We start from the raw sequence: 549,860 nt of genomic DNA on the forward strand, positions 1-549,860 counted from the left end.
GCGATCGGTACTGCATATCTTGTTTTTCGCCCTTCAGGGTAAATAGAAGCAAGCAACTGCGAGATAGGCAAGACGTGAAAAAAAATTCATTCCAGAAGTATCATTTCTTCTCCTCCTATTTTCTCGTAAAGACACCTTCAAGTATGACCAGAGACAAGAGACAAGATACAAGGCTACCACAAACAAATGCACGAATCAATTGGCACTCAAAGCCCACGAAGACAAAAAAGGAGATACAAGCTGCTATGGAGAGAAACCTTTGGCGTCTATGTCTCCCAACATCCTTAGACTGCTAGACCGCTGCCAGCTGCACTCGGCGATCCTACTATCGTCTTATCACCGCTATCGCAAGCATGCCATCACCACGCCTCACTCTCGCCCGTGTTTATCATCAGGTTCCTAGCAAACGGTCGGTCGGTGTATTTATTTGCCTTCTTTGTTTTTATTTTCGCCTCTTCAATATGCGAATCCTGCTCTTGGTCGGGGGCGACAGCCACGGACGTACTCATGATACACTTGGCTACAGACAAAGGATGCAGACCACTTCGGCCATGGTACATGCAGTACAAAGGCGGATTATGTACACGTCCATCTCCAGATGCAACTCTAATGTGGGAGAGATCCTCATTTCTTTCCAGTCTCCTCTCCCCTGCCCTTCCCTGCTCTTAATGGGCCGCGGTTTGGCCGACTTTGATTTGGCCCGTTTTGTTTCAGTCATTGAGATCAAAGACAAGGTAAGCTAAGACTAAACCTCAACGGCTTTCCAAAGCCAACTTGCTAGCAAAGAGCAGAGCCCAGGTTTGGCTACTGTGCTATTGTCTCCACCCTTCAGGAGTCCCATGCCCTGCTTGCACTAGACAAGAAAAAAAAAAACTAACACACGCCTATTCTATAATAGTATAATCTCCCCGCTAACGCGCTTGCTCTCTCATTTTTCTGGGGCCCCGGATTCTTGTTACAGCAACGGCCTAACATGGGAGGGGGGTGTCAGACTGTATAACGCCGACGAAGAACCTTAGGGCCCAAGGTCTACCCTACCTATTGCTACCCTGGTGATATTTCTGCTGCCAGCTTCCTTCGTCATAATCCTCGCCCAAGACTAGCAGCCTTCGCGGCCGTCGTGAGACATGATTGTGGGGTGGTCCTCTTCTTTCTCTCTTGTGTTTCTGTCTGGGGAACAAGGGCAAGCAAGGGGAGGAAATACAGCAACTTACCTTGATTGATTATTGAGGCCAGGGGAGGGATCATCAAGAAAGCAAAAAATAAAGGGAGGGAGGGGGCGTGCAAGAACAGACAAAAGACCGGCCCTTCTTTTTTCTGGGTAGAGAACGCAACCAAAGCGAAACCAATCAAGTTCGGCCTCTCCCCGCCTAAAATGCGGTGTGACTTGCGATTATCTGGGGAACAAGACAAGAAGGAGAGATAAACTTGGTGATTCTGGGGATGGAGAGCGGATACTAGAAGATGTCCGGGGAAAGGAAAAGGCGGGGGAATGGCGGGGAAGGGCGACACGCCGAGATCAGGATGGAGACGTGGTCGAGTGTTATTTGGTCGTCACAATAAGAGAGTGTTCCACTCTGTAGTCTGAGCAATATTCTAACAATGGGATAGTAGCCGGCCAGCGTTTTTCACATTGGAGTACGACACTAACAGCAAACATAACATAGTTCAAGTGGATGGGGGGAAACGACACATCACCCTTCAGTCCCCCAGAGCCTCAAATAATGACAGAAAACCCCAAAGGCAGGCGGCTAGAGCCTACGTCTGGCCTAAGATTCAATCGCTAGCTCCAGTGTTCCATTTCAGTCTAAGCCAGGCCAAGATGTAGTAGTGCCCAAGAGCTCCCCATTGCCTCCCCAGTCGCTCTTTTTGTTGGTTCGTAGGGAGGGATGTTGGTTTCTTTCTTCTTCCGCCTCCAAAAAGTGATCTTCTTCTTGCCCCCCCCCCCCCCCCCTTTTTTTTTCCTCCTTCAGCTCTTATCTCTGTTCTCTCTCGCTCGGCGTTACTTTAAATCGGTTTTGCCACTAGAACGCTCTCGGACAAGATGCCATGGCCACCCCTTCAAATCCTGGTCTGTTTCTTTTATATTTGGTTCTTAAGCATGTGCCAAGGCAGAGCCGCAATATCTATGTGGGATGGAATCTGGGCATAGACAAGTGAACTCCCTTTTACTTCTTGTCCTCTGTCCCCTACCGAGTCTTACTACCGAGTCTTACTACTTGCATAAACCACCGAGACATGAATCCAGCATGTGGGAAACTATGACGGGGGAGGAAGGGAAAGGGAGTAAGAGCAACACAAGCACACACCTACTATTTCTTGCCAAAAGTCAAGTGACCATTTAGTAAAGCCCCCCTCCCTCTCACCCTAGTAAACAGATGTGAAGACAAGGCCAGTAGCCTACAGAAGAGGTAGTCGTGAGGTCATGTGCTTGAGCCTTTTCCTCCCCTCCCCTGGCCACTAATCCCTCCACAGTGAGGTATATTATCTCTAGACTGATTTGTGTTCACGACACTTGGACTTAATTCCAACTGTGTGTCATGTTGTTTCGCTACAGTCTCTAAGTAGAAGGGATGGCGAATGTAAACGGCCTAGTTGACATCATAATTACCACTCTTTTTTTCGTCAAGATTCCATGTCATAGCTTGTCAAGCACCCTAAAGGAACGGCGTTTGGGACCTGTGAGCAGACCAATATAGGGGGGGGGGGGCACCAATAATGGAGACGTGTAAGAGGGAGTACAGTACCACCAGCCCATCCATGTCTGTTGGCCAGAGAGACAACCAGCTATGCAGCCAGCCATATTATACATGCATATTGGCTGGCTCGTCCCCCTCTCTCCTAAAATAAAAAAATGGAGCAACACCATAGCCGCAATTGTGCATCTGCGTCGCTGCATGTATGTGCTTGTGTGCTTGTGTGCTTGTGTGCTTGTGTGCTTGTGTGCTTGTGTGCTTCTGTGCTTCTGTGCTTCTGTGCTTCTGTGCTTGTGTGCTTATATGCTTGTATACTTGTGTGCTCGTCTGCGTGCAGGGCTCATCTTGAGTCCTGTTCCTTGCTAATTTCAAGGCGAATAGATGGCCAGAAATATACAAGCAGAAGAGAAATAGCAAAGGCCTCGATTAACCACCAATTTTAACCCCGGGGACGAAAAGGAAATTGGACTAGCATTGATTGAAACTTGGAAGGTGCATCACCAGTGCCGGTCATATTGCTCTCGCCTTGATTGGTCCAAACTTCAACTGGACTTCTCCAGGCATTAGGGTTATGTCACACCAAACCCTGTCCGGCCTCTTGTGAAACTTTTAGCCCTTTGTACCCCATCAGGACTCAAAATGACGTCCTCGATATGCAACAAGGGGGCGCATGTTATTTGTGAATCTCGGTGAAGCAAGCATGACGGCAAAAAAAGCCGCATGGAATTGAGTCTATTGGGTTGTAAACCGTCTAGAATAAAGCCATCTCTAGCTAAAAATGCCTAGGGGGTTGTTTGGCTATAAACGCTAAGGGAAAACGTGCCTTCAAGCCCAAGCCGCCGTTTTGGTTGGCGGCATACGGTGAGAGTAACAGTTCTTGTACTGTACCTCACACTGTACCGCCGTATCTAGACCAACCAGCCTTACTATAGCGGGGCTACTGCGGGTTGTGCAGGCAGCCAGCCAAACAGCCACAACTAGCAAAGACCGAATCTTTGCCCTTGTCGTCTCCCTCTTGTCACGAAACGCGGCGTTTTGGTTCTTTTCTTCCGCTCTGAGCCTTCCCGGTCTACATACTCGGATATCGGCTTTTCTTTGCCACGCATCTCGATCATAGAAGCAGAAACAAGAGCTAGCTACACAACAAAAACCATGACGTGCCCTCATGTTGATTCACTAGGTATGATACCCACCATTAAACAGCCAGCATTTGTAGCTAACCCAAGCTTGGACGCTCCCTCCCCCGCTAAAATAGCCCTTGAACCGCCGCGTTTATCACAATCAGTGTATCGCGAAGACTGCACCCAATGTTTCGATTCCATTGTATGCCAAGTTCTCCAATACCTAGCTGCCTAGGATCCCCCCCCCCGTCTCTCCATCCTCCCTGTAGAGGTAAAGGCTAATCATAAATTTGCTACCAACTAGGACAATGAAACCGGACTCGACGTCTGTCTCCAATGCTTCAACGGAGGCTGCACCAAAGACCGCAGCCATGCAGCCCTCCATGCCTCGCTGAGAAACCACCCGCTGGTTGCCAATATCCGCCGCGTACGCAAGGTAGTCGAGCGCGAAGAGCCCCCCCTTAAGATGTCTAAACTTGCTATCGCTGCCGAGACTGAAGCCGACCGCTACGACACTATCGTTGTCGCCCGCTGCCTCGAATGCAGCCTTGATATTGACAAGACTAGTGAGAAGCTCGAGCCTGTGATATCTGGTCTGATGAAAGCAAACACTTTCTCTCGTCAGGAAGAGGTCAAGGCCTGGGAGCTAGAGCTAACTGAGTGCGAGCATGTCATCTGTCTGGAACAAGACATGCCCAAGGAAATCAAGTCTGGCGACCTTGGCCACTGCACATCATGCGATCTCCACGAAAACCTTTGGCTGTGCTTGCAATGCGGAAACCTTGGATGCGGTCGCAAGCAACTTGGAGGCGTTGACGGCAATTCGCACGGTCTAGCTCACGCAACTGAATCTGGCCATGGGGTCGCGGTGAAACTAGGCTCTATCACACCTGAGGGTAATGCTGATGTATATTGTTACAAGTGTGATGAAGAGCGCATCGACAGAAACCTGGCTGCACATTTGGCTAATTGGGGAATTAAGCTAGCTGATCGCCAGAAGACAGAAAAGAGCTTAACTGAGTTGCAGATTGAGCAGAACCTGCGCTGGGACTTTAACATGACAACGAGTGATGGCCAGCAACTACTGCCCATCTTCGGTGCGGGGTTGACTGGCCTTAAGAACCTAGGGAACAGCTGCTATCTTGCTAGCATTCTTCAGTGTCTCTTTGCGTTGCCTGCGTTCAAGGAGCGATACTACAAGCCCGATGATGTACCTCCAAATGTGTTTGAACCTGCAGCAGACTTGGAAACACAATTGCAGAAAATCGCTGATGGCTTGCTTTCTGGACGTTATTCGAAGCCCGACGAAAGCACCATGTCCCTGTCTCCATCTCCACTCAACAATCCCGAACAGCAGGCAGAGCCTGTGCACCAGCGAGGCATTGCTCCTTCTATGCTCAAGCACTTGGTTGGCCGCGGACATGGTGAATTTTCAACTATGCGCCAACAAGACGCCTTTGAACTGCTTCAGCATCTCTTTACTTTGATTACGCGTGCCAGTAAGGCCGATGGAACACCTGACCCAACACTCAAGTTCCGCTTTGCCCTTGAGCAACGGCTACAGTGCATCAGCTGCAAGAAAGTGCGGTACAGCACAACTGAGCAAGACAGCATCTTTGTTGATGTTCCTAAAGACAAAATTGAGGCGTCTGAGGACAATGAAGATAAAAAGGATGTATATCGTCCAGTGACTCTAAAGGAGTGCCTTGACCGCTTCACAGGCGAGGAAAGGGTCGATTTGACGTGTGCAGCATGTAGCAGCAAGGACGGTTACATCAAACGGCAGCTCTTCAAGACATTTCCTGAAGTACTTGTCATCAATGCTAGCAAGATGACGGTGGTTAATTGGGTGCCTGTCAAGGTTGATGTTCCTGTGATTATGCCACTTGAACCCTTTCTAATGGACGAATACATGTCCAAGGGCCTCCAGGCCGACGAAGAGGAGCTTCCGGAAGAAAAAGAGCCCGAGGCATCCGTGTTTGTGCCAGACGCAACGGCTATGGCGATGCTAGAAGGCATGGGTTTCCCCCCCAACCGATGCCATCGCGGCCTACACGCTACAGGGAACAACGATGCCAATGCTGCAATGGAGTGGATTTTTGCGCACATGGATGACGCCGATATTGACAGCCCACTCGTGCTAAGCTCGGGCTCTGGTGCCGGCCCCGGCGCCGCGGCATCTACGGCAGACCCTGAGAAGATACAGATGCTGACAGATATGGGCTTTGCCGTGCCTCAGGCCAAGAAGGCCTTGCGTGAGACGGGTGGAGACATGGAAGGTGCAGTGACCTGGCTGTTTTCGCATCCTGACGATCCGGGCGACGATGGGTCCGAGGCCGTGCAGCAGCAAAGCAGCGCGAATGAGGCCAAAGACCCTTGTATTGCAGGTAGCGCCGGGGTGCCAGCCAAGTTTCAGTTGCAGTCGCTGGTCTGCCACAAGGGCACGAGCATTCATACGGGGTAAGCTTTTTCTCACCACTTCTCACTTCTCATTTCATATTTCATATTTCATGTGTTTGTTTTTTTCGTTTTACTTTTGCGCAAAAGGGCTTATTACTAACGCTATAAATTGCTTTGCAGCCATTATGTCGCGTTCATACGCAAGCAGATTGAAGGCCAGGACACGTGGGTGCTATTCAATGACGAGAAAGTGGTCAAGGCAGTGGACGCCGATGAGATGGCTAAATTCGCATACGTGTATTTCCTTTCTCGCGTATGAGGCGAAGAAGTTGATGGTAATGACGACAACAAGATCCAGGCCAGAACGAGATTAAGGAGCCAGGATATAAATTCAAACCAAAAGAATAGTGACATCATTACAAACTGCAAGCAAATAGCAAATGAAATTGGTCTTTGTGCAGAGGCCATCAATATTCACAGTCAAGTATGTACACACTTGAGTGAAATTTGAGATTCGCTTTATCCTGCCAAATAGCTTCTCATCCCAAGCCTAGGCAAGAAGCTTGGAGCCAATATTGCTGTGGCCTTGCTATCGCAGGATGCAGTATGCGGGGGGGAGATAAAAGCTATGCCCATGTGGAAACAACTTCTTTTCTACTTTTAGATTTCTTGAGGCGGAGGGAGGGGGCGTGTGGTAGGAAGCGGATGAAACCTGGGGAAAAGGGCCATGAGAGAAGCCACAGGAGAAAAAAAAAAGCACAGGGAAACGGAGGAAGCAAAACCGGGGGAGAGAAGAAGCGGAGAAGCAAAAAAAAGCACAGGGTGGTTCGGACGCTTGAGTAAGGCCGCGGTGAAGCCGAAGACAAGATTAGACGGTATTGAACGAGGGAACATGAAAAGAGAGAGTGGAATCCGTTTCAGGCGGTGGCGGTAGAGGATAGCAGACACATCGTATAGATTTAAAGGACGGGCATGTTTCGGCTCTGTTGGGAGTTGTCGTCAAATACTAAGGTAGTACAAGGCTGAGAAGTCACGAAGAAGTGGGCCCTAAGGTTTGGTTGTTGGCCAAGATAGAATGATAGGCGGCTTTAAAACATACGCGTACATTCTTTTTTCAGAACTAGCTGCTAATTGCACAAGTGTTCATATACAGACACATAGACGTAGACGCGCACATGCACATACAGAAAACTCTATCAAGTCCATCTCAGAATAGTCATATATCGCGTTCATTACCTTACTATCAAACAGACACATGGTGCGCAGGGAAGCCCTGCAGATTAAAACCCTTGGATCTCCTTCTCCTCTCCATCGCCCATACTAACCCGTGTAGCGATAGCTCACAATCGTATCGACGCGATGATTGCTCGTACTGAAGCCACGCAATTGTACTCTCTCGGCATTCTCAATCTCCTTGGCGTCCGAGTCGCCCCACTCAACCGGGACATCGCTGTCAGCATCAGCGTAGACAAGCACATTGAATGTGCAGTCGCCCTGAAGCTGTGGCAGAAAAGTAACTGAGGCTGTGATTTGTCGGAATAGCGCTGAAATCTCGTCCTGAATCTCCTTTTCTGTCTTCTCTGGCTCGAGAGCTGAAGGGGCCGATGCCGCTGCTGACGAGGCCGACGTGTTTTCATCGGCCCCCTTGGACTTGGACTTCGAGGGTTTAGCGTTGAAAATTTGAACCTGTGGGTGTTGGAGTGTCAGTTAAAACGTGTTGCTCAACGTGGCGGCACGGGTTGAGCGCAAATAAGGCTTAGCTGCGACAGCGGAGGGAAAAAGAAACTCACGTCAAACTGCCAGCGCTCCACGTGCTCGCCGGTATCTTTGTCAGTGATTACAATCACCAGCTTGGAGATTTTGCCGCCTAGCATCCACTTGTCCAATTGGCCCATGATCTTCTTGATGTACGCCTTGACCTGATCATCCGATGAGACTACACAATGTTAGCATCCGACACAAGAGTCTCTAGGCTACAGCGAGGCACTTACCGAGCATGTTCAGCCCATACTTTTTGACACTGCAGGCACGGTTAGAAGATATAAAGACACTAAAACGGGAGTCTCTAGCTTACGCTGTAAAGTCCTCTGCCGGGTACACGCCACGCTGGAAGCTACATATCGCAGTAGTGTTAGTTTAATCTAGCCTCACACAGGCCTCAACACCTCTAATAGCGACTTGGACGTAGCCACTACACGACTCGTGCGGGAACACCCTGCTAGTACACAGCAAAAATAGTGGTAGACATACAGGATCGAATGGATTGAGTATTGAAACTACACACAACTTGTTAGTTGAATAGAAATTTAGATAAACACGATGCTCGCAATAGGCGGACACGTAGACTCACAAACTCCGTCACCATACGCGCACTGCCCTTCAGCGCAAGTTTGTGCGTCTTCTTGCCATCGGCGTCCTTGTCCTTGTCCTTAGACGACGACTTCGACTTCTTAGTCTTGATAGGCTTCTCAGGTTTCTCTGTCTTCTCCATTATAGAAGAGGGGGAGGGCGGAGTCAATAGTATTAGTTTTATCAGAATCAAATATACATGCGCACAGCGGAAAACTGAGCACAGTCAATATAAAAATGCAATCGCGATTGCTTGTTTGATTTGTGCGGCAATGGTATGGCTAGATGCTCTGGTGATGATTGTTGCAAAAGACAGCTTTTTGACCCTGCTGCAAAGCTTCGCCTCATGGCATTTCCCTTTGTTTACTTTATGCCTAAAAAGGGAAATGGTGGGGCAACCGGGACAATAGCCAGGGTTCATGATAGATGTGGGGCCAATTCATAGACCCTAATTGAGTGTAGACAATGGTGATGTAGTTGAGGAGACGATGACATCTCGATGTACTAGTCTTGATTCAAAAATTCATCTGGAGCTACATGCAGTTGTTACTTGAGAATGGCAGTTTCCAATCCTCAGAGAGCTCAAACTCTTCTTCCCCATTAGCCGTCTTTCGTCCGGAAAATGCAGGCCATAGAGTTGCCTTTGACACTATCGGAATCCCAATGAAGGAACGGCTTCATTAGAGAGAGCATCCTGCTGTCACAACTATGACGAAATCAACTGCCCGTATCTATTACACTAGGGATTTTAGACGTAGTGTAACAAAATCGGCTTAAGCACGCACAGGCACACGTACACGCACACACTGATCCAGTTATTCCAAGCCAATGGCCCTGCGAAATATACCACATGCACTAAATATCTTTTTGGCCAAGATATCCTCATCCTCGTCAGGCCTCGCCTGAAGTTGCATCGCCTTCCAACTTATGGTCGTGCTGGAGCTCCTCGTTTTCCTGGACCAACCACCCACGGAAATCGAACCTTCCCCAAGGACAGCTTGCCACCCAATTCATAGAGTCCACCGCCTGTTCCCGTCGTTCCCTATCTACCATCGCCTCCCGAATGCTCATTCCCGTTGTAAAGCCCGGAATGTCCTCAGTATCAACACACAGCCAGCCGCGCCAGCCCGTCCACACCTGTCCTCCCGGTGCTCCGAGAATAATCGTGCCCCACCACTCGCGGCCTACGCTCTGGTGCGAGCCGTAGACCATCCACTGCTGCACCCTAGCCACAGCCTCACGAACCATTTCAGCAATGGAAGATGCAGTAGAGTCAGCCGTAGCTGGCGGCATTCGGAAGACATGGATGTGTGAAAGATCTGAAAGCGAGCTCGCCAGTCGCGTTGGATCAAACCCACACTCGAGATCGATCAGTGCCACGGTCTTGCTTTGCGGAGGTGATACAAGGTGATCGAGCAGTGCGTGAATGAATGGCAAAGACCGGCCGCTCACGGAGATTGGAGACGTCTGGGTTTCTCGGAAATTTTTCATTGCCAAAGAATCGAGCCCGGGAACCCCCGTCTTCTTGGGTAGATATGAGCTAGGCACGGTCGCCTCATCTTGAACAAGAACTCTTTCTCGAAGAGCTAGCAGGACCTATGATGTAGGTTGTTAGAATAGGGTTATATCTCTAGGGTTATATCCATTTCAGCTTCGACTAGGGCCATGCTCTCACCTCATCAAGAGATGTCTCGACCACCTCCAAGAGGACCTGCGACCCCGTGTCACCCAGTAAATCCAAGTCGATCATCAACGAACAACCTGAGGCTTTTTCTTTCCGCCTCTAGCTGTTTCCTCTGTCCTCTCCTAGCTCTGCCTGTTTCCAATAATGGCACCACCCGCAAAACAAGTCGCGTTGGATGAGCTGCAAGACGCCGTGCAGATCGATGCTAAAGGAAAACGCCGCAAGACGCCCGACGGCCGGGATATCAATCTAGCACAGTGCCCAATGAAGACGATGACGCAGTATAGCTGCGAAGTGGTGGACGACCGAGTGCGTTGCCAGATGATGTTTCGATTTTTCCGAGAGTAAGTTTGGTTTATCCCCTCTATGTTTTTTTTTTCCTTCACAGTGTAATGAGTAACGGGACTGAAGGCGCAGAGGTTGAGTTGAATATTTGTTCTTGCAATTTGTTCATAGATCTTTGATGACTGATCTATGCTGGTTCGTAGATGTCGGGACAAAAAAGGCCTGTTCACGGTTGAGACTACTGCTTGGGAGTCACCAGAGGTTACGCAGCCAATCATGGATAAGATGGAGTGGGAGGCTCAGGCGCAGTTTAAAGCACGCCAGGGCTAGAGAGAAACGGGAGCAGACACAAAATACAGACAACAATCACAAGTACGAATCATCATCAGGAACATGTTCACACAGTGTGTCACCTTAGGCATCTTTCTCTATGGAAAATCCCTTTTCACACAATCATTCTGGTTAAACCAACAACAAACAAGTAATCTACACTGTTATTCTATTCGGATTTGTAGTCCTGAAAACCCAAAAGCCCGGACATTGTTTTCTGTCCTACGGTTGTAATCCAATTGCCATTGATCTCCGGATCGGGTAAAAGTAATCGATTTTAAGCAGAGTTCTCGCGCTCAGCCTCCAGCTTGGCGTAGAAGGTATCACGGGCCTCGCGGCGGGGGATGTGGAAGCCGTACCTATGGGAGAGATTCCACCGTTAGATTAATCTTGATATATGATGCAATCAAGCCATGCAACGACGGGCTGCCGGAAAGAAAGCACCAGGATCCAATAGACTGATAAGACAACAAGACAAGAACACATGCTTACCACCAAGCATTAGCCAAAGCAAAACCACCACCTAATACGGTCAGTTAGCAACAGCACATGTAAACTTTATACTTTCTCAGAGAAAACATACCAAAGGCGATGCCGAGGTCAGTAAGGAGACGGCGGCGGAGCATCTACAGGCAAATCAAAAAGTCAGTAATTGACTACACCCACAACAATGCGCCCAGCTCTCCCATTTTCAAGTGCAGGAAAATCCAAACCCGGAACCCTTTCCTTTTGCCTCTGTTTAGCACATGTTTCTGCGGTGCGTCTAGTCTCGGATTTGCCTCCCCGTGGTTGCGCAAGCTGCCGATCCTCGGTTATCTCAACATCGTAGAATATCAGGCTATCGTGGGAGGTAAAGAATCGAGAAAATACAGAGCGTCGTGGTACAGCACCAAAGTCGGAGTCAAAGGAAACAAGCAACACCGCAAAAAGGCCGAAGGTAAAAGAAAAAGGTCGAGCCAAGTCATGAAAACAAAATATTAGGTGGGAGTCATACGCCAGTAATAGGAGCAACCATTGTGAAGGATTGGTGAGAGAAGTAGGTGAAATAGATAAGTACAAGACAGATAAAAGCGACTGTTGATATACGCAACAAAAGAAGTCAGTCGTTCGGCAAAAGATCGCAGAGTCAAATAGGTCGATGATCCGATGTCCAGGATGGAATTGGCCGTAACTCGATGTTTCGCGAATGGGCCCACCAGTCAGCCAATCATAGCGCTGCAAAAAATTACCTTGGATCACGTGACTATGTATTTTAGTGGGGTTGGTTGACGAGGTTTTGCTTGGGTTAGGGTTTATCAGCCTTGTACAGAGACAGCGGGAACTTGACGAAGCTTTCTGTGGGGAAATTTCTAGCAGTGGGCTACATAGTACGGCTTGCTTGGTGTTTTGTTTTGCCGGAACAGCCAATATTTGGACTTCTTCTGGCACTCTCTACCCTGAGTGCTTCTGTTTTGAGTCCGCCATTTCCTCCCGAAGAATATAAAGCACTGAAGCACCTCCAAACTTAGTCAGCAGCCCCTCCTCCTACATCACGATGAGCTTCGCGGCGCCCACAAGGCGGATTGCTCTATCAGGTATGCATATCTTAATTTACTGGCATTTTCCTACGCCCTCGCAACTAACATGTACTTCGTCTCAGCCTCGCCACTCTGCCGGGGCCCGGCGTCACTTGTCCAGGCACACATGCAAACCCGTGCAAAATCCAGCTGGTCGCTCAAGTCACTAAACCCGTTTGCCTCACGCAAAGTGACGGCGCCAACGGCGCAGAACCTCGACGACCCAACAACGCGGAAACAGTTGTATCAACAGAGCTTTGCGCCCAAAGTCGAAGGAAGCATCTTCGAAGAGGAGGTTAAGACAGCCCAGGCCTCTGAACGCGAAGATCGAGCCGAGCGCGTGCTCGACCCATCGGCTCTGGTGGCCGGTCGAGACCCCGACCCGCGAGGCCGCCTGCGTTGGCAACGCGCCGCAGTCACCAAGATGATCTTGCGCCGTGGTGCCGAGACCATTGACGACGTCATTGCCCGCACCGAGCGTACCATGACCTTCAAGTCGCCCCTGATGCCCACCAGCACAAAGAAAATGATGTATCTTGCACAGCAGATTGCTAGCAAACCATTGGATGATGCCATGCTGCAAATGCGTTATAGTAAAAAGAAGATGGGCCCAGAAGTCAAGCTGCAACTCGAGGAAGCACGTGATCGCGCGGTTGCTATCTATGGTATGGGCCTCGGTAAGGCCAATGGAGAGGCCCAGCAGGCAAAGCCGCGCAACATTCAGGACCGCAACGGCACATGGAGAAATATCCAAGACCCGTCAAGCCTCTACATTGACCAAGCGTGGGTGAACAAGGGTCCCAAACGCTCAAAGAGAGCCATCCATTTGGGCCGTGGCAGACGAGTGCCCATCCTGTCCCACCAAGCCAGTAAGTATCTTCCCTCTCCTCCTTTTTGTTTACTTTTTTGCCAATGTGCAGTTCTTGCTTAAAGACCATCATTGTTAACACACACGCACTAGGCATCTCTGTGGTTCTCAAGGAGGAACGGACACGCATTCGTTTGCACGACGAGAAGAAGGCCAAAAAGGAACGCAATGGCCCGTGGGTGCATTTACCGCATCGCCCTGTGTCAGCCCAGCATCAGCACTATCTGTGGTAGAAAAGATGATGTGTTGTATTTGTATTCCCTCATCTTCCAGATTGCTGTCTCATGCTTATATCCATCAACCGTCCTTCCCCCTTGGCTTGTCTCTAAGCCGTGTATTCTATCTACATTTATAACATGAACGAACGAAGCCCTGTTTCTGGTGGCGTTTCCCCTTGCAGAAATACCCATCCTAACATATGTACCTGTATACTAAGGAATGTCAGGCTATGAGATTGTGCTCAGTAATCTCGCTAGAGATGGGCAGAAGGTCCAGGACACATGTTACACAAGTCTCTGTGCAAAAGTGCTTTCATGAAACATGGACATTAATGTAAGAGGCGATGTTTCTTGAGGTGTAAAATATATTCGACAAGAAGCTAAACTATGTACAAAAGGAAAAGGACAAAGGGGATAAAAGTAGAAAAAGGAAACCTAAGGTTCTTCGAAAAAAAAAATAAAAGAACAAAAAGCTAAGGCTCAAAAAACAAACCTGCCAAGAGATACCCAGGTGCCAAAACAAAGCAAAAAAACGCCGTAGACAAAAGAAATGTAGGATGGGTTTCCAGCAAGAAGAGTGCACAAAAACAAAAGAGATGGGTGGGTGGGAAGGAACACTAAGGTTGTAGAGGTTATAGTAAGCGGCTGGAAAGGGATATATTTCCTTTGGTATCATGACATCGTGACAAGGCAAAGCAGCAAAGGCAAAGAGGGGGGAGGGGAGGCAAGATCAGATGAAAATCCGAAGACGAAAAAAATACCAGCTAGAAGCTAGAAATCAAGATTTCTCATTGCTCTCCCTAGTTTGTCATCTCTGGCCTAGATGCAGGGTTTTAAGGGGGAAGGGGTATTTTTCCCTTTAGACCTGATTTCTTGGCACTGCCCTTGGGACCATATCCTCATAGCGAGTAGCCTTTAGCTCGCCATCAGAGAGCCGCTGATGAGTGCTGCTGTACCCAAATTGGCTTCCAGAAGCGCCCATGGGACCGACGCTAAACTTGTCATTATATTCAGATGGGCGCTTAGACCGCTTGAAAAGGAAAGCACCAGCAATTGCGACAATGGCGAGTACAACAGCACCGACACCAATACCAATACCGGCCTTAGCGGCACTGGATAGGCCTGAAGACTTCTTGGAGTCACCGGTATTGCTGTCCTCAGTAGAGGAGGTAGCAGTGGGAGTCATTCCGCTTCCAAAGGTAGACGAGGTCTAGAAAAAATATTGTTAGGATCGGCATGAATAAGAGTTGTCGTCACAAGTAGATAGATATGCTTACCGAGGTAGTGCTAGTTGCTGAAGCAATCACAGAAGTGCTCATGGTAGAGTTAGTACCAAGACCAGCTATGCTGGAAGACTGAGCAACATCGGTAGAAACTCCGGCACCAGTGACAGAGGAAAGTGTTGCAGGTGTAGGCGCAGAGGTAGTAGAAGCACCTGCTGCAGCAGCTGGATCGGTTGTCGGTGCCAGCGCAGAGGTAGCAGATGCATCAGCACCAGGAGTGGAGGCAGAAGCACTGGTACCGGGAGTAGTAGAAGAAGTGCTGCTAGAACTCGAGCTAACTGCACCACACATGGTGGAGATATAAGTATCGACCAAAGGTAGTTCGCCGGCTTCACATGACTTAGCAGTGCAGTCCTTGGCACCACTAGAAAATGCAGGGGCAACGCAAATACAAGCCGTGTCAGCGGCAGAACTGCAGCCAAAGGTAGTTGCTTGGGCGAGCATGTTGGATACACATGTTTGCTGTGTGAAAATCAAATGTTAGTAAGGACTGAGGGAATGAGAAATCGAGCGGGTGTATAGCCACTTACACCACAAGCAGGCAGCGTGCTCAGATCGGCAGCAGAGACAGCCCCAATAGTCAATGCGGCCATAATGGCGCGGATAAAAATGGGGGAGTGCATCGTGGGAAATTATAAGAGTGCCAGATGGTTAGGATGAGGGGACGGAGAAGAAGAAAAACGTCAAGGCCACAATCTAGATATAAAAGGACCTTGGCGGCGCTGTCTCTCTTTCTTCTGTATTGTGTGTTCCACGCCACAGCAGGTTGTGTGCTCTCAAACAAAAGACCAATTGGAAGGGTGAGGCATGCAAGCCAGTGTAGCTATGTATGTGCCGTGAAATTTGACAGAGAGAATCTTAAGTCCTAGGCGAGTCAAGAAAGAAGACGTAGCGAAGCGAGGAGTTGCGTGACGTTTAACGACAGACTTTAGAATGACGGTAGCAAAAGGATCAAGCGTGCAGTTAGGAATGAAGGGACGCCAGTCGTGGAATGTGTAAAAGATAGAGTAGTGAGACACAGAAATTTGTCGTGAAGAAATAGAAATTTCTTCCAGATGGAGTCTCCTTTTTCGTAGATGGAGATCAAGCTTGTTTATTTCAAGCACAACACAGCAACCGGGTGAAAATTGAGTTGCAAGCTGATTTCCCAAAGTGGTGATGCTCGGTTGCTATGTCAAAAAAAAGACAGCGGGAAGGCGGAAAGTTTCTACGGCACGGCGAGAAAACGGGGAGAAAAAAGTCAAGGTTTCAAGGACGTCCGGTGAGTATAGAGGCCAGTGAATAGCTCGATTGTAGTTTTATTTTTCTGATGATGTCGAGTGACGAAATGAAGGCGGAAATAGCGAATTTTAGTGGCGGTTATCTTTTTATTTACAAAATAGAGGCGCCGCAATGAGGGTGATGATGATAGAAGGAAAGACTGAGTTAACAAATAAAGAGCGTGTGGATGGCGATCAAAAAAAGCAAAAAAAGAAAGGAAAAAAAAAAAAAGAAAAAGAAAGAAAAGAAGGAACAGCCCAAGAAGTGAAGCTTAGAAAAGCGTTCGTGATAAAAAGAAAAGGAAGAGAAAAAGAAAGGAAAAAGAGAGGAAAAATTGAAAGAGCGCAACGGAAGAAAATAAAATAATTAAATCATGCAAACGGGGAGAAAGGAGAAGTTACTCAATAAAGAGAAGAAGGGATCAGGAAGGAGGGAAGGGAACGAGGGGGTACGTACCGCTGCTTCTGTTAATAACTGTAACTACAGCTACAAATAACCCGACAATATGATACTGCCACGGCCTGTACACTACCTTGTACTACTACCTCAACCTGGCTATTTGCTTCTTGGTTTTTCTGAATGCTTGTCATGTTCCCAAGCGCCAGGTCAAGTTTAGCCCTATTGAAGGCGTTTAGGATAAATCCCACATATGCATATACACATACGCACACATCATGAATGTTTCGCCCGCAATATATGCAGGCTAGCGCCGAGGGATAAGCTTCCAGTTTTAGCTGTGACAAGGCAAGTGACAGACCCTGTTTGATAAGCAGTTGGCATGAACTAAATATGGATGGAACGTCTGTGACTCTAGCCTTCAATCTGGCCAACCCCTTTACTGTATTTACAGGGACCGACTCTATGTATTGGCTTCTAGTTTCAATGCCCTTGTGCTAGTGCCCACCATGGCGAGTTTCATGGCCTGACAAGATCAACTGATGAAAGAACTATGGCCAAAAAGGGAAACTTTGTTGTCGAAGGAAACATGGAGAACAAAGCCAGGATCCCAAAAGATGAATGAGCGTTCAAGTAACGGCATCATCCAAGACACAGCGAGCCAGATGCAAGTGCTTTGCGTACGTCGCCGGGTTTGTTTCTCTGCCTTCTTGTTCCACGCCGCTAGGGAATACCAATCAATGGCAGAGGAAACAAACAACTCTATGTCTCTACAAGCAGACACGGGGGGGACAAATCAACTTGCGTAGATAACAACCCTCAAGGCGTCGTCAGCACAGACAGATACCAAGCCAAGACTTTCTCGATTTTAATTACACATGCAGCTTGCTTCCACAGCAAAGGAAGGATGAATGGAACTTTCTCTGGCACAGGCGCCATTCTACAGCAGAAGCAAAAAGCGGGCTTGCACGGTGCTCAAGTGCAACAGCACATGCATGTGTAGACAAATTTACATGGAGAGCATGGTTGCTGTGTGGTCTCCCCTGGTCCCTGGTCTAACCACTTGCAGTACTAGCGCATTTCCTACGTGCTTTTGTTGTTCTTCCTGTGTCTCGTTCTTGTTTAATGCAAGGACGAGTAGGCTTGTATGTAGGCTTGTTAGCGCACTAGTCCAGGCATGCGTATGAAGCTTCGCTTCAGTCTGGCATTCGACACCCTGCACGTCACTATGCAATCGCGTCCAATGCTGCAGAAACAGAAGCGCTGCCTCTATCAAGCCAGACAGAATTTGTGTCCACGTCTGAGTCGCTCGGCTATACAGTGACATTAATCAGCAATCTGAACTTGACAACTCGAGGGAAGACTGGTAGCGGTAGGAGCGCTGTCACGGTGTCACAGATGGCGATTCGCAAGCTCGGGCCGCGTGTCCAATTTTGGCTGGGTCTTCCCGGCGCATAGAGGCTTGTCTGTGCAAAACAAAGCAAGGAAATAATGCAAAGAACATGTTACCACTGACAACAAAGGGCATCGGGTTAAGCGTGCAACCCTACTAAAAAGCAACTTGCTGCACAACTGTGTGGTGATGCCGGCGACTACAGAACGAGCCTGAACAGTGCGCAAATTACGCCCTAAACGCGGGCGACACCAGGCGGCCCCAAAGCTTGAAAATTTTCATTCTGCTGAAGATTTTTTTTTTCTCGTTTTCCCCATGAGATGGGCATAGACACCGGCGCATTGCTGCTCTTCCATCTTCTTTTGATCTTCTAGACCTAAGTGGTGCTGAGTTTTCTTAGGGTTATAACCCGAACGAAACAACCTGCTAGATAATTGAAAACGGCTTTTGTATTACAGGCGCGATGCAGTTACCTCCGGCGTTAACTTTGCTTCCATTAACAAGTAATTACAAGACCACAAAGGCCAAAAAGGGGGAGGCGTTATCAAAAATATTCCAGCACAAAGCCTAGTAGTGTTAATGCTGATGTTCATATGCAATTGCTTCAATGCAGTAGTCCTATGAACTGCAGATCAGGGAGCTGCTAGCTTGTTTCAGAACCAGATTTGGGAATAGGGTGCTATTGGTAGGATGTTGGGCTCTTTGGGCGTTGTTTAAGCTGGAGGCTGGAAAACACAATTGGAACAACGCTGACAGGGCTGAAAAAAGCGATGATGACCCGAAGCGTGAACATCTTTGAGCAGTTGATTCTGGCTGGGGCTGAGGCGGTATGAAGTGGGAGAAGTTCACGCAGACAAAAGTTTCTAACCTTAGGATGCAAAGGTAGGTGAGGTGGGAGCATGGCACCATGTACCAATGTACCGATATTATGGGGATGGGTCTCCGCCGGTCTAGAACACTAAGCTTTCTTTGATACCATTCTTTGGCTGGTCCCAACTAGAACTCGACTGCCTATCTGTTTTCTGTCTGTGTCACTTTATTTGCGGGTCTAAGCACAAGCAAAGTGGGCTGTTGTAGAGCCAAGCTGGCCTCCTGATTGGATAGCAGTGGTTATGCATGTCATTTTTAACTCGTGCCCACATCAACATCAACATCAATGGGTAGCAGTTGAAGAATAACTTATCTGCATGGTGCTGCACTGCACTGGAAAATCTGCAATGGATAGATAGCAGAGCTGGGATAGATAGCAGGGCAAAGACCGAGGGCAAGAGCGAGGATTTGATGAGGCGGCCGGTTGTAATCCAGGTAATAAGTCACAGCTTGGCATAGACCTTGGGTACCTACCTGTGGCACACCACACACCACACCACACCATGCCCAACATTACCTGTTGATACTTATCAAGAAAAGGAAAGCGTAGATTGGTTGGGGGCAGCTACGTCGGGTCTTTCCCAGGAAAATACCGTTTGGCCTTCTGTTTGCTTCTCCGTTTGCCTGGCTCACCGAATAAAACGAAAGGGCAACTGCAACTGCAGCCTTCTTGCCTTTTTGGCTCTCTGCACCTTCCTGTTCGATGATTTACTATCTTTTTTTTTTTTTAGGGATCTTGCATGCTGATTTATTTCGTCCCTTGAAGATCTGCACTTTTTCGTCTTCCTTTTCCTTTCACTCTGTTTTTCTTCCCTTTCAATCATTTTCTTCATTTATTTTTCCTCATTTTTCATTTTGGCTGCTACCAACGTATAAAATAATTCGGACTCAATTTCTTCTTGTATTTTGACTTCCAGGAAAAATCTCCTTCTTTCCTTCCTTCCTTTTTTTTTTTTTTTTTTTTTTTTTTTTCTTTATTTTTCTCGACAAATTCGAGGCTGGCGACCGGGCATCAAAAATTCTCTTTCGTCCCAGCAACCAAGGCCTCACTCTTGTCTTGGTCTTTTTGCTTTCGAAGCTAAAATTACGCTCCCGGTCGCTTTTTCATTGATCTCGGATCGATTTCGTTTTTTTTCCTCAAGGACCCCGCGACAAGCTTCAAATTTCTGATAAATAGCCAGCGCTTACGGCTCAACGCGATAAGTCGGGTTGGAATACGATTGGACTGTCGTCGTGGTTTTGCTGGATTTTTATTTGGGCATCTGGCCCATCGGCAACGCAACACGCAGACGCTTAGTACTACGTCATTGTCTATGCGACTGGACCTTAGTTGTCTGTCTGAAGCTTACCCCAGGCCTTTGCACTTCACACCTAAAAGCTTGCTTTGGCTTGCTCAAAGTTAAATCTGTATTTTTCTAACCTCGCTCCTGATTTCATCTCGAAACCGCCCTCTCTTGATATTTGGGCTTTTAATCTGCAGCATCCCGAGTCCATTTACATAGATCGCCTACGCAGTCCATCTCTGCCAGCCTTGTGCCCTTTGTTGGCTTCGGCTTTGGCCTTGTATCGATTTTTGCACTACCCTCATAACTATCGAATCCCGATTTCTTCGCTAGAATGACGACTCCTGTAGGGCAAGACAACTGGCTTGCCTATCTTGAGGAAGCATCGCGTAATGTTAAAGATATTGAATCATGCACTGTTGCCCTCGAACACTTTCGTAGAGCCACCAATGCGGAAACTGGAAGCTTAGAGATATGGCGCACATACTGCGAATTTTTCCATTCGCTATACGTCAGCTCTCTAGACCCGCGCAGGCCAGGCTCCAGGCTCGCGCGCTGGTCCAATGACGAGCTTATGATGGCACACGAAATGTTCACGCTGGATGCTACTTTGCAGCTTTGGCAAGAAGGCTACGAGGCCATTAGATATCGACTGAGCGACAGCCACATTTTATGGAATCGTTGGATCGGCCTCGAGATGGAACAACTGGTTCGCACTCAAACCCCCGAAGGAATACGCCGTATCACGCACCTATATCGCAATCGTTTGGTCACCCCTCACGTCCAGTGGGACCAGACAGCCTCCAGCTTCGCCTCTTTCCTATCCGAATTCAATCGGCCCGCCTGGGAATCCACTATGCAGCAAATAACCGAGAGTGCGCAAACCGCCAAAGCCGTTATGCGGGGTCCTCGCGAAGATTTTGAATATAAACTCGACAAAGCCCAGCGCGAAAACCGTCACGATATAGAGCGCGCAGTGCTCCTCGAATATCTCGACTGGGAAGTTAACCATGCCTCCTTCCATGTGCGTAAAAATAACCCCGACTGCCAACTCTTGCACGACGTCTGTACCGGCCTTTTCTCTCGCGCTCTTACCGGAATTTTTACGCGCGATGAAGGTGTTTGGGAGGACTACATTGTGCATTTGTGTAGCAACATGAATATGGACAAGCCTAATGAACTGTCCAGTTTGTTGCATGTTCTCCAACGGGCTACAGACCATTGTCCTTGGTCGGGCAATCTATGGTCCCGCTACATCCTTGCAGCTGAACAGGCCTGTACACCTTTTGAGGATGTTGAGCGTATAAAGCATGCTGCTACGGCGTCTTCCAAGCTATTGGAGGGTGGCTTGGAAAGCCTGGTATCAATGTACATTGCTTGGTGTGGCTTCCTCAAGCGGCGAGCTGTGGAACAAGGTGGCGAATCTCTCGACCATGCCGATATGGGCTTTGCTGCAGCTTTGGAGGATATTAAAATCCATGGGCGCGAGCTATATGGAAATGACGAATATAAGGGAGATCCAATGTTCAGAGTGGAGCGTATATTCATTGAGTACCTGACGGAAGCCAAGCGCAATATTGGAGACGCCCGCGACTACTGGAACACACTCGCCCGCAAGCCGATTTATGCCGATAATTATATTTTTTGGCAACAATACTTTTCGTGGGAGATGATTGTTTATGGGAATGAATTACTCTCAAGCGAAAGCCTAGCCAGATCCGTTCCTGCTGTACAAAGAAAACGCGTGCCCTTTCGCGCCACAGCTGTTCTTAAGAGGGCTATTGAGCGGAGGACTCTTGATTGGCCGGAGCAGCTGCTTGAATTCTACATGCAACACTGTAATGAGTATGAAACTGTTGATACCATCCGTTCTGCTCAGGATATTGTACGCAGGACAGGAAAGTTTGTGGCCAAGCGACGTGACAGGGAAAGAGAAGCTGCTTATGCAGATCATCAAACCGCACAGCAGGCACAAGCTCAGACACAGACACAGACACAGGCTCAGGCTCAGGCTCAAGGTCAGGCTGGATCGGGAGTGCTAGATCACCAGCACGTTGTTCCTGCACAAAATAATAATCAAAGCTCACCATCCACCGGGAAACGCAAGCGTGACAGCGCTGACGATAGTGCAGATGGATACAGCAAAGAAGCCGCCATTTCTGACACAAGCAAACGCCCGAAAAACGATTCCACAGTGGCGATGGACGGCGGCATATTAGTGGATGGCACTGACGTGAAGCCTAAGCGGGACCGCGAGAATACTACTGTCGTAGTGAGTGGTCTTCCTGGTAATGTCACTGTTGGTGGGATTAAGAAATATCTGCGCGAGTTTGGCCAAATCCACAATGTGTTGTTGGTGCCTGAGGCTGACAACTCTACAACAGCCATGGTGGAGTTTGATTCCTGCGACGATGCTAGGTCTGTTATCATGCTACGTAATGGCAAGTACTTTGGCGAAAGCCAGCTTACTGTTTCATCGGGCTTTAACCTCACTGTTTTTGTGACTAACTACCCCCCGGCTGCTGATGACGCCTTCATTCGCGATCTTTTCAAAGGCTCTGGTGATATTCTTAGCATCCGCTGGCCCAGTCTTAAGTACAACACACATCGTCGCTTTTGCTACGTGACTTTCCGTTCCCCAGAGGCCTCGGCAAAGGCTGTGGCTTTAGACGGGAAGAAGCTAGAGAATAAGTACCGCCTTGAGGTCAAGTACTCTGATCCTGCAAATAAGCGCAAACGTCAGGGTGCCACGTCGGAAGGCCGTGAAGTGCATGTTGGCAACGTTGATGGTGATGCGACGGAGGATGAGCTGCGCGCTGTGTTTTCCAAGTATGGGACTGTTGAAAGTGTGCGGCTGCTGCGCGCCATGAGCGGCCGAAACTTTGGCACTGCATTTGTGGTTTTTGGAACGGTCGAACAGGCAATCAAGGCAGCTGAAGAGTTGAATAATGTCAAATTCCGAACGCGTATTATACGTGTCGAGGTATCGCAACAACGCAACTTCAAGACTAGCGCTAAGACTACTGTTGGACTTAATTCTGCCGCAGACGATACGGGCACAGAAGGTGGCCTTGCTGCCCCCTCAGCCGTATCTGAAAAGGGACTCCCAGGCGTCTCCGCTGCCGAAATCGACGCACGCACAATTGCCCTCATGGGCCTACCGGATACGGTCAATGATGCGCGTGTGAAGGCTCTGGTGGCCCCAATAGGCGAGATTATCAAGCTTGTGCTTCTTCCTGCACAGGGAGGGGCCAAGATCGAGTTTGCGGACTCGGCAACCGCAGGCAAGGCACAATTGCAGCTTAGCGGAGTGGAGTTTGAGGGACGCACGCTCCGTACTGGAACGGTCAAGGATTTGCGCAACGAAAAGGCACCCGGGTCTGGGTCTAAGCCTGCCAATGGGGATAAAAAGCCACTGGCCTCTCAGCCTGGTCCTGCCACGGGAAGCAAGGCTGCACCAGCAACTAAGCTCTTCGCACCGCCGAAACGGACATTGGGCAAAGGTGGTCCCAAACGCAGCGGGCTCGCTATTTCAGGTGTGAAGAAGCCTATGGGCGTTGGGATGACGACAGCACCAGCAACAGCCGTGTCTGCTTCAGTACCCCCTGTGGCGCCATCTCCGGACACGAAGGCGGATGTTGTTGCTGGCGAGCCCACTAAGCCGAATGGGATGAAGAACAACGCCGATTTCAAAGCGCTGTTTCTGGCTAGTAAGAAGGAAAAGGACTCGGCTTAGGGCCTTGCCTTCTCTTCGCTATACTTTTTGTTCTTTGTCGAAAAAGCCCTTTCTTTCTTTTCATTGGAGTTTTTTTTTCTTTAGTCCTCTTTATTATTTTCCTAGATGGGAAGTTCTCGATTCACGCCTCATCTCATTCCTATTCTACTCTCTTTTACCTTTCTCCATACTTTACTAGGAGCAAATATTTGGACTTGGAACTTCTCAGGTTTCTTCTATTTACTCTATTTTTTTTTTCTCTTCATTTTCCTGCTTTATTTACTCTATTATTTTCATATTTCCCCCTCTATTTTCTTTTCTTCTGGCTCTCATGTAACACAGAGAACTAACATACATCATTTACTCTATTCCATTTTTTACTCTAGCTGTACATTATGCGGTACATCTGACCCTCATATCTTTTCCCTATTATTCCTCCTTGTACTCCTCATTCGTTGTCGCTTAATCTCATGATATCTAACAACTTAAAACATGATTCTGGACTCTTGAGTCAGCTTTATTTGCCTTCTGTCAATGCTTGTCGTTACTTGTAGTGCTGTGAATTTTCGTAGGTTATGTGTACGTACGTATATGCAACTAAGTAGATATCGATGGATACCCTTCCCCGTCTACTAAAATGTTCATTTTTTTCCCTAACTTTCTACCACCATGTTCATTTATCGGCGCCCACCTATGCCGCTACTGCTGTTTCCACCAGCCGTCGAACTCCCTGCACTTACGCCTGATGTCTTTGGTTCCTCAAAGTCTTGCTCAAAAATGCGCTGCCAGATATCCAGCCATTTTTGCTGTTGTGGCGTAGGAAGTGCGCCGGGGTTTTTGAATGAACGAGAGAGAATCTCACGTAGTCTTAAGCGTAGTGCCTTGATGGCTAATGTTGACTTCCAGTCCTGCAGTGAGAAGCGGGCACGATTTCCGTCGAGGGTGAATATACCGTTAAAGAGCTGATAGAGGGTTTTGTGTTAGTAGGAAAGGGGAGGAGAGGAGAGGAGAGGAGGAAAGTTACTTACATCGCAACGAACATCGCCGCAGAGAAGTGCAATGGCAAATGGATCAGCTGCCGTTGTTTCATGAGCATGGTAGACTCTGATATCCCAAAATAACATGTTAGCATATCGTAATCATTCATATGAGAAAACTCGACTCAATGTTGTCTGAGTGCTACTCACTTCTTGGACTCGAGAATATGGTAGTAGCTTAGCCACTTAGCATCCGTCAACGAACCCTTGTTGATGCTTGTTGGATGTAGACTGATGGTCTGATTATTGCCGACGTTGCGTAGATGGCGAGATCCTGGCTTTTCTCGCACGAGAAGTTTGGGGTAGAAACTCCACGCAATGACACTGGTGGTAATAGCGTCAATATCCGAGTTCCTGTTGACGCGTTGTGGCAGCTCGTAGAACGCTTGCACACCGCGCCGGCCACGGTTCGACATGAAGCGGACGCGATCTAGAGTGCGTCTCTCTTCGTCTGTTAACGCCAAAACGCCAGCATCAATAAGTGCTACCATTAGCTGGCCCTTAAGGTCTTCAATGTTGGACAGTGCCTGTTGGTTGAGGTAGTTTTTGCGGCAAAACTGAAAGTCCTTGGCAGTCGTCAGACATGTTTTGCGCCACGCACAGTACGCATTGTAGACAGTTAGCAGGTCTGAGTCGCCACGACGGAAAGCCATCCGGGCATTGTCGGCCTGGGCTCTCTGGCCAAAGGGAGCTTGGAAGGGAGACTTGGCCGATAGTACGGCAGCCACGGTTAGAGACATGTCCAAACATCTAAAAACTGTTCCTAGGAGCAACAGCTTGCCTAGAAACACATCGACAGGCAAGCGCGCAAGTTGGACGCCCAGTGGCGTCAGCTCCTCGCTTGATGTCAAAGCACGAACATCAACCAGAGAGTCAATGGCTTTCTTGATGTTTTTGGCTAAAGGAGGAGACATAGCTTCGTTTAGGGTTTCCTCAATGCCACCTAGCTTGCAGATCTTGATGCGCATGGCCAAATCTTGCAGCGATAAACGCAGCATCTCGGGCTGCTGGTCATCAGCTAGACGGTTCTCAAAACGGAACCGCGTGAACATATGGAAGCATATGCCCTGCTGAACACGACCGGCTCTGCCGCGTCTTTGCTTTGCATTGGCGCGTGAGATGTACGTATCTAGAAGTTGCGACATTTGCCGTTTTTCAATAAAGCGCATCTCCTTGTGTTTACCTGTGTCAATGACACAGGTGATGTCAGGAATTGTGATACCAGTTTCGGCGATATTTGTGGCTAGTACAATCTTGCGCTTGCCCTCAGGAGGCACAACAAAAGCCATCTCTTGGTCTTCGGTGGCGATGCTAGAGTGGAGAGGGTATATAAGCCAATCCTTGAACGTCGGGTCGCCGAGAAGCATATCATTAAGGGTGCGGATATCTGCCATGCCAGGAAGGAAGACTAGCACGGCTTTCGAGTAGGGGATATAGCTCTCGTGGGACCCAATCTTGGCAATAAGCTGCACAATTAGATCGAATTCAATGCGCTTCTCGTCAAGATTGGCAACAGTCGACTTTGTGGCCGAAGAATAGCCGGCGAGATACGCAGCAAGATCGGCTTTGGGTGCGGCGGTGCCATCAGCATCAGGCTCGGGCGCATCGTCGTCAATCTGGACCAGCTGCTCTTCTTCGCCTGCTGTCCAACCTGTCAATTCAATGGCATCCTCGATAAATTTTGTCTCAACCGGGAACGTGCGGCCAGGGACTTGAAGCACGGGGGCTCCATCAAGATACTTGGAAAAAACATCAGCTTGGATGGTAGCGGACATAAGTACGACCTTGAGATCTGGCCGTCTCTTCATCAGTCTCTTGAGCACAATCAGGAGGAAGTCGCTGTCGATGGTTCGTTCATGGACTTCATCAAGCACCAGATGTGTGATTTCTTGTAGGTCGTTGGAGTTCTCGAGCATCCGCATAACAATACCAGTGGTGGCGTAGACCAGCTTCGTCTCCTTAGTAGTGTTGGACTCGAGGCGTATAGAATAGCCAACCAGCGACCTGTAGGTGCCAATATCGCCTCTGTTTTCACCTAGCTCTTCGCTAACACGGCGAGCAAGCGCCACTGCTGAGATTCGCCGAGGCTCTGTACAGTAGACTTTACAGCGCTTGCCTTGGGACATTTCGTGCTCGAGGATGAAGGCAGGGACTTGGGTACTCTTGCCACATCCCGTTTCACCACAGATGATGACGATTGGGTGGTTATCAATGGCCTCAAGGACTTGCGATTTGAAGCGCCACATGGGCAATTGACTGCGGAATTTCTATCCGACAAGTTAGTTTTTGGGCATCAAAAATTAGAGCCTAGGTCTCAAGGCTGGCTCAGGCCGCTAATGCAAGTACTTACGGTCATTGCCCGGAACTTGGGCGTAGATGTCTTGTCCGCCCATATTTTGCAGATGGCGTCTGAGTCTGCGGCTGGGATTGCGCTCCGGTCCATGTTGGCACTTTCGCCGTCACCCTGCTTCCTAGCCGCTACTCGACCGCGGAATGCCTTCTGTAGGATGACTCCGTCCTCAAGGTCGCGTGTCTGCTTTTGCTTTACTAGATCGCGCAAATTGCGAAGACACTCACGGTCAATAGCATCTATCTTTTGCTTTCTTTGGAGTTCCCACTCATCCCAAACCTCCTTCCATTGTGGCGACAACTGAAGGTAGCGCGACTTTTGCTCCTTTGGCTGGTTGAGAGTGAGGTAATACATAGCTGCCACAGCAATAAATGCCTGGGATTGCGCCTTGTTAGGCGCGGCGATGGTTGTCATTGAGAATTCAGTAAGTTCAGAGCTGTGATACACAGAAACCTCGGGGATGGCTATCTCTGTAGTGAGTTCCTGGGGCTTACTCCACGTGATTGCGACTAGATGACGGACAGCAAAGGGCACTTCTGAGATGAGGACGGTCTTGACTTCTTGTGAGTTGCGTGATCTACACAGAGTGGTCAGAATTGAAAGGGGATTAGTCCCAGTAGGCTCTCCAAAGTCGTGAATGGTGACTGTCTTGCCGTTTGAGTCTTTGCTGACGAGGGCTGATTTGCCGTCCTCGCCCGTTTCCATCTGCGGCAAGCTGCCAAATAAGTCGCCTAGGTCCATGTTGTTTTCATCTTCAGCCTCAGCAAGAATTTCAGCAGCCATTCGCTCGGCTTCTCTGGCAAGTTCATCAGAGTCATTTTCGGGCTCAGTTGGCTTTTCTGTGCTCGCCTCAGCAACTCCTACTGATTTTTCTGCTTCTTTTTCCTTTCTCTCTTTCTGTGCTGCAGATCGCATGGCTTCCGCAGTCGCTTTAGCCTGGGCCTGTTTTGCTGCTGCGACCTCTTTCTCCATTATGACTTTCTTGGCATGCCATTGCCTGTCAGCCTCAATCTTAGCAAACTTGTCAAACAGAACGTCGTTCTGGATGCGTGCTAGCTTGGCCTTGAGCTTGTCCAGGGTAACAGTATCCACATCTGAGGCAGGAGTTTGGCTCTTTAAATCATTCTTCTGACCCGAAAGAGAGTGCTCCATTTGGAATATCTTAGTCTTGGTCTCGAGATATTGGGGAGCTAGATCTTCAGGCTCAATATCGCTGATGTCATACATAACTGCCGGCTTTTTCTTCGACGCCGCGGCCTTGGGCTTTTTCGGCTCAGGAGCCTTCTTTGTATGAGGGCTGCTCTGGCGGGGGGTAGCCTGGCCTGAAGGGGGCACTGATTCTAGAGGCAACAGTTAATGGACAGACGCATACAGAGCTGATGAGGAGCCTCTTACCATGGGATTTCTTTTCGCGTCCGCGGTCTTCATATGAAGGAAGCTCGTCAACTGAGCATTCTCGTGCAAACCACTCCAGAGCTTCCTCCAAGCCCCAGATACTGTCCTTGGCAATGGCATTGGGATCTGGACCAGCCTCCAAGACAACCTGAATTACTTGCTGAATTCTGTGATTTGAAAAGCCCAGCTCCATCAAGGTTCGCTCGAGGGTCCACAAGCGGATGGCTACATTATCTTCCTGCTGGTTTTTGGATTTGGCAGAGGACTGTGAGCTTGAAGCCGTTCCTTGGCCCGATCCAAAGCGTTTCTCAGCCTGGATTAGGCTCATAATGCGGTCGACAATCTCCTGGGGCATCCATTTCTGGCTGCTGATGGGATCGGCCTGACCACGCAGAACACGACGGTCGGTTTGTAGCCGCTGCTGCTGGCGCTTGACAGCCAGGCGTACCTTTTCGGCATTGGCCTCGACTAGAAGTTGCAACTCAGATTCTTCCAGCTGTGCCGCAAACTCCTCAGCAGTCAACTCCTTTTGTGGTACTGATCCGTTTTGGGGGGCGTCACAGGTGGCCGGGTTGGCTCCTCCTCCGGTTGAGCCTGGGGTAACACCTACACCGGGGACGCTCGAGGCGGGTGTTCTGTGCTTTCCCTTGGTGCTCAAGCTGCCCTTTGGGGCGTCGGTAGTGGCGGACGAACTGTCATTGGCTGGCTTGGTGGCATTTTCAGGGTTCGGAGTCGTGGCGTCAGGTGTGGCGTCGACTCGCGGTTTTGAGGCAACGGAAGTGGTTGCAAATCCACGACTTGGGTTGGTGACCTTTTTTCTTTTAGGGGCCATTATGGATATATCGAAACAATAATAGAGGAGAGATTTGTTGTTGTTGTGAGGTAATGGTGGTGAGGTTGCCGATGGGGCTTCTTTCTATAAGCCAGCAGTATAGAGCCAAGAGTAGAGGCAGAAACTGAAGAAGAAGCTAAAGAAAAAGGAATGATGGAGGGAAACAAGAGAGGGAAGAGGAAAGCTAAAGACAACCAAGCAGAAAAAGCCTGCGTTTGATGATGCTGACAATCAAATGAAGGCAAACAACAAAGAACAGCAAGCTTCAAACAGAAGCAAGGCAAAAGTCTCAATACACTTTGTGATGTGGACACCACAAGGCTGAGAGAAGCGATGACAAGGCTGGGGTTTAGTGACTCCAATGACTTCAGAGGTAGGAATGTGAAGTTGCAAAATTTATAGCCTCGAAAGTTTCAAGTAATTGCTTGCTTTGGTTTCTGATAGAAGGGGCCACTCGGAACAAGATTGAGAGCCTGAAAAAGCGGGGGCCGGTGGTTGGATCGTAGGTTCCTTCCTTGAAGTGTCAAAAACCTAAAGTTATGAAACAGAGTGCCACAAGCCCTTTTATACAGACAGCGACAGGCTTCACCAAGACATTGAAGCTCTCTCTCGAGAAAAAACGCACACAATTCCAAAAGTACAAAACAACAGAACAACGAGACGAACAGGTAAGCAAGCTTCCATCTAAAAGATCGGCTTTTGGGAACCCTAGGCTACCATTTAAACCCTAACTCGTCTTAGTCCCTCGGAGGCTACTTTATCCTAGCCAACTAGCAAATCCGGGCCATGGTTCATTTAGCCGCCCATGTAGTAAGCAAGCTTGAGTGCATTAGAAGGAATTGGAAGGCGGGGGCAGGGACAACACTAGACAATAATTAAACAATAACTGAACAATAGTAGAGCTTACTGAGCTGAAAAGGGAAGCCTAATGAGGTACTAGGAAGGGCTAGAGAAGTTCAAAGGAGAGATAACATGCCCATTCGCCACCCATGGTTTCCGTGAATGCATGCCGCGTTCGTACTTGTATGATTTATCCTAGAAATTGGTTTACGGGAGCCCGGGTTTGCTCTTAACACATTTCACCCTACATCCATTGATATCCTATACTTCATTAGACCTATTTTCTCTTCTCTCCTCCTCCTTTGCTTCACATTGTTGTCTGTCTCTATTACGTTACGCGCTTCATCATGACACACATTTCCATCCGCAATCTTACCTCCAAGCCTCTTAAGCTTGTCAGGTTTGAGCGGTTCGATGGTTCCAAAGAGTCTACAGGAACTACCTTGGGCAATGTAGTCGGTACGGTCTCTAGTTTCTTGAACGCCACCGACTTTTCGCGCACGAAACTCGTGGTTAAGAGTGATGCCAAGCATGAACAGGATATCTCCATTGACCTCCCAGCTTTTGAAACGCGGGAGACAGATATTGAGGTGCCAAACAAGCCTGATAACGAAGTCGTGCGGCTCCAGTTCGAGCATGAAGAAAAGAAGTACGAGACTGATGTGCCGAGCCCTAGCAAAAAGAGCAGTGAGCTCAAGAGTCTAGATGGAGGCGATCTCCAGATCACAGCTGTTTTCGTGCGGGGAACCGGCTTGATCACACTACTTTCGTCAGCTCGGTTGAACCAATGGATGGGAAAGCTGGCCGACGACATTTCATTGACTTGCTTGTCGATTCCAGGGACCCACAACAGCCCAACCTGCTACGTGGCTCTCCCTAGCGTGCGGTGTCAAGCTGTAGATGTGCGGGAACAGCTGGCTAATGGCGTGCGCTTCTTGGATGTTCGTGTTTCTGTTGATCCTGACAACGATGAAATGGCCCTGGTACACTCGGCATTTCCCATCAGCCTCACCGGCCATAAGTACTTTCACGATATGGTCGAGTCTGTTCACAGCTTTTTAGAGGAGAACCCTAGCGAGACTGTCATCATGAGCGTCAAGCGTGAGGGTACTGGAAAAGGTACCGACGCTGACCTGGGCAAGCACTTACACAACCGCCATATTTCCACGAAGTCGGAGAGCTGGTGGACCGGATCAGGCATTCCCACACTGGGTGAAGCTCGAGGGAAGATTATCCTGATGAGTCGCTTCCGGCCAGACCAGGAACATCAAGATCGTTGTGGCATTCAGGCGGCACCGTGGCCCGATAACTGCGAGGATGCACTAGCGGCCGGCGGCCTGGTGCGAGTGCAAGACTTTTACGAAGTCACGGAGAGCACCAACATTGAAAAGAAGCGGGAACTGAGTTGTGCACACCTCGAAAGAGCAGCCGAACATCAGGGAAATAGCAGCCATATCTTTGTGAACTTCCTGACGGCAAGTAACTTCTTCAACGCCACCTGCTGGCCAGAGCGCATTGCTGCTAAGTTGAACCCGTCAATCATTGAATACCTATGTGGTTGTCATGGTATCACTGGCAAAGGCCCCCAGAATCTGGACGTTGGTGATGGTGCGACAGGCATCGTGGTGACTGACTGGGTGGGTGCGAATGGCGATTGGGATCTAGTGCTGTGTATCGTGGGCATGAACGCGAAGTTGGTCCGTTAGAAGCGAAATGGCAGAGGGGCAGGTGTTAGGTGAGGAGAATTGTCGAGATAGGCTTTTGCTTTGTTTGCTATAGAGCTAGACTGTTATGTATGAGAGGGGATGAGTCAGCAAATTTACAGGTGTAGGATGTTCGCTGCAGCAACAACTACTGCACATCTATGTAAAGTGCAGTGCAATGGGTGTGGATTTTTGTTTGATGCGCTTGCTATGGATTCATAGCATGATATATTCCCAGTATATGCATGTCTCCGCTTTTGAACTTCTGGCTCGTCCCGTACATTCCTTTTCTGTCTTATCCTGTTCTTGTGCTTTTGTGTGTCAATCAGTGCCACCAACCAGCAACTTCCCTTTTTCATCATCAAAAAAGAGCCATTCTATCTGCCCTACTGTTTCTATTGCTTTCCAACAAATTCTATAGCATCTTGTGGGCACACGCCTTGTCTCCCCTTTTATGCGCTGGCCTTGGTCTTGATCTCGGCATTTTCCTCCTCGTTTCTCTTGACATCGGCTTTGTTGGTGATGAGACGCTATGGAAACAAAAGTGTTAGCCAGCTACTTGGTCGCAAGTAGAATTCTTGTGTCTGTGTCTGTGTATACAAACTTACCACAAGGTTACGCAGGAGCATGGCGATTGTGACCTTGCCAACCGACGGTACGTAGATCGAAGCTCGCTCCTTAATGGCTGGGCCATCAAAGTTGCGGAACGACGAAAAGTTGATGCATACGGCGCCCTCGCGGATTAGATCTGTGGGGATCTTGTATGACTCTACGGGTACACCACCGATGATAACATCACTAAGGGGCAGGGCATCCTTCAGCTCCCAGCCCTCCTTATCATGGACTTGGTGGCGCACTTGGCGGATTCCCTGACCACGGGTAAAGATCTGGACGCCGGTGATATCGACCGAGTAAACAGTAGCACCGTCGTTGGCAAGGAGGGCAGCTAGCGGCCGGCCATTGACCTCAGAGCGGTTAATGATGGTGATGGTCTTGCCGTACAGGCGGTTGCCATAGGCAAGCAGCGGGTTGTACAGCTGCAGATACTCCATGATCTTGACCACGGCGAGGGGCGTGCACGGCAGAATTGACTTCTTCAGGTTCGTGGGCGCATCGAGGAAGCGGACATTATGATACATGTTGTGGAGATGAGTGTGGCACAGGCCTTCAACATCCTTGTCAAGGGCAACGGTCTCCTGGATATACTTGTCGTGCATGAGGTTTCCAGGGAAGATGGGATAGTAGACGATAATGCCGTCGACCTTGTCGTCAACATTGGCCTCCAGAATCTTCTCTTCGAGCTCTTCCTTGTCAACTTGGCGCAGCTCGAAATCGAAGCCGCTTGAGAGAGACAAATAACGTCAGCAGAAAGGTCACACAAATTAAGTACAAGACAAGAGAGAGGGAGCGAGCATGTGGCGGTTATGCAAGGCATGTAATGCAATGCAGAAGAGCCAACGGGAAGGGGCCAGGCCAGGGCAGCCATACTTTTCCTCACATGTCTTCTTAGACCACTCTGCATACTGCATCGCATGCGGGTCACTGTTGGCCAGGAAAGCGACCAGAGAAGGCTTCTTGCCCAGAGTCTCTAGGGTCTGGTGCACCTCACCAAGAAGGCCCTTGGCGATGGTGTTGGCCAAGATGGTCTTGCAGGCAACAGGGGCAGTAGGTTCGGCCATTGTTACTGAATAGTGGTATCACAATGTAGAGACGGTTGATAGTGGCTTTGGTATCACAACAAGCAAGAGGAGAATGTCCGGTTGAACGAAGCCGGCAGGAAAAAAGAAGAGGACAGTGGCAACAAAGAAGAAAACGGGATTGGCGATGAGGGACAGCTACATTTTACAAGACTACTAGCAAGGCCAAAGACCAAGGAAAGAAGAAGAAAGGAGAAGGGGAAAAGAAGGAAAGCGAGGAGGGAGAAGAGAGAAGTTGATAAAGGCTACAGGACCTAGCTAGAAAAAAAATTAAGTCGCTCGCTCGCCGAAGCCCGGAGCCGGCTTAGAGGTCTTAGCGATTGCCTTAGGAGCTTTAGCGGTATTTAGGTGACTCTAGTAGTGACCTAGTTGTCTGTAGGCTCTAAAGCGATGAGATTTATTGTCGCTCTTAGGGCGGCACTGGAGCCACTAAGAGCGCTGCGGAAAAAATCTCAAGTAGAATTCCTTCCTGCCCCTCCAAACACCTAGATTGGTTCAAGCGCACAAAAACACACTGCCATTGGTCCGATAAGGTTTCCTCTCTCACCGCCTAAGCCGATAAGCGAATTCCTGCCCATAGCCCCTCCAATTTTTGGTTTTGCCAAAATAGAGTGGGGCGCTGCTTGATTGCGTTTGTTTGGCTATGGAAGACCCTGTCAACTTATCACCGTTGTCATATTAATATTACATAGCGAGAGTCAGGCCCAAGCAACGGCTCTAAGCAAAGACACTGAGGCTCCAGGCCATCAATACCTGTGATATCCATGCAAAATCGATATTGTTACGACACACACCTACCCGTCTCAAATCTTGCCTTGTGCCTTGTGCCTTGTCTCCGCGGTTGCTAGCTTGGATATCACCCACATCACAATTACCGTCCCCATCCCCATCTTCCTATACCTATGATGGCGGACTTTGATCAGTTAGCACTCAAATTCGTGCTTGAAGATGACCATCCTACTCGTGATGCCTTAGCTGCCGAGGCTGCTGAAGGTTAGCTACAAATCTCTCCCCTCTCTTGAACGCTTGGCCTGTGACCGATGACGCCTTTGCTAGAGCTTCTTCTAACTCTAAATCTTATGCACACAGTAATCAAATCTACTCCAAGAGCTTCTAATCCCATCCGCAAATGGGTCGAAAGTGTGCGGCCATGGATCCTTGGTGATGATGGAGAGGCTGGTTCTGGTGACCGCATTGCAAGAGCACGAGGTACGGTATAATGTATGGACTCGTCACTTGTAGATGACATGGCTAACATGCTGCAGCTCTTGACTTTCTTTCCACTACGCTTCATCTCCTTGATAAGGACTTTTTGCGCCTGGACCAAAGTAAGCCTCCCTAATAAACGACTCACAAAACGCCGGCTCACTTACTAATGCTTGCTGCAGTAAAGGTTCTCATCGCCTACTTTAGCTCCATGTTCACTATTGACCACCGCAGCGGCATTCTGCCTTCAGCCAAGGCTTTGTCTACCCTTACTTCCATGGAGTTCTTTCCCGTTGATGCTGCGCCTAGCATGCTCCATTCAGTATGTGCCATGGGCGATGAATTCCGCAATCAGATCCCCGTCACGCGATTGGCTGTCTATGAGCTGTTTACCACCTGCGTAACAAACCCTGCCATTGCTTCTGAACTGCGATCCAAGCAAAGTCCCGACTTGGTATTCATTAAGGAAATGATCGCCATGTGTGGTTCGGAGCGGGACCCCAAGAACATCCTCAAATGGTTTGGTCTCTTGGCGATCTTCCTCCGCGAATTTCACCCGTCCACGGAACTCAGCCTCGAGATCTTCAACACCTTCTCAGCCTATTTCCCAATCTCGCTGAGAGCATCACAACATCCATCTGGCATTACTGCAGATGACCTCAAGCTCGCTTTGAGGGATTGCTTTGTGGCAAACCCTCTGATGGCGCCGCACGCTTTTCCCTTCCTCCTCAGCAAAATTGAACAGGGCACAGGTGTGACTGCTAACGTCAAGGCAAGTGTATTCTCCCATGTCTTGAGTGTTTGGTTTAATGTTAACCTCTGTGGTTTTGTTTTTCTAGCTTGATATCATCCGCACACTTGAGGCTGGAATCAAAACTTACGACCCTTGCAAAACCACCGTTGTGCCATTTGCAGATCGAATTTGGAGCGCTCTCAAGTATGAAGTCCGCAATGGAGATGTTGACGATACTATTGATGCTACTCTAGACCTTTTCACTACACTTGCAAAAAGGCTAGAAGGCGATGATCTTCAGACATTCGCGCTGTCTGTTTTGAGGGAATGCACCGATGACTTAAGCAGCTCAACATATTCAGCCGGTGCTGGAAAGCTACTTGTGGCCTTAATGCGCGCCAAATTTCCGGCCTTTGCTCCGCTAGCAGCCCCAGTTGTGAATCACATTAGAGATGCCCTACGTCACAGCAAGTCTCCCGAGCATGCATCAGCACTCCTAACCTTACTTAACTCTGTGCTAGCTATCCGGCTACTATACCTTCAGAAACCCGAGGGCTTGTCTGACGAGGAACAGCTTGCCTTTAGGGCTGTTGACCCAACCTTTGTCACGCTTTATGAAAGCACTCTAAAGAAAATGTTTGCCGAGAGGTCGGCAATCAACAGAAATGCTGTGCAGTCTCTCGGTCTGCTTGCTTCACAACCATGCGCAGTGGAAAAAGGAACGCTTCTACTTGCCCATTCTACCTGCCAAGATATCACGGCAGAGCTGACAAATATGATTGTGCAGCCTTCAGATATTACGCCTAGTGTGTTGCAGGATGCAGTAGAAGCTCTCCAGAGAATAGTTTCAACATTGCCCGAGGCTTTTGACCAGATACTGAAGTCTAGCCTAACCGCAGGTAAAAGCTCAGATGATATAGACGCCTTTGTCATTCTGATGTCACAAGTTGCTTTTATCGGGTGCTCAGAACTGCCCAAAGCCGGATCTACGCATAGCAACTTCCTCCTCTTGACAACAAGCTTGCTGAATGCTCTAGATGGTGATATCGTTAAGGCACAGGAAAGTGCCGGCTTTTCCCACTTGACCTGGTCTGTTTATTTGACAGGATTGCAGGCAGCATTAATGAACTTTAGCGATATCTACTATGCTAAATGGCCCTTGGCACCTAGTCTCGGCTTCCCAGATGGCGCAACAAAGGACTCTTGGGTGTCATATATTCACAAGCGGTTTCCCAGCCTTCCTGCTTATGAAGGCACCTCAACCAAAAATGATGCCCCAGTCGATGCTACAGATGAACCCTCTGACATTGCTAATACCGATATTTTATTAATTGGTCTTTACGCTGTCCGCGGTATATTTCAGCGAGTACTGTCCGTGTCTGACTTTCAAGTCAATCTCGCTGCGCCCTTCAATGATGGCTCTGATTCTAGCCGCAGGTTCATCTTCTTCCTAGGCCAGCTCTCAACATACGTCATTAGCCAGTTGACCGAGAAGCAACAACAACTTCTGTCTCTGCAAGAGGAGGTCTTTGCCCTCTTTCACAGTGACGTTATCAAGAAGGTTATTGACACCGTGCATCCTGCAGAATACTTTGAAGAGAAAAGCCCAGATACCTTGCTTTCATCTCCAAGTATCGTCCCGTCTTGCCTCGATCTTTCCACAAGTTGCCTACAGGCTTTAAGGCCCAGTGTCGTCTCGGGCCTGTTTTCAAGCGGTTTTGGCCAAGAAGTCATTGCACAATGTCTCCTTTCACATGATGCTACGGAGCCTACAGTAGCCCGTGCCTATTGGCTCACGGTCCTAGCAAACAAACACGCTTTTGAAAAGAGCCCTAAGCTCCTTGCTCTATTAGAGTCACGCCTGGCCGTCTTAGTTACGTCTTCTGACGATGTTCTCGTTACCGCCAATGCTGTCTATGGCCTCCTTGCTGGCGCCTTACGCCGCTATACCGGCTCTAGCCTGTCCGCCTCCCTAGACCTTCTTCGCAAACTCACCTCCAACCCTACTTTAGGCCATATATTTGCCCAGTGGTACGACTATTTATTCTCACCAAAACCGCGTCTTGCCAAGGCGTTCCACGGCCTTACCAAGCCGACCTGGACCCAACGCGCTTACATTGAGCTTCTTGTGCCTCTTTTACAGGCTGCTCTCCCGTGTCCAACCAGCAATCCCACTGAGAAGCTAGCTGCAGCTAACGCCACAGTTGCAGTACTAGCGGCTGTGCGCCACCTTTCTTTTACTGTCTACCAGGATGATGCGCCCGTGTTGGTCCGGACCGTCCTAGCAGCTCTGAGCACCCTTCCAAGCTCTCTCGTTGCTGCGCCTGCGCTAGCTATATTGGAAGCTGTTATGGCTTCAAGCCCTACGCTACTCGAGTCACACGCACGTAGCGCCATCGACGTCTGCCTGCGCATATCTGTACTCGACACCAGCACTGCCAACATTGCGGCCTCAGCCGACAACAGCTGGATGCCCTCAGGATTTGGCGAGATATCCAATCCCGGCCCTGTGCTGGCCGCTGCTCGGAAGTCAGCGCTAGCTCTGTTAGGTCAGATGCCTGAGCGCTTCGAGCATCGACACTTGGTAGAACTAGCGCCGCGAGTCAAAAGAGCACTGGCGGTGGCATCAGGTGATAAAGTCCGCGCAGTGCGAGGGATAGCGACGAAGGCCCGAATGGCCTGGAATACAGTAGATGCGTAGATAATTCACGACTCAGTGGGTGGGTAGGGGGGTTCGAAATAGTACAGTTTAGAGGATCTAGTGCTGGTATGGACTTAGCTATAGTGATGTATAGTTTGCACACTTGGAGCATCAACTCAAAAGAAACTTTATAGATTAACACATGAATTGTGTCACGAAATAGTAAAGTGAGGCAGGGAATAGATATTATAGGTAGTACGAATATCTTTTATATCAGTTAACCTGAAAAATCAGTTGGTCATGTCACGAGAAATGGCGTGGTAACAAAAACACGAGGGTTGAACTAAAAGGACAACAGGAGAAGCAAGAGGGGAAGGAGCCATGTCCTAGCGAGGAGCTGGCGATAGTACAGGAGTTCGTCATCGGCATCACTCGACAGAGGATGAAGAGAAAGGTAAAGGGAGAAGATGGGGAGAGAAAGAAAAAGCTACTGATATAGCAGCCGAAGTAGAAGAGCAAACCCGCCAGTGAAAGAAGCAAGCTGATGGTGATTGAAAAAAGAAAAAACCTAAGATGGCATACAATCTGAGATCAAGAGAAAGGGAGACAAAAAAGGCAAGTTCATACACTAGAGAAGAACAAGAGGAACGGTAAAAGAAAGGATATCAAAGTACCAAAGTAGAAGCAAAAACAAGTAAATACACGCGATTCTAAGCAGAATGAAGTCGAGGGCAAGGAATGGAACGTCAATCGAACGAAGGAGAAAATCTCACGGGAAATATTGAGAGCATGAGAAGAGAGGGAGAAAAAGCAGTACGGGGTAGATCAAAGCGAGACGGGATGGAAGTGGGAAAGCCGAGAGAGGAAGAGCAGAATGCAAGCAAAATGAGAAGAAAAAGGCAAGTCGAAGAGTCAGACAAAAGCGATACCATCGGAGAAGAGAAAGTGACGAGAAGAAATGAGAAAAAGAAACAAGACAGTGCCAGATAGAAGTTTAAAGAAAAGAAACCAAATACAAAGGAAAATATAACGAGGGCCGGTTAATTCTCAATGGAAACCTAGCAAGGCTTTAGTTTAGGGCAGATCCTCCGACTTGGTATAGTTTGGCCATCCACCTGAGCGTTTGGTATGCGGCTTACCAGCCGGCACCGACGATAGCGGTGGCTTCTGGGGAAGAGAAGAGACAGAGGGAGGTGCGGAGTTGGTGGTTGTAGTTACAGCAGTGTCAGAGGAAGAGCTAGTAGCAGCTGGGGGAGACTCCGGCTTGGTTTCCCCTTGTGCAAGCGAGCCTTCTAGACCCTTTTTGACCTCGTCCTCTACATCTACACCTACGTCTGCAATGCTATCAGCGTCCTCGGCAGCGGCAATATTACCCTCGGCAGCGCCAATCGTAGTCGCGGTAGACTCGGATTCAGCAGTAACAGCAGCAATTTCCGGGCTTTCTCCATCCGCAACAGGGACGGGGGGTTTAGTAAGGATGATGCTGGCCCTAGCCATGATGCCCTTTTGACGCAGATAATCAATGGACTCGAGAATCGACAGATCCTCTTGCTCTTTGTCGTTCAGAATCAAGCGCTGGCGAATGGTCATCTGCCCATTGTTTGCCTGCTTCTCTTTGAGTGCTGCATCCCGCACAGCTGGGTCGTGGACGAAGCGGCACTTGCTCTTCTTTCCACAGTTACCACCAGTCGAAAAATACTTGCAGTGCTTTGTCACATCAGCCTTTCGCTCCTCAGCCGCAAGCTTCTGTTTAGCAGCCTCCTCATCGAGATCATCATCCGATTCGTCTTCCGACTGGCGCATTTCATCGCCCTCATCTTGTTGCTCACGCTTGCGCTTAATAGAAGACTCCACCTTTCGAAGCTGGCGGCGAAGCTTATCGGCTTGCTTTTCAAGGCGGAGGGCTTCTTCTCTGTCTTGCTGGGCCTTTTTCTGAGCTTCTTCATTGGCCTTCTTTTCCTCGATGCGTTGCTTGGTCGGATAGTTCTTGCGACGGTCCGAGATGTAAGCGGGAATATCGGTAATCCTATGGAGTAAGAGGAGGACGCATATATGGTTAGACTTATTCCTGTGTTGGATGATAGGAAGAACTTACTGCATCGTCTCCAGGCCCATGAGCTCCGTCAGATACTTCTCCTCGCCTTCGTCGTTGTCAGATGCACTTTCATCGCCAGGAGTCAGGCCCAGAGTGTTTGTCTTTCTCTTCTTTTTTTTGCCTGCCGCCACTAGGTCAGGCTTCTGCGAAGAGTTGGCATTGTTGGAATTACTATTGTTGTTGCTGTTGTTGTTTTTGTTGCTGTTGGAATTGGCATGAGCACTGTTAGACTTGTCTTCTCCTGTTTGTTTCTTTTGAGAATGCTGGTTGTGGTTCTTGGCATTGTTTTGGTGAGAGTTGTTGGAATGATGGCCAGAACCAGAAGAGTGATGGTTCCCGCGGCCACGCGATGAGTTTCCATCGCGGAAACTCCCTCCGCGCCCACGACCACGAGAGCCGCCTTGAGAGTTGTGGTGGTGGTTTGGCTTTACATTGTTATTGTGAGGAAGGGGAACAATCGGGGGAGGAGGGTAGGGATAGGCGGGTGTTCCAGATCCCCTTGGGTCAAAGGAGGGCTGGCCATATCGGCCTGCCATAGACTGCTGCTGATCAGAAGAGTTGCGATTGCTTGTATGGTTGTGGCCGTGGCCGTGGCTATGGCCGCCACGATCATTGTAGCCTCCTCGGCCACCACGTCCACTACCGCCGTTCGTAAACGGAACCGCGTGAGAAGAGCCTGGATGCCATTGGGGCGGCGGCTGGACGCCATAGTGGGCAGCGTAGGACTGTTGGTCAGGGTAGTTTTGCTCCCCATACACTGGCTGGGGGGGATACGAAGGCTGGCCATATGAATTGTAGTACGTAGAACCACTAGTAGCTGGAGGCAGAGCATGGTTCTGAGGGGGAGGGGGGGGCTGTTGAGGGTAAACAACAGCAGGCTGATGCTGCTGTTGCTGTTGCTCAGGCCAGTAGCCGGGGTATTGATTGTATGTAGTGGTACTAGGCTGACGTCCATATGAGGCAGCAGGATCAATGTATCCTTGAGGAGGGTGAGGTTGACGATTGTATGAGCCACCGCCTCGGCCGCCCCTACCAGCACCAGAGCCACCGCGACTTGGGGTATGAGATCCATAGCGAGTCGGGGGTACCCGATAGGGTGCCGGAGGCTGCTGGGTGGAAGGTGGAGGTGGAGGAGCGCCGAAATTGTAGGACATGGTTAGCTGTGAAGTTAAGCAACGGCAATAGAACAATGAGAAGCAAGAAAAGCGGAAAGCGAAAATGACAATGTAGTGATGAAAACGATGGATGAAGACCGGGACCAAAAGATAACGACGCTCCTTTGGAGAGATAAAGTGCGGGTACAAGGGCTGGATGACCGCCAGAAAAAGACACGTGAAAAAAAAGGCTGAGAGACTAAGGGGCTAAAAAGAAATACGGCTGTACTTTCAGCCCGAGAAATCAAACAACGCGATAACAAGAAGGGGATAAAACGGTCTCGAAATCAAAAAGTGACGATATCCTGCAGGGAGAATGAGAGCGGCCGTCTAGATCGCGAGGTAAAGAGGAAGAGCAATTAAAATAGAAATCAAAAAGTTATTGACGCCTAAAAAGGCTTTAGGCGCTCACCGAGGCTGACCGACCTAAACGCCCCACATGGATGCTTCTAATTGGTTGTATTCATTTGGCCCGCTTATAGCAAACAGCATGTCACGTGCTTAAAGAAACAACCTGCGATGGCCAAGGCCGTGATAGCTGAGGAGCCATGGTAAGGGACGTCATCTTAGGATAAGTCTACAGCATCATAATTAGGTTCCCCGGACTGTATTTAGAGATATCAAGTGCTATTGTGATCGGGCTATCTATCGATGTATGTTTGGTGGCTGTTACCAAGGTTTTATTACTGTCTCTAACATATCACAAAATCCTTTCCTTTTTTTTACTCTCTATTTTCTTTCTTATTTGTTTCTAATAATCAAGCCTCACCTCGCCTCTACTCAGAATCCTCTCTCTTTAAAGTCATGTTCATACTAGCAAGTCCTCTAACATCTATTCAACACAATTACAGTAGCTAACACCCTATCCTACAGACCAAAGTCGCTGATCTGGTGCAAATTGCGCCTGATGACTTCTCTAAGCGTAGTCGAGATGCGATAGAAGACAACATCAACGCAAAGTATGCGAACAGAGTACGATCCTTCCCCTCTCCCCATCTTCTTCTTCTTGCCAGGCCTGATCTTCCGTTGCCGCGGAGTCTCAGTCCCTCGCCATTACAAGCCTCACACTAACCATAACATCCTCCGCATAGGTCATCCAGAGCATTGGTCTCTGCATCTGTTTGTATGACCTGCTCTGGGCTTCGGAGGGCCTCATTGGCCATGGCGATGGTCTAGTCAACGTAAATGGTAAGCCGCACCGTGTCTCAATCACCGGCTGCTTAGGCTCTAGCTGACCCAGTTATGTAGTGGAATTCCGTATCATTGTCTTCAGGCCGTTCAGAGGCGAAGTTATGCTGGGCAGAATACGAAGCTCTACGCCTCAAGGCGTCTACTGTATGTCAGGCATCCTTCTCTCCTTCTCTTTGACCCTCTCAAAATGCTCACACTATCTACAGTAAGGACAGATTTCTTTGATGACATTTTTATTGACTGCGACAACCTTCCGGCTGGTGTTGAATAGTGAGTTATTTCCTGTTCCAAATCGCAGTCCAATCAAGCGTACTCACTAACCAAACCAAACACTCCAACAGCGACCACCAAAATCAAAATTGGGTTTGGTCATACGAAGACCCCGACTCTGGGTCGGTAGAGAATCTCATCATGGACAACAACGAAATGGTGCGCTTCCAGGTCATAGATGAGGAATGGCACGATCAGACACCTGACGGCCCGTCTCAAGCAGACGACCCCAACCTACGAAAAGCCCCCTACAAAATCAAGGGCAGCATGGCAAAGGAGGGCCTGGGTATCTGCTATTGGTGGGATTAGATTGTTCCATGCTAACCTTGGGACATGGCGTGCAAAAAAGAAAGGGAGAAAAATAATAGGTTGTGGTTGCGGGCATGTGTTTACTTGGTTCCGCTCTTTTTTTTTCAGGGCTGAATAGGCGAAGAGGTTTCAAGGTAGTTCTTCCGATTTTGACTTTGTTGCTTGCATTATCTGGATTTCTTTATTTATATATGACTGTAAAGTTGAAAAGCTCGACTCAGCACTAATCTGCTTTCAAGAAAAATCAAAGAGATTCTATACCAAAATGCTTGCTAGAAGTCTTTCCTCCACGCCATCTAGAACGGAGTAATGATCAACAACTGCAAGGTTCTCAGCCTCAGCCTTGAACTGCTTGTCGGGGTCCTGACCAGGGCCAAACATTGGCGGAGGCGCGCCCCCCATCTGTTGAGCCATCTGGTTGGCAGCTATGGTGGGTTAGCTTAGGAGCGATAGATAAGCCTTCACAGGACAACTTACCATTGTTGCTTCCTAAAATGAAGTTAAACACTGGCTGCAAGCCAAAAATACACAAAATGTACCACGAAATGCTAGACATCCAACGGGGGTCCATGTCTTTGGTGGCCACTCCGGCCTGGAGCATGCTCTTAAACTTGATTGTGATAGGGAAGGGGAGTTTCACTAGAAAGCTATAGTTAGTTACAGATTCCTTCAGCTATAGCAGACATGGTCCATATCACATACTTATAACATAGCCGCTGAAGAAGGCGTTAATCCAACTCATGATCAGAGTGTTAGGGATAATCATAGCCATATTGTTCTTCATCATCCCCATCATTCCATCCATGGCTGATGGATCGGTAAGTGGGTTTGCCGGCGGTTGGCCCTTCTTTTCGGGGTCCTTGAGGAAAGCACCAGCCTCAAAGGCAGAAATCAGGGCATCGCGGCGGGTATCAAACGACTTCTTCGAAAGCACGTAGAAATTTGAGCGCGTTGCAATGCCCTGCTGCAAGCCGCGCTGCTCGCGAATCGCAAGCGGCTCGAGTTTCTTGGGTGGGGTGGCGAGGAAGACAGTAGCGTAATGGCGCAGAATGCCAGTCAAGACCTGTAAAGAAGCAAGTTATTAGCGATAGTGATCCCCGGCTGGATACATGGGCACACAAGACAAGCAATTTATCAACTTACCATAACGATTGTGATAGGCACCAAAATCCAGTAGCTGTTAGTGATGGCGGTTAACAAAGGTGGTCTCTATCGCATAGCAGCGAATCAGCCAACATACAAAAGCTGGGGATCCCGATGGATCGTCTGTGGCACGGGATACGCCATAGTAGACACTTGGAAATGGCAAGATAGCAAAGGCTAATCAAAGTGCATAAAAAAAGGATCGCCCTTCTAATGGTGGTAACTGGTTTGTAGAGCAATAAATGGGTTGTTCGCCTGACGTTGAAGCTTAGTTTTCGACACTACGTAGTTTAAAATGAGTGGAGCTTTGATGACTAAGCGTAAAGGTCAACTAACAAGCCAGCTTTCCGCTCCTAGGTTTGCGGCTGAGAGCGTTCTTCTCCCCTCTGAACCTCTTCATGAAATTATTTTATTTTGGGGGAACAAGCAGGTTATTCCTTTACCCTACGAACTCCTACATTCTACTCCTTTCCTCCCCCTCTTCTTACCGGTCGTCTCTGTAAATAATACTGGCACATTAGTTTGCTAGCCATGGCGTCCGATCGAATCTCCATCTACAGTCTTCCAGGTATGTAGTCCTCGCTACAATGATGTGACAACTCCACGAACCCGGAAGAACCCCTCACACTAACTTTCCTTGCCCGCTACACCAGACCTCAAAAACACCTCGGACGATGCGATCCCCAACTACCTCAACTCCCTCAAGTTCAAGCAAAATCACAACCTGACCGATGTGCGCCTGGGCCTAGGCTACGCCGCCATAATAACTGCGGGCGTGTGCTTTGCCTGGGACCGCTACTTTGGCTTTGAGGCTACCAAGACCTACACCGCCATCGCTGTTGCTCTCTACGCTTCGCTCAACGGCCTAATGACTTTGTGGTCGTACTTCTTCGAGATCAACATAGTCTACGAGGGCACTGCGCCTGACGGCTCCCGCCTCTCGATATCTACAAGCACCAAAAAGGGATCGCCCAATTACAAGGTCAATGCCACTGTCATTAGCAAGGCCGGCAAGTCGCGAAACATGGAGTTTCAGGTCCCATTCTCCGCTTGGTTTGACGAGACTGGCCTTTTTGTAGCTTTGCCGTTCCAGCAGATGCTAGCGACCAATGTGGCGCTAATTGGCTCGATAGACCCCGAACGTGTCGTGGATATCCATAAGCAACTCAGCGGTATGTCCCCTGAAATGCTTGATGCTCTGCTTGCTGGTGCGTCCAACGATAGTGCTGCGACAACAACTGCGACGGAAGCCAACGCGACGATTGAGAAGCGTAGATAGTGTTCGTTTAGAGTTATATCCCAAGTTATTATAACGAGTCTGTTGAAAGGAACAAGCCTACAGTTCGTATAGTGTGATGCAAATTTCGCCAAATGGCAATGTCACATAGGATCCAAAGTAATTATGCTGTCAGAACGCAAGGCTTCAGTAAAAATAACGCTATAGAGAAAAGAAAAATATAAGTCCCACACGGCCGTTGGAAGAAAAAGAAAAGAAAAAAAGCAAACTCCGACGTAATAACGACAATAAGACTTGAATAGTTGCGAGACCAAAAAGAACAAATCAAGCAAACAAAAAGAAAAAGCAACCGCTAAACTCCTAATCTATGCTGTGTGCACCTCCGCGGGTATGTCGGGCTAGTGAAGAAAATAAAAGGGGTATCCACGAAGTCGTGGTATGTATAATGGAGACAGAATAGTGATGAGTCAAATCATCGTCTCCGAATCATCTCCCGCTTGCGTCGCTCTTTTTCGGCCTTGCGTGCACGTTCACGCTCCTCTTCCAACCGGTCATCCTGGCGAGCAATCCGCTCAGCAATAGCCTCTTCATGATCGATTTCGTTCAAGCCCACCTCCATGTCAGACGAGCCATCAGAGTCATAGTCATCATACACATAGCGACGGCCGTATCTGATATTGTCCTCGGGATCCTCCTCCTCCTCTTGATCATCGATGAAGCCGTCCATATCTTCGTCTTCTTCCTCATAGCGAGCTGCAGAGCTAGATCGACTGTACGAGGACGTTTCAAGGAGAGCACCACCAGGCGTATGTTTCTTGAGCTTAGAGGGTGCACTAGGTCTAGCGGTTCCGGTGTATCCAGTGCTTGGAGGCGGCTTTCTCGTCTTTTTCTCGGGCTCCGGAGCCTTCCGTGATTTAGAGGGAGCGGCTGAAGTGGCCTTACGGTTGTTCACATCTGTTACCGTTCCACCACGGACTTTTGATGTCCGTGAAGCTGCCATCTTTTTTGCTGACGTGGCTTTCTGCTCGGACTTAAGACGCTCCATCTGCTCCGTTCGCTCCTTCTTGGAAAGACCCTTTTCAACCTTCTTGTGCTGAATCTTCCCAACCTGACCCATGACCTCCTGTGCTCGTTGAGCACGCGCCATAATCTCGGCATAGGAGCCTTTTCTTGGAGGTGCCGAGGACGAAGTCAGTTGTACTGGTCGAGGTGTGGGTTTCAGGGCCGAGGAGCTAGTCTGTGCGAATCCGCTGGAAGGTTTCGTCACACCATTACGGGCCGTCGTCGCGGGACGCGTCACTTGTTCGGGCCTTGGAGGCGGCCGTGACGGAATAGGTCGTGCAGAGGGGGTAGGCCGCTGTTGAACAGGCCGAGATGACGATACCGGAGCTGATTTGAAGGAGTTGGCACCTATTGGGGGTCTAGAAGTAGGTCTCGAGGCGGTTGTCGACATTTTAGGTTCGACCCTTCGTTCTGGTTGTGAAGTACCATTGGTGCGAGAGGGAGGAGCCTGCGAAGATGAGCCTCCAGAAATTTGGGCCAAAAGATTACCAATCTTTTTATGTGTTGACAAGGTTAGAAAAGTGGCTGAGTTAGGCTGATTAGGCAGAATTGCTGATGTTGACACGAGAGGCCAGGAAAACACGACCAACATGAGATAAGAGTAATAAAGAGCGACAAAACTTACGGAAGACATCTTTACAAGGCAGAAGGGATCTAACAGCCCAAAGTCGAAGAGCAAAAGCAAAAATCAAATCTGGCGATAAAGCACAATACGAAGATAAGAAGATATGAAAATTCCCTGCTTTCCAACACTTCTTGAGACCTGACTTTGATATAAAAGGCCTGGACTGGTACTTTTATGGGTAGCAAAGGGAGAAAAGAAGAAAGACGCGGACTGCGGCCACCAATGAAATTTTATAGAGAAACTTTCTGCTCGTGTGATTCAAAAGACGCGATGGGAAAAGGCACACGAAAACACAGGTCCAGTGGTGAACGACGAAAGCGCGATAAAAACTAAGAATCCGGGCGGCTCCAGAAGCTTCTCACCCCAAATCTTATCAAGTTTCTTTTCAGCCTCACTTTGGGTGATTCTGCTTAGTCAGTATGTTATGTGGCGCGTATGTGTGGCGTATAATGCGGCGTCATAAATGTGGGGTAGGTTAGAAATGAGCGCCACAGCCCCCACAAAACCCGCCCTAATAGATAAGAGCGGCACACAAACGTGAGCCCCTCAAAAATTGACGAACTTTTTGTGGTTCAGTGACGGACTCATCTTCTTTGTAACAACCTTTATTAAACTTTCGACCCGAAGATTCAGTCTCCGCCTCAAATTTAGCGGTTAAATCGATTGACCTCTCGTGTCTTTAACGAACAGTGAGTAATCGCCTACAATCTTTTCGCCCCTATCTTTTCGCACAATCAATATCGCCAACATCTTCTGAACGCCGAACATTGCTGTTCCCGACGTCAAAATACCCCTGCGCCACTGGTTCCGATGCTCCGATCGCAGCTTTGGGAACATGATATAACGAAAACATAGGCATTGGCCGATTGTGCGCAATGTCGAAGCCCTCTCCTCTCGCGCATGCTAACCACGCGGTTTTCTCAACAGTAAATCAAAATGAAGTTCCTTGCCGCCTACCTGCTGCTTAACCTTGCTGGCGTTGACGCTCCCTCCAAGGAGCAGATCGTCAAGGTCCTGTCCTCTGTCGGCATTGAGTCTGATGACGAGCGCCTGGAGAAGCTCCTCTCTGAGCTTGAGGGCAAGAACATCTCTGAGGTACGAAGCGACCCGGACATTATCAACCTGTCGAAACAGAAGAACGTTTACGCTAACATCATTTTTCTACATAGCTGATTGCCGAGGGTTCTGCTAAGCTGGCTTCCGTCCCCTCGGGTGGCGCTGCCGCTGCTTCCAGCGGTGCTGCTGCTGGTGGTGCTGCTGAGGAGGCCAAGGAGGAGGCCAAGGAGGAGGAGAAGGAGGAGTCCGATGACGACATGGGCTTCGGTCTGTTCGACTAAGCGTCTCGTTGATCATGATTACGAAAAACAAAAAGTAAAATTCATCAATGAACAAAATTCTCTTCCAAAAGACCGTTGTGTGTAAACTAGGTTTCTGCCTTCAGCAAAGCCCGCTTCGTGAACTGAGAACTATGAACTTGTCACCCAGTAGAGAGTAACATGCTAATTAACCGTCAATCCAGCTACAGCAATGTCCTGTCTATGGAAGCCAACCAGGCTCGGCACTGCGAGGTTATCTATGACATGATCTGGATTGACTTGGTTATTCTTAGGGTTGGTATTTTCTGAGCTAAAATGAAAGCCGCATCGCCAGAATATCGCACACCCTGGCCAATAGCACCTTGTAATATTGGACTGAGTGGGGCTTGTTGGCAGGGCAACGCCACGCGCTGTGATTGGTCAGGTGCACCTTTTGATGCAATCCTCGCGAGTAGGGGAAAATCAAAGCAGAGGCTCAAAGCTATCCAAGCAACAAAGCCGTGACGATGTCAGCAACAATGCGCAGGGAAGGACTTTTCTCTCTTCTATATTCAGTTTCAGTCTTCCAGATACACGCTATCCAACAACATCAGGTTTACGGTTATTTGCCTTCCTGTTAGTGGCTTGATTCTACGACATCGTCCCTTTTCGCCTCCACGCTTTGGCAAGATATTGTTGGATTCGCCAATAATATAATTATATTTCTTCGTCTGTTTTCACATCCTTGGTAACTTTTTCTTTTCTTTTTGCTCTGGCGTGCTTCTATTCTTTTGCCTGTCGTCCCAGCGCTTTGTTTGTTTGTTTGTTTCAACACTATCACGAAGTTTCTTATTGCTGTCTTTCCAAACATGAGCGGTTGTGCCTTTTCGATCTGATTACTTCTTATTGTTTGCCCTCGTCCTTGTGAAACACTGCAGTTTTTCTTCGATATCACGACATCTCTATTCACATCTCCTTTGGTCTCTACGCCACACACAATTGTTATTGTGAATTCGCCGGCTTCTATTCCCTCTCTTATCTGCCAAGCACGCGTGGGCCTCATACCATACAAGCCTAACATACACTGTGCTTATCTTCGTGTAGGCCTTGCCATCTCCTCTTCTCGTGTCACGATTGCAATCACTTGCGTCTTGCCCTATCCCAGACTTTCCTTGCCGCTATGTCTTCAGAATCTCCCGCGCCGATAGCGGCTTCTCAGCAGTCCATATCTAGAAGAATGTCGCAAAGACAAGCCCTTCGGCGCCCCCCTTCGCGCTCAGCTATGGGCCGTAGCGAGTCAAACTCGCTTGCTGCTTCATCAGCTGCCGCCTCAGAAAAACAACCCTCCAACCACAGATACTCTATTCACAACGACAGCTCCGATGACGAGATTCCCGTTCCTATGAAGCTTAGTGCCCTGACCAAGGCCCTGCTGAACGATGATGTGCCCGAGTCTTCGTCAAAGCCCCCCTCACCGCCCTTGACCCGTCGCCGCAGTGTGTTTAATGGCCAGAGCCGGGAGCCTGGACGGTCCTCCACCGACGAACGTCGCCGTTTGCGTTCGAGCAGCAACTCTGCCGAAAACCGCCAGGGATCTCCCTCTACAGCAGCACCCATCAAATCTAGGCGCGAGGACCCAAGTCCCCCACGAAAGCGGGTAGTTCGTCTGAGCAATACACCTAATAGCTTGAACCAAATGAGCCACCACCGCCGTAGCAACTCGGTCTCACGGACTGCCACGTCAGCCGCAGCCTCCGCCACGACCACGTCTGCCACAGCCTCTGCTGTTAGTTCAAATTCCACGTCCAGTCGCTCGAGACCCACCAGCAGGCCTGCTAGTAGAGATGGCTCTGTTGATGTCAAGAGTGGCCGTGCTTCAGTTGGATCAAGCTTTAGTAGCAGTAACTATAACTCTAATAATGGCCACGAACTCAGCACACCACCTGCATCGCGGGTGGTGCGCATCGCTAATGGCGCCTCTGCCAGCAAGTCGCATCACTCCTCCCGCTCGTCCCTCGGCGCTAAAATAGACAGTTCCTCACCCGGGGAGGACCATAAGCAATACGAACAACACTATGAGGAACCACCCGCCACTGTAGGTCGTACTCAACAACCTATTGAGCAGTCTAGTATATCAAGATATCCCTCACGTCACAGGCTCGAAGACAACGCTGCATTGCAAAGCTCCATGCGCGTGAAACGCCTTGGCAAGATTCCAGGCAGCTTTTTGAGCGGTCCTGCGCGTCGTGGTCGAAGACGTCAAAGCGAGGAGGAAATGGAGCCTTCCATGGCCGACACTGATATGCCTCCTGGAGGTATCCCTGAGGACCTCGAGCACAACGCTCAACACGGACAAGACGAAAACATGCAAGACGTGGGGGCACCCTACTATGGAAACTCCCATGTTAACTACGCTTCTGGTAGCCCACCTGTTCGCTCCCGCGAAGGTCGAAGACCCGTAGTCGTGGCAGCAACGCCCTTGTCTGCTCCACCCCGGGCGGCTTCGCCTGAGCGATTACCTGAACCCCAAAATCATCCCAGACAACCCTCGCGACCAGAGAGAGAGCTGTTCGAAGCGCCAACGCCAGCTGGCGGCCAGGAAAACGACCGGCCATCATACTTGCGCTCAGCGCGAAAGCCCTCTCCATTAAGTTCCATGGTAGATAAAATGGCGGATCTCGCCGCTACTCCGGCTCACCGCGACCTCTCACCGGACCGCAAGCCACTAGCAACTGTCACTCATAATACACCGCACAGACCGGCGCCGCCCCCGCCACCGCAAATGTCGGCTCTGGCAGCTGCGACTTCTTCGGCTGCCACAGCGCCCCAAGCCAAGCAACGCCGTAACGTTATTAAAGTTAACGGCAAGATCTACACACGCCTGGATTGTCTGGGCCGTGGTGGTAGCGCTAAGGTGTACCGCGTGACAGCGGAAAATGGAAAGATGTGGGCCTTGAAGCGTGTAGCTTTGGAACATGCTGATGACATGACCATTAAGGGTTACCGGGGAGAAATCGATCTCCTTCGCAAGCTCGATGCGGTCGACCGTGTCATCACGCTGCTTGATTACGAAATGAACACCGAAAAACAGGTGTTGACTCTGGTATGGCTTCTTAAAACGTTCTTTGTTGTATATCACGTACTGACGCATCTAATCTGAAAGGTCATGGAAATGGGCGAGTTGGATATGAATGTCCTCCTCAAGTCCCGACAGGGCCATGAATCGGCGACCTTGGATCCTGTGTTTGTTCGCTTCTATTGGAAGGAGATGCTTGAGTGCGTACAAGCCGTGCACGAGTTTGACATAGTGCACTCGGACCTCAAACCCGCCAACTTTGTTCTTGTGCAGGGTCGTCTGAAGCTTATTGACTTTGGCATAGCGAACGCTATTCAGACCGACGAGACAGTGAACGTGCATCGCGAAGCACAGATTGGCACCCCGAACTACATGTCTCCCGAGTCACTCATGGACTTTAATGCTCCGCGTGGCTCTAGAGTGCCTGGCCGGCCAAAACTCATGAAGCTCGGGAAGCCTAGCGATGTCTGGTCACTCGGTTGCATCTTGTACCAGCTAGTCTACGGTTACCCGCCCTTTGGACATATCGCCAACCAAATGGCCCGCTGCCAGGCTATCATAAACTGGGACCACGTCATCGAGTTCCCCAGCCACGGAATGGGCGATGTTCTTGTCCCACCATCGCTGATCCGCACTATGCGTCGCTGTTTGCAGCGTGACGCACACATGCGGCCCACGTGTGCTGAGCTGCTGGACCCAACTGACCCTTTCATGTACCCAGTCGAGATGTCCGATAAGCTGCTACCATTGAGTGAGGAAATGCTTGGTCGCATTATACACAGTGTTGTAATGCGCTGCAAGGAGCGGCTTCCAACTGATGCTGAGATGATGTCCGTCTGGCCTGCTGCGTACTGGTCGAGTGTCAAGAAAGCCATGTCTAAAGCACAACAGCAGCAGCAAGAACGTGGATCGTCATGAGGCTATGACCTTGGTTAGTTCGTCTGTACTACTAGGCCTGTACCATGGCTTCTGGGTTTTGTCATTTTCTCAAGCCTTACCATTTGGCTCTAAAACACATTTGTCGAAGATTGTCAGTGTCTTTGTCCCCCGGTAAAACTCAACTAAAACTGCGTTTATTTTTTGCTTGTCTGCTATTTCATCAGTCTCTATTTTGTTCAGCGTTTTGCATTTTGTTCTCTCAAAGTCGTACCCGTTTCTTTCTTTTAATGTATACAAAGCTTGTTAGCTTGCTCTTTTCTGGTCAATTCTCTGGCTGCTTGCCCATATTAGCTTTGATAGTTGCTTCCCATCGTGAAATCACAGTTAAACAGTAGAGACGGTACACAGGGCTGTAAGATGGCGAAATCTTTGTAACCGTTAGTGTTGTACAATATATTCTTACATCAAAGACTCGGCACAATGTACCGCACTAATTTTAGGTCCATCCTGGGCCTAGCCTCATGTCTAATTGCTATGCGTCGATTGCCTTTCCCATCCCCTTCTCCCTCCTGATAAGATGCCGACCAACCTGCATGCTGAGGGATAAAAGCCTGGCTATTTGGCACTCTCTTCTAGCTAACCCCCTCCCTCCCTGGGTTCTTCCTCTACACTGGCACCTCGTTGATCTTGAGGTCTGATATCCGCAGAATCGTGTACCGGTGCTTACTCTTAGCCTTCTTGGTCTTTCTGTTTCTGCGCTTTGTCTTGACTTTTTCACGCATTGGCTCAGCCTCCTCGCCAACGACAATTGCCCGGCACTCAAACAGCCGCTCGTCAATGTAGGGTGAGCCCTTAAGTGTCAGGTCACGGCTACCCAGGACACTGGCGCAGTTCAGCTTCAACTCATCTCCTGGCTCGCTACCAGGCATGCGGAATGGCAGTCGCACTGAGTCACCCTTCGTCACCAGAAACGGCCAGCCGTGTATGTGGATCGTGACGTAGTGGGATGGCTGAGCGGCCAATACAGGCAGCAGTGATCTTACGGACTCAGAAATTGACTTTGAGTGTTGCGGCGTCGTGAGGCTGCTGGAGGTAGTAGTGGTCGTCGTTGTCGTAGACTCGATAATTGGTGTTGTGGAGTTAAAGCGACGAACAGCAGTAAATGGCTGAGCCAAAACAGTGCAAGGCAGACCCAATCGAGGTGTCACGGTTGCCCGGATCCCAGTAATGGAGCGTAGGAGAGTTCGGCTCATTGTAGTAGAAGTCGATAGACAAGGCTCGTTCGTGGTGACGATGCGGGGGTATTGACAAAGTTCGGTTGGATCGGAATCGCGCTCAGAGGATATTGCTTCAGGAGACACTCAGTTGCGTTGTCTCTGCAAAATCTAGGCTAGTGTTACCCAAAGTATAGCGCTGGCGAATTTCTCCTCAACACTATAAAACGCTGTGTTGTTGGTGATCGCCGAGTTGCTCCTAAATCAATGGGCGTACAAATTTGGTATGAGTCGGAAAAATGGTTTAGCCGAGAGACGCTCTGCACAGTACGTACCAATTGAACGACTTTCTTCTTTCTTGCAAGACCATTTGCCCCACTATCCGCGTTTCACCGCCTTTAATTTTTTCTGCCCATAGTTTACCCGTCTTGTTATCCAGCCTTTTTTTGCCTAGAGTATACCGTGGAAGTTTGCTTAAGCCCATCACAAGCCATTCGCTCATCACATAACTTGGCCACTTTCAACCAGCCAAGGGACCGGCTGTTTTCTTATATTAACAATCTTTTTGGCTTTGTATTTAGGATCTAATACTTCTTCATCATGGTACGTCGCCGCCCATGCCAACGAATCATTGCATGCACTGCTTGGCTGACTGGCTAGCCGACCTACGCTCACTTGCTAACCAGATTATCTTGCCCCCTTACAGCCTCAGAACGAGTATATGGAGAGATGGCGCAAGCTTCATGGCCGCCGTCTCGATCACGAGGAACGCGCTCGCAAACGTGAAGCTCGTGCCGGTCACAAGGCCTCCAAGGATGCGCAAAATCTACGTGGTCTGCGGGCCAAGCTACACGCACAGGCTCGTCACAAGGAGAAGATCCAGATGAACAAGAAGATTCGCCAGCACGAGGAGCGCAATGTCAAGACTGCCGACGAAAAGGACCCTTCAGCCCCCGTGCCTGCTTATCTGCTAGATCGCAACAACCCGGGCGCTGCCAAAGCCCTGTCCTCGTCCATCAAGAACCGCAGAGCCGAGAAGGCAGCCAAGTTTGCCGTGCCTCTGCCCAAGGTCCGCGGTATTTCTGAGGCCGAGATGTTCAAGGTTGTCAAAACCGGAGCCAAGACCAAGAAGAAGGCCTGGAAGCGTATGATTACGCAGCCCACGTTTGTTGGCTCTGAGTTCACTCGTCGCAACCCCAAGTTCGAGCGGTATGTCTACGTGAATTCTACCCAAGCCCAGACTCCCGCCATCCCATCTTCCTTGTTTGCTAATTATTTCTGTCCCTCTATAGCTTCATTCGTCCCATGGGTCTGCGTTACAAGAAGGCTCATGTCACCCATCCCGGGCTCAATGTCACTGTGCAAATGCCCATTGTCTCGGTCAAGAAGAACCCCAACTCGCCCACCTACACACAGTTGGGTATCCTCACCAAGGGTACTATCATTGAAATTGATGTGTCCGACCTTGGTATGACCACTGCTGGCGGCAAGGTTGTGTGGAGTCGTTACGCCCAGATCACCAACAACCCGTCAAACGACGGCTGCGTCAATGCTGTGCTACTAGTCTAACCCGCTATGCCCGGGTATCTCGGTCCTTGATGGTCGTGTAATTGGGGATTCCGCGTTTTTGTTTAAAAAGCCCTCTCTTTTATTTCTCTTCTTTCGACTACCTTAGTTTTGTTTCTTTCATTTTGAGTACGAGAGGCTTTGGACGGATTCAAGGCGTTTACGGCGTTACCTATCTTATACATTTCCTGTGTTTCTTCCTCATCATATTTTCCATTGTCCCTGTCTTTGACATGATCAAAAACTTGCACGCTCATCAAGCAATGTAGCTTTGTATGAATATATGCACAATAAAAATGCCAATTTGACTGTCTACGAAGAAGGCATTACTGTAACACGTTCGGTGCCGCTTTCATGGTAAACCAAGATTCCCCCAAACGAAGACATGCATCTATCGAATATATTCTCTTATCGCTAAGTTTGGCCGCGACCCACTTTAAAGTGATAACCAACCCCAGCCTTACACCAATGAAAGCTCCAAAATTTAGTCGCAAAACGAGCAGAACGCGTCCAAACTACTTTATCACCAAGGCCCGTTCTACATAGTCTTACTGGCCAGGTATTTTTCGGATTTTGCTCGCAGCAGTTCCAAGCCGCCCACTTGTATAAGAAAGCTTTCCATTGCATTTGTAATTATCACGAATAATTATGGGACGCCGATCTGGGCGCGCAGCTGCACGTCGTGCCAATGCCGCACTAGGTGAGTGAGAGACCGATTTACAGACCATCACATGCCTTATACATCCAAGCTAGCTACGGCGGCTCGTAGTCCACAGCAGACTAACCAATTCTTGCTGTGCCCCCAGGTACCACCCCCCACGGCTTCGAGTCTATCCCCGACGATGAGCCCGTACCAGATGCGCCTGCTTCGTCATCAGAAGCTGATGAAGACGAAAACGAAGAAAACGAGGACAATGAAGAAGAACAGCCCGACAACGGATCTGGCGATGAAGATGGCGAAGAGGAAGGCGAAGGCCAGGATGACGATGGCGAGGAGGGTGATGCCAACGAAGCTGGCGATCCTGATGAAAACGACAATGATGAGAATGACGATGAGGACGATGAAGATGATGAGCAGGGTGAAGACAAGAAGTCTTCGCCACAGCAGCCTGTCATCCGTAGGAAGCGCCTCGGCCGTCCACCCAAGATCAAGCCGCCGGACTGGGATCTCGGCGTGATTGTGCAGCCGGGCGAAGAAACCCGGCCGCGCAGAGGCCGTGGCGGGTGGAGAGGTCGAGGCGGGCGTAAAGGCGTGTCTACTCCTAGTAAGCCCGTGCAGACCATTGACAAGGAGGGCACAGTTGTGGACATTATCAACGACGAGTGCGACTTACCAGAGGACCCTGAAGGCGAAACCAAGGTCGATAAACTGGGTTATCTGAAAGGCGGCCGCGATTACCGCTGCAGGACATTTACGGTAGTTGGCCGCGGCGATCGTCTGTATATGCTGTCGACAGAACCAGCACGCTGTGTAGGCTTCCGTGATAGCTATCTCTTTTTTACCAAACATCTCCGGCTATACAAGATTATCGTGGGCGATGAAGAGAAGAAGGATATGATTGAACGCGAAATCATCCCACACTCGTATAAAGGTCGCGCGATCGGCATTGTGACAGCCCGCTCCGTGTTCCGCGAGTTTGGAGCGCGTATCATCGTCGGTGGCCGCCGTATCACGGACGACTACGAAGTTGCCCAGGCTCGTCAAGAAGGAGTCAAAGAAGGCGAGCTTGCTGATGGGTCAGATGCCCATGCCTCCGGGGATGCGTACAACAAAAACCAGTATGTTGCGTGGCACGGCGCTAGTTCTGTGTATCACCAGAACATGGCTGGCGGTGCGCCTCCGCCGCACGAAAAGGTCCCTCATCACACGAAAAACACTAAGAAACGCCGTGCCAACGTCAACGACGTGAATTGGATGTACGAGCATGCTCTGCAAGCAAGGTAAGCAAGCACATCACGATGCACCCCTATCCGGTCCATTACGAGTTTCTTTTCGTTTATATACTAACACGGGTTTGTGTCGTGTCTACAGCATGTACAACTCTAATCTCAATGCTATGCGTCAACATCAGCATAATGGCATCTACAATATCCACACAAATGCCATGCATTACCCAGTAACATTCCAGCCCACACGTGCCCGTGCTGAAGTCATTCCCATCGGCGATGATTTTGACTCAGCCAGCAGCATCTTCCCGCCTGTTTCACGCCGTATTGCACGCAACTTCTACGTTGCTGACCTTGTCTGCGAGACCCCTCCTGCCGGTGTGTCCCCCGCTGTGTCTCTGGATCCAGTGGCATCAACAGCTGCAGCGGAGGCAGCGCCTGGCACAGATATGCTTGCGCAATTCCGTGGTCTTGGTGCCGTATCACAGGAAATCCAAGACCTGCTTCCATCTGAGTGCCGTGAGGCGTTTGACAAGGCCAAGAAGACAGAGACAGAGTGGGTGCAGCGTTGGGCGACAGAGGAAGATACAATGAGTCGTCGGCAGCCGGTTATTGACAAGGCAATTGTGCCATACCCAATGATGGCCTAGGCTGTTGCTTTTTGTCTGTGTGTCTTCTATGAGCGTCTTATCGGGGCGTTTCGTCTTTACGTCTCTATCTCTGCATGTTGTTACTTTTCTTTTGGTCACTTTCAGCGGCGTTTGGGGACTGGTTCATGTCTTTGTATGGAGTATGGATGTTTAATGGACAACGATAATTGGCTCCGTGTTCCAGGCCAGAGTTTGATTTTCTTGCGTGCCGTGCTCTGCCGAGCTCTGCCGAGCTCTCCCGTGCTGTGTCTTACTGTCACTTGATTCTGTGATGTGCTGCTGAGATGGCCCGTGATGCGGTGTACGTGCTGCGTTTCGCCTTCTCTATGACGAAGACAAAGGGAAGGAGAACCTGATTTGCCTCTGGGTGAACGTGCGGACTGGTTTCCTATGAAGCAACGTGTCATTGTTTTCTATCCATTTTGTATTGTTGCATGTTGCATGCGCTCAGGGCAATGTCGATCTTCCTGTCAACCAAATCCAGGAGCCCTTGATTACATTGTACGGGAGGGACTAGAACTGAATTGCTGAGAATGTTCGCAAGTTGAAGCTCATGCATATCCATCGTCGTGGGGCTCTAGAGATGTTGTGTGTGTGTGTGTGTGTGTATGTATGTGTGCGTGCATTTGTGTGCCCTGAGATCAATACCTGTATTACATTACAGACAGATCAGTTACCAGCTTAGCCAATCACTACGTATCAAATATATACAAAGCGGATGTACTCAAGCTTTCTGACTCCACTACCCTGTTTCCCCCGTTCTTTCCCATTCACACCAAATCCGCAGGCTTCTTTCCTTTTTCCCAGTCATGAAGAGAATTTTTTCAGGGCAAGAGTAGATGCCCCTCCTCCTCTCGAGGGAAAGGAGGAATGAAAGAAAAGGCCTACATAGGATGATCACGACGATGAGCAACTTCCCTTTTCGGTCCTCGTCGGCTCCATCCATGACAAGCCATTCAGCCAATCGTATGGTGGTGCTGGTACAGGCCACCAAGGTAATATCAGGTAGGCGTTTATAGATCCCAGAGAGGGGCTTAGATGGCCGTTTGTTTTCCTGCGCTTTTGCTCATGTGCGGGTGTGTGTGTGTGTGTGTGCATGTGTCTACGTCTTGTTGTCTATGTGTAGGCTGTATGTGAAGCAGAGCGCTAGCAAATATTAACACTCGCCAAAGATTGCAAGAAACGCAAGAGGCAGATCTTGGCCTGTCCGTAGGGCCAGTGGAATTTTGAAAGAGAGCGGGTTTTGAATAATACTAATAACAGATAAAAAAACACAAGACTTTTTGTTCGGCGTTACGATAGGGGCTTCTCCTGGCGAGGGCATGTGGGAAGCCACCATTCGGAGTGGTAATGCTGAAAAGCTTTGGGCCTTAAGGCTATATGGGGGGGCTTTGGGCTCTGGCTGATTGGGGAAGGCTTCTTCCAGCTTGTCCCCCGTATCCTCTGTTTCCTTGTTTCTATTTTCTGTTTCTTTGACACGCCAGAACAGAAAATGCAAGAAAGACGTGCGTACGCACACTATGCTTTTTAATGCGATGCTATGGCACCTCTTCCTCATTCAAGCATGATGGCCTGTTTGTTGTGTTCTCTTTGTTCATATCGGGTAAGTCTGTATCTATGACCTCACGAGTCCTGCCTGCTTGTCTTCTCACCTCTTCAGGTGAAGGAAGGTAACATAAAAAGAAAGAGAGAGAGAAAGAGGAAAAGAACAACAGGGCCAAATTGCCCCGTGCCTTGTGCCTTCGGGCTAAGATCTGACGCTGGCCCAGGCCCGTGTTCTATTTGCCGTTGATATGAGATGGAAACCGGCCATCACTACAGCCAAACGGATTGCAAGATATTACAAAGTCGAAGCTGCTTTTGGTTGGTCGTACGTACATAGCATTAATCTCAGTGTCATCCAATCTTGAGGGCGATTTGCCACATTAAAGCCTTCAGCCACACGGCCTCGGATTTGCTGCTATTGTACCAAGGTACCTCACCCCGTCTTGCACTTTTGCAGGATTACAGCGTTATAGTTGTAGCGTTTCAGGGTATAGTATGTCCCAAGTCCATAATACCATACGAAAAAAGAACATCGCATCTTGCCTCTATGGAAGAGGTAATATGAGACACGGAACAAAGTCTCTAGGGGCAAAGGTAGGGTAGGGCTCCACAGAAGCACGACCTATTGAAGATCGTATTGTTCAGTGCTGTTCTCCCAGGTTCTTTGCTAGTCGCCCCCCCTCCCTCAAGTTTAGGGATTTTTCTCGCTTCTTCTCCTTATTGCCTCTCATCAAGAGTACGAAAATTGCTTTTTTTTTTCTCATTCTTTCAGCCTAAGGGCAAAACGAAGAGGCATAGAAAAAACACAGGCCTCCATAAAGGAAGGTCTTCTAGATGGCTGTCAGTTCTGTAGCTCCTGGTCATCATCTCGTCTGTTAGGACCAGGAAACGAGGATGAAAAGAAGAACTGTGTGTGTATGCGTGTTCCGGCAGCGCAAGAAACCCCCCTCCTGTGGCCGGAGCCAGCTAGCAAAGGGGCTAGCCTGGCCTGTTCTAGGCTGTGCAACCAGACAGCTTCAAACCCTGATATTTCGATGCTGATGAGGAACAGCATTTATTTGTCTTGTCTCTATTGCGCCTTGCCTTTCCCCTTGTCGCGATAACAGAAACAGGGCAGCATCAAGCTTCAAAACCTAAAACGCTTCTCCCTTGTTGAATGCTCCCTGGGCCTTAGGAACTTGTCTCCCACCATCCGTGCCAGCCCCGTCCATTCGTCCACTCTTTTTGTTGCCTGTCTGTCCGGCGTCATACCTCCTCTCGGCCGTTTGGTGGTTTGTTGCTGGTGGGGCCGTGCTAAAAATAGATGTCACCAGAGAATCAAATTCCAAAAGGGAGGACGAAGACGGAGAGGGTAAGCAGCAAAAAGAAAAAAAAAAGCAAAGAAAGTTCTACAATCTCGATTAAGGATTGTCTTGGCTGGTGTTGAGGCCGTCCAGTCCCGTTCTTGGTGTCGCGTGCTCTCTCATTCCATTTCCATCTAGCCACAGCTCAAACATGCACAAAATTTGCCTAACTGTTATTAGACTCCGTTATCCTGCAGCATTAGTGAAGGCAACTACTTTTTTTTTTTCTGTGTGCTTCGCCTTCTCCTTCCCTTCTCCTTCCTAAAGCCATTAGAAGCCCTAGCCCTGACCCTCTCTACCTGGCACTTTTTTCTCCCATTACTCACTTATCCACCGGATCCTTGTCAGGATATTGCCAATTTGTCGTAGCTTGTTTTTCTACGTTGGGCCATACCCATAACTAAAGTACCTTGGAAGGTCTACTAGTACAGAGTACCTTAGCTACATGTGAACGCATACAAAAATGAAGAAGGCAGGAACTACGGCACAGAGTACGCTGATACAATGCACATAAGCAAGCTGAATCCGGAAAGTGCCTTTTAGCGCCTTTCTTGCTCCATTTCTTGTGGCCTTCTACATGCTTCTCCTACTGCTCGATTTTATTCCATATCATTCTATATTCTTCTTGCTCTTCTTTCCAGAGGAGAATCAGGGTAGCTCCGAAGCTTGGTCAAGTGCATTTCAACCCACAAGAAGTATGTACATAGTATGTACCTTTTATCTAGCCTATTTGCTTCTCGCATCCCATATGTATGTGCCATGTAATATTAAAGGACATGCGAGACACAAATGACGACGTACAACAAACTGATTTACGTGGGTAAAGACCAGTAAGTAACGAAGCGTAGGAAAGGCTGTTCTTCTATAATTAAGGTCCACAAAATCAACCAGCATGTAGGCATCGTATGCTATGTATGTACACAAATCAAAGCTTCACCTCACCGCCTGTCTCCTTAGCTCTGGTTCTAACTCTCTAGTTTCTCGTGGGTCCCCTGAACAAGAAAAAGCAAACAGTGATAGCATCCAGCCGGCCGACAAGCTCCATCCACCGTCAGCGATATGGCATGTGCGGCAGCTGCTGTAACAGCAGTACCAGAAAGCCCCCTCCCCCACCAGAACAGCAAATCTCGTATATTGAAGCAAAAGCCTTCAAAGTAGTGAGACAAGCAAGAAACCTTTTTTTCTTCTCTTTTCAGAGAGCAAGTACCAGGATTTCACCCCTGTAATGCATACAAGCAAGCGCCTATTATATTAGACCTGTTCCCCTCCATTATGTCCTTTTATTCTTATTGATTTATCCACTCCGGTGAACGCGGAGTTTTTCTTGGTACATGAGGCGGGGAAAAAGAACACAGTCTACATAGACGTAATGTACCAATGTACAGACGCCATGTTGTTTCTTCCGTAGTGTTCAAGCCATGAGCGATTAGATGCACTGGCTATATGGAATCGTCGCAGGTGATATTGGATACTTGATACGGGAAGGAAGGTGATAATGTTACTCTCTGTGAGCCATGGCCCATTAGTCAACTAGCCGCTAGAACGTTATAGGACAAACCTTAATATGTCAAACCCAAACCCTTATATCAGGTGGACACCATGGACATTTTCCTCACCGCAAAGTCAAGCAACTATCGTCAAATAGACCGAGAACTCTTTCAGTCATGCATCGTTAAAGCAGATGCTTAGCGTCAATCCCACCATAATAAAGTGTCTTATAGCAGTGTCTCTCTTCTAGGCGCTTTACTCTCTGCATGGCTTCCTCCTCTCCTCGCACCCTGGCCCTTGAAAATATCAGGATGACGTTGGACACTAAGCTTTTCAAAGTTTTTTTCTCCTTGAACTAGAGATGCCAGCTCACAGAACAAGCTAGTACTCTTTCAGACCCGAATGTTGAATTTTCTTTCTCGTTTTCTTTCGCCTCCTCATTTCTTGCAGGCGTTAATCCAAATCCTTCTTTGTTACTTTGATGGGCCACAAGCTGACCAGTGTGCTCCTTTTTTTTTTTTCTCAATTAGCCAGGCAGAATCGATATAACATTTCATTTTCGCCAGAAGGACGTCAAGATAGAGGAACCGTGGTTCAATCGAGATGGTTTCCTTCTGCGGTTCTACAAGGACATGAACAGCAAGACATAACTTCTCAATGTGCTAGAAGATTCGAGAGTAGCCCAAGGAAATCATTCAATCCTATTATGCACTTCTGCTCAACAGCTGGCGCGTCTTTCTCCTGTAACTTGTGACAAGTTCCCTTGTATCACGCCTCTGACGTCATGGTTGACTTCGAGCCAGATTCTTCCATGATCTAACGACCGTATTTATCTGCAAAATACTCAGAGTGTCCCAGGTTCTGTTAGCACTTGGATGCAACATCAGGTCAACGACATCGGAGGGACAACATGAGACTAAGAGAGAAGGAATCGCCTTTGTATCCAAGAACAAAACCGTACCCAAAAGGATGCCGGCTACGACCGGACTTGAGGAAGAGGAAAAATCCCCAGCGCCACCACACATGCCAACATGGCCCAGCGAGCCTCCGAAAACAAAGACCAGATGCAGCTGCACTCACATCCTACATTCAGGAATGGAGATATGTGAATTGAGGGGAGCAAAGGAGGGGTAAAGTCAGTAGTAGTTGCGGGGGGGGGGGGGGGGGGGAGGACTGGCAAATAGAAAGCAAGCAAGAAGCAGCTCAGAAACACGTGGATCGCAAGAGACCATACGATAGTCCGCAAATCAGAGGGCGAGGCAAGATGGAGCCATAGAAGCGGATGCTAAGCTCCTCAACAGTCGGGGCTTGAGTGGGGGGCACAGAGGGCCTAGCCCCGAAGGAGGGAAGGAGGGGAAAGAAAACCCCGCCAACGAAATATGTAGCCCAGGCTATTACTCGCTTTTCACTCCTCATCTTTTTTTCCTCGACATCTACATGCACTGCGACATTATGTGCATACAAAATAAAATACGGTATGGGCTGCACGCATGCACACTTCTTTGCCAAGGCTCGGCCTTTTTATCGAATTGTTGAATTACATCCGCAAAGTGTGGGAGGAAGGCAGGCCAGCATGCATCTGAGAACCATGTCCAGGCTTGTTGAAAATATTGGGAAAAAGAAACGTATACAGCATGAGGACTTAGCCGGGTCCTCTTCCAGACTTTTTTTATATCCACCTCTCTAGCAGTCTTGCATCAACCTAGGGCCTAGGGCGTTTAAAGACATATAGTGGATATCTCTTTTCTCCCTAGAAACGTGGAAAACCAGCCTTCTAGACTACACATAGTCCCTATTACTGTAATGCAGGGCCTTGCTTTTCTTTCCTCTTGTTCCCTGCATACTGCATAATCAGTCAAATCAGCTTGATCTCCTGCCTTGGATATCCTAATCGCGCTCTAGCTGTCATTTCCTTCCTAAGAAAACAAGCAGCGCGTCCCTGAGGCTCCGTTAGACAGACGCTTCCATGCCGATAGTAGCCACCTCTGGCCCTTGTGTGTCGCTCTCGTTGACCTGAGTCCAATATCTAGAATCAGTGCCTCACTGAGCCTTCCTTCTACTTCCTGAGATCTACATTCACATTGAACGTGATTCAGCGTATAACATCCTAGGCGTTGATACTACGCATCTCCTGTGCCTCTTAAACTCCTACCTTCAAACTGCAGCTCAATCTTTGCTCCTCCCTGTCCCCTTTATCAAAAAGTGTCTCATTTCTGGTGAAAAGCTGCGGGGTTGGATTTCTCCTTGGCTCCTGATGTATCTGAGGTCCTTGTGTGCATATTGCACCCTTGATCTTTTCTTTGTTCTTCGATTAGCTTCGAGGTACCAGTTGTCTTGGATAACACCCCATCTTAGCTGGCTCGTCCCTTGAAAATAGGGGGGAAAAAATCAACAAAAAAAATCAACAATATCGAGTTCCCTTCTTGGCAAAGCCTGTTGAAAAAGCGAAAAAGAAAACAACAGCACATTAAGTCTGGTGAAACGAGACACAGGGTCATGAAGAGAAGTCGTGTCAGTGTGTCAATATTAGGGTTAGGTCGACCTTCGTAATACAGCAGGAGTCATTTAAGCCTATAGGTTGCTTTGCCTAGGCTCCAGGAAAGAAAGGAACCGGCTCGACCAAAAGTATATACACGCTGTCTCAGACTCAAGGATGCAAACCATGCCATGTAACTAGCCCATCGTGACTTGACATAAAACAGCGGACATATACAACTTCCCTGTGCGCCTTCCAGTGGCCAAAATTAGCCCAAGCATGTGACATCCCAGCCAACAGCATCACATCACTTGCTACCATTAGTACTCAACCTGCTCCGGTGTACCCTGGGCTTCAAATTACCAATAGCATAACCCCTACAAGGGTTATCAAGACCCAGGGGAAAAGAGGGAGGGGCGCGAGAGGAAGGGAAGGAGGAAGGAAACCTCGGCCGGTTGACTATTCCGTCCTGGGTTTGAGATCCGCTGCGAGCTATGAGTTTGGCTCCTGTTGTTGATATCCTTTCAGGCTTCAGGCATTCGCTTGACTCTTGAGTTGTCCTATTCCTCCTTCTCTTACTCCCCCCCACGCATCATAAAATGGACGAAGCAAGACGAATTAAATGCGCAAAAAGAAAAAATTCAAAGACATATGTGCGCTAAGTATACCCTCATGCCAAGTTCTAGAAGCGATCCAGACGCGTATTGCAATTGGCTAGAAAGGTAGGATCACGGTAGGAGAGGCTTTGGTCCATGTGCATACATATGGTGGTAAATAGAGGAAACAAAGCCTAGAAAGCGACCAGAGGAGAAAACTCTCTTTTTCTCCCCCTCTCATCAGAGGGAGAGCCGTTCAGCCAAAAATAAACGAAAAGAACAGGAGACAGACACTCAGATGTCTAAATGGCTCAAGTTAGGGTCTAGGACTCAAGGAAAAAGTTTCCGATGTTCCATATCACCAATGCTCGTCATGATGAAGCTTAGGACAACTTGCAGTCGTAATGGAGAGAGAGAGAGGGCGCGAAATAGAAACAAAGGCTTTACTGCATAGTATATAGGTGACTAACCGATGATCATGTAGCGTGTAGTTTCCTTTGAATTGGGTCATGGATAGCCACGGTCTCTTTGGGCGCACTTTGCCCTTCTTGTCTGACATGATATAGTTGTGGGTGAGAAAGTCGCAGAGGAAGAGCACGCTACGGGGCTTATCCCACCACTATCGCCTGCTTAATCCCGGTAAAAAGAGACTTGGAAAACACGAGCCAAAGATAATGAGGTGCACCTGCACCTTGGACTTGTACGCTCCCCCCTCTCCTGTTCTTTTTAGTATACTACATACGTAATTCTAGGTCTTCCGGGTCGTATTAGGTTCCTTGTATACCGCCAATCATTTTTGACACCTGTTTGAAATGAAAGGAACGTTATTCCGTTGAGAAAGTCTGGCTCCAGACAGAGCGAATTTCAGATTTGGGTATGAAATGGCCTCTTCCACTCCCACCTGACTTGGGTGGGGAAATATTGCACTATCACATCCCAGGCTGTTCCTGCCTATGCAATGTTAGTGTCCTAACAGCCAGGAATAACTTCTATTTTTGCATGTGCTAGCACAAGAACAGTTGATCCATGAAGCAGAATACTGGCCAACCATCTCATTTTATCCCAACCCTTGCACAAAACTCTGGTCGGACCTACTTTCGTCGAGATCAAGGGGGACGCGCTCACATTTTTGCTTCCCTTGGCCCAGAATTCCGAGGGTTCCCTTGTTTTTTTATCCTCTCTCTCATGTTTGTTGGGACTCTTGTAGCCTGGGCTAAAATAAGGCTAGACTCGCTGGAAAAGCCTTCTGAAGCTAGGCTAGTTCTAGGCCTTGTATAGCCCACTGAGATGAGCCGCCCACGGAGACGAGGGATTCAGGCGGTCCACTTGTACACAATAATGAAATTATGAATCAAACCATTGCCTTGTGAACAGAACGCCCCTCCTGTTAAGCTAGGGAGGAGCCAGGCTTCCCCGACTCTGCTCAGCACAGCCAGTAGCTATTTTAGGGTGTCTGCCACTCCGGTAAATGAGAAGCACTGGTGGGTGGCATAAAGTGACGTCGAATTGCTGTGCTAAACTCTTACCAAGCCAAGCAGCATAAAAAAGATCATGCACACCATATCACAAGCTAAATTTCTGGGCGCGCCGTTTATGAGCCTGTTGAGGTGTTTTAGCACTGTCGGATTTTTACTTTGTCGCCGTAGAGTTGCTCCAGGCCGATAGAGAGCGTTGGCAGCTGTGCTGGTGTTGGGTTAATTAATGGCTGCATTGGCTGTGATGTGAACAAAGCCACGCTGGAAACAGGGCCCCGGCTCTCTTAATTTTTCTTCTTTTCTTGGTACAGTGCTAGTATCAAGTGTAAAATTTGAATTTTCTGGGGCCTTGCAAGACAGCCAGCCAATCAGCGTAGCCCAAAACTGGGCTCCTTCTCGTGTAATTTAGCACGTTGATAATTTCAACTGGTGCATTGCGGTGTTGGGTATACGTATGCACTTGCCTTACATTATTCTGCATGCTCTAGATACTTCCCCTTGTCTCATCTGTTCACAGCCACACAGAATAAACGAAGGAAAGGCTGTTGCTGTCCTGCAACAGTAAAGCAGCATGTTTGCCAGGAGCACTGTTTTCAGCAGCCAGAACAGAGTACACAGTTGGCTATGAAACAGGAAATATGGGCCTTCCTCTCTCTTTTTTTTTTCTTCATTCCCTCTCACTGCTGTTATAACTTTCCCGGCGTTCGTTCTCTTGCTGCAAGCTAGACAAAAAAAGAAGGAGGCAGCATTTCAACCTTAGAAACAAGCAAGAACTTAGTGCGTCTGGTGACAAGACAGAATTTTCTTAACTCATTCCCTCTTTCGCACCAGCCAGCCAATGTGCCATTTTTATTTATCCTAGGTGCAGCAGCAGTGAAACACATAGGAAAATAGTCACTTGGAGCGAGGGAGTTGGGAAAATAACGCGGGCTTGGGGACTTTGACTTTCCTTCGTCCCTTCCAAAGCGGCAGCGGCAAATAGAGAGAGAATTCAGGTCAGGTCAGGCCAGTCGTACTTTTTCTCTTCTTTTCAGAAACTGCACTTGATGGGGGTCATCCACCGCCCCTTCCGCGGCCTCTCCCCAGTAGGCGTGTGCCCATGATAAAAACACACCTTCGCTCATTGGTAGAAGCTCAGACATGCCCTCACCCACCCCTTTGCCCTCATCTCAAAGATGCTCCACTCTTATTCAATACTGGGTGTATAGTAGATCTCACGCGCCTGTATAATGTTGGAGGAACCTGGCTCTGGTGCTTCTCAGGGAACAATTCCAGTTTTATTTTTTATACAATTTATTGATTCTCTTTTTCCCCTCTTCTATTGCGCGCTACAGGTAAATTTTTTCCTCTTGCTCCCCCCCCGACTTCTGGCAGCGACTGGCCGACTCCTCTTCGTCACTGCTGCCCTCACCCCTGATCAGGGCAGTCGCCTTCCTCCTATCCTACCCACTAGAAAAAAAAGCAGAGGAGAAAAAGGCAGACACGACACCAGCCAGCCAACCACAATCAAGGCAGCTTGACTAAATACAAAAGTAGAACATAAACTGGTGTACCCTGTGTACCTGTTGTACCTGTGTACTTGATACTTGTACACTCCACTCATTTAGTTTATTATTCTTCGCAGGCCCATAAGCCCTTCTCATGTGTTCTTGATCTCCTTGTTTTCTTTCTCTCCTCTCCTTTCTTCTTTCTTTTTGCTCTGTGCTAAAAACAACCCCCCCCTCCGCCAAAAACAACGAAGATCACAACCAACGTACCACCTCTCCTCGACAATTCCCATCAAAACCATCGACCCTTTCGTTATTGTGTTGACGGTTTTTCCACAGGTTTTGTGTGTGCATCTCTTAGCCGTACGGTTACCTTTTTCTTCCTTTTTCTTCTCTTTTTTGTCTTTGTTCTTTTTTATCACCCTTCGTTTGTTCTGTTCTACTGTCTTCGTCTTGTACTCGACCTTCTTTTGTGTTTTTGCTTCTTGCTGGCCAGCTTGATATCTAGATTTACGGCCTTGATCGTGAATCCGCTGCACCCAGTAACTCCCCCCCCCCTTCAGTCAAGTACTTTACCGACACTACATGACTCGTTGAAATCCCCCTCAAAAGTTATTTGCCAAGTTCCTGATTCCTCATCCATAATCGTGGCTACAACGTACAGCACCGCCTAGTGTTTCCCCTTCAGTACCTTCAGTCCTTGACCTGCCGCGACGACCTGACATCGACTTCCTGTATATTTTTTTTTCTTTGTTTCGAAAAAGGAGTTGTCTTGAGCATTTGCTTTGTTGTGTCCTTTTCCTTTTTCCTTTCCTTTGCTCTCTTCCTCAATTCAACATCACCCTTCAAAAATCAGCTTTAGGTAAGCTTTGCAGTCTCAAAACTATTACAAGCCATCTGGTAGACCACCACTAACTCGTCATAATTTAGAATTTTAGCATTCTATTCCCTAGCTTGTATCCATTCTATCCACTTGATTTCAACACAGAGATCATATCCTTTTTGGTCTCCCTCACCTATCGAACAACAGAGTCTTGATAACTGCCCTGATAGCCTGCGCTTCTCTGCGAGAAGATACATCTGAACCCATTTTTGAACTTGTCGGCAGCCGAAATTTCATGGCTAAATTCGAGTACTAACGTGGAAACCTCCCCGTTAATCTTCCTATTCTCCCTAATCGACTTCGAGTTGCTCTGTTGTGATCTCAGGATCTCCCCTCTGCCAGAAGAGTCTGATTATTCGACACCTCAAAATTGTCATCATCAAAGCCTCAGATACTTGATTCCTACGCGTCTTCTGTTGTCTGCTACTCAGTCACTGAATAGCTGCAAAATCTGTCTTACACAATCATTTTTCTTTTTTCAACATAAGAAACGTTGACAAGATGCCTGGTGGTGTCTGTGCTGTCCTCGACTACGAGGTTGAACACATGACTGATTACGTCGCTGAAATGGCTGTTCGTGTAGTCATGCCTGATTCTCCAGTATCAGATCGGTTCCGGAAATTCGTTACTCAGATACTTACTGCGACACGACTTCCTAGCACTACCATTCTCCTTGGTATGAACTACTTGGCAAAGCGGATCAACACCATCAAGGCTAATCCCCAGATTCACGGCCCTTACAAAGCCAGTGAAGGCGAGGTTTGGCGCTATCTCACTGTCGCTTTGCTGCTCGCTAGCAAGTTCCTCGACGATAACACCTTCCAGAACCGTTCGTGGTCCGAGGTCACTTCTATTCCTGTCTCGGAGCTCAACACGCTTGAGTTTGAGTGGCTCGCTGCCTGCCACTGGCAGCTATATGTTAATTTGGATAAGACTAAGGACTACCAGGCTTGGCTCTCAGACTGGCACTCGTGGTTGGCCAGCCGCAAGTCTGCTGAAGAGGAGGCTCGCGCTGCTGAGCGCGCCATGGCCATGGCCCGCAAGCTGTCTGACCTGCCTACCATTCAGACCGCCTTCCCCTCGCATGCCCGGGGTGTTACTTCACCTCTTTCTTCTTATTCAAGCGGTCGTGGCTCTCTCGACATTGGTCGCTACAGCACCAAGTCAGACGCTGCCCACTACGACTGGAGTAGTGCTTCCTACCACAATCACAATGCTCCGATTACGCCTCCTGACTCGGGGTATGCTACTCCTGAGCACGTTGTTTCTGCATGCACTGTCAACTCGCGCTACAATGATTGGTTTGGCCAACAGTTGCAATACAATGGAAGCTACCACCATTCTAGCCAAGGGCCCAACAGCAGTTATCCCAGTCGCACGAGCAATTACAGTGGCCGCTATCCGTACAGCCCATGGGAACCGTCGTCCGGTAACTGCACTTGCTGTACTGGTTGCCATGTTGCGGACAAGACCTACCTGGGTGGTGCTCATGCCTATAGCCAAGCTGTAGTGGGCTAAGCGAAAGGGATGCATTTCTGCTTGGCTTGGGTCTTTATTTTCCTTTGTCTATCCTCGACGCCGTAGCATTCGCCAGCACCCACCCTTTTCATTTCCCTTGTTCCCCCATTTCATTTTTCCTTCTGGGCTCGTGTCATTGATCTTTTCCTTTCAACCGAACTGGCATCTACGGCGTGAGCATCGCATCCTATGATACCCTTGGCATCTTGACATGAACCTCGTGTCGCTCTTTCCTTTTTACTATGGGGGGTTTCTCTTTATTTTTCTACACTGACTTTTCACTGCGTCCTGTTTCTCGTCTTTTCTTTTGTTCTTTTCTCCTTTCTGTTCCTGGTCCAAGTCTAGGGCCACTTCTCAAAACGCATAAAGCTACCTTGCTATGATTACCTGTTTTTCTCGACACTTTTTTTTCCATAACATTTTCTTTCTTGCTCAGCACTGTTTCGGCGTTACTCTCGGTTTTACTGGCTTCATGATTTATTGGACTCCGGCGTCCCGATAGACTGCGGATACCGTTTTTTTCTTCTTCTCTTTCTTGAACCTTTTTTTTTCTTTTTTTTCTTCTTTTTCCTTCATTTTCTTGTTGTCTTTGGCTGCACACATGCACCACCCTTTCATCTTTTCAAAAGAGATGCTATAGCTGATAGTTCAGTGACAAGTCAACCATGACGCAAGATTTATTTTTATTTTCTATCGTTATCTTTTTTCCTTCACGCGGTGGTATGAGGCTTTTATTTTCTTTATTGGGTTTCTTGGTGGAGCACATTTGATTCTTGGGAGTTTTATTTTTCTTTTTTTCGTTCATTCTTCTACTGGTGGACTTAGGGTCCAATCCAACCTTGACCTTTTATGAATCGACACATTCGTTATTTTCAGTCTCAGTCCTTTTTTATTATTTGATTTTTTCCCCCTTCCTACGCTTTTTTTTGTTAGTCATGACGAATTTCGGGATGTGCACTTTACATCGGCTAAGCTTAAATATTTCCCCGTTTCTCTTTTTTCTAGCTGTTTTTGCTTTGCTTTATATAAGCCAACGTCAGAAGCAAAGACCGTGCCGAATTTCTGTCTCTATCTCATTGTCTGTGGTTAACAAAAGGCATTTTTCGCATTTCAAAATTATTCCTTCGGAAAAAAGTTTTCTTTGATTATATCTTTCTTGTTTTTCTGCATTTTCTATTCGTTGTACATATCCGTTTCCTTATCCCCCTTGTCTGCTTTTATCTGTCTGGCATGCTTGGTCTTTGTTTGCCCGCTTGTGTCATTTAGTCCCCTGCTTCTTGTTAATTAGATATGACTTGCTTTGAAGCTTTTAAGCTTCACAGCTAACAGACAAATGACTCACGTCTTTGCTCTTCTCTTCTTTTTTTTTTTTTCTTTTTGCTCTCAGCAATCAATAATATAACTCCAAAACCCTAGTGCAAAAATCGCATCTATATACTTTCAAGCTCCCCATATCTCAAGTGTAGTTGAACGGGTTGTTTTTCCTATGACATCTTTATACCCTTAGAAGTGGGACAAGGCTGTAGGTACTGGATGGTCGTCAAAAGTGGAGTCCTTAGAACTGACCCACTATAGCCTTGTCCAATTTTTTTTGTGAGAGCCTTTATCCAAGTAGTGGCCCTGCAGTTGAAGCTGAAGAAACTTGGATGCTACTCAGGCCCGAGAAAATTGGACTCGTACAGCTAGTGCTTGCCTCTTTAGCTACGCTCGATATTTCCAAACTCTTGAGCAATGTCAGATAAACATTCTGCTGAGACTGCGAAGCCGGTATGTTGAAGAATATCCTTCGCTAACCAAACTACCCCTCTATCAAGTCTACGCATATCATATACTAAATCATATGCTGATAGATGGCCGCTGCAGAGCCTGTGGCTACCTACAAAAAGCCTACGGGGGGCAACCCAGCCCTTCGTATGCTAGGCATACCCAATCTACCCTCAAAACTGCCGTCTCGAAACTGGATGATCTTCCTCACATTATCGACTGCGCTCGCATCGGCCATCATATACGACAAGCGGGAGAAAAAGCGCGCTACCGCCAAATGGCATCAAGTCGTCTCCGAGCTGGGCCGTCAGCCGCTGGCCAATGGCAACGAGCTACCTCGTCGCTTGACAATTTTCCTAGCCGCACCGCCAGGTGATGGTTTACGTAGTGCCCAGGACTATTACCTCGAATTTATCAAGCCCGTGCTCAGCGATTCTGGCTTAGATTGGGAGTTTGTTCAAGGCCGTCAACAAGGCGACATCCGCGCCGCAGTAGCGGAGAAAATCCGCCGTCGCCGTCGCGAGAGTGAGGGCATTCCGCAGGAGGCACTGACAACTGCGCAACGTATTGATGCTTTCAGACGCGAGAAAGGGCTTCCTGAGTACGAGGGTATCCGAGGCGATATTGTCGTCGGCCGCCATGCATGGAAGGAGTATGTGCGTGGCACGCATGAGGGCTGGCTGGGTCCGTTGGAGTGCCCTTCACATCTGGTGGTTCCAGAAACACCAAAGCCGGAGGCAGAGAAGACGGAAGCCGATAGCGAGAAGAAGGAGAAGGAGCGCCCACCACAGCCGCCCTCGTACAATTCAACTTCTGAATATCCCGATGAAGACATACCGAGATACATCCCCGGTGTTTTTGACCCAGCACAGCCCGTTGTATACCCACATTTGCTTGGCTTTGCCGGCACCTTCACGCGTCTCTGGCGTTACTTTAATCGCCGCAAACTTGCAGATGAGGTTGGCGCACAGGTTGCTGCGGCCTGCTTTGCAGCCCACCGTGGCTGGGCGCTGGATCCAGCTCCCGAGAGTAGTGAGTTTGCAGGCCAGAACGAGGTGCAGAGCGCACTTGCGTGGGAGGAAAAAGACTGGGGCAAGTGGGTGTGGGAAGATGAGAAGCCGCCGGCCGAGGGTGAAGAGGTGCCCAAGATTAAGAAAGAGCGTGTGTGGAAGCACGATGTTGTCCTAGACCCACGCATTAGTGAGCGTATGCGCCGATTTGAGCTACTGCCCGAGGTGCAACAGAAGGCGGATTTGGTGGTTGTTCCGGAAGAAAAGGTCGAGGGCTGGACAAAGGGATCTTTAAGACAGCTGTGGCGTTGGGGCGTGAAGCAGGTGCAAGGCCAACAGAAGAAGCCTACGGTTGAAGTTGATGATGAGTGAAGAAGCCAGCTGGGAGAAATGTTTGGAGGGGAGAGATTAAACTGTATATGTATATCATCCCATGCCTTGTATGTAACATTACTGTACTGAAGCTCAAGAGAGAGCTGATGCACACATCACACCCATTGTACGAATAAACGGCGGCGAGGAATTCAAAATTTTCAGCAACACCACTTAATTGGTTTCTTGAACATGACTACATGTGGCTATTCAGAATCAGAGCCATAGTCCACAAGCCCTACTAATGTCGGCTTTGCGTGTGGTAACTTTGCCTCGATAGAGACTTGTGGATTAGTATCTGAGTTGGCTTTACCTATTGTGGGACTTGCTGCTCTCGTAGCAGAAGTGGTTGATGTAGTGGCGAGAGTAGCAGTAGCAGTAGTAGTCGTGGCGGTGGGAGCCTCCACTTTTCCCTCTGGAATTGCCATCTTTCCCTCCGTTGCAGAGTTATCTTCAGTTTTGCGCTTAACACTTCGGACCAATGTTGACTTGGCTTTTCTCTTCTTTCGGCTGATTGCCCAGTCAGTCTCACCGACATCACCGTTATCCAGAGGCTTTTGCGACTCGTTTGCTGTGCTTTGTTGCGCATGGCGGAACGCCTGTAATCCTGCCTGCGTCTCCTCTCTGACCCTGTTGTCCTCCGAGCGCTTGGACTCTCTCACGCGATCTAGGAACTCAACCTCATCATCATCTAAGGCCCGAAACTGGTTCGAGAGTCGATTCTGCTCTTCTATAGCGGCCTGCTTGGCGGCCTTGTTTGCTTGTAGGATCTCATATAGACTCTTTTCTTCGCCGTTGATAACTTTGGCGCGCTCAGCAGCGCGCTGCTGGCGCTCAGCAATGACCTCCTTTTGGACCTGATCCCACGCATCTTGGTTCTTGCCAAGGGTGTTTTTAGGGTGCGATATGAGCGGTGTGGGTGAAGCTACGGATGAGAGTGGCTGCGATGGGTCTTGCCCCTCGATCTTGCCACTACTGATAAAGCCTGATGACATCGCGGTGGTTCTATGGCCGCATTAGCAAATCATGTGCAGACAAGAAAGCGAAGAGGAATATTCACCTAGCGACTTGGATTGGTTGTGGTGGCTATCGTAGATGGCTGTTGGGATATCACTGTGGATGGAGCTATTACCTATGCATACAGAATTATTCTTATATACAGTACACTGACTAATCTGCCGAAAAGAAAAATATATTCTGTTTATCGAGGGAGGCGGGTTTTGGCAGGGGTTTGCACTACTACCCTTTAGTTGCATTGCATCAGTTTGTCGGCTCTCACAGCCATGAAGGGAAAAAAGGGGGCGCTTCGGATAGCTTTGTTCGCCCAATCACTGATGATATGAATGCTGGATACTGAAGCGAATATGACTGCGCTATTGTTTCTTAGCGACAAGGCGTAAGTGAGTAGGTAGAGAAACGATGCTCATTGGGCTTACAGTATATGCAAATACACGCCCTCGAGTCGCACCCAAACTTACACTTATTTTGTGGTCTTGCATTAAGTTCTCAAATGGGTTCACAAACAAAAATATGCTTGGACTTCTTGTCGAAAACAGTCTTGGGTATTTGCTGGTTGAATCGAGCTCTCAACTCAGATCAACCGCTATTGGACGAAGACAACATGAGGTGTACATATCTCATACTGTCTTGTTGGCTGTCTGTCCTACCGCCCCACCTGCGATAAAGGGGGCCACCTATAGGCAAGAAGTAAGAAGCATGCCAAAGACAACAAGTCAGTCTTGGTGAGAGCATGGGTCAGTTGGGGAGGGGGCTTCAGGCCAGACAAAACAAGACAGGTCAAGACAGGAGGTGCACAAGAGGGAGAACTTCAATAAAATGGAATGGAGGAGCTATGGACAGATGTACCACCAAGACCAAGCCCCAGACATTGCCAAACAGAGACTGCGGACTGCGATTTGACTGGAGTTGATTGCATGTACGTACCGCTACCATGTACCCAGCACCACCAACAAGAAACTAGAGGAAGGAACGGCGTGACTTCCTTCTAGAAACACTAAACAGTAGATCGATAGGTTGGTGGTTGGCTACAAGTTGGACAGCTACAAAAAAGTCACTCCTACCATCTGTGCTACTTTTCTTTTATAGCGAGCTCGTTCTTTTTAGCCACAATAATACGCAAGAAGTTCAGAAAGAGAACAACTAGCTAGTTAATTTGAAGCCGCCAGTATCTGTTTGGCCTAGTCTCATCTTGTCCACATCTACTAACTTGGAGAACATGGAATGTGGGTGAGAAAGAGGAAAGAGCAGAGCGACTATCATGCAACTGCCTTTTGCATCGTTATTCTTTCCCTCTCCTAATTTTCTCTATCTAACGCCTATTCTTTTTTTTTTCTTCCTTGCTTCTGTTTCTCCTCTTCTCTTCGTCTCATAATCAACTTCTTATTTCCATCCAATTCTTTCATTTACTCTTTATTTTTTTGTCTAATATCGAAGAGCCCACCCCCATTCCTCCTGCACCAATTCAGGAGAGTTGCTTAGCTTGTCTGTAGTTGCTACAGACTAGCACAGGGCCTGTTCTTAGGCCTCCATGTTCTCTTGTCCCCTGGATTTTCTTTTCTAGTTGGTGCGGGCTTCAGGAGCCTGGCCTTTTCTTTTTCCTCTCCTCTTCCTTTTTTTCTCTCTTCTCTGTCGTGCTTCGTAACTCTGGCTGGCCTAGACTATTGAGAGCTTGGAACTTTATCAGCTCCCAGCTGCTTGCGACTTTGCTTCATTTCTCTATCCTTCCTCTCTATTTGACTCTCGTCCAACCTTCGACCCCAGCTTCGACATCCGCCTCTTGAGATCTTCCCCTCAATTTCAATTCCAATCTCAACTTCAATCCCCTCCGTCTACATCCTCTCGACAAGCCTTGGTCCAATTTTCCTGGCCAGCTTTCTTCTTTTCTTCTTCTTTTCTTTTCGATCCCTGTTCCTCTCCCTGCCTCGCTCACCATCACCGAATCATCCTCCATCACCTGTCCTCTTTTTCTGCGACAATGGACGCCAACAACAATCGCCTCTTCCTCAATTTTGGAAGCAACAATGAACGCTTGGCTACGCCTGATCGTGCTTATCCCACCACGCCTTCTACCTTCCCACAGCCCGTTTTTCCTAATGGCCAAGCGGCTGCTGCCGCCGGCGGAGCTGCTCAACAACAGGGCGGACAGTACACTGGCTCGTCTCAGGGCTACTCTGCCCCTGGCAGTTATTTCCAGCAGGGCGGCCAGTATGCTTCAGCATCTTTTCAACAGCCTCCAGCTGCCGGCACTGCTGTAGTTGACTATCAGAATGGGGGATATCAGCAGCGTAGTAATACTCCTGGTAACGATCCCAATGTTGGCTTAGCCCAGCAGTTTTCGCAGCTGGGCGGTGGTGCCACTCCCAACTCTCGCCAAGCCCCTTACACGGGAAATGCCCGCAATCCTCCCACCGCCCAACGGCCCCGCACCGCAGGTGGTAACGGTCAGCAGCAGGGCTATTCCGGCTACGCAAATGCTCCACCCGTGCCATCGTCTCGTTCCGGAACCAGCAACAGTAACTTGGAGTTCCAGCCTGCCCCTTCACGCAACCCTGAGCAGTTCGGTCCCAATGCCAACAACAACCAAAGAAAGTGCACCCAACTAGCTGCTGATTTCTTCAAGGACAGCGTCAAACGCGCACGTGAGCGCAACCAGAGGTATGCATGCACGGTGAAAAGGAAAAAAAAAAGAAAGAAGGCTCATGCTTGAAATCTAAGGCTCCGCCTACTTCTAAACCTAAGCGTAGACCCCAAACTGAGTTGGAGATGCTAACTTCTTGCTTTAGACAGAGCGAATTGGAACAAAAGCTTTCGGACCCCAACCAAAGCAACACCCGACGTGAACAGTTATGGTCTACCCATGGTCGTAAAGAGGGACAGTATTTGCGTTTCCTGCGCACCAAGGATAAGCCAGAAAACTACAACACTATCAAGATTATTGGAAAGGGTGCGTTTGGTGAGGTTAAACTGGTACAAAAGAAAGCCGATGGAAAGGTTTATGCCATGAAGTCTCTCATTAAAACGGAAATGTTCCGCAAGGACCAGTTGGCCCATGTCCGTGCTGAAAGAGATATCCTGGCCGAGTCTGACAGCCCTTGGGTTGTCAAACTGTACACCACATTCCAGGATGCAGACTTCCTTTACATGCTTATGGAGTTCCTGCCAGGTGGTGACCTCATGACCATGCTCATTAAGTATGAGATCTTTTCCGAGGACATAACACGTTTCTACATTGCCGAGATTGTCCTAGCCATCGAGGCTGTCCACAGTCTGCATTTCATTCATAGGTAAGAGGATACAGGCAACCTTGAAGCAAAAGAAAAGCAGCTTCTAACATGCTGTTACACAGAGATATCAAACCCGACAACATTCTGCTGGATCGTGGTGGCCACGTCAAGCTTACTGACTTTGGTCTGTCTACTGGCTTCCAGCGTCTTCATGATAACAATTACTACCAGCAGCTTCTGCAAGGTCGCTCAACGCGCCCCCGTGGCGATCGTAACTCGGTAGCGCTAGATCAGATCAACTTAACAGTCAGTAACCGATCTCAGATCAACGACTGGAGACGATCTAGACGTCTGATGGCCTACTCGACTGTTGGTACTCCTGATTACATTGCTCCTGAGATCTTCACTGGCGGCGGCTACACCTTTGACTGCGATTGGTGGTCTTTGGGTACCATTATGTTTGAGTGCCTGGTCGGCTGGCCTCCGTTCTGTGCGGAGGATAGCCACGACACCTATCGCAAGATTGTCAACTGGAGACAAACCCTCTACTTCCCCGATGACATCACTCTAGGTGTTGAAGCTGAAAACCTTATTCGGAGGTGAGTTTCTTTTTTCCCATCTTCCATCTTCCTTTTTGTTTATATTCTAACACCAATTTCAGCCTCATTTGCAACACTGAAAATCGTCTGGGACGTGGTGGTGCTCATGAAATTAAGAGCCATCCATTTTTCCGCGGCGTTGAGTTTGAACAACTTCGCCGGATACGTGCACCATTCGAGCCCCGTTTGACCTCTAACATCGATACCACGTACTTCCCTATCGATGAGATCGACCAAACTGACAACGCCACCCTCCTCCGTGCCCAGGCCATGCAGTCTGGCCGTCCTCCTGCCACGCAGACCGAAGAATCGCCCGAGATGAGTCTACCTTTTATTGGCTACACCTTCAAGCGTTTTGACAACAACTTCCGTTAATTTGGGTAACTTGGAGCTTAATATCTACTCCGTGGTTTACAAGCTATGGCTGATTTTCAATGTTCAATATTAATGGGCCATCTGGAAGCTCTTATCCCTCAATTTTGAACGCTTCTTTTATTCAACTTGGAGGCGAGACAAGCAATGAATTTCTGTGCTTCGCGAAGTTTTGAATTTCATGGTCACAAACAAACCCACCTTCAATGTTGTAAATTTTGTTTTGAGTAACGAAGCACTAGCATATATCAACATATACACATACAAGTTCTTATAACGGACTCTAATGGTTGCCTCTTTAAATGATAAAAGGAGCTAGTTGCCCTGGTATTACATTCAATTTCCATACATAAAAACCCCAAGACACCTAAAACGCCGTAACAGAGGTTTCAACCCGTATCAATACAAACAGACCAAAATTCCGTGAATCATCTAGTTGCCACACCTGGAGCTGCTCCAAATCGCTCCTCCCTCTCTGTCGTGAATATAATCTGCACCCAGTACTCCTTCGAATCGGGGTCCCAAAAAGCGAACTGGCGCTCATCCCGACGGTCAAGCTCGCGCGCGGGTATTTTAAAGCCAACCGTCTCGTACGGTTCGGCTGCAACTAGCAAATACTGGAAATCCTTATCTGGCTCCTCAACGCGCTGTGTAAATGCGTTCATAACCTGCCACTTGGGCTGTGTCTCGGGCGGGGCATCAGGGTACTGTAGCTGGAAGAGCAGGCCATGTTGGCGGGTCGTCGTGTCGCGGATCTTGGTGACCTTGTAGCCGGGGCGGCCAATCTTGACAGTATTGCGCTTAGTGCCCTGCGAAAGAGCTATAGGTAGACCCGTAGCCGGATCAATCTCGGTGCCGCGTGAGCGGCCCTCCTTCTGTTCGCGCGCAGCACGACGCGCTAGGTTCGTCTGGTGCTTCTTGCCCTGTGTGTGGGCTAGGTATGAGCCATCATTTTGGTGCACCGTCAGGCACAGGCGGCACTCGAACGAGCCGATGTGATTGCGGAAAAAGTACGGGTCTTTGTCGAGGGAAATAGTCTCCAGGGCAAGTTTACGCAGCCGCTCCCGGCGGTCGGCATTTGTAGCGCTATAAGAAGCGACACCACCACCACCGAACTTGGAGCCAGCCCGGTTTTGATAGTCCATGGTAGCGATCTTATTGTAAAAACGGAATGAAAGAGATGAAGGAGAGATTTAGTGTCGTGGCTGTGGCTGACTCAAGATGTCAATCGTAAGCTGGAGATATATAATGGGTAGTTAAAAAAAAGTTGGCAAGGCTGAAGATGAGGACGTTGTATCTTACAGCCTTAGGTGATGAAGCACACCCTGTTCTGACAGCTGCTGACAGCTGCAAACATGGCCTATGATAGCTGGAACAGAGGTAGGGGTTAATAAGAAAGCAAGCGGTAAGCAGGTCCTTGCGGCTTATAAAAGTAGCATAAGTTGAGTGAAGAAATCAAGCACCTCTTCAATATCTTGTAACACAAAACAAAAACCTCAGCCCGCAAAAAGTAATGTCTTCCCAATGAACTCCTAGCAACGCCTCGTTTCGATCGAGGGACCTCCGGGTTATGAGCCCGGCGCGCTTCCACTGCGCCACGTTGCTTTATCCAAGCTTCGACGAGTACTCTTGGATTTATTTGGTATTATATAGGCTAAGCCTAAGTGGGGCAGACTGTCCACGATTTTACACAAGTCTCTGCGGGAATCAAGTTAAATTACCTGAAAATAAGCCTAAACTTCATCATTGGTGGATGTATGATATGTCAAAAAAATATATCTAAGCATCCAACGTCCCATCCTGTCATTGTGCCTCCAACGGCAACCCTAACACGGCAGATCATCGGTAAATTAAACTTCCTTCCTAAAGACCTATGCTTTGACAGGGGTCAGGTGTGCTGTATACATTCAAGGCTGCAGTGGGTTGAGGTAAGCTTCGTGAGCATCTGAAGGTTAGCTTTGGACTGTGTCTCTCTTAGTCTTTAGTACAGTAACTCAACAACCAATTCCGATTGACAGCCTTGCTAAACACTATCCGAAATACGCCATTGGCCGCGCCGAACATTAGTGATATCGCCATCTATTTGTACACAATACAAATATCCACAACGTCATAACAACCAACCAACCAACCGCTCAGTTGAAGTAGCTTTAAAAAAGCTATATTTTGGACACCAAACATCGATATACATCCCCCAACCTCCAAAATGTCCGACGACGCTGAACGGCAACGCGCTCTCGCTTCTTATCGCGTAAAGCTCATTGAATCACGCGAATGGGAAGCGAAGCTCAAGAACCTACGGCTAGAGATAAAGGACCTAGTCAAGGACTACGATCGCACCGAAGAAAACATTAAGGCACTACAAAGCGTGGGCCAGATCATTGGCGAAGTGCTGAAGCAGCTCGATGAAGAGAGATGTGTGTTGTTTTCTTACCCAACTGTAAATCAGGTGGAATGAACTTTGTCAGTTGACTAATTCCTTGTATTTTTCTAGTCATCGTCAAGGCCTCCTCAGGCCCTAGATACGTCGTCGGGTGCAGATCAAAGGTTGACAAGACCAAGCTGAAGCAAGGCACGCGTGTAGCTCTCGATATGACGACGCTTACGATCATGCGAATGCTTCCCCGTGAGGTCGATCCGCTGGTATACAACATGTCCCTGGAGGATCCCGGTCAGGTCAGTTTTGCTGGCATTGGTGGCTTGAATGACCAGATCCGCGAGCTGCGCGAGGTTATCGAGCTACCACTCAAGAACCCCGAGCTCTTCTTGCGTGTTGGTATCAAGCCGCCCAAGGGTGTGCTGCTATACGGTCCTCCCGGCACAGGCAAAACCTTGTTGGCCAGAGCAGTCGCCAGCAGCTTGGAAACCAATTTCTTGAAGGGTAGGTTATATGCTCTAGATCTACATTTACTTCTCTGTGCAGCCGAAAAGAAGGCTGTGTGTATATCTCTGTCAAGACTAAAGCTAACATGAGGCGTCTAGTGGTATCTTCCGCCATTGTCGACAAGTATATTGGTGAATCCGCTCGTCTCATCCGTGAAATGTTTGGTTATGCCAAGGAGCACGAACCCTGCATTATCTTCATGGACGAAATTGATGCGATTGGTGGCCGTCGTTTCTCAGAGGGCACCAGTGCTGATCGTGAAATTCAGCGCACGCTGATGGAGCTTTTGAACCAGCTCGATGGTTTTGACTACCTTGGCCAGACCAAGATCATTATGGCTACCAACAGACCTGACACCCTAGACCCCGCCCTGCTTCGTGCTGGTCGTCTGGATCGTAAGATTGAGATCGCTCTGCCCAATGAGGTTGGTCGTCTTGAGATTCTCAAGATTCACGCCTCCAGTGTAGTGCTTGAGGGTGAGATCGATTTTGAAAGTGTGGTGAAGATGAGCGACGGTCTGAATGGCGCCGATCTGCGGAACGTGGTGACAGAAGCGTGAGTTTATTTCCCCTTCTACCCCTTTCTCCTATAGCTTTGCTCAGGTGACTTTATGCAAGGCTGGGCGAGACGAGACGAGACATGTACACTAACCTTTTCCCTACAGCGGACTATTTGCACTCAAGGCGGACCGCGAATCCATCAACCAGGACGACTTTGCGCGCGCAGTCCGGAAGGTGGCAGAGGCCAAGAAGCTTGAAGGCAAGCTGGAGTACCAGAAGCTGTAAACCTAGTCATAGAGCATCATGATGGTGCAATATAACAATGGGGAATATGAAGTACCATGATATGCATACTATTAAAAACAAGTCCTCTCGTCATAGATGGCATAAGCCTGCATCTTTGGGTAGATCACGTGAATTGTATAGTGATTTCTTCCTATCTATTTATATGGCGTAACGGCCTAACCCATAACTATCGGTTGGCCGGTTAGCTGGGTTAAATGTGGGTATTTCCAAACATGTTGCGCTGCATACACCCGGTGTTGTGGCTTGCTGAGAGGTTTCAAATATGTATGAGGTGATTTTTACTTGCAGGTATAAAAGTTCTTGGTCCGTTTTCACCGTAGTAGAGACTTTGTATATCAAAGTCTGGCTCAAGACGAATAAACGCCACAATTCCACGCTTTTGCTGCGCCTACCAGCCATCCACCAGCCGGTTGAGACTTGAAAAGACACGATGAAGTGCCGGAGGATGTGCCGGAGGGCGGTCTGGTGGTGAATCATTCACTCTCACTGCCCTCATTTCTACACGTAGCCAATATGGACACAAAGCCACCTTACCCACCGGACATAGGGCACCCCATCGAGAAACATCTATAGGCAATTATCCCAACAGAACATAGTCCGAAGCTGATGCAATACTATGTCGCTTCTCGGACCTAGATTTCTTAGCTACGTCAGTATCTCCTAGTGAGGCATCGTATATCGAGAAGCAGGGACATTGACAAGGGCCAAATTCCTTGGCTATGCCTTAGCCAGGCGGGAGGCAGCTTAGAAGCTATATTGCTTTGCCCCTAAGACTACTACTGAAAGTAGGGAAGTTTCTGTACGTGGAATACACGAGGGGAACATGGCCCTAGAGATGGGAGGTGGCTGAGCCCATTCCAGGCCCTGTCACACATCCTACCGTTTATTTCCTTGACAACCTTAGTTTTAGTGAGGTCCCCTGCAAAAACGAAAGGCAGTGTATGTGTCAAGGCAGTGAAAAATGAGTGCAAGCTTCCGTAGACAGGTGCCCACAGCATGATGGGAATGATATCATATCCCTGGGCTTGTGCTTTTATGACACCTTCCCCCTCGTGTCTCCTTTGTCCTTGCAATGGGGCTATCTATTTATAGGACAACACTAAAGAAAGCAGCGGCTCAAAGTAGACGCCATGGCACAGCCACACAATGGTGTGGCTGAATTTTCATTCGGGCAACATCTCTTTTCTTGCCCCTTCAGGTTAGTAAACAATGTGTTTATTGCAAAAACAAGCAAATGGAGGCAGGTACGTACGGATAGAAATTGCCTGTTATCAAGAACCAGCTTGTTGCTCTGAAACTTATCGGAGACTGTCGATGATAAGCCTGCAAAAGGGAAAAAAAAAAGAAGGCTGAGATGTCTTGACGCCCTCCCGATGAGATAAAACTCATCTAGAAACAAGGTCGAAAGCCCTTCAATCCGTTGATCCAATCACAGACCGTACATGTCAAAATATTGACCTACTGGACCTCCTTGGGCGCGAAAATAGGGAAAAAGACGACGAGGCGAGAAAAAAAAAGAAAAAAACTAGCAACTAGCAGCCAGAGAGTTGGCCTAGGGGAAAGGGCGATTACTGGAGCTCAGCCGAAGGGAACACGGTGCTGGGCTTGCGAAACGAGGCTAACGCCTAGCTGGAGCTCGAATCTTGGGCTAAGGTAAATGGCGTTTCCTTAGCAGAAAAAAAGAATACTCAACAAGCAGCCAGGTATCAATATTCTCAAGACAACAACAACAACTCTTCGGGTGTGGCGTGGGTGACGCAGTATGAACACAGGAGATATACACTGTGATCAACACGGATGACCAACCAACACTATGTTGATCTCAACTCTCCTCTTTCCAACAAAGGCTCAAACACGCTCACCCGCTCTAGACCCTTCGAGTGCCTCTTCGTCTTTTCTCATTTTCCATATACCTGGAAGGGAAGGCTGGAAAGAAAAGGCTAGCAACTAAGACAGGCACAATGCATGTGTATGTTGTAGGGTTGTGGTGCAAGAGAGAACCAGTGAAAGCGGAGACGTGCAATGCGAGGAGTCAATGTGAAACATTCGAGGAGAGCAGTTGTGGGAAGCTGCATAGCTGCTGGACTCGATGCTGTGTCCGGTATTGCCCAAGGCTGGGCTTAACAATGGACCCACGGAAGTTTTGTTGTTTACACGTCTACACATCTGTAAGCCCATTTGCCCAGTGTCTCATAGAGCGTTGCACAAGTAATACTATGGCTTTTTGAAACATCAACAGATGGTCTTGATATGTGGCCTGTTGATCTTATATGTCTCTAGCAAAGACTTCCCAACAAGTCTGGATTTATACCCAGAAATCTCCAAGACCCCTCTATCCTCTGCTTTTTGATAAGGCTGGATGGAAGCCTCCATGCCTGGACACAGACTTAATATCCACCCATTGGCTGATTCATTAATCGCTATTGACAAAGCCAAGACAACAGCAGGGGTTTCGAAACGACCAGACATGTTTTTCCGCTTGGAGCCAACAGTCGGCTGGTGGAAATAACGGCATAGAAGTTGTGGGTGGAGAGAGACACGGCCGCGGCCAATGGCTCGTTGTATGTTAGAGTTTACTAGACAGCATAGTGGGTGTACGCCTTTGTTGTCAACAAGATACGAGGGCATATAGAAGCTTCTCTATGAGACATGGCGTTGTAGCCAGCCTTCCCTAGACCTTTCTAGGTGACAAGAATAACCTCCTAATGTTCTGCAGCCCGCTGAAGGCAGAGACCCCACTTTTGGCTGCGTACATAGCCCTTGAAGGAGGTCCAGCACAGTGTCTAAGACACTGTGCATAAACCGAGGACGCTGGAGGAGGGATGGAGGGGAGGAAAAGGGAGAGAGTTCCGGGCTGCTGGAGGACAGCCTCTTGCGTGTTTCTGTTGACTTGCTGATAGCACCCTTCCCATTTTTCTCCTTGTCCTCGTAAGTAGCGGCGGATGCAGGCCATCTAAGGTTTTAGCTGTCTGGGCTTGGGGGTCCCCTATCTTCACTATGACTTCTTCTTTAGCGGTTGGTAGTTTCCTCAGGAATGAGCACGTTAGTAGCAGCGGCTAAAGAAGCAACAACGAGGTCTAGGAAGTCACTTACGTCGCTGTTTAGGTGTCGGAGTCTCGGCTTTAGATGCACCCCAGGGGGTGAGGGAATATAGAAAGAACCCCTCTTTGTTTGGCCAACGCCCGTTGTTGCTCATGTTGTTTTGGCTTTTGTTTTGATGTGACAGGAAGTTTAGCTTTTCCTATGCTGTGCTGTGCTGCTGCGCTGTGCTGTGCTGTGCCATGTTGTCGTAAACGAAAAAAAAGTCCAAAAGGGAATTTACTCTGTCGATAAAATAACACCTGAATAAAGCGAATTGCTCCTTCCCTGGTGGCAGTGGCTCTCACTGGCCCTGGCTTCCTCCTCCCTCTTCCTTCGACAGACGATGCTATGGAGGTGCTAGCTAGGTGCTAGTAATGTATAGCAACTGCCTTCCTTCTATCAATGGAGTAGTTTCTTCTTTTGTCTTTGCCTGCCTTTGGTAGGGCGTATCAATAAGTTCCTACTTTATAGGCCCTCTCCGAAGCGACCTGCCTTCTTTTTTTGTAGCCTCTGCCCTTGTGTGATGGATCGTCTAGCTTTAGCTGGGCCCGTCCTCCTATGACCGCAGCAAGTTGTGCCTTCTCCCTTAGCCTGCTCTAGGTTCGTCATTCAACCTGGCCGTTCCTGTTTTCTTTAAAAATAGTTGAGATCCCCCCCTCTTGTTGGCCCAGTTCTTGAACACTCTCAATTCATAGTCTCCATTGCTCACCAAGTCATTTATTGCTTCTTTCATTGTTCCTTTCCTTTCTACCTTCGTCCCTATTAATTTTTCTGTTCTTTGTTCCTTGGGTAATTACCTACTTGCTATCGACCGCTCTGTATACTTCTTTCCTCGTCGTGATACCCCCTCCCCACCTTCCCCTAACCCTGGAAACTAGTACGTACTTGTTTGTACCCATCTGTACATACATTATACATACTCCACACTCCTCCAAGGCTGCTCACCTAGCAACATAACAACTTGAGCTTTGCCTTCCTTCCCCCACCAAAGCCTCCTTTCTACTTAATTAACGGCCATCTCTTCTTTGCCATTCACACACTTGTTTCTTTCTCTCTTCCTTTTCCTCTTTTTTTTTTCTCGTTATCGTCACGCTTGAGCATTTTTTGTCATTCGTTTTACGATTCTAGCTTTTTCAATTTGCCCGCAATGTGGTAAGTTCCTTTCCCCCCCGTTTCCCTCTCCTGATTTTTGCTATCTGGCATTGAACCTCTGTCCAGCTCGAAGATGGTTGCTGCTTGCTCTATACCTCGGACTCGGGCCATGCTCGCAGGACAAGGCTAGCTTTGGCTATCCTGCTATCGTCAGCCTGGCATCAATTGCTATGTGGCTTCACCTTGGGCTTGTCTTCCCTCCCTCTCATACTGACTTATTCTCCTGTTCAGTGGAATCTTTGGTTACGTCAACTACCTGGTCGAAAAGGACCGCAAGTACATTCTCGATACTCTAGTCAATGGTAAACTCCTGCCCTTTTCCTCCTTGTCTCTCTATCTTTGCTCTTGCTTAGAACTGCCTGACTCCATTTTACTCTATGCCGTGGACATCTCGTACTAATATCTTGGTTTTTCTAAAAATAAACAGGCCTGTCCCGTCTAGAATACCGTGGCTACGACTCAGCTGGTCTGGCTATCGATGGCGACAAGAAGAATGAGGTCATGGCCTTCAAGGAAGTCGGCAAGGTTGCCAAGCTCAAGCAGCTCATCGAGGAGGAAAAGCCTGACCTGACCAAGGTCTTTGACTCCCACGCCGGCATTGCCCACACCCGTTGGGCTACCCATGGTCCTCCTTCGCGTGTCAACTGCCACCCCCACCGGTAAGCATACATGCAAGTTCCTCCTAGCCTATATAACCAGCCATCACTAATAAATAATACTTTTCAGCTCTGACACCACCTGGGAGTTCTCCATCGTCCACAACGGTATCATCACCAACTACAAGGAGCTCAAGACCCTGCTGAGCAGCAAGGGCTTCAAGTTCGAGACTGACACTGATACTGAATGCATTGCCAAGCTGGCCAAGTACATCTATGACCAGCACCCTACTATCGGCTTCACTGATCTAGCCAAGGCCGTCATTCAGGAACTCGAGGGTGCCTACGGCCTGCTAATTAAGTCTGTCCACTACCCTCATGAGGTCATTGCTGCCCGCAAGGGTTCTCCCTTGGTCATTGGTGTTAAGACCTCTCGCCGCATGAAGGTTGACTTTGTCGATGTCGAGTATGCCGATGACAACACTCCCCTTCCTGCCGAGACTGCTTCTCAGAATGCTGCCATGAAGAAGAACGCTGGCTCCCTCTTGGGCCCCGGTACTTCTAGTCTCCTGGCTGCCCCTGATAAGTCACTCCTGCACCGCTCCCAGTCGCGTGCCTTCATGACTGATGATGGCATGCCCATGCCTACCGAGTTCTTCCTGTCGTCCGACCCCTCAGCTATCGTTGAGCACACCAAGAAGGTCATGTACCTGGAGGATGACGATATCGCCCACATCCACGAGGGCTCGCTTAACATTCACCGTCTCAAGAAGAACGATGGCTCCTCCAACGTCCGCTCCATTCAGACCCTGGAGCTTGAACTGCAGGAGATTATGAAGGGCAAGTTCGACCACTTCATGCAGAAGGAGATTTTCGAGCAGCCCGAGTCCGTCATCAACACGATGCGTGGCCGTCTCGACATCAAGAACAAGAATGTTACCCTGGGCGGTCTGCGTTCTTACATTGCTACTATCCGTCGCTGCCGTCGCATTATTTTCATCGCTTGCGGTACCAGTTACCACTCTTGCATGGCTGTTCGTGGTGTCTTTGAGGAGCTTGCCGAGATCCCCATCTCCGTTGAGCTGGCCTCTGACTTCCTCGATCGCCAAGCACCTGTCTTCCGTGATGACACCTGCGTCTTCGTTTCCCAATCTGGTGAGACCGCCGATTCCTTGATGGCCTTGCGCTACTGCCTGGAGCGTGGTGCTCTGACCGTCGGTATTGTCAACGTGGTTGGTTCTTCCATTTCTCTGCTCACTCACTGCGGTGTCCACGTCAACGCTGGCCCCGAAATTGGTGTTGCCTCCACCAAGGCCTACACATCTCAGTTCATTGCTATGGTCATGTTCGCTCTCTCTTTGAGTGAAGACCGCGCCTCCAAGATCCAGCGCCGCGAGGAGATTATGCAAGGCCTGGCCAACATCTCGGACCAGATCAAGTCTATTCTGCAGCAGGACTCTGCCATTAAGGATCTGTGCGCCAAGGTTTTCAAGAACCAGAAGTCCCTGCTGCTGTTGGGTCGTGGTAGCCAGTATTCTACTGCCCTGGAGGGTGCTCTGAAAATCAAGGAAATTTCCTACCTGCACTGTGAGGCTGTTATGTCGGGTGAGCTTAAGCACGGTGTGCTGGCCTTGGTTGATGAGAACTTGCCCATCATCATGATTCTGACTCGTGATGACTTGTTCAAGAAGTCTCTCAACGCTTACCAGCAGGTTGCTGCTCGTGGTGGTAAGCCCATTGTCATTTGCAACGAGGGTGATGAAAACTTTGGTGCTGGTGAGGCCATGAAGATTGAGATCCCCAAGACTGTTGACGTCTTGCAGGGTATTCTCAATGTCATTCCTCTGCAGCTGATTGCCTACTGGCTGGCTGTCTTGGAGGGCCTGAATGTCGACTTCCCCCGTAACCTGGCCAAGTCGGTTACTGTCGAGTAAATGGGCAGTTTTCTAAAAAAAAAACTAATGACACTTGGCTTGTTTTATGCTTTTTTTCCCATTCTTGTTTCTTGTTGATTTACGTATCTAACCTGCCATCATACCTTGCGCTTGTTTTTGGGATGTTTCCTTTGCTTTATATTAAATAATGAATAACCTTTACTGGTCACGTATTGTCTTGTTTTTGAACGATGTAATGGCTATGGTGGTTGATATGCTCGGATTTGTATGCGTAGAAATTAGGTTGTTGACCTCTTTTGTGTGATTCGGTGGAGTAAAGGGACATGTATATCTAGGGCGGCAGCGATGCCATGGTGACAAGAGAGCACTTTGACCAACACTAATACCCGCATGACTACTTGTTTCTTGCGGTTTGTTGTATTTATTGTAGAAACAAAAAAAAAGGAAATCACACGCTTGTATTGTAGATAATAATTCTTTCGGCCTTCATAATTCAGTCATGTCATGATGTTCATGGCCACTAAGCATTGTTTCTTTACATGAACGGTCTTTACACGGTTTGAGTGCCATATCCCTTCACACGCTCCGCAAAGGCCCAGCTCTGCTTCTCCAGCTGCACGTCCTCATTCAAATCCACCCCATCCTTAGTGATGATAGCAATAGAGTACTTGTCCAAGGACCGCGCATCGCGGTAGTACAGGACCTTCATGCACTGGCGGATGACATCAGTAGCTTCTTCCTGAGTAAGTTTCTGGGCAGCTTCCTCATCGGGAGCATAGCGGCGCATGATGGGCTGGGCTAGATGGGCGCCGAAGCCGGTAGCGAGGGAGGGCGAGCTGTAGGTCGTTCCAAGCAGATCAACGGCGGCAAGGAAGGGAGCATCGTCGTCGTCAAGACCGGCGACTAGCAAGTGGTTCCACAGAGGGTCGATGCGCGAGCGCCGTGCGTACATCAGCTTGGATAGGTAGCGGTGCAAGCTTGCTGCGGACATGGGCGTCGAGGTGGTGTAGGCCTCGTCGATGGAGAGCGAGGTTAGGTGGCGGTTGAGGAACTGCATGTCGGAAACGTCACCGCCGAAGCCGACAACGGCGGTGCTGGCAAAGGGACGCAGACGCTTGACATTAGTGAAGCGGGCGAGGGAGCCGTAAGAAGCTGTGTGGGGTGGGGGAGAGAGACGGGTGGTTAGATATGAAGAGAGCTGGGGCTAGCGGTGATTTATTACCTAGATTATCGGCGGCGATGACGACGCCCTTGTCAAACTTTATGGCTATAACAGAGGTACCAGTGACAATGGGCTGCTGGGTGGCCTGCTTGGGTCCAGACTGAATGTACGAATGGTCGTAAGCGCCATAGATGTCATCTCTGGGCTATTTATCAACAGCAGACTTGATTAGCAAGACGGGGGGTCTCATGGTATGGGCTAGAATTACGGGATATTGTGAAGCTTACTCTTCCCCAGGCCTGAGGACGGTGATCCATTGTGAAGAGGGTATACGGAGAGGAAGAGAAGAAGAGCAGAAAAGCAAGGCTCCAGGTTGTCAAGAAGCCAAAGAGTGGTGGATGGTGTTGTTGTGAGAAAGATTGTGTTTGATTTGGTGTAGATTTGTATTGTAAGTTAAACTACACAAGGCTACCAATCCAGGCACAGTAATCCGCAAGTTGTCCCTCCCCCAAAAAGCTTCCCTTTAGCTTCGCGTCCAGTGCTGCCTCGTTTTGAGGTCCTAGACAGGTAAAAGTGGGGAGCTTAAAGCGGCTGACCTGCGGGTAATCTCCAGGAGTCAGATGCAGCTGGCGGCCAGCTGCCATCGATAAGATGACATCACATGACTTTTTCCTTGGGAAGGGATGGGGGCACTAACTTGTTGACCTGCATATTCTGTACGCCAGCCCCCATCTTATTAGTCTATTTTAACTTGGGCTAGAGTGGGCCTGGCTAACCCGCTCAGGCGATGGCTTGGTTGTTTGTGTTAAGAAACAAAGTCTTGTTGATGTGCTACTAAATAGAGGACCCGGACTAGCTGGCTAGACCTTTAGATAGTTGACGACACCTTAAGGCTGCAGTAGTAGACAGTGGGCTATTATATATGCAGTGTGTCATATACCTTGTGATGCCTTTCTGGCCTGGTAGCTGCGATGGAATGGTAGTCGACGACCACTCTGCTGTTCCTGTCTGCAGCTAACTCTGTCCTAAACGGGAATGCCATGTTCAAACGAATAGATGCCATGGGGGATGGTCTGTATTTATTCGCAAATCTATTTAGCTTATAGATTGCGTTGCCCCTCCCGAGACAAATTGCCACCCATGAGTGAAGAAGAGATGCTGCTATAGTTGCCTACAGCTGTAAAGTGGATGGATGCTTTAGGCTAACTCTAGGAAGACCCCTAAGGGCCATGAACAAAAAGAAAAGGTACGGGTTTTAGTATGTAATAAATACAATGCGTCGAACAATGGATAGGGTGACTCAGCAGTAACTTTTACTCAATTCGATATAAGGAGAAACTGCCATCTAGAATTTGCCGAAACCAGCAAGCAGTGTTTGTAGATGCCGGAATAGCAACGTACCCTACTCAGCACAGAACAATGTCTCATGTACTCTCTCAAATGTTTTCCTGTGCCTGGCCCAGTTTTTCCCTGTACGTGACCGCCCACCAATCATTGGCTGGAATTTCGCCTTTGCCCCATTTTCGGTCTGGCTCTTCTCCATCTTGTTTTGTATTCTTGTTTTCCATTTTGTTCTTGTTACAATCGAAGCCGAATAAATTGTGCAACACATAGTTTCACTGAAAAAAAAGCCCCATCGCTGATTGACTTCCAACCCTTGTTGCTCTTTTTTCTCCGCTTGGGCAGTTTTCCTACCCCCCTCCCCTATCGCCAATCCCGACATAGATTCGATTATGCTCAACATCATCGCTCGCCGTGTGGCTGGCCGCCGTCTCGTGGCGCTGCCAATTCGCGCTGCCATCCGCCCCTCAGCCGCTATCGTCTCCCGTGTCTCTTTCAGCACTAGCAATGCTAGCTATGCCGTCGCTAAGAAAGCTGCTGCTCCCAAGAAAACGGCCGCTACTACCACCAAGAAGACCAAGACCACAGCCGCTAAGAAGCCGGCTGCTAAGAAGCCAGCTGCCAAGAAAAAGTCTGCCGCCAAAAAGAAGCCCGCCGCCAAAAAGAAGCCTGCTGCGAAGAAGAAGGCGCCTCTGACTCCCGAACAGAAGACGCGCAAGCGTGTTGCAGCTCTGCGGGCTGAAGCTCAGCTCAAGGCTGAGTGTGAGGGCTACCAGCCCCAACACGCCTATGGCCTCTATGTCGCTGAAGCCATTCGCGGCCAGGACCTCAAGAAACAAAACATCACTATCGTGGAAGCCCTGAAGTCTGCCATTGAGGGCTACAAGGCCCTGTCTTCCAGCGAGCTGGAGGTTAGTTTAGTCTAGTCTCTCCCCTGTCTCTTATTGTAGCCCCATTTCCGCCCCGGTTATATGCTAACGTAACTCAAAACCTTAGTCCTACAAGGCTCGTGCCAAGGCGAACAAGGCCGCTAACCAGGCCATCACCGAGAAGTGGATTAACTCCAAGACCCCCACCGAGATTATAGCTATCAACAAGGCCCGCCGTTCCCTCGCACGCCTAACTAAGAAGCGTATTCTTCAGCTTGGCGATAAGCGCATCCCCAAGCGCCCCAAAACAGCCTTTTTCATATTCGCCGAGGAGAAGCGATTGTCAGGTGCCATGAGCAACCTGAGTCTGACTGAGAGCGCTGTCCAGGCTGGCACTGCCTGGAAGGCTCTGAGCGGTGCGGAGAAGCAGACGTACACTGACCGCTACAACAAGGAGAAGACTGCCTACGATGCACAGATGACTAAGCTGGCCTAGGGGAGAGGTTGACCTTACCAAGACATGCCGTCTGATGCCTGAACAGTGGTATAGTGGATAGTAATATACACACTTTTTGCTACCATAGTTCTATCAAGAAGTAGGGATCATGGAATGAAGTAATGCATGGTTAGTACAGGCGAAAGAATTAGGTACAACGTGGGAGAGGTGCAAGGACAAGTGTAATGGTAGTTTTGTTTGCATTTATTTACTAGCATATTGGTTAGCGATAGCCAAGGCCTATCCTAGAGGTAGACATGACAAAGGGATTTTACTTCAAATTTCATGGTGGCTAGGGGTCCAGCCTTAAAGAACAGAGGGAGGGGATTCGGTCAAGGCTTGAGTAGGAAACAATCTGGGGTTGCTGGGAAGTATGTTGAATACATATGGATCAAGGGCATGCATAGCCCTATAAGTTGTACATTGATTAAGATTGTTGCTACGCACGGGGCACAGCTAGTGTGACAGTGATGAAGATGTTGTAGAATCGGAATATCCTCAGTTGGAGCTCGGGGTGACTGAGATGGTGTCTAGACAGCTGTTTGGTAGTAGTATAAGGTAATACATGGATCTATGGTCAGCGATCAGTACTCATTAATATAGCTTGCCAATGTTTGTTCAAGGTTGTAACTGTGGTAATGTTTGGTTCTATAGTTCTATAGCACACCATGGTTACCGAGTATGCCCATGACTTTTATGTCTGTAATCCCCGACCCTCAGCTTCTGGTAGGAGAAAAGGAGCACGAGTATCAAGAGGTAATTTTTACTAGTTACTTGTGTGATGGAGAATTTGGGTCCGGTTAACTTACACATGGGATGCCGCGGTGGTCAAGACTCTGCCGCATATCCGGAACATCCCCGGATGAATGAATACACAGCATATATGTGGATCTCTGGAGTGTAGATATTAAGACAAAAGGATACCTGTGTCACAACAGGGTTCTCGTCTTGAGATCACGTGCTCCACAGTATACACGAGATTGTGCTTTTGTGTCACCCGTCAATTTCTTCATTGGCCTAGCCGACAAAGCCGACAATCTAGAAGTCCAACGTGGCACTGTAAGTGTGGCATTCTTCTGTGGCCTCCATGTCCACCCATTTGTTTTTAGCAGTGGTCCTCATGGCGTAAAAGAATGCGACTTTTGCCATTTCTTATGCCCTGGCATACGTCGACGGCGGTCAAGAACTCGTCAGCGTCTAGGGTGAGGCTCTTAATATCACCGCTGCTTTGACTACGCTTCAATGAAGCACTATAATAGAGTGTCGCTAGACTGGCGCAGGGTTTCCCCCTGCGTCCAAGTTAGACTGACCTCAACAGGTTCGCGGTCACTCACTAACTTTCCATCAGCGGAGGCGAGAAAGCGAAACCCTTAGCAATGTATTCAAAATCATTGTCATCGAGAATAAGCAGCGGCAAGTCACGAGAGATAGCCTCATCACCAAACTCACACATCAGAGTGTCCGGAGGGCATTTGCGGGGAACGCCAGCAAAAGCATCGTCCTTGCGCACCAGTGTATACCGGGCATCTGACATGCCATTCTGACCGTTGGTAATACCGATATTATCCTCGGGACGGCTGAAGAGGGAGTTGGTGTTGCCAAAGACCACAACGACGTCGACGCCGGACCCGAAATCCTAATGAATCCGATTTAGAAGTTGCTATTCGGGCGGGGCGATAAGCGCTATGCTCTTTAGAAGCTCATCGACTATATCTTGAATACGCCGTGCTTGGGGCTATTAGAGAACCTGCCAACTTCTTGAGCATTAAAGCTCTTGGGACTGAGATCTACGTCAATGTTGGTAGCAACATTCATAGTGGAGGCTTTGGTAGTTCCCGAGGCAGCATGGACCGTGGCTACGAGCACCAATGGCACTGATAGTGTTGTGCTTCATAGTTGCGATGAAGTGTGGCCTGGGGTATGTACAAATTCTGGGTATGATATACGAAGATGAGTGGAAAAAGGGCAGGTACATTGGCCTACAAGTTGATTGCCAGTATCGGGTAGACACAGACGTGGTGGATAGCATGGCCGAATGAACAGTGGTGGTTGATTATCAAACAGAATTCAATGAAGGGGGAATGGGTGTACTGTATCAAAGAAGCAGAACGTAGATGAAGGGATAGGAATAAAGCTAGGAATCCGGCCGGCTAGGTGTGGAACTAGCTGCCTTTTCGAAGTTTGTGTATACTTACCCAGATTTGGCAAAGAGATACAGCCATAGAGGTCATCTCCATTACGACTCATAGCTTCTCTTAGGATGTCTCCCGTGTGCCAAATGGCATGTTCTTCCCCTTAACTACGGACGCTTCACTCGTGCTCGTGTCAACCTAACGCCTTTGTACTCGTCTGTGCTGGAACGATATGATGCTTCATGTCTATGTTTACAAAAAGCCACTAGGCTAAGATTCTAGTGTTACTCCCCTGATAACGCCTTGCCTCCATTTCTTCATTTTAGCTATCGAACTCAGGTCATCATCCCAGCAAGCCAACATGCAGCACGTCCCACAGAGATCACAAGATGTTGCCTACTACGTATAGTAAGAAGACCTGGGAGATAAATGGCGAAGTAGACTGATCTAATTCCTATTTAAAGGCGTCGAAGCGCCATCGAAGGTCGTAGTTGTCGATGGGAGCTTTGTCTCGGTAACGCCGCCATATCTAGAATCCTGCAATGCTAATGATCCTGAGGAGCTTTACTAAGAGGAAAACTCCCATAGCGACGCTACTATTACTATGTTCGCTTGAGTCTATAGGTGATAAAGTAGACCGACCATAGCTACGAATAGCAATGTGGGAGGTGATTGAAGTATCGAGAGATGAACTGATGAGGATACCAATGAAGTAAAGCTACCAACTCTCTTCTCATCTATCTACTGCAACCAAGAATAGAATTCAGTTTCAGACTTGGCAAAGCCGTAGGCCTCTGTGTTCTTCTTCAGCCTTTGGCTATTGACTTCACGAAGGAGTGACTGCAGCAAACGCGACACTTGCTGCTTCACTAGTGCAGCATCATCAGACTATTGATGAGCACTTTATCTTGAAGGCTAAGCTCCTCAGCCCTATTCTTGGTATGGCGATAGGCAGAGTTCTTCTTGCCTGGTGTGCTGGGATGATGGGCTTGATTTTTCACGAACGAGAGTACAGTCGAGATGGATGGCCTTTTCTGTCTACCCAAACCGGAATGACGATGTACACCCCACTGAAGCTAGTAGGAAGGCAGCAGGCTGTACAGCTCCTGCGCATATTGTAAACATTGACCATTGTTGGTGTGGTGACTCGCCTCTGGATTTCGATTTTATCTTGCGTTGCTACACTGGCTGGCCAGAACGCCATGGGTCGGTCACGTGATATGACAGACATCGTGTGTCTGGGGCTTCATATCACTGCAGTCCTTGGACAGCTGTGGTTCTGGGGTCTTTGTGCCCATGGTGGGTGTCTACAACCTGCGCCTTGGTAAAGACCATACACTTAGCTAGAGCACCATCAGAACATACATTCTACTTGAATTGCATAACCCCTTTTCAAAGGCGGGCATCTGCCTCTTTAGCTGGGCAACCCACCATGCATATTATGTATGCATCGGTTAAATCCTAGCAGCCATGCATATCTCAGCGTCACAACCGAAGCAACGTGATGCGATGCTATTGGTACGAAAAGCGCCCAGCCTCAGGCATCAGCAACTCGGTCCTCCCCGCATCTGGCCTCAATAAAGATTCTCTACCGTACAAATCAAACCATCACGATTCTAACCACCACAATTCTAACCACCACAATTCTAACCACCACAATTCTAACCACCACAATTCTAACCACCACAATTCTAACCATCTCATTACCCAAACCCAGCAATCGTTTACTATAGCCTAGAAAGTCAGAAAGATGGGAATCTCCAGTGTATTCAAATCTTGCTTTCAAAAGCCCAAGCCTTCTACCCGAAAGTCTGGCTCAGCTACGCCACTCACCCTCCCCACATCTACTTCAGCACAGCCAGAACCTGAGCCAGCCAGACCACTACTACAGGGAGCGTCTTCTCCACTGCCAGCCGAGCCCGAGTCAGTGTCATTGCCTAGCCTACAAGAGAAGATTTGGCAACAGGCGTACAGCAATTTGAGATCGGAAGAGCCAGGGCTAGTAAAGGCATTCGAGAAGATCATCCTCTCCGAGCTCCAGCCCGGCACGAATACCGCCACATCCACCAATCGAATCGAAGTCACATCGCTTCAAATGCAACAGCTCATCCAGATTGGAATCGATCGAACGAAAAAGGAGATTTCTATCAAACAAGGAATTGACGACGGCTTGCAGGCAGTGAATGCTATCAGGGGAATCATAGATGGAGCTTTTCGCGCCGCTCCAGAAGCCGCCGTTATATGGGCAACTGTCTCCCTTGGAATAGACGTATGTGATCACAATATGCCCATAGGAAGATGACACAAAGCGTGGTGTTCTTAGCTAACATCAGATAGGTTTTGACTAACCCCGTCACTGAAGCGCTCAAAAATCGCCAAGGCATCCAGTATGTCATAGGTAGAACGCAGTGGTATTGGAGCTTGGCCGACTTGTTGCTTGACGAGAATAAGAGCGATAGAGCCACAGCTGTTCTACGGGACAGGCTGGAGAAGAACATCATAGAGCTCTTTCAAAAGCTCCTCTTGTATCAGATCAGGAGCATATGTCTCTACCGCCGTAATCAGATTGTCACTGTTTTAAGAGATGCGCTTTTGATCGATGACTGGGCGGGCAAGCTCGCTGACATCAAGGAAGCCGAAAATTCTGTACAGTCTGATATGGACCAGTATAACACTCAAGAGAGCCAGATAAAAATGAATGAGCTCAACAACACAACAGCTGCTCTGCAAACAAGTCTAAAAAGCGTTTATGCAGAAATGCAGAGCCAAGCAGAACGACGAGAAGACGACAAGGACAAGCAATGTCTCGCAGACCTTTACGTGACCGATCCCCGCACAGACAAGAAGACTATCGAAGATAAGAAAGGCGGCTTGCTGAAAGACTCCTACAAATGGATTCTCCAACACAAGGACTTCCGGAACTTCAAGAACAACGAGGAAAGCCAAATCCTCTGGATCAAGGGGAACCCTGGCAAAGGCAAGACGATGCTTCTTTGTGGCATCATCGACGAGTTAGAGTCGGATCCGTCAATCTCACCCTACTATTTCTTTTGTCAAGCCACAGGCGGTGACCGGCTGAATACGGCCACATCTGTGCTACGCGGCCTAATTTATCATCTTGCACGCTGCAACCCACAACTCATCAAGCACGTGAGAACGAAGTACGATTACATTGGGGAAAAGATATTCCAAAATGAGAGCGCTTGGCATGAAGTCTGCGAGATAGCAACTACTATGCTGAAAGATCCAAGCCTGCAGAAACCCATTCTGATTGTCGATGCCTTGGATGAGTGTATGGTGGGCCGGGACCACCTACTTGACTTCATCACTAAACCTTCTCCTGCGAAATGGATTGTATCAAGCCGCAACTGGGTAGATATTGAAGGAAGTCTGAGTGATACGGATCAGAAGGTCAGGATACACCTCGAACTGAACCAAAATTCAGTCTCTAAAGCAGTGGAATCTTATATCGAGACCAAAGTCGATCAATTGTCAAAGAAAAAAGAATATGATCAGGCTACGAAAGAAGGCGTCTTGAAACATTTGAAGGAGAATTCTGGCGGCACTTTCCTTTGGGTAGCTTTGGTCTGTGAACAGCTATCCAAGCCAGATGTTCGACAACGTCATACCCTGGGAAAACTCGCGTCATTTCCGGCTGGGCTTGATTCTCTATATGAAAGAATGATGGAGGAAATCGACCAGTCAGAGGATCAACAACTGTGCAGAGAGATCATCGCTACAGCCTTAGTGGTATATCGTCCTATCACGTTGAAAGAGCTATGTGCCCTCGTCAAGGGTCTCGGGAAATTAGCTGACAAAGAGGTCAAAGAGGTCATCACATCATGCAGCTCTTTGTTGAGTCTTCACCACGACGTTGTTTCCTTTGTGCACCAGTCAGCCAAGGACTACTTGCTGCGTAAAGCTTCTGGCAAGATACTACCTCGTGGTGTTGCACACCAGCATCATATGATCTTTGTAAGATCACTAGACCTTCTTTGCGAAATACTTAAACGCGACATTTACCACTTGCAGGCCCCGGGGCATCTTATTGATGAAGACTCGACTTCTGACCCTGACCCATTGGCTGCAATTAGATACTCTTGTATCTTTTGGATTGACCATCTTCATGACTTGTCCGCAACTGCACTGAGCAGCGAAAACGATAGGATATTGGTCTTCTTTGAGAAAAAGTATCTTTATTGGCTAGAGGCTCTTAGTCTTCTACACAGCATCTACACCGGAGTAAAAGGAATGGGAAGATTGGAAACCTATCTGGTAAGTAGCTCTGAATGGGGAGAAACTGTATTTTGAAAAGACAAATTTTAACATTGTGCAGCAGGACAAGGCATCAAAGAACCTCCAAGATACGGTCAAAGATGCTCGCCGATTCCTCCTTTCGTATACAGGAGTTATTGAAATTGCCCCCTTGCAGGTTTACGCATCGGCTCTAATATTCAGCCCGACTAATAGCTTAATAAGAAGGCTGTTTAGTCACGAGGAACCAAGCTGGGTTGAGCCGAAGCCAAGAGTCGAGGCAAACTGGGATGCTTGTCTGCAAACTCTTGAGGGCCATAGCTCGGCAGTGGACTCAGTGGCATTTTCAAGTGATGGACGGCGGCTGGCATCAGGGTCTTGGGACAAGACTGTCAAGATCTGGGATGCGACTTCTGGTGCGTGTCTGCGGACTCTTGAGGGCCATAGCTACGGCGTGACATCAGTGGTCTTCTCAAATGATGGACAGCGGCTGGCATCAGGTTCATATGACAAGACAGTCAAGATCTGGGATGCGACTTCTGGTGCGTGTCTGCAGACTCTTGAGGGCCATAGCAGCTACGTGACATCAGTGGTCTTCTCAAATGATGGACAGCGGCTGGCATCAGGTTCATATGACAAGACAGTCAAGGTCTGGGATGCGACTTCTCGTACGTGTCTGCAGACTCTTGAGGGCCATAGCGACTACGTGACATCAGTGGTCTTCTCAAATGATGGACAGCGGCTGGCATCAGGGTCTTGGGACAAGACAGTCAAGGTCTGGGATGCGACTTCTGGTGCGTGTCTGCAGACTCTTGAGGGCCATAGCTACGGCGTGACATCAGTGGTCTTCTCAAATGATGGACAGCGGCTGGCATCAGGCTCATCTGACAAGACAGTCAAGATCTGGGATGCGACTTCTGGTGCGTGCCTGCAGACTCTTGAGGGCCATAGCGACTACGTGACATCAGTGGTCTTCTCAAATGATGGACAGCGGCTGGCATCAGGTTCGCGTGACGGCACAGTCAAGATCTGGGATGCGACTTCTGGTGCGTGTCTGCAGACTCTTGAGGGCCATAGCAGCTACGTGACATCAGTGGTCTTCTCAAATGATGGACAGCGGCTGGCATCAGGGTATTGGGACAAGACAGTCAAGGTCTGGGATGCGACTTCTGGTGCGTGCCTGCAGACTCTTGAGGGCCATAGCAACTACGTGACATCAGTGGTCTTCTCAAATGATGGACAGCGACTGGCATCAGGGTCTTGGGACAAGACAGTCAAGATCTGGGATGCGACTTCTGGTGCGTGCCTGCAGACTCTTGAGGGCCATAGCTACAGCGTGACATCAGTGGTCTTCTCAAATGATGGACAGCGGCTGGCATCAGGCTCATCTGACATGACAGTCAAGATCTGGGATGCGACTTCTGGTGCGTGCCTGCAGACTCTTGAGGGCCATAGCAACGGCGTGACATCAGTGGTCTTCTCAAATGATGGACAGCGGCTGGCATCAGGGTCAGAGGACAACACAATCAAGATCTGGGATGCGACTTCTGGTGCGTGTCTGCGGACTCTTGAGGGCCATAGCGACTACGTGAAATCAGTGGTCTTCTCAAATGATCGACAGCGACTGGCATCAGGGTCTTGGGACAAGACAGTCAAGATCTGGGATGCGACTTCTGGTGCGTGCCTGCAGACTCTTGAGGGCCATAGCTACGGCGTGACATCAGTGGTCTTCTCAAATAATGGACAGCGGCTGGCATCAGGCTCATCTGACAACACAGTCAAGATCTGGGATGCGGCTTCTGGTGCGTGCCTGCAGACTCTTGAGGGCCATAGTAACTACGTGACATCAGCGGTGTTCTCAAATGACGAGAAGCGACTGGCATCAAAGCCACCGGGCGACCAACCATCTTTGTACCCTAAACTCTACAACTACACCCTTAGCACTGATACGGCCTGGATTATGCAGCATGGCCAAAGGAAGCTTTGGCTGCCACCACCATGTCGTCCTACACAATTTGCAGCATCACAGACAGGAGTTGGATTTGCCCTTTCTTCCAATCGCATTATCGTCATAGGATTCAGATCTTCCGATTAGCTTAGGCAGTCTAGCACTAAAGTGAAAAGTTTCTAACAGATTAGAGTGTATATAACCATCTACGTATCTACATGTTTTCCCGCCAAGCTTGCACAACAAATCTTTCAACAAAATCATCTACAATTACAATACACAATCAGTTATCTATGCCCATATTTAACCTGTGAACTAACTCCTTATTTCTAGAATGGCACTTGATATGGACAGCCAGTTTTGGAATTCTCCGGGTGCTCAAGCGTTTGTATCATCTAACTCATGCTGATAAAGCTCTAGAACAGAATATCCCAACCAAGTATTCCGCTCGACGTCCAAAATACCAACAACAGGGTAGGAAGATGTGCGGGGGGCTACTTGATGGTTTAAACGAAGACGTGAGAATTAAATCTATTATAATCCCCTGTTCTAAGTGTGTCTCAAAGAATAGCATCTGGGAGTTTATAGGGAACTGAGGAAGTTTTCCCAGGCCTGCTGGATTTGGCAGCTCGATAGGCCCAGCTACTACCTGGAGGCTGGTGAGTTAGCCAACAAATTAACTGCTCTCTTATGTTAAAGCTACTTGATTGCATTGCCGGGGAAACAAGCAGCAGCCTGTTGATGTCCAGATATCGTAGTTGGAAGGTTGTAAGGTCGGTATAAGTAATATATGTAGCCCGAAGATAATGGTATAACCTCTGACTTACAGCCAAGGTCTGTGATGCTACTTCTTGCGCATTTTGTACACTCTTGAGCGCATGAGGATCACATATCAGTGGCATTCTCGACTAGTGGCCAACGACGAACATCAAAGCCAGGCGGCAGATAACACAGTCAACGTCTAGAATGCCTCTTCTGGTGCACGTCTACAAGCTTCTCTAGTAGGCCACACCATGTATTACCCGTCATTCAACCCGCTCAACATTCCCATCTTTTTCCATACGCTAGTATCTTGAGGCTGGACTTTCTCATGTCTATTACAGTTCCGTCGGTTCACCAAGCACGTTCGCTTCACTCTAGCGCTCATAGATATAGCCTCAACAGCTGTTATTTGTGGATTATGAAAGGTACATAACGTGCCTGAGCTGCCACCAGAGTGTCGCCTCGCAGCATTAGCAGCAGCAAATATCAAGTTTGCACTAGGCTGTAATGTCTAGCCACGTCCTAGTCATGAATCTCATCCAGTGGTTGGGATAGGAACTCTTTTCCTCACTTGAAGCGTTTCTCTGCCGCGAATCCAAGCACAAGCGACCCTCTAGATCAAGGCCCACGCATACCGCCCTCCATGTATACAGCACATGTGCCCTGAGCACATGCTGGTTTGATGGCTAGTATATATCTACTCTTTACCCCTGCCCAGCCCATCCTAAATCTTTCAGGAGCCTTCCAATGGGAAGCAAGGAAAGTAAAAGAGGCTGTTTCGTTACTTCGAAACGTGCGAAACGGAGAACACGGAGATTGCTGTTCTCTACATCAAAGCTAATGGGGACTGTTGTCTCGCTCTGGCTTGTGCTGGTTTGCTTTCGCTTGTGCAGTATTGCACTCTTCTTCCCTACCCACTCTCACTTGTCTGAGTTCACTAGCCCGTCTGCGATACATGGCATGTCTCTATCCATTCTCTTGACTGCGTGCTAGTGGTCGATAGCACGGACGACAAATAGAGTTCTTGCTTCGTTGCTTGACAGCACATTCGCAAATCCGGAAAGCTCAGTTGCCTAGGACAGCTGTGTACCTGAAGGAGCCTGACTAAGGAGGGTTGCGTAGCTAGCACAAAGGCTCCAGTCTAGTTTCACCAAGTCTTCCTGGCCTGACTGGCTTGGTATCTTCTGCCTTGCCTTTTTTAAACTTGATGGCCATCTGCACAATAGCCAGGTTTTGCTCCAAGAAACTCTCGAGGTCACATAGCTCCGCAATATCCAACTGTCCAATCATGTTCGGCAAATTAAATGCGTCATGCAAGTTGAAGCTGAACCTCGCTTCCTGGTCGTTGTTATCCCTTGATTGATGTGAATGCAAGTCCCCGTAGCTTGAACGACGAGACTGCCGTGAATATGGTCCTATGGAACTTGCCCGAGAAGAATGGCCAGAGCCAGGGTGCCACACTTCGCTTGGCGCATGACCAAGCACGGCCAGGCTATCATAGCTGTTGCGAAGACTGCGTCTAGGATCATTACTTTGACCCGAAGCCTGACTCCAGTTATCGCTTCGAGCCGAGTGTCTTTCGCTATACCGCGGCTTTCCCAGCTCATCATGCATGCCATTTGTACTGCTTCCTGAGACGTGGACCACTAGCGCTGTTGCACTGTCGCCTGAGAGAATGTGTGGTTTAGGTTGCGCACTTTCGTTGTCTCTGTGGACGCTTAAGCCTTCATCAGACTGGTCCTGTTGCCGGTGCAGGCCAGTACTAACAACGGTATCATGTGGTGTAGCCAGTGTCTCGCTCTGTATACCAAATCGACCGCGAGAAAGCCGGCCAAGTAAAAGGCGTTGACCATCCTGGGCTTGAGCCAAGTCTTCAGGATTGAAGCGTAGCCCGCTAGATATGGGGGTAAGGCCTCCTGGAGTTTTCGCGTCCCAGCTAGCTACTTCGACGGGAGAGATGCCAGTTTCGAGGGACAAAGATGGTCGCGGCACAACCAGACTTGCGGAATCTAGTTTGTGGAGACCCTCGCTGCCATACATGACCCTGCCACGCATATGTAAGACAGAAAGATCAGCAACGGGGGGCACAGCAGGCGTCGTATCCTTGATCAACCGCTTGCCGTCCCAATACCAAATACTAGGCTTGTCCTTTTCTGTATCCACGGACAGGAGCTCCTTGCCATCTCGAGCCAACATACCATAGATGCGGACTCGGGGTCCTTTTATACCAACAATCGTACTTGTTCCCGCGAACAACGCAGAGTCCATCTTGGCCGGCCGTCGGCGGTTAGCCAAGACAACAATGATCTCGGAGGATTCCAGTGAGCTCTGGAAGATAGGTAAGAGGCGAGACAGCCAATGGCAAAGGGTGTCCATGTCGGGATCTTCAGGCTTGGTGGTAAATGTTTCAATCAGCTGGTTGGATGTCGATGCCAGCGACAGTACCACCAGATTGGCACCAGCTTGTACCACATGAGTCGCAAAGTCATAGGTGTCAGGGCCATCGCTTGGATTTTGATGTTCAGTGAGCCTGGCATGGTGTTAGTGCTTGGAAATAGAGAACGCAGACAAATAAGAGTATGGAAGCCTCAGTATGGCCTTACCCAATATCCAAGGACAATCCAACGGCAATCTTCGTTGTGTCGCTGATCTTCAAACTAAAAATGTCGCTTTCGGCGGGCGTTTTGTTGAGACAGCCCCGCTGTCGTCTTCCGATTCTTTCGCCATCACGATTCACCAACAACATGGACTCGTGATAGAGAGTCTCAGCGCCATTGCAACTATCAAACTGGTACGACCAGGTGACCAGCACCATGCAGCCTTTGTTCCGCGCAATGGTGATAGCCCACTGCTGGAGGGTGATTGTGGCTTCATCGTTGCAGTTGAGAGCACGAGCCTGCAAGCTTTTCTCCTCTAGAAGCCAGGACGATGCGGTCAGTCAGCAACTCTGTTCTGCAGTTTTAAGACAGCCAAGCATACTAGAAAATGGAATGACAGGGAGCACAATGAGGTCCAGTAGACCATATCGATCAGGACCTATATTTGGCACATGGTTCCAGACGCTTGGGACCCTAGGCCCGAAATTCACAGCCGGTGTTTTTGTAGGAGGGCGTTGAATGTCAGGCGCCAAGCTGACGATTTTGTCAGCGCGTGTGAGGTTATCGTGGATTGTGTCGACCGAGGCCGCAAACTGAGCACAGGCGATTCTCATGATAAGGTCTCGGTGCCTGGGTGAGGGCCAGAATCCAGGATGGAAACAAAGCAACTAGACACGGAAAGCAGAGCATGGGATGCCAATTTCCCTTTTTCTTTTGCCCAACCAGTGACATGGGCCGCTTCTAGTCGCAATCACATTCGTCTATTATGCGCCCCCTCACTTTGATGATATATAGCCATCCCTGGAATACTGGACTATGAGTGGCTGGCCAGATGACTTTAAGCGCCCGTCACAGTGCCACTCAGACTGGCCACATACATACCATGTTAAAATATAGATATATGGCTATACCATCAGCCTAGATGATGAGCGAATGAATAGAGTGGATGCGAGGGGAAAATTGATCGATAGGTAGCCATGCAAGAGAGGGAATCCTGGCAATATTCTGGGTGTGTACTCGGGCTCGCGCCGATCACTACCCGCCTATTAGAAAGCAGAATGATGACGTCTTCCTGTCTATGCAAACTCCATAATCGCCTGTTATATATAGCCAAGCAAATTAGAAGCATTGTATTCCAAAATTCACTCTACAAGGAATCCACCACCAAGTTCCTCCTCAGCCTCCTCGTCATCGTCGTCCTCAATAGTGTATTCCTGATCAGACAAACCTTCGGCCCCATAGCACTCCATGCTCTCGAGCTCGATGGCACGCTGGGAAACTTCAGCCTTCTTCTTTGCCCGCTCCTCTTCCCTCTTGCGATCCTCAATACGGTTTTGGGCATCCCGTCTTTCCTTTTCCTCGTCGACGTCCTTCCAAATCTCCGCTCTAATGCGCAGTCCCTTCAAAAAGCGCGTCCACGCTTTAAGGACTAGCCGCCGCTTTCTGTCTTCCAGCGCACTGGTTTGCATATCATCAAATCCAGCCAAAACAGCGTACATGGCCTCGGCATGCTCAGCGGCAACTACAGCACCTTTCATCACAGCTGTTCCGTGTCTCCCGCGAAACTCAAAACCAGACACTACTGGTGCATAGTCAATGCCCAGGAGGTAGGCCGCTTTGACAGCCTTGTTGTGCGCGAGGTATGCGCCTCCATTTGGTATCATGCCCGGCACGTAAATCTCCAAGTTTCCAAACTTATTGCGCGGTACGCGTCCGTTGACGACAGGCGGGTGCTGGAAGACGTCTGTCTGCTCCTCCGTGTACGCTGGTGTGTATGTATCCACTTCTGGCATATCATCATTGCTGTCAAAATTCCGATTCTTTTGTGTCCGTCGAACAAGCATTTTTGCCGGACGCTCGCCGGGTCGCACCTGGCGACCCAGCCGAAACCACTTGTCATGGCTATGGACAACGCGCACATCGGCGCGAGGATAGACGCGTTCCACGGGGGCTTTGCTTGCAGGCGCCACAGTCCCACATACCTGTGAGCCCGGCTTCAAGACTTGATTCCGTTTGAGATGTCGAGGTAGCACGTAATCCGGGTGTCCCCTAAAGTCAGAAATATTTTTAGGCATTGGCTCGCGGGCGAGATAGTCCTGGAGTTCCACATTCTCAGCAAAATCAAGGGAATCTAGTCCATCGGGGTCTGTATAGTGTTTGATGACTTTTTGCCACCAAGCTTGGCCACCGGGCATGCCATGTTCAATACGCAACTTGCGGGTCTTCGATTTAAAAGCTTTGGCATACCGATATGTGACATCGCGGAAAGTCCCATCATCTTCAAAGGCGATGACATATGTGAGAAGGTTGTCTCTGTCTGAGAGAGGGGGCTCAAGAGGCTTTGTTCGAGCAAATGTTTTTGTGGCGATGGGGTCTGCAGGATACCATCTCTGGCTTGTCTTATCCAGAACCTCAACCCAGTACACTGGGTGTGGACTTTCCCGTAGCTCCTTTATATGTGATGTGTCTACGGTAGAGGAAGGCCCTGCTATGGAGTGTGAAAGGGAGGAAGGGCCTGATACTGTGGTTGAAGCTAGTGCCCTTCTTCTATGTCCCATAGGCGGGGCTGGGTCGGGCTGTCTGTAAAGCTCCATAGCACGCCTTTTCTTCTCCTGCATTTCCTGCCGTCTCAACTCCGCCTTGGAAACATTGGGTCTGGTGGTGATCATACTAGGTCCTCCAGACCCAAATGGGAGGACTTGCAAAGAACAAATGAGGCGTGTACGGATGCCAGCTGCCCTGAGAAAAGCACAATAGAGCTGGGCGCCAACATCACGGGATCCGGACATGGTTTTGGCAGCATCTTGAAAGTCATCTTTGCGCGGACATGTCTCGAGGTCTTCATATGGTTCGTACTACACATAAATAGTTAGATTGTGCATGAAAACGCCGAATATAGTGCTCCTATTTACCGTAGCCAGATCCTCAGAGCTTGTTGCCCACAGAGCCCGCTTCATCCCGCGTTCGGTGACACTATAGTTTATTTTCCACATCTCGCCGGCCATGCGCAGGCCCCGCTTGATGGACTCCGTTTGTGCGAAGGGGGGCATTTTCTTCTTAGGACATAGATAGTCGCGTGTTCGCTGGGTGAGAAGCTTCCTTAGTGTTGCCTGGACCTTGGGATCATTGCACCAGTGGTTTCTTAGCGAGCAGTGCCATATAAGACAGAGAATATGCATGCGGTGTGCCTCTAGCCGGTGCTGCTTCTGCTCCTTGGTCAGCGGCTTGCGTTTGTTTTTTTGTTCCGGTGGTGATGGTGAGGCAAGCGTAGCCTGCTGTTGAGCAGACAAATTGAGTTCGATAGTAGTAAGACCCGGGGGGTCTGCTGCTTGGACAAGATTCTCAACGTCGATATTATCAAAGTTGATAACAGCCTCCTCTTCATCAGATTCGGAGTCTGAAGATTCATCGTCCGAGTCTCGTATCATGGTTTGTACAACCGGTACCGGCAAGGAGACATCTTCAAAGTCTAGGCCATCATCGTCACACTCTTGAGGATCGGGTGCTGGGTCTTGGCTCATTGGATTCGGCGATTTCGGTATAGGCAGTGATTTTGATTTGGTAGTGCTACACTGTTCTTCTTGACTTTGTCGATAGTCATTAGTCAATACATGAACTGAGCTCCGGCCATCATTCACAGACTTTGAGATGCCTGGGCGCTGTTCTGGAAGAGCAGATAACTGCGGCTTTTCCAAGCTTCTCGGCTGGTTACTATTTTGGCCACCAGCTTGGTAACGTCTAGTCATAGGCCTTTTTTGAGGCCGTTCAGGGGCGCTACTTGTTGCCTCTGTCAGCATTTCTCTATAAATTTCAGGGAGACATTCAGTATCTCTCTTCGAGCTACAGGGCATGGAATCCGTCCTCGGTTCCGATTCCGATGTCGAGTGTCGAGAGCCGCTGCTCAGCCGACCACCTGGCCGCCGGGTGGACCTCCGCAATGGCCGGTCCATGGTCCCCAAGCCAGCAAGCAGTAAACAATATCGCGTTTAATTTATATGGCACCAGATATTAAGGGCTCCTTTCGACCGGATCAGGCGAAAGCAATGCCAACAAAGTGCTCGCAATCGGGGCTTTTTATGCTAGCAGGGTCGCGACTAGGCCTTGCCTAAGCTTCCTGGTCGGCGCGGCTGTATGAACTATGCAAAGCCCTGCACGCGCGATATCACGTGATATAGCGAAGAGCCGTGCTAGTTTTCTCTTGAGTATAGAAAAGGGATAACTATCTCAGTGGAGCTAGCTTGACTAAACGTAAAAGACTAATCACACCCTCAGAAAACAATACAAGGCCTTCATAGAGGTTCCGTACAGGTAGACAATTGGAACATGGCACGACAGGCGGACATCGGCGACAATCCAGTATGGCATAATCTGGCAGTTGGGCAAGGAGACCGTAGATGGCGGAAAAGCAAAATGCCGTGTTGTACAGTTCCAACAGGCAGCCCAGTGGTGAAAGCAACATCAAGTTTAGACAGGCAGGTTTTCCGTTTGCTGTGCCTTGAGGTAGAGCCGAGGCAAGCAGCCCTCTATAAATCATCAAGGTACCAACTAGCCAACTAGCCTGAACATAAGCCACTCAACGATAAGCAGTCATCTCTAGGGTTAGGGCTATGACAGTCTGGTTTAGGATGGGATGCTGAATAGAGAAAAAGAAAAGGCCAAAAGTATAGAGACAGGTGGCTAGTTGGACAGGTACTAGTAGGTACACGTACAAGCGACCAAAGAGGGATGATGTGATGGCTTTTCAAGACAAACTGGGTGTAATATTATTTCTTTATCTACTTTAGCATGTGTTGCCTTTCAGCCTCAACTGTATGGAAAAAGACTTCTCTGGTTCTTGCAGGGCAGAGTTGAAACGAGCGAAAAAAGGGCTGGAGGAGCAGCAGGACATATAGTACATGCTGTACACGTCTGCATACATGTATACATTGGCACCATATAAATGCCTAGATAGCACTATATATTTGCGCAGTCACCCTGTCTTGTGTCTCATGAGCTGCTGGTGCTTCCCTTCTAACCTGAAGCAAGCATTTCGGTCTAGGCCTGGATTGCGAATCGAACGCCATCAGGTTCGCCATTGTTGCTTTTTCAAGTATACCACAGGCTATCTGCCTTAGCCAACCCGTGGTCCGTTTGCAGAGATCACGAGTGAGTAACCGCCTTGCTTTGTCGTGCTGTGCTGTGCTGTGCTGTGCTGTGTTGCATACTGTGCAGCAACTCGCTGGGGATTCTCGTGGCTGGGCGTTCTTTATTGCTTGGAGAGAAGACAAGAAAACAAGAAAAGACTTGATGAAACTCGGGAGGTGGGTTAGAGGTGGGCAGAGAACGGAAGGAAGGAGCGTTTGCTTTCTTATCTTATCGCAAGACCAATCCAGGCCCGCTAATCTTAGCACCTGACCACCGCCCCCCCCCCCCCCCCGCGTCTACTTTGGAAGGAACTTGCCATAGCTTACTTAGTGACTAAGGCGGCACATATGCAGCTCATTCATTGCTATCACTAAACCTGCCTAGGCCATTGCCTGCCTGCCTGTTCTTGCCTACCAAAATCTAGGGCTGCCTGAATTTCACTGTGTGGACTGCATTGCTGCATTTTTCTTCTACTTTTGTCTTCCATCTGCCTTTTCTTGTGCCTTGCGATTCCAGTGGTTCTTCATCACTATTTTCTCCCTTTTTCCTCATTTTGCTGTTTGTTTATTGTTGTTCTTGTTTAAGAGAAAAAAAAAAAAGTCACCTCTGACCCTTGATTGGCTGGCAACCCACGCCTTACTGCAACAACGGCACTCTGACCTCTTTGAGCTTGACATAAGACCCCGTCAAATCACAGCCTCACTAACAGCCGCAAACTGTCGATAAAGCCATTTTAAACAAGTACTACAGCAAACATCAGGGAAACTAGCCTGGCAGAGACACAGCAAGCGAACAAGCATAGCAGAAGCTGCCTGTTTGCTGCCAGACAGGACATGTAAAAAAAAAAGCTTAGGCTCTATATTGGTATGTTCAAAGGCATCTATAACACTCGAGTTATGCTGCACTAGCACTGCCAGATCTGCCCGGTCTACATCTTGATTAGGGATGTGAAGGGCCTTATCCCATCCCCCATCCATTATCAAATAATCCCTTTCTTCCCGTTCAGATCAACACCCCCACTCCACCCTAGACAGCCCAGACAGAACAAGCAGACGCCTTGCCTTTCTTTGTCCAGGATCCCCCAGTGTCTGCTTCTGGCCTGGCTTGGCCTGGCCTGGCTTGTTTTCCTTCTTCTCTTTCTTTCTTGCTTGTTGCATCTGTTTCCTTGCCTTCTTTCCTTGAATCTCTCATCTTCTCCCCCCTTCAGCAAAAGACAGCAAAGAGTCATTTTCCTATCATCTTCTCTCTCACACAACGCCAACGCTAACTAAGCCTAACTCGACCCCTTCAACCCTTAGCTAGCCAAGGTTTTCCCTTTTGAGCCTATCTGTTGTTATCGAGTTACCGGGCGCCAGGTTTCCCACTCGCTTGTTGTCACATAGCGTCATTGCTCCATATGCCAGCACAGTCATTTCTTTTCTCGCCTTTTTCCCTCCTCCCACAACCAACCGCGCACGTCTTACGTCTTCTTTGCCTTAAGGTTAATAAGTTGTCGCCGCTTGCTTGGGGGGATTTCATTTCTTCTTTTCTCCCTCTACAACTCCCAATAACTTTCCGGCTCCCGACTGCGATTTCTCGACTGTACTTCTGCTTCTTTAGTCAATTACCTCTAAAGCGCTGTGCTTTGCATGGTCTTACATGCATATGCCCTTGATCTCGCTGTACTGCATGCCTATCTTCTCTTTAAACGGCCCTCAGTAGTATTCAAACAACACACGGTGCTTTGGCTCTCGCTGCTACTACCGCTTAAACTTTGCCTAGCCCTGTAACCTGGGCTGCCCTTTTTTGGCTTCTTCAAAAAAGAAATTCCTCGCGCTTAGTTGCCTTTCAACTCTTCACTCTTCGTGTCTTGCTTCTTACCCTTCTCGAATCTCTCCTCGAATATACAGCATGGAATCGTTCGTTCGGCAGCCCTGTCAAGCGCCGTAGTTATTGCATCCATCCAACCCTCTACACACTTATACCAGACACTATCTGTATCTCAGCGTACAACATACACTTTCTGTTTTACACCACCCACCTTCGCACACTGCTACTCGTTGCACCATGCACCAACAACCTCGAATACCACAGAAATCTGCCTCGCCTGCTTCTTCACCCCGCCCGGGCTTTACCAGCCCAGTTTCTCCTCCGAGTCGGCCCCGTTCAACAGTGCCGAACATAATGGAGTCTGAAAAACGACCTCGCAGCAACTCGGGCGCAGCCGAAACCGCTGCGACCGCAAGTGACGCAGTACAACGGTTAAATCTTATTCTTCAGGTTGGTCTGCGCGGCGCATATCCTTGGCTGTCATGTGCTAATCTTTACATCATTGCAATAGAACTTTTTCGTCAAATCTGCCGCTCTGATTATCCACTCTAGATTAAAGATTCAGAAGTTTACCCAGCAAGCGGACGGTCCTCGGTATAACCGCTGGGTATGTTTTTTTTACCCTCTCTCACATCCAACTAGCAAGGCGACCGACTGTTCCCGTTGTGTCGCTTCCGTGCTACATGATACTAACATACATGCCTCTCTTAGTTTCAACTACAAACTCGAGATTTCGACGATTTCCGCGAGGAGCTTCGGGAATGGAAGAATTGTACTATCGACAACCTTCCCCGCTCCTTGGTGATAGAGACGTATCTCGATACCAGCAGGCTGTCGAAAAACCAGACTCTAGTTGCCATCGACGAACATGGGAAGCGGTGGAGCGTTATTGACTCTCTGCGGAGTACTGCTGCCGAAACAAAAACGCCGATTTCCTCTCGACCCGAAGTTGTTCTTGAGCGATGGACCGTTAATCTCAACGCGGAAGGATGGAAGGAGTCTGGAAATGTTGATTTCTCTACCTTGAACTCCATTCTCCCCGCGGTCTACAAGCGGTGCATTGTCTTTTTCCGAGCCCTTTATACCCTCTCGAACCTTGGTCCAGTTTATGAGCACTGCCAAAGGTATCAAGAAAAGAATCACCTTCTTACGCCTAGGATACGAGTGGTACCGCTTAACAAGCCCGTAAATCCTCAAAAGGATACTTTGTATTGGTCTCTTTGTGGCCAGTCGAATGTGGTTACCAAACGGATCATCGGGGAAGTTGACCTTCCTATTGGTGCCGTTTCTATCCAATGGGTGCATCGTAACGAATGCGATTTTCGGATCGACGATAACGACGATGTTTTTGGCTCACACTTGATAGGTATGGATGATAGATTCTTCAAGCCTTCAGTTCCTAAGCCCATTGCAATTCGTCGTGGGATCGAGCAGCCTGTGCCAAGCTCCCTACCTGGAACACCGCCCACTGCCGATCGACCAGGCACTACGGCGCCGGTGCAAACATATGGTAGTTTGAATACTTTCCACGGTGAAAACGCCATATCAACTAGCCCAATGACTGCTCTCAATCAGGTCAAGGCGCCTGGCTCTGAAGAAAGCTCATACTCCCAATCTCGGTCTAACACTCCTGCGGTGGATTCTGAAATCCCACACTCGCTGCCAGCGTATGGTGGCAGGACAACAGTTCCATCACGTTTAAACCTTAGAGAAGCACACTCGCGTCGGCAGTCATCATCTTCGCCATTCTCACCGTTCAAAGCTGGCTCCCTCTCTGCATCACCGCGGCCCCCAGATGCAGATGTGCCATCATCACCACAAACCAGCAGAATTACGTCTTACCTGGCGCATGCCCGGAACAAGTCTCATTCAGCGACGACTGCCCCGTCCCAGCTTAGAAACGCAGCTCCATCGGTCCCATCTAGCGTTGAGTCTCATTTGACGAATTCTCCAAAGCCGTCCTCGGTCAACAAATATTCTAGCAGTTTTCCTCACAGGCGAAATACGCTTTCAACGAACGTGCCTCCCCGACTGGTCCAAGATGAACACGGAGGTAGTGGCAGACAGAGCTTGATATCAGATGTTGTGCCGCCCGGATCTGGTCTTTACCCTGAGTCAATATCCAACTCATTCCAAACAGACGAGGGCGACCTGTCTGACTTTTTGAAAATTCTTGACAGCAAAAAAAGCCTGCGGAGTTTTGAGTCGAATGCTAAAGGCGAATCAACCACTTCGCGCACCATTGCACAGATATCCAAGTTTATGAGTATGCGCGAGTCCAATAATGCTCTGAGCGAGTCTATTTCTGCATCCGTTACATTATCGAAGCCCCCAGTCAGACGAATATCTGGTACGTCACCAGCAGGCTGGTCGTCGTCATCTCCTGATAAACCACAATCTCCCCATGCGCCGGCTGTGCCTTCAAGACTTAGCGAAAACTTGTTGGCAGAGCCCGAAAAACCATCAACACAAATGCGCATTAGGAGGGATGAGGGAGCAGGTACACCTGCGTCAGCCCCGTTGTCCCATGGCTCAAGCGCTGATTGCAGCCAGGCAGGAGCCATTGACATTCCCCTTTCTCCCCGTGGGAATACCTTTATGCATCGGCCTAGCCTAGTGATAGGACCTTCTATTTCAGCGTCTGGTGAGGGGGAGGACGAAGAAGAGGAGGAAGACCTGCCGTTTGGTGATGACAGTTTGAGTCAAAACGGTGGGGTATCGCTGAGAACTAGTGAGGCCAACAATGCGCCTATAGGACCTCTTCGGCCCCCTGCCGAGATGCAAGGTATACGTCCAACTTCGACAGCACCAATAGTTACGGCAAGAGCACCAACGCCATCCTCACAACCCAATCGGAGGAGATACATGGGGATGGCAGGCCTGTCTGGAGGCAATGCAACTGCCAACGACAATGGCCGTGGCCAGACCCCTTCGTCTGGTAGAGGGAGTCTTCTTGGTAGTGGCTCGGGGCGTATTAGCCGTGGCGGAGAGAACGAGATGTTCCCATTTGAATTTGCAGAAAGCCCAAACAGCCGATTTGGTGGCCTCCAAGATGGCGAAATACACCGATCTGGGTCTGCGGGGGTTGAGAATGCATCGCGATCTGTACCGAAAAGTGCGGAGTCGACTCGAGTGCCTGAGCGGTTTCGGAGCGACTTTTCAAGGCGTGGGAGTACGCCACATGGCTGGTAACGAAAAGGAAGAAGCTACGTCACTTGCTATACTACGCTGCGAGCTACTTGGTATGCGTGTAAGCACAGATGGACACGGAGAATACGTATGAGCATCTCCAAGTCCCACTTTCGCCCTCTTCTTGCTTCTTGCTTCTTGCTCCTTGCTTCTATGTTTCTATGTTTCTACGTTTCTTTTTTTGTCTCTTCTTTCTCTTCTTTATTTGCTTCTTGCTTTCTATTTGACGGTGGCCATCGCTTCCTCGCCCCCTTTTTTTTCTTCGGCCTCTTTGGCAGAGGCTTTTTATTGTTTTGTTTCTGGTGTTGGCCTGGGCGAGTATCTTGCTAGGAGTATCTTTTCTTTTTTTCTTGAACATATTTTTGGGCGTATATTTGGAAGTTGATACGGCGTCGATTCAGGATTGAGGCTTTTTTTGGACGTTTCTTGGACTTTTTGTTGTATTTTCTTTGGTTTTTTGTTTGCTTCTTGGTTGCTACTTTTCTAAAGACTTTATTGTTGATTTTAGTTGAGCTTTTATCACCATATTATGTTTATCATTGTTTACGTCATCTTTGGCCTTCTGGCCTGCCAGCTGCCAAACAGCTGTAAAGCGATGGGTACCAACTGCCAGTACATAGCGGGGAGCTATAGTTGCTATAGTGACTTTTTCTTTTTCTTTGTTAAACAACAACACAGACAAACACGGAGAGGTGCTTGAAAGGCCACAAGCTGGGATTTCCCTTAACCTCCCTTCTTTTGTTCACATCACGTGAAATCTGCTTCGTTGTTTCTTCCAAACAACTTTGCCTCTCCCCTTCGATTTTGGCCCATAGAGTCCAGCCTTCCCCCTCCATTGTCGTCTCAAAGCTTGCTCTCAGCACATCACACAGACCCCGTCGAATCGATCAAGGGACAGACTCTGGTAGAGCTCTATCTAAGTACAAGGGAAACGATTATATACATACCCCTTGTTGTAGCATCCCTGTCTACTAAGAATACATTGGGAGGCAGTTGGCGACAATCACGAATCAGGTGGGTGAGCCCCTATGGACGGCTTTATTTTTGCCATTTGTGTCAGATGAATGGCTTCTCTAGTATCTCTAATCCTGTCTGCTTTGTCATTCATGCTCTAACATATTCCATTTGTTAGAATCTATCAAATACCCCCTTACCATGGTTCGGCAACACGGAGCCCCCTCAGTGCCGCCTCGCAAGAGCGTTGCTGCCCAAAATGATGCCGATGACGATCTAGACGACCTGATTAACAAGACCGCTGCCCTTGGGAATTCATGGTTCGACCGAGCTAACACGTCCACTTCGTCCGCTACGGGCCGAACTTCGACGTCATCCCAGAACAGTAGGGACGTTATTATCCTCTCTGATGGCTCTGAAGATGGAAAACCTTCTAGTAGCAGCCAGACACAGTCACGCACATCGTCAGGCTTTAGGAACAATGACCCATTCCAGTCCCGACACCAGTCTAATAATCCCCATGCCTCGGGCAGGAGTGGAAGCAATCTCATGTCATCTCGTAAGCAGATGGCCATGTTTAACCAGAGGAAGCACCGTCCTGAGCACCATATTGATAATAATGCTCACCGCATCACCGCCCCATCTAGCGGTAATACTGCGCCGCCTAGGAACCGCCGACCTGATCCAGTGCAGACTTTTGGTACCATGGATTATCGGCCAAGCGAGCCTGTCATGGCTCCTTCCATGAGTATGGCTGCTGAGCAAGAGTTCTATACAGACCCCGCTAAGGCATCGGCTGACCTCAAGGCCCTTCTTGAGGGTGGCATGGATGACGATGAAGAAGATGCTGCTATTAACAACTCCGTCGAAGCTACAGCCAAGGAAAAATCCGTGCTAGAGCAAAAGCCTCAGGATCCCACTGTGATCCAGGCGGATGGCTCTCTTCCCGGCCTTAGTGTCCGACTTCTTCCACACCAAGTCGAGGGAGTCACGTGGATGAAAGGCAGAGAGCTTGGTCCTGTCAAGCGAGGCAAGGTACCCAAGGGTGGGATTCTAGCGGATGATATGGGTCTAGGAAAGACCCTCCAGACTCTCTCTCTAATTATCAGCCATCAGAAACCTAGCGTCGAGTCCTCCGCCAACAAAAAACACTACTCATCGATCAAAAAGTCCACATTGGTTGTAGCGCCACTGGCTCTTATTCGCCAATGGGAGGCTGAGATCAAGGACAAAGTTGAGGCAGATAAGCAGCTACGGGTCTATGTGCACCACGGCCCACAGCGCACTAAACGCCCGGATGATCTAACCAAATTTGACGTCGTGGTCACAACCTACCAGATTCTAGTCTCAGAACACAACGCTTCTAGCCCTGACTCCCAGGCAGGCTGCTTCGGCGTTCATTGGTGGCGCGTGGTTCTTGATGAAGCCCATACCATCAAGAATCGCAATGCTAAAGCTACTAAGGCTTGTTGCGCTTTGCGTTCAGAGTTCCGCTGGTGCTTGACGGGTACGCCTATGCAGAACAATCTTGATGAATTGCAGTCACTAGTGTGCTTCCTTAAGATTCGGCCATACGATGATCTACGTGAGTGGAGAGAGCATATTGATCGGCCGATGAAAAATGGTAAGGGCCATATTGCTATTCATAGATTGCATAGCTTGCTACGTTGCTTCATGAAGAGGCGCACCAAAGAGGTTCTAAAGGAAGAAGGAGCACTGCAGCCCGGAGGCAAAGCTGCTCTAGAAGCCGCTAGGAAGAAAAACGAGGCTGAAGGGAAGCCCGCTGATGCACCGACGTCGAGCACAGGCTTCCGTGTCACAAAGCGGACCATAACGCCTATTAGTGCTAAGTTCACCCCAGCTGAGAAAAGATTCTACCAGCGTCTCGAGGAACGTGCCGACCAAAGCATGGAGCGCATGATGAAGGGTAAGCTCAACTACGCCAATGCCCTGGTTCTACTGTTGCGTTTGCGCCAGGCCTGTAACCACCCTAAGCTGCTTGAGGGGAGGCTCGAAAATGACAGCGAAGCTATCGGTGATGCTGTCAGCAAGGTCTCCTCCACATCTAGTGCAGATGTCGATGCGCTAGCGGATCTCTTTGCTGGCGTGGACATCAAAGTCAAAATGTGCTCAATTTGCGCACGTGAGTTGACGCCGGATGAGGCCAAGGACGGCAATGACACGTGCAAAGAATGCTTCCAGGACTTGGCATACTTCGACGAAGAGCAGCAGGATGAAAAAGAAAAAAAGAAGCCTAAAAAGTCTAAGAAGTTGAAAAAGCCCACTAAGCGTGTTCAGCAAAAGTCACGTCGGGTTGTTGACGATGACGATGACGATGACGATGACGATGATGACATTAGACCTCGTGCTAATACCGGGAAGAAACGCACTCAACGCCGCAACCTTGTTCTTGATAGTGATGAAGAGGAAGCAGAAGGGTCTTGGCTTGTACCTGAGGACGAACAGAATTCACTGCATCTTGGACGTGCTGGCGGCACAACTGACGAAGATGCTGAGGGGGGTGGTGACTCAATAGCAACAGAGGACTCAGACCACCCTTCAGAGCTCAAGGATCAATCTAGGATGTCGAGTTTTGTCGTGTCCGATGGCGAGTCTTCATCTCGATTGATGCCTAAGCCTAACAAGCGAAGACCAAGGATGATTGTCGACTCAGACTCGGATTCGGATGACTCTAGGAATGACAAAGAATCTGCCTCTAAAAATGCCTCCTCAGACAATGAATCTGATTCTGATACGGATAGCAGTGCTGCAAATACACCCATCAGTAGCCGCAACTTCGATGGCACTCCGATCCTCGCATCATCCAAGATCCGGGAACTGCTGCGTATCCTGCGCAACGAAGTGGCCGAGCACAAATTCATCGTTTTCTCACAGTTCACCACGATGCTCACCATGGTTGAGCCATTCCTTGCACGTGAAGGCATTCGATACATGCGCTATGATGGTAGCATGCGTAATGACGAGCGTGAAGCTAGTCTCAAGAGCTTGCGTGGCGATCCAGCTACACGTGTGCTTCTGTGCAGTCTTAAATGCGGTTCGCTTGGTCTCAACTTGACTGCTGCCACACGCGTTGTTATCCTTGAGCCCTTCTGGAACCCTTTTATCGAAGAACAGGCTATCGACCGTGTCCACCGCCTGACCCAAACTATCGATGTGGTCGTATACAAGCTCACTATCGAGGCGACCGTCGAAGAGCGTATATTGCAGCTACAGGAACGCAAGCGCTTGCTTGCCGAGCAGGCTATTGAGGGTGGCATGAAGAAGGGTGCATTCAAGCTAGGCATGAAGGAAATGCTGGAGCTCTTCCGCAAGGATACCTCGGCGTCAACAGGAAGGGGTGTGGAGCGCTTTGAGGAATCTAGGCGTGATATTGTGGAGAGCAGGCCACGAGGCGGAGTTTTGCGTGCAGAGAAGCCGAAGCCAGCGCGGACTCAAGAGAGTGAGCTATACGGGCGGAGATAGCTCGGTCCAGCTTTGTTTACGAAGCGATTCCCATGTTCGTTATAGAGTAATGTTACCTCACCCTGGTAGCTGCATTTTATAGATCATACTTCACTCATTTTGCAATCTATGATATGTTACAACCCAGTTGATGCTAGCTTCTTTTTCATATTTCAACCCCATTTGGGGGTTTTTTTTCCGCATTACATGTTATACATATGTCATATATATTCACCTGGAAGCAGCAAAACTATCAAAATATATGCACAAATCAACGTGTGACATGGAAAGGAGGGGAGGCTCCATGATTCATTACAGCCGCTCCCTGTATGGCTATCTCAAAGCTTCCTCATCTCCGTACTCATTGCTCCTCATACTTCTCCCCACTCCCTTACTTAATATCCCGTGCGGTAATAGTCGGTAGCATCATCGCCGCCTGCCGTAGCCGCAGTAGGCACATATGGCCGGAACTGCTGTGGTCCTGAGCCAGGGGCTGTAGCTGTAGAGCCAGCAGGAGGAGCAGGAGGGGCAGAAGAAGGAGCGCTGGGGGCGGCACTAGTCGGGATTGGGGGGGCTGAGCCGGTGGGCACCGGGGGCACGCTGATTGAAGAGTGATTTGCATGCTGATAGCTCTTGAACTGGGCCGTAGGCGGCTGCGGTTGAGCAAAGGGAACGGGAGCAGCTGGTTGTGCTACTGAGGCAGGGGGGGCAGAGGGGGGCGGTGAGGTAGTAGTTGCAGCTTGCTCAGTGGTAAGTTCAGTGCCGTAGGGGTTGCCGGGAGGCGCAGTGTTGATAGGCGAGTCATACACGGAAGTGGCAAGTTCCTGGGCACCGTACGTACTCTGTGGTCGGGTGTTATTTGTCGGCTGAGAATAGGGCTGGTACTGCTGTGATTGTGGATTAGCCGAAGTGGAAATTGGGGCAGGTTGTGAGCCGATGTTGGCCCCAGCAGGAGGGTTGCTACCAGCAGGGCGGATTGGGTAGGACTGCTGTGTAGGAGGAGGCTGGCTTGGCGCAGCAGAAACTTCTGTTCCAGAGACGTAGAAAGGTGCAGGCGTAGAGTTGGAATAGCGGCGGTACTGGTTTGAAGGAGAGGTGGAAACAGGAGGATACTGCTGAGAGGAGTGCTGCTGGTCTACTCACTTGTTAGCTGCTGGCCCATGACGGTCAAGAGGGGGCGGAAATATGGTTATCAATTTACCTGGAACATTGTAAAAGCGCTGATCTCCTGGAGGAGCTGTACCAGCTGGGGCCGGAGAAGGAGTGTATCCTGCTCCTGGTCTACCACCAGCTGGGCCGCCATAACCAGGCTGTTGTTGGCCCATGTTGTACTGGTGATACTGGTGTGGGGGAGGATGCGTCATGGAGGCTTCAAGAAGAGTCTCGTAGTCACGGCGGGCCTTGATGAACTTTTCGTTCAACTGGGTGAAGTCATCTGTTGTTAACGCGTTAGCGGGATCTGCCGTGAATTTTGCAGTTTTTTGAGATTAGATAAATGGACAAACCTTTCTTTTGGGAATACTTTTCGATCAACTTGATGAGCTTTGGCCGGATTGCTGTAGTGCGTTGATACAATTTCTTTAAGACCAGATGTTAGCTTTATATCTTGGTTGAAAAAGAAGTCTTTACAGAGCTTAAAACTCACCGAAATCTCCTCGTTGTCGTCCATGCCGGGTGTTGAGCTAGACGTGCTAAGCAATGTCAAGAGCTTTTCCACATTGCGAATCTCTGAGAAAACCTCTGCCTCCATCATGGCCTCACGCTGGAGTTCTTCAGGCGTGGGATCGGTAAGCTTCTCCACGTAGTTTAGAGGAAAGATGCCTATATGGCCGCGAAGCGAGCCTCGCCACCAATCCTTGAAAACCGACTCTAGCACAGCAATGATATCACCTTTCTTAAACTCCAGCTCGCCGTCCTCGGATGGTATAAAATCATAGAGTGCACGCACTCGCGAAACAGTGGCCGCAGTGGCTCGTTGGGAGCTTACAGGCACATGAGTCTCGGGGGCTTTGTTGTTTGCTGGAGTTGACGAAGGCGCAGCCCCATCTGTGCCAGAGCCAAGACCAGGGCCAGAGTTTGAAGGGCCAGCGGAACCAGAAGCGGGCCGCGGGGTCTTACGCTGGACTTCATCCTGAAGAGACAACTCAAGCGCCTTTTGCAGCTCTTCTTCCTCGCGCTGGCGATCAACATCAGTGAGGCGGTTTTTTTGCGGTGCCGATGGAGGCTCCAGGGTTGGGTTGGTCTGCTTGAGTTGATAAAAGGCTGTCTTCATGATGCCAAGGTCGGGATCGTTTTGGAACATTTCAGTCCAGCCCTTCATGCGCTCCATGATCTTGGGCTTCACTTGGGAGTGTGTGTTGCGGTCGTTGGCAAGTTTAAGTAGGGCGTCGGTGAATGCGCGGCTTGCCATTTCGCGATGCATGGGTTCACCACAGTTGAGGCTAAGGGCATTTGCTAGCTAGAAACAGGAAAGGGAATTTTTAGCAGGTCTGAAGAATAAAAGCTAGATAAAGGCCAAGGGATGGATTACTTCAAGTGTGTAAAGCTGCACGTTAGCATTGCGGTGGGTCAAGCGCTTGATAACGCTTTGGATAACATCCTTAGGGCCCTTTTCATCGTTCGTGACGCGATCGCAAAGGTCAATTATAGCGCCCCAGTCTTCGGAGGTGAGATTCTCATCAGTCGCCTTAGCTAGAGATGGGGAAGAGGAGAGGCAGTTAGTCAGGTGATACTCGGAGAGTTGTAGAGAGGATTGAGGCCCTAAAGGTCAAAATGGGCAATAAGGCCTCTCTCTAATAGAGACTACATACCGACAGACTCGTCGTAAGGGTTTGTAGCTGCGGTACGAAACATGGTGTTTCTATCGTGAAAGACAGCCCAAGAAAAAAGACCTGTTGTGATGAAGTTGTTGAAGGAGTGCTTTGTAGTTGTAGAATCAGATACGAGGCCAGATGACGTTGATGTTTATATTAAGCTGAGAGTTGCAGCCCGCTTGCGCCACAGCGGGGCCCGTCAATTAAAGAGCTGACGACCTGAGCTAAGCTGTGACCGCTAAGCTTTGTTCCTTTAGATGAAAAAATGAGGAGAAAAGCTGCGACGATAAAGAGTGTCAAAGTAAAATTAGCAGCCAGTAAAGCGCGAGAAAGCAGCTCAACAGATGAAAATAAAGACCAAAATTTATCAAGAGGACACGAAGGAAAAATCTTGAGAAATAAAGAAATTGAAGTGAAAAGGAAGTTGCTCAAAAAGAAAGTTGTGCCTTGTTCCTTAAATTTCTATGCCTTGATTTTCATTTTCTTCTCTAGGCAGCCAGGAAAGAAAGCTAGTGCTATTAATCCCCCCGTCCAAAAAAAAAACGGCACTTGCCATGGCTTCAGCCTCGTTATACTACGTAACGCAAGGGGAAAAATCCTCTCATTTCTTGCCTGGAAAGGCCTAGTTTTCTTTCTCTCTCTATGCTGTTCAAGTCGTAGCTCTGTATGTTGTGCCTAGCAGCGACAAGGCACCAGTCGGCTATACCACTATTTCCATGCACCCTATTTTTGTTCTCTTTTTCTACATCGTCTAAGCCACCCGTTGCTTGTCTCCCCCCATCTTAGCACTCTCTTAATCATCGTTTGTAGGTGTATCTGTGTACGGGTCAAATCCAACCTGTCGTCTGGCTTCTTCCCGCACTTTCTGCTGATCGAGCCCTGTCAGCCCAGTAGTTGATGATTGCTCCAGAAAAAAGGTCAATAAGTGGTCAGGAATGGAGAGGTGACACATTTGCTGGAACTCTTGTAGTCCGGCAAGCCTTATCAACATTTCCATCAACGATAGCGATGTTTTAATGGCATTGAACGGACCTCCGGAGACAAGGTCTTTTGGTTGGGGCGGTGGCTGTGGCGATGGTGATGGCTGCAGCCTTACAGCTTGCTGTTCCTGGGCAGGGACAGAGCTCACTTGCGACTGGGAATTGCGAGTCTCTGCACCTGGTAAATTGGCTGCAAGAGACATGTTTTTGAGTTTGCGTAAGAACGAGCGGCCACTTGGTATAACTTTTTCTAGAGACTTTTGACTCTGAGAAGAAGAGTCTGAAGCATCTGAGTCCTCTTCGTCATCCTCATCACCTGTATCTTCTCCTTCTGCCTCGTCTTCCTCGTCTTCCCCCCCCCTCGGCTCCGTCTTCAAATACCTCCAGAGCGATCCATTCAGGATCTAAATGTGGTGGGAAACAAAATTCAGCTCTTGACTTGTCGTGAGACAAACTTGCCTCGTTTCTAATTTGAAAGTCAAGCTGCAGATCATCTGCCATATCAATTGTGCCTTGCTCTCTATGCTGGACACTGAGATCCATGTTGCAGCTATCTCTTTTGGCCTGGACCTTTTCTCCAAACGACCACTTGCTGTGGTCGAGAACTCGAGATTCTGTTGATTGAGCCTTCATGTCACGTTTCAGAAGAAGGACAGGCTTGTTGCAGAGGCTGTCTTCAGGTCCTATATTCAAGAGGCGTCCTGTATCCGTGTAGAAGATCTTGGAAATCTGATGCAATGGTATAGACTCTCTTATACCCGCTCTTGTGATCTCTTGGTAGTTTCGAGCGCCATCCGGCGACTCGTGAAGCCGTCCGTCGTCTAAATCCTCAATCACCTCGAGATGATATACATATTCGTTCGGAATGTAGCCGGAGGAATTGCCGACGAAGTAGCCGCGAATGTGGTCAAATCGTGTTTCAAACGGCAGACGAATTATGCGAACACGAGCTTTGTGTATAACCTCTTGCCATACTGGCTTGCTGTCAGACGGACCTCCACCATCACTAGAATTCAGCACATTCGGCATACAATTAGCTTTGGTGTGCCCAAGAAATGACATGTATATCGAAAGCCGAAAGTCTGGCCCTATTGTAAACGGAGTGGCAGCCTCTACGTAGCGGGTATCTCCCATGATTAGCAATGTACTAGCCTGTAAAAGTCGTGATGGAGAAACATTATTAGGCAGGGATGCCGAGAGACTTTCGCCTGACGCTGTGATTGCAAGTTGGAGAAGAGGAATGTTGCAGTCTATATCGTCAAGAAGGCTGCGTAGATCAGACATCACTTGCTTGAGTTGGTGGGTCTGTTTCCCAGAAGTCAACATAGAAGGATTAACTTTTTGTGCCTGTGTCTCGGTAGTTCTGGCAGCACTTTCCAGCCGTCGCCCAAGTGAAGTAATGTCGTTTTGTAACTGACGTGCTAGAGGTAGTGCAGACTCAAGGAAGATGTTGCCCCTTTTTGATCTACGTCGATACATACTTGTTAGCGTCAAGATGCAGCTTTGAGACGAAGACCTAGCTTCACCTACCTGAGCTCAATTAGATCAATTGCAGGCCCAATAATCTGCTGGCGGTGATCCCCCATGAGTTGTAAGATGTAAGCGCGAAGCCATTGATGCGAAAAGTCATTTGCCTTACCTTGATTTTACTCTCCAACTTGGCCTCCAATGCCTTGAGCTCCTGGAAGACATCACCGTCCTCAATGGTTGCCAGTAGCCGAGAGTATTGTGAGAAGGCATAGGCAGATGTAAGGCCAAGACTAGATCTTATGGCCATGTTCATAGCCTGGGCCCCAATTTTAGCTAGTAATGACTCCATGGCATGAAGCTATGCACATGGACAGCAAGAATATTGTCATGATAGTTGGACATGGCGGGAAATAGGAGGACAGCTTTTTTTGACTGCGAAAACTTCACTTGCTATCTCGAGCATTAGGCTGCCACTTTCTAGTTTTCAGTTGCTGCATTTGATATCAATGTCTGTTTGTTCTTGCCTTGACTTACACCTTTTACCATACTACCTACCTTTACCTCTAAAGGTCACATGTCCAGGGTTTAACCCATGGTTGCTTTACGCACTGTACAACAAGTGATGAGATGGGGGCACAAATTGAGAGCTAGCCACATGCATAAGACCGTGCGAGCAGACAGTGCATTAAATATAACTCTACCCATTTACTAGCCCCTCCTTGGTTCTTGCTAAACCGCAGACGTTTGGCGGGGTTCGTTTCCACTCTAGTTAAATGGTGCGTGCAGTGAGGAATTTTACTGTTGGCGGCTGCCACTTTTCGAGAGCTGTTTTCTCTATAACTGGGTAAAAGGACTGTATTGATACATTTGGCCCGAGGCCAGTCCAGCGAGAAAAGTCTATTCAACGGCTCGTCAAGCGATCATTATCGCACACCCTCTTTACTTTATCAAAACCCACGATCTTGCGGTTTTTCCTGCCAGTTGAGCCACGTCTTGACTGCCATTGTTTTCCTAAGTTTTCTTAGGTCTCTTTGAGCTATTTTAGCCTTTTGTTTGTCTCTTTACCCTTTGGCTTTCTTACCCAACCAAACCAAACCCTCTGCCCGTCCGACATAAAAACAGTCATCGCTGCCAACATTTCGCTGTTGGACACCCCCGGTTGCTTTATCGCCTTGCCTCTGTTGCTACGATTTTTGCTTCGTGATCGCCTAACATGTCGAACCCTAATGACGAAAACCTCGCCCGCCAGGCCCAGCAAATGAACCTGAACCAGCCGCAGCAGCAGCAACAGCCCGCTGCCCAGGCTCCAACCTTCCGTCCTGGTGGCGCCTCTTTCCAACCAGGCGCCTCCAGCTTCACCCCTGGTGCTTCTAGCTTCACTCCTGGCCAGTACGGCAACATCTATGGCCAGTACGGCAACCAGCAGCAGGGCGGCTACTACCAGCAGCAGGGCGGCTACTATCCTCAGTATGGCCAAGGTGGTGGCTACCAGAACCAGGGCAACAACTACAATCAGTACAACCAGGGCGGCTACAGTATGTCTAATGTCTATCGCCTGATCTCTAACTTTGCTTTGTCCTCCATGTGTAAGTCAACAACTCTCTAACAAAGAATTCTCTACCAGACAATCAACAATATGCTCAATATGGCCAGCAGCAGTACCAACAACAGCATAGAAACAACAACAACAACAACAACAGCAACAACAACAACACTAAACAGAATGCACCGGCTCCTGCCCCGACCGCTTCAGCCTCCTCTGCTCCATCTGCGCCCAAGGTCCTCAGTATCGGTGGCGACTCTAAGCCCAAGGTCCTAAGCATCGGCGGTGATGCTAAGCCTAAGGTTGCTAAGGTACTAAGCCTTGGCACCCCCGCGGCTGCCAAAGAGGAACCCAAGGAGGAAACTAAGAAAGAAGAGCCGAAGGAGGAGCCAAAGAAAGAAGAAGTCAAAAAAGAAGAGCCTCAGAAGGAAGATGTCAAGAAGGAAGAGCCCAAAAAGGAGGCTCCCGCAAAGACCGCTGCCAAGAAGACTGCCAATTCCGCCTCAGGAAGCTCTACCCCTGTCGTCTCCCGCCAGATCGACGCTGTTGAGAAGGAGCAGACTGCTGATGTCGATCAGGAAACTTTGGAAGGTCTGTACGGCAAGGAGCACGTCAACATCATTTTCATTGGCCATGTCGATGCCGGAAAGTCGACTCTAGGTGGCTCTATTCTCTATGCTACCGGTATGGTTGACGAGAGAACGATGGACAAGTACAAGCGCGAGGCAAAGGAGCTTGGTCGCGAGACCTGGTACTTGTCATGGGCCCTGGATTTGACCAAGGAGGAGCGTAGTGCTGGTAAGACTGTCGAAGTTGGCCGTGCCTACTTCGAGACTGAGAAGCGTCGTTACTCTATCTTGGATGCCCCTGGTCACAAGACTTACGTGCCCAGCATGATTGGCGGTGCCTCGCAGGCAGATGTCGGTATTCTAGTCATCTCAGCTCGCAAGGGCGAGTACGAGACTGGATTCGAGCGTGGCGGTCAAACCAGAGAGCACGCCATGTTAGCCAAGACTCAGGGTGTCAACAAATTGATTGTTGTTATCAACAAGATGGATGACTCCACTGTCGAGTGGTCCGAGGATCGTTTTAAGGAGTGTACCACCAAGCTATCCCAGTTCCTTAAGGCCACTGGCTACAACCTGAAGACTGATGTCTTCATCATGCCTGTCGCTGCTCAGATTGGAGCTGGTATCAAGGAGCGCGTTGACCCCAAAAAGTGCCCATGGTACAGTGGTCCATCCCTACTTGAATACCTGGACAATATGAAGTCATTGGACCGCAAGCTCAACGCCCCCTTCATGATGTCCGTCAATGGCAAGTACCGCGATCTAGGCACCATGGTTGAAGGCAAGATCGAGGCTGGTGTCATCAAGAAGAACATGAGTCTAGTTATGATGCCCAACAAGCAGTCTGTGGAAGTTTCCGCTCTTTACACTGAGACTGAGGATGAAGTGCAAATCGCCCAGTGTGGTGAGCAAGTGCGTGTCCGCCTTCGCAACATTGAGGAAGAGGAGGTCCAGCCCGGTTTTGTGCTTTGCTCGCCTAAGCGTCTTGTACACAACGTGGCGTCCTTTGAGGCTCAGATCAAAATTCTTGAGCTCAAGTCCATTCTTACAAGTGGCTTTAACTGCGTGCTACACGTACATGCTGCTATTGAAGAAGTTACGTTTGATTCTTTGCTTCACTCTCTTCAGAAGGGCACCAACCGCCGGAGCAAGAAGCCTCCTACCCACGCCAAGAAGGGCGATAGCATCATCGCTCGCCTCAAGGTTATTGGCGGTGTTGGCTCTGTGTGTGTAGAAAAGTTCGAAGACTACGCCCAAATGGGTCGTTTCACTCTGCGTGACCAGGTAAGATTTTAGCCTTGATTTTGTGGCTCTTTATCACGATCATTGCACCATAATTCGGTTACTAACTGCTTGGATTTAGGGCCAAACTATTGCCATTGGTAAGATCATCAAGCTGTGCACCGATGAGTAAATGCAGCGTTAGCAACCGAATGACGTCTAGAGTGGGGTTCTGTGTTTAAAACTGTGGCCTGAATTCCAAGGCAGAAGCCGGGCTTCTCTGGAGGGAAAATGGATCTTAGTCGGTTGTTTTGTGATGGAAAAGTAGATACCAAGATCTGCACCGAATCGGAGGAGCGGGAGACAACGGCGCCTGGAAGAATGAAGCGAAAACATGGCGTCCGACGTATTCCGTTCTACAGTAAGCCATGATGGTGCTTCTTGCTCAGTCTTTGGTTGTTTGTCAAGTGGTGTAGGTGTAGAACGGGCAAGGCAATATCTTGAACTATCTGGTGGAAAGATATAAAGTCCTTACTCTCTTGCAATGGTAATTTTTTTTTCTTTTTGCTCAAAAACACGGTAGTATGGTGCAACTAATCTCTCATAGGCTAATCTAGTGCCTCTATGATATGTCCTGTTTGGCAAAATACGTAGTATATTTTGATGTAGCAGAAACAGCCAATCAACAACTGATTGCATGCATGAGGCCTGAAATAGGCAGGTCGATCTATGTGAGAGTTCGACTACATGCTCAGTCGAATCCCGAAATCTTCCGACAAGGCATCCAGGCGCACAAGGGAACTTAACAAGGAAACGGAACTTGACATCCTAATGAATGGGTTGTTGAAACTAGCTTAATGCTACGCTAAGGAGGGCGGCTTTCTCCAGGTCCGTGTATTTCGGCGGTGAGCGCTCGGGACAAAGAAGATGCGCCTCAAGCAGAGAATCACAGCCCGTGAGGTGAGGGAAATATGCAGGGAGAATGCTCTGTGGTCGCAGCTCACGTAGGTAGAGCAAACCCTCATTTCTAATTCTTGCAATAGCGATGTGCCTTGCAACATGCCAATATCTCTCGTCGTTTCATCAGCGGCCCGCGTACGCTGACCCCCCTTAAGGCTCGTTCAAAAATGACAAGCACCCTTCCCCAGATTCTCGGCTTGTATACTAGAGCCTCATCTGTCAAGAACATGAGCCACGATAATAAATCGGAATGCAAAATATACGTGCTGGCATTGGCCAGTTTCCTAGTAGCATGGTCTGACTTAGAAGATGAGGTGTGTGTGTAGATAGATTAAGCGGGCGAGTGACCATAAGATGTGTTTGCTACGTAAGAGCTCAATATCTTGACTGCTACCAAGTGCAGTTTTACCTGCTCTCGTAGGCAAGGTTTGTGCTGAAGAGTCCTAGCTTTAGAAAAAGGAAATCCACAGTCTCGTAACGTCCCCTTCGCCACTTGCATTAATAACTGAAGCTCCCAATAGATATTTTCATCTCCATAATAAGACAGTCTAGTCTTGAGTAGCACAACTTGTAATTCAAAGTCTATACAACAATATAGGGAGTGCTTTCTGTAAAATAAAAGTGGAGTCGTCCATGCAGCCAGCCTAGAGATAAAGGTAGCACGCACAGGATTCACCCTCGGCTCATAACGGAAAGATGGAAGTTTCTTGTTCCGTCGGCTGTTTCTTGCTACTTTTTTGCACATGCCGTTTGTTGCATTTGCCAGTCGTCCAGGGGCTTGTAAGCCGGGGCAAAGCATGGAAGGAAGAACGTATTTACAGATTGTTGTCTACATCCTATCCCCCCCCCCTGCTATTTGGGAAAGGGTAAGAAAAAGAAGGGAAATTTACGAGTTATTTTCGTTGTTGCCTAGCTTATTTGTCTTGAAGCGGTCTGGACATCATATAGTAATGTGAATATAACGGTGACCCCAAAAGAGGAAGCTACATGAGTTTCAACATGCGCCTACCTACTTTGCAATCTGAAAAGTCAGGTGCCCAGGTCACGAGAACAGAAACCTACCCTTTTTAGCTCAGAAGATCTTGCTAGGAAGGGGTATTAGCATTGCGGGGATAAGCTGGGGGCAACTACTTCTTGTTTTTTTTTCGCCCGGGTAAGCAAATATTCTGGAATAAAGCAGATCCAAGCGAAATAGTACAGAAGCAAGGGAGTTGGAAATTGACAACTACGACGAAGACAAGAGACAAAAGATAAAAGGAAAATAGACCGAAGAACCGTATCCTTGGAAAAAGGGTCTCAGTAGTATCCAAAAGAAACCTTCTTTGTTTACCACACACATACACACACATCAGTGACATATCCAATAAAAGCCCAGATTGCTATTCACACGAAAGGTTTGCCCTTGCTCGGTGGTGAACTTGAATGTCAACGTCCTGCCAACTTTTCACCCTGTCTAGGAACGAGCCAACCTAAAAAAAAGTCTGGGGTAAAGGTGAAGGGGAAGGCACGAAAGCTATTAGCAGGAAGTTGCCAAGGAACTGTAGCCACAAGGAAGGAAGCACTGAGGGAGGGGGCGTGTAACCCAGCTCTACAGCAAAATGCACACCGGCCAATTAGATGCGTCGAGTTTATTGACCCAACCGTAGAAGGCAAGGTTAGCAGCAATTTACTCCAGACTAGGCTCCGTCTAGCTTCGGCGGGAGGAAGTCACTTGACGATACTTAAGGTAATTCGTATACAAGGGCGACCATTTGAGAAATTCGAGTAGCTAATGCCAACCCTGGCGTGAGTCTGAGCTGCGTCTCGGATCAAAGGACCGAAGGCTGCAAGTAAGGGCCTCGGAAAGAGTCGGGGACGTGATTATAGAGAGACAAATGTAGCAAAAATGCAGTACCGAAATGTGAATACACACATTAGCACTTAGTGACAAGACCAGAAGGAGATCGCGTGAGGGCCATAAAAAATGGGTCTATGCTGACAACCCTATTACCAACCCTTAAGTTCTATTGCCACTTTACCAAGACAAGCTTCTCTTATTTTTGTTTTAAGAGACAGGGAGACAAGAATATGCTAACAACATGTTCAAGAAGAGAGTGTCGTTGAATGTGCTCTACGCACTAATTCGACGTCTTTATGTATAAATGGTAAGGCACCTTATCTAGTCTAAAAAATATATGTGAATTTCTGAAGGGGTGTAAGTAAACCTACCCAGGATGGCATTCATAGTACACGTAACACATGTAGTACTACAGTGTCTATATTGATATCGATGTCCGTGTAGGACTGCGTGATACCCTGGAGACCTCGTACTCTAGAGGGCAAGTCTATTGTCTCTTTCTTGTCATGTTGTGCTTCATCCCGGTTTCTCCCATATCATAGTTGAAGAGGCATTTACGTGGCTGCAAGTTACGTACTTACGTCCTCCTAATGTACATGTTTATGTCATTTCTTAGGCGTTGCTCTTCAGCTATATTTCGCAACGGGCGCTTTTATTAGCAACAAAAGCCTATCACATGACGCATGACCCATTCCAGATCGCTTGAAGGGCCTTTGGGGTTCATTTCAGAGCAGGAAAGGCTAGACAAACCCTTGTTTTATCCATCTCGTATAGTACATGCATGAGAACTAAACTCGCAGCAGAGGTCTCCAGTGCCCGGCTCGTCATATGACTTAACTCTTGTCTTTGGCTTGTCAAAAAAGAGTTGACCTACTAATGGAAGGATCTTAACTGCATGGGTTGTTTCAGTTTGCTCTCAATGCTATGAAGCAGCGGCCCAACCCCAAGACAGGCATCGGCGGCTTGGTTGTTAACCAGACTAAGAAAAAGGAGATTCCGGAATAATATCGTGCTCAATTGAGAGTGAAGTTGATTCCGTGATCTCCCTTACCTTGTCCCCAAATGATGGGTTGCCCAGCGTTCAGCCCCGTTCCCTTCGTGGAGGGCGGGCTGTGCACCGCGGATAGGAGAAGGCGAGTGAGCTAAAGCCAAAGGATCATAGCATATAGCTTGTTAGCCATACCAAGGATGCCTGTACATGTGGACTTGTGTCCCCATGAGACAAAACAGTAGAGGTGCTACAGGGAGCATTCGAAATTCCGACAGTGGGAGGCAAACCAAGAAGCTCGCATACGCTGTGCGTTGGAGGCTGGCGTGAACTGGGCCTGGTAGCTGAGTGTTTGAGCGCAATCGAATTACAGACGTTGTGTAAGAAAAGATGATGTCTAAGTTGGCAGACGGACGTAACGCCCGAAGCACACAAGTACACAAGTACACAAATACATAGGTACGCAAGTATATGGCTGGGTACATTGGTACAAGCGCGAAAGTACCTACCTACGTGCCCTAGGCTTCTAACTAGGGAAGGAGGCTTTGCCGCGACTTCTTCCGTGCCTTCTCCAGGTTGGAAGGTCCAAAACGGCTTCTCTTTGCCTTGCCGTTTGTTCATTTATTGTGGGGCACAAGCGCGCCCAAAAGTATGTCTCCACCGAGGTTGGCATGGGCATGTTACAAAACGTATGATTACTTTTGGCCCGCGACGGTCGACCGGGACTCAAACACAAGCAATTCAAGCCTATGAAGAACTTGTATGGCCATGGCTAGGGCCTGGACCCAAGCTTAACGCCATATACGGCCAATGATTAAGTGGCAGGCTTCCAAGACACACCCCCCCCCCTAGTTTCCGTTTCTCCTTAGTTTGCTGGTTCCGAGGCGATTATGGTATATTCCAGTTCCCGATTCTCACCGGGGACTCCCACGATACTGCTAATGGCACAACGCTGGGGCTGGTTCTGTAGGTAGTGTAGGTGTCGATGTACATTTGTATAAAGATGAAGACCTCCCCCTTTGCCAAAGAGGAAAAAAAGAAGCTTGAGTATCGACATCATCCCCATCTTCATCTCCCCTTCTTTATCCTGAGCTTTAGCTCTGCAACTATCTCTATCACTGCTCACCTCTGCTTTAAATTTCTTGCCTTCTTCCATCTTCCCATCTGACTCTGGTCTTAGCCTCTTCTCCAACTTTGCTATTTCTTAGGCCGTCTTATTCGCCTACTTTTGAAAACGTCATACTGAGAGCTGCTCATCTTGCCTCCACTATAAACTTATAAAATCCCTTACACATTCACCAGTGAGTATTTCGACTCTCCTTCACACCCAAAAACCCACTATTATTCACAATGTTTTATCGCAAATATCCCAATCCCAGATTTGCTAACCCACGGCTCCAAGTGATTGCCAGCAATGTCAACAAGACCGGCCTCCACCCTGCTGGTGTGGAACCTCACCCGGTACACACTGAGATTGGTAAGTCTCAAGTCTTTGTCTTTTTCTGCTCCCTACTATTGTCTCGTAACACACGTCTAACACATAATAGAGGAGGAGCTGCACGAAAAGGCCCACATCGACTACAACCGTGTCGCTATTGTCGCCAATGCTTCTGTAGCCTCACTCTACGAGGACGCTCTGGTCTACGAGACCGGCACTGCCATCATTTCCAGTGGAGCTCTAACCGCCTACTCGGGCGCGAAGACTGGCCGTTCGCCCCTCGACAAGAGAATCGTCAAGGAGCCTTCGTCAGAGAATGACATATGGTGGGGTCCCGTGAATAAGGCCATGTCTCCCGAGGTAAGCAGAAGAATTGAAAACCTGCAGATACCCCTGCAGACTTCCGGCGCAGCCCCACATCGGCTTCTCCACATTTGACGTACCTGCCGCTTTTAAAGCTAAACACTAGCAGACTCACGCGTCATGCTACCTTCTTATTTCTATGAAAAATTTTCGTCGCTTTATGCTAACGTGTTTGTCTTTTTCTTTCGCAGACTTGGAAAATCAACCGCGAGCGTGCCGTTGACTACCTCAACACACGCAGCCGCATTTACGTCGTCGATGGCTATGCCGGCTGGGACGAAAAGTACCGCATCCGCGTTCGGGTTGTGTGTGCACGTGCCTACCACGCCCTGTTCATGCGCAACATGCTGATCCGCCCTCCTCCTGAGGAGCTCGAGCACTTCCACCCCGACTACACCATCTACAACGCTGGCTCGTTCCCCGCCAACCGTTACACCGAGGGCATGACGTCAGGCACGTCAGTAGCCATCAACTTTGCCGATAAGGAAATGGTCATCCTGGGCACTGAGTACGCTGGCGAGATGAAGAAGGGTGTATTCACCGTGCTATTCTATGAAATGCCCATCAAGCACAACGTCCTGACTCTCCATTCCTCGGCTAACGAGGGTAAGAAGGGTGACGTGACCCTTTTCTTCGGTCTGTCAGGTACCGGCAAGACGACCCTTTCCGCTGATCCCAACCGTGCCCTCATTGGAGATGATGAGCACTGCTGGAGTGACAATGGTGTGTTCAACATTGAGGGTGGCTGCTACGCCAAGTGCATTGGCCTCTCTGCGGAGAAGGAGCCTGATATCTACGGTGCTATTCGCTACGGCTCTGTTCTTGAAAATGTTGTCTTTGACCCTGTGACACGTATTGTCGACTATGACGACTCTACGCTCACCGAAAACACCCGGTGTGCCTACCCCATCGAGTACATCAGCAACGCCAAGATCCCTTGCCTATCTGAAAGCCATCCTAGCAACATCATTCTCTTGACATGTGACGCACGCGGCGTCCTGCCGCCAATCAGCAAGCTAGACCGCTCGCAGACCATGTTCCACTTCATCTCGGGCTACACCAGTAAAATGGCTGGCACCGAGGATGGCGTTACCGAGCCGCAGGCTACTTTCTCCAGCTGCTTCGCCCAGCCCTTCCTGGCACTGCACCCCATGCGCTACGCCTCGATGCTGGCTGACAAGATCGAAACCCACAAGGCTAGCGCCTGGCTACTGAACACCGGCTGGTGCGGCGCCGGCTACACGCAGGGCGGCAAACGTTGCCCGCTGAAGTACACGCGTGCCATCCTAGACGCAATCCACTCGGGCGAGTTGGCGAATGTTGAGTATGAGACGTACGAAATCTTCAACCTCAAGGTTCCCAAGTCGTGCCCCGGCGTGCCAGCAGAAATTCTGAACCCCAAGACTGCATGGACTGCGGGCGCTGAAAGCTTCGAAACCGAGGTGGTCAAGCTGGCTACCCTATTCAACGAGAACTTTAAGAATTATGCCAGTGAAGCGACAGAGGATGTAATCAAGGCCGGCCCTACTGTTTGAGCACAAAAGCAGAGAATGGATGCGAAAGGGGATGTCGGGGGGGCAAAGCCCAGCAAGGTGGGGGGAAGTGAGAGGAGTATGGAGAGCAGGATAACAGACACGCTTTCCAGAAGTCGGTTGTTTCATGCCCTATTTAATCCCAGGGCCTTTGTTTTCTTGTTCTTAGTTTCTGATTTTGGTTCTATATATACTGGGACCTGCGCATGTCTTGAGGTCTAATCATTATGGTTCATTTCGTTTTTATTGTCTGGCAGTTTCTCTCTGTGTGACAGAAGAGCACATAGCCGCAGTTCGCTAGTTCGTATAACCTTGGAGTTAATTCAATACTTGACAATTAATCTGTTCTGTACTATGGGCGTGGCACTCTTTGTCTTTGCTTCACCAAAAGCCTCGCACTTGCTATTGTGTCTGTGCCGTCTGTTTCCGCCTATTTCTGCGGGGCGCACATTATGTAGTTCACGCTAGCAAAGGGCCATACGAATTGTTCTGTGCCATTCTCGATCACCCACTTGCCGTCCTCAGCATCTTTTGCTCCACACGTACGCAGCAGCAGCTCGACTTCCTCCGTTGTGCGTGTCCGGATTACTGACATAAAACCGTCAAAGACAATCACAAAGGGCAAAACTGGGATGACGTATGTGAAAAAGAGAACGGCTGGTGAACGCCATTTGATCGCATAGATAGGTGCTAGGAGCAGTGTGCCAAGACCGAGCATCAGAACAGTCACGAAGCCTGAGATTGAGCGTTTCTGAAGCTCAAAAATGCTGTGGAAAAAGAGGTCAAAGTCAGCGTACGGTGCAGGTCTTGTGGGGTAGGAGGTACCAGATGGAAAAGGCCGAATCAAGACTCACGCAAAGCCATCGCTTGTCTCGACGGTATTCTTCAGAATCCGCCGGGCCAGCTCATCATCGAAATGGTGAAAGGCAAGGTTAAACAAGCGGAACACCTTTCCGCCATCGGCAGTCCAACGTTGTAGCAGCTGCCTAGGCACATCTCCCGCGTCGACACTCTGCTTCTCGAAGCCTAGCATAGACTCGCCCGCAGCCCCATGAAGCTGGCGCTCGCGCGCATTTGCCTCATCAACAGCCAGCGTCCAGCCCCATACGTTTGGGTGCAGATCAGTCATGACAAAGGGCACACGTTGTTGATTGCGTGCGTCCAGCGCAGCGTTGACGTTGGCCTCGATCATGGGCGTCGGACCGCCAGCACCGGCACAAAAGTCGATGAATCGGTATTGGTTGATGGCCGGGCCTAAGTATCTGAGCAGGAGTTTAGCAGCTACTTGTGACGGCGCCTGGTTATGGTTAAAAGGCACAGCGGTGTTCCAGCTGACAGTCAGTGCGCTCTGCACATATGTGCGTAGAAAGGGCGGGAACCTAAGGGCAGAGCGTTAGCAAGGAAGTGTATTAGCCAAGAAACAAGTTGACAAGCTAGCTTATACCATTCCTGGTCGTCGATCTCAAACACCTGTAGACGGGGGAATAACGGCATTTTGGGCAACGGCTGATGATCGCGATACTGAAGGGTCTGCTCGACAAAAGTGACAGGAATTCAGATGGGAATGAAGCGGGGTTGCAGGTTTTTAAATAAGCTGAGGAGACCGTATAGCTTGCTAACACATAACGTCACGGTATCACAATGTTACAATGAACACAATGGTTTGGTAGTACCGCCGCGCCACAAGTTGTCCCGATTGGCTGTGTGCGATCCTGTATAAACAAAAACATGATGAACAAGGCTGAGAAATTATCTCGTGGTAGGGTAGATTAGGCAAAAAGTAAAAAAAAATGGGGCTGAGCTAGGTTTGGTCATGAACGTTTTGACATTGATAGAGTGCACATAAATAGCAAGACGGGAGGGACTTATGTAACTGGTTTCTGCAAGGCTACGTACAAAAATGGACAAACCTAGAAACCGGCAATTACCTGAAGTGCACGATCCCGATTTGATACGTCTCTCAAAAGGGAATTCCTTCCGAGAGACAGCGGGTCTATAAATAGAGCGAGCCTAAGAAGCCCGAAATGTTGATTTAAATATGCGACAAGAGAGTTGGGATGGGCCAGTAAACAGTATGTATAAATAATAGATAATGAGAATAAGAATAAGGAATAGAACCTCGGGAAATCAGAGGATAAGCAGACAGGTAGCCTATGTGTAAGAAATGCAACATATGGTACAACATTAGGAAGTGTGCAAGGGAAGAGATAACTAAAGCCAAGAAAGAATGACAAGAAAAAAAAAAGGAAAAGAAAAGGAAAAGAAAGCAAAGTACACCGTCTCGCCGGAGTAGTTCAACGCTAGCTGAGAAAGAACAAAAAAGGGAATTACCGAACGCAAAAGAAAGAAGAGTCCAGCGACTTGCCTTGCCTTGTCTTGCCTTGGCTTCGGCTCTAAGAAACAGCACCTTCCTCTCACTTCATCAACAAGCGCTTCCACCACGCTCTCTTCTCATGCTCGCCTGAGTTCTCTTCCTGTACATCGTGCTCGCCTACAATCGCCAGGAACACCTGGTCCAGCGTCGTGGTGCTAACAGAGTAGTGCTGGATACCCAACATGTCCTTGTTATCCTCAAGGAGGACAAGCAACCGGCCAATAGCGCTAGGTGCAGAACCAGCAGCACTGATGCTAGCTTGTCCATTGGTGGGTCCGCCAGTAGCAGCCAGAACGGATCTGGCAGGGACGGAGAAGCGGGTTTGGCCATGGTATGTTTTATCTGTAGCAGGACTTGTTAGAAACTCATTATCGAGAGTAAAAAGAAAAGGGGGGGGGGGGGGAGGAAAGAGAAAAGCTTACCCTGCATTACAACGTCCGGCAGGTTCGCCTGGATCCAGCGCTGAAGCTGTGCCATCTCCCTATCGCTCGTATGTGGGGCCGTCTTGCTAACCAGGTGGATATGCAGCGCATCACCGAATCTGGCTCTCAGCTCGTCAATAGTGCCTGATGCCAGCATACGCTTAGCCATGATACCAATACGTCCAGCCAGAGCGTCAGCCTCTTCCATGCTGTGGGTGGTCAGTAGGATGCTCCGGCCAGGAACCGTATTCTGCAGGGTCTTCCACATGATTCGCTTAGCCGCTGCATCCAATCCCGATGAGGGCTCGTCGAGCACTACAACGCCAGGGTTGCCCATAAGTGCGATACCAAGAGAAAGCTTGCGCTTGTTGCCACCAGACAGTGCATGTGCAGGGCGCGCAGCAAAGGCACCAAGGCCTACAGCAGAGATGATGGCAGAGACACTATTCTCCATGTCAGGAACACCACGCACACGGGCATAGAACTCAAGATGTTCTTTGACGGTCATGCGATCAATAGCGTCAAACTGAGGACACACGCCAAGGTTGGCACGCGCAGAAACCAAGTCTCTGGTGACAGAAAAGTTCTCCACCAAAACATCGCCGCCGTACTTGCCCGATGGACGCAAATCACCGCGAATCATAGAGATAGTTGTCGATTTTCCAGCTCCGTTAGGACCGAGTAGGGCATATACCTCGCCTTTGCGAATGTCAAACGAAACGTTATCAACCGCCGTGTTTTTGCCAAACGTCTTGGTCAGATTTTGCACCTGCAGGCCAACTGAGCTGCCGGGCTCTTTGAGCTCAAAATATTGCCCATCTTCAGTGTCGTTGCCTGGCCCAGGAGTCTTGCCGCGCGAAAAGACCTTGCGGAACCACGAAGCAGTACCACCGCCGTCAACAGACAGTAGAATTATGGTATACAAAATCGTTTGCAGAACTAGGTACAGAATAGGGCCGCCGTAGTACTTGATGGCGACGGGGTTGCTAGCAAGCTGCTGGTTATCGCAGGTAGTAGAAAAGACATTGAGGGCTACAAACAAGGCGCGGATAATGCTACCAATAGGAGCGAATGCCGACGCAACGTAGTGCACCAGCAAAAGCTGGTCATCAACCTTAGTTACCGAGGCAAAGCTGAGAGTCGACATATAGGCGATGAAATATACCGCAAACACTAGAAACTGGAAACCAGCGACGTAGGCGTACGTACCCAGTTGTGTTTTGACGAAAAGCGAGGCTACATAGCCCAAAAGTATCGAAGCCAGGCCGAAGAGCAGAATAATCAGAAAGAGATATCCAACATGGAACCATGCATCAGACATGGCAACCCAGATGACAATGACGACGACGCTAGAAGCAATGAAAATCAAAAAGTCTACAGCAGTGTAGGCAAGCCAAAGGGCACCAGGGCGGACACCGTTGGAGTACTCAAAGCTGCGAATCAGAGCGCGTCTCTCGATGTTGGGGTAAAGAGCAAAGAAAGCTGGCGAAACGACTAGAGCAATGCACATATACAAGACAAGCTGCAAGCTATCGCCCATCGACGGGTTCCAAGGTGTAGCGAACGATTCAATCTGCGTATTTATAGAGAGCCCTGACATCAATGAGTTGAATGTGTTCTGCGATATTAACGCATTAGTGATGTAGTCATTGGCCTTGTAAGCGAGAGTAGCAGTATCAGATGACGATGAGGGGATGAATAAACCACCAGGTGCAATGGAGCTGTAATTCTGTCCAATACCAGACGTAAACTGAGCCATAGTATCGACGAGAGTGTAGCTAGGCACAACTCCATATCGTGAAAAGCTAGTATTGCCAGAGTCTAGATAGGTCCGCAGCACATTGTCGGTGATAGCTGAGGACGAGCCAATGAGCAGGAGCGAGCCAAGGTCGCTGGCCTTGAAGTCAGCTTCGTTACCCTCATCATCGCTTGAGTCGCTCGGCGCACAACCAGTCGCGTTCTGGTCTTTGATCAGCAGAGACGTCAGCAGAGCACCAATAATTGGAATCACGAAAGCAATAAAGTGCGGGATCCAGCTGGTCTTAAGGACTGTCAACCTCTTTCTAAACAACACAGCAACCTGGCGGAAGTAGCCTGTGGGCTGGCCCTGAGTCAGCCTTAGACGTGAGTCAGGGTTAGATCCGTCAGCGCTTTGGTTTCCGTGTGTCGGCGGTCCCTCGTGGAAGCCCTTGACAGACTCCTGATGAATTTCCTCAGCCATGCGCAAAAACACGTCCTCGATTGTTGGACCAGAGAAGCGGTAGTCGTTCAGACCAATATTCTCTAGTTCCCGGATGACTTGTGCCGCAAGAGCAGAGGACGGCGCTATATACGTCACTATATCGAAAGCCACGACTCTCTCGACACCCCGAATTTCGGGCGTCATGTTTATGTGGCCGTGAGTCGTCACGTGCACACGGTAGCCACCACCCAACGTATCTTTGAGTTTGGCTGAGGCGCCCTTGGCTTTCAGCACGCCCTTGGAGAGAACAGCGATTTGGTCGGCTAGAAGGTCGGCTTCGTCAAGAAAATGTGTAGTCAAGATGATCGTTCTCTTTCCGCGCTCAGCCAGCAGAATGTCCCACAGCTTGCGTCTACTCAGCGGATCAATGCCACTACTGACCTCGTCTACACAGCAGACAGCACTTCCACCCGTCAACATCATGCCCAGCTGGAGTTTGCGCTTTTGGCCACCGGAGAGAGTGCTGGACAGGGCCGTCCGCTTTTTCCCAAGGTCGACGGCTTCGATCAGAGCACGGATTTCTTCTTTAGTTGCCTGATTATTAGGGGACTTGAGACGGTTGAAAATGGAAATGTGCTCTTCAACAGTGAGATCATCCCAGAGAACATTCTTCTGCGGAGCAATTCCCAAGCCGCCAGTGCCATCGATGGTGATAGAGCCAGACGTGGGCTGGTGCATGCCAGAAATAGCGTCCAACGTGGTACTTTTGCCGCTTCCGTTGGCGCCCAAGAGGACGATGATTTGGCCACGGCCAGCATTGAGGGACAGTTCATTGACAGCAGTCACAACACCTTTAGGCTTCTGAAAGCACGAAAGCATAGTGTTGAAGCGAGAGGGCGTGTACACTTTGGACATCCTGTCGATAACCAGCGCTGTGTCCTTCATATCTCGCTTCTCAATCTCGGCAGGGTCGACAATGATCTGTCGTGCCTGGCTGTTAGGGCCGTATAGGCGGTTCTCGAGCAGTGCGCCCAGAATAGGATATACAATAGTTTGGATAAGCAGGAAGACCCAGAAGGCAATGCCCACAAGCTCAAACTTTCCCTTGCCAGTCGGCGGCTTCTCAATCAAGCTGGCTCCAATCCTTTCATACTCAAAGCGAGACATCAGCACAACAAAAAAGATGTAGGCGCATGGCGGGAAAATCAGACTAAGAATCGCAACAGTGGCAGAGTTGGGATCACCCAGCATCTGGGCCATGATTGCAAAGCCACCAGCCACAATGATGGTAGTATTTCCACTGATCTGGGCACTCTTGAAAAAGGCCGAAGCGAATACAGAGAAGGAGGCCATAGATAGGCCAGCAAGAATCTGAAATAAGATTACTATCAACGGCGAGGTGTGTGTGAAGACACCCTGGCGCATGATGATGGCCCCAAGAATCCAGGCGGGAAGATTAATGATGGAGAACGACATGTGGGCCGCAAACATTCGCATGCAAATACTGTGCCAACGCTTCTTTACAGGCATCATAGAGTCGATCAGACGCGACATGCCAGTCTCCTTCTCCTGTGTCATGAAGCCGGTCAAATGGTAGGTGATGAGAAGCACCCCCGAAGCAAGCACTACGCCCATCCAATTGATGACGGCCTCCTGGTAGTTCTGCGTCACTTCGTCATCGCGCTCCTTACTCGTCATATCTGTGTATGGCAGCGAGTCCATGGCCTGAGGCAGGGTTGTGGCATCGGAGTCGACAGAGGAAATGGCCGTATCAACAGCCTTTTTGAGGGGCAGCACGTAGGTCTCGGCATCGTTGTCCGTCTTCTTAATATCAATGCGAGTAGCATCCAGCGCACCATCAAGGCGCAGCGTGTAGTTCCATGTTCCGCCAGAACCTTCTGATGGCGACGAGTGGAACTCAACAGCACCGTAGCAGCGGCTCACACCGCGTAGTGAAGAACGGCACAGGACAGCCAGATCATCGGCATCGGTGAGATTAACAGTCCTGACATTTGGGGAGGCGACAATAGTAGAGATCTGGCCAATTACACTGTCGATGTCGCCGCCTGTGAGACCGTTGTTCACGAACGCGATGGTCTTGCGATCGTCATCGGCGGCAAGGGCAAGGGCTTCAGGCAAAGATCTGATAGGTCGTACAGAGCCCTGTTATAAGGGTTAGGGTTGTTAGTAAACATAAAAATTCGCGTGGGCACGTGATAGGACAGTCAAGAAGAATCACAAGGAGCTGGGGCAGATGGCACCATCCTTCGCCAGGTCAGAAACTTACCACACCATACTCTGCTGGAGATGAGAACAAATTCTTTGCAAAGCTAAAGACTGCCGTGATGATGATCGGTGACACGAACGCAATGACGATAGTACCCAACAAATGTCGAACCAGCAGAATGCGGAAGTTCTTGGACATCAGCGCCCATATCTGGCGTAGGGCTGTGGCCATGCTTTTGCGCTGTAAAATGGCAAGAGCTGGCTTTGCTTTTCTTTAGGCTTTAGGCTTTATGCTTGTAGTGTTTGTGCTCAAAAAGACAGACGCGCTGTGCCAGCAATAGAAGCCAAAAAAACAAAGAGAAAATCCGGGTTTAACGTGAGAAATGGGGAAATAAATAGGTAACAAAAAAGATTAACAAGTGAAACGGAGAAACGGAGAAACGGGAAAGTTGGAATAAGTAAATTCTCGGGCGGCTTATTTCCCAAGCCAAGAATGGGAGTCCAAAAATCAGAGACCAAGAATGGTTCAACAATGCAAGGCTTTCTTCCTGGAGATCTTTGCGTCTATGCTGCTAGGGGCGCCCGATTCTTTATATAATTCCATCATCTTACACCAACAAGCGATGGGAAGTATGCGAAGACGGGCGCTGTTGTTGCAACTTGCAGGTGCCGGAGGGGCAGAACGCCGACCTCCTCCCTCGTCTCGTCTCGTGTGTGCCCCGGCGGCTTTGTCAATGATGTGTATGTCTTTCCTTAGGCCTGTCTTGGTCTGGAAATGGAATAAGCCTTGGCATGGATGTGAAGTGTCTAGGCAGCAGTAAAACGACAGGAAGCAAGCCCGGCCGGGCTTGTTATACAGAAATCCTTCTGTCCTTCTTGCTAGTTGGCGGTCCATCCCTATTTTCAGGTATCCGCAGAGAAGCGGCAATGCAATGCAGTATAGCCTAGCTGGTGATCAAATACGACGTCTTATTGTTTTTGGCTAAGGCCAAGGCAAACATGTGCATATGGTCAGTAGTGCATTTCTTTTCCCTCGAAGCGTCCACAATTAAGCCTCCGAACAAATACAACAGCCAGAAAGAATAAGACATGCAACTCACCAATGCCTTCGTCCAACCCTTTGACGCACTGTAGGTGCTGCGCCAGGGTCTACAGCACCTCCATCCATCCCACATTGCCGTATTGCATTCCCCATCCGATAGTGTCTTGCTTATGCCGTTGCAGCACCAAACGTCCCGGGAAGAGTCAGATCAAGATTAGATTTCAGACACGTATGGCTTTGCGTCTTTGCTGGCTCCTGTCTTGATGGCCCATGACCTTGATGCCCTGGTAATACAGCAGCCGCCAACAGGCCAGTATAGCTCGAAGCTCGAGGTTTCATGGGTTTTCAGAAAAGAGAACTAGGCATGGTGTATTCATGCGCTGCTCTTCTAGCTGCAAGGATCAGGCCAGCAGGGCAGCCGATAAAGAAACAATAAATATAGCAGCAATAAAGACGAACGCACTTGTCCTTTTCAACAGGGAACATATCGCTTCTGTTGGCGACTTGATATGGGTCTGTGTGTTACGTAAGCAACCCTAATCGTCTGATATAGACCCTAATGTGTGTTGTTCGTAGTCTAAATTGAAGCAGCCGCGTCTGCTTCAACTTGGACAACAATATAATCAAACAACACTGTGTCCTGCTTCCATCTACTAAAACCTTTAAGTGTTTTCAGCCTATAGTTGGACAGTTAGACTGCACGAAACTCCTATTGTCTCCATGGTCAGTTGTGTTCTCCTACCGCGCCTTATCAGATCGGCTTCTTTTGTCCGTCCGTTTTTGACGGCCTCCGTCAGTGTCTTGTCTCAAGAACAATATCAATGCAGGTCTTCTTCCTTGCGCTTGGGGTACCCTGACTTGGAAAACGGCACATCCCCCTTCAATCTATCTATTATGGCTGCCTAATTAAGTAGAGAGACATCGCAACTTATCGGTGTGGCTTGTGGTCCTTTCTTGACATCTAGCCCGACCACTAGATAGCTAGTCCTATATTCCACTGAAAATATGCTAGAATCAGCAGCGCTTAGACTTAAAGCCAAACTCTCTCGCGAATCGAGGGCTGTGCGAATACCAAAGCTCCTGGTGTCCGCAGATATTTACCCCCTTTTCCCTCTCATGCCAGCACAGCATGCGCAGCACAGCGTACTTGGTAATTCGGGCAAAGCTACATGAACCTGACAGTAAGCAAACTTCTGCCTTCACTGATGGAACCAAATACGAAATTGGATTCTGCTAATGGCCGAAAATGACGTTAGAGCCAATCCTGCACAAGTGCATCTGCGCAACTGCAAGGAACAAGCAGGCGAGCGTCTAACCAGAGGGGCAACCCTTGGCTGACACCAAGGCACCTTACCTATCCATCTTAAGCGTGTCCCCTCCCTTAGGTGATGTAATAGCTGTCCTGTGACTAGGCAGGCAGATTCTTCTAGTATAGCAGCAACTCCTCCTCCTCCCATCCTGCTCCTTGTCCTCAGGCTCTCCATCGCAAACTTTGTGGTCGGCTGTGTGGCGGGTTGGATCACTTCTCTAGAGTGTATACAAGAGAGTAAGTTGCAATCAGGTCACACCGCCTCTCCACAGTCTCGCCTCCCCCTTTGGATTTCGGCCCATCCCAGCTCATGTGTTTGCATCCATGGCCTCTACATGTAGGCACAAGAGACAGACAAACGCAAGGATGGGAGCAGATATGGACGCAGACTTGGAAAACGGAAGCAGTAAGCTTCACTTGCCCCCTCCCTTAGCTTCCCCCAATCCGCTTGTTCAACCAGCTAGCTAAACCCAACTTGCCTCCCCATAGCGTCAATGGCAACTTGACAAAATCTGTGTGCCATGCCATCACTGTGGGAGAAAGGTTGTTTGACCCCTTTGTGTTTTTGTGAAACCATCGGCGCTTGTTAATGGCCGTCTACCGTCATCTGGATAAAATGCCCCTGTCCTTCACTATGGCCCTTGTACAAATACATATGTCCGTCGATTATTTTTTCAAAGTCGACGAGTGGCTGAGCATGCAAGATAGGAGACATCCCTGACACATGCGGAAGCTTTCTGTCTCGCCTTCCCTCTCCCCTTTCATCATCACCCACCCACAATCCAGTGAGTCCTGTCAGTGTTTCTTCTTCTCTCTTTTTTCTCTTTTTTTGTTTGCCTCAACGAAGAAAACCCCAAAAACAAGATCATTAGCCCATAATGGTCTAGATCTTACACACAAATTTAGCAGGGGCTCAGACGTACTGTCGGGTACCACCTTTTTCCGACTTATCAATCATAATCTTGAAGGGGGAGAGTTATAGCATAGGATAGTCTATAGCACAGTGCTCACCATAGAACTAGGCGTGCTTAGTACCAGCGGTAGTAGTCCTACTACAGCCAGATACTTATACATTCAGGGTTAGTTTAAACCCTATCAACATCCGATCACGTGACCCGTAATCTTGCACAATCTTCTCTACGCTTTGTCAATGGTTTGGTCAATTCATGCGACAACATCTGGGGAGTGGACTCACGGAGCCTTCCAATTCTTCATAATGCTGCCGGGCCATTACATAAAATAAATGGCCCTTCTCCAGATTATCCCGCCATCAGCTATTTGGGCTGCTCTTATTACCGGAGCTTGCCTGACCCTTTACTCTATCTTTAACTCACCCAGCATCAAGCGCCATGGCCAGCCCCTTCGTCGAGCCCCAAACACCCTGCCATTGATCGGCAACGGCATTTTGTTTCTGCAGGATCGTTTTGCTCTGTTCCACTGGTTCACGCGTTGTGAACAGCAGTACAGCTACGAAACTCTACAAGTCTCGGTGCCAACCCTGCCGTCCGGTGTAGTTGTTAGTAGTCCCGCTAATGTTGAGTTCGTGCTCAAGCATGTCGGCTTGTTTAGCAAGGGGAGCTTCTTTAAAGAGCGCTCGTGGGACCTGTTTGGCCACGGCATCATCAATGTCGATGGTGAGCTCTGGCGTTTGCAACGTCGTGCAGGCCTTTCCTTTCTCAATGCTGCTAATCTCAAGGCTCTGACAGAAGTCGAGCTACCTCGTATCCTAGACGCAAGCTTGGCCGAGCTGCGGCAAAACGCTCACGACACATCGATCGTTGACCTGCAGGAGTTCTTCCACGAAATCACCACCCAGCTCATGGGGCATATGGCGTATGGCATGGAAATGCACACTGGTGATGACTTTACTCAAGCCTTTGAATATGCTAGTGGGGTGACTGCAGAGCGCGTGCAAAATCCTCTGTGGAAGTTGACTGAGCTGTTTACTGGCGGACGCATGCGCGCTAGCATTGCCGCGGTGCACCAATACGGCCGCGAAATTGTTGCTACTGCCGTTGCTGCCCGTCATAAAGCCAGCATGCGGGGGAGCGGTAGTATCAGCGGTGCTAGTCTAATTCACTCGCTGTTAGACAGCATCGGGAACGAGAAAATCGTTGCTGATGCTGCGCTTAACTATCTCTCTGCTGGCAGGGATACGACGGCCCAAGCCTTAACGTGGGTCTTCTTCCTGCTTGCGCAAAACCCCGATGTAGTTTCATGCATGCGCGCAGAAATCGGCGCGTTAACCGGCCCACCAATAATCCAGGACTTACCTTACACGCTTGCCGTGTTTTACGAGACCCTGCGTTTATATCCACCGGTGCCGTTCGAAATCAAGCAGGCTGAGGAAGCTACGACGCTACCCGACGGGACCTTCCTGCCGGCCAAGTCCATCGTGCTCTGGTGTCCATGGGCTATGAACCGCTCATTTACCACATGGGGCCCCGACGCTGAAAAGTTTCAGCCCAGTCGGTGGCTGACGCTTGACGAAAAGGGAATTCCAAGGATTCTTAATAGAAGCGCGGCCGAATTCCCTGTCTTCAACGGTGGGCCCCGTACGTGTCTGGGCAAGAAGATGGCTGAGGTAGTGGCCGTTAGAGTCATCGCTGAGGTGATACGGGGGTTTGATATCCATTTGTGCTGTGGTACAGATCGTCGTAGTGGTAGCAGCCTCACTCTTCCTATGGAGGGAGGGTTGCCGTGTCAGGTAAGTCTGTGTAACGATAAGGCGCCGCCAGGCTCAGCACAAGCATAGCAGGCGTTAGTATTTAAACCAATATAGTTGCGCTCGTTATTGTTTACCTGGTCTAGTCGCGCGCATACAGATAGTCACGAGATGAGACAAGGCCAAGGCCAGCAAAGTCAAGCCTATCGTTTCTGGCGTTGACCAAAATAAATAAGCGGAACAACAAAAAAGGCAAAACAGCGAAACAGTAGAACGGAAGAAAAAAGAGCTCTCAAGGCATTGTATAGGAAGAAAGTCATGTCCTTCTTCATCATCATCATATCATGTGTGCAATTGCTCCCATTTTCTTGGATATCATGGCCCATATTAATCTCATAGTCCAGCCAACTCCGTTCCCTCCTCATATCCTCTCTCCCCTCCATTTGCTTCCCCATCTCCTCTCCTTCTCCTTCTGCGACATCATAGGTATAAAAACTATCCGCGAACTTAGACCTCACGTTGTGCGTGTGCGTATGAATGTGCTCTGTGCTTTGTGCTTTGTGCTGGCATGGTAGTGTAGTCCTTCTCCTCTTTTCAGCCAGCCCTTTCGGCCTGCAAGTCTGACACCCGCTCTACAGCTCTGTCCCTATAGATCATTATCGGCCGTCTCCACGCGCATGGGGCTGCTGTTATTAGCTCTAGCACGGATAGTGCGTCTGGGCTGTGGGTTACCAGATTTCGGTTTATCCACTGTAGCAAGAGCCGTCTCATTCAGCTCATTCATATCGGTAGGCCGCTCACGCAGCCATCGCATGCGGGGGCCCGTCTTAGAGTACTCCGACACGCGGAATCCGTATATCCGGGGTTCGTAGATGTGATTGCTACCAAGACCGGGTGCAATGTTCTTGGCGTAGAAGCCATTGATAACATTTGGTGTCTCGCCGCTTGCCCGCACGCCCGCAATCACGCCAGCACCGCGCTTTGTCAGGTCATATTCAGGGAAGGTCAGCAGGAAAAGCGCGCCAAAGGTCCGCCCAAAAAACGCGCCGTCAACAGTCTGGAAGCGGCTGTTAGGCGGGACGTACACATCCAAGCACGAGGGACAGAAGAGCTTGACCGTGTCTTTGCCAGGAATGTCAGAAAGGCCAACGGGGAGGGTGCGGGCGTTTTCGCAGTTTGTACGGGGGCAGGTGCCAAAGTGACCAAGCTCGTATTTTTCGCTCATCTGTTGCATGCCGGGACGCGAGCAAATGTATCTTTGGTGGATAAGACCATAGAGCAGTTCGGCCGAAGACTCAATGATAGAGAGATCACTAGTGATCTCTTTCTGTAGTCTCCTTTCAGTCTTCTGGTTGGGTCGCATGTCTTGAGCCTCGAGCGAGGGCTCTTCATCGTCCTCTTCCTCCTCTTCTTCTTCCTCGTCGTCTTCGGGCTCTACGTCAAGAATCATCTGCACAGCAATAAATGGTTAGAATCCGGCGCAAAGAGAAGGCAGGGAAATAGAGAGACCCAGCACTATAGTCGTGCAAGTACTAGGAGGTTTCTTCGAATTGACTAACCTCAAGAGCCTCTTTGTACATGTCAACCTGTGACTGCAGGCCGGTCAGGTTAAAGTCATCTTCTATAAAGTCCTCTGAGACCTCAGCATAGTATTCGTGCCCAATAAGCGAGCAGAACGATGCGATCCAGGACTCGGGAGCACCCGAGGAAGAAGACATGGTATGCGAGTATAGTAGTTAGTAGTTCTTGATCACAAGGAAAAAGTGAGTTCTTGATGTTGAAAGAGGACACTGAAGCACCCTTTTGGAGGTTTAGCAGCCAGCAACGCTAATGTAAATGGAGAGGTTCAATGGCTAGACTATAGAGGCGAGTGTATACACAGATGTACATCCACACCGCAGAGGTTCTGATGTGACCTATGACAGGCCAGGCGACTACCCTGAAAAATCACGGATTGTCGGACTGGCGCAAGCCAGCAAATATAGCGATAGCAAGAGTCGGAAGAGCGAGACCTAAGATACGAGTGGAATTGGTACCGCTGAACTTTAGGAGGGCGGTCCGGATCCCAATGATCCAAGAATATCGGCTTATCTTGTTGTCTAGAAGGTTTATCGGAATGGGGGTCGATCCGTAAAGCCAAGGTGGTGAAAACGGGGCTCCGTGGTTGTCGCCAGGTTAGGAGAGAGGAACTTGTCGCTAGGGAATGCTCAGTCTGACCGGGACTGGTGGCAAAAGGAAATGCTGAGGGTAGGACCAGAATGCGAATAGGGAAAATAGAAACAATACTTCAGGGCTAACAATCTTGGGTGGAGTTTTGGAGGCCAGCCCGCCGCTATATGGTGGGGGACAATCTTCTTGAGACTTTTGCACTTTGCAAGGCTGGCCTATGATGCGAGTCAGGTGTCGGCAAATGGCGGCGGTCCGTCACGAGCACACTAGTATTTTGTCAACCCTAATATTGTATCTAAGGGTTCTTGCTCAACAAGTGAGATCCGCAAATTCGGTGGATAGGCTATAATTGTTTTGAACAATGGCCCATGGCTTTTACTCTGCAGACATCACTTGTTAGAACTATTACTGCGTAATTACATGGCTATGGTCAATCCATCTCTATCTATGTGCAAAGCAAGACCGCCATACAGTAAATATCTTACTATTCGGAAGTTGACTCACTGCTCATCTTGGAAATATAAACCCCCAGCGCCCCTTCTCCTTCACTGAACAGCATTCCTCAAGCCAGCAACCCATTATGCCTAGCCCATAGAGCCCATCTCTCTTTCTACCATGTCCCGAGTCAATCCCGCATCCCGCCTCACCACCAAAGCCCTTATTGCCTGGTCTACCCACATAAAATGGCCTCAACAGCGGCCCTTCCACAGTGGCCCGCAGCCTGTTCCCATGGCCGGCTCGCTAGACTCACTATCTGTCGCTGACTTCCAACACATAACCAAGAACCTCTCCCAGCCGGTTATCTTTGAGGGGCCTTTGACGAATGCCGCCAGCCTCCCCGCTATGAAGAACTGGTTCAACGGTAGGGGGCTAAACAAGCACTACTTCCAGGATGTTCATGATACAGAAGTTGTCTACGAACTAATGGGCCCAAGACCAGCACTCGACGGCTCCACAAAGCCATCGGCCTTCTATAGCAGTCCTGAGTTCCTCCGGGCTATGTCAAAAACCCCAGAGTGGACACATGGCCGGCAGGACTTGGCACCACAGTTCTTTAGTTTCTCGGGGCCTTTGTCGCTTTTCATAGCTGCTCTAGACTCCAATATTAGCCCATCCTGTGACGCCCCCGTCACTAAGCTATATATTGCTCAAAACACGCTCTCTTCGTTGCCAGCAGTGCTACAAAAAGATCTCCCTACGCCCTCGCTCATCACAAACTCCGGCAAGGGTGATGTGTATGGCACTAGTATTTGGCTTGGGCTTGAAGAAACCTACACCCCTCTTCACCGTGACCCCAATCCCAATATACTTTTCCAAATGCACGGCTCTAAGCTTCTCCGGCTAACTACCGCCGATATTGGGGAAAAGCTCTTCCACAGAGTCCAGGCTACTTTGGGGCAGCAGGGGAGCTCCAGATTCAGGACACAGGATATGATGCAGGGCCCAGAACGAGACATGCTTGACCACGAAGTCTGGCGCGAGGCTAGTGGCGACTTCATGGAAGCGCGCTTGTCTCCAGGAAGCGCCCTATTCATACCATATGGCTGGTGGCATTCGGTCCGCAGTAGCCATCAGGATGGCCGCTTAAACGCCTCTGTCAACTGGTGGTTCCGCTATAGACAATTTCGACAAAGGCTCTAGACAAGGAATAATGGGCTATCCCGTAGACAAGGAATCATGCAGGGAAACTGGATAACAATCTAGACCGTCAGCGTCTTGACATCTTGGCAGTTTGGCTCTGGAGGCCTGGCCTAGCTTGTGTACCTCAGGGCTTGTCGGGTCATTTGGCCTAACAAGGCAAAGCACGCCTTTTTTCTCTGTGTAGTGCTTACAGTTCAGCCTTTATGAGGGCCGAAAATTCAAACAGTGTGGCAAGTTACCCGTAGCTGAGAGCTGGTTCTTCTCTAAGCTATGCCCACATTGGCTATAAGTATCAACTTTCGCGCATCTTTGCTCTCTACCGCGAGCTATAAGAGGACTTGTGGCTAAATCCTTCCCTCGCAGTATCACGGCTCCTTGTCTGTCCTGTCAGACTTTGGGGGGGGGGGGGGGGGAGAGAAAAGAAGAAGATAGGGAGAGAAGCCGTGTCTTGGAGAGTCCAATCTTCAGACTAGAAGGACCAAGGGTCCGGCTGTCTTAGCACCCCACCGACAAGTCAGTTTCGCGGGAACAATTCCTGCCTTCCTGTCTTCCTGTTGGGCGTAGTGCTAGTACATTGTTAAACACCCCCATCTACAATGCCATTACTTATATCCATAGTTCCCAACTACAGAATAGCACATCTTGCATCTGTTGCCCAAGCGTCGCACTTGCTCTAGCCCCATCTTACTGCGAGCCATCGAAAAACATGGAACCGCGATATCTGGGAGACTATGGCAATACGACATATCCCATTAAGGACCCATCTACAATTCACAGCAACCGGGCTTGGATAACACACACTGTTGTAGCACTGTGCTTCATTCTTTCTACGCTGGTTGTGATATGTCGCATATGGAGCAGATATTTTATACTGCGCCGGATGGGCCTTGATGACCTGCTGGCGATAGTGTCCTTGGTATGTTTTCTATCTTCTATTCCCTATACTGACCCATCCTAATATTGCGCTATTCTACCCCCAACCTCTAACACTGCTCTCTAGCTCGCTGTGATTGGTGAGGGTGTGTCTATGCTGTACGAGGTTGAGTACGGCATGGGACGACACCTCGCAACTCTCGATTCCAATCAGATGTGGAAATTTGAAAGGGTATTGCTTTCCCCACCTCCCCCTTGTCCAAGCCCAATCGTTAGTTACACTACACACAGCTAATCAGCCAATTCTCTTTACACCACAGACCTTCTACGTGACAGTCGTAGTGTACACAGCAGCCCTGCTCTTCCTCAAGCTGACTTTCCTTATCCAATACTATCGCGTGCTGGCTGTGCAACACATGCGCATTTGGTATATCAGTTCTATCATCATTGTGACGCTGTGGGGAGTTTCCCAACTCATGGTGTCGATCCTGATCTGCATCCCCATTCGAGGTTACTGGGACTCGAGCGTCAGGGCGAGATGTATCCCGGCATATCCACAGGTGTATATTAATGCGACAGGCAATGTTATTACCGATGTCATGATTTTGCTTCTTCCCATGCCAGCCATTTGGCAACTCAACGTCCCTGCAGGACAAAAACGGGCTCTGCTCGGCATTTTTTCCCTTGGTTTTCTGTGAGTTCCAATTCTGTGCCTCTCATGTTTTTAATGTGCCAACTAACTAGAGGCTCTTCTCTCTCCTCTCTAGCACGGTTGCTATCTCTATCATCCGTTTCCAATATCTCAAGCGCTCTGATGATGTAACCTGGACCAACGTTGTTGGTTCTTCGTGGTCTCTTGCCGAAATCACCTGTGCGCTCGTCTGTGCTTGCCTCCCAACCCTCAAGCCTGTCCTTTCAAAGTGTTTGCCATTCCTGCGACCTCGGGTTACATCACGGTCTCCATTGCAGCCCGGATATAGTGCAAGAAGGCTTATCAAGTTCTCTCGCTCATCTCCTACGGACATCACTGGCACAACAGTCTATGACACCTCCATCGCCATGGATACCATGAACACTACAAATTCTATGACTACTACTTTGAATCAGAGCATGGAGGATCTGCACCATCAGCCACAGCAGACAGAAGTAGGGAACCTAGAACTTGACATTTCTGCCAACTATTCCGAGTATCCCTGGGCATATATACCTGATCAAGATCTTGGCAGTATTGGAGAAGCGCAGATGCTCAGGATACAGCACGATTTAGGCTTAGCGCCCACTACAAAGATCGAAGTCACGTCGCCCGAGAATCAAGGGGATATTCCACAAAGCGGGACCATCAGGGTAGATACAGAAATCACGGTGGTAGCCGAATGATAACCTCTCATTGATGCGAACTCTAACAGAATCACCACTACGACAAGACTACAGCTTCGACTTGTCATGCTTGCGCATTTCCTGCAGGCTTCGCAGAAGCGCATACAGGGTCTGCAGCCTTGGCAGCTCAACGCCCTTTTCGCGAGCAATACGAACAGGATTTCCCATAATAACCTCCAGCTCCATCGGCCGGCCTGCTTCCCAGTCGAGCAGCATGCTGGGCCGTGCGCCTGTATTTCTGTCCGTAGACTTTAGGATAGCCTCCGGTTTTGCCAGATGCTCAGGAAACTCGCGGCCGAGAATCGCCGGGACAGCAGCGCGGATCTCTTCCATAACACCCCTCAAGTGACGTCTCAGTTCGGGGTCCGAAGCCATGTCCGCATTTCCTCGGCCTCCACATAGCACTGCCGACGGGTTCATGGCCGAGTTGATGCACAGCTTGTGCCATCGCACCATTTGCAAGTCCACTTCGTCATGCACATCTACATCCTTGATGCCTCCGGAATCTCCCCACCACTGTGCCAAGGCTCGAACAGCCGCATTTCCTTTTCTCGCCAGGACATCGTCTGCGGTTCCCCAGCCGTCGGTGTACGGACCGATACTGATGCGAGTCCAGCGGTTTTGTTTGATCACGCCCGGCGATTTCTGCTCAGCACTAATAACAGTCACAGCGCTAACAATAGGGGTGCCGGGAAACCGGGCACGGTACGGCGCCTCTACACCAACGCCGTTCTGGATTAGTACAATGACGGTATCACGACTGATCAGCGGTGCAATAGTATCAGAGTCGTCGTTGATGTCTGGCAGGGCTTTGGTAGCTACAAAGACGTAGTCCCATGTGCCACTTGACTCAGCGGCAGCTGCTTGGACAGAAGGGTACACGGCAGTAGGCGAGAAGTGGTAATCGCCAAATGAGTGTGTCTGCATTGCGACGCCATTTTTGGAGAGAGCTAAGTAGTTGGAGCGGGCTACAAGTGACACCTGGACGCCATCTGATGGCTAGAAGTTCCAGATGACGAAGATAGACATTAGAACAAACCGCTTCTACTTCAAAAGACTTGGCGCTTCTGGTTCTCGAGCTAGAGTATGGGTCATTCTCACATTATGAAGCCGAGAGGCATAAAAACAGCCAACAGCACCGGCGCCTACGAACACGGCATTCACTAGCTCGCTCATTCTTGGCTAGTTTACAGGTAGGCGAACGGCGATGATGATGCTGACTAAGCGGTGTATCGAGGGAGATGTTGTGGCTTTTTGGTTTGATAGATCAAAACAGAGTAAACAAAGGCAAATCAAATAAGCATGCTGGTAGCCTGGTTAGATATGACGAGCTGAAAACTGCTCAATCGGCACGACTTGCTTCCGCCGCGAACCTTGAACACAACTTTAGCTTGGGCGGCTTTGCACAGCTTGTGCAAGCCTATGCTGTCCTCGCAAGTCTCCCAAGCCAGCCTAGTTCAGCCAATCACGTGAGGGCTTGTCTTCCGATTGGCCTATATTTTGCTGAATCCTAGCTGGGTTACTTGCGTACAACTCTAGGATGCTGTGATCACCCTCCCATTCGGCAATTTTCAACTTTGAACAGCACGGGGGAGGAGGAGGAGGGGTCTAGATTTGCCCTGCACTGGCGAATGACACTTTCTGGTATCTTGTGCCGATCCAGGGACAGGCGAATGAACAGGTTTGCTAGTTAGAACACACACACATACATACATACATACATACATACATACATACATACATACATACATACATACATACATACATACATACATACATACACGCTTTATACAGACCATGCTTTGCGAACGGCACAGTACTTGTCGTCAAATCTTATTTGGCCCAGCCTCCTCGTCTGTCCACGTCAGCCGACGACAGCCGATGAATTTCGAAACATCCCGCATCCAGACGAAAGACAGGAAGAGGCCATATCTGTGCAGTGCGCCACTGTCCTTATGACGCAGCGCTCGCTCATTCGCTCCGGACAAACACTAGCGTCTCCGGTTTAACAAGTTGTCCCGGGTTCCCTGTCTTTTTATCCATCGAGTTCTCTCTCTGTGTTGCCCCCACCACCCCATTCATCGACCCTTCTTCTCTCCTGGGCCAGCAAAGCTACGACGGATTTCCGGTTAAATTCGCCGTAACGCCGCGTTTACAAAGATGTTCTAGGGTAGAGGAGGAAAGTGCACCGCATAAAGAGGGTTACTTAGGGTATACATAAGCCACTTTTATTTAAATCCGGGCCGACTCAAAGTCCGGATGCAGCAGCCTCAATCTCATCTTACGACGAGGTGAGTAATAAAATGTAACCACAGCTGATTCCCGGCCTTTCGTTGACGATCATAACGACGTCTCAAAACCAGGTGCCCAGCGTCGGGTCGATACAAGTTTGTCTATGCCAGTGCGAAAACGTGGTTGCCATACAGCACAAACCGAAGTCTGCAGATGCGAGCGAACCACGTCGATAGCGAGATCCCACGAAGAGATCTTGCTTACTGGCAACACGGTTACATGGTCACGGTGAGATATGGATGGTTTTACAGTCGTTTTGCCACCACAAGGAGACAAAAGAAGCCAGTCAGTCAGCCAGCCAGTCTTGGTTTGGTTGGCTAGGGCTGCCTGCAAACAGCCCATACCTCGTGCGTCGATGGCGTGTCGAAATTTGACTGAGCGCGTCACACGAGTGGCTCGAAAGACACCTCGGCGAACGTGTATGGGCGAGTGAAAGTAGAGCAGGTAAATGGAAGCCTGTCAAACCAAGAGCTGATGGAAAAGCGGAAATATTCGATGGAAATTGGGAGGAGGAGAGAAATGGCAATGTTCACGATACTGACAAACACTAAAATTTATACTCTAGCTTTTTTTTGTGGGGTCCCCGTTTAATTATGAGGGCTAGGGAAATGAACAAAGGGCAAAGGAAAAAAGTCTCGCCGACTGGCTGGCAGTCGTCGTATATATTGATTGTGGGCCTCTCAGCTGTCCGCCAGGTGCCGGAACCAGCCCCGAGCTTTTGTGGGGTCTTGCTTGTCACGTGAAAGCCCTCAGACAAAACCGAACGAAACGAGACTAGCAACAAATCGTCAGTCAATTGGAAAAGCCAACAGCATGAAAGCCTGTGATATAGCCAATTATTAATGTATAGCGGTGCATTGCCTCTATCCCATAATGCAATGCGCTAAATACCTCCGAGACGGCCGTGCTATCGCTGCTTCCCAATGCATGACAAAGCGTGCAAACACTGCTCACCGCATCAAACAACTTAACCCTAATGCGCGTCCAACATCGCATGTCCATCGCCATCCCACACAAGCAGCCATCCCATTGCTACCTATCATCTGCTACAAGCTACACCGACTTCTTTCAGGGTTTGGGACGCAAACATGGGGTAGCATAGCATGATGTTATACGCAGAAAAGTAATAACTCCCAGGCTCGGTTTCCAGGGTCTCCGAACTTGTCAGCAAAAGCTATCGTAACACATGCAGAGACCTTTTTTCTTTTTTTCCTCTTTCCCGTACTAAGACACCAACAGGTTGTTGGCCAAAGCAAGGTATCCTGTTACTGGACATCGGATGCAGCCCCTGGAAATGACGCCAGCTTTGCTTCTTTCAAGTGGATGCCCAAATGTTACATTGAGCATGGCTTGCTTTGTACGTTTCGGCCGGAAGGCCGTCCCCTGCCCGATCCCTCTCTCCCTCTCTCCTTCTCCCCCTCCCCACTCCATACTCCAATCACGGGATCACAGAGACTATCTTTGCCAAAAACAAAGCGGATATGTGCGTCTTGTTGTGAACGTGATTTTTGTCTTCAACGCCCGGTGACGTAATATGTCGGCTAGGAGGCGACAGAGGATGAGAAACGGCCAAGGAGGAGCGGGAAGAGAGCCATTCGTGGGTCACAACATGAAGGGCCGCAGGGCCAGACCACAGAATCACAAGGGGCCGTATGGGGCTAGACGGAAGCAAGAGGGCGACAAGCAAGCCTTGCCATACATGGATTTGAGATTCGAGTCGCCTGGCCATCTCTCAATGGGCAGTTGGAAGTGGAAAGACGTCATTCTACCATCCTACCATCCTACCATCCTACCTGTTTACCCTTTGCGTTTGGATTGTCTATGTTCTGTTGGCTGGCTGAAGGAGCCTGGGCAAAGCAGATGTTTGCAGAGCGACAGACACGCATGCAAAGCTGCGAGGCTAACAGCTGGAGAGAAGAAACAACTAACCCATCCATCAATGCCAGTTGGTCGAGTCTGCTAAAAGCGCACAAAGCCAAGTGCTACTAAGCTTACTACAATTAGACTACTTGACTACTAGGCAACAAAGAATCTGCTGCGCTAGCAGGCTCTGAAATCAACTAAAATGGAGGGAAACAGTAGCCCGAAAAAAGAGGAAGAAAAAAGGAATATCCTACAGATCTCCGGGTCTGGGTCTGGGAGCCGAATTCGGGCGAACAACAAGGAAGGCAAATGCAAACATGTAAGTAGCAGAGCGATGTTCTTGGCCTTGCTTAGGAGCGTGTAGTAGATTTGTAGATTGAAAGCAGTTGAAGAGTCGCCTGACTGTCCTGTCCTGTCCCTCCCTTCAAGAAAGAGAGAAGGGAAACCCCGCCCAACCCCTCAGCCTCCCTTCTTCGTTTGTGAGCTGATATCAATCTATGTACGGTACATGTAGGGCAAGGTAAGGCGACATTGATTCAGAGCTGCTGCCCGTTGCCGACACGCTGTGTAAGTGTGCAAGGCAAAGACAAGTGGGATGAGAAGACTAGCAAAAAGAGAGACACGGGTGCACACCAAAGACCTTTTGGATCCTGGAGGCAGACGACAGTTCAGGCAACGACAGACAGACATACACAGACAGACAGACATACATACACAGCGTACCGGTTTTTACCAACATTGCTATTTGCTATGCATTGACTCGCCTTTTTCTGCCCTATTGGCCTTCCGGGTTGCCCTCTCTTGTTTGGAACGTCTGCCGAGGGCCACCGCGGTCCCAAGAGCAAGGCAAGGAGGGGAAGAGAGGAGGGTATGCCAAGCATCGAACAAGAGCTCGATCCCACTCCACTCCTTGTTCCTCTCTCCCAGCTCTGCAGGGCAGCTCTCGCCAATTGAGCGAGCCAATCATCACAGCACAGAAACCGCGAGCCGGGCGGCCGAGAGGAGGTCGGGTCAAGAGGATCAGGGATCAAATCAGGGTCTTTGTTAGCGCAGAACGGAGGCCTTGCCCTTTAACTTTGACCAAAAGCGAAGGGGTAAATGAGGGGCTCAATATGCATGCATGCATTGCATCATGGAGAAGAAAAAGAGGGGGGAAAGGACGAGAAGGAACGACCAGATGCGATGCCTGCATATACCTGCATACAGATGCGAATTAAAGCTACAATGTGTAATCCAGGTTGCTTGTGTTTGTAGCTTGCATATGCTAGCTGCAGTTGGTTGTTTGTCATTCATGCAGCTTGCTGTTAGCCGGGCAGGTTCGCTTTTCTTTTGCTGCTGGTTGCGGCCTCTGATCTGATAGGGCAAACTCTTTAACTTTTGAGCAAAAGCCGAGTCGAGCTGCCAGTTGAGCCTGAGCCCTGCAATGTTGGCTTGCTTCCGTCATAACATTGTTCCAAGGTGTTTGTTTATTTGCGTTTTAGCTGATGGGGGCGAGGGGAGGGAGGCTCCTACAAAGGAGACAGGGCATGGAGCCGCCTACGAGTGAGTTAGCTAACAAAGCTATACAGAGCTGGCCAAAGCCGACGGGAGGGGAGGGGAGGGGAAGCCTTTGGAGGGCCTGGCCTGTTGCGCTGTTCAATTCTAGGTCTAGCCCATTCAGCTCTCCAGATGCGCATCCTATTCGCCGTTTTAGCTTCGAATCTGACGGCGCTGGACCTGCCTGTGCAGCTAAATGCGCAGCTTTCTAATGCCTTCAAGCAAGCTCAACCGCCACAGCTCGACCATGGGCCGACGAGACAATGCAAGACAAAGACACATTGGCTCAGGAGGCTGGAAAAGCGCTTTTGTTTGCGGGCTCCTGCTCTGCATCGGTAGCTTTCCATGATGCTACTAGTTTACGAGGTTTTCTAATGTGGCAATGTAGGTAGGTATGCGCACAAGAAAGGAAAAAGACGGCCCTGTTATTAGTGTCTAGCATGCGTGGATATGACCTACGTGCATGCAATATGCATGCATGCATGCATAGTGCAGTGCAGTAGCATGGGGAGGGGAGACTTCAAAGCAGTCTTCACATGCAGAAACACAGAACACAGAACACAGAACACAGAACACAGAACACAGAACACAGAACACAGAACACAGAACACAGAACACAGAACACAGAACACAGAACACATAACACACACATTCACATGCACACGGAGGGTGCAGAGAGGTATGTAGGGTGCAGGCACATATTCGCACACATCTTGCCAACTAGCCCATACACACAACCTTCCAACCTGCCTTTTCCTCCTCACCCTTCACTAGCTTCGTCCAAACAAAGAGCTGGTATTCAAGGTATATTTCCGACTGCTAGCTGACTATCTAGCTGTCTGACCATCTAGCCGACAGGCTTCCCTTTTGGCAATGCTGCTTGTTGATTGGTGCTAGAGGACCCGGTGCTGTCGGCTTGACGCTAAACAGCCACGGGTCTCTGTCCAAAAGTACAAGCAACCAAGTTTAGTGCAAGGTTGCAGCAGCTCGAGTTTCGTTCCGTTGCAAGTTTGGCTTCGGCTCCAGTTCCAGTTCCAGTTCCAGTTTCAATCCACAAAAGATGCTGGCTGTTGATACTCTGTCACCCCCTCGTTTCCTCTTCTCTTCGTCTCCTTCTCGCATCCTCTAGCAAATCCTCCCAGGCTCGCACGCACCGCACTTGGACGACGAGACTGGACCTCCTTGTTCTAGCTAGCTTCCCTTGCCCCCCTCCCTTCCCTCTCTTCCTCGCTTGACAGGCTTTCCTCCCTACTCTGTTTCCGCCCTTCCAATCGAAGCCGATACTACGAGTACAGCACGCAAAACTTATGGCAGGGCCAAGTTTTGGACCGACCTATGGACTGGACTGGACTGGACTAGCGAGAAGCAAAGCAAATGTCTGGGTCGGTCTGAGCAGTGGCTTATACCCACAAACAACCAACTTTTTTTTCTTATTTTTTTTTCCATTTTTTATTGTTTTTATTTGTTTCTGATAACGTATGCAGGTTTAATCCAGGTAGGCTTATTCCTCGTGATGCGATTTGTCTGCATCTTCTCCATATTGGGGGAGGACCGTATGGTTTGGTATTTTGTGATCCTTTGCATGCAAGAACAAGAGAGAAAGACTTGACACGATATGATTTGCTTGATTTGATGCCCCCATTGGCCCCCTCTCCTCCTCCTCTTCCCCATCCACACCACTTTCTCGTCTCCGTTACCCTTACCGACCAGCCTCAAATCTACCTTGATGCAAAGAACCAACATGGACTCACACCACCGGCCTTATTAGCCGTTTTGGAAGAGGGGCAGAGGATGCTACGTCTACACGGTCACATCAGAACCTAGCTACAATGTCGTATTGGCTACGAAACAAGACCAGGCCAGCCAGCGCAGTCCAGAGAGGACCCAAGACCCGAAACCTTAGACCCGACCCCAGACCTAGGGTTTGGGGGTTTGGATGAAGTTGCATTTGGATTGGATTGGCTACTCAGGGCTGTTTGTGCGAGCAAACATAAGCAAGCATAGCATGTATGCTATTGTTCAATTTGTAGCTGGCCCTTTTGGTCGCTACCTCCAATCTCAAATGCCGATCAGGAATAGGGTTGGGAGATCAGTTTAGCCATGCAAAAACAAACAAGCAATCAGGAAAGGAACGAAGCGTATGTACGTGCTACACATGCAATATATCACTGATACTTGTCGCGGTCGTTGCTGCTGTTGCTGTGCATAGGCATCAGGCCAGGCAAATTAGACAACAACGCCGTGTTGCTCGTATAATTATGATTGCATATTTAAAGCAACGTACTGTTCCCGGTCTGTTGACTTTTTTATTTGGGGGGGGGGGGGGGGTAAACAGAACAAAGAGACCGAATTTGTTTATTAGATGGCCTGGCTCATTGCCACAACCCGGTTCCGGTCGGGTTCGAGTATCATGTTGCTGGCCCAGGCTCTGGTCCGTTGATCAATTGTTCGATATTGGTGCTGGATCTGGGTTTTCACATATTGGACTGTACCTTTGCTATTAAGACCAAGCTTAGACCAGTCATCATCAGAGGTGGGGACTTAACTCCGTGACATAGGTGAGGAAGAAGATGCAACAATAATAGCACGGAAAACACAGGCACACATAACGGAGGCAACGAACGACATAGTAGCTATCTCTCTATGCCTGCTGGATGACCGGATGCAGGGGGGATGCAGGGCAGCACGGAAAATGGTACCTTTTTTCTCTTTCTTTTTGTTATTATGCATTGTACTCTTATTTTCATTGACGTGCATAAGAGGAGAGGGGGGGAGGGTGAGGGGGAGGGAAGAGAGAGAGAGAGAGAGAGGGAGGGAGGGAGAGAGACAGAGACAGAGAGACAGAGAGACAGAGAGACAGAGAGACAGAGAGACAGAGAGACAGAGAGACAGAGAGACAGAGAGACAGAGAGACAGAGAGACAGAGAGACAGAGAGACAGAGAGACAGAGAGACAGAGAGACAGAGAGACAGAGAGACAGAGAGACAGAGAGACAGAGAGACAGAGAGCCATGGAGAGACAGAAAGGAGGAAGGAGGAGACACGGGGATATCTGCATATTCAACAGTCCCCTACAAGATCAACTGGCAATACCATCCGATAGCCCATTCCTGGTTTTGCTAGACAAGTTGAAACTGACGAACGGGAAGAAACCAAATGCCCACAACAGGCGCAGAGCCTGCAAGTTACAGACAGGGCTTTGCAAACCTGTTACATGAGGTTGTAGTAGGCCCAGAATAGACAGACAGCAAGGCACTGGCACCACATGAAATTTCAGGAACAAATCGGCGTTCTCGTCCTGTTCCTATTACGATAGACTTCGTGGACCACTAGAACAAGATAAGCCTCCTACCACGAGCAACAAGCACGGGCGGCAAAAAGAAGAAAAACGAATAAAACGAATAAAAGACGACTAAAAAAAAGAAAGAGAAGCAAAGACAAAGACAGGGCAGGGCATGGCAGGACAAATACTCCGTAATCACATATAACTTAAATCAGGCAAGTGAAGAGTCCGTTCTGATATTGGAAGGGGGGGATGCCCATATAGCCAGAGTCGGATAATTTGTCTCTTTAAATAGAAACACCAGAAGCATAGGCCCATAGGTCGACTTCATTAGCGATGGGTGCCACGGCCTGCTGCTGGCATATATGGACATGTGGATGTGCAGTAGATAATGGGTATTTGTCATTGCGGCTAGCAGACGGAAAGAGATACAGCACAGCACATCGTATATAGCACAGTGCCTGGGTCAGGAGCCAAATAGGAGCCAAGGGGCAGGGAGTCCGTCAGAGGGCTGGAGGGCTAGAGAAGAAAGAAGCTGGAGAGCCAAGACTAGCAAGCTGGAGGAGGGCTAGAGAAGAAAGAAGCTGGAGAGCCAAGACTAGCAAGCTGGAGGAGAGCTAGAGCTGGAGCTAGAAGCCAACCCAGAGAGCCAAGGCCAAAGCCTCAAGGTCAGTCTCCCAAACAAAACAAAACAGGATCTAATAGAGGGCAGCAAAAAGAGAAGAGGGCTGTGACTTCAAGGATTTCAAAGGAAGCAAGGAAGGAATCTTGACAAACAAAGGCCCGAGACCCCCCCATTCTTCCCTGGGACTCGCTTAGTGCTAGCCAGACATCTAACCCTATATCCAGCAGCATAACCCTATTCATAGTAGCTATTCTTGACTCGCTTCTCCAGGCTTGTCATCGACAACATACCGACTCAGAGCTGCTGTCTCAGTCTAACCTGGAACACCATCTCCTGTGCCCTCCGTCCTGTGCCCTCCACCCTCCACCCTCCGCCCTCCGCCCCATCGTCTGGAACGCACGGAAATGATAGTGCGTTCTAGTAGTATTCCTGTTCAGGCGGCCCTCCCTTCACTCTACCCGGAGACTGGAGTTGGGGCATACGGAGAGAGGACAAGGCTTAGTGAAGTAAGTGCCCATGGCTCGTTGCAAGACAGCGTTGGATGGAGATTGATTACGTTTTCGAATAACCAATGGAATCAAATCGATATATACGGTGCCAGGAACACAGCCGAGATGGCATGTTCACACACCCTCTCGGTCTGACATATACACACTCTCTGGCCTTGATCTTTAGTCCACTATTTGACAGAGTCCATCTCTCTCTCCCTCTCTCTTTCTTACTGCGTGCTCTCCGCTCTCCTCTTTTCCTTCCTTCTCATTGCTCCCCCACCTGTGTGCCGAGCCTCTCCCCCCCCCGCCCACACAATGCACATGCACATCGCAAGCAATCCACGCAAAACAGCAGATGTGGAATCATTGAGAATGAGGAGCATGACAGGGGTGGGGCTACAAGTGATGTACGCAAACGAAGGGACAGGGGGCGGCCGTTAGTGGCAAGGTGCATCCTTGACACTGAGCCAGAACAGGCCGAGATACGTGACAAAGCGGCGGCCAACTCCAAAGGCAAAGGCCAAAGGCCTTGGTCAAGGACAGCCAGACAAGGGCTTACATTGGCAAACAGGGGAGAGGGGAGGAAAAGAGAGGAGAGAGCAGGAGGAGGAGGAGGAGGAGGAGGAGGAGGAGGAAGAGGAGGATGAGGAGAAGGAGAGAAGAGAAGAAGAGAAGAGAAGAGAAGACGGAAGGGCAGTGGCGTGGCTTGCAAACAAACATTTCATACAGTGTTGAAGAAAAAACATGATTAGCCCGCTGCATGCTATATGTGATACTGCGGCGATGGCTTTAGGACGCACTCACAACTGCGTTCATGCATACCGGTATGTGCAGTGCGTGCTGCCCTTATTGACCAGGGCCTGGATGTATCTTTCGTGCTAGCAGATGAGTGCAATCACGCTCAAGTCCATGTTCCTGAGGTGTGATCGGACTGGCGATTTCGAATCTTTGTGTGCGCTGCACAAACTGCAAATATCTATCTACCTGGCCAAGGGTTCTTACAAGCTGTATGCACACACACACATAGACCCGATTCTCTCCCGCTCACACTCTTCCTCCTTTCTCTTCCCCGTCTCTTCCTTCTCTTCCTATCGCCTCTCCCTCCCCTCTCTGTCTATTACGCCCTTCCCCCATCTCGCTCTCATGCTCTCAGATCACACGTAGATAACCTGTCTTCCCATCCATCACCCCAACTACAGACCAGACGAAGCCAATGCCAATGCTAACGCCACACGCGGCATAACATAATCTTGGAGGTGCATGAAACAAACATGCTTGGGCTTGCTTGTCATAACGCCCGAGCTTTAGTGTTATACAAGTTCAATCCATCGTCAACTCAGTTCAAGATTCAGCCAGGGGCTTCTTTGGCTGTGTGAATCGCCCACGCAGACCATATCGTATGTGTTGAAGCAAACAGAGGCTTGCCTTGCCGCATGTTGTCTGTTGTCTGCTGTCTGTTGTCTGCTTGCTTCTGCTTCTGCTTCTCCTTCCCCTGCTTTGCCTGTTTTGTTCTTGTTTCCCTTTTGCTGCTAGCTCTGCTCCTAGCTTCAACAGGGCCCTGGCCAAAAGAAAGATTTGCCTGCTTCTGCTGCTTCTTGTGGCGCCTTTTGCCTTCTCCTCCATTCTCGCTTGTCGCATTCCAATGCTTACACTACCGGAAAGCCCTACCTCTTCCGTTTCTAGCGTCTTACTACAAGCACTCTCTGTTTCTCTTGCTCTCTAGCTTTCCTCCCTGGACCTGTCCCCCCCCCCCCCCCCCTTACTAGTATTTCCTTCCCTCTCTCATTTCACGTCTCCTCCGCCTGCCCCTTCAAGATCAAACATCCCATAGATCTTGCCTTGCCTTGACGCGCAACTCTTCCTTTGTCAACATGTTGAGAATAAATGCACGGAAAACAATATTGCAAGGGCTGGAGATTGTGGAATCGCCCAAGGTCCCCCCCCCCCTTCCGCCCGTCAGACAATATAGTTGACATTAGGAACATTGGGACATTGGACATTAATCCTTGGCGGCTGTATCAGCTTTGTCTCAGCCATAAAGGCCTGTATGGCCCTTCCAATTCAAATTCAGCCTTCTAGAATGTGCAAAAAGACTAGCCACGGGAGGGGAGAGGCACACTATGACTAGGGGAGAGTGCTGACGGGGGAGAGGGGGCCAGCCACGTACGGGCGAGTGAGTGGGTGGTCGGCAAGAGGAAGGGAGAAAGACATGCACCTCTCCTCTCTATGCAACAAGGGCCCTGGCATCCTCTCCAAGACGGTCCCAATATCAGCCTCGTCTTCAGCCTGTTGCTATTTTTTGACTAAAACGAGTTTGCTCGCCTAGCTCTAGGATCTCTGCAATGTTTCTCGTTGTTTCCGGATATTGCAGATTGAGAATAACATGCATAGAGGTGCAAGACAAGACGAGACAAGAATAAGACATGGGGGGAGGGGAGGAGGAGGAGGAGAAAAAGGAAGCAATCACAACTTGGCATGTATTGTATGCCATTGCCGTGTTGGCTCACTAACTGCTATCCCTCTGCCCCCCCCCCCCCCCCCACACTCCGCAGTTGTGCCTTTGCTCCTTCTATGGAACATGGTCAGGAAAGAGTTGCCTTGGGTGTTTGCTGTCGTCTAACCAAACAAAGTGCGGCAGAGGCGCATCTTGCACTTTGAGATTCTTGGCTGCAACAGAGGCATGCCGTTGAAACTTTCTTAGAATATATCAAACCGATGTGAGTCTCCGTAGATCTAATTGACGACTAAAGACCAGAGGGAAGGAAGAAAGAAGGAGGGTTGCAACTGGGCTAGGCTGGCCCGGGCTGTGATATGATGTGCTAGAGTGCATTGCATGAAGCTGAGATTTGAACGCCCACTTACATACACACTTTTATACGCAGCATAAGAAGCTGAGGGTAGACAGAACGATTTACGCACGGAGGAGAAAGAACTGCCAGCAGGGCTATTTTGGTGAAGTTGCAGCTATTGAGAAGGCGACTTTGGATGGGGGGAAAAGAAAAAAAAAAAAGAATAAATATTTAAAAAAATTAAAAATTAAAAAATTAAAAAAAAATTAGAGAAATTAAAAAATTTTTAAAAAAAAGAATAAAAATCAAAAAAGAGAAAAAATGCAACTGCCTTCCCAGCGGATGGCCTCTCCGTAAATCTCCCTCCTGGTGCCGTCTTCAATCTTCAGCCCTAGTTGCCCTCATCTTCTTCAACCATCGTCTCGGCCATGGCCGCCAAGCAACGCAACACGTACCGCACACACAAGAAGTGCACATCTTGTTCTGCATCGCGTTGGTACATCAAACAGGTTGACGTAAGTCTTCAAGTCCCCAGGCACAGAGCTTCACTAGTCATAGTCATGGCTCTCATTCTCCCCTCGTATGGCGATGGATGGCTTCTTCTTTCCAAAGTCTGCCGCATCACTTAGAGGCAGGCAGGCAGGCAGGCATAGCTCGCAAAACCTAGCCAAGAACCTAAACCTGACTGCGTCTGTGTGGCAGCCAGTGAGTGGTCTTGTGTGTGTGTGTGTGTGTGTGTGTGTGTGTGTGTGTGGCCGGCCTGGCCTGGCCTGGCTGTTGCTGGTCTGGCTGGCTTATCGAAACGTCCAGCATTCTCGAGATTGTGATACACGTTCTACTGTTTCTAGTCTTGTTCTCCTCCCCTTGACCTTGGGCCTGCCCTGCTTCACCTTGGGACCAGTCTCACCTCGCAAGGGGGGAGTGACCTAAGGAGAAAGAAGGAGAAGGGCGCTACTCCAGCCTTTTGTCCTGTTTGTCTGTGTCTGTGTCTGTGTTCTGCCAACCTGTGCACTAGAAACCCCATAGGCTCGCAGACTCAGACTCAGAGACTCATAGAACGAACTAACTCCTCCCCCTCCATTTGCTGCAGCCCTAGAGCCCTAGAGTTGACTAGCCTCGAACTCTAGGCATGCTACAGTTGAAGACTGGCCTGAACATGCCTGTAGCGTGCTTTGTGCCTGTGCCTGTGCCTGTGCCTGTGCTTGTGCTTGTGTTTGTGCTTGTGCCTGCTGCTCTTGTCTAATCGATCCTGTCTAGCCTGTCCATGTCCATATACAGCCTGCCCAGTCCTATTCTATCTTTTCGGTCTGACGAGGAGGGGGGGGGGGGGGGGGGGAGGACGAGGAGGAGAAGGAGGAGGAGGACGACGACGAGGAGGAGGACCATCCGGCCAAAGTGAAGTCAGTGGGAAGGCGCAGACAAGGCAAGGGGCATGACATGGCACAGCACAGCCAGCATAGCAACTCCACAACCTGCACAGCACTGCACTGCACATCTCACAGCACAGCACAGCGCCCACAGCACTGAAGCTAGGGCCGCAAAAAGATCCCCTCAGCAAAGAGTCCCTAGATCTCTTTCCCTTTCCCGGCCCCGGCTGTTGCAAGCCCATACCACACAAGCCCACAGCGATAATCCTTCATCTTCTTTTCTTGATGATGGGGATGGGTGTCTTGTCTTGTCTTGCCTGTGCCCTTTCTCTTGACGTGTGACTACTGGTTGCCGTTGATGATGGTGATGGGGTGGTGATGGTGATGCTAACTAGCCAGCCAGCCAGCCTGGACTGACTGGGCTGGGACTACTATGTTGCTGCGTCTGTGCCTGTGCCCTTCTTTCCCTTGTCTCTTAGCCAGCTAGACCTTTGCATCTTTGGCCGCCGAACAGTTGACTATGTATGCCCTGCCCTGTCCATAGCCTTCTGTTCTTGGTGTTCCTCGCTCGCTTCCCCTCCCTTCTTTCATCTCCCAGACAGGCCATCCTCGTTTTAGAAGGACAGCTTTACGAAAATGACACTAAAAAGCCTATATAACACCTGCAAATTCAGCGAAATATTCCCACGCCTGCGCCGTAAGCCCATTCGGCCTTGATAAAACAAGTCCTTTGGCCTAGCGCACTCCTCCAGAATCCCAGACCAAGCTCAGACAGGACCCAAGCCCAAGCCCAAGCCCCAGCACAACCTTCTTATGGAGGCTCCAAGCACCCCTCCCCCCGTCCCCCCGTCTGAATCTGTCCCTGGCGTTATAGTGAGTGGCCTAGCCTGGAAGGAAAAGCCAGCCCAGCTGGGTCCGTTAAAACTGAACCAGAACGTGCAGACGAAAAAGAACCGAAGCTCGTTATTAGTGTACCAGCCAGTTTGAATCGAAGACGAAAAAGGGTGCTTGGCTGCTATGCAGCTTTGCCTGCATTGGTACTTGGTGGTTTAGACTTCTACAAGCAGTGCGTGCAGGCCAGGCCAGACCAGACCAGGCCAGCGCCAGCCAGGCCAGCGCCAGGTGCATGCATACAATACTTAAACATTTAACGCCTTCACAACTTCTTTCTTTCTTTCTTCCCAAGCTTGACCCTACCTACCACATATATATCCTTCGTCCCCCTCGTCTTTCTCTTCTCTTTTCTGTTTCGCTCGAGCTGCTCTTCTTCTCTTTTCTTCTTCTCCCTCCTCTTCTTCTTATCTATTTCGTCACTCTCGATTTCCTCGTGTCGGCTCTTGGATTCTTGTTCCTTTTTATTTTTATTTTACTTTCGTCTTTGCCTTGACTTGTCTTGTTCTCGCAGTCAAGAGTGACAGAACAGCTAGCTAGCCGCCTCTCCAAGCAATAGACTGACTACACACCACACACTACGCAGCACACACACACACACAGCCATATAGTCACCTAGCTACTCACGCACACACACACATACATATATACATATATATATATATATATATACGTATATATACACACACACACACACACACATACTCATATACACAAACACCAGCCCTGATTGCACCTATAAACTCGGCTTCCACTCAGCTGCTTTGCCGGCTTGCAAGACTACACGCACTTATATATATATATATAAACCCTTCCTTTATTCTCTACCTCTCCCCCCCACCCCTGTCTTGCACCTGTATCTTCGTCACTTGTTCAAGAGGCATACGCTTTGGAGTCATACAACAAACCTCACAGAACTGCAACATACATCCACACCAACGGCACACACACATACACGCCCGTAATTTGGCCAACCACGCAACCAACTCTCTTTCAGCTTCCACATCCCTCACTATGTTGGTAGACGGCCAGAAGTTTGCATGCGATGCTTGCATCCGCGGCCACCGTGTGAGCAGCTGCCAACACCATGGTAAGTTTTGATAACAGATGACGCCCCCCCGTTTGCTGCTCTGGTTTCTCGTGTGTCTTTGCTCTGCTATATATTCCCGACTTTCTCTACTGCACGCCACACTGCACCGCTGTGTTTGCCTGCCTGCCTGACTGGCCACGGGCCGAGGCATGTGTTTGCTCACCAGCGTGCGCTTGTGCGTGCGCATGTCTTTGTTTCTCTCTCACTACATCAGGAGCCAGACCAGAAACTGCAGAATCTTGACCAACTGTATGAACGTTTGAAATATGAAACAAGAACAGAGAAAGGTGCCAAATAAGAACCAAGACAACACGGCACATGACAGGACAAGACAAGAAGAAAAAAAAAAAAAAAGAAAGACAGAAGAAAGCCGCCGGCCACGAGAAACACACCAGCAAGCAGCAAACACATGCGCACTGCGCCCGAGGCTGTTTATGGCCTGTCATTCCATCCACAGTCACTAACGCAGGCTCCCTCTCCTCTCCCCAGATCGTGATCTTCGCCCTATCAACCGAAAGGGTCGGCCGGTGACGCAATGTTCCGAATGCAGAAACAACCGCAAAGCTCGTGCTGCTCATGTCAAATGCGATTGTGGTGAAAAGACGGCGAAATGTGTGCATCTTGCGCCTCCCCCTAGCGGCCATACTGGTAAGAAAGAACCACCACCCCCCTAGCATGCATTAGTACTGCCGCCTTTTTTCTTTTAATTTGTTTTTCCTCTACTTCGTCTCGTCTTTTTTTTTTTTTTTTTTTTTTTTTTTTACACTAGAAATGAGACGTTAGCTAACACAAATTGCGCCCTAGAAACCTGCTGTTGTAACCATGGTGGCGACTGCTCCTGCTGCTATGCAAAGCGCGAACCCTCCCTCTCAACATCCTTCGACTCTCCTGCCTCGAGCTCCCGCCGGGAACGAAGCACCTCGTGCCAGTCCACAAAGCCCCAGCCCATGACGATGGCGTCATCATCGCAGCGCCGCCGGCGCAACACCGACAGTGTCGCACAGCCCGATCACCACCACCAGAAGAAGATTGCGCACCGCAACAAAATGGCCCAGCAGGCGCCCATATACGATGTTTCCGGCGACCAGTCTCGCATGATGCCCAATGGCGATCTCTCAGTCGACACCTCCCACCACTACTCACGAGACGCGTACCTTGGCAACGAGGTGCCAATCACCCCAGGCCTGCCAACTGGAAACTCGGTATACCACCACCACCATCACCACCACCACCAGGACTCGACCACGTTAGCTACGCCTACGGGGCCCGCGCCTCTAAACATGTCCACCAACATGAGATACCCGCACGTCAACACCCAGTTTCCGCAGCCCGTGTTTGACATGTTCAGCAACTATGACGGCGAGATGGAGGGTCCCATCTTCAGCGCCGGCCTTGAGCCTGGCGCGTCATGGCATCACCACAGCATTGACAGCCCCGCAGCTGGCCATGCAAATGGCTTTTTGGACCACGAGCCTGAGCTGAGCAGCTCTATTCCCTCGCTGGCCCCCAACACTACCGATAACTCCCCTGGCTATGGCTCTCCGGATGGGTCTTCTACAGGCCACATGGACATTCACGGCAATGCGATGGCGCACGGGGCGCTCTACCATGACTATGGACTCATGTTTGAGGGCAGCGTCAACCAGGCCGAGCCGTATGCCGTAGCAACGTCGGAGATGTACAATGAGTCTGAAACGAACCCAATGTCCGACGCCGATCTGTTTACGACGATGGCAGCAGAGTACATGGAGTCTCGGAACGGATGCATTGCTCAGACGGGAGCCGAGCCCAATGCCGGACTGGAGCCTATCTGGCCTACCATGTACTAAGATGAGGGACTGCTGTGCAAAGCGAAGCAAAGCAGGCCCCATCTTGCATCTGGTATGCAGGCTCCTGTCTGGCTGAGGGCTGTTTAGCGACGCTGGTGTCTTTCTGTCTGCAATGGTGTGTGTTTTGTGTGTGTTTTTTTCCTATTTCATTATTTTTTTTTCATTGTTCTTCTCATCCGGGTCCTCCTATCTGGCGTTCAACATGGTTCTGTTTTGCACTGCTCCCTTTTTTCTTTTTCTTGTTTTTTTTTTATATATATTTGGTTTATATCCGTTGGCTAGGAACAAGCGGATGGCTCAGAGGACTGCGCGCGACCCTTTGGACCCCTCGTCGTATGCTTGGGTTTTTCTTTTTTTCTTTTCTCTTTGTTATGGAGTTGGGCTTTGCTATATTTTGGCGTTATAAGAAATTTGGTTGAACGGGGGGAGAAGACGGGGAGGGGGACTCTGAAAGACGGGAGAATGTCTTTTGTTTCTTTCCCCTGGCTGCACTTGCTGAGGTTTCTCTTTGGTTTTTCCGGACTGCATGGAGAAGAATAAAAAGTGATCGGTCTCATCGAGACGGTTTCTCTCGGGCTCTTGGTGTTTGTCTTTTGTCTTTTATCTTTCCGTCCATTTACACATTGATCACGGTATGCACATGGCCAGCATTTACATTTTGGGTGATTTGCTTCTATTGGTTTTTCTTTGCTTTTTATCAATACCTCCAGCTCAGAAGCAATGAATTTGTTTGCGGAGTTTTTATATTTACATACACTGGATCATGAATATCATCCTCTTTATCATACATAGTCTGCCTGTCTGGCATGGTACAGTGTGTGCACAGCAGTGGGAGGCCTGGGAATACATCGTGAGTATAGCGTCCATGTGATTATGTATTACGTCATGCAATTAAGAGAAGCAGGCGACGTATTCGGCGTCTTGGCCCGGATTGGACTAGAAAGTTGGCCGTGATAAAAATAAGAGACAAAAACAAGCACGCATTGGCAAGGGCATGGATGGAGGGGGAGGGACATGGGGGAAGGAGGGAAGACGAGAAGGACAGGGACAAGGAGGAGGAGGAGGAGGGGAGGAAGAACCAAGGCAGAATAAATGGGCCGCGGGGAATGGCAAGTTATAACGATGACGTCTTGGATAGCTGGTTGTAGCGACGCAGGAGCTTTCCGGCCGGGTCGATTTGTCGCTGGCTGTCTTGGACAGCTCGTTGCTTTTTCTTGTTTGTCCTTGCACTGAGGGCCACACAAATAGAGGGAAAAGGGAGGGAAAAAAAAGAACACATAGAACAACAAAAGAAGAAAAGCATGCATGTAAGCATTGTCGCTATGTTGGTTGGTTGCTTGTCAGTGTTTTGGTTGGTTTCCCTACTTACTTGAGCCGCAAGTGCAATCCTCCAATTCGAATAAAATGGGGAAGGAGGCCAAGGTCAGGTTCTCCACATTTCGTTGGAGTAGATACATGATAGATATAAGAAGAAACAAGAAACCGAGAAGGGAACATTTGGAGAAATGACAAAGAAGGAAAGGGAAAACAAGTGGGTGGATGGGAAGGAAGGGGAAGGAAGCTACAGAGGAACAAAAGGAACGGAAGGAGAGAAAAAAAAAAAAAGAAAAGAAAAAAGCAAAAGGAATGTGTGAAGGAGCAAAGAGGAAAGAGAACACAGCAAACCCGCCGAGCTTCGTGGTAGTTGCCTTGCCCTCCTCTTGGCAGGTGGTATTTTATGTATGAAAATGTGTATGCGCATGCATCGGTATGCATGTGTGTATAGATGTATAGATGCGTACTTGTAAACTTGAGCTTGTGTTGGACCTCCGGAGGGTTGGGGAGACATTGCATGTCGTAGTCGTAGCCCTGTCATCCGTCAGCCTAGCCGCTCTTGTGCGGCACAGCGATTTGGACGTCTTGTAGCAGTTAAGTTTGCTCATATCTCCTAATGAAAGTAGGGCGCATGAGAAGGCGGTGAATAAAAAAAAACCTCCCGATGACCAAGAGCAGCGCAAATCTAGCACAAGAATAGACTAAAGCAGGCGGAGAGGGAAGGAGACAGGCTCGGGTCGAACAAGGCAAACTCGGCGCTTTAGGCCGAGTCCTTCCCCGCTGGAGATGGGGACTAGAAAGAAACGTAACGAAGAAACAAGAGAGGGGATACTAGAGTCAGAAAAAAGGTAAGAGCAACGGTAAAAAAAAGAGATAAAAAAAGGTAAAAAAGGTAAAAAAGAAAAAAAAAAAAAAAAAAAAAAAAAAAAACAAAAGGCCCGCTTGGCCTTGCTTCGTGGCGAAGACAGGCGTGTTGGTTGGCTGCCATGTTCTGTCGCCCTTATTGATCTGTTTTGGTACGCCAACGCCGTGGCCTTTTTTTTTTTTTTTTCAGTGGCACTGGGCCTGTCATATCAAGATGGCTGCTGCGCCTCTGGCTTGAGATTATCCATTATCAAAATCACACGACTCCCAACATTAATAAAAACCGGGCGTGTACTATTACCAAATTAATGACAAGCCTCTTCCCCTTCCTTCCTCCACTTTTCCATGTGGCCTGACTTCTTTGCTATCCTCGACCAGATAGCTTTTGGTAATAGCGACACCATTTTATATCCGTTCTCGATTATGTCAAGGAAACTCGGCCGTCGGCCAAAACGAAAGAACCGTTGGAGGAAAAGAATAAATGGGCCAATGGGCCAATGGGCCAATGGAGCATGGAGCATGGAGCATGGAGCAACAGGGCAATAGGGCAGTTAGAGCTTGGAATTTTAGAGTGGAGGTGGGGGGCGGAGGAGGAGGAGGAGGAGGAGGAGGAGGGCCGCTATTGCCATGGGTACTCATTGCTGTTATTTGCTCTTTCTTTTCTAGCAAAAGCTAAGTAGCCTGCTTGCAGCATAGGCCTGGGATCAAAGGCCAAGTTCTCGTAAGTCACATGTGGAGTGGCCACCTTGGACTCCTGTGGCAGTGTCTCTGCCAAAACAGTCCCATTTTTATCCGATGTGTCCGTTATATTGGCCATTATCTTAAGTGGTAGTGAGGCTGAGGCCAGCCCCGAGCCTGCTACGCTAGATGACACCGCCTCTCGAGACTCTTCCTTTCCCTGTTGCTCACGACAGTCTGGTGCCTCTGCTGCTGCTGTTGCTGCTGCTGCTGCTGCTGCTGCGTCTCCTGCATCCACAGTCACACGAACCATGTCCACAGCCCACCCCGCTGATGTTGTTAGATCCAAGACCAGCCGTTTCGCCTCCTCTGCTACTGGCGTTCTTCCGCTACGCTCTAGGAGGCGTAGCACCAAACTTGTCAGCACAATAGCGTGGCGAGTCAGTGCAGTAAGCAGCGCGTTGTGCTCCGCGTGCATGGGCGAGGTGATAATGGCCACAAGCTCACGGCACGGCCAGACGAGCGTGCCAGCCGTTACTCGGAGGTCGAGTAGATGTGCTAGCAGTCGCGCGTGCCAGTAGACAAGGAATAGAGTGGGATGCGTTGCGGGCGTGAACTCGGGTGGAAGGTCTTCGCGGAAACGCTCAGCCCATGGGATCAGCGTACTGCCGAGAGCAATTTCGGCAGGGTGCGGTTTGGCCCCGGATGCGGGCAGGTCAGTCATGCATGTTATTATGGTGCCGGCCAGGTTTAGAAGAGGATTGAGACCTGTATGACTGTTAGTTACTAGTGGCAAGATGGATATGGGAGGATGAAGGAAAGCTTACGGGCAAGGTGGTACAGGTTCGCTGGGAGAATGCCCTGTAGCACATTAGATGCCATGGTGTATTCCTCTCGGATCAGTGACTGCGTACCAAATCCAATGGCATGCCACCTGTCCATGATGACAAGACACCACCAGATGCGGATACGCATGGTCCTATTCGTATCATCTGGTTGCCCTTCGGCTGGGTGGTGGCACAGATAGATCTTGGCGGAAAGGGCCGTTGAGACGGCTCTCCCCAAGATCTCGGTCTTATCCACGCCATGCTCCCCAACCGGCCGGTTGTCCGCCTGTACTGCAAGGAGAAGCAATGTTTGGAGGTACACTAGTGTTGGGGTAGATAGCACAGTCTTGACCCCTGCTTGTGTGCTGGTGTCTGACAGCTGCCACATGACTAGCTTGAGATTAGCTTGGACTAAGTCTCCCGCTGGGATATGGTCAAAGGTCGGGAATGAATGTACCGCTGCAAACAGGGCGTTTGTAAAGGCCTCGCGTAGCATAATTGGACATTGAAGCAGATGGATTTCCAAGCCGGATAGGGTGTCAGGAAGAAAAGGCAGAAGGCCGTGGATAGTGGCGAGATATCTTAACTAGTGTTAGAAGTGTGGTCCAGATAGCTGCGTCTGTTGTGTACGTACCCGTCCATGACCTGCTGGCTGATGTTTAGGGCCGAAACGCCAAGAGCTGTGCCTGGATTATTACCTGCTAGCCCATCGATGGAAGAACAAGACCTCGATGTCTGTGTCTGAGGGCTTGCCGTCGCTGGCTGCACGGGTGTAGGCTGCCCTGCTAAGCTAGAAGGTACTGAAGCTAGCCCCTGGTTGGCACACAGAGGCGGCGGCCTTTGGTTGTTGGAGAGGGATATCGGGGAACGGCCCTCGGACCAACCATTTTCCTTGCCAGCGGTAAAGGGCGTGTCATCCTCGCTAGCGATATCCGTACATGGGCGCTTGAGGCTGCGTTCTATGGGTGTTGGTCACGTCGGTCAGCTGAGGTCTAGAAGGTCGGTTAGAGAGAAGGGGAAATGGGGGGCGAACTCACCCTTTACGAGCTTGTCTTCAATACCACTGATGCGATCAGCCAATTCTCGAATGTACCTACAGCCCAGTGTTAGGTCAGGGCATATTTCTTCACAATCCCACCGCAATTGTTGCCATTCCAAGCTACATACCCTTTGTTCGGCCCTCTTTTCTGCGGGACTCTACTAAACAGACAGAGAGCCTTACCACGTCGGCAATTAGTGCAGGGAATAGTCCCTGTATCGAGCTGCGCATCACACTTGATCTTCTTCCGTCGACACTCATCACATGCTCTCGATGCTTTAGGCCGTTTGCGACCCAGGTGTTCCATATTCTGGCCATACTGCAAGTCCTGCGTGACACTTGTCGGGAGCCCAGAAAGATGCTGGCCGCCTGTGGCAATCTGGCTCTCGTCAATGGTGTAGTGGCTCTCTGTAGATGTCTCATTCTGCGGTAGGATCGACCGTAAAGATGGGTCGCCAGATGTGTGAGCATGAGTGGAGAGTGCATGGCCGGCTGAGACTTGCTGCATAACAAATTCGGTTGTGAGGCCAGAGCCGAGCTGTGTGGCAAGCTGGAGATTTGCAATAGTATGCGGGTGGTGGTGGGCTGTAAATCCGGTTGGTGCCGGCGGCTGAGGAATCTGGGGCTGGAGCTGACCCGCAAGATGCGGAGAACGTGACGAGATGTCAGGCAAAATGCGGCCCGCATGGTGCATTGGGGCCTCTGGAGCAATGGATGGTGGTATCTGCGTTTGAGCCGAAGACCTGGGGTGGCTTTGTGGTGTAATTCCCACTTCTACGCCGGCCACGATGGCATTATCATGGTCGGGGTTAGGGTCGGCTTGTCCTAAGACAATTGGTGGAGGTGGTGGCGCCGCAGTTGACGACGCGGACGTCCCTTGGGGACGTGTTTCTCGGCTCTCCAGATCCATGTACGTATAATACACATATACGTATGTGATGGAGGTGGCAGACACACAAGCTTCAGCGGTAGTGCGTTTATGTAGGAGAGTTGCTAGTATTAACTAAATAGTCTAAGTAGAGAGTCATTAGCTCTGTGTTGAGTGTTAGAAGTCTCATCACGTTTATTGCTATTATTCATAGTTCTTAGTGGCTAGTTAAGATCTGGAACCCATTTTGTAGCCCAAAAGAGAGAAACTGGCCCGCTATAACAACCACGCACCTTCAGGGAACAATTGTCGACTTATCGTGTGTAAGTCGCACTGACGTCGAATGGCATTGAGTGAAATCGCGGAATGGAAAAACCAATTTTGCGAGAGGGAGAGAGATTGGGGATAATCCTCGGTGATTAGGGGTTACGGGTAACCCTAACGATCTGCATTATGTATCACTTGATACTATAATACTATACTACACCACGTTTGGCTCTCATTCAATTTTGCTCTTCTTGTCTCTTTTGCCAGAATCCCTTTCCATAGCTAACTAGAATCTCTTCTCCCTTACTTATGCCTGCTGCGCGCGAATGGCTCTTGCCTTCGTCTAACACGAATACGGCCATGCAGCGTTGCCGATGCCTTACGCTCCAGACTTCACGGAACTCTGCATTAGGTCGCTGTTTGACACCACGGTAGTCGTTAATGAAGCGGGCTTCGTTGCCTGTCGTAGCTGCATCGACTGCAATTTCGAGGTCATGGTCAAGCCAGAGATCGTAGTCTGAGGTTTCGTGGGCTGTGTCTGGCGGATGCACGATGCCCAAGTACAGCAGGATAGGCGCCCCAGGCTTCAGATTCTTCGTGGCAAAGAGCCCGGCCTGGCCATTGGCCGGGTGTTTTGCGTCTGAAATTGGCACAATCTTTGCCTGTGTGCTGGGCAACCGACAAATTTCGTCGGGGACTTTGATCAGGCTATCGGGGCAGACCGTCAAGGCCTTGGCTTGATCTTTGCTCAGCTGTGGTGAATACTTGGGTGCTGAGATATATGTAAGATGAAGGGGCCAGTTCTTGGGCTTCAATGCCATTGTGACCACAGGCGTGCTAAAAATGTACTGTGTTTGATGATGTTGATGGGCTCTCATGAATTGAGAAAATTATCATTGCGCATCAACAGCCTATTAATAGGGTTATCTTAGGGTATAGATAAGGTAATGCTCTTATCGGACCCCACTTAAAAAATATCGACAAACGATAGTCTGCAATTTTGCGACAGAGCGAACTTGGCTTGGGCCTTGATTCAATTGACAATCAAGCAACAACACACACACGCAACTAAGCAAACGATCACTAATTATGGGAGCGAAACTGAGAGGAAGAGCGCGGCAATTTGCTCACCTGGAGGAAAAGCCCAAGACCGGTATATTTCCTATGTGCTTGTGTTGACCCAGCAGAATGGACCTAAACGGGTTGTGTTAAACTGTTGCTAATGACTTTTCTTTCGAAACAGACTACGACCCAGAAGCCGAGAATGTGCCATCCGAAAATGAAAATGACGATGGCGAGAGCGAAGATGAAAATGCGGGCACTGAGCACTATGTGCAGGTCGGGTAGGTGAAGAGCGGCCCCTTTGCAACAGACACGGATGAATGAGCAACATGAATAGGAGAAAACAGTGCTGATAAGTGCTATAGAAAGAGTAAGCTCCGCAAGAGCGAGGGACTATCCCTTGGACACAATTACCGCGGCACTCGGGTATCACGCAAAGCGCTCGAAGAAGACGACAACGACCTGCCCCAAGACGATAGCGACGACAGCGACGATAGCGAAGAAGATGACGAAGAGGAGGAGTTTGACGACCCCGATATGGCGGACCTGGAGAAGGATCAGGCCCGGATAACCAACGACGAGCTGATTGACAGCGATGATGCCTTTGTCGAGTCCGACCAGGAGTTTACCGAGAAGTTCACTTTCCGTGGAAGCTCCAAGCCAAAATCTACCACCAACTCCCGCAAAAACAGACCCAAGGCTGTGGATTTCATGCCAGAATCGGATCAGGATGGCGGAGAAGAGGACTTCCAGGATGCCCAGGAAGAGCTAGATGACGAGGATGACGATGAGGCTGGGGGTTCCAAGATGATCGTTGACGATGAGCGGTCAGAGGAGTCTGATGATTTTGGCAGTGAGGAGGATGATGATAGTGAAGAAGATGAAGACGACGAGGAGGATGAGGAGGACGAGGATGAAGGCGAAGACGATGAAGACGAAGATGAAGACGAAGACGAAGACGAGGAAGACGAAACTACTAACCGAAACTTTAACGCCAACGACCATCTCTCGTCTCTCTCCGCGGCTGCTAAACAGGAGGCCCTCAAGGGCATGGCTGTCCGTGGCCAACGCAAGCTATTTGACGGCCTCTTGAACTTCCGCATCCGTCTACAAAAAGCACTTGTTTCAGCCAACACACTCCCCATAGCTGACCAAGACACTGAATCCACGGCATCCGACGAGGATGCCGCTGAACAAGCCGCCATCCAGCTGTGGAACACACTGGACAGCATCCGCACCGACTTTACAAATTCTGCTGTCAAAGGATCACAAAAACGCAAACGCCAAATTGATTCATCAACTGCTACTAAAAGTATCTGGGGCTTCATGCAAGAGGATGAAGCGGAATCTCTCAAATATCGCCGTGTAACACTGGATAAATGGTCGCGACGAGTTGGCCCATCAGCAGCAGCGAGCCGCGACCGGCTGAAGAGCACCAACAATTCGATCTGTGCGGTACTAGACGAACAGCTATCGGAGCCTTCACGGCTAATTAAGCGAACTCAAATTCCGCGCTCATGTGCGCCGGCTCACGCGGCGAAGAAGATTAGCGAGGACACGCAGATCTATGACGATGCCGACTTCTACCAGCTGCTGTTGAAGGAATTGGTTGAGCAACGCACTACTGAGACCGACCAGGCAGCTGGCACAGCCGTGGCAACTGTTCGCTGGGCTGCTATGAAGGAGGCCAAGACTCGCAAGATCGTCGACCGCAAGGCTAGCCGAGGCCGTAAGCTCAAGTTTACAGTGCATGAGAAGCTGCAGAGTTTCATGGCACCCGAAGACCGACGTCAGTGGGAGGAGGAAGCGGTTGATCGGCTGTTTAGCACATTACTCGGCCAGCAAGTAGCACTAGATGAAGAGGATGAGCAGAGCAATGCCGAGGATGAAGATCCAGAAATGGACGCCGAAGAGGAGGGCCTCAAACTTTTCCGAAGCTAGACAAGAGTGGGACGAGAAAAAAAGGGGAGAGGGAGAGGATAGAACGGGGGCGGCGGACGAAGCGGGGTGTGGAAGAGACGGATACTGTAGACATGTATATACAACCGCCACTAGTTATTGGAATTACCATCACCACCACAACGTTGCCATTAAAATAACAGGCATTAGAGTCTACTACTAGTCTGTCATGGCAGCGTAGGCAAAAAGCCCGACCATAAGCGTGTGCACACTGAGATGAACCACGGGTCCACCAAAGATGCCACCCAATGCATCGCCACGGCGGATACGACTGAGGGCACGATGGCATGGCCAAGTATGGCCAAAAGCAAAAGCGGCTGCCACCATTTTGGCAGTGGCATCAAGCCCTTCTGGGCGGATGACAAAGATAAGCGAGACAAGCACGGTAGAGAGTAGTGTGCCGCCATAGGATTGGACGAGGAGTTGGCCTGGTGCTGAGGCGTTGGGAAGTTGGACACGCGGCGCCAGGGTGAAGCTAAAGCCGGCAAGGGTTTCGATGATGATGTGGAGAATGAATGGGGTGGTGGGAGGGAGCAGCATGATGGGCAAGTGACAGTAGGCAGTAGGTAGTGAGTAGTGGGGAGGTGTGGTGTGCGATGTGTACGTGTGTGCACTGCGACGTCAAGTCTAGAGGGCGTCTATCCCTTTGCTCTTTGATCAGCTATCAAGCCTTTGGGGTCACGTCACTTAGTACACAACAGCCGCGGCTAAGGTAGTGTCATTAATGCAGAGTATCACAACAACCAAGAAAAGCCTAAAGCGGGCTAATGCAAAGCGCAAAGCAGGGAATGCCCCAAGACAAGTAGATAAGTAAAGGCCTGTCTGATCCTTTTGGAGGGTGGAGGAGGCCTTGCTTGTTTAGGACAAGGCGATATTAGAGACTTGGTATGTGGTATTAGACGATGCTTGTCTCACAAGCCTTGGGTTTAAGAATAGGCGCAGGGAGGGGGAAAAAAAAGGCTAGACTCGGCCAGTTACATACACATCGTTGGTGAAGTCGCTGCTGCACTACCAACGTTGTGACCAAGACAACAAAAAGATTTGCTGACCACGATGGGATTCGAACCCACAATCTTTTGATTCGTAGTCAAACGCCTTGCCATTGGGCCACGCGGCCGCGTGTTTACATCAAAGTCTCGTGATATTTGGCACCAAAAATTACAGTGATTTTCGGCCTCTTTTTTTTTTTTTTCTTTTTTTTTCCATGCGTTGTTAGATCTTGGTGATTCTCGTGGACGTCAAATGAATTCAAGTTCAAGTTCAAGCTCAAGCTCAAGCTTAAGCTCTTCTTCTTACTTGGATGAAGTGGGGAAGGATAACGAGCTTGCTTGAAAGCTCACCCGAACCCCCTTGCAGAGTGCCAGTTCTGCCCCCAATCCAGCATATCTTTATCTTTGTGATTCTCGGAGACGTCAAGCATATCCAAGATCAAGCAAGCTCCTTGCAGGTCTCTTTTGCCGTATAGCATGTTGTTGAGTTGAAAAACAAAGATGAAAAGGAAAAAAAAAACAACTCATAATGCCTATCTATTCACTTCATTTCTTTTTCCCAACTAGTTCCTCGCTAAGCGGTCACCAAACAAAGGTTGCAGGATCGAGAATAGACCGCCCCTAGGATTGATTCTGTTAAAAGCCTCCGCCAACATGCATAGAAATTCCTTTTGCTTCCCCTTGCTTACAGGGATTTTAAACTTTTCTTTTTTCTTTTCCTTCAATGGTAGGTCGTGATAGTCTTATCAGTTTGGGCAAGTTGCAGTTACACACATACTTTTGTTGCTCTTTGCCAAACCCCAACACCATGGGAAAATAAACGAAAATATAGCGTAAACAGGCCGCAACGCTCTCCTTTAGTTCATCTTCGACTACTACTCGTACTCGCTCATCTGCGTCTGCATATGGTCTTATACCACAGAGAGGAGTGTGTTTTTATCTGAGCACTGGGGCGACGGGGGGGGACGGGGGGGACGGGTGGGTTTATGCTATTCTAATAGTGTTTTCAACATATAGCCCGTGTTGTCTTATGTTGCCGGCACTGATGGCTCGTCTAATTTTAAAGCACTGCGTTTTATCACACATCTTCTCCTTCTCTCATCTCTTGAGCCACTACAAACTAACCACTTTTAGGTCCAGCTCCAATCCAGACTTGTCGGGGTTTTAGTTGATAACCCCGATTTACGCACCACCAGAAAGATAAAGCTCTTCAGGCGCGTAAAGCTTAGGTAATTACTACTATAAAATCAGGAGTGCACCTTGCGCTAGTCTCACCGACTGCCCGCATTACATAAACCTGGTTGGTTTTTCCTTTCTGCACATGCTAATTGGCTACTTAGTTCTCTAGGTCTGCTAACCCTAGAGCATATTTATATCCATCATCTCATTATTGTCGCTCAGTAGAGAGTCAAAGTCCGTCTACGAACGTTGTGACATCATTAGACAGGTCCCCAGACAGGTTTGCGATCATGATTTCAGAACCAGAACCTTTTGGCAATATGGACCTGTCCATTCTAGGCATCAAGGCCGCTTACCCGCCTTACAACCTAGGCCCTACTGCACTCGCTGAAATTGCGGAACGCTTCTATCCGGATTCTCCTGCGTAAGACAAAGCGATAGCGATCAGTAGCACTGCCCCTACTGACATTTGTCTCTCAATAGCATGAAGAAGCTACTAGCCATCAATAAATACACTGGTGTTGATACCCGCTCTTCCATCGGCACACCAGATCATCCACTAGTCAATATGGAAAAGCCACCTAGTATCAGCCAACTGCACGAGGCTTTCATGACTTATGGACTTCCATTGGCCGTTGAGGCCAGCAGGGGCGCTTTAGAGAGAGCCGGAGTCGACGTTAGTGAACTAACCCACATTGTAGCTACTACATGCACGGATAGCGCAAACCCTGGATTCGACCACTTCCTGGCTAAGCAGCTGGGGGTCAAGCACGCTGTTGAGCGTGTCCTCCTACACGGAGTTGGATGCAGCGGAGGTCTGGCTACGCTAAGAACCGGCGCAAATCTAGCACTAGGCCACACAGCGCGGGGAAAGCCGGCGAGAGTGCTGTGTGTGGCGCTGGAAGTCAGCACGACCCTAGTGAGAAGCGAACTAGACAGCCTACATGAGACACAGGAGGTTAGAATCGCTCCTGTTCTGTTCTCGGATTGTGGCGCTGCCCTGGTTTTGAGCAATGGCATTGGGCACACAGAAAAGACGGCCATGCCAATGTATGACTTGCTGGGTTGGAACTACCACGTGATTCCTGACACGGAGGAGTGTCTCGGCTTTGATGCCGATGCCATGGGTGAGTGCCGCGGTTTCTAGCAGCGGTGTTTCATAGTCGCTCAAAACTAACTATTGAATAATAGGCTGGAAGGTTATTCTCAAGCCAAACGTCCCAAAGGAAGCTGCCAAGGCCATGCCTGAGACCTTTAAGAACCTCATTGCAAGTTTGGAAAAGCTGCCCGAGGGCATGTCAAATCCACAGGACTTTGATTGGGCACTCCATCCCGGTGGCTCCTCCATTCTCACTGGCGTCGAAAAGGCCTTGGATATCCGGCCAGAGGCAATGCGGGCTAGCTACGATGTCTACGTTAATCATGGAAACTCAAGCTCAGCCACCATCTTCAGTGTTTTGGAAAAACTCCTGCAGAAGGACATAGACGCTTACGCACTAAATGGAAAGCCCAAGGAATATGTGGTCGGCTGTGCCTTTGGCCCTGGAATGGCCATTGAGTCATGTATGCTTAAGAGACGCGGTGTATCGGGCCATGTTGCGGGTGTAGACACACCACCAGAGGATGGTAGTGAGACGGCCCCGAGCCAAGTAGGCGGTTCGGGGTACCAGGACGAGGAATTTATCGCAATCGCATTGGAGGAGGTCGATCTAGACTAAGAAAAAACGATATCAACAATCTACTCTCTGTTTTGAATATAGCTACTAGGTCCTAATACAATCACATGTCCGCAATATATTTAGTACTGTGTGCGCACTGTATCGAATCAGCGTGGCTCCACCTGATGATCACAGTGTGGCGCAAAGCTTTATACTCTAGTGAAGCTTCGAGAAAAAAAAAAAAAAAAGATCAGTAAAATTTTACAGCCACTATCAGCACCAACACAACACCAGTACAGTGCAGCTCAACATAGCCTACACGCAAAACAGCCGATATTGCACAGGACTTTCATGATGGTTAAGCGGAAGAGGGAAACACTCACCATTGAAAAAGCCCTAGCTAAGGCTCGTCATGAGTTCTTCAAGGCCATCAAGACTGCCAAGGGTTTTGAAAGACAACGGTTAGCCAAGAGACTGCGCGAGCCAGGCGTGACACCAGAAAAAAAGAATCGCCTGGAAATGGAAGTGACTATTCTCAAGGTATGATGACTGTAGAATTTAAGATGCTGTGGAAGTCTACTCGCTACAGGCCTTGCCTAATGATACAGACGTTTACTGACCTACCATCTGCACCCTGCAGTCTCTCGATCTCGAGCAAACAGCTACCGCCCACCTCTACTCCGTCCTTAACCGCATCCCCACAATTGCACAGCATCCCGAACTACCAGAATTCGTACGCCGTGGTGTACCTAAGCCCGATATCAGCGAAGAGCAGAAATCCGCATTGCATACGGTCACAAGTAGTCTATTCAGCAGACCGAATGTGCGCCAGACTGTTGACGCCACCCTTGAAGAAGTCTGCATGGTGCTAGACGTGCAGCAGCCCGAAAAGAAACGCTCCCGCAGCAGAAAGGCTGACATTTCCCAGCAGGGCGACAAGGACAAGACGCCAGTAGAAGGCAAACAAGAGCTAGAACAGGAGAATGACAAGAAGCCGCTAGATCGAAAGAATATGAGCGCAAAAGAGCAGCGCGATGAGATCAGGCGAAAATTGCTAGAAGGCATAAATATGGAGGATATCAGTGGTGATGACGATGACGAAGAAGAGGAACATGCCGAGTTCGACGGGTTCAGCGATGACGATAACAGCAACAGTGACGACAGCCAAGATGAAGGAGACGAAGCTGAGCTAGATTCGGATGCTCAAGAGGCAGCTATCGCCAAGATGGACGCTCTCCTCGGTGGCTCTAGTAGTGAAGACGATAGCAGCGATGACGACCACGATACTATGGACACACGAAAAAGCCGCGTCTCTACCCTGCAGAAAGGCCCCTCTAAAACAATCCGTGTACGCGACATCTCTGTGTCGGTATCCCCAGAGGGCTCATCAGAATCCGAGTCCGAGTCGGAATCTGAAGACGACACACTTCAATCCAAAGCAAACGCCAAATCCAAAGCGGAATCTAGGGCTGCGGCAGCATCTAAGGCCATATCCAACTCAACCTTCTTGCCCTCTCTAATGGGAGGCTACGTCAGCGGTTCAGAGTCTGAGGCGTCGGACTTGGACATTGCGCCTGCACGAAAGAACCGCCTGGGCCAGCGCCAGCGCCAGGCCATTTGGGAAAAGCGCTATGGTGAAAAGGCCAAACACCGCCAGGCTGAAAACAAGAAGCCAGCATCAGCCAAGGACGCATCATGGGATGCGAAACGAGGTGCGGTATTTGACGGTGGCAAACCATGGAAGAAGGGCATCGATCCGTTTGCTGCAGCGGACGCAGCAGCCAAAGCTAATAAACCCAAGAAGATTGAGAACGGGAATGGTGGTGAAGGCGGGTTGCATCCTAGTTGGGAGGCACGCAAGAAGACTCAGCAGAAGATTAAGATTGGAGGTCCGCCAACAGCCAAGAAGATTACATTTGACGACTAGGTGAATAGATTAGCTGACAACGGCAGGCAAATTTATTGGTCTAATATATAATGTAAATGCACACACACACACACACATTCAAAGCACCCGGGGCTGTAAATAACAGAGGCCTTCTCCTTCTAATTGTCACATTGTTGCTTTCTATATGGCAGCTTTTAGACTAGGCTTTGCAGGTTTCCTTATTTCCATGCTTTTGTTTTGCTGTTTATTTTCTGGCTTTCCACTTGACTCAGCTTAACGAGCGCCCGGGCCGTAGTGAATGTCACGGAAAAAGTCCATGACTCCAGTAAATACAACTAGTAGAATACCACCACCAGGACCCAAACGCAGCACCTTGGGTAGGAAACCCTTGTAAAGTGCACCGAAGCCCTCTTCGCGGGCAATGGTGAACAAGCCAGGCCAAGCCCAGTTGTACTTGGGAGTCACTCCAGGCACCTTGACGGTGTTCTGAATACGCGACTTGACAACGTCCATGGGGGTGTTGAGAACAGTACCGACAGTACCACCAATTGCACCAGAAACCAGATCATTAGTGATCTGGGCGCCCTTGCTTTCAGCCTTGGGCAGCATCTGGCGAACCTGGAAAATGCAGCCAAAGTAACCAGCATTCCAGACAATGTGACGCCACAACGTACTCTCCAGACCATTGTACATGGCCAAGACACCCTCGTTGCGGATGGTCTTTTTAATCACGTCTAGCATACCGCTGTACTTGCCGGCAGATGCCTTGTCCTGCAGGCGAATCTTCACCAACTCGAACGGCACGACGACAAAGGACTCGGTGGCGCCAGCTGTAGCGCCCGTAAGTACCGACAGAGGCTGGTTCATGGTAGTCATGCCGAACATGTTGCGGTAGACCTTTCCCCATTCGTCGTTCGCGGCGAACTTGGTGGCACGCTTGGGGGCTTCCATGAGAATAGGAGCCGTGATGCCGCGGTAGAGGCGGGAGGCACTGTGGGAAAGGAAAAGAAGGTTTCTGTTAGGCAAGGCTTGAGAAGGGGTTCTAGACGTAGACACAGACGTACCCCTCATTTCTAACAATCTTCTTCAGGCAATCAAACATGCCATTGTAGGCTTCCTCGCCAGTGGCGGTAGCTGTCTGGAGCTGGCTAGGAACCAGGGTTTATGTTAGACTCAGGCCAGACAGGGCAGAGGGAGGGCGGGGGAGGGGCGGTGGCCTGAGATTATCGTCCATCGTAGGTTGGCTGAATTCGATCACAGGACAATTGAGTTGGCGGTACAGCACTCACATGCGCGTTTTAATGACATCAAGAGGGTACCTAGAAAGATCCATAGTCAGTTAAACGTGAATCTACAGCATAGGGTAGCAGAAGGGGGGGGGGGGGGGGGGGACTCACATCACCAGGATCTACTTGGTACATCGTGAGTGTATGCATGGTTAGTTTTATAAGCGGGGAAATGGTAGGCCGGTAGACACATCAACGAACCTCAGAGACGCCAGCAATAGCACCTAGAAAGAGCCAGAAATAGGAAGGGTCAGTGAAATTGTATTACTTGGGAGACATGAGCGGCTGACTAGTTGATTGCGCCCCGGGCCGACACTGAATGACGCATAAGCCGGACGTGACATAAGCACAGTATTACGCCTGTCACATGCTGCCGGCGTCAGAGCACGGCGAAACAAGGCAAAGAACGGAAGATAAAAGGGTAAGACGGTACTCACCAGCTCCGAACTGGTAGGCAAAGGGAAGAGGCTTGTCGGTACCGGACATGATGGGCGAAGGACGAAGGGCGAATAGCGAATGGGCAAATGGACGGACTTCAGAGCCAGGTGAACAGCAAAATAAGAAGGGAGTCAAGTATGGTAAACAAGCAGCGCAAAGCCAAAGTAAAAACAAGAAGCGCAATGGCGTGATAAAAGAGAACAAAAAAGCCACAGAAAAATTACAGGAAAAATGAGGAAAAATTGCTGCAGCATTAAAAAAAGAGGAACTGAAACTAACAGCCTGAAATTTGTGGTGATGGGCTTGTCCTGGTTGCTGTGAAGCTAATGACAATGACAACCTTGCAGCAAAGGTTTGTGATACAGAGGGGTCTTACAGTGGGGAGCACAGCAGCCCTTATGGAGTTGCCCACTAAATGGAGGGTCTGTCAGCCACTGAACCCCCTGTAAGCCCGTTATCCTTAGGCTATCCGAATCGGAGACGGCTATCTATAACTATAATGTATGGTGGGCATATTTAGTGGGGTGATTAGATGGCCAATGAGAAGACGCTAGATCACATCGAGACAAGGGATAATCCCGGCGATGTCGCGAGCGAAGCTCTGGCCCTCCGGGAGACCGGAAGAACGAAGAGCCAGCACCGTAAAGAAAAGAGCAAAGGCTTCGGACTAACGCGTGGGATGTGTGGGGGAAGCTGATTTGCAAATGTCACATGCATGTAGCACTCTGCTGTACACATACATACATACATACATACATGGCAAACTTTCTTGCACATTAGTTGTTGCGTATCTACGTCCCAAAACATTTCTCTAGTCCTAAATCTCCAACTACCATATTAATATTAGCTTGCATGTAGCCAATTCTTTGTGCCCAGTAGTTTCCCTGTTCTATTAGGCTATTTCCATGTTGGGGAGGAGGAGGTCAAGCCAGCCATCACTCTTTTCTACCACAGCCTCGCAGAGACCCTCCTCTTCTCTTTTTCTCTCTCTTAATCTTTGAATTCATCTGCCAAATCTTGCAATCGCAGCCTCGCCGGCGTGGTCCATCGCTAGTTTATCGACTCATGATAGTCGCTCACCAAATTTCCCTTCCTTCTCCTTCTTTTTGTCCTTTTCCTGTCTCTGGCCATCTTCTTGCTGGTAGCTTTGGCCCCTCCTACCGAATCTCACCAGCTTATCTTATCAATGACAGGGGCACACAGACTGACTGCACAAGTGCCCACCAGCGATATACTACGTACGCTCTTCTTACTATTTCCTGGCTTTATTCGTAAGCATAAATGTGCCCGACTTGTGTGCTTCTTTCAACTTCTGGGCTGCGTTCTGCCAGGCACTAACTCACGTCTCATCTCTAGAACTTGCGTCAAAGGCTATTCTACCGGGTCTTCTGATTAAAGACCCGCTAATCCTCTCTCATCCTCATCCGATTGTCACTAGACAAGGAGCAGGCTCGGCGCACTTGACTGTGTCCAAGCACCTTTTACATTCCCGCCAATGAATGTCCAACTTTGGAAGCTCTTCTGGGACAGTGATGTCGAAGGCTTCTGTCGCCTCTTGAACCTCTCCGCCGCCTGTGCCTCTGGGCCAAGCGGGGTTTTTGCTGCTGGCAAGGACCTGCATCCAAGCTCTGCTACATCGCCAAAGTCCGGCAAGTCCCGCAAGGGCCTAGGCAAGTCTGCCGCATTGCTACTTGGTAAGGCCGAACTCAATATTCGCGATCATGCCGGCCTTACTTTGCTTCTTAGAGCTGCCTCGTCCGCCGAGCCCCGAGCCATTCACTTTGTTCAGGCCCTGCTAGACCATCCTGCCATTGACATCTATGTCCAAGATCCTGAAAGTGGCTGGAATGCCCTTCATAGGGCTCTCTACGCCGGAAATATCTCTATTGCTCGTCTTCTCCTTGAAAAAGAGCAACATAATTTAAGAAACAGCCTTCTTGGAACCGGAGGCCGCGTCAGTCGACTGATCAAAACAAAGGATCATGAGGGAAACAGTCCATTTGACCTATACAACTCTACAATCTTCAAGCTAGATTTACCCATGTTCAGTTCTCAACGGGCCCTCCATCCCAGCTATGTTTTCCAGTGTGCCAAGCCGTATTTCGACCCCAACTTTGATGATCCAGGCACAGAGAACTTTGTTTCGTCAGGCAATTTGAATGGCAATGAGATATACATGTTTGGAAGCAACAAAAACCATTCGCTTGGTGTTGGCGACGGAGATGACCGGCAGTATCCCGAGCGAATTCAACTCACACGCCCCGAGAATCTTGTCGAGTATTTTTATACTAAATTCACGTCTTCAAGGGACGTGGTTACCAGCGGGATCGAGCCTCCAAAACAAGGTGTCCCACAGCTGATTCTTTCTCGACCAATTGTCATTCGCAATGTTGCTCTATCCAAGTTACATAGCGCCATAATTACAGATGATCCCTTCTCAAATCTCTACCTGTCTGGTGTTGGTCGCGGAGGCCGGCTGGGACTGGGAGACGAACACACCCAATTTCGGTTCGTACCTGTCTTGGGTGGTCTTGCTACCCGGAAGGTAATCCATGTAGCCCTGGGCCAAAATCACACTATTGCTATTACAGACAAGGGCGAGATTTGGACTTGGGGATCCAATACCTGCGGTCAACTTGGATACACGCTTCCTGCATCGCCAAAAGCCGACGAGGATCCTATGGGCTTGATACCCCGACAGATATTTGGAACACTCAAAAAGGAGACTATTATTGGTGCCGCAGCCTCGGCCATACATTCCGTAGCTTTCACATCAACATCGCTTTACTGCTGGGGCCGAAACGACGGCCAGATTGGATTGATGGATGCCGATTCGCGGTCTCTTGCTATCCAAACAGTGCCCCGGAAGGTTGCGGCATCTCTGTTTTCCAGTTCCATCAAAATGGTAACAGCAACAGAGAAAGCCACCACATGCTTACTGGAAAACCACATCGTCATCGTCTTCACCAACTACGGCTATAATATTGTGCGATTCCCTGCTCTTGACCTGCTGCCAAACCTTGATGGGCCTAATCTCAGAGCGTTAAGGGCAAGCCGCAGTCGTGCTCGTACAACAAAGCTTGATTATGTAGCCTCGGGCGGAGATACTATCTCAGCGTTGACTCTCAGCGGAGAGGTATACGTTATGAGCCTAAATGTTAACAGCTTAGACAATACACAAACTGTCTCTTCAACCACAAACCCCTCTAAAATCAAGTTCTCTGTCACTTCCCCCCAGTGCATTTGGCATGCCCGCAAGGACGCTGCTACATCCATTGCCGTTGGCGAAAACGGCTCCGTCATGCTAAGCACACGGTCAGGGGCTGTATGGCGACGAGTTCGCCGCGACAAGACTAAGCTAAAGAAGTCCGATGAGAAGAGAGACGCATTCAAGTTTGAGCGCGTTCCCACAATCACTAGTGCAATAGCTGTTAGGGGCTCTACTTATGGTGCCCTGGCTGTAGTGATATCAGATACTAAGGCCACCAGGAGTCTCGTCCTAGTGAAACCCCGGGCTCTATGTGATGATATTGGCGACTTGTTTCCACTCAAGGATTTCAAGGCTATCAATATCCCTGTCGATTTCGATTTAGCAGGTCTTCGTGGATATGAAGTGTTTAAAAATGGCTTGAAACCATTTGCTTCCGAGGTGCTCAAATCAATGAGAATCGAGGAAGACTTATCCAGATTTCTTGCAGCAACCTCGTTTAGCAGTATTGCCTATGATGTTGTTTTATCAACAGCCTCAGCACCTGATATTGAAATCCCCGCACATTCATGGCTATTAGCTGGGCGTAGCAGCGTTTTTCGGGAACTCTTCACAGCGTCTCATGAAGCTGATTCGTCCGAATTTCATGATACCTTTATATTCACCCGAACTAGCTCAGGCTTCAAGGTTTGTTTTAGGAGCCTTGATATTGTTAGTCTTCTAAACGTTATCTCTATGGCATACACTGATAGTACAGTTCCCTTATGGAACTACACGTATTTTGCGCCGCATCATACAACTCGATCTCGCCAAGTACGGGCTGAGATGAAGAAGCTTGCTTCAAGTCTCAATATGCCCGCTCTCGAAACTGCAGCTCAGACTAAATATGGAAGGGAAGCGTCCATGCACACGGACTTCCGCAAGGCCATATCACATCGCAACTTTTTTAGGTTGGGCGATGTAGCTCTCCAAATCAATGGGCAGGAAATTCTAGCACACCGCGAATTGCTTTGCCGGCGGTGTCCCTTTTTCCGCGGTCTCTTCCAAGGCTATTTCAAAGGTGGATGGCTTTCCGAACGGTATAGCAGGATGGATTCACGATCGCCTATTAGGATTGATCTAAGCCACTTTGAGCCCAAGGCTTTCGCATATGTCCTGGAACATCTTTACTCGGATGTTGGCGTCGAGATTTTTGATAACCTAGTCACTCAAGACCTCGACACCTTTGGTGATATTGTTCTGGCCGTCATGGATATTGCGAATGAGCTGATGATTGACCGACTCATTGAAATTTGCCAGAGCATTCTGGGCAGGTTTGTTAATATGCGCAACGTAGCTAACATTCTTAACGGAGTAAGCATCTCATATATTTCCACCCTCAAAGATGCCTCCCTAGAGTATATTAGCCTTCAACTTGAGGGTTTCCTTGAAAACCATCTCCTAGATGACATGAATGACATGTTGCTCTCCAACCTTGATCATGTTGTTCGCTATAACCAGTCTTTAAAACAGCCATTTTCTCGCCGGCTCAAGCCTGAATATTTCTTCGCTCTTTATCCGCTTCTTAGTCATGATGTTGCCGAGGAAAGGCGAGCTCGCGTGCAGGATATGGGCCGGAAACTTTCCGGCTTTCAAGACGACCGCCCTGGTGTGGCAGGAAAAGGCCGTCGTGTTAGTACTGATGTCACCAGTGGAACCCCATCTTCGAGCAAATCTATACACGGGAAGTGGAGGGATGAAAGTCGCCGCCAGGCCGGTCCACATGTGGCGCCGCCCCCCGAACCGCGTTCCGACGATGACAATAACCTGATTTTTGAAATGGACATTGACACGGCTACCATACCACCCCCCCAAGCCTATGACAAGCTTATAGATGTACCCTTGGTAAATGGCAGCAGTTCCAAGAAGAAAACGAAAAGGCTTATATCCAAGCATGAGTCTCTAGCTTTCCATGAATCAACGGAGAGCAGGTCCAAGACCCCTCCAGTAGCTCCATGGGCCCAAGTGCAAGAATCTCAACCGGTGTCCCTGATCACGGAAAACATGGCTGACGCAGCTCTAGAAAGCTCATCTGAGTGGCAGAGCGTTACGCCGTCTAAAGCTAGAAAAGTATCGGCACTTTCCGTGTCCCCTAGCCCAATTTTGTCCTCAGCACCACCCTCTCGCGATCAACTACAGCGCCCTTCTCCATCTATGGTAGGACATTCAGCCACACTAAAACGACCTGCGAGCTCAACTACAATTGGTCTACCTAAAAAGACTACTTCTACCCCATCAGTAACACCTGCGCAATCCCTCCCTTCCCGGCCACTTAACCTGGGTGACTTTTTGCCAGACGCTTCTGCGCCAAAGGCCGAACGCAAGATATCCATGACCATTCCACCACCACCCACACAGCCTGCGCAGCCCCTTACTGAAATCTTCGATGAACAAATCGAGCAACGTGCACGCGATCAGGAGAAAGTTCGAATTCGTCCACTGCAGGAAATTATCCAGGAAGAGCAGTTCCTACAATGGTGGGAAGACGAACAGAAGCGCATTGAGCAGCAGGAAGAAGACGAGCGCAAGTCTATGCGCCTCGTTCACCAGCTGATAGCGCAGGAAAGCCTAGGTCAGCCTGCGAGCAGCTCGGGAACCAAAAGTAAGGCAAAGGGAAAGAATAAAGGCAAGGAAAAGGAAAAGGAAAGTTGGGATGAAGTAGCTACAGGCAGTAGTGTTGGTAATTTGCGGCACGCCTCATTTACTGCTAGGCCGTCTACCTCTGCCCCTAGCTCCAGTGGTTGCCGAACAAGCCCTAATCCAAAGACTTCTTTGTCCTCACAGCAACCCAGGAATAATGAGGCTACAAATATGAAGCAGGGCAGCAAGAGTAAAGGGAGGAGTCGCCGAGACGTGGAACGCGGTGTTGAGGGTTCGTCTAGAGCAGATGGCGGTAGCGGAGGTAACAACGATGGTAGAAAAGACGGAAAAGCCGTACCATCGGGAAGCGGTATGCAGAGGCGGGGAAATAAGGGCAAGCGTGAGCTAGGAAAAGAGGATGGGGGAGAAGGGGGAGCAAGAGAAGAAGCAAAGGCACAAGGCAGCTCTAAACAGACTGCAAAGAGAGAAGATGGAAAATCCAAGCAAGTTCCTCGACAGCAGCAATAGGGACGAAAGCAGATACGAGGCGAGGTCGCCTTACCGTAGTATCTTGATGATTGATACAAGGCAAGGACACAACGAAACGAGACATGAACACACGAATACAAGTGATGGCAAAAGAAGTTATTATATATATAGATAAACTTGTTTTTCAAAAAAAGAACAAAAAAACAATAAAAAAACAGTAGATCTGGTTGTTTCATGACAGATTCTAGGCTAGTGGTGATTACAGTCATTATAATAAAGTGGTTACATTTGCTTGATTGGGTGTTTGCTGGTGCTATAAAGCAGATGGGGAGCATGGACGAGGCCTGTTTTTCCTTCAAGTCCAATACGCCGAACATCTGCAGCATCTTTTTAGGTGTCTTTTTTGGTGTGTTGGTAGCCGCAGGTGTGGAAGCTCTAGGTATTACATTTGTTGGTTTGGCGAGAAGAGAGAGAGGGGGGAGGGAGGGAGAAAGAGAAAGACAGGTAGGTAGGTAGGTAGGCGGTAGGTTGCTGGGCTGTATGCCATGCCATGCTTGTTGGTGACTATTTCACCTAATTTGGTGGACACCGTAATGCACAACATACACGTCCTCACCGAAACCTGGCAGGTCGGCCGTCGTCTTTGACTGGAAATCAACCTCAACACGCCAGCGGGTTAACGTGCGCTCGCCCACTATGTCCCAGAGCAGTTGGAAGGACTTTTGGTCGTGTAAAAACGCGCGCTTGTCGTCCGTTTCCGAAGGCAATGAAAAAGAAACAGACGAGGCAAGCGAGGAGGTGTCGGAGAAGGGGGCAACTTCTGAGTCAAATGAGGAGGTCGAGGAAATCGAAGAGATTGAAGAAATCGAAGGGGAACGTGGTGAAGGGTCATGGTGGTCGTGTTCATCAAAGGAGTTGTCATGTGAAAGCGAAAATTCATAAGGGTCGTTAAGGCGGTGATCATCGTTGTTACTGCTGTTCATGTGGCTGTTATCGCCACTGTGAAAATCCGGGACTGGGTCGGCCTCTTTCCGCCCAATATGGCGACCGTAAATCAAGGCATTTTGAGTGCCGGGCTTGAGCATGGTGACCAGGCGCACAGCGATTTCTATCTGCTGGTACCAGGTGAACATGTGCCAAAAGTTGGAAGCGTGGATGATTGAGAAATGGCCACTTAGTAGCTTGAGCCCTGAGTCGCAATCATCAAGGAGATCAGCGACAACAAAGCGGGAGCCTAGGCCGAGACGCCTCCTGCTGAAGACTCTGGCCAGCGGCGACAGGGCAGAGATGGGCTCATCAGCACGATCCAAAAACAAGTCAAAGCCAATGTCGATCATGCTGGGGTGAACATCGGTGCCCAAGAGACGGGAGATAGGGACGCCGTCGTCGGCCAGCTGGCGCAAGGCTTGGCCCATACCACAGCCCAAATCCAGGAGACAGTCGCGGGAAAAGGCAGACTTGAGGCGCTGCACCGCCAGCTTGTAGCGAGGGTCTGAGGCCGGCATGCCATACAAAAAACGCCACCGGCCTATGCAAGGCGTGCGAATAGAAGACCAGGCCTTGTCTCGCTAGATGTATTAGAGGGCTGGTCAGCTGGAGCTCGAAATTGTGAGATGACGTGGAGGGAAGTTATGCATGTGTTTATCTCCAGGACGGACTCCATGTCTGGTCTTGTCTCGTAACGTGCAAATGATATTTACGCAGGATTTTTCTTTTTTTGTTGCGTATTCTAGAAGAGAAGACACACAGACATCTTTGTGCTAGACTCAAAGGCGAGATTTGAGCTAGACACATGGTAATAGTGCACGGAAGGGTAGGTAAAACGAAGGACGAAGGAAGAGAGGACCAAGCGGGGGGGGGGGGGGGGGGGAAGGGAAGCAGAGAAATAACAAGACAGAAAGAAAGAAATAGGGCATAGAATAGTTTGTATTCTTCACTTTGTTGGTCTGTGTGCATGTACATGTGCATGTGTATACAGACAGACACAACCCAGAGGTGTACTTACTATTGAGTGCAGGTGAGACTCTATTTGGTCGCTAGGGAGATGGCTGTACCGTTGCAGAAGGCCTGTCATGGGCGCAATATCCTGTGGGAGGTCCTCCTGGTAGATGAGGCGGTACATATCAAAGATATCCATAATGGCGAAAGGGATGGTGAGAAGAATGTAATGATGCAACAGTCGTCAATAAGACATTGGGAGAGAGAAAGGCCGGAGACACAACCAAGATGACACGACACAATGGGTCGTAAATGCTAAGCTGCTGGTAGGAGGTCGGTTGTATGGCCGTGATAAGCGATGACTGGAGGAGAGAGAGCGTATCAAGAACAGACAACTCGCAACAAAACAGAGTAGCAACCAAATAAAAATAAAGGATAAATAAACAGGGCAAAACAAGTAGTTGGCGGAACACACCAGCTTATCTATCTGCCAATGAAGCGCAGCAAGCAGCAAAGAACGAAAAGATGAAAGAAGGCGTTCCGTGCCAACCAGTGATACAGCCTGGAAGTGGGCGATGTCGCCGTTTTGTAGATGCAGGAGACAAGCTTGTACATGTACATGCACTTGGTTCTTGCTAGTTTTATGTTTTTGGTTATTAACTCCCTTGTTGCCAAGCCCAAGTTGAAGTTCCTGCCCTACCCATGGATTAAAATGAAAAAAAAGAAAAAAAAAAAGAAAAAAAAAAGTTATAATAAAAAATTATAATAATAAAAAATGGAAAAGAGCAGCTTCCCAAATGAAATGCAACGGGGCAATTATTTCCCGGCAACGGTTAAGAAGGAAAGAGACGAAGAAAAACGAGAAGCGATACTACCCCACCGCCCCTGCCCGCCCTGCCTACTAGGCTGGGAAATACAACCAATGATAACTACTGCTAATTTATGTGATACCATTTTTTGTGCATGCCGTATTCTCTCTGCAATTGTGCGCCTGTATTACTCTGACACAATCTACGATGCAAGCTGAGGAATCATGTTGCAAGTTACGCCCACCTACACAGCAACAAGCAGAATAAAGCCTCCCCCTGTGCTGGAGCTGCTGCTGCTTGGGGCTTGGGGCTTGGGGGCTGGCCTTCCTGGGCTGGGAGCCCGGTGTCACGGCCAAGGCAAGACAAGGGCCTGTGTTGTTTTGTTCTGGTCTGTTTTCTCTCTCTTTTTCTCACCATCCCTTGCTTCAAGCACACATCCCTGTTTGAAGTCACTTTATCGCTATAGTGGACACACACACCCCCGATCCGATCCTCATTTTCCTGTTCGCCCATGAATCGTGACATTGGCTCGGCATACATACACTCCGCTGGGTAGCTGCAAGCCTGAAGACCCAAACTGGTGCAAGTATGCAGGTGCAAGTCAGTCCCCCCCACCTGTATGACCCTTACTTCCGTCCACGGGCAACACCCAACGACAGGACTCTTTTGGAAGAACTGGCAGGGCCAGCTGCTGTGCGAGCAACTTGCTAACGTCGTCTTGTTGACTCCATGTTTTGTCAGTCAGTTTGCAGTAGGGGCTTTGCCAAGCAATCATGTCGACAGCGCGAAGATATCATCCAGACGTGTATATCCCGGCTTTAATTTCAGCCCGAGCTGGCCCCCAACGCTAACTTGTCAACCTTCTTCCTCCTCCGTGAAAAAGCACGCTACCAGCAATACCGACTGCCGTTTTTTTTTGGGTGCCACTTGCACGCACGCTCCAGCTCCTTTTACAGGCGCTTTTCCTTCCTCCTTTCTCCTGTTACAACCGCAGCACACAACCGAAATGTTCTGGGCGTTTTGAGCCTGCATTTTCGTGAGATGGTGCCGCCAACCGGGCACGAGAGAAGAGAAAAAAAAAAGGGTTGCGGGTGCTTTGCCCCGTTTTGCCAAGTTCTTACTCTTAATGCGGTTGGTATCATCATCATCATCTCTCTCTCTCTCTCTCTCTCTCTCTCTCTCTCTCTCTCTCTCTCTCTCTCTCTCTCTCTCTCTCTCTCTCTCCCCCTCTCTCATAAGATGCTCCAGCCAGCCCAATATCGATATCTTGAGCTACCTCCAAAGAGGGGATAGCCCCCTGCCTATACCATTGACAAGACCTTGCGGGACAAGATACGAGAATCTGTAAATAATGCTAGCAAGAATAGCTAATGATACATTAGAAAACAGGGCCAGACTTATCCCTCATAAAAGCAATGCTACCTCTTGCCTTCCCTTCCGTTCCTAGCCTGTTCGCAGAGGCAGGAGGGATGGAGGCACAAAAAGACAATAAATAGCACTGTGGGTGGAGATCATAGTTTGGCTTATTAATTAGGGCAAAATTCATATCAGGAAAGAACAGCGAGCGGGTAGCAGAGACAATACTACTCCAGCACCTTGTCCTGGATCTCTCAAACCCAGAATTTACTTGGCGGCGATGTTTGTGCGGACCCTATTCATTATATTCTCTGGGCTGCCCCCTATATGTCAGCACGCCAAGGGGGAACAAGGGCAGGCGTATCCAGCTTTATATGGTCTCGACTCCGCTTTACGTCTCCTCCCCCCTGCGTTGTTTTTGCTCTTGAAAGCTTGGACAACTCCTATGAGTAGGGGATAGGATGGGTGACAAAAAGTGGGAAGAACGAGCGACATCAAACAAGAGACAAGAGACTACTCACCTATCTAGCCTCCTGTCCTTTTCTCAGTTGAATGCCTTTTCAATCCTGCTGTAACGCTATCATTAATGCCCAGCTATTCGCTTCCTTTCCAGCCTATTGCGGGTCGCGCCATTTCAGGTCGCTATGAGTCCCAAGCAGCACCTATTTCGCAGGAACAAAAGTCACACCAACCCCAGAAAACAAGATAATGTAAGTCGGAGACTTAAGGGCAAAAGGACATACAGACCTGGCGTGTTCCATTTTTGCACAAATCGTCAAGTTTCATGACCTCTTAAATCCGATAGACAGGTAGAGTCTCCACAAAAAGACCAGACTGTATGCTGTAACGTAGAATAGACCTCTGGCTGGGTAATTGCTGCATAAGTTGACAGCTTTTTGTTAGTGCACCTTGGAAGCTACCCTAACCCTCTGGAATGGGACAGTTATGTATGTGAGGGTGGGCTTACAACAGAGACAAGCCGGTCAGCGGCCCTGCCTGCCAACTCTTTTTATAATTTTAATTGTCAGAGTAGGGTGCTGCTGCTGTGCTTGTGTGCGTGAGTGCTTGCGTGCGTGAGTACATGCGTGCATGCGCAGTTTTCTTGACAATCCCACATTAACATATTAACATATTAACGTTCGATACTACTGCAACGTTGACATTTTCATTTGCAGCAACTTTTTGCACTTCTCTCCCTTTCCCTCGCCCTCGCCCTCTCCCTCTCCCTCCCCCTCCCTCTTGAAAGGAAGCGTCCCTTGCTTTGTATTCTTCAAGATCTTCATCTTCGCATAGTTTGTTCCACCTTCTACGAAGAGTTCGCAAAGTCTTGCTCTGCTTCTAGCAGCACTGGGAAGATCGATCTCCAGGCCATGAACCTGCATCCAACGCCACGATGCACATACCAGTAACGTGCCCGCCCTGTCTTGCTGGTGGTTGTCGAACACATTTGGAAGCTGGCAATTCCGCTCTTTTTTAACCGAAGCGAAAAGGAAAAGAACCTTTGTCCAGTAGTACGTCCCATAAAGGGACCTTTTCATCCTTCAAATTACCGATTTCCACCTGTTACTATTCTCATTAGTAGCTTGCAGTTGCTCTCAGCTTGCCCCGTCGTACTTCCCAATCTGGAGTAACTGCATTTTTGCACGCAGAAAAGCAAAATATACATTTTGTTCTAAAAAAAAAAAAAATGTTTATACATATAGCCCCATATAGCCCCAAGCAAAGGAGGCCGAGATCTTGTGATGGTGGAACCGCAGCTGTCCAAGTGTCTGCTATTCACGGTTGTATAAGTATAGCATAAAATATAAGCATGCAAAGGTCTTTTTCAAGCTCCCCCTGCCTCCGTCTTCGTCCTGCTCTTGTTCTGCCAGGCCCATCCCTCCTTTATCCCTTATGTCTTTCAGGGGACAATCAGCCTAACAATAAACTCAGTGCGATCTGATTTGGTAATCCATAATCGCGTACCCATGTCGTATTTCATCTCTTATTACTAGCGAGACTAGCCCACCCCCTGGCTACTTTGCAGCTTGGCAGTTCAGGCAGCTAGCTACCTCCATCTGGGACTTTTACCAGAGGATCTTGCTCTTTCCCCCGGTATTGCGGGTATTACAGAACGGGGACGTGACTAATCTGCTGGTGACCAGCTTGCTGCTGTCCAATAGTAAGGGCTGCCTGTCACGCTATTTTACCATCTGGCGCTTTGCAAATCGCGCACCCGACTGGGTTTCTACGACTGGCTCAAGGGGATACGAAGGCCAACTTGTTGCCTAGGTTTTTAAATGGCGAGGATAACAAGCACGTTATGTATGCATGCCCCGCGAAAGGGCAGACAAACAAAAGAGGGGCCGGATCATGGCCCAGCTACCGTCCGTGCCTGAGGCCAACGTGCTTGGGCAATATGGGGCCGAAACTTTGGCGGCATCGACAACCAACGAACCAAACAGCAGCAATGGCAATTGCTGCAACTGAAAATCATATAGGCTTTGTATCCATTTTTTTTTTCTTCTTCTTATTAACAAGCCGCAGGAGAAAACAACCCCGGTTTTTTCTGAGGCCCAGAAATAACCACCAAGTTTTGCCGGCTGTTGGCTGGCTTACTCCTTCCAAGCGTCAAAGCTGACGGCAAACGACGCAACCTTTGTCTTGTCATGCCTTGAACCATACTGGAGTATGCCAAGGCACTCTGTAGACGGGAAGCCCCAAGTTGGAGACAAGCTTGGGCCTAACAATCTCTAGAGCCTCTCTTCATTGCTCGGAATACGTCATACTGTCGACCAACCCGCTTTGCGTTTGTACATTCCTGGATTTCCCGGCCTCTTTTTGCCTTCTCCTGCTATGTATGGCTTGTGCTTACTCTTTTAACCTAGGACGCCCGAAAAAAGACCGGAGGAGTTGGGAAGGCTTTCGGCATAGACGGTCCCATGCTAGTGGGATTACATAAAAGTACAGGTACAGACAGAGAGTTATGGACCGATTCACTGCGGGGCCCCGGAATCGAGACTAGCTAGGGCCTAGGGCCTAGGGCTACCGCTCAACAGAGATACGGAGGAAAGGAAAGAAGGGAGAAAGGAGAGCGGCAGGATACAAAAGACAGTCAAGGAAGGTGCGTATTCCAAGCCGCAAGCGGGAGAGTGGTACGGGTACGAGTGGTACAAGTGGTAAAAATCAGGGCGGTAGAATTGGCAGGAAGTATGTGTGCCTGCTGTGGTGGGGGTTGGAGCAAGACTTAAACAGGAAGGCACGCGCAAGACAGCGTGAGCGTGGGCTGGTAAATGGAAAGACAAACGAAGAGACAAACGAAGAGACAAACGAAGAGACAAACGAAGAGACAAACGAAGAGACAAACGAAGAGGCAAGTTCTTGCCCCTTCAGGCCAAGGTACTTGTGTACATACAGCCGAGCCCCCAAGATTTTCGCCTTACAATTTCCCACTTCCGTCTCCTCTTGGTTTCCATCTCATTCGCTATCCCTCTTCGTCCAGACTTCCCATTATCGCCAGCTGTGTTCATTTTTTTTCGGCTGGATTCATCTATATTTGTCCCTGCACTATATAAGTCCCCCCCCCCCCTCTATTCATTCGTGCCAGGCCATCCTTCAACGTCAACCTGCCGCAATGGCATTGGCGATCTATCGCAAAGACTCTTATCTGACATTTTGATTTGCCATGATTCGCCGACAATTTTGCCGCTCAACAAGCCGCACACGTATATACACACATGCAGATACATAGATACGTACACACACACACATACACACACAACACACACACACAGATACCGCGCCCATGCACACTCAACGTGCCGCTATAGCTCTCTAGAGCTTTGGCGCTCCGGCCTGTCCCATGCTCACGCCCAAATCTCCGCGCTAAAGAATCTTAGCAGCTCTCCTCTCTTTACCTGTGTAAGATTGTCTTGCGGCACTTGACCACTTCCATCATGCGCCTTTGCTACCAACCCCCAGATTGGCACCACACCAACTTGCCCCAGCCGGTTGTCCGAGTGCTCATACGCTGCTGGGCTGTCGGAAGAGTAAGCCTACGCCCATCCACACATACTTATAGCGGGCAGGTCTGCTCTTTGAGCCCGCATGGGGACTTGAGTGAATCGACTTTTCCTCATTCATTAGTTTATATATCACCAACCCATACCACATTGTACACTCTCTGACTCCAACTTGCCACCTTATACAAGAAAAACACCCAAAAGACATAGAAATGTATGCATTCTGATCCCATTTTCTTACACTTTGCTTTTTGTCCTATCGTCCCGCCGTTACACAGCCCTAGACTTGATATCGCCTCTTACTGTCTCGCTAGCTTTTGTTAGTCGCTATTTCCAAATCTCTAACCTATAGCTAGATTGCTGCCCCCCTAATTCTATTCGCCGGTCAACATGCCCGCCATCATCCAAGCCACTGAAACTTCCAAGTCGCCAGCTCCTGCACCAGCTGTCGACTTCCTGCACACCCCTGTTGTGCGGGCCGCTCTACCTTTTGTTAATGGTGGACTGTCCGGGATGGCTGCCACCGCCGTCATCCAGCCTGTAGACATGATCAAGGTCCGCATCCAGCTGGCCGGCGAGGGCACTGCCGCTGGCCCCCGTCCTACTGCCATGTCTGTTACTCGCAACATTGTTACGAGCGGCCGCGTTTTGGATTTATACACTGGACTTTCGGCCGGGCTTCTCCGCCAGGCTGTCTACACTACGGCTCGCATAGGTCTTTTCGATACTTTTATGCGTTCTCTGGAGGCTCGCGCCAAGGAAAAGGGACAAAAGATTGGCTTCTCTGAGCGTGCCACAGCCGGATTACTTGCTGGAGGCTTCGCTGCCATGCTTGGAAACCCTGCTGACCTTGCCCTGATCCGCATGCAAAGCGATGGTCTCAAGCCTATTGCTGAGCGTCAGAACTATAAGTCCGTAGTAGACGCTCTGAGTTCCATCGCCCGTAACGAGGGAATAGTCCGCCTATGGGCTGGAGCCACCCCCACTGTGGTGCGTGCCATGGCCCTTAACTTTGGCCAACTAGCATTTTTCAGTGAATCGAAAGCCCGCCTGCAACAACACACAAATTGGTCTCCACGCACACAAACTCTGGCTGCTAGTGCCACAGCCGGCTTTTTCGCCTCATTCTTCAGTCTGCCTTTTGACTTTGTCAAGACTCGCTTGCAAAAACAGCAGCCGGGGCCCAACGGAAAACTGCCGTATCGTGGCATGCTAGACTGCTTTGCCCAAGTGGCACGTCGGGAGGGCCTGCTTCGGTTCTATCGTGGGTTTGGCACGTACTACGTCCGAATCGCACCACACGCGTGAGTTTTGATTCCTATCCTTTGTTTCCTTTGTGCTGCGACGGCAGGGTAGGGTACTAACAAAATTATGTATAGAATGGTCACGTTGATCGTTGCTGATTACCTTGGTTGGCTAACTAAGTAGGCCTTTTTTTTTGGGCTTTACCTCCTAATAATTTTTCCTTTGTCCTTGAAGCTTATTGTCGTCGATACCTAACATCTGCCTGCCTTTGGGTGTTGACCACTTTGCGTTTGGTTTTTGGGTTTTCGTTTATATTTATATATATAGTTCTGGTTTTATTCTTTGTCTTCCCTTTATTTCTTTTGTTGTTTCCGGAGGGGGCATTGTTACATCAAGCTGAAGCTTGGATTTGAGACTAGGACTTGTCGATATAACGTCAGGCTGAGGGTTCCTTTTTGTATTTGATTTCTTGCTTTGATATTCATATATCTGTCATATTGATGTTATTCACACAGCCCTCTCTCGTTAAATATATAAAAACCTACATCTTCTCTTAGTCGTTATCCCCGTTGAAAAGACACGCTGTCCATCTTCCACCCCTATTATCTCGCCTACCGCAGTGGCGATGATCCCGCAGTCCAGTTCCCCCCTCTGTATCCATTCCAGACGGCGCCTAGAGCCGAGCCAGTCCCTGTCTGTGTAGGTGTTGGTGTGACAGGCTGATTCGCTAGAGCGCTATCAGTGCCCGGAGCTGCTGCGGTGGGTGGCGTGATACTACGCTTGGGATCGCCATTGGGGCGAGGCGGTTTGAAGTTGAACTCGCGGCCCTTGGTGTAAATGTCCTGTAGCATGGCATCGAGAATTCCGGCGTCCTCAAACTCGAGATACTTTTTGTACAGCTTGAGCGCGGTTCGGGCATCCTCAATGGAGTCGTGAGTCTCCATCTGTATGTCCTCCTTGAGCAAGAACCAAGCAAGGAAGGCTAGCGAGAGTTTGCGCAAGCGGCTCTGCAAGAAAAATAGGTTGATTGTGTCGATAACCTGTACACGGGGGATCTTGATGTTGATGACGCGGAAGTCCTGCTTGAGTCCATGACCAAGGAACTTACAGCCAAGGTTGAGCAGTAGCCATAGCCGCTTGTAGGCGACACGTAGCGAGACAAGATCGTAGCGCGACGTGCGTGGGTCTAGGTCACCGTGGCGAATGCCCGAATACGAGGTGAGATAGTCGACAATGGGCTCGCGAATGGCAATGTAGTCATCAATGAATGGTAAGCCCTCCTTATCGCCACTGCCGCGTACGACAGATACGCGTGCAAGTGCATATACAATAGGACGGATGGTTTCGCGCTCGCCATCGGAAGTCATTTCAATCTCAGGCTGCTTGACTGACACAAACTCCGTGTCTAGCGCAATGATTGTGTTCTCACTAGGCTTCTCAGTTTCTATGTCGAGTCCATGCACAATCTCGACGCCCTCACGCGGGCTGAAACCCTTGTAGAGTAGTCGCGTGTCGAGCTGTTGCTTCCATGTGTGATCAATTGTGTTGTTGGCCTTTTTCACTTGGAAGGCAATCACCGAGGGCATCTTCCACGAAGCAAAGTTTATAGCTTCTTCGGTTAGCACGGGCTGAACGAGGAAGTCGTTGAAAAGGTGCCACTGGCGCTCGCCGGTAGCTTGGGAGTTGCAATGAGAGACTGTCTAAGGTTAGCAAAGGAATTTTTCATAGTGAAAATCGTAGCAGACAACACGTAGACTTACCATCAATCATAGACACAAGATGAGCCTTGTTGCCGTGTCCACCCTCAATATTTAGTGTCATCCCGATTAACGAGTAGATAATAATGTTATGGCGGCCCTGCTGCTGGAACATTTTCAAATCAGCCCCCTCAAAGCAGTAGACCTGGCCACGATCAACCACAATTCCAATCTCTTCGGGCAAGAAGCCTGGCGTGCACCAGAATCTCTGCTGATCAGCAGTAGTGATGTTAGAGTTAAGTACCAGAACCTCAGGCACCGAGGCGACTGTCTTTTTTGTGGAGAGGGACTGATAACGCTGGCAAACTCTACACCAGCCCTTAGACTTGTTATCGCGTTCAATGCTAGATTTTAAGAGGTGCGAAAAAGTGACCCTTGGGGCCTTGGGACCACGCATGACCTTGATTATTCATGTTAGTTGTTGCGGAATTAAGAGGAGGCGTATTTCTTTTTTCCCTTACCATGTCGGGATATAGCAAGTCCGTGGCCATAGCCTGGCCTGGACGGCTGTACTCAGTTTTGCACTGTGAGCAACGAATGAGGCTAGAAGCCTCGGTGTTAAAAATCTAGTGTATGGGTTAGTATGGCAGGCCTATAGCTGTATTTGGTCAAGTAAACATACAGTTGTCATAATGTTCGGTGATGCTGACATGCCATAGTCCGCCGTGATCTTCTCCAACAGAAACCTGGCGAGCATTTGTAATAGATGTGACAGGTTATTACTGTGCGGGTCTTCTTCAAGAAGACCAAGCTGTGCGGCTGCAGCCGGGAGATTTCCTAGTTAGCATCCTGAAAAGGCAATGTGAGGAAAAGCACACGTACCCTTGGGGTTTGTAGATAGAGCCTTGAGCAGGTTTGTAGCCTGACAAATCGTTCCCTCGGCCTTGTGCAACATGTCAAACAAGAAGCCCAGCTCACAGAGTAGACAACTCTCGTCGATGCATGATGTTGCTGTATGCTTCAGGGCCACATTACGCACAAGTGGAATGTAGTTGAGTAGTTGAAGCAGGGAGTTGGCATATGAGTTGGCAATATGGATCTCTAGCCCCGAGTACTGCGTCTCGTTGTAGAAGCCAAAGTCGAAGTCGTCAACGCCAAACTTGCTGTACTTGATCTCGACGTTCTTGTACCGTGCAGGGATGTCAGACTGCGAATCAGCAGTCATGCCAGAATGCTTGGCGATTTCTAGAGCATTTGCTGGCATAGTTTGATTGCCTGAGACGCGGGCTTTTTCGCTGAGGAATTTGGGTGTCTGGATTCCAGGATTCAATATCTTATCTGAGTCTCTGGTGTTTTCAACTAGATTTCTAGTGAGCCGTCGGACATTCGGGCCGTACAGCCCCCACTCAGCCTTGTTGAGGCTGGCTAATAGCTGAGGGTCGAGTTTTGCTGGAGGTGCAGCCAGCTCGGCAATTATGGGTGGCCAGGCTGAGAGAAGGGCCTCTCTGTAGTAGGGCATGCCAATTTTGCTTAAGGGACTATGAGATGAGCTGCTGTTAGCGCTAGGTGAGACTACAGTTAAAGATGACCCGGCGGGCTACGCCCAACTCATGTTGGAAAATCTTACGTTTCCCCATTCCAGTCTATTTCAGGAGTCGGGTCTTCATGTATTGGGAACTCGGGGGCTGTTCCAGCGGCAAATTGAATCTTTGATGGAGAACCCCAAAGATGTAAATGGCCCTCACCATCGGCTAACGCAACAGCCTCGCCCGATGGGGCAATATCAACCATATTGAGAAAGGTTAGGGTCTTGGCCTGTCGAACAGTACTGGCGTTGGGGTTTACGAGATCTACAATGTGGATCTGACCCTTTTGCGACACGACAATGCTAGTAGTAGACATGCGCGGGTGCATGCGCACAAATGCGGCACCAGCGGGAAATGGGATAGGGGGAGTAGACGTCATCTTCTTCACGTCAAAAACATTGAGGAATGGATCTCGCATCCAGTTCTGGCTAGCACGATAGGAGAAGCCGCACGTGACGATAAAGTCGTGCTGGGCGTCCATATCGCAAATTAGGGCCGAGTGGGCATTCCAGATCTTGATGATGGCAAAAGTGGTGGGATCCAGGATATGCACGTTGCCGGTGTCTGTAGCAGCATAAATGTACTTGCTGCGCTTCATGATGCGATACTGGTACTCGGTCGGAACCTGGCGGACAACCTCGCCTCTAACAGTATCGACTACTAGCATGGTGTTCTGGAGACCAGCCAGAAGCACCTCGAACGTGCCCCTAGACGTGTAACTCATGCATTGAAGGTCCTTCATGGTATCATGACGCAGGTTCCAGATAGGAAGACCACCTCTTTGGGCGAAATGCAGAGTCTTTGCTCCGAGCGACAGGACGCCCTTGTCATTAATGAGGAGCTGACGGACGGGGCCTTCAATGCTAGGGTGAATGAGATAGGAGCTATAACGGCGAAGCTCGGAGCCGAAGAAGGACGTAACTCGGCCATTCGAGTAGCCCGTCCATAGTAGCTCTAGAGCGGTGTCAAATATCATACATGTTAGTACATTCTGTGTTCCGTTCGCTCCCAGAGGGAACGGAATGCGAGAGACCTAAGAGGAAAAGAGAGGGTGAAGTCGAGGCCGAGGTTGTTAGCAGTTGACAGTAGAAGAAGAGGAAGAACCATGGCAAGAGCAAGAGGAGGCACATACTTCATCCCAATCAGCGTCCATGATCTTGGCTTGCGCATTGTTTGCAACATTCACAAAAGGCTCAAAGAGAAGCAGAAGGAGCAAGCCCTGGTGGTTGCTGAGTTTCCCTAGCTCCTGTCCAATCAGTATAGGAGAAGAGGAAGAAAGAATGCTGTGAATGTTAGGTTCTCGGCTCAATGGCGAAGCGCAAAGCACAGCAAGGACAATTAGATAACAAGGCTGAAAACTAAGAGGGGATTGATCCCCTGGGCAGACAACTAAAGGCTATCGATGCCGCAACAGGATAAAGACAAGAGACAGACAAAATAACGATTGGAGGATGGCTAATCTAGATAGAAGGCTGAGAGTTCATTGATTCGCTGTGAGGAGACTTAGGGTATGAGGGTTATTGTTGGAAGCAATAACAGGAAACGGATTTCATCATTTATTAGCCGAGTATTTACCGGATAAGATAAGAGCAAATAGGTTATAAGCTAAACAGTCTTGTGCCAACATTGATATCTACATTCTACATATCTCACTTTCTTTGTTGTATGAAGATCTGGAATTTCATGTGTTCATTGGTACTAGTCGTATGGATCATTGTAAAAGTTTGCACGCGCCCTTTCCTCCACTCGTCGCCATCATTGTCACTCTCCCTTCTCTACTCCAACGGCAGCGGCACGGAGCGATACATTAGTACTAGGGCCGAATGCGTCTCACCACCGCCCGCAAGACCCTCAATCTTCTCTGCAGGCACTTCAGACACTTTGTCGTCGTTGAACCACCACCAGTTGCCGTCTGATGCCATCTTTCCAGTCTTAGGGTCCAGGACAGGCTCCTTTTTGACATAGGCCGTATAATGGCCGCTGTCTGCGCTAGCACCCTGATGCGTGATAATAGCACTCAGCTCGTATAAACCCGTCTGGTTGGCGCCATCGTCAGCGCGCAGCTCTGGGTCAAGAATGGCCTTGAGCTCGTCCTTGGCCTTTTGTAGAGCAGCATCCTTTTCCGCGTCAACCTGGGCATCAGTCTTGAAGGTTTCTACCATCTCGGTATCGCCGTCGCCAGCAGTGGCATTGGATGCGCTGGTAGCAGGTGGCTCACGGCGAGACACTTCGGGCTCTGCCACTGCGGTTGTCTTGCGCCGCTTGCGTGCACGGTCGATGTCAAGCTCGTCCTTGCGGATCTCGCGAACCTTGTCACGTACGGGAACCAACTTGGCCTTGAGCTCGGGTATACAGTGTTCAGTCAGATCAATCTCGGCAGGGAAAGTCACCTTGCGCATGATCTTAGCCTTTTTCTGGGTGTCGCGCTTCCAGAAGAAGCGTACGAAATGTACCGTCATGTAGCGAGGGAGTCTAGAGATTAACATTGTCTTGGTATACATGGCATCCCGGCCCAAGACTTCTGACCTCTTTTCAATCTGAGCAGTAAAAGACGCCCTAAGGGCATCTTGCAAGTGGTTGATGCTGCTAGTAATGTGGCAGCTTAGCTTAGAGAATTCCTCACTTCCCACAACCGGCGTGGAGTTATCGCCCTCCTCTTCACATCTAGTCGATGTCTGGAAGGTGCCAGTCATGTATTTGTCAATCATGGACCTTCCGCCGCTCTCGGTTGTAGCGTCGTTCATCTTGAGTACAGTAAGGACCTGGGAAAAGGCCTCCTCAGCATCCTGCTGGGCGTAGCCGTGGCCACGCTTGGAAATTTCCGCAAACTGGGGGTAAGCATTGCGTAAAGTCTCGATAAAGTTGTTGGCATTTAGTGTTTCTTTGCCTGATTTGAGAGCATCAAGTAGCTTCAGTGCTTCTTTGTACATTCTCTGGGAGGCCATATCTCCTCCAGACTTAGGCAACCTAGGCAAGCCAGTCACAATCTCAGGCATAGAGCGCAACATCTGCATGGCTGAGTTCAAATAGCACGTGTTGCCACTATTGTAAATACCGCGTGGGATACCAAGTGCAGTGATGTCATCTATACCCATGTCTTCAGCGAACTTAGGAGCTTCTTTGGGCCGCACCAATGCACCGGAGGGGTCATCGCCAGGAGTGCCCATCATCATGATGGTTTGGCCAGGCTTGAGGCCTAGGGTCGCCATGGGCAGGTCGTTTTTGAGGGTCGATCCTTTGATAATGACCTTCTGACGGTCGGGCTCGACGGAGGTGAGGCTGAACAGCTGTAACTTAAAGTCATTACTGGTACAATCGTCGCTAATTTCGACGTCGTATTTTGTGCCACGGTGCTTGACCGACACTAGAGGGGAGGACAGAGAGACACAGGGTTAGTACTATGCATTCTAATTAAATATCATAGATCATGGGCGTCTATAGTAGCCATACCAGTGAAGCTTGACATGATGGAATATCAGATAACAATTGTCTGTAGTTCTTGTATGGGCGGGCGCCAGATCGAAAAGGGTTAAAGGATAACGGTGGAGTCTTTCTTGAAGTTTCTAGTTGATTGAAAACAGGCAACTGGCTTTGAGGCTTTGAGGCTTTGAGGCTTTGGGGGTTTTAGTATTTTTCCAGTATGCCAGTAAATTAAGGGAAGAAAAAGGTTGATAGATGAGGTTTGATAGCCTGTGACGATAGCTTGTTGCCAGCCTTGTCAAGGAACAAGATGTTGTAGAGGGGCAGGCAGCGAACCCTGGAACCCTAGTCAAACAGCTCCCCACTTTTCCTAATGCGTGCGTGCTTCTCCTAGCTTCTATGGGCATGGGGTCAAGAAGCTCTTTCTTGTTATGACACGTCTTTTCTTTCCCGACACGTGATATCGCGCCGGATAAGACAAGGACAAGCTGGCCTATGTGTGCACGTGATCTTGATTGAATCCGTCGTCTGCAAGGGGCCCGACAAAGAAAAATGGGGCAAAGTGGAATGTGAGCGAGGAAGAGGTGCTATTAACCAAGAGAAAAAAAAGTAGTAGGAAGAGAAAAGAGAATATATAGACAACTGGTGAACGTCAAGTCGTTAAATGATTGTATAGAGTACCCTCAAGCTAGTTGTGCATGAGAAGTAGGGTGTTACAGGGCACTGGGAAGCTGTTGGGTATGGTATCCTTGTTCTTTTCCACTTTAGTAGCAGGTACTTTGATACACAATGAAGAGTATGTACCTCCTTTAGTTGGTACAGGCCTGTCCTGTGTACCTTGGTACTGGATACTACAACAAGCTAGAGGTAATAGTAACCTGACAGTACGAACGGGGCGACGGCTCCTGCCAAAAAAATAGCTGAGGGGACGTTGTCGTGTTCCTTCCCTCTCTCTGGATTGGACTGGGTCCCACAAAGGCTGAGCTGTTCTTTTTGGGTCCTTACTGGTCCTGATTGGCTTCTTACTTGGCCTTCTTTGCCATCACCACCAAAAAAGCCAACGTCAGCTACGTTTCTTCTTTCCCCTTTCTTCTTATTTACACGTTTTTAATTATCGTCTTTTCTTTTCTATCTTGCTCGCCTTTGCGACTGCTTTGCTTGGGCGCTTAATTTTTGGGTGCCCTTTTTTTTTACTGCAAGCAATTGCTGTTGATAACACAAGGTTGCTGTGTCGCTGTTGCTTGTTTGGGAGCTTTGAACTTGGAGACACCGTCGCTGCATCTGCATCGACACTACGTTGACCTCGACAGCTGCACCAAAGCTATATCGGCATCACCTTGGCACTACGCTGCAATCGGACGGCCTTCTACCGCTTTATCTCTTGCTCCTGCCCGGCACTCTCACCCCCCGAACTGGCTCATGACCCTTCATCTACAACAAACACCCTCCCCCATCTGATACCATATCACAACCACATAGAAGTCTTGTGCCTCCATAATTATGGCGAGGTCCAGCTCTAAATCCCCGGCCCCAGCCGGGATGGGGGCTGCCACGCAAGGCTCTGAAAAGAGAAGCGTCTTGGCATCTTCCAAAAACTCTAGAAAGTCCGCTGTTACCGCCAAGTCTTCGTATGCGTCTGATGGTGTCAAGGACAATGACGTGTTTTTGTTGCCTTTGATGGACTACCAGTGGATGATTCTGGTGACGATTCTCGCTGCTGGAGTGCGTTTGTTCCGCATCTATCAACCTGATAGTGTTGTTTTCGACGAGGTGCAGTAAGTCACCATGCCCCCACCCTTGCTAACCCAAGCTCCCAACTAAAATCATGCAATTGTGCTAACTCTACTCAGTTTCGGTGGTTTTGCCACTAAATACATTAAGGGCCGCTTCTTTATGGATGTCCATCCTCCCCTGGCCAAGATGTTGATTGCTCTTGCTGGCTGGCTGGCCGGCTTCAAGGGCGACTTTGACTTCAAGGAAATCGGCAAGGACTACGTTGAGCCTAGAGTCCCCTACGTGGCCATGCGTCTTTTCCCTGCTCTTTGCGGTATTATGCTTGCTCCAACTATGTTTTTATCACTTAAGGCCACTGGCTGTCGCACGACTACGGCGGTAATGGGTTCTCTAGCTATTGTCTTTGGTACGTACTCCATAAATGCTCGTATGCAGTAAGGCGAACAAAACACTAACATTCCACCCTTAACCACAGAAAATGGCCTCCTCACTCAAGCCCGCCTAATTCTGCTTGATTCCCCACTCATGATTGCAACTGCCTTCACGGCCCTCGCGTTCACCTCCTTCACTAATCAGCATGAGCTGGGTCCGGCTAAGGCCTTTGACCTCAGTTGGTGGTTCTGGCTCATCATGACTGGTCTAGGCCTGGGTGTGACTGCTAGCATCAAGTGGGTTGGTCTCTTCACTATTGCCTGGGTCGGCACTCTGACCCTGGTGCAGCTTTGGGTTCTCCTCGGTGATACTGTCAACGTTTCCCCTCGTACTTGGTTGAAGCATTTCTTTGCCCGTCTCGTCTGCCTTATTGGCATTCCGGTCGCTTTTTATATGGCCATGTTTGCCATCCACTTTGTATGCCTGGTGAACCCTGGCGAGGGCGATGGTTTCATGAGCTCTGAGTTCCAAGCTACCCTCAACTCTAAGTCTATGCAGGCTGTACCTGCTGATGTACTCATGGGATCTCGTGTCACTATCCGCCATGTAAACACCCAGGGCGGCTATCTACACTCACATCCTTTGATGTACCCTACTGGCTCCAAACAGCAGCAAATCACTTTGTATCCCCACAAGGACCACAACAATGTGTGGCTTATTGAGAACAACACCCAGCCTTTGGACATCAATGGCGAGCCTATCAACGGAACCCAGGCCTGGGACAACCTCCCGGAGCCTACTTATCTCAAACATGGTTCCCTGATCCGTCTTTACCATCAGCCCACTCACCGCCGCCTTCACTCTCATGATGTCCGTCCTCCTGTTACCGAGGCCGACTGGCAAAACGAAGTTTCTTGCTATGGCTACGAAGGGTTTGAAGGTGATGCCAACGATTTGTTCCGAGTCGAGATTGTTTCCTCCAAGTCCAAGGGCGAATTGGCTAAACAGCGCGTCCGTACCATTGAGACAAAGTTTCGCTTGATCCACATTATGTCTGGTTGTGCCCTCTTCTCACACAAGGTAAAACTGCCCGAGTGGGCTTCCGAGCAGCAGGAGGTCACTTGCGCCCGTGGTGGTACTGAGCCTAATTCTATTTGGTACATTGAACACAACGAGCATCCCCAGCTGGGTGATGATGCTGAAAAAGTCAACTACGAAAACCCCGGCTTCCTGGGCAAGTTCTGGGAGCTGCATAAGGTTATGTGGAAGACTAATGCTGGTTTGACGGACTCCCATGCTTGGGAGTCACGCCCTCCCTCGTGGCCTATTCTAAGCCGTGGTATTAACTTCTGGGGTCGTGACCACCGCCAGATATACCTCATTGGTAACCCCGTTGTTTGGTACAGTGCCACTCTGTCGATTCTTCTATATATTGCTTTCAAGGGTCTAGCTGTTCTTAGATGGCAACGCAGTTACAATGACTACAGCAACGTTGTATTTAAGCGGTTTGACTATGAAGTTGGCTCTGCCGTCCTGGGCTGGGCTTTCCACTACTTCCCTTTCTATCTGATGCAGCGCCAACTGTTCCTGCACCATTATTTCCCTGCTCTATACTTTGGCGTATTTGCATTTGCCCAGGTGGTTGACTTTGTGACCGCCCGCATCACAATACCGAGCCTTAAGAGCGGAAAGAGCTACCTGATGAACAAGGTGGCGGCGGTTGTGTTCCTGGTTTTAACTGTTGTTGCTTTCTCATTGTGGGCACCCCTAGCCTATGGCAACATGTGGACTAAAGGCCAGTGCCAAAGCCTAAAACTATGGAATACTTGGGACTTTGATTGCAACACATTTTATGATACAGTACGTCCTCCAACCTTGCTATTTGTTTTTCTTCTAAAAAAGTAATCTTCCCTTTTGCTAACTCCCTTTTAGTATGACCAATACACCAACGCCCCTGCTTCTAGTCAGGCTGCTGTTCACACTGATGCTGGAAATGCCGGCAAGCCTGCTGCAGCCGCCCCCATTGAGCCCAATGAGGCTGCTAATCAGATCCCCATGGGTGGGGAGGCACTAGTCTCCGATGCTCCCCAAGGTCTGAGCCAGAAACTTGTGCAGCGTGAAGAAACAGTTGAATACCGCGACCAAGACGGCAACCTTCTTGATCCCGAGGTCGTTGAAGGTCTCAAGGGCAAGGTTGAATTCCAGACGCGCTACGAGACTCGCACACGCCTCGTTGATTCAGATGGTAACGAACTACCTGCCCAGGGAGGCTCTGCCGCCGAGCCCGCCCAGCAGGCCCCACCGCACCCAGACGTTGAGGGCATAGACCCCGAGACGAAGCATGTATCTGATAACCCCGCTCCTGTAGTGCCTGAAGTGCATCAGGAGAGCGTCGATGGCGCCAAGGAGGCGGAAAAGTCGAAGCCTAAGCCGGCAAGCGAAGGCAATGACGCGACAAAGAAGGCTTAGATGTCAAGACTTGGGCCTGGACTTATTTAGATCTAGATCTTCGAGTTGGGGTTAGAGGCGTACGTCTTCTTTTTTTATTTCTTTCTTTTTGCTCCGTTCTTTTAGAGTAAGATGAAGAGAGATAAGGGAGGGAGAGATTGCTCTCACGAGACATGTGAGGTGAGACTTGTGGTTTTTTTTTGGATATTTTAGCATCCCCTCTTATGTGTGTGACTTCTAGGTACTTTGTAGTCGGTCTTTTTAAACTTTTCTTTTGTACTTGATTATTTATTGTTTTTACACCTTGGATATGTTTTACTTCCCTTCTCCCTTCTTCATAAGCTCCTCCTTCAATATGAAATAAAGGTTGGAGTTTGGTTTGTAAATGATCTACGTCGTATGACGTCACTGCTCGAAAAGGCAAACATGCTAGAGTTATCATGTGATCCGGCAAGTCAATGTTGGTCTCCGATTGTATTAGAGAAAAAGATGCATGAGTGATAGATATAGTAAGGGTGTAAACACATTCGTTCGTGTAATTAATAAAAGGGAAGCCAAAAGAAAAGCCAAGATGTAATGAAAACGAAACAAAAATAGACGCCAAAATCACTCTAACCTGATAATAAAGAGAGAATAAGGGAAAAAAACTCGAAACCCAAAAAGAGACACTGTTCCTGTTTAACCTTTGCTACTCAAAAATCTGAAATGAGGCGAGAATAAACAGGGAAAAAAAACAATAGAATAACATACCAGGGCGCCAAATAATGTAATGACTAAGAGACGGATAAACACTATGAAAAGCAAACAAAACGCCAGTGTGAATGAATGCCAAGATATCCAACCGATAACGAGAGAAAAGCGAATAATAGAGAAAAGGCTTACATGTAGGTTAAAGGCTGGGGGTGGAAGACACACGCGTCGCCAGGCCAGGTGGGTAGAGAGTAGAGAAAAGAGAAAATAAAAAAGGACTAGGACGCTAACAAGAAACCCGTACGCAAGACGTACGAGAGCGGGTATGTAAAAACAGAGAGGGCTGTGTGTATGTGGATGCGTGCGTGTATGCACGTACGTCTTGTGTGTCGTCTTCATGAAAAGGAGATGCCGCTCGAATCTCAAATCAAAGTTGTATGTAGGTAAAGTAAAGAGAGAAAAGGACTGTTGGCTAGAAGGCCATTGCGGAATAGGGGAAAATCAAACACCGAAAAGTCCATAGCTAGGAATACCATACAAGATATTCTTATAGTTGCTCTGCCTTGGCTGTTATGACCTTCTCCTACACTGCCTCCTTATTGACAGCAGACTGAGCCTGGTGCACACAAACCTGGCCGTCCCCTATTTTATCCCCAGATACAGAAGGGGCAGGGGATGATTCAGTCAGACTAAATGACACATCGCTGTAATCCTGCGCAGCAACAGTGAGATCAGGCAGATCGGTGTCATTTTTCGTCTTAATAGACGCCTCCCTGACTGGGGGCTCGGCATCTGTCTCGCTGGCAGAGGTCTCATCTGTCTCGTCATACTTTGACGAAGATACTGAGGCTCCATCATCGTCGTCGTCAGTATCGTTGTCAGTGGCGGAGGTTATTTTTGTCGCTGAGGGAGACTCAGTGCAGAGCTCTGAATTATGCTCAATGACACTAATAACATCTGCATCCTCATCAGGCTCTATAAGGCCTGTCTTGCTGTGATCCTGGTCGACGCTGATACGTGGACTGCGGCCACCATCGACAAATTGGTGGTGCTGGACAGGAACGACACCACCACCAATGCGAGCCCAAAACATTTGCTCGCGCAGTCTCACGCTCTCTTCCCATGCGGCCTTTTCATCTTCGGGGTCCTCGGAGCGCCAGTGGCCATCCTTGAGAATGCGCAAAAAGCCCATGAACTCACAGGTAGTACGCATGCGGGTCAGGCAGTAGGAGCAAAGAGGATAACGCTGGGCAGAGTCGGTCTCACTGATACGGAATCTGTGAGTGCGCAAAAACTCGGCGGATTTCCGGGACTCGCCGCACAACGAGCAGGAATAGTAATGGGGGTGGATTACCGAGGTCAACGGCTCGTTGGAATGCACGGGTTCAATAACGAGAGAACCTTCCATGATAGCAGTTATAACACTACGTCGTGCAAGCCATGACAGGGAAGGCGACAGGTCTAGGCGGAGAGTGGGTTCAATGTCCTCAACCAAGACGCGCTTGAAGAACTTGAGATCCTTGAGATGCGGCATAGAGGCAGCAGTGGTGCTAGCAGTACTGTGAACAGACGCAGCTGAGGATAGAATGGAAGCAGCACTAGAAGTCACTCCTCCCGTCATACTTCCAAGGTTAAGCGAGGCTCCTGTCATGGATGTGTTGCCAAAAAAGGACCCCCCTGATAATCTATTAGTGTAGTTGTGCGAAATGTTCAGCAGAGTCTTGAAGTCCTCGAAAACGCCGAGATCAGTTCGGAGCACTGGTGTGATCAGGTGTGTAAGGGTAGTAGGGGAAGCCGGAGCTACAGTATGGCTTTGGTCTGTAGGAGAGAGGAAGTTGGAAGGGGCAGTTGTCGAGGGCAGATCCTCGCGTGAAGAATAAACGTGACTCGATCGAGGAGACGAGGTAGTGGTAGCACTGCTAGCCTGGTCTTCGCGTTCTATTTTCATTTGCTCCATGAGATGCTTGAGTTCAGCCAATTGGTCTTGTTGGAAGCGAAGCAAATTCTCAGTTTCGGCAACCTGTGCTTTGAGTTGATCGTTTTTCTTGAGAATGATGTCATGTTCACGCTGGGCCTCTTCCTTAGCTACAATAACCAAGTTGTTAGCCTCCTCAAACAGAGCAGTCGACAACTGTTCAAGCTCGCGTTCCATAGCCTTCTTTTCACTCTCGACATCGAGCCTTAGCTTCTTTTCCTCGCCAATCTTGGCAATAAGATCGCATTTTTCGGCTTCATAGGCCTTTTTCCGAATCCACACATCGCCAGATAGCATTTCTCGTTGTTTCGTGACCACGCCCTCTAGCCTGTGAATCGATTCTTTAGCTCGAGAGAGCTCTTCCCGAGTTTCAGTAAGGGCGTTGTCGAGAACAGTCTGGTGGTTTATAGCGCCTATCAGCTTGTTGCTAAGGGTGGTGACCTCATTTTCTAGCGCCACAGTAGCCTCTGATTGGGAGTCTTTAGGTTCTGAGAACTTCATACGCGGGTCTGGGAGAGTGCTGAGGTCGGCACTGTCTGTGGGAGTTGAAGGGGCTTCTACTGATCCGGAAGGAGAAGGCGGAGATTGTTGCGGATGTGCGCTTTCGTCGTCGGGATCGTAGACGTCAGAAGCTTTTGTCATGTCGAGGCGTGTAGAGGCAGGAGAGGTTTTAGATTGCGACTGTTTGGCGACACCGGATACTGATAGAGATAGAGACTGGGAGAATGAACGCAAGTGGGCAAACGAGCGAGGGGTTCGGGAGGGAGCTTCAGACTGCCCGGAAGCGGCGGGATAGCTAGTCCAGGCGGTCATATTCATAAGACTATTGATGCCGTCAGTCAGGACCATAGTAATAACAGATGCGCAAGCGGTGGCTTGCACAACAGGACAGGAGCGACAAGTAGCTTTTAGGGGAAGATAGAAGAGACAAAAGCAGGGGAAGAAGAAAAAAGTCGAGAGGTCAGCAGCTACTTACGCATCCATTGCCATGGCGTTAATGGTTGGTCGGGACAGACAACAGACAGGGAAGCGTTCTTCCTGGGTTCCAATACAATAATAGGTGCAAGGTGAAAAGCAAAACAGGGATCGTGAGGCAGAAAAAGAAACAAGGGCCTGGATAAAGAGCCCCGAAGGGAGAACGACGAAGGAAGAAGAAAACGGCCGAGCGACTTGTTAGAGGAAGTTATTTGAAGGGAGCGCACAGCACGGACGCCTAAAAGTGAGGGAGCTTTTTTTGGTGGGAGGGGGAAGCTATAGCAAATAAAGAGCGAGTGAAGCCGACCAAAGTTTAAGAGAAGCTAGCAAGAGAGTGAGAGTGAGACGAGATTGTTGAGCAGGGGAGCTCTATTCCACAGAAAAAAAAGATGAATTCTGTACAGAACAGTCCTCTATTGTTGAGTTTCCTTGCGAAGAATGCGCCATGAATGGTCTCGATATAGAAGGGGAAAAGAAGATGGCGCTTCCGGTCGAGCTTCACGTTGAGTCAAGCAGCGATCGATGCACGCTTCAGTTCAGTATAAGAATCTACGGGCGATTAGGCTATCTCGAGAGGCTTTTTGCCTTCGTATTACGGTTCGGAATATTTTCGCACGAGAAGAAGAAAAAGAGGAGAATAAAAAGGGGAATAAAAGGGAAAAGAGAATCGCGACAGTTAAATTGGTCAAAAGGACGAAGAAAATAAAACGATACACGTAGAGATCAAGAGCTTCAGATCGCCGCCAATTTGAAGCTTCTTGGGGGAATGCAAGAAGAGAAAGAAGGAGGGAAAAAAGTTGGAGAGAAAAATAATATCAAGAGAATTTTTTTGGGCGGAATATAAAAAGGCAGGCACGGGAATCCGGTAGGGCAACTATACACACGTAAATACAGGCTCTGGCCATTAAGTGAGGCAACTTCCTCGCTTTCCTGTTGCAGCGAGTGACGAAATCGTCAGAAAGAAAAAACAGAAGTACAAGGAAAGAACTCAATCCTACCAACCCGTCCTCTTTCCTACGTTCTCTTTCCTATCTTTTTCCCTCTTCTTTTCTCTGCTCCTTATTTGCTGCTTGGTATAAGCGGAGCCCTCTCAAAAGGGAGGAGCATGCAAACAAGGAAGGAAAAAGGTCTCAGTTGTTGCAACTGTTTGCAGTAAAAAGACAAGCCAACAAACAGAGCAGGAAGGCCGTTTGTCTCGCAAAATCGAGTAATTATACTACCGTTTAGCTGTCAGAAAACTTATGGCCCTGCACAGCCAACACTCTTGCTCAGCTCACATGTACTGATTGCACATATACTGCAACATGTAGACCATGTCCCTCAGGTTATTACCACAGCGAGATATAATATCAAACGACTCCAACCCAAGGCTTGATCGGCCTTTTTGCCCGGCCCCATAAGCAAGAGCAAAAGCGCAACTCATTCGCATTTCAATCATCGTCGCCGTCTCTCTCTCTCTCTCTCTCTCTCTCTCTCTCTCTCTCTCTCTCTCTCTCTCTCCCCTCCCCCTATCGGCGTTTTCCCGGACTAAATCTACCCCAACTTCTGGGTTATTCCAACCCGACGTCACCAACATCTTAGACATCTACTCGTCTTTCGCCTGCTCCCTGGTCTTTTTTTGGCGGGGTCTCGGGCGCATAACCAGTCGAGAAGGAAAATAATGTAGGATGCAACATGCCTCAGCGCCTACTGGTCCCCATTAGGCTACACCTCTATAAATTCAATCAATTTGATGGGCCTCTTCTCCTCCTTTTCCCCACGTGGTTAATTCGATTTTTGCTCTTCCTGTGCTATCTTCGGGATGGCTTGATTGTCCTTATCGAAGATAACGGGCTACTTCTTTCCATCCCAGTGCTTTTCACAAGAAAGCGAGAAATAAAAGCATTAGGACACTAAAGCCTCATGTGAACGGATATGCCCAAGTCTTCTCTTCTCCGGTCGCTTGTGTGACAAATACCCACCTCTTGGCTTAGGCTGCGCATGCTCATGACTTTGCGCTGCCAAAAACAAATTAGCAAAGCTCCTAGCACGTAACAACGCTTCTTTTTCCTACTTTCTTTTTTTGCGTTTTGGTCTGGGCTTTTGTCTTATCCGCTTGCTGCTACCCGCCTGAGCCATCTATGGTCACGACCAACAACTAATTTCTGCGCAAGTCCCCGATGCTCCACCTGAAGTTTTCCCATAAAATACCCACCTATCTACTTTTCCTAAATGCCTATATGCCGGCCCCCATATGTAGCCGCGAAGTCATGGTAATAAGGTCATGTCGTAGGCAAGAACTGGGACGAAACGCTCTTTGGACACTGAAAAATTCGGCCTCAGTCTTAGCCTTGGCTTTGCCTGCACCGCCCGCTTGGTCCCATAGTTAGGCGGCCGTTACACTCCCCTTTTACTTCGCCATTCTTGCATGTCTAGAGCTCTACGTCTTATTCATCCATCACTGCTGTCTCTGTCTCAGCCACTTTGCAAACATGAGCTCCAGAGCAAGAACAATACAATATGTCTGTTTAGTTTCATTTACCTTCTCCCACACCTCAAGCCATTCCATTTATTTTTCATGGGTAACCCCTGCTACACCTAAAGACGCCAATCCTAAACGTCCTTCGCTCACAACTTCAAGCTAACGCAAGATTCTACTCAGCTGAGGGTGCTGTTTTTTTTTTCTTTTTTTTTTTTCATCTAGCTTTGTATTTTGCAGGGGTCTTCCTAATCCTGATCTCTCTGCAGAGCAAATCCATTGACACACTAACAAAAAAGCGTCATCAATCAGATGCTTTCAGCGGAGGCCGGATTTTCTGGGCTCATCACGTGAACTTCTCAAGGAGTTTTCATCTTGGACATCCTTAGTCATGCAAAAGTAACGGATACGCCCTACAAGGCAGCAGTAAGTTTTAATCCCGAGACAAGCCAAGCTATGAAGATTAAGGGTTAAAGACAGAAACCAGATAACCAGGGAGGGCGTAGTCAGCGTTGACACACCCGAACGGACTTGTAGCTAAAAAAGAATCACAACAAGATTATAAGGACAGGAACAAGCAAGAAAACGCGCGACAAGAAATAACCAAGACAATAATAAAAAGACACCGCAACTCCGAAGGGTGCAAACTAATACAAAGGCCTCGTACAAAAGGGGCAGATAGAGAGGGAAAGAGAAAAGGAAGCTCCACGCTTGAAAGATGGGAATCCTGGCCCAGGCTTCCAAGCAACTGAGGACCGGAAGCTTCGTCATTCATCGGGGCTTTGCCGTCTTAGGGGCATCGGGTTAGCATAAAGTTTAGCGTCTATGCAGCCAAAAAAGATAGGAGGCAAGTTCGAACATCTTGTTCCTAGCCCCGTTTTAGTTAGCCTCCACCTTGGCTTCTAGCTTATGCTCAGCTTGTCGGCCTAATCACCAGGCAGTGCGGTCCCAGTTAGGGTCTGCCAACAAGAAAACAAGTTAGTACAAACACAGCCTGCGATCAAGAGGAAAATAAGACAACTACGAGTCCCGGCTAAAGAAGATAGTAGATAACCCACCCTGTACGAACGCCGCCAAAACTTTGCTCCCCGTCTGTAGCAGTGGGTGGCCAACGACAATCTTCAAGAACTTCTCCAAGCCCGCGCGTCGGCCTTCGATTACATCGTCACTGAAGCGATTCGTAAACACCTTGCCGGGAAGTGGGGGGATGGTAACACGTGCGCTTTCGCGCTCGAGAATATCGCGGAAGTACTCAAAGTCGGAATAGCGGCGGCGCACAACCGATGCGCGTAGCTTGAATGCGGGGATGTTGGTGCGGCACTCTATCTCGTAGTCGGTGTACATGTGACGGCCGACGCCATGCGTTCGCGGGTTGCGCACTTCAATTTCGAGGAAGTTTTCCGGTGGGCCGTATATTTCGTCAAATGTCTGCAATCGCGTATCCGGCATAGACTGCATTTTTGCGGCCTTTTCTTTCTGAGGGAGCGGGAAATCGGGGTAGAGCAAAGACCGGAGAGCAGGTAAGGGGACGAGAAGCTCGGGGTTGGTTTTCGGTGCGAGGTTAAAGTCGGATTATTATGAACTATATGCGATGCGAGTAGCAAAATGATAATGAGAGAAATCCAAAGGCGTTAATAAGATGTGATGCTTAAAAAATATCTCAGCGTTAGTGTATGTGGTAGTAAATATTTGTTGTTTACTTTGGCGGGGAGGGGGGGAAGGACGAAGAAGTCCAAGGAGGGGAAGAAGGCTGAAAGCCGATTGGCCCAGGGTTTGCCAATAGGAAGCGAAAAAAAGTGGTGATAAGGCAACAGGCCTCAGCCTTGTCACGTGCTAGCACAAGTTCGATGGCTAAAAAAAAAAAAGGGTCATTTCTTACTGACGTAGCAAGTTTGGTAGTTTCCCACTTTGTTTACCTGTCTTGTTTTACCAAAGAGTTTGGACTCTGACATCATCGTCACATGAGGTGCACTGCATGTTGCATAGTGGGTCGCCATAGGAGCCCTGTGTTTACCGTAGTGATGGGGGCTTTCACATATAAAATTAAGATAATGAGCAATGCGTAAAATCAAATGACTTGAGTAGGCATCAGCTCCGAGAAAAAAATGTCGGCAGGCCCCAAGCCAACCCCCTCAGTAGCGCTATTTGAATAGACACTTGACTCTTTGGATTTAAATTTGCACTTTACTCTCATCCTCTACCGACCGTTCCCGTATCTGGGCATCATGTTTGGCGGCATCTGCGGCCCTGACTTTGTTTCTGATCTCCCATCCATGCCAATAATGCCCGTCTTTTTGCGACGTGCAAGTTCCTCCTCTGACAGGCCCTGGACGTCCTCGAAGACGTCAGAGCGTTGGCTAGCTAGGCGCTTAAGGTTATTGGCGACATCGGCGGTGGAAATGTTTGTCGTTGCATAACGAGCTTCGGCTTTGGTCTTTTGTTCTTTCCACTGAGGATCGAGGAGTTCAACTATAGAGATATAGAAAAATGTTATTAGAGATGGGCTCGGACCAATAACGTCTAGCATTGCTTGTAAAATAAATGGGGATAAACAAGATAACTTACTTTTCATGTGCTCCTGAAGCTCATCCATAGGGATCTTTTGTTGGCAGTTGGGACAAATGGCCATTGCCTTCTTCTGGCCCCTTTGTGCTTTCGGCACATAGTTCTCCTTGATCTTGACTGCAGCACCCGGCCCAGACGTAGCCTGTTCTTTTGTTTGTCGCACGCGTTCCTGGGCCTCCGCACGCTCGCGGATGCGCTGCTCTTCGTACGGATCTAGATATACGCCAGGAGGTGGTGCCACTGACCCTGCAGCCACGGTAGGGTTGGCTGGAGCTGCTGGTAGTGGGGGAGTTGATGCGGCCGGGTGTACAGGTAATGAAAAGTCGCCTGTAGTTAATTGGGCTGGCGGGTAATACACGGGGCGCTCGTCGTCGGTGGGCATAGCCTCTTCAATGCGACGGTCGGCACCGATAGAGACTTGCTTGCGAGTCTCTAGAGAGGCGTACTGCAGGTCGGCTAGATTTGCAGGAGGTGGCAGGTCAGCGGTGTCGTCAGAGTCATCAAAGGTAATGGTTTCTACGACGACAAAGTCGCCCCAATCGATGCGCTCAAACTCTTCCTTTTCCTCCTCCTCCTTTTCTGCCTTCTTCTTTTTTTCTGCCTCTTCATAGCGTGCATACTCTGCACGCTGTTTTGCGCGTGCTAGAACGTTGAACTTGTCGACAATGTTTTTTGTGAGGGCCTTAATACGCTCTTCCTGCAGCGTTGTCCCTTGACCATCGAGTCCGCTCATTTCCAGAATCAACTTGTACTGGTCGACCATATTTTGGAAAAACGTGTGGAATGTGTGGTTCGGCATGAGGAATTGGAACTGTGGGTTGGCTGTTTCGCGCTGCGCAAGTTGCGTCATCCATGTACGGCCATTTCGCGCCACAAACAGCGCTGTCAAGCGGATAACCTCCAAGTCCTTCTGACTTAGTCGCGGCATGCGTGCCGAGAACTCATATGGCGAGGGTTTTGGCGGGCCTTGCGGCACTTTTTTAGCGGGCGCCGCGACTTCGCCTACGCGACCAGCTGACACATCAGTGCCACGGCCGGCTTTTATTTCGGACAATCGCCATTGGTAGAAAGGGTGGTAGGCGTCGGTAGGTGTTAGAAAGCTGAACTTGGGGTTGTCACCCTCCTTGGTGCGGATTCTATCTTCGAAGACGGCACCACTACGCGCTACGTAGCCAGCCGTTTTTTCAAGAATCACGCGAATTTCAGGTGGCGGACGAACAACACCAGTAGGAGGCTTGAGTTCCTCGAGGGGGGCGTCGGTAGTGGCCATAATGGGCGGGCCGGTAATAGTTGAGAGGGAAACCCGATATCTGAGAGCAATTATATGATCTAGAGCTAGAATTAGGTATTGTCTTTCTGCGCGTGCGTGGGTTCTTCTATAAGCTTTCGGCGTTGATTAGTTTGTTGAATGGAAAATAATCAGATTCTGTGTAGAGCTAAAGGAAACCTAGTTCAGCCTTGCCATAACATCGCAGCATTTTTTTTTTAGAAAGGCTGAACCTTGCCATCACTAAAATGATGCACAAATATGGGGCTCTGAAATACCACGTGCAACAACCCTAACCCCGCTACCAGGGTTAGTCGCCTAGAAAGGCCACCAATGGAGCCTGGCCCGGGCTGAGCTTCAACAGTGTCGTCATGGAAGCTTGAAGCTTGTCTTTGCAGCTCTTTCTAGTTTGTTTTATTCTGCTGAATTGACTTGTTTTTTTGTCCCTGCTGCTGTGTGTGCCCATTAGAGACCGCATTTCCTTTGATTCAGCTTTGAAATCATGGTGAGTTACTCTACACTAAGCTTATAATTGGTGCCTGGAGAGCTCATAATAAGAGCTTTGGCTTCGGCTGTGCTTTTAGATAAGTTCACAGCACTCTGGATATACCGCCGGCGGCATCGCATCTGGGATGTTGTCCGCTGGGATTTTCCAATGCTATATCAATTCGCTCTTTCGGTTTCTATTTATTACTGCAGTCTATTAACCTTTGCGTCTTTCTTTGTCTAGTCCCAGTCCCTCCGTCCGTATCTCCAGTGCGTCCGCAGTTCGCTGACGGCTGCGTTGACACTATCGAACTTTGCGTCGCAGGTATCGGAACGCCACAATGTGCCAGAAGTTGAAGCCCGCACATCGCCTGAAATGCTTCTGACGCCGCTGACAATTGCCCGCAACGAAAACGAGCGTGTGTTGATTGAGCCCAGTATCAACTCGGTGCGCATCAGTATCAAGATCAAACAGGCCGATGAGATTGAGCAGATTTTGGTGCATAAGTTTACGCGTTTCCTGACGCAGCGTGCCGAGTCGTTCTTCATTCTGCGCCGCAAACCGATCAAGGTAAGGATTTGAAGGAAGGATAGGACAGGGCAGAGCCGACAACGACCCGCTCCCCGTGACTATAGTCACCCATACACACGACGGAGGCTAACATGCTTTTTTGCAAACAGGGCTACGATATCTCCTTCCTCATCACCAACTTCCATACCGAGGAAATGCTAAAGCACAAGTTGGTCGACTTCATTATCCAGTTCATGGAGGAGGTTGATAAGGAGATATCAGAAATGAAGCTATTCGTAGGTGTTTTAATTCCAGCGTCTATCGGATAGATGATGTGTGCTAACAGATCTTCCTATAGCTTAATGCCCGGGCGCGTTTCGTTGCCGAGTCTTTCCTAACACCTGTAAGTCTCCCTTTACTTGGAAGTATACAAACACCTGAAGCACATGCTGACCTTTGCCGTAGCTTGATTAAACATCACGCACTATTTTCTTTTTTACAGTCTCGTTGCGCTTTTCCCCGTTCAATATTACTTGCCATTTTTCAACGTCTCCGACTCAAGCTGGCCTTTGTCTTACTTAAACTCTGCATCCTGTTCTTCGTGCTCCATCCCACTTGTGCTTCCAACTTGTCAAACTCAAACGTGTTTCAGTCTCACTCTTTGTAGGGCTGTTAGGCTAGACGCTGTGCCTGCTACCACCATTCATTTCTAGTCTAGAATCCTTCGGTTCTATCTACCAAAGCTATGTGCTCTGAGTCTCGGGCCGTCTTTTGCCCGCTGAAAGATCCGCTCGCCGTTCTCATTTGTGCGCGAAACAACACCGAGGATATCCTCAAAGTAATCGTCTCCACCATCATCTGAAATTAGTTCAAGCTTTTCCTTCCCTTTTTCTAGGGCCATGGCTGGTGCCGGCCAGATGTCTACTGGGTAGTCGATAATGTATCCACAGCCGGCACTCGCACACCGGTAGTAGAACCGTTCGCCATCCTGCACTAGCCGCGTCGTAAACAGGCAGTAGCACCGCGGGTTCTCCGGGAGCACCCCATCCATGTCATTATGACAGGCGAACCAGAATGAGTGGTTATTGTCGCAGTACCAGAACGGCCGGAAGTCGTTGCTGCTAGATTCGGTCTTGGTGCCGGGTTCGTTGAGGTCTGCGGCGGCTGCCTTCCCGTCTCTAGTCGCAACGGGAGTGTCTGTTGCGGGCATCTTGCTCGCCGATACTATGCCCTGCAGCCTGCATTCGTCTCCGCAAATACGGCAAAGTGGCCCGCAACGCAAAGGAAACGCCGGGCTACGCACGGTGCAGGCCACACGCAGTAGATCAATCGAATGGGACTTGGACTCATCACAGGCCCTCACAAAATATCGATGGATGGTACGAACGGGCGGTATTAGACATGTTGTTCGTGGCAGGAGCGTGAGCCGCGGGCAACTCTCTGGCCAAACATAGGGCGTGTTGGTCAAGGAGATGGAGTTAAATTTCATGATGCCGACGGACAGGGAAGCACATCTGCGGCTTTTCTTTTGGCTGTCGTTTCTTGCTGGCTAGTTGCGAGGAAGGCGAGGAGTCAGGAAAGAAAATGAAGAAAATAGCCAGCACCGACCCGACCATAATCCATTAGCCTCTGCCAGCAAACACTTTGCCATAGGCTGCAATTATCATGAGAACAGCTTGGTTGGCTGGCTCCATGTACTAGAAATAGATCAAGCAAGCGGTCGTGTAGGCAACTACCCTCTTGGTTTCAAAGAATCGTCTTTACTTTCAGGTAATTGCTCTTTCATCTTATAAGTTGCCTGCACACCTTCCATATCTAGAGGGCTCCGATGATAACTGCATGTTCGTCTGGATCTCTCTTTTTGGCCTTGGCACATACTAGATTATGGGGAAGACGCAAGCTTTCCGATGGAAAGAACATGTTTGCAGCAAAGCCAGCGAGTGATAGCCGAGATGGTATGGAACGACGCAACAAGCAGCCACAGAATGACCAGAAGCAGTTGGAAAGAGAGAGGAGAGCCCGACAAAAGAGGGAACGGAGAAATAGAACACTCAGCGAGCCCTGCTTCTAAAGGCGTGCAGACAGTCCCGTCGTTTTGACACAGGCAAAATACAGCAGCTGAGGCGGCCAAAGTACATACGTGCATAAAACAAGGGAGATAACAGCTCTAGCTGAAGCCCAGCGAGGCTACACGGCGTGGCAGCCATTTCCCCAATGAAGACAAGATTTGGTCTATAAACCTCAGTTACGACCCAGCTGCACAGGGGTCGGATTTTCAAAGAGAAGAGAAGCAAATATAACACCACAAGCGAACGCGTGCACTCTATGCAGTGCTGTATGTACATGCATAACTCACAAGTAGCAGCAACATATGCAACCACAAAGTACGCAATCACATAGAAATGTACAAATCGGGTGTCACAAGATGGTGCACGCAAAGGCATGTACACTCACGGACTTATCTCTTTTTACTCCTGGTCGCATTTTTGCTGCACACTGGACTTCAGCTTTAAAGCTGAAGCACTGGAGGGTCGGCTGGGGACGGGGCATTATCATCCGCGCCCATCCCCTTTTACAGCGCTATTTTTCCTTCCTCTCATCCCTTCATCATCTTCTTCTTTCTCTCTCTTTGATCTTTTGATGTTGAATTATTCTTCGTCCCAAAATCACGTCTCAGCGCGCCGAGACACATCAAGTAAAACGCCCTAGCTAATCAGAAGATTTTACATTAATGGAGAAGAGAAAGGAGGAAGAGAAGCGAGAAAAAAAAACAAGGATAGAGCACGATCCCCGTTATCTAACTCCATATAGTATGATGTGTTTATGCCTAGTAGAGATAAAAAAGAAACTTCGTATTACACCTGTTATGACCCTGTATGCATCGACCGGTCGCGGCCGGGCAGCGGGCGGGTAACTGCTGCAGCTGAGAAAGATCAGCTCTTTCACCGTCGACACGCCTGTTCAAAGTCAGATGGGCGATCCAAGAAGGAAAGCCCCTCTAACACATTGCGGGAAAAACAGAGATGTCGTAAAACGGAAGCGGGGGTCTAGGGGAGGAGGCGGAGAAAATGGCTATACGTCAACCAAACACAACACATCATAGCTAGCCAGTCACTTATTTCTACCAACTTCAGCTGGCGATGGGCTATTTGACTCACATTGCCTCGCTTGCTCTATCGTAATTTGTCATTCGCTGCAGCAGCGATAATGTACGGCCTGCAACGCCCCCCTTCTGCGCCCCTTGAGTACTTGTCTCGAGATGAGAACTGGATAGCTACTTTCTAACTTTGTGCTGCTATGGGCTGTTATTCTACAGAGCGCCCTTATGGGGCTATCGGGCCGTGCCGGGCAGTTAGAAGTCGAGGTTAAGCTGTGGTACTTGCTGGTACTGGGGTCAAACGCCCTGGGGGAAACAAGGGATTGTCTGATGCACGATTTTGTCTTCTCGTAAGTAGCGGTCGAGAACAGAAAGCAGAGCATGCATTCCCACGAGCATTCAGTCCATATGTTTGCCTAGAAAGGCACATGTACAGAACAAGAACAACACCCTCGAGAACCTCGCTATGGCAGACGGTATAAGTCACAGCAACACAGATCCCCTCTGATCACCCGCATGATCGTCGTAGTTCCTTAGATCCTGGTAAAGACAGAAGCCCGGCCTCTTGGCTCCTGGCGGCCTTGACACCTCGTCACAATCTTCCATTCGCTTTTTCTTCTTTTCTCCCTCCCTTATTTATTTCCTTATTCCCTACTTCTTTTTTTTTTTTCCTTGCCCGCACTTCAGCTCTGCAAAAAATTGGCGTCCTAGGTCCAAGCCACGCTGAAGGTCTGCCACATATCTTTGTATACTTCTTACCGGGCTTCTATTTCAGTTAAGAGCCCCGTGGCGGTACAGCTGTCCAAAAGGGCAAAAAGCCAAGGCTCCGCTAGACGGCATCATCTCGTTTCTCTCGCCGGGTTGCATAGAATGTAGGGGCAGTGGAAGAAGCAATGTGCTGAGATGTGAGCTGCGAGCTGCGAGCTGCGAGCTGCACAAACATCAAGATAACACCCCTAAGTGATGGGCTATAAGCTATCATTGGCTGGTACCTTGGGAGAGAGAACTACAGAGCAAAATTCAGAAGAGGGGGGATCAGAAGAGGGGGAGGCAGGTGACTTGAAGAGAGCAGCCATTTCTTGTCGTCCATTAACCTTGTATATGGCTTCTGACCTGGGATATAAAGAATAAAGGCCGCCCCGTCCTTGGTTCTTGGCTAGGAAACAATATCCACATCTCTTGTTCTCTCACACGTTACCATCACCGTTAGAAGTCTTTTCTTTATACTGCACTGTACCCACTAAAACCTACTAGCCTGCCGAGTCTACTGTCTGCTATTACTACCATGTCCTTCCATACATTTCCTGCCGCCTCCACAATGTCCCCCTCACCCAAGGCCCCCCGTACCGAGCGTCGAACCAAGAAAGATCCTGGTCATATCAAATACGCACGCTTAACCATCCCAACTCTGACCACTGAGGACCGAGAGATCATCTACAACCTAGTCAACAGCGGCTGTGTTAAGGGAGCAACCAAACGCACGGTAACAATGGAGTTTGAGACCACCGACAGCATTGCCGCCGCTATGCAGTCACACGGCGGGCTACGCAACAGTAGTACACAGAGACCCGGCCGGCCGCATGCAATCAACGAAGAGATGGCAACACGGCTGCGTATTGCACTTATCCTGACTCCAACAGCCACGGCTGAACAGCTGATTGCCAAGACCGGTTGCACATGCTCTGTGCGGACAGTGCAACGAAATATGCCCGACCTACGGGCAGAGGCCGACAGACTAGCAGAATATGTCATCGAGGAATTCCAACAAGACATGTTTGATTTACGTGGCTCGGCAAGAGATATCCAGATTCCCGAGTCGCGGCAACTAGCACCTGCACCGCTACTACAGCCCGCATTCGTATACGGCGGAGCCAGCACAGAATATAAAGGAGACAAATATCAGAAGGAGAGGAGCACTCAACGCTACAAGCGCAGCGGGCCTGAGGAGTCTGACAGTCAAGCATTCCAGTCTCACCATAAAGACTACGATTTCCAAACCCCCAATAACTCTAATACCACTCACCGAACATCTTACCAGACTCCGCCATACCACTACGAGTCGGAAAAACACACGCCACAGTTTCCGAGCCAACATCGTCGTCAACAGACGCCCCAGCACTATGAGACCCCACAGTACGATTACTCGACCCGGTGCCAAAACCAACCCCAACATACTTTGCAATACCGATACCAACCGCAGCCGTTCTATCCACAATATGCCGGCCAAAGCCAAGAATATGGGACTAGCAACACATGGATGTCACCGGAAGAGTATTCATCAAGCCAGGAATAAGGGCCAGTACAATATCATCTACAATGACTAGCACAGCAGTGAGGGAGGGGGACTTTAATGATAATTTGAAAGTATACTATACATCTCTGTTTTATTTTATGACTACCAGAAAACTTAGTATCAGTGGTAGTACAGTAGTGAACAGAGAGGTTGCACAATGACTTCACGATCTTGATCAACAAAGGAAGGGCTTGGGCCGTGTACATATTACCCTAACCCTATTAGAGTCCTCCAGCTGGTTGCGTAACACAAAGGCCTGGAACCTTTAAATTGCATGCAAATTAAGACGGTAGGCACTCATGTAAAAAGGACTCTTTGGCAACTTTGTGTTATTAAGCCTAACCCTAACTGTAACTGTGGCTTATCTCTGACCCTAGTTCACTAACAGCAGGATGTTGGGTTACAATTCCTTTTTGTGCTATTTGACGTCTGCCTACTGGTTTTCTACAGCAATACGACGGAACAGCATAGTTACAAAAAGATTATTTTGAAGCATTCTAGCTTTTCTTGTTCAAGAGAAATATTCTATTTTGCTACCTAAACTGCAAAAAATATTGACGCAAGGGCAAAAACGCATGCCACTGAAGTGGCGTGAGATGATGTCTCCGATACGGGGAATCGAACCCCGACCCCCACGGTGAAAACGAGGTATCCTAACCGTTAGACCATATCGGACTTTCGACGATGATGATGATGATGATGAATTTCAATTTATACTCTAGGGACTATCTGCGGCCCCACTTTGGGAGTCCGGAGCTCTTTCGAGGACCGTGTTTTCTGGCGCCTGTTTTTCTGTACCCCTTCCGCCCATGTCTGTGTGGTCCCGGGTCACGGCTCTGCCGTACCCGTAGGGGCCTCCACGGGACATTCCCCTGCTGCTAGGCGTGTCCGCCTCGCGTCAAAAACAAAACATAACGAAAGAAAAGGAAAGAAAAGAAAATTCAAAGAAACGAAAGATTCGTGGAGTCGAGATGTCGAGTCGTTGTCACTAATGCGAGTGTGACCCAACCTGCCTTTGGGGCCCCCGTCTATTGCCCTGTGTTTGCCATTAGTACTTTCCCCAGTGTGGTTCTGCCCTTTGTTGTCCTCAGGAGTTTGGTAACAAAGTTTTCCGACCACGGTTTTTTGGTCTTCTTGCATGTCCACTTGTGCGTCTCCTTCTTGTCCATGCCGCAGGCTGAACATTGTAGGGGGGCTGAGTGGTGTTTGAACCGTTGGTGGTACTCCTTAAAGTCGCCGTGTCCTGAGATTGCCGCCAGTATGGTCCCTAGAATTTTTCGAGGTTCTTTTGGGGTTCTGAACCTGTCTTTCCTAGGGAATTCTAGATGTTTTCGAAAAGGATGGTCTTCTATTCCTGCTCTGCTGTAGAACCACTTTCGAAGGTTTTCTTCCCCCGTCTCCCTTAGCCACCTCTTGGCTCTCGCCAGTGACATGCGGTAGTCTGTGGTTCGTGTCGCTGCCTCCTTCGCTTTTCTGTCCGCCAGCTCGTTGCCGGGGATATCCGAGTGTCCCGGTACCCAGATGCAGTGGAACCTGAGCCTAGGGAACGTTGCCTTCCAGTCTCGGATGAGCCACTTGGCCTCGTCTATCGTGTGTTGTGATGTTTTAATAGACTTGGCCTTCTTGTTCATCCGTCGGACGGCTGCCTGGTTGTCTGAGCATATCCATACCGTGTTCGTGCTTCTCAGCACTCGGTTTGGTATGTTGTATAGCCCCTTTCCAATTGCCTTTATCTCTGCGTCTGCTACCTCCGCCCATCTTCCGCAGGAGTATAGCCCCGAACAAACCACTTGCCTTCCGCTTTCAAGGGCCCAGCCTGCCCCCGTCCATCCGCTTGAGAGCTTGGAGCCGTCTGTGTATAGCCAGACGTCTTGGGGAGGCCTCGTTTCCTTGAAGGCAATGTGTTCTTGGGCCGCTTTGTCCTTGTCACCGCGGGTCACCATTGCCGCTGAGGGCGGTGGATCTGTTGGGTGAAATCTGTCTCCTATTTTGCCGTACTTTGGGGGGGGCTTCGGTAGCAGCCTTAGTAGTTTGGAGAACGATTTGTGCTTCTCTAGTCCGAATAGTGGGTGCGTTCTTTCCAGCGTGTGCCATCTGATGAGCTCCCGTGCGACCGCTGTGTGCAGAATCTGTTCTGGCGGCGGGACGCCTGCTTCCATGTGCAGGAGCGAGGACGGCGTTGTCTTGTATACCGGCAAGGCCGCGAGCAGAGCCCTTCTCAGGGGTTTTTCCATTCCTTCTGCTTTCCCAATGTTTCCGTGTTCTTCGGGTGTCCACCACGTTGCTGCCGCGTAGGTCATAGATGGTATCAGACACGTCTTCACCACCAGCACCATCTCGTTCGTTGGGGCACCGTGTTTACAGCCTTTGAGGATCCTGAGGTTGTGCGTGAGCCTTTCTATCTTGTTGGCCACGTGTTTTGCCTGCACATAGAAGCTCAGTTTTCTGTCGAAGTGTACCCCTAGCCATTTGAGAGCGCCATTTATGGGAGTTGCCTTTATTTTCGGGATGCCGGGAACTTCCAGGTCTGGGTTTTCGTCAGTCAGTTTCGTCGTCAGATGGAGAAGGCCAGTCTTGTTGTGATCCAGGGTGAGGCCGTTGTCCCCGCACCATTGCGTTGTCTGTCCCATGACTGTGCGCAGGGCTCTCAAATTCTGGTTCAGGGTCTGACCATCGACGATCCAGAGTCCGTCATCCATATACCCTCGCAGGTTTTGTTGCCACGGTTTGTATAGAGGTGCCATGAAGAGCATATACAGGATAGGGGAGATTGGAGACCCTTGCGGTAGGCTGCCCGAGGTTGGGCCGGGGGGTTCCGTGTCTCCGTCTAGAGATATCTGTGCTGTTCTGGCGTCCAGGAAGGACTGTACCCACTTGCAGAGATTGTTTGGCCATCTTTGTTCCATCAGTCGTGTGACCATCCTGTTCGGCAGGATGCCGTCGAAAGCTCCCTTGATGTCGAAGGTGAGGATTGTTGTGAACTTTCCTTTTGCCATGTTGCTGCGCGTCTGGGTTGATACCAGAAGTGTCAGGTCTGCGGCCGCTCTTCTGGGGAGGGCGCAGGCGTAGTTCGCGCCGAATATGCCTTTTTCCAGAGCTTCGATTGACAGCCTCCTCGCGATTATCCTTTCCAACGCCTTTGCCATGGTGGGGAGGAGTGATATCAGCCTGTAGGACGAGGGGTCTGTCTTGTCTCTCTTGCCACCTTTCGGGATTGCCACCATCTTCGCTTCTTTGAAGCAGGTCGGGTGGTAGCCAAGTGTTAGACAGAGGTTGAAGAGGTCGGTGATCAGGGCGCCCATTTCTTTCCAGCACCATGTCAGAATCTTGTTCTGGATGCCGTCTTTGCCTGGTGCTGTGTTCCTGGGTTTGAAAATCGCTTCCTTTGCCTCCTCCTGCGTGATCTCGCTCCACCTAGTCGGTCTTGCTTCGATCCTCGGCCGTTGTACGTCTTGCAGCCTATTGCCCAGGAGGTGCCGGTGTCTCAGTACTTGAATTTTTTCGGCTGGGGAGGTCCTCATCTGTCCACCAGAGTCTCTCAGCGCTGGCGATGTTGTCTTCTGTGGGTTTGCCACCCACTTAGCGGCTTTGTAGATCTTCTGTGGGGTGTCTAGTTTGCCGATGAGGTCTCTGTAGAAATTCCTCCCGGCTGTTTGGATGGCCGTTTTGAACTGCTTCCTAGCGTGGTCGTAGGCTTGTGCGGCAGAGGCTATCTCCGGACCTAGATCTGTCATTCCCTGTCTCTCCAGAAACTGGAGTGATTCGAGACTGGCCCTTTTCCGGCAGACTGCTAACTTCCCGTCACTGCATTCCTGGTTCCACCACTTGTATCCTGAGTGGGACACTTTTCTTGTCGGAGTGGCTGCCTCGAAGGCGGCGTGGATTGCCTTTGTAATTTCCTCAGCTGTTTCGTCCAGGTCTTTTGGCGTTAGATCGGGGCCTCTCGCTTCCAGGTTTCCCCGTATGGTCTCTGCAGCCTCGCGGCTGAGCTCTTGCAGTTTCTTGTGGTCAGTGTCTGCCAGATTTCTCGCTTCCGTCTTAGGTCTTGTCGTGGCTCTGGACTGTATGTCGATCATCTGTGGTCTGTGGTCGCTGCCGGCTTCAATGTCGCCGCCGCACTGGTATTTTGTCACCTTTCCCCAGCAGTCTGCAGACACTAGGGTTAGGTCTAATACGTTTCCTCTGTCGTGCGTTGGTTGTTGCCTGTCGTTTCTCAGCATGAACCTGTTTGTCTCCATCCAGTCCAGGAAATCTTCGGCCTCTGGTCTTGCGGTGAGAGCTCTTGGGTCCCATATTGGGTGGCGTAGGTTGAAATCTCCCAGTATCACCGTGTTCTTCAGCCTGCGCGGCAGGTGTTTTAACAGGTTTACTGCTTCATTTGTCCTCACGCTGTTGACCCTAGCGTTGTATACGCTGATGACCTGGAGGGTCGATCCTTCGATTTCTGCCGCAATTGTGCTTATGTCTGGGTGGGCCTCTATGACCGCTGTTGGGTATGTCTTGAACCGTGTACGTCTGTACACGTATGCTAGGGACCTTTTTCGGGTCGGCACGTTGGGGGTTCCGAACATCATTTGCGGGGTTTCCATCAGGGTGTACTGTGGGTGGGTGGTTGTCCTACCCTCTTCGTTGCAGGGGGGCTCTTGTACCAGTACTATATCCGCCCGCTTCCGGGCGGCTGCTTCCAGTGTTGCCTTCAAAACATCGGGGGCCCGACGTACATTTGCAGAGAGTATGCGTATTCCCTCTTTTCCGTAGTTGGCTTGGTTGGGCCTGTTTCGCATTAGTTACTTGGCTTACCTTCGCATCTATCTGCTGGGTGTTTGCCCCCGCAGATAGGACACTTTAGAGTGCAGTCGCACTCCTTGTCCGTGTGGTCTTTACACTTGACTGCTGCCGCGTGAGCCTCAGTCTTGTGCTCGGTTTCCCCGCAGTGTGCGCACCTAGGAGCGAAGCTGCATGTCTCGGTTCGGTGTCTTCTCCAGCACCGGGTGCACCTAGGGGGGGGTAGTGGTTTGTAGTCCATTTTCTTGACTACGCGTTCGCACCCCAAGAGCTCGATCGTCTTCGGGGACTTCTCCGGGTTCAGGACCGCTACACGGATGCCTTGCATCTGTGCCTCGCCCTCATATTCTCTAAAATCCAGGATCTTCAGCTCTCCGCCAAAGGCTTCCTGGATGTCCTTCCGGACGTCTTCCAGAGTGGTCCGTCTGACCTCGCTGCCATTTTCGGATACATCGTGTATGTTGCGGGGAACATTTCTCACGATGTATTTTTCCCAGATTGTCTCTTTTTCGATCGTGGAGGCATCCAGGAAGTTTCTCATGATTTCTAGTGCGCCTTTTTCTATGGCGCCCGGGGCTTGGGTCATGGTCAGAGCGAAACCCGTATTTGTCGTTTTGGCGAGTTTCACAATTTCCTTGCCATCAAAGAGGGATTCGTTTACCTTGTTCTTCAGAACACCGGCGTTCACGTCCCTCCACTTCGATTCCGGGAAGAGCCTGACTAGCAGTCTGTTTCCCTGGGGGGGTTTCCGGCTGCGTTCCGGCTTATCCCTGGGCGTTGGGCGGACATCTACCACCTTTCCGCCCGATTTTGTTGCCGCCTTCTGGGCCCAGGTCTTCTGCGTGGCTTCCTGGGCTGCCTTATCGGGCCGCTTTGCCTTTGCCGCCCCTTTTGTGTTCTCCGGGGCCTTGGTGTTTGGTTCGTCCTTCTTCGTTTTTGCCTGGGGGATTCCTGGTAGCCCGTTTCCGGCCAGGACCATTCGTATTTCAGAGTCTACAAAGACTCTGAGCCGCGCGAACATTTGTTCGGTGCGCTTCCTTTTCTTCTCCTCCGCCGGCCTTTTTGCCAGCGCTTCCGCCGCCATGTCAATGGCTACGGTCACCTGTCTGATGGCGTCCATCTCTTCTTCCATTTCCTGCCTTTTTTTTGCGAAGGCCTCTTCCAGTGCGGACGTGAAGCTGTCCACCTTCGCGTGTCTGCTGTCCGCCAGGCCTTTCTTCTCTGCCTGCTGGACCGCTTTTCCAGGGGGGCCTGCTTTTGACTCTGGCCCGGTTCGGGGGTTTCCATGGTAGTGTTTTTCTCCTTTGTGGTTTGTGCTTCTGCGTTGCGAGGGGCTTTCGAGTTGAGAGGGGGTTTCTTGTTGGGGGGAGATATCGTGTCAGGAGGGGCTTCCGTGTCAGGAGGGGCTTCCGTGTTGGGAGGGGGGGGGGGAGTTTCGGGCTCTTCGGTTGTCAAGTCCAGAATGACTTCTGCCTCATGGCTTTGGTCTATCTGGTCGACCATCTCGACGTCCGTCATGGCGTGGGACGGTTGTGCTTGTCTGTTCCGGTTCGTGTTGTTTGTGTTCTGTGTGGTGTTGTGTCTAGGGTTGCTTAGGGTTAACCCCTTGTCCTGTGCGGACTTTCGACGGGTAATATGCAGTTAATTCTGATATAAATAGTACGTAATTCTTCATCTTGACAATTTTCCAATTTGAGGCGCGTCGTTTTGATCTTAGTGATTCCAGTAGACGTTAAATATATTCAAATCAAATTCTAATTCTAGATAACTTTCATAGAAGATAAAAAATAATGCCATATATCGTTCAAGGATAGTTTGCGTCTTTTGATAACAAGTTGTGCATGCAAGCGAGCGTGCATGTGATGCTACATCCATGGTAGCGGATGTATGAGATTGATGGCGAAGTCATACAGTCATGCAGTAGTGCTATGGTGATACACGGGGTAAAAAAGAAATATAACTAACAAACTGGGATCAAAAGCCCGACTGACAAATGGGGAGAGTCAAGCTACACAGTTACAAACCTCAAACACGAAGGATGAATGCAGGATAAAAGGCAGAAGGGGGCAGACGACAAGAAGGAGAAGAAAAAAAAAATACAAGGCTACGATGATCAAGTGAGAGATAAGGGGAGCAAAAGAGGGTCAAAGAGGAATAGTACGGAAATAAGAGAAAGGCAAGATGAGAATGGAATTGCACGGTTGGGTATTGAGGTATACGGACGCCCTTGAGGCTAGGGATCGGACTGGGCCGGGTGAGCGGATTAGAACCGGTCCGGAGTAAATGTGACTTGGCAAGAATGAGAGGAGGAGATGAGGATTAGGGTGAGAATAAGGGCCAGGTAAACGAGAAGGAAGGGAGGAGAGGGCATTTCAGGACACGCTTTGACTCCACACGAATAAAAAGACCAGAAAGTAGCTAGAAAAATTCCCATATTCTTTTCTGCACTTCTTCTTTCTCTCTATCTCTCTCTCTCTCTCTCTTCTTCTCTTTTGACATGTGCTTTGTCTCTGCTAGCGTCAGCAACAAGCAGCCAATGAGGTTCCCCTCCTCACAGCCAAGTACGTTTAGGTTTAGCCATGCCCAACTAATGTCAACGTGTAAGATCAGGGGGCCGGCCAGGCAAAAGTGTGGGCATATAATATATATGGGGCGATATAAAATAAAGGCCTGACATTATTCAGTTGCTGCTCTATTTCGTTTGTACCTCCCCCCCCCCCCAGGAAAAAGCAAGCAAACGGGAGGGGCTCAGAACAATTGGACCTTGGTGGAAGGAATGGGGAGGCTTCTTTGGCGGCTCTAGGATAGACTAAGGCTTATTGGCTCTAGGGGCTCGGATCAGACTAGGTTCAGAGGTCTTATGAGGGGCTTTGGCCTCTTTATTGTTCTACCCCAAAACAGGCAAGAGGCAGAATAAATAGAAGGGAGGGGGTGGGCGGAAAGTGGGGTTGAAAGAAGGGAAGGGACAACAAAAAAGAGCGGCAAGATACCTACTTGGCCGAATAAAAAGAGACAAAAAAGCAAGGAGTAAAGCGACGGGGAAGAGGAAGGAGAAATAAAAAAGGGCAGGAGCGTATAATTTATAGAAATATCCCCTCTTCTTCCCCCTTGTCCCGCGAGAAAGAGGGTACGGGGAAACGGAAAGCAGAGGGGACATAGGCCGGATAAGAACTGAGAAGCTAGGAGCGTGTTTGCAACCTCGCAAATGGCAACTGCAAGATTTGGCAGACGAGTTGGTCTGAAAAGCTCAGGCAGCTACTGTATTGTGAGGATCTCTCCGCCGCGGGCCCCACCCGGCCGCATGCGAGGGTACATATGTACCTATGCACATACAAGCACACATAATAAGTACACATAAGCACACATAAGAGTACATACACACGTACTTACCCTCTTTCTTTCGCCCTCTCCTATCTCTCTCTCTCTCTTTGCGTCTGTCTGGCTAGTCGACTGACTTGGCTTTTTAGCTGTCTCCTAGCTGTCTCCTAGCTGTCGCCCTCCTTCGCTGTTCCTCTTTTCTTCTGCCTGTTGGTCGCTGTTAGTCTGCCCTCAGCTTAAGCCTGACCAGAACCTGCATACGCCTCCCCCCCCCCCCCCGTTTTTATTTCACCTTTTTGATTTTTTCCTTACCCCCCGCTGCATCTTATTAATATCGCCGCCCTAACTTGTCTTATTGTACTTCTGTTGCTGCTGCTACTGTTGTTAGTTATCAACAACGCCCTTGGTCCCTACGTTTACATCTCTCTGCTGCTTTTCCCTGTCATACCCTCATCCCCTCATGAATCCGAGTCCTCTTGCTTCCCTTTGCCTGCCCTCGTCCTTCTTGTTGTTGTTTCCTTCCTACCCCCCTTAGCTGACATGGCTTCGTGTCTGTTTGTATCCAAGCCAGGCTAAGGGATTCGCAGAGAACTTGTGTGATGCCAACAAGTCACGGGTCCTTACGTATATTAACCTTTTTATCATTTTTTTTAATCGGGTTCTTGCTATACTGAAAGGCAGGCGTCTTTTTTGGGTTTCCTTCTCCTCTCCTTTTTCCCGCTTTTTTTTTTCTTTTTTTCATTGTCTCTACTGCTGGAATCCGCCCTTCTATTCTGAGTGTTGCTCAATCTTTTATATATCTCTTGGCCTTTGCGACTGTCTTCCCCTGCCCTTCTCCTTCTCTCTCTCCCTCTCTCTTTCTCCATCACTATCTCTTCCCACGCAATGAACCAAGCGCTTTCCAGCTGTCTCGACGCCCCCTTCATCGATCCTGACCGCATCTATACCGTTCTTATCCGCCATTATGCTTCGGTCCTGCCGTTTCTTCACCATCACACCTTTACACAATGCTTCCGCAATCGCAAAGCCCCTGTTGGGCCTCAGCACTCCATGTCTGATGTCAATGACGGCAATCTGATGCTGGTGGCTGCTCTTGCCTTGGCTTGCCAGAGTGATACTACTATCTGCCGTGAAGCTAGCCTTTATCTGGAAAAGGTGCGCAGCAATAGCGGCACAGGCTCAAATCTGTCTAGTGTACAGCCGCCACAGCCCCCTCACTACTATGCTCGTGTTGCTCTGGATGTCTTGGGCACTGACAACGATGGCAATTCGACAGTTTGGTCTCCTGGGTCGATGGAGCAAATCCAGGCTCTCGTCATGCTGGGAATGTACGAGTGGTTGTGTAAAGAGGGCCCGGAAAATTATCCGCGGGGCCTGACCCACTGGCTCAGCTCTGGCCGTGGTGTCTCTCGCTCGCTTGACCTCTTTCGCGAAAGGATGCAGATAGAGACCAGCACCCGCACTAGCGAGCCCAACTACCGGCGGACGCAGGGCTGGCTCCGCACCCTGTTTAGCGTGACTATTATGGATCGCATTTTAATTACCGCGCCTACGTCTGAAGCGCCGCCTGTGGAGACTGGCCAATTGCCCTTGGCTATGTGCATGCCTGAGCACGAATTTGAGGGCGAGAGGGTCCCTAATGGCTATCACAAAGATGGATATGGCGTTGATGCTGTGCTGGTCTGGTTTTTGCGCATTCTCGACATTTTCTCCGAGGTCAACTGGTTTTGCTCTCAGGGTTCGCGCGTTCGCAACAACTGTCCCATTCTAGAGCTGCCACCATCGCAAGACGCTGACATGGCGGGTCGAGTTCCGCACCAGAAACAACAGCAGCAGCAGCAGCAACAACAACAACAACAGTCCACCTCCGAGTCGCACCCACGCTTTCTTGTCCTAGCTGCCCACGTCGACAAATTTCGCGATTCTTTTCCACGCCACTTCGTCACCAACAACATCGACAACCGTACAAAGGCTATTGTGCGTGACACCATGATCCTTGAAAACCTCTGTCGTCTCATGCTCTACCGGGATCGCATCCCGTTCATCCCGCTTCAGAACCTAGCTGCCAAGGCTCGATATCCACACCCCAAGAGCCGTGAAGAATGCGATATTTATGTCATCTCAGCTGCTAAGGAGGCCTACATGTCGGCCCGCAAGATTATCCAAATCGCCCATGCTGCAAATCTCGATCGCGCATCGTTCCGTGATGTTTCAGCTACGTTGCCGCTATCACCAATCGTCGTTAATGCCGTGTGGCATGCGGCCTTCACCTCATTACACGCCCATCATTTCCCACACCTAGATCAGACCTATGCGCTGGTCTCGCCTGACTATCAGGTTGTGCTCAATTACGGCTTCACATTCAACCCCCGCAGCCAGGGCTCGTGTGGCCAGGCCTTTGTCATGCTGGGATATCTGGCTAGTTATTGGCGGCCAGCTAGACGCTACCGCCGGATATTTCGCTGGGCTGGTGCCTTTCTGCACTTGTGGCGGCAGGCTGTAATAAAGGCGCTCTTTGACCCGCCAAACATAGCAGCACCAAGCGCGTTATCATCGGACCAGTGCTTGATGCGCATGCGCAGTGATGACTTCCACAGTGGATTTCAAGAGTGGGAGGTGTTTCGCCACCGTTACATGACAATCGGTTTTGAGCAAGGCCGTGACAAGTGGGAAGATGACGACTTGTACCCAATGTTTGGGGTTTTTGATAATGCCGAGGAGTTTCCCGATTACCCAGACTATGAAAAGTACAACCTTGACATGGACATGATCAACGCATGGACACTGGTATCATCACTAGTACCGCAGGTCTCTGCCAGCGTTGAGGTTGTTTGCCGAGTCTGGGATGAGGTAGCTCACTTGGATCCTCTGCCAGGGGGAATGGCCGTCATCTTTAAGGGCGCCGACGTCACTACCGCCCGGCTCTACAGTAGCGATACAGCCACCGCCAACAGCAGTGGCAGAAACAGGATTAGCTATAACAGCGGGAATACTGGTAGTAACAGAAATGGTAGCAACAGCAGCAGCGGTAGCGGTAGCTCCTCAAGCGCGCCCCCCCTCAAATGGCATCCTTTGCTTACCATCTATCCGGCGACCAGAATGTGGAGATGGAACGAGCACTTGCCCGCCGACTGCCGCTCACTTATGCTTAAAAATATGTGGAGACGCGCCATAAAGGTCGATGCCGATGTTGCAATAGGCAACTACCACTTCCAAGACCCCTCCCAGCTTCAGACGCACACCGCCAATTTTCTGCCCATCGTTGCGTGGCTGCCATCTTTCTCTGGCAAACCGGAAACGGGCGTAGCTGGCAACTTGCGGAGCTCCGAAAGCCGCACACGGCTATCGAGCGATATTTCCAACCCGCCATTTTCCGGGTGGACTGTCGAGCCGCCGACAGCCGTCGTGACTGAGACGTGCGCGCTTGTGGCGCCAGATGTGCTTGGGCGAATGTCAATCCGCACGAGTGAGTTTAGCCCACGCAGCTTTGGTAGGGCCATTGTCGATGATGGAGCGAGCCAGGACGGCCCCACATGGGTGAGTACAAGACGCGATGTGTTCCTAGCCCTCTGAGTTGTTGCTAACGTTGATGCAGAGGGTCCGCTTTACGCTTGACGGCCCGCCAAGGCCCCATGCAACACCGCTCGTCATTTCAGCGACTAGCCCTCTACATAGGGAAAGCACTTTGCCGCCTCAGCTGTTGCAGCAACCACCACTGCCACAAGCCCAGCAACAGATGGCACCCCATCATCACCATCATGGCCAGCAGCAGCACCAGCAGCAACAGCAGCACCAGCAGAACCAGCAGAACCGGCAGCAGCAACAACAGCAACAACAGCAACAACAGCAACAACAGCAACAACAGCAACAACAGCAACAACAGCAACAACAGCACCAGCAGCACCAGCAGCGCCAGCAGCAACAGCACCAGCAACGGCAGCACCAGCACCAGCCACAGTCGCAGCCCCGGCATTACTACTCAAACTCATTCACTATGCAGGATATTGCCTTGGCCCCAACACCCGGAAACACCATCCCCACACCCGTTAACTCTAATGGCTACTTTAGAGAGGGGTACCATATAAACGGCTACTACATCGACTCCTCCGTCACCGGAGGACCGGCTGCTCCTCACAACAGACAGTCTGTGGGACGACATAGCCTGGGCCAGAACGGCGGCAGACCAATGTAATGCCCTGCGCTGCACTGCGATTTGATGAAACGATAGGACGAGACGAACTAAGCCACTATTAAAGATAGGATGAGACGGATTTCAATTATAGGTAGACTTGGGAATATATAATGATGCCATTTTGTTTTGTGCCGAATTTCCACGTTTATAAAGTTGGGAGTTCAAGAAAAAAGGAAAAAAAAGACAGATTTAGTATTGGTGACTGGGACATTGAGAGGGGTATATAAGCAAGAGACAGAAAGGCATGGTAGTAGGTAAGAGGTAAAGTAAAGACAAAAAAAAAGAAGACACCGCTTAACATAAACAAAATACACACAGAAGAATAAGAAAGAGGCACCAATCTAACCTACTCGATAGGACAAGATCAACCAGAGGAGGAGCCGGGAGACTCTGCCAGGAGACCCCAGGTGGCCAGCTCGAAGTCCTAAACCGTATAACCGCCTGCATCCTCTCCTGTCTGGCCACGGCCTGGCAGTGGTGCCTGAGCTTCAAGGTCAACTAGCATGGCTGCCTGAACACGCTCTGCAGCGCCAGGGTTCTGCGGCGATGGCGGCTCAGAGGATAAGATAGAAGACGAGTCTGAGCCATCGTGCTGCAAATACTGCACAACATCGCCCTTGCAGATGGGACAAGTTCGGCGGCGGTTAGTGAGCCACGGGGTACTATAGCAGGGGGGGGGGGGGGCAAAGAAGTTAGTCATAAGCTGGCAGCAATACAAATGGAAAAAGAAAACAGAGATGCCACTCACATGCACTCTTCGTGGAACTCGTGGCCACACGGAAGACTCATCACCTGGCTCACACCATCAATATACTCCTCAAGACAAACCACACATTCCGATTGCCGGCCCATGTACTTTTGCCACTGGCTTGTTGGCTTCGGCTTGCGTTCTGTCCTAACTGGGTTTGAGACGCCGCCAGAACGCTGAGCAAAGTTGCTCAACGCTTCAGCAACCCTAAAGTAGCCACTGTGCCCCAATCCTGCCCCGGAGCCGTTCTCAGGCTCAGTCCTGTCTGGCAAAAGCCCAGCCGTGGTAGATGACTGGAGTAGCGGTGTAGTAGGCGATGAACTACTCGGAGACGGCAACCGCGGCGAAGGAAGCGGAGAGGCTGAGTCCGCTGGGCGATGGTATGTACGGACAGGCAGGCGCTGGACTAGAGACTTAGGAACTCGCCAACGCTGGTTTTGGATGCGGGTCCGCAGCATGACGCACGTATAGACGACGGTTAACGTGATGACGGGGCTAACAAAGACGATCAGGATGGTGTCGAGGAACGAGCTGGCATTACCACTCGGCGTTATGGTAATCCAAAGACCTTGGCGGACCTTATCATCGCCGCTAGCGGTAGTTGTGTCAGGATCAGCAGCTGAGTTCTGGGGCTGGCTGGTCTCTGCAGAAGACACAAAAGAAGACCTAGGGGCAGCTCCCGATGAGTCTAGATCCCAGGCGAACATGTGCCAGGGCCATTTCTTAGAGGATGTCTGTGGCTGCTTACTCTTGATGCCAACAGCAGCGGGCTTCTTAGCCTTGGCAGCGCCCGAGGCCTTGTCTGAGTGTTGCACCTTGAATGAAGGCTGGCCAAACTCATTGACGCTGTCCTCAATAAAGCTCCCCGGCTGACTCAGCGCCGAGAGAAGCTGGCCGGTGGTGTGTGATACAAATATGGAGGGAATCGTGACATTGGATGTATCGCCACGGGCATACATTTGGATCAACGGGCCGCCCTTGCGGTTATCACCGATAATCAGCGCCAAGGCACCGCGGCGTTGAGCCCACTTGACCTTCTCGAGGAAGCCGCAGCCGCCTCGGCTCAGCAGCACAATCTTGCCAGCAATCTCGGCCGTCTCCTGCATTGACTTGATATCGCTAGGACCGAGGCTGAAGCTGCTGCTGTCCGTGGCCTTTTTCTGCGCTCGGGTCATGCGAGCGAGGGCATCTTGGTGTAAATAATCGTCGGTACCGTCATTGTGGCTAGCAGCTATGGCCATCTCGAGACTTAGGCGGTCGGAGGCAGGGGGGCCACCATGAGCATCGAAGCTGCGAGAGCGGATGCGGCCGTTTCTGGCTATGGCCGCTGCATGGCGGGACACGCCCATAAGCAGCGAACTAGCGCCAGCAGCGGTTACAGAAGAAGAGGGGGCTTTTTCCTTGTCGTTGGGCTGTGGCTGGCGTTGCGCCCCGAAAAGGGCGTTGACCGTATTGACGCCACCGGGGATTTGAAGACCCCAATTAGGAATGTCGCTACATCCAAGCTCGCCGTCACCTTCTCCCTCGGGTAGATGATCGTCGCTGAAGCTACTGCCAACCCATAGTTGTCCGCTCAAGCCCGAGGCCTCGAGATATGGGCCAAAGGCAGCTGGCCGCGCAGAAAAGGCAGTGTTGTTGTCGTCCATGAGACTGACCAGAGCTAGGGGCGGAAAGAGTGTAAAGCGACGGGAAATTTCGTTGAGCGACCATCCTTGGCTAGGTGTGGCTGGCGAGATAACAGGCGGCGGCCTCCAGTGCTGCCGATGCGGTTGAGAGGGATGTTCGGGGGCCGGGGCCGGGGCCGGGGTTTGGGGAGACTCATCGGGGTTATGTGATCCGGAGGAAGGGACGTGGGGTTTTGAGCCCGATGTTGAAAGATAGGCCACCGAGCGACTGGCAAGAAACAAAGTAGCAGTCAAGAAAAATATGAGGGTGATGATTCTTGGTGGACGCATTATGGCAAGATGGTATAATGCGTTTAGGAGAGAGAGAGGTAGGGGTTAAAGAAAGAGATGAGGAAGAAGAGGGGAAAAGAAAGCAGTACAACAAGAAGGGGAGGGGGGGGTTAAAAGAGAAAAGAAAAATCAGGTCGTCCTGCGCTTGTTCTCTCAACTCGAAACACAAGCGGGAGGATCAAAAACAGAGCAGGAAAGACAGAGATAAAGAAGGGAATTAATACCCCTCAAGACTCTGAGTAGAAGGCAACGAAGAGAGGGAGAGGAGCTAAACAGCTGCTCATAGGAAAATGCAATAAATTAGTAACTCGCATGGCAAAAAGGAAAGAAAAAAAAAAAAAAAAAAAAGGACGAGCTACCTTGATAATGACGTTGTTTGTGTAAAAAGCAAGCAGGGAAAAAAAAGCAAGCAGCCTAAAATAGAAGAAACAGGCCAGGTTCACAGCCCATCAAGGAAAAGAGAAAAGAAAGAGGCTGATCAAAAGAGCAAGTTGTTGGCTATCAAGGGGATTCCCCCTCTCCCCCCCCCCCCAGTGTTACAACGACATGTGATTTCCACCACGCAACAAACTCAGCAAGTCAGACTCGGTGAGAGAAGAAGCGCCAGCCAGCCAAGTTCAAGACATGTCGTAGAAAGCGGAGACTCAGGAAGACGAACGAAAATTGTGGCATTTAATAGATAGGAAGCGCCCCCATCGTGAGCCCCCCTCGCCAGCCCAAAGTCTAGCATTATTTTTCAACTGCCCTATCTATGTATGCTCTTTTTGTCTCGTATTATCTTCGTATTTTTCCTTTTCTTTTTCTGCCCATCTTTGTTTACATTTTATATCATGATCGTGAACTCAACCTCTCAAAGTACATGAGACTCGAGACTCGGGCTGCTAAGGGTGCCTTCCGTTTATAACTGAATAGAAAGAAAAAAAGGCAATTGCCGTTCTATTCTATGCCTAGACTCGAGAAACAAGCTTGAGGTAGTTGCCATAAAACCTGAACCAGTCCTGTTGCAACTTCCCAGTTTCTTGTACAGGCGGCACGTAATGTATGTCTTGGTGCATGTGTGCCTTGACCTCCTTGGGCTCTTTTGCGTTCACCTTCTTTTTTCATAAAGTGTCTACAGAAGGAGCAACCCTTCTTGACCTCGGACCCCTGTCTATATCTCTCTCTACTGGTGCATATGTAGTGGTCGCTTGCTAGGCGATCTCCCTGTCCTTACCTTTGCTCCCCCCCCCCCCCCCCTCCGCTTTGTTCGCCCTCTTCCCCGTTCACTCATCACTCCCTCTTCTCCCCTACCTCCGCTTACCCATGCTTTATTTTTCACTCCTATGCGCATATTGCAGGCAGTGCAATGTTCAGGAGTGAACGTCATTCTAAATTCTGCTCATTCCTGACTTCTCTTTCAATGTGGAGAGTGAAACAGGCTAGAAAGAGCATGCAGTTTGGCGAGCGATTATTACCCGTCCCTTGATCCTTCCGTACCCCGTAACCCTAAGTTGTGTTTTATGTTACTATCCTTCCTACTAACAGGCCTGTTTTGACACAACTAACCCTGAGTTCTGGCGCGCCGCATCCAGACGTCTTCATGCCCTTGCTTGGCTTCTCAGCCTCATCCTCATTGTTGTGATGCATGAATTAATACCAGTAGCAGAAAAAGACGCTTTAGGATTTCCGTATTTTATTTCTAAGCCTGCCGCAAAATATGGATTTAGTTCTCGTCAGTATAGCCTTGTTTCGTTTGCATCATGCTATGTTTTCGCTGCCTTGCTCCTACTCCTGCTCCTGCTCCTTGTCCTTGCCCACGTCCCACTCCCTCTTTTCGCCGTGCTTCTTCCATTTGACGCTTGCAATCATTTCAGCCTCATGGGTTTCTTGAAGGACTCTCATCTTTTGGCGCTCTCTGTAGAGATTGGTAGCCTGAGCCCATATGTCTGTTTCTGGGGTAGTAGTAGCAGCTGCTGTCTTGGCTAAAGTTTGTGTGTTAATTCGGACATCGCTAGACGTGTCTGTCCGCGGGTTATAGTCAGCTGCAAAGCGGCTGTCTATGCCTGAAGCCTCAGATATTGCGCCACGTCCGCGGGGCCGGGATTGCAGCTTTGCTGAAGACTGTGGCAGTGGCCCATAGTCGTCTTCGCTATCATCTTCTGAGCTTCCATTTGCCGGCTCTTCCATTGGCTTGCTGTAGGTAGCGGAGCTGTTGGAAGGGCGAGACATTGGAGATCGCTGCCGGCGGGACTGTCGGGAGCGGGAAGAAGATTGGGGGCTTTTTGAACGTGAAGAAGACCGGCGACGTCTCTGAGATGAGCGAGAGGGGGGATTTTCGGCATCTCCTCGATGGCGGTGAGACCGCGAATGCCCGGATGACCGATGAGGGGACCGATGGTCCTTGTCTTTGCGGGTTCTATGGTCTCTACGGATTTTGTCATCACTACCACATTGTCGACCTCGGCCCTGGTCTCGTTCTGGCGACAACGAACGGTAGCGCCGGCGCTTCTGTGATTCCTGAATGTCTTTGATGCCACGGTCATGGTCTCGGCGCTTATCTCTGCTACGACTTCGTTTATTACAGTCTGATGCCGACTCGGGGTCTTTTTGCTTATTGTCAATACTCTTGCTATCTGACCGGGAGGACCGACTGCTTTCCATGTTCTTTGCGGAGCGGCTTGTTCCTTGATTGCCTAGGATGGCATTTATTTCGCTAAACTGCCGTCGACAAACGTCCCGGGATTTGGGACTCGATCGGTGCCGGGAGTCGTCTGATGGAGAATCAAGTCTGTGGAGATGAGCACGGGATTCAGCCGCTTCTTTGGCGAGAAGGGCGGCATTGTGTGAATCAGTGGCTTTTATAATGTTGCGAAGAAAACGCGTATTTGGTTTCGGTTGAGAGGAAGACCTAGATGGAGAATGAAGCGTTAGAAGCTGACAAGTAGGCTTGTTGCGCTCTTTAAGCAAGGCGTAGCCTACGACTTTTCTGTCTTTAGGGCATCAAGCCCATGCGCCGAGTACCGCAGCGCATAATCTGCCGCATCTTGAACTAGGAGCTCGGCAATATAGTCATCACTAAGAAGGAGGCGGTTCGAGTTGGAGGGTGTCTTGGACATGACGGATATGCAAAAAGTTGAGGTTGGACTCAAATTTTACCGCGGGGTTATGTCTGTCGGGCGCGGGCAAGCGAGGTGAAGATAAAAAAACAAAATTAGCGAGCATCAGGTTCGACAAGTTTCTGGTGGTCAATTAGTGGTGACATCAGTGAAAGATTGGGCTCAAAGGTGAGCAAGAAGCGCCTAATGAGGATGAAGGCAAGGCCACGATAAGAGATAAGATAAGATTAGATAACATCGCACCTTCCCTTGCGCGAAAGTAAACATCAAGCCCTGGCGGCAGGCAAGTCTTTGACCCCATGCAAACGCTCAAAGATAGACGATATCTCTAACGGTACTTCATTCTTTTTTTCAACCGCCAACGATACCGTTATGACCATGGACCCTGAAATTCTACACGAGCTCGAACAGCTGCAAAACCAAAGCCTCTCTATCCTCAAACTCAGCGAGCCAATCACCGCCTCGGCCTCAACCTCTTCTTCCAACCGTCGCTCCGATGCATCTTCAACCTCGCTTGACGCACCGACCCCATCAAGTCTTGAGGCTGACCTCGCGCACTACCGTGAGTTGTTCTCTAAGCTGCGGTTTTCGTACGTCGAGCAGGTAACTAAAGAAAAGTTCATCCGTGCCATTGTTGGTGACCCGCCACTCATTGTTACACCGTTGGAGAATGTGGAGCTGGAAAAGGAAAACCTGGCAGCCAAGGCAGCGCTGAAAGCACTTAAGCTTGAGGTGGCTGCTTTGGTGGCTGATTTAGAGGAACGAGCACGCGATCTAAGCCGGCGCACGGCACAGGTCCAGATCGATACAGCGAAGCTGAAGGACTTGCCACAGGAGATTGCGCTGGTGGAGGAGAGCCTAAAAAGCCTACGCCACGAGCGGGAGGAAATGGCCAAGCAGGCTAACGGCAACCTTGAGCTTGCGTTGCCGCTTGGTCGTACGCTGGAGCTGGTCGAGGAAAGAAAGGCGCAGATGGGCCCTTTGGACCGTGAACTTGAGCAATTGCGAGCGCGTGTGCCTCGCAAGAAAAAGGAGCTAGAACGACTCAAGGCCGAAATCGCCCCCCTTGATGCCAAGAAGACCACCTCAACAGCAGCAGCACGAGAAGCGCGGAGACGCAAAGAAGCAGCTCTCGGCGGGGTGGAGGATGACTTGGAAGAGCGAGGGAGATGGTACAGGGCTAGCGAGGCGATCCTAGCACGTGTATTAGAGGGTGAGGCAGATACCAGGCAAGCCTAGTAGTGAGACATATACTGTGATGTAAAAGAGCGAGGTGGAAATATTGTAAATGACATGGTGATGAATTATGAAGACTTGGAATATGAAAACGTACGTCAGCCAAAAAAGACATCCAATATGGCGGAAAGTCAGCGGCCCAAGACTATACATAACGAAAAACTCCGGCTAACATCGCTAAAACAATTAGGGAAGAAAAAAAAACAAAATGAAAGAAGGATATACACATGCAAACAGGCCCGCCTCCGCAATATGCAAACAATTCCGCCTATGGCACATGAATGGACACTCTTCATTTGCCGGGGCACAGGCACACATACAAACACCCTGCCTACAGCTTCTCTGCTAGCCCCTTTCTCGCCGTCCACATCCGTGCCCGCTTGCCAAACATGTACATTGGGATCGACAGCGACATCACCAACAACTGGATTACGCCAATCCACACAAACATCTTCTTTGGGCCATCATCCGAGAGCCAGTCCGTGACAAACAGACTAAACACCAATCCATGGAAGATGTTCTTGCTAAAGCTGAGCGTCACCAAGGCCTCGCCAGCATACTGCTCGTACGAGTCAACGGTGAAAGTAGTCGCCGTGGTCGAACCTAGGGAGCAGCCAAATGAAATCACACTGAGGAAGAAGGTGGGCACCATAAAGTTGTCACGCTCCTGGGCCGCCCAGCCAAAGCCAATCAGGCCTATGACAGTAGTCACAGTGATGGGCAAGGCCATGATTAGTCGGAACTCGGGCTCGTACAGGCCACCATTGCGACGCGTCATAGACCGGGCCACAAAGTCGCTGATCCGTCCGGCTACGGCTGTACCAGCTATAGCACCGACAAATGGCGAAAGATAAACGAGTCCGGTCTGGGCCGTGTTGAAGTTATAGTACTTGGATGAGCGGTAGATCATGGCCAGAAGCTCCGAGATCACAATCAGCCAGCCGATCGAGCAAGCATGCACAATCGACGACCAAGCCACGGCTGGGTAGGCGTATAGCACAAACGGCCGAATCATGACTTTCCACCACGGCTGGTGTACCAAGCGGCCATTCCACGGCTTGAGTCTCTGCGAAAAGCGTAGCTCTGACCGTGCCCGAAGCTTGTCGGTGTAGGGCGCCGACAGGCTGGTGTTGCTGCTAGTACTGTTGCCACTGCTGCTGCTGTTACTGTTGCTGCACAGCGACTCGATGTCATAGGATGGCGTGCGGCGGAAGGGCTGTATAGCGGGCTGTGGCTGTGGCGGTGGCTGAGACTGTGCCTGCGGCTGGTTGGCTGTCTGCCACTGATGCCACTGTGACATGATGGATGGCGTAGCATTAGCAGACCCTTCATCATGAATAACAGTGTCCAATCGACCGTTCTCAGGCGCCGTAAAAGTACGCGGGCGGACGGGTCTCTCGGGCACGGCAAACGTCACGCGAGAGTTCCGGTTGGATTTGTTCCCTGCGTTATCATGGCCATCAACAGTAGCAGCCGGTGTCGGCACAGAGAGCGAGTCAGACTCAGAACCCGAGTCATACACAGAGCCAGGCATTGAGGCCGGCGCAGAGTGCGAGACAATGCGGGGACGCTGCTGGGGACTGCTGGAGTCGTTGACAACGGTGATAGTATTGGCAGTCTGGGCCCGCTGTGGTGTAGGAGCTGCCTCGGAGCTTGCGCGCGCATACGACGACAGAGTCTTGATAGAGGTAGCTCTCAACACCGCCTTTTTGTTGGCACGCTGCTCGGGTGTCAAGCGGTTCCAGAAAGTTTCAGGAACCAGAAAAAATAGCAGCATAAAGCTCACGGCTCCAGCCATAGCGGCTATCCAAAAGACCCAACTCCAATCCGTGTTGTGCATGATGACAGCACTGACTAGTGGGAGAAGATTGTTGCCGCCCAGCAGCATCAGCATGTAGATGCCAATGCGGTAGGCACGCTCATGCAGGAAGAAGATGTCAGTAATGGTTGAGGCTGGCAGGCACTCGACGGGGCTTGCAGCGATACCCTGAAAGATGCGTGCAAAAATCAGTGACGAGTAGTTAGGCGAGACCGCAGCCCATATAGACGTGATGATAAAGAGCAAAGCGCCAGCAAGGTAGACCGGCCGCTTGCCGTATAGGATGGCTGTGGGCGAGGCTATAACGGACCCGATGCCCAGACCCATCATGAACAGTCCTGTTGTTAATGCGGCACTCTCCATGTCGATGTCATATTCAACAGCCATCTCGCCAAACCCAGCAGCTAATATAGGGGTCATGCCACCGCCAACCATGCAGAAAAAGCCTAGTGCTAATAAGGCTGTTTCACGGCGCCATGAGGGCCAGTTGAGCGGGTCATTGATATTATCTTCCGGCTGAGGATTAAGAATGATGGTGCCATCAGTTGTGTATTTGAGGGGTGGTAGTGAGCTGGAGGCTGTTGAAGATGAGGTTGTTGGACGGCCATCTTGACTGGTGGGCCGGGACGAGAGGGGATTTTGGGGAGCAGCAGAAGGGGGGAGAGTAGAGCCTTCAGAGGAAAATATTTGGACAGATCCTAATGGGAGAAAATGTTAGCTACAAGTCTGTGTTGGGGGGCGGGTGAGCGTATGAGATAACGCTAGAGTAGGGCCTCCTTACCAGGGACGTCAACGTTGCTAGGCGGGTTCAGAATGCCAAGGCGCCACGATGAAGATTTATTGCTCTGCTTTTCTGAGGTGCTCTCATCCGACTTTTTTCTAGTAAACGGCGGCTTCCAGTCGGGCAGACGGAAGGCAAAACGGTCTTGTGCTTGTGAGTTGTCCATTGAGACTGTATGGATGAGGAGGGAAAGAGGGGGAAGAAAAAGAGAGCCCTTATCTTCGTGTTTTCAGTCTCAGTCCCCAGGCTTGTCTTCAAGAGTATTGGTCGTTTAGTGAGACGCGGAGGAGAGAATCTGATCGTGCTTAGTGCAGAAGCTAGAACCAGAGAGAGAAGAGAGGAGAAGAGGTGACGAGATCAAGACGATGGTGGTGTGTAAGAAAGAGAGAGAAAACTCTTTGTAGACTGAGGCAAGAGAAAACCCTTTAATATGTAGGTGTACAAGGAAGAGAAAGGACAACAGGATAGAAGCTTTGATGAGAACAAGAGAGTCCAAGTCCAGTTAATATAAAGATCCCAAAGACTCTAAAGCAAGCATCATGACCAAGATCGGTCCCTATGCCGAAACAACCATTAAGCCAAAAGTGGTCCTCACGCCAATACATGTACCGAAATAAACATCCTAAAAAACAAGAAAAAAACAATGCCATCCTGTCAGTTCATGCTGCCAAAACAAAATGTTTATAACAGACGTTGAAAGGTGTTAAAAAAAAGGGCATAAAAGGAATATAGCAAAGATTTTATATCTATAAATAAACACACGTCTAAGTCCTGCTTACATATTTAACCCTTCCCTCTTCCATACCCCAGTCTCCTCCTTCTTCCCCAAAACCAGCCGCCCACTACAAAAGCAATAAAGCTCGCCCTTTTTTTAGTAGGCCCCAAAAAGCCATGATATCCAGCATGTCCAAGCTTTGTTCTCTTTGCTTTCTCGCACAAGCCCGTTGCTTGAAATCTTGAGGCGTGGAAGAAGAAATATTTGATGAAGCATGAGCCCTGGGGGACGAAGCTTTTCTTCTTTTTCTGGCTTAGCTGTGTGAAGAAGGTGATTCTTATTATTTATAAGAGGGAAGCTGGCTGACCCTGAAAATGGCGATGGGTGGTCGATGCAGAAGAGCTGTGACAAGAAATAACAGGGCCATGCTCCTGGTAGGAAATGGAATTTGGTGTAAGAGAGTGATTACTAATCTTGTAAGTGATAGGGTTATCACACCTGCTTAGGGTGTGGTGTGGTAGGGTGTAGTATAGATGATCTGATAAGATAACGTTCCATCCCATCGTTCGTCGCTGAATTGCACCACCGCACTAGAGGCGTGCTCTGCGTCCTTTTCTTTTTTCTGCACCTGTCGTTTGCCCTGGATCTGCTGCTTTTGGTCCCCAAATATTATATCTCAAAGTTCACCATCTCGCTGCTTGAAGCTTGGCTAATTACACAATTAAAGACCATAGGCAGCACGCACTAAACCCAGCCCGCCATAACCACACCGTGGTCATGCGCCCCCCTTCCCTGCCAAGCGTGGCCACTGCAGTGTCCCTGCTCGGTGGTCTCTTCGCCGGCACAGCGGCAGCCTCAGCTCAAGCACAGGCGACCGAGCTAGCACCACAGGCAGTAGTGAGAATCGATCAGAATAGAGCCGCGTGCTTTGGCGGGTGTCGGATTGCGCTGCACTATGTATCCTTTTCCCCGGCCATAGAAAAAGAGCAGCTCCAGCTCCAGCCCCAGCTCCAGCATAGGTATATGCACGGGGATGGGTTCAGAGACAACAGTCCCAACACATACACGGACGACGACATTTACATCCAGGGAAGCTCTGGCCCTTGTGTCAATACTCTTGCACGTAAGGCTCTCCTCCGATGCGCCCACGAGTACTGTTCTCCGCATGTCCGTGACACAGGTCTCTACGAAGTTAATCGAACGTGCGTAAAACATGGTTTCACTGGCTTCGGGAGAGTTGAGCTCGTAGCCGGCCCTGTGCGGCGAGTTGCATACCAACAGGGCAGTGTTTGGGGTGAGGTGGTCATTCCAGATGCTGATTTTTTTGAGAGAGGCTATATGACCGAGGTGAGCGACGCAGAGCTAATAGAACTAGCGGGGCTAAAGAAGAACTAATGTGTGTATGTCTCCTAGATATCAGTAGCCTACGTTGAGAAATACCATAGACTCTACACGCAAGTCTACTTTCTTTCCCCTCTTCCCCTCTTCTCTTGAGCCCTGCTAACCTTTCCTTGACTTCCAGTGCCCTTGTATTCATGTACTGGATCGCTGTGATATGCATGGGCACTGGGTATCGTCTCTTTGGCAACGCACTAACCCGGCGCCTGTCTCACCCACACCCAAAAACCCCTGGTGATGAGACAGTTGACGATATTGCCTTTGTGCCACAACCGGCTGGCCCGGCATCATGGCTACGTCGTTTCATTCTGCTTCCTGCAGTGTTCGGATATCGAAAGGCACAGCCATTTGGCTGGTACACCGTCCCTCCTCGGGCACAAAGCGTAGCATTGGCGATCTTTGTGGCCTTGAATGTGTGGGTGACGGTGCAGGGGTACTACTTTACGGACAAAAATATATAGTAAGGCTGGATTGCTCTCTCTGCCTTTCCCATACCTCTCTCCTTCCTCTTCCCTTCTGGATTCCCTCCCCCTCCCCTGTTCTTCACGGCGGTATATATCCCCATACTAACTAGCGCCCTGTAATAGCTTTCCCACCCGGCAGAAGCAACTGTGGCGCTATCTCTCTGATCGCTCTGGGTTCGTCTCATATGCCAACTTCCCGCTGGTCTGGGTCTTTGGTCTGCGGAATAACCTGCTGTTATGGCTGACAGGCTGGGACTTTGGAACGTATAACAACTTCCATCGGTGGGTGGCACGCGTGGCTACAGCGCAGGCAGTCATTCATTCGGTTGGATACACTGTGCTTGTTTTTATAGGTATGGGTTGATGCCTCGTCTTTCCTCTGTCTCTTTCTCCTTCTCTCCCATCTCGCTAACTAACGATGCTCTAGACGGCGGATGGCCCTATTTCTTCTTTTTCTGCAGCCAGTTTTTCTGGTGGACTGGCGAGATCGTAAGACGCCCCCTCATCCTCCCCGTCTTAGTTTCACTAACACTCTTTGCCCGTCTAGGCCACTATTGGGATGTGTTTAGTCCTCGTTGCCTCGCTCTACTGGGTGCGTCGCAATATGTATGAGACATTCCTTGTGCTGCATATTGTTTTGTCAGCTGTAATCCTCGTGTGTATGTGGGGGTGAGTATCCCGCTTGTTGGCTTCACATTCTCTCGCGACTTCTTACTTACATGAATATATAGTCATTTGACCATCTTCAAGGACCGCATCAACAGCGTCTTCTGGCTCTGCAGTCTTGTCTGGGCCGGTGATCGTCTCGGACGCACGATGCGTATTCTGGCCTTTAACCCGTGCTTCTGGTCAACGCATGCCTGTGTCTCTTACTCGCAAAGTGCCAACATCCTCCTTCTTAGTGTGTCCTGCAGGAATAGTCTTTATCGGCCAAAGCCAGGGACCTTCTACTACATATACGCTCTGAATAGCCGTTGCTTCTGGGAGAGTCACCCCTTCACCGTGGCTACTATTTCTTTTGCCCCTGGCGAGGCTTCTTGCTACGAAGACTGCACGGCACCGCTACTGGACACCCCGAAGCCTTGTAAAAAGCCCACTGAGATCCTCTTCCTCATCCGGCCATACGGGGGCTTCACAGAGCGCTTGAAGGCTAGTGCTCTCCAAGGCCCCCGGAAGATGCGCATATTGATTGAAGGGCCTTACGGCCACAGCATACCATTGGGCGATTTTACCACGTCGCTCTTTATCGTCGGTGGCAGTGGCATCGCTGTTCCATTGTCCTATCTAACACATCTACTTGCAGCAAAACGCTCTGTACGCGTCGTCTGGGCAGTACGCGAGCCAGCCTTCGTCTCGGACGTAATCGAGCGAGATCTAGCCCGCCTCCTTTCATCTCTCGGGGGTAGCGTAGATGGGCTTAGCCTGGACATCTATGTAACTTCTGGCGAAGTTTGCCACGCCGCGACCCCGCCTGGCGTGACTCTGTTCCGTGGAAGGCCAGCCGTGGATATGGAAGTTCAGGAGACGGTGGCTGGTGTAGGAGCGGGTCGACTAGCCGTTGTGGCGTGTGGGCCGGGGGTTATGGCTGACGATGCCAGAGCAGCTGTAGTGAAAGCTATAGCACGAGGATACACTCAGACGGAGTTCTTTGAGGAGGCGTTTAACTGGTAGGGCAGCGGGGTTTGCTGCAACGCGTTGTACTTAAATATATTGCATATTGCATATCTTTAGCTCATCCCTGCAATCTCCTCCACTAGCCTCCACGTGCCCCCAAGGCCGGGAACGCTGCACGATACGCTGCTTTCTTTCTCAATGCCCAAATCCAACTCTGAGCTGTCGGCCACCGGCTGGCCCTCAGATGGGTGTTCCTGCCATTGTTCTACCATGGTGCGCCATTCTTTCACACGGCTGTTTTCTGCCAGCCTTTCCATGTCCCCAGCGAAGTCATAGCCAGTATAGTTGAAAGAGGCAAATACAAGATTCGTCGACGCTTCATGGAATATGGTGTCTGCAATGATGGTCATAGACTGAGTTAAAACCATTGGTCTCTTGGTAACCAGCCGGAGGCCAGAACACTTACAGTTTTCAATGTTGCACATTCGCATGTGCCGCTCGACCTCGGCCCAGTCTTGCGAGTGTGCTTGTTTGTACTGCGTTACGCACTCTGCCTTGAGTCTGGCCACTTGTGCAATACGCTTGCCAGGATTGCGCACACGCCCAGAGCTAGAGACCGAAGATGATCGTGAACTGCATGAGCAGGACTTGGGAGCAGGTTTCCAAAGCATTTTTCGTGCGTAGATGGGAATTTGAGCGTTGAAAAGCCAGAGTGTGGTGGAGCGAGTGAAGATGGTCAAGTGGGAGGTAGAGTCTAGTCTTTATATATATATATATATAAGTTTCAGCTCGCCGCCAGTAAAGCGCAACCCGTCCTTCTTGGACCATATTAACAGCACACTGTCACGGAGAGCTTTGGTGTTATCCGGTGTCGTCTCTTTTCTCTTTCCTCCCTTCTTCCCTGCATCTTTTCTGCCCTTTTTCTTACCATTTTCCCAGAGACTTACCTCCAGATACTTTATCGAGATCGTCCCATCACACCCAAGGTCGGCGGTCCACTAATTCCGAATGCCCGAGATCTCTGCTGTCCCCTACGACGCTTCTCTTGTTGAGCCCTTTGTACGCTTGTACTTCCCTTCCTTCGTACTGCGGCTTATCTCGCGTCTTCATTACACCGAGACATTAAGCAAAGCTTATGTGCTAGCTGTCAAACTCTGCATTAATCTTTTGCCAATAGTAGCAATTACTCTTGGAGAAAGTCCGAAGGCGGACTTTTCAGTGTAGCACGGAGTTTTCGCCTCTTCGCAAAAATGGATGCTATTCGGGGGATCAGCCGCTAGAGGGAGCTCTTCTTCAACTCCTATGAGCTTCAGATGAAGAGAAAGTTGGCAGAAGAGGAGATTCCGCTCATGTTGATTCAGTCACCTCAGAAATTATGTACAGTGTCTATACGTGAAATGCACTGTTTCTAGATAACCTCCGCCACCATGTCTTTCACACAGAGTAGCACCCACACAGTGCGTGAAGATCCTGCTAGTCCTCTCACCAGATGAGAGCCATCACCACTCTGCAACTCACAACTCCGTCATAAGCACAATCGCGCAATTCCACCTGTGCCTCCCACTCTCAGTCATGGCATCCCGTGCAATCCCCTACCTACTCACGCCGTACCTGTCGCTCTCAGATGAGAGTTCCCTAACCCTTCTGACCAATGTGCTCAGTGCCACCTCTAATTGGCTAGTAGTACGGTATCTGCAAAGCCTGCTGCCCGCACGTGGAAAGGCCAACGATGACGCAGATGCTAGCGATGGGTGTGCGGCCGTGGTCCTTGTCAGCTTCATGCGGGACTTTGCTTTTTGGAGCGAATGCTCGGGAAAATTGGTATGTTGGCTGTACCTCGGTGCGAGAATGACGGGTAGAACAGCCACGATAGAGTAGCTATTCTTTACTGACAAGACTTTCCCTGTCTACTATAATCCCTTCTGTAGGGCGTAGATCTATCGCGGCACTGTCGAGAAGGCAATTTTGTCTTTGTGGATGGCCTGACTAGCTTATTCGCATCTTCCACCAACCCCAATTCACCACCTACTATGCCTGCTACCAAGGGCAGAGTGACCCTGACTTCCTCGAAACTTACAGACATACAGGGCGAGATTCAAGCCGCTGTTGCATCATTAGCTGGGCCAGGAAAAAATATAGTCCTAATCATAGACCAGATAGACTTTCTCCTTGCAGCGACCGAAGGCTCAGCGACCGAGCTGCAGAACGCCTTGCTGTCGCTCCGAGAGGTACGTAGCAAGCTTCATAGCTTGGATCTAGCTTTCCTCACTGAGTCCCCCGACCTCTCCCCTACTGCCACTAACCCTGCGGTAGAACGTGCACTCTACAATCCTCACCGTTGCCGCTGATTCTGCTCTCATTGCCGAGCAGAACACAGCGCTGGAACGCAACCATGCTGGGCTTGCGCTAGATCTAGCCCACCAGGCTGATACGGTTATTAGTCTGCGCATGCTAGACACAGGAGTTGCCCGCGATGTTAGCGGTGTCATGAGAATCACCCGTGGTGGCCAGGATCATGATGAAAGAAACACTGAAGAACATGAGTATCTCTACTATGTATCGGGCGATGGCGGTGTGAGGGTATTTGAGAGGGGGCAGTGAGAGAGGGTATTATGGAATTGATGTTGAGTGCCCGTGTCATGATTACGCTGTAGGATAGCGACGCTTGTATATTAGGCCCATGAGGCTAGCCCCCAATATCGTTGACATCCACATCCACTCCAACACAACCCCCCCATTTTAGTATTCAAACGTCCATCTCAACGGCATCTACTACTGCCTTCCCCTACCTTAATCCAATCCTGATGTTTTCGTGACATATTCACCGGCGGTACTACTCTTACAGCAAAATAAAACACCACGTGAAAAGACAACCTTGTTTTACGAAATAGACAGGAAGAGCAGTGCTCAATACAGGAAGACAAGCAGATGGTCTTATCATTCTTTTTTTTTGATAGGTTCTTCGGTTCGTTCTTCATGGAAATTTTTTGTCTTCAAGGGGGCTTCTATTCGGGAATCACAGATTGCTTTACGCCTCGGCGGCAGCGGGGCCGCGGGCACCCTTGGGGGCACCAACCTGGAAGCCATTCTTGAACCGCCGGGAGACGTCCTTCAGGTAGCGCATGCGGCCAGTACCGGTAGTCTTTCTCCGCTTGCCCTTGTCACTCCAGTTGTCTGTGGCAGCAATGTTAGTTTGTTGTTACAAGTGAGACGGATTTGTGAGGGCCAGTCTTAGAGTCAAACAGTCGAATTCCAGAGCAGAGATAAAATCGTGTTTTGAAGAATAAGCTTTTCCGTCCGGGTTAATTCGTTGGATGTATGTAATATCGGCGGTTACATTGCTTGCTTTTTTTTTTCGAGAAAGGAATCCCGGCAAGATGTTGGCATTGGCGTCTTTATATGCATTGTGATAATAGGGCTTTCTTCAATTTCGTTTCAATCCAACAGATTTTGTTGGCGTTTGCTCTGGAAATTCGACTATTGACACTGGAGATGTTGAAATGGATTGGATTCGACATACACTTCCGGGTCTTGGCAGCAGGGTAGCCGCACGAGGAGCAGGTGTGCTTCTGAACGTGCATAGAGCGGCGACCTAAAATGTTGCGAACTTTTCGTCAATACTAGAGTTCTCGAGACCATCAATAGACGCTGCGAAATAGCTTTCGTTTGGTGTCGTCGTTTATGAAAGTCGGCCTATTCGAAGCGTCGTGTTGAAGAGAGAAGATTAGGAGGTAGACAAACCGCAGCGGCGGCACAGAACGTGCGACTTGTTGTGGCGCTTGCCAAAGCTAGAGGTACCCTTCGCTATAAGGTAGAAAAAATGAGCAAGTCAGTAAACGATCTTTGGTGGTTTCTTCCTTCGGTTCAACCACCCATCATCACAATGTGACGAATGGCAGTTGTGTCGAATGAAATTGTCGGTCTTTTTCTTCGGTTCATTCGATTTAAACAGTGAGGGGAGCGGCGATAGTAAACGTACTCATTTTGGCGGTAAATTGTGATTATCTTCCCTAACGGCAAAGGAGGTTTTCGCAATAGTTGAGCGGGCCAGTATTAGATGCGGGTGCCAGTCGAAGCATAGGTGGGCGAGTTTGGCCAGAGAAAAATCCTAGGGCTAGCCCACCGCACAAAGTGGGAGCTTGCCCCGATTTGGACCATTCATTCACGTGACCATATTCGTTTTCTTGTGGGTTTTTTTCTACAAGAAGTGGTTCTCTATCGCACAACTTTTAAGTGGAGAGAGTATGATATTTGTGATTCGTGATTAGTGGGCCCAGTACTATGGTTATTTTTGGCGCATTGTCTCTTAATCAAAGCTTATGCTTGCGTTGATCATCCAATCGTTTCAACATGTGGAAGTTTGCAGTATTATATGGCATATACTATCCTTCATGTTGATGCACAAGGGATTTTGGTATACAGAGACTTTATACAATGGCACATTAGCCAAAAAAAAATGCTTAGAAGAAAGAAACAAATACAAAACAAGCCATGACGTCCCCCTCCTCCCCCCCAAAATCACCATTACCATCACCAGTCCTCAACAACGCCAAAACCTGCAGATACGATGATATGCCTTTGATAGCCTCACAAGCCCAACAATTGGGACAGCCACATGCATTTGCCCCATGTCACGGGGTGAAATATACGAACAATGAAAGGCAAAAGGAAAGGAGAGAAAGGAATGAAAAAAATGGCCCGGGCTTACTCACAGAGGAATTCCAAGTCGCAGGGCGAGACGGGGGTGGCTCTGTTTGAGAAGAAGCATGTGAAACATAGAAAAAGACATCATACAAAGAGGTAGGAGGAGAAAGAGAAAGGAGAAGGAGGAAGCTAGAACATGAAAAGAAATATTCAAGGTGGTGAGCGTCAGACATAAGTCTAAATTAGACAATGAGCAAAAAAATGTTGCAGCCAATGACAGCAGCTATATAAAGGAGTGGATATCGTGATGTCGCACGGGTAGTGCTGCTCAAGGTAAAATCAAGGAACAGACGCGCCTGGAGTTGAGTGAGGCGCGTGAGATATGATAAACTTGATTCCCCGTATTAAATGGAGGTTAACTTGTTTAGGAGGACATGGCCTCGTACAGGTAAACGATGCCAAATAGCAAGAATGAAATCGCGCCACCAATAGTCACTAAATGTGCATGTTAGCTTGCAGCCCATTGTCCGCAACTCATACCGGGGAAATTGCAATACTTACCAACTTTCATGCTGACCTTGCCGGCGATAGCGCGGCCGCCAAGAACCGCGATCGAAGTGCACAGGAAGTGTCCAGCCAACGCGCCAACAGTCACGTACCAATAGTCGGGACCAGCAGCCATGGCAACAGTAGCAATCTGGGAACGATCGCCCCACTCCCCTAGGAAGGTCATGATAAAAGTCTGGATCCAAGCCGGACTGAGGAACAGATTCATGAGATTGCTCAGTCCAGTGAAGACAGTCTTGGGGCGTCTACGATTGGACGTGTTGCCAGAGCTATTGAAGCGACCCTTGCGGTTGCCCAGGCCCATTTCCATAGCTGCCAGAGACCCACCCTTTTCTTTCTCGGCCAACTCGCGCTCAACCTCATGCAGCTCCTCGCTTACACCCTCATCCTGGCTCATGGCCATGCCCTCACGCAGTAGTCTAGCGCCAAAGACAAAGAACAGCATAGAGGCAAGGAACGCGGTGAGCTTCTTAGGCAGAATAACGGGGACTGTATGGCCTAGCACGGCAGAAAGGACAGTCATGACAAGCAGGGCACTAAACGCAGCACTGAACACGACTACACGATCGTGTTTCATGGCCATTAGAGCAGCAACCAGGAACGTCTTGTCACCAATCTCGGCAAACATGATCATGGTAAAGGAAAGCACGAAGGAGTGGAACGAGCCGCTAGATGCCGGCGAGGTATCAGTCGCGCCTCCTAGGGTTGATTTGGATATGTCGAGATGGTCTTTATGCGCCGACTCGGGAACGGGATTGGGTTTATCGTGGACTTTTTCGGGGAGATCGCCAGGAACCTGTAGATTTTCATAGTGTTAAAAGGGGTTGCCCTCGTTGTTCAGGTGATGGTAGACAGAATATTAGTCCTTACCTCAAGCCCAGTGTTGTCATTGATGACGCCACCCTTGGTAGCAGGTGTTTTCTCAACAGTTTGGCCGGAATCTTGAAGAATCTTCTCTTCTTCGCTATGAGGCAGAGGGGGTGCTTCCTTGGGAGTTTCGGGATTGCCCTTGGCCTTCTCTCCCGTCTTGCCCTCCTCCTGCTTACGCGCCTTATCCTTCTCGGAGACACCGCCATCGTTTCCAGTAGTGCCGGTCTTGGGAGCCTCACGGTTCTTGTCATCCATTACGCCATCATTGGACTCGGGGATCTTCTTCCCATCGATAACGGTGTTGCTGGGGGTTTCGGTGGTGGGCTTCTTGACGGCGCCAGCCTCCTTCTCCTTTTTGCTGTCAGTGGTCTCGACCCAGGGGCCGTTGTGTGGCTTGCCGTCCTTTCCATCAACAGGACCTTTTTCATCGATCGAGGTAGCAGTCTTGGTGCTATCGGTTGCTGGAGAGTTGGCAAGTCCGGTAGACGTAGTTTCGGCAAGAGAACCGACGGCAGGAAGCTCGTTGCTGCTTCCCAGCTCTTTGTTTGAAGCCTTCGTGTCGGTAAGCGCGACTCCGGCCGCCAATGAAGGCAACAGGAGTAGGAGAAGGCTGGATTCGCGGGTCGGCAGCCTCATGTTTTCGATTTGACAATGTAGTGCTTATGATTGGAACAGTATAGAGATATAGAAAGGAGCTAGACAATTGCAGGGGCGATTGAGGTCGAAGAAGCAGAATCAAGGACGTGGTATCGACCAATTAACGCGGGACGAATAAGGAGAAGCTGGGATAATAGATCCCCAAGTGAAATGAATGAAACGAGATTCAAATGATGAAAAAAAAACGGCGACAAGAACCTGGATGTCGGTATGCGATGAGTTGATGAGGGGGGGCCGTCGAAGTGATGAGTATGATGCAGATGGAATCTTAATAAGGAAAATAAGGCTTCCGACACAACAAAAATACACGAACGAATGGTCTGGATTTTCTGCAGTGCAGTATTAAAGCGTGTAACGGACAAAGGCGATGACGTTGTCTTTTAACAACAGGTTGTCAACACAGCACCCCCTATAGGCTTCGTTCTTAGTAACGTAATTGGTTGCAGTGAGCCTAAAAAGAAAGAAAAAAAGAGGAAAAAAGGGTGAGAAATAGGGCAGTGTATAAGATACGTCGTATGTTGTCACGTAGCAAATCCATCTAAATATAGGGGATACCTTTTAGGCTCAAAATTTAGGCCTTTTAAACTCTCATAATGCCTGTATTTGACGGACATACGACCATAGCCTATGGAAAATACGGGGTCCCGTCTGCTCCCCCTTAGTCAAGCCATAGAGCGCCGAACCAGTAGTATGGTGGGTGACCACATGCGAATCCTCGGTGTTGTATGTATGTATTCTTTTTGTCTCCAATTGCATTGTCAAAACGCCCATGAAAAGACTCGATATGCCCAAAATTGCCAACATACGATCATAGCTTGTAGAAAGCACGGGATCCCGTCCGCTCTCCCCTAGTTAACCTACAAAGCGCTGGACTAGTACTACGGTGGGTGACCACGTGGGAATCCCCAGTGTTGTATGTGTTTTTTTTTATCTTCGTTATCTTTTCATGACCTCCATTCATGCAATTAATTGCACAGCCATGAACACGGCTTGGATGCAGAAGCTTAGTACATATCACTTGGGCGCCGGGAAAACTGGTAGGTAGACGCTAAATAGTACATACATACATACAGCAAGTAAACGTTAAATAATACAAACAATATCACTTGGGCTTAGTGATGCAAACCTATCCGGCTTGATAGCAGCCAGTGTAACCAGAAATCCGGCCATATCTCCAGACACAATCTGTCCGGGCCGGGCATTGTTACTAACCCACATCCGCTTCCCTATCTACCTCCACTGTTTTCAATGCCTTCTCTAGTTTACATAACAAAGCCAAGATTGATAAAACGACTTGAAGTCATCAATAGCAACGTGGCTGTCACCTCGAAGAACCTCTACTGCCATGAATTTCACCGTAATACCTCAACACCATGCTTCGCATAGGCCGCCCTAGGGTTAATCAATATACCATTATAGCGACATTTTTATGCGATCCAGTGATAGTAGTAATGCATGATGCAGGATACTGCCAGCATAATACAGAGACTAATATTCTCTAGTTACCTAAAGCCACTGACACCATGATCAGCTAGAAATACAACAAGATAACATAGGGTTTGTATCTTTGCTCATCTTGTAGGGGAAATAGTGAATCATTTAAAGCTATAGGAACAAGACCAATCAAGGGTATAAGGCCCATAATAGCCGATTTTTATAGACAAATGGCTACTAGAGTTAGTCTTCACATCTTCTACGACTCGCGCAACTCCACACTCGATAACAGCGAGGATATCTTTCCATGGAAACCTTTTACAGGCCACCAAGGCCCATGGAATCCACCAGGTACAGCATTTCTGTGGCTCTCACAGCTCATTCTACATGCCCTAAATCAGTATCAGGGCATCATTGAATCGATGTTGCTTGACATCTTCAATGAGATCTGTAGCAAGTCCATTTGAGTAAATGTAGCCTAGCCACATGGCGATCAACCACGCCAGCTGCGATTGAGATGTCCGTAAGATTTATATGCTTAATCATGCTAATAATCTGATCTCTTTATTACTACATACGCAAGACTCGCTTATGTTACGCAAAGCTTAGCATACTAAATGCCTATCCTCTGATGGCCATTTAACGTAGAACGAGGCAAGCCAAACACTATCATGGTAGTCTAAAACATATACATCCTCCCTATAGCACTCAGTAGCTCCCGTACCATTCCACATACGACCATAGCTTGTAGAAAGCACGGGATCCCGTCCGCTCTCCCCTAGTTAACCTACAAAGCGCTGGACCAGTATTATGGTGGGTGACCACATGAGAATCCCCAGTGTTGTATGTTTTCTTTTTGGTCGTTCCGGGAGCTTCATCCACCCAATGTCCAATAGAGCCTCCGCTAACAATGCTCCGCTCCTTAAGCCTCTTCCATTGTGTAAGTTATTTTGATTTACACCGGCAGTGTATTCTTTTCGTTATGGTAACTTGCACACACCAGCTTTCCCAGGCTGCCGAAACCACGACGGCAACGTTGGCTATTCTCAACTTGTTTGGCTTTTTCTTCCTTTGGAACGGTAGATCTAGACAAAAGACACAACAATCTCTTTTGTTTTGACCTAGGTCTGCTTTTGCCAGTCAAGCCACAACTGGGCTGCTAACCCCATGATACTAGGTCCCTTTGTCTGCCTTCTTCGTCCAGGTCCACCACTACAGCAGCAAACTCTCCTCTTTCATCTTCGTCCTCAAAATCGTCCACGTCCAAATCAACCATCTCTCCATCCTCAAGCATAGCTTGACCTGACCTCAAATAGTCGCCAGAGACATCCCATCCTATTTCTCTTAATTCATCCTCTAGTTTTTGAAACGCTGCGAGAACTGCTGCGGCATCGGAGGACGAAGATGCCAATGGCTCTAAACTCTCGCTGATCCGGCGGCCGTAGACCGTAATGCACAGCCGCAAGTCCTTAGTGTTGCTGCTCGCATGGTCAAAAATACTCTCTTCCAAAAAGGCACTGTCATACTTGATTTGGGCAGCGAAAGTGTCAAGGAACAGCACTGTCAGCCGTGGCCGCACTTCTGCTAGCCTGTATGCACGGAAGAAGAGCCGCAACACCATGTGCCACCACTCTTGAAGGCAACTCTCGTTACCCAGGTGCATACCCACCAAAAAAGCGAACTGCATTTCACCCACAAGATCCGCTTCATTAGAGAGCTGCGAAATCTTGTCTAAAATGTGGGCTGTCGAGTCAACAGCAGCTTCAGTCCGGGCTGCCCCAACAAGGCCGACACCGAAAGTTCGTTCCCCAGGGCCAAAGGTAAAAACAAGCTCCTGTTCTGTAGTGGTGGCGTTAGTTGCGCTGGAAAGAGTGCTATTAAGGGCAACTTCGGAAGGTAGCATTAGAGAACCTCTGACACGGTCCGTAGTATGACAAAACCACAAGTCAGAAGAGCATACTAAGATACGGTTCAGCACAGCTGGAGAGACGCAGGCAGTGAGTCGACTCCAAAGGCCACCAGCGTCAGCATTAGTAGTCGAGTTGCTTCCGGCCTGATTAGGAGGGTTTTCGCAGTCAAATAGATCTGTATCCTTTGTTTCACTAGTTTCCAGTGCCTGTTTTTGTGCAAGAATCTCGGCAGCAAGAGGCTGGGTTAAGACTTCGTTGTAGCCATCCCATTGTACCACATGGGTTTGACCAGCGCCCATACTTATTATCCAAACAGCACTGCGCATAGCCTTGTCAGTCTCCGACGTCCATAAAAGATGTGTCCCGGGTGTTATATTTCTAAAGCCCTGAAATTTCCGTGCTGTAAAAGATAGAGCATCGAAACCTAGGAGCGCCTGGCCTGGCATCCCAGATAGAATGGCTGTGTCGTTGGTCATTTCTCCGGAGGTAGGGATGGCGCTTAGAAAGCGAAGTCCCGGAGTTTGCTTGCAGGCCTGTGGGTCAACCGAGTGCTGACGGAAAGGCACAGATGGGGTTGTTTGAGGCTGTGAGGAGTGCTCCGAGGATGAGGCTGAGAGTTCCGACGAATCAGATATTATATGTAGACGAAGAAGCCCAAATGGAATCGTGCCAGTGGCACACACAGAGATATGAGATGGGGCAGCAGACGCCAGCGATGTGCAGCTGTCAAGGGAAGTATGGGCAAGACGACGTCGACGGAACAGATATGAGGAGTCCCTCTACGTCAGGTTAGAGCACCGAAACAAGAGGCAGAAACTGCAGGGGGGGGGGGGGTTGCATGACAATCTCACTAGTTTGGCGCGTGTACGCGTGTAGGTCGTTGATAAAGAGCGATAATGCTAGGATCGTTGTTCAGACATTACTGCAGTTCTAGGGACGATGCAGTTTGTAGTAGACCAATCCAAAAGAAAACAGGGAAGAAATAAGACTAGGGAAGGATCAGAATAAAAGGAGGTGCCGCTGGGCAAAACGAGGCGGTTATTGATACCAGAAATCTGCTCGCACCAGTGATGTGAGGCTAATAAAATGAAGTGCACATCACCGTTTGCTAATGTTTCGTGATGATTTGGCCATGGGGAGCTTGACGGCAGCTTGATGGACCCACAATGCTACAGTAAACGCCGTGTCACGTGATCTGCTCAGACGTCACTTCTTCCTTTGGTGCACATAATTTTCACACTCTTGGCCTTAGATAATCAGAGTGTTCCTACCATGCATTCACAGCCGCAAATACCCCTATGGTTTTCTTCAGGCTCTCTTGACATTATTGCACAAGGCAGCGTAGCCTACAGCAGGTTGGCTAAAAGAAGCCCGTTAAGCCAAAAAAGCATATAATCTAATCCTATCCCCTGCCCTTGTCTTTGTTCCTAGGTCAGCTACTTGGAACTCCATCTAGAGCATTCAACATCGGCATGTTTTAGTGTCCGTTTCCCAGTCTGTGCACTTTATATTTTGGCTGCTTTTTAGCACTCATCTAAAGTGTCTTCAGGATGTTGCCATCAGACTAACCCTAGTTTGGCTCTCTCGTGCCCGTCCATCTACTACTACCGTTCATCCACTCTCCACGCCAGTGATCTTGCCCTAGCTGAGCCCGGGCCAAAAGCTATTCATTGTATTGTCTTTTCTGTCTGGGCGCACAACCAGCTAAGCCATAATCCTCACGACTAGGGTCTAGGAAGTTCTCACAGAAACCCGTTTCTAAAGTAGTGCGCAACCATAATCCAAGCCTGTCAACGCGGTTGAATGAGATTTTTTTTTAGTTGAGCTCGCTAGAGAGAAGCAAAAGGCTAAAACGAGGGACAGTCTCACTCTTTCCTTTGTGTTCGATGCTTGGGGACCTGGTCTTGGTGTTGGTTGACATGACGTCCGACTGGGCCTACCACTAGCAAGCAAGGAAGCTTTGGACCCGGGTAATCCTGCTCTTAACGGCAGACGATGCGCGGGACAGGCTAGGAGAAGTAGATCGCAAAATGCGGGGATGCAAAAAAGTACCAATCCAGACCTGTCCCCCCATCTGCCATACCACCACTCACCTGTCTGTCTTCTTCTCAAGGCATACCCGACGCTCACCCAATTTTCGTGAGCACACCTTATCTTCCACCAACATTCGCCTTTGCGCCTCGGCTGAGCCGGCCTCGGCCCGTTTTCCCCCACGCCCCTCTTGCCCCCCTTATCCCTCATGTTTTGAAATGTTTATAATTTTTCACTAAGCCTCTGCTAGACCAGCACCCCTCCCCCCCCCCTCCTTCTCCTCCTTCCCACGCCTGTTTTCCGTACAGTGTCGCAGCTCTAGATCGGTACCTGTTGGCTATTTTGCAGCCTGTTTTCCCTCATGAACCTGTTCCTTGTAGGCTTTTATCTCTTCTAGTTAGATCATGTGCCGAGAGTCTGATTAGCCTGGCTGCAAAAGCCCACTAACCCCACTAGTTAGCTAGCTCACGTACCAGCTACGAAAAGATGGCGTGTCTTGTACAGTGTTTGGTGGGCCGAGCCATTCCGGATCCGGCGCCTGACCCATCCTTCCCCGGAATCGCCTTCACCAGCAACAGAAACCTCCACGGAGCTATTCCAAGAACAGCAAAAACTGCTGAGAATCACCCAGCCTTGTCCCCCCTCCTTCGTGGTTCTAGACTTTTAGGTGATTCTTATCTGTCGATAAGGAAGGGGTCCAGCTCTCCTTTTGTTGCAACTCCTTCAGATTCACGGAGGCAACATGGACAAGCGAGGCAGCCGTTTCATAAATCAAAGCTCTATCGCTATTTATCAGCAAATAAAGCGGCAAAGAGTGACTTGGGCGTGAGCCAAGTTGAGGCGTATGGGAGAAGAGCTAGATACTGACGCCTCGCTTATGGGTGTGGCTCGGAGATGCCAGAACTCAGATCAGGCCTTTGCTAACCTTTCCCTGTCACCTGTGTTTCCCCCTCTTCTCTTCTCCAAAGGGCGCATCCTGTTCTTCAAGAAAAAGAGTTGTAGCTGAAAAGGAAAGCAAATAGGGGAAAGGGGAAGACGGGAACTTTGGAAGTGGAGAGAGACGAAAGAGCGAAAGAGAGTCCGAGGACTTCCCCTCTCCCCCCTCCCCCCTCCCCCTCTTTTCCTTTCTCTACCTTCTCTTTGCTTTTATGGTGGCTTCTGTTCTCTTAGAGAACCCTTTTTTTGCGCTCTTGTTGTCACTTTTTAGACAGTAGGACCGACCAACTTGTGTATGTGTTCTAAACTCCAGTACACTTGTCTACAAGTTGATTAGACCCATGAAAAGTAACAAGCTACAACGTAGGAAGTATGATGTCTCTAAACTATCGCTAGCAGCAGGGCCTACAGGTAAGTAGCGTGTAGTCTAACGCGCGATAGCCACTTTGTTCTCATAGTATGAGTATACGATTTGCAGCCAAGCTTGATGACTGGCAACATAGCTAAGTCGTGACAAGTTTAGGCTGTGAGAAGATATATCAAGTGACAGGTTTCTCGTGTTACCGTGTCTTGGCCTTAAAAAAAAAGAAAATGCCGGGTATAGTGAAAAAGCCTGTATTTTAACTATCGCGAAAATAAACAGAGACCTCCTGCTGTGCAACCAAACCATCGTCGGCTTTTGTGTGACCACAGAATTGACTTGGCAATGCGACGTTCTTTCTGTGTAGTTCTCTCGTTCCTCGGTTGGGCTGCCAGTGTCAGTTGGTGCTACCAACTACGCAAAAACCAGAAGAAACAAGTCGTACACCAGTAAAAATATAAACATACCATATATACTTTTCCATACAGCTATCTTGCAGACTTCTAAAATCCCCCCGATCCTCGATCATCGGGCGACCTGCATTAGCGTCAATAGATAGCCAAGCACAGATCACCGAGTCAAAGCCCTGTGAGTATATTACAGCAGATTATACATGCACAGGTGTAGTCTGCAGGCACACCTATATTATCATGTAGCACCACGAAAAGCTCATCTAGCAACATCTTGTCAGCACCAAAGGCTTAAAAAGAGATTTTTTTAAAAATAAATAGGCTAGAGAGTAACGATAGTTTTCATATCGTCCTCCACGCAGCCAAAAGCATCAATAAAAATATAACAGAACGGAACGATTCCTAGGGATGTCTAGAAAGAGTTATCCAAAGCATGGAAGACTCCATGAGCTCCAGCTCCGGACATAGAATGTACGGCTCTGGTATAACACTAGCTATACACCTGTAGTTAGAGAAAAATAAAAGAGGGAAGGAATACAAGCAACAAAAAAAAACAAAAGCCACCAAACATAACCCATTTGATCTGGATCGCCACGTGCAACAGCAAAATATACCGCCGTTCCTAGAAAACTCCAGCTTCCATAGATGAGCGCCCTAACATGTATAACCCAACCGAAACAATAACAATGCGTAAAGTCAGAAAAGTATAAAAAAGGCGTGAAACAAAAACCAAGAAGCCACCGACCGTCTCTTCATGAAGAGGAGAAAATATGAACCCAGACGACAAAGGGAACAAGATAAAAGATGAAATGAAAAGTGAGAAACAAGTCGTGAGACAGCCTTGTACTGCAACTGTAGCCTAGTTGCCCCAATAAAAGCAAGCCCAGTAATGGTAGACGGATAAAGAAAGAAAGAAAAAAGGAAAAGGGAAAAAAAAATAAAAAGAAAAAAGAAAAAGAGGAAAAAGAGGAAAAAAAGAATAAGCAGCCAAAAAGTCCAAGTCAGAACCAAGAGCAAAATAAAAACCAAGGCAACATCAAACAAGTTCAAGTCTCCAGTCCCTTCGGGTCCTAGTAATGGGAGTGTCCGTGAGCCGAGCCGTTGGTACCTGCCTGGTCTGAAGCCGGGCCGCTTCCATTATCGTTACTTCCATCCGGGTTAGGGTGGGGGAACGAGTACTGCGGGTATGGGTAGCTGTGGCCGTTGGAGTAATCAGGTAGACTGCTCTGGTTGGTGCTCGAAGGAGGAGGCGGATACTGAGACACAAAATTGCTGGCCGGAATCTGAGGAAGAGGCATCTGCATTGTCGAAGGGCGCGAGGAGTAGGCAGAAGAAGGGCCTGCCATATCAGGAGGAGTAGCACTATCTGACTGGCCACGGTTTTCTTCTTGGTTTTTGCGGCGAGCCTCCTGCTCCTTTTTGCGAGCCTTCCAGATCTTGCGGATTTCTTTGAACTCTAGAAGAGATTGTTAGTTACATTGTAGCCCAAGGCACGAGTTTTTAAGCTCCAGTTTTGCGGGCGACATACCTTCAGGAGTGCGCTTGGGTCCATGGCCCTGCATCGTCACATGGGCGTTGAGATGGTTCAGCGTACCATAAGCCTTTTCACATTTGTTCTCGAAGTTGCATTTGTACATGCGCTCAATTTCTTCATAGCGGCGACGGGGACGCTTATGTTGAGTCGATCCAGGAATGCTAACAAAAGAGTACTGTTTTTAAGAAGAGAATTAGAGACGCTACTCGCCGCAGATTTGGAGCGTTTGCAAGAACTAGCTAGCATACCTGGCTTGGATGGATGTGCGAGTGTGTTGTTGAGTGACTGTTGTGTACATGGCTGCGCGGGGTCGTGACAGCGCCTGTTTGGGGGGCAAAAGCACTTGTCGGAGCGATGTTGGAGTGGGGGTAGCCATTCCACTCTGTGGGCGACCGGTAGGCCGGCGTAGCACCATAGGAATGGTTTGCAAGCTCGGCGCCATAATGAGATGTTCCAGTGGTGTAGTTGGATGGCTGGGCGGGATAGGCATTGGGGGGTATTGGAGTAGTAGCCAGTGCCATTGGTGTTAAGCGATGCTATAAGACTGTCAGTATGCTAAGCTCCAATTTCATAGCGAGAGAGAAACCGAAAGTCAAGGCAGAATACAATGACTGGTACAGCAGCTTGGAGAGGAAATAGACTAGCAGTACTTACAGGTGCTGGTCTGGGAATGGCTCATTGCCATGTGCTGAGGGCTAGCAATCGCACCAGGAGTATAGCGTCCACCCGCCATGTCAGAGAAACGGCCCGCACTTGCGTGGTGAGGAAGCTGGCTAGTTTGAGCTACGGGGGTTTGACTTGGCTGCTGGTGGCTGGGCTGTGGTGTGGATTGCTGGCCAGGCTGTGAGGAGTGCTGCTGTCCACTATACATGCTGTTGTAGTCGGTAGCTTTGTAGGCGGGAGGTAATGTTAGCTACGATGAGCGTGGTGTACACAATGGTTGTTTCCACTGTTGTTCCTCTTGGTTAGTAAACTGAGCCACTTACGAGATTGCTGCGGGTAATCGTTAGGAGAGCGATCCATTGCAAAGTTTGCGAGGCAATGGGGTGGAGTGAGATCGAGAGTTTTCTGCATCCCACGTTGAATTAGAAGTGGCCGCAAGAAAAGAGAGAGGCAAGCCTGGAAGACAACAGATATACAGTGGAAGGCGGGGGATATAAATAATGATTTTGGGGATGATGACGATGAAGAAAAACTGTGGGGGTGTTGGCAATTATGAATGGATGAACAGATAGTCTTGGTGGTGACTCTCCAATTGGTCTTTTTCCAGGGAGAAGAAGGAAAAAAAAAAAAGAGAGATGGGAGAAGGCGAAGCAAAGTATAATAATGAGCGGGTGAGGGCGGTAGCGGGGTATTGTGGCAGAATTAGAAGGGCAGTAGCAGAGAAGGGAAAGAGCGGAATAAATAGAAGGAGATGGAAGAGTGAGAGTCGAAAACAATCTTCATACCGCCTTTATTGTTATTGGTGTTTGTCTTTTAAGCTTGCCTGGCCGATTGGTATGAAGTCATGGGACTGACCCACGCAAATGCAGGAAGGGGGCAGGCAGATTGAAAACAGGAAAGAGAGAGCTGTTGACGAAGGCAGGTCCGTGTGACAAAGAGTCGGAGGGAAGGAGGGAGGGGGGTAGGGGAGACAGAGAACATGCAACTTTTTGGAGTACCCGTATCGAGATGGCAAAAAAACAAAGGAGAAAAAACACAGAGTACGATGTGTTGTATGTGTGCGAAGTGGTGGTGTGCAGTTTAAGTGAGACTCTTGTCTTTGGAAATATGGGAAATTTTGGCGGGGGTTGAATGACAAAGAAAGAAGGGAACAGTGAAAGCCCAAGACGAAATAAACGTACCGTATTTCTCCTTAGTGCAGTGTAGGTAGCTGATAGCTGAGCAGCACAGTTGGCAGGAGGTCAGAACAGTAATCGGCAGTTGCAGTTGTTGTACAGGACAAAGAGGTGCGGTTGTTGCAATATATGGCAAGACGTAGGTAGATATCAAGGTATCGCGGAAAATATAATAGAACAGAACCGAAGTTGGCAGTGCGTGCAACACCAAGATATAAGTAGGAGTGAAAAGCCGAGGCGGTAGGAAAAAAAGAGGAAAGCTTGCGCTTTTAAGGTCGGCCCAAGAACGGGTACACTAGACTCAGTTTGGTTTACTTTCACTTTCAGTAAAATAAAAAATAAAATAAAATAAAAAAGGAAGAGCCCCAAGTCTCAAGAGCAGTTGCAAAGAATATTCGCACTTGGAAGAGAACCCAAAAGAAAAAGAAAAAAAAAATAGCAGAAGGGAAAGGCAAGAGCACAAAGCAAAAAAGGAAAGAGCTGACTGTCGTTTGCGGAAAGGTAACGAGGGCCAGACTATAAGAAAAGGAAAATAAGAGGGAAAAAATGGAGGGAAAAGAGAAGGAAGAAGAAAATAGGAAATAAGGAAACGGGAAACAGGAAATCTCAGCTTGTCTTGTCTTTTCGCAATGCCAGGCCTGGAACCGTACAAGAGAAAAAGGAAAGAACTAAAATCTACCACATTTGAGGTTGCTCGACTTGAGGGAAGAGCTCACCTAAGTACTTCCTTTTTTCCCTTCTGTCGTTCACTCTTATTCTCTTTCTCTCGCCCTCTTCCACCTACCCACCATCCGGCTCTTTTAGGCCATTTCAGCAGTTCAAAACTTGCACGTAGTGACTAGACTCAAGAAGATGCAAACACGCCCCCCCCCCCCCCCTTCCCCCAAAGGGGCAGCTCAAACCAAGACGCCTAGGTGGTGTATGTGTATCATTTTGATTTTGCCTACAGGCTACAGGCTAGACAATTCTCTTCCAACATGTATTATATTTATTTATTTATTTTTCTCCCTTGATTTTATTGCAGAGTATTTTTTTCGGTTTCTTTTTTCTTTTCTAAGAAGGGCAGGAAAAACGGTAATTTCTTTTTCTTACCAAATAACTAAAATGTTTTTATCAACTGCTTTGCATGTCTTGTCAATAACGGCCCTCTGGCACTTTTTGACAATACCGGAAAACGGAAAGATCAATAAAGTGAGGCACCCCAAAATGGCAATATCCCCTTCTATGACCTTCCACTTTGCCCTGATAACTGCAGCTGAATGTGACTGACTGCTGGAGGCGACGATGAAGCGGTGCCGTCACAGTGGCAGCAACTGGCCTAAGATACGTCCGTCTTCATATGCACCTCACGTCGTAGTGTTTGACGTCAACAAGTTAGCCAAAAGCCACTGTTTTCAATGCAACCGCTTGCCCTGATCTGAAATGCATCCGGGCTTTTTTCGTCCGACTATGTACTATGCAGTGCCAGCATGCCCCAAGGTTTGGTTATCACTTGACGGCTCTGGTATACCGGCCGTCCAAATCACATTGACATTGCCCATGGCGCAGCAGAGCGGAAAAGGGTGTTGAGAGGCTTCCATTTTATACACCTTGCTTCCGCAGTGCCCTCGCTCGCTCACCCTTACTCTCTCTCTCTCTCTCTCTCTCTCCCCGATCCTCGTCCTCATTCTCGCTCTCTTCCTCTCTTTCTTCTTTCCTTTTCCCTCCCCTCCAATGTCTTGCTGTTTTGTTCCCACGCTACGTTCACGTCTTGTTTCGTCCCGTCTAACCCTTGGATCGCACTTTGCGTCAACCTCGCTCATGCCAGTCCACTGCGTCGCCGCTGCCGCGGCTGCTGTCTCTGAAAGTTTGAAACATGAATAAAAGAAGGAAATAGAAGACAAATTTCGTCATTTCTACACACCGGGCACCGAGCTTCGACTAATTCAGGCACACTTTTGATGCCTTGTTATACCTCTCCAAGTTCTCCTAGGCCAGTGCTTGGCTGACCAAGTTCAGGTCGACCGACCTGACCTGCCTTTGCGGTGGGTGGGTGGGTGTCTTGAAATCATGGCAGGCTATATTTGGGCCATCACTGCCGGTTTTCCACCGTGCGATTCGGAACGAGTGGCGCACAGTATACATGCTATCCTAAGCCAGCCGATAAAATACCGATTAATTGGTATTAGGGTCTATGGAGTAGGGTTGCGCAATACAGCGCTGGGGCTGGCTACGGATGAGATAGGCTAGGTTAACCACCAGTTTTATCTGAGCCCAGATTTGCCCATAATACGCAAACTCTAAACTTTGCAGTGATGAAATTCCGAGCCCCAGCAGAGAACTATCACAACATGTATCCGCCCCCTGTGAGCGAATTGCCTTTGGTGTATCAATATCGAAACCCGAAAAAAAGGACTGACGGGTTGATGTAATATAAGCCAATAAAACCACGGTTACAATGGAGGTGGATCGCCCTGTCGATCTACGTCTAGGACCAACCGCCACATTATAAAGTCGCAGCAGACTCTAGGCTTGTTGTCTATGTTTATGCTAAAGGCAGGCAACAGAAGAGACAGAGACGACAGCAAGGCTAACTAGCCTAAACAAGAAGTGCAGGACGCAAGCAAATACGACTGCAAGTATGTACTCGCTCCACGCCCTGAACTACAACACAACACTTGCAATGCGTTTGACGTGCGTTGCATTTGTATACTACCGACATACATGCGTACACAAGCTCATGCTGTCTTTGATCGGGCTTTTCTGCACGATCTCATCTTGTGCCTGCTGGATCAGAACTTTAATTAGCAAATGGACAGATTTCCTGTGGTCTTTGGGCATTGTGTCCAAGCAGGAGGACACCGCTGTCCCGAGGCTAGGAAAGCAAGCTCGTCTCCTTCCCGTGCTAGGTCAGCAACCCACAAAGACATGAACTCACATTGAGACAAGGGCTGTACCGCTGCTTGTATCATGGGCTGCGTGTGTCTGTGATGTTGAAACACAGAATTTAGCAACACGCAATTCAAACTGGGGAGGTACGCAGCGCGTGCCTTCCCGAAATCAACATGTTGGCACAAGGGTTTCTCGTGACCCTAGGGTTGTGAATCAGCACGCACACATATGCTCACAAATGTGCTAAATCGTAAGCGAAAATATCGCCACCTATTTTGAACTAGCTTCTGCAAATCAGCGAAATGGGTTGCCATTTCAAATGACACCTTACTCTGCTTTTTTTTTGTCTTTGCTTGGGCCTGATATTCTTCAATTCATAAAGCAGCTTTCTACTATTTCCTGCTTTTGTGTGGTATGTAATTATTGTCTATCATTTCCCTTCCCCCTTCCCTTATCGCTGTTCCATCCCTTTCTTCCCCTCTCCCCCAAAAGAAAACTCTTTTTCTTTTGGCTTTCGCCCGATTGCATGCGCTTCTTCTCCCCGCTTGTGCTAATGAGATCGGACCCTTCACCGCTATCTTTCAAGGCCGCTGCTATCAATTTTCCCTGTGATCCTAATAATAATGCACATCACACCAATAAGCAACTCAGCTAGGCAAAGCTACCTGGTTGATCCTAGAATCGATGCCCCTCCGTCTATTGATTTTCGACTGTTGTAAATATCGCTGATATATCGCATGGGAGGGGGATTGCAAAGAGGGAGACATAGCGTACTGTTTTACCACCCCCCCGACGACGTTTTTGTCTCAGTCTCATGATAAGGTTCGTACGTGGTGGGAATGATGTTGGTATGTATATCGCCACGTTTTCGTTTTTCTGCTGCCCAGATTAAAAGCGAGGAGGGGATGGGAGTGCTTCCTTCATCCCGCATTGTTGGTTGTTGGACCGTGCCAAAATGTACGTCAGGCAAACCTGCCACGTATAGCACCTGTACCTGTACCTGGGCCACAGGCCTTTTAGACTCCCCTCGCCCACCCATCCCTTATCCCAGGATATGTCCCCAAAGAGACAAGCCGGAAACACCATAGCACCTTCTATTGCCATCCTAACGCTGGCTGTCAAAAGTACGGCGCTAATATGTCGGATTCGTGGCCTGGGACAGGACATGCTCAAACCAATCTTATGATGGCTATTTGATGCAACGAAATTAGATATATGCCTGCATCTCTGCTAACATGTAAAACGTCTAGAAGCGTCCATGGGGATGGGGGCCACAACGTGAACCAGACAGCCAAACAAAGAAATAGCCAAAGCCCCAAGTCCAAACCCAGGCCAAGGCCAAGCCCAGGGCTATTGCGCTTGTTCCCTTACTTCCTTGGCTCCCTAGGATTAGGATGTGCTCAAGCCCCCCCCCCCCCCCCCCAAGGTAGCCAGCCAGCCATATGGATTCAAGTTTGTGGGGGAGCATCGTTGGTTGGGTGCATGAAAGTACCAGCTAACTAGCTGTCTACCTGTCCATCGCCCGCTTGTCCTTCTTCCCTTCTGTCTGTTTGTATCATACATAGGGAAAGGGAATGGGACAACAACATATCGGAGAATTTGAGTAGTTTTTCTCCTTCTTCTCTCTTCATCCCTGGTTCTAGTCTTGTCTTCGCATGACAGTGAGTTTTCCTCTCCCATTCTTTTAACCCCTTCCCCTTCCCTCCCCCTCCCCTCACCCACCCTCCTTCTTGGTACGTTAATTTTTTTTCTGGTTAGAAGAGAAAAAACAGGCAAGCTAAACCAAAGCTTTGGCCTTGCTCTGACAGCTCTAGAATTAACAATAGGGTTGTCCTGACGCTGTCGGTACCATGAACATTATAGCACACATTATAACATCTAGCGTTGCTGATGATATCACTGTGCATTGACCAGCCTTGGCTTTCTTGAAAGAAAAGGATTGCATGTTGATAAGCGAGGAAAGACGCAACTGACCGACAAGACAGCGTCGATCTGAATTGTTGCCTGAACGTAGCTCTTTGAGTAAGGGGAATACTAATGCCATAGCAAAGACGAAGAACTTCTTTCCCCTGCACCGTATTCGTCCTCTGCCCACTACTTGTCTCCTCTCCTCCCTGTCTGTCCTCGGTCACTCTACCCTGACCCGAGAACGCCTATAGTCATAGCCATACACACACATGCACACACATGTACGAACACACACACACACACACACGCAAGCGAAAATCTGGTGTCTACAGTACAAATTCACGACTCAGCGGGGCGCCAGGGTTGATTTCTTCCCTTTTTGTTTTATTTTGGCCTGTATGTCTGCTAAATCATGCTTGCTCAAACGCTCACGTCAATCAAACAAGCTTCCTTTTGTCTGCCTCCTTCGTTTCGTGATTCACTCACACTTGGGGATTTTCTAATTGGCCCTTTCTACAGGACGGACTGTCTCTTTGCCATTGTACCCTTGCTCTTTGCCAACTTGACCAGCCACTCTTTGCTTGAACACAGGCCCCTTTGGCTCCCCCCCTCCCCTTTCACCCCGGATTGCTGCGAGGATTTTGTTTTCTCTCTTTGAGCTTGTCTCCTCTTCTCCCCTGCTCTTAATATCAGAAGTGTAGCATTGGGAGAGGGGGGCCATGTCTTTTTAGGCTGTCTACTGGTCCTGTCAAACTTGGTGATCAACGATGACTACCTTTCACAACACAAATGCTGTTGGCTGGTGCTGCCAACTGCTAGGTTGGGCTGACGTGAAACAAAGAGTTTCCTTTTGAATGTCAACACCGTTCTTTTTTGTTCTGGGGGACTCCTTCAGGCCCTTGCTACGCATTTCTTTTTGTCTCGTTCGCATCGGTCAAGTGAAATGAGTGGGTGTTACTGCAAAAGGCCTTTGGGTGGATATGTGGGGGTGAGAGTAGGAGTGGGAGGAGGAGGAGGAGGAGGAGGAGAGGAGGAACAGCAGCAGCAGCAGCAGCAGCAGCAGGAGGAGGAGGAGGGAGGGTGTCTAGCAGCTACAGGTTGTGTAGGTCTGAATGCTACTTCGGCTGCAAGCTTCACCTATTCTTTCTAGCCTTTTGCCCTTTTGCATCGCCTTTCGGATCATTAGACACTCCCTACACCGTGCTCTCCCTCGCTTTTCCTCTTCTTTTGCCTGTCCTCTCGGTGAAGAAAACACCGCTCTTGTCGGACAATATGCACACTAATGAGTCTGCTCTGTGCTTCCAGGGCTTCGAAAGCTTCCATAGCCTTGCTTCTTGGTGGCCTTATTTTATTTTATTTTATTTTCGGTTCCAAAATTCCGTCTCATCCAATCTGGACTTGATCTGTGCTTAACTTTGGTACTAATGCACTCTCTTTATCACATGCAAACTAGTAGCCTATTACTGCTGGCCTACCTTCTCTTGCCCTACGCTACAACAGCCAAAGCTGCCTATGGCTATGCATACTTAATAGCAGTTTGTTATATATCTCTTTACAGTAAGGCATGCTGCAATGCACTATCACACGTGAGTTGCTGTGGGCAACTTGGCATCAAGCACTTGGATTGCTACGCTACTACGGGTTTGCCAACAATGAGCACTAGCAGCAGCAAAGGCATTCTATTTTTAAGCCATACAAGTTGGAAAAGACATGGCCTAGTCCCAAGCATTGCTAGCTAGCCTTAAGATTTTAGCCAGCACCTGAAGCAGTTGCAAGCCGTGTTTAGCGTGGGTTAGTGCTAGGCGTCCTAGTTGACGGGTCCTGATCTTGACCATGTTCTTGTTTATCGATTTGTGGTAGAGCCGGGCTAGATAAAGCCTGCAAGACACTAAGACGGGAGAGCGAAGGGTAAGGAAGCACGAAACATAGGTTGGGGAATTTTGCCATGGCTATCTTGTGATACTAGTACAGGACGAGTTTAGCTGTAGCACTATGCAGCTGGTTAAGAAGAGCTCGGGTCTTTTTCGTTCCCTTTTCCCATTTTGCCCTGGGGGTGATGCTACAGAGGGTAGGCTCGAGGCACTGGCTTGTGCGACTTCAAAAATGACCAGAGGCTAATGTCGTTGGCTAAGGGGCGGCACGAAAGTCCTCTAGTGTTGGTGAGTTAGGGTATCTGGGTTTTGCAGCATATACAATCTCCGAGTCGAAAGAGAATAGGCGAGAGGGAATAACGGTCTCGGTAACAGGATACACATAGATACTGTGCCTCGGCATATTTAAGCCATCCATGAATCCGGGATACGTTTTGCTCCTAGTGTTAAGTGGCTGTGAACTTCCCCTGGACTTTCTGTCTGACCTACGCTCTGGTGGCCTCGTGCACTTTTATATATATATATATATATATATATGTATTTTATTTTCTTGAGCTTGGATAGAGGCTTTCGTCGTGTCCGGCTACCGACGGAAAAGGAACAGGAGACCAAAGCCTGCGACGTGCAATATTTAGTCGAACCCCAAACCTATGACGACGCGGGCTGCTGCTGGCCTGTTTACTGCTATGTCACGTCTTCTCATGTCTCGCGCAAGTCCGACCAAATGCTGATTTGGGTAAACAAACCACGAAGCAGCAGGGAAGACGTCGCAGCAGCAGCAGCAGCAGCAGCAGCAGCAGCAGCAGGAGCAAAGACAAGAAAATAAGAACACCAAAACAACTAGAACATTTGGAGAACCTCGTTGACTCGCATGACAGGCGGGCCTAGTGAGAAAGCAGGTAGACGCTGAACCCCTGAGAAGTGCTTTTCCTTTCCTCTCTGCTCTCGGCCTCACCACTCTCTTGTCTCTACCCCGAGTAAGCTGCCGTGGGAAATATTTTGCTCCTCACTGGGGTGTCTCACTTGCCTGGCGTCTCTTTTGTTTGACATGTCTTCTCTCAAATGTCTCTGTTTTTTTTTTTTTTTTTTTTTTTCCTTATGTTTTAAAGCCCGCCCCACTGTCTTGACGAGAGTGAGAGAATAGAAAAAGGGCCTGCCGAGTGAATCAAGAGAAGCTGAAGGGGTGTCTGTAATAATAATAATAATTTTCCGCAGTGTAATACTGTATACAGTGTATACATGGACGAAAAAGAAAGAAGGACATGGTATAGAAATATATAAAAGAGAATCCTCTGACAGGGAAGAGGCTCGGAATATGAGGATTGGTACGGCCAGCAACTGCTCCTTTCATTATTTTGCTAGGTTCTCGTGTTTTCTCATGTCTCCTCTTCCGTATTGCGTTCTTGTCTGGGGGGGGGGGGGGGTTAGTTGGGGAAGAGGACGAAGATGGAAGAAGAGAAGGGGGCCGGTGGTTACCGGTCTCAACAAGCAAATTCCACAACGTTACTCGGAGGAGCGAGGAGGAAGAGAAAGAGGATGGGGATGGGGAAGAGGAGGAGGCGAGGCAGGCTTGTCATTCTATTTCTTATCTCATGGTCTCATATAGTAGAACGAGCAACGAAAAAAGAGGGAAGAAAGAAAATTAGAAGAGAGAGAGAGAGAGACAAAAAAAGCTAAAGAGGCGCGCGCTGCAAGAAAAAAAAGAGAAGAGAGAACGTGTATTGCTCGTGATCACATGTGCAGCTCACAGCAAGCAGTTCTGACCCGTGATATTGTATTGCGTAGTAACTCAAATGAAACTATCGAGTTTCTATGCGGGTATTGACTAGTACAGGATCAACTATGGCATTTCAAGGAATCAAGGAGGATTAATGCCAGACGGAGCAAAAGCCATTGACTGAGCGTTAGAAACGGAATTCCAGATTAAAATGAGGATATCCTAATAAGTTGAGGCTAATGAAGACGCAGATGGGGGGGATGAAGGCAGTGATGATGACGATGGCGATGACGATGATGATGATGATGATGATGGCAGAGAATAATACACGTGGTGTATAAAGCATGAATCAAAATGGGAAATTGGGTAGTTTCCTCGAAGCTAGTACGTCTAATACACTGCGTCTTGGTTCAGAATTAATCGCAATCCACTGTGTGTATGCTTGTCGGAATGGCCGATGATGGCTATTTCAAGGGAGGCAGTTTCCTAAAGAGGTCGTCTCGAGTACGCAGCTAAATATTGTCGCGCCTCCCTAATTGGCATGGCAGTTTCCCTTTCAACATAAACATGTGCGCATCGTATATACGCAGAGTATGTGGCTATCTACGTTGTAGTGCGAGCGAGCGAGATCAGAGAACAAGGAATGGAACATAATAGGCGCTGTCGTCTTATTCGCTGCGTTTCAATGTGGTTCGTTCTCTTTGCTAGATGCATGAAATGGCCCGTAGCGTTGTGCTACAGAGCCTAAGATTGATGGATGCATTGCTGTATTAGACAAGCCCAGCACCACTGCCGGCCTATCGGATAACCCAGGGCTATGGAGAGTTTCGAATTAGCAGTACTTTAGTTAGCAGCTGTCAACCCCGGAGCCAGCCTAAGCCCCCAGCAAAGGACATAAGCCCAAGCCGGTTGGCCTTGTTTGTTGCAGAGTCCTTGGGCCAAGCCTTGACACTAGCAGCAAGTGCCACAACACAACACAACTCCAAGCCAAGGTAGGTAAGACGGTAGAGTGAAAATGCCTAGCACTGCACTCCTCAGTTTAGTGGTGTTGACTAGTCAGGGGGCCACCCGCTTGTTAGCCTGTTAGTAGAGGGCCACATATAGTAGGCTGAGGCTATATCGCGAGAAACAAAGAGGAAAGTTTTTAACATGGAGAACGAGAGAGAGAGGGAGAGGGAGGGAGAGAGGGAGAAGACAATTAAGCCCCAAATAAAACGAACGACGAGAACCGCAACAGGAAAACGAGGAGCAGAGAAAAGTAAATGAAATGAAACAACGAGCCTAGGCTCCCTCTCCGCTTGAGGTCGCAATGCCGAAGTCAGACCGGCAAAATTTTATTACTTTTTTTCTTTTTCTTTTTCTTTTTTTTTCCTCTTAATCTTCCCAGTGTCTTGACACTAAATACAAAAAAAAAGCTCATGATGGTGTCCCTACTGAGACAAGTTGTTCGACAAGAAGAAAAAAGGAATAAATGAACAACGCAAGAAAACCATGCCTCGTTTCTACCTGTCTTGTTTTAGACTTGGTTGAGAGAACTAGGCTAGACTTAGTTTGAAGAAGAGGGGGAGGAGGGTGAGTCCCCTGATTTTCGTGAAGGCGAGTTATAGGAAAAGAGAGAAGAGAAAAAAGATGGGCAAATAAAGAGAACGATGCAGAAATCCAAAAAGAAAAAAAAGACCGTTTCCAACTCAAGCTTCGGCCATTCCTCCTCCTCCCAAGCATAGCCAACAAAGCCAAACTGCTTTCGGCTTAGCACTAGGAGATGGGCGCTGACAGCACAGGCATCGAGAACCAGGTTCTTGGGTGTACAGTATAATTCCTAAAGGGAGCTCTACATCTGCATCAGTAGGTAAAAAAAAAAAAAAAAAAAAAAAAAAAAGAAAAGAAAAGAAAAGAAAAGAAAAAGGAATCAGAGGAAGGAGCATGGAAGAAGCACACAAAGCTACCAAGAAAAATACCTTGAGTACCCTCAGCCAATCATCCCCTCGGGTTTCAGAGTCTCCAGGCAAGGAGGCAAAAGAAAAGAGGGTCAGAGGACACAACCGGCCCGCCCAGTAGCCAACCAACAGCCGAGAAGCCCTTCGGCCCTTGTTATGGCATGGTAGTCCTCCAGATGGGTTTGCATCAACAAGTACGCAACGTATACGCGTTGCATGTTGCTTCGTGATTTTGCATCGAATATAGCAGGCAGTCAACAAGCTGTGCATGATGAGGCAAAAATCCGCAAATAACTCAGCACGCAATACCAAAAGCAAAGACAGGAGGACAAGAAGGACCGAAGCATCTTCTGATCGAATCACAAGGCCACCTGTAATGTATCGGTAGGGCCCATTTGCCAGGACAGGTGCGTTTACATACGTAGTGGCAGGGCGTTGGGGGATGACCGACCAAGCGGACCTATGACCTTGCGGTCCATCTCAGATAACAACATATCAGCATGACAAACCTGTCATAAAGCAAAGGCGGCAACATGCACGCTGACAATACGCCAAAAGACAGATTGTGTTCTTTTGAGCATAGCCATTGCATATTCGACGGCTCTACCTAGTTCGGCCTAAAAAAAATCAAGAAAGGCGGAATACCTACTCAGCAAGGTGTATATAAAAAAATAGAAAAAAAAAAAGAATACTGACCAAAACCCCATCTTGAGCTGGAACTTGAATTTATTTAACGTCTTAAAACAACGCCTGCCTACTTTTCTCTTTTTCTTTCGTTCTTACAAGGTTGTTTTCCTAGACTCACTTTATTGTAAAAAAAAAATAGAGCACGGCATGGCATCATAGGATACTATCGGCTGGGTCTCGGTTATGCAACGCACCTTGTTCTTATTCCCAGACTCTTTTTCTTTTCTCCGTACCTTGAAACTTGGACCTTTGGAAGTCAATAAAAGAAGAGAAAAATAGAGAGAGAGAGAGAGAGGGAGGGGAGGCTCTCGCATGGCTTGGGGCGTAATGATGGGGGACTGAAAGTCGGGAAGGGAAAGGACGAGATAACATGTGAACCCACCTGCAGGTGAGTGAGAGCCTACACTTCCTGTCCAAGTATATTCAAGTAGGGCAAGGCTAGACAGACAACCCCCATTAGAGACGAACTTGGGGAATAGACGGGGCGGGCGGGTCTCGAAGGGCTAGTCAGCTATCGCACACAGGCTTCGGGAGCCTAGGGAAGCAACTACTAATTTCTGTAGCTTGCTCCTTCCCGAAAAAAAGAAAGCAAACAGCCTCTTCGAGTCCTCGAGTCCTCGAGTCCTCGAGTCCGAGTCTTCGAGTTTTGGAATTTTCGAGTCCACAAGTCTAGGCCGGGCACTAAACCCTAGGGTCACCGCCAACTTCTCTCACAGCAGCCAACATTCCCTCGTCCGCTTTGGAGATCCTGTTGCATCTGCAACATAGATTTTTAGTTCAGACCGAAAATATAGCAGGAGCCCCAAAAAAGCCTTGTCTTGTGATCGCCGCTCTGGCCTGCTTGCTTGGTCTTTTTACTTTTTGATTGACGCTGGCATAAATGAAACCTGGTCCAGGCAAGAGGCACCAGTAGGCCAAAGCGACCAGTCAAATACCAACCAATTTGTCGTTGGGCTCTTATTGCGAACCGGGTCTCACGGCCGACCAGAGAGATAGAGAAGGGGGGGGGAGGGGTGCGATATTATTATATCTGTGCATTTTTAATTTTCTTTCCTCCTATTGTTATTATTATTATTGTGTGCGCCTTTCTTTCTCCTAAGCTTCATGCACAGAACAGACCCAAAGCGTCGTTGTTCTTCACGAACCAACATGAACATGTGAACATGAACGCGGACGTGGATATGAATATTGCAGGAAATATGCTATTGTGGCTGAAACGGGGCAGCAAGGCAAAGGGAGACAAGGCCTGGCTGCTTCGAAGACTAGAAGTTGGAATGGAAAAGCGAGCGGCCAATGGATGGATGGATAGATGATGATGGATGATGTCAAGGTTCGTGTTGAGCAAAGCCTTGTTCCTTATCGTTATTTTTCCCTCGTCCTTCCAAGCTAATTTCCTTGTACTTTTATTGTCTCCGTGACATGAAGGCTAAAGAAAGCCAAAAAGGCTCCCTGACCTGGACTTCAGACCAAAATAATAATGAACGACGATGGCACTAAAGCCATTAGTAGAGGGAAGGAAACCTAACCTATACAACGAATAATGGACACGGCAACTAATTTAGGTCCAGGTCTACTACACTACGGCTTTGGACTACCCGCGATGTTATTGGGATTTCACTTTTGTCCAGATGGGTGCTAGCAGCAGCCCGAGGCTTGCACAAAACAAGCTCAAGCCAAGTCTCTAACGCGTGAGGCATGGATGCATAGCGCGACGCACTAAGAGAAGGGAGGCAAGCGGTGCACGCATGCGGTGTGATGAATATCAATATATCTAGGTGGACGTAGGTGCTCACATGCAACTTGCAAGGCACAAAGCACCTTTCTCTTGAGACCTGCTTCACACCGACCCCAACGCCAAGGTCATTATCGCACTCAGCACGGCACAGGACCGAAACAGCCACAACAACATGACGAAAAAGATAACAGCATTAGCAGGATAATCCCAGGACCACACAGGATTCACAATCTCCCACCGCCCACACCATCAGTCTTCTTTCTCACCGTGACCGACCGACACTGAAACCCCTCTCCAAATTTGCAGTCTGTGTGTTGGCTGTCGGTCTGCGGTTAGTAGCTTGGGTAATCTCTCGTCTCCTCTCTCTCTCTCTCTCTCTCATTCACCGGCCCCAAAGATAGATCACGCCCCCCCCCCCCCTCCATCCCTTTCAAAAGAGGTCACAACGCCTCAAGTTTGCCCATCCCAGCCTATCGCCCTCGTTTCTTACTGTATCTTCCTACAATCTGCAATCACGTAATTGCTCCTTCATGCAGCAGACAATAATGATTCGATAGGGCCTTTTTCTCTTCTTTCTGTCCCGTCCTTTTTTGGGATACAGGCCCACCAAGAAACGGTCAAGCAAAAGGTCGCAACTTTGGCTTGGGTTCGGGGCGTGTGCCGCACATTCTACCACCACAATCTACTGCTATTGTTGCTGCTGTGCTGCTAGCGCTGGTTGGCTGGTTTTTCTTGTTATTGTTCTCCCCTGTCTTACCTAGCAGGCGTCGTCTTGCACAGCAAAGAGACGAGAGGCCAGGGCTACGTCGCCGCGGCTTAGTTGAAATTCGCGCGGAGTTGCAGTCAAAGCAAAAGAGGCCAGCCACCATTCAGCCAAACAAGCATCTAAACAGCCGGTGCTCGCTGTCACATCACCAAGTAGTCCAGGTTTCATAGAGTAACCCTATCTTCGGGGTTGAGATAATGTGGTAAAGAGAAGTGGGGCCGCCGGCTCAAGCTGCCGGGCCTGTTTCTTACGACTGCTGCATAAAAAGAGAAAAGAAATAACAAAGCATAAAGAGAGCATCAGCTTTGTGGGATAGAGATACAGTCAGGGGGCTTGGGGATTCACCGGCAAAGTCTTGTTGCTGCAAAGAAAAAGAAAAAAGAAAAAAGAAAAAAAGGAGAAGCCTGCGGAAGTCCACCAACAAGCTGGGCTAATTCTTTGTCCATCTCCTTTGTTTGCCTCATGTGCTTGGCCTACTACGCCGTCTGAGCCGGGGACCTTTGCCCTCTTTGCTTGTGCATTGCGTTTATGTCCGCGTTTCGCGTGATTCATATCCAACTGAAAAGCCCATAGACCCATGATCCTGGATACCTTTTTCTGGGTACTATATAGCCTGAGCATTGCTCAATATTCCGAGCACGGACATGGTTTCACTGCACTGTACTGCACTGTTGTTGGCTCGCGAGCCAATGGCGAAGTGGCCGACGGGGGAGGGCTAGAAGGTAGCAGAGATCAAAAGATCAGAGGGTTGAAGCTTTTGAGCTTGGCCCTTCTCTTTGGGTCGATGGGCCGGTTGGTGGGCGGACGAGCCTTCCTTGTTCTCTTTCTCTCTCCCTCCATCCCTCCCTCTCTTTCTCTCTCTTTCTCTCTCTCTCTCTCTCTCTCTCTCTCTCTCTTTCTCCCTCTCTCCCTCTCTCTCTCGCCTCTCTTCTCTCTTCTATATGCCTGAAAGCTGCAGACACCAGTCTTGGCATAACAAGGTAAGTCTTGGGTTCGTCTTCTTTCCTTCAGCCACATGCCCAGTGACAGAGTGACAGAGTGACAATAGAGAGGAGAAGGAGGGGAGATGACGGGGGAGGGAAATGGACAGGGCAGGGCAGGACAGGACAGAGAGCAGGGCCAGTGGCTTGGGCCTGACCATTGATCAGGCCTTGGTGCTACCCAAGCCCAGAGTTAGGTTTAGTGCCCGCTCTAGTGCTGTTCGCTAGAGTGGGCAAGGTGAATTTTGACAGCTTGTCTAGCGTCGTCTTTAGTTGTTGGTTGTCCAACCAGGGGGGGGGGGCGGCTCACTATACGACCGACATGTGTGTTATTAGTGGGCTACTTGTCTGTACAAGATACAAGAAGAAGTTGGATACTACCCATGGGATGAACAGCTACTTAGTTGGCCTGATGATTAGCTTGACGCGTTTAATAAGCGGGCGACTCTCGGTTCTAATGCTGGCTGACTACTCCTGTCTGTTTGAACAGTAGCCACCCAAGGTCGCCTCCTTTTTCCTTTCTTTATTTTTTGTGATGGCATGATGGAAACAGGGGAGGGGCGTGCAGCTGCAATCCTATGTTCCAACAGGCCAGCCAGAGAAGAAAAAGAAAAAAGAAAAAAAAAAAGAAAATGAGTTCCTTTTTTCGACGAGTCGACCTTGTTGTTTTGGTTCGTTCCTCTTCGTGTCCTATGATTTGCCCACTTAGTCCTGCTCCCTCCTTACTGCTGTTATCCCTATCCCTTGGCCATATCTGTCCAGTCTTTTCCTAATCTCACATTATCACCTCGCCTCGCTTCGCCTCGTCGCTATATCGCCCTTTTGACCTACAGCTCACGTCCATATGTATGTACATCCATCGTATCACTCCACCCTCACCCTCGCTTTTCGCCTTCACCGCGCATCAGCCGGTCTTGCCTCGGCTCAGCTCAGGAGGTTTGCACAGGAAAGTATGCACGTTTTGATGTAGGCCAGTACACATGTATTCCATAATACTATCCATGTCTCACTTTCTATTGGTCGATTAAAACGGAAGACATGCAAACTCCAGACAATACGGACAACACAAAGACAATCGCCGTCACTTGGGGTCGATATACGTCAGATGTGTATTGTCATCCGCCCCAAGTCTTGCTGAGACCTGGGCCACTCGCTCCTCTGCTGCTAGAATGTCTCTCGAATAATGTGACTGTTGTTATTCTCCCCCCTTCCCCCTCCCCCCTCCCCCTAATGCTCCTATTCCTGGGTTCCTTTCCTCCGCTTGAAGCTCGTAAAGCCCACTGCTCCGCCAGTCCAGACTATCTGGCTGACTGCATCAAAGGAATTTGCTCATGCACCTACGTAGCTGGCTGTTTGCACATACATACACACAGCTCAGTACATCATATATATATGCATGCATCGTAGTCTATACGTCGCGCGTCGTACGTCATACATCACATCTCATATATACATTCAGCCGATCTTGCAACCACAAGAGTCGCAAAAAACGATAACGATAGGAAGCAGGACTTCTACGCCACTGTGCCATATGTATCGTGCCAGGAGGCATTCAGCCTGCTTGCTTCTATGCACAAGCCTCACGAACAAGGATCGCCTGCAGGTTTTGGGGAAGAAAGGGCGAAAAATGTAAAAACGAAAAAAAGGTCCTCAAGAATAAACAACACCGTCTAGCCTATATGTACTGTGCGAGCGGCGATAAACTCACTCTCGGCGGGCTTGAGTCCGAGCCTGGGGAGTCAACACTCTTTCTTATCCGCACGAGACCATGTCAAATACTACGGGAGACGCGGCTGGACAAGGCCTAATCTACACATAGTAGTCTACCAGTCATACACTTGCTTACTCACACACCCGCTGCTCTCTGCCGCCTCTGAGCCAACAACTTTACCAAGGTGAAGATGACAACATCACATATGGTCCTTTTAGTCAGTCGATGCAACAACATGTTCGCTGAGCTAAGCCGCAGTATGTCTTTAGCCTCTGACCCTCCTCATGCTTTTCTCATTCGATCTTCCTGCCGGCCTGTAGTCCTTTCACTACCTAGATTTGGCGGAACTTGGCCTCGGAATTCAGCCAATAGGCAATAGACGCTTCTTCCAGGATTCATCAACTCTGTCCTACGCCATCCACTATATTTGACAAGGAACAAGATGCATGTCTCGTTTCTGCTGCAGTCCTTTGCCTATGCCCAGCCCAACTGCACAAAAACACACACCCCCCCCCCCCCTTCTTTGTCCCTTTCTCAGACAATTATATACTGTGCTTTGTCTGCATGTTATTTTCTTATGCACGTCCACTCACATTGTCTGGGAAAGACAGGGCTTTGTCGGTGAAGGGAAGGGGGACAATAGTGAGAGATACCAGACAGGGTGACCTACCATGGCCTAGGAGAGAGAGAGAGCCACGGCTAGATGCTAGCAGCCAATGTGTTGAATTTTTCTGGCTTGAGGGTGGGCTGTTTGCGCTCTGGCATCAGACCTTCTGTGTTGGCTGTATCCTGTAATGCTATAGGCTAGTAAATACATCCCAGCCTGGGCCAAACCATGTTGACGCCAGGGTAGTACGAAGCTTACCAGCTTTGGACTAGCACGAAGCTTTATTTCGAGATGAAGCTCTGATCCAGTTCTTAGTGTCCTATTAAGATGGGTTGCACAAAATTCCAGAGAAGACAAGAGTCAGATGGGCCAGCAGCAGGAGGGCAGGAGGGCAGGAAAGGGAGTGCTTATTTAACCTGCCTTAGCCTAGACACAAAGTCCAACCACTAGGCCAGAGACCGCGGGGGCAGGGCTTGCAACGAGCATCCCATGCTTGATTATACTTGTCTAGTATTTGTCCATATTATCCCTTGGATAGACGAGCCCCCGCGACCAATCTGGGGAGAGAGGTGTAGATGTAGGATGAGAGCGAGAAATATTGCTTGGCCCTGAATCAGGACTACGAGTGAGTGCGGGCATTTTAAGCGCCCTTGGAGAGGCAAGAGGACGTTCCAGCCTAGAAAATAAGGAACAAGTCCACGGTGTAGCTACGTCGCATCGTCTTTTCGATTGTCAAGCTATACAGACAGGGCTGGTTATATCCCAACCGCAAAGAGTCGTATCAAAGGGAGCGCAGACAGAAAGGCTCCCTTGAAGAGAAGACTGAGGAGCCATCATCAGCCACAATCTGCTTCGAGCCGACCCGCAACTGCTACCATAGCCGTTATAATTAATGCAAGTCTCTCTCCTGCGTGCAAGAATCAGGCAGCCGATCTTGTCTTGTTCATGCAATTGGCCGGCACAGCCGATGCATGCGCTCACCTTGAACCGCAGCCTCAAACTCGCGGACCCCGTGCGAGGCCCAAGCCCGACTAAAGGCAAGACCAAGACCGGATTACAGCACACAAACAAAGTAGAAGAGCAACAGCGCGCCATACTCCCTGCCCTGTGTTGGGTGCGACATCTCCCTCTCTACGGCTTGCGTCACGACACAAGTTAGCCATATTCCTTCATCTCTTTTATCCTCCCTCCCAGACAAGGCCGACAATTGCTTGTCTAGCCGCTGGTCGTTGTCATGTTCTTCTGGCTACACAGATCTTGAAATACATGTTTTGGATACAGCCAGCCTCCGAGCAATGGAAGCCATGGCCAACGTAATGGGCATCAACTACTACATAACCTATATGAGCTCTGTCGTAGTACAGGTGTTGAGAAACATGTGTCAAGTCCATCCATATCGATAATACAACACGACAAACACAAGAAGAACAAGAATGCATCTAAAGCTACTCAGCCAGCTTCTCGCGTCACATCAATAGTTGAAGCTTCACCATCACTAATTAACACAACAGCCATGTGCCCCCATCTTGCACTTGAACCTGCTAAGCATAGACGGCCAATACAAACCAAACTTCTTCCTTTGTTACACAAACAAAACGACATGACTCCTCCTCTCCATGTTGTTCTTGCTTCACTAGTCACAACTACACGATCCCCAACTCCAATAAAGCTTGTAGGAAGATATTATTTTAAATGGTGCTACCTAAGTTACACAATCAATTTTAGACAACGTAACATATAAAAGAAACCAAGCGCCTCCTGTGTCCTCAACACAGGCCCAAGGATAACGGAGCAGAAATGACAAGGGAAACATAGGAAAAATAAAAAAAAATAGCGAAGGATTCGGCGAGGTCCTTCTCTTTGAGCCAAATAGAAAGCTCGCAGATACGTTCTCCAAGCCGTCGAAACCAAAGTAGCAGGTAGCCCTCTCTCTAAATACGAAACGCCAGCGTAATAAACTAATAAGAAAATACTCCAATGGGAAACGAAAGAAAACAGGGAATCATTATGCAAGCGTAAATCAAGACGATGGGAAATGTGAGGCTTGAAACGAACTGGTCGCGTCACTTGACAAGCAGAACGGATCTAAGACGCAAGCACCGCATACTCGCAGCACTAGTCTCCGCCAGGCTAGTAAACTGTGCTACAGTCTGCATAGACATGCCATGTCACGCGGCAAAGTCCAGCCATGGAGCAGATATCCGCCATCGTCGAGACACCACTACAAGGTGTGATTTAGCGACGTCTGTAGCCACCGCCACCACGGCCACGGCCACGGTAACCACCACCAAAGCGGCCACCGCCGCCGCCGCCGTAGCGAGCCATCTCTGCAAGACGGGGATCAATCTGCTGGTTGGCCTCCTTCAGCACGTTGACAAGGTCACGGGCCTGCTTAGAGTCTATTCATCATGTCAGTATACTGCGTTCAAAGCAGGGATTGGTCGACACAGGCAATTAGTGCTAAGATGAACATATGTGGTTTAACTTACTGTCATTCGTGAAGAACGTAATGGCAGTGCCCATAGCACCGGCACGTCCAGTACGCCCAATACGATGAATATAATCCTCAAGGTTGTTTGAGTAATCGTAGTTCAGCACGTGGGTGATGTTACGGACATCTTTCCTATAGGTTAGCAACAGGCACATCCACAAGATGCAGGCAGGGTGATGGTATGAAGGAACTGAAAACAAGGATATAGACGACCATAACCATCTCTTCTCCAAAAAAGAAAGCGAGCCATGTTGAGCAATTGGAAGTTTCTCGCTCCGAGCCAATTGTAGTTTCCAGCTCATGCTCCAGGCGCCACGATTGCATTGGTGGCTAATATTACATATGCTTGCCCAGCACATAACATAATAACCACCCGTTTGAAGTGAAAGGATTGCGTCAGCACACAATCATCTTCAACAAGCAATACAGATGTATCAAGTTCATTCGTGTCCATGACATGGGATACTAATGACATGACAACGGGGTGCACTAAACAAACGCCAACTTTAAACAACTCGCTCGGCTAGTCAACAGCGCTAGATGGCAAGAGAAAAGAAACAAGGCAACATGAATATCATGGGCGTTTTTTCTAGAAGCTTCCCTTCAAAATGCATCGTGATTGTATCATCAACAAATACACAGTGAAGAAAAGGAGTTTTTCTCTGGTGTTGAAATTCCAGGAAGCTCGTTGGGAGAAGAATATGGGGGGACATTCAATTTGCGTCTCATCCTAGTGTCAAACAAATCCCGGCTGTGATGTATCGTCCTGAGAAGAAATCAGCCGGCAATGAAAGAACCAGGAACACTTGCTTGTTTGATGGACGTGGACAAACCCTTGGGGAATCATGTAGATTCAGCGCTGATTGTTACTGAAATGATTTCGATAGCTCGTTGTCGTTTCATGACCTTGTGGCGAAGGACAGATACGTAAACCATTTCACAACAAACTCATGTTCTACGATACGCCTGTTGAATGCACACTCGAGGTGGGCGGTAAATGCCGGTTTCGAGTGACGCTCCCAAAAGCATAGGCAATTGTGTCGGCAATCGCATGGCATAACGTAAAAGAACTAGCACGCTCAACTTGACGCGGAGATACGTGCAGGGCGTAGAACAATCGGGCCCTGCTGCGATCGTAAGCACGTAAGAGGGTCCCATGGGGTGCGTTGATACCAAACCAAAAATCAAGGTCAAGACGCATCCAAACAATACATACATAAACAAGTGTTGCGCAAGGCGAAAGTCCCTAGAATTGAAAGCAAAGTCATACCAGGAAAACCCAGGGTAGCGCTATACCAAAGTTTAAAGGGGGGAATTAAGGGGCGAAGGGTAAAAAAGGGAATGAACTTACCGATACCACGAGACGCGACATCAGTGGCGACCATAATGGGACTCTTTCCAGTCTTGAACTGGTCAAGAACCCAATCGCGCTCGTTTTGCTGCTTGTCACCGTGAATGGACAGTGCAGGCCATCCATCATGGCGAAGGAAGCTGGTAATATCGTCGGCAACACGCTTGGTACCAACAAAAATGAGGCACTTGTTAGATTTATCATCCATGATCTTCTCAAGATGCTTGATCATACGATCACGCTTCTCACTCTCCGTGACAACCTCGACAATTTGGGTAATGCGGTGGTTGGCAGCCAGCTCCAGGGATCCGATGTTGACCTGGATGAAGTCGGTGAGGAAATCGGTAGCGAGAGCGCGAACCTCCTTGGGCCAAGTGGCAGACCACATCAGAGTCTGACGGTCGGGGCGAATCTGGCCAATAATCTTGCGGATCTGCGGCTCGAAACCCATGTCAAGCATGCGATCAGCCTCATCAAGAACCAGATAGGTAACACGGCGCAGGTTAGTCTTGCCAGCCTCGAGCATGTCAATCAGACGGCCAGGAGTAGCGATGCAAACTTCGACACCACGGTTGAGATCACGGATCTGAGGACCCTTGGGGACACCACCATAGACGCAGGTATTCCGGATGTGAGAGCTGCGGCCGAACTTGCTAATTTCCTGCTGAATCTGAACAGCAAGCTCACGGGTAGGAGCCAGAACCAGAACGATAGGGCCATCGCCCTGGGCCAGAAGAGGCTGAGCGTTGATGTGAACGATTGCGGGAAGGCAGTAAGACAGAGTCTTACCGGAGCCAGTCTCGGCAATACCAACGACATCACGACCAGACAAAGCCATAGGCCAGCCTTGGGACTGAATGGCAGTAGGAGCAGGGAAGCCTTGTGCCTTGACTTCATCGATAACGTAGCGAGGGAAGCCAGCCTCATCGAAAGTCTCGATGGGCTTGGGGACGTCGGTACCGACAACGGCCATGTTGTGCTTTTCGCGGAAGGCCTTGATGTCCTCTTCAGAACGGTTGGTGACATCGGAGTGCTCCTTGTAGAAATGCTTTTCGAACTTGGGCAGGGCGGAAAGGTCTGTTTTTTTTTCGAAGAGAACGTTAGTTTCCGATTCATCCGAACATCCAATACTCGCATATACGATTGTAACTCACCCCATTCTTGCTGTCTAAGTCCAGCGCCCATGCCACCCATACGGTCGCCGCCGCCGAAGCCGCCACCACCACCACCGCCGCCGCCGAATCCACGTCCACCGCGACTATAAAAATTGTTAGAACCTCAGATACAACTAGACGTGTAAAGTCGGGTATTGTTGTTGTTGTTGTTGTTGACTTACCCGCCGTAGCCGCCGCCGCCACCGCCGTAGCCCCCGCCGTAGCCGCCACGGCGATCATCGTGACGGTCAAATCCACGATCACGACCGCCACCACGATCGTTATAGCGATCACCACCGCCGCCGTAGCCACCACGAGGACCACTGTTGTAACCACCGTCGTTGTAAGACATTGTAAATGATAGGGTGTAGTTTTTTTGTTCAAAAAGAATGGACCGTCAAAGATGACAGAAAATGTGTGAAGACTGACGGGTGATTCGCCAGAAATTTTCAAATAAGAAATGCGCGACGGGAAAGAAGATCAAGATATATTGACTTCTTCTGGTTAACCGGATGAGATGGAAAAACCAGCACGCGATGGGATGAAGAAAAAGGAGATCTGAAAGATGAGAGATGAGAGATGAAGGTTGGTGTAGGGGGAAGGAAAGAAAGAGGGATGGCAGGAAAGGCTCTTGCTTTGTATGTCTTGGGAAAAGTCAACAGAGAAAAATTTCAGGTGCTAATCTGGCAGCTGCCCAAAAACTTTTTTTTCAACTGGCATTTTCGCGTCTAGCCAATGAGAGTGGCGTTTGTTTACTTATCGGCGTTATCAGGTCACCTAGCCCCCCCCGGCACTTTTACTGGTTGGCCCGTTTAAAGTGGGTACAGCCCAAGTTTTTTTTTCATCGCGTTGCTTTAGGTTCTTTTAGGATGGTCTATTTCTACTATAGTGCGATAAGATCAAGAAAATAACGAAAACAAAAAAAGAAACACAGTGTTAAACATGAGAAAAAAAAAAGCTAGAGTTCATGGGAGATTCTATGTGTTTGAAAACTATGGAGTTCAAGAAAGCTAACAAAAAAGAAAAGAAAGAAAAAATGACACACGGACAAATGTATCACCATTTGGCTCCTCCCCTGCGTATCATATCTCTTACTTATTTTTGTTTCTGCCTCTCAACAAGAACGGCTGGACCGAAGGGAGGTAAAAAATATTTCTGAGACTAGTTCATGTTTAGACTAATGCCTTGTCACGGCTTCGCCTTCTTAGGAGGCCTTGCTTTTGAAATATTCTCCACCTTTTCATTGGTTTCTGTCCCGAGGAACTTTGTCCCATGGAATGGTCAATAAGGAAAAACCTATAACCCTAGTGTTTGTGTCAAACCCTTTCGGAGTCCAAGGGGGCAAAGAACAAATAGCCCATATCAAACGAGCCCCTTTTCCGTGTTCTGCATAGTATGAGTTCATCTCGGTAGCTAAATTCAGTGCACAGCCTGGTGCACAAAATCCCGTTCATTGCAGTAGAAAACAACCACGATCTTGTTTCTTGAAACCTAAAATTCATTTTACAGTGTGATAACCAAAAAAAAAAAACCAAAAAATGTAAGATTCAAAAAACACAGCACAGGAACGCGTGCGGCAAATCCTGTGCAGAAAAAAGAGGCTAATCCATACACCTTGAAAGCCCATGCTTTCCGTCATTCCTCGTTTCTGCAACCACTTGGTCGCTTCTTCGCTCTGCCCATATCCGCTCCAGATCTTGCGCAAGATATCAAGTGGTTGGTAAATCGTAAATAGCGGTTAGATAAAAATGGCGGATTGAAACCTTGCCATATATGTCCAAAAAGAAAAACATGCAGTAAATAGCACATGAGAGAAGTCGCGAAGTCTAGAATGGTCAAGCCTTTGCAGGGTTGATATTCATGAGCATTTCGTGACATTTCCATAAAGAAATTAGCCGGAGAACTCCACCAACTGGTCCTGTTGGAATGCCGCCAGCGCGACTGAGCCAAGCCTTACCAGTCATTTCCACATAACTGGCAATGATCTGGTAGTTATTATCCCCATAGGCGAAGAGATGAACTTAGTATGGGGGCTGAGGGGGGCCTTGATGCATCGAAGGGCCGATGTGACTATGAGAGGGATGGTGTGAGCTGATGTGGGAGGGGGCGTAATCATCACCAGGCATGTTCTGGCGGATGGGGGGAGGGGGGCCTCCACTGACGACCGACGAGCCGCCACGGCCGCCGTCACCGAAGTGCTTCTTGCGCAGTGCAGCAAGACGCTTCTTCTTGGTGGTGGTGTTAATGTATGTGCCAATAACAAAGGCAATAAGGTTAAAGAAAGGAACCCAGAGGTTCTCGGGGAGGAATTGCTGGGCAAACGCCAGGCAGATAGGGGAGGTGAGCCAGCTGATCTTCATTACTTTCCAGAAGCCAACCTTGACGGTAGCACGAACGTGGTGGAGGGTTCTAGCGCCGGCAATCAGGGCCATGGCGACAAGGTATACACTGTTCTGAATAGGTGCGATCTATAAACATGGAAGGGTTAGATATACCATTTTATCTCACGGAATATGTGCGGGTCAGACGTACCACTGTGTTGCTGATAAGAATCTGCCAGACCTTGGATCGTAGACTAACGCTACCACGGAACAGGCGCTGGAGTAGCCACATCATGAAGTGACCTACGGGTGCACTGATCAAAGCACCATAAACAGCCATCTTCGGGATGCGAGAGGTGAAGTAGTGGCCGTGCTTGTTCCGGTCCTTCGCCAGCCACGAAGCCAAGATTTCTTGCAAACCAGCCAAGGTTCCAGCAGTGAACATTTTCGTACGCAAAGGGTTACTTTCTAGCTGTTTGAAGTAGGTCTAAGACGGGATAAAAAAGTTAGGATGGGGCTTTATCGGACCAAAAGAAACCAGGGCAAAGGGACATACGGCAAGATATCCCTTAGTACCGGCATTGGCAGCGCCACCGGTCAAAGCGGTACCAACGGCATCGGCAATTTTGTGTTTGCCACGGGTACCGGGAAGGGGTCCATTGGCGGGATTGACGGCCTCAACGACTTTGTCGGCGATCTTGACGACGGCCTCCTCGGCTTCCTTTCTCATAGACATTATGACGAATGTGGCCGGAGCCAGAAATTAACTGCGATGTATTGAGAATATTCGGGTGTTGGGTATCGCAACGTCGAGGATGGAACCAGGAGAGTCTCTGTTAATTGTGAGATAATATACACTCTTTTTGATGTTAGTAAGGAAATTGGCGCGATCGCAAGCTTGGTAGGATGTCTAGGGTGCCAAGATAACAGTGGTGGAATCAATAGTAGAAGCAATAGCACAGCAAGGTAGAATGCAGAAAAAGGTCAACAAAATTTAGGCCGAGTTGGTGACGAAGCATCAAGATGGGGGTTCTCGTCGTGTTCGCGATTCGAAATAGAGCAGGCGAGACAATAAGGCGCAGTATTTGTGGGGGATCACAGGCTAGCGGGAGACGAGAATGATGAAGCGAATCAAGCCCCACGTTTGACACAGTATCGCGAAATAGAGGACAAGCAATGCGATCGAATTCGAGAAAGAGCGATTCCAAGGTTCATTCGATTGCGACAGGAAGAAAAAAAAAGAAAAAAGAATCGACACGGTTTTGGCGTTGTAGACAGGTGGGATGGGTGGTATGCGTCTCGGTAAAAAACGAAATGAGGATGAGAAGTTAGACTAGCCCCAGGTACAATGACTGGGGGTGGTTTTTTTTGTCTTTTTTCCCTCTTTTCTAGCAACCCTGTCTGAGTTATGCCTGTGTTGGTAATGTTTTTCGGTGGCAAGAGGGGGTCGGAGAGGTGGCTGGGAAGCAAGAAAACTACCAGGCCCAGCCAAGTTCACTTTTCCAAGACAAGGAAATGAAGGAGAGGCGACCATGTAGCGCGACCGCACTGGTCAAGTCACGCATTGACCAGATTCGTAGCTGAAAAAGGTCAAGCTGAGGGGCGCGTCTGGAAGTGGGAGTTGCGTGTCGTGATACTATGTGTACAACATATAGTGGAATCAAAGATGAGGGCTAGTGCACTTTGCTGCTCTTAGCGCTATCTTTGAGGGCATGTGGACCCTAGCGAACAGTGTGTGTGTGCCATGTGCTCTGCATTCTGTTGACTGCCTGCTGCTTGTCTTGTGTGTGTTGTTGACGTTGGGAAGAGCATATGAAGACCATTTCTATACACCCAAGTCATGTTTCAAGGTGGATTCATGGCATACGGGATTCGAAAAATGTGGATGGAGAAAAAAGGGGCATTCTATGTGAGTAATACATACATTAGGCTTCCTTTGACGAGGTCAAAATGCGATAGCAGCGGTTGGCCTGCGTGGTAAACAGAAGGCTGCGAAACGAGGCAGGGCGTCAAGTCAACGGAGAAAAAAAAGAAATCGTTAGCAAGGGGAAAAAAACAATTTGTACGTCCTGTTGCCTGATATTGTGCAATTGCAAATGCAAAATAGACGTCAATAGCGGCAGCGTGAGGCACAAAAATCCGAAAAAGAGAGAGAAGAGGAGGAGAAAAAGAAGAGGAAAAAGAAGGCAGGCTGTGTTGAAAAGATAAACAAAGCAAAGAGGGAAAGAAGGAAAATTGAGTGGCCAGGGAAAGACATAAACAGGAAAGCGACAGAACTCAAACATAAACATGAAAGGAAGGAAGCTCGACTGGGCCAGAACCTTGCTGGCCTGTCAGGTGTTACGGGCTGCTATAAGTAGTAGCTGCCTCGCTTTCTAGCCTGGCGTGCAGCGCGTTCTTACCTTGAAATGCAATGCAATGCGCTGCAATTCAACGAACCAGGGCTGGGATATATGGAATATGTGGCTGATGGAACTAGGGGCCCTCAGTTCTAGAAGAGTCTGAACGACTACGGCTAATCACGCTCTTTCTTGTGTTTATTTGCATCCATTTTCTAGAAAGCCCTTTCTTTCCCTATGCAGGAAGGACTCTTTCTGAAAAAGTAAAAAAAAAACAAAAGGTTATTACGTTTCTTGATCTCATGATGTCAAATACTTTAGACTACGGAGGACGAGGGCATTTATCAAGGTTGCTATTTCCCTCCAAGATCAGGGGCTGCACGTTTTCAATTGGCTCGGCAACTCTAGCGTCTTTTTCATTTCGTATTAGCGCCACAGGTGGTATCTTTATACCCCTGTAGTTATGCATAGCAACGAGCTGTGGCGTCTCATGCCAACAACAAGTAATCAAGGTCCTTATAACAAAACAAAGTTCCTATAATAGCTTTAGTATTGTTGATGTTGCGGGTAGTTTTCTTCTTTCGTCCATGTTTCGCTGGCTTTGGTACGAATGAGTTTCGTTGCTGCGCGCTCTCTACGGTTCTGCTGGAACTTTATTGCACGTATGGATAGGACAGGCTTTACCCCTCTTCCCTTAGTGTCTTGCAGAACTTCATGCCTAATTGGTGATGGGAAAAACGAACAGGTCCCATAAAATTTGGCTTGAATATGATCAAGCCAACAAGTGTCCTAAGATTAACCGTGCCCCAGCCATTAAACCATCGTCCGTCTGCACTTTATCAAGAACTTTGCTATTGTCTTGATCTTTTATTTTGTAGCAAAGCGCCAAGAACAGCGATACCGTAGACTCATGGCACTTAGAGCCTGAAGCATGCCCCATATGATTCGCGGATCACTGTCTATCGCACAAGTCAGGCAAGTGGTCGATCAACACAATTATGGTCCTGTTTGGAGAAGAGTTGAGCGAAGAATTCAGGTGATGAGCACATGGGGTAATACAACTGGATTTTGCACCTGGTCGTTATCCACATCTCTGCTGCTCGAGGTACATTATTTGACTTTTAAGCATGCGTGCCATGATTAACCTTCAGAATTTAGAACATTACATGCCGTCATTATTTTCGTGTTTGCAGCTGCTTTGAAGGTAAAATCCTGAGAAGGGATATCGTGGTTTGCAGGAGCAGCGACTCCCTTGTGCACATGCCGCAGGCTATCAAAAACACTAGGCACGATATTTCAATCTTCATCTTATATACGTCCTGTTTCTGTTTCATGACAAACTTTATCTTTCATGCGATAAAGAAGGCACACAATATAGACTAGTATATTCCAAAGAATAACCGAGAGAGACATTGTTATTTTTTGAGTTGGGCTCCTCTAACGATTACAATCTCACTGTACCAAGCAGTATCTCCAGGGCTTATGGAACCAATGGATCTTGTACACAGTAGAGCAAATGGAATAGATTCTTGTTAGAAGTGAGGCAAGTCACATCCATCAACTTCTTATGACTCTTTTTAGAGATAAAATCACATCTTTTCAAGGATACTGTAGGCGATTTTTTGCGTCGTCCTTGGCGAATAACATTGTCATTTTTGATAGCTGCCTGATACATAGTATAAGTGGGACCAACATTCTACATGTCTTGTACGACGACTATTCACGGCCCAGTACGTAGTGGATTTGGATTCACAGGAGAAAAGTAAGCGCGGCAGTTTAGACAAAATATGAGTATATTCGTCGCTATAATAAGGCAGAAAAATAATGTAAAAAGTTCGTATCCAATAAGAAGGTCAGCCGCTAGGGTTGGAGAAAAGTAATAAGTCGAAAAAGAAAGTAAAATAGTTGGTATGTACACCACCGACGTGCGATTTCAGAAAAACGCCATTAATTGCTTCTGTGTAAAACACTTAGCACTTTCCGGCCTTGGGGGACTCGCAGGCGCCCTTGGACTTGTCACAGCCCTTGTAGGCCTGGCACTCAGTTTTGGCGTCGGAGCAGTTGTTTTCGTAGGTAGCTTTGTCACCGAGGTTGGGGTTGATGCCCATGAGCTCACCGCCGTTGAGAGCAGTAACACCAGACATGTGAACGGTACGAGCGCAGTTTTTAACACAGTTTCCGCAGGAGCGGTAAACCTTGCCGTAGTCTTCAGCATAGAAGTCGACGACGTTGACGTGACCGCAGCCATTGTGCTGGATGACTTTGTCAGCAGCCTTGAAGGCACCGCCACCACTGATGGTAGCCAGACCATTACCCTTGATCGAGATAGCATCCTCGCACACATCCTCAAACCAGACGTTCTCAAGAGTGCAAGGGCCGATGCAGTAGACACCCTCGCGCTGCTTGGCGCCAATGATGACATTGCGGAGAGTGGCACCAGCCTCCAGGACGAAGACAGCATCTTTCTCGCCTGTTGGAAAGCAAAAGTAAAGCATGTTAGTAAGTGCTATAACGGCGCAGTCTTGTTGATTTGGGGATTCATGGCATGTACTTACCACCCTCGCTCTGGGCAGTGCAGGCAACACCACGGTCGATCTTGAAGTATTTAGCGTCATAGACGGAGCCCTTGGTAATGTACTGGGTGGCCTTCAGGGCCTTGTAGCCCTTGGCAGCAGGAAGGCTCTTAGTAGGGCAGTAGGAGTAGCCCATAGCCATAGGGATGGCAGCAAGAGCAAGGAAGAAGTTGGAGAACTGCATTTTGATGGGTTTTGTTGAAATATCACAAGGGAAAGTGTAGAATAAAAGAATGGATAGTAAGAATATTACGTTGTAGAAAAGAAAGTAGTGTAAGAAAAAAGATAGACAATAGAACGAAAGTTAACTGAAAAAACCGCTAGGGCTGTAAAGAATGAAAGAGCTTGGATGGCGAACTAATCAATAGTCGTGAGCGTGGTGAGGAAAAGAAGAGAACTGTAGACATAATGAGCGGAGGGCAACCGGGCTTTATAGCTGGATTGATGGGCTGTCTAAACATGAGGTTCCACCTTTGGCACCTCCTCCCTACCCGCTCACATCTATCTGTACATGACTTCTCAGTGTTACATGAAGCACAGAAGTAACAGGAACATGGTCATGACCTAGCGAGACAATATGGAAGAACTTGACTCCTTGATGCCAAGCCCGTTGGTTCTCATAGTAGCCCTAGACGAAACTCATGGGTAGTCTGCTCCTGAGCTCGGGGTAGAAGTCAGAATCTAGACGCTGGTCCGTCTAAATGCATAGTCAATATGTCAGTTCCAGGCTCTTGCCTTCTATGTGTTGTTAGTTCAAACATTGTTGAGCTGGCCTGCAATAGCTGTAACAAGCTCGATTTCTTGGCATAGACCCCAAGTTACCTAGTGCCCCTAAACAAGAAAAATGCCAAGAAAGGCCAAGCCATATGCCAAGACTATGAGTAGTCCTTTTCGCGGAACCATGTTGTCTCAGAGGGGATAATACTATGTCACGGAAAAATCTGGAGCTTCTATTATTCGGGGGATTTGGATTTGCGCAACAGCACAGGTGTCGAGAAATGTTGACAAATATTAAGACGAGGAGGTATAAAGTTAGCGGCATGATACTGAGCCGTGATTGACCGGAATTATTCTGAATTTTCTCTACATCTTCCATGGAAGGAATAAGTAGGCGGATCACTTGGAAGGAGCAAACAACAAGGATGAGATAAGATGAAAATGCTGTGAAGGGGAGGTTCACAGGGCGCAGTCTGCTGGCACAATTAATAACAAACTTGTGACTGCTTACCCTCCTCGGCTGTCCAGCTGTTTAGACATTAATTGGGGGGCGGATATTTGGGGGCGGTTCCATGGGGCTAGGGCAGAACTGGGAGGTTCGCGCGTTCAAAACGTTCAAGTTGGCACTAACTGCACCAAGCACGCATGCATAACGGATAGAATGTTGCTACGTATATCAAGAGCCACGTGATCCCATACATTTAGAGCAAGAATGTCTGGTCCTCTGTCTTTAAGCCTAGATAACTACATGAACCTAAGACTAAGATCCGATCGACAAGACTTGCACATCTTTCAACAGAGGAGGTTGTGACAAGACGGAAACGAACAGGCGATCCAGGAAGTTCACTCCGTTCGCCCCTCGCTTCGCTCTTCGCTCTTAACATGGTTGAATATGGCTAAAAATATACATGTATCGTTGCAACCCAGCATGTTGCACATTGAGAGCCCTGTGTGTTGGCGCCCTTTAGCGCAATGTTCAGTGCGTGCGCATTCTGATTCATCCTTTCTCATGAGAAACCGTCCGTCCCTATTCATATGTAAGGAAGCTACAGGAATGAGTGCGCTACCGCAATTTCTGTTATTCCACCAACGAATTCAGCGCCATGAGTAGCCTCTAATTAGCCATGCAGGCTGCCATACCACCCGCATAAGACCTTCTTAGGACGACACGTGCCAGTAAGTTCTTCTTCTTCTTCTTCTTCTTCTTCCCTCCACCTCCCGGTATGTTCAATACTATCCCCAGTCCCTAGTATATGCTCTCAAATTGTCTCATAGTAAGCGTTGCAGATTGCCCTTTCTCTGACAAGCAGGACGCAAGGAGACGTCTTAATTTCGACACAAGCCTTGGCATAGAGTCTATTAGCTGCTAATCCGAATAGTGGCTTGGCCCTGGTATAGACTCTTCGTGACATTCTTCTCTGTTTATTTGATACAAATGCCAAGAATATTGAGATGGGACTCGTGTTCGTTCCTTTTGCTCGCTTTGGTGGAAGCGAGCGAGACGAGCAGGAGTCAGAGAGATTAAGAGAAAAAACTATGAGTCTAGAATGGGAAAATGCGGAATCAAGAGTCAGCTGTCAACCTTCCCTGTCTATTCTAAAGGGGGAGGGAGGGTGCTGAAATTTAACATTGCGGAAGTTATAGCGACGAATGAATGGTAAGCGATAGAGATTTTAGGTGTTGATGATGGTCCAGCCAAGTGGTTATCACTGTAGATCGTAGCTTATTTTTGATGCAATACTTGGGTGAAAACTTTGGCGTAACAACTGACCGCTGACCTTACACAGCCCTATCCCAAGACTGATATAAACTCGAAACTCAAGCCCCTTGAGCCAAAGCTGGAACCAAAGCCAGAACCAAATCCAGACCCAAAGCCAGACCCAAAGCTAGACCCAAAACCACACGAGATAGAGTCGGCTAAACTTTTCCCTATTCGTGTTTCAGCTTTGCGTATCTCTGTTCGTCTTTTTTTCCTGGCCTTAGCGTTAGAAACAACTGGATGCTGCGACGGCTGAAACTTTGTGGGAGCACCCCTTACTTTACTTATGTATTACTAATATTCCTACCATGTTTACACACTGACTACTAAGGTAGGGTTACCATGAAGGAAGCCGCCGTATATTCCCTAAACAACTAAAAAAACAAAAAACAAAAAAAAAAAACAAAAAAAACAAAAGACAATGTATACTAAGGGTTAATCTACTTACACTAACCCAAACACCATGGGTGTAGGAGGTTCGTGATGATTATCTTGTTAGGTGGCACAAGAGGCATGCTCTTTGTTTGTTTATTTGTTTGTTTTTTGACATTTGGCAGTTGCTATTGCGGAGTGGCAGTTGCCTTAAAGGACGTAACTTTTCCTTTGTCGAAAGTAACAACCTCCTTGGGCCTTTAGTTGTTGCTCTCCACAACAACGACAACAATAACAAACATCACAAAAGCGACTTCTCTAGCTAGTGGAACGAGATAATGAGGGAGGAACGCGCAAACAGAGGAAAAACAACTGCGCTACTAGTCTTCGAAAAGAGGAAGGCACACGACTTCATGATGGCTACCAGATGGAAGTGACGATCTGTCTTTACGTTATAATGACATCGTTTTGCTTGAATTAGTTGCGCTTCTCTTGAACACCGCATTCTTCACTTTGCATTCTTCCATCTCCAACTTATTCTTACTTTGGTATTTATTTTTTCATCTTCCAGTTTGCTTATCTGCCCTTTTTTTCGATTTCCGCATTTCTCCCTCATTCTCCTGTTAAAGCATTCATTGAAACTCGACCGGCCCGCTCTCAAACTATTCATCATGACTTGCGACGTATTGACTCCTACAACGCCTATAGACTCGATTATTACACACAGCAATGATGCCCAAAATACCTCACGCATTCCGGCCCCTCCTTCGGCGCAGCTGCCACCCCCTAAAGCCATTCGCCGGAAACCAGTCGGGTCTAGGTCTACTGTTTTGAACCCTTCAAGAACAATGAGTCTTAGCCTACGAAGAAACTTGACTCGAGATCCATCAATAGTGTATCCGGGCCCTCTTGACCATGATTCACGCGTAGAGCTGCAAATGAGCAGCCCAAACTTGTCTGTAGCAAACATCGGCCGTCAAAACTGCACCCACCCCGAGATGGTGCGCTACTGGTCTGCCGCAGATCTATGCTCACATTGCATGCGTCCAGGCGCATTTGGCTGGCTATATCGATGCTGTTCTGATCGAAATATCATGATAGAGGCCAATATGGATAATGCCAAGGTGTGTCTTTGTACTGGGAGGAGAAAAAAAAAAACCCGCTGTAACAATTTCCTAACTTTCTGCAGCACGACCGTCATATATTCGATAAAACTGGCCGGTCTATGGAGCACATGATTAAGCCCAGAAGTAAAACTGTTCTCACGCGCACCAGGAAATTTGATGTGCTTGGTGAAATAAGCAATCAGGAGTACAGCAGATATTCGCCGTCACAGCTTGCTAGTCTCGTTGGACAGCGCTCAGAGGTAACTATATCATTTATTCTTAAAGCCACCCATATCTATCTGCACAGCCCCATTGAGAAATTCGTGCTGACGAGGATGAAATACATGCAGGTTCTTGAAGCTGCCAGCAAGGATTTCCAACGCCCTCATATCAGCAAAGGTCTTCTTGATCCCACCCCACATATCCCCAACTTTGCAACTGAGTGCAAGTACAAGTGCTGCCCTAACTGCAGGCCAAGTTTTAAAGATCATGCTTTCTTGCCTTTGAATGCCATAATGAACGATGAAGTTCCTGCTACTGCAGTCACTGGGTTTGGTTTCCATTTACTAGGGGCTAGGCCCGTTGCCAATGCCAAAATACTACGCAGTATTGGAACTCGGACTTCTTCTAGGGGAGAGTTTGAGGAGGAGGAAGTCGACCCTGATGCTGAGCTCGTCCTTGTAAGTTTTACAGATGCCTACCCCTTAGTTTTGATTTTACAGGGACCAAAATAACTTACAAAATTGTGACCCGGTGCTATATGCAACCAACAGAAAGAGCCTGAGCCACCGTTTCTCCCGAACCCTGACCCTATTTCCGATTCAGTGGACTTTGATTCTTTGGATTTGCATTTGCAGCCTGATACCGAGGCGCTAGTCGTTGGCTTGTTGCGTCAACCAAAAGAAGAACTCAAGGTCGATTATCCAGGCTCGAATCGCGTAGACTCAGTTGGCATGGGACTTGCCTTTATTTCTAGAACCATTTCAACAACCGAAGACGAACTTCCGGATCGACACGAGGAGTCCAGGTCCTCTATCTACAACGAGACTCTGCCATATCCAATGACTGACGAGGAAGTAGACGGAGACGATGTGAACCGCAATGTTTCTGCCACTGACGGCACATTCACTACGTATGATTTCAACGCAAGCCACTTTGAGTACTTTGCTCCCGAAACAGAATCTTGCTGCATTATGCCATCGCCCCTTCACCTACCAACGAAGCAGGAAAAGGAGAAAACTCTCACTATAGCCGATGACTGGAACAAAACTATTGACAATTTTGAGGTGGACGCATCGTTGGACCTCAGGCTAAAATTGCCTACAGACATTGAGAACTACCTGTCTTGGGAAAGTGAAAGCGAAAGTGACTTTGATGTCATGACTAATGTATCTAGCTCGGCTTCATTGTCAGATATTCATTGCGACTCGGAAAATGGGAAGTGTGCTGGCGAAGCAAAGATTTCGGAGCCTAGTTCATTGCGTGGTAGCCGACTGGAGCCTGTTCCACGACTGGCATACACGAGCCAAAGCCAAAGCCAAAGGGAAAGTCAGAGCCAGAGCCATAGCCAGAGTCAAGGCCAGGACCAGGACCAGGACCAGGACCAGGACCAGGACCAGGACCAGAGCCAACACCAACTCAAACGGAAGCCACTGCCTTTATCTTCTGTTAAAGGAACGCCAATCATGCCAGTGTCACAGTTTAAGCCTCCTGGCCTCCCAATCTCAGTTCAGAGACAAGTGCCTTTGTACACATCGACATTGCCAACCTCACCATCTAGACAAAGAACCACAGGAATTCCTGTTCTTGTAGACAGAACGAAGCTAGCAAGCACTAGTGCAAGACCGATGGGGCATGAGTATCTCCAAACTGGAGACCCACGATATAAGTCAAGCTTGACTGTAGGCTGCTCGCCAAATAGGGCTAGCCAGTCACGGATCCCTCGTTTATCACCAGTACGCATGCGAGTCGACGCAAGGCCCGGGACAAGTAGCCCGACCGTTGTTCTAAGCATAAAACTGGAGTCTGGGGGACGATGAGCAGCATGATTGATGGCGAGAAAAGGGGTGTTATTGTATTAGAATATTCTTTTTTCCGGAGCATTGGTTAACAGCGAAGCGCAAGGCTTATTTGAAAAGGCATACACAGAAGAACGGATTGAGAAGAAAAAAGGAAATAGATACAATTGGAAGGCGAAGGCTAAATGAAAAGAGAGAACGCATTTACATGTGTGTATGTGCATGTTATGTATGTGGACGTGTACGTGTACATGTATGTGTACATGCATTTATGTGTATAAATAAAAACTTGTAAGCTCTCTACGCATGCATACAAAGAAGGCTAAGCTTGCCTAACGGCTTACTTGTCGTCCTGTGTCACGATGGCAGTCATCATTCGGTTCCCTACTGCTGTGGCTTCCGTGAATCGCGGCTCAAAGAACTTTTGCGTGCTTACAAAACGCTCTCGCCACATATCAAAATGCCCCGAATTGACACACTCAGCCCATCCTCGCGCAGCAAAGGTAAACTCCAAATCGTCAGAGCGGTACGTATGGTCGTCGACGGCCGTTTTTAGAGTGTTATCGAGCAGCTCCTGCGAGCAGAACAAGTGTTCCACGACACCCAGCCAAATGCGAAACAGCGGCGTGGAGCACAGCATGTGGTCGTATGGCACGATGCCTAGCTTGGCCCAGCAATCGACCATGGCTAGCAAAGACAAGTGATTGTTGGGACGCGGAGACTCGGAGTCCATGTCAGCGTCGGCATCGCGCAGCGTAAACTGTTCTAGAAGATCGCTGCGGAGGAGAGGTTTGCGGGCCCATTTGGGGGCACCGACTGGGCCAAATACCCGGTCCTTGGCTGCGTAGATGCGCTCTTGCAGAGCAGGCAGATCCCCGACGACCATTAACTTGTAGAGATCGGTCACGCTCGATGCGTACTGCGTGATTTGCTTGCGGGCCTCGGGGTTGAGAATGGCCAAGCCGGCATAGACGTGCCACTTGGCGCTGTAGATGCGCAGCATGATGTTGATCTTGACATTTTCTATGCCGCCTACATAGCGGGCTGAGACCCATGGGAACTCGCGCTCGGCATGCCATGCCTTGCCCATACTGAGGAAGGCTACGTGCGTGACGGCCTGGGTATCGGCTGTGATGCGGTCATGTTCACGAGCTGAGAGGTAGACGTGCTTCGACTTGAGACAGCTAAGGACAGTCTCGACCTTGCGAACAGACTCATCGCTGGCTCGGTGCTTGATGATGACAAGCGGCATGCCCTGTGGGCTGACCTTTGGGCCGTGCAAACTGTGGCATGAAACGATGTCGACATCGGCGGGGATCGAGGCCTCAAAGGCTCGGACTTCTGGGTCCTTGCAAGATGTTTGGCCTCCAACAATGGCACCCATCTTGGTTGCTACATAGAGACGACACGGCAGTTAGACAAGCCCTCTTGACGGTTTTGGTCTTGTTGATTGGTTCATGGGCAAGAGAACAACATACACGGGCCATACTGGGCGATGACATTGCCAATGACGGCAGCCTCAACGCTGTAGATGATGTAGTCGCTGGCACGTGACACCAGGTGGCCGTTTCGGCAAATTTCTATTTTCTATACGATGAAAAAGGCCAAATCTCAGCGCGCATTCTTCAAGCAGGCGTTGTTGTGTACAAGGCATTGAATGAATGATGTGTATGATGACAGAGACGGAGACAAATAAATTATACGAGCCAAGACAAAGGAAAACGGAATCACGAGACAGGGAGGGCCGGGCAGCTTGTCATTCTACAACGATAGACAACCAAGACGACGATCCCCCTTTTTTCTTGCTTTTTTTTTTCTTCTTCAATATACGGCATAGTGCTAAAGGAGAGAGAGAGGGGGGGGGGGGTATGGGCTTGAGAGCAAGAAGAGAAGTCACCGTACAGTTCCTGCAAATTCTTCCTTGAGGTCTTCGTACTTTTCTTCGCGGTCACACGCCATGATTCTACGAGGAAGAGAGCACATGATATCGGTTAATCATAACAGAGGTCCTAGAAATATCTTTTGTTACGTGTTAGCGAATTGCTTCTTGGGTAGACACAAAGCGAGAGGAGCAATTTGAAAAAAGAAAAAAGGGTAAGGGTGGATTCGCACTCAGACAATAGTTTGTTAAGGTAGCTAGCGTTGACATCATCGAAAGCCTGCGCTAATGTTGGGGCCAGAATGGTTACCCAACGTAGCAACAAACAATGCTCGAGCCAAATGCGCTCTAGTCATCATCGCGAATGGGAGGGGAAGAGATAAAGAAGGAAAAAGACAGAGAGAAAGCTTACCAATTGGTAGGACTGCGGGCGCAAGACACAACATAGTCGATGCTAAAGTCTTGCTGGGGGAGAATCTCACTCACCTCCAACCCGCAGAAGAAAGATGATGGGCATAGATTTTGCCCATGTCGCCCATGCCAATAAGGCCAACCGTGAAGCCAGCGGCTTTCATGGAATTTTCATCAGACATGATTTTGTGTATGCCAAGAAAGTATCAAGACAAACTCAAGTCAAACGGACGCTTGGTACTTGGATTCTCACTTGAGTCCAGGTCTAAACAAGGTCGGAGGAAACCACTAAACACTAGACGAATCAAAGAGTCGTGGTTGCGATGATGAAAGGAAGATGAATAACTGGACCAACGGAAGAGAGGCTAGCGAGCCTTTTATAGCAAAAATATTGGAAGAGAAAAATCTGACAAGTGAAAAAAAAAATGCGGCGTTTGAGTTTAGTGGGGCTACACGGTTACGAGCGCGAAAATGCCCTCCTTATGCAACTATTAGAGATATCCAGGTGGAGATATATGCAGCTAATGGGGATAGGTACTTGGGTGGCTTTTTAGGTGGGGCGGACGAACCTCTATCCCCGTTAAGTCAATGTGCAAACAGATGGAAGACGAACGAAGAGCATTGCATGTTACTAGACAAGAGCAAGCGCACGAGAAAAACTGCCCTTTTGTTGTTTCCTTTGTTTTTCTAAATATGGCCATCTTTGCATTGGGATCCAACGGCAATGGCCAACTCGGAATCGGCCACTTTGAGGATGTGTCCGTGCCCCAGCTGAGTCTATTTGCCTCTCCGCCTGATGGTGGCTTAGAGATTCTGAGTGCAGCATTTGGCGGGAACCACTCGCTGCTTCTACTTAAGAACCCGATTCAACCGTCTATAGAACATTCGTCTCCCCCTGGCGCCTGTGTGTACTGCTCTGGCCTTGCCACAATCGGGGCTTGTGGTTTGAACTCGCCTGCTGACAAGGTCGCCAACTTCCGCCCGCTAATGGCTTTTGCTTCTACTACATCCGCGGATTCACGAGAAGCGGACAGCGCTACCCCAACGCACATCGCTGCCACATGGGAGGCATCGGTACTTGTTTTCGACCGCGTACGTGTGTATACTTTGGGGTCGGGCTCTAAGGGCGAGTTAGCTCTAGGTTCGCTGCCAGCAGAGATCTTACGTTCAGCATCTGCAACAAGAGTTCCAGACTTCCCGCCCAGCGGAACGGAGATTGTGGACCTTGTAGCAAGCATGGCTCATGTGCTGGTGGTTTTGGATGATGGGCGTGTTTTTGGGTGGGGAAACGGACGTAAGGGTCAGTTGGGTGAACCAGCCGATGCCGTTGTCAAGAGCCCTCGCCAGGTTTTCGTAGCTGGTGATGCCGATTTCAAGGCCATACGGGCAGTCGCTGGGAAGGAATTCTCAGTTCTACTTGATGCTAGGGGTCGAGTGGCTGTTTTGGGCGGCGAAAAATGGGAGATAAAGTCTTCAGCGCCAGCGGTGTTACCCGACTGTATCGACATTAGAGCTGGATGGGGGAATGTCTATGCTTTGCATGCAGATGGAAAACTGACGGCTTGGGGTCGTAATGACCATGGGCAGCTCCCACCTGCAGATTTGCCTGCAATTAGCAGAATTGCGGTGGGAAGTGAACATGTCGTATGTCTAACAAAAGAGGGTAAGGATGTCATCTCATGGGGCTGGGGAGAGCACGGTAACTGCGGCCCAGGTGTTGATGACAAGGGTGACTTTAAGAATAGGTACAACATCATCGCTTCGCACAAAAACATTGCGGCAGAAGCTGAAATTGGATGTATAGCTGCGGGCTGCGCAACGTCATGGATCAATATTACTTCTGTTAAAATGTGAATGGCTTGTTTATTTGTTAGATCAAGTTGACTAGGGCTTTTCGAACGTTTGGATGAAAGGGTTGTCAGACTAGTTGTCTACATGCCATAGAACAAGCCATGTTTTTGGACATCTGAGAGTCTTTGTGTAGGCTCAAGCCCATCCTGGGAGCCGAGAGATTCCTCATTTCTTTGTTCATTAGGCGGAGCCCTATCACCTTGGGCCGGCATTGTTGAGTCCTGCGTGGCGGCATATCATCGTTAGCGACTGAGCTGCTTTGAAGTAGGCGAGTGCCATGAAAAGATACGAGGTAACTTACATCACGACTGCTGTTATCCCATCCCAAACCCGTAAACCCGTCCTCAGCCTCGTCTTCGTCTTCACCTACACGCACGGGCTCCCATCCATCGTCGCCTACAAAAAGGCCATCCTCTAATGCTACTGCACTCGCCCGCGGAGGGGCCACTTGGCTGGCTTGCGGGCGGATGTCAAAGAATGACATTCGTGTTCGAGATGCATCTGCCGACTGGTGCTGTTGCTGCTCTTTTTGTTGTGCTTGTTCTTGGCCAGAACGCTTCTCAGCTCTACCGCCCCGAGACGGCGGTGGCATAATTCCCACCGCCGGTACTGCAGGCTGCGCGTTGTCCATCGCCAAAACTGTTGCTCTGTTGGCTGTTGTGCGAGACCCTGCATTTGGAGAGAGATGGACGGGTGTAGCCCGGCGATCAGCCACGGCTACCATAACTGGCGGCGGGCGTTGCCTATCAGATCTCGGATTGGCAGAATTGACAGAGACAGCGGCTGCGCCAGTAGCAGCAGCCGCATCCAGTACAGGTGCTGCCGCTGTTGCATTTTCGGCCTTCTTGCGCTTTGCTCTCTGTGCAGCAGTTGTCGTAGAGCCACGCTCGCCAACAGTCATTAGGAGAAACTCGCAGCTGACTGCATCCCCATCGTAGCTGAATCGGATTGGCCTTTCGGGGATAGAGTAGCGTGCCTGGAGATCAGCGCTCAGAATTCCAGCATGCTGCACTACTGCGCGAAAATCCCGCACACTGATGATGATGTGTAGGCCATTTTCAACGTCGATATCCTCAAATTCGTCCAGGTCTACGGCAATGCTTGTCTGCAGAGGCTTTTTGAGAACCTCGTCCGCATTCAGTGCTTTTTCCATGTAACAATTGAAGTTGATGTGGTCTTCATCAGAGTTGATATCCAGGAGTTCCACACCAGGGCCGAAATGTTCCATAATCTGCCTCAGAGTGCGACTGGCAATCGTCCAACGATGTGTAGCCTCCTCGGCGTTGAAGCGTGCATGTACGACAACAGCACTTTCGAACGTTAGCCGGTGCGTTGCCACGCAGCCGTTTCGAAAAGCTATGCGCACAACCATGCGACTTTTGACGCTTGGTCCGTCTTCGATGGACACGGTGCAGTGATCGATAGTGGCCCCCCGATCGCCACCAGAACCATCCTTGCCAGAACCATCTCCGCCGCTACCGCCACCACGAGCTCGAAACAAGGCAATTAGCACACGCGAGTACAGCCGGCAGTAGAACTTTTCGCTGCCTGAGGATCTGTTGAATTTGTATCTAGAAAAGAAGCGAGAAGTATTGAATGAAAAAGAGGCATAAGCAGATTTCGTAGGGTTGAGGGCAGACAGCATGAACTGAGATGGCCAACCCAAGAATTAGTTAGCAAAAATAAAAACTAAAAAAACATCGCTAACACGAGAAAACAAACAAGGCCTACCTTGTCTCTCTGAGCTTCTAGAGAAACTTCATCGTGAAATTTGTTTAGACAAATTAAGGCATCGCGCAGGCTCGAGACACCATCATCGCTTAGAGTGAAGCTCAAAACAGACATGATTTTGGGGAAGGCGGTGCGGGTTTCAGTCAGCCTTGCTTGGTTGAGCTGGACCGCACTGAGAGATGGATGCGGTAAATGATAGTCTGTGTCTTGGGTTGGCGCAGGAGAAAGGAAGTGAAAAAAAAGAAGAAAAGAAACAAAATGAGCATTTATCAGCTGAAGGTGAAAATATTTTTATCAGTTTTGCGGAAGGGCAGATAGAGAGAGTAATTGCGAATTTTGTCCAAGTACCAGCTTTTTAAAAGGGAAGGTATGAAGCAGAGATGGGATGAATGATGCATGCCATACATACACTATAGTAGGGGAAGAGAAATCGCAGCTCGTTCCTCACACAGTGAAAATGTGGATTTTCAGAGTCGAGTAACCGGAAACCCACGATGCTGGAAAACAAGAGAGAAAATCAGCAAAATTTGGAACGTCTGGAATCAATCACCTCTTTCTTTTCCATCATTGCAATATTGTCAGATCTTTGTTATGAATTTGCTGAGCTTAGGGCTACATACGTTGGGCGTCTGTCTACCGAGACCTTGACAGGGAACCGCTGTCTTTACTACGCCCAGCCATAGATTGATGATAGTATAAAGTATATCATTCTATTTGCATGGTATGAATGAGAACCGGGGCTCATAGTAGCCCCTAGACACCTCAAGAGGCCAATTACGAAGCTCCATAGGCTGCCTTGAGAAATGGCCCGACCTAAAGGAAGCCTAGCCGACGTGTAGTGGTGGCTCTCTCAGTGCGAGTTATGCGTGGTTTTATAAAATATTAGTCTGCCTACGCGACTAAATCTCTATGAGGCTCTGGAAAAGAGACTCGGATAGGAGTTTGCATATGGCTGGCCATGCCCCAATCAAGTCGTGATGGAGTCTACAGAGAGCCATCAGACTGCTGTCAACATCCCATCCAAGCTTGGCACGAGCAAGGGTAGACTTGTTATGAGTGTCACCATGACTGTTTTCACGTTGATAGAAGATATAGTCTCCTATCGGGGCACTTCTGCGCATTGAACATGCAAGAAAAGAAAGCGCTAGATGCTAGATGCCTCTATGCCAGTTGCATGAATGGCTACAGCTAGGTTGGTCTGATAAAGCCGGTAGTAACAATATCAGGCACTGGACATGGCTTGGGTCGTCTCTCTGATAGTGGCCGTTCCTGGCTCCCACTTGTGTTTGTATTAGCTGATGCCCGTGTGTCGTGTATCGTAGGCGCCGTAGGCTGACCGCAGTTTATTTTCCGGTTGATTCCGCAGTCGATGATGTTTAATCTATTTGGCAATGAACTTGCTGGCCTTCTCTATCCTTATTGTACAGATGCCGCGTTCTTTTGCTTTTGGAGACCAGTCTTCATTAGCTAGCAAGTCCCTGGCTAGCCTAGCGCATAGTACCCCTCATTGCTATTTTCATTACGGGCAAGCCGAGTCCTCCCCACGGGCTGCTTAAGTCGTTTCAATAGCGAATGCTGACATGCAATAACTGCATAAATCTTCTGTGTGATTCTTGAGGCCTGCGAGATCTTGAGGCCAGGTAGAGCAGAAGTGGGTGCAGAGGCCCGAGAAATGGCCCTAGAACAAAGATGGCCCCTTGTGACTGGACTGGAAAATAGATAGAAAAATGTTTAGAGAGGAAAGAGAGCTACTCGTACTCTGGCCAGGCCAGACCTTATAGTAGAGTTATACGTGTTTGTGTTTGTATTTATGTCTGTATTTAGATGGAAGCCGGCTAAAATAGAGATGAGATGCTCCATCTAGCCGAGCCATACCAAATAGAACAGTAAAGACCAAAGATCATATTACGCCTGGCCCTCATATAGACACGATTGGCTTGGGCCTATAAAGTTCTTGATGTTGGCCGCAGCCATGTATGCAGAAGGACAAAACCATTGTACTCCGCCGGGGCTTATCTCCCGCGCCGAAAGCCGGTGGCCTTTTAGATTGGGTTTTTTTTCACGTGGTTGCCATCTACCAAAGAGACCAGGTAACCAATTCTAGAACCCAACAGGTACGTCCCCAGGCCGTGATAGATAGAGAGACCTCGTGGCTAAACTGCCGGACCCTGAAAAGTCATGGTAGATGCTTGACATCTATGCACTCCTGTCACTGCTGACGTGGTTAAAGTACAAAAGAACAAGAAAAAACAATAAGCAATAAGCAGCAAGCAGCAAGCAACAGACAAAACAGTGAACAGGACGTAGAACAAATACAAAAAAAGTAGCAAAGAAAAGCAAGTTGTATCTCGGCACTCGCCGGTTAACTCAACTCGGCTATAATGTCCGATAAGGGCCGTATTTTCCCAACATACGACCATAGCCTGCGGAAAATACGGGGTCCCGTCTGCTCCCCCTTAGTCAAGCCACAGAGCGCCGAACCAGTAGTATGGTGGGTGACCACATGCGAATCCTCGGTGTTGTATGTCTGTTACCTTTTTTGCCCTCTTATGAGGTGACAGCATTCTCTATAAAGCCCGATGCCTCCTGAATCTCCCAACATACGACCATAGCTTGTAGAAAGCACGGGATCCCGTCCGCTCTCCCTTAGTTAACCTACAAAGCGCTGGACTAGTATTATGGTGGGTGACCACATGAGAATCCCCAGTGTTGTATGTCTTCTACTTTTTGCTCCCACGTACTTTTTCAGAGTGTGCCGTGTTTGTATTGTTTAGCATCTACCTACTGGTTTTTCACAGCAATACAAGAAGCGTATGATGTCGTCTTCCACTAAAACTTCCAGCCAGCCAGCGGTTGCAGGTGTGTGTCGGCTTCAAGGATCTCCTATTACTTTTTAGGGTCCAGCAGTTTAGCCAGGAGAACTCTCTATCTAGCGCCGCCCGGGAACGCACCTTGCGGGTTCTAGGATTGGCTACCTAGGGGTCTTGCCTAAGAGGGCAACGGCTGTCGGCGTAGGGTATTGGGCCTGGCAAAGTACGTCGGTTTTGTCCTTTGTTCGGCGAAGCGGTTGCTGCGTTTTAAAGTAGTTCCTAGTCGTTAGGAGAAAGGGCTCTGAGGGCTACACCTTCCGAGCCCCCTCGACATCTCCTTCCGCTCCTGTCCTCGTTTTATATCTCTTTCTCTCGTGCTGCCCCATTTCTTATCCCGTTGAACCCCTCCCCTTCTCAGTAGCTTGTCTATAAACCTCTGGCCCCACGGCCTCGGCAGGGCCTTGCACGTCCACCAGTGTCCTCACTCCTTTGGTTGGTTGAAGTGTATGCACTCGCGTGTATCCATGCTTGAAGAAATCGTGATACTGGCAAAAACCTCCATGTCCTGTCTTCACTGCCAAGACGTGTCCCAGTTCTGTCCTGCTCAGGCCCTTGTAGTTGGACACGGAAAGGGAGGCCGCAAGGGATATCGCTGAGCGGGCGGCATCCTGCTTGATCTTTCCACCATTCTTCGTACTCTGTACGGAGTTGGTTTCTCCTCCATCTCCACGGTCTGGCTAGGCCATGTAGGCCTAGACCTACAGCATTTGTACGTACTTCTCTCCCTGGTCTCTCGTCCTTGAGGCTCAGAATCCGTGTTGTCAATGACGTCCTGAGAAGAACGCTTTTTCAATTTGTTTTTTTTTTTTCATTTTTGCTTAATTTATAAAGGCCGAAAAACGTCACATTACCACGTACGACCATAGCCTATGGAAAATACGGGGTCCCGTCTGCTCCCCCTTAGTCAAGCCATAGAGCGCTGGATCAGTAGTACGGTGGGTGACCACGTGCGAATACCCAGTGTTGTACGTATTCTTTTTGGCTGGCTGTCGCCCCACCCGTGACTCTTCGTCTAAGCCTCCACGTAGGTCTCTCTCTTTTTGAAGCTTGGGCATACTTTATGCTCCTTCAACTTGAACTGACTTGAAATCTTTTTACGGAAATCACAGAGATTCGACACCAGATTGGCTGCCGGACAGAATTAGCTCTTTTCAAGTACCGATATTAAACGATGGAAATTTTGCAAATTTCTTTATAGGGTTTGAATGATCAAAGGCAGTTGCTCCCAAGCTAACCTGTTACTTATTCGCGCTCTATCATGGTTAAAGCTAAGTTTCTCTGCCATATATTGACAACTCTTGTAAGAAGCTTTTGCACAAACCTCGGGGCCAGTTTCTTGCTATTACCTCGGCATTCCCACAGGTAGCCAAAAGCATTGGGTTTCTCGCGGCCCAAAACTAGACACTTGACCTCTGCGTCCTCGCGTTTAATCCGCCTATGATATCCCTCGAAGTCGCCGTGTCTGGAGGACGCTGCCAAGATTCGGGAGACTGCACATCAGGGCATTCCCTTTGTCCAGCCGATATCAACCGTTTTTTGGGCAGCTCAATGCGTGACTGAATGTCTAATCTTTAGGCCGTTATCTTTTAGTTGGCCGACTTCCTCATTACCTGAGGCTTTGCAGAGTCCTGAGACATAGCGTACCTTACCGGATGGCTTCTCCAGTGCCAGGCTGGAGTTTGAACGGAGGAATGCTTGCTGCGTAGTGTAAGCACTCCATTAGTGTCGTACAGTACATGGGTAGAGTTGCTCAGAGGCACTTCCCAGGAGAGATGCTTAGCTTCCCCGTTTCCTCTTGCACTGTCTCTAGCCCGGGCTAGGCGATTTCTGCAAAGAGTGCTTTTCTCGGAGCACAGGTGCGGACCGCTGCGTGTATTTCTTTTCGTGTCTGTCCCTTTGTCGCAGCCGGCTAGATACCAAACCGTTGGTTATTTTCTCTTTCGGCGCTTGTTAATCAAGATATAACGCCCGATAAACGCATTGAATCACCAACATACGACCATAGCCTGTGGAAAATACGGGGTCCCGTCTGCTCCCCCTTAGTCAAGCCACAGAGCGCCGAACCAGTAGTATGGTGGGTGACCACATGCGAATCCTCGGTGTTGTATGTCTCTTACTTTTTTTGTCCTCTTATGAGGTGACAACATTCTCTATCAAACCCGATGCCTCCCGGATCTCCCAACATACAACCATAGCTTGTAGAAAGCACGGGATCCCGTCCGCTCTCCCCTAGTTAACCTACAAAGCGCTGGACTAGTATTATGGTGGGTGACCACATGAGAATCCCCAGTGTTGTATGTCGGCACCGTCATCTTTTTGCCCCTTATCCAGCTAGAATGCTTGCTCATACCTCGATAACCTGCCTATATATCTCATATAGCCATGATCTACTGGATGCCCTGGACCTTCTACGCTCTCCCTCCGTGGCCCCTCAAAACTCTAGGCTGATACGGCAGTAGGCGGCTATGTAGGAATCACCATTGTTGTGTATTTTTCGCATCAATGTCAACTCGTACGACATGGGTTTTCCCGTGTTTACTTTTTCCGTATTCTTCAACGATTACTCCTCTCCGTGCTAGCCCATCCTTCCTGTCAGTCTTGCAGCGTTGCCCATACATTCCCATGGGTGGCTAAAGTCCTTCGGTTTGCCACAGTTCGGCACTTGGTACTTTGTCTCGGCGCCTTGATGATTGAACCTGGAGTGGTACTGCTCGAAGTCGCCATGTCTGGAGCGCACTGCCAAGATCCCAGCGACGGAGCCTCGGTTCAGCCCTTTTCACCCAGTTCGCCTTAAATGGCTTTGGGAGTCCCAGCGTCCCTCCAAGGTGGTCGGTGTTAGGGCGGTTGTCTCTCATCCAGTTCTTGAAGTTAGCCCTGAATGCGTCGTTCTTCCAGCGCCTCGTCGCCGCCAGCGACATGGTCCTATCGGGAACCAGCAAATCCGCGCTCTTGCAGCCTGCTTTGGCTGGCTGGTCTACTATCTCGCTTCTTGGAATTTCGCAGTTCTCCGGGGCCCAGTAGATCCTGCCGGTTGGCTTGTCTAGTTCTAGGCCTTCCCACCTTGCGAGAATGCGCCGGGTCTCATCGGTTTCGAGCTGAGAAGTGCCAGGTTCCCTCATTCTCTTGCTGATTCGCTTTGCTACCCCCAGGTTGTCCATACACATATTCATACCCTCTGATTGTGGTAGGGCAACTTCAGCTGCGATTGCTTCTGCATCTGCCACTTCCCTGTGTCTCCCACATGTGCCGTATCCTTGTGCCAGGGCCTTGCCTAGCATGAGTTTGTTGGTATCTCTAATCGGGAAAGGGAACATTGCCCTTGCCTTGTCTATAGTGCCATATATTGCCGTTATGTGTAGGAGATGGTCTGCGTTGCATATGTATGCTCGCATCTCATCCCCCCGTATCATTTCTTGACAGATTCTTTTGAGGGTTGGAAAAGCAGCGAATCTGTAAAGGCAGTGCTTGTTTGTCTTTTGATGGACTATCAAGGCTGCTGGAATTCCGTCTCGAAGCACAATATCCAGTTTATCCATTGCTGTCTTGTTGTTCATAAGATGCCATGTGGTGGCCGCATATGTCATCTATAGGACCACACAGCCAGTGCAGACTTTGGTGGAATTCCGAAGTATGTTCTGCTGAGGCGTCGAAGTACGTTGATAGTCTTCTGGGCCTTCGTTATTGTTGCTTCACAGTGTTTTTTTGAAGTTCAGGCTAGGATCACACCAGACCTCCAACCGCTTCATCCATCCACTTGCAGAGGAGAGGGACTCTGGCCATCGCTGACTTCCAAGCCTGGTTACCAAACCAACCTTCCCTTCTTAACCGCGTCAAACTTGGCCTTGACATCAAATGTGACTAACTATGTGATCTTCTTCAGCTTTGATTCTCCCGTGATGACATCTGCCAGTTTCCAAGTGAGAAGCCTCCGTGACTCGTCCTATCCGCTTGATTTGATTTGAATATACTCAACGTCTACTAGAATGGCTAGGATCAAACGACGCCGGGTTGGTTACCGGACAAAATTGACCCTCTGCAATGCTGACCACAGATTTTGGGCGAGAGAAGCACGTATGCTCCCAAGCTTTTTACTCGCCTTCCTCCAGTAGTCATCATAAACAGAAAGAAAAAAAAAAAAAAAAAAAAAAAAAAAAAAAAAAAAAGTCCTGTCTGCTGATTGGCCAATCAGACTTTCGTTTTGAATTTGAATTTGAATTTGAATTTATTTAACGTCTACTGGAATCACTAAGATCAAACGACGCCGGATTGATTACCGGACAGAATTAACCCTCTGCAGGGCTGACCACAGATTTTGGGCGAGAGAAGCTCGTATGCTCCCAAGCAAGCTTGTTACTCGTCTTCCATCTGTAGTCGTCAGAAACAAAAAAAAAAAAAAAAAAAAAAAAAAAAAAAAAGACATCCCCAGATATACCCTAAGCCCAGAAGTAGTGGGGCTAACCCCCAACTTCCCCACAAACATTCGTTCCTCTGAAAAACCTGCCACGCTTCTTGAAGTCGTGAAAATCACGAGAGCAAGACGGCGACGTCCAGTGCAGCCTGGGAAAACCCCCCAAAGAGAGAAAAAACCAAACTGTGTGAGCATCCGAGGGCTCGTGATATATCCTTCCACTTTTCTGGTGGCCGCTGCCTTGCGCGTGTGGATGAGGCGCCAGACAGCCCCCTTTCTAGTGACATGCCACAGTCACCAGTCTATCCGAGGACAGAGGAGCGCAAGAAAGAAAACAAAACAAAAGAAGAAAAAAAGGGTGCGGACTGTGTGAACTCTCAAAATTCAGTCCTGAGCGTGAAGGTGAACTCCTTGAGTTGGAGTGGTGTTGCGGCGATGAGGAGTTGGCGATCGCGAAAGTTGTCGTGAAAAAGGGGGCGAGTCGACGACGAGGTTATCCTCAAAGTTGGGTAAGTGCGGCCTCAAGGCTCCACAGCTCATTGTCAAGAACCATGACAGAGTCAAAGAAGAAGAAAAGAATGAAAGACGCTTATCAGTGTCATAGACGTCGTCCTCCAGCAGCCCGGAAGAAGGGGAGGCACCAGACCTCAAAGGTACCCCCCCGAGGGTTGTAAGAGGGAGAGTTGAGACTTTCGTTTTTGGACGCCACAACAGCCACACTCACCAAGAAACCCTGTAATCCTCGCTCGCTTAGCTCAGTTGGTTAGAGCGTCGTACTAATATTGCAACCAGTAATATTGAGTAATGCGAAGGTCGCCAGTTCGACCCTGGTAGTGAGCAGTCTTTTTAACTATCTCAGTTCAGATAACTGATATCTCGTCCTTTTTTTTTTTTTTTCATTTCTTGGTGATACAAGGGAAGTAAATATTAATATATTCAGCGCTTAAATTTTGCCCAGAAGCGACACAATGAGACCAGCGTCGGTTCAAAAACATCATAATGCTCTTCGATACTACAGGGACTGCGTCTGGAAAATATTCCCCGTGTTTTGATACAAGCTACTGACAGGGTCGTTTAACCTTGATGATAGTGGAAGCAAAATATATATCCAAGCCCAGATCAACCAATGTTGACCATCTCTAATTATGTAAATAGTGCGCCGAGTCGGACTCACATAAAGTAAGCAGTGTGTAATTACCGAACGGCGGCCATGGCGAAGTATTATACATGAAGGCTGTCATCAGGTATATCTTTACTAAATGGCGTTTCAGCATCGCAGCTACGCGTCAAAGGACGACGACATTCTTGTTTTACGCGAGAAATTTCTACAGACGTCGGTCAAACACCACTTCTAAAATTTCAAAGCTTCATTTAGCCAGCCTAGGTGGCTAGATCGACACTCCCATCAAAGGTTTCGGCACAACAAACAATCAATATATCGCATGTATCCTCTTCTTCTAACCCTTGATGTAAAGGGCATATCGTGTTCTTCCGCAGTGCCCTAACCCTTATGTTTACACTGACTCTCGGCTTCACTTCCTCAGCATCCATCAGGGTTTTCACATTTCATGTAGCCACTCTTATTAACACCTACGCACTGTCGTTGTTCCACCCAGCAACACCCTATGCAGCGGAGGCTTTTCTTACCTAAAAGACAATTAACTTGCCGGAAAAAAGGGTTAATACTGCAAAAGCTCATGCTCTTCAGAAAGACACTGGGCCTGTGGTAAAAGGCTTGTAATGGTAGGGCATCCTCCACCTGCGTTCAAGCGGTCGCAGCACGCCTACAAAGGCTAGACAATGTGGCCCTAGGCACAGCGCTGGAATTGCTGATTTGGCTAATATTGCTTCGAAGGAAGTGGGTGAAATTGACTTTCACCTAAACATGGCTTATATCAAGGACCTAGAAAAATAGCCCTGAGAGCACGAACCCAACAGTTCTAATGTTGGGGGCGTCAAGATGTGCGTGCATGTCTTAGTAATCCAAGTATCAGGATTGGCATTCTAGACCCTGTTGCAGCCATACCTGCGTCTATCTCACATAGGCTAGAGAGAGGTCTGCTAATTTAGCAAAGACTCAGTAACTAAACTCCAACGGCATCGGCTGAAATCACAAATAAGCCGCCGAAAGCCACCGTTGAGAACAGGCCGGCACACATGTGAACCATATTTACTCCGCTCCGCCTGGGAGGATATTGTTGATTCAGGTAGTAGTGCCATCTTTTCTGAAACAACTGACTCTGAAACAGATATATCCGTACCTGATGGTGCCAAAGAGGAGGATTAAAAGCTTACTTGATAAAGTTATCCATGCCCTTCCTGTGGCTATATTTGGTCGACTGTGCGGAGGCTTAATTTTGACTAATAGCCAGCCCAGCGTTATTTGGCCTGAATGGTTCCAATAGAAGTTACGTACATACCATCTCAAGTTCAGGTTCCTATTGGCTATACTGAAGCCGTCCAGTTATCATTCTGCTCTATATCGACTATAGGGAGCCTCCAAGGCCCTGTCCCCATCTCTGCCTACACCAAGAAGAGGCCAACTGTCGAGCACTGACCTAGAATGTGGCATACGACGCCAAGTCTAGATGCACTATGCTATGCTGACTGATTCCTAACCGGGCTTAGATGTGCAAACTTCCTGAATTCGCATTCATGGGCCGCGGTAAAGCTGTGGCTGTAAAGGGGAGAGGATCAGTGCGGCAGTGCCTGAAATTGGCAGGCCTACGAGAAAGCCCTCTTGGAAACGAGCCTAGGCGTGTTTTGAAGCGGCGCATAGAAGACCCCTGCTCCATATAGCAGGACCCAACAGACATGAGAAAAGTCTGGGGAAAAGGCGCTTGATGTTCAGGTTGGCAGTACGGATATCTCTATTCCGTAAGTCAGTCAGACCATAGGCATGATATATGAGAGCAATGCTTTACTATATTACCGCAGCCAAGGCGCATCTTGTGTCACATTGTAGAAAAATGGTGTTGTAACAGATTTCGATATACGGGCCTATTTTCAATGATCGCTCTTGCCTCCTCCAAGCCATTTATTTGCCTCTGTCATGCCCCGCCCGGCCCCGCCCCCCTGCCTGCCTTCTTTACTTTATGTACATGCCATGCCATGCCCTTCAGAGCTTCGTCATCGGTACCAACCCTTTTGTGGGTCTTCAGCCACAGAGAATGCAGGCACTAGTGTAGAGGCATTGAGCGCCACGCAGCAGGCGTTATTCTCATGAAACAACTAATGCACTGTGCCCCTCCCATTCTCCCATCCGAAGGCTCTTCCACACCACGCAATGGCTCCGAATGCCCTTATGCTTAGCCCTCATCATCTGCCGCTTTGTTTTGTATCCTGATTCTAGACGTAATTACCGACTCGGTTGCTATACACTATCCCAGGTTGCTACTAGGGAACCAGGACGGCCATCCCAGGTATACCCCGGCTGAGTTGGTCAAGATATGCAGGCTATCGTCTTTCGGAGACCGGCTCGTTAGAGTTTACCGACATTAAATTTCGCAGAAATGTGAGTGGTCGATGTGGTGGTTATTTTATTATGCTTCATGAAACCACAGGGGTGCTTGGCCATATCAATAGGCATTACAAATCCTGGTCTAACACGAGACTTGACTCTAGCGATCGTTGAGAAAGACCTGGGGCAGCATCTTGCACAGACCACATTGAGCGCGTAACAATAAAAGAATAAGGGTAGAGTTTGCCCTGCCCCTTCTAGCTTGGCGCGCTAAACGCTCGTCGATCTGCGGTAAGCCCCCAGCCGCAGCTAATCAGCCACTACGTACTTTCATCATGATCAAGTGCTCAGACATCAGTCATCCTCCTTCTAGCATGTTCTCGGGCTGTCCAAGCCCTTGGAGGAGACTACGACGTGGATGCTAGTACGAAGACGTAAATAGCAACCCGGATAGCGGAATTCCCCTAACCCGCAGCAAAAACACGCCCTTGGTCTGGTGGGCTGTTGCTAGTTTATTGTAATTACGCAGCCGATCTCTCACGAGTTTGCCCAAGACAGGTTGCATGGCCTGCATGGAACTTGCTTGGAAGCCAAAAATGTTGCCTTCTCTGACCGGGAGGAGTCAACCGGATAGATTGTTGAGATGATTGCCCAAGCTACGAGGTCAAAGAGCTAATCTTAAGTTGCCTTCCTGTTTCCGCGAACTCCTCCTGGCCTGGCCTGGCCTGGCCGTCCCCTACTTTTACTTTTCGTCCCCTTTTTGCTTAGCTGGTAGTGAGTGCCTCACGATGTAGATTTATCTAGGGCTTTGTAGGTGGGTGTCTGGCCCAATACCACTATAATCGACGCTGGGCACTTGATGCGTTGCGGGAGATGGCTTCGTATTGCTTAGAGCTGCTGGAATAACGGTTGAGATAGGGTTGTCAAGGAAAAAAAAGATCGATGGCTTGTTGCGGAGCTAAAAATAAGATATGCTCTCTCGGCATGGGGCATGGGGCCAAATCGGGAAGAAGCATCATTTCGTGTTGACATAGGAGGAGAAGAAAGTATCATATCGACAGGGGTGGTGCCGGGGGCCGGGGCCGGGGGAGAGAGCCTTGGACTATTGTGGCATAGGGGAGGCATGGCACAAGAGGGCTGTGGGCTGTAAGTGGAAATATACGCAATCTAGTTCTATCAATTGCCTGAGCAAGTCAACATGCAAAATGTATAAAGTCGACTAGTTCCCCCGCCTCGAGATGAAGAACAAGACCTCTTTCCTCACCACCATCATCATCATCATCATTTGCATATCTTCCCCATTCCACTATCTTTGATAGAGTACATTCATTTCTCTCCCCTTTGCATACCGTTATCACTCTTTTTTGTCCATTTACTCATTCTTCATTTCAAACCACACACCTTGTGCATATTCGATACTGGTTATCAGCTCGTCTTTACTTCAATTCGTATCTTATAACTTTACTTTTGTATATACACAATACCTTTTTACACTCTTCAACAACCGCAACCATGAAGTACAACACCATTGCTACCATTGCCGCTCTCAGCGCCCCCTCTTTGGTCCAGGCCGCCTCGGGAACGCTCAACGTTCTCACCATGAACGTTGGCAGCAATGTTTCCGGCGACAAGGTCACCAACGCCAAGACCATTGGCACGTACTTTAGTGAACTCAACTACGATGTCATTAACATTCAGTCGGTAAGTTTCCAGATGACACGACACAGTTCATGTTTTCTCTCTCCCTCTCTCCATCAATGAAACAACTGCTAACTTGGTTTCACTAGGACTTCGACAACAACGACTCGATCTACGAGACTGACAACCACGGCTACCGCACTACTACCTCAGGTGGTGTTGGCAAGGGCGATGGTCTCAACACCCTTTCCAACCTGTCCTTCATTGACTTCCGCCGCATCAAGTGGAACAAGTGCTCTAACGCCGAGGGCGGTGACTGCGATACCCCCAAGGGCTTCACGTTCATGCGCACGCGTGTGGCCGAGGGTGTCTACATTGACATGTACAACCTTCAGACCGACGCTGGCATGAAGGGCGATGACGTCGCCGCCCGCTCCGCCAACCTGGCCCAGGTGTCCGATTACATCAAGACATGGTCCGAGGGCAACGCTGTCATGGTCTTCGGTGACACCAACTCCATCTTCAGCCGTACCGCCGACAACATCAACGTTTTTGCCGACCAGAATGGCATGACGGACGCTTGGTACACCATAGTGCGCAAGGGCGATGCCAGCGCTGACATCACCTGCACAAACCCTGCCAACACCCTCATGTGCGAGCTTGGCGACAAGGTTATCTCGCGCAGCTCCAAGCTGCTCACCCTCGATGCCACCACTGTCGAATACGTCGGCAAGAAGTTCCTCCAGTCCAACGGCAACGTGCTGAGCGATCGCGACCCCGTCCACGTCACCCTGACCTGGACCCAGAGCGAAACCCTGCGCCAGTCCGACTTCTACGGTGCTCCTCACGGCGACGTTTGGTTCAACGACGCCCCTGCTGTGGCTGCTAAGACTAACCGCCCTAAGGTTGCCACTCTGGGCTTTGCCGGCGGCAACCGTGTCGACAGAGTGTCCGTGACCCTCAATGACAACACTCCGCTCACACACGGTGGCAAGGGCGGTGACTGGGAGGACATGAACCTGGAAGTTGACGAGTTCTGGGTGACTGCCCAGGTCTGCCAGGGCGTGTACGAGGGCAACACTCGCATCTTCTACCTCAAGGCCACTACTTCTAGCAACAGATCATTGGAGGTTGGCAAGTCCACTGACACCTGCGTAACCTACAGTGCTCCCTCGGGTTTCCAGATTATTGGCTTTGCTGGCCAGGCTGGCGATGAGATTGACCAGCTCTCTTTCATCTACGGCCTCCAGTAAATAATAATACGGAGACACCCTGGCCTATGACTATGGGGGTCAATTAAAATGACAGCTTAAGTCGCAAACAGGAATGTGCCGATTCTAAAGCATTTCGGCAATGTATATATTTAGACTTAGCTGTAACACACCATAGGACATGCACATACTTTGAATAAATACCCGGTTACTCGGAATACGCCAGAGCTCCTGAATGTTGGTGACTGACTGTCTTGCTTCCCTCCCATTGCCCCGGATTCTTCCTTGCCTAAGTAAGGGCTATCCGAGACAAGCCTTGGATGAAACCTGATCAACAAACTGATAGATGAAGGCAAGTATGGCAAGGAAGCTAATGATGCACTGCATGTGTCCCTAGATCCCATTGCAACTGACTCTCATTATAAATCGCTTATCCTATCGCATTCCCTACTCTTCGGCAGAGCCGTAGCAGTGTAGTGGCAATCAGGGCAGCACGACAACCATCGAGACCATTGTCCAGCCGGGTGCATCCTAGTCAGGATCGAGCAAAGATAGTCGTCTCTTCTTTGGGGGTCTGTTCACTAAAGTTGCTGATCTGATGCTCCGCAGCACTCGGTCCTTTAATTTAAGCTACACCGGGAAAGCTTTTCGACGATAGGTATATCGAGCCCCCCCTCAGGCAGAGGTGGTCGCTCACACCGCTTACATGAGATGGCCGATGATACTATTACATCATATACAATTATAAAAATGCTTCACCTGATGATCGGGTATCCTCCCTCCTACATACTACAGCGTCGCCGAAGAGGGCCGGCCAAGACGCTATACATCACAACCACACAAATATGAACATCTTCTCTATTTCTTTTATTTGAAAAATCAAACAGATACAGCCCACAGCACGAAATAGGCCACACGGAATAGTACCTTCATATTGGTTGTACGAAACAAAAAAAGCTAGGCTATTGAAAGCCAACAGAGCGAATAAAGTTACGATAGAATGATAATATAAAAGAGGAGAATAAGAAAAGAGAACGCCAGCCCTCCTCACATAAGGCAGAACAAAAGGAAAAAAAAAAGCAATAGGATATCCTCATACACAGCAGTCAAAATATACCCCCACGCAAAAGAGCCCGAAGCACAGTCCGTTCTCATGGGCACTAGGGAAAGAAAGAGACACTACGGGCCTCTAAAAGACAAGCAAAAAGTAACAGCAGGCCATGGTAGAGAGAAGAGAGGGAGAAGAAAACCAGGTATAGAGAAGATTTCAAGGAGCAAGAAAGTAGGAGACCATGGGATGCAAGTGGCAATGGCATCAGTTCAAAGATAGCCAGAAGAGAATAAAGAGAACCCAAAGAGAGACGAGAATGGAAAAAGGAGAAAAGAAAATACTTGCTTAACAAAAGGCAGGGAAGAAAGAAGATAAAAACGACTTGAGCGTTGTTCATTGACACATGGCTCAGATATCAACGAATAAAAGGACAAAAGTAAGACGGACACCGACCCAAGTAATTCCACGCCAGACAGAACACAAAAACAAAAAAGCGAACAAAGACAATAAACAAACACCATCACTGCTGTCCTGTCGAGTCAATGGCTTGTGCATTCAAACTCTTTAACGCCTCATGCAAAAATGATAGGGGCTGTTGAGTTGGAAGACAGCCAGCTCGGGAAAGAACAAAATAAGCACCGAGGAACAACGGGTATGGGTATCAGTCTATATGCTCCCTCTTAAGCGCTGCTTGCGAGCCAGCCAATCGCCCAGCATGTGGTCTAATTGTGTGGTTATCTCAGCCAACTTTGCATTCTGTTCTCGGAAGAGAGGGCCAGCAATCGGATGTTCCGGACCCGCCGGAACGACCTCCGACTTGTCATACACAACCACCAACATGTCACGGACATCAGAGCTCGTTTCAAAGAATGACCGGAGGTTGATGTCGTTCCACGAGCTTACATTCGATGCTGCGCTAGATCTAGAGTCTGACGCTGCTGATCCGTGAGTAGTTTGCCGTGTGCTTCCACTTTCATCAGTGCCCATAAGATCCGGAGATGATGAGGGAGATATCGACTGGTCATCTTGGCTAGATGAGTCTGCAACCAACGCAGGTGGTCCAGTTGGTGTGGGCGGTGACTCATCTACAGGAGATACAGGCATGATAGGTGTTTGCTTGTCGGACACCTCAAGGGATGGCGGCGATACAGCCCTGTCGGTTGGCGATGTTTGCGTAGAAGGCTCTGGCTTCTGTGAAGCAACCTGTTCTTCTCCTATAATGCCCAGACCGCCTTCCTTTTCCAACCGGCTGTCGGGCGTATTGGAGGAAACGGGCGATTCACTGATGGAGGCCAGATTAGTAGAAAGGGTGCCCATAGGGCCTGTTCGATCCGTTTGTAACACCATTGAGGCCCGATTGTTAATCCTTTGTGCCTTTTGTGCAACCTGTTGCTGTTGCTGTTCAGTCTCCACAATGCGCATTGAGGCTGGAGGCACATTAGAAACATCGTTACGGGGCGCTTCAGCAACGTATTTAGGGGCACCAGTGCCAACACTGTTCATATCGTCCCTGGGCTGGTGTTTGTGAAGCTTGTTGCCGCTCAGCGTGCGCTGAGGAGTGGTGCGGCCCTCCGGTGTTGGTGAGTTATTTTCTCCATCCGCACCTTCACGTTCACGTGAATCAATTGTGTCCATCGACCGCTTTCCGAGTGACTCGTTGTCTTCATCCACGGACTTCTTCTTGTCCTTACGAGAGAAGAACCCGCGAAGCCCGCCAGGTTTCTTATCCTTTTCTTTTTTATCCTTCTTTTTCTTGTCTTCCTTTTTGTCCGTCGGAGAGTCTTTTTCGAGCTTGTCCAGGCTGAATCCTTGCCTAATGCTGCCAGATTCGGTAGATTCTCGTGAAGAGTTGTCGTCTCTAAGAAGATTAGGTGTAAGGGTAATCTTCTTGGTCTCGACGCTATCATCCTTGAAGAATGAATCCGTATTCCGTACAGTCCCGTTTCTTGACCTGCTGATGCCATCATCCTTCTCGCTTTTAGATAGGTCGGAGAGGTCGGCATCTTCCTCGCTTTCACTTTCAGAAGAAACAAGGTCCAGGGGATCGGTGGTAACAGCGGCTTCCTTTTTCGTCGTTATCAATGGCTTCACCTTCGCTGTTTCATCTTCCACGGCAGCTTCCTCGGATTTAGCAGCAGCAGCTTCATCATTAGCCTCCTTCTCCTCGCGTTGCTTCTTAGCTTCGGCGCGCTGCTGGGCGAATAAAGCTTCAGCTTCATCCTCAGGATCAGATTCGTCTGAGTATTCTTTCTCGTAGTCGACGTATGTGGGGGCGGCAAACGCGACGCTCTTTCGGCGTCTTAAGATTCCTGCTCTGAGACTAGGCTTGCTCCGAGTGGGCTCTGGCTGGTCGCCAAGCATAGGAGCGGAAAGCTAAAAGCAGACATGTTAGCGTTGAAATGACACCAAGTTATGGGCAGGCAAGATCAAGTGGGTTGGTTGGGCGCCGTACATCCAAGTTCCGGTGCTTGTTCAAGCGTGCTAGGCGTTCTGTTGGCGTCTCAATGTGCTCGGCGGGAAGGTAGCCTATTGATGCAGTCAGTATTTGAAAAACGGCATGATTTTGTTGCCATTAGTTTCGATATCTTACCAATAGTGCTGTCCTTTACAACACGCACAAGCCACCAATAACTATTGCTATCATCCAAAAGCATCATTGGTTCTCCCTTTACGGCATTGGCTTGGCCTTCCACGGTTGCGACAAAAGTGTGCAAAGCGTAAACGAAATCGAAGTCGATGTCCTCTGAATTATAGTGTAAGTTTTCAATGTCCCAATCGTTAGGAATTGTGCAGGAATTATTATCAAGAGTTTCCACGACACTAATTATCCTGTCCTTGCTGTTAGGCGCAGGGCTTTCATTTTCGTTCAAGTCGCCAAGAAAGGTTTCTTCTTCTTCTTCATCTTCTTCCAATATCAAGAAAAGCGGTTGCGCACTTGCGTCCGAGAAGTAGCATGATTCCTCGTAACCATTGTAAGCATGGTTTCCCAGCATATTAGCCGCTCCGTGTCTGGGTTGTCGACTGACGTCAAAAGGGCCTATGTCCTTTATGAAAGGACCGTGCATAATAGTCCGATAATGGCATGTCGGAATTACATCGTGAGGATCTTTCGTGTGAAGCGAAGCGACGTCTGTTGCATAATCATCAATTGGGTATCTAGAGCTGGAGTTTCCCTAAGAGCCAGCATGTAAATCAATTGAGCGAAAATCCGATGGGTGTACAGAGAATTGTAGTTGATTGTTGTGCGGTATCGGACGAGATGTGGCGTAGTTCATAGTACTTGTTTCAAATTTCTCCGTTGAAAAAATGCTAGATGGTGTCCCAGTGCATGAAAATGCACTAGGTACGCCTTTGTCGATAAATGAGATCCCATCATTTTGAGTTCCGGAGAGGGTCGATGGGCTAGTCATGCTGATGGAAAGAAGATTTCTTTGCGACAAGAAATCAACGCTTGTTGAACTTGAATATAAAGGCGAGGATACTCTTTGCGGAACACTGCGACTTGCAGCAGAAGCGTCGGGAATACTACATGAGTTTCCAGAAGAAATAGACCTTGCTATTCTGGCTGGATAAGGGGAAACATTGCGAACAAAGCCAGGATACAGAGGTGTCTTGCAAAGCTGGCCGCTCAGATATCCATGTTTTTGCTCGCGATGGATAGCTTGCCTGTTTCGGATAGGCGATAGGGGGTATTTCGGCGGGTGTGACAAACCATCTTCAATTGAAGGAGAGCTGGAAATGCGGTCCATTAGATCATCGTCGAGGTCCTGGTCAGCGCCATCGTGGGCTTCATCATCGCTATATTCGACAGTTCCGCCATTCTGAGCAATGGCCAAAGCATCTTCTTGCTCCATGGTCCGGCCACGGCTATCCTTAGTCTCGCTTGTGCTAGAAGAGTTTTTCGATGACGTTCCGTCGAAAGAAATGGAGCTGGTGAGATCGTCGGCAAATTGTTGAAGGTCGACGGCACTTGCGGCTGTTGTTCCGTTGGACCAAGAAATTCGGGGATCGCGGCGGGTTTGGTTTTGGGACGGAGCCTGAAGGCTTTGTGGTCTAAGCCGGGCAGGACGATTGGGTTGTTGCTGTTGTTGTTGAACTAGGGATACTGTTGGCTGATTGCTGCCACCGAGGTAGTTTTCTGTTCTTGGTCAGAATGCGTCTCCTTTTTTTTTTTTGGATAACTGTCGATAATTGGACAAGTACTAGATAGAAGAAAATGAAGGTGGCGATTGAAGGGCAAAGTACAAATGAAAATAAAAATAATAAAAAAACGATAGAAGAAGAAACAATGATAAAAGGGTAGTGTAAATCCAGCACAGCTGTCAACTATTTGGCACCTTATTTTTCAAGATTGCAAAATCAAGTCAAGAAAATTCTTGGGCGCAAAAATAAAAGGAAAAAGAAGATGGTGAGGGAGAAAAAGAAGCCCAGTGGTTTCAATGGAATGAGGTAGAAACAAGGAAGTTCAAAGGCGCGTGGGAGAAACAAAAGAGAACGGGTAAACGACGAATCATGGAAATGACAGGGTGGGAGGACGGTAGCAGGGCAAAAGTTCTCCTAATCAGCAGCAGTAGTACGTACTACTATAGTACTTACTACCAGGTACAACAGCGCCGTACAGGAGGTCTTGTGGTAGCTGAAGCACAAAACTACCACACGTTATGCAACACCACAGAACAACGCAGCTGGGGAAAAGAAAAGTGTTAACTCGTCTCGGTTTGAGTAAGACGGCGACTCAGCAACTTTGACTGTGATAATCAATGAGCCAGCAAATACACAGTACTGTAGGCTGTACTGAAGTGGGCTGTTGGCTGTTGCGCTTTTTTTGTGTAGGTGCTGTGCAACAAGAGACAACTATAACAAGGGAGGCCAATTATCGTCAAGAGGGATATGTACTGGACTCCCACAACGGACGACTGGCTGGCTGGACTTGATTTCGACCAGGATGAGATGATTTGAGCCCAGTGCACCCAGCCAGCCAGGCCAAATTGGAATAGGAATAAAAAAGGCAGACATGAACGTATACAGCGCGCAGCAACAATGAATGAGGTACTACCTCTCTCGCTTGCGAAGCGTAAGTACAAGGAAAAGGAAACGCAAAGTATCAGGACAAGCAACAGGGAACGGCTGCGCTGAGCCTGCGCTAAGCTGGGTTGGACAGTATAGGGATAGGAATAAGGGTAAAAAAGTGAGGTTACATGCAAAGCAAGGAGAAAGTAGGGGACAGGAGAAGAGGGGGAGGGGAGGGGAGGGGAGCAGAGAAGCAGCAAAACATGTCTTGCTTGCATTGCGTGTTGACTGTTGTTGAGCTGTTTCTTTGGAGCATTCAGAGTATGTACTATGCTACTATACTATACGTACCGGCTTGAGCAGCATTTCCATGGGCTTGCAACATCTCAGCAGGACTTGGAAGTTGCAAACGTAGGAGATACAGTAGCGATTATGTGTATGAGGGGTTCACACGCCGATCTCCAGTGAAGGGGACGGAGGTTGCAAAGAGCTGAGCAGTAATTTGTCGATGTTTAGGAAAAATATAACCTAGCAAAGGATAAGGAGAGGAGGGAGGGAGAGAGAGAGAGGGAGAGAGAGAGAGAGAGAGATGGCAAACAAGGACGAGGTTGCCAGTGACTTGCGAAGATCGTATAGTTTTTGGATCGAGGTCAAAGTGCTGAGGACATGCAGGTATCAATAACCGAAATTCCGGGCGACAAGAGATGTGTTGCGCAGTGTCGCTGATATTTTCTGTGTATGTGTGTGTGTGTGAGCGTCGGTGTATATGGTAGTTGGCTGTCGCGATAATGTGACGATATCAAAGATAGGAAGTTGGTGGAAAGCTAGAGCGCGTAATCGCAAAGGTCAGTTACAGTTCCTTTTTCCTTTGCTTTAGAAGCTTTTAGTGCACCCGGCGACCAAAGCGTTCGTCTCGACCTCGTTTTTTTCTTCCTTTCTGGCTCTTGGCCAGCTCGGATGGGATAATAATGCACGCACGCACCGACGACAAAACAAAACAACTGCAAGGGATAGCGGGCCGGGATGGAGAGCAGAAAGAGCTAAGAGTGGGAAAGGTGGAAATGATCGCCAGTGGTAATAATGAGGCGTATGGCGATGCAATACAGACTTTTGTTTTGATGTGCAATATGCTCGCTTCGCTTTTTGAAGTGGCGCTGGCCTGGAATTACATAGACCAGATGGTAGTCTAGGTAGACTACATGGGCCGGGGCAGGGGGGACTCACTAATATGCCACAATCTAGGTGATGCTCGATAGATAATGGGGGATAGTTCAACGTTGTCTCAAATCCGACTTTTCTTCACTGTGGCTATCGTTGATGCTGGTTAAGCCTCCAGGGCGGCAAGAAGAAAAAAAAAAAAAAGTAAAGGAGATAAATAATGTTGTGCAGGAGGAGCAGACACAAGCCTCGAAAAGTAAGAAAATAAAATAAATAAAGAGCCGAACAACGACAATTGGCGGGCGGGGCTGTCTCGTGCAATAAAGCGTCAGTCTGGTCAAAGAAGAAGACAAAGAGTAACAAATATCAGAAAAGAAAATAATGGAGGAAAAGAAAAATGAGGGGAACAATACAAGAAGGAAAGAGGGAGAGAGGAAAGAAAAAAAAAAGAAAAAGAAGAAAACCCCCTGGGCGCAAGATGGAAAGAGGGAACGTGTGAAGAGGGTTTCTTGTTGCAATTGCTCTAACTTGTAGGCCTAAAGCAAGCGGGAAAGAGCGCAAAGATTCAGGCGGGGGGAGAAAACTAGAGAAAAGAAGCTTTGTGCCTGTCAGCCACCAGGTAAATAAAAAAAAACAAGATCCAAGTCCACTTTTGCCTCTCTCCTTAGAGCATTCTGTGGTATATCCGGAGAAAAAAAAAAAAAAAAGTGTCAATGTACATACATAAAAAGATGGCAGGACGGGAGCAAACAACTTTTTAGGGGCTGGCTGGTGATCCTATAGCCTGAACAAGGAAAAAATGCAAATAGTAAACTAAGTTGAAGGATCATGGACTATATTCCATGGATTATACCATAGAAAGAGGCAGTTGCCATGTACCGGCGGATATCTAGAGTCAGTCTGTACGTACTTGCTTGTCTAAGCTCAAGACACAAACTACAGGCGACAACCTATGAGACAGCCCATTGACGTAATGGCGCCAAAAACCGAAGGAAAAAATTACTCAGTAATTGCCACAATACACATGTGTATAGCACACCATGCGGCAAGACCGTCAGTCTTCTGCCTTGTCTGGCTTGATTTTCGGCGGGAAAGCCCCGAAGTCAAAATCTTATCTTATCTAGCTAGGTAGCCCTAAGCGTTCGATCTGCCCGCCCTTCTTCCGGCCATTCCTCAATCATTACGTCGCATTTCCCCGATGCTTAGAATCAGGCGAACAGCAAAAATTATGGAAAACAACCCGGCATCGACATTGAAACTATGAAACCGTGGAACTAAGTCTCTCTGCTACGTAGAAGCTTTCAAAACTGCAGTGAGAGGCTGGTCTCTCAAGACAAGGGTTAGGAGGCCATCGCCCTGCGCTAAGCCTGGTCAGCTTCCAAGTATTGAGTACCCGGGGCCCCACCCAAGTCTAGGTACCTTTCCCATGAGTGCTCACCAATATTTGACTTCCCTTTTGCTCAAGTTCAAAGTCACTCAGTACTCAATCAACTACCCGGAGTAGTATTTTCAGGGGAACCATGTAAGCACATGGCATCCTTTTTCGACCAAGCCAGCATCATCATGGCCTTCTTTATTCACCTTTCTCTTTCTGTTTCACATTGGCTTTGAGTCTGTGTGTAGTCAACTGCATTTCTTGATACCATCTGCAACGGATTCTAGACACAAGTCCGCCCAGTACCAGATCTCTACGATATATGTGATCCAGCCCAGCCTTATCGCTATCCTCGATTTACAATTATTGCTAGGAATCTGTAACTTCTATGTAGCAAATATGCTCAAAAAGGTTCGTATTCACCTGTAATTAATGTGCAGTCTAGCAAAAAAGCAAATCGACAACTGGTGTGCAATGTAAAAACAACTAATGTAAGGACAACAACATAAAGACAAAGAAAACGCTCAAAAAAAAACAGCACAAACACACAAACTCTCTATCTTATCCCATGAGAAAAACAGTGGCAAAACATGAAAAACAAAAGACAGTGCTACATGCACTACGTAACCCTAGCCCGGCCCTAGCATCTTAACCCTTCGACTTAGAATTGAGCAGTCTGCTGTTTCATGCTGTAGAAAATTTGTTAGCATGGAGAACAAAGTGAATACTTTTCGAGATAATACCAGGGGTAGAAACTTACAAGTCAAAGAATGCAAACTGGCCAGGTGAGCTGCCGTACTGGTACACAAAGCGACTGGCCAGGTAGCTACCAAAGATAGCCCGGACATAGTTATCGGGAACGCGCTCAATAATAGTGTCAAGGCCGATCTTGTCAAGAAGCAGCTTCGGCAGAGCATGGGAAAGGACACCGCGACGCGTCTTCTCGTCCTCCCACAGGTCCGAGTGTTGCAGCTGCTGATCCAATGTGGTGATGGCTACTGACAGCTTGTCGGACAGAATACTGCGGGCAATGCCAGTCTGATCATGTTCGCGCCACAGCGCCTCAAACTCGAGTCTGGCATTTTCGCAAATCTTGGCCTGGACTTCCTTGACATACTCCTTGTAGAACTCGGGTGCTTCGCCAGTCTGGGCATCTACGCACATGTGCTGGATGAAGCTCTCATCATCGAAAGACAGGGCAGCCAAAACCTCCATCGATGACGAAGTGACACCGCCCTTGTTTGTGCTGGCATCCTTGAAAAGAATGCAGCCAGATTCCTCTAGGCGCAACTTGGCATCCTGAGAGATAAACAGGTTGGCACCCTCAACAATGTAAGGAACCACAGACCGACCGTCCTTAATCAACTTGTTCACTGACAACAGATCAATCGACTCGGGGCGGCCACCGCAAGGCACAAACATATCCGTAAAGCCAGTCTGGCGCAGATGGTAGGTGTTACGGAAGGCAGTACCGTTAGCAACTACTTCGCCGTTAGGCAGAGCAATGTTGGTGTCATCACACAGAACGCGGTAACCATCCTTGGACAGCTTGCTCATATCATACTCGCTGATCATGACACGGCGCTTGGCCAGGCTGAGAAGCTCTTCATAGTCAAGACCATTGGGATCAGCCAAAACACCAGAGCCATCCACTATAGAGGTGTATTTTTCGTTGCCCAAAAGAATTTCGTTGCTGCCAAGGTCACCATCAGGGCCACCGGTCTGCATCTTCCGTACGGTAGCAGGATCCAGCTCCAGTTTGCGGTAAATACCCTTGACGTACTCACGGACAGACAGGGTGGTCATGCCGTAACGGTCATGGGGAATTCCGCCCAGACGAGGAGACTTGCCAGTGAAGAACGACTTCCACCAGGGGGCACCACGAATGCGAGCATGCTCAGTAGCCCAGTCAACAAGATCGGCGGTGTTCTCATCGGGGCCCATGAAGATAATCTCCTCCTTGCCGTACAGATCAACAATCGGGTTCTTTATACCGGGAGTCTGAGCAGGAAGGAGAAGATCGAGAATTGCATCAATGTATTTCTCAAAAGCTTCACGAGCATTGTCCTGGGACTTGGCATCTAGCAGAATAACACCCTTGGACCCGCCCTCAGGGATATCCTTGTTCTTGCGCTGCTGCGTGCTGGCGAGGCCGTAGTTCTCGTCAAACAGGTTGCGGGCGTTAATAGCGTACGCTTCCTTGCTGCGAGACTTGACGATACGAATGCCGCCACGCGCGATATCCTTGAAACGAAGATGGAATCCCCGAGACTCTCCAGAGATGACCAGGAACATGCCATACAACGGCTTGGGATACTCAATCTTGGGTAGGAAGGAAGGGTCAAGGCGGAAAGAAAGAGCCACCTTGGTGGGAGTGAAGTAGTTGGTCTTGAGGATAGCGTTGTTGAAAATACGAAATGAAGTGAAAACCATCTCCTCGTGCTCGTTGGCCACCGACTTGGAAATGAAGTTCTTCAGGCTGTTGTCGGACATAACTTCAACAGCGGGAGTGGGGTCCACGTTGTGCTTCTCGAAGCCGGGGCCAACAGACAAGTGGACGTTGGCGAATGAGGCGTAGAGTGCGCGAACCAGCTCAGGGTACGACTTGATAATCTCCAGAATGTAATCAGGAGTGAAGGTCTCAGTGCGTAGGCGACGCTTTAGCTTGGACAACAGCGCAGCGTGAGCGTTGTTATCGACATCAAGGAGCTGCTCCAGAGAAGCGTATTCTGATCCCAGGCGGTTCAAGAAGTGCTGGACAAAGACCCACACACAGTGGCCGTAGATAGCCTCCTGTAGACTGAGCTCGCCAGCAGTAACGAACGACTGAAGCTTGTTCTGAGGCATGCAGTAAAGCAGCGAGATTTCCTTGGTGATTTGATGAATGGACTGCTCCATGGAAAGAAAGTCGCCCTGAAGATTCATGGCCGGGCGCAGGTAGATAGACATGACAGTAATGCCATTGGCAAACTGTTCAACATACTTGCGAGAGGAAGTGACACCATAGTAGTGGTAAAGGTCACTAAGGGCAGAGAAGATTCCACGAGCAGTTCTGGAGCGGAAAGCAACGACTAGGCGCTTCTCAGCGGTACCCTCAACGTCAAAGACCTCGATAACGGGGCCAGTACGCGAAACAGCAAGTTCGATAATCTCCTGGTAGATCTGCTTGGTGTTGTTGGTGGCCTTTTGCAAAAAGCCGTGATCGGCAATAGCCTCCAGGCGGGTTTCTGAAGGGTCGGTATCCTCGGGCTTCTGCTTAAAAAGGCACTGGTACACAAAGTAGCACCGGAGCGTGGCCTTGGAGCTGGGGCTAGCACCCAGGACACCGGGGGAGCGGAAAGTCTCAACACGGAACTTGTTGGGGTTGCTGCTGTCAAGATACTTGGCTTCTAGACGCTCCTCGTAGCGGGGGCCGTCAATCACACTTACACCAGGCTCGCTGGTGTCAATGTAAATAGCATGATCAGTGTCCTCCATATCGAGGCGGATCTCTTCCCGGCGGTCTTGACGGGACATTGAAGCCACCTTGGCAGCATAGAGGGAGGTGATGTGGTTAGCAATGATAGCCGGTGACTCAATCTTGAAGTAGCCATCGTCGATACCGAGATCCTGGTAGAACCAAGCAATCTGGGCGTCAATTGTGTCTGAGGGAATCATGGCAGCTTTGGCGAGGATGCTCTTGACTGCAAGTAGTGTTGTTGTTAGTATTTTTGTCATGTCGCGTGGATTGGTATCCGAGGTCAATGGCTTGTGACATACCTTCTGTCATTTGTTCGGCCTTGCCCTGGAAGGCTTCGGCAACATAGCCGACTGTTGCTGAGCGCAGTGTGCGGTGGCCATTGCCATTAAGTCTGGCGGCAAGAGGCATTGCGAGATGGGCAGGCTGAGGAGAAGGATGACGGCCTTCGGCCTGTTGGACTTTTGACAGAGCACGAGGGAGGACAACTTCGGCCATTGTTGTAGATGGTGACTGGGTCAAGTCACAAAACTCTGGAAAACTGTCCACGGGGGTGGAGTCAGTAGTGTTCAAGGTGAGGGGCATCATGAAGATACGTTTATGGAGCGGTGTTAAAGTAGTTGCGAGAGGAGGATGGAAAAACGAAAAACAAAAAAGCAGGGAGAGTAGAGGGCAGACGGTGTATTTGTGCAGATGAAGGAAGACAAGAAGCTAATGTATAGGCATAGCGGTGAACATATATGATAGAAGAAGAGTGGGTGGAGGATTGATGCCAGGAGGAAGAGAGAGAGAGAGCGGGCGTCGAAGAGCCTTTTATATCATGCCGTGCCATGCTTAGACTCTACTAGGTCTAAGCAGTTGTACGAGTGCCAGGGCTTTATGACTCCCAACGCTCCCTTCCCAAAACCTATTAGGTCGGGCGAGATTTGGGAGACAGGGCAATAGCAAAGGCATGACAGGGCTTTGATAGCTCTTAGTGCCACGCCCTCTCGTTTTTTAGGCCAAATGTCTAAGATACAGAGGGCTCAGCCCAGCCATAGACCGCAAGTTGGCAGAGATAACGGGCCATTGAGGGAGAAATAAACAAAGGCAATGGCGGGAAAAAAACAGAAAAAAAGAATCAAGCCAAGGTACAACACCAGGTCCTCATCGACCTGATATCTGAGTGAGCAGGGTTAAAGGGAAGGGCGGGTCAAGACTTATGCTGCGTGCCACAGAACCACTGATAAGGACGAGACAAAAGCAGAGAAAAGCAGAGAAAACAGAGAAAACAATGCTGGTTTTTTTTCAGGAGAAAGGCCAACTGAGGAAATAATAATAAAGGGAAGCACGAAAAGAAACAAGATTGATAGAGATAGAGGGCGAAGATTGCGTACCTAGAAAAGAAGAGGCGATAGATAGCTCGCGCAAACCGAGGATAGCAAGCCTCTGGTTACCGATCGAGGCGTTTATTTTTATTTATTTTAGTTTGATTTTTTGTCCTTTTTTATCAGGATGATGAAAGGAAGCACTAGAAAGCCAGAACCTGGAGACGATCTGGATTGATCGTTGTTAGATGTAAAATCAATGAAAAAAAAATAATGAAAAGGGAGAGTATGGTGAGGATGAAAAAAAGAGCGAGATTTTGAGTTTTTAGGGAAGGTGGGAGAAAATGACAGAAGGGCTAAAAGACACAGAAGTGGCAACAAGGCTATCTATAATCCGGTCCAAAATCGCAATTGCAAGACTTGGTGTTCATGTTGTTGGAAACTGCCTGTCAAAACGACAGCAAGGCCCAAGGCAATCCATCAGATTAACCCCAGAGAACAAGCAACCCTGGATCCATAAAACGGGCAAGTGTTGGACGACGATTGAGGGGAGTAGTAGAAAGCGAAATCGAATGCAGGAACAATAGGGTTGCCAATCTTCACAGAGCAAGTGCCCTGTTTACGATCTAAAAATAGAAAAGGAAAAAAGTGACGACTTTTTCCATAACTAGGGAAAGGGTGATGGGGCTAGTCGTATACAATCTTTTTTTGTTTCCCTCGACTCTTATCAGAGGAAAAAGACAACAAGACAAGAAGTAGACAGAGAACAGGGGCTAGAGAGAGAGGGCTGGGGCTGGGAAAGAATGAAAAAAAAAATGAAAAAAAATGAAGGGGGTGTGCAATAGTAGGGCGATTAGGGGAAAGCTGATGGCCCAGAGATAACAGGCTGGGGTGCTGGGAATCAAGGAAAAGAAAGCTGCAGAGAACCATGGCCAGGCTGTGTTACAAGTCCGTCCATTGGGATTTCTCCATACAAACTCGCTCCCTTGTGGCGCCTGCTATCTTGCTTTCCCAGCGTCGAGGGGCGCTGAGCTGAGATGGCACTGACTAAAGCCTGGGCTGAGGCCTAGGATTTGGGCTTGGCTTGGCTTGGGCTGAGTGAGGGCTTGGGAATAGAACTGGGTCTAATAATTCTCTACTACCTTTGCTCCTTCCTTGCCCGTGGCCCCTTATCTCTGAGACTTTCCACGCCTTAGTTTCTTTTCATGGAAACAGGATGGAAGGGGGCCTTTGATCTCGAGTGCCGAGTGCTCGTTTCCTGGTGAGCCGGGAAGGAAGGAGAGTAGGAAGTATTGGAGGAATTCAGAAAGGAAGAATTAGGGCAGGGGAATATTGATAGACCGGATTTGCGCCATTGTACATGGATGTAAGCTGTCTGCTTGGCTCTGGCTTCTGCTTTCTTGGTCTCTTTTCTTTCAGCTGGTTGGCTGAACAGAGGGGCCAAAGATAAGGACCACAAAAAAGCACAATGCCAATATTGGGGAGGAAAGAAAAGGCAAGGAAAAAAGACCAGCCGGGTACGAGACGTGGAGAAAGGGACGAGACGGGGCTCCACACGGGAACGAGCACTGACAGGCGGTGAAGCCGGGCCAAAAGATAAGGAACCAATCTTAAGGAGACCATGATGGTGTTTTTGGCGACCATGATAACAACAACTATGACACTGTGCAACAAAAACAAGGGCTCTCAAAAATCTTTCGACACACGCACTGAGGAGCAAAGGCCTCCCCGAGTTGTGACTTCCCGGCAACAAAGGCATCCTTGAAAGTCTATAGAGACCATTTGGTGAAGCCGGAGTTTTATAGGAGACGCCCGTCGGGTGCAATGTCCGATCGATGAAGGGGGGGGGGGGGGGATGGGAAATGTAAGGGTGTAACATGATAACAAAGGTAAGAGAGAAACAGACGCAATGGCATGATGAGGATTGCCGTGGTGTACAGGCCGAATCTTCCTTGAGACAAGACTTGAACAGCAGGCAACTTTCATCATGATGAAGATAGAGGGCAGGAACAGCCAACGAGACTGGGGAACAAAGAGACAAAAAAGGGCGAAGACACTGACATACCTTCGGGGAAAAAAGAAAAAAAAGGGTGTTGGATATGGGACTAGAATAGAGAAATGGGAGAGAATCAAAGAAAGGCAATAGGCGTAAGACAGATCTTTGAAAACAAATATATGAGAGAGGTTGAACAGAGCATATAAGTCTGATCAAAAGTGTTGCAACAATGAGGAAGAGAAGGGGAGATGATGACGATGATGAAAAGGAAAAGGAAGGCAATAAACCGCAAGGGGACTCTGGCCTTTTGTAGTAGTTCTGGGTTTGGCCAGTCAACGATACTCACTTCACGAAGCTTAGCATCAGAAGAACATTAATGTATTGGCAAGCAATGACTTAGAACAACGCTTTCACGAGAAAATACAAGGAAAATAGAGAGACTCCAAGAAATAAAAATAAAACCATTTTATCGATGAATTTATCAATTGAGGGGAAAAAAAAAGAAGACAGGGGAGGCGGGTACATGGTAGACATGCATTGGTATCGTTGTACCTTTTGCTTGTTTGGCTGGTGACTTGGTAGCAAGAGTGCACTATACTATCCGGTACTGTGTGTACGTAGATACAAAGCCAGGAAAAAAGTATCTATCCAGAGCTGAATATGTAACTTGGAACAGCAGATGCAAGCCTCTGATGCATTCAGACCGGATCGAAGTTACATTTGTACTGTTACTGTGAAATATCAAAAGCTAACTCAACGCCGATGGACATTCACTCGATGGCGTCTACTTTGCGAGCTATTCGTCTGTGGAATGTAACAGACAAAGGAAAGCAAAGAAACGGGAAAGAAGTAGGCAAAGGGGAGGGCTGGGGTTTCTTTCTCAGAAAAACAAACAACACCGCTAAGAGCTATCTCGCTGCTTGATGTCCAAGTTCAGCGTGCAACTGGGGGTACCTCGGCCACCCACTAAATCACTATGTAGGACCGAGGTACCTGTTTAACACCGTGCGAGGGTGCGATGGGGACCGGCACAGCACATCTTAGTTGGCACTGTGCAGACTCGAACCTGCACTTTGTTGGATATCGTGACATTTTATTGATTTAATGGACCATTAAATTTCTGCTCTTTATCTCTGTTCTGTTCTTTTTTTGGAGGGGGGGGGGGCTATATTTTTTTTCTCATGGTCCTCTCGTGTTTTGGGGAGGATGTGTTCTCGAACGGCCTTTGTTGAGCCGCCATGTCCCTGATTTTCTTTTACTTGAACCGTTGATTTATAGGAGAGAGATGAGAGAGATACATTGGGTAGATGCCAACTATCAATTGCCGCAATAGAGAGCGCACAACCTCACAGACCCAGCCCAGCCCACTTTGATACCGCCAATCCAGCCAGCCAGCGGCTTGCTTGTATGAGTGCTTTCGAGCTTGGAGACCAAATGTGTACTGAGCAGGTACCTGACTTAAAGTGGTTCCGCACCCGTGATCAAATGTACTCACAGAGTAGTTCCGCACAGAAAGCCCACCAGAAGTCAGTGAAAAGCCCATATTGAAACGGGGGATAATACACTGAGAAATTTCGTGCTGCGGGCGTTGTATGACGGTATGCCTGTGATTGGGATTTGTCTGGTTTCCTTGCTTATTGCTGCCATTTTTGTCTACTCGCCTATTTGATGATGAATTTATTGTTGTTTTTATCTTGTGCGTATATCTTCACCGCTGCAGCGAGCGCACAGCAAACCAGCCAGGCCAGCTCATCTTGCTACAGGATCATCGAGATTCCAGTTGCATTCAAAGTGAGAGAATGCGCGAGCCGTCTAGGCTTTCTTGTTTCCATATGTTTCGCTGGTTGGAGATTATGTGGCTCCAGGAGGGCATTCATTAGTTGTCTGTCCATTGAGGCTTGGGGTTGATGCTATTTGGCCAAGCACGGGTGTCATGTGACTTGGTTTTGTGTATACAGGGGGGAAAAGCTAGGAAATTAGGAGGTTAGATGCCTATGGGGGGCCTCTAGACGCCTGTAATTTGATGGCACTCTCCCTGTATTTGAGGAGAATGGAGCCTATCACCGGGCCTAAATGTGTCACGAGGACAGACGGGTTGGCCTAGTGAGGTCATTAGGACTATTCAGCCACAAGCCAAGGTGGTTTCATATGGTAATAGAAACCTGCTTTCTCTCCAAGACGGAGGGATAGACAGAGGTTATTGTGCTTTTTGACTCCTTTATTGTGCGTATCTTTGGGTTCGGGCTTTTAGAGTGTATTTTTATAGTATTTTTTTTTTCTTTTTATTTTATTTTATTTTTATTTTCGCTTTCACTTTCACTTTCACTTTCACTTTCACTGGATTTTTCTTTGATGACAAGGCTGGAAGAAGCCGGGGCCAGCCATTGCCCCCCCTCAGAAACAGTAGCGAAAAAGCCTTTCGGCCCCAGAAAATGCCAAAATAAATTTGCAGATAGTGCTACGTACACAGTGGATGTGCGATGCGATGGGGGGGGGGAATTTTGACAGATGAGCGTGATAAAGAACTGCAAGGAAAAAATTGCTTCGGCTAGATATGGTCTATGCGTTGACCCGTTCGCTCACTTCAGCACAAAGATAACGAGCACAGAAGAAAGAAGAGGTAGTGCGCGTCGATACAGGGCTGCCTAGGTACATGGCACTCAGACATACGCAGAAATACATGGGGCGCCATAGACTCGCACATACAGACGTACGTACAGGCATGTACACTGCCGGCTGGGCTACAAAGGGCCGGGCTGACTGGGTATGATGAAATATGCATACTACACACTGCTAAGCCCGCAAACTCTGTCTGGAAGGTCCACTGCTTATCTCTGGTGTTTCTGGTTGTTTTATACATGCTGTCACATCTGAGATACAGCTCATGGTCCCCTTGTTGAATTTTGCTGTTTTTGCTGTTTTTTTTCTTTTTTCAATTTTTTTAATTTTTAATTTTCTTATTTTGATTTCAATTTTTTTTCCCGGAATTTACGGTCGTTCAAACAGCCGCGCTGGTCCCGTTGAATGTATCCGAAAGCCTCAGGTTGGGCCAAGAAAGAAGGCAAAGAGAAGGAAAAGGGCCAGTAAGACAAGAAGGGCTATCTTTCTTCGCCAAAGCTTTAATCTTCATTCTCACCTTCACCGTCACCCGTTTCGCTCTTTGTTTTAGTGTCGCACCTTCTCCGGCTCGGTCGGGTGTAGATTTTGCTACCGTATTCTTTCCCTTTGCCACAGGGCTTTTCTTTGAGACTGGCCGCCCGTAGAACAAAGGCCAAGGCCTTCGAGAACATTGACAAGCCCTGCCTACGACAGGGTTACAAACCCTTGATGACTCAAATGGTGAGTTTTTTATTTCCGTTTTTTCCATTTTTCCATCATCTATTTCTTTTATTATTTTCCATTCTCCCTTCTATTTCCTCTTTTTTTTTTTCTCTCTCAATAGATATCCCTCTCTTATTCTGTGTCCACCTCTCCTTAAATTCTTTACCAATCTTTCCGCCCCATGAGGAAACAGAGGCGACAAGAGATAGCCAGCCCTGTATACCACTCTGGTAGCGTCAAGCTATACAGTCATCGCTAGTCATCAGCGGAGTCCTCTGCAAGCTTTGTCTACATTCTTGTGATTCTTTTTAGTCCGGGCGCTTTTGCCGTATAGTCAGTCCATGGCTCTGTAACTGTCTATGCGAAAGAATTTCGCCCACCCAGAACGGAGCCGTGTCAACGTACGCCCTTTTCCTGCCCCTGCATTATGTATGTACCATGTAACAACTCGAGGACCCAGCCTCAGCGCATTTCAGCTTGACTGTACACAAGCCCTAGTTTCCTTCCGGCTATTACTTACCAAGTATACTGTTGCTGTCGTCTGCTAAATCTCGCCTTGACGACAAGCTGTTTCTCTGATCCGGAGCCTGGAATACAGGGCCCAGAAGCCTTTCTTTCCCTTCTGTCTGGTCCTTTTGTGCTGGGTTACTAGGGACGGAACCGGGCCGGGCGCTTACGTCCTAGGGTTAGAGTAATTGGCCTGCCCTGGTTAGCCACGGTGGATCAGACAGGGTTTTGCTCACTTCACTTGGAGAAGCGTGAAATTGATGTTAGTCACAGAAAATCACGATACTCGGTCTCGTGACGTGATTGCATTCTCTTCTCTTGTTTCGTCTCGTTTCGTGAGCCTTCTTCTATCCCTCTACATGGCTGCCCTCTTCATCTCCAACTCGACATCTGCTATTATGGGGTAAAGCCCTTGACGCTGCATATTTAATGTAATGTAATGGAGGTAGGTAATGCGCATCCCTTTCCTGGTCTCGCTTCGGGCTGGACTCCGAACAGCCACCCAACAATAGTAACAATGTTTTCTTCCTACACACTTTTATTTTTTCCCCAGAATTCTCGTTCGGCCAGTCTATTAGCTAAAATTTCGGACATGGGACTTGTTTAGCTCCTTCTGCTTCGCCTTACTATTTCCACCGCCTCTCCCTCTCCATGTCCCCGCACTGATTTGGCCGCATGACAACAAGCTGGTGACGAGAAAACGAGTTTTCATTACCCCCGAATTACTTGATCGTGCAGTAGCGGGAACGGTGGAATGGTCGCACACACATAATAACACATTGGAACTTGGCGTGGGTCCGTCTTGAAGGAATCGCCCAGCATGCTGGAGAGAGTACCGGGTCAGCTTAACATCACACTGACCTGGTTTCCTGTTCTTCGCTTCTTAGCTTTGGTGTGGGGTAAAAGTACGTGTGTGCGTGTCTAGGCTCAGCTGCTCTAGATGGGAACCTGACCTGCCAATATTGATCAACATTGGACGTTGCCATGTTTTTTTTTTTTTTTTTTTTTTTTTTTTTCTCTTGTCCCTCAGTGAAAGCCCACTCTCTCCCTCTCTCCTGTTCTTTTCTTTTTTTTTTTTCTTCTTTTTCCCTCACTATTACAGTCTATCGAGTTGGAGATTCCCTTCTCGTTATCCAAGCACCGGTCTGTGCCTGGCTCCAAGGTGTCTCAACCCTAGACCAGTCTAACCTGGCTTCCTTGTTAAGCAAGGCCTCGTCCAGACTATCGTGACTGTCAGCCACACTAAGGTGCCCCTTTTCACCCTCGACTTTCCTCTCTTTGCTCCTTTAAATCACGGGACCTATATGCTATTCCCGTCTTTCCTTCATGTTCCCTGTTCAACATATAAAAGAACATCACGAGACCCCGTCTTCCTTGCTGCATAGTTCTCCTCGTTCTAAGGGCATGTCTTATGGAGGCTTCTGGCTATCATTACGTACAAACACAGCCACGAGATCACTCCGACCCCAGGGCTTGACTAATACCGTAACATGGTAGTGCTTCGTCTGTTGGGCTGAGGCGGGTGTTGGTGCTGGCATTGGGCGCTAGATGTCGATCTGGGTTGGAGAACGCTGCCAACAACAACAAGTCACGATATTGGCATAGTTGTGTGTGGATACAATGCCCCAGGATGTAAGAACCTTCGGTGGCTCGCTTGGGGTCAAATCCTTGAATTTTGGCCATTAAACCAACTTTCCAGGAACCTCCCCCAAATTTCAACGGCCAAGTGAGTGCTTAGAGACGTTACTTTGTTGTCCTAATATTTCTCCTTTGAGCTTGGGGATTCTTGTATGAACTTTGTAGTACATGCATATATCTCCACTTAAGAGGGGGAAGGCAGGCAGGGGATGAGGAGGAATATGGAGAAGCAAAAGTACATCTCTTCTGCAGTGCATGCATACTTGTTGTTCCATGGCCATCGTATGCTATAATGCGGGAAGGCGATTTAGCGCCCGTGCCGAGAAACGGCACTGGTGATACCCGGTCTTCGTAGCTGTCGATGCCTAATCCTGGTGCTTTTACGTCCCTCCAACACTTGGCTTCTCCTGAAAGGACACGACAGGCGTCATGCTTGACGTCCCGTCCTCCCCGGAATTCATCCAGATTGGCAAACAGCAGCATGCATTCTAGTTTTTGCTTGTCAGAAAGGATTCCCAATGTGTCATGGGTGAAACCCAACATCCTTTTCATGAGACTTGTAAGTGACAAGCCACCGGCCAAAAGTAGCATCACACCGCCGACAGCTACGAAAAAGGGATGCTGTTATGTAAACCTGGATGCTGGCGATTATATGTCGTGATGCTTGCCGACTTCGTCGTCATCAAGGCTTGTCCACATGACCAGCTTGTTGAGCTTGGTTGAATTTCTGTAGGGAATTGCGAATCATGCATTCTCCAACTAGAAGACACTGGGAAGTAAGAAGGCTAGACTCAAAAGGACTCCTGCAAGCCTCGCAAGGCAAGCTGTGGTGTGTTACACCCGGTATTTGAAGTGGCTGTCTAGGCCAGGGTCTGGCCAGTTAGGGTTATACGGTTATACATAACGCTAGACATGCTCATTGGTCAGAAGCCGTTGGATAATCGGAGGTGGCTAGTCGGAACTACCTTCCGTTTTCTGGGAGCCTACAGGTAAGAATAAGGTATGCATTTGCCTGCCTCGCTTTATTGAGAAGTTACGCTGCAAGTTAACAGCCTGACAGATACAGGCGGCGACAATTAAGAATGGAAGGTGGGCGAATGGTTGATTGTCTGAAAAAAAAGCGGACACCCCTCACTTTGTAGCAACCATCACTTTTTTTTTTAGCTATCTTTTTTTTCTCTCTTTTTTCCCCTCTCAGACCATGCAAATGGGCTACCGAGAAGGCAAATCACTACACGCACAAATAACGGTGTTACACAGAGTATCGAGAAGATATGGAGCTGTTTACTAGAGACAAGGCACAGAGTCTAGACGATGCCGATAGCCTTGGGTTCATGCGTGATGAGTTCATAATCCCTACACGAGACGAAATCGCTAGCAAGAAGCTCCCTGCGGCTGGTACGTCATATCCCTTACCCCGGCCGCGGACTCAAAGACGCGCTGTTTCTTTGTCTGACGTCTCTGGCTAGCCTTTACCGACTCTGCTGAGTACGGATCGGCACCCAAATCGGTCTATCTGGTTGGCAACTCTCTGGGCCTCCAGCCCCGCCGCACTCGTGAGCGCATTTCACAGTATCTAGACACATGGCGCACACAGGGAGTTCAGGGCCATTTCAAGCCCTTGGAAGGCTCACCGCTGCCGACATGGCTGGATGTCGATGATCGGGCGGCTGAAATGATTGCGCCGATTGTGGGCGCCAAGGTCGATGAAGTAGCTGTCATGCAAACGCTGACGGCCAATCTGCATTTCTTACTGTGTGCGTTTTATAGACCACAAAAGGATGGCCGACACAAAATTTTACTAGAGAGCAAAGCGTTCCCCAGTGATCACGTAGGTGGATGCCAAACATATAGTGGTCCCCGGATATTGCGCCAGACAATCACCAACATTGTGCTAACAGGCCCGATTTAGTTTACCGTCGAAACCCAGATTCGCCACCATGGCCTGGATACCAAAACTTCCATGGTTTGCATTGAGCCTGCAACTGGCGGGCATGTCCTGACCACTGAGCACATACTTGATACCATTGCCAAACATGCCTCCGATACCGCCATCCTCCTGCTGCCAGGAGTTCAGTTCTACACAGGCGAGTTCCTTGATATTGCCGCCATCACTGCCGCCGCCCGCGGACAGGGCATCTTTGTGATTTGGGATCTTGCCCATGCCGTTGGAAATGTGCCCCTGCAACTGCACGAGTGGGGTGTCGACGCCGCTGCCTGGTGTACATACAAGTATCTCAACTCGGGGCCTGGCTGTATTGGAGGTCTGTTTGTGCACGAGCACAATGCTTCCGTCTCCACGGAGGCGCACAGCGAGGATGCCCCGTCCGGCTACGTCAACCGCCTTGCCGGTTGGTGGGCCAATCACAAGCCTACACGCTTTGGCATGGTCAATAACTTTCACCCGGCAGCCGGTGCGCGGGGATTCCAGCTCAGCAACCCTAGCGTGCTGGACATAACATCGCTGTGTGCGTCGCTTGAAGTATTCAAGCTGGCTGGTGGTATGGGGCCTCTTCGCCAAAAGTCCCTGCTGCTGACGAATTACCTGGAAACCCTGCTTGATAATGCGGTTGAGGAACAGCTCCGTGGGCTATATACTATCCTAACCCCAAGGGACCCCGAGCGTAGAGGCGCGCAACTGAGCATCTTGCTCAGCGATGGTCTTTTAGACGCCGTGATGGCATCGTTGGAGAGCGAGGGCGTTTTGGTTGACGACCGCAAGCCAAATGTCATTCGTGTCGCACCCACGCCCTTGTATAACCGATTCACCGACTGCTTCGACTTCGTGGAAGCTTTTAAGCGGGCGCTCATTTCCGCTTCCTCGCCGCCAGCGTAAGAAGGTGGAGGATAGCAGGATATGGCGCGCTGACTGGACATAATGGCTTTAGAGCTAGGCCCATAGGTACCCTTTATCAAAGATGAAGGCACCATTGTTCTATTAAAAAGAGAGAATAGGGCTAGGGTAGATGTAGTACCCCAAGCGAATCTATGTGGGTCTTGAATTCAAAGGTGGTCTATTGGTCTATACTAACACACTGGTAGTGCCGCGAAGTTCTTGAACGTGATAATGCAATTATTGGAGTATTTATTCTTCTCATCTGCGGGGAACAGCGTGCCTCTTTTATATCTATCTTCTCGCTCTCTTTCTCTAAGCATCTCCCGGGGTTATACTGGTTCCATTAGGGCAAGGACTTGGACTACCCTTCTTGTGAAACGTACCTCCAGCAGTCAGAACAGTGAAAAAGGTAGGACTTAGCCTAACACAAACACTGAGAAAGCAACCTCCAAGTTCTCCTTTGGGGATCGTATATTTCTTTCTTTACGTGTTGCTTGCATTTCAGCCTATTCTCATGCACTATTGTCTTGGGTAGCTGCCTGAAGATTCTGTTTCTCTCCTTCTTTCTTCCTTGCTCTCTTAAGCGCGTTCTTTTCCTTTCCATTACACAGGACGCATGCATGCAGGCCTCGCGCCTCTCACGTTACAGAGATACCAGTGCAAGGGGGCCATGTTGGCCCTGGCTCCATTGCCTATTGCGTTTTATCTAGTGGCCACTAGAAGAGCATGACTCCAAACACGCGATATCAAGGCAGTTTCTGCGCAGGATAGTCTTGCGTATCTAAGGTGTACAGGGTAACAATCGCTAGCAGGTAATGGTGTTTCCTTGTCCCAGAAACTAAACTAAGCCATAGCTGCTCGATATACACATAGCTTTATCTGGGACGTATAGGTAGGTAATGACGCTATCTGTTTGTGACACAGATTTAGGCCTGATGTATAGCGAGCATTGCCTTTGTGTTACCTATTTACAACTACTGGTTAGGAGAAATTGATGATGCGGATTATAGACGACCTGAGCGAAAGTGGACATGCACGTTCAAGGCTAAAATTGCCGAAACGCCGTGGGGAGCTCAGGCTGCTTTGCAGATTGCCGCTCTGGCCAGCTCATTGTCCATATTTAGCAACAATCTGCTGCCCCAGAACGAATACCCCTGGGCTTCAGTAAACATGCTGCCTGCCTATGGAGTTGAGGCTAGAGTTGAAGAGCCCTCAAATGTTTCTGCTTGTGATTTTAGCCTAGTTATGTCACCTATGTCATCATATTTGCTAAAAAGCCTAGGATCTAGGCTACCGGATAGATTCTCTGCTAGGAACCGAGTCAAACTCAACGGCTTGTCCAGAATGGTGTTAGCCCAATGAAACGGGAAGTTTCCATCAGACGAGGAATTGGCGATCACATGCAGGCGATAAACGCTGCAAGGGGAATCGCGGGTAGAGTTCTTGTCTGAGCCAATGTCTCGGGATAGAGGGATGTAGCTGGAATCTTCCGGCACAAGACAGTACAGAGAATACCGTTCTTGTCTAGCACTGCACGAGTCCTGTGAAGCCCATCACCGAGACTGTTGAAAATCGTAAGAGATTACCTCGCATCCAACGAGAGAGCTGACCTGAAACACTTGAGGGCGAATGCTGATGGTGCGTTCCTGCGGTTAGCTCTATTCTTTCAAGAAAGAGTTTTGTAGTAGAGATACCCGAAAGCGGAATGCTTTGGGTGTCCTGAAGCTATCCCCACCTGGTCTCTGCCCTCCACAAAGACGAACACCGGAACATATTTCCTCAGCCAAACGATGTGTAGCTCCATAAGGACATTCTTGTTAGAGCCTTAGTTGTATACTACCTGATCGCTTTAGAAGAGCTACGCCCCCTTGTTGAAACTCTGGGGGGGCTTGGGAAAGGAGACGGTGGAAAGGGCTACTAGCTCATGTAGCCCTCTCTCGGCCTTTTGTTAAGCTTCCGTTTCCTTTGTGGCCAGCTAGCAAAGGAATATCTACCGAAGGAGGCCGCAGCGCAGCTATCACTTACTAGCTTACAGCATTGCATCGCATCCCAACACTATATTGTCTTTGTGTGACCACTGGAACTCATTTGTAGAGCACTAGGACGCGAGATTTACCTTCTACGGGCCCTATGGTCTCTTGGAATCCCCCCCAACATGACCCTTTGGTTACAAATCGATGTTCTTGCATCTTATTGGCTGTAAATGTGCACATCTTGAGATATCCAGTGGATATAATGAGACTCTGGGCTTCTTCAAATGAAAAATGTCACCAATGACTAGGAGATATAGGCATTGGATACAGTCTATCCGCTAGTGAAAGAGCAATCATTGGAGTAGTTCCATTGTGAGTTGATGTATACGCTCGCACACCCAGTCCTACAGGCTGACAAGACGATTGGCTGTATATCCAGGAAGAACTGCGCTGGATTGGGTCGAAGCTAAGAGTCGAAGAAAGCTGAAATGCCCGTTCGCAGACTCTTTAGGGCCGTGAGGTGAGAGCGACGTGACATTGCAGTGCCTTTAACCGATGGACAGTGGCTGATGGTGTAGTTACATACTGGGACGCTTGCAATGTGAGATGCTACTTCTGGTCGATGTCTGCAAACTATTACAGTAGAACGCAGTATACGTCGCTCTTCGTTTGATCCATTTAGCAATCCCTATTCTTGCACAAATATTGCAGTCCCGGATTTCGATCTACATTCCCAACAATTGGCTAAGCTGCAGTTGCGACCGTGTTTGTGTCATAGGGCTTGGATCTCAAATAAGGCTTTGTAGGGCCACAGTATAAGCGCATAGACTCTCCTTTGAATTAGACCCCACTGCTTGCTGGATATCTCTTAGACAACATAGACCTCCTGTGTCGTGTGAAGTTGAATGGAATGCCAAGCCTGAAGCTGGTTTCTGTTTTCTTCGTCAAAACCAGAGCCGAACTTATACATTGTATGTCATAACACGACAAGCTACTTGGGATACAAGGGGAGAGAGAGTTAAACTACTCTAGGATGGGATCTACAAAAGTAGTCATGGCTGCAAAGCAGGGCTGGGAAGGCCACAGCCGCCAGTACAGCTGTCTGCTGAGGCGATGCCTTGCCCTGGCCATGCAATTGGTGTGACAAGGATCTAGTTTGTGTAGGGATAGGCCGTGAATACATTGGTGGCTATAAATCTCAGATGCAAAAACGCTGCTATTGGATGGCTATTTCCGCTGAGTAGCATTCCGGTAACTAGGGGATTTAGTGTAAAGCGGTAGTAGACTGTCTTTTAGAAGCCGCTTTATTACCTTTTCTCATTCTTGGCGGGAGGCTGACTTTCGCAGTAAGCTGGATAGATAAATTCTTCCATACGCCATGTTTAACCAAAAACAGCTTTGGTCGATGTCGGCAAATGGTGCCCAATAAAGTACAGACATCCTTAGCCCGTGATAGAGTCTTGGCCCTATAATACTACTGCTTATAAGCCAAACTGTTGCTGGCCTGTAAGCCATGCATTCTAGGTACGGCTAACTCCAGCTCACTTACTCAGCGTCTTCTAATGAAAGACAAATAACCTTCCATCCCAAGCTAGCTCTTCAGGGCTCTATTACGAGTAAAGCTCCATCCATGGATTGCCATTTATGAACACACTTTTGCGATAGGATGACGCTTTCCTGAAGACAGGAAGGTAAGAAAACGCGGGGAAAGCAGCTGAAGCTAGCTAAATAGCTGAGTAAAAGTGCTCCAAGCCTGGGACATGGGAGAGCCTAAACGGAGCCAACTTCAGCTCTGCCAGCTCGAAGCAAAACCAGTACAGTGCAGCTTCTCGCCAGTGCCAATATTAGTAGCCACACTGCCTTTGCAAGTGCGCTTAATAGCCAGGGCTTTCATGCACTAGGGTGCTTTACGGCCTCTGGGCCAGGATGCCTTTTTCCATTTAGAAACCCCAATCGCGTGAGTGTCGTGTCATACCGCTGACGTCACTGCAACGAGCTCCTTCGGTGTGGGCCTAAGGCTCACCTCACCGCTTATCTATAAAAGACCCACTTTTTGCCCTCACCGAAAACAACAAATTAGGTTTGGTTGGGGGTGGCCACAGCTTAGAGGTCTGTCGCTTTGTGATACCAGATTAGACTTGGCTGAGGCTGTCATTTATTAGGCTTTTCTGATACGTATTTCTGATTCTTACTTTGCAAAAGACTCGTAGTATTCTGCATTTACACACAGTACCTGTTGTTCCTTGACTGTGCAGTGCAGCTGACAATGTCTCTTGAGGTTTTGTACATAGTCCGACACGGTGTGAGCCTCCTTTTCCCTTGGTCTTCCAGTCTCAGTTGCCTTATTGCTGACAAAAAGCTCCTTGCAAGTTCCGTACGAGCTGGTCGGTAGATCCTGCCACTGGCAAGTACTCCTCTGCCTTCCCTTCGCCGACAGGCATTCCAAGTGACCCAGCCCTGACCTCACACGGTGTACATCAGTCCCTGGAGTTAGCGGATAGGCTTGCGACTATCGAGCCGCCCATTGATGTTGTGTTCTCCAGCCCATGGTACCGGTGTCTCCAGACCATCAGCCCGTTTGTCCATGGCAACGGGTACACTCCAAGAGATAGCAAGAGCAGCAGGCCCAGTGGGCAAAGCACTATCCTTGGGGAATATGGCCTCTGCGAATGGTATGGTGCTGCGCCCTTTGAGCAGCCATCGCCTGCAGCGCCAGAAATCATGAAGGGCCATTTCCCTGCGCTAGACCTGCCCTCTCTTAGGGCTTCAGCCGCCCGCAAGCCCAAAGCTACTGGCGAGTTCCCCGACGAGTTCTATGAGCGGGTACGTGCCGGTCTGTGTGCTATTGTCGAGTACTGCGATTCAAAGGGCTACAAAGCTGCTGTGCTGTGCTCGCATGCGGCGTCAGTCATTGCTATGGGGCGAATTTTGACGGGAGACATCCCCGATGATATCACGCGAGAGGACTTCCATGCGTACACGTGTGGCTTGAGCACCTATAGGCGTCGGGCAAAATCGGCAGCAGCGCCTAGTAGTAACGGTGAGAAACACAGTGAAATAGGATATAGCTACCCACGATGGCAAACTGACGCCATTATTAGGTTCTTTTGAATTCCAGTCGGCTCCAGGCGGAAGCACCTGGACCTGCGAGTCGGATATGGACTGCAGTCACCTTTCGGGTGGCGAAGAACGTGGATGGTAGGTCACTCTCTCCTGGCCATTATTCTTTTTTCCCTATATTGTCTCTCTAGACTTCGCCCAGTCTATATTCCCCGCGCGCGTAATCGCCTCCTCTGAAAGCTATTGCCGCTTCGCCCCGTGTTCCGGAATCCACCCCTTGCGTCTGGTTGCACATGCGGGTGGCCTAGCTTCGGTGGTATGGTATAACAAAGCTTACGGCTTCCCACACGATGTGTACACTAAGTTGAAGCAGCTTAGCTTTCATCATGCTAGCTCCCTTTTTCTTTCTTTCTTTTTTTTTTTTTTTTTGCTTTTATACCCCCCCCCTTTTTTAGTAAATTTGAGAACACACACCCACCAAGAATGTCAGATGGCCTTTTCTTTTTTTTTTTTTTTTTTTTTTCTTTTCGCCCGTCGTTCCTCCCTTTCGGTCTCGGATCGGCGGTAACTAGAGACGGGAGAGGCTACCGTTTCTTTTCGTGCTACAACAGAGTTAGACTGTCTCTGGACAAAGTCAAGTTGCTAACAAGTTTACACATGTCAGGCTTTTCAGCGGAGATGAGATTTTCGAGGGAGCCGTGAGACAAGAAGACGGCAGCAAAAAGTCGCGTCTGTAAGGTGTGGTAGGGTGGGTGGGTATTCTTGCCAGAAGAGGCTACCGCGAGGTGCAGGGCGTCATTATGCGGCAACAGTTGCATGTATGTTGAGGCTTCGATATCTGTCTCGCTCCTAGGAACTTGTCTTGGTGTTGTCGAGCATGCGTTGGAAAAGATGGATCATGGATCGCGTGGCTCAACAAAGACCCCTCAATCGAGGGGGCTCGGGGTGGTGCAACCCCATAAGCGTACCTGGAATTCATGGCTAAATCGCATTCAGTATATGCATTAGCGTCGAAACACTCTGTAAATAAATGAGCGGTGGTCATCGTATCAGCCGCTGCGCTGTTCTGGAATGTTTCACAGAGGTATCTTTTCGACTCTGGATGTGTGTCTGCTGGCTGCTGGCTACTAGCTGCTAGCGATGGTGGGCAATATCGTGGCAGCCTTGACTCACAGCGGGATAAGGTCTAACAATAAAACCTCTAGTTCGTATCTTGCGCAGTTTCCTCTCTGCTACGCGACGAGGCTTGGTGCAGGAATGTATGAAAATAGGTGATTCGCGTGTGTGTGTGTGTGTGTGTACCGTTGCTAGCGTCGATCACACTAAACCTCTCCAGAGAATGACGGCAGAGAGGACAGAGACAAGCGAGGCTGGCGAAATGCCTATGTGTCAAGGTTTGCATCGAAGCTTTAGCTTTGGCGCTTTCGTTTCAAAGGCTAGCTGCGCCTTCACTGGCAGAGCCATGGGCTCAAGCTCGAGAATCAGGAAGTTGCGAAAACTCTTCAGTGGGTAATGATCTCTAAAAATTTTCCACCCTGCCTGAAACTGAGGAGTTGCAACGTAGTCATGTCTCTTTCAGTTGCCATCACGACTTCCGGCTGTCCCCTCCCGCCTACATTCACCTGCTACGGCTCTACTTACTTCACCTAAAGCTCTTTTGCTCTGTGGTCACCCCCTTCTTCCCTCTCTCCCTCCATCCCTCCCTCTCCCCCTCCCTCCCCCATGCTTCGTCTGACACTGTGCGGTAAAGACTCGTGAACTCTTGGTTCTTCAATACCTCTCTTATCAATAATGCCTTCATGCTCTCGCTTGTCTTAACACGTAGGCCTGTCCTTTCTCTCCCCTCACCTTCGAACTGTCCTGTGTCAGACGAACTCTAACGCTGAAGTGGCCTCCCTCACTTCCTCTCCCTGCAGCAGTCAAGGTGGAAAATTTTCTGACTGCTTTCTTTTGCTCCGACACCCTTCTTACGCTAATCAGGCTACCCTAGAGATGATATTGTGCTGAAATGTCTTCAGTGTGTTGCAGCTTTAGCCACATACAGCGCAAGATGTGGGCAATGTACCATCAAGACAACGTCAGTGCTACCCAACGTTAAACCATAATGGGCGACCCAATCAGCCAGCCAAAATCGACATTGGGAATTGGGGGAATACAGAGCAGAGCATCTGAAAGAGCATGGCGGGCATGCCAATCAGCTATCAGGCTGGGACGTGGACGAGAGCGGCGACTGCCCTCTTCATGCATTCCCCGCGATGTATGCCCCGGTGCTAAGAGACTAACTGGTCAACGTGCATTGCAGATTTAATGCCAGAACAGAACAGATTATACACTGCATGTGCAGCTTACAGCCTGATTCTCTCGCTCATAGCAAGAGCAGAGGGGTTGGTCCGCCCTGCCATTATTTGGTCCATTGCATCATACGGCCGAGATAACAAGCGAGAATATTTCAAAAAAAAAAAAAACGAGAAAGAGTAGTACCAGACGGCCAAAAGGACCTGATTATGCAAAGACAAAAGCAATAAGTTCTTTCCGAGTCGCAATGAGGCTAACAACTAGTTCCCCTCAATCCAACGTCTCCCTATCGCCAAGAGTGGCTTGAGTGGACAGTCAGACCAACACCGAGTGTCCCATATCTCAATTGAGGCATCTCTATTGTCTCCATGCTAAGTCGAGGAGGGGGGGGATGGCACTATAGCACTATAGAGCACAAAACACAGATCGCTCCCTGCCTTGCTGCATCTTGATTCACAGGCCACCATTCAAGTTTTACTTTTAAACCTATGAAGATGGCGATAGATTTGTGGTTCAACACGCCCCCTCCCCCCACCCCCTTCCATCGACCTGTTGGACCAACTAAGCCGCTCGGACAAAACCATCATTAGCCATCGCCAAAATGGAGGATTCCAGTATCCAATCAACGTTGGTGTAGATAGAAATGGATAGATTTCTTACAGGCCTCTATGGAATCTTCTACAGTTCTGATTGGTTTAGAACCGAAGTTACTTACATCATGTCACATTTGCGTCGTGCCACTTGAGACGAAGACGTGAATTCTAGACCGCAATTGGCACACGCAGCAAAGATTCGCCAAGGCCTCGCTCTTTGCTAAGTGATCAAGATGAAGTTTGTCTTGGGAGTGCACTCTAGTGGGTGCAGGGCAGCTAGCTAGTAGCAATGTTTATTTACCCGCTCGCAAGTTCATTGCGCCTTTTGCTACAACCATACGCAACGAGTGCTACTTCGTCATAAAGACAGTGGCAGTCCAATTTTCCCAGCCCTTAGATCTGAGTTGTCACCTGTTTGCTGCTGGTCTTTGACGCCTGAGAAAAGGAGAAAAGAGAATACCAGCAACGACAGTCAAGCCTACGTTACGTCTTCTCTTCCTGTCAGATGCGCTCTGTACGAAATTTGGCGGTGGATATGTCGTCTCCGCATCCCTTGGTAAAAGAGCCACTTACTGAGTAGAAGGTGAGTGAGTGGAGCTGTTTGTTGGTCGAGTGGCCGCTTTTTAGTTATGCGATACCATGCTAGAGCAAATTCCCAAATTACCGTAAATGGCTAACCGGCTGTCCGGCTTCTAGGTATAGCCTGGCTACACCCCCCCCCCCCCCTCTCCCCCTCTCTCCCCTCCCCTTCTCAATGCCCCCGCCATTCCCGCCGTCCCGCCGTCTCCCTCGCTTGTATATTGCATTGAAATAGCTATGAAGCCATGTACAAAGCACCGCACCTTTGCGCCCTCCAAAGGGTGCCAACGCCCACATACATAAGCAATTTGTTTGGGGCCTACAGGGTATTGTGAGAGGCTGGGTTCCATTAGCCCTTGAATAACGCATCCGTATGGGGCAGCCGTCGGAGCGTATCAACACACAGCATCATCGCTTGTCGTGTTGGTTGACACTACTCATCAATCATCTGTGCCGCTTCATTTCGGGGAAGGCGACGAGATTCAAATACAGGATGGGGCCGGGCTGGTGATTGATGGACACCGGGTGGCACGCCTCATCAACCAAGTTATCGCTGCACATGGTGACAGCTGTGAGTGAAGCACCCAAGGACCTGTTTATACTAAAGCACAGGTTGCTGTGGTTTGGGTCCTGACATATGCCAGGTCTAAACTAGGACACAAAAGATATGCCCGCATCGATGCTCGGTGTAGCCCAGGGCTTGGGCCTGAGCCCAGCAAGTTCTATTGGGGGACTGAGGGCCAATATCTGGTCTGAGATGGGGCCAAGCGAGGTTAGAGTGTGTCTCTAAAATTGTACCCTACTTGCTTGCTTAGAATGCCTCCGTCGATTAGGTGAGGTATTGGCTGGGATCAGGGAATAAATGTCGACAGGAATAGAGGGTAGCGAGGAGGAGGGGAGGTGGTAGGTACTTGTGAATACAAGAAGATTAATTAATCCGCCAGCACCCACACACACACACACACATACACATTTACATATGCATATACATATGCATATACAGATAAGTGACGAAGAAGGCAGAGAGAGCCCAAAAAAAAAAGAAGAAGAAAAAAAAAGCCCGTTCTCAAAATACCCTGCAGGGTGCTATAGTAGCAATGTGCTAATTTGGTTGCAATGGTGGATTCTACAGTGTAGGTAGGCATCGACACTCGTACGACCTGCTCTTAGAGGGCTCCTTGAGAAGGAGCCAGAGAGTAGCCAGACCTGCTGGTTTGTTTGTTGGTTGATTGGTCGGTCGGTTGGTTGTTTTGCTGGCTGGCTGGCTGGCTGGCTGGCTGGCTGGCTGGTTGGTTGGCAGCGAAGCGAGGCCATATCAGGACATCAGTAATCTTCATGCAAGCTTGGAATGTTGGGATGGAAGTGGAAAGGGAGATGGGTGTGGGCGAGTCCGTGTGTAGTAAGCCCAAAGCGAAGACCAGATGCGTACTAGAGTGAGGGACATCCAGAAGTGCCCTGGAGCAGGAAGTAAGCAGGTAGTAGTATATGGGAGAAATGGAGAGTTAAGCTACTAGGCAGGCTACATGGTGGAGCGCATATTGACTACATTTGCATGTATAGTTGCAGACATCATATATTTCGCTTGCAAGCACTGCAACCGCAGTACTAGTCGTGCAGCCGCCCATGTTCGACACTACACTGTCACTCGCCTACTGCCCATCGACCAACGTAGGCACTGCCTAGCAGCGAAGTGAAGCCAGCGTGCAGCACAGGGAGCCTGGCTTGGAGGCGCCCAGCGGGCAACAACATGTCCGGGCCAGAGCAGCCCCAAGCATGAACATTGCGGCTTTATTTGTGGGATGACTGCAGTCGTTGGGCTTCGAGTTGAGCAGAGGACATGGAGGGGAGGGGGTTATACCATGTACGGGCATCAAGCTCACGGTCGCCTGCATGGTATGTATGTGTGCATATGTATTGTTGCATATAACATACATGGGTAACAAGGGACAAGGACATGGGTAGTAGTAGTGGTAGTGGTAGTGGTAGTAGTAGTGCTGCACATGTATGGATGGTATGTGTGTATGTGTAGACAGAATAGACAAGTCGACTAGACATGGGACTACTGTCTTCCCGCATTCTGCATTCTTAGTCGTCTTGTCTCTCTTTGGCTTCGGGTGACGCAGCACCCAGGCTTCACTGGGTTCTCTCTCTCTCTCTCTCTCTCTCTCTCGTTCGCTCGCCCTTACTGGCGGTGGCTGCTGCTACGTAGTAGATCTCTTCCGGCGTGGGTTTAGTAGAGTGTCCTGGCCTTGAAGCGCCTGGCTCTTGTTGTCTCTGTTTGAATAGCCATCCTCTAATCTCCACTCCAAGAAATCTCTGAACTTATCTTCACAATTCCATTGGCTTTGGCGACCCGACAGTGTGGTTATGGTGGAGTGGAGTCGTACTTCCTGTTGTCTCTTTTTTGTCGTGATTTTCTCTCTGCTTTTCTAAGCCAGAAATTCGCATGCAGGCAGCACCAAAGAACGCACGCATTTCATCCCAAGGCCAACAGGCATGAGGATGAGGAGGAGGAGGAGGAGGACAGGAAGATAAGAGGCAAAGGGAGAAAGGGAGGGAACAGGCCAACAACGACGAGCCGGCGCTGTTGGAGTGAAGAGAAGGGGGGGGGGGGGGGGCAGGAGAATCAGGAAAGGGAAGAGGAAGAGGAAGCATGCACATGGGACACATACTTTTTTTTCCGCCTCTTTCGTTGTGTGATGAGATCACCCTAGCACGGTAAATCAAAGAAAAAGGAAAGAAAAAAGAAAAGAAGACAAAAGAAAGGAAAAAAAGGCCTCCACCCACGGCCAAGTGCCACGCCGCATTGAACGGCAACGATTATGGCGGGTGTCATCAGTCAGTCAGTCAGCCAGTCAGTCAGTCTCTAGCTGCGTTGACAACGGAGGTTCGTTTATGCTAACTACACACGTTGAAGCTATGAGGGGCGAGGGGAGGCAGTGTTGGGCTGACATGGAAGAGAGGAGAGAATGTGCCAGTGCAGTCGTCACCCTGCCTTCTTGTTTGCATGTCAAAAGCCAAAAGGAGATGAGCAGGTGGAAAGCGAAGGGGACAAAAGACCAAATCAAAAGCCCCAAGTTCGTTAGAATCCCGCCGAGTGCCAAGGGCAGGCAAGGCAAAGCTCAGACCCAGGCCCAGGTCTAGATCGCTATGTTTCCTACGAAATGGGACCACTTGGCTGAACGAACCATGAAGGAGCTGGAGAAACAAGAAGGAAAGCTAGTATATTTAGCACCGACTTAAATATTCCTAGCATTCTTTGCCCAAGTCCTAGGAACCAACATGGGTGTGCGGTGAGAAAGGGAGACGAGAAGGAAGGGGTGCAGGTGCAGGCGGAGGTGCAGGTGAAGGTGAAGGTGCAGGTGAAGGTGGAGGTGGAGGGTGAAGGGGGTGAGGGCGAGAGTGAGGCCAAGTTTTGCCATGGTGTCTGGTCTGTCTGCTCTGGGCTGCCTGCCTTGATAGCAGCGTCTCCCCAGAAGCCGCTCGAAATTCACCGGTGGCGCACAGATATTGCCTTCTCTTGCCAGGAAGGGTAGACGAAGGGTGGAGGACGAGGGCGCCTTTCGCACTTTGCTACAAAAGAGGCTATTTATTCATCTCGGTACCGCATGCGTGGTAAATTTGGGGGGAGGGGGGGAGTAAGGGAAGTAAGGGGGCCAAAGAGCCTGAAATCAGCGTAGATGACGATGCCTTGGGGGGGGGGGGGGGGGGGGGCAGGGCAAAGGCAGCAGCAGCAGCAGCAGCGGCAATAGCAACAGCGACAGCAGCGACAGCAGCGACAGAAAGCCCAAAGCCCAAAGCCCAGAAGCTGCCCGCTCCGTCCACGCATTCCATTTCTCTGGCCTCCTCGCCCTGAAGCTATTTGTTTGTAGCCAAGCCTGCATATTATGCCCGAGATGTTTTCCCTGCAACCAGCTTCGCCGCATAAATAATGACCTGTACTTGTGTCACGTGTCGGCAAAAACTGGAGCGACCCACTTATCTGATTTGCCAGACCATTTGCCGGATGACAAGCAAAGCATCCCATAGCATAGTGGCCAAATTGCTGATCCCCCCCCCAGAGAACTTGCGCATTGTGCACATTAAGGAAATCTTCATCTAATCAGTCCAGTGCGCTGCGCTGCGCTGCCGTACCCGTGTGATGCAAAGCTGTTGTCACGGCCATCAACACAAATCAGGCGCTCCCGTTGGAGATGGTGTTGCTTATGCATGCGGCTTTGTCCTTTTGCCTGCTCCCCCCCTCCCCCCCCTCCTTGGGACGGTTGGTTCTTTTCCTCTTGTGCGCCTGTTTGTTGGCTGCGATCGCAAACTAAAGCCAAGGCCCATATTTGCTTACGGCCGTAACACTTTTGCCGCAAAAAAGCAACCATATGAACCGGCATAAACACTCGATAAAATCGCTGATAATGGAACATGGAACAGAACAAGCACAAGCAAAAGCAAAACCCTGTCCTGTCCCTGCCACTCCACTTGTTGTCTCTTGTCTCGTTGGTAGAGCCACGCACGCATGACTGACTTTTGCTCTCGAGTCGCCGCCATCAGTATCAAGTCGTTCTGCATCACAGACATGTAGACACAGGAAGATGGGCATACTCAGATACACACGCGCACATATACATGCACATACACACACACACACACGCACACACATACACCAAAAACGGCCGAGAAAAGCGTGCACTGCTAGGACATGTGGGAGAGCGACTTCTTATCTAGCTACAATTGCAGCTTGCAGCTTTCCACAACCTGCCGCCCAAGTACTTTTGTGGGCTGCACCCCATAAAAAAGCTACATGAGTTCTTGTATGTCACTGGCTCGGCTATGGCTGAGGAGTCTGTCCAGCGCCAGGCGAGATACTGGGTGGGGACGGGAGGACATCTGCAAGCTAGCCTGCAAATGTTCTACAGGCCCCTGCTAAGCACCCGTAAGCCGCGGGTCTAGACAGAGAGAGGCTGATGTTCGAGGCGGCTTGGAACCAAGACTATAGATTCAGATTGACTTACTTGCGGCAGATCGAGGGATGCCACACTTGGGGCATTGTGTTTTCTGTCTCTCTACCCTCCGCAACGGGCGAGGAAATCACAAAGAAGAAAAAAAAAGGAAGAAAAAGGAAAAGAAAAAGGCCCGGAGAGCGTGTGGCATCCCGCGGGCATGGAATTTTCCTCTGCGAGCTCTACTCTGGTTTTCATGGCCATCGCCAAACTAGCTCGTCGAGAAGACACTGGCCACGTACACGCAGACGCAGACGCAGACGTAGGCGCAAAATCCTCTTCCTATCTTCCTGCTCTCTCATCGGGGAGCTCGGCCGCTGGACCCTATGAGAATATGACGCCGACCCCATCTCTCCCTCCCTTTTCTTTTCTTTTCTTCCCTTTTCCTTCCTTATCTCACCCCCTCCCCCATCTACACATGCCTTGTCTGTTCAATCAGTAGCCACGAAAAGTCTCGGGCGGACACATCTACGTATCTATCCTCTGCAGAAGCCACGCACAGATGTCTGGCCAGGCGAAGAGGCGAGCCTCAGCAACGACAAAGAAAAAAAAAACAAATAACAATAAAGACAGTGCAAAAAGAAAAACAAAATAGAACAAATCAGGCAGAGGGGGAAAAGGACGACAGATAAGAGGGGGGGCACAAGACAGCCGAACCAGGCTATCTACTACCATCAAACATATCACATCGTGTAATGCACAATACGGCAATGTGGCAAGGCGCTTGACAAATACTTGCATGAGAAATGAGAGCAGAGGAGCGCAAAGAGCAGCAGAGCATAAGGTAAAGCCAGAGGAGCAGGCATCAGGCCTTTCTATATATCGTAAATAGCAGGGAACCCCCATGGTGTGCGAAAGTGCCTGCCCAAAGCTGTCAGTGGCCTGTCCCTGCGACTATGTGACTATGGCTGGCCAGGCGGCCTCGTGATAGTTGAAGGGAAAGTTTTCCCTAGTCTCCCGGTCAAGCCCTGAACCCTATCTCGCCCAGGGCTGGCCCTGCAAGCCGGCCTCTGCCCCAAGGATATACCAGAAGACAATATGAAAACCTGGCGCTTTTTTCCCTTCCCTCTTCTCTACTGCTGTAATCTGCCCCATTGAGCCGGCCGGCGAGCAAAGACTGCCCCAGGAAAAGCCGTCCAAAGGAACAACTGAAAGGAGCATGAAGCATGAAATATGGAGCAAATTCTGTCTGATAGGAGGAACCTCTCGCCCAACAAGAGCTGGCCCTGACCCTGCACCTCCCTGAATTGTACGGTGCATCGGACCGAAAACGTGAAGTTGTATCACGGCACAGGAAACAAAGGCTGGGGCGACCACGACAAGATGGAAAGGGAAATTTAAATTAAAAGAGGAAAAAGAAAAAACAAAAAGGGAAAAAGGAAGAAAGGAAGAAAAATTGCTCCAAGAGAAAAACGTCAAGTACGAAGCTATACGATAAACCCATCAACGCCCTCACTCTCTTTATAACCCGAAATTACCACTTTCGACCTCCTGGATCTCGTCCACGTCTTCAGAGCTCTCCCAGTCTCGCTCGCTCCTTGGTCTTCTCTCTCTGGCTGGTCTTGTCTCTCTGACTGATCTTCTCTCTCTCTCACTCGCTCCTCCCCCCCTACATCATCATCGGCAGACGCACTTCACTTCAGAACTGCGCGAGGTGGGACGGAGAACCGCCAGGCTCAGGCTCATTTCTAAGCACCACATTGCTCTACCACATAATAGATCAATGTGCCACAAAGAGAGTGGGAGAGGGGAAGAAACCTGATGACCAAGCACAGCAAGGGGTAGAAAAGAGCGAAGCGAGTGGTAGCATGAATGAATACAAAGTTCCTAACCTAATGTAAAGCGTGTGAAGCACTGGCTTCTTATCACGGACCAGGAAAGATCATACATACATACTGCATGCTACATGCTACATGCTACATGCCGCTAGTAATAGTAGCTAGTAGTAATATCACCAGGCCCCCGAGCTCGTTTCACTTTCGTTTAATCATATTATTCGTCTTTTTTTTTCTTTTTTCTGTCCATTCTTTTCTAATAAAGATTGACACGCGACATTATAAGCCGGCCATAAACTTCGTCCCGTCTGACCTGGTTACGAGATCTTCTGTGCTAAGCTTGGTGAAGATTAATAAAAGCAGCTAGCCGAAGGGGACCGGCCAGAGAGCAAAAGACACCCGACAGCAGCCATGCCTTGAGGACAGGCTGGTGGGCAGGGAGATGAGACGGCAGCAACTTGGCGGAAGAATCAACCATTTAATTTTGCCAACAAACAAGGCTGCAGCGCCAGCGAACAGAGGAGCACATGAAGAATAGGAGAAAGGGAAGAGAAACGGCGGGAGTAAAAAGAAAAAAAAAAAAAAAACCCCCCCAACATATCAGAAGCTATTCTGCTGGTCCGCACAGTGAAGCAAGAAGCTGTAGCCAAAAGAGGAAACAACAAATAGAAAAGCCTGAAGAAAAACTCAAAGGAAGGGCCGAAAGTCTGTATGCACTGAACAGACAGGGCAAGACTTGCAAGACCTTTCTCTGTCTTTTCTCTGCACCCCACTTGCACAACGACCCTGTCGAGACAGAGTCGTAGCTAATTGGACGGCCCGTCCCGAGAGTTTGGAACGAATTGATATGACGTTGCAATGGAAACATGGACTCCCCTGCAATTGCGCCGTAAAGGATTTTGTATCTTTGTATTTTTCATTATATCATTTCGTGCACCCTTGGTTTTGCAGTTCTTTTCTCTTTTGCTGTTGTTCTGCTTTTTCTTTTTTTTTTTATTCTTTTTTTATCCTTTTTTTTTCTCTGTCCTTCTCTTTTCCTCCTCTTTTCCTTTTTCCCAGGCTGCTCTAGTTTAATGCGCCTTGTCTCCCGGCTCCCGACTTACTAAGACGCCCCCTCGTCTTTCTCTGGGCACCTCTTGGTCTCTTGACACCTAGCAGCAGACAAAGCACGCATAATCGCAAAACGGGCAGCTATAACCCAGATCTCACTACGGCCGTTGCCGTTACCCTTACATTGCTCCTGGAAGTGGACGGGTGGGGAGGGCTGGCTGGCTGGCCTCTCCTCAGCCACGAACTCGCAGGCGCCCGCCTACATCACATAATACAGAATGCTACAGGGTGCATGGGGACAGCAGGGTACCTACCTACATTCCGAATTCTCTGCATGTCGACTATACAACTCGTCTGAATGTCATCGCTTTAGATTCGAGGCCCATGCAGGCATTGTCAAGAGCCTAAGAAGAGTCATTGCATGCCAATGTAGCGGAGCGCACGTACTGTTTGTGTGTAGAGGGAGGGGATGGCCACACAATAGAAGGCCATCGACCAAAGGCGGCCATACTTTGTTTGACGACCGACTGGCGCATTGTGTGCAGTTGAGTATTTCCACATGTAGTATGTAGCATATAGTACAGACTACAATGCAGGATCTGTGCTGAGCTTGTGAAGAAAATTAGCCCGCTGTGGTCCACCCTATCAGACGCAACGTGCGCCGTCTTTTCCAAAAGCCATGCTTTAGTGCAACAAACCATCCAGCCCAGCCCAGCCTAGCCTAGCCTAGCCTAGCCCAGCCTCTCAGCCTCTCAGCCCCTCAGCCTCTCAGCCTCAGTGTCGAGATGCGAAATAAGTGTTAAATCCGGGATACTAGGGCATGTCTTGTCGGACAGATAGAGCACGGAAGACCGGAAGAGAAGGAATAGAACCGGACAAAAACGCCCGATTAGAGTGCGCACAGCATGAAGTCCGCGTGGATCTGCCTATAGAGCATGGCGATTATAGACATAGACATAGTCGAAGAAGGAAAGGAGGGTTTTATATTTTTTATTTTTTTTCCTTCCGCAGGAGACGGACGGACTTACCAGGAGCAATATGTTTCCTCTCTCCCATAGTCCATAACGTCTAGTGATGGAGAGAGCGGAAGAAGAAGAAGAAGAAGAAGAAGAAGAAGAAAAAAAAAATGCAGACAGGAAAATATGACTAGCCTGTGACAGGGACGAGGCGAGGAAGGGCTAAGCGACAAGAGCAGTGGGAAGAGAGCGAGGGTGGATGTGGATAACGGGAAAAGTCCGAATATCTTGGCTTGCATTGTACTTTGCTGTGGTTTGTGCGCTTCAACAGCAGTTTCAAGGACAGGCACTCCTTTTGAGAGACAGGGCCATAGGACAGACAACATTGATTCTGCATGTCTTCCCTGGTTAGGCTGATGATCAAACAGGACGGAGATGACGAGGCGTGCTGCGGACTTGTGCTGTGCAGTGAAGGACTGCGATGAAGAGCAGTTGAAGAGAAAAGAAAAAAAACAGCAAATAGCTAGAGCATGGCTACAAAACAAGGGTTTGTAGATAGCCCTAACAAAGCCAAAGCCAAAGCCAAAGCCAAAGCCAAGCGCCCCCTAGGCCCCTACACAGCTGAGGCAGCAAAAACCCATCTGCCTCCTTCCTGCGGCTATGTTGTGTGAGCTAATTCCAGTCTTCGCTCTCTCCAACCCGGGTCCTTTTTCCATGCTCACGCTACAGTCAGTCTTCTTTTCTTCTTTCTCCTGCCCCTCTTCTTCTCCCAGAGCAGTTTATGTTTTCTTTTTGTCAGACGGGCCTGCTCCCCTCCTCCTCCTCCTCCTCCTCCCCCCCCCTACAGCTAATCTTACCCTTTTGCTGTGCATTTCCTTTATTGTTATGCACAGCATTGATACATGCAACTGCACGGGGTAGGGTAGGCAGGCTCTTGGTTGACCTTGTGTTTAAAGCAGCTGACGGAAACGGGAAAAGCAGCCTGGCCAGGCCTGATTGGACAGCACCGATTAGAATTGGGGGGACGAGGAAAAGGATAAGTAAGAAAATGAAAAGGGAACGGTCGCAGTCTGGTCCTGTCCTGTCAGTGCAATTATACTTGTAATACAGTTCAGCACCCGGACAACAAACAACGAAGAGGAGTTCGACTGGCATATGTATATGTACATATTGTGCGCCTTGCGACTGACTGACTGACTGACTGACTGTCTGTCTGGGCATACAGCACAACCGGATTGGCTCCCCGTATCATCTGCCTTTCCTTGTTTGCCATTGGCCTTGGCCGTGGGCGAATATGACGCTTACGAGCTGTAGAACGTCACCCCGTTGCTAGGCTTGTATGTGCAAGTATCCACACGCTTGCATTCGGTGGACACGCGGGATGCTTTGGCTCTGTCTCTGAATGGACGCATACATGCATGCGGTACGAGTACAGCCCTTTTTTTGCTTTTTTTTTTTTTTTTTTTTTTTTCTTCTTCTGTCTTTATCGTCGTTCTCTTATTGCTGAATCATGTGCCAGGTTCGGGTATGAGTCTGTGTTCTTCGCCTCTTCTTATTTTTTATTTTTACGTTTATTGTTTTCTCCCTAGACAAGCAGCCGTATTCGGGAAGCTGTGGGTGGTGGTGGTGGTGGTGGGACATATGACGATGGCATGGCATGGCATCATCATGTTGTCGGCTGTACTTTGTATTTGTATGTGTATGTGTATGTGGATGTGGATGTGTGTGTGTGTGTGTGTGTGTGTGTGTGTGTGTGTGTGTGTGTGTGTGTGTGTGTGTGTGTGTATGTGTATGTGAATATGCATTTGAATATGCATTTGAATGTGCATCTGAATGTGCATCTGAATGTGCATCTGAATGTGCATCTGAATGTGCATCTGTGTGTACACGTATGTAGCTACCCAGCTGTAATCTCAGCGTTTGCGATCTCGATACTGCAGCTCATGCGTGCGTGCATAAAGCGACGGAGGCTGGTCGCATCTCTGTCAGCCACTTCGGTGATAATAGATAGCAAAGGGGCCACTTACAGTGTGTACACACATGGGAGGGCAATACAGCGCACCGTAAATACGTGCACACGCAAGATGGGAGCAGGACGGACAGAAAGGGAGGGCAGAGACTACGCGTGCAATGTGAAAAAAAAAAAAAAAAAAAAAAAAAAGAGAAAACAGCGTCAGCTAGCGATAAGAGAGCTCTCTGGGAGGAGCGCAAGCGAGGGGCAAGCTACTACTACATGGGGGAGAGGGAGCAGAGCGCGGCATGGTGTCTGGCCCAACAGCAGCAGCAGCATTGGGCTGTTGACTGTTGATTGAGCTGTTGCTACAGTCTCGATACCGCCGTGGCTTTTGCTCTTCGCTTTTCTGTGGCGGAAAAGAAGAAAGAAAGAAAGCAGAGCAGCAAAAAAGGGAGGGGCCTGGAAGACAAGCACGAAGCACGCAGGCAGCACACAGCACGCAGCACGCAATGATTGCCCGAGACACGACTGTAGCTGCAGGCTGTGAAATGTGCAGGAAAGATGCGAGAAAAAACGCATTTGCGATATGGAAGTGCGTATGGGGGGGGGGGGGGTCTCTGGCTGATGCGAGTATGAGACCCATGTAATCTTTTCTTTTTTTTTTTTTTTTCTTTTCCCTTTTCCCCCGTTCCTCGCCTTCCCTAGTTGTCACTTGTACTAATTCTTTTAGGTTCTTTCTCCTTTCTGCTGTCGTTCTTTCTCTACCCTTGCCAATTCGCACCAAGCAAAAAACAAGATTCCTTGCACTTCTTCCGGCAAACGAATGAAGATTGCCTCTGATTGGCTAGTTCAAGTCCCGACACAGCGGGAAGGAAGCGGGGGCACATCACAGCTCATTGCGGGGCCCGAGACCCACGATAAACTTTCGGGGGAGGGGTCGGACGGTAGAACTAGAGAACTAGAGAAATTAGGGGTAGAGAAAGAGTTTAGGCAGGCAAGAAAAAGGAAGCAAAGGACACGGAAAGATGGGAACGGAGAAACGGACAAGCAGTAAGGCAAGTAGCCCACCCACACTTTCGCCTGTCTTTCCTGGTTTTGTGGCTGCAAGAAAGTGACAAAGTGACAAAGTGGCTTTCAGTGACAAAGTGGCTTTCAGTGACAAAGTGACTTTCAGTGACAAAGTCGCTTTCAAGTGCCAAGATTTCGGGCTTCGAGGCGAAGTTACAGCAAGAAAAAGGGAAAAGTAGAAATTAAATTTAAATTTAAATTTAAATTTAAAAAAACATGATTCCAAATCGGCGCTTAGCAAAGTACCTTGTACTCTCCTCTCCACCCACTCGCCTCTATCTTCAACTGCCCAGGTCCGGGGCTGTTCTCCATCGCCTGCAGCTCTCCTATTGGGCTCTGGCTCCGCCAACACTGCTATGGCTATGACGAGCACACACTCACACTCGCCCTGGATGTGGCTTCTCACTCTCTTTTCCTCTTCTCCCGTCTTTTCTCCTCTTTGGAGGCTGCCTGAATCTCCGGACGGCCCGCTAATTGCTACTCACCAAAAGCACAAGCGACCAAAAAAAATCAGCTACAAGATACGCAGAAAAAGGAAAAAAAAAAAAAAAAAAAAAAAGAAATCACGTAAAGTGCCTGTCTCCCTGACTCGCCTGACCGGCGGCATGCAACGGCTTTTTGCTGCAATGCCAGTTGCATGCATTGATAAGTGATGGAGCGGCGTGGATTTATTGTGTATGTATGTATGTAGGTGCGTACGTACGTATATGTCCGCATGTACGATTCGTGGCCTTGTGATGGGCTGCTGCTTCGCTGATAAGAGCACAAAACAAGATTTACTAGTGTGAAAGTCCATGGCCAGCAGTATACCAAGGTAGCAGCGGGCGTCGAAGAAGCCAGAGAAGATCGCTAGAAGCCGTGGCCTGGGGTCCGAGCACATCTTTCTTTCTTTCCTTTTTTTCCCTTAGTTGCGTCTTTTTCTTTTTTTTTTTTTTTCTCTTTTTTCTTTTTTCCCTACGCCTGCTAGCTTGCAAACTAGAATGCAGACGAACAGCAACGAGGAACCAAAGGGTCGTTTTAGGGAATAGCCCCCTGGCCAAGGTCTAGTCAGGCGCCATCCAACTTCGCCCTCAAGTAGTAGAATACGATGTGATATTGACTGTATTTGGTTTACCGATGTGCAGCTCCTCATCCCAGACGCACCCCAGGCTCTTGTCGTCGGCCTATGCCACATACTTTTGCACCTGTTTGTGTGGTGTATAAATATGTGTGTACATATATTTCTTTCTCTGTTTATTCCCCCCCCCCCCCCCCTCCTTTCTCTTCTCTTCTTTTTCTCCTCTTGCTTTCCTGTTTTGGGAATGAGCTGATGGCGCAGGGAGCAAACACAAGCACACCGCAAAGCAGCGGAGAAGAGGGGCAAAGGGCACCGACCGAGTCACCAAGGGAGGGAAGGGCAGCAGCCACAGCCGGGAGTGTATCCAGAACGAGGCCAAACTGTCCGGACCGGTCTGCGTGACAAGCCCAGCACAGCAGCATATACGCTTGACGATCCTGAGTATCACCCCACCACCGCAAACACGTCACTACATAGTTCGAGCTGGTCGCGGCTTGCTGCGGCCCTACCCGCTGTTGCTTGGTTGCTCTTTAACGTTTGTCACATCATACCAAGGGAGCGAATATCCCAGGCCGTACTACAAGTATCGGTACTTACTTTTGCAGTGCATGTTCGTGCTTCTTATGGCTTGTAGTGTGTACTCGGTACCTGTAGCGCCCAAAGATCCTTATAGGTCGTTATAGCCGCTGTAGTACACACACCTTTTTTAACCCCGGTGGATTTCAGGGCGCCCTCAGCCTTGCGTCTGCTCGGGACGGTTTAGGTTGGCTTTTGCCATGGGGCACAGATTAAGCAAGTTAATGCTTGTGTTACAGAGGGAAGGGAAAGAAGAAACGAAAGAAAAAAAAAAAAAAAAAAAAGGAAGGGCACTCAAAAGAGTCTTGGTGAAAGAAAGAAGAAGAAGAAGAAGAGGGCACGAGTCTCGGCCAGAGAAAGCAACTCACAAGGAGGAGCCGGGAAGGCCCTGCACCACTGCCAGTAGCTTGTTTATGCCTCGGGAAAGTGTTAGCCATGGGGGAGGGGGGGTGGATAGCAAGCCTCCGAGTGACAGGGAGCGACACATGACTTGGCTTTGGGACATGTCTGTATCTCGGCGTTTGCTCTTCGCTGTCTCTCGCCCGCTCTCTCTCTCTCCCTTCTGCTTCTTTTCCTCTCTTCCTCTTCCCATCCTTTTTTTCCCTCTATTCAGCTTCCTCAGCTTCCCCTCCTGCTTCTTCTTTTGCCTTTTGCTCTACATGCCTGCTTAAACTCCGCGGAGCACAGAGGGAGGGATCAATCCTCAAGATTAATGCCGAAAGAGCGAAAAAGCAAGATATGTTGGCCAAGAAAGAAGGCAAAAAAGAGGGGGAAGTCGAGACTCCATGGGTCTCGGTTTTCTTTGTTACCAAAGTGACGGGTCGAGATAGCAAGAAAGCGCGCCGTGGCCTGGCCTGCTACTCTGGCCTGCTGCTCTGGCCTGGCCTGGCCTGGCCTGGCCAAGCTCAATGGGATAGGTGGAGCACGCACACAAGCGAGGTATTAAAACGATTGCCAGAAGCAGAAAAGGGGGGAAGTGAGAGCAGTCCCAAGCAGTGTCAAAAGTCGAAAGACATGCTGCAAAGTTCGTACTGTGTTTTGTTTTGGCAGGAGCAGCATGAAAGAAGCAGTTTCTCTTTGCCGCGATGTTGCCATTTTCGTTTTTACAGGGCTTCAACATGCCATACACCACCACCACCACCAGCATTGCCACCGCTGCCACCGCTGCCACCGCTGCCACCATTCATAGCAGCCCCCAGGGCAGCAACTTGGGCTTTTGCCAAAGCACTCCGCGGCTTTCATACACCCCCTGCCTGCAAAGACACACTTTGCTGCACCCTGTTTTGCCTGGTCTGAGAAGCCCATTTCTCTTAGTCACGGCAGAAGGCGGCGACAGCACAAAGGAAGAATAAGAAATTGAAGGAATGTGGAAAGCAAGGCCGAAGAGCAGCAGGAAGGCAGCAGCAAGGACCCACAACGACAAGACAAGTAGAAAAAAAAAAAGGAAGGAGCCAAGGCAACGTTTTTTTTTTTCTTTTTTTTCTTTTTTTTCTTATTTTTCTTATTTTTCTTATTTTTCTTATTTTTTTCTTTTTTTTTTTCTTTTTTTTTCTTTTTTTTCTTTTCTCCCTAGATGGCCCAGTTCCACCTCTCTCTCTTTCCATCCCTTTCCTTCTCCTCCTGCTTCTAAGCTTCTTGGAGAACACCGCAACACCAAAAGCCTTATTGCAGCGCTTATCAATATCAATATCATCACACGCCGCCCCATATGATTCGCGGGTCGCTCAGCATTGCGGCCTTAGGGTCTGGCGGTGCCTTTACGGCCGTTGTGCCTTGTGCCCTTGGTATCGCCGTAGATTTTGACTCGTCGCACAATCTCGTTCGTTGGCACCTCTCCCCTCTCTCCCCCTGCTGTTTTGCCTCTTTGTGTGCGGCCATACTCCTCCTCCTCCTCCTCCTCGTCTTTCGCTCTTCTTCGACTCTGCTCTCGCTCTCATACACTCGCACACCAAGCACCCAATGCAGCAAAAAGGGGGCTAATGACAGAGGTCTCGAGGGTGGCTTATATTTAGCAGTCTCCTCACTCTGCTTCTTTTGTGGTCTGTTTCTTGATGCTTGCCTCCGTCAGACAAGCATCATTTCTTTTTGTTTCTTTTTTGTCTTTTTCGCAATATCACAATGTCTTCTGACATAATAGCTATAGCAGCACAGACGACCAGAACTCCACAAAGCGCGCCCTACCCCCCCCCCCTCCTTCTTCCTGCTGCTCCTTGACGATTAATATCTCCTTACGTTCCTGTTTTTTCTTTTCCTTGCTGCTTCCTCGTTCTCATAATTCCCTTCTTATTCCCATATGCTATTCTCTCCTTCCCTCTTGCTCGTTCGCTCTCTTCACGAAGCCATTATGCTTGTTTTAAGCTTTCATGTTTGTGTATGTTTGCGTGGGTTGCAAAAGCAACCATACGTCAAGGGCAGAGGCCAAAGGCCCAAGGCCAACCCGAGTAAAGGGGAAAAAAAAAAAAAAAAAAAAAAAAAAAAAAAAAAAACGACTAGGACCAAAAGCCGTGACATAAGGCATTCAATGCCCCCCTAGTTCTATATTGCAAGTGAGGAAGCAATAAGCAGCGCGCACCTGTGTGGTAATATATGAAATGCTGCTTCAATAGCAAAAGGCGTCCCTTGTCCGTCGCTACCGGCTTCCTCGTTCTCGTCGTAGACCCAAATTTAGCTTGCGGCAAGAATCGAAGACAAGAAAAGAAAAGAGAAGAAAAAAAAACCCCCCAAACAAACAAACCAAAAAAGAAAGGAAAGGAACAACGGTAGACCAGGTCTTGATATGTGGCTCAGACTCAGGCTTCACGAGCTTTGTTACATGTGCACACAACATGCACAGCAAGCACAACCCCCATAGAGATGTAGGGTCGGGAAATATATATTAAACATGGGCCTGGCTACGTACCAAAAAGGCTTCCGGAACAAAGTTAGAGGGGAAGAAGGGGCAAAAATAAAACTTTGTTTTGTACGTCTTGTTTGTCTCTCGAAACAAAGGAGAGCAAAAATAGAGCAAATTAGTCTTCCGCGGACTAAAGGGCAACTTGAGCCGCTCAACGTATAGTAGGGTTGGTTAAGGCCTAGGGTTAAAAACAGGGCTGGCCTTGAGTCTTAGCTTAGACCAAGTAAAGTTTATGCTAGCTAGACCTTAGTTTCAACCTCCTGGGAGGAAGGATTGGAGGCTGTCTTCTGCTGGCCAAATATTCCTTTTGCTTGTGTTTTTATTTTTATGTTTATTTTTGTTTTTCATTTTCCCTTGTGCGCTTAGTGCTTAGTGCTTACAGCATACAGGGAGAGCAGATGGTTAAGGGCTGTGTGTGTGTGTGTGTGTGTGTGTGTGTGTGAGTGAGTGAGTGAGTGAGTGAATGAGTGAGTGTTTGTGTGTGCTTGGCCCGGCTGTCTTGGCAAAGAGACAACAGCCAAACATGTAGTTGGTGGTGAGTGAGACAAGTTTGGTTCTACAGCCAATCCGAACGGCACAGAACAGGCTCGCTACTTGACTTGGCTGCTGTACTACAACACTGACACTGCATCCGTACAGGGCACTAAGCTAAACCATGATGGCTTGTTGACGTGCCTGGCGCTCTCTGAAGCTGACACGTTGGGGAGAAAGAAAGAGGGACGAAAAAGACAATCTGACAAGAAATAGAACACAAACAAGCTAATGACGAAAATGAAGAACAAGGAAAATAAACGACAGGATGAAGAATACGCCCCCCAAGTCAATCAGCCAGAAGGCAAGGCGGCAAGACACAAAGGCGCAGAGACAAGGAAGGAAGGAAGGAAGGAGCAAGAGGCGAAAAGAAAAAAAAAAAAAAAAAAAAAAAAAAAAAGCTTTCTGGACGATGGGTGAAGGAAGGGTGAAGACTGCAGTAAGATGCGGAGATTTACAAGCAGGAAAAAAGGGAACGAAGGAGACAGAAGGGACTTTGGAACAACACCCAAGACTGGGAAATTTGTCAGATGCTGATGGTCCGAAGCACAGACGAGGGCCAAAAGGCAAAAGCAAGGAGCGGGCGGTGCTTGGAAGCTGGCAAACTCTGGGAGCAGAGTGGGAAAGAAAGAATATGGGCAGAATAGACGAGGGGGGTCTTGGGCGAATAAGGGAGGGAGGGGAGGGGAGGAGGAGAAGAGAAGAGGAGAGGAGCAGGAGGGGACGAGAGGAGGAGGGGACGAGAAGAGAAGAGGGCGAGGGCGAGGGCGAGGATAGAACGAGACTTCGCATCAGTAGACAGGAGACCACGCTCGCTGGGCAGGAGACCTCGCAGCAGCAGGCAGGAGACCTCGCTCGCTGGGCAAGGGCTCTGATTACAGGAAGCACCCGGTGTGTCGGAGGAGGGGACATATCAGAACACTTCTATAGACAGTAGTCACGCAAGAAACCAAGGGACAAAAACAACCAAAAAAACACACAAGACCAGAGTATAGTGGAGCTGGGAGCTTGAAAATCCTTGGTCTTGTTTTGAGATACGGTAGCATGTCGTCGATCCCCGACCTTAAACGCCCCCTGCCCTCTCGACTTCCACCTCAACACACCCCCGACCTCACGCAAGCACATTGATGTCTCGCATCTATTTTATCCACAACTGTTCTTAGGCCCCTACTTTGATACTGGCTGTTTGGGTGGGTTGTTTTGGGACTATGATATTGGTCTAGATCCTTACCGCCGTCGTATTGTGCTTGCTCTTACCTGCTTTTCTTTGCTTTTTCTTTTTTTCTCTTCTCTTCTCTCCTGGGCCCTTTTTGCTGCCCTTCCGTCATATTTGCCTGCTATCAATGGGAGAGCTGCACACACTTGAATGGAGCTGAAATCTCATTGCATACTGAAGGTGCAGGCGGCAGCCCAAGTTAGTATCAACAAAGACAACGTTTGATTGTGATGACAAAGGCAAGTAGCAGTGGGAGGAAGATGACGGGCATGTCAGTAGCCACCGAGATTTACATGCAATGAGGGAATTTGCAATGTACGTCCACGTCAGTCAGTCAGTATTCGTATTGCGAACATGTGAGGGAAGCTTTTCAAGTGACTGGACGGACGGCAGCAGCAGTAGCAGCAGCACAATGCAGGGCGTCAAGGCCAAGGCTGAGAGTGGGTTGGAGTGAGGGATCGATGGCAAGTTGGATCAAGAGATAAAAGAAGAGAGGATAAAACAGGAAAACAGGATATTGCGCGATGAAGGAAGAGAGAAGATGACAGGGTTGAAGATCAGAGGGGCTTGGATGGAAGTGGAAGCAATGGTGGAAGCAGGGCTTTTGAGACCTCTGGGGCTCTGGGGGGGGGGGGGGGGGGGGCTTGCGAGAGAGGCTGCACGCTGTTCAGGATACACGCCGAAAAAGAAACTACATAACACGATGACTAAAGGAAGGTACGTTTACGTTTACGTTTACCCGTACCTACTTGCAAGACCAGAGCCGGTGTATGGGCGGACTCGCTGCAATTGCCATTTTTGGCGGGGTTAGACTGGATTATCGAATACTTTAATTCTAATTTTTCTTTTTTTTTTTGCTTTTTTTTTGCTTCTTTCTTTTTTCTGTTTTTTTTTTCTATTTTCTTTTCCTTCTTTCCTTAGTGTCCATTTTCTTTTCTTTTTTTCCTTTTTATTTCTATTAATTTTTGCTTTTTCCTTTTTCCCTTTTCCCTTTCCCTTTTTTGCCATGAAAAAGAGTCGAGGCCGACGGGTTTCACACCCCTCCTCCTCCTCCGTCCAGCCCTTCTCACCCGTTTCCTCTTGCTCTTGCGCCCCCTCTGTCTGGACGCTTGCTTCCCGCTCCCGCCCTCGCCTCTCTGGCCTTCCACAAACTACAGCCCACGGCAAAGCTACAAGTTCCTTCCTTGGCCGACGTTTGCTTGCTCCCATACAGTGATCCCATCCCGTACGATGCAAACAGACAGGCAAACAAACAGCTACGCACGGTGGCCCATCCCATCGCAGCATAAACCGGCGGCGGCCCTGGGCAAGCAGACATCCAGGCACTCCAAGCTGCGCCGATGTCGAGCCCGCTTCAGCGCCTGGCGATGTTTGCCGTGGGTTTCTTCGTCTGTCTTCGTGGGAGGGCAGAGGAAGCAGCTCCGAGTCTGGAAGGTCCCATACGCCACAAGCAAGTCTCGGTTTCCACGTCGCTCTTTTCTCGGCCTCTGAAGCTGTCGGTGGCCTGAATAGAAGAAAAGGAAGCAAGCAGCCATGCTCTTGAGGGCCGTAGCAATAGCAATAAGCTCCAAGAGGACGAGCAGCAAAAATACATAAAATAAACGAAGAAACAAAAAAAAGATAAAAGAAAAAAAAAAAAGAAAAAAAGTCCGCCATGCAAGGAAGCTCAACAAGTGTTGGTTGGACTCGCATTAAACTGGGGGGGAAGGGAGGTAAAGCCAGACTAGACTCACCCCCTGCGTAGGGAAAGAAACACCACCCCCTCCCCCATCGTTGCACCCCATCCCACCCATGGTACTCTGTAGCCAGACCCCTGTCAATTATAATTCTTCTCTTGTTGACCTACTGTGTCTTCTGCTCTGTGTCTGTCTCTGCTATTCCCCACACCCCCACATCGTGTTACTTGCTCCAGACACATACAACAACAGGCACAATTCTGTGCGAGTAGAGGCAGCTAGCAGCAAGTAGCAAACGCTGAGGACTGTCCCTGCCGCCGTTTTCTTCTTGCTTTGCTTTTCCCTGATCGCCTGGTTTTCCCTCGACTCCCGGCTGATGTTGTAGGGCTCTCTGCCAACTAGCACATGTGGTTTTGTGCTTTTTTTCTTTTTTTCTTTTTTTTTTTTTTTTTTTCCTTTTTTTCCTTTTTTTCTTTTTCTTTTTTTTCCGTTTTTATCCCTCTTTCCTTCCCTGGAGTTCTTCCATTAATTCATCGATTTAATCTATTTTATAGCTGTCACGTCGTGGCTCCTTCCTTGCTCTTCCGAGTTCCTTTTTGGGCACTTGCTTCATCCAAATTTATCTATTACTAGCTTTAGCTCATACAGCTGACTATAGAAGAAGAAAAAGAGCAAACTAAGAGTGCTTCTTGCCATTTTACCCTGGAAGCTAAGCTCACCACGCTGGGTTTGGCTCTTTTCTTTTCTCCTAGCCGTCGCCTGCCTTCAACCTCTGGGGTTCCCACATATATAAAGTCTAGACCACTACCCGCCCCCGTTGGTGATGCTTTTTTCTCTCTCCTTCAACCTCACCCCAACTGCCACTCGACCTCGTCTCTATATTCTTATTCTTGCTGTCCCGAGAACCTCTCTTGCTGCCTCTCCTGCCTCTCCTGCCTCTCCTGCCTCTCTACTCTTCTTGCTTGCTACTGCATCGCAGCCCCATTCTGTTACGGCCGCTCTTGCTCTTTTCGTCTCGTCCTCTCCCATCTGTGGCAGGTCTAGAAAAAGAAAAGAACAAAAAAAAAAGAAAGAAAAAAAAAGAGAAAAAAAACCCTGCCCGTCGCCTCGCCGCTTCTCTTCATCGTGTTGGCTACCCTCTGCACTGCAACCTCTCACTCACGGCCTCTAATACGCCTTGAGCTCGAGTACTTTGCTTGCCAGGTACTTTTTTCTTCTTCTTCTTCTTCTCTTCTGCTCTCCTTCTGGACTCTCCTCCTTTTCTCCCTGGCAGACAAACTGTTATTCGCATCTGCTTAAATATATATTTTTTTGGCCTTTTCTTTTCCTGTCTTCTTGTCTTCTCGTCTTCTCATCTTTTCTTCTTTCTTTTCTCTTCTCCTGGTCCTGCATACTGTCTTGCAGTTCTTTGTCTTATATTCCTTGACGCCTGCTCTCTCGCTTTTATACGCAAATCTAAGCCTTGAGTCTTGTGAGCAAAACAAAGACATTGATACTGCATGCCTTAGTCCTTCTTAAGCTCATCCGGCTTTAACTATTATACATACACACACACATATATATATACATATAACACCCTCTCTCTTTCTCTCTTCTCTCTCTCTCTCTCTCTTCATCATCTCCCATCTGTCCTCCCCCCCCCCCCCTCCCTCCAACATACTCTACCCTCTCCTCTCTTTTCTTCGTCAAGCTTCAACACCCTGCTTGCACCACTAATTACTTGCTCTCACCATGCAACCCACTCGTCCTGAATACCAGAGCCGCTCGGCTTACCACTCTGACTCCCGCCCACATGACTCTTTCCACGATCTTCCAGATCACCACCAAGCTCTCCAGCACTCGCACCACGAGCATTCTTACTATCATCAGACCCCTCTTCAACACCATCAGCAAGCCCCGTCCCATAATCACCATAAACCCCAGTTCCACCCAAGTCTCAAGGCTAAAAACAACGACCCTCGTAACAGTGTTGACTTTCTCACTGGCCGAGATACTGCTACTGCACGGGCTAACTCGTCCGCCTCCGCTATTTCCACCGAAAACTCACACTCTCCGTCTGTGTCACCTCGCTACAACTTGTCGTCGGTGAACCACTCCTCAACCTCGTACTTCCCCACAGCTGAGTCGCAGGCAATCGCCCACGCAGGCGAGCACTCTAAATCGCATACAAACTGTAAGTACTGTACTGGCTGGCCCTCACCTTCCACAACGCCGGGCTCCGCTGGCTGACACCTTGCCCACCACAGCTGTTTCTCTTCCGTCCTGCAAAAATCTTCTGGACAAGGTGGACAAGTCCATGTCCTTCTCTGCACCTCGTCCTGGCTATTCCCACGGCGATAGCATCCCCCCCTCATCATACGGCCACCCTCATGCGGCTGCTGCTGCCCCCCGCTACTCATACCCTCCCTCTGCGCCTGATTCCAGTTTCGTCGCCGCCAATTGCCCCCAGGCCGGCAAGTACGTCTCGTTTGGACAGTCTCTTCCTCCGGATCACCCAAAGCACCCCATGTACCACCGGTACCTGGAGCAGAACCAGCAGCAACAGGGCCAGCAACAGGGCCAGCAACAGTATCACCAGACTGCCCACTACCAATACCAGAAACACCCTTACCATAATAACGGCGTGGCCCACCCCCCCAACTTCTCCCAGCCCAGCTACGCGGCCTCTGGTGCGCCGCCCTCGCAGAGACAACACTCACACTCTCGAGAGCAGCGTGGCTCTAAGCCCCGGTACAACAAGGAGTACACGCCGGAGCAGATCCACTTTTGCCTGTATACCTTTATTGACAAAAAGCTGAGCTGGAACGAAACCTTGGACCGCTACAACAAGCTGTTCCCCTCAGACCAAAACCGCGGTACCGCTGGCCTCCAGGGCGTCATGTACCGTGAAAACAAGGTCTTTCCTTGCACCGACAAGGACGGGAATCTCATCTACAACCCAACCACTGAGCGTTTTGAGACATCTAGCTTCCCCATCCGCTCGCAGGGAGACAAAATTGGCCTTCTGGACCGCTACCCAGATGCTGCCATTGGCTACTCGTGGGTGGACGATGCCGATAAGGAGCGCATTTGGGATATTGGCATGCGCCAGAAAAAGCAGAGAATGCAGGCCAGACAACGCCAACGGGCCATGGACTCTCTCCCGAGTCCTCTCTCTAGCCCGGGTGCGCAGACGTAGGTAGGCATGTACTAAACGAGGGAGTCCTGGTGGCGGGGGGGGTAATTGTCTCTTTTCCTTTTCCTTTTCCTTTTCTTCCATCTTCTTGTTTTTCTCTTCTTTGTTCACATTCTTGATTTCTCTTGGTCGCTTTCAACTTTCGTCTGTTTTGGACAGAACCTGTCATGGTGGCTGGGATATTTGATTAGCTTTTGTTTTTTTGGTTCCTGTTTTCTGTTACTTGTTTTGCTCTCCTTGGCTCAGAGGGCGCGAGCACATATATAAGATGGCTGCCATGCAGCTTGTCCTATCTATATTCGCCCTCTGTTTGTATGATTCCCATGAAGGTACTGTTACCGTCTACAAGCAGTTTCTCGCTTTTCTTTTCTTTTCTTTTCATTACTTCTTCTCTGTCCCCAGTCACATTGTTTGTTTCCTTTTGTTCTTTGGGAGAGGGAGGGCATCGCAGAGGCGTTTTTGGGCCCTACGTGATCATCTCCCCTTTATTCTTTCTTTCTTTTTTTCTTTTTTTCTTTTTCTCCATCTCCAGCTGCACCAAAATACTATTAGGTTATTTATTCAAAAATTTCTTGTCTTGCCGGGAGTTGCAAGTCACCCGTAAATTGTGTCCAATCCCTAGTACTCTGACATCTCAGTACCCTCCATGTCTGTTGACTCCCGCATTAAATCGGCGAATGCGCTCTAGGAGCTTGGCATCCATATCTTCGTGATTTCCCTCTTTCCCTGTCTCACTGTTGTTCGACCCTCCTCCGCCAATGCCCCCCGCATGCACATCCATCCAGTTGTCATCTTCATAGTCAGACATGGCTATGTCATCACTGTCATCAATGCCGTCAGCGTCGCCGTTAATGCCAGCGTCAATGCCCCAGATGCGGTCGTTGCCATTGCCCAAGTCCGAGTCAGATTCAAGCTCCTGATCGGGATAGTCGTTGCCATAGTGGTTCTCGGCTGAAGGGGGGCCAGACGTAAAAGTTAGCGTTGTGTTGCATGTGTGTTTGGCAGACTGCCATTTCCCTTTCTCCACATTTAATTATATTCCCGCGTCGTTATCTTTTGCTTACCATTTTCGTCAGATTCGTCAGACTCGTATCCGAGCATCTGCGTGTTGCGGTCCTCATAGAAATACTCCTGCTCGTCCTGATCGATAACCAGTCGCCCAATCAAGTGCCGGGGCACGTCCGTTGGCACTGCCCGAGGGTCCATAATGTGGTATTCCTCCTCGACATAGTCGCTATCATCGTCGTCTGGGGCAGTGGGCAGTGTTATGGAAGTAGTGACAGGTGTAGGAACAGCAGCAGCAGAACGAACAGAGGCGGCAGGCTTGGGCTTAGGCTTAGGCTTGTAACGGGAAACCGGGCCTTTATGCTTCGGGGCTGCATTGGAGGGAGGCTCGGCCTGGGGCTCTGTGGGTGCCACGACCTCACGGGCCCAGGCATCCATAACCGATGCCATCTTATCCATGTCATGCACCTGCACAATCGGCCTTTCGACTGGCGGCCGCCGGCCATGAGGGATTGCTAGTGGCCGTCTCTGCTGCGTTGACGGAGTCGCCGGCACAGGCACATCAACGCCGCTTTGGTCGTCGATGTGCAGTGAGAGAGGCGAGCCTAGCGGCGATGCCATGCCCGAGCCTGCCCCATCAACAGCACGCATTTTCTTCATGTTTCTCTCAACGAACACAACCGTATTACGCCGCCGCTTGGCGGTCATGCTCGATAGCGAAGATTGCGAGGGGTACGACTGCAGCCGCTCTGTATCTGCCTTGGATATGTGAAAGGTTCGCTGGAGTTCGTCTACTCCGTCGTCGTTGGTCTTCTCATTGCGGGGGGCGCTGCTGACGTCGTAGGGGCACCGCCGGATTGAAGTTGCTTCTCCCAGCGCAGCTCGTCGCCTGGGGCCGAGGCTTGAATTTGCGGCCGAACATTAGAAGCACTGCTGGCCGGACGATCGCCGGGACCAGCAGCCGAAGCTCCTAAAGGGGCTTTGGGTATGGGTATACGTCGCTTGTACACCCAATTACTAGCGCTACGGGCCCGCTTGTTACCATCGGTATCAAGCTCTATAAGAACATAGCAGACAAGCGGATGGTAAGCCTTTGCATTAAGTTTATTTTAAATGGGGAGCGAGACGGAATGTTGAGGGCGGGCTTGTGTGTCCTACCTAGAAATGTCAAGGGCGTCTCGTCGTCTCTTTTCCGCTTAATGCGGATAACCTCGGGAGGCCTAGCCATGGTTCTAAAGAGATAGAATTTTTTTAAGTTTAAAAAAAATAACGATAAAATACAAAAGCTGTCAGAGCAAAACAGAGACAATATATGGATAAGGCTCCCGCCGTGTTAGCTATTGCTGGGGTTTGAGCTCTGAGCAAATATTGAGAACATTAAGTCTTTTTAGGCTGTGGATATTTGTTCACTTAAGTTTTTTCTCTTTTCTGCTTGCTGGGCAACGCCGAGCCAAGATTGGGCTACCACGTGACGTCACCGATTTTTGTTATCTTCTTATCGATAAGAGAGTATATCTGTGTAAGAAGATAGGGTCCTTTGTACAACATTAAGCTATAACCGTTTTTAGGCAAACTACAAAGGTTGTACCTAGGTACCTGTTGATATTGATCTGCGCCTTCTGAATGTGGGAATATCGCCAACTTTCGGATATGCCAAGTATCGTCAGATAGCATTTGCTAAACCACAGTGCACCACGACTCTACAATGCAGAATAAGGCAGTTGCCTGGGGATAGGCTAAACTACCCCGGCGAGCACAAAGCAACTGTCCCCTACCTCCAAACTTTTTTTTTCTCCCATATTTCCCCCTCTATCTTTCTCTTGCATACTTTCCTTTTCACTAGGTGGGCGCTGGCTGAGTTGCGCACTCTCGCCGAACTACCACCGTCATTCTATTCTATGGACACTTCCATGGCTACAGGACTTTCACCTCCCATATCACATGGCCTTAACTATGAGCTGCGTGGAAGTGGGCCGCGTACTGCCCCTCTCCATCTTCGATGCTTTCCCCAAACTCCTGCCAGGTCTCAAGAACACCCCTCGTTTTCCTCCGAACGACGGAAGATTCGCCCATTGTCACTCATTTCTATAAAGGAAGAAGAATCGCCACTATTATATGAAACTGTGGCGTCGCATCATTCCAAGACAGCAGCAGAGTTCAATCAGCCAGACAGATACGCACGCACAATACATCGACAACTCCCAGACCATACGGCAGCTGCTTCCCTTAATTATATGCGCTCATTAAAGCCATCCTCCCGACGTCCAATACCTCCAAGACTGAAGCCAGACTCCTCTCGCCCATCTGCAATGACAGCAGACTATGCTCCAAAACGCCAGGCCTACACACGGCCTAATACTTGGAGCCCAGGTCTCTTTACTTCGTTTCAGGATGCCTATTTTGCACGTCAAAGCCCTGCTAGAAGTCTACATGACCTACCAAGCCCCATTGACTCGGAGTCGTTTTCCATACTGGGTTTCCAGCTCCACAACCCTCTGCCCCCCCTTTCCTCATTAAAGCTGCACAGCTTTGATTTGCCAGTGGATCAGACTCGCCAGGTGCCGCTAGATGGGCTGCTTCGACATCTTGGGTCCTTTGCGGCCCCTCCAATACAAACAAGTTACGCCACACGTCTAAGTGCCGATCGTTTTGTAGCAGGGTCGGCAACACGAACCACCGGGGGACATCCAATTCCTCTAGATGAAAGACAATATGCAACCTGGACCTCAAACTACAAGCCCAAATTTGGTCACCTTCATGAGGCAAATTCCGGGAGCGCCGTTTCAGCAAGCCCTCTGTTGCACCAGGAAAAGAAATGGAAATATCCCCCAGCCCCCCCGCAGTCTGGATCCTCAATCCTGGCGCCGCAAATCGTTCTTCAGCGCCCAAGCAGCTCTTCACTACAGTGGGTCGTCAACCGAACTAAGACTATGCATCGACTTTTCCGATCTCGCTCCTCTTCAAAGAAAGCTCACGTTTCTCCATGTGATCGCAAGCTTCGCACTCCAAAGTACCGGCGCGTCGAGCCATTAGATAGCCTGCTTCAGGCTCCTGTCTCTGCTCTAGCTGCCACGCAAACCGGCTTCGAGTACTGTTCGTTTGAACAGCTGACTGCAGAGCCGTAGTGGGCCTCTGCACGAAGATGTCGCCGTACAGAAGAAGCCTGTCTATATAGCCCGAGTGGTCGTAGAGGCGCTGGAGAACTTGAGGCGGGGGTTGTAATGCCGGAAAGCGGACCGACTAGTTTACGGGCTCGTGTCAAGAGGCTACCTTTCAGAACCGTAAGCAAGAAGATGAAGCTAAATACGGAGGACGGTACAGTAATGGCGTTTTAAAGTAACAGATATTCATGGGTATTTATCTTGCCATTTCATCTTGAACACAGCATTTCTATCAATTTTGTTGAATAAAATCACATCGTGAGTACTATAGAATCCCGGTTTCCGTTTGCCTGGGCGTTAAATCACTGCTTTAGCCGCTTCCGTTGCGGCTCTTCGTTTCCATTATCCTCCTGGTCGCTTAATTCAGCATACTGCGTTTCGGGCTGTGTCTCATTCCACGCTTTAGTGAACATAGGGTCTTTCTTAGCAACCTCGGCATACTTGAGCAGTGCCTCGCGTGGGTCCTCATGCAACATTTTGGCTAGTGGGATATTCTCCGAGATGTGCTTTTCATCTGGCTGGCTTTTCATAAACGGCGTCTTTGTTTGCATCTGCGGGCGGCGTGGGTCCTTGTGCTTGCTGTTCTTGTTGCCGCCTCCGGTTGGTATGCGCGTGCCTGGCAAAATGCCGTTAGGGTTGACAATTGAGTCTCCAGATAGACCTATGGCTTGGTCGACGGTACGGGAAGGGTCATCATCAATGTGCCGCTTTTTGGGAGCACGAGACATGACTTCGACGGCGCCACGTGCAGACATGTCTGGGTTGTACAATACGTGAACCTCGGCATTGGCTGATGTCGTCACGATCTGGTTGATCTTGGGATGCCAGTCGACCGTGATAACGGCAGAACCGGGCGTGACTGGTGTGACGAGCTCTGGCTTTAGATTTGCAGGGTTCAAGATGTGGAGATTCCCACTTGGAGAACCAGTTATTATTGCAGACGAGTTGGGTGCGTATTTGATGTTGGACATGGGATAGGCCTCGCTCGCTGACTCGTGGGCTGTTTCGACCAAGGGCTTGGTAAACTTGCGCAAGTCCCATAGCTTGATAGTGTTGTCACCACCGCGCGTAACGACCATGCGGCCATCGGAGGAAACGTCAACCCCACTAGTCCAAGTGCCTGCTGCGTGCGCATTGCGAATTTCTGCACTAGCCCGCCAAAACGGCCCGCTGCCATTGTACACTGCTAAAGAACCGTCAAGGGCAGCGGTTACCAGCACGCTATTCCCTCCTGATGGCGGTGCTGCCCAGGTAACAGCTGTCATTTTGATGCGCCCTGCTTGAACTGCACTCTTAGACTTCCACACGATGATGTCCTTTTGCTTGCGCCGGTGGTTGACATCCCAGATTCTTAAAGTACTATCGGTTCCTGCAGTCACAAACAAATTTCGGTCCGTCGGATGCCATGTGCCTGTGGTGATTTCTGAAATGTGGCCAGTTGTGTTATTCATATCGCGTAGGTACATATCTCCCTTGACGAATTCGGTGACAATGTCACCGTCACGAGAAAGCAGCTTGGCTTGTGGATGCGCCGAAGTCACTAGGAACATGCCACCTGACAACGGATTGAACTCGACGTGGTAGATGGGATGCGAGTCGGCGGTGCTACTTTTTGCTTTGCTCTCCCAGGGATCGACCGTTCGGAAAGCACGAATGGTCGTTGGCGTCATGGAGGCAAAGTCGTGTAAACGGATCGTGCAATCCATCGAAGCTGTTATCATGCGGCCACCGGCTGGATCCAGGGACACTGTAGTGACTGCGCGCTCATGTGTTTTGATGACTAATTCGTGCGACACTGGAAACTCATCATCATCGTCGTCGTCGTCGTCGTCGTCGTCGGAATCATCGTCGGAATCGTCACTCTTGGTTACTGGTTTCTGCGGCTGAGGCTGTGGTCCGTATCCGTCGTCATCATCGTCGGAGCTTCCGCCTGAGTCGGAATCGCCGTAGCCAACAAGAGCCTGTGTCTGTGGCTTCTTGGGCTCTGCAGCTACTGTTGTTCTCTTGCTACGGTCGATTTGCGCAGCAATGTTTGCTTGCTTTGACTGTTTTCCAAAAGACTTGGGCAGAAACGCCCGCATCGGATCGTCTGGTGCTAAGTCGGGTGTTTCAATTTCGAAGTCGTCGTCGCTCATTGTGAGGATTGTGGGACAGGGGATTAGCAGGAGGAATAAAATGAAGAGGAGAGATATTCCGTTGTAAAAAAAAAGAGACGTGTGATGGTGAAGCTGAACAAAGCGAAGATCAAGAACCGAATAAAGCAAGTAAATTATTGTGGGTCTCTGACCTAATAGTCGAATTCTGCCCAGGGCCAAGGCGGTGAGATAAGCGTCACAGATTTTAGCTGTCTACTGATAGAGAAGATGACGAATGTCGAGATAAAAAAAACACATACAACACTGGGGATTCTCATGTGGTCACCCACCATAATACTAGCCCAGCGCTTTGTAGGTTAACTAGGGGAGTATGTATGTATGTATGTATGTTCTATTTAACGTCTACCTACAGTTATTTCACCGTAATACGACGGCCTTCCGGCCGGGAGCACCTCCCGGGCGGTCCGCAGTGACAGGAACGCATAGACTTCAACCTTCTCCTATGACTTTTTAGGGTCCAGCAATATAGCCAGGAGGGTCTCTGTATAGCGCGGCCCGAGGGCGTACCTGTCGGGATCTAGGATTGGTTACCTGATATTTTTGGTTGGTGGAGGCCCCGTGTAAAAACTAGTCTAAAAGGCCCCCGGCTGTCGGCACGGGGGGTAGGCCCCGGCGGAGTACAGTGGTTTTGTCCTTCCATGCGTGGCTGCTGCAACACCTTCGGTTTTCCCATTTTTCACATCCCCCTTTCCCCACCGACAAAAACCCCAGACAAACCCTAAACCCAGAAGTGGAAACGACTCCCAACTTCCCCACAACCATTCGATCCTCTGAAAAATCTGCTATGTGTCCTGAAGCCATGAAGATCATGGAGGCAAGACAGCAGATTCCAGTGCAGTCTGGGAATCCCGTCAAGCGACGAGAAAGTCAACCATACTGTGTGTTAACTAGGGGAGAGCGGACGGGATCCCGTGCTTTCTACAAGCTATGATCGTATGTTGGGAGATTCAGGAGGCATCGGGTTTGATAGAGAATGCTGTCACCTCATAAGAGAGCAAAAAAAAGTAATAGACATACAACACCGAGGATTCGCATGTGGTCACCCACCATACTACTGGTTCGGCGCTCTGTGGCTTGACTAAGGGGGAGCAGACGGGACCCCGTATTTTCCGCAGGCTATGGTCGTATGTTCGGAAAATACGGCCCTTATCCGACATTATAGCCGATTTTGGTTGTCCGGGAAGTTGAATAGGTGCCGAGGGAGCATCAGCAAAGCGAGGCAATGATTACACGATGCGGCATCAGCCATGCATATGGAAGGACAAACCCGCTGTACTCCGTCGGGGCTTAACCCCCGTGTCGAAACCCGGTGGCCTTCTAGATTAGTTCAGGCGCGGTCGTCGCTGACCGTCCAGATGACGTGAGCCAGCGGCTTCAAGTAGCACCGCACCCGGTCCCACCATCACACTGCCGAGACAAAGTACCAAGTGCCGGACTACAGCAAACTGAACGACCTCAGTCACCGATGGGGATGCATGGGCAACGCTACGAAGCTAACAGCAAGATTTGCGAAGAATCTCCTTGGGTAAGATATCTGGCAGGAACACTAGGCCCAAAATGGAGGGCGTGTCGAGAACACATAACAGGCGACGGACTAACACGGCGAGATGTGGGCTGCTCAGCTTTGTTTGGAAGTTGGGAGCTACCTATGCTCTTTCCTTTTTTCGTTTTCTTATATTTTGCGGTTTTTATTTCTTTTTCTCTTGTCCTATGACGACTACAAGACAAGACGAGTAACAAGCCTACTTGGAAGCATACACGCTGCTCGAGGCACTAGGACCGAGCCCAGTATGGCATTACGCATTACAAGAGAAGCTCAGCAAAACTACGGCAGCTAAAGCGCGCCCCCAAATGATAAGCAATAGGCCACAAGCGCAGTGTAGTTAGGGTATGCCCAAATAGTTCGCAAGACAGCAGCAGACAGACATGGGATGGAAGTTATAAAAACAGCCATGCTAACCCACGAATGCAATACCTGTAGTAGGACGGACAGACAACAGCCAGTCTAGTCTTCACAATGGCCCGGAAGATTAGCAGACACCAAGGAGCACTCCGAACAAGGACCAGCACTCTGAGCAAGAGCCCATAGCGTATTGGGTAGAGCAGGGGCCCCTTGACCAACTATCTCGCTCAAGACAGCCAAGATATTGTTGGAATGTTAGGGGGCGAAGATTCAGGTGCTCATAAAGGCTTCAAATATCGGTGTAGTTGGCTAAATGCACACAAGATCGCAAGCTTTCTCGAAAGTGCCCTGGTTCCTAGAATAAGCCTCTCTATGTCCTGCATGCCAGATTACACCTGATGTTAAAGGACTACAAAGATTATGAGCCACACATCAAACTGTCGCCCCAGGAGGGGCTGGGCATCGCGCATGGATATGTCGCCTATGCTCGAAAACATAGACGAGTTATAGGTCTGTTTAATTCAACATTCGGGGTCTATGCCATGCAGTCAATACTACGCCAGCTCATGTATAAGCGGTACACATATAGCCTGAAGAAAGCTTCATCTACTCACTATTGGTGTAGAATGGATAAACTCTCCTTCAGCAGACCCTTGAACAGAGAGCATAGCAGTCATGAGTGAATGTATAATGTCAGTGGAAGTATGTCGTAATGCAAGCACAATGGTGAAACGCGTATGTCCAAATACATGATATGCTAATATATCAGGGCCAGGCCATGTGGCGCTGCTTGAATTATGGGCTGGCAGGCATGAAGCAGGTTACATAGCCCCATGCCGTATAATTTACCAGTAGATCGACAAAGCAATGAACGCCAGCTCCTACGCCATGCCAGCCCTCTCGGACGCTTCCTTCCATCAATGGGCTCAGGCTCACTCCGCCGTGGCTAGTGGCTGAACAACTAGAGGCAGCCATCAATGTATCCAATGCCCCAAGTAGCATGACATCATAAAGAGATGCTCTCAGGCACAGCCATTGCCCGCCCACGCACATGCACGAAGAACATCAGAAGACAACGAGAAGGCTTTATCCGAAAGACATGCCATCTAGAAGCTTTGCAGAGGTACTAGACTCCGGACAGAGAGTCGTAGGTCAGGCTGGCACTTGGCAAGTAAGTGAGCTAGCTAGCTAGTTAGAATGCCGGGCATGCTCGCGCTTAGGATTCTTTTCTTCCTATCTTTATTTCGCTTTATGATGGAGATCTAGTAATATACCTGTTTGGGAGTGATTGTGCTCCTCTCGTCATATTTCTTTAGTCACCCCTGCAAGGTGCTCTCTACACTACTCCCCCTATTCCTGAAACAGGCGCAAGTGCCCAGAGCCCGATTTTTGGTGACTGTCGCACGTTCATCCCATCAAAGGTATGGATGGTATAGGTTGTCCGCCGGCCGTTCTACTTGTCTGCGGTAGTTTTTGTCGATATTGGACGATGCCGGCCCTGAACGAGCTCGTGCTCAGGCTATGTGTCTCTGTCTGGTTTAGAATAGGGCAGTGATTGCTTCCTGTGTCGCCCTGTATACTAACAAGAGCAAGGCCTTGATCCCATGAAGCAACCCACGTGCTCGTGCTCTCCCCCACTCTGGATTCCAGCGTCGCCATCTACCGCTTGATATTAGATTCCCTGCCTCTTGACGGAGCTTTGGCTAGCAGAAAGAGCACCATGCCATGGGCACGGCACTACCTACTGCTACTACTACTACTACTACTACTACCTAGACATCAAGACGGTCGCCCCGTTAGACATGATACATCCATCCCTGTCGCGCTTTCTCAAGGGCCGTTCGCTAAGCTAACATGGGGCGGTTTTCCAAGACTGATACAGTGCTTTTCTATTTTTTATGAAACTGCAGGGATGCTGGGCCGAGTCGGCATTCTAAATAACAAGCCTTGACTGCTGAGGAAGATTCAGATGCTATTCTACCAAGTGTACAGCAAATCTTGCCCCTTTTTGCTACCCTCAGATGCAAACCCTATGCTAATCAGCGATAGTGAATTTCTCCATCAGACATCCCCCTCTAATACATCCCTCGAACTCGCCTAGGCCGGCCACTGGAGGAAAATGCAACCTTGGCGTTGGTTGGAAGACTTGCAAGGTAACCCAGATCATCAGGTTTCCCTATTCGATTCGTGACGAAACATCCCCATGATCTGATGGGTATTGCTGTTTTCTTCTTGAAGTGGGCAGCTGGCATCCCGTGGGTTTACGCAGTACGTGTTACATGTGCGACGTATGGCCTGCCAAGAAATTCTTACAATAATGTCTTCTCTATCTCTAGACAGCTAGTTAGTTGGTACATACGACAGACGGAGACGAGGACGGAGATACGGACCGAGGGAGAGAGACACAGAGGCAGGACTCACGATGAGGTTGGTGGCCTGAGCTCAAAAGAGCCAAGACGCTAATCAACGAATTGCTGCCCTAAGCTTCCGCCAGGTCTGTCCTTCTCTTCACCACTCATCTTCACCTTCCGCCCCCATTATTACACGAAGGCTCCCATAGCGATGTAGGTCGATCTAGAGATTTGCTATGCTAGAAAATACTCGCTATCATGTCGCTATACCTACCGTGTTCAGATGACCGCCCGGCTTTGTAATTCGCAGAGCAGCCAGAATAGCAACACTTGAGATGATCAGGTCAGATTCTTGGCTTGGTGGCTTTTGCGTAGCTAAAATAAGAGACACGCTCTACAGGGGTCAACCCAAGGGGCACCCATCATTTCGTGTACATCGTGTTGACGTAGAAGGAGGAGGAGAGTGTATCATGATGGCAGGGGAGGAGGGCTTGGAGCTGTTGTGGCATGCGAGAAGGAAGCATCATGCTGGCATGGAAGAGACGTCGCCGCAGGGACTGCGATCTGTAAGCAGAGATCTACTTAGTCCTGCTCAACATAGCTTCTATCTCCTTGTCTGGGCCGTCCAAGAACTTATAAAAGCCATCAAGTCCCCGACCTTTGGATAGAGGTTTGGACTTCTCTCTCCACCACCATCTGCATTTTCCTTTTCATTCTACTATCTTCGATAGTGTACATTCTTTTTTTTTTTTCATACTCATTCAAGTTTCTTTCACTTTTTCTCATCATCTTTGCATACCATCATTCATTCTTTCTGTCTGTTGACTCATACATTAAACACTTCAAATCTCAACACTTTGTGCATATCTACTGATACCGGTTATCCCCTGTCTTCACTTCTCTTTATATTTTATAACCCCAACTTTGTTTATACACTCCACTTTACACTTCAGTCGTAACCATGAAGTACAACACCATTGCTGCCTTTGCTGCCTTCGGCGCCCCCTCCCTGGTCTACGCTGCCTCGGGAACTATCAACGTCCTCACCATGAACGTTGGTGGCCAAGAGGTTCCCGGCGACAAGGTTGAGAACGCCAAGACCATTGGCTCGCACCTTGCCCAAACCAACTACGATGTTGTCAACATCCAGTCGGTAAGTTTCTTGACGGCCCAGCCGGATCCTTGTCTCTTCCCGGTAGCACCTACTAACTTTGACCCATTAGGACTTTGACAACCACGACTCCATCTACGAGACTGACAAGCATTCCCACCGCACCACCACCTTGGGCGGTCCTGGTCAGGGAGATGGTCTCAACACTCTTTCCAACCTACCCTACACTAACTTCCGCCGTATCAAGTGGAACAAGTGCTCCAACGCCGAGGGTGGCGATTGCGACTCGCCCAAGGGCTTTACCTTCATGCGCGTGCGCGTTTCTGAGGGCGTTTACATCGACATGTACAACCTGCAAACTGATGCTGGCATGAAGGGCGACGATGTCTCTGCCCGCTCTTCCAACCTAGGCCAGGTCTCCGACTACATCAAGACCTGGTCTGAAGGCAACGCTGTCATGGTCTTTGGTGACACCAACTCCATCTTCAGCCGTACTGCCGACAACATCAACATTTTCAACGAGCAGAATGGCATGACGGACGCTTGGTACACGCTAGTGCGCAAGGGCGATGCCAGCGCTGACATCACCTGCTACAACCCTTCCGACACCCTCATGTGCGAGCTTGGTGACAAGGTTATCTCTCGTGGTTCCCCCCTGCTTAAGCTCGACGCCACTGCTTTTGAATATGTTGGCGACAGCTTCCTCCAGTCTGACGGCCAGGTTCTAAGCAACCGCGACCCCGTCAAGGTCAGCCTGACCTGGACCCAGGGCGAAACTCTGCACCAGTCCGACTTCGTTGGTGAAGCTGACGGTGATGCTTGGTTCAACGATGCTACTGCTCTATCTGCCAAGAGCAACCGCCCCAAGACTGCTACCATAGCCTTCTCAGGCGGCGACGTTGTCACCCAGGTTTCCCTGACCCTCAATGACAACACTAAGTTTGAGCATGGTGTCGTTGGCAGCCAGTCGAAGGAGCTCAACCTAGAGGTTGACGAGTTCTGGACTACAGTTGACCTTTGCCAATGCACGGAAAGTGGCTCTGGCATCGTCTATATCAAGGCTACCACAACCAAGCAGGGACTGCTAGAGGTCGGCAAGGCCACCAACAACTGCCAAACCCACAGCGCCCCCTCAGGCTTCCAGATTGTCGGCTTTGCCGGCCAGAGTGGAAGCCAAATCGAACAACTTTCCGTTATCTACGGCCTCCGCTAAATAAGACGGAGGAGGTAACATCACTCATGATTTATGGTGTCAATTTAAGCGGCAGTTTGAGCTGCAAAAATGATGTGCCGACTTTAGATCATCCTGGCAATATATAGACTTGACTGCAGCGAACCATAGAACATACACATAACCAATTTCAATATAAGCCCCGATTTTCGGAACATATGATAGTCCCTTATTCTTGACTGTGCTCGAAATAATGTCTGTCGCCTGTCCATAGCTTGAAAACTATTTCCTTGCCAAACTCGCCATCACATCTTCCCTCTTCTCTCCCTTAGGAGGAAGGTCTTCACAGGTACACACAAGAAAAAGGATAACCAAAAAGAAAGACATACAACACTGGGGATTCTCATGTGGTCACCCACCATAATACTAGTCCAGCGCTTTGTAGGTTAACTAGGGGAGAGCGGACGGGATCCCGTGCTTTCTACAAGCTATGGTCGTATGTTGGGAGATCCGGGAGGCATCGGGTTTGATAGAGAATGTTGTCACCTCATAAGAGAGCAAAAAAGTACAAGACATACAACACCGAGGATTCGCATGTGGTCACCCACCATACTACTGGTTCGGCGCTCTGTGGCTTGACTAAGGGGGAGCAGACGGGACCCCGTATTTTCCACAGGCTATGGTCGTATGTTGGAGATACAATGCGTTTATCGGGCATTATATCTTGGTTAACAAGCGCCGAAAGAGAAAATAACCAACGGTTTGGTATCTAGCCGGCTGCGACAAAGGGGCAGACACGAAAAGAAATGCACGCAGCGGTCCGCACCTGTGCTCCGAGAAAAGCACTCTTTGCAGAAATCGCCTAGCCCGGGCTAGAGACAATGCAAGGGGAAACGGAGAAGCTGAGCATCTCACTTGGGAAGTGCCTCCGAACAGCTCTACCCATGTACTGTACGACACTAATGGAGTGCTTACACTACGCAGCAAGCATTCCTCCGTTCAAACTCCAGCCTGGCACCGGAGAAGCCATCCGGTAAGGTACGCTATGCCTCAGGACTCTGCAAAGTCTCAGGTAATGAGGCAGTCGGCCAACTAGCCAAAGCGGGTTGCAAGAGCGAAGACATTTTGGTTCCAAGAGCGGCGATGTCACTCATAGCAGCGAGATGATGGAAAGACAAGGCCTTCAAAGTAGACCTCCGCCACTGGATAAAAGATAACGGCCTGAAGATTAGACATTGAGTCACGCATTGAGCTGCCCAAAAAACGGTTGATATCGGCTGGACAAAGGGAATGCCCTGATGTGCAGTCTCCCGAATCTTGGCAGCGTCCTCCAGACACGGCGACTTCGAGGGATATCATAGGCGGATTAAACGCGAGGACGCAGAGGTCAAGTGTCTAGTTTTGGGCCGCGAGAAACCCAATGCTTTTGGCTACCTGTGGGAATGCCGAGGTAATAGCAAGAAACTGGCCCCGAGGTTTGTGCAAAAGCTTCTTACAAGAGTTGTCAATATATGGCAGAGAAACTTAGCTTTAACCATGATAGAGCGCGAATAAGTAACAGGTTAGCTTGGGAGCAACTGCCTTTGATCATTCAAACCCTATAAAGAAATTTGCAAAATTTCCATCGTTTAATATCGGTACTTGAAAAGAGCTAATTCTGTCCGGCAGCCAATCTGGTGTCGAATCTCTGTGATTTCCGTAAAAAGATTTTAAGTCAGTTCAAGTTGAAGGAGCATAAAGTATGCCCAAGCTTCAAAAAGAGAGAGACCTACGTGGAGGCTTAGACGAAGAGTCACGGGTGGGGCGACAGCCAGCCAAAAAGAATACGTACAACACTGGGTATTCGCACGTGGTCACCCACCGTACTACTGATCCAGCGCTCTATGGCTTGACTAAGGGGGAGCAGACGGGACCCCGTATTTTCCATAGGCTATGGTCGTACGTGGTAATTTGACGTTTTTCGGCCTTTATAAATTAAGCAAAAATGAAGAAAAGAAATTGAAGCGTCGTTTGATCTTAGTGATTCCAGTAGACGTTAAATATATTCAAATTCAAATTCAAATTCAAACCAAATTGAAAAAGCGTTCTTCTCAGGACGTCATTGACAACACGGATTCTGAGCCTCAAGGATGAGAGACCAGGGAGAGAAGTACGTACAAATGCTGTAGGTCTAGGCCTACATGGCCTAGCCAGACCGTGGAGATGGAGGAGAAACCAACTCCGTACAGAGTACGAAGAATGGTGGAAAGAGCAAGAAGGATGCCGCCCACTCAGCGATATCCCTTGCGGCCTCCCTTTCCGTGTCCAATTACAAGGGCCTGAGCAGGACAGAACTGGGACACAGGTTTATAGACAAGCTACTGAGAAGGGGAGGGGCTCAAAAGGATAAGAAATGGGGGAGTACCCGAGAAAGAGATATAAAACGAGGACAGGAGCGGAAGGAGATGTCGAGGGGGCTCGGAAGGTGTAGCCCTCAGAGCCCTTTCTCCTAACGACTAGGAACTACATTAAAACGCAGCAACTGCTTCGCCGAACAAAGGACAAAACCGACGTACTTTGCCAGGCCCAATGCCCTACGCCGACAGCCGTTGCCCTCTTAGGCAAGACCACTAGGTAACCAATCCTGGAACCCGCAAGGTGCGTTCCCGGGCCGCGCTAGATAGAGAGTTCCCCTGGCTAAACTGCTGGACCCTAAAAAGTAATAGGAGATCCTTGAAGCCGACACACACCTGCAACCGCTGGCTGGCTGGAAGTTTTAGTGGAAGACGACATCATACGCTGCTTGTATTGCTGTGAAAAACCAGTAGGTAGACACTAAACAATACAAACACAGCACACTCTGAAAAAGTACGTGGGAGCAAAAAGTAGAAGACATACAACACCGAGGATTCGCATGTGGTCACCCACCATACTACTAGTTCAGCGCTTTGTAGGTTAACTAGGGGAGAGCGGACGGGATCCCGTGCTTTCTACAAGCTATGGTCGTATGTTGGGAGATCCGGGAGGCATCGGGTTTGATAGAGAATGTTGTCACCTCATAAGAGAGCAAAAAAGTACAAGACATACAACACCGAGGATTCGCATGTGGTCACCCACCATACTACTGGTTCGGCGCTCTGTGGCTTGACTAAGGGGGAGCAGACGGGACCCCGTATTTTCCGCAGGCTATGGTCGTATGTTCGGAAAATACGGCCCTTATCCGACATTATAGCCGACTGTAGTTAACCGGCGAGTGCCGAGATGCAATGCAGACCCCCTCTGTACCGGACGACAATTGACGGGAGCATCGACAAGACAAAGGCTCTGCTGCAATACCCGATCATAGACCTGACCAAAACCCGGCCAGAACAGGAAGGACCAGCTGAGTCGCTAGCAGAGAAACTGAGCCAGGAAGAGGCAACCAAGGCTCGCCTGGACCTGCTCGGCAAAGAATCACAGGATACGATATGGCCCTACTCAGATGGCTCACGCAATAGTGATGGAAGCACTAGAGCAGGGTGCGTTATCTACTACCAAGGCAAAGTGCTCGCACAGATCAAGGGCTCATGCGGCAGACACGGGAAAGTGGTGGATTCAGAAGCGATTGCTGCCCTCAAGGCAGTTATAGCTGCCACTGAAGTCGCCCCCTCACAAGCAGAAGGCCTAAACCTGTGTGTCGACAATTTAGGAGTGGTAAAACGGATCAGCCGGAGGATGCAGAAGCCAGGCACTTCGCAGAGGACCTTCTGGTCCCAACGGCGACAACTTCACTGACAGCAGCAAAGTCCAATCCCCCAGGTGGATGCTTTCTCAGTACCAACTAGCAAGTTGTGATATTAGCCTGTAACCACAATAGGCGGCGTGATCGGCCTAGCGTAGTTTGACCTCGGCGATTGCTGTAGACATTGAACATGTATAAGTCCAAGTTCCAAGAGCAATTGTTTACGCTTCGGATATGAAGAGTAATAGAAAGAACGTAAATGAAACCGACCACTTCCATTCGACTAATGTCCCCATCTAACCTCTCTTTCATGTTTCCGGTTAAAAGGACCTCTCCATAGCTAGACTATGTTCCACAAACCAGCACTAGAGATGGCAGACTTGAGCAAGTGTCGCAAACGGCTTAGGCACAGCTTCCCACTCAGGTGCTAGGTTGTTTTTAATCACCTAAAATAGAGAGGCCGCTGGTGGACATGCAAGGCACTGCCAAAGTCGTGGAGTCCAAGGTTTGCAGACAATCTTGTGAAAAACATAAAAACAACAAGTCACGTTGCCGACATGCTGCGCCACAGCCTCAGGTTACTCCAGGAGAAACAATGGACCGAGCCTGTGCTAGACTCCCTGGATTACTTTCCTCTTCAACAAGATCAAGCCAAGCTGCGGCCCCAGCCGCCACGGATGCGCGTTAGATACCCTCCAAGTGCCCCAGAGCAGCTCAGCAAACCTGCCCCTCCTCCCTTTCCCGATGCATTTGAGCAAATGAGAGGCCGAGGACATTTCAGGCAGAAGTTGAAAGATTGAAGAAAGGATATATAAGAAAAAACAGAAGAGGAAACACGTGCACCCTCGAACCACACTGGGCACCGAGCCGTCTTCACTTCGATTCCAGTCCCTGAAACACGGGGGTTGCTTAAACTCCATTCGCACCCGCGATTTTCTCAGTGGCGAGTAATCGGGAATGCCCTGGAAAAATATGCCATCTAGACCACACAGTGTCATTCTCCCGAGATAGCAGCGATTAGAGATGGAATAAGACGAGCAAGTGGACATAGAGCGTTACAGTGAGCTCACTAATATTAGCCCGATTCAATATTGAAGAATTTCCTAACCTAAACTTCACCATGCTCCTCAACGCCAGAAGTTAGCCACGTCCCGGTATCAAAAACTAGCTAGCAGTCTAGTATATAGATAAGCTTAGGCCGACTAGGATACCCAGGTGTTTTCTGGCCTTGCAATCACTGATAACGGTACATCTCTTAGGCCTGTCTTTCTTGATAGGAAAAGTCCTCTTCTAGAACCAGCTCTATACCTCCAAGTTCAATCTTCCCACGCAAAGTCTCAACTATAAAGATGGACTCTTTCGGTGGACGACCGCCAAAGGCACTATGGAAAGCGGGGTAATTTGAGGTCATTGCCAACATTAACAAAAAGCAGGCCAGGTGCTTGACATTCCATCATCACTGAAAGTAGGTAAACCAACACGAAAATGAAATAGACAGAAAATACTCACCAGTTTCTCAGGCGTTGCCTTGTAAGAAAACCCGAGAAAATAGAAAGCATTATCACCCCCCCCCCCCCCTCCTCCATATGTGGGGTATGCCTGTCCTTCAAGAACACTGATGTTACACGAGGCAAGAAAAGCCAATACAAATCTTGGCCCTTAGCTCATGTTGAAATGCAGTTTTTTTTGTACCGTCTCTGGTCATCTGCTTCTCCAATCTGCAGTCCATAATGCCTCAATCTTCTTACCTTCTTTGTCCAAAAATTGCCATATTCTGAGGTCTCATGATCCCATCCTCCCAGGCTTCCACTCTCATACAGCTGCGGGCAGCTGCTGACACTCGTAAGGAGCCGGCGAAGCTCATCAAGCTTGCCTCGGTATCTCCTCATTCCGGGAAATGCTTCGCCGCGCTGCCTATCAAAGCAACCATCACTTGATATCATGTGGCCAATTATCCTTCGGATTAATACCCGGCCCAAGATTAATTAATACACACATTCGACCTCAGGCCTACTTTTCTTTTACCTTCCAAATACGACCTTACCAGGTAGTTAGTTGAGCGGTTATATAAATATACACCGTTTCTTCTACGCCTGATTTCCCCTCAATTCCACACGCCTTTGTTCCTTATTCTCTCGTCCCATAAATGTCTCTAACATTCACTCGCAACGCTATTATGTCGCTGCCCAAGATCAAAGTTTACTGGTACTTTTCCATCGCCCCCAACGTAGCCGCCAGTCCTGTCCTCTAACTATTGGTCTCCATAGGCTGGAAAAGTCACGTGCACAGAGTATCCTCTGGCTTCTCGAGGAGCTCAAGCTGCCCTATGAGCTAGATGTCTTCAAGCGTGACCCGACTACCTCGCTAGCGCCAAAGGATCTCCTCAAAATCCACCCGCTAGGCAAATCGCCGCTAGTCGAGCTGCGGCCTGCTGAAACCACTGCTGACGCCGATGGTCCCGCACCGCCACCGCTGGTGCTCGCAGAGAGCGGTTATATTTTCCAATTCCTCACCACACATTTTGCTGCACACCAGGGAAAGGCAGACTTGATTCCGCAGCGCTGGGCTGAGGGCCACGAAGGCGATGTGTTTGGTGAGACAGAGGCGTACAGACGCTATGAGTATCTCTTGCATTATGCCGAGGGCTCTCTAATGCCCTATATAGTCATGTCACTGATTCTTGGCCGTAAGTTCATCCCTTCCACTCAGCTTGTAATTGATTCCAGTTCGTCTCTCGCGACTCTGACACCTCCTTCTTAGGCATGGGCTCATCTGCCGTCCCTTTCCCCATTCGGCCCATCACTGGTATGGTCGCAGGTCGCGTATCACAGTCCTATATTGTGCCCAACATGAAGCGTCATTTTGCCATGCTTGAAGGCATGTTGTCTTCATCCGGCGGCCGCTTTATCACTGGCAATTCCCTTACAGCAGCTGATATCCTGCTCAGTTTCCCTTTGTTTGCGGCCATGGCACGCTGTGCGTCGCTTGAGCAATGGGAAAAGGGCTCGCTAGAGGCCACCTACCCTCTATTGGCCAAGTACGCAGATGCTCTAAAGTCACAGCCGGGATACGAGGCATCCAAGGAAAGAATCAAAAAGGAAACAGGAGAGTTCCAGGACTTACTACGCTAATGGACTTAGCAGCACGTCCAAGATTTAGCGTTTAGGGTTAACTAAGAAGCCCGATGGATATTTTCTCAGTAGTTTCAATAATTCATTGTTTAGGGTTAGTTGTTTCATAGAAATCCAAACCCTGGTAAATTTCCAACCCCTCTTGTTGACCGCAACTTACACCCAGACCTTCCCCGCCACCTTAACCAGTTCATCGCCTTAGTTGCTTAGAACACGACTTATTGCCGCTATGATATCTTTTCATCTCAAGTTGCAGTATGAATGCGGCACAGCTCTGCAAGCAGAGGAGGAAGAAGATGCTGAAAGATGGGACGGGTTCAAGGCAAGAGACAAGACATCAGGAGGCAGTGCCTGGGCTGGGAGATTGAGCCGCAAAGGCGGCTCTTCCAAGCTTTGCTTGTGTTTGTTTCAATGCACTGAAGAACTGTGATAGCGGGATCCCGTACTATATATTTTGCCGGTGGCAACATATAAATGCAAACAATGATGGGCATCCCGTGTAGGTTACGTATTCATGAGCACAAAAAGTGACAAATACCTTGGCAAAAGGACAACTTCGTGTTCATTTCCACCAATTGTAAATCGCAACCAGATTCAGACATAGAGAGGCTGAGTTGAATGATTTGTGCAAGACGTGGCAAATGTACAAGGAAAACATGGCGAAGAAGAAAAGCGGAAGGCTGGCTACAGAAGAGGAGACTCAGCTGAATCCGAGACCAAGTGCATCGCTTCCATGCAGGTACAAAGAATAAACATGCAGCATGATGCAAGGTTGTGCAACGAGAGTTATTTACGTGGATTTTATGTATGGTCGAAATTTGTGTGCACCTTACGGTTGCTATGGTTTTATGCAAGAAGGTACAGCGGGGCCCAGTCTGCACATTTGCCGTATCACGGCAGCAAAGTCGCGATCCACGGATTAGGAGGACTGTGCTGATGCTCTGCATATGCAGGAATGGAAAGACCTCAAATTCGAGATGAAATGTGCACCATTATGTAGGTACATGGCACAAAACACGGGTTTACAGCCTACACAAAATCCAACCATCCCCTAGGTGTCGCCCTGCATAAAAACAAAATGAGCAATTACCCAATTTCCAGCACTCGCTGGTCTTGAGATGCAAAAGAAGCTTCTTAGCCTTTATCTTTTGTGGACCCAATGAAGCAGCGTTGCTATGGTTGGGGTTTGTTTACAGCAAGACTAGCTTTGACAACAGGCTGGCTTCCTATAAAGAAAGCAACCAGAGAAACCATTCGTCACTCCGCCAGAGGTTTTCTTCTCTTCGACAATTATTTTAATCTACCCAAAGAGCAGGCACCATTATCCTACTCAACCGCCATCCTCTCTGCCCTTACGAAACCTCTGAGGCTGTCTTCTGACACGCGATGACAGATTCGTAGAGTTTTGCTTCCTTTGTCATGTTTCGTGGTTGCCTTGACTACAACGAAAAGTTTGCCCGCCAACAGAACTTGTCTTCCTGCTGTGCCGCAAAGCTCCCGATTCCCTTTTCTTGATAGCTGTCTCCTGACACCCTAGCATCTGTCTGTTTTTGTACACACAGACAACGAATCCCCGGGAGAAAATTTTTTTGTTATTGCTCCATAGTCACAACTGTGCAATATGGAAACATAGCAACAGCAACGATGCCTAATCCTACCCAACTAACAGCAGCCTGCGGTGTTCCCCTTTGTAGTCCGATATAACAAATGCTACTTTGTTGCTGTTGTAAAAAAAAAATGAAAACCTCTGAAGCGCACGGATGACAGTCACGAAAATGGGCCTCATTAGTCACGCCAGCAACGGCTCCTTCAAGTCAACGCTCTAGCCATAAGGCTCTGGGACGTTCTAGATAGTTGATAAGACGCGACTTACCAGTAAAGAACCGGTTTCAGGACTCATAGAAACTTTCTGCTGTGCTCTCGTAGGTCACTTGTTGTTTTGTATTAATGAAGCTGCTGCAAAGTAGTTGTTTTCAGCATCATGGGATAGCTATGGTCTAGCTCAACGCCAACGCTATCCCACTTTTTCCCGTCTCCGCTGTGAAGGACCCGCTGGTGGTCCACTAAGAAAAACCCTTTCTGAGCAACCTGTTGCTACGTCGTTGCTCGGGACAACCTAAAAGTTGGGCCATGGCAACGTTCAGCAAGAGAAGAATCATGCCATGAATTTTTCCGTCACGAGTTCAAGGGTTATGTCCTGGATTAACCCTTTTTCCAATTCCAACGCCACACCCATTCTCTATTGGTAACGTTAGCCATCAATACTGTAACTGCTGCTGAGAGAAAAATTCATTGAATAAATATGGCCACTGAATGGTTCTTAGATCACTAGAGAGCTAGATTTCTAGTCCAATATTTTTTTTTTTTGCTTTCGCACTTCCTTTTCCTTTCTTTTTTCAAATGCTGCGCTGATGCGATAAGCGCCAGTGGCTGCTTGTAAGCCGCTAAACACCAGTGAGCGGATTTCAGAGTTTGCACCTCGATACTTGCATAGATGCATAACGGAAGGGCCAGTCTTGCCCCTTGTCTTCTGTGTGAACTGGCACATCATGATCTTTTTTTTGGGCTGTTTTTAAGTCTAAGCGAGCGCTAGCCTTTTGTCTGTAGCAGCCCCCAAATCTGGAGTCATAATACTACAAATACATTATCAAGTTTCAAGGTGTATACCGCCCCCTCCTTGTAGTATATCACAAAATTAGCTTTCAGGGTGTGCATGCCATGCTCTGTCAATATCTGTAATGTGGAGCACAGCATTGCCGCCCGTCTCCCTAATAAAGTAAAAGGCAAGAAATAACGACTCGGGCTGTTCGTCGAAAGATGATGTATTTCATTGATAATATATGGCTGCAGACCAATGCCGCATGCATACACGCACAGACATGACAAAAAAAAGCATCCGTTGCTTTGGGTGTTGCCAATAAGAGTAAGAAAGCTGGAAGTTTCAAGCTAGTAAAGCTTGACCGAATTATAGCTCGTATATGTCGCGATTGAGTCTAAACAACTTTATCAGCTTGAATGACGACGTCGATTGCCATCTACCGCCAGTTCAATATCGAAAAGAAGGCTTTACAAGGTTGATTCTGGTTTGCTCTGCACTCTTTTCGCCTTTCTAGAAATCGGTGGCTACTTTCTACAGCGACGTTGCCACACAATAGTAGCAAGAAACAGTTTTACCAACGCTCGCACGAGGCGACGGCAAAATAAAATGCCGATTTTTGAATGCGCACAAATTGGGATTTAGAAAAGTCACCGAAGGCAGAGTTGGAAAGAGCATATCGGCAGCATTGGCGACAATGAGCGCTCTTTTGCTAAACATTAGGGACCCCATTTCTTTGGGTGTGCTGGTGGCTGGCAATGGCCATGCCCTATAAGCAATAAGCAAGGGATTTCCGGAAAGCTGACAACGGAGGTAAAATGTGACGTTTGCAGATAACAAAGTGCGATAAGGCCGTAGCATATATACAACAGCAAGATCCACTGCGCTCGATATTCTCGAAACAAGCGTCTATAAATATGACACACGATATCACCTGATTTATAGTAGATTGGTTTCTATGTTCTTTGGAAACATCACCGAGATGTGCAAAGTAAGAAAGTAAGGCGGGAATTTGTATTCTAACCAAGAAAGCTGACCTTACAATACTTCCAGTGTGTAGTGGCCAATGCGGGTGGGAAGTGCATGCCGGCATTTGCTTACTATACCATACATGGGGTTTTAGATGGCAAGGCACACTATGATATGAGGCACATAGGGAAGTAGAATTACGGCGTACAATTGTCGTTGATTAGCAATTAGAAGGGAATGATATATTGACTATCTACCCACGAGACTTATAATTTGGGAGCGAAAGGATGGTATATATGGTAATCATGACAAATAGATTTTTTTTTCGGATTGACGATACTTTGAGCAAGGGGAATGAAAACCCGAGCTTTTTAGGCATTACGTCGTTCAAGTGAACGTGGCTCGTATTCACCGTACCGTACCACTTAGTTCGTTTCTTCCCGAAGCGTCGGTGGTGAAAGGAAAGTGGGATAAATTAAAGTGGAACCAAGGGTGGTGGGATCAAAGGGAACGTCACGGGTATTGAAAAGCAAGGGGTTATCCAAAAGGGGAAAGATTTCCCAAAGAGTCCCTGTAAGGAATAGAGAAATCCCATTGGGGGAGGGAAGCCTTTGTACGGAGACCCCGAAAGCATGCACTGGGAAAGCATGTTGCGATCAGCAACTTAAAAAAAAGAGAAAAGGGATTTAGTTGTCTCTAATAGTATGGGGCAGATGTGGCTGATTTGGACAGAGTATAGTTTGTAGAGACAAAGGGAATGTATGTAACTGCCCATTTGTCGCAGGAGAAAGAGTGTATGTGAGTTGATGACACAAGCTTCGATTGAGTTGAGCAAGGTTTGTCCCCAGTCATGATTTTTTCTAGCCATATTTACAGTCGCAGCCACAGCCTTAATCGGAGAATGAGCGCCACACTCCGGGGACTTTGGGCTGTGGCTTGAGAGGCTAATAATAAGGGCTAAGAATAAGGGACAGGGTATGCGCCATGTGTGCTCAAATTAAAATAAGCAAGCCAAGCATGGGTAGGAGCAATAAGACATCAAGGGATTATCGAGACTACAACGTTTGAAAAATAGAGTTGTGGGTACCAGAGAAAAGGAGGATACAAGGTGTCCCAGCTGCGCATTAAGATATTGAGGGCAAATATAAATTCTTTTTGTATAAACATATATAATTCTTTTTATGTAACGAACCATACTTTCTTTTACCCCTTAGGGTTTGTCTAAGCCTTGAGCCAATTTTAATTATTGCGGTAAACTCGATCCCGGCCCCTGTTCCTGTCTTCGTCGCCCTACTCAGCAAAGTAGAGAGCAACACGCATCTCCCTCTTCTTGCCGGGTCTGTCGTAAGGGCGTTGCATCTCATCACGGGCATCTTGCTTGTGGAACCACTTCGGCTCAGCGGGTCTTGGCTCGGGATCGGTGGCAACACCGAAGGAATCGATTTTAGCCTTGAACCAGTAAGTACCACGGTCGGCGCTGATACCCAGGGAGGAAATAGAGTCTTTGTTTATGTCAAATCCACTCTCCTCCTTCGCCTCACGAATGACACAGTCTTCCATATCTGTATCATACCTGTAGTCATATCCTCCTCGGGGAAAGATGTAACCAACGTTTTTAAAGTCACCTCTGGAAGCAATCATCCAGACGTCGCCATCCTCATCGTATGGGACAACTCCACAGCGAATGCGGACCTCGCCGAGATAAACTATAGGGTTCGTTAGTTTTATCCAATAAAGGGTGTTGTAGCATTGAGTACTAACCTGAGCCTTCTTTCTTGTCATCTTCATCATCTTCAATGTAGGTAACACCGCCAGGGAGTTTCCAAGCATTAATGCCAACATCACTGTAATACTCCAAGCTACCCCAGTCGTTCTCTAGCAGACCACTATCGGCATGCACGGCAGTAGGACCAAAGGAGCCTAGAAGAGTAATAGAAAGAAGCTGGAAGATAGAAAACTTCATTGTTGCAAGAAAAAAGAAGGAAGTGTAAAATAGAACAGCGAAGAGTAAATGCTGAATAAAGAGTAGAGTAGTGGTGGATGATGAGATGATGTAGATATTCAATTGGAGTTGAGGAAGTGCAGATATTGGAGATATATATACTACTTGAGAAGCAGTGGAGCAGGATTCATCTTTAATGGCTTTGTTGAAGAGCTTCTCTTTTCCTTCGAGAAAAGAGGCATTCATTAATCCCTGCTATTGACGAATCCCCCGATAGTCCCGGTATATCATATGAGGCCTTGCTTAATGGGGGGAAAGCGGTAAAGACATAGTGTAAAGGGCGTAACAAGGATATGAAAAGCACACAGGCAAAATGTGGTGCTGGGAAACTTCCCGAGGGCCATAGTTAGGACTGCACTTTCGGAAGCACAATAATCATGCGGATCCTTGACTATCAGTAAGCCTCCCTGTCCCGGCGTACGGGAAAACTCCAACCGCCAGTCCTCCTTCTAGCGTCCTACCTTTCCTTATTGTCGGAAATATCAGTGAATAGAGAAGAACCCACAGTGGGGTCCTCGACACGTGAAGGTCAAATGCCGCGCAAAGGAACAAGGAAAAATAGAAAAATAGAAAAATAGAAAAATAGAAAAATAGAAAATTAGAAGATAAAAAAGAAAATAGCAGGGGGTGGGCTATTAGGTAACTGCTTTTGTTAAGCGCCATGCAGGTTATTCTTTCACCGATCGCTAGCTTTTAGCCGCCTAGGCTAGCACCTAACATTGAACACCTCAAGTGCCCATAATACTGGTTCTCACCGGTATGCGGTGAATGAGCGATATTGTATCGACTTCATTTAGATAGCGGGCTGCCCTTCTGTTTGTAGGTTTACTGAATAAGTATACAGTATTCACATGCTCTTTTTAAGTGCCGGCTTTTACCATTTTTAAGCGCGACTTTTACCAAACAAGATGGATATATTATTAGCGACCTGTAAAGCAAATGTCCTTCCTTCACAGCGACATGACCCTTGTGGGGGTGTACGCTGCGATACCTCGGGTTATGCTTTGAAGGTTGGTCAAATTGATAAAAACTAAGTCTTTTATTGCCTTGAGGACCAGGCAACTTGGCTATAAGCCATAGCTTTCATACAAGTATAATATCGCATCTGTCCATTAAGATTTTCGAGGGTATTCCGAGCACGAAGCACTCCGAGACAATAGCTGCGGTTATTCTTTCGTAAAATATTAGCACCCCCTGGCTTCACAACGGCACGCCGATCGATACCTTGAGTTGCCGGGCTTGGTGGAAGCACGAATGATTATTCCATGGCCCATGGTAAGAAAAAATTCAACTTGTCGGAGAATCCTCCAGCTTTAGTTTTTCGGCTTCGCAGATGGGGGCGGCCACAAAGTGCGTGACTGAAAGGCGATTTTCATTCCACGTTGTTTTTTTTTATTACATAAATGTGGTGCCCTGGCCCGTGCTTAGTTTTGACCATAAAAACATTTACATTATATGTTGTCCTGCTAGGTGAATTGCCAGCCTTTGCGTAGCGCTTTGGAGGTGCCCATCGCTAGCCGGGCACCGAGACTAAAGGCTCAACTTCGATTAAGGCCATGAAGAATATTTAGAGCAAAACCCAAAGAAAAGAAGAGAAAAAAGGGGGGAAGGCGATCAAAGTGGGGCATTAGGTAAGTCCTCAACTGCCGAGTTGGTGTCATGAGAAAATAACCTGTGTGCAGGATACCCTTGTCCTAAAAATCTATAGGCTTTTTGAGTTGTTTTAGGCAAACCCTTCATGGGTTAGGTATCTATGTTATGCAATACTGGGGTCTCCAAAGCATGCATAGTTAACATTCTTTACATGCATATATGCATATTACAAAAGGCGACCCACCACCTTGATAACTTGTGGTTAATCGGGGTGTGGCGTCGCCAGGATATGGGAGCTCGTCAACACAGCCAAGAGACCCTGCAAGGATGGAGTGGAATGACGGATGATTGGATAAAATCTTTTAGAACAAAACAAAACAAGACGTGTTGGGCAGGAAGCGCTTGTAACTGGCCGTGAATGTAAACTAGTGCCTTTCCTTGGTGTGGGGATAGCGCTGGAGTGTTTGCTTTTTCTTGCGTGTTATTTGTCGTGCTAGCAACGACGCCATAGCAGTCCGAAGAAAGCAAGCATTGGCACGAGACTTTCTGCGCTGGTCTTGTGTTGATTCTGGATTGCCATAGAATTCTTTTTTTTTTTTTTTTCATTTGGAGTGTGGTAATGTTGGTGGGCTGGGAGATTATAGGAACTTTCACCCGCTGGCTTTGTAGGGAGAATGTGGCGTCATAGCGACGAAGTACGATACTTCTAGAAGGCGGCAGTTTGAACTGGAATAGAAAGGGAGGGCAGCACAAGACAAGCCATCTAGGGAGATCAGGAAAATGGAGATAGATCTGCAAGCACAGCTGCAGAGGCACATCATCCATTGGGCTTGGGCTTGGGCTTGGCTGTGTCCTCTTCAAGCAACCCTAAGGGGAACCCTAACCCTTCGTCCCATCTACGACCTCCTTCATCATCGTCATTGGCCCTTCATCACTTGTTTACTTTCAGCTCGGTGTATCCCTCTTGCTTTGACGGTATATCTCAGCTGAGATAAGAGTCTTCTTTCAGGTGAGTATGCTTTGTCACTTTGGCCTACCTGTACGCAATGATCAGAGCATGATACTTGAGGCGATTCTAGAGCCTAGAGAACTAGAACGTGTGCCGGTTTGGGTAGTGAGAAATGCCGAAAAAATAGAAAAAATTCCAGAAAAACACACAAAATCCCAGACAACCAAAGAAAACAGTCCCAGCAACAAGGTAAATAAACATCCAACGCGCCAGCAAAAAAATGACAGAAGTTGGCGGAGGGGCCAGCGGGGTACCAAGCTTCACGCAGGACCAGACGATTTGACGTCTTGCCCGCTGAACAGCTGGCAGCTGGCAAAGTAAACAAAGATGCCACCACCAACAGCATAGAAAAGCGGCATCGAAAGATTTTCATATATAGCTTAGTCGCCTGAGCCCGCACGGCTGGAGACACCATCTGAGTCTTCTTTTCTTGTTCTCCTCTTTTTTTTCCCTTCTTTTTCAACATCATCTTCTTCAGGACTCGTCTATCAGTACTTAATCTTTGTCTACGCTCCTCCTCAACGCCGATCTCGAATTGCCCGATCCTAACCGAAATCTCGCGATAAAACGTACATCTCCGGCCGACTTCTCTATTGTGCTGCCGCCTGTTTATTTACTCTGTGTTGCCTTCTGCATGTGGAAGGCTCCTGAGACACGCACAGCCTTCTGCCCTGCCGTTCCTGTGTCTGGGGCTGCAGAATCTGAACCTGCATACGGGAAATCATCAAATCACGCAAGGAGGCTTGCCTAGCCCTTTCCTCCTCCTCCCCGCCTTTTTTTCTTACTGTTTTGCCAGGGGGGCACTGAGTCAGCTTGACGATCCGAGAAACCGAGACTCTTTGTTTTGTTTGGACTCGGTAGCTTTGTTTTTGTTGTGGAGGAGGTTGTCTCTGTTGTCTCTGTTGCCTTTGCTGTTTTTCTTTTTCCACTTCGGTGCGGCTGTTGGCTTCCTTGTTCTTGCCGGGCTCAACAACGAGAGGTCTGCCCTGGTCTTTTCCCGCCTCGTCTATTTGTTAGTTGTGCTCAGGTTACAGGGAAGGAGCGACAGGGCTTTCGGAGGTGGCTGAAAAGAAAGAGCTTTGCTGTCTATCAGACTGCAAGGCTGCAAGGCTGCGTGGCTGTTGGTTTCTTTTCCACCTTATCGACATCTCACATTGGTCATCTTCCAACAGCTTGGAACAAACAGGTTTCACGGCTAATTCAAGACATCATACAGGTATGAAAAAAAAACCAACAAAAAACCAACATTGATGGCAACCCTCAAACCTCTTGTTTATGCCCCTCTGTGAGCACAAACAAGGAGAGCCCTAGCTCTGATTTTATCATCTGCCTTTTCCCTGCACTTTTTCTCTTCTGTTACATCCAGCCTAGCATCTATCCCGGTCAATCCTCAATCCTCCGCCGTCTTGGAAAAAAAAAAGAAAAGAATGCCAAGGTCAAAATGCTAACAAAGGAAAACAAAACACAAACAGACTTCCGTTTTCTGCTCCCCTGTTGCTAGTCGAATACTACACCAGCGATCGACTACTTACAAGCAGGGCTTGCTTATCCTCTTCTCCCCCGCCCTGAGCTGCTTTCTCTTCTCTTCTACTTCTCTTTCCTTGACCGCCTCATCATCTCGACGGTCATCCTCAAACCTCGACCTTCATTTGAAAACATTAGAGCACAGACAGAGTCCAATTGATCCGGGAGGTGCTTTATAGGCGGCTCGACATTGGCTCTACTTTGGTTTTATATAACATATCAGCTACCCTGGGTTATTATTTCCTCTTCTCTTTCGTCCTTTTGACGACTCGTGGTTCCGTCTTGTCCCCTCTATTCCCGCTCCTTTTTGTCTTTTCTTCTTTTCACTCGTTCTTCACGCTCGTTGACTGCTTTTGCTCTTAATTGTTTTTTTCTCATCTACGTCGTTCTTTACACTATTTCAATCGTCTTTTAAACTCGAAATCACCAGGCTGGGCCGCGGAATCTCGAATCTACTCTTTGGATACCGCCTCCAACCTATACATCAAAACGTTTTACCATCTATACTGCTATCTATTCACACAATACGCCATGTCTTCATCAAGGAAAACTCCCAAGGTCCTAAGTGCCGCAGCTATGACTGCCTCTGCTGCTTCTGTAGCACTCAATGCAGTGGTCGCTACTCACACAACATCTGCCCAGTCCACTGTGCATGTGCTATCAATAGTAGGCACTGCTGCATCTGGCTTGGCCTTCCTCTCCCTTAGCGGCCTCTGCACATCACATTTGCTCTCAACAGGAGATTCTCCTTCGAGAGTACTGCCCTCTTGGGTTTCGGGCTCGTTGTTCGCTAGCAGCACCATTCTCAGCGCAACTGCCGCAACCTTTGGCACTCTGTCAGTCATCTTTATCGGACAGCTGGCGTCAGACTCCCGTATTGCGGGCCTGAGCCCGGTTGCCTTGCTATCGACAATATCGGTCATCACTCTGGTGGGCTTTTTGGTACAAATGGCTCTCTATGTCAACATTGTGTCTTCTCGCCGCCCTAAATACACTTCGAGCGCAATAGATTGCGAGTCTCGATTAAAAGATCCCAAGGGCAGCCCTTCCAACATCAAGAGTATCCGCTATTCCACCACAATGCCAGCCACATCCTCTCCGGTCTCCACGTCGACTCTGACTTCTAACTCGCCGTCAATGGAAAAATCGATGGAGAAGAGCTTCGATGCTCGCTCTTTCTCAAGCAAGATTAGCCCAGCGCCAACTATTATTTCGCACAGGAGCAGCCCGGCTGCCACTATCCGATCTCATCGTATTAACTCCCCAATCTCACCTTCGCCCGCAGTAGAGTTAGAGCGGGTGACCTCTGCCGCGTTATCCATCTCTACTGTAGCTAGCGGTACCACTATTTCATCTCCTATTGCGTCTCCGCCAGGCATTACCGGGGCGTTGACTCCTCGCCCATCCAGCCGGCTACTACCGCGAGTATCTCTTGAGTCATTACAAAGCACGACTCAAAGCGTTCGTAGCCTGGCAAACACAATGTCTTTTGCCAACCCTAGTGTTATTTCTTCTCAAAATCCTAACATTGGTAATATTTCAAGTACACTTGGAGATCGGAGCTTGGAGAACATGGACTCTGCTTACTCACATACGCCAACCGAAGCCGTGTCTTCTTCAGACACAAATGCCTTGAATTCGGCATCTTCGCCCTCCTCTACTACCTCCACTACTCCTGTATACAAGAGTAGGCCAATCCTGTCTCGCCTTCTTGAGACCATTCCTCAGAGTCCTACTGCTCCTATCCGGAGTCGTGTTGGTCACGCCGTACGTTCTTCATGTCCTGAATCAGAATATACGGGCATATTGGATCTACCTCCTGTGATTGACCCTGACAGTGCGCCTCGCGGCCGTGGTCGGAGTCGCACCCAGGGCGCTACTGCCAGTCCACGGATGTCCAGCACCACTCCTAATCTCCATCGCTCATCGGCAGCTGCCAAGCCTGTTGAAGCTGAAGCTCATATTCATCCCCTCTTCCGTTCTGATTCCCCTGGGCCGCCACCACTGGCTACCCCTGGGACTGTTGTACTGGCTGCCCCTGCTGCTGGTCGCGTCCTAGCTAGCCGCGTTAGTATTCGTAGTCTGAGGCGCATTCGTAGCGGCTCTATGCCTGTCGTGCGAAGCAGCCTTAGTCGACAGAGCAGCGTTGATGATTTCAATCCTGCCACCGCTGTTCATGATGAAATGCCGCCTTTGGAGGACCTGGACGGCTATGATTCTGCGTCTTTCAAGAGCGCTGAAACAAGCAACAACGTTCCTGGAAACGCAAAGCGTGCATCTAAAGAGGGCAGCGAAGTGGGGGATGGCGATTCTGACGGCGGCAGTGAGGTGTGCGAGCAGGCCTTGACACCACTGATACCAGACTGGGTATTGAGTTCGAATGCTAAATAGAAGCAGGGGAAAGGGAAATGTTTTATGATGCTGTTATGACAGCTCCTATCCCCACCCCCTCTTCTGTTCTAGTCGTTCTACACCGCCTCTTGCAACTTTTTCCCACATTCATTTTTTCCTTTGTTCTTTGTCGCAACATGGTGTTGCTCGACAATCAATCATCAACCACTTGGCGTCTTTTGAGATGGCCGTCCACTCTTTTCTCATTCACTCTTGTCTTGACAGGGTCATTTGCTCTTTTCGTATCCGCTCGCCTACACACTCTCACCCATACATTCATTCCTTATCTTTGTTTTTTTCTGTTTTTACCCGTCGCATCACATTTTCTTATACATAGCATACCCCTCTTTGTAACATCTACGAGCCGCTACGATTTGATACAACGACTCCCATGCCTTGTTATTGGTTTTCCCCTTCCTAAAAGTAGCGTTTCTTTTCTTTTCCTTTTTTCTTTTGAGGCAACATCCGCTGTCTCCGCCCTTTTCATGTCCATACTGTTTATGTCCTAGATACTGCCGCTCATACTCTTCTTTCATGTCTGATTTCTTTCCCTTATTCTTTTTTCCCACCATCCAAGATACCACTTTTGCGCTATCTCTGAATTCAATGGGATAGATCTTGAATTCTATTTGATCTAAACTATAAAAAAAGGCTTTCGTTCCTTGACCCATCTACACGCCGCTTTCTTTCTACCAACAGTTTCTTGATTTACCCACTGTCTTTTCTCTCCTTTATACATTATATGCGGCCTTGCCCTTGTTCTGTTTAATTTCTTAACTCTTATTGCCTAACTAAAAAAAACAAATTCTGGAAAAAAAGCCCAACTTGTATAAATAATGTTTTGTGATTTGATCATGTAATCGGCATCAACATTGATGGACTAGCAAGCGTAGTGAGAACAAAAGGTATAATAATGATATAAAAAAGAAGGAGGTACAAATTACAAATGATCGGTGCAAGAGAAAAAAAAAAAAAAAGACAAGAATCTCAAGGCCAAGCAAGAAACAAGAAAAACAGGCAAGTAAAAGATGCACAGTAGATGAAAACAAGCGAAAGAAGAGAGAAAGAAAGAAAGAAGGAAAAAAAAACAAGAGGGAAACCTCAGTTCTACAACAAATAGAGGTAATGAATGAACAACAAGCAAGACTAAAGTCGAGAAGGGAAACAAGACAGAAATAGAAATGGTAAGAAACGCAAAGGGACCAAACAAAAAAGAAAAAAAAAATGCCCAGATTATGTATGCCACATTCAACAACAGATATCTTCCCTCATCCATTCTTGGTCCAAGTCCAAGCCTTTATTTTATGTCTTAGTTCTTCTCTGAGGGTCGTGGCTTGGCTTCTTGATTTGGCCGCTTTCTGGATTTGAAAAAAAAGAAAAAAAAATCATTCATTTATATTTTGTACTCCAAAGGTCACGCCACATAATAGGCTGCTGTCGACATCTGACTTTTGTGTGGCCCATGGCGCTATCTTCGCCGTGTTTTCCGTGGCGGCTCGTCAACTTCCGTGACTGCTGTGCTCTCACGTTTCTTGTTGTTCCCCCTGCGTTTCGGCGGCGGCGGCGGCGGAGGCTCGCTGTGGAGGTGACCAAACTCTTCAATGGCCACTGTATTTTCCCATTTTAAGCAGCGCGGCGGTTGAGGCATGGGGGTGTCTTCGTTATTGTTGGTCATCACATCATCTTCAGGTGCTGGTGGCTGCGGTTGCGACTGGCGTTTCAGGCGCATCGAGCGCTTGCCATTGCGTTTGGAGCCATCGTCATCGTTGTTGGTAGTAGCATTGGAGACGGCCGGCGAGGGAGGCCCAGTCGTGGTATCGGCATTTTCGACCTTGTTATCCTTGTCTTCTTTCACCCCGTCGTCGGCATCTTCCTTATCCTTAGGCTCATCGGGTATTCCCAGATAGATCTTGCGGTTCTTCATATTGGTAATTATGCGTTCTCGAAAGGTGACTAGCTCTTTGCGCAGCTTCAGCTCGTTGATTCCTCGAGGGTCAAGATAGTGGATCAGTTTGTCAAGATCATCAGGCTCACAAATGTAACCCCATTGATTGGCGTTGAAGACACTTGTGTCGCTCTCTTCGCGTGCCTTGCGTTCAGTAACGGTCATGTTGAAGCGGGCCTTGTACTCGTTCTGGAGATCGGTGGGCAAATCGATGAACCCTTCACGCTCCATGTCGTCAGGTCCTTGAACCCAAATACAGCCATTTGCATAGGCAGCAGATGCAGTAGAGCTATCCGGAAGGCCGCCATAGGGCATGCCATTGCGTTCGAACCAGTAGTATCTATTCCAGAAACGGTCCTTGCCAAGAACACGAGTGCGTGGACAATCGGCTTCCCGTAGATCGTTGTCGATAACAGCAATCTCCTTTTCGCACTCCTTGATTGCGTCTTCCTTCTTTTGGATGTCTTTAAGCAGCTTAATAAACTGCTTAGACTGCTTATGCGTCTTGGTCGCAGGTGTCTCTTCCTTCTTTGGCTTCTTCTTCTTATCGTCTCTTTTAGCCGCCTTACGTGAGTTGGGAGCTGGAGACCGATCATCATCCGATTCATTCTCCGCCTCGTCAACACGGGAACTGTCCACATCCGTCATTTTCGAATCGTCCATGTCGGTAGCAGGGGAAGGAGGCATATTGTCAGGAAGCATGACTTTGCGCTGCTCGTTAAGGCCCTTGAGATCCTCAATTCTGTATAGATTGTTAGTCAATAACCCATTGCTTGTGAGTTGTGTGTGCATATCCAGTTCATAAAACTTACGCTTGCTTGCGCTGTCTTTGCCATTCAATCTTTTCCTTGCGGTACTGTGTCATGGTTTCGCTGCAGTCCTCCATATATCCCCGCACAGCTTTAGTTTCTGTGGTCAACATGCAAAGAATCTGAAGAATGCGGATTTTGGTGTTGACATCCAAGGTTGCATACTGCTCTACCACAGTCTCTTGTGTTGGCTCAACTGCATCAGGAACGAGCTCTGCGAGAATTTCCTCACATGCCTTGGTCTTGCGCTCGTTGCGTGAGAGTTGGTTCAACAGACCAACGATAATGCGCTGCCACCCTCCACCCTGGAACTGGCGCTTCTGGAGACTTTCTATCCAGTCAAAATCTTGCAGCAACTCACTCGCGCGGTTAGTGAGCTCAGGCTGTTTAGCTTCTTTTTCGGCGGCAGCAGCTTCAGCTGCTATTCTATCAGCCTCGATTTTAGCCATGCTGCTGCGGGTGGCACGGCCCAAGGGTTTCTCTTCAGGTTCAGATATCTGCATAGTGCTGTCCTCTTCATCTTCCTCCTCATCTTCCTCCCCCTCCTCCTCCTCTTCTTCTGCGGGAAGGGCAAATTCGACTCGACCACCGTCAGCTTCTGAGCCCACAAGAATTTTCAGTACGCTGCAGTGGATTTCTTCAATTAACTGAGGCATAGTGTCTAGTGACGTGATGCATAATGCCTCGACGTAGTCGTCAAACGTGAAAGAGTCGAGTTTGAAAATCTCGCAGTATACATTAAGAGTATCCCATGTTTCCAGGAGATACCCGATGGAAGCCATTTTGAGCTGCGACGAATAGGGGTAAGAATCGTCGGGAGCGGCTGAAGGATGGTCCCCACATATAAACCGGAGCTTTGGACGAACAACGCCAGCTCTAAGTCCTACATCCAGATCGTCAATGGGATACTTTGGTAGCACGGGTGGAGGTGGTGATTGGGCCTTGCGCAGGGGCGGGGGGTTGTTGTTTCGAAGTGAAATCGATAAATAATTGGCAGATAGCGGAGGAATCGTAACGTAGGTTGGCTCGTAGCTAGCTGGGCTTTGAAATGTCATGGGATTGGCGATTAATTGAGGGCGCATCTTATGGCTCTTGGGCTTTAGATCGGGCAGTCTAGCGGGCTCGTGGTGCATGCTGTGCCGGGGATTTAATCCGTGAATATCTGCAAAGCCATTGGATTCCATGGGATGATTAGTTCGCTTGGCAGCCTGGAGTTGTTTGCGCTGCATAACTTTGTGGTCGTAGCGTAGATGTTGAGGGACGCGGGTGTCGATGTGGTACGAGTCGGCAAACTCGTGCTTCACAATCCATGGCGCACCGTTCCATGCTTCTCGCGATACGGCATTCTTGATAAAAGTGCGCAGTACGGCCTTTGTGAAAATTTTGCGGTCCCTCATGACTGCTGGGCCGTCAACAACGGCTTCCTGGTTTTCCCGATCCTCGATGTTGATGACGTATCGAGAGAAAGGTAGGCTCATGGTACCATCGCTTTGCAACTTGGGACCAACGCGTATCTTTTCGCGGATGGTGCCCTGCACTTTTTCGGTGTTGGTGATTTGAGCCGTTACGGTCTCGCCGGGGAAAAATTCGCATTTGAATTCATCATAGATGTTGTCGACGAGGTGGTCGATTCGAGAAATAGTTTGAAATTGCACTCGGCGCAGAACAGGGCCCTTGAGGGATTCGGGAAAAGCTTGCTGAACCTCTTTGGCTCCAGCTTTCTGTTTGGACACAGAAGCACAGAATGGTTAGCGATTGGTGGAGGAGAAAAAAAGAGGGGAGGTATGGGGGAGGACAAGCAGGTGTAGGTGTAGGGGGTTAGGCTGGGCTGAGTAGGCACAGCGCATACCTCGCTTTTCAAGGCTTCAAAGAAGGTGAGTTTGCTTTGGCCGGTGATTTGGCAGATAAACTTGCGCTGGTGGGGGTGTTAGACTAGTGGTTTGAAAGCTTGCATATTCATTCAAGTATTTGCTTGCCTGCTTGTAGAAATCAATTCTTTTATTTGGGGAGGGGGACAAGAGAGGTTAGCAAAGATTGAGATCTTTTTGAAACAAATCAAGACAAAGGCGTAGAGGGGGTACAAGAAGGAACAAGAGCAAGTGTAGTTGTAGTGTTGGTGGTGGGTAGGCGGGTGGCTGTGGCTTACCGATTTGAGTAGTCTTCGTAGGTAGCAAAGATCTCGCCAGTCTGCGGAATATGCCATACCTAATTAATCGCGTCAGTAATTAAAGAGAAAAGAACGCAAGCATTAAAATAAATAACCAACCTCAGCGTTGTCATCGCGAATGTCAGCGGAAGGTGGCGGAATAACAACTGGCTTCCGCTTGTAGAGAACCTAGGAGAAGAAGAGTTAGACACCAGGCGAAGGGGAAAAAGACCACAGGCGCGTAGAAATAGCGACAACGGCCAAACGAAAGACAAACCATTGCAGTATACAACGACCGTTATAAAAACAGTGCAACAGCTAGGAAAAAAGAATGAAGATAAGATAGCCCACGGAAGGGCTTTTGTGAGCGACGGCAGCACGCAAGCTCTCTCAAAAGAAGCAGCGAAACGATGACTCGTGGGGTTGTGCTGCGAGGCCGGCGTCAGAGACCAAGGGAGAGTTTGCGATTATCAGTCCAGAATAATCACACAGCAAGATATCTCAATATAGACAGACTGCAGCATCAAGTGTAAAACAGGCGATGATGATGATGGTGATGATGATGGGGATGATGATGATTATGATGATGAAAAGTTAAGGAAACGCAGAGACGCCGCAGGCAAAAGCTGGGGGAAAACGCGGAAGTGGGTGCGGGCGTTTGGTGGATTGGCGGGTTGTGAAAAAATGAAAAGGAAAGAAAGAAAGATAGAGGAGGAGGAGAAGAGCGAGGAGAAAATGAGCGAGCGAGGGAAGAAGTGGAATAGGTTAAGGAGGAAGGAACAGAGCAAGGCAGGAAAGAGCAAGCCCAGACAGGGAAGTAGCCAAGACAAGCAAGAGCAGCAAAAAGTAGTAGGAGCAGAGTACACCAGAAAAAAAGCGTGTTAGCCACAGTGCCGGGGTCTTACACGGCCCTTGTCAGAGGCCGTTTAATCTTTTCTATATAGAATGGGCAACTGCTAACTACGGAAGAAAAAAATGAGGAAAGGCAAAAAAATTTAGCACATAGCAGGTGCTACATGGGCAACTTGGAAGAAAGGAGGAAATAAAAAAACGGATGGACGGAGTGACAGAGCTCAAAGAAAGCTACAAAGCTACCACACAGCACACACAGCACAGCAACGACATGCAAATTTGGCCAGCGCAGGCAAACCTCACCACGCTACTGCAGACAACGCCGGTTCTTCCCCCTTACACATTGTGATATGTCGCTGCCCGCATCCAGGGTAGCCGGGCACTGTTAGAAGAGCAATTGCATTCAACCCGTTTTAATCGGCGGACGGCGTTGGTGCTTTCCTCGCTTTCTCAAGACGAGTCGTCTAAATCACGTGCAATTATCGCATTCAAACGACGGCAGCTTAGTAGCATATTCATGGGAAAGTTACGTCTTGTCTTCTCTGCTTTGTTTCTTCACTTTCAGGCATATTTCAAATTATTCCTTTTCCCCCTTGCAATCGATTAAGAACCCATTATGCCGGCCAAGCGAAGCAGTTGTCTTCTGTCAAGGCGCTCACAAAAAAGCCAGAGCCAGAAAGCTAGCCGGGAGGGTTCGCTTTTGTTGTCTCACTTAAACCCTACCTTAAACCCCGAAGGAACAGGAACAAGGCCAGCAAGGTCTTCCTTACCTAGTGCATTAACAGACGCTAGGTCTCTATACACCAACCTCCTATGGGCTAAAGTACCCCATTTGTTAAGCCCAGTCTTTCAAGTCGTCGACCCACATAATTCAATTCGCTAAAATGCTCCGTCCCGATGCCAGCACCCTCGTCCGCGCTTTTCTTTGCCCTTCAAAATCTCCTCCTTGGAGCTCTGCGCAGCTTCACTCGTTGCATTAGACCTTGAAACTCACAGTACACCGGCATGTTTAGGCTCATTTGAAAGCGCTTTCAATAGGGTATCTACTGGATGCAATATGATGCATTTATGGCACATCCGTGGCTATTGGTGCTTGTATCTGGCCTTTCTTCCAAACTAGCTTTGTGGACGGCTCAATTTGAGATGTGCTTAGATCCAAGTTACTGCCCTCTCCCCATTCTCACACGTGCAATCCGAAACCAGTCACGTTAGGCTGCAAACAAAATAGAGAACGAGAAGTAAAAAAGTCAAGTACCAGAATATGTATGTACGTTAAAAAAAAGACAATAACCCTATTAATTATATATTATACATGCAGTATCACCTCCTGCTCATGTTCCTTCTAGTAGCAATTACTGCTACCACTGGCGATCCAGCGAGTCCTGTCCAGGCATATGTGGCTCAAAGTGTATGGGTCTTCCAGGCAGTAACACCCACTTCTTTCTTTACTATCTTACTCAATCCATTCCCATGGATGACACTGTCCTGTTTTACTAGAAATAAACCCTCTTATCCCCTCTTCCCCAAAACTTTCTCAGCTCCCATGTTACATCATTGTCCGCAAGAGTCCTAATAAACCTCACAGAGCTGCAACGGTTTTGTAGGGTACCACGTGATTTTTTTAACTGCCCATTGTTGCCAGTGGGTCCGTCAAACCCTTGTGCGCCACAACGCAAGATTTAGGTCCACTTTTATCCCAACCAATCAACGTCAAGCTGCACATCCTCCAACACTCCCCGTCCTCGTTGACGCACGCACGATTGCCGCCCAAGATACTAGGCTTTGTTTGTTGCTACCTCAGAGATACTGTTTTAATGGTATAAAGTTTTGCTCGCCGCAATATCGATATACTCCTGAATTGCTTATCGTGAGATATATCCGTCCATCATGTTTGGTAGCCCCCGGGACGTCTCCCCCGAATGAACCAAAATTCGACATTGCTTCTAGCTCTATGATTTATAGGAAAATACAACTACCGTATGAAATTCAAGAAACTTTCTAGCACCAAATTCCCTTAACAGCTTCTTTTAATATGCTTTGTCTAACTAATACACTAACACTGAAGTTTGCGGGTTTCACTCTGAATACTCGGCCATAAACATTGAATCCGGCTATATCTACAAGAACGTCTCTCTCTATCTTGGTGCAAAGAAATCTATTTCGTCGCCGCTGCTAAGAAGCACTAGTCTGCAAATGTGTAATGGCATCTGAGCTTTTTGATGTGCTTGAAGATGCCATATCGGACTGCTGCTTAACATACCACCGCGGTATAGACATAGAGATCTTACATTTGTATGACAGGCTGTTGATTGGGATCTTTCATTGCTTTAATGGCGCAGTGCCCTTGAAAGTCTTCGCGCCTAGATAGCCGGTGCGCATGAATATAAATACGCTGGGGCTTAGACACGATGCTTGCTGAACGCAGGTCACCTTTCGGGCTTGAGGACAGAATCTCAATTTTGATATTGGTGATTATTCTAGCCTTAAAGACTGGTAAGACACCTTAAGTAAGGTCAAAAGCAACCTTGATATCCATAACATTAGGCTCAAGATCTTAGGTCAAGACTTTTAAGTGTTGAGTCAATGATTAATGCTGCATCTGCTTGAAGTCTGGTTTGTCTAGCTTTGAGATACATGAATAAGGGTTACAAGAGGCTTAGGGTAGTTCCGAGCTACCCTCGTCGTTTGTGTCTACACGTGACTGATCACGTGCCTACAAGGACGCGAGCTCAACTAGGACCCACTGGTGTATTTTTTTTTTCCCTATGAAAAGACACTGGCATTGTCATCTAATCATTGAATGGTCAACTCCCATTTCCCTCTTGCTTCCTTCCCATCTCTCTTTGTTACCCCCTCCTCTTTCATCCATATCACTGCTTGTGGATGAAGCTGAATTTGCCTTAGCAACCCAAGAGCGCGAAAGGTGAGCCTCTAGGCTCCCAAAAGTAGCAACCATGGCGACCACATCCAATATGTTCATGTACTCGCTGACCATCCAGCCACCTACCCATATCACGCAGGCGGTGCTTGGCCAGTTTTCGGGAACTAAAGAACAGCAAATCGCAACTGCATCCGGGTCTACTTTGACTCTCTTGCGACCTGATCCAATTCTCGGCAAGGTTGTGACTCTTTTGTCTCACGATGTCTTTGGGATAATACGTGGACTGGCTGCCTTTCGTTTGGCTGGTAGTAACAAAGGTACGTTATGTTTTGCAACCTCACTCCATCTTCTTGCCCTAGCCTCGTCATTCACATCATCTATCTGTTCCCCCCTTTTAAAATATGTCTTCAATGCATTTGCTGAGCAGCTACCTAGATGGTCTGTCAAATACAGCCAATCGAGTTGCTAGCCACGTCCCATTATCTTGCAGAAGTGCTGGTACTAACTTCAATTATTTGCTTAAGACTACTTGATAGTCTCTTCTGACTCCGGCCGAATCACAATATTGGAATACAACTCTGCCTCGAATCGTTTTGAACGTGTCCATTTGGAAACATTTGGAAAATCTGGAATTCGCCGTGTTATTCCAGGCGAGTATCTAGCTTGCGACCCTAAAGGTCGCGCATGCTTGGTCGCAGCCGTTGAGAAGAATAAACTTGTTTATGTTCTTAACAGAGATGCGCAGGCAAAACTAACCATTAGCTCTCCTCTTGAGGCACACAAGCCAGCTGTCCACGTCCTGTCATTGGTTGCTTTGGATGTGGGGTATGCAAATCCTGTTTTTGCCTCTCTTGAAACAGACTATAGTGAGGCTGATCAAGACCCTACCGGCCATGCCCTCGATGAATACGAGACTCAGCTCGTCTATTATGAGCTAGATCTTGGTCTGAACCACGTCGTCCGCAAGTGGTCGGACGCTGTGGATCCAACGGCATCTCTTCTTTTCCAAGTTCCTGGAGGAAACGATGGCCCTAGTGGTGTTCTTGTCTGTGGTCAGGAGAACATTACATATCGCCATTCTAATCAAGAGGCCTTCAGAGTTCCTATCCCAAGAAGGAAAGGTGCTACTGAGGACCCTTCAAGGAAGCGATCTATTGCTGCCGGCGTCATGCACAAACTAAAAGGCAATGTTGGCGCTTTCTTTTTCTTGCTTCAGACCGATGATGGTGATCTTTTCAAGGTCACCCTGGATATGGTTGAAGATGATGAAGGCAACGCAACTGGTGAAGTCAAGCGTATCAAGATCAAATACTTTGATACCATTCCCCTCTCAACAAGCTTGTGCATTTTGAAGAGCGGTTTCCTCTTTGCCGCTACGCAGTCAGGTAACCATCAATTCTATCAATTCGAAAAGCTCGGCGATGATGACAACGAGCTGGAATTTTCGAGCGATAGCTTCCCTACGGACCCTAAGGCATCATATGAAGCTGTCTACTTTAATGTCAGACCACTGGAAAACATGGCATTGGTAGAAAGTATTGACTCCATGAACCCCCTGATGGATTGCAAAGTCGCCAACCTCACTGGTGAGGATGCTCCTCAAATTTATGCTGCTTGTGGTACTGGCGCTAGGAGCACTTTTAGATCTATCAAGTATGGTCTTGAGGTTAGCGAGATTGTTGCCTCGGAGCTACCGGGTGTGCCTTCGGCTGTTTGGACTCTAAAGCTCAACCGAAGTGACAAGTATGATGCATACATTGTGCTTTCTTTTGCCAATGGTACTCTCGTCTTAAGTATTGGCGAAACTGTCGAGGAGGTTAGCGATTCTGGATTCCTCACTTCGGTACCTACGCTGGCGGCCCAGCTCCTTGGTGAGAATGGCTTGATCCAAGTTCATCCAAAGGGGATTCGTCACATTATCAACGGGGAGGTTAATGAATGGGCTGCGCCTCAGCATCGCTCTATCGTTTCCGCCGCAACTAACGACAGTCAAGTTGCCATCGCGCTTAGTTCAGGCGAGATTGTGTATTTTGAAATGGATACGGATGGTTCTCTTGCTGAGTATGACGAGAAGAAAGAAATGCCCGGAACTGTCACGTGCTTGAGTTTGGGCGATGTCCCTGAAGGCCGCAGACGAAGTTCTTTCTTAGCTGTTGGATGTGACGACTGCACTGTTCGCATTCTTAGCCTGGACCCTGAATCTACCCTAGAAAGTAAATCAGTTCAGGCGCTGACCGCTGCTCCATCTTCACTTTCCATCATGGCCATGGAAGATTCTTCTGCCGGGGGCTCAACTCTCTATTTGCACATTGGCCTTAGCTCTGGTGTTTACATTCGCACTGTGCTCGATGAAGTGACCGGTCAGCTGACTGATACTCGCCTCAAGTTCCTTGGCCCACGCCCCGTGAAGCTTTTCAAAATTTTCATTTCCAAGAGAACATGCGTGCTTGCTCTAAGTTCACGTCCTTGGATTGGATATGCTGATCCCCTTAGCAAGAGTTTCATGGTTACCCCTCTTAGCTATGTCGATCTAGAGTGGTGCTGGAACTTCACGAGTGAACAATGTGAAGAGGGAATTGTTGGTGTTCAGGCCCAGTCTCTTAGGTAAGATTTTCCTCTTTTTTTTTTTTTTTTTTTTTTTCGTTTTGCTTGCTTTGTTTTGTGTCAGTGATGAGAAAAAGGGATCCGAAGCCATTTGGCTATGAGGTTTTTGTTAAGTACAAACATGTACTTACCAATTGTTCCTTCTGAAACGACACTCACTTCCCTCATTAAGTTTTGGGCATGATTATATCTTTGATAGGCATGAGCTAATCATTGTAACAGGATCTTTTCTATCGACAAGCTGGGCGACACACTTATTCAAAGGTCCACTATGCTCACTTATACTCCGCGCAAACTCGTTAAGCACCCTGAGCTTCCCATGTTCTACACTGTAGAATCAGAGAACAATACACTTGCACCTGATCTGCGCCAGCAACTTATTGCTGCCGGGACAGAGGCCGGTGTTGAGAGCGAAGTGCTTCCACCCGCTGACTTTGGCTACCCCAAGGGTCGTGGAAGATGGGCTTCGTGCATAAGTGTGATTGATCCACTTGGTGACGAGTTTGAGCCACAGGTTCTACAGACCGTTGATTTCTCGAACAATGAAGCTGCTACCTCGGCCACTATTGCGCCCTTCACCAGCCAGGACAATGAACACTTTCTCATTGTTGGCAGTGGAAAGGATATTAAGCTGAACCCTCGCACATCTACTGAGGGATATATCCATGTGTATCGCTTCCTTAATGATGGCCGTGAGCTTGAGTTTATTCACACCACTAAGGTTGAAGAGCCACCTACTGCGATGATCCCGTTCCAGGGACGCCTTTTGGTTGGTATTGGGAAGGTGCTCCGTATCTATGACCTTGGTATGAAGCAAATGTTGCGCAAGTGTCAAGTGGATCTCGGTGGTCACCTCATTACAACGCTGGATAGTCGAGGCTCGCGCATTACCGTTGGCGATGTAATGCAAGGCATGACCTTTGTTGTCTACAAGACTGGCAGTAACAAACTTATTCCATTTGCCGATGATAGCATCAACCGGTGGTCGACATGCTCGGCATTGGTTGATTACGAGTCTGTTGCTGGTGGTGACAAGTTTGGCAACTTCTGGGTTGTCCGTGCTCCGGTAAAGGATAGCGAAGAGGCGGACGAGGATCCCTCTGGTACACATCTTCTCCATACCCGAGGCTATCTTCATGGCACTCCAGCTCGTCTTTCGTGCATGGTGCACTTTTATACTCAAGACCCGCCCACTAGCATTACCAAGACAAGTCTGGTTGTTGGTGGACAGGATGTTATTTTGTGGAGTGGCCTTATGGGTACTATTGGCGTTTTCATTCCATTTGTTAGCCGTGAGGACGTGGATTTCTTCCAGGCGTTGGAGACCCATATGCGTACCGAAGATCCGCCCCTGGCTGGACGTGATCATCTGATTTACCGCGGCTACTATGTCCCTGCTAAAGGCGTGATTGATGGCGATCTCTGTGAGCGTTTTGCTCTTCTTTCCAATGACAAGAAGCAGATGATTGCGGGTGAGTTGGACCGGTCGGTGCGTGAAATTGAGCGCAAACTCTCCGATATTCGCACACGGTCTGCTTTTTAAAGAATTTTTACCAGTAACGCAGTCCGCCGCTGCTATAATAATGTCCTGTTTCTTATTCGCCTCTTTGATAGCCAGGTGTTTATCTGGAGCTCACGATACGATAGCGTTTTTGCTTTTTGGTCGGTTTTTTTGTTGGCGAGCTTAGGCGCATTGGAATTGGGTTTCAAGAGCTTCTTTTATATCTTTTGGTTTTATTTCTCTCGGTACGCTAGCGAATGGCTTGACAGGATTTCACACGATATTACGCTGTTTATACCTTTATATACCATGATTATTACTTTCTGTATGTGTTATTTCTGAGTTGCCTTTGGTGAAAGGGCTGGTGAGTGTAGACCCACTTTAATAATCAGTTGGTGCATAGTTCGTTTAGTTGCAAGGCCCATCCACGGGCTAGGACGATCTCTAAAATTCTTGGTGACTTTTACATTGAAGCCTCTACTTTCACAAAATAGAAACATATCGCGACATGAGTGGCATAAAGTTTTCCACTGGATTGAGCATCAGCAAAAAGCCTAGTGTGGGGAAACCAACACAGCTAAAAAAGAAGAGTGCGCTCTTTGGTGACGAAGAATCAGATGATGAAACTTCCAGCAAACCGCAACAAAAAACGACATGCAATGCTCAAAGCATCACTGAGCTAGATGACGGTGACTTTGCGCTCCCCTCACCTACAAATCCCACGAAAGCATCTGCCTCCCGAAAATCGAAGCACGCGATTTTGAAAGAGCCGCCAAAATTGAAGCGCAGAGCTGGGCCTTCTACAACTCTTGGCGATTTATCCACTACACTAACTTCGCGCAAGAATCAAGAAGCTGCAGAGAAGCTCGACAGAAACATTTACGATTATGATGCCGTTTACGATTCCCTAAAACCACCACCAAAGACAAAAAGCGCTCAGGATGAGGAGGAGGATGCACGGCCACGTTATATGACTGGTATTGTGGCCGCGGCAGCTGTGCGCAAACGTGATGCGATGGCAGCAGAGCAAGTCAAGGTCGACCGCGACCGCGAGGCTGAAGGCGACGAGTTTGCAGACAAGGATGTCTTTGTTACGGCAGCATATAAGAAGCAGCAAGAAGAGAAGAAGAAAATGGATGCCGAGCTAGCCAAGATCGAAGCAGCGGAGGCAGAAAAGCGCAAGGGCGGTGGTGGCATGACAGACTTTTACAAAAAAGTCCTCAAGGACAAGGAAGATGAACACAACGCGATCATGCGCGCGGCCGAGTTACGAAGCAAAATGACGCCCGAGGAGCGAGCACGAGAAGATGCATTGCGAGAGCAGGCTCGAGAAAAGACGGACGAGGAACGCGCAAAAGAAATCAACGCAAAGGGTGGAAACATTGTACTTAATGATGATGGCCAGATCGTGGACAAACGACAAATGCTACACGGTGGCCTGAATGTTCTATCAACGAGGAAGAAGGACGCTGCTCACGAAACAAAATCAAGAGAGCGCGCCCCTGAACTAGGCCGCAAGGGTGACGTGTTTGGCCCAGGCGGTCGCCAGGCGCAGAGAGAGCGTCAGTCGAAGATGATAGAGGAACAACTAGCCGAGTCGCTGAAGCGGGTGCGGGAGGAAGAAGAGGAGGAACGGCAGAAGATTGAGACCATGAACAAGTCGCGCAAGACAGCAGCAGACGTCTCGAGCGCAAAGGAAAGATACTTGGCTAGAAAAAAGGCGGCAGAGGAGGCCAAAAAGAAAGACAAGGGCACGGTAATGTAGACACTTGGAAGAGACAAGATTATGGATGGCAGGAATCATTTTCAAATGCTTTAACGATATTTCACTTAAAATCCCCTAATCATACATCCTTTCCGTTCTATTTCGTCTATGTGATGATATTACAAGGCACTAGGTGCTTTTCGCCTTGAGAGCTGGCTGGGCCCGACTGGGCTAACTAGACAGACGGCAGATCAACCGCGAAGACTACCGGAGGCTTGCTCCTGCTTTATCCGGGCAATGTAGGTGGCATTGATAATATTCCACGAAGCCATGTACTTCTCCATGCAGTTGGTCATACAAGCCGACTCGCCGCTGGACAATGACGAGCCGGGGGTGGGCACGCAAGAGGTGAAGCAGCTGCCTTGGAGCTTCTTTACAATGGGGTGGGCAAAAAGGACGCCATTAGCATTGTTGTTTGAAGGTTTGACTTGGCTATGGGGGGAATGGGGAGAAGGGAGAGTTGGGCAGCTTGTTGGTCGCAGTGAGTAGACATGGGCATACCTCGATCAGAGTCCGGGCGTTGGCAACCTGGGCCTCGGTTTGGATTTGCTGGATCACAGCACGCTTAATGGAAGCAGAATCGTCGGCCATTGTGAAAGGTTTGGATGGCAAGGGTCAGAGATCAAAAAAGGGCGTATGCAGAAAGTAAGAGGGGGGTTCAAAACTTGGAGTGGCTGTTAGTCTTGGTGAAGCTCGTGATCTCATTCATTGCTCATGGAAAAGTAGAGAAAAGTGAAACTGTGGCGTCAAATAGAAGTGGCGTACATTATGGTGTGGCGATTTTCATTCTTTTGTTCCTCGCTTGTTCTAGCATCGTTTGTCGGATAAATCGCGGCAGATCTTAAAGAAGAGGACAGCTTGTTGGTGTTCTATAACGCCTGCTCCTTAACTGCACTTATTCTTGCTTTAGGGAGCTTTGGGATTTTGGGTCGTTGATGAAGCCAGTAGAGAAACTTGGTAGCGGCAGCCCTAACGATTACTTTGACATATAGTACGTATCGCATGCAAGGCTGGAAGCGTTAATTTGCCTTGCTATCTAGCATCAGACTACATACGACGTCTGTTGGTTCCTTCTGTTGCTCCTGCTTTTTTGTTGTCCTGTCGAGGCAATTCTCTTCATTCTTTCCCGCCCCTTAGCTGCTTTCTCTATTTTTTTTTTTCGTTTCCCGAACCATTTCCTTTTCTGCCTCTACTTGGGAAATACGAACAGGTTTCGGTCCCCTGCGCCCTGCAAAACTTACCACCTGTACTAAACAAACGAAGCTCCCGCTTGGCGATCTTTTCTTGCTCAACCTGTCGGCCATTGCTTGTCAAGATTTCGTCTTCACATCGATATATCAACGAGCCCTATCTTCTCACACCACCCCGCTACACACTCTGAACATGCGCATATTCTCGACACTTCTGGCCGGTCTAGGTCTCGTCAGCCTGGGCCATGGTGCCATTCCCGAGGAAAAGCAAGTGCGTAGCATTGCGGTATGTATTCTCTCTCTTCTTGACATCACGCGCGCAAAGGCTGCACTTGCTATACAGCTGCAGTCCTTGAAACCTTGAGAAGGAAATTACAAGACTAACCTATCATGTTTACCACAGCTTCGGACGCACACTCTTACCCAGGTACGCTTTTACATACACACTTCTAGAACTCTCTGCCTCGAAACCCTGACCAGACGCAATGCAACTTGACTTTAAACACAGCAGCAAGCTAACGACACATAGCCCTACCTGGACTCTGATATGCAGAGTAGATGGTACGATTTCGGTGGTGATACCATTATTCGGACGGACTCGTACGTAGCAGCTATACTCTTGCCCTGCCTTGGGTCTAGCCCATGAACATGCTGACCGTCGTTTATAGACATATCCGCCTTGCGTCCAATCTCCCTTCGCAGGCTGGCTGGATATTCTCTAGGGTACCTCTGACAGCCACCAACTGGGAAATCGAAGTCGAATTCAAGATCACTGGCACTGGCCAATTGTTTGGAGATGGGCTTGCTATGTGGCTCACCAAGAGCCGCGCGCAGACTGGCCAGGTTTTTGGCAGCTCTGATAAGTTTGAAGGCCTGGGTGTGTTTATCGACACGTACAAGAATAACCGACCTGGAGTGGTGTTCCCTTACGTGATGGCTATGATGGGCGATGGTCAGACCTCCTATGACAAGAACAACGATGGTAAGGCTAACGAGCTTGCTGGCTGCTCGGCTCGTGGTCTTCGTAACGCCAACGTTCCTACCAAGCTTCGCCTGACATACTTCCAGGATAAGATCTTGAGATTGGAGCTACAGTATAAGAAGGAGGATGACTGGATTCAGTGCTTTGAAGTTGAGAGTCCCCCTACCATTCCCCAGGTCGCATATCTTGGCTTCAGTGCTGAGACCGGTGAACTGACCGACAACCACGATATTATTTCTGTCAAGGCTAAGAACCTATACAAGTCGCCTACGGCCAGCTCGAACACCAATAACAACTCGGGCAGCAAAGGAAAGAAAGGCAAGAAAGCTAAAGCTAAGAGCTATGCTGATGCCGAGGGTAGCAGCTGGACCTGGTTCTTTTTCAAGATTATCCTTTTTATCCTAGTTGTTGGTGGTATCTATGTCGGTTTTACTGCATGGAGAACTCAGCAAGCACGCAAGTCTCATCGCTTCTAAAAGCTTTGGGACTTGAGGAACTAGAAAGGGGGCTCCCTGGGGTTTTTAATTTTTTTTACTACAAGGGGAAAGCTTATTGGTGTGGATGAAATAAGAAGTCTACGAAGTGTGGCATGTTGTAGGAGCCTTGAATACAAACCCTAGGCAATTGAAGCTCTCAGATTAAAAAGAAAACCAAAGCTGTTCTAATGGCTGAAGTTGTGTTTTTTTCGGATGTTGAGCATAGCTATGAGTAGGCTAGAAGAGTAAAGTAAGCTTATTTTTTACTGTATGACAAAAATAACTGGGGATTGAGGACGACATTGAGCAAATGGAACAAGAGACAAGATATATGAAGACGTTATTATGCTAATAATCAGACACAGAGGAGGGCGGAGATTATATATTTAAAAGAAGATTGTGAAGAAATGTGAAGTACAAAGAATAGAGCACATGCGAAAAACTTAAAAGCAAAGGAGGCATGCTAAACATGGCACCTACTCTTCTTTCATTGGATTCTTGAAACTTGAAAGAATATGTCAAACTACTCTAAAGGCAAGAGCAGGCGGCTAAAAATAGCGATAGCAGCACAAAGGCATCAATAAACTACATGTATTGAAATGTCCTTGTACACATCAAAGGCTTTTGCCCGCTTCTTTGGCCTTTTGTCTCGTTTTGTTCATTGTTAGCTTATGTCTCCATTTTAACAATAAAGTTGCATATCAAAGATACACACATGAATTCCTTTCCAAGAGATCGAGGTTCTCGAGGGAAGTGAGTGAAAGAGACTACACTACGGCTTGTTTCCTATCGAACCCTATAGCCCATTGTTGTGTGATGACGGAGATGGGCGAATTCTTTGTTCGTTTTCTGTATTAATACTGGCAAGTTCTCGTCTGAGTTTTTGAAGTATTCTATTGTATTGAAGGCTGAACCATAATTGCCAATTTCACCTCACTTATATTGCGTCCTTCTACGCTACTGTTTGATACAGTAGAAATATACATACATTATTCTTCTATTCTTTCTCGTCATGTACCAGCATACCCAGAACAATTCCAGCAGCACTATCAGTTCCTGCAGCTATCAGTCTATCGAAATCAACAATAACCACGTGGGCGATAATTTCTTTTGGGCTTTGAAGAGCATTGAAAGTGAGTTGCAGAGAATGATTACAGAGCCCCATACCCGTAACCTTGACCGCGGCAAGTATGTTACTATGTATAACACTCCTGGAACCCCGGACCAGACTGCTTTCTCTCCGCTCCGCAATGTAAGCATTGCTACTATGGCTAAGGAGGCCTACAAAGACATCATAGATAAACCTTTGACCATGGCCGAGTGGGTTTCGCTTATTGACAAGATCCAGTACGCACCCGGCTATCGCTACCAGAATGAAGCAAAACACGAGACAGAGCGGCTTGAGAAATGGCTCATGAGCGATGCTGCTTCGCTAGAGACTAAGAAGGCTTTTCTGAGGTCTGATATTGGCCATATTCGCATGGCTATTGTGGTCCGCCACTTGATTCGTGTCCGTTGGTCTAAGCTCGGCGTATGGAACCCGATTTGGGGATGCCCTGACGGGCCCAATGATGAATACAAGGACCAGCTAAGCTTCTGGACTTGGCCTTGGGATGGGACTATCGATGCGCCTGGCTGGGAGAATGAAAATGGAGAAATCATTTCACCTGATAACATCTACCCCGAAGATGTGGTAGAGCTTAATGCTAGCCACCCCATTGCCCGTCTGATAGACATGCGATTGGACCAGAGACGAGGCGATCCAGTTTTGCACGAAGTCATGATGCCTCCTGATGAGAAATCTTCCATGGAATACTGCATGCGCTTTGTTATCTCACGGCCATGGATGCATTTCAACATGGACAGAGTGGCTGAGGAAGTCCGCATCAAAGAACGCTTGAACAAGAAGCAGCCGAATCTATGCAGAGATTTAACTGTGGATGACAAGGATATCCGAGATTGGATGAAGGCCAACGGCGAATGGAGTCAGAGCTGGGATGCGCGTAGCCTAATTGGCTGGACGTGGCCTGGTGAGGCGAGTGTTGGTGCCTTTGAGGACCTAGACACAATCAACTCTATGATGCTACCATGGGATCAGTATGAGAGGGAATGCCTGGATGCCTGCGGCTTTGCAGGTACTCCTGAGCAGGAGAGTGGCATTGGAAAGGCCCACGAGCGGGCTCGTGAAACGTTGGATATCCAAAGGCAAATGCTTGAGTTCACTTTTAACCAGCTACACCGCATCGATACAAGCCGCTATAATATTGCCCTTGATAGTCAAATCAGCCCTCGTACTTGGGATGCCACTGTACAGAACGAGATGATGGCGCCATTGCAAGTTCTAGACTGGAAAGTCGAGACAAAGCTTAGTTCGCCGGCTGGCGGTGAGATCATAACCCACATTTCTCACCGAGAGAATAATGAAAGCGCTAAAACAGAGACCTCCGAAAGGTTCAAACGGGGCATAGCTAGCAAAAGCAGCTACCAAGGCCAAGTCAAGTTTGATAGCACAGTCCAGTCACCACTCTCGAACAATGGCCCCCAAAAGCGACGTCTCCACTCACCTCCGCCCCCGTCCGGATGCACTCAGAGACATACTCATAGAAACAGCAAGGTAAAGGCAGATACTGGGGCCGCAAAGCTAGCGCCGACGCTTGATGAAGTACGGACCCGATCAGACGCCGAGATAATGTATCCTGAATTGCTTGCAGCCTTGGCTTCTTATCGAGCGAGAAACGAGAATCAGCCCAAGCCCCGGTCCCAGTCAATCATCACCAGTACTGATACCGAGGAAGATACGGATGTAGACATGTCTGATGCTGCATCCAAAGCTCTGCTAGCTAGACCATCAGCCACAGCTCTACGCACGGGAGGTAAGTTGCCCTTCCAAAGCCTGCTCCTGAAATTCAGCAAGAAATTCGGATTCTAACAGGGACTTAGGCAAGCCGATTCGCTCCGATCACTGCCGCAATAAAGAACAATTCACCCAGCGGACGAGTTCCAAGCGTCGGCGTAGGCAAAAGGCCATTCTTCGACCGAAGACTAGTGGTGTAAGGGTTAGCCGGCGGTTAATGAAGGCACAGCCAGAGTATTCTGGATTGCCATGAAGAGCAAGAGTAGAAGAGGTTCTACGGGTGTTTGCTTATAGCCTAGCGTTTGCATTTTTGTTTTTTTTTTCCGGTTGCCTTTGACTTTTGATTTTCGCTTTTGTATGTTGTTATGATGCACTTGAGTTTTTTTTCCTCTTATAGCCCCTACAGAGAACCGACTACTCGGGTTATTCTCCTTATTCGTCGCTATGCGTGGGCTGGGTACGATGCTGTTTCTTTAGACTTTTGGTGTCTTATCCGATGAAAAATTTACCTCTGCTTTCTGAAGTGATCCCTTCTTGTATTCTGTTTCTCCCTCTCCTATCCCTTTGCTCTGGTATTTATACCTCGTACGCTGGGTCTTGCAGCCACATGGGATTTGCACTCTGTAGGGAGAAACATTTCTCAGACAACTATGCTAGCTGGACTGGATGCGAGATGGGCGCGAGCGCAAGCGCAAGCATGAGGTTGCGCTGTGAAGTGAGAAGTAATGTTAATTGAGAAAACCGCAACACAGAATCTATAGGATCTTTGCCCATCATGGCAAAGCGGCGATTTGAACTACCTAGATTGACGTCACAAGGCTGATTGATAGCCGCTAGTCTCTGGCAATGCACCTGGCGTCAGCTGTATCTAGCTGAGATCAGCATTAGCCTGCTTTTGTGCAATGTGTAGCCGAAAACAGAACAAGTGACAAGTGGAAAACAACAAGCTCTAAGACTACGCACGCAGCAAATACGCACGTGAACGATAAGACAACAGGAAAGACAGGGAGGCCTGAGAATGGGAAAAATGCAACAAATAAGAGAATATAGGATCTGTGATCTTCAATTGGATAATCTCACATCTTACCGACTAGACGTCTACTAGGATAAGTGTGGTGGTGACTCAGCAAGGTGTCTGAGGTAGTTTCCTTGTGTAGATTTATCACGAAAATTTTTTGAGCCTGGCGGTGCTGGCGGAATAGCGCTGTGGACACGTCATCTTTAACGATGTGTTTTGTGCCATGCGGCTAATCTCGTAGTCTCTTCGTGCCGTTTTCTGACTTCAGCCTCAGCTTGTCTTTGGCTCAGTTTACATTCTGCTCATTTGTTTCGGGCCATGCTTGCATCACCAAGACAAGCTACCCTCCCCGCATTTGAGCCTCACGCGCTTCAAGTAAGACATTCTCTCATGCCCCCATGCAGCTAAAATCCTTATTAATTTCACAGCATGACTCTCCTCTCTCATTTGGTTGCGGTGTTTAGCCATTTTTTCTAGCCCAATTACCAAGCAAACTTCTCTCCCTCCAAGGCCGATATGTATGAGGTCAGTTCTGTCAGATTGGGTCCTGCTCTTTGCCTCCCAAGGCCAAGCTCCTAGGCCCGATGGGCCTCTCCTCCTTCGTATTATGGTTTAGGGATTAGAGAACCCAAAACAAAAATGAGAAACAGAAGACTTCCGTTTGTTGTTGTCTGGTCATGATTGCCCTGTCGCCAATCTCACATTGCTCTTCCAGAGAAACTCCAACAGAGAAACCCCAATGTTCAAAAAGGTGGCACTGGAGAAAAGGATCTTGCCGCTCACATCGACATACTGCTATCTTATCCCATGCATTTTGAATGGCGATGTACTATATACTTACGATTACTGTACTCGTAGTATGTACGTAACGTGGTTCTCGTCTCCTTCTCCTCCTGTTCATTCTGAAGACCGAGTCTAGACCTTCGTTCCCTTTCGCATCCCTTACTTTTCTGACAATTGTAACTAACCGGTTCCTTTGCTAGCCCTAGTTTCGCCCAGCCTGATTTGTCCCCTTTCCCCTCGTTCTTCTGGCATCTTTGACGGGCGTCTTACAGCTTCGTGTATCCTCGTTCTCTGGCCGCCCTGTCAGGAACCAAGGGCAATAAACTAGGGCAACATGCATGCAGTTCGCAACAACAGTACCAGGAAGCAGTATATCTCTCCTCTCCGCAGCAATCTGATCAAAGCTTCCTAGCCGTCATGTCGTTAGTATTAGCCTCTTGCATTTTCAAGCTTGGACTTATGTACGGCAGATTTTTGTTCAGCTTTGTTCCCGTCCTCCTCGGCTGACTGGTTTTATTTCATGCCATTAGGTCGGATCGGCTAGGCAAAGCATTTGGCACTTTGCCATAGTTGGCTAGATGCAACTAAATGCGGAAGCCCGCTTTCATATCGTGTCATAGTTTTTGATCTTGTTTGCACATCTGATGTGCTCTTCCTTCTTGACAAAATACCGTCTGCATTGTGCCGTGCCGTCTTTATAACACAACGTTGCGATTGTCACTTCGACGTCGTTCTTGATATTTTCCTCTTATCCTTTGGTCAGTTATCTCTATCGACCCCATTGTTGAAACAGCCTGACTTAGCGCCCCTTTTGTGCTACACGCATTGTTTTTTTTCCCCAGAGCTTGCGACTATAACTCGCTGTCCGTCCGAACTGTTTAGCTCCCGCTCCGGTCAAAGAATTTCATGTCCGAATTCTTGGCCAAGACCCCCTCCCCCCCCAAAAAAAAAGACTTCAGGAATGAATTGTCTCTTCTTGTGGTACCCGGATTAGTTTTCTAGCCCGTCTTGCTTTTCTGTCTCCCTTGCGTTTGTTTACGCGGCAATACTTTTGAGAACGCCCTAAACTCAGCCCCCCTAGCCGTTTGCTTGAAGCTCACCCTGGCCCTATGTAGATAGATAGATACCTGGCTGGTTTTGGTTGCTTTTTTTGTCGGCTACCAACCATCCAGAAGCCCAGGTTCATAGCTTTTTTAGCTTTCAAACCTCCTTTTAGCTCTATCCCCGCCCTTAGTAGTCTTTCATCCTCTGCCCCCTCTCTTACCCCAGAACCTTGCCATCCAGCCAACTTCAACTATATTTCTATCTTCACTACCCCTCCAACCCTCCACCGCCATTATCACTATCACGGCTAACAATCCATGTCCCTTTCCACCAGCTAAAAAAAGAGCAGGTCAATAAGCAGTAGCCCCTGCAGTGGATCGCGTGCTTTGAAGGATCCAGGATCTCAGCTCAGGCCAACCGAGACGCCTTTTGCTCTCGTTTTGCTTTGCCAACCTTGCTTGGATCACTTGTTTTCAGGGTTTACTCAGTCAGTGCATTTATTCACCTCGCTATGTAAACCTGGCCTGCTGTTACCTGTCATCAAACTCTTCAGGCTCTCTCTCTTCTTTTTTCTTCTCTTGTTCAAAAGTCTCATGTTTATTCCTTTTCCCTTTTCTCCTTGCGCTTTTGTCTACCATTTTTCCCCCTAGTTTTCTTTTTCTTTCCATTTGACGAACAAGAAGTGTAACACCACCCAACTACTCGTCTCTACTAGTCAACTTTCTATCTAGTACAGCCGTAGTGCTAGTATCATTTCTGTATCCGGCACATATACACTATTACAAGAGATCTTTCAGAGCTTATCCCTGAAGTTACTGCACTAAGAACGAGCGCCCCTCTCCTCTTTCTTCTATTTCTTGCTCTCTCTATCCTAATCTTTTTGGCGTATTTTTTTTGGCCCCTTGAGCTTGTTCATCTCTTTTCCTCTCTCCCTCCCTCCTCCTCCCTTCTTCGACCCCCCCCCCCTCTCGATTCTCATATCCAAGCTGCCATTTTCTACATCTTGTCTGTCTTGATTTCTTCCGATGCCATCCCTTGGTTTTCTGAAAAAGAAGCGGACACGGGACGGCCAATCCGATTCTAATAGTGGCAGTCAACCCACCAGTCCGGTTTCTCCTAACGGGACTACTAAGCGTTTTGGCAGCCAGTCCATTGCAAACATCTTGTCGTCACATTTGCCTTCGTCGCATCATTCGTCGCACTCACATTCTCACACACACCTGCCCTCGACCTCAGCCTCGAATTCATCCACCGGACCTGTGACCTCTGGATCTTCTGTCACTTCGCCCTTAGTGTCTCCTACTCTGCCGCCTGCTGCAGCTTCTCCTGTAACTGCATCTGCACCTGTAACTGCAGCCGCAACCGCGCACACGAACACCAACACCAACAATAACGCCAGTACCAACCCCAGCACTACTGATCCGATTCCTCAGTCTAAGTCTGACCTGCAGCTTTCTCTAGCTCAACCTCAGCTGACTGTTGAGCAAGAGGATAATACCGGCTCGGTTGACGTTAATATGAACTCTGGGACCGACGCTGCGTCGAATGGAACAACTCCTACCCAGGCATTCCCAGCTTCGCACCCGAATACTAACGGTGGTACTGTACCCCAACAAAACGTACAGGTTCCAATGGCCCGGTCTGGACAAGGTGGAGAGCCTAATGGACTGCCGAGCATTAGCATCAGCAATTTAATAAATCCTACAAACGACAACTGCGGCTCGCAACAGCAACAGCAACAGCACCATCAACAGCACCAGCAACAACAAGCACATCACGAACAGTATTCTCAACAGCCGCAGCCCCAAGCTATCCCCTACGGCGATCACTCTCAACAGCAGCAGCAGCAGCAGCAAAATACACAACAGACTGGATTCATCGAGCCTGCCGAGGATACCCTAATTATCCAGTCCAACGTTCAGCCACAGCAACAAGCACATACACAATCCCAGCCGCCCCAAATGATGCAGCAGCAGCAACACCATCACCATCACCACCACAACCATCCCCAGCAACAAACAAGCCACGTGGGTCAGCCGATACCGATGCAGCAGCAGCAACAGCAGCCCTCCGCACATGGCATGATCAGCGCACCCCCAAGTCCCAGCGCACCATACCCAGGGGACATCGCAACAAAAACAACAGCAGCAGCAGCAGCAAATACCGCAGCAGTCGCAACAGCCGCAGGCGCAAGCCCAACAGCAGCCGGCGGCTGTTAGTGAAGCGCGTGTCACGAAAGGAAAATACACTTTACAGGATTTCGAAATTCAGCGCACCCTGGGAACTGGAAGCTTTGGCCGTGTGCATTTGGTGCAGTCCAAACACAACACCCGTTTCTACGCTATAAAAGTGCTTAAAAAAGCGCAGGTTGTGCGCATGAAGCAGGTAGAGCATACAAATGATGAGAGGAAAATGCTTGGTGAAGTGAAGCATCCGTTCTTGATTACGCTGTGGGGTACCTTTCAAGACCCCAAGAATCTGTACATGGTGATGGATTTTGTCGAAGGCGGTGAACTGTTCTCACTGCTGCGCAAATCAGGAGTAAGTTTGTAAACTATGGTTAATGCCATGTATGGATTGCATCTCTTCCCTAGCGTTTCCTAGTTTTGCTGTCTTCGTCTGATCTTTTCCTCCCCCTTCCATTCTTGTCCCCTTCCATCAACTTCTACTCTCTACCTTCCTTTCCTCCCGTTGTCTTTTGACAGGCTACCTCGCCCACCGACCCGCCATAGTATTGTCGTTTGCATTGGGGCGACCTTACTGTCTTCTGTTTAGTCTGTCTGTCTAGCCGCAATTCATGTATGCTGACCCTTTTTTATTTTGTAGCGCTTTCCCAACCCGGTTGCCAAGTTTTATGCTGCGGAAGTTGTGCTGGCTTTGGAGTACCTGCACTCTCGCAATATCATTTACCGCGACCTAAAACCAGAGAACTTGCTTCTAGACCGCCATGGCCATCTCAAGATTACGGATTTTGGGTTCGCTAAGCGTGTGCCTGATAAAACGTGGACTCTTTGCGGAACGCCCGATTACCTGGCTCCCGAAGTGGTGTCTAGCAAAGGCTACAACAAGTCAGTCGATTGGTGGTCCCTGGGCATTTTGATTTACGAGATGTTGTGTGGCTACACACCCTTCTGGGGATAGCGGATCACCGATGAAGATTTATGAAAACATTCTGCGCGGCACTGTCAACTACCCCGTATATGTTAACTCTGATGCCCGTGACCTCTTGGAGCGCCTTATTACCGCCAACTTGACGAAACGACTGGGCAATCTGTACGGTGGGTCGCAGGACGTCAAGGAGCACCGGTGGTTCGCTGAAGTCACATGGGACAGACTGGCCCGCAAGGACATTGATGCCCCTTACATCCCCCCTGTCAAAGCAGGTGCGGGCGACGCTAGTCAGTTTGATAGATATCCCGAAGAACAGGAGCGCTACGGCACAGATGGACTTGACGAGTAAGTTATTTCTCTTGCGTGTGCATTTATGTATGTATGTATGTATGTATGTATGCTAACAATGACCACCCCCTGGCCTCTAGGTACGGACATATGTTCCCTGATTTCTAAAGCTATACTAGGACTAGTGCGTCCATTTCTTTTCTTGGGTCTTTTTACAATGTTTCGTTTCTCTGGACACTATCTCTTTTTTCCTGTCTCTCTATCTTTCTCATGCTAGATTTGCTACTAGGTCATTAGCTTGTTGACTTTTTCTTGTTTACTATGGACTGAAAGACTTGCTGCACTATGTACAAAACAAAACAAGTTTCCTGTCGAGTTGCAGCACAATGAAAGAGCGTGCTGATGGCATGTTTTCATATTCACGTACATGCTCATCTCACTTCCCCAGTGGTTACCTGACCCCCCCCCCCATTTGGCGAGTACACCCTAAGCCTAGGGTTTGTATAATAGGAGGCTGGAACACCGACTCCCGTAAAAAGGGGGAGAAGCACGAAAACAAGGACAAGACGAGGAGGGGGAAAAAAGAGACCAAAAAGAGGCCAGCAGCAGTGGGTGCAGGGAAGGTCTGCACGATGCTGTGATGCCGGAAGGAAAAAAAAATTGCTAAGCCTAAGGCCTTGAAAACCGTGCTCCTAAAAAGCAGTGGCACATCGTGACGCATTGTACTACATACATGTCAAGCTTCTTTTCGGCCTGCGCTTTGGTGGTCGAAGCTTCCTGCGATCAACGTACAACTTTGAAGCAGCGAGTACAAAGGCAAGACTTGTGTGCAGGCAGCACAGCAAAAAAGAGGAACCAGCGATAGGGAGTGACACATGGGCATGAGGAAGCTTATGGCAAGAATGACAAGAATAGCAAGATCACCAACTTAGGACAGATGGAGAAAGGGAAGAAGGGATGGGGGTGGTTTGTATCACAACAGGCCGCTGCTCTGGCGTGGCAAGACGAGGCGTGTTGTTGCTGGAAACACAGCATATATTTCGATTCGATCGAGGGCAACGTGGGCCCGAGGCTTGGCCTATAAATGGGGGGGCCCGGAGTTGCCCTCAAGCCGGTGGCCAAATTGCATAGCCTTTCGAAAAGTTTTGACGGGGAGGAAACAAAAGGCTTGCTCGCAAGCAACAAAAACACAGATGGGCGGCGGAACAGGATTAGAAAGGGAAGTAAATCCCGTGCTGCGACTGTAGAAAGGCTGGGGGTCGGAACCACTTAGGTGCATACTGCCTGCAATCTGCAATCTGCAGTGGTCTTTTTGCTTACTTGACTGATCCTTCTTTACGAGGAGCTTTCGGTTTTTTTCCACATGGTCTTCTCGCGTTCAACTGCATCCCAGCCTTTTGACATTTTTTTTTGGAGGGGGGGGGGAGGGAGACAAAAAAGGCTCATAGAGATTAGGGGCCAGAAAGACGGTACGATATGGTATGGTATGTACATATTTGCGCATATGCTATGGTGTATGGATATTCGGATAGTAGCTAACTGCAGGATGGATGGATGGGTGTATGTACGTGTACTTAGATACCAGGCGCTTGAGGGAGGCAGTCAATGAATAAAAATACACTCGACACACAGCGGGAGATGGAAACAGACAGACACACCGGCTTCATACGTAGCTACTTAGGTACGTAGTTACATCCACCTACTTGCACATTAAATGCAACACATATACATGCTGTACATTTGACGTGTTTCCAGGTCGGAGCTCGATTCTTGCAATCTTTCTTGATCTTGTGAATGCTTCTTTTTCATTTCCCTTTTTTCCTATTTTTGCGTTTTTTTTTTGCCTTGCTCTTTGGTTTCTCGCTTTCCGCCTTTCGTCTTTCTTCTCCCTCCTTTTCCTCCTCTTCCTTCATTGCCCCTCGGTCTAATGTTGGCTGGCCGAGACCCTGATATCGCGCTCGCTTCCCTGCTCATTTCTTGCCCGCCATGGACCACATTTTGTTCGACCACTTGCTGGAAGAGTGTGTTGAGGTGGACGAAAGTATGCAGTTTCTCGAAATCTTCAACTATAAGGCAAGTCAAGTCAACTCAGGCCGGCAAACGGCATGGACTTCCCGCACATCTCCGCCCCCTCCATCCCTCCGTCTTACGGACGCCGTTGTCCCATCCGCTCCAAAAATGCTTAAAAAGGGTATAAGAAACATGGGCGCATGCTGCAGTGGCGCCCGGCTTCACTGGCCCATGATGGCGCTTCCTTGCACGCTATGGTTCACAGAGTGCGTGTGCATGTGCGCACGCACATATACATATATATATATACATGTGGTGTGTGTGTGTGTGTGTGTGCGTGTGTGTGTATGTGTCTGTCGTGTCTGTCGTGCATTTTAGCTCAGCAGTCTACTAGTCTATGTGTGTAGGTGTACGGGACATGGCGAGGGACTTGGGAGGAGCATCGGCGCCCCGAAAGCTATTGTCCTGGCCGTCTGAATCTGCTAGAATCAGAAAGCTAACACCTGCCTTGTGCTCCAGAACGGCACAGCTAGACAGACACACAAATTATCGCGAGAAGACCTGCACAGCTTTTTATGGCGAGAGGTAAGTTTGCCCGCTAGCTAGCCACACAAGCACAATTGACTCTTGGCTGCCACGAAGAGAGACATCAACAACGGCAGCTGATATATGAGATCATGGATACTCCATATCTGGCCAAGCTAGGATGTGCTGTTTCGGGCTCTCTGCACAGCTGCTAGTCTCGCCGTCAGCCTTATCAAGAGACAAAAAGGCTAAAGCACCTAAAGCACTGACTGATCCATTGGCTGACCTACTCTTTAGGGGGCCTTCAACCCCCGGGACAACCTCTCGCGGGAACACAGAGGAGAAGTGCCATTGAGTGGCTTACGGCTTGTGTGAGTTAGCCCGTGCCTCATGCTACTATCAAACATCAAACAGCGTTGCTGACTGACCTGGGCGTTAGCATGCAAAATAACTGCTCCCATGCAAACACCTTCAGATCACATCACATCTCGCTGAAACGGGCCGAGTACAGGGACATGATGCAGGCTTTCAAGCTTCCACTGATTTCCTTGGAGGGGACATGCACTGTTGGCCCTTTCTTCTGGACCGGGGTGGAAGGCCGGGGAGCCAGCCGTTGTTTCCGTAGGTGACGCCGAGTCTTGCTATTACATGCCCTTCAAGCTAATCGTACCCCCTTCCTCCCCTTCTTGTCCTCCCCTAGAAATAATGTGCCGGAAATCCGATGTCCTGAAAAAAGGCAAAACTCGCGGCTGGGAGCTCATGTTGTCATACAACCTCTCCACACACATTACATCTGGATATTTCAAGACCACGCCATCCGCTAAACCTGCCCAGATTCTGGATCTGCTGGAGAATGACACCACCGCCGCTACTCTCGCTCACCCCTTCGTGCTACCGATGCTCATCCTTTCCCTCAATGAACTGTCGTCTGAAAACGATGACCGCCAACGCCAGGCCCGTGAGCTGCTGCGCCATCTAGAAAACGCCATTGCCGGCCGCGAGGACGCCGAAACCAAGGCTGACCACCTCAAGGATGGCTCTCTAATTATTGAGCAGGTCAATCGTGATTTGTACGAGTGTGTATGCAAGGTCTTATGGAAGAGGCCGCGTGCGTACCTGAGCATGCTAGCCGAGCTTAGAAAAGGGCTGGCGAAATGGTGGACGGTAATCGGGCCTGAGGTCAAAAATAATGAGGATATAAAGGACATGCAGGAGAGCATGTTATTCAAAGTCGATTTCCATGCGACCAAACTGAGGGGCATTGACAGTTATGCGGCCACGTCGTTAGAAAGACTACGTGTCCAGCGAGAAGCGGTGAGTTGGCATTTCTTTTTTTTTTTGGTATTCAATCATTCCGGCCTTATCCTTTACTAACCTTTTTCTTTATCTTTGAAGCTATATAACATTATCGCACAGCGCGAAAGCAAGCTGAGCCTCATTATGGCAAGAGAGCAGAGCATCATCGCCAATGCTTCTAAACGCGACGGCACAACGATGAAGACCCTTTCGGTTCTTGGTGCCATTTTCCTGCCCGGCACCTACCTGGCCTCGGTTTTCAGCATGACCTTCTTCAACTTCCAGGACTCCGGTGTGCCCAAGGTGTCCAAGGACGTGTGGTTGTACTTTGCCATTACCATCCCTGTAACCATCTTTGTCGTTGCGATTTGGCATTTCTTCGAGGCCCGTCGCAAGCGCGATCACGAAGAGCAAGAGCAGCGGGTTAACGAGGAATGGGACAAGATGGAGCATGCTGTTATGGAGAAAATACGCAGCAAGACCATCAAGCACCAGCACACAACGATGTCCAGCACTCCTGCATGGAAGCAGCAGGGAGGGAGAGAAATGGATATAGAACGGCAGGGAGGTATGGAGGTGCTAGAAAAAATGCTTGTGGCATAGGTAGTGATACCTGTTTACGAATTAATGACATAACAAGGGTTTATTCTGCCCAGTAAATAGCATTGGGTTTGGCAAAGTTTAGGGTGGTTATATTACCAAACAAAGCAAGAAACAATATATAACTTCTACTTGAATCTATATCCGGATCCTCCCGTTTCCAGAGTCACCTTCCCCCCCTCCGCCTCCGAACAACCTCATGATTCCTGATCCATCCCCTTGACGGTTCGATCCCTCCTCTGCAGCCCATGCTGGTCGCATATTGTCGCCAATATCTTGCAACCACCGTGGGGTTTCAATAGTGTCAATTGTGTTCTTCATACGGTGGCCAAGGAGCTGGAAGAAATTTCCGTCCTGTGCTCCCGCTTCTTCTGCGGCCACCTGTCTGTCTCTCTGCGCTGCGGATGTTGTTGTGCCCCCACCGCGTCCAAGCGTACGAGCCGTACCACGAGTTCTACTGCCGCCTAATTCAGGTGTCGGAGAGGCAGGCCCATGGGAAAGGCGGGCATTGAGCCGGTCAATAGCCTCCGCATGGCGTGCAGCGAGCGAGTTTCCGCCAAGGTCACGCTCAATTAGATCTCGGCCCTCACGCCACCCGCCACTGCTATAGCCACTCCCACGGCCGCCCAAATCGTCATCAGAGTCTTCGGAATCGTCAAGCATATTCCATCCGAAACCAAGAGCCCGGCGAACTCGGCCATAGAGGCCAAATAGGGCAGCAAATACGGGTAGCAGCACGAGGGCTGGGAATATCAGATTGAAGCCGCGTCCAAGTGCGGTGAAGTCAACGTATTTACCAAGGAATGAGTGGAACACGGTATCCTCGTACTCGGGCGAGACAAAGGTGAGGAAATTGTAGGAAAGTGGGACGCTGAGTTTGGCGACCTGGCCTGCATACCAGAATGCACTCTCATGCGCCGTGTTGCGTCGAACTAGAGCCCGTCCTCGCCACACCTTGACTTCGGAAATGGAGGCAAACACGGCAATGCACATGTATAAAAGCCAGCAAGCTGCCATAACCTGGCCGCCAAAGCCAACCTGTCCCTTACCAGAATCAGTGCTCTCTGTCCAGTGATGCACGACTGAGAGGCGGATAACAGAGAGTTTTGGAAAGGCGCCCTTGACCAGCTCCGACCAAATAATGCAGACTGATGCTACCGATAGCACGCCTCCCAGAAGAACCCGCAAGGCCGGAATAACTTGTACATGGAGAAAATAACGACCATAGGGAGTCAAGAAGATAATACGCTCCCAGAAAGGCGCATCGGGTGATGGCGTACCAAATTCGAGCTTCTTCGACGCCTTGGAGTCAAGTAGACTCTGCAAGTATCCAGCCTCAGATACGAGTTGCTGCCATTCTTTAGAATACCGAGTTCGCGCATGTCTGGCCCGAAAGAGCTGGCGCGTGATTTCCGCCATGTACTGCTCGGTGATCACCGTTGGCAATGAGCGGTTGGCAGCATCTAGACCAGCCCCAGTATCAGAGCGTGGAATTACACTCTCAGTCATACCAGCAATATCTGCCAGCTCATCGATCCACTCAACAAAGCCGCGGGCACTACTGCCTTTGCGTCGGGCTAATTCCCTAACCAATACCTCGACATCTTCAAGAGCCAGTCTAGCATCGTCGAGCTTTTCGTGAAGACGGGGTGCGTGAATTTGCAATCGGCGTAAGCGGGCACTGATATTTGCGTTTCGGAAGAGTTTGCGGGGAATGGAAACAAGGCCGTGGCCCATGAGGTATATGGCGAATAGCAGACCCCAGCAGTAGGACAGGGCCATGATGGTAGTTTTAAGGGACGCCATTGTAAATCCGTAGCTGAAAACGAGGTATACAAGGCCGACTACCGAGGAGCCAATCACCATGGCATGAAATTGGGCATTTTGGCGGAGAGAATACAGGAAACGGTCGTATGGTTCGCGGAAGCCAGAATCGGCGTATTCGCCAAGGACAGGAAGAATAAACCTACGCAATTAGCAAAAGTAGAAACAGCGAGGCGGGGAAAAGACTGCGTAGACATACCAGGTCAGGCAAAAGGTCAGCCAGTAGGTAATGCGCCACCAAACAAGGAGCAGCCGTTGTGGGAGCCAGATACCCCGCGATGCCACATCTCCAGTCATAGAGCTTGTAGAAAGATCTATAGGGACAAGAAGAACAATGCCAGCAGGCAGGAAAAGGGCAAGGAAAATGGGCACTACATAGAAGCTAGGTGTCTGCCGGATGGGCAGATAATATCGCAAAGTCAAAAGCACGACCAGCGAGATTAATGCCAGCGCGAGGGCCGACAGGGTCTCGGACAACACTAAGTTTGCCATGATCCCCTAGAAAGTTTGGTGCAATGAAAGAAAAAGAACAAGGGAAAAGGGAAAAAAAGCAACAGGCCAAAAAGAAGGTGATCCAGATGATCGTAAAAGATGGGCAGAGCTACAATTCGCTTTTGGATGTCATTATCGGTTGTTGAGGTGCAAAAAGATAAAAGCCAATGGCACTATCCAGTGGCGACCAAGCGCAAAAGCACAAAAAGGGTCAGACAGAAAAAGAGTGATTCGCCGTGGTCAGTGTCAGCCTTTATTTTGCCGTCGTTTGCTGTTTTGCTCTTTGCGAGAGGAAAGGAAAAATAAATTGAAACGAGGCACTGCCATCTTTGTTTGTCGCATTCCATGCGACTCTCAAATACGTCATGAGTGCAGCCGCCACACTATCATTCCATATTCAGCCACAGTTTGTGTTTAAATGTGGCGCAACTCGATTAAAAAAATGAATAATACGCGTCTTGTAACTAGAGGGATCGCGACTAGCAGCTTTAAGCTGTATGGGATCCGCGTTTACACTCAAGTAACCTTCTGCTCCATCACTGGCATTATCGAGCTATCAAGCCGAACATTTTTTTAACTCGTCCGGATTCTGGGGTAATCTTCATTCGCAGAATTTCCTCTGGCAAAAACCAGCTTCTCTGCGAAATCTTAAACGACTAATTCTGTTCAATACAACAGAAGCCGCCGATACCTCGCTTAACGGCATCTCAGAGCTTCAGCAACCTCAACCTCTGGTCCTATCATATAACTTACGGAGGCTCCCCTTGACTCGCCAGAACACAAGCAGTCAAAATGGGCGAAATCGATACTGACGAGTGTAAGCAACCCCCATCCGCCGTTCTTCAATCATCGTCACATGCTAATCTCTATCCAACCCGTCTATCCAGGGTCGACTAACTCGACTGAGGCCACCACAATCAGCCTAGTTCGCATATCTTCCAACAGCCCCGGTCACGGGCTCAGCTATGTCGCCAGCTTCAATCCCACTTATACCCACCAGTTGTTTGGCGAACAAGAACAAATATTCGGCTACAAGGGTCTCAGGATGGATATCCAAGTACTTGATCACTGTCCACTGACGCGCATCGCCACCAAGTTTGACAGAAAGTTCCCGAAACGTGGCGATGTTGAAGCTGATGATATTGAAGACATCTGGCGCGAGGTTCTCAACGAGGGTGAGTCTCCAACTGCAAGAAGCAGCGTTGGCATTTAACGCTGCTAGCTAACGTTTATTCGGATCGTTAACCATTTTATCCCCCCCCCCTCAATCTTGCAGATGCCTTTGTTAGTGAAGAGGCCTTCTCCAATAATGCCAAGTCTCTTGAACACCAAAGCCCCGCCGGCGAGCTTTGTCGCTCCCAGAAGCTGTCGCCAAACTCCAACTATGAAGTTTGGCACGGCCGTCTGAGCTCTCCGGCGATCTATGGTAGCTTCAGCGCGATTGATTTCCTTAGTCCCCTGCTTATCGATGGCGGCTCAACCATCACCGAAAGCCCAGACTTGCCCAGCAACCATAGATGGCGAATATTCTCAGTCTACCGCAAAGACGAGTCCACTCAAGATAAGCACAGTCTAGTGGCCTACGCTACAGTCTATACACTCTACCACTTCTCCCCTGCTTACAGGCCTCCCTACACCGAGTTAAAGCAGGACGGCAGCAAGGATTCGCAGACTGAGGGTGACGAGCCATGCACTCGCAGAATTGCTCAGTTTGTGGTTCTCCCCCCTTTCCAGAACCAAGGCATTGGACAGTTCCTCTACGCTACTATATTCGACTACTATTACAATGACCCCAGTACCAAGCGGCTCATCGTAGAGTCGCCTAGCAACGACTTTGATGACCTGCGCGATGTTTCAGACTTGGTACTCCTTCACCGCCGCGAAAAGTTCAATTCTATAAAGATCGATACGAGCTACAATCCCCCCAAGCAGACCTCAAAAAAGGGCAAAACACCTGGGGCTGCTGTCAAGCCAAGCTTCGAAAAGTCGCGCATGCTAGACATGAACCTTCTCAATGAATTACAGCGAGATCTCAAGATGCCGCCGCGCCAATTCCAGCGCCTCATTGAAATTCACCTCATGTCGCAACTCCCTCCCAGCGTGCGACCTACTATTGAACCCATTCACATCAAGCCCACTGCTGCTGATCTGCACCAGTACCGCCTGTGGTCGCTTCTTGTCAAGGAGCGTCTAGTGCGCCAACACGGAGACGCTTTAACGGAACTCGAACATGAAGAGCGGATTTTACGCCTCAACGAGACACTTCAAAACGTCGGCTTAGACTATGCCCGTTTGCTAGACAGAGTGCAGCGTGTTGAGGCGCGTGCCAAGGCTACGGAGTCAACAGAAAACACAGAGAATCGAAAGGAAAAGAGAAAGTTAGGCGAAGACAATAATGCTCACAGCACTATCACAGCCGATGCCTCTGCTGAGGCAAAACGGCGCAAGGTTGCCAAAGCAACAGAAGATTCTGAGGCAGACACCAACGACCAAAAACGAACTGTTCCTACAAGAGTCTGAGATGCTAATGCTGTAAAAACCCTAATAAGCGAGCAGATTAGAATAGCGCTGACTAGAAAGTGTTAGCCATGTGCATATGGCGTTTAATGAGAAAAAACAGATTCCATCTAATACCAATCTATTTCTGCACACCCATAGTATCCCATCTACCACAACCCACGTAAAATACATCGAGGCATTCCATCAATAGTTATTCATACATGTGTCTTTGTTAATCCCAATACTAGTGGCGAGTGCCGTTGACATTCTTTGCTCCTTGGCCTAGCTGGCTAGCAACAACAGTCGCCTCTCTGACAGCACGACCCACGGAACCGCGAACAGCCGCCTCCTCCAACACCATTAGCCCACCGATTGTGCAGCCACCAGGCGTGCTGACCTTGTTCCGCAGCACAGCAGGATGCTCTCCCTGTAGAATAAGGGATGCGGCACCACGCATAGCCTGTGCCGCCATCTTCTGAGCCTCAGCACAGGGCAGGCCCATAGCCACGGCACCGTCCGCAGCAGCCTCACAGACCAATGCAAAGAAGGCCGGGCTTGAGCCGCACAGCGACGTGCACACATCCATATAGCTAGGAGCCAGATGCGATACCTGGCCAATCTGCTCAAACACCCACGTTACCAATGCCTGCTGTGCATCGGCCAATGGCGGCGTCACTGTCTGGATGACAGTCATGCCTTCACGAATCAGCGACGCTGTGTTGGGCATAGCACGCACCACGCGAACAGCATCGGCTGGCACATCATCGCCATATATGAGACCAGAGATGTCCTCAGCAGTCACACCAGCCAAAATACTGATCAGCAACTTGCCGGCGAGCGCCTCGCGCATGCCGTTCGCCGAGAGTATCTCCTTGACCATCCACGGCTTGCAACCCAGGAGAATGACATCGGCCTGTGACACGGCTGCGACGTTCTGGTCAGCCACAACACTCAAGCGGGACGAGTAAGCCGACAGAGCGTTTGCGACGCGAGTCACGGACTCCTGGCGTTTGACACAGGCAATGAAACGCGTAGGCAGTTGTGCAGGCAGATTGGCAGGCGGCGTGGCCATAGATTCAATCTCGGTCAAACTAGCAAGGATGCCGCCTACGATAGCCACACCCATAGTGCCTGTAGTGCAGGGTTAGATTACAGGGCTCATGAGCAGAACGAGGATCGCGTTTGTTGGTGTACATACCGCAGCCCAGAGCGGCCATAGTAATTTCGGAAGAAGCCATGATGATAGATTGTCAGTGATGAATTAACTGTAAGCTGGCGTAGTAGAGGTAATTGTTTAGAAACCTCCTAGATCTTAAATAGGTCAAGCCGGGGTAATGCAGCTTCAATGCGGAGACGGCCCAGTCTTAACACCACTCACCAAAGCCGAGCTGCGGCAAAAAGATGGCCTGTTTCTTTCACCGCCTTCAAGAAGATGGGTATAGGGAGCACAGGAGGCGTCATTTGTGGTTATGTCCCACATATCTTAGCCTTTTTCTGCCTTTAAACAGAAAGAAGCAAGTGTCAATCTAGTCTTAGCCGATCCAAAGCGCTAAATAAATACAGCGTAATTTTTTTTGGGTGTGCACCATCACCATCTATAACCCTAAGGTATGTATGAAGGTAGGGTTAAGACAATGCTAAAGTTCACGCTTGAAATGTTAGCGATCACGAAGCGTGCATCTTTGCCAAAATCACCACCCTACATTCAGCTATGAAGCTGTATAGTCCCGAGTTTTTTGAATTCTTTTTTTACTTGGCTGGATACCTCCGATCGACATCTGCAACCTTTTTATAATAATTCGCTATGGCTGACCCTTTTGAAGTGCGCGTGCGGTTCATCCAAATACTCGCCAATCTCAGTGCCTCTAGTACAGCTTCACAAAAGGCGGCGCAGTTCCTAGTGAAGAATAGGTCCATGAGCGAAGATCTGCATTCATGCATCATCGAGCAAGTGGAAAACGTGAGTATTGCTTGGATAATGTATAGCTTAACTCAAAGACTGACGTTAAAGAACAGCTTAATAATATGAATGTTCGTGCCAACATCATGTGCTTCATTGAAGTGTTCATGGACATGGCTACTAAAGAAACACTGAGAGATTCCTGCAAAGACTACCTTACAATGATGCGGCGGGATTTGGTGCAGATTGTCAAATATGTAGCCCCATGCGATGCTCTGGGACATGTGAATCTCACCATCACTAAGCTAGTATGTCTATTTCCACGAGGCTGGATTGGAAGCCTTCCATGAGTATGCTGTCTAACATCACCCGTAGGTAGTCCAAAATTTGGAGCGCAAAGGTCACATTACAAATGAGATACATACCGAGCTGCAGAATTGGTTTAGCAAGCACGATGCTCTTCTCCAACACACAGACCCGTTTGATCTACCCGTGGCCGATAAAAGGACCGGCTTTGCGCCAGCATCCAAGTCTAAAGCTGACCCAGCAAACGTACGACTGACTCGGAGGCAAATCGAGCAGCGTATCGAAGAAGACCGTGAGCGACATAAGCGCTTGCGTGAAGACATCTGGGCCATGCCGAACGGGCCTAACGATAAGCCAGAATGGGTGCGCATATGGGAGGAAACGAGCGACCTAGGCGAGGACGACTACTGCTTAGCAAAGGAGGAGGCTGACGAGAGGCGGGGTGTGTTGGGTGACTACTGTAAGCATTGGCGGGAGCGAATTGCAGAATGGAAGGAGGATATAGCGACGGGCACATAATGGCGAGAGACGTTCATCAGGGCAATACTCTACAGAATATGATAGGATAAAAGCAAAAGCATGAAGCAAAAGCGCGCAGCTTGCAAGTTCCCAAACGACACAGATTGTGAAATGTTTGTATTTTCTTTTCATAGTGTTACAGAGAAGGTGCAAATCAAGGGCATCTATAGAGGTCAGCCTTCCTGACAAGTGGAGGTATGCAAGAAAAAAGAATGTGCGCTTCTTGGTCATACATTATCATCACACACAAAGACCAGCTGGTCCGTAAGTCCTCATCAGACGGCTCTTGACTGGACCCGTTCCTGACCAATGATACCCGAAAGAGACTGCTATTGTACATATATTGGTGGCACATGCGTCCGTGTCGTCTCTCAATCTAGACGCTCAGTTCCCTGGCCTTAGCCCCAGGAGGAAGGGGAGAAGAGAGGAGAGAGAAGGGAAAAAAGAAGAGTAGAAACAGGACTGCAAAGGGCCGCAAAGAGAATGGAAACCGTGCTGTTGCAATTGTGCTTTCTAGGCCCTCTTTACTCCATGGAGACAGTAGCACCTAGCTCCTTCATGGCAGCAATGATTTTCTCGGCTTCCTCCTTGGGCACATTTTCCTGCATCGTTTTGGGGGCACTCTCGACGAACTTCTTGCTATCGACCAGACTGAGACCCAGCATGCCCTTGATCTCCTTGATGATCTTGGCCTTGGACGCGGCCTCAAACTTCTCTAGCTTCAGGGTGAACACACTCTTGGCAGCGGCAGCAGGCGCAGGAGCTTCTTCTTCGGCGGCGGCAGCAGGGGCAGCGGCGGGGGCAGCAGCAAATCCACCAACGGGAAGATCGGGGATGTTTAGGCGAGTCTATTGGAAGAGTTGTTAGTATATTGTCGTTTCTATTAAGCAAGGGCTGATGAGGTGAAAGGTTGGGCTAGGGACGACGGCCGAGTGAGCGAGTATATGCGCGTAAAGACCAGCTTAGATGTTGTGTAGATTGAAGGAAAAACGCACCTTCAGGCTAGAGACTAGATCGGCAGTCTCAAGGAGGGTCAAAGTGCTGATCTGGTCAACAATGGCAGCAATCTTGGGGCTGACTGGGGTGGCAGCAGCAGCCTCAGTGGAGTTGCATCTCCGGCCGACAGACACGGAAAATCTGGCAGTAGGGGCCGAGGAGCGAACGGCAGTTGCAGAGCGCAGCGACCGGGCACAGCGAAGAGATATCGACGACATTATGTATGTGTATGTATGGTGTTTCGTGATATTCGGGTTTTTTCCCTTCTTCAAGGTAGAAGGTTTGGCTTGGCTTGGCTGAAAAGCTGGGAGGTGCGAAGAAGATGAAGAAGGGAGGCGAAGAGAGCGACCTAGTAGCGGGCTTGATGCGGATTCTTGGAATTCTCTCAATGGATCAAGGTTTTCGGGCAGGCTTCATCCTCACGATATTGGCGGTTTAGCCAAAGCTCGCATTATCCAACTTTTACTGTCTTGCCCATTGAACAGCTATGATTGGTCCGCATTAACATTTGCCCGAGAGCCAGCCGGGCAAGTGCTAATTTTGAGTTGGCGTGTCAAAATCCCCGCGCTGGTGAAAAAAAGCTGGCCTGGAACCAAACAATGAAATCCCACTTGTAAAGTTCGCACCGGGCTTAACACCCCTGCTTATCGCTCATTATCAGTAACTACACCGACGATAAGCCCACCTTATCGTCGGTGAGCTCGAAAAAAAAACCAGACAGCGCTTTTACTTAGGATCTTGGCTTGAGTTGGTAGAGATTCCATTTTGTTTCTACAAATTACATCTACACTTTAAGGGACCAATCTTTTCTCTCTTAGTTTGCTTATTTTCACAGTTTAAGGCTCCCCAAAAATGGCGTCAGTTGACGTGTCTCGTTGTGTTTCTAGCCTCTTAGAAGACGCAGAGACACTGTCTATTCTTTCTCTTGAAAATTCGACGATCCCAAACTCTCAAGACGCTCTTACGGATGTACAATCGACATCTATATTGGACGCTGTTTGCCATACTTCCCTTAAAAATTGCCGCTTGACAGGCCGCCTGTTCGTCCACTTCGAAAATGTTTTTCCCGATATTTGCGCCCGCTGGCTAGCCGTTGCCGTTGCCGACCCGTCCCCGTCTGCCTTGAATGCTGCTGTTTGTGCCTTTGGCCGGATATTGGCGTTTGCACCGCACATTTCTGTACTGCTAGAACGCGCCCTCGAGAGCAATAGAAATCGCAATGATTCTTTAGATTCTCCTGCTTGCAAGCAGCCTCGTATAACACAATTGGCTCTTTCCGCTTCGGCCTCGGCCGATGTTTTGTCTGCTGTGTTGTTAGCAGCATGGCGACTCAACAACTTTAGCCAGCAGACATATGGCGGTCTGTTTACCCCTTCTTTCCTGCAGTCTCTCTTCAAGCATGACAGCCGGCCAGTAAGATATCTAGCTGTGCGAGTGTTTTGCCAGCTGCTCCACGCTGCGGATAAGACTACAGAGACGCTTATCCGTGAGCATGTTGGGGGTGCTGAAGCCGAAGCTGTACTGGGGGACTTTGACGGGGAAGAAATCGACTACATATTCTTGTCTATCCATGAACGGGCCCGTGTTGATCGCATTTTCGAGCGTCAGACTCAACGTGCTACATTGCTAGCAGCGCTTTCAGAGTCTTGTATTCGTACAGTTCCACGACAAGCTTTGACCCAACATGTCGTTGCCTACGGCTCTACCATGCTCCCGCGTCCTCTAGGCCCCCCGCCCACGCGCTCCTCAACCCTGATACCCACCCGGACAACTCTGTCAAACCTGGAAAGCTTTGCACAGCTACTGCAGCAACCTGGCGCGATTCTCCTCCATGGTCTACCTGGAACTGGAAAGACAGCGTTGGTGCGCGAAGTGGCAGAGGAGCTTGGAATGCTCGATCAGATGGTCACACTTCATCTCAATGAGCAGACAGATGCTAAAATGTTGATTGGCTTGTACACAACCGATTCTAAGCCTGGTAGTTTCACGTGGAGGCCAGGTGTTTTGACTACGGCGGTGCGACAGGGCCGCTGGGTCCTGATTGAGGATCTTGACCGAGCACCTGCCGAGGTCATCTCAACTCTCCTCCCATTGATTGAGCGTGGTGAGCTTCTGATTCCTAGCCGTGGAGAGAAGATCCGGGCTAGTAATAGCTTCAGGCTGTTTGCTACCGTACGCACAACCAAGGGCATGAATGGGCGCGAGACACTGCCACACTTGTTAGGTCTCCGGTTTTGGCAGCTGCTCAGTGTACGGAGCATGTCGGATGAGGAGCTGCGGGATGTCATTGAAGGACTTTTCCCGTCTTTACACAAGCTCATCCCAATTATTCTGGCGGTATATAACAACCTGTCACGCATGGGTTCTTCGGCTGCTGTAGCTTCGTCAAGTCGTGGCTTATTGCGTCAAATGAGCCTGAGAGACTTGTTAAAGTGGTGTCGCCGTCTAAGCCAGGTTCTTACTCATGCTGGCTGTGTCTCTGGTAGTGAGCCAATTTCAGAGTCCACTCGTAATTCCATGTTCCAAGAGGCTATAGACTGTTTCCTGGGCCACTTGCCAGACGTAGCCGCTCGGGACGAGTTGATCTTGCTAATTGGCCGCGAGATGCACATGTCCAAGGAGACTGTCGAGCACTATCTCGTCGGATATGTCCCACCACTGCAGGACAAGCTGGAGGATTGTCTTAAGGTTGGCCGTGCTTGTCTTGAGAAGCAGCGCAGGCCTTCATCTAGGCTTTCTACGGGTCCACGGAGACCCTTTGCCAACACAGTGCACGCCAAGCGCCTGCTAGAGCAGATCTCAGTGTCAGTCAGGCTGCGGGAGCCAGTGCTTCTAGTCGGCGAAACAGGTATCGGTAAAACTTCAGTGGTACAACAATTGTCGGATGTGCTCGGTCACAAGCTGGTAGCTGTTAACCTGTCTCAGCAGAGCGAGGTGGGCGATCTATTGGGTGGCTTCAAGCCGGTTAATACGCGCACTCTGGCTGTTCCCCTTAAGGAGGAATTTGAGGACCTGTTTGCGGCTACGGGTATCTCTCGCAGTAAAAACCAGGTCTACCTGGACAAACTAGGCAAATGCTTTGTCAAGGGCCAATGGTCACGGGTATCAAAGCTCTGGCGCGAAGCGCCCAAAATGTTTATTAAGATTCTGGAGGAGATGAGGCGGAGGCGTCAGGCTGAACAGCAACAACAACAACAAAATGCTGCCGTTGATGAGCACCAACAGCGCGACGAAGACGGCAAGCCAACCAAACGCCGCAAGGTCGAGAACAGTCTTGGCGTATTGACTGAGCTGCAGCCACGTTGGGAGGCCTTCTCCAAGAGTCTGGACCAATTCGATATGCAGATCTCAGCGGGCCAGGGTAACTTTGCCTTCTCGTTTGTGGAGGGTAACATCATCAAGGCAGTGCGAAACGGCGACTGGATTCTGCTGGACGAGATTAACCTGGCATCTCCCGATACGCTAGAGAGCATTGCTGATCTATTGACGGACTTTACCGAGACACCATCGATTTTGCTGTCTGAAAGCGGCGAGATTGAGCGTATCACGGCCCATCCCAACTTCCGCGTCTTTGCAGCCATGAACCCGGCCACTGATGTCGGTAAGCGTGATCTTCCCATTGGTATTCGCAGTCGCTTTACCGAAATTTACGTCAATTCGCCCGATGCCAACCACAAGGATCTACTCGAGATTGTCAAGAGCTACCTACGTCCTGGCAGTGTCAAAGATGAACAGGCAGCTGACGATATAACACGCTTGTATTTGGAGACTAAGGAGCTTGCAAACCAGAAACGACTGGTCGATGGCGCTAACGAAGTTCCGCATTTCAGTCTACGTACACTTACTCGTGTCCTAGACTATGTGGTGCATGTAGCACCGGTGTATGGACTACGGCGCGCGCTGTTTGAGGGCTTCTCCATGGGCTTCTTGACGCTGCTAAACGGCGAGTCAGAGCAACTCCTCATCCCCAAAATGTTCCAGCTGCTATTTGGCCGAGCTAATGCCAAAGCCCTTCTTTCACAGCCGCCTAAGCAGCCTAATGACGGCCGCGCACATATCCGCTTCAGTAATGGAGCCAAAGACCGCCACTATTGGCTTGTACAGGGCGAACAGGAACCGGTTGAGCGCACCGACTATATTGTCACACCATCAGTTGAGCGCAACTTGCTGAATTTAGTGCGCGCTACGTCAACTAGACGCTATCCCATCTTGATCCAAGGCCCAACATCGGCTGGCAAGACAAGCATGATTGAGTATCTAGCACAGTTCAGCGGCAACCGATTTGTGCGTATTAACAACCACGAGCACACAGACCTGCAGGAGTATGTGGGCACATACATCTCCGGGTCGGACGGCAAACTGCGTTTCCAGGAGGGCTTGCTTGTGCAAGCCATGCGCAAGGGCTACTGGATTGTGCTAGATGAGCTAAATCTGGCACCTACCGACGTGCTTGAGGCCTTGAACCGACTGTTGGATGACAACCGCGAGTTGCTGATTCCCGAGACGCAGGAAGTCGTGCGGCCGCACGAGAATTTTATGCTCTTTGCGACCCAGAACCCGCCTGGCTTGTATGGTGGCCGTAAGGTACTATCTCGGGCGTTCCGCAACCGGTTCCTAGAACTACACTACGATGATATACCTGAGTCTGAGCTCGAGGCTATTCTACAGCGCCGCAGTAAAAACACATCGCCGTCCGACTGCCGTCGCATTGTCAACGTGTACCGTGAATTATCGCGGTTGCGTCAGACGAGCCGGCTCTTTGAGCAAAAGGACAGCTTTGCTACGCTGCGTGATTTGTTCCGCTGGGCCTTACGTAGTGCTGATATACGGGAGCAGATTGCTAACAATGGCTTCATGTTGCTAGCTGAGCGCGTGCGCGATGCTAGTGAGCGTGATGCTGTGCGTGGCGTCATTGAGAAGGAGTTCCGTGTCAAGATCTCGCCCGAGCTACTGTATGCACCAGATTCTCTGGAGAGTAATGGCCAAAACAGCCAAGGGGTCGTCTGGACACACGCTATGCGCCGGTTGTATGTGCTAGTGGCCGAGGCTCTTAAGAACAACGAGCCTGTGTTGCTGGTGGGTGACACTGGCTGTGGCAAAACAACTGTGTGTCAAGTTTTGGCCGAGGCTGTTGGCAAGCAGCTGCACATTGTTAATGCCCACCAGAATACGGAAACTGGTGACCTCATTGGCTCACAGCGTCCTGTGCGTAACCGTCAAGCAGCTCTAGATACACTAGCGGCCGATGTTCGTGCTGCACTAGAGCTTCTGGATGTGAAGTTGGATGACTTGGCTACCCTTGAAGACCAGCTGTCTGCATTGGCTGCTGTGGATGACAGTGTTCTGGCAGAGCGGGTGCCTAGCGATCTGCGCGAGCGCATCATTTCTAATCAGACGCGCAGTAAGGCGCTTTTTGAGTGGTCGGACGGCAGTCTGGTTCATGCGATGAAGACGGGGCAGTTTTTCCTGCTTGATGAGATTTCGTTGGCTGACGACTCGGTGCTGGAACGCCTCAACTCGGTGCTTGAGCCTGCACGGACGCTACTACTAGCTGAGAAGGGCGTGGAAAACTCGTTTGTTACGGGGGCCGACGGCTTCCAGTTCTTTGCCACTATGAATCCTGGTGGTGACTTCGGCAAGAAAGAGCTTTCACCTGCACTGCGAAATCGTTTCACCGAGATCTGGGTGCCGCCATTGGCCGACAAAGAAGATATTTTGCAAATTGTGCAGTCGAAACTGCGTGCTGAGCTGACCAATATGGCATCGGTAGTTGTAGACTTTTCGAGGTGGTTTGCCGAGACTTTCCGTGCTACAAATGCTGCAGGCTTTTCAATCCGCGAGGTACTTGTGTGGGTGCAATTCATGAACCGGTCATTTGACTTGTCGTTAGCTTCGCCTTCATCACCGTCAGACAGCGCATTTGGTCTTGTTCATGGCGCTGCTACGGTCTTTATTGACTCACTTGGCGCTAACCCTTCGGCCATGGTTGCACTTAATCCTGCGACTGTAGGCGAGCAGCGTGTTACGTGTTTGGCCAAGTTGAGCGAGCTACTTGGCCGAGATATTTCTAGCCTGTACAATCTACAGCCAGAGCTTTCTGCCACATCTGAGGCCCTGTCAATTTCGGGATTCACTGTACCCCGGCTTCCGGTTGCCTGCAATGACGACGCCGGCTTTGCCTTCCATGCGCCCACAACACGTCTCAATACCATGCGTGTGGTGCGTGCATTGTCTATGCAAAAGCCTATTTTACTTGAGGGCTCCCCCGGTGTCGGTAAGACTACGTTGGTCGCTGCACTGGCCAAGGCCTGTGGCCAGCCACTGACACGCATCAACCTGTCAGACCAGACGGATCTGATGGACCTCTTTGGCACTGATGTGCCCGTGGAGGGTGAAGAGGCCGGAAACTTTGCCTGGAGAGACGCGCCATTCCTACAGGCCATGCAGAAGGGCGAGTGGGTGCTTCTAGATGAGATGAACCTTGCGTCACAGAGCGTGCTAGAGGGCCTCAATGCCTGTCTAGACCACCGTGGCGAAGTGTACATTTCCGAGCTAGACCAGGTGTTCAAGCGCCACCCTGACTTTCGCCTTTTTGCTGCGCAAAACCCTCACCATCAAGGCGGAGGCCGTAAGGGCCTGCCGTCATCGTTTGTAAACCGGTTCATTGTGGTATATGCAGACTCGTTTTCAGCCGAGGATCTTCTACTCATTGCTCAGCACAGCTTCCCCGATGTCAACATCGACATCGTGCAAAAGGTAATTTCCTTTATTTCGTTGATCGAGAAGCGCGTTGTGCAAGATCGTGCCTTTGGAGCTCTTGGAGGCCCTTGGGAGTTCAATTTGCGTGATACACTACGCTGGCTGCATCTTCTTAGCTCCAAGGATCCTTTGTTGGGCACTGCCTCTGTCGGGGACTTCTTTGACATGCTTATCGGTGGCCGCTTCCGCAGCAAGAATGACCGTGCAGCTGCTCGCAGCCTCTTTGCCGAAATCTTTGGCGCCCTTCCCGCCACTCGCAGTCTGTTTCATGACCTCAGCCCTAGCTTTTCACAGGTTGGAATGGGCCTGCTTCCACGTGATCCGACTCATCAGCCTGAGCCACTGCGAAACATCGATGTCACACCCCAGCTTGCTGAACTTGAGGCTATGATGGTTGCTGTAAAGCAGGGCCAACCTGTAATTATTTCTGGCCCTTCAGGCTCCGGTAAAAGCGCGTTGATTGGCCATCTGGCTGGCATGGCAGGCAAGGAGCTAGTGACTTTTGCGTTGAACGCCGATGTCGATACCATGGACCTAGTGGGTGGCTTCGAGCAGCATGACCCTCTACGTGAAGTGAATGCCGCTTTGAAGCAGTTGCATACTACGCTTCGGGCATCTGTCCTCTCCGTAGCACCTTCTGCTGCGCCACAGGATGCTCTCGAACTGTTGACGCTACTAGAGACCTTTCGAGATAGCCGTGATATCCCGCCTCTTTCGGCCTGTGCAGAGGCTTTAGCTATGCAGATATCGCCCAGTTCCGCTGTAGGCGTGCAGCTAACTCGCGTATCCGAGCTGCTCTCTCAACCTCTTGAGGTGTCTAACCCCCGATTTGAGTGGCTGGATGGCGTGATTATCCGCGCACTAGAGGCCGGGTCATGGCTTGTTCTTGACAATGCCAATCTTTGTGCTGCCAGCGTTCTCGACAGACTCAACTCTCTGCTTGAACCGGGCGGCTTTGTCAGCATCAATGAACATTGTGGTGTTGATGGTGAGCCACGTATTGTGCGCCCACAGCCAGGCTTCCATATTTTTATGACAATGGACCCACGCTATGGCGAGCTTTCGCGTGCTATGCGCAACAGAGCAGTTGAGATTCATCTTCTAGAGCCCCTTGCAAGCTTAATGCCAAGACATCTCTCCCGCGTGAGCAGTGTTGAGGCTAGTCTGCAGAGACTGCAGCGTGCTGTGGCTTTAACAAACGTCGAAGTCGAAGCCAACACTGAAGCCCAGGCCTATATGCAGCAATCCCTCACTCAGCTTGCAGCACAAGGATTGTCTATGGCTGATGTGGCTCTCCTTCAGCGCTTCATTTCTAGTGTTGGACATTGCATTCTGAGTACGCCGCAGCTCAGGGCTCTTGAGACTCTTACTGCCACTATCCATAGCGATGGTGCACAAGACCTGTGGACTGAGGTCGAAGCCATGTACGGGCTAGTCGGCACTGCGATTTCGCCTAAAATTGTATCTGCCCAGGTAAGTTCTTTCGCAAGCTTGACTCTGTATATGATGTTCTTTCTATCCTTTCTATCGTTTTTCATGCTAACTCCCTGCACTCGTAGCCAATCCTTCCTGTCCGCAATTCACCGCTTATCCCACTCCTGTCCTCCCTCTCACCTTCCTCCGGCCTTCCCTACTGGCTGGCCGTATGGTTTGAGTACCACCAGGAACTCCTTGTCTTCAACGAGGCCATTGCTGCCCAGGCTGCTTCGGCCTCGCCAGCTCGTCTATCTTCGCTAAACCGGTTCCAACGCTCGTTCCTGGTTCTTAAGGGTGGTACTAAAATCAAAGATACGACAGCAGGAGTAGCCAAATTCCTGCAAGAGACGTTCCAGGTGATCCAAGAGTATTTGCGTAAGCCTGCAGGCGACGAGGCTGATCTAAGTGTAAGTGTCTAGTCATGATATGCATGCATGACTATGCCAAAGTTCGTGTAACCGCAACTGCTAACCTTGTCATGTGTAACCATAGAGTAAAAAGCATGTCCTCCGTCTTGTGATGCACCACCTCCATCGTACTTTCGTGTTCACCACAGCCAGCACCTTTGAAGATGCCGCTTTTCAGTCGCATATGGCCCTCGGTGCGTCGCTTGCCACGGCCTTTTCTTCTTCCGATGTGGCAGCTGTACGCGACTTTGCTGTTGCTTTCCACGCCTGCATGGTCGCCAATTTCTCATCTGGCTTTAACCTGACCACCGGCCTTTGGATGGAACAGCTGTGGCGCGTCTTCCGGCCCATGCCGCTGGCCAACGATACCGTGCTCAGTCAGACTAGTGCGCTAGCCAAGCTGGCTGTGCGTTTTGATGCACTACGCTGGAAGGCTAAGGCTCCAGTCAAGGATCTCAGCAAGGCTGCTGCCACGCTGTGCACTGCCTATGGCCTTGTGCGTTGCAGCATCGTTGATGGCAATCAAGACATGACGTCTCTGGTTGATGCGCTGGCTGCTGAGGTGGCTACTTTAGATACTAGCATTGGCGGTGTTCATGCCGGAAATGCCGCCGACCTGCCACCGTTTTTTGCTCAAGAATTTGAGGCTCTACGCCAGCTTTTGCTGCTCGACACGGCTTCGATGCATCCCTATGATCGCCCAGCTTTTGTAACCGCCATTGCCGATATTTCTACACTGGCTAGTGCACCTACCTTCCATGCCATGCTGTTGCATGACTCGCCTCCTAAGGAGGGCGTCTCAGCAATGCAGCTTCTAGACTTTGTCGTCTGCCAAGGGGCTCAGGCTAAGACGATCCACGGTGCTTTCTTGCCTGGCTTGATTGGCCGCCTGAGTTCCATGAGCAGCGCGAACCTCGATGCCCTGAGTTTGCTTGAGACTGAACTGCCAATCATGGGTCGTTATCTTGCTGCCAAGACTGACATTGTGGTCCAAGACTCTGTCGATACTCTGGATAATCTGCGCCGCGAAATTACCGACAGTCTGTTGAGTACTGTCGTGTCTGAGGGCTCTTTTGATGGTAGTATCACTGTGGCTATTCCCGATGACTCCATTCCTGTCACTCCCATTGTGCCTATTGAGTCGTGGACTAGCAGCGCCTCGGCCCTCTTTGGCGGCCCTGCTTTTGCAAGTGCTCCGGACCACGTAATTGCGATACTCAAGGACCATCTTGCTATCTCCCTGACTGCTGGACAGGCCGTCCTTTCTACCAAGGCCGAGTCTAGCTTGTATAAGACCCTATTTGCTGGAATTTCATGGGTTCAACTAGCCTTGGCCGCTCTAAAGCTCTACGTCCCTGACAAGGCCTTCGACCCCCAGCTGCGCTCTGCCTTAGAAATCGATGCCTACAGCCAACTGCAGGCCCAGCTACAGGCCCGGCTCGACCGCATAGTCGAATTTGAACTATTGTTCACTAGTCAGCCAACCTCTGCGCAAGTAGCAGGTCTACAAAGCGAAATTGCTTGTATGGGCCCATCACCTTCAGCTGACGTTGTAGTCTTTCGGCCACAGCGTTCAGAGCTGGCACAGGTGCAAACCGAGTTTGGCAACATTGTCAAGTCAATCCTCCGCTCTGAAACCATGGTGTCGTTCATGGCCACCGTAACTTCGGCTACCACCACCAAGGAAAATATCGAGACGCCGTTTGGCCTCATTTCTGGCAATATCAATCACGTTATTGACCGCCTGGCCTACCGCTTTGATGCCTATCAGGATATGATTCGCCCGGCTATCAATATGTTGCGTTGTTTGCAAGTTGGCCTTTCGCTGTGCTCTAGCTATTTTGCCGAGACAGCCCTTGCGACTGAAGCAGAACTTACCGGCAATCTAGCCCTAATGAAGTCAACACCTTTCCTAGGTGCATCGCATGACGCTGCTCTGCCATCATACAAGGGAGCTGCCTTTGAGTTTTTGCACCGTGTGACCCTCAATGCTGCCATCCAAGGCATTGACTCATTTGATGCGGGCTCACGCGAGGCTGTATTCCAGTGCTTCCACACACTATATGATGACTGGAAGAAGAAGCTTGAGGCTGACCAAAAAGAGGAGGCAGCTAACCAGAGCGTTTTCCACTTCAAGGGCAGCTATGAGGACGAAGTCGAGCGTGATGAAGAGGAGTTCAATGAACTATTCCCAACTTTTGATGAGGAGGAGGACGAGTTTGGCAATATCATTGCTGCTGCTGAGACCAAGAAGCCAGAGTCAGCGACAGCTAATAAACTCAAGGTCCGAGACATGTCTATCCGCGTGGCGGAGGCTCACAGTAGACTGCTGCTAGACAACCCCGAGCCTGCAAGTGCCTTGCGTGAGCTTGTTAAGACTGTTGGTCGGAAGGCCGCACCTGAGCTCAGCAAGTCAGCCACTTGGGAGAAAGCCCTATCCTTGCCGGAGTCTGCGTCTACATCTACACCCAGTGTTGCCCCTACGCGATCTCTAGTATCTAGTCGACTCCTCCCGGCAGCCATGGTCGATCTTCACGACAGTCTAGATTCTATTATGGCCTCTTCCACTCCGGCCGACTACAACTTTTACACATCACCACATCTTCACGAAGCACGTGCTGTAGTGGCATTGGCCGATCGCGTTAAAACTTTCTTTCTCCAACTTCAACAGATCGATGAAATTGGCCATATGCAGCCACTTAAAGATGTCATCTTGCGCTGCAACAAGCTACTAGAGTTGGGCCACACAGAACCCCTGGCTAAGCTTCTGCCAAAGGTAGAGCAGTTGCACGGCACTGTATATGAATGGCAGTTTGGCGGCTGGGCTAGCAGAACTTACCAATCGCCAGCCCTCTACGACAATTTGACCAAGACCATCACTCGCTGGAGAGGTCTGGAACTCACGACGTGGGCTAAGCTGCTGGACATGGAGGCGCATAAGTGCGTTTTGGATGCCCGTTCCTGGTGGTTTGTTGCGTACCAAGCCACTATTGCTGTGCCTGGGGCCCTGCTCAACGGCCCAGCTGAGCACCTCGAGGCTTACACAGCACAGCTTGTGGCTGATCTGCAAATGTACTTTTCAACAGCACCTATAGGCCAGTTTGAGGCACGCCTAGACTTGCTCAGAGCCATGCAAAAACACCTGCAGTTAATGTGCGCACAGTACCCTGCACTCAAAGCCGTGTGTACAGCCCTAGCCAACTTTATTGCTATGACGGGCCGTTTCAGTGCAGCTATTGCAGAGCACATTTCTCGTGGCCGCGCGCCGATCGAGAAGCAGATGAAGATGGATGTCAAGCTGGCCAGTTGGAAGGATGTCAACATCAGTGCACTCAGAGAAAGTGCACGCAAAAGTCACCAAAAGCTATTCAAGCACGTGCGCAAATTCCGTGGTGTGCTAGCCCAGCCAATGGCCCCTGTAATTGAGCGTGGAATCCCCGAGGAAAAGGCGGCCGTGCCAGTGTTTGTGGCCCCAGAGACCGTTGGCCTCGCTCAAGTGTCGCCTTCTAGTGCTACAGATGACCAAGCGATTGTCGAGTTTCTGGCTTCGCACCGCCGTTTGGCCAATGCCCCCAAAACTGTCTCCTTGATGGCCAAGGCTGCTACTCTGCCCAGCTCTGCACTACCTGCTGCGGCCTCGCTCAATTCCTTTGTGGATGGACTACTCGAATCTATCGCTGAGCTCCGCAAAGAGACGCCTGAGTTCCTCACAGACGAAAACAAGGACATGGTCAAGCACCTCAAAGCCCGCAAGCGCAAACTGTTTTCCGACACTCTCAAAGACCTTAAGACCATGGGTCTGCGCTATCATCTTGGCACCGATACTCTAGCAGCCCAGAGCTCATCAGCTCTAGTCCTTGCCTCGGCCAAGTCTCTAGCTGAGCCTGCCGAAGGAGCTGACTTCTACTGGCACAAACTCGTTGATTTGCTGCCTAAAGCACGCCGCACTCCTAACGACCACCATGCCGAACTGACTGGTGGCGAGGTCTCGCGCTGTGTTGGCTATCTTGAGGGCATCCTGGTGTTGGCGAACTCCCAGCGTGCTTTGCTTTCCTCCGCTGGAACCAAGCTGCTAGCCCTCGAAGCTCGTATTGAGGCTGCCAAGAACCTTGCATCCGTCCTTACTGATGAGCCTGTTAGCGCCGTGCCGGCCGATGTTGCACAGTCGTGTAATCTGGCTTGGCTGGTCGAGATATTGCGCTTTTCCGTACAGCTAACTAAGATGCATGCTAAACTTGGTGGCTGCGATAACTCAGCAGCCATAGAGAGTCTGGATAGTTGGCTCAATACATTTGAGAATCTGCGAACACGCGAAAAGGCTTTGTGCACCTTGCCTGATGGTCTTTCCTCGTCACGTGCCCTAGAGCTTAGCTCACTTGTGGCCGCAAAAAGCCGCGAGTTTACGTCAGACATTCACATATTGCTCAAGTCTCGCAGCGATCTAGCATTTGTGTTGAGCCAGCTCCTTAACTGGTCGGGACTTGAGCGTTCGGTTCTGCAGTCACACTTGCAGTCAGAGGCCTTCAAGCCTAACCAAACTTCCATCCTTGACTTTGCCGCCGACCTGAGCCTTCTCTGTGACAAAGCTCTCGTTGCTGTTGAAGCCTACAAGAAAAACTCAGTCTCTCTACCGCCGTCTACAGATACTCCCGGCTGGTTTTCTGTCGCTAACAAGGCCGCTTCACTCATGTTCTCGGCGCTCCGGCCCGAAGAGCTTGATGCTAACCTCAGCAAACTAACTGGTCGCCTGGCTTCTGTCAATGAAATATCGAGCCCTGCCTCTCATGCTGCGCTCTCATGTCTCATGTCTCTTGCCGTGCCTATCTTGACCCAGTATGCCCTAATTGTGCGAGCTGCCTACGAACGCCACCTAGAGATGCACTCAGCTACAGTCTATCTCGGCTGGATGCTGGGCCGCGCCTACACGCAAATTGCAGCGCAGGGTTTCTGCACGCCACAGGAGAAGTCTGATGAAAAGGCTGATGCTGGCGAAGAAGGAAAACTTGAAAGTGGCACAGGTCTGGGCGATGGTGAGGGTGCCGAAGACATTAGCAAGGATGTTGAGCCCGACGAGGACCTCACTGAGCTTGCTCAGGAGCCCAACGAAAAGAAGGATGGCGAAATGGAGGACAATAAAGATGCCATCGACATGGCCGGTGAAGAGCTTGAGGGCGAAGACGGCTCTGCTGCCGGTGATGATGAGGACGACCAAAAGGGCGACGACGGTGACGAAGAGGATGATGGCATCGATGATGAGATTGGCGATGTAGACGATCTTGATCCCACCGCCGTGGATGAAAAGATGTGGGATGGTGATGATGAGGACGAGGCTGAGAAAGACCAACAGGGTGATGAGGCCAAGGGCCAACAGAAGAATGAAGAGCAGGCGGCTGAGGGCCAACAAAACGAGGACAAGCCCAAGAAGGACGACCAGATGGAGAGTGCCGATGCCGATGAGGCACCCGAAGATGAAGACGAAGACGTACAGCAAGCACCCGACGAGGCAATCCGCCAGGACCAGAACGTTGAGGAAAGCGAGATTCTCGGAGCGCCCGAAGACATGGACCTCGACCTCCAAGACATGGCCGAGGAGGAAGAGGAGGAGCAGGATGATGCTGAGCTAGGCGACCTCGACATGGAAGCTGGCGAGGAAGACGAAGTTCAAGGAGAAGAGGAAAAGGTCGACGAGCGTGATGGGAAGGCGAAGGACGAGGAGAAGCCCGAGGATGACGAGGAGGTTGGAGAGGCTGAAGCTGCTGTTGATGAGGCCGATGATAGTGACGGGAAGGAGGACCCCGAAGACGAGGGTGACATTGACATGGCTGCAGACGAGCCTGTTGACTTGGATGACGAAGCGAAGGAGGAGGGCAAAGACGAGGACGAGGAACAAAGGGAAGATGCCCAAGACAAGCAGCCCGATGACTCGACCGCTGCGGATAACGTAGCTCCCTCTGAAATTCAGTCTGGCGGCCAAGACCAAAACGCAGACAGCATGGATTCAGAGGATGCTATGCAGGGCTCGAAGGATATGCAGGAAGATGGGGGCCAGGGCTCTGGTGCGGATGAGAAAGAAGCCGATGCCGGCACCCAGGGTGCCTCCACACGTCCTGACGATTCTGCGGCGGCGCCTGACTCGGACTCGAAGGAGAACGAGGGCGATGACGAAGCCGAAAAGATCGAGCCTTTCCGCAAGCTTGGCGAGGCTCTCGAGCAGTGGCATCGCCAAAAGCGCGAAATCAAAGAGCCTGGCAGGGCGGACGATACTCCCAAGGAACAAGCGCCTCAAGACAAAAAGGACGCCGATGCGCAGGAGATGCAGCAGCAGGAGTTCCAACATCTACAGGACGATGCTGCTGTGCCTGACGCACAGGCCATTGGCGCCGCAACAGAGGACGAAGTGCAGCCCATTGACGATGCTATGGCCATTGACGAGGAGACTGAAGACCCCACCAATAAGGTGCAGCCCGTCGACGATGCAGCGGTCCCAGATGAGAGTGATGACGTGGCGGCCGAGAATGCTGACAATGATGCTGAAATGGACGATGTTGAGGCTCCTGACGCGCTCGATATCGGCACTGACGATGTCGACGATGCCCGTACTGGTGTCAAAACACGCACGGGCGCATACAACGAAGACCCAAAGCTAGAGCTCGAAGACCTGCAGGAGTCATCTGTAGATAACGTTGAGGCCGAGGAGCCTGAGATCGAAGAAACTTCGACCCAGCTTTCCGCCACGCACCTCGACGCTGACCTGCTCGACTTTTCCGCATGCCTAGCCCGATGGGATGCATTTACGACATCGACCTTTGCGCTCTCGCAATCCCTCACGGCCCAGCTGCGGCTGATTCTCACGCCGTCGCAAAGTACGAAGCTGTCGGGTGCTTTCCGCACCGGCAAACGGCTTGCAATCAAGCGCATCATCCCATATATTGCCTCGTCGTACAAACGCGACAAGATCTGGCTGCGTCGTGCAGTGCCCACCAAGCGATCGTATCAGATCCTCATCGCTGTTGACGACTCCAAGTCAATGGGCGAGAGTGGCTCAGGTGTGTTAGCGCTTCAGAGTCTAGTTATGGTGTCGCGTGCCCTGTCGGCCCTCGAGGTTGGACAGGTTGGCGTGCTTTCGTTTGGTGCCGACGTTGTGGCAGCCCACGACCTCGCCGAGCCGTTTTCCAGCGCTGATGCTGGCGCGCGGGCGCTGCAGCGTTTCCGCTTTGCCCAGGACCGCACCGATGTGCGCCTGCTAATTCGCCGCACAATCGACACCTTCAAGGCTGCACGTCTAGCGAACCCGGCGGCCGGCAGTGAGGATCTGTGGCAACTAGCACTGATTCTGTCGGACGGCATCACACCTTCGTCAGAGCACGATGCCATTCGCCGGCTGCTTCGCGAGGCGGTCGAAGAACGTATCATGGTGGTGTTCATCATCATGGACGATGCCAAAGCAAAGGGTGGTCCTAGCAGCAGCACTGGCGGCATTAGCAGCAGCGTGCTGGACTTGAAGTTCTCAACGTTTGTCAAGGACGCCGAGGGCAATGCACAAGTTGTTATGGGACGGTATTTGGATACGTTCCCGTTCCAGTACTATCTAATTGTGCACCACCTGGACGACCTTCCGGGAGCATTGGCCGGCTTGCTGCGGACTTGGTTTGCGGAGGTTGCCGCATAAGTCATGGCCTATTAGGGCTTATGTTGCAAGGAGTTTGCATTGTTTCCGGCTTGCCCTCTGCTCTATTTTATTGTATTTAGTTTTGCTATTTTCCATCATATTACTTACTGTACGGCGTTGAGGTTATTAAAATCTATCTTTTTTCCTTTACCGTCCCTGTATATGCACATGTCAGGGAGGCTTTCTCCGCCATCGCCAGCTGGAACGTGAACAGGAATGCAGATAGGACAGGAGGACCCTATGCAATGGCCATCAAGAGCGTCAACACCAAGGTAAACAAACAACCAGAAACAATGAGCGCAAACGTTCAAGTACCAGCAAATCCCAGGGCGGCTGGAGACTTCATTAATCTTTCTTCCTCTATCTTGACTTTGTAAATCTGCAGCAAGTCGCCCCACGTCACGCCGCGCCACATCACGTCACCCCACGCCCAACCGCTATCATGGCCATTGCCCAGGTCTTTTTCTTTAGCGCCGGCTTCTGCTGTGCCCTTCTCGTGGTCACACACCCGCATCTAGTCCCTCGAGACCTACACTTTTACAGCAGCTTACAGGTCCAACACATCTGCGAGCTAGACCTGGGGGTAGGTCCAGATCTACATCGAGACACCGCTTCTCTGGCGTTTCTGCAATGGCCAGAAGTATAGACAGATAGGGTCTCTGTTAAGGCCCGGCCGGCTCTATACGTACACCGCCCGCAGACTATAGCTCTCCGGCTTTGATAAGGCAGCAAGAGGACCCGCCGATCGGCCTCCAAAAGGCAATGTGTGTGATCAGCATCAATTATGCCTTGGTGCTGCCGCCTTCGGCTTGTTTCAGTTGCTGCACATACAGATGCAGCTACAACCCAAAGAATGACGGCGATAATACAATAATAGCTTACGCCCATGATATGATGAGATAAGATAGTAGCATAGCAACGACAGCCCCAACAGCAGCGGGCGCTCGGGTTTATGCCGGAATTTAGATGGTTAGTAGAGTGGCATTGAATTACAGAAGGGATTTAGTGGACTCGGAAAGTGGCTCTGTAGGAAGGCGATGGGCGGAGCCTGTCTTTAGTGGGGGTCAGGAGGGCTCGCTACAGGGCAGTTGTCCACTATAGTCTAGCAAGTAAGCCAGGCAACGCTTATTTCTATGCTGGTCTTGTTCATCCCTTTATTTGTTCTTTATTCATTTTCCCTCTCTTCTTAAGCTGGATCTCTTGTTCCTTATCTTCACGCCCATCATCTACCTGCATAGCCATGTCCGATATGCACGACGCACGCAGGTCCACGGCCAAAGCTGGCCCTATCCCCAATCAATAGCAATAGTGCATGAGGCTCAAAAGCTGTAACAGGGGTTGGCGGTGGGGCATTGCGCCTACTTATTTCTTTGTCTTGCTCTGTCCTAGTCTTGTTTGCTCACTGGGCGTGTGAGTGAACGGGCCATGTGACTTTTTGCTGGTGGGTAGGGAGATTTTGCGGGCATAAGATGTGGGCTCTATAGGGGTCCAAGGTAGATCCAATCCAAGCAAGCGGTGAGGGGGGTGAGGTGGAAGGCATGAGAGTGAGTGAGGGAGGGAAAAATGAGTGGTCAATCATGAGTGAGTGAAGATAAACAAGCTTGTGGCTGAGGTTGAGGTTGAGTAGCTGTATGTTGTGCATCACATCTCATTCATTAACCCTTACCGACCCGACCCCCTTTTCCACATAAATCTCCCTCCCCCCCTTTACCAACCACATGAAGGAGCGGAAGAAAAAGTCCAGATCGGGTCCATCCGGAGTCGGAGATCAAAGTGGACACGGCAGCTCCACTAAGACAACGTCATTTCGTTTTGTGTGATTTTTTTTTTTCGTGCTGATAGAAAACGATCGTGACACTGTGCATATAGACAGTGCGGATAGTGTATAAAGACTGTGTCACGGTGCCACGGTCTTACGGCGTCTTAACCTGCCCGTCTGGCACAAAAAGAGAAAGTGGAGGCGCCTTTGTGTGACTGTGACTTTGTTTCTTCTGTGCAGACAATTTATTAGAATTTATGGCACACTCAGATGCTTGATAGTATCAAGAACCAACCAGCGCAAGGGTGGGCAGCTGACCGCCATGCTTCAGCGGCCTGCGCCGCAAAAAAAAGACCAAGTCGCGTTCGCAAACCACTAGGCTCAGAGGCGAATGGAATTCCACAAACATGTCAAAAGAAAATCTCGAGAAAACTAAGCAATAAAGCCTTGGGAAAAACCTGTCAACTAGATTAGAGCCTCAGGCACCAAGGCCCCACAAAAGTAGCCAGAAAAGAGCCGAGAAAGGAAAGAGGAAAAAACATGGTTAAATTAGATAAAGTCTTGAATTAAGACCCGAACTTTTTGGTGAAGAAAAACACAGCTCGGGACAACAGAAACGACAGACTGACTACCAGAGCTTCGATTCATTCTTTTGAGCCGCTCCAATGCGGGAAGGAGGAGTGTAAGAGGGCAGTGCAGCAGGGCAGGAGGGCAGGAGAGCAAGCGGCCAAGCGGCCAAGCGGCCAAGCGGAAAACAGAGCGAGGAAAGCAATAGGGGGGGGCTTCGGATCACTTGTTCTTTTGTCTATAAGCGTGACGTTATACAACATATGTGGCTTCCGCTGCGCTTGTAGCTCAAGCTTGACCAGCACCAAGTCTCCATTCCCGTTTACACTACACCGAGCAGAGCCGCCTCGTCCAGTCCTCGAAAGCCCCCCCCCCCCCCCCACGCCAGCAAACAGCGGGACTAGAGCCAGGGACGACAAAGGAAACCCGGAACAATGGGAATGGCTGGTCGCCTGTGTCTGACTCGCCGTTGAGACATCGAGATCCCATGTAGAACAAGGACGAACAGGGTAAGCCAAGGACGTCGTATAAGAGTAGTTCTCGCCCTCCAGATCTCTGGTGTGTTGAGATCTGTATGTCACTCCATCGCCCTTGTTTGTCCGTCGTTTTGTTTTCTCTCTTCTCTTGATGCCGTCCCGTCCAAAGGATCCGAAGCTATCACACAAGAAAGAAAAAATCTCACCGGGCATTGAATAGCACTAGCAGGCTTATACTATTATTTCTCTGGCCTGTGATTCGCGGGCCTCGATCTTGCTGCCCTTGTGAGTTTTTTTTCTCTGTTGATAATCTTTTGGTTCCTAATTTTTCCCTTACTTCTTGTTTTATTTCTCTTCCTTCTTCCTCTCCCCATTTCCTTTCTCTTCTTTTGTCCCGCCTTCCTTGTTCTCCGTGGAGCCACGACGTCTTTCGTCTTAAAGTCTCCATCTTCGTCTTCTCCGTCTTCAGCTCTATTCCTTGTTTCTCCTCCTTCATCTCGGCCTTTATTGGCTTGCTGCTGCCGTTATCCCACTTAGACTTGATCCTTTGTTTGTCCGAGGACCCTCTCGTCTTCTTCCCTTATTTTCCTTTCCGTCTATTCTTCATCTCTTTTTCTCTGGCCTTCTATCTTCTTCTCTTCTTCCTCCACTTTCTCTTCTTCTAATACTATTGTGTTGCCTAGGGTCTTCTTCATCCCGAGCGCCCCGATCCTTCTTTTTATCTTCTATACCAACAGGCTTTGCTTGAAACAGTCCCTTCCTTTCCGTTTCTTTCTTCGTCTCTCTCTTGCCTGTCCGCCCGCTCCTACTCTCGCTCTTGCATTTACGCCCCCCCCCCCCCCTCTCAACCCATCTTACCTTCTATATCTTCCTCGCCCTCCCTAATCTCAGTTTCTCTATCTTCATAAAACATATAACCTCCTCACCTCCTTTACTCAGCATGAGCGCCGCTCTCTCAAAGCGCCTCCCGGCCACCTCCCGGTCCTTCAGTTTGCGTGCGGCCCCCGCCAAACGTGAGCGTGTCGTCATCGTCGGTAGTGGCTGGGCCGGCTACGGCCTAGCCAAGAGTCTGGACCCTGAAAAGTACGAGCGCATCGTCATCTCCCCCCGCACTCACTTCGTCTTCACTCCTCTGCTTGCCGGTGCTGCTGCCGGAACCCTCGACTTCAGTGCTGTAGCCGAACCCGTACGTCGTCTCGGTGTCGACTGCTTCCACCAGGGCTGGGCCGACAAGATCGACCTGCGCTCCAAGACTATCACCGTCGAGTCTAACATTGGCGACGAGCGTCCTCTAGTCCCCGAGGCCGTCTCTTCGCCCACCGCCGCCATTGCCCTCCGCACTCAGGCCGGCATCAAGGGCCGCCTGTTCGACGTGCCCTATGATAAGCTGGTTGTTGCCGTCGGCGCCTACTCGCAAACCTTTGGTGTTAAAGGTGTCCGCCACAACGCCCACTTCCTGCGTGATGTTGGCGATGCTCGTGCTATTCGCATCCGTCTTCTACGTTGCTTCGAGCGTGCTGCTCTCCCAACCACCTCTGAAAGCATGCGTCGCCAGCTTCTGCATTTTGCCATTGTCGGTGGCGGTCCCACCGGTATCGAGTTTGCTGCCGAGCTCCACGATCTGATCCACGAAGACCTACTCAAGCTCTACCCCTGCCTAGCTTCTTTGGTTAATATTACTGTGTATGACGTTGCCCCCAAGGTCTTGCCAATGTTTGACGCGGCTCTTTCCTCCTACGCCCTCGACCTGTTCAAGCGTCAGGGCATCCAGGTCAAAACTCTCCACCACATGCTGGGTATGCGCCGCGACGATGCCCCTGCTGAGGATGGAGAGGGTGTTATCAAGCTGCAGATCAAGGAGGAACCCGAAGAGGTTGGCGTCGGTTTGGTTGTCTGGTCTACTGGCCTGACCCAGAATCCCGTGGTCAAGAAGCTGCAGGATGGAGAGTTTGTTGTTCCCAGCGTCCTCCTTGAGGCGGCCAAGGTTAGAGTGATGCGCCATCCCCGTTCTGGTGGCATTGTTGTCGACGACCATCTGCGCATGAAGGTGCAAGACACTGCCTCTGAGGCCAATGCCCCTCTCCCTGACGTTTTCGCCATCGGTGACTGCACTTCTGTCGAGGGTGCGGCTTATCCCGCTACCGCCCAAGTGGCGTCGCAGCAGGCCAACTACCTGGCTAAACTGCTAAACAAGACCGCTAAGGCGCCCGAGTCGATCGACAAAGCACGCCCCTTTAAGTTCCGCAACCTAGGTATCATGGCCTACGTCGGATCGTGGAATGCCATGTATCAAGCTAACACTGACGGCCTCAAGGGCCGTGCTGCATGGATCATGTGGCGCATGGCCTACATGACCAAGAGCATGAGCTGGCGGAATAAGCTAACCGTCTTCTTCTCATGGCTCAGTACTTACCTGTTTGGCCGCGATATCTCTCGCTACTAAGCCGGAAAGCTACTGCACCACGAATAAAATCGGAGCCATTGGAGACATGTCACGAAGTGCCACATCGCCAGGCATCTTGGTGATCAACAAGCAAGGTGAGGTCGGGCTTTAGCAGTGAATACAAATACCAACCCCTACTGGAGACCGAGGCTCTTCTTGCAGTTCGATTTACAATCGATAATAGAGCGCGGCGGCGAGTGAAATTTCTTTATCTCGGCCGATGGCTGAATACTCAAAGCTAAGGCCGAACAATCCCTTTTTCGAGAGTGCCGGCTTGCGTGGCCGTCCAAGCTAGGCTCAATCTAAGCCTGAGACATACGTAGTAGACGACGTCTACAGGTTAATGGTCCGGACCTTTTCTCCGAGTATCTAGCGAGGACGGACAACCTGAATAGACGGGTGGCAGACTTTGACTGATTTGATTATACCTTTTGGGGGAGATGGGTCGGGTGTTTGTGTTCTTCAGTTGTTTTCTTTTGTTTACTATAATTGTTACGTACACCAAAACTGGAGGCGTCATTTATCGAGGGTAGAGGGGAAAGAAGATGTTTGTTTGTGGGCGCTGCTGCATAGATCACAAAAGCAGAAGTCCTTTTTAATACTATAGACTGGCAACATTAGACATATAGACTACACAATATACCGTGAAACAACATGCAAGTTCTCGCAGAAAGAGTGACCTGGGCACTATATGGAACGGAGTCCTCGTGTATTGATAAGAAGGCAGGCATTACGCCGAAGAGTGGGACTAACACACATGACGTTACACGAAGTCACGACAAGACCAGGGCAGAAAAGGGGGACGACAAGTAATAATTTGTGCAAGAAAAAGAATAGAAAAGAAAGAGAAGGTAAATATGTACATGAGAAAATAAAGATAGAAAGGAGGAAGAAAAGAGGTAAGAAAGAAATTGGAGAACAATGCGTACGTTTTCGGTTACACTTAGAGCAATCTCCCTTCTAAGCGCAACGCCAGATAGATTCTTAGAAGTTACTGTCACAGGTCTTGCGGCTGTCAGACTCAATCGAAACATCCTTGACAATCAGCGTCTTCCCAGTCTCCGAAGTCACACGGACGTCGACCTTTGCAGTGCCAAATCCAGTGTTCTTTTCAAAGAAGTTGTAATCCTGGCGTTTCGTAGCCTCCCATGTGGCACCCCCATCAACACTGACCTCGAGGGACTTAACTGGCTCATTGGAGTTAACGACCTGCATGCTAAACCAGTACGCCGACACACCACTCTTGTTATGCAGCACAATGGGGCTCGTGATACCGCACGTAACAAACTTGTACGAAACCCCAATCTCTCCCGCAGACGCATCAGCGAACTGTAGGAAGGCATCAGAGAAGAGATCGAGATGGCCAGCTTCGCAAGAGGGACAAGAGTCAACAACCATTACGGTTAAAGTATTGCCGTTGGGCCCAGTCACCTCGAGGCACGCACCGCAGTTGCCGGAATTATCCCAGTCGGGGGTCGGGTAGGCAACACCGAATAGGCCGCTCGGGATGGTGTACTCGGTGAACGAGCACGTGCCACCGGAGAGATTTCCACCGTAGAAAGTAGCCTTGCCATCAGTCTTAGAGTCGCCAAGAGAAGTCTGGCCCGGTGTAGCAGCAGGTGAAGAAGCCTGGGGCGCGGCAGTAGCAGCGGAGCTAGAAGCAACAGAGGCATAAGAAGATGCTTCAGGCTGTTGGGTAGGCACGGTGGCCGAGAAAGGAGTAGGAAGGTAGGAAGAAACACCATACTCAACAACAAGGGTAGATGATGTTGAGCTGAGAGCCGTAGGAGTCTCTATGGTATTGGAGGCTGAGGTCTGCGCAGGAATCACAGGTGCCTGGGTAGAAACGGAGGTCGCCTTGGATGAGGTGTGTTTGCCACCCCGGCACTTGGTTCTGGTAATCGAAGACACAGCAGCAACTCCGTAAGCCGGGGCTGTCGAAGCAGGGTACGGAACAGTCATCATGCTAGTCAGAGTGCTCTTGCCCACAACAGGATCGACCTGTTCCGCAACTACGGGGCCAGTGCCATACTCGGGGGAGGTGGCATCCGGTCCACTTCCAACATTGCTGGAAGCATCCTGGCTCATGGCCAGTGTAGGCACAGCACTCTGAGTGTGGGCAGCACCAGGCGCAAGACCGCCGGTAGGGGCAAATCCACTAGAGGCGATATATCCAGTACCGCGGGGGTAGCCAGAGGGAGCAGTCATGCTTTCCCGGTAGCCTTTCCAAGTACGGCTGGTGTCATACTTGGTGCTGTTCGAGTTACTGTTATGGTAGCCAAGACGGCGATCACCGTGGGGCCCAGAGGGCGCAGTAGCAACAAGACCGCTAAAAGCAAGAAGAACAGTAGTGGTACGCATGGTGAGTACTTGAAAGAAGGAAAGTAGAAAACCGAAATGTGTACAGTCAAAAGAGTGAAGAGGTCAGTATGATATTCCTGATATCACAAACTGCAAAACGAATGTCAACGTCGTGAAGGACTGCAATAAGAAAAAAGTAGCAAAAAAGAACGTGGAGAGAAAGGAAGTACAAAGAAGAGCACTTATCACAAGAGACTTGAGGTGAAAGTGAACAGACAAGTCCACATCGAGCACTAGGAGACAGCACAACCGGCTTCTTTTAAAGCTAGACCGTCCTAGCTCCAACAACACATTATGCCTGTTTGTTTCTTCCTTTCCTCATCCAATCAACTTGTTTTCTCTCACTCATCTGAGGATGTCTGTGTCCAAAACCTCCCAATACCAATTTGCTGACATGGTTCGCTGTCGGTGGAACATGGCGTTGCTTCTTTGGGAAAATCTACTTATCCCCTCTCTAAGCGTAAATTTTGTCATGGGGCCCCTACCAAACATGCTCAACTTGACAGGCTAGTGAGGTCTAGGCCAACTATAGCAAGGGGTTAGTAGCCCGACTGAACAGAGAATACTGCTCGTTAGTGTGGCTAGGTGTTCGTCTTCTTGTTTAATCTGTGTGCAAATTCCTAGTAGCGGAATCTATAATAGCAAGAGCTAGAGCCCTTGAAGAAACCTTTTGTAAAAGAGAAAGAGTATTTACTTCGAAACCAACTATTAGATGTTGGCCATTATCACCTAGGCTCACATGACTAAACCGACTAACATCTAGGCGAGCGAGTTACCGCCTCTTGTTCCTGTTGTTCTCGCTCGCCTGTCTTCTCCTGTCCATCCCTTGAGCTCAATTTCCCATGAAACAATAACCTGCGCATCTGCATGACCAGCCAGTCCACGGCAAAAGCAATCCCACACCTCAAAAAGTTATAGTGCGTGCCACAGTTACATATTTGAGAGAATATTCTGATGGGACTTGCTTGCCACTTGGCACATGGTGCAAAGACGAAGATACCTTTTGGGGGCCAAACTGAAGCTGATACCGCAACTCCCTTCGCAAGCAAGCCTATGGACTAGCCCTCATAGTGCCGGGTTATTTGACCTGGGGCAAATTACAGATGGCTAAATCATGATATCTCGGTTCCGTTTTGTAGCCCTACACCAGGGCTCCCCTAAATGGTGAATTTCATATTAGTGCTACATGAGCCACCACTATAGGGAGATGGTGATGCACATAAATTGCTTCGTCATTAATATCCAGGCTGACTAAGACAAGACAAGCAGGTCAAGACTAGCAATAGGACGACGGCATGTCTGGGAATATGTATCATGTATTCTATTAACCCACAAATCGATTGCTGGTAGCTGCCGTGTCAACGCCTCACATGCAACCCTTGTGTCGTATCATATGACAAGTGCGGTCCTTTATGCAAACACATGTCCGGAGCAGTTGATGTCAAATGTGCGAGTATCAACTACATTGGGAGATAAAAACGGCCGCTATACGTTTGTAGGGTGCAGCATAGTAAGCATGTGTAACAGTATATAGCGGCCGACAATGGGATAAATATAGGTATGGGTAGGGCGTGGAGAATAGGTCAAATAACAATGAGAGGGCATTACCCCTGGGAAAGAAAAACGGGTTCTAGTGTACGCTGTCCCCATCTACGTTGGGCAGACAGTAGACCTGTGATCAGTTACTTGGGTAGGCAGACCATAACGCCTTGATGGGTCTGCTAGGCTGCTAGAAGCCATAGGCTCTTCCGCCTTGGTCGCTACAGTGCCGTCATTGGCTATCCTCGGTTGACGTTGGTGCATCGATGTCCTTGCCCTGTCGACACTATTATCGGACAGTCCTCCAGCTATAGACTCTGGGATATATATCTGATGGAGTCTGCCATTAGGCATTATCATATGAAACATGACATCCCACATTTTGCAGCAGCAAAGAAACAAAAACGCGTAAAATCCGCGTGCGAAAAGGTTACTTAGGATAATAGTGTCTGCGTTTCATCAGGGGCCAAAGTACCATATGTTAGGCACTCGCGCAGGGCGCTACAAGGAATCAAATCCCTCACTATGAAAGCCCATCATTTCTATGCAGCTTGCAGACGAAAGTTAGCCAGCGAACTGTCCGCAAAGGTTAAAAAGCCTAGATAGTTGGCGGTGCTCGATAGTGAATATTAGTAGGTATGAGGTGCCGGACTGAGTACTGCGTACTGTACTAGCCACAGCCACACAGTTGCCATGTAGTCCTTTTGGGGATAGAACAGAAACGTGATGACTAATGCTTAGCCGCCACCGCCACAATTCCGCCTCACTTACCTCCCTGGCCTGGTCCGACCACCAAACATCATAAAGCTCAATAGCCACAAGCTTTCACCTAATGCCGGATCCAGATCCTTACTTCATGTATCACACTCTTCTCTTTTGCTTCTTTGCTCCGCTCCCATCTGTCTCTTTCCCCTTCTAACTACATCCCACTCATGGCGACGCCTCGTTTCTGACTTGTCTTCATGATCTTCAAATCTCCCCGATAACAGCATATAAAGACAAACACACAACGCAAATATTGAGATACTACACATATAATAGGACAACCAAACCCCCCCCCATAAAATAATCATTTTGCACTTTGTCCCTGTCTCTTCTCTGTCTTCTTCCCACTTGCATCATTGGCCTTGGCTTCTCCCGCTGTTCTTTTCCATCTTTCTTGCAGCCACCTTGCGTTGTCTGCCTCTTTTCTGTCGGGCTCCGACCTCTTCGTTTCATTACTCCAGTCCTGCGGACTATCCTTCTCTCGCCCTAGTTACTGCATGCTTCTTTCTGATTGATAATTTCACAAGACGTCATTGAGCTTTTGGACAAGGCTAGCCTAGCAAATCAGGTAAGCTATTTTTCTGCCATTCAACTCCACCTCACTTGCATAAACTGGCCTGTCTAGTCCACCCCTTCTGCCCTTTTGTCGCTCTCTGTTGATTTTTGATAGAGTCATCATCGGCACAGGCATCCCATCCATCACCAAACCCAAGGTAACCCCGACAGACGCTGACACTTAAAATTTCCTAACAGCGAAGCCTCGTACTGCGCACTTGTCCAACCTGGAGTCTCTTTCAAGGCCCTTGGTGCCGTTTACATCGTCACAGCCTTACTACACTGTTGCTTCTTCTTTCTTCGCTGCGGCGCTTGCCGCTCCTCATCTCTCTCTCTCACTCTCTCCTCGTCTCTCCATCTCCTCCTTGCTAGCGAGTTAGTTCCTTTTGTCATTTGCCTTCGGCTTCCCCTTGGACACCTGGTTTTCCGGCCGATTCGAACCATCGCTAAACACATCTCGACACAATGGAGCCTCAATCACCACATTTCAGTGCCGATGCTGAAACATGCCGAATCTGCCGCTGTGAAGGCACTCCCGACGACCCCCTATACTATCCATGCAGGTGCAATGGCAGCATCAAATTTGTGCACCAAAACTGCTTGATGGAGTGGCTCTCGCACTCACAGAAAAAATACTGCGAGCTATGCAAGACACACTTCCGTTTTACAAAAATGTACAAGTCTGATATGCCGCGGTCTCTTCCGCCTCGTGTCTTTGTTAAGCATGCTGCTATCTATCTTGCCCGAAATGCCGCTGTCTGGATGCGGGCCCTTCTTGTTGCCAGCATCTGGCTCTGTTGGCTGCCGTACTTCATGCGCCGCTTGTGGACTTTTCTGTTCTGGGTTAGTGATGATGGCGTGGACGGTCTATTCATTACTTCTCCTCAGGTCCAACACATCAACGGCCGTGATATTGCCATCCTCCAGAAATTCGCCATATGTCCCTCCTCACCACTCACCGCCTTGCACTTCTGCCCACCAATTTCGCAGTTCTCGCACGCCGTCTATGAGCAGGTTGTAGCGTCTTCACAGTATGGTGGCTTCTACCCTTCCACATCAAGCTACTCAATGAGCGAGCGCCTCTTCTTTGGCCTCCTTCGCTTCTTCTTCCCCGGCCCCGCCAGTCGAGCCGAAATGTCCGCTCTCCATCCCAATGCATTCGCCTGCCCCGATGATAGCTCTTCCGTTCTAGGAGGGGTGTCTTTTCTCCGCAACATTACAAAGTATCCTTACGTCAACAAGGCCATCATTACTGTTTTGGAAGGCCAGCTCATCACTATAACCGTAATCCTATCTTTCATCCTGATTATTCTTGTCCGAGACTACGTTGTTCAACACCAACCCGAAATTAACGCCCGGGATGCTGCACAGGAGGCAGCTGCACAAGAAGCTGCCGCGCAGCAGGCTGTAGTTGCTCCCGCCGCAGACAATGACAATGGCAATCTCATCCCCCATCCAGACACCGACGTCGATGCTGATGATGCGGAGCATGAGCTCGTAAGAATCCACAGACTATTTCCCGACAATTCTGACGAAGACGGTCGCCTTCACCCCGAGATCCTTCGCCACCGCGCTCTTTTGAAACAATACACAATCTGGCATCTTGCGGGCGAGCTTCAAACCCGTGAGCCTGCTTGTATGGACACTGAATACTTCCACCTGGTGAATGTTTGCATTCGGGCTACTCTGGTGGCCGACAACCTCGAACGCAGCTCAATTTTACTGAAATCACATACTGAGGTTGACTATTATCCGACTACCCGTGAGAGTCTTGACAACTACACTCGCCTTCTAATCAAAAACAAAGGGAATCTCGTAGATGTCCTAACAGATGCGGCTACATCTTCCATTCCTTCAGATCCGCTACTAATCAATGCTCTTCGGGGACACCTTGACGCCAACAACCTTGTCCTGTTCCCTGAGACTATCCTGCCTGAAACCTTCGAGGAGATGGAGGCAGGGAAAATCATTGAAGCGGAAGTTGGGAATAACGGCCCTAGTAATTTTGCGGCCTCGACAACCAACTCCAACCTTGCGCAAGCCGAACCATCCTCTAGCAGCCGTGGGCTTCCAGATGCTGAATATGAGCGGCTCGTCCATGAGGATGGTCCGTTGAATAGCTCTGAAGCAGCCAGAATGAAGGACAAAGGGAAAACGAAGGCCATCTTAGAAGTCCCTAACGGAGTTGGAGACGAGGGCTTCATCCGCCTTCTCGAATCCAATGCCAAAATGCGGAACAAACCAAGTAGCGATTCTTCATCCCGTCCTCGCTCGCAGTCCGATGGCCCTGTAATACGTGATAACATCAGCCCTCTTGGCAATGGAAACTGGGCCTTTGGGCCCTCAGCCTCTCCTTCGCAACATGACAGCTTATCTGAAACGTCTACTACTTCTGGTATCGCAGGCCCTTCTGGCTGGTCCTTCTCGGCCTTGGAATCGCAGCCTCTCTTCGCCCGTACTAGAGACGATGAAACACCCTTTGGAGATTCTTCGCCCCCTCGCCATAATAGTGGCCACAGCCGTGTTCAAAGCGACAACGGCAGCAATGGATCTCGACTCATGTCCACTATAGGGCTGGATGACAGCGATAACTCGGACTGGGAAAGCATTTCGGACGAGCAGGGCAACGATCAAGTTGCGCGTCCAGTCGGGCAAAGCCGCAGCGACAATGAAGACATGCACTATGAGCGATCTAACAATATCGGGTCTACGCCAAATGAGAATAGCGATCAAGATTCAACTCCAGGGGAAACTGAGATGACTGAAATCTTCCGAAACCTAGATCAAAACACTCATGATCAGCTGCGTCTCGAAACCGAAATTATGAACCATTTTACTGCACCCCTTGAAAACCACCGACGCCCAGTTATTATTGAGCCTGCTGACCATATAGAACATGTGGAAGATGTGGAAGATGCAGAATCGGAAAGTGACATAGAGTATGGACCTGAGCCACGTCATGAAGGCGAGATTGACGGTGAGGGTCGCGATCCCCGCAATGTTCCTATGGCTCTTGATGGCCGTGACGGCAATGACTCCTCTAGAGATTCTAGCCAAGAACGCCAGCAAAATGAGGAGACCCAGGGCCAACAACACGTTGCCAATCTTCCGGGCATCCTAGCCGAGTTTATGTGGGGTGACCTTGATGACAACGATGATGATCTTGACGTTCCTGCTGATGTTGATAATGACGACGGCGGCTGGTTCGACGCTGTACCTGACGCTGAAGATCCCGTAGCTAACGATGGCGCGGCTGGTGAAGGTGAAATATTTGACAATGACGAGTTTGACGGCATCATGGAGCTTCTTGGAATGGCTGGGCCCATCTTTGGCCTCTTCCAGAATGCCATGTTCTGCATTTGCCTCGTCTTAGTCTCGCTTATTGTCTGCATCGTGCTGCCCTACAACATCGGGCGGATCACATCATGGTTTATTGCCAGTCCATTACGCCTTGTCCGCATGGTCTTCTTCTTGGTTTCCATCATCCAAGACATGGCTGCCATGGTTGGTGGCATAGCTACATACTTGCTTTCTTCTCCTATTTATTACATCAGCATGTCTTCTGGCTGGCTCAAGCCTGACTCTAGTCTTGTTCATGTCCTTCAGGGATCCTGGAACCTCTCATCCCAAGCGTTTGCTCGTTCTCAGGGACTCTTTTGGGGAAGCGGCAGTAGACCTACAGAGCTCCAGACTTTTACTGTCATAAGCCATGCCTCGCTTATCTCGATCAAAGCGGCCATAACTTCAGTCTTTATGTTTGCCTTTCAACTTGCTCAGGCTGTTGGCACGGCCTGCTGGAAGTCTGGCGTTGTATTAGCTCATCCCACTAACTGGGATTTTGCTTATAGCTTGTCAACTGCCAAAGACAGTCTGTCACATATCCCACAGATTTTCCATGCTATCAACTTTCAGACTGTTGCTGCCCTTCTCAAGAACCCCAGCATGTGGATTATCAACATTGGCAGCCCCGAGAACTACGCTAATCTTGACCCTAATTTGATTCACTGGTCAGGCTGGGATCGATTTCTAGTCATAACCATTGGCTATCTCTCCATAACAGCCACATCCGCATTGTACCTGAACCAAAACCTATCTTGGTTCTCATCTTTGTTAGGTGAAGAAGTTGAAGACATCCTTTTTGAAGCCCTCACGCAGGCTGGTGGTGTGATGAAGGTTCTGGTCATAATCTCGATTGAAATGCTGGCTTTCCCTCTGTATTGTGGCATCCTTGTAGATGCTGTGCTACTTCCTTTGTTCAGAGACGCGACCATGCAGTCTCGCTTCGACTTCACTATGCAAAACCCAATGACATCCATATTCATTCATTGGTTTGTTGGCACCGGCTACATGTTCCACTTTGCCTTATTTGTGTCCATGTGCCGCAAGATTATGCGCAAGGGTGTCTTGTGTAAGTACAATTATCTTATCCCTTAGCAATCAAGCCCCTCCCCTTTCTTTGTAACACCCTACTAACTCCAGCGTTGTACAGACTTTATTAGAGACCCGGATGACCCCGAATTCCACCCCATTCGCGACGTTCTTGAGCGCAAGTTCTTTGCACAAGTGCGGAAGATCATGTTCTCAGCGCTTGTGTATGGCGCATTGATCGTAGTCTGTCTTGGTGGTGTAGTTTGGGGCATTTCGCTTTCGTGCATGGACATCTTCCCTATTCACTATTCATCTAACGAGCCTGTCTTGGAGTTCCCAATCGACCTGCTTTTTTATAATTTCTTGATGCCCGCAGCCGTCAAGTTCTTCAAACCTGACAGCGGTATCCTGACGATGTACACGTGGTGCTTCCGCAGATCTGCACGCATGCTACGACTTACATGGTATCTTTTTGGCGAGCGACGCATTGATGAAGAGGGCACCCTGCGTGGTGTTGAGGGAAAGCATCTTCCATGGTACAAGACAATGACGTTGGAAGTAGTCAAAAACCAGGTGGTACCCATCAAGATGAAAGCCTTTTTCTGTCAAGCCTTCCCAAAGCCTCGTCCGACCAGTGAGTCCAAGCTGCAGAGTCTTTCAGAGCGAAAGCAGGAGCTTGTAGCTGCCGGCAGACTCGTTCCGGATGGCCAATTTACCCGCGTTCCCGCGTCGGATTATGTACGCCTTGTTAGAGGCCGGAGCGTCTTTATCCCAGTCGAGGAGCGCGATATGTTGCGTCCGTTTGTTGCACCGCCGGGCTCAGATATTGTCACATCGCACTATCAATTGGTTTATCTACCACCTAGATTCTATCTGCGGATCCTGGCCTTTATCATGTGTCTGTGGACCTTTGCCGCCATTACTGGAGTGACCCTGAGCGTCATTCCGCTAACTGTTGGACGGTACATTTTCACCGCCTTATTACCGGATCATGTGCGTACCAATGATATTTATGCGTTCACCATTGGTGTCTATGCTCTGTGCTCGTTTGGCTGGATACTACACCGTATCAAGGATGCTACTCGCCATGGCCATAATGCCATCACTATGCTCAAGACGACACTTGCAGATCCCGAATTTCCAACGTGGGTTGTGGCCATGGTCTCTAAGGGCGCAAAGCTCGTTTACACCTACGCCATCCTCCTACTTGTGTTCCCCATCCTAGCGGCCTTACTGGTCGAGCTGTACCTGCTTATTCCTTTACACACATACTTTTACCCGTCCAAAGACCCCACCAACCGCCATGTGATTCCAATTATTCAAACATGGACGCTAGGTATATTGTACCTCAAACTGGGTAGCCGCATCATCACCCGGCGCTATGGAAACAGCCGTTTTGGTCGGGCCATCCGCGCAGTCATGAACCGTGGTATCTATAACCCGCGCGTCCGTCTCTTTACGCGTGCCTTTGTCCTGCCAGGCATTGCGCTCTCATTAGCAGCCATGGCAGCACCGCCAATGCTCATGCAGTTCACCATCTCCACCAATGTCCTAGCACCCACATCCAATGATGCTTCAGCGCAGGCGTTCATGTACCGCATGAGCTACCCGCTGGCGGCCATGTGGATGGCACTTTTGGTGGGGCTGAACGCCTTCTTTGGTGTAGTCAATAACTGGTCGGCTAAGATCCGTGACGAGGCGTACCTAGTAGGTGCCCGTCTTCACAATCTTGGCGAGCCCAAGGCCGGTCGTGGCCAATGGCGGACAGGCCAGGAGTAATTGATGAGTGATGGCGGACAGACATTAACAATAAAGGGAAAAAAAAATCAATGTCCTATGTATGGACACGGGGGACGATTATAACGTGTTATTCTTGTTTTGTCTTGGTATAGGGGCTGGTACAATAAGACCCCAGAGATGCGTTTATTTGATTCATTTTTTGGGCTTGATGGGGGTTCTTGATGATATTGGAGTCTGTTTATTTTAGTAGTTGTATGTATAACTATTTCACTTTATGCCGTCCATTTTCTCTCGCCTACAACATTCTAAATGACAATATACAGTAAACGGTAAAGCAGGGTTATGACGATTTAGGATGATTGAGATACGACTTATACTGACGATGATGCTCGGAATTTTAAATTTCACGTACAATTTGATAGGTGCACTAAGTGCTAGAAAATCCGTCGTAATAATGAATATTGTTAATGTCGAAACGCCGAGGGAAGAAGCAAAGTTTTAGCCAGGGAAACACTGTCTTACCAGGTTTTAGCGAATTGTTTCTATCACCAATGAGTCGAAGTGTGATGATTGTTCTAGAATATGGGATGAAGTCCCTATTCACTTCCATTTAACCCTCAAGACTTTTCTCATACTAGGGTTGTGTATCCTGATTCCGGTCACGTGCTGCGCCGTGTGGGTGTACTAACAAAGCAATCGAGGTTCAAGTTCGAGTCTCAGCCTGTTACATTCAATCTTCTATATACCTAGTTGCTACTGTATATTGCAAAGATTGTAGCAAAGCTTTAGACTTGGTAATCTTATCGTAGGTATGAGACTTAAATTTCCCATTACATTCTGCCAAGACACTCATCCAGTTGCTGCGTAGTACAAAGATAAAACATGCAACCACTATATGCAGTTCATCGGGTTGAATGACACAGGACAACCCTTATCCCGGTAGTAACCATCATGATCAAGCAAATAATAGCCAACAAACATGTTGTGTCAGCACGGTGTTAACCTAGCAAATGGGATACAAGGTATGTCTAGTAAAAACACACCTGTCAGGGCTACCAAGTCAGATAAAACGTGTATCGCCGCGAACGGCTCCTGTCATGGCTAGACGAAAGGCCTTACCATTAATCAATAACCTCACTACTAGCTAAAAGTCAGCCTGATTGGCGCTATTGAAAAACCATTGTTGTCCGAAAGCTATATCCAGCCTTTATCCTCTAATTCGACTACTCTACTCCAGCCTTCTGACCAAGCATCATCAACCTCAAGGTCTACTATCGTCCCCAGTGGCTTGATTCTACTATTAGACGAAGTCTCCAAGAGAGGAGTTTTAGCGATATTACCGCTTAGCCGAGGACAATACGCCCCATCATTGGTGCTTGTCTGAGATAATGTAAAAGTGTCGGCTCCTAGCTAGTATAGAAAGAGCCAGTCAGTATACTGGCAGGGCATAGAGAGAGATAATGTAGTAAATAGTGCGTTGGGCATCAACATGCAGGGCAAGTAGCAAGCATTGTATCACATCGCAGTCAATTTATTTATGATCACGTATTACAATACAGTTGACTTAACTTCAAGAAAGAAGAGTGCAAGCTGGGCCACAGAAGGTTCCAAGCATGAGTCGAACCCTAATTTGGCGGGGCACTCGCAAGTCACGTGGTGATAAATGATCAATACGATATCTTGTACAACATCATGAGCTTGACGTGGAAGCCGCCTTCCATTCTGCCTGCTCCCAGAAATAGCTTCCTTTTTACTCTCAAATCCGCAAAAATGGTGTACTACTTTACTTCAAAGGTGGTTGACCCACCAGCCAATATTTACGTCGGCAAAGACAAATTCGAGAGTGAGTTCTCAGAGGGCCCCAGCCACGTGTAAAGACAAAGCTGATCTGATCCTCCGATCTTGCAGACGAGGACCTGATTGCCTATGGGTGGGATGAAGATGTGTGGTAAGTCCCTTGTCCCAATTAAACACACATGTGCATGTATTGTAGTGGTAAAGTGTCCCGACTGACAGCGAGACATCAAAGGGTAAGTCTAGCAAACAGCCCACAGCAACCTTAGACCCATGAACAACAAGCAAAAAAGCAGAAAAGAGCCTAAATAACACTCTGTTCATGTATTTGCATATGTTAGTTTCACGTCGACAAGCTGTCCAGCGCGCATATTTACCTTCGCATGAATGACGGTCAGACTTGGGACAACCTGCCGGCCGAGCTGGTCATGGACCTTGCGCAGCTCACCAAGGCTAACTCCATCGAAGGCAAGTTCCCCTTCCGCTCCTTTTTTTTGGGATCTCTCACTAACCCTTCGGTCCATCGCGTCGTCGGGCGTCCGTTCACCTTACACTCCAGGCAACAAAAAGGACAACATCACAATCATTTACACGCCATGGGCCAACCTACACAAGGACGGGTCCATGGCTACGGGCCAAGTGTCCTTCAAAGACGCACGCAAGGTGCGTCGCATCCTAGTTCCCGCACGCGAAAACGCCATTATCAATCGACTCAACAAGACACGTATCGAGCGCCTAGCCCCTGAGCTTGACCTAGCGGCTGAGAAGGACGAGCGGCTCAAGGAATTGCGCAGACTCGACCGCATCGCCGCCCAAGCTCGCCGCAAGGAGGAGCTGAGGCTAGAGAAGGAGTACAAGGAGAAGAAATGGCAGAAGGAGCATGCCTATGATGATCTCTTCAGTGAGGAGGGCATGGAGGCATCAAGCAACGCAAATAGAACCGAGGATTGGGAAGACGACTTCATGTAAACAGAGGTCAAGGGACAAGACATTGATGTACTGTAAATGGCGAAAGTTTATAATGAGTGATATGAACTATATATTATGATACTCTACAGAATGGGATGGGGTATGTGCAGAAGATGCAAAACAAAAGGAAAACAAGAACAACGCTAACTAAACCCAATCATCACTCATTTCATGATGTCCCAAAACAAAAAGAAAAAACGCCATAAAAAGAAAACCAAAAGAAAAGAAAAATTACAAAAACGCCACTCAAAAGTTCGGCACGAACCCAATTGTCTTGCTCTTTTCGGACATCTCTGGCATCTCATCAATTCCGAGATTTTCAAGCTGTCCAGCCAGCGACATCGTCGTCTCGTACTTTAATTCCCTTCTCTCACGAGTCTGCTTCACCGCGCCCCCAGGGCTCTCTGCCGACCATCCCTGGGCCTTGTTTTCAGGCAAACGCACATGAACAGCACCCAAAGTATCTGCAATGTCCAGCAGTAGCACATCCATTGGGCATATGTATGCAATCTGGCGGCGCTGTGACCATGCCAATACATGGCCACACACCAGACCCTGGCGACGGTCAATAACCCAGGCGCCTGAGTCGCCGGGCAGACCAATAGGCAGCGAGGCGGCACTGCCGCTAGAATTCATGCCGGCGGGCGGCGGTGGAATAGGAGAGACCTGGTAACTATGTGAGATGGTGGTGCGGCCGTATATCTTGACGCTGGTCAGGGTCGGTAGGATCATGCCGGTCTGCAGACCAGAGGTACGCGCCATGCACTGCACCTCGAGGCCGGGCAGGTTCAGTGTCGAGGCCACTGCTGTTGGCCGCAGAGGCGGCTTGTTAGGGGAGCAGGTATCACCGTCGGCTTCCGGCTTGCCGCTACCGGAAGGCAGCTCGATTCGCGGTATTGTATTTGCAGCTGGCAGGCGGTCAGCTTTAAACTCAAATAAGGCCCAGTCGATCTCATGCACGAGACCGTCCTTAATGCGCCGGCGGATTCCACTTGAGGCATACACTTGGCCTAGGCTATATGTGTCGAGATGGTCTTCGTCTGCCGTCTCTTCGCATGGGAAAAAGTCGGAGGGGACATCTTCCATGGCGGGCTGCGTGACAATATAGTCATCGCCATACCCAGCCTCGACTCCCTTAATGTCACCTGGTTCGGTAGAAGAGAATGGGTCCATTCCCTCATCCTCTGAGTCGGTCATATATTCGTGCACGTCGAGATCCGGTACTTCTGAGTATTCATCTTCCGAGTCGGAAAGCTCCATGGAGAACTGCGCATAGGCTGCCGCTAAGAGCGCCTTGTCGCGCTCCATATCCTCGCTGTCTGCGTCATCATTAGAGGCAGACAGGTCAGACTCCAGGTTCTGTTCAGGATATGCTCTAGATCTCGGCGGCGGCAAAGTTTGTTGTGCCCATACAGGAAGATGTCGGACCTGATTCTGCTGGTTCCGCCGTTCAGTAGCCGCAAAAAGCGACTGCTGCTGCATAAAAGAGCCCAGATCCGACTGCGAAGCATGATGGATTGCCCCTGGTGTCGGAGCTGGGCCTGCGGCTGTAGCGGGAGCAGCTTGTTGCTGTTGTTCTTGCCTATTAACAGCATCTCCACCCCCACGCTCGGCGAACGAAGGCGGCAGCGGCTTACGGCGAACGCAGCTTCGATGCACCAAAGGCTCTTGAGGATCCCGGGAAAGAAGCGATGGCTGAGCAGGCCGCTGGGTGGGAATTTTGGATCTAGACCGAGTAGTAAAAGACGCCACACCACTGTCAAAAGTGTTGTCCTTTGCGACTCCAGTATACCCAGAGTCTTGCTCGGGGTCATCCAGCATGTGGTGGACAGTCATCCCATATGGCTTCTCATCAACCATAACCAGTCCGCCAAAACTGACTGGAGGCAAATGACGCTCGCCGTTCCAAGCACCGATGCTAGCACCATTCGTGGGTTGTACCTGGAAATCAACATTGCGCCCCTTGTCTTTGTCATCCTCCTCATTGCTGTGGTGGTTGCTCCGGCGAGGAGCAGCGTTATGAGAGCGCACAATCTTGCCGCTCCGTACCTTAAGGCCAAATCCCATGCCAGTCTCATCGTCAAAGAGATCGCCCAGCTTGCATTTAAGGATGGCCTTGACCTTACTAACTGAAGAGCACACGATGAGAACAACAGGCTTCGTCTTGTTAGGGCTAGGTCCCATTGATTCGAGAGAAATCTCAACAGTTTCAGCATGCTTGCGGTAAAACTGCTTTAGCGCGTGGTTAATCTGGTGCATGAGAACATTGTTCCACGTATTGGTGACTTCATTAGGCAACGGCACCTGCACTTGGTTGTACAGGCGAAGCTTTGGCTTTGCAGAAACAGAGCGAGGGGCCTGAGCTGATGTTGGGATGGGGGGAGGTGCTGATGTTGGTGCCGCTGGAACTGGAGCGGGGTGTGCTCCCGGCATAGACGGTACCACTGGCATTGGAATAGGGGGTGCTGTCTTAAGTGTTTCGCTCATTGCCGAACCAAGATCGGGGGCTGAGCGAGCTATGTGCCGGCAGTTAGTATCAGTCAGATTAGTACTCGGCAAAGACATTGAACTTGACATACCAGGCTTTGGCGACTTTTGGACGCGCTCCACATCCACAAATCTCTTGCCAAAAGCTTCAATTTGTTTTTGCTTGGCTGTCTCTGAGCCACCGTAGGAGCCCCATCGAGGAGCGGAATCGGTGGTACTCGGGGGGTTGACAGCCCGCTTGAGCTTGCGGGGATTTATCGCGGGCTTAGGTACAGTCTCGCTGCTTTCCATAACGGTCTCGTCGTTTCCAGTGGTATCCAGGGCGCTGCAGGCCTCAAGAAATCCAGTAACTTTTGTGCGCACAGAGCTCAGCAGGTCAGCACCGGTAGTTTGTCCTGTGAGTTCTTGGTCAACAGCTCCCCACAAGCACTGCACAGCCTTCATGAAGAGAGTACCGCAGCGAATAGCGAGCTGGTCCACAATAGATTCAGGAATAGAAGGGGCACCTTCAACAACCAGGTTTTCCGGTTTTGTCCACATTCCAATAGACAAAAGCATGACAGCCAACGAGTAGAGATCAAGCACGCGCAAATCAGAGAACTGGACAAGCGGAGAGTGTGGCGTCACACGTGGATCCAAAGGATGACGGTAGATGGGGTTTGCAGCGACCACAGTCGTAGGGTCAACTAGGCCAGTGCTTGACCACGAGGGGAACAGCTCAAAGGAGGAGATAAGAGGCCGGCGAATGTCTATTTGGCTAGTTGAGTTGCCGCGACTAGTGGAAGGCTTGCCGAACCAAATATTGCAATCAAGTACAGCGCCATGGGTGACGTTTCGGGAGTGCATGTCGAAGATTGTGTGGGCCATGTTGTAGGCTAGGCGGAACTTGGCTTCTAACGGCGGCTCAAAGTCTGGCCTGGAAAGAAGGTCGCTAAGCGTACGGATGCTGCTTACGGGGTTATGGGTGTTGCTCTCAAAGTGGACCGGGTTAAAGCCGGGTGGGAATTGGTAGACGAGACCAAGGCGGGAAGTCCTCATGTCCTCAAAATAGCCGAGCAGTCTTGGTAGACCTGACCATGTGCTGCGTCGGCGAGAGTACTCCTGTAGGCCTGTGTAGAGCTGGTCCAGGGTTCCCTGAGGGGGTTTAATGCCAGTGGTGGCGTAGATCTGGTCAAAGGCGGAAAACTCAAGAAGAAGAGGCCTTAACGGTTGATTGCTCGACGGCTCCGGCTCGTTCAAAAGACTAGCTAGCGCCTTGTCGTTCATGAACACAATGCCATCTGAGAGAGTTGAAGCAGTAGAGCTAGCCCCCATGGCAGATGACTCCATGCGCAAAGATGCTAGGCTGGTAAGCGAAGAGGGATCAATTTTCTGTGGCGGCCTAAGAGACTGCTTGGTGGTCTCATCAACGGACGCCATGTGCAATGATGTCTGGCTCTTGCTACTAGGCGCGGCCTGAGCTGTCCGGAGAGGAGCGGACGAGCGGACCCGCGACAGATCGAATAAGGTATCAATAGAAGTAGTCAGGTCGTTTACTAGATTCTCGAAATGGCCCTTATCCCATTCAACCACAGGTGTCTTGCTGTCACCCGCGGCAGCAATAGCACGAGCTGACGCGGGAGGGGCTCCGGTTATGATGCGCCGGGAACTCTGCCACATAGGCTCGGCCTCGTTCAGAATGTCCTTAATAGTAGACATGACGCTGGCAACGACTTCGGCAAGTCCGGCCTTGGACAGATCCTCGTCGATATCACAGTTCTGGTCGGGGTTGGTCCATTCGACGCCCCAGCTAACAAGGCGGTCTTTTTGGATCTTAAGCTTGCGGTGCAGGGCCTTGATGTCGGGGTCCTCGCTGTTTTGCACGGGGTCCTTGATGACGAAGTCAGTGGATTTCTTGGTGTCGTTGTAGAGATTGCTGAGACGATTGCGGAAGGGCACTGAGTCCCCTCCTCTAATGAAGTCAGCCATGATGGAGGATGGCTCAAGGCTGGACGTCTTTTTGTTAATAAATGAATTGAGCCGGCCTCACGATAACAATGTAGAGAACAAAGAATGAATGCTAAACAATGCTAGAAAACAACAGGCCAACACTTAAGAGGAGGCGAAGCGTTAGCCATAAGCGTCCGAAGCACTAGAATAGGATATAGGCTGCAGAATAAAGCTGGTTAAACAGACGCCTATTGATGCTCGGCTGGGATTTAGCGGTGATTAGGTGGGGCCTCTCTGGTCTCTTGGATGTCAGTGTGCAGGTTATCTTGGTGCCTAGGAGCCTTGTTACATATGTCCCACCTCTGGTCCATTTTTACCCGTCTCGCCCAGAATATCATGCCCCGTAATGTGGGGGTCTGTGGCTGAAAGCTGTGGCTACGCCCACAAAAGGCAGACACAACCCCTTTTGGAGCTAACATTACACCGGACTTAACCAGCAAACTAACTAACTTGTCTTAGTTTCTTTTCCCCTGATTTTGGCTGCCTAGTGAGCAAACCCCCTGGCATCAATGCAAGTGGCTTCTGTCTAGACGCCAGGCAGAAGTAGTTGAGCTCTCTTTCTATAGCTATTCAGTCAAAAAAGTGAGCCAAGCCTGCTGCCTCTACAATTTGCACTTTGCTCTCACTAATATGAAGGTAGGCAGGTAATAATTATTGACTTAATATACCCACCTGTTTGCTGCTGTTTGCATTGTTGCCTTGTCTTCCAGCTTTGGAGACAAGAGGCAACAGAAAGTTCCAAGGAACAAATTGTGGGCTCTGCAACTCCCAGCTAGAACTATGCAATACATGATAGACGACGAACTTTATATTTCATAAGGCTGATATCATGCTCATTCCCAAAGGCCTCTCCCACCCAGCAACACTTGTGCGACCTTTTTGTCTCCCCTAACCTTACAAGAGCACCTGATTTCTGCAAATTCATATGCAGCGATGTAGCATTTGACCGTGCTCTGAAATGGATCTCCATGTGGCATGCATCCAGTCTGTGTAGCGTCATCCCGCGCTCCCAAGTTTGCCTCGTGATGCCAAACACCAAGACTGTGCACATAACCCTTTATATATAAACCCTAATTACTGAACAGTCATCATGAGCCCCACTTATTTCAACATCTCACATCTCATCTGACTCTCACCACCCACTCGCCCTTGAATGCTTCGTATATCTCATCACCCATAACACTTTGCATCCTCAGCACGACCAGCAACCAGCCATGACTCGCTTCAGGCCATGCATTGATCTCCACGCCGGACAGGTCAAGCAAATTGTGGGCGGCACACTTGACAGCAGTACCAGTTCTCTGCAGACCAACTTTGTCTCTCCTCACCCGCCGGCATATTTCTCGAAGCTGTACAGAGACAACAAGCTGGATGGGGCACACGTCATTATGCTTGGGCCGGGGAACACTGAGGCTGCAAAGGAGGCTCTGGCTGCTTGGAGAGGGGGCCTGCAAGTGGGGGGGTGGAATCTCGGACAAGAACGCAGCCGAGTGGATAGATGCGGGTGCTGAAAAGGTAAGGCACAAGTTATCAACGAGGAGCGGCCCTGGAAAGCTAAGCCCGGCCCCAGCCCCAACATATAAACCTATAGTGTGCCAATCTTGGCCGGCCTATATGGCTCTATGAAAATACGGCGGAGGATGCGCTAGCTGACTGCAATCTATCGCCAACAGGTCATCATTACAAGCTACCTTTTCCCTGAAGGCAAATTCAGCCAGGCCAGATTAGATGCAGTACTTGCGGCTCTGAAAAACGATAAATCCAAACTTGTCATTGATCTTAGCTGCCGCCGCACACGCGAGAACGGGTGGCATGTTGCCATGAACAAATGGCAAACCCTCACTGACATGGAAGTTAACCAAGGTACTTCTGCCCAACCCCAGTGTGGTACTATGAAATGAGATTGCTAAATACAGTTCACTTTTACAGAGTCAATTTCCGCTTTGGAGCCGTACTGCTCCGAGTTCCTCATCCACGCAGCTGACAACGAGGGCCTACAAAAGGGTGTTGATGAAGCGCTTGTGCAAAGACTAGCCGAGTGGTGCTCGATTCCCGTAACGTATGCTGGTGGAGGCCGAAACCTGAACGACTTGGAGCTGGTTAAGCGGCTTAGTGCGGGGAAGGTTGATTTGACCATCGGCAGCGCGCTTGATTGCTTCGGTGGTTCGGGTGTGAAGTTGGAGGAATGTGTCACGTGGAATCATGCGCAGGAGTAAGATAGAGCAAGAAGCCAGGTAAAGCATGTTGAGAGAGAGGGGAGGATGAGGATTGAGGCAGTAGAAAGGGGTTTGATAAACACATGTGTGCAACGCTACCATGGTCACACACGTACACATACGCGCACTCTCTACACAATCCACAGTGGACTTGGCCGATTTTCTATTGTTCTATTGGCATACACTTCTCTATTTATAGCAACCAGACTTTTACTCCCTTGAGAAATGTTGACCTAACCGTTTGACACATCCTGTTATACGCTGTCCCCCATCCTCACTCGTTACCAGCTTCTCAGATCAAGACATTGGCAGGGCGCTTGGCGGTTTGTGGCTTGCTGCTGGGGCGACTTAGTGTGAAGAGCCCCTGCATAAAGCAAGTCAATACGTATTTAACTTGTGCTGTGTTGTTGTAGATGCAAGCCTCCGCCAAAATCATCAAAAGCAACTGGAGCATAGGACGAGGCAGACAGATGGGAACAAAGAGCACGTATAGAGATTAAGCTGGGTATTTAAGCCAGAACACACAAGGAGCATGCAGCTAAGCACGTGGCTCGTCATCAGCAATAACTTACATGAAATGACCGAGTCAGTAAAAGACAAACCAGGGCGCATTACGCGCTCGACATTTCCACGCCTGTGCGTGCCAAGGACCCAGTGCATTGATCGATATTTCCCCTCACTGTACTTCCATCCAGTATGTATGGCATTGGGCGATAAACAAGACATAATAAATATGGGACAGCTATGAGCGCTAGTGAGTTTTTCATAAAAAGCCTGCATCCAGGCGAGGTAACAAGCAAGCACACACATGAAACTGTTGATCAATGCATTGTATGCAGCTCGCCTGTGGCAGAGAGAGTCGCCTGTCCACAAATCGATTATACATACGAGATATGAGTACACACCTACATGTGCGTAGATACATGCACAAATAACTTATGTTAATCGCGAAACCGTACATAGTCTGTCAGCTGGACAATCTCTCAACAGGCGTACATGAAAAAGGGATGAGAGCAAAAAATTATCATCAAGAAACAGGAGCCCAAGGCCAACTAGTTGTATGGCAGGACAGCGAGCGTGGTCTTTTCCCATCGCCAAAGAACGGGGGCGAAAAGCGAGGGGAGGCACCACGTACAGCCCAATTAATGACATGGTCTTAAGAAGGGCCAGGGCGGTACCTGTAAGTCATTTAACTTGTGTTATTGTAACCTGTGGTTGTGGCAAATGTGTTAATGTATCCCCCCGAGAGCCTGCTTCTTTGTTTGTTTGTCCTCAGGTTCTCTTGCATATCATATCACATTGGCATTCAGCACCACAAACTTACACGGATCAGCCTTCAGTCAATCTGACAATTGTTGTGCCCAGATCCACATGCATGAAGCAAGGTGAATGAATAAGTCGCATATTGATTCTGAAACCCAGCCTTGATCTAATAGGGTTGTATTACACCCTCAGTGAGAGGACATAAACAGGAGAAGGGACTATAGTGAAAAGGGTTAAAGTCTTCAGCGCATTTAAGCCTTGCTTGTCCAATCAAGAGGCTTGTAGATCTCTGTCCTGTCTTTACCCTCAACCTTTTGTACCAGTACTCAGAAAAGGGAGCCATTAGTTTTCTCCAGTTGCCCCTAGCAACGGTCTTGCTGGCTTGTTTTTCGTCCTTTCCCTTTTTGCATCCTTCACGAAAGAGCTTTGGTGGCCTCCATTTTAACGAGAATGAGGAGATAGAGGATCCTTGAAAAAAAGAAAAAAAAAAAAAGGAAAGACAAGCCCTTGTTACCTGGCAAGATGTGGTCTAGAGGCGGGTGTGTATTTGACAGATGTGCGTATTTGTGAAGTTTCAGCTCTGGTATTGCCAGAGCAGCCAGCGTTTAGCTTGTGACAGCTGTGTATTTTTTGTACTGTGACATGTGTAAATATACATCGTAGGCCTGTTTGTTTACATCCCTCTTGCCCCCCACCAATGACCTTCAGGTGCAACTGCAACATCCCAGACTTTCTTTGTAACTGCGCCAAAAAATCGCCAGACCAGCACAACACCAAAGCAAGCAGGAACCTAGGCGTGGGAAAAAGGAAAGAAGGTCTGGCTTCGGCAAGAAACAAGGTAAGAGCCGGATAAAGAGTTTTTTTGTCACCTTCCTCACTGTGCACAGCTTTCCTTGTCCTCTTCTTTTCCTGTCCTCCTCCCTCTTCTTGCCCGTGATCTATTTTCCTCTCCATATTTCTCCTTTTTCTTCCCCTCTTCTGGCTTGGATCTTGGATTCATTTCATCATCGTCAACTTTGTGTGGGCGTTGGGTTAAGTTGTTTGTTACCCTGCATTACATACCTTGAGGTTTCTTTTTTGCTCTATTTTTTTGCTCTATTTTTTCTTCTCTTCTATCGCTCTCCTTATCTTACCTTCGAACTCTACTGTGCCTTTGTTTTGTTTTCTTGCTTCATATTTTTTTCTTCCTCTCGTTATCCTCTATCCAACTAACCTTCATCACGCTATTGCCTTTTTTTTTTTCGTTCTTTCATACTCACATTCCGCCAAGTCATCACCAGGTGAGTTTTGCTGACTCCCATTCCTATCTACCTTGTTGAGCTCTGTCCGCATTAAAATCACTCCCTCCGCCTGGACTGCAGCTTTGCTCATGCACGTCGCGATGTGCACTCTTCTACCTGAAAAAAAAAGCATAGGGTTGGGATCAGCTTTATTATCGCAATCCTAAGCCGCATTCTTGGACTTATCTGGATTCCAGCTAAATCCACTGGTGTCTAGCCTACTCGATAATCTCAAGGAATGGATTCATAGCTAACGACTCTGATGCAAAGCTTCGGTTTACCCGCCCTGTTTTCTCTTCGTGCACATACACTAAATCTTCGACGGCTACTGCCAACAACAACTCGCAACAACTTCGTCGTTATCTCCCGTGACACTTAGGTCGTGACCTTTGCCTGCGTCGTTTGGCGCAAGCACAATCATGGCGTCATCTGAACCAGTTAGTAGAACCAGAAACCACAATCCCGTGATGTCTTTTTTCTAGCGCAGCTATCTTTTCCTTTTTATCGGGTTATCTGTACAGGCTTTTATTTAGTCTGGTTGCCGGGTCAAGGACCATCCCATCCTTCCAAATAGCAAAGTCTCGAATTGGGCACCATTGTTTTTTTAGACAGCTTGTGCAGGGAATCAATCATCTTGCTGTTGGTTTTTTGAACAAAGTTTATGCACATGAAGCCTTGGCCAGCCTTTTCGTTGTCTCTCTGTCTATCAATTTACCAGTTCGTCAACAGGCTTGAGAAAAAACAGACCGCTAACCCTCATAATTTTTCTCCCCTCTCCCCCTTTAGGTACACCCTCTTCGCATCAACAAAACCCCATCTCCCACAAAAAAACTCTCTGCACCTCGTCCGTTGAGCGAAATCTCGCCTGGAGAGAAGCGTCGAAACTCTCCTAGCTGGAACCAAGCAACCAAGGTACGTATCGCTTGTTGACTCCCTGTCTCCCAATTTCCATCCCTAGAGATGGCGGTGTTACTCATTCTGACCCCTTGGCCTAACATTTACAGACGATGGTCCTGAATCCTGACTCTTCGCCGTTCCAACCGTCCCCCGCTGATTCGACTGCTTCTCCTCGCATATTCTGGCAGAGTCGCAACTCCATCACAGAAAATAGCCTTCTATACGGCAGTACCAACATGTCTCCATCAGCTATGCGTCGCTCGTCGCTTGAACGTCTTCAAAAGGCGTCCAGAGTCAAAAACTCCAACATCCTCGCCCTCGAACAAAAGCAAGAGTACGATCCAACACGCATTCACTATATTGAGCGACCTCTTGCTAAGGTTCAAGGGAACGCGTTTGGAGGGACGGGGATACGCGCCAACTTTGAACACACCGAACATCTACGCACCCCCGAGCGTAAAAACGATTTTCACCAACGTACTCGGACTTCCGTGGCCACACCCGCAACTCCTGGCCATGTTAGAGGGGCGGCTTCTATGTCCTCTCTTACAAGCTCAGCCAAGAGCTACAATGGTAACAACAACAAGCCCCTCCAGCTTGGCGATCCCATCCTCAGTTCACCGCCTGCTGATGCTTCGACGCCTGAAACTCGATCTCCGCTACCCGCAATCCCTCCTCACACGCCAAATCGTGGCCAGGTTTCCCCTATCAAGTCGTCCCTGTCTGCCTCAAGATTTAAGAGTAGTTTCAATGAAGAAACCGGCCAATGGACTCTTGAAGACACTGGCCACCCTCATCGCACGCTCCATCGTCATGCGAAAAGCGTCACTTTTGACAACGCACCGCCTCAGGTTAATGAGTATGAGATGGCTACCCCCGATCTTTCTTCTATTGACACAGAGTCAAACGAAGGGAGCTACGTCGATGATGATGATGAGGAAGACGATGAATATGATGATCAAATGTACCGTCACGATGACCCAGAGGACAGCTTCGATGCCTCCTTAGAAGATACTGACAAAACTCCTGTAGTTTTGCCTGATGATGAACAGTGGCAAACACGCAGTCCACCCACTCCCAAGGGGGATGAAAACAACCACTACCAAAACAGTCCTGGTCCAAGTTCCAGCTTTGCTGCTGCCGCTGCTGCCGGTCGTCAATTACAGCAGCGAACTGAAACACTGTCTTCATCTGACCACCGCCCTCTTCCACCGCTTCCTGGACGGGAACTGAAGCTATCGTCCATTGCTTCAAGCCCGGCAGCAGACTCAAATGACAGACTATCAACCATGCATCGGGGACTACCTTCGCCCCCTGCCCATAGAGGCAATGAAAGCCACATGAGCAACATTGGCCATAGTAAAATGCCGCTTGAAGAGCGTCTGAAGCTTATGATGCTCTCAGATGATGGAAAATCGGCAGCTGAACAACAAAGAGAACGCCGGCTTCGTCGTGCGGGAGGCCGTGATAAGGTCAGCACTCCCGAGTCAGACGCCCTACATTCTGTACCCCAATCTCCTTCGTTCGTTGATGTCAAGGCCACGGTCGCCGCATCAAGTGCTCTTTCGGCTTCTACTGGCTCTGTTGATTCTGCAAATGCCAAGCGTGAATCTTTAAGTACACCACAGACTGTCGAGAGCCTTGTCCCCCCTCCCCCTATTGGGCGCTTGAGTCTTGGGTCACCGCGCTCCAGCACTGGGACTGTTCGTCTCAGTCTTGATACCGCCAACAAAAATAATCGAGATACGACACGCGAATCTTTAACCCCCACTCCTATGACCACACACAATACACAGGAGGAGGAGTCTTCAGTACCTGCTTCTCCACCCTCCCCACAATCCGTTACTCCTGTGACACCTGCGACCCCTGGCCCAACCCAAACTCAGCCTGAATCACAATCACCCACCAACCCCCAAAATCAGAATGATTATGGGTATGATGAAGTGTCTGAATATGAAAGCGGATCCGATGAAAATGTCGAAATTTCAGTATTGTCAGACTATGATTTGCCTCCACTAACTCGGGAGTCAATCATGCGGGGAGTTGACAAGACCAAGGTCCGAAAGCGTGAATCGGACTACAACTTCTCTTCACCGCCGCCTAGTTCTAGTCCACTGCGGCCTACTACGGCACACTCTAATTCTGCCTTTGCCCCTACACCTGAAATTCCGGTTGCTACTGAAGAATCCTCTATGATGTATGACGACGAAGAGGACGGTGGTAGTGTGATTATTCGTCGGGATTTGGCTGAGATGGTGACGGACGATGAGGAAACAGAGAATTCTGTTATTATTCACCGTAATGGCGTATATGATATGTATACGGATGATTCATATGCAGAGACGGATGGGGATTTCACTGGAGCCGAATGTGATACCACCAGCCAATTTTCATCACATGTAGACTCTGAAAAAAGCGTCGTCACCCGCGACGCTTCAGCCAGTGGCTTAGCTTCTCCGCCTACCCAAACGGAGATTGACATAACACATCCACCCAAGCTGGCCTTGAATGCTCCTCTTCTCCCTCGCCCGGACCGACAATATTCAACACAGCGCTTGAAACTTGCTGCTCCAGAAATAGATATCCCAATGCAGGCGTCCTCGGGGCAATCAACGCCACGTTTGCGCCCCCGTACCCCTCCTCGCACTCTATCTAAACCTGAATACGACGGTACTGGCTGGGGAGAGCCCAGTGAGTATGAGACAAGCGAATATACTAATGAAGATGATGAGCCAAGCTCTCCTGAGTCTGTCATTCGCCATCCCATTGATGATGGATCAGTCTTTGAGAGTGAAGATGACCTAACAGAGCAGGAAGGCCATTGCAGCGACCATGATCAAGATGAAGACATCACTCCTGAACCTGAGACACATACAGTTGAAGCCCCAGCTATCCCTGAGCGTCAGGCAACGATAAAGGCCTCTGGGTCGACGCTTAAGACTAGACCTTCCGCGACACCTGCTGATATGGCTGCAATGCGTGAGCAGCGGAGAATCGTCAGTCGTGAAATTCCTATGCCCGATGTTCCTCCTATCTCTGATAGCGCCCGCGAGCGTTTAAGCGTTATACTGAACGTAGAACAAGACTTGGCGGGTACCGAGGGCAATGGCTCTGGCGACTACATTGAGAGACATCCAAGCTTTAAGAAGCGTAGTCTCACTTTGGATCTCGATACGGGCCTCAGCCTTGACAAGGACTTTGATCGCGTTATCGAGGCACAAAAGGTAGCTTTTGAACACAACATCCAACAACTAACTGAGCAAAACATGCAAGAGTGTGGGGTTTCCAGCGAAAAAACCACTCGACGCCCGTCCCGACTAGTGTCTGCCGGACGCAGCGGTAAACCTAGATTACGATCTCGAAAGCCTTCAAGTGAGGCACAAGATTCTCAACAACGGCAGCCTTCAAGCGAAAAGACCGATATTTCAGCGCGTACATTATACGGCGTCAACATCCCTCACGCTGCAACATATGCTAACATTGCCTCTCGTCCAAAGCGTGGATATCTTATGCGCCAGAATACGAAGCTGGTGTCTGCCAGCGACAAGGATAATGAGCCTGATTCCTGGAAGGCACGCTCTGCCGGAAACTCTCCTGTAAAGACCGAGCAACGCCCCCCAGCGTGGGTTGTTGAGCCCTGGAATAGCAAACGCCAGCGTAGTCTTAGATCCCGTGCGATGGCAAATGCTGCTCCCGGTGCTGTGCCCCCCATGCCCGGGCAGGAGAGCAACGCTCAGCAGGTAGCATTGAATCCTCTTGTCGAAGAGGAGCCTGATCTCGCCACCGATGAGGCTGGTGAACGTGGCCGTCTGTTTGTCAAGGTCATGGGTGTCAAGGATCTGGATTTACCCATTCCAAAGAGTGAGTTTTGCTTTGCTGATTTTACTTATCACTTTCCCATTTTCCTCCGCTACACATGCTAAAAAAAATGAATTGTAGACGAACGAACCTGGTTTAGTCTCACCCTAGACAATGGTGTTCATTGCGTGACGACTGCCTGGTTAGAGCTTGCGCGCAAAGCTCCTATCGGCCAAGAATTCGAGCTCGTGGTTCCTAATGATCTCGAGTTCCAACTTACTTTGAATGTCAAGCTTGACAAACCCGTGCACCGTGCAGCTCCTGCGGCAGCTCCTGTCCGCATGACCAAAGCTAAGACATCGACATTTAGCCGAGTGTTTGCTTCTCCCAAGAAACGTAAAGAGATGGAGATGCGTCTCCGTGAAGAAGAAGACCGTGCTGTGCGTGAACAGCAGGAGGCCCAGGCTAAGCAGCAGCGATCAGCTGCTCCGACAGCATGGGACTTGCTGTCTCCTCTTGCAGCTGAAGATGGTAGTTTTGCGCGCTCGTATGTGTGTTTGAAGGATCACGAGGCCCACTGCTTCGGGCGGCCATACCTTGCAGAAGTTGCTTGCTTCAACGAGTGGGCCAAAGAAGAGGCCACATTTGCGTCCAGTGTCAAGAGCAAGCGTGGCAATAATGGTGTTGTTCGTCGGGCGCCATACAAAATTGGTAAGCTGGATCTGCAGCTCTTATTTGTCCCCCGTCCCAAGGGATCCAGTGATGAGGATATGCCCAAGAGCATGAACTCGTGCATTCGCGAGATGAAGGCAGCAGAGGAGCGACTTGCTACCTGCTTTGAAGGCCACTTGAGCCAGCAGGGAGGAGACTGCCCGTACTGGCGCCGGCGATATTTTAAGTTGGTGGGCACGAGGCTCACAGCTTATCATGAAGCCAATCGCCAGCCCCGTGCTACGATCAACCTGGCTAACGCTAGACGGTTGATCGACGATCGGCGAGCGTTGACTGAAAGAGAGATCACAGGCAAGGGCGGGCGACGCAGGCGGTCAGCATTTGCTGAGGATGAAGAGGGCTACATGTTTGTTGAAGAAGGATTCCGTATCCGATTTAACAATGGGGAGGTGATTGACTTCTATGCCGACACAGCACAGGAGAAGGAAGCGTGGATGCGGGTACTAGTGGAGGTCATCGGACGCCCTGAAGGCGGCATCGACGACGGAGGCAGTGCGCCTAAGAGGAGCAAGTGGTGTGACGTGGTGTTTAAGCGCGAGGAGACTCTCCGCCGGCGTGCGGCCGAGGCTCGTCAAATGCACGCGCGCAATAAGAATGCCATGTAAAAGGGAATGCCCTTTTGCCGTCGTGCCATGCCTGCCTGTCCCCGTGTGTTCAGTCTGCTGCTTCTGATCCCTTCACGTTTCTGTGCCCCATACTTTAACTTTGTCTATTCCTCTCTTTTTCAGCCTCGTTGTTTCTTTTAACTAGCTTTGTTCTGCTTGGTGTTTCTTTTCATTTTTGGCGGGAGAATGGGTTGGTTGTTTTATTTTTCTGGGAGGGGGGAACATTATGGCGTACATACACTCACACTCACACTCACTATTGCTTATTTCCTTTCCTTGGTTTTTTTTCCTTGCCTGTTTTTTTCCCCCCGTCACTTTTTCCTTGAGTTTTACTTATTTGCTGTCCTTGTTCGTCTTACTTTATTTTTCATGACTATGAAATGAACTGAGTAGACCAAAAATATCTCTTGAAAAACAAAAAGACCAAAAACCGAGCTGCTTTTGTGTTTGCTTTTGTTTTGTAGTGCTTAGTTTTATTTCACTTTTTTTTCTTCATATCTATGGTTGATTGTGTGACATTGAATAGTGAATCTCTTCCTTGCCTGTTTGAGGTCGTGATTTTCTTTTTTTCATCTCCTCACGTATAAATGCCATTGTCTTTTGGCTTAGCGCCGATATCAAGGTTAGACAAGAAGGCTTCTTACACATGTGTGTATATATTGTTAAGAATGCGTTTAGCGGGGTTACAATGCCAGGGACTGCAGAGGAAGAACAGAGTGACAAAGGGCAGTAGAACTATGATTATCCGTGGTATCATGGCGTTACCCTTGTGTTGAGCGCTTCGGGGGGAGGGGGGGCTAATTCCCACGAATTTACGTCTCTTTGCTTCGACCTCTCTCGGACTGCGTTAACCCTAGATCCCGAGGATGCCGCAGCAAGGAGAGTAGGAAGTGAGGCCCAGCCTAGCTAGGCTTGGTCCTACTGCTCATTGTTGCACCTTGCTGAGCTACATAGCGCTGGCAGTACCCTGTAACTCCGGGTGGTCGTAGCCTGTAAGCCTGTTTTCATTAATTATCCCTGTCCAAGCTTCGAGCTAGGCACCCGCCAAAGCCACCTCTGGAGAGAAAACAGGGCCTTTTCCTTCTTCTGTCTTCCGATGAAGCCCTGAAAGCCGGCAGAAAACACCAATAGATGGTCCATTTTCAGGGCTCTTCAGAGCCTCGGGACCTGTAGTATTCCACATCCCCGCACTATAATTCCATCTTCACCCCCTATCTTCCTGTTGTACAGCCACCACAACCTCCAAACAAACAAAATAACACTGCCGTTTGATTTGTTCGTCAGCTTCGCTTCGTATTATTTCTCGTCAAGCTGGACTTCAAAATCCCCTCTCTTTAATTTTCCTCTCTTCTCCCCTTTACAAACATCGCGAACAACAAAGTATCCCTTTTGCCTTATACTTTTTTATTTCTCGTTTTTTTTTTGTTTTTTTTTGATTGATTTCTGGCACTGTTAAATTTCCGTAACGAAGAAAAAAAAAACCCCCGCGATTTAGACTGACGAATTATTTGTTTTTTTTTACTTTTCATTATTGTCTTGATTGCCTTCTTCTCCTTTCCATCGTGCTCGAGAGCTTCGTCGCACACTATTATCGTAACCAGCTTTCACATTCCCTTCTTCTGTTTTTCCCATATCCCATCCATCGACAATGTCAGGCCGATTTGTGCGAGCTTCCAAATACCGTAAGTCAACCTTGATGTACTCAATTGGCTTCTCCTGCGCTGGCTATCCATCCTATTATATCTTCCTGCCTTCTGCCCCCCGCTGCTATCACCCTCTCCCTCGCTCTCATCATCCGCTCTCTATCAATTTGCGATTTCCCTCATCTTCCAGTACTGTCACTTTCGGCTTTTGGCCCCGGCGTCGATACCGTGACCTGATGTGGCCCCCTCTAATAGCCTCTCTGCTAACCTTATCCCGCTCTTCCCTCGTTAGGCCACGTCTTTGGCAAACCCACACGCAAGGAATTTTGCTACGATAACCTACACATTAGTCGCAACGCCTGGGACTCCAACTTGGTGAAGGTAAGTAGCCCGTGACGACGCGGCCCATGTCTATCTATCCACCTCGAGCAGCCATTCAACTAAGGGGAAGGGGGGATCATCTGATACACAACTACGACACGAGAGGAGACCAATGAACAAGATGCGCAAATGGGCACGTGCTTCTATCGATGGAAGCTTTGCAGAGCTATCGTCTAAGGAATGAACATGGCGACAGACCTGTGAAATTACACGGTGCGAAACAATTTCAATCTCCTGCTCTCAATTGCGCCCCCGCCAACATATGCCATTCACAGCCCTTACTTTCCCCGCGTCCCTGTTGAGCGCAATACAACCCTGATTTTCTCTTCTCCCTCTGCTAAATGCCCTATTTTACTGACAAATCTCTTCTACTCCTTATAGGCCAACCCGGAGTACCTGTCCGTCAACTGGGAGTCTAGTGGTGGCGGTGCCTTCGCGGTCATCCCCGTCGAGGAACGCGGCAAGCTGCCCGACCAGATCCCCCTCTTTCGTGGCCATACTGGTCCCGTTCTCGACACTGACTGGAACCCTTTCAATGACCATGTGATCGCCTCAGCTTCCGATGATGGCAAAGTTTGCCTCTGGAACGTCCCTCAGAACTTCACCCTTTACACAGACGCCGAAGATATGCCCAATGTAGCCCCCTCGTCAACCCTGTCTGGCCACACCCGCAAGGTTGGATATGTACTGTGGAACCCCGCTGCCGAAAATATCCTAGCCTCGGCCTCGGGCGACTTTAGCGTCAAAGTGTGGGACGCCTCCACTGGCTCGCCTGCCCTGAGTCTGGTACACAACGATCTGGTACAGAGCATGTCATGGAATGCCTCGGGTACCCTGCTAGTAACCACTTCCCGTGACAAGAAAATTACCCTCTGGGATGTTCGCCAGGAAAAGCCTGCTAGCCAACATGCTGGCCACGCTGGCGCAAAGAACAGCAGGGTTGTATGGATGGGCGAGCACAACCGCTTTGCCACTACTGGCTTCTCCAAGATGAGTGAACGCCAGATTGCACTGTGGGAGCCTGGCAACTCGGACCCCATCGGTGGATTTACTATGCTAGACTCTATTTCTGGTGTATGCATGCCTTTCTGGGACGAAGGCAGCAACTGTCTATACCTGGCCGGCAAAGGCGACGGCAACATTCGCTACTTTGAGTACGAGGCCGACAAGTTCGAATTTCTTACTGAGTACAAGTCGGGCGATCCTCAGCGCGGCATTGGCTTTGTGCCTCGTAGAGGTATCAACGTGCGCGACAACGAAGTCATGCGCGGCTACAAGACTGTCAACGACACCTATATTGAGCCTATCTCCTTCACTGTGCCCCGTCGGGCCGAAGTCTTCCAGGCCGATCTGTACCCTCCCGCCACTGGCCTCAAGCCTGCTGAGAGTGCCCAGGAGTGGCTGAACGGCAAGTCTGACATGCCTCCCAAAATCTCACTGGAGAGCATTTACAACAATCAGACCCCAGTTGAGGTTGCTCCTACTCCTGCTGCTGCCGCTCCTGCTCCCGCTGCTGCCGAGCCCCAACCAATTGCTGCTCCTGTTAAGAAGGAAGAGCCTGCCCCTGTCTCCCGTTCTGTCCCCGCCTCGGTTAAGGACCAGAAGGAGAGCATCTCCAACATGGCCAACAAATACAAGGACAACGAGGAAGCCTCGTCGTCTGAAACGGAAGAACCCTCGTCCTTCGACGAAGTGCCTGCTCGCTCTTCATCCTCCTCTCGCCCCACCCCCCGCAGCTCTGTTGTTTTTTCCTCGGGCACTACGCCCCAGCCGCTCAAGTCCTCGACCGTAGCCAAGACTAGCTCTGGAACCGGCACGCCTGTGCGCAGCCCCATCACGCCACGCCCCATCCCTCTGCCTATCGTGCCCACTCCCACGGCCATGGCGGCTGCTGCGGCTGCCGGTTATGGCTCGGGCGCGCCTAGCCGCAGCTCATCGCCTGTCAGCAACGATGTGCTTATTGAGATCAAGAAACTGATTGAGGCACAGACGACAAAGATCGAGGCTCTTACCCGCGAAGTTGAACTTCTTAAGCGCAAGGTTGAGGGACCTGCTGGTGCCCAGGACCAGAGCGAACGTATCCGTCTTTTGGAGCTTGAGCTCGAGGCCGCACGCTCATAGCTTTCGTAGGGAGCTTTAGGAGTAATATAGTGTTTAACACCTCCGGATAAAAAGGAGGGGTGCTAGAACCGGCTAGACGTTAGGAGAGGGGGAGGGGGAGGTGACTTGTTTTATTTTTTTATGTGAACGCCGGGTACTGTGAGCGACGAACAGGCGACAAACAGAGAGTCGTTTATACTTGCTTGCCCGTTCGTCTCTGTCAAGTAGTCAGCCATACTAGCTCAGTTACTAGACGCGAACGACAACAGCAGAGGTGGTATCTTTGTTCAAACCTTGATGTTTTTTTTTATTATTGTTCCTTGCGTAAGGGTCATGCCTATTTGCTTTTGCTTTCTACAACTTAGTATCCTTTTTTTTATTCTACAATGTGACTGACTGTATTGTCTATTGTCCTCGCTGAGGATATTATATCATGGCTGTCCGATAAGAGCTTGTCTACAGTTGTCGTGTTGGCTATCCCCCCTCGTTCAGTACGTGGGCTTGTACAACCTCATATATCACGTGACCCATGACGGTCATGAAGCTGTCCACAGCAGAAAAGAAAGAAACCTGTTATTCACTTGGAAGAATAGCCTCTCTCAATTATTGCCCCCCCCCCTTCCTATGATTCTGCATCCAAGCAAGAACAAAGCCCTTATTGCCTGTTCTCTATCTTTCTCTCTCTCTCTCTTGCCTCCTTTGCCTCGCTTCCCCCTTGTGTCACGCCAAATGCCTCGAATCGAGTTTATCACTTTGCGTTACAAATACTGATGCGCCAAGGCCTATAGCCTAAGTTCCAGGGCCAATAAAGAATGAGGCGTGCTTGAGTTACTTGTCGGGTAAGTTAGTGAGCGACAATAGCATTAGCTGGAATGTGATTCGGTAGCGTGGGTGTAAGTATGCGTGAGTTGCCCAAGGATAGCCGAGACTGGCTTAGGTCATGTTGCCACTACTATTGATGTTGCTTGCATGGAGTCTGTCGCTACACACTCCTTCGGTAATGGGTTTCCTCTTTAGGTCTTAGAGCTGCATTGTTGCCGTTTGTTGTATGGTGGAACTAGAAAGTATTAGCTGCGGGGCTCTCTCTACCTCTATGGATATTCTTGGCGACTCGGTGCTCTCTGACTGCCTCGCTTCTGAAAGGCCTTTCAAGCTGGCTGGCTGATATCTCACCTTCTCTCTCCCCTGTTGGGCGGCTGTTTTGCCAGTTAGATTCCTCGCCCGGCCGCCAGTCTACACTTCTTTACGTAGCCACGCATTCTTCTAGCTCTCTTTTCCTTTCACTCCTCGGCCCTTTGTATTTCCCCACTCTCCCGAAGCACTCGTTAGGTCTCTAGCCACCTCTATTCTCCCCCTTCCCCTACGGGTGGTTGATGTTCAGAATTCCTGACTAACTTCCTTTCCTTGTTCTTCTTCTTTTCCCTTCTTGGCTGCTTCTTCGCCCCTTCTTGAAACATGTCTGTTCGAGCAGCTAAAAATCCGAAACTTGCAAAAGAGTCGAGCGGGCGAGGCTAAAGACAGAATGGGATATAGCTTCCTGCCGTTATTCGCCTGCGGCTTGGCCGTATGCTTGTATGTTGTACGCTGTTAGAGCCCAGAGGCTCAGAAGCTCAGAAGCTTAGAAGCTCAGAAGCATCTAAACCCCTCCCCTCCCAATTGCCACTACCGCTCATTCCTCTTTCGATGGGGATGAGAAGGGAGAATCAGCGAGAGAGAAGAAGGGACGGGTCTTTGTTTCGCTATCCTCGTTCTTCTCGTTCCCTCTACCCGTGGCTAGGATTCACAGCCCAACCCAACTAACAGAACTCAAGCCCAGCCTCCCCCTTCCCTATTCTATTTGGCATCGGTGAGCCTATGCTTCCTTTAGTTTGTATATCTTAGGAAGAAATGCGCATGCGCATGCTGTCCCTAGGATCATAAAACCGTGTCCTTGTTGTTGTTTTCCCTCTTTTTGGTCCCTGCTTTTTTTATATCCGTCTGCGCGCGCCTTGTATTGTTGCTGAACCAGACTTTTTCTTGTCATTTGTGTAAGAAGGCATGCAAAACAATAGCATAGCGCATAAACCTGAGCCAGACCAGACCAGACCAGACCAGACTAGGCTAGATGGACTAGCTTGCCTGGGTTCCTGGTCTCGTCTAAAGCTGGCGTGCCTGTCCTGTCCCGTTGCTGCTGTTGCGGTTGCCTTGCTTTCAAACTTCTGAAGCATTACTTGGGGCAGGGCCGCGCGTGTTTCAGAAGCAAAAGGAACCAAAAAGATAAGGTGCGGAAAACGCTCTTGTTCTCGGTTGATCCGATCTCCCCCTTGCTCAGGCCGGTGGAGAGGGAGAGAGGACGCCCTCCCTTTGCCTATGCTCTGTCTATGCCTCTTTTCAACTGCTCGCTTTCTGTCCTCTCAAAGCAGGACTACTAACTTACAGCTATCCTTGCATCTGTTGATACACCCATAAGATTATACTATCCATACATGCATATTTTTCATTGTCGTATTGCTGTTTCTTGGTTCTTCTTCGGTTAGCAGCGCTGTGACAGGCTGTGCTTTTCAACATTGCAACTTTGGCATCTAGAATAGGGCTTATGTTTCCAGCAAAAGGAGACAGCAGCAGGAGCCTAGCACTGACCCCACGGAAGAAGAGGGCTTGTGAGTGGGTGGGTGATGAATGAGAATAAAACATAGGAACAGGGATTTTCTTCCTTCAGAAGAAAAGGAATAAAAAAAAAAAAAAAAAAAAAAGCCTGGGATGCTAACGAAAAGGTCAAAGCTCAACTACATGGCTACAGAGCACGACATTGTGCGTGTTTTGCCTTGACCTGTGTGTGCTGCTATCTCTCTATCACTGCCCTTTGCTCTTGTTTAAAAGCCTTCCTCGTCCGTCCTCGACTTTTGCTTGGCAACCCAAGCAACAAGCCACCGGGATAATGCGCATAGGTTTCGTAGAAGGGTTGTTCTTTGCAGGCCCATTCTTATCATGTGCTCCGTGTTTGTTCTTGTCCAGTGGCTGATAGGGTCCAAGTGGTGGTATATTGGCTGTATTTGATTTTGGCTAGGCAATCTCGTGGTCCATGCGTTGGTGCATATTGCATGAGCCTGTGAATATCGTTCTTGATATACGCAGCAAACGTACGTATAATGCGCAAGTGTAGTTCGTGATACAGATGAGATGATATTAGCCTGGGGAGATGCAAAGACCAGGCCATCTTGCTGTATGTGCGGCATGCCGGTCGGAGAGATGTTTGTCACTTGGGCAAAGCCACCGCCCAGCAAAGCCAAAGGCGATGTCGATCACTATTGCACATGCGACAGCGCAGTATGTCGAGTACAATTATAATACGTGGATAGCCAATATCCTCTCTCCGTCGGCTTCTCCTCCTCCTTCTCCTCCTCCCTCCCTCCCCGATTTCTCTTGTAGGCCGTGTAACCCGTCACGGCTAGATGCCTCCAGCAACCCCCCTCCCCGCCACTGTCAAGTTTCCAAGTGACCAAGAAGAGGGGAGGGAGGAAGAGAAGGAGGGTTGGACAACAACAAAGCAGCAAGCGAGACTCAATACAGGACGACAATTGAGACAAGCCAGTCAGCAAGCCCAGCCAGCTCAAGTCCAGCAAAGCTTATGGGGTGTCTCTTTTTTTTTTTCTTTTTTTCTTTTGTTTTCTTCGGCTTTTCGGTGGCCTAGCTTGTGTATCTTTCCTTGGCGTTGTCTCTTCTTTTGGGGGCATGAAGTTGAGGTGACTTGTTGGAGAGTGGCACAGCCAGAGAGGGAGGGGGGGAGGCAAGGAGATGGCTCTCAGAGAGTAGCATGCATTAGCATAGAGGGGCAAGGCGGCAAGATAGACTCATACATGGGAGCCTCTACGCTGGCTCATTGGCCGTTGGATATTGCTGAGAAACAGGCTACTTTGCGTTACTCCCTCTTCTTTTCTTTTCCCTTTCCTGTGTATGCTGTTCTTAGCAGCTTTGGGTTTCAGATTTTGTTAGGCCATAAGGCACATGGGAATAAGCAAGGCCAAGACCGAGGAAGGAAACCGAGAAAAAGGAAAGGTATCAATGAGGATATGGGCCTTTCTGGTTTCACGGAATCTAGCCGAACGGGATGAGGAGTGAGTATTCTTTTTTTTGTTCTTTCTCCTGATTGTATGTCTCTTCACTGCCTCTCAGCACGCACTGACCCCCTCTTCCTTCTCTACCACAACAACGTCTTCCACGCAAAAGAAACAAAGCTCTGTGCTTCGTCTTGTTCTCGTTTCCCGTGGGATGTCCGAAAGCAGTATGCTTACTTGTTTCTGGTACCGTATGGCAGAAGGACATCTCCGAGATGGAGGTAGGCGGACGAGCGAGTGAAAGAGGAAAGAAACCAGGGACATGCTTTTATCGTGGCCGCCTAGCTCTGCTATTATACGGGGGTGACGGGACCAGGAGGAAAAGAAGATGATGACTACACATAACCTGGCAGTGGGTTGGCCAGCCTGTTCGTTTTGTTTACCGTCTTGATATTTCCAAGTTCCCATGTCGATATTGGATCTTCGGGGTCTTTTTTTTTTCTCGCTCTGCCCTGCCTCTCTCCGCCTCTCTCCGCCTCTTATTCTTCGTTCTATATTGTTCCTGCATCCATCAAAAGTCCCAAGCATGACATGTCCAGGCCAAAGCCAGAAGAGCCAGCCCGGCAGTAATGCAATAGCATGTGCGGTGCTATCATATCAAGCCCCGTTCTTGCGCTTGGTTTTGCTTGGGCCTAGACAGAAAAGCCTGGGCGGAGCCGGGGCTTGTTTCAGAACTTTAGAGTTAGGCCAGGACGATTGTTGTTTATCTCTTTCTGTGAGTCCGTGCGCTTGAGGGTTTGTGCGGTTTATTTCGTGAGTATTTGGATGTGATTTTGTCGGCATTTTTCGGTATTTTCAAGTTTTGATGAGTTCTTCCACGTATTTGCAGTCTTTTTTATTTATTTATTATTTCATTTTATTGCCCCGTTCTAGCGATGCCAGAATTGCACTTACACGAAATTATGCATGCATGCAGTTTGCAGTTTAGTGCATAATTGCTTTCCTGCATAAATATGCACAAAGGGACTTCCATTGTTATCTCTTGCTATCCCAGCCAATCGTGGCCTGCCAAAGCATCATCTTTTATATGGGCGCTTGTTTAGAGCTGGCCTCGAAAAATAAAAAATAAAATATTAATAAAAAGCGCAGCAGCGGATGGGAACAAGGCGTCTGCATTTTTTTCTCATTGGCTCTCTCGGCTTGCCTCAACTTCGTCCTGCACTTGGCAACTTTGACAACTTAGCCTAACCTGCCACTTCTGAACGTGCCACCACATCAAGATGAAGAAAGAGGCGGCCTAGGTCTAGCCAATGCATCATGCTCATTATGTGCCGTGCTAACACAATAAGGGAAGCCCCAATATACCTGTCTCTTGTCTGTCTGCTGCTGTCTTTCAATCTTAAGACTTTCTCGTCGCCCTCTTTCTCCTAGGTTCGGCTAGCTGCAGCTTGCTTCGTTACAAAATATCAGCACCGAGTCTAGGGAAGATGGACGATGGATAGTGAGAGGCTCTTGACATCAACTGAACTGCATGCCATGCCAGCAGCAGTCCTCCCCCCCCCCCCCCCCCTTGCCCCGCTCACTTCCTCCATCGCCCACCATGGTTCTTGCTCTGTCTTGTGCTCAAGGTCTTGTCTCCTTTTCTGGGCCTCTTTCTTGTAGGCGCCGTCGTTGAGCTGTCCCTCTTACGCCTTTCGAGCCAGCCAAGCCCCTCTCAAGCTACCCAGTCCTTCAGCTGGTCCTATCTTTCGTCTTGCGTTGTCTTGTATCCATCCCCTCTTTGTTTCAGATATATCTGCTTTTCCTTTTTGCGACAAAGTCCGCTGCATCAGAAACCCAATTTCTGTTGTGTTTCTTCCTGCTCTGGCAGGTAGGTAGCCGCTTGGTCGGTTGTCGGGCTGTTGTTCTTGATGCCTCCCCCCTCTTTCGTGCTGCATCCTGCGTCCTTCTTTCTTGGCCTTCTCGCAGAGATCTATTCTTAGAGAAGATGTTCCCTGCTGTTCTCATTTGGTTCATGCTCTTTTTGTTTCGTTCCCTCCCACCAATTGTTGCTAATGACGACGGTCGTAGAGATATGCCCCCCCCCCCCCCCCCCCCTCCTTTGCAATACCAAATTCTCCGAGACGAGCCATAGGAAAACGAGAAGACATCAGGAAACAGAGGTCTTCTGGAAGCCCGGCGGTTAGCAATGTTGCTATAGCCCGTACTCACTCACCCACCCACCCACCCGCAAGATGCCAAAGCTGGAGCATAGCATAGCAGTAGCTGGTCTTTCCCCTCCCCCCCATGCACACGCACACGCACACATATACATACATTCTCTCTCTCTGGGCCCAACTACCAAAGGTTCTAGCCAGGCCTGTTTAACCTCAACGCGGCCGATCAAACGGATGCTAGGAAACAATACTAGCGAGCAAGCAATATGGATGGAGAGAAAAGAGAAGGAAACACCGAGGTAGGCCAGGCTGTAGTGAAGAAGCAAGGCTGTAAGCTGGACTCACGACTCAGCTCCCCGTGAATGGCCTCCTCCACTCACTCACACTAACTTGTCCTTCTTCACTTCGCCTCACTTGTCAACTTTTAGCCGGCCTATTTCCTTATTGCAACCCCCCTTCATCCCACTCTCTGTCTGTCTGTATGTTTATATGCATGCCTGCCTCCCTGTCTGCAAAAAGTCGTACGATTTCATGTTTCCTTTTATAGCTGCACTCTTGCTGGCTTTTCTTTTTTCTTCTTCTTCTCTCTTGCTTCCTTTTTTTTTTCCTTGCCTTATCCTTTCCCCTCGTCTCCGGATTTTGTCCGTCGTCTTTGCTTTTTCTGCTCCTAAGCCACGGGGCCGCTGTTTCATAATCGACCAGGAACCTGTCGCAATGAAAGATATAAACGTGAAGTAAAAAGGACATTACACTAACACCACCAGGGTTACTCTGAACACCAAGTTTAACCTCAGTGTGGTGCTGTCCTCCTTGTTTTCTCTTCTCTCTCTTCTGTTCTCTGATCTGCTCAGCCAGTCGCAGCGCAGACAACAACCATTCGAATATCAGGAAAGGAGACAGTAGAAACGCCCAAGTAAAATAAAAAGAGAACAGCAAGAATGTTTGATGTTGTACCCATCTTGTTACATGTGCAAGATGTACCAGATCACCAGGTGGAACACACGCAGAAAGCTCAGAAACAACGCGAGCTGTTGTTTGTTCTCTCTCCCTCTCTCTCTCCTTGTATTATTCATCTCCTCCTCCGCTCTTGTTTTCCGGTTCCAAGGGGGGCCCAGAGTTTTGTTTGTGCTGTTTCAAAGAGAACATGAAGTCTTTCTTAGTTCGGTTGGGCCAGGTACCACTACCACTCAACCACCAGCCAGCCTACGCCGTACTCCACTGCTAGTAATTTCAACCAGAACCAGGAAGAGACAATAACAGAACCTTTCTCCTTTTTCCATTCTTGTTCTTTTCCCCTCGGATATCATGAAATATCCCCTGTCCCCTGCCCCATGCCCTCTCTCTCAACAAGATATGCCTATGCCTGTATACATACGTACCTTGCTAGGGCGCATGATGACGGCAAAGGGTCTGAGGCCTTGGGAAGCGAAGTTGGCACATGAAGCAGTGGGCGAAGTTTAAACTCGTTGTTTGCCAGAAAAATAAAAATAAAAAAGCTTTCGGTTTTTTTGAAGTCCGATGAAACCGTGGACAAGAAGTAGGGCAAAGCGGACAGTCTGGCTCTCAGTGACATGCCATCGTGTACAGCCGCTTGTGAGGGGTTGTACAGTACTCACCTGCTTAGAAAGCAATCAGCAATTACGCACAGATAGCGTCCAAGCCAAAGTCGGGATACGGGATGAAGACCAAACGCGAAAAGGAAGGCCCAGCTATTATCTACTACATAGGTATCTTGATCTCCGCAGCCAAGGTCTGAGGTCCGTCTGTGTAAGGCTTGTGATGATTGATAATGAGGTACACGAGCCCCCTTCTAAGCCGCTCCCGAGAAAAATGGAAAAAAATTAAATTAAAAAAAAAAAAAAAAAAAAAAAAAAAAAAAAGAGCATGACTGTGCTTGGCTCTAGGGAAACAAGGATTACACGACAATAGAGGAAAAATCATCATCAAAGATTGGATGGAACAGAGCTAGAGGAACCGAAGTTCAAGAGAGGAGAAGACCTGTGATATGTGCATGTTTGTGAAGCGAAGTACATTGGTACATGTATACATGCACATGTTACTTGCATGCAGGATTAGGACTAAGTTAGTGCTCTCTCCCTTCCCCCAAGACAACAAACAGCTAGGCGTAGGCGATAGTCCAACTAACATGCAGGAACGGAGATTAAGCCACCACGAAAAGAGTAACTTAAGTCAGCCAAACCAGTCTTTGTACTTAGAATAAAGGAATATGATGCTGTAGAAAGGGACTAGAAAAAAAAACAAGGCCGCTTCCCCTCGGGCCTGATAACCGGAGGAACGAGTCCGGGCTAGACTAGGCCGAGCTAAAGCACCTAGGTAAATCTAAAAAAGAACAAAAAACACAGAACCAAACGAAACAAAAGGAAAGAGAAAAAAGAAAAAAGTAAAAAAGGAGAGAAACTAAAAGGAAAAACAACCTGGAGTAGTGCAGACCACAGTTGAAAAAAAAAAAAGGAGATAGTGGTTTCTGTTAGGGTTAGGCGTGACCCACATTCTGAAACATGCATTTAAAAGGGTTATGACCACCAAAGTGAGACAGAGAGCCGCAAGGTCTTGGCCCAGTGCGCTGTAAAATGCTTGAGACAAAGCCCAAGCAAGAGAACCCGCCTGCCGTTCCCTCTGCACAGGCTCACTAGATCATGAGGAGCCGCATTCTAAGAGCTTTGATGCAGGGCACGGGTGCCCGATTTTATGATGACCATCGAACAAACGGCAAATCACTATAACGAAGGAGAATAAGACGAGCAAGAGGTTGAAAGGGCCTAAAAGCCCAGCAGCTAGCTGTCTACGCCCGGGAGGCATATGCGCTTGGTTGCTGGCTTAGTCGTCCGCAAGAAAGAGGCACAGTCAAAGGGCAGACGCGAGTGGGCAAGTGAGTCAGGTCATCCAGATCAGTGTTAGACAAGATCGTGAGCGAGATTAGAGTAGCCTAGACAGCGAGAGTAGCTAGGGGACCAAGAGGTACAGAAAATGAACCGGATACAGGAATACAAAGGTACTTGGTGCTTGCTTCCCATGGCTGTCTTTTGTCCAAAACTTCGACACTTGGAGTGTAACCCAGCTGGCCCAGGTTCTTTTACTGCATCTCTGCAAGCTCATTTGCGACTGTTCTATATGTACGTCCTCGTTTACTGTCTTCCCGGCTCGTTGCAGGGCCAGCCATTGTAGGGCCAGCTTCACCTCAAAAGAGTCGGGGAGAGACACCCCAGAGCCCCAGAGGACGAAAAAGAAATACAGGGCAAGGGCTGCACAAGCTATCGGCCGGTTCCCAAACAAGTATGGGTAGGCAGGCAGGCCCTTACGGTCTGGTGGCCTGGCCGGGCCCTGGGCTGAGGGCTTTTTTTTTTATGTATTTCTTTTTTTACATTTTCTTTTACATTATTTTTTCATTTCTCTATTTTTTTTTTTGTATTTCTCGTTTCGTTGCAGGATGAGTAAAGGGAGCTAATTCTCTATGCAGAAGGTAAAGGGAAGAGAGAAGCTAGTCAGCGAGATTGGCTACACAGAAAAAGAACAGGAAACCCGTACAATGCAATCCACGGGAACAGGAGGCCAGAAAAGTTGGGTTGCTATCCTCCCCTGCTTGAGAGCGAAGCCCCCCCGCCATCAGACCTGATAGTTGCAATGTACTCAGGACTTGCACCTCACCTGTACTGTGCCTGTACCTGCACTTGACCTTGTTCTATCCTGTGCCTGTGTTAAATGTAAAGATACGCCCCCTTTTTTTTTTTTTTTTTTTTTCTTTCTTTTCTGCTCATTCCTGCATTCACACGCCCCTCCCCCGTCCCCCATCCCCCCCTTCCAAAATCCTTTGGCCAGCCGATGTGTTTATGGGACAGAGCAAACAAGGAAGCTTCTTGCTCTGGCTTTTTGGGAATGGAAAGCGACGATTTGCTTGGCCAACTTGCGAAGGAGAATAAGGGAAGGAAAGGAAAGGAATAAAAAAAAGAAAGACAAGTAGATACATGCAAGCGTGCAACCCAATCAACCAACTGCCTGAAAAAAAAAGACAGAAAGAAGCCTAGGGCCAAACAAGAGAAAAGGCACGAATCGCGCTTTTCTTCCTCTTTCCTTTCTGCCTCGACTTCTTGCTCCCCAAACCACCGCATAGCTTGTCTTTTTTGCCCTTATTTCTTCTTTTAGCTGTACTTATCCTTCTCTTTCCGTCTTTTGTTCTCTCCCTGCCTCACCCACGCTCTTTCCTCCCCTCCTTCCCTCTTTCTCTTTCCCTTGCTCCCTTCCTCCCCCCCCCTTCCCTCCCATTTTTTAGCTCTTGCCCAAATTCAAAGTCCCCGTGCGCTCGCTGGCGGCCCACACCCCGGCTCGCTCCCATTTGCTTCCCACTGCCTTCCTATTCTTCCCAAGTTCCTTCCATAGACGCCTGCTTGCCAAAATTCTTCCATTAAACCCCCGTGAGCCCCTTCTCTCGCCCACCTCTGATTTTCTCTCCCAGTTCTCCCTTCTCATTTCCTTTCCTTTCTTTCACTCTCCTGTTCCTATTCTTCCCTATGTGTGTTTATTGGAAGTCGGTCAGTTAGTAAAGTTGCCTGGGCTTTGTTTTTATTCTTATTCTTTTCTTCCTTCCCATTTTCTTCCACTTCTTTGTTTTATACCAAGGCTTCCCCCCCCTCCTCAATCTTTTGCTGCGATATATCGTCGCTGCGTCAGGCTCACCTTTTCTCCCTCCTTCCATCCTCTCTTAGAGTCCCTCTGCCATACTCTTAGGCTAGGGCCATATTCAGAAGCTTCGTCCTTCTCCTTCATTTAGCGGCTGCTTCTATCTGCTATTCACATACGTTCTTTTATTTACGCATCAAGTCTTTTTTTTTTCTTCATTTATTGTCTTCATTTATTCCCATTTATTCATTTTTTCTTCTCTTTCTATTGGACGTTGAACGACTTGTTGTCTCTTTTACGGCTTTGCTATTTTCCTTCCCCGTCACCAACCATCCGAATATTCTCAAGACAGCCTGCGTTCTGCAACTCGCCTTGCAACAAAGAAAAGAAGAAAAAGAATAAAAAAAACTCTTACTCTTCCGGGCTGGACTCGAAAAGACACAAACCATCAAGATACGTGTAGTCAAACACCGAGACTGTGACTTGGACTACAGCACGTTATCGCTTAATAGCTCTTTGCTTCTATCTTTCCTTTGGCCAAAAAGCGCGCAGATACACACGCCTCTACATTGAAACTTGTCGGCATTACAATCACTACACTACTACCTCGCACACTCTGCAACTTTGTCTGAAAGGCAGGCCTTCACAACATATATTTGTTACTTGCAACTCTCGTCTCTTAGCTGAGCGATTTTCCTTTCGTCACGTGTCCGTGAGTCGTCGTGTATTTGATATCGACAAGACCACCGGTACCATCTTTTTTAATTATTCTCTCTTCACAACTACATAATACTTCATCATGTATTCTCAAAACGGCACCATGGTCGTGCCGCAGAAGCCTGAAACCTTTATGCTTAGCCAGGAAGCCCAGCAAGCCCTTCCTGCTGATGCACAAGTCGCTCTACAGCAGGTCGACAACTGTACGTGTTGCATACATGCAAATTTGAATTCCTAATATCTAACCCAGCGTCCAAACTAACACCATCGTCTTCTCCACAGTAAAATACTTCCTGATTTCAGCGCCTGTTGACTGGCAGCCCGACCAATACATCCGCAGATTTCTTTTGCCCACTGGCGAGTATGTTTCCTGCGTGCTTTGGAATACTCTGTTCCACATTACTGGCACGGATATTGTGCGATGCCTGTCCTTCCGCTTCCAGGCCTTTGGTCGCCCCGTGAAGAACAGCAAAAAGTTCGAAGAAGGAATTTTCTCCGACCTTCGTAACCTCAAGTCTGGCACTGATGCCTCGCTTGAAGAGCCCAAGAGCCCGTTCTTGGACTTTCTGTACAAGAACAACTGCATCCGGACCCAAAAGAAGCAAAAAGTGTTTTACTGGTACTCTGTACCGCATGACAGACTCTTCCTTGATGCACTGGAACGTGACCTCAAGCGTGAAAAGATGGGCCAGGAGGCTACTACCCTTGCCGTGGCCGAACCCGCCTTGTCGTTCCAGTACGATTCTTCACAGTCGCTCTACGAGCAATTGACAAAGGCTCAGCAAATGAACTCTTCGTCATTTGGCGCGCAGCAGGTCTCCCAGGCCCAGGCAGCTGCTTACCAGCAGAGCGCTTCTGCCTCTTACTCTCAACCGCAAAGCACCTCTCCTGTTATGCGCTCTGTGGACTCTATGCCTCCCCCCCAGTTAATGGCTCAGAATGTTGCTCCCATTGTGGACCCTACCATGGATCCCATGGGCACGTACGGCGCTATGGCTATGGCTTCGACCATGCCTCAGCAGTCTTCTGCTGTGAAGCGCGAGGCTGATTACGGCCGAGTCCAATACAACACTAACGGAGTTCCTATCACCCAGACTCACCAGCGCCACGCCTCGATGCCTGCGTACGCTCTCGAGTACTCCCCTGCGCCTTCTTTCGTTTCTTCTGCTTATGACGATTATGGCAACCGAGGACTGAGCTTTGAGCCCATCACCCCTCCTCAGCAGGCTATGGGAATGGGTACCGAGCCTGCCTACATTGCCAATGAGGAAACTGGCCTGTACACCGCTATTCCTGACCACATGGCTAATGTCAACGCCATGAATGGCATGCTGCAACTTCCTGCTTCCAACATTTCCAACCCCCAGTTCTCGCGTGCTTACGGCGCCAACAATGTGTATTCTGTCATTGAGGGATCGCCTACCTATAAGCAGCGTCGGAGACGGTCTTCCATACCCCCTCCGATGCAAGGAATGGCCCCTAGCAGCGCCCCTACATCTGCGGGCCACGGCCATGCTCACTCTGTCTCTCACAGCCATCGTCCCTCAGATCTCCGCCGGTCGGTATCTTTGTCAGTTGGCCCTGTGCTTGAGGATGATGAGAACGCCGACAACTCACCGCCCAGCCTATATGGAAACGTTTCCGTTACCAGCAATCCCCAGGGACAAACACAGAGCAAAGAGGCTGGTGACATGTCTCGCCATGGAACTCCTCTCCCTACTGTTGAGGGATCTCCTGCCATGAATGCCATTCCTCTTCAAGCTCATGAGTTCAGCTCGGCTGCTGATGATATGGCTGATGCCCGTAGCATGACGTCTGGTGTCGTACGTCGCGCACGATCTGCTACCGTCATGGAGCTTGGCCCTTACCCTCAGAAGTCTCACTCATGCCCCATTCCTACCTGTGGCCGCTTGTTCAAGCGTCTCGAACATCTGAAGAGACACGTGAGAACCCATACCCAAGAAAAGCCTTATGTCTGCCCTCATTGCAGCAAAGCCTTCTCTCGATCTGACAACCTTGCCCAACATCGTCGCACTCACGAGCGTCCTGATGGTGCTGAGGGCTCTGTTCATGACGAAGAGGAAGAGTTCTCTGGCGAGGACCAGATGGGATTTATCGATGAGGCCTCTCCTAACTCAGACAACGCCTACATTCCCGTATCCTTGAACTCCGCCATGACCTCTGGAACGCCGCAAGGGAATGGAAACTCTGTATCTGTTGCCCCACAAGCAATCGGTGGTTACAACTCAATGCAGTCCTTGACGATGCCTGTGGCCATGAGCGCGCCTACTGTCTAAGTTAGGCGTTCTGGTGTTGATAAGTGATGTACTTGCTCTTGCTCTCTTTGGATGTATATGACTACTCAGGTTGCCATTTATCACTCCAATCTTTTTTTTTTTTTTTTCCACTCTCTTCTTTTTGCTATATTTCTTTTTTAGTCTTATGCTTCGACAAGCATCTGAGTCATGATCTACACACATCACATGTATAAATTTAGTATTTATACTTTTCATCCCCCCCCCCCCCCTCTCCCGTGTTCTATACCTCTGATCCACCCCGACTGAGCCTTTTGGTTACCTATGCCTTGTACACTTTGCCTGAGCATTGCGTTCTGGTATCTGTTATCTTCTTGCCCTATTTTTCTTTGTCTGCGTTTCCGTCGCCCTGTTTTTTTCTTCCTCGCTTCCGAGTATTTCCTTTGTTCTTAGCCTTGTTTTGCACTTAAGCTCTCTACTTTTTTCAGGAGTTTTTATGACAATTATTCTCTTCTTCCGCCGATCATGGTTTCCATTCCCGATTTTAGGTGTTGTCCTTTTTTATATCACTATACATATATATGTTTGTTATATTCTACCACACTGGTACTGGCTTGGGCGTGGTGCTGTACTTCTGACTTTTTGGCGTTGTAAAATATGTGATGTGGTAGTGATTGCGTGCGTTGAATCTATTTGAGCTCAAACTATGAATCTACAAGAACTGATCTATCTAACGTGCTTATTTGTGTGGCTTATACTTGAATACATCTTACTCCCAAAGGTGTTGTTTAGACACTTCGTGGGAGTCACTACGAGAGTAAATATTTCCAGTTGCTTCTCAAGAATCTACCTAATGCTATTTTGCAGCAGCAGGGCTGTATCCAACTGGCTGATGTTGGTTTCTGAAAGGTCTCCTGGGCAGCTGACAATTATGGGTGTACGTTGACATCGAGCGTTCGCTTCAAGGAGGACCCTCTATGTAGAGTAGCTGGAGAGGAAAGCCTACTTGCCAGTTACCTGGCATTTTTGGTCTACGACAACCACGGGAGAACTTGGCTTAAATGACTTCCAACCTTTGGCACGGGCGATAGGCTTCGGACACGCAGTCAGCCCTTCCTCCATCTTTGTATTCTAGCTAGGTTGATCTAGTGTTTTGTCACTGTTACTTGGCTCACCAACTTTGCTTGAGCGTCTGCTCTGCTAGTTCGTTGCTCTCTATGGCCATATACCTTGCGACCCTCGGCACTGGGACAAGTCTTTTGGGTATCTCAAACTAGTTATTAAGGGATCGCTTTCCCTCATCTACAGTGTCCTGTGATGTGATGCTGCTGATGGATCGGCTGTAGACATGATCCATATTCCCCCGCCGCATAAACACACCTAGAGCTCCCTAGCCTCTTCACGATTTATGGCTCGCTTTAAGAGCACTAACTGCCTCTGCATCTGTTTCTTTTATCCATTTTCCTAGAGCTACTTGACCCACACTGAGCTTGAGTTGTTTAATCTCATAGAGCACGCAATGAGTGTCTGCAAGATTTACCATAGAGTTTTGACGAGCAAAGCGCAATTGCTCCAAGTTAACTTGTTTCTCATTTCCGCTGTATCGTGGTCAAAGTATAAAGAACCAAAAAAAAACAAGACAAAAGAACAAGCAGAACAGCGAACAGGACGTAAAAGCAGTACAAAGGAAACGCAGAAAAGAAACGTAAATTGTAGCTCGGCACTCCCACTTCCGAAAAAGCACACCTATCGCCATGCCATCCCTTTCAAGTGCCAATGCGGGATACCCTCCACTTACGGACAAGTTTCTCCGCCAGATATCTGCAACTCCTGTCTCCTGCGAGAAAGAAGCCTTCGCACAAATCTTGTGGCCAATTTCGCGTCATTGCCTCGGCACTCCCACAGATGGCTAAAGGTCTTGGGTTGCTCACGGCCTGCGGCTGGTCACCGTACGTGGTTGAGCTACATGTGATGTTCTTCGAAGTCGCCGTGTCCGGAGCTCGCTGTTAGGATTCGAGCGACTGCAGCTCTGTGTAGCTCCTTCATCCAGCCGATGTCATATGGTTTTGGATGGCTCAGCGCTTCGCTGAGATGTCTGATCTTCGGGCAGGTATCTTTTATCCAGTGGCGGAAGTCTGCTTTAAAGGCCCCGTTTCTCCATCTTCTCGGTGCTGTCAGTGACATTTTGCCCTTGGAACCACAAGGTCTTCTCTCTAGCAACCCGCTTTGGCTAGTTGGCCGACTGCTCCATTACCCGGGACTTTGGAGCGTCCTGGGACCCGGACACTTTGCCGGCTGGCTTTTCCAGGGCCAGGTTGTCGAATCTGTCTTCATATATCGCGGGGATGCGGCGCATCTCGTCTACGTCGAGCTGTAAAGTGCCCGGTCTCTAGACTTGAACTTGAATATATTTAACGTTTACGGGGCCCGGTCTCTGCATCCCCAGGGCTTGATTTGATTTGATTATATTCAACGTCTACTGGCATCACCGAGATCAAACGACGCGGCATCCGCCGGGCGATGCCAAATTGTATTGTATTGTATTGTATTATTTTACGTCTACCTACCAATTATTTCGCGGTAATACGACGGCATATTCCGGACAGGAGCCGTTGGCTGATGTCAGCTTCCCGTGACTCCTCCTGGGCGGTCAGCAATTGCAGGTTTGCTTGGATTTCGGGCGCCTCCTATGACTTTTTAGGGTCCGGCGCTTGGGCCAGGATGGCTCTCTGTCCAGCATTGCCCTAGGGCGTGCCTGCGGGGTTCCAGGTATTTTTGGTCTGCGACGACCGCGTGTAATCTAGTCTAAAAGGCCGCCGGCTATCGGCACGGGGGGTAGGCCCCGGCAGAGTACAGCGGTTTTGTCCTTCCGTATGCATGGCTGCTGCCGCATCATTTTTAATATTTTTCCCGTTCTGCTGGTGGTTGGTAGCAGAGCTCCCTCCACACCTTCTCACGGAGCCCTCCTCGACATCTCCTTCCTGTCCTGCAAACGTTTCCTCCTCCTATCTCTTCTCTCTTCCCCTTCCATTCTCCCTCAACTTCGCCCTCCTCGTCCCCTTCTTCGTTGTTGCCCTTGCTGTCGTGGAGTTGGTTGTGTCATCCTAGGCTGCCCTGGTTGTGGTCGCTCCCCTGTCGTCTGCGGTGGCAGTGACCTGCCTCTACGCGTTTCTTGAGGGGGGCTGCCTCTGTGGTGTCCAGACAGCTCAGCTCGGGCTCGGGTTGTTGTTTCTCTTTAAGGAGCATTAGGTTGCGGCGAAGCACGTTGGCGACATAACTTGTCGCTTTCGTGTTTTTAAGGAGCTTGTCCGCGAACCTTTGGCTCCATGGTCTGGGTAGTGCCTTGCAGGTCCACCAGTGTCCTCGTTCCTTGGCTTGGTTGCAGGCTCTGCATCCAAGTGGGCAGTTGTGTCCCCATCGCTCGTGGTATCTGTCGAAGTCTCCATCGCCAGTTCTAGCCGCGAGGATGTGGCCCAGCTCTATTCTAGTCAGCCCTTTGTAGCGGGAGTTGCGGAAGGGGGGTTCAGTGGAGACGCCGGTTCCAAGCGGACGGTATCCTTTTTGTTCTTTCCACCACCCTTCGTAGTCGAGACGTAGCTGGTCTCTTCTCCATCTCCGTGCTCCTGCAAGGCTGTAGCGGTGTTCCGTTACCAGTCCCTGGCTTCCTAACTTGGCCTGGGTATCGGCTAGCTCATTGCCTTTGATGCCCATGTGTCCTGGGACCCATAGCACTCGGGCGAGCCTTCCGGGTGTCTTGTCTGCCCAGGCTCCTTCCGTATGCATGGCGGGCGATGCCAAATCTTCTCCGACAGGTCGTATGTATAGTGACTTAAGTGAAGATTAGCCAAGGCTGAGTGGCGCAATGGTAGCGCGTTGTCTTCCGGTTGTTTCTCTTGCTTGGCAAAGGCTCAGGGTTCGAGTCCCTGCTTGGTCGCTTGGTCGCCGTTCGCTTACGAACTGTCGCACCGTTTCTTTTTTTCTTTTTACTCATACACATATCGAAACTGATGGTTGTGAGGGGCCTTGTTTGTTTGTTACCTTTTGCTTTTGTAGCTGAAGAAAAAACTACTCTATTTCTCGAACATATGAAACAACTTAAAACACAACATCCTTTTGTATATAAAGATAAGCCCTTCAACGCCATGCTATGAAAGTAAAGTCAAACAAACTAGGCTTCCGCTATTTCCTCACCCAAAACTCTACTCCTAGCGTCTGCCCCTTCCACCGCCTCGACCCTTATCCCGCCCAAACCCCCTCCGGGGGCCTTCGATATTCCTCACATCGCGCTCACTAATCCGCAGCTCCGCACCATTCATACGCCCAACCCCAGGCATATCGACACGCGGGCCACCACCTGACTTCTTGCGACGTTTCTCGATGCCACCGGTAGCGACGGAATCGCCACCCTTACGCTCTAGGATAATGCCATTTTCACGGGCCTCGCGCCGGCGCTTGTCTTCGCGAGCAGCTTGTGCGGCCATGCGGCCCTTGCGAATATTCATCGGTACGTTTTGCTGAGCTAGCACTGAGTTGGCGTTGTGGTGGAGAGCTTGCACGCGCATGTCTGTTGTTTTACGCCGCAGTTTGCCATCCGAAAAGAGCTTGTCGGTGTTAGAAACCACGTGTAGCCGGGCCGCGGGCTGTGCGAGAAGATGCGATTCGGCAAGGAGCCGTTGCAGTTCAATGTCTTGTTTGAGCATAGTGGCGGAGTTCTCATCGTTGGCGTCTTCGTTGGCGTTGGCTGCATTGGACGTCTCGATAGCAGTGGCAGAGGAGGCTGTGAGGTCGGTGGGTTTGGTGCTCTGTAAAAGGTGGGTGTTAGCGTTTGGTTGGGTAGAGTAAATGTTGGGTATTGGGGTAAATTGAGGCACGCACCATGAATGATTTGCGCTCATGCTTAGACATAGTTATGGAAACTTGTGGTGTAGAGGACGAGTAGTCTACCACCTCTACTATTTCATTGTCCTCGCCTTCCTCAGCTGAAAGACCATCCCATTCGTCCTCGTCTTGAAGGTCCTCTTCACGCTCATTTTCATCTTCTGTCACGGCAGCTTTTACAGGCTCGGGCAAGGGCGCAAACTGAGCTTCAAAGTGTCGTCTAAAGATATCTTGTACGGATTCTGCGGCTTCGGGGCCTGTCGCAGGCTCTGAGGCTGGCGCTTTGCGTTTGCGTGGGGCCGAAACCATTGCTTATGAGGGTTTGTAGAATGAAGGAGGGAGCCTGGAACTCGTTGGAGGTGGGATAAAAATGAGTTTTGGATAGGGAAAAGACGAGAGGTATGGAGGGATGGGGTGTAAGCTGTAGAGGCATGTGTCCGAAGACTTTTTTTTGATAGGATAAAATGCTTATCTTATCAGTTGGTGGTACAATGGGGTTGTTAGGCTAAGGAGTATGTATGCATGTATTTTTTAGCGTCTACCTACTGGTTTTCCACAGTAATACGACGGCGGTTAGGCTGGAGACTAGTGACGAGTGGGGACGGTAGAGGAAAAGGTAGAATTGAAAAGAAGCGATAGGTAAAAAGTAGAAAGAAAACAAAGTAGTGAGAATCGAGAGGTAAAAAAAAAGCAAAAAAGAAATCACCTATAGATGATAAACACATTGATAGTCCCACTGGGGATCGAACCCAGGACCTGTCCCGAATTCATGATGTGAAGGGACCGTCATACCACTAGACCATAGGACTTGACGCCTTTTTAACCATTTAAAAAAGAATATATTTGAAAAAATTTCTTCAGCATGAAAAAAATTGTCGTTTTGCTGTGGAAAACAAGTAAGTAGACATTAAATAATGCCCCAACAATAACAATCTGCGTCGTTTGATCTCTGTAATTCGCGTAGACGTTAAATAAAGTCAAGTTTGAGTTCAGCAACTCATCGAATATTTGACGGATAGAAGGATGTGAATGGAAGCAATGGCTCAAGGTGGGCGTCATGATGGAGCTACCCTGGAGCCCTGGGAAATGGACTTGAAGGTAGTTGGTAGTCTTGGGGGGAAAAACGACCCGCGAATGATGATGACGCTGGAGAGATCTAGCCGTGTCTAGATAGCAGAGGAAGGCTACACTTACTCTGTAACACATATAATAGAAGTAGAGCATTACAGGACATAGTGGGCGAGACAAAGCCTAAAAAGCCTGTGAAGATGAGGCATCTGGAATATAACTGCCTATTTAACTGTAAGGCTCTGTGTTGAGATCGTATGGCTAAAGGTTTGCGAACAGGCTTTTGAAACACATAAAAACGACTCAATATGTCTCCAGGGTGCTAGATTGTAACATAAAGTTGATCCAAGATAAACAACAGCTGAAGCTCGTGCTGAGTTGTCCAGGGCCCATCCCGAGAGACTCCTCCTACGTGCCGAAAGCTGGCAGCCTTTTAGACTAGCTTTCACGCGGTCGCCACAGGTCGAAAATGAAACTGGGTAGCTAGCAAGCATGGTCTAGAGCCGCACTAGATAGAGAGCCCCCTCTTGACCCTAAAAAGCCATAGGTGACACTCGACATCTAAACACATCTACAACTGCTGACCGGCTGGAATACGCCGCCGCATTGTTGCGAAATAATAGTAGGTACAAGTCAAAAGAAAAGAAGCAAGCAAAACAAAACCCCACAAAGAGCTAGGAAAAAGAGATGACCTTGAGTAAACCTTGAACATACACCCAACGAACCGAAGACAACACCAACAACGGTTGCGGCATGGAGTTCAAAGTTGAAGCAGGTAGCACGTTGTCAGAATGTTGTCGAGAAGACTAAACTAACAATAACGCGTTGAACACGCCTAAGGAGGACGATGTACGAGCGACAGGATGGAAGCTACGACCGAGGATGCAGCGACTACACAGTTTGACAGTATACAGAATCTACTGAGAAAGACAGATACGAGGGAATGCGATGGACTAATCACGGAAAGACCGCAACCTCGCTATGGCTTGCAAACACATCGCCATCAAGGGCGAAGGTGTATGTATGCTTTGCGGGGAAAATACCATAAATGTGCAACCATACTATTGCAATGGTCAAAGGTGACACGGGCGTTAAAAGCTAGCAGGCCATACCTCCCTGGACTTCAGTGTGATGTTGTTGAAGTTTCAGCAAGGAGGTGGCTCAGAAGGCAATAGCAAAAACCCAGAACCATCCAAGGTGGATGTAGACGTTATAGGAACCTAGATCACGGAAAAAGGGCACTATAGTGCACCTTTACCATGCATTGTATGCAAAATCGCAGGGCACTTACCAGGAGAGCCCACATGTAGGCGAGGAGCTCACTCTGAGAGAGTGTTACTAAAGGCAGCAGACAGGATGCTTGCTAGTCAACAGAGAAGATGATAGCCGGGGTGACAAGTAGAGAGAAAGCATATCCCTAGCTGATCTAGGCCGGAACAAACGGAGAAAAAAAGAACCAACCTTGAACGAGCCAAATGTTGGGCGACCTAATAAGATAGAGCGTCAGCGTAGGGTGCCACAGCAAAAAGCTGCTATGTCTTGTTGGTACAAGAGCTCTGGATTGGATCACGTAAGGATAGAACAAAGGAACTCCCAGAATACACTCGGCACAACCTGAGGGAAGGGTAGGATAAAGACCGTCCTTGGAGAATAGCCTACGCGACGAAAAGAAACACAAGGACGACAGAGACTCATCAGGCTCGCCTGGACTTGTGCCTTATCTGCGTAGAGGCGACGAAAGAGATGCGTCAACTGAAAGGGACACGAGGCATGGTGAAGGCTTACAAGAACCGATGCAAACTGGGAAAGACAACTAACGCATGGATGACATTAGGTAACCTCAACGCTCGCCACGGGACATGGGGACAGTGATGGTGAGGCTACGCAAAGTGTTTTCGGCTCGAATAGAAAGACGCGCAGAACTGAGGCTAAAAGCTAGCGGACCAAACATGCCGCCCTCAGCAGGGCTAACAAGGAAGAGGTAGAGAGGCGGATGGATGTGGCAAACTCAGAAGTGTATGGAGTCCAGAGTCTACGAAGCAGGGAAGCGAGTGTTGGAGTGTAGGCCAAAAGATAGCGGATTCGGGAGGCGTTGAGAGGGGCTTCAAGATGAGGCTTCCTGGACGGTCGGTATCGAAATAAAGCTGCGGCAGTTGGTCCGCCGAGCAGCAAACAAAGCCAACGTACTCCGCTAGAGCGAAAACCGCGTGCCAACAGCCGCCGGCCTCTTAGATAGACTTGGCCAGTTTGTGTGCAGGGCGCCACGCGCAACCAAAATACCAGACAACGAGCCCTAGAATCGCATGGCGCAGGGAAGCCTTCGGGCTGCGCTCCCTAGCTGCAGAGCCGGACCCTAAAAAGCCATGGCAGATCCCTGAAGTCAACGCACATCTGCAACGGCCGAGTTTCTAGAAATAGCGACGGAAGGCGGCACCGTCCAAACTGCTGCTCCCGTCCAGAGCAGACCGCCCTATCAGTGTAGAAAGTCAGTATAGAGCAAATAAATAAATCTGCGAAAGGATCAAGCCCTGCCTATGTCAACCTGTAATTGTACAACCGCTTGTTTAACCCGGGATCCATAAAATCCCAGCCTCATGATTTACACATGCATAAGAAGTGCACAAGGAGCAAACAAAGGCAAGCTAAGGAACAGGTAGACTCTGCACCGCTGCAAAAGTGCTACATTGAGCACGGCAAACAACAACACAGGGAGACACCCTTGGGCTCACCAGAAGCGCGGCTTTTTGCTCTGGGCGTCTATTTGAGGTTGTTGCTTGTTTTGTCTTTTATTTGTGTGTTTTGTGCTGGTTGGCTGGGCTTCACGTGTTTTTTTGTGTTGGGCTTGTTTAATTGTGCACCGCTAGGCTAGACTGGTGAACTAGCAGCATGCACAAACTTAGTACACACACAGACCAACCCGCACTCTTAATCTTCTATTTTTTTTCTTTTTTTTCTTCTTTCCCTTCTATTCGTATTTGCATTTCTTATATCGAAAACCAGCTATCTTTCCCCTCTCTTGCTGAGTCTCCCACCAAATAACGGCTGCAAAGCCTGGCATCCGATCCTACTAAGACGCTGCACTGCACTGCGCTGCACCACTTTGCATTGCATTGGTCTGCACTGTTGTTGCTCTGCACCAGAGGCTGTTGGGCGCGTCATCGAGGTTAGCTGTCGCAAGTCTTGCAGCCAAGAAGAATCTAAGCCTGGTTCGCTGCTGGGGAGAGGCGCAAGCAGGTTTGCTTCTAATTCGTCCATCTTTCCGGGCCTCTATTTGCCCCTTTGCCTGGCTAGCCCAGCTCATTTCAAGCCCTCTCCTTGCTAGAAAGCTAGCTTCCCAAGCGCATCTCGCCGTGTGGGATTAAGACTTGGTCTATATAATTAACTGGTGGTGACGACGAAGCTGCCTCTCCTTCTCCTACTCCTCCCTCTGCGGCCATCCATCTCACGTGACTACGCCGTCCTGCGCCTTTATATGCTCCTACCTGGCTCTTAGTGGCATCATGGCCCCGCGTAGCATCTCTTCTGCTTCTACACTATCTCGCTCATCGCTGTCTCCTCTTCCAGAAGCTCCCCCTTCTCACGGCCCGGGAAAAATCCCCGAGCCCGACATTTCTGACGAGTCCGAGTCAGACACCCAATCTCAGATTCGTCACTCCGGCCATCCCCCGCCACCTCCGGCCCAGCCTCCACTGCATCTCTCCGACTCGGACGTTGAAGACGCCCGATCAGCCGTCCGAGTATCTCAGAAACCCTCATCACGTCGGGCCAGCGGCCAAGGAAGTGTGCACACAGTAAACCACGACAACCGGAGGACCCCTTCTGTCGCCCCATCAGCCACTGCTGCTGCTCCACCGCCTTCTCCTTCGCCCTCCCCCCCGCCTCCAGTGCCAGCGCCACCGCCACCGGACGACGCCACTGCTTCTAAGGCAGCGCAAAGCATGCATAGCGATCCGTCTTTAGTCGAACCAAATCCTCCTGATGCTGAGCCCCAGGATGAAGCTCGGCCCGGCCCGCCTCCACCTCCATCCCCGCCATCCCCTTCTGCCTCGATTATCAAACCGCTGCAGCAACCACCTGCGGCACCGCAGAGCGATGTCGACGCATCGGAGGCCGAAGTCCGTGCTTCGAAAGAAAGACGTGCTCGCAAAGCGAGAGCTCGCAGTCAAACTCAGAGCCATCGCCCTCCATCGCCCCCTCCAGAGCCTGTTGATGGAGGCGATTACGGCGGTCATAGATCTGACCGAGATGAAAGGAGACGATTGGAGAGACAGAGAGACAGAGAGCGGGAGAAAGAAATCGAGCTTCTAAGAGAAGCCCGTGATAAACCACGGCGTGAACGACGTGGTAGTGTCCGAGAAAGAAACGATCGAGAACGGGATAAGGAACGGGACCGGGCTGATCGCGAAAAAGAACGACACAGAGGAGAAATACTAGAGGACAGGGATAGGGCAATGGAGGAAGATCGGATCAAAGACCGCCAGCATCGACGAGAGCGGCGAAATAGCATCCGCACACGAGATAAAGATAGGGAAAAAGAACGGACTCGTGATTACCGAGATCTCGAGCGAGAAGAAGACGAAGAACGCTCAAAGGAGCGCTATCGAAGGGAACGCCGTGGCAGCATGCGTGCTCGCGATAAAGATCGTGAGGCTGTTCGCACTATGAACCGTGAGAGAGAACGAGAGCGGGAGCGGGAGCGGGAGCGGGACAGAGAGCGGGAAGTGCATGGCCACCGTCGCCATCGTACCGGTACTCGGTATCACGACGTTTCGGATCGTGATGAAATCCCTGTGGACCACCGTCGCTACCCAGCGCGCGATAAGGATCGTGATCGGGAGCCTGATGTGCGCTTTTCTGGCGCTGGTGCTGCAGGGCTAGCCCATCGCGAAAAGGACCGAGACCCAGATCGGCGCATGTCTCATCGTGACCGCGAGAAGCAGCGCGAAAAGTCTGACGAGTCAGACTACGATCGGGATAGAGAACGGGCTATCCCTCCACAAATCCACGCTGTCCAGCCACCACGAACATCGGCAACACGGCCGCGAAGGAATTCGCAAACACAGCCTGGGGTTAGCCCTCAGCGAAGACAAAGCCTTACCGAAAGAATCCGGAACCAGTGGCACGGCCTTCGTCGAGACTCTAGCATGCGCAAGTCTAACCGAAACAAGTCCCCGCCTATGACGTCGGGTGGCAACACTGCCGCCGCTGCCGCCGCCGCCGCCGTTGTTGGAGCTACAACAGCTGCTGCCGTTGCTTCGAGACCAGAATCTCCTGCTCGTGCCATGTCCCGGCCCGTGTCTAGCAGTGGACTAGCTACTGCGTTCCCCACAATGGCGCCAGCACCGTCGCAAATGGGCGCACCTTCGGCTATTGCCGCGGAGTCTGGGCCTGGTGTCATAGGAGCTGGTGCGGCAGCAGCAGCTGCTGCTTTAGTAGCAAACAACCCACGTACTGATCCTGTGGGCCGGCTAAGAGCCTGGCTCGAGCAGTGTGATATCAAGCATGGTGTGCACTGTAGCGGCACTCCGCCCGGCATGGCTCCGGCACCATGGAGACCCGAATACGTCATTGACTGTGTTGAGTTCCGGCTGGTAAACCCTCAGGCCGAAGATAAGTATGTTGCTCTAAGCTACGTTTGGGGCGAGCAGGAGCACTCTATTCTGGAGGCCAATAAATTTATGACGATGAGTTCCAACTTGGACGAATTCTGTGAATCTCTGGAATCTGCAGAAATGTCACCTGCCTTCTTGGACGCTATATGGCTGGTGCAAAAGATGGACGTGCGATATCTCTGGATCGACAAGTTCTGTATCGTACAAGATGACGAAGCTATGAAAGATGAGCACGTTCGTAATATGCCATTTCTCTATGCAAATGCTACCTTCACTATTGTTGTAGCCCTAGATGATGTGACACAGGGCCTAGTTCCTCTTGATCGCAAGCGCGTTGCCCAAGACTCCAAGGCTCTGCACATGGATCTCGTGCTTGACAGCACTTGGAGCATCCGGGCTTGGACTTTGCAAGAGGCGCTATATTCCCGTCGCCGTGTCTATATTTTCCAGGATGTTTACAGCTGGGAATGCCACTGCGATACTTGGCAGTCTAATATCTTGGTCCCTGCGGCTTTAGGCAATACTGCTACTACATCTACTAAACATAAGATCCTCGGCGGTAGTGGTATCACAACACGTGCTAAGGCTGCTGCAGCGTCGGCTCTGAAATGCACAGCCCGTGTTGCTCCGGCTGCTCTCTGCTTTCGCCACACCCAATGGCCGGACATGGATGAGTTCGCCTGTATTGTCATGGACTATAGTACACGCCGCCTAACCTACGTGCAGGACACACAACGTGCCTTCAGTGGAATCACTAACCTGCTCTCGCGCACTTTTGCAGGCGGCTTCGTTTTCGGCATGCCAGTCATGTTCCTAGACGCTGCTATGCTCTGGAAGCCCCAGGCATCTATCCGTCGCCGCGTACTGCCACCGGCCTCTACTGGCCCTACTACTAGTGGGGCGCCGTCATCTACGGGCCCCATCCCGTCGTGGTCTTGGATGGGCTGGTTCTTCGATGATGTGCCGATTGACACGACCATTTGGCGTGCTGCTGCAGACTATGTAGAGAGCACTCCTTTGCCCAAGAATCGCCACCCGGGCCGGCGCTATGTCTCGCAATTCCACTTTCGCCTGCGCAGTCTTGTGAGCTACACACTGACGGACACAGCAGCTACTAGCGGCCAGACTGCCACGCCACTACTCTCTACCGGCTTGGATCGCCGTGGTCAGCGACTCCGTAAGGACACAGACCTGCCTATAGGCTGGTCCTTCACTCGCGACAACTATTTGCGCCATGAAAGCGACCCTGCCACACGTTTCCGCTATTCCATCCCTGTGGCCCCTGCGGTTGGTGGCCTCGATTCGCTGGCTGGGGCTGCAGTGCAGCCACCCGGTTCTCTATTGTCGTTCCGCGCTGAACGTGCGTTTTTGCATGTGCAGTTAGGGTCTATACAGCCCATGAGCCGCAACGGCGTTGGCGTGTTTGGGGTGGGTGCTACGGCAAACAAACTGCTTTCTAACCCGCCCGTGGCTATTGGACAGCTCGTCCTGCGTAATGGGCGGTATGCAGGCACAGTGACGGCGCATGATGCCTGGCTGGGAATTCAGAGCTCTAACTATGATCTGGACGTAGTTAGTGGTGAGAAACTCGAGCTGGTGGCGGTCAGTGTTAGTTCGGAGCGGGGCGGGTCGGCTATCTTCCCGCCTGATGTGTTTAGAGAGTTTGCACGCAGTGATACTCTGACACTCGAGTTTGTCAATGTCCTGTGGATTGAGTGGGTTGGTGGTATTGCATACCGGCGCGGCTTGGGACATGTGTTGTTGGCGGTGTGGGATGGACTTCAGCGAAAGGACGAGATTGATGTGTTGCTAGGTTAAGGGGAATGAGGGGGAGCGATATAAACACACATATATGCATACACACATGGGAGATGTATCTACGGGATTATTTTGGCTAAAGATACAGACATTTACTTGTCGATAGCGTTTGTTTTTCAAGTTGAAGCTTTTTTCTTTTTTTTTTGTGTTAAAAAACATCTTTTAAGTCATCTTTAGCCTTCATCCTAGTGGCCCTGGAATTTGCCTGTGTCTATTCGTCTACACATCGTAGGCGGCAACTCGTAGGCGGCAACAGGTCGCTCAGTATTTTGTCTAATTGCCTCCAAGCGCTTGAGGCCTTCACGATAGCAGTTGGGGCCTAGAGGAAGGCGGTGAAGCTAGTTGGCGAAAGTACTGCCGCCTCACCCCGCCTTTTGGCTGCCGGCCCCGCAACCTGCGTTTTTATCTCTGGCTCCAATTTATCGTTCTTTTATCATATTTTTTTATCATTTGTTTCCCCTCTCCTTCTCTCTCTTCTCCGTTCTTTTCATAAGGCTTTCTAGGTTGCTGAGCCTTTGCATTGGGAAAATCCACATTGCCATGCATTCATGATGTGGTCAAATTCTATTGGACCGAAACAAAGTGTGATCAAGTAGCTGGTGATGTTTGCCCGTGTTAGATTTGTTTTGCTATAGTTGGGCGGGAAGAAGCCCAAGTCAGCCAGCCACCCTGTTACGACTCTAGGGTTGGCCATTGCAGAGTAAAAAGCCCAAGAAGAGTTAAAGCGCAAGCTAGGCCTTCGCGTGGCCTAACTTGAGCTGGACTTGTAAGGAGAGCCTCAAGGCCTCAAGCTCGTGATAGTCGTGAGAAGACTGTAATGGTAGTGCACGGTATAGCAGGCGCTTTATTTTTCGGTGGCAAAACGCCCGTGATATGTAGACTGCCCCTCCATTGACAAGTACTGCAGTGACTTTGTGACCTAAACCATATCATTATGTAGCCGGCCAGAAAACGAAGGAGCAAACGAGTAAATGAAGCAAGAAGTGAAAATTCTTCAATGGCCTCTAATAATTCTTAGATGGCCTTTTTTTTGTCCTGGGTCCTTATTCTTTTAATCCTCTTCCTTCAACCTCTCTTTGCTTTTCTTTTCCTCCCAGCCCTTTGTGCCAATCTTCGCGACGTCATTCCTCATTGCTCTCCTAACCCGCCATCGCTTTCTTTAGTAGCGCAGCCTCAAATTCGAAGGAAGAAAAGTTTGATTTTTTTTTTTCAGGGGATCGAGTAAAAAAAGACGAACAAAGTGACAAGGGGAAAGATTCAATACCAAAACTAGCCAATCATACATAGCCTTGGCTCTGAAGAGCTTTTAGAAGCTTTCGGCATCAGCTACGCCTAGTAATAGGTAGGTCTTTGTTCTAGTGCCCTGTGCTTACATCTAGCTAGTCCCTTTATCTTCATCCTATTATCTGTGTCGCCTAGCTCTTGTCTCTTGGCCACCGTTTTGCCTTGTTGGCTTATGCTGTGTTGCTTCCCCATGCTCTGTCCATATCACATATCACAACGTCATAACAAGCCCCTCACACAAAGCAGCAAAAAGGTCCCTATTCAATTGGCCTTGGCCTTGACCAAAACTGCGAGTATGCAGATTTTGCGCGTCTTACAGGGTCAGTAGAATGAAATCTGCAGGCTCTATAGATGCCATCTGCCTGCTTGCCTGGCTGTCCATTTCCCTGCTATTTATCCACACACTTCTTTCGTGCTAGTACATATCCGTTGTCTAACAGCCCTCTTTTCTTGCTTGCTCTCTCATTTAGGTTCCCTGTCTCCTGTCCGCAATCTCCCCCACCTCCGTATTATCTCTCTATTGGCTTTCCTTCTTCCCCCATATTCCTCCATTTGTCCTCCTCAAGGAATCCCAGAGATACACAAGTACAGACAAAGAGACACAAGGACAGTTAGGCACGCCACTCAACTACTCAACTAAGCTAGAAGATTGTACTTTCTCCCCGCTTAGCTCAGTTCCTTCATTGTTCTTTCTTCCACTTTTACTTTTGGCCACCAACACTGGAACACACTTTTTTACGGGACTGCTACCGTTCGTCTTGTCTGTGCAGCTTGACAGGCGACTATCAAACAACACCAAAGCACGCTACCACTCTCTCTTGCTACACAGACACATACACAGACCGACAGCGCAAGCAAGCAAGCAAACCAAGAAAAAAAACAGCAGGATAAGCCTGAATATCCATAACAAGCGCCATATACACAACACACAACACACGGCACACGGCACACGGCACACGGCACATACATATAACAGCACATACACACAGAAAGCACGTCACGCCAGAGGAATCAGGCTCATCCATCTTCCACTTGCTTTCTTGTTGGTTGCACATCCATCTTGTCAGCGAGCCAGCTAAACCCCCATCGACGCTTCGAATAGGTCCCTGTTATGAATCTCTACCTGTCCTTTATTTAACTTAACCACTTGGAACTGAAAGAACAACGGTTCTTGTCTTGAATCCCGTCCTTGTCCTTGGCCCTCGACTAGCTCTAGTTCTTTGTCTTTTTGTCTTTCTTTGTTTCCACCCTAAGCCCCATTTTCTCTTGAAGTTGAAGTGGCTGCATCGGCCTAATTAACGAACGACAGGGCGGCCAGCCCAACAGTCAAAGCCAACCTATACTAATTAACCTTTTGCAAAACACGGCACAAGAATACAAGCAATTGGAAGAGGGAAGGGAAGAAACAAACAAGCGCTCAAGAAAACGAAGACAAGAGCCAAAACCCTAGAATCTCCGAATCCTCGTCTGACTGCTTCGTTCCCAGCTACGGCCTCCACTTCCACCACTCAAATCGGCTTCTTTCCTCAGCACTATTCTCATGATTTCTGCCTTTCTCGCATGCAAACAATAAGCTCTTACTACCAGCCTCGCCTTCAACTTGATTTGACACCATAACATTCGTCACTTTTATCTTGACATCCATATCCATATCCCCACATGACTGTCGGTCCTCACATAATCTTTACCACCATATCCTAATCATCTATCCACTCAAAGCATCCTCAACAACCTTCCCACATTTCTTCCTCTTCAGTCCTGCCTATCGCCTTCATTATGCGGCTGTTAAATACAGAAACCCTACTTCTCCGCGAATTCAAGACGTCAAATTTGCCACCCTACGCCGTCTTGTCACATATTTGGACTAAGTCAGAAATCACATATAATGACATGAAAGCAAGTCGTAAGGATGATGATATCACCACACCAGAAGACACTGACTACTCTGACTCGGATGCTGACTCCGATGTTGGCGGCGCCCCTTCAGCGGTTCCCTCATTTCGCCCTTCCTTCGGCCGGCGCATGTCACGCCAGAGTACTAGCCAACGGCGTCCCATATCCAGAGCCCGGTCGTTGCACCGGAGCGGAGCGTGTAGTGATACTGAACCCGATTCTGAACAGGAAGCGCCTGATATATCAACACCACACACGGGCGCTTCATCGGAAGCCCGCTCTGAGTTCTCGGGCACCGATAGCTCGCCATCACCAGAGCTGTACAAGATTCGCAGAGCATTACAAGCAGCTGCCCGAGAAAAGATCAAGTGGCTGTGGGTTGACTCGTGTTGCGTAAACGAAAAAAGCCAAAGTGACAAGTACGAAGCCGTTACCAACGCCTGGAATCTGTTTGCAAATGCTGCTGTTTGCTTCGTCTATCTCAAGGACTTTACGATGCCCGATGACTTGGATGACATGGAACAGGCCATCACTAGCGACGAAGAAGATGATGATAGCGAGGACGGGGGTGCTGGCTTAAGAAGAGACAGAAGAAGTGTGCCAAACCCACCAACCAACGTAAGTGACGCGAACTTTTGATTCGTCTTGACAAACCCCATGGTTTCAGCATCTTACACCCGCATATTTGCACATCTGCGCCTAATCAGGAGTAACCAGTAGCTATTACTTCCTCCACCTTGCTAACCCTTTTCAATAGTGGCGCAAAGCTTTCAGATGCTCTCAGTGGTTCCGGCGAGCGTGGACCCTGCCCGAACTTCTCGCTCCCCAGCGAACTATTTTCATGGATCGGAATTGGGATAACATCTCTGCTGCAGTTCCTCACCCCGACGTTCTTAATATGCTTATTTCCCAATCTACTGGCATTCCTCTGGCTGTTCTCCAGCGCCGGGTCAGTCTTGATTCAGTCAATGTGGCCACCAAAATGACGTGGATGGCCCACCGGAGATCAAGTCGCCCTGAGGATGTATCCTATGCTCTTGCTGGTCTTTTCAATGTGCATATTGATGTACGTTACGGCGAAGGAGCGAAACGCGCGTTTCAGCGGCTACAATACGCCATCTTAGAAACCTCTGTAGACGAAAGCATTTTGCTTTGGGACTCGTGGCGCACATATAAAAATGAGCGTACCGGTCTTCTTGCAGACTGCCCAGAGCAATTCTTGCAAAGTGATGACCTAGCTCCAGCCCCAGCTCCCCTCATGCCTCATAGAGCGACATGGAGCATCACAAATCGTGGGTTGAAAGCCTCCCTTTTTATGACACCGCATGCATCGCCTAGCACGGTTGGAAACTTTCGCCGGGTCTGGCTCAACATGTTTCGGCGTGACTCCAAAGAGTTCATGTGCTTTTTCGTCCAACAAGTTGGTGATGCTGATGAGTATGCACGCGTGGGGCCAATTGTGCCCGTGGCAACTAATTTCATGGCTTTTGCCAAGGAACGCGAACAACACACAATAGTTGTTGCTCATACTGTTGATGATGAGGCTGGAAGCGTTGGGTCACCAAGTGCCGGACTTTCTTTCCGTTCGAATGGCTCTTCTAGCATTGGCGGCGCAGGCGCCCCTATTACTGGAACTAGGCCACATGTGCGCTTTATGCTTGACTCGGGAGTTCGTAGAGTTGTGCCTCATACCCCACACCACAAGCCTAGCTGGACGGTAAAAACTACTGTTGCAGAGTGCCTTTCTCCCATTCCGCACGAAGATTACCATGTGGCCATTGTGCAGTTTGAACTCAAGACACCTTCACATGCAGCCAAGGTCGAGGGCAAGTTCCTTGTTGTGGCCTGTCTAAGACTTCTTCCTGAGGTGGGGCGTTGGCAGTGTGCGCTACGAATCGACGAGGCAGAAGATTACACCAATGAGATGCCAGGCATGGCATCAACCCGTGCCTTGCGAGATGCCCCATCTGCGTCTCCGCGAACCATGGCTCAGTTAGATGTTGGTATCGAGGGGACCCGTGAAATCCGTGCTGAAGTCATTGAGTGGATTGAATGGCATGAAAGCGCATTTGAGGTTACCATCACATGCCCTGCGCCATTGCCAACCGCCCATCCCAGTGTAGCCGCTGACCGAGATCGCATTTTCCGTGGAACCACTCCTCTAAATCTTAATACTGGTGTAGGGATGGGCATCAACAACTCTATTCCTGGGAGTGCTCGCCCACGGCAGCGCTTTGCCGGCCCGCCACCTGTATCGGGATACCCGCCCCTTTCCGCAGCCAGCCAGCGCATCCGCATGGGGCGGAGCATGTCTGTAGACCACGGAACAAGTCCCTATCTCCCTCCTACTGGTCCGCCGCCTCCGCCTGGCCCCTCTCTGCTAAGAAGAGACAGAGAAATGTCACCGCCACCAAGCCTTCGTGGTGGAATTGCCGCGCGAAAAAGGGATTCATGGGGTGGCCCTCCAATCGCAGCGCCACCCACTCCATTATCGCCGCCTCGCCGCCCGACTACCACCAGACCTAGTATAAGACGCCCTCCTTCACGTTATGGCCATGCACGGGAAGAATACTCGCCTGAGTATGGCCCAGGGCCAGGCGTTGGTGCAGGGAGCTACGAACAAACACCGCTATTCCCGGGCAGTCGCGGCCGCAGGGACTCCAGCAACTACATTGAGTCGATGTTTGGCAGCGAAGGACCCCGCACGCGTACCGACTCCGGTCGTCAAAGCTGGTCAGACCGTTGCTGGGACCGACCTGTTATTGATGAAAGCATCATGAGTGACGACCATCCGATTGCCCCACCTTCGCGGCGAGGCACATGGACACCTGCACCAGGTCACAGCCACTTTGGCTTTACGCACAACCATGGCCGCGGGCACAGTCACAGTCACAGCCAATCGTTCCAAGGATACTATGATCGGGACCGCGACCTGTCGGTCCGCCATCATGATGCCCCACCTGCAGCCCCTATGTTGAGTCCTGGACAGACACCACTGGGCGTCATGTCATCTGGCGTACCGTCACTTCCACCACCACACCAGTCGGCCATGAGTGGGCGCGTTGGACGACTAGGAAGTTTTGATGAGGGCCCGTGGGGCGAGAATCTACGTAGCCCAACGATTGCGGAAGGTGCTATGGAGCAGTCATTTAGAAACGAGTATCAGTATTACCGACGGTGAGGTGAGGAAAGGATTTATCTTTCTTTGTTTTGAAAGATGTTGATGCTATTTCAATTGCTATGCAGAACTATTTATTCGTTTTATTTTGGAGGACTTTATGAATAACGTCATGTAAGACATTACGGGACTTGTGAGGATAGGTTAAATAAGAGCCGAGTTTTGATAATTCATTTAATTACGAAAAGAAAAGAGAAGAAAAAAAGAAAGGAAAAGTCAAGCCATGCCACCCCGCAAAAGAAAAAGAGAAACAAACAAAAAAGGAAAAAAAGTGAATAGACAGAAAAAAGAAAGAACGAAGGAAAGAGGACATTGAGGATGAGAAAAGAAGAGAAAACACCAAATAAGAAAGGGCGAAAGAAAAAAACAAGGGACTCGTCAAAGGGATGACAGCAAAATAAAGGGAAGAAAAGAAAAAAGACCACACGGTTTCCCTCTCGCCAACAATGGAAAAGTAAAATGTGAAGACAAAAGAAGGCAAGGCAAAGAGATGGATGTAACAGAAAAATAGCCCTAATAAAAACACAGAAAAAATTATCAAGAGAGACATGAGCCATTCATTCCCTCCCAGCTTCATCAACTTCCCCATACTCTACTTACTCTTCCTGCTCCTGCCCCTCGTTCTCTTTGTCCTCATCTGTCGGAGCAGCAGAAGCAGCCTCTTTTGATCCGGCGTTGGATATCAACTTGATCCGCGGCGGAACAGCAGGAAGTGCCGAATCAGTGACGCCGATGTCGGCAAAGGCGCCAGCAGCGGACACATCGGTGGTGGGTGTAGCAGAAGCAGAAGCAGCAGTAGAAGCCGGGGCTGCGCCGGGGACATCGGCTTGAGAGGGCTTAGGAATTTCCATAGCGCGTAGGTCGACGTGTTCATCCAGCAGTTTGTTGAGTTGGTCAACGAAGAAATCCTGTAACTTTGTTAGTCGCGTTGAATAGTAGATAGCACTTTTTTTGCCCATCGCTTACCTCCATCATGTTGGCATCTTTATATAGCACGCTTCCATCTTCGTTGTACGTTCGGCAGTTGTTCAACATCAGCTCAATGTCACTACGCATGTCGCTTAATTTCTTATACTCCTCCTTCTTGATCTTCTTTTCAATCTGCGACATGCAGATCGGGTTCTGGATGATCATATAGTAGTCGGCGTATTCGCGTTTGGGTGGTAGTTTAACAAATGGCCCAATAATCAAGCGCTTGCCAGGATCGCTCTCGTCATCGTTTGGCGGTGGTTCCAGCAGGTCGTCAGTCTCCAGGTTCATTAGACCGTCAAACAATTTCCGGAGGCTAGTCTGAAGAAGAGCCCGTTGTGCCGGCGGCAGCCTGTTAGGGTCGCGGGGCGCATTGGTGCTGCCCTTAGGCCTGCCAATAGGACCGCGTCGCTTCTTGGCTGGCGGCTCATCGCCATCATCGGCCTTGCGCTTTTCGGCATTCTTGCTTCCTGGCTTGCGTCCACGCTTTTTGGGTGTCTCAATTTCCTCAGTACTAGCTTGACTTTGACTTGGTGAGGGAGGAACAGCGGTACTGTCAGTCAGGTTGTTGATTATAGCAACCTTACGAAGTCTGTTGGCTTCGCGCCTGTCCTTTCTCGCTTCTTTACGAGCAGCAGCCTCCTCAGGAGTGTCATCATCATCATCGACAGCCATGAGCCATTGCTCCTCTGTGAGACCATCGTCATACTTGATTCTTGTGCGTTCTCTAGCACCACGACCCAAAACAACTTCTTCTTCCTCTTGGGCATCAGGGTTGCCCTCGTTGAGATAAATATCAGGGAGCTCGTTCTCAGCCATGAGACGCGGTTTACCCTGACATCCAGGGTTGGTTCCGTATAGAGGATCCATCATGCGCTTGTCGTCCATTTCTTGGAACAACTTGAGCTCATTATCATTACGGGCAATGATCTCGTTGAGTTCTTCATCGTCCATGTCATCAGGGTCACCCTGCTCAGCCATGTCAGCAGACTCCAATAGCGTCCGAAGCATAGCGTCGCGATCAGTCTCAGAAGACTTGTTGTCAAAACGACCGGCTTGAATGACTTTGCCGTCCATGTCGAGTTTGAAACGCGCACGTTCTAGAATTTTTTCTTCAACCGAGTTTGAGGAGATCAGGCGCAGAATGCGCACCTCGTTCTTTTGGCCAATACGATGAGCACGATCTTGGGCTTGTAGATCCTGGTGAGGGTTCCAATCGGAATCGTAGATGATGACAGTGTCAGCAGTCTGCAAATTGAGACCTAAACCACCAGCTCGGGTCGATAGCAAGAACATAAAGTACTTGGAGTCTGGAGCATTGAAGTCACGTAGAAGATCAGAACGCTCGTCAGACTTAGTAGTACCATCCAGACGCAAGTACTCGAAGTGGCGGTATCGAAGGTAATCCTCCATAATGTCCATAATCGCAGTCATCTGGAAGAACATAAGCACACGATGGCCAGATGCCTGGTACTTGGGAAGAATACGATCTAGCAGCTCAAACTTTCCAGCAGTACGCCACAGCATATCGTTACTGATATTTAGCGGGTTGAGCACCGTCTCAACTTCGTCGAAAACGAATGGATGGTTACACAATTTACGCAGCTGCATAATCATGTTGCTGAGACCACGAGCTCCAGTCTTTCCATTCTTCCCCTCGCCCACGGCAATCTTGTTGTGGGTTACCATCTGCTTGTAAAGCTTAGACTGTAACGAGGAGAACTTGCACTTGATAACCTTTTCTGTTTTATCTGGCAAATCCTTTTCGACATCCTTCTTCAGACGACGTAGGAGGAATGGTCTAAGCACCTTGTGCAGACGTCGAATGACCAGAATCTGTTCTTCTTCAGTAAGCTCAATCTTGTCCTGACTGCCTGTATTAGCAAAGGGTGTGTTGAACCATTCGTCGAAAGTTGTCGCAGACTTGAAGATATTGGGAAGGACAAAGTTGAGCATGGCCCACAGTTCACCCAAGTTGTTTTGAAGAGGAGTACCCGTAAGAATCAGACGGAAGCGAGTCTGGTAGTACGTTTGAATAGTCGCACTCAATTTAGACTGCGCGTTCTTCATACGATGACCTTCATCGATGATCATGTGGAACCACTTAATCTTGCTCAGTAAAGGTCGATCTTTGATGATGTACTCGTATGTAGTCAGCAGAACCTGGAAATTTCCTTGGCGGATCCGGTCCTGTTGTTGCCTACGGGCATTAGGAGGACCTTTGTAGACAATCTTGCCAACTGAGGGGGCCCATCTATCGAATTCCAGGTTCCAGTTGGTCAAGACACTGAGAGGAACAATGACGAGGAAGGGTCCAGGTTGTTGCTTACGCTCGATGAGATAAGTGATGAGCGAGATAGTCTGAATAGTTTTTCCTAGACCCATTTCGTCGGCCAAAATACCATTGAGATTGTTGTTGTACAGAGACACCATCCACTGGAGACCCTTGATCTGATACTCCTTGAGCTTGCCACCAACCAAGATATCGGCTTGTTCAGTGACTTCCTCCTTGATACGATGCGCAACGGCGTAGTAATCGATCTTGCCCGCAGTTTCTTCATCTTGAGGTTCATTGTCTTCATCACTCTCTTCAAAGTCACCTCCGTTGCCATAATGCTCAGCAGCACGGCGTTGTTGAGCCTTGACAGATGAGGCAAGCTGGTGCAAGAAGCCGTCGGTCTGGCGTAGCAGGTGAGTAATACGCGTGTCCTTAGCCTGGTCCAGCAGTTTGAGATAGGCCTCCTCATCGTTAGCCTTAAGAGCTTGTAGACGTTGCTTGGCAGTCCGCTCGATGCGCTTCTGTTCTTCCTTCTCAATGTTAAAGTGTTGGTTGTACATGATTTTGGCAAGGCGATGACCGCGTTGGGCAGCACTAATGCCCAAGTTGTTAATTTCGTTGCGGTTCGAGCTGATTGCACGCAGGAAGTCATCTTGCTTCTTTCTTTCGCGGTTTTCGCGAGCGTCACGTTGTTGCTTCTCTAGTTTCTCGGTGATACGCGCTTCGCGCACATTGTGCTTCTTCACGCGGCGGTAGCGGCTACGGTTAGTGGTGGTACCGAGGTTTTCGAAGAAGAGCATCTGGCGGGCGACAGACTCCCGCAAGATGCGCTGACGGCCGAACTGTTCAATAGCCTTTTTCTCAACAAGAGCCTTGAGCTTGAGAGTCTCTTCAGGCTGAACCTCGGGGTTGGCGACATCCCAATGTGCCAGGTCCGCAGGTAGCTCCTTAAGCTCGGCGTAGCGTGAGCGCATGCGATTTATGATGGCAGTCTCACGCTCGTATCTAATAGAATCCAGATCAAGACCCAGAGGGAACATCCCAGGCACAAACAGTCGATGAGAGCGTGATGCATGATCATTAAAGCTAATAGCAGCCTTGATAAGGCCGGCGGCGAGTGGAGTTTTATACTTGGTGTACAATGGTCCCTTGGTTGCATCGGGACGGCCGGACCCGGAAGCAATGTTGGCGTTAGCAGCCGCTAAGGAAGCAGGGTCTCCATTTGATAAGGGCGCGGCAATAGGGTCTACTGTTGTTTGGTTGGAAGCAGGTGAAGCACCAAGGCCAGTAGAAGCAGGAGCTAAGGCGGAAAGAGCCTCGACGACCGCCATCTTACGGCGGAGGCGCTGAGCAAACAAAGTTTGTTGGACATTCTGCGGCACACCAGCATTTTTTGATAACAGGCGGAAAGCGCCAATTTGGTTCCGCAGAAGAGCCAATTGTTGGGTTGAGAAGTGGCTAGCAACACTGGGAGCCTGTGAGCCGGAAGTATTAGGGGCAGTAGACGCAGTGGGTGATGAAGCACCATTGGAAGGTCCAATAGATGCAGTCTGTGATCTATCGGGACCAGGACCAGTGTTGCCATTAGATAGGCCATTTGGGGAACGATGGTCTTGTATGGGGGACTGCTGTGGTGGTGGATGCTGCTGCTGTTGTTGTTGTTGTTGTTGTTGTTGCTGCTGGCGACGCATGAATTCTTGTTGCTGCATATTCCGCATATGCAATTGTTGTACTGACTTGATAAAATTTTGTGTTTTTATAAAGTCTGGGTCGGTTTGAGGAATACCTTGATCCTTCATGTCTTTGAGTTTCTACAAAAGGCTGTTTGTTAGCATCAAGTGTCAAGATAGATCAAGACAAAGTTCAGAAAATATTTGTACAATGCGCGCCGCGATAGTGGCAGGCAGGTGTGAACAGCGATGGAAATATTGAGAATGAGATGGAAATGGGGAAAAAAACGTACCCTGACAGCAGCCTCGACCTCTTGTTTGTTTATAGACATTGACAGAGGCAGGCCCTGATGTTGAGGCATCATGGGCGACGGCAGGGTGGCCATGGCGGGCATTGACAGCAAGCAAAAGGAGCTTGAGCAAAGTTACGAAGAGAACCAAAGGGCGCAACAAAGGAAGCGACAGACCAAATGGATAGATAGTACGAGTGTTTGGTGAACAAGACGTACCCAAGTCTATACTCCGTGTTTTTGTCGCGTCAAGCCAGATGTCTAGATTCTCCCACTGGCTGACAAACAGACAAAGAAAAAAAAAAAGACTCTTTTTAATTCGAAATGCTTTAAACGGATGATAGCGCGTCAAAGAAAAAAAGAAAAAAAAAAGGCAGGAGAATAGAGATGCGATGATATTGTCGCTAAAAGTAATGCGAATCCGATAGCCTTGGGATTTTTGTCTCTGGTCCTGGGGGGCTTCTCTGAGAATTGATTATGTACCGCGTCGCAGAGGCAAGAGAGAAAAAGTGGGAACGCGGCACGTGGAAGAAAAAGGAAACGAGCGTTGCTTCTAGTAGCGAGAGAAAGAGGAAAAAAAAAGTCTGGTGAGAGCGGAATAAAAAGATGGCCAAAATCGGATCCGAGGGACACACGAAAAGCGGTGATGATATTTGCGATTGTGTTGATGATTGTGGTTTCTAGTGGTTGACTTGACGATTTTTTTGGAGGGAAGACGTTCAAGTTTGTGGGCTCTACTTCTGCTGCATGTTCAGGCTAGCAAAAGTGGGTGAGGCAAAGGGAATTCTGGTCGCTGATTGGACAACCGCTATAGGCCGAAAGGGGAAACAGGGAAAAAAACACGTCCAAGGCTGAGCCAGAGAAAATTGGTGCACGCAACGCCATAAAAAAAAATTAGGGACAAGAATGTGAAGACAAAATTGCACAATGGTTTTTTCTCGTGCAAACGTTGCGATGGCTGATAATTCCGGAGCACTTTTTTTTTTTTTGCGTTGCTGTGGCTCTGCAGTGCTAGTGTTTTATTTTGGCAGAGAAAGGCCTTCCTTGATTCGACGTACGTAGCAAAGTTGATAGCGAAACAGAATAAAAGTGGGCTGAGGCGCGTCCAGAATAGGACAAGGACGGCAGGAAAACGCAGGAAAAAGCAGAGTCGCGCCTTTACTGTGGCCTGAAGCCTGA

At 49.2% G+C, this 549,860-nt stretch overlaps 129 protein-coding genes across 129 annotated transcripts; 69 read left to right on the forward strand and 60 right to left on the reverse strand.

Annotated features, from left to right (window-relative positions):
* Positions 1–4,283: 4,283 nt before the first annotated feature.
* Positions 4,284–6,536, forward strand: HOO65_040288 (Ubiquitin carboxyl-terminal hydrolase 14; the record flags this gene model as incomplete). The annotated part of the gene is made up of 2 exons (XM_071002637.1): positions 4,284–6,277; positions 6,398–6,536. The coding sequence occupies 2 exons, from the start codon at positions 4,284–4,286 to the stop codon at positions 6,534–6,536; spliced, it is 2,133 nt and encodes a 710-aa protein (XP_070859131.1).
* A 1,001-nt stretch (positions 6,537–7,537) lies between these two features.
* On the reverse strand, positions 7,538–8,708 carry HOO65_040289 (Mitotic spindle checkpoint component mad2; the record flags this gene model as incomplete). The annotated part of the gene is made up of 6 exons (XM_071002888.1): positions 7,538–7,903; positions 8,008–8,153; positions 8,209–8,237; positions 8,292–8,330; positions 8,468–8,493; positions 8,568–8,708. 6 exons carry the CDS (start codon positions 8,706–8,708, stop codon positions 7,538–7,540), a joined length of 747 nt encoding a protein of 248 aa, XP_070859132.1.
* A 749-nt stretch (positions 8,709–9,457) lies between these two features.
* HOO65_040290 (uncharacterized protein) lies at positions 9,458–10,057 on the reverse strand (the record flags this gene model as incomplete). Its single annotated transcript, XM_071000623.1, has 1 exon — positions 9,458–10,057. One exon carries the CDS (start codon positions 10,055–10,057, stop codon positions 9,458–9,460), a length of 600 nt encoding a protein of 199 aa, XP_070859133.1.
* Positions 10,058–10,394: 337 nt separating this feature from the next.
* Positions 10,395–10,865, forward strand: HOO65_040291 (Mitochondrial export protein Som1; the record flags this gene model as incomplete). The annotated part of the gene is made up of 2 exons (XM_071003052.1): positions 10,395–10,594; positions 10,739–10,865. The coding sequence occupies 2 exons, from the start codon at positions 10,395–10,397 to the stop codon at positions 10,863–10,865; spliced, it is 327 nt and encodes a 108-aa protein (XP_070859134.1).
* Positions 10,866–12,399: 1,534 nt separating this feature from the next.
* HOO65_040292 (mitochondrial 54S ribosomal protein uL22m) lies at positions 12,400–13,522 on the forward strand (the record flags this gene model as incomplete). Its single annotated transcript, XM_071002901.1, has 3 exons — positions 12,400–12,439; positions 12,505–13,290; positions 13,383–13,522. 3 exons carry the CDS (start codon positions 12,400–12,402, stop codon positions 13,520–13,522), a joined length of 966 nt encoding a protein of 321 aa, XP_070859135.1.
* An 844-nt stretch (positions 13,523–14,366) lies between these two features.
* HOO65_040293 (GPI-anchored CFEM domain protein) lies at positions 14,367–15,413 on the reverse strand (the record flags this gene model as incomplete). The annotated part of the gene is made up of 3 exons (XM_071002933.1): positions 14,367–14,717; positions 14,785–15,252; positions 15,321–15,413. The coding sequence occupies 3 exons, from the start codon at positions 15,411–15,413 to the stop codon at positions 14,367–14,369; spliced, it is 912 nt and encodes a 303-aa protein (XP_070859136.1).
* A 4,913-nt stretch (positions 15,414–20,326) lies between these two features.
* HOO65_040294 (putative RNA-binding protein) lies at positions 20,327–23,728 on the forward strand (the record flags this gene model as incomplete). The annotated part of the gene is made up of 1 exon (XM_071000624.1): positions 20,327–23,728. One exon carries the CDS (start codon positions 20,327–20,329, stop codon positions 23,726–23,728), a length of 3,402 nt encoding a protein of 1,133 aa, XP_070859137.1.
* Positions 23,729–24,251: 523 nt separating this feature from the next.
* Positions 24,252–29,321, reverse strand: HOO65_040295 (putative helicase C15C4.05; the record flags this gene model as incomplete). The annotated part of the gene is made up of 6 exons (XM_071002473.1): positions 24,252–24,263; positions 24,448–24,669; positions 24,736–24,811; positions 24,895–27,011; positions 27,095–28,434; positions 28,490–29,321. 6 exons carry the CDS (start codon positions 29,319–29,321, stop codon positions 24,252–24,254), a joined length of 4,599 nt encoding a protein of 1,532 aa, XP_070859138.1.
* Positions 29,322–30,508: 1,187 nt separating this feature from the next.
* Positions 30,509–31,867, forward strand: HOO65_040296 (1-phosphatidylinositol phosphodiesterase; the record flags this gene model as incomplete). Its single annotated transcript, XM_071000625.1, has 1 exon — positions 30,509–31,867. One exon carries the CDS (start codon positions 30,509–30,511, stop codon positions 31,865–31,867), a length of 1,359 nt encoding a protein of 452 aa, XP_070859139.1.
* Positions 31,868–32,316: 449 nt separating this feature from the next.
* On the reverse strand, positions 32,317–33,543 carry HOO65_040297 (methylenetetrahydrofolate dehydrogenase; the record flags this gene model as incomplete). Its single annotated transcript, XM_071002866.1, has 3 exons — positions 32,317–32,394; positions 32,473–33,205; positions 33,260–33,543. 3 exons carry the CDS (start codon positions 33,541–33,543, stop codon positions 32,317–32,319), a joined length of 1,095 nt encoding a protein of 364 aa, XP_070859140.1.
* Positions 33,544–34,466: 923 nt separating this feature from the next.
* On the forward strand, positions 34,467–38,201 carry HOO65_040298 (DNA repair/transcription protein mms19; the record flags this gene model as incomplete). The annotated part of the gene is made up of 5 exons (XM_071002510.1): positions 34,467–34,554; positions 34,651–34,770; positions 34,827–34,889; positions 34,950–35,545; positions 35,607–38,201. The coding sequence occupies 5 exons, from the start codon at positions 34,467–34,469 to the stop codon at positions 38,199–38,201; spliced, it is 3,462 nt and encodes a 1,153-aa protein (XP_070859141.1).
* Positions 38,202–39,215: 1,014 nt separating this feature from the next.
* HOO65_040299 (Nuclear fragile X mental retardation-interactingprotein 1 (NUFIP1)) lies at positions 39,216–41,390 on the reverse strand (the record flags this gene model as incomplete). Its single annotated transcript, XM_071002654.1, has 2 exons — positions 39,216–40,167; positions 40,237–41,390. The coding sequence occupies 2 exons, from the start codon at positions 41,388–41,390 to the stop codon at positions 39,216–39,218; spliced, it is 2,106 nt and encodes a 701-aa protein (XP_070859142.1).
* Positions 41,391–41,938: 548 nt separating this feature from the next.
* On the forward strand, positions 41,939–43,160 carry HOO65_040300 (DNA-directed RNA polymerase III subunit RPC8; the record flags this gene model as incomplete). The annotated part of the gene is made up of 6 exons (XM_071002867.1): positions 41,939–41,941; positions 42,264–42,362; positions 42,482–42,578; positions 42,639–42,725; positions 42,788–42,851; positions 42,923–43,160. 6 exons carry the CDS (start codon positions 41,939–41,941, stop codon positions 43,158–43,160), a joined length of 588 nt encoding a protein of 195 aa, XP_070859143.1.
* A 255-nt stretch (positions 43,161–43,415) lies between these two features.
* HOO65_040301 (ER membrane protein complex subunit 3) lies at positions 43,416–44,306 on the reverse strand (the record flags this gene model as incomplete). Its single annotated transcript, XM_071002985.1, has 4 exons — positions 43,416–43,585; positions 43,638–43,799; positions 43,863–44,223; positions 44,304–44,306. The coding sequence occupies 4 exons, from the start codon at positions 44,304–44,306 to the stop codon at positions 43,416–43,418; spliced, it is 696 nt and encodes a 231-aa protein (XP_070859144.1).
* A 528-nt stretch (positions 44,307–44,834) lies between these two features.
* HOO65_040302 (SPC25-domain-containing protein) lies at positions 44,835–45,582 on the forward strand (the record flags this gene model as incomplete). Its single annotated transcript, XM_071003018.1, has 2 exons — positions 44,835–44,871; positions 44,957–45,582. The coding sequence occupies 2 exons, from the start codon at positions 44,835–44,837 to the stop codon at positions 45,580–45,582; spliced, it is 663 nt and encodes a 220-aa protein (XP_070859145.1).
* Positions 45,583–46,012: 430 nt separating this feature from the next.
* HOO65_040303 (SPT2 chromatin protein) lies at positions 46,013–46,993 on the reverse strand (the record flags this gene model as incomplete). The annotated part of the gene is made up of 1 exon (XM_071000626.1): positions 46,013–46,993. One exon carries the CDS (start codon positions 46,991–46,993, stop codon positions 46,013–46,015), a length of 981 nt encoding a protein of 326 aa, XP_070859146.1.
* Positions 46,994–48,163: 1,170 nt separating this feature from the next.
* Positions 48,164–48,564, forward strand: HOO65_040304 (ribosomal protein P2; the record flags this gene model as incomplete). Its single annotated transcript, XM_071003058.1, has 2 exons — positions 48,164–48,322; positions 48,397–48,564. 2 exons carry the CDS (start codon positions 48,164–48,166, stop codon positions 48,562–48,564), a joined length of 327 nt encoding a protein of 108 aa, XP_070859147.1.
* A 1,138-nt stretch (positions 48,565–49,702) lies between these two features.
* HOO65_040305 (Serine/threonine-protein kinase MPS1) lies at positions 49,703–52,516 on the forward strand (the record flags this gene model as incomplete). The annotated part of the gene is made up of 2 exons (XM_071002576.1): positions 49,703–51,625; positions 51,686–52,516. The coding sequence occupies 2 exons, from the start codon at positions 49,703–49,705 to the stop codon at positions 52,514–52,516; spliced, it is 2,754 nt and encodes a 917-aa protein (XP_070859148.1).
* A 626-nt stretch (positions 52,517–53,142) lies between these two features.
* Positions 53,143–53,730, reverse strand: HOO65_040306 (mitochondrial 54S ribosomal protein bL21m; the record flags this gene model as incomplete). Its single annotated transcript, XM_071000627.1, has 1 exon — positions 53,143–53,730. The coding sequence occupies one exon, from the start codon at positions 53,728–53,730 to the stop codon at positions 53,143–53,145; it is 588 nt and encodes a 195-aa protein (XP_070859149.1).
* A 561-nt stretch (positions 53,731–54,291) lies between these two features.
* On the forward strand, positions 54,292–55,260 carry HOO65_040307 (Ribosome biogenesis protein nsa2; the record flags this gene model as incomplete). The annotated part of the gene is made up of 3 exons (XM_071002962.1): positions 54,292–54,294; positions 54,398–54,900; positions 54,984–55,260. 3 exons carry the CDS (start codon positions 54,292–54,294, stop codon positions 55,258–55,260), a joined length of 783 nt encoding a protein of 260 aa, XP_070859150.1.
* Positions 55,261–55,905: 645 nt separating this feature from the next.
* Positions 55,906–57,794, forward strand: HOO65_040308 (Ribosome biogenesis protein nsa-2; the record flags this gene model as incomplete). Its single annotated transcript, XM_071002714.1, has 3 exons — positions 55,906–55,957; positions 56,064–57,198; positions 57,290–57,794. 3 exons carry the CDS (start codon positions 55,906–55,908, stop codon positions 57,792–57,794), a joined length of 1,692 nt encoding a protein of 563 aa, XP_070859151.1.
* Positions 57,795–69,588: 11,794 nt separating this feature from the next.
* Positions 69,589–70,605, forward strand: HOO65_040309 (uncharacterized protein; the record flags this gene model as incomplete). The annotated part of the gene is made up of 1 exon (XM_071000628.1): positions 69,589–70,605. The coding sequence occupies one exon, from the start codon at positions 69,589–69,591 to the stop codon at positions 70,603–70,605; it is 1,017 nt and encodes a 338-aa protein (XP_070859152.1).
* A 1,731-nt stretch (positions 70,606–72,336) lies between these two features.
* On the forward strand, positions 72,337–73,751 carry HOO65_040310 (Mitochondrial import inner membrane translocase subunit tim-54; the record flags this gene model as incomplete). The annotated part of the gene is made up of 2 exons (XM_071002819.1): positions 72,337–72,372; positions 72,456–73,751. The coding sequence occupies 2 exons, from the start codon at positions 72,337–72,339 to the stop codon at positions 73,749–73,751; spliced, it is 1,332 nt and encodes a 443-aa protein (XP_070859153.1).
* Positions 73,752–73,957: 206 nt separating this feature from the next.
* Positions 73,958–74,746, reverse strand: HOO65_040311 (uncharacterized protein; the record flags this gene model as incomplete). Its single annotated transcript, XM_071000629.1, has 1 exon — positions 73,958–74,746. One exon carries the CDS (start codon positions 74,744–74,746, stop codon positions 73,958–73,960), a length of 789 nt encoding a protein of 262 aa, XP_070859154.1.
* Positions 74,747–76,746: 2,000 nt separating this feature from the next.
* On the forward strand, positions 76,747–78,969 carry HOO65_040312 (Serine/threonine-protein kinase cot-1; the record flags this gene model as incomplete). Its single annotated transcript, XM_071002642.1, has 4 exons — positions 76,747–77,426; positions 77,555–78,055; positions 78,118–78,594; positions 78,657–78,969. The coding sequence occupies 4 exons, from the start codon at positions 76,747–76,749 to the stop codon at positions 78,967–78,969; spliced, it is 1,971 nt and encodes a 656-aa protein (XP_070859155.1).
* A 425-nt stretch (positions 78,970–79,394) lies between these two features.
* Positions 79,395–80,111, reverse strand: HOO65_040313 (Pre-mRNA-splicing factor sap62; the record flags this gene model as incomplete). Its single annotated transcript, XM_071000630.1, has 1 exon — positions 79,395–80,111. The coding sequence occupies one exon, from the start codon at positions 80,109–80,111 to the stop codon at positions 79,395–79,397; it is 717 nt and encodes a 238-aa protein (XP_070859156.1).
* A 1,061-nt stretch (positions 80,112–81,172) lies between these two features.
* Positions 81,173–82,635, forward strand: HOO65_040314 (putative 26S protease subunit rpt4; the record flags this gene model as incomplete). Its single annotated transcript, XM_071002805.1, has 4 exons — positions 81,173–81,383; positions 81,461–81,847; positions 81,949–82,405; positions 82,515–82,635. The coding sequence occupies 4 exons, from the start codon at positions 81,173–81,175 to the stop codon at positions 82,633–82,635; spliced, it is 1,176 nt and encodes a 391-aa protein (XP_070859157.1).
* Positions 82,636–86,884: 4,249 nt separating this feature from the next.
* Positions 86,885–89,419, forward strand: HOO65_040315 (glucosamine-fructose-6-phosphate aminotransferase; the record flags this gene model as incomplete). The annotated part of the gene is made up of 4 exons (XM_071002604.1): positions 86,885–86,889; positions 87,121–87,191; positions 87,317–87,548; positions 87,616–89,419. The coding sequence occupies 4 exons, from the start codon at positions 86,885–86,887 to the stop codon at positions 89,417–89,419; spliced, it is 2,112 nt and encodes a 703-aa protein (XP_070859158.1).
* A 511-nt stretch (positions 89,420–89,930) lies between these two features.
* On the reverse strand, positions 89,931–90,859 carry HOO65_040316 (proteasome endopeptidase complex, beta subunit; the record flags this gene model as incomplete). Its single annotated transcript, XM_071002977.1, has 3 exons — positions 89,931–90,532; positions 90,603–90,747; positions 90,830–90,859. The coding sequence occupies 3 exons, from the start codon at positions 90,857–90,859 to the stop codon at positions 89,931–89,933; spliced, it is 777 nt and encodes a 258-aa protein (XP_070859159.1).
* Positions 90,860–92,275: 1,416 nt separating this feature from the next.
* HOO65_040317 (Mismatch-binding protein cmb1) lies at positions 92,276–93,248 on the forward strand (the record flags this gene model as incomplete). The annotated part of the gene is made up of 2 exons (XM_071002960.1): positions 92,276–92,794; positions 92,880–93,248. 2 exons carry the CDS (start codon positions 92,276–92,278, stop codon positions 93,246–93,248), a joined length of 888 nt encoding a protein of 295 aa, XP_070859160.1.
* A 1,333-nt stretch (positions 93,249–94,581) lies between these two features.
* On the reverse strand, positions 94,582–95,063 carry HOO65_040318 (uncharacterized protein; the record flags this gene model as incomplete). The annotated part of the gene is made up of 2 exons (XM_071003050.1): positions 94,582–94,884; positions 94,971–95,063. The coding sequence occupies 2 exons, from the start codon at positions 95,061–95,063 to the stop codon at positions 94,582–94,584; spliced, it is 396 nt and encodes a 131-aa protein (XP_070859161.1).
* A 2,067-nt stretch (positions 95,064–97,130) lies between these two features.
* HOO65_040319 (Vegetative incompatibility protein HET-E-1) lies at positions 97,131–101,729 on the forward strand (the record flags this gene model as incomplete). Its single annotated transcript, XM_071002484.1, has 5 exons — positions 97,131–97,649; positions 97,718–99,355; positions 99,413–99,655; positions 99,717–100,302; positions 100,351–101,729. 5 exons carry the CDS (start codon positions 97,131–97,133, stop codon positions 101,727–101,729), a joined length of 4,365 nt encoding a protein of 1,454 aa, XP_070859162.1.
* Positions 101,730–103,466: 1,737 nt separating this feature from the next.
* On the reverse strand, positions 103,467–105,555 carry HOO65_040320 (DNA repair protein rhp41; the record flags this gene model as incomplete). Its single annotated transcript, XM_071002675.1, has 3 exons — positions 103,467–104,874; positions 104,948–105,257; positions 105,324–105,555. 3 exons carry the CDS (start codon positions 105,553–105,555, stop codon positions 103,467–103,469), a joined length of 1,950 nt encoding a protein of 649 aa, XP_070859163.1.
* Positions 105,556–106,083: 528 nt separating this feature from the next.
* Positions 106,084–108,462, reverse strand: HOO65_040321 (Rad4-domain-containing protein; the record flags this gene model as incomplete). Its single annotated transcript, XM_071002624.1, has 2 exons — positions 106,084–107,796; positions 107,854–108,462. 2 exons carry the CDS (start codon positions 108,460–108,462, stop codon positions 106,084–106,086), a joined length of 2,322 nt encoding a protein of 773 aa, XP_070859164.1.
* A 3,649-nt stretch (positions 108,463–112,111) lies between these two features.
* Positions 112,112–115,066, forward strand: HOO65_040322 (Autophagy-related protein 13; the record flags this gene model as incomplete). The annotated part of the gene is made up of 3 exons (XM_071002562.1): positions 112,112–112,324; positions 112,386–112,481; positions 112,586–115,066. 3 exons carry the CDS (start codon positions 112,112–112,114, stop codon positions 115,064–115,066), a joined length of 2,790 nt encoding a protein of 929 aa, XP_070859165.1.
* Positions 115,067–116,218: 1,152 nt separating this feature from the next.
* Positions 116,219–119,500, forward strand: HOO65_040323 (putative ATP-dependent helicase; the record flags this gene model as incomplete). The annotated part of the gene is made up of 1 exon (XM_071000631.1): positions 116,219–119,500. One exon carries the CDS (start codon positions 116,219–116,221, stop codon positions 119,498–119,500), a length of 3,282 nt encoding a protein of 1,093 aa, XP_070859166.1.
* Positions 119,501–119,874: 374 nt separating this feature from the next.
* Positions 119,875–122,332, reverse strand: HOO65_040324 (Class E vacuolar protein-sorting machinery protein hse1; the record flags this gene model as incomplete). Its single annotated transcript, XM_071002612.1, has 6 exons — positions 119,875–120,614; positions 120,681–120,938; positions 120,985–121,035; positions 121,109–121,937; positions 122,010–122,170; positions 122,290–122,332. 6 exons carry the CDS (start codon positions 122,330–122,332, stop codon positions 119,875–119,877), a joined length of 2,082 nt encoding a protein of 693 aa, XP_070859167.1.
* A 753-nt stretch (positions 122,333–123,085) lies between these two features.
* Positions 123,086–125,144, reverse strand: HOO65_040325 (Ran-specific GTPase-activating protein 30; the record flags this gene model as incomplete). The annotated part of the gene is made up of 6 exons (XM_071002680.1): positions 123,086–123,171; positions 123,325–123,621; positions 123,728–124,278; positions 124,486–124,577; positions 124,912–125,058; positions 125,109–125,144. 6 exons carry the CDS (start codon positions 125,142–125,144, stop codon positions 123,086–123,088), a joined length of 1,209 nt encoding a protein of 402 aa, XP_070859168.1.
* Positions 125,145–125,955: 811 nt separating this feature from the next.
* HOO65_040326 (Eukaryotic peptide chain release factor GTP-binding subunit) lies at positions 125,956–128,268 on the forward strand (the record flags this gene model as incomplete). The annotated part of the gene is made up of 3 exons (XM_071002632.1): positions 125,956–126,328; positions 126,367–128,138; positions 128,218–128,268. 3 exons carry the CDS (start codon positions 125,956–125,958, stop codon positions 128,266–128,268), a joined length of 2,196 nt encoding a protein of 731 aa, XP_070859169.1.
* A 4,942-nt stretch (positions 128,269–133,210) lies between these two features.
* Positions 133,211–135,196, forward strand: HOO65_040327 (Phosphoenolpyruvate carboxykinase ATP; the record flags this gene model as incomplete). The annotated part of the gene is made up of 3 exons (XM_071002696.1): positions 133,211–133,337; positions 133,408–133,658; positions 133,853–135,196. 3 exons carry the CDS (start codon positions 133,211–133,213, stop codon positions 135,194–135,196), a joined length of 1,722 nt encoding a protein of 573 aa, XP_070859170.1.
* A 427-nt stretch (positions 135,197–135,623) lies between these two features.
* HOO65_040328 (uncharacterized protein) lies at positions 135,624–136,687 on the reverse strand (the record flags this gene model as incomplete). Its single annotated transcript, XM_071002926.1, has 3 exons — positions 135,624–135,999; positions 136,048–136,572; positions 136,638–136,687. The coding sequence occupies 3 exons, from the start codon at positions 136,685–136,687 to the stop codon at positions 135,624–135,626; spliced, it is 951 nt and encodes a 316-aa protein (XP_070859171.1).
* Positions 136,688–137,607: 920 nt separating this feature from the next.
* On the reverse strand, positions 137,608–142,629 carry HOO65_040329 (ABC transporter; the record flags this gene model as incomplete). The annotated part of the gene is made up of 3 exons (XM_071002474.1): positions 137,608–137,909; positions 137,990–142,334; positions 142,459–142,629. The coding sequence occupies 3 exons, from the start codon at positions 142,627–142,629 to the stop codon at positions 137,608–137,610; spliced, it is 4,818 nt and encodes a 1,605-aa protein (XP_070859172.1).
* Positions 142,630–145,991: 3,362 nt separating this feature from the next.
* On the forward strand, positions 145,992–147,503 carry HOO65_040330 (Cytochrome P450 94B3; the record flags this gene model as incomplete). Its single annotated transcript, XM_071000632.1, has 1 exon — positions 145,992–147,503. One exon carries the CDS (start codon positions 145,992–145,994, stop codon positions 147,501–147,503), a length of 1,512 nt encoding a protein of 503 aa, XP_070859173.1.
* Positions 147,504–148,059: 556 nt separating this feature from the next.
* Positions 148,060–149,131, reverse strand: HOO65_040331 (Casein kinase II subunit beta-1; the record flags this gene model as incomplete). The annotated part of the gene is made up of 2 exons (XM_071002919.1): positions 148,060–148,863; positions 148,973–149,131. The coding sequence occupies 2 exons, from the start codon at positions 149,129–149,131 to the stop codon at positions 148,060–148,062; spliced, it is 963 nt and encodes a 320-aa protein (XP_070859174.1).
* A 1,066-nt stretch (positions 149,132–150,197) lies between these two features.
* HOO65_040332 (Lysine-specific demethylase 8) lies at positions 150,198–151,223 on the forward strand (the record flags this gene model as incomplete). The annotated part of the gene is made up of 1 exon (XM_071000633.1): positions 150,198–151,223. One exon carries the CDS (start codon positions 150,198–150,200, stop codon positions 151,221–151,223), a length of 1,026 nt encoding a protein of 341 aa, XP_070859175.1.
* A 706-nt stretch (positions 151,224–151,929) lies between these two features.
* HOO65_040333 (uncharacterized protein) lies at positions 151,930–153,473 on the forward strand (the record flags this gene model as incomplete). The annotated part of the gene is made up of 4 exons (XM_071002786.1): positions 151,930–152,139; positions 152,224–152,328; positions 152,396–152,790; positions 152,843–153,473. 4 exons carry the CDS (start codon positions 151,930–151,932, stop codon positions 153,471–153,473), a joined length of 1,341 nt encoding a protein of 446 aa, XP_070859176.1.
* A 48-nt stretch (positions 153,474–153,521) lies between these two features.
* HOO65_040334 (2-dehydropantoate 2-reductase) lies at positions 153,522–154,400 on the reverse strand (the record flags this gene model as incomplete). Its single annotated transcript, XM_071000634.1, has 1 exon — positions 153,522–154,400. The coding sequence occupies one exon, from the start codon at positions 154,398–154,400 to the stop codon at positions 153,522–153,524; it is 879 nt and encodes a 292-aa protein (XP_070859177.1).
* Positions 154,401–163,877: 9,477 nt separating this feature from the next.
* HOO65_040335 (uncharacterized protein) lies at positions 163,878–164,297 on the forward strand (the record flags this gene model as incomplete). The annotated part of the gene is made up of 2 exons (XM_071003056.1): positions 163,878–163,969; positions 164,039–164,297. The coding sequence occupies 2 exons, from the start codon at positions 163,878–163,880 to the stop codon at positions 164,295–164,297; spliced, it is 351 nt and encodes a 116-aa protein (XP_070859178.1).
* A 6,355-nt stretch (positions 164,298–170,652) lies between these two features.
* HOO65_040336 (Copper resistance protein CRF1) lies at positions 170,653–171,528 on the forward strand (the record flags this gene model as incomplete). Its single annotated transcript, XM_071000635.1, has 1 exon — positions 170,653–171,528. One exon carries the CDS (start codon positions 170,653–170,655, stop codon positions 171,526–171,528), a length of 876 nt encoding a protein of 291 aa, XP_070859179.1.
* Positions 171,529–174,325: 2,797 nt separating this feature from the next.
* HOO65_040337 (Glucose transport transcription regulator RGT1) lies at positions 174,326–178,206 on the reverse strand (the record flags this gene model as incomplete). The annotated part of the gene is made up of 6 exons (XM_071002507.1): positions 174,326–175,152; positions 175,212–175,792; positions 175,846–176,170; positions 176,249–176,304; positions 176,379–177,253; positions 177,769–178,206. The coding sequence occupies 6 exons, from the start codon at positions 178,204–178,206 to the stop codon at positions 174,326–174,328; spliced, it is 3,102 nt and encodes a 1,033-aa protein (XP_070859180.1).
* Positions 178,207–178,474: 268 nt separating this feature from the next.
* Positions 178,475–180,388, forward strand: HOO65_040338 (Protein bfr-2; the record flags this gene model as incomplete). Its single annotated transcript, XM_071002706.1, has 3 exons — positions 178,475–178,538; positions 178,629–178,728; positions 178,813–180,388. 3 exons carry the CDS (start codon positions 178,475–178,477, stop codon positions 180,386–180,388), a joined length of 1,740 nt encoding a protein of 579 aa, XP_070859181.1.
* Positions 180,389–180,565: 177 nt separating this feature from the next.
* On the reverse strand, positions 180,566–180,946 carry HOO65_040339 (uncharacterized protein; the record flags this gene model as incomplete). The annotated part of the gene is made up of 1 exon (XM_071000636.1): positions 180,566–180,946. One exon carries the CDS (start codon positions 180,944–180,946, stop codon positions 180,566–180,568), a length of 381 nt encoding a protein of 126 aa, XP_070859182.1.
* A 1,918-nt stretch (positions 180,947–182,864) lies between these two features.
* HOO65_040340 (Type III polyketide synthase B) lies at positions 182,865–184,292 on the forward strand (the record flags this gene model as incomplete). Its single annotated transcript, XM_071002816.1, has 3 exons — positions 182,865–182,998; positions 183,058–183,701; positions 183,766–184,292. 3 exons carry the CDS (start codon positions 182,865–182,867, stop codon positions 184,290–184,292), a joined length of 1,305 nt encoding a protein of 434 aa, XP_070859183.1.
* A 294-nt stretch (positions 184,293–184,586) lies between these two features.
* Positions 184,587–186,159, forward strand: HOO65_040341 (Chalcone synthase A; the record flags this gene model as incomplete). The annotated part of the gene is made up of 2 exons (XM_071002780.1): positions 184,587–184,772; positions 184,873–186,159. 2 exons carry the CDS (start codon positions 184,587–184,589, stop codon positions 186,157–186,159), a joined length of 1,473 nt encoding a protein of 490 aa, XP_070859184.1.
* A 234-nt stretch (positions 186,160–186,393) lies between these two features.
* On the reverse strand, positions 186,394–187,892 carry HOO65_040342 (Mitochondrial 2-oxodicarboxylate carrier 2; the record flags this gene model as incomplete). The annotated part of the gene is made up of 6 exons (XM_071002796.1): positions 186,394–187,135; positions 187,185–187,268; positions 187,410–187,439; positions 187,518–187,528; positions 187,608–187,630; positions 187,844–187,892. 6 exons carry the CDS (start codon positions 187,890–187,892, stop codon positions 186,394–186,396), a joined length of 939 nt encoding a protein of 312 aa, XP_070859185.1.
* Positions 187,893–189,339: 1,447 nt separating this feature from the next.
* On the forward strand, positions 189,340–194,199 carry HOO65_040343 (BTB domain-containingand ankyrin repeat protein; the record flags this gene model as incomplete). The annotated part of the gene is made up of 1 exon (XM_071000637.1): positions 189,340–194,199. One exon carries the CDS (start codon positions 189,340–189,342, stop codon positions 194,197–194,199), a length of 4,860 nt encoding a protein of 1,619 aa, XP_070859186.1.
* A 530-nt stretch (positions 194,200–194,729) lies between these two features.
* Positions 194,730–195,665, reverse strand: HOO65_040344 (Methyltransferase ausD; the record flags this gene model as incomplete). The annotated part of the gene is made up of 1 exon (XM_071000638.1): positions 194,730–195,665. The coding sequence occupies one exon, from the start codon at positions 195,663–195,665 to the stop codon at positions 194,730–194,732; it is 936 nt and encodes a 311-aa protein (XP_070859187.1).
* Positions 195,666–202,654: 6,989 nt separating this feature from the next.
* HOO65_040345 (putative mitochondrial 2-oxoglutarate/malate carrier protein) lies at positions 202,655–203,572 on the forward strand (the record flags this gene model as incomplete). The annotated part of the gene is made up of 1 exon (XM_071000639.1): positions 202,655–203,572. One exon carries the CDS (start codon positions 202,655–202,657, stop codon positions 203,570–203,572), a length of 918 nt encoding a protein of 305 aa, XP_070859188.1.
* A 548-nt stretch (positions 203,573–204,120) lies between these two features.
* Positions 204,121–210,258, reverse strand: HOO65_040346 (PAB-dependent poly(A)-specific ribonuclease subunit PAN2; the record flags this gene model as incomplete). The annotated part of the gene is made up of 9 exons (XM_071002453.1): positions 204,121–205,205; positions 205,270–205,666; positions 205,728–205,832; positions 205,889–206,043; positions 206,089–206,711; positions 206,834–207,825; positions 207,925–208,031; positions 208,627–210,156; positions 210,243–210,258. 9 exons carry the CDS (start codon positions 210,256–210,258, stop codon positions 204,121–204,123), a joined length of 5,010 nt encoding a protein of 1,669 aa, XP_070859189.1.
* Positions 210,259–211,751: 1,493 nt separating this feature from the next.
* HOO65_040347 (Dolichyl-phosphate-mannose--protein mannosyltransferase 1) lies at positions 211,752–214,787 on the forward strand (the record flags this gene model as incomplete). Its single annotated transcript, XM_071002557.1, has 4 exons — positions 211,752–211,987; positions 212,063–212,352; positions 212,422–214,178; positions 214,251–214,787. The coding sequence occupies 4 exons, from the start codon at positions 211,752–211,754 to the stop codon at positions 214,785–214,787; spliced, it is 2,820 nt and encodes a 939-aa protein (XP_070859190.1).
* Positions 214,788–216,039: 1,252 nt separating this feature from the next.
* On the reverse strand, positions 216,040–218,280 carry HOO65_040348 (GDP/GTP exchange factor Sec2p; the record flags this gene model as incomplete). Its single annotated transcript, XM_071000640.1, has 1 exon — positions 216,040–218,280. One exon carries the CDS (start codon positions 218,278–218,280, stop codon positions 216,040–216,042), a length of 2,241 nt encoding a protein of 746 aa, XP_070859191.1.
* Positions 218,281–221,884: 3,604 nt separating this feature from the next.
* Positions 221,885–222,322, reverse strand: HOO65_040349 (Sorting nexin-3; the record flags this gene model as incomplete). The annotated part of the gene is made up of 1 exon (XM_071000641.1): positions 221,885–222,322. One exon carries the CDS (start codon positions 222,320–222,322, stop codon positions 221,885–221,887), a length of 438 nt encoding a protein of 145 aa, XP_070859192.1.
* Positions 222,323–223,061: 739 nt separating this feature from the next.
* Positions 223,062–224,699, reverse strand: HOO65_040350 (Pre-mRNA-splicing factor sap114; the record flags this gene model as incomplete). The annotated part of the gene is made up of 2 exons (XM_071002758.1): positions 223,062–223,333; positions 223,430–224,699. The coding sequence occupies 2 exons, from the start codon at positions 224,697–224,699 to the stop codon at positions 223,062–223,064; spliced, it is 1,542 nt and encodes a 513-aa protein (XP_070859193.1).
* A 499-nt stretch (positions 224,700–225,198) lies between these two features.
* HOO65_040351 (Actin-related protein 2/3 complex subunit 4) lies at positions 225,199–226,167 on the forward strand (the record flags this gene model as incomplete). Its single annotated transcript, XM_071002963.1, has 5 exons — positions 225,199–225,201; positions 225,427–225,753; positions 225,864–225,989; positions 226,052–226,096; positions 226,159–226,167. The coding sequence occupies 5 exons, from the start codon at positions 225,199–225,201 to the stop codon at positions 226,165–226,167; spliced, it is 510 nt and encodes a 169-aa protein (XP_070859194.1).
* A 256-nt stretch (positions 226,168–226,423) lies between these two features.
* Positions 226,424–226,903, reverse strand: HOO65_040352 (uncharacterized protein; the record flags this gene model as incomplete). The annotated part of the gene is made up of 1 exon (XM_071000642.1): positions 226,424–226,903. One exon carries the CDS (start codon positions 226,901–226,903, stop codon positions 226,424–226,426), a length of 480 nt encoding a protein of 159 aa, XP_070859195.1.
* A 3,205-nt stretch (positions 226,904–230,108) lies between these two features.
* HOO65_040353 (uncharacterized protein) lies at positions 230,109–231,083 on the forward strand (the record flags this gene model as incomplete). Its single annotated transcript, XM_071000643.1, has 1 exon — positions 230,109–231,083. The coding sequence occupies one exon, from the start codon at positions 230,109–230,111 to the stop codon at positions 231,081–231,083; it is 975 nt and encodes a 324-aa protein (XP_070859196.1).
* Positions 231,084–232,111: 1,028 nt separating this feature from the next.
* HOO65_040354 (RNA-directed DNA polymerase from mobile element jockey) lies at positions 232,112–237,371 on the reverse strand (the record flags this gene model as incomplete). The annotated part of the gene is made up of 4 exons (XM_071002468.1): positions 232,112–235,856; positions 236,027–236,080; positions 236,132–237,007; positions 237,055–237,371. 4 exons carry the CDS (start codon positions 237,369–237,371, stop codon positions 232,112–232,114), a joined length of 4,992 nt encoding a protein of 1,663 aa, XP_070859197.1.
* A 2,700-nt stretch (positions 237,372–240,071) lies between these two features.
* On the forward strand, positions 240,072–243,378 carry HOO65_040355 (CCAAT-binding factor subunit C; the record flags this gene model as incomplete). Its single annotated transcript, XM_071002536.1, has 2 exons — positions 240,072–242,723; positions 242,782–243,378. The coding sequence occupies 2 exons, from the start codon at positions 240,072–240,074 to the stop codon at positions 243,376–243,378; spliced, it is 3,249 nt and encodes a 1,082-aa protein (XP_070859198.1).
* A 424-nt stretch (positions 243,379–243,802) lies between these two features.
* On the reverse strand, positions 243,803–246,081 carry HOO65_040356 (E3 ubiquitin-protein ligase RNF167; the record flags this gene model as incomplete). Its single annotated transcript, XM_071002634.1, has 2 exons — positions 243,803–244,040; positions 244,127–246,081. 2 exons carry the CDS (start codon positions 246,079–246,081, stop codon positions 243,803–243,805), a joined length of 2,193 nt encoding a protein of 730 aa, XP_070859199.1.
* A 1,764-nt stretch (positions 246,082–247,845) lies between these two features.
* Positions 247,846–249,176, reverse strand: HOO65_040357 (pre-mRNA-splicing factor 38B; the record flags this gene model as incomplete). Its single annotated transcript, XM_071002843.1, has 2 exons — positions 247,846–248,968; positions 249,040–249,176. The coding sequence occupies 2 exons, from the start codon at positions 249,174–249,176 to the stop codon at positions 247,846–247,848; spliced, it is 1,260 nt and encodes a 419-aa protein (XP_070859200.1).
* A 372-nt stretch (positions 249,177–249,548) lies between these two features.
* HOO65_040358 (putative 60s ribosomal protein l37 protein) lies at positions 249,549–250,415 on the forward strand (the record flags this gene model as incomplete). Its single annotated transcript, XM_071000644.1, has 1 exon — positions 249,549–250,415. The coding sequence occupies one exon, from the start codon at positions 249,549–249,551 to the stop codon at positions 250,413–250,415; it is 867 nt and encodes a 288-aa protein (XP_070859201.1).
* A 328-nt stretch (positions 250,416–250,743) lies between these two features.
* Positions 250,744–253,178, reverse strand: HOO65_040359 (MFS1 family protein; the record flags this gene model as incomplete). The annotated part of the gene is made up of 2 exons (XM_071002615.1): positions 250,744–252,929; positions 253,013–253,178. 2 exons carry the CDS (start codon positions 253,176–253,178, stop codon positions 250,744–250,746), a joined length of 2,352 nt encoding a protein of 783 aa, XP_070859202.1.
* A 1,326-nt stretch (positions 253,179–254,504) lies between these two features.
* On the forward strand, positions 254,505–257,260 carry HOO65_040360 (ferric reductase like transmembrane component; the record flags this gene model as incomplete). Its single annotated transcript, XM_071002584.1, has 6 exons — positions 254,505–255,074; positions 255,173–255,540; positions 255,713–255,942; positions 256,017–256,078; positions 256,137–256,258; positions 256,321–257,260. 6 exons carry the CDS (start codon positions 254,505–254,507, stop codon positions 257,258–257,260), a joined length of 2,292 nt encoding a protein of 763 aa, XP_070859203.1.
* A 56-nt stretch (positions 257,261–257,316) lies between these two features.
* HOO65_040361 (uncharacterized protein) lies at positions 257,317–257,874 on the reverse strand (the record flags this gene model as incomplete). Its single annotated transcript, XM_071003041.1, has 2 exons — positions 257,317–257,597; positions 257,670–257,874. 2 exons carry the CDS (start codon positions 257,872–257,874, stop codon positions 257,317–257,319), a joined length of 486 nt encoding a protein of 161 aa, XP_070859204.1.
* A 901-nt stretch (positions 257,875–258,775) lies between these two features.
* HOO65_040362 (Elongator complex protein 6) lies at positions 258,776–259,804 on the forward strand (the record flags this gene model as incomplete). Its single annotated transcript, XM_071002939.1, has 3 exons — positions 258,776–259,024; positions 259,132–259,431; positions 259,517–259,804. The coding sequence occupies 3 exons, from the start codon at positions 258,776–258,778 to the stop codon at positions 259,802–259,804; spliced, it is 837 nt and encodes a 278-aa protein (XP_070859205.1).
* Positions 259,805–262,271: 2,467 nt separating this feature from the next.
* Positions 262,272–263,920, reverse strand: HOO65_040363 (GCR1-dependent translation factor 1; the record flags this gene model as incomplete). The annotated part of the gene is made up of 3 exons (XM_071002756.1): positions 262,272–262,342; positions 262,409–263,210; positions 263,285–263,920. The coding sequence occupies 3 exons, from the start codon at positions 263,918–263,920 to the stop codon at positions 262,272–262,274; spliced, it is 1,509 nt and encodes a 502-aa protein (XP_070859206.1).
* A 2,614-nt stretch (positions 263,921–266,534) lies between these two features.
* Positions 266,535–267,761, reverse strand: HOO65_040364 (AAR2 protein; the record flags this gene model as incomplete). The annotated part of the gene is made up of 1 exon (XM_071000645.1): positions 266,535–267,761. One exon carries the CDS (start codon positions 267,759–267,761, stop codon positions 266,535–266,537), a length of 1,227 nt encoding a protein of 408 aa, XP_070859207.1.
* A 4,332-nt stretch (positions 267,762–272,093) lies between these two features.
* HOO65_040365 (putative transcriptional regulator) lies at positions 272,094–273,078 on the reverse strand (the record flags this gene model as incomplete). Its single annotated transcript, XM_071002955.1, has 3 exons — positions 272,094–272,479; positions 272,552–272,732; positions 272,806–273,078. The coding sequence occupies 3 exons, from the start codon at positions 273,076–273,078 to the stop codon at positions 272,094–272,096; spliced, it is 840 nt and encodes a 279-aa protein (XP_070859208.1).
* Positions 273,079–293,420: 20,342 nt separating this feature from the next.
* HOO65_040366 (ATP-dependent RNA helicase DBP2) lies at positions 293,421–296,533 on the reverse strand (the record flags this gene model as incomplete). The annotated part of the gene is made up of 6 exons (XM_071002550.1): positions 293,421–293,584; positions 293,675–293,803; positions 294,893–294,922; positions 295,028–296,104; positions 296,182–296,285; positions 296,364–296,533. The coding sequence occupies 6 exons, from the start codon at positions 296,531–296,533 to the stop codon at positions 293,421–293,423; spliced, it is 1,674 nt and encodes a 557-aa protein (XP_070859209.1).
* A 1,669-nt stretch (positions 296,534–298,202) lies between these two features.
* Positions 298,203–299,238, reverse strand: HOO65_040367 (Peroxisomal membrane protein PMP22; the record flags this gene model as incomplete). Its single annotated transcript, XM_071002937.1, has 3 exons — positions 298,203–298,649; positions 298,714–298,974; positions 299,059–299,238. 3 exons carry the CDS (start codon positions 299,236–299,238, stop codon positions 298,203–298,205), a joined length of 888 nt encoding a protein of 295 aa, XP_070859210.1.
* A 3,573-nt stretch (positions 299,239–302,811) lies between these two features.
* HOO65_040368 (putative pectate lyase F) lies at positions 302,812–303,598 on the reverse strand (the record flags this gene model as incomplete). Its single annotated transcript, XM_071003010.1, has 2 exons — positions 302,812–303,347; positions 303,397–303,598. 2 exons carry the CDS (start codon positions 303,596–303,598, stop codon positions 302,812–302,814), a joined length of 738 nt encoding a protein of 245 aa, XP_070859211.1.
* A 3,335-nt stretch (positions 303,599–306,933) lies between these two features.
* Positions 306,934–309,180, forward strand: HOO65_040369 (uncharacterized protein; the record flags this gene model as incomplete). Its single annotated transcript, XM_071002638.1, has 4 exons — positions 306,934–307,386; positions 307,452–308,048; positions 308,142–309,107; positions 309,163–309,180. 4 exons carry the CDS (start codon positions 306,934–306,936, stop codon positions 309,178–309,180), a joined length of 2,034 nt encoding a protein of 677 aa, XP_070859212.1.
* A 546-nt stretch (positions 309,181–309,726) lies between these two features.
* Positions 309,727–311,858, reverse strand: HOO65_040370 (putative prephenate dehydrogenase NADP+; the record flags this gene model as incomplete). Its single annotated transcript, XM_071002663.1, has 4 exons — positions 309,727–310,778; positions 310,865–310,973; positions 311,289–311,349; positions 311,752–311,858. The coding sequence occupies 4 exons, from the start codon at positions 311,856–311,858 to the stop codon at positions 309,727–309,729; spliced, it is 1,329 nt and encodes a 442-aa protein (XP_070859213.1).
* Positions 311,859–312,369: 511 nt separating this feature from the next.
* On the forward strand, positions 312,370–313,530 carry HOO65_040371 (RCC1 repeat-containing protein C10F6.04; the record flags this gene model as incomplete). Its single annotated transcript, XM_071000646.1, has 1 exon — positions 312,370–313,530. The coding sequence occupies one exon, from the start codon at positions 312,370–312,372 to the stop codon at positions 313,528–313,530; it is 1,161 nt and encodes a 386-aa protein (XP_070859214.1).
* Positions 313,531–313,769: 239 nt separating this feature from the next.
* HOO65_040372 (DNA repair protein rad9) lies at positions 313,770–315,172 on the reverse strand (the record flags this gene model as incomplete). Its single annotated transcript, XM_071002824.1, has 2 exons — positions 313,770–313,781; positions 313,829–315,172. 2 exons carry the CDS (start codon positions 315,170–315,172, stop codon positions 313,770–313,772), a joined length of 1,356 nt encoding a protein of 451 aa, XP_070859215.1.
* Positions 315,173–320,758: 5,586 nt separating this feature from the next.
* Positions 320,759–321,406, reverse strand: HOO65_040373 (putative double-stranded RNA/RNA-DNA hybrid binding protein; the record flags this gene model as incomplete). Its single annotated transcript, XM_071000647.1, has 1 exon — positions 320,759–321,406. One exon carries the CDS (start codon positions 321,404–321,406, stop codon positions 320,759–320,761), a length of 648 nt encoding a protein of 215 aa, XP_070859216.1.
* Positions 321,407–327,508: 6,102 nt separating this feature from the next.
* On the forward strand, positions 327,509–328,887 carry HOO65_040374 (uncharacterized protein; the record flags this gene model as incomplete). The annotated part of the gene is made up of 2 exons (XM_071002828.1): positions 327,509–327,697; positions 327,784–328,887. 2 exons carry the CDS (start codon positions 327,509–327,511, stop codon positions 328,885–328,887), a joined length of 1,293 nt encoding a protein of 430 aa, XP_070859217.1.
* Positions 328,888–330,562: 1,675 nt separating this feature from the next.
* Positions 330,563–335,272, reverse strand: HOO65_040375 (Tip elongation aberrant protein Tea4; the record flags this gene model as incomplete). The annotated part of the gene is made up of 8 exons (XM_071002480.1): positions 330,563–332,269; positions 332,349–332,422; positions 332,487–333,069; positions 333,379–334,034; positions 334,493–334,545; positions 334,953–335,044; positions 335,095–335,211; positions 335,258–335,272. 8 exons carry the CDS (start codon positions 335,270–335,272, stop codon positions 330,563–330,565), a joined length of 3,297 nt encoding a protein of 1,098 aa, XP_070859218.1.
* A 2,828-nt stretch (positions 335,273–338,100) lies between these two features.
* Positions 338,101–341,394, reverse strand: HOO65_040376 (NAD-specific glutamate dehydrogenase; the record flags this gene model as incomplete). Its single annotated transcript, XM_071002539.1, has 3 exons — positions 338,101–338,128; positions 338,200–341,122; positions 341,199–341,394. 3 exons carry the CDS (start codon positions 341,392–341,394, stop codon positions 338,101–338,103), a joined length of 3,147 nt encoding a protein of 1,048 aa, XP_070859219.1.
* A 9,545-nt stretch (positions 341,395–350,939) lies between these two features.
* Positions 350,940–352,501, forward strand: HOO65_040377 (Kynureninase 2; the record flags this gene model as incomplete). Its single annotated transcript, XM_071002781.1, has 3 exons — positions 350,940–351,063; positions 351,135–351,496; positions 351,578–352,501. The coding sequence occupies 3 exons, from the start codon at positions 350,940–350,942 to the stop codon at positions 352,499–352,501; spliced, it is 1,410 nt and encodes a 469-aa protein (XP_070859220.1).
* Positions 352,502–356,740: 4,239 nt separating this feature from the next.
* On the forward strand, positions 356,741–357,676 carry HOO65_040378 (phosphoglycerate mutase; the record flags this gene model as incomplete). Its single annotated transcript, XM_071002972.1, has 3 exons — positions 356,741–356,774; positions 356,834–357,514; positions 357,576–357,676. 3 exons carry the CDS (start codon positions 356,741–356,743, stop codon positions 357,674–357,676), a joined length of 816 nt encoding a protein of 271 aa, XP_070859221.1.
* A 6,595-nt stretch (positions 357,677–364,271) lies between these two features.
* On the reverse strand, positions 364,272–365,075 carry HOO65_040379 (uncharacterized protein; the record flags this gene model as incomplete). Its single annotated transcript, XM_071003007.1, has 3 exons — positions 364,272–364,561; positions 364,607–364,859; positions 364,998–365,075. 3 exons carry the CDS (start codon positions 365,073–365,075, stop codon positions 364,272–364,274), a joined length of 621 nt encoding a protein of 206 aa, XP_070859222.1.
* Positions 365,076–375,546: 10,471 nt separating this feature from the next.
* Positions 375,547–375,780, forward strand: HOO65_040380 (uncharacterized protein; the record flags this gene model as incomplete). Its single annotated transcript, XM_071000648.1, has 1 exon — positions 375,547–375,780. One exon carries the CDS (start codon positions 375,547–375,549, stop codon positions 375,778–375,780), a length of 234 nt encoding a protein of 77 aa, XP_070859223.1.
* A 6,695-nt stretch (positions 375,781–382,475) lies between these two features.
* On the forward strand, positions 382,476–383,922 carry HOO65_040381 (uncharacterized protein; the record flags this gene model as incomplete). The annotated part of the gene is made up of 2 exons (XM_071002813.1): positions 382,476–382,917; positions 382,991–383,922. The coding sequence occupies 2 exons, from the start codon at positions 382,476–382,478 to the stop codon at positions 383,920–383,922; spliced, it is 1,374 nt and encodes a 457-aa protein (XP_070859224.1).
* A 631-nt stretch (positions 383,923–384,553) lies between these two features.
* Positions 384,554–385,632, reverse strand: HOO65_040382 (uncharacterized protein; the record flags this gene model as incomplete). Its single annotated transcript, XM_071002916.1, has 2 exons — positions 384,554–384,936; positions 384,984–385,632. The coding sequence occupies 2 exons, from the start codon at positions 385,630–385,632 to the stop codon at positions 384,554–384,556; spliced, it is 1,032 nt and encodes a 343-aa protein (XP_070859225.1).
* An 83-nt stretch (positions 385,633–385,715) lies between these two features.
* On the reverse strand, positions 385,716–386,152 carry HOO65_040383 (uncharacterized protein; the record flags this gene model as incomplete). The annotated part of the gene is made up of 2 exons (XM_071003055.1): positions 385,716–385,981; positions 386,083–386,152. The coding sequence occupies 2 exons, from the start codon at positions 386,150–386,152 to the stop codon at positions 385,716–385,718; spliced, it is 336 nt and encodes a 111-aa protein (XP_070859226.1).
* Positions 386,153–387,233: 1,081 nt separating this feature from the next.
* Positions 387,234–388,049, forward strand: HOO65_040384 (uncharacterized protein; the record flags this gene model as incomplete). The annotated part of the gene is made up of 1 exon (XM_071000649.1): positions 387,234–388,049. The coding sequence occupies one exon, from the start codon at positions 387,234–387,236 to the stop codon at positions 388,047–388,049; it is 816 nt and encodes a 271-aa protein (XP_070859227.1).
* A 338-nt stretch (positions 388,050–388,387) lies between these two features.
* HOO65_040385 (putative WD repeat-containing protein) lies at positions 388,388–390,220 on the reverse strand (the record flags this gene model as incomplete). The annotated part of the gene is made up of 1 exon (XM_071000650.1): positions 388,388–390,220. The coding sequence occupies one exon, from the start codon at positions 390,218–390,220 to the stop codon at positions 388,388–388,390; it is 1,833 nt and encodes a 610-aa protein (XP_070859228.1).
* Positions 390,221–395,456: 5,236 nt separating this feature from the next.
* On the forward strand, positions 395,457–396,819 carry HOO65_040386 (uncharacterized protein; the record flags this gene model as incomplete). Its single annotated transcript, XM_071002832.1, has 2 exons — positions 395,457–395,648; positions 395,719–396,819. The coding sequence occupies 2 exons, from the start codon at positions 395,457–395,459 to the stop codon at positions 396,817–396,819; spliced, it is 1,293 nt and encodes a 430-aa protein (XP_070859229.1).
* Positions 396,820–400,017: 3,198 nt separating this feature from the next.
* HOO65_040387 (putative double-stranded RNA/RNA-DNA hybrid binding protein) lies at positions 400,018–400,530 on the forward strand (the record flags this gene model as incomplete). The annotated part of the gene is made up of 1 exon (XM_071000651.1): positions 400,018–400,530. The coding sequence occupies one exon, from the start codon at positions 400,018–400,020 to the stop codon at positions 400,528–400,530; it is 513 nt and encodes a 170-aa protein (XP_070859230.1).
* A 2,093-nt stretch (positions 400,531–402,623) lies between these two features.
* HOO65_040388 (Glutathione S-transferase 1) lies at positions 402,624–403,608 on the forward strand (the record flags this gene model as incomplete). Its single annotated transcript, XM_071002956.1, has 3 exons — positions 402,624–402,682; positions 402,745–403,163; positions 403,238–403,608. The coding sequence occupies 3 exons, from the start codon at positions 402,624–402,626 to the stop codon at positions 403,606–403,608; spliced, it is 849 nt and encodes a 282-aa protein (XP_070859231.1).
* A 4,855-nt stretch (positions 403,609–408,463) lies between these two features.
* HOO65_040389 (nudix domain-containing protein) lies at positions 408,464–409,136 on the reverse strand (the record flags this gene model as incomplete). Its single annotated transcript, XM_071003026.1, has 2 exons — positions 408,464–408,879; positions 408,935–409,136. The coding sequence occupies 2 exons, from the start codon at positions 409,134–409,136 to the stop codon at positions 408,464–408,466; spliced, it is 618 nt and encodes a 205-aa protein (XP_070859232.1).
* A 4,696-nt stretch (positions 409,137–413,832) lies between these two features.
* On the forward strand, positions 413,833–415,692 carry HOO65_040390 (uncharacterized protein; the record flags this gene model as incomplete). The annotated part of the gene is made up of 1 exon (XM_071000652.1): positions 413,833–415,692. One exon carries the CDS (start codon positions 413,833–413,835, stop codon positions 415,690–415,692), a length of 1,860 nt encoding a protein of 619 aa, XP_070859233.1.
* A 1,468-nt stretch (positions 415,693–417,160) lies between these two features.
* On the reverse strand, positions 417,161–420,872 carry HOO65_040391 (Imitation switch two complex protein 1; the record flags this gene model as incomplete). Its single annotated transcript, XM_071002511.1, has 5 exons — positions 417,161–418,379; positions 418,450–420,167; positions 420,296–420,361; positions 420,713–420,781; positions 420,870–420,872. 5 exons carry the CDS (start codon positions 420,870–420,872, stop codon positions 417,161–417,163), a joined length of 3,075 nt encoding a protein of 1,024 aa, XP_070859234.1.
* Positions 420,873–424,398: 3,526 nt separating this feature from the next.
* On the forward strand, positions 424,399–430,195 carry HOO65_040392 (Pre-mRNA-splicing factor rse1; the record flags this gene model as incomplete). The annotated part of the gene is made up of 5 exons (XM_071002456.1): positions 424,399–424,642; positions 424,862–425,150; positions 425,193–426,929; positions 427,152–428,401; positions 428,925–430,195. The coding sequence occupies 5 exons, from the start codon at positions 424,399–424,401 to the stop codon at positions 430,193–430,195; spliced, it is 4,791 nt and encodes a 1,596-aa protein (XP_070859235.1).
* A 191-nt stretch (positions 430,196–430,386) lies between these two features.
* HOO65_040393 (Mitochondrial import inner membrane translocase subunit TIM13) lies at positions 430,387–430,786 on the reverse strand (the record flags this gene model as incomplete). Its single annotated transcript, XM_071003059.1, has 2 exons — positions 430,387–430,566; positions 430,697–430,786. 2 exons carry the CDS (start codon positions 430,784–430,786, stop codon positions 430,387–430,389), a joined length of 270 nt encoding a protein of 89 aa, XP_070859236.1.
* A 792-nt stretch (positions 430,787–431,578) lies between these two features.
* Positions 431,579–432,843, forward strand: HOO65_040394 (L-type lectin-like domain-containing protein; the record flags this gene model as incomplete). The annotated part of the gene is made up of 3 exons (XM_071002855.1): positions 431,579–431,671; positions 431,915–431,985; positions 432,054–432,843. The coding sequence occupies 3 exons, from the start codon at positions 431,579–431,581 to the stop codon at positions 432,841–432,843; spliced, it is 954 nt and encodes a 317-aa protein (XP_070859237.1).
* A 1,012-nt stretch (positions 432,844–433,855) lies between these two features.
* On the forward strand, positions 433,856–435,772 carry HOO65_040395 (uncharacterized protein; the record flags this gene model as incomplete). The annotated part of the gene is made up of 1 exon (XM_071000653.1): positions 433,856–435,772. The coding sequence occupies one exon, from the start codon at positions 433,856–433,858 to the stop codon at positions 435,770–435,772; it is 1,917 nt and encodes a 638-aa protein (XP_070859238.1).
* A 3,795-nt stretch (positions 435,773–439,567) lies between these two features.
* HOO65_040396 (cAMP-dependent protein kinase type 2) lies at positions 439,568–442,002 on the forward strand (the record flags this gene model as incomplete). Its single annotated transcript, XM_071002616.1, has 4 exons — positions 439,568–440,573; positions 440,632–441,083; positions 441,369–441,610; positions 441,684–442,002. 4 exons carry the CDS (start codon positions 439,568–439,570, stop codon positions 442,000–442,002), a joined length of 2,019 nt encoding a protein of 672 aa, XP_070859239.1.
* A 3,179-nt stretch (positions 442,003–445,181) lies between these two features.
* On the forward strand, positions 445,182–446,375 carry HOO65_040397 (Fructosamine-3-kinase; the record flags this gene model as incomplete). Its single annotated transcript, XM_071002881.1, has 2 exons — positions 445,182–445,790; positions 445,893–446,375. The coding sequence occupies 2 exons, from the start codon at positions 445,182–445,184 to the stop codon at positions 446,373–446,375; spliced, it is 1,092 nt and encodes a 363-aa protein (XP_070859240.1).
* Positions 446,376–446,510: 135 nt separating this feature from the next.
* Positions 446,511–448,178, reverse strand: HOO65_040398 (Lmbr1 domain-containing protein; the record flags this gene model as incomplete). Its single annotated transcript, XM_071000654.1, has 1 exon — positions 446,511–448,178. One exon carries the CDS (start codon positions 448,176–448,178, stop codon positions 446,511–446,513), a length of 1,668 nt encoding a protein of 555 aa, XP_070859241.1.
* A 1,302-nt stretch (positions 448,179–449,480) lies between these two features.
* Positions 449,481–451,208, forward strand: HOO65_040399 (histone acetyl transferase HAT1; the record flags this gene model as incomplete). Its single annotated transcript, XM_071002741.1, has 3 exons — positions 449,481–449,505; positions 449,576–449,863; positions 449,965–451,208. The coding sequence occupies 3 exons, from the start codon at positions 449,481–449,483 to the stop codon at positions 451,206–451,208; spliced, it is 1,557 nt and encodes a 518-aa protein (XP_070859242.1).
* A 223-nt stretch (positions 451,209–451,431) lies between these two features.
* On the reverse strand, positions 451,432–452,425 carry HOO65_040400 (Pyrroline-5-carboxylate reductase; the record flags this gene model as incomplete). The annotated part of the gene is made up of 2 exons (XM_071002952.1): positions 451,432–452,318; positions 452,386–452,425. The coding sequence occupies 2 exons, from the start codon at positions 452,423–452,425 to the stop codon at positions 451,432–451,434; spliced, it is 927 nt and encodes a 308-aa protein (XP_070859243.1).
* A 566-nt stretch (positions 452,426–452,991) lies between these two features.
* Positions 452,992–453,912, forward strand: HOO65_040401 (CTD kinase subunit gamma; the record flags this gene model as incomplete). The annotated part of the gene is made up of 3 exons (XM_071002978.1): positions 452,992–453,147; positions 453,204–453,395; positions 453,463–453,912. The coding sequence occupies 3 exons, from the start codon at positions 452,992–452,994 to the stop codon at positions 453,910–453,912; spliced, it is 798 nt and encodes a 265-aa protein (XP_070859244.1).
* A 524-nt stretch (positions 453,913–454,436) lies between these two features.
* HOO65_040402 (mitochondrial 54S ribosomal protein bL12m) lies at positions 454,437–455,126 on the reverse strand (the record flags this gene model as incomplete). The annotated part of the gene is made up of 2 exons (XM_071003025.1): positions 454,437–454,760; positions 454,908–455,126. 2 exons carry the CDS (start codon positions 455,124–455,126, stop codon positions 454,437–454,439), a joined length of 543 nt encoding a protein of 180 aa, XP_070859245.1.
* Positions 455,127–455,760: 634 nt separating this feature from the next.
* On the forward strand, positions 455,761–471,219 carry HOO65_040403 (uncharacterized protein; the record flags this gene model as incomplete). The annotated part of the gene is made up of 3 exons (XM_071002442.1): positions 455,761–463,140; positions 463,227–463,550; positions 463,636–471,219. The coding sequence occupies 3 exons, from the start codon at positions 455,761–455,763 to the stop codon at positions 471,217–471,219; spliced, it is 15,288 nt and encodes a 5,095-aa protein (XP_070859246.1).
* A 3,742-nt stretch (positions 471,220–474,961) lies between these two features.
* On the forward strand, positions 474,962–476,464 carry HOO65_040404 (putative NADH dehydrogenase; the record flags this gene model as incomplete). Its single annotated transcript, XM_071000655.1, has 1 exon — positions 474,962–476,464. The coding sequence occupies one exon, from the start codon at positions 474,962–474,964 to the stop codon at positions 476,462–476,464; it is 1,503 nt and encodes a 500-aa protein (XP_070859247.1).
* A 984-nt stretch (positions 476,465–477,448) lies between these two features.
* On the reverse strand, positions 477,449–478,825 carry HOO65_040405 (Expansin-like protein 6; the record flags this gene model as incomplete). Its single annotated transcript, XM_071000656.1, has 1 exon — positions 477,449–478,825. One exon carries the CDS (start codon positions 478,823–478,825, stop codon positions 477,449–477,451), a length of 1,377 nt encoding a protein of 458 aa, XP_070859248.1.
* Positions 478,826–482,149: 3,324 nt separating this feature from the next.
* HOO65_040406 (E3 ubiquitin-protein ligase MARCH6) lies at positions 482,150–487,831 on the forward strand (the record flags this gene model as incomplete). The annotated part of the gene is made up of 2 exons (XM_071002458.1): positions 482,150–486,092; positions 486,174–487,831. The coding sequence occupies 2 exons, from the start codon at positions 482,150–482,152 to the stop codon at positions 487,829–487,831; spliced, it is 5,601 nt and encodes a 1,866-aa protein (XP_070859249.1).
* A 1,731-nt stretch (positions 487,832–489,562) lies between these two features.
* On the forward strand, positions 489,563–490,555 carry HOO65_040407 (coiled-coil domain-containing protein 25; the record flags this gene model as incomplete). Its single annotated transcript, XM_071002953.1, has 4 exons — positions 489,563–489,635; positions 489,701–489,740; positions 489,794–489,822; positions 490,146–490,555. 4 exons carry the CDS (start codon positions 489,563–489,565, stop codon positions 490,553–490,555), a joined length of 552 nt encoding a protein of 183 aa, XP_070859250.1.
* Positions 490,556–490,801: 246 nt separating this feature from the next.
* Positions 490,802–495,010, reverse strand: HOO65_040408 (uncharacterized protein; the record flags this gene model as incomplete). Its single annotated transcript, XM_071002496.1, has 2 exons — positions 490,802–493,071; positions 493,135–495,010. The coding sequence occupies 2 exons, from the start codon at positions 495,008–495,010 to the stop codon at positions 490,802–490,804; spliced, it is 4,146 nt and encodes a 1,381-aa protein (XP_070859251.1).
* A 1,235-nt stretch (positions 495,011–496,245) lies between these two features.
* Positions 496,246–497,247, forward strand: HOO65_040409 (1--5-imidazole-4-carboxamide isomerase; the record flags this gene model as incomplete). Its single annotated transcript, XM_071002949.1, has 3 exons — positions 496,246–496,485; positions 496,705–496,894; positions 496,961–497,247. The coding sequence occupies 3 exons, from the start codon at positions 496,246–496,248 to the stop codon at positions 497,245–497,247; spliced, it is 717 nt and encodes a 238-aa protein (XP_070859252.1).
* Positions 497,248–500,209: 2,962 nt separating this feature from the next.
* On the forward strand, positions 500,210–505,822 carry HOO65_040410 (DUF1709-domain-containing protein; the record flags this gene model as incomplete). The annotated part of the gene is made up of 4 exons (XM_071002460.1): positions 500,210–500,227; positions 500,577–500,702; positions 500,795–504,548; positions 504,627–505,822. 4 exons carry the CDS (start codon positions 500,210–500,212, stop codon positions 505,820–505,822), a joined length of 5,094 nt encoding a protein of 1,697 aa, XP_070859253.1.
* A 1,648-nt stretch (positions 505,823–507,470) lies between these two features.
* HOO65_040411 (Coronin-like protein crn1) lies at positions 507,471–509,967 on the forward strand (the record flags this gene model as incomplete). The annotated part of the gene is made up of 3 exons (XM_071002606.1): positions 507,471–507,504; positions 507,758–507,846; positions 508,228–509,967. The coding sequence occupies 3 exons, from the start codon at positions 507,471–507,473 to the stop codon at positions 509,965–509,967; spliced, it is 1,863 nt and encodes a 620-aa protein (XP_070859254.1).
* Positions 509,968–521,570: 11,603 nt separating this feature from the next.
* HOO65_040412 (transcription factor Fst12) lies at positions 521,571–523,785 on the forward strand (the record flags this gene model as incomplete). Its single annotated transcript, XM_071002646.1, has 2 exons — positions 521,571–521,691; positions 521,792–523,785. 2 exons carry the CDS (start codon positions 521,571–521,573, stop codon positions 523,783–523,785), a joined length of 2,115 nt encoding a protein of 704 aa, XP_070859255.1.
* Positions 523,786–526,842: 3,057 nt separating this feature from the next.
* HOO65_040413 (putative double-stranded RNA/RNA-DNA hybrid binding protein) lies at positions 526,843–528,930 on the reverse strand (the record flags this gene model as incomplete). Its single annotated transcript, XM_071002676.1, has 3 exons — positions 526,843–527,571; positions 528,024–528,545; positions 528,619–528,930. The coding sequence occupies 3 exons, from the start codon at positions 528,928–528,930 to the stop codon at positions 526,843–526,845; spliced, it is 1,563 nt and encodes a 520-aa protein (XP_070859256.1).
* A 4,259-nt stretch (positions 528,931–533,189) lies between these two features.
* Positions 533,190–537,119, forward strand: HOO65_040414 (Heterokaryon incompatibility protein (HET); the record flags this gene model as incomplete). The annotated part of the gene is made up of 1 exon (XM_071000657.1): positions 533,190–537,119. One exon carries the CDS (start codon positions 533,190–533,192, stop codon positions 537,117–537,119), a length of 3,930 nt encoding a protein of 1,309 aa, XP_070859257.1.
* A 3,060-nt stretch (positions 537,120–540,179) lies between these two features.
* Positions 540,180–543,477, forward strand: HOO65_040415 (Vegetative incompatibility protein HET-E-1; the record flags this gene model as incomplete). Its single annotated transcript, XM_071002538.1, has 2 exons — positions 540,180–540,914; positions 541,054–543,477. 2 exons carry the CDS (start codon positions 540,180–540,182, stop codon positions 543,475–543,477), a joined length of 3,159 nt encoding a protein of 1,052 aa, XP_070859258.1.
* Positions 543,478–544,070: 593 nt separating this feature from the next.
* Positions 544,071–548,777, reverse strand: HOO65_040416 (Chromatin structure-remodeling complex subunit snf21; the record flags this gene model as incomplete). The annotated part of the gene is made up of 3 exons (XM_071002481.1): positions 544,071–544,382; positions 544,441–548,532; positions 548,685–548,777. The coding sequence occupies 3 exons, from the start codon at positions 548,775–548,777 to the stop codon at positions 544,071–544,073; spliced, it is 4,497 nt and encodes a 1,498-aa protein (XP_070859259.1).
* Positions 548,778–549,860: the final 1,083 nt, after the last annotated feature.

Source organism: Ceratocystis lukuohia, assembly GCF_044167205.1.
Source record: "Ceratocystis lukuohia strain C4212 chromosome Unknown Supercontig4_pilon, whole genome shotgun sequence".
NCBI lineage: Eukaryota > Fungi > Ascomycota > Sordariomycetes > Microascales > Ceratocystidaceae > Ceratocystis > Ceratocystis lukuohia.